The sequence below is a fragment of the Jaculus jaculus genome, chromosome 6, assembly GCF_020740685.1.
Source record: "Jaculus jaculus isolate mJacJac1 chromosome 6, mJacJac1.mat.Y.cur, whole genome shotgun sequence".
Taxonomy (NCBI): Eukaryota; Metazoa; Chordata; class Mammalia; order Rodentia; family Dipodidae; genus Jaculus; species Jaculus jaculus.
The window spans coordinates 16896314-17473029 of record NC_059107.1 but is presented as its reverse complement, the minus strand read 5'-3'; the positions used below and the strand labels follow the sequence as shown (position 1 = coordinate 17473029).

Sequence of the window (576716 nt, the reverse complement as noted above, 5' to 3'; positions counted from 1 at the left end):
AACTTCTTGACCTTACTCTGGGTCATGACTCACCTTGACTTCTGAGTAAAGGTCATGTACAGATTTGTGCTGAAGGAACTATCATTCTCTAGGATACTCACGTCGCCTAATTAGAGACAAGACGAACTGAAAGGAATTCAGAATTCAGTCTTTTCCTGTGGACTTCTACTTTACTGTTGTTCTCCCTTACTTTAAAGCTGCCCTGTCTTCCTATGAGACACAGAGAAAACATCCCAACTGTATATCTTACTAAGCTCTCTTAGAGGTTTTATGAGTTTAAGATACAATAAATGAAATACCTTTGATCCTCAATCCTGGGCTTAACCATAATTTCAGAATAACAGGAAAAATCCTTCATGATCCTGATATTATCCTGAAGTGAATGAAAGAATCAAAGGATTTTTCAGGATGGGTCATAATGCTGATATTGCATTTCAGACAAGTAGTTCTGTCTCTTCCACGTTAAACCACAAAGAAGAAAAAGCAGTATGTCTTTTGTGAAGACTCACTTCTGTTGTCAACTTATTTGGATCAGGAATTGGGAAGGTCTTTGAGGGCATTTCCAGGAAGGATTAACCAAGGAAGAAAGACCTTTTCCCAATGTGGCCAACCCTTCCAGTGGTAATACATACAGATGATCCAGGAAACATGTGGTCCTGTATGACCCACTGCCCTTGTTACTGTCATGAGTGTGTCTATCGGTACTATTCTTAGTTGACATTAGGACACAGATCCTTTAACATGGCAGTTCAAGAAGACTTCTCCAGGAATCTTCTTGAACTTCAGCACCAGATTGGGTTTCTAAGTCCTTCAGATTTATGCTGCTCAAACTGAGTGGCTCAAAGTATTTTAGACTCTCCAGCAATCAGACAGCCATTGTTGAACTTCCATGCCCATATTGCACACACCAATCTAACAAGTCCCCTCCACAATATATGTTCACTCCATGTGTTCTGTGATGGAGATATTAGGAAGTATTTGGTGAAGTTTGATATATTTTAGTTCATAAAGTAAATGCATTTAGAAGAAGCGAGAAGGTAGGAAAAATAAAATAAAAATAAAAAAACACGGGAGGTAATGGCTTTCTAGAGGTACTCCTGGAACCAAGACTTCTAAGCAGGACAAGCACTTAGAGACAAATATGAATTCCTAGAATCTCTCAATAGCTTGGTGCCACCCTACTTCTACAATAGAGTTTGTAGCTCCTTGTACATTGTGCCCTGTATGTTATCTCCTCCAGTATCCCTGGGACTTTATTAGAAATGCTGACTATCAGGTTTTCTGTATAAGAATCTGCATCTCATTAGGATACTCAGATCAATCACATGCATACTGAAATGGAATAGGCTCAACAAAAATTGTGGCAGGATAGGAAACCCTGAATCATGTTTTGCTACCCCCCCCCCCCGCCTTTACTCTGTAATGCTGTTAATGAAAGAAGAAAAGATTGGCTACAAAATTATTGAGAATGTTCCCTTCTCACCTGAGGAACATCAAGAAAAGCTTCATGTTCTTCACACTTATTAGCTTCAAAGGACTGCCTTAGCCTCTTCTGACTCGCTGGAGCAGGTGTGACTCCTGACATCTTATCAGCACTTGTAATTTTCAACCATCACAACAGCCATGGCTGTCAGTGGGATTTTTCCAAAGCATTTGGCAGAGAACAGACTTAGCACAACTCCAGAACAGCCAATGATAATAAAAGCTTCCCTTTGAGATGCCTCAGAAGCAGATGTATCACATTATCTTTCTATAACTAGATTAAAGAGATTTCTTCTGATGAAGGCATTTTTCCTCTTTTGTAATTTCTTCATACTAATAATGAAAGATAATAGATGTTGCATTTCAAATGTTTTTAATGACAACAAGGGTAAGCATCAGACTTGGGAGTAAAGTCCCCTATCCTATTAGTGCCACCCTATCACTACTGAGCAACAGCCCATTCCAGCAGCGTTCAGCTGAGAGCTACCCACAGTACCTATCACTGTGCTGGACAGTAGTGATTAATTTACTAATACCTAAGTGAAAATCAATGGACTTCCTTTTCAATTTTCAGACTTCTCCAAACAGATTATATCTACTACTTCCAACATGGCCTTATCCAACCAGCCTGCTCCTTCAACTATTTATTCTGCCTATGTGATTTTCAGTTCTTTTACACGTGGGGTGATTTCTCCTTTGGGTTCTGCCTCTGCCTGCAACCATCCTTTTCCCTCTTCTTGACTGTCATCACCTTTGTTGGGCACTGCCAGGCACAGGCTGGAGCCTTCAGGAGAGGGGCCTGAGCTTCCAGGCATGGCTAAGGATCCCCAGCTACAGGAGACCACTCCCTCTCCCAACCCAGCACACCTGAACTTGGGCTCTGCCCATAGCCCTGTGACCTTTGGCCAGTTGCCTAGGAAACTCCTTATCAGCCAGCAGCCTTCACACAGTCCTGAGACCCTAGATCACCTGACTTCCCCACCATTGCCTACATGCTAGAATAAATGTCTCCATATGCTAATTAGGCATCAGAAATGAACTTGGTACATCCAATCCCCTTAGGGTCCTCCCCTCCTCCCTCCGGTGCTTCTAAACCCATTTAACTGACAATAAACTGAGACAGCTGTTCAACTATCTCCCGGGAGTGTTTCTCTTGTCATATGTTCACCCACCCCAGTTGCCTGGGTGCATTTGGGGAAACCATGGCAAGACCCCTGAGGATACTGGAAACACATCTTGCTTTAATCTAACTCTAAATATCATATCCTCCGAGAATTTACAGAAAATCTTACCACTACCTTCCCCTTAAAGCAGGTCTCCCGAGATATATATTCTCACACCATTCTAACACGGCACTATCACAATTTAGAATTATTCATTATGTTTCAGTTCTCCCTGAGATCATGATTACAATTTCCTGCCACCTTTCTAATGCCCAGAACATAACTATTGCTCATAGACAGGCACTTTAGTTGCATAAAGATAGACATGCTACAATACTAACCAGAGATTTCGTGTACCTGTGAATTTTCATGGCTCCTTTGATGTTCTGTGGACTTGCTGTACCATTAAACCTGTGTTCTTTGTAACATTTTGTGCTGACTCAGGATGCACACTGTAGCAGACAGCTTTAGATTCACTAAGATGAACTTCCAGACCAGGCACAGTTATGGAGGAAGGGATATTTATTGAAGCTTACAGATCCAGGGGAAGTTCCATAATGGCAGAAGAAGCTGGCCTGCCTTCACAGGCCCAAGCAGACAGAGAGAAGCACAAGCCTAAAGGTCAAAAGCCACAGCACACTTCAGGAACTCCAGCTAGGCACACTTTGCATATCTTTAGATTGAAATCAGAAACCCACCACCACACCTTAAGATCACCCAGTGACATTGCCTCCAACCAGGTAGCCAGCAGATGCAAACTACAAACAACTGAATATATTGGGGGCCATCTATTCTATTCAAACCACCACACACACATAGTTCCAACAGCAATTGGAGAAATTGTTCGCATTTGAGGCTTTGGCTTTGTTTGGTTTATATCCTATTTTGAACGTTTCCCATGCACATGACAGAACTAAGATAAAGTTAGCTTAAGCAGTGATTGCTTAGTGTTATGTCCAATAGCTCCTATAGTATAGGAGCTTTTAAACATTTTAAAACTCCAAGGTATCTGGCAAATGCAGCTGGACATCCTTAAAATCTCCATGGAGGTGAATGGTTTCCTTCTCTTTTCCATGCTCTTCCCTGCAACCAATATTGGAGAATTAAGTCATGTTTCCTCTTGAGTGTAAGATTTAGAAAGGAAAATAAGAGACACTCGTAGTCAAGAAGGTGCTTTCTGGCTGAGAACTATCTTTCACTAAGAGAGCAAATGAAAAGGGGGTGGACTTAAGGAAAGAAGGGGGGCATTGAAAGGAGAGTATGCCTAAGCTAAGGGTCAGTTGAGAGAAGCTTTGTAAAATTTAGCAAGTCATAGCAAATAAATATATTTTCCCATTCTCACTTTACCATGTCTTTACAAATGACCTATTTAATTGAATTATCCCTTATATTATCAGGCAGAGATAATCAGCAAGAAAAAAAAAAAGAAGGATATTGGTCTATTGCTTGCTTTAATCCAAAGGAAAAAAAAAATCATACACCTCTTTATGAACTCATTCTTCAATTGTGTGCATGTGTATACCTGACAATATTGTTGGCTCCAAAAGCATTGCAATATGAGAAAATAAGGACGCTGCCAGCATAGTTAACATTGGAGAGGAGAGATGGGCAATGAATTTATAAGCATGAATGAGATCCTTCCACATACTGACTAATGACACAGCAGAAAAACAGGGAGAGAGATGGAATGTTAAGGCTGAGCAAGGAGCACCATTTGAGTTTGGGTATAGGGAATGGCTTTTATAAGGAAGAGGGATATCTGAGCAGCAGCCTGAATTATAGCAAAGTGCAATCATGGTGGTATGTCTCTGATCCCAGCTTTCCATCCCTGCTCCCTCCCCCTTACCTCACCCCAAATTCCTATGAAGAAGTCCCTAGCCTGGCCAGAATGAAATGTCCATTTCTCACCTAGGCGCAATGCATTTGCCTTACATAATGTGACTATTAGGAGAGCATGCATAAGTTAAGGGCCATTTAAGAGAAGCTTTGAGACATTTAGTAAGTCTTGCCAAACAAATATATTTTCCCATATTTATCTTACTATGACTTCACAAATGACAAACCTTGCTCCAGAGTAGAGAAGGACAATCTTTGATAATGCAATCTACTGGGCTGGAGAGATGGCTTAGCAGTTAAGTGCTTGCCTGTGAAGCCTAAGGACCCCGGCTCAAGACTCGATTCCCCAGAATCCACTTTAGCAAGATGCACAAGGGGGCGCACGTGTCTGGAGTGTGTCTGGAGTTCATTTGCAGTAGCTGGAGGCCCTGGCACATCCATTCTCTCACCCCCCCCTCCCCGCTCTGTCTCCTTCTTTCGCTGCCTGTCTGCCACTCTCAAATAAATAAGAAATAAACAAAAATATTTTAAAATAAGAAATTAAAATGCAATCTACTGTATCATTGGCCTTCATCGAGCCTACCATTGGTGAAGCATTCCCGAATTCCTGTATTACTTCCCTGTATTGCTGGTTGTCTACGGGATTCGTGGACATTCCCTGCATATCTGAGCTGGCATCAGCCACACTAGGTTTTGCGGTATACCAACCTTGTATTGCCCATTGCATGATGAAGTTATTCACCATCTCCAATTATGATACCAACTGCTGGACTTGGCTATTGCTTTCTTTTTTCAGAATTCAGTTAGTTACAGAGCTCTTTTATTGTCAAAAGAAAATTACCACATTTGCTATTTAAGAAACATTTCTTTGAAAATTGTTTCATGCCTTGAAGTCAATTAAAATATTATTTCTCAGTTTTATTGCAACTTTTTACGTTTGTCTTTAACCACAAGCCACTAATAACATGAAGGGTCAGAGATTTGGTTTATTTATTATTATAAAAACCTTGACAAGGTTTTTTTTTTTTTTTAAATCTTAGTCTCATGCCTGAGTACCACTTACAGAGATTCAGATTTAATTGGACTGGGTATAGTCTGAGCATAAGATTTTTTTTAAGTATTCCCCCAGCTGAATATTGTGAGCAACTAAATAAATGGAGAATCACTACATTATAATGGGTTTTGAGAAGAAATAAATAATAAATCATCATAGAGAAATGTCTACTTTATTTTTTATTTGCGAAATGGCATTTTTCAATTGCCTTTGGAATAGTGCAGTCCTCTGTGTGGAAAAAAAATACATATATATATATATGGAGGAAAGTACAACCAGACACTTCACATTATTATAAGTTGATAAACATACTGCTATTTGGATCTTCAGGTAGAAGTAAGACTACGGTAGAATTTAGAGGGAACAGAAGGATTTCTCTGTCTCAAAACCATCCTATACCTTGTTTCTCTTAACTTCAGACAGGATCAACTTGAATGCAAGTATTTCACTTCCTGGAATACATATGAAGGGATGAGTATGTAGCTCACCAAGGTAAATAGGCCACAGACAAATCAGGATGTAAATTAGTGGTTTGGTGCTTAGCTGCCACTCTGAGGCCTCTCTACTGCTGAGGGCAGGATGATTTGAGTATGCTTGAGGCCAGCGGATGGCACTCTAGTTAGAAATCAGCTCCATCTTAAGATCTATACACAGAACCCAGCATTCCTAAGAGTAATGTGAAAGCTACTGAGTGGTGCCTAGATTCACTTGAGACCCTGGGAATGGGTTGTTTATCAAACACGTAATGTGTTCTAATTCATTCAGTTATGTGATAAGTGTGTTTTGATGATCTACAGTGAAAGCCTTTTCAAGGCTCAGAAAAGACAGCAATAAACAAAACAAGCCTGATCCTAGCTCTAAAGGAATTCCAGGAGGTGAGGCATGGCAACAAATGGATGCAGATAAAATGACGCACACTTTGATATTAAGGAAGTGATACGAGAGAATATCTTCGCAAGGCCTACTTCTATCAAGAGTCATGGATATCAACTCCATGAAGGGAATATTTCAGGCAAAGTGAAAAGATTGAAAAGATCCAGCCATATCAAGGCATGCAAGGGCTGTTGGAGGACCATGAATTGTAAGAAGAATGACATATGTAAATATTCTGAGATGGACTAGTACTCATCGAGTTCAAGAAAACAAGTGCCAGCTCTGCTGTCTGCATGTTGAACAAGTGAGCAAGGGCACACCTCAAGCAGAAAGTTATCCAAGGGCAATATCACATTGGGCCTTCAGTATCTCAGTGAGCATTGTGACTCTGTCCTTGGACTGCGGGAAGTGAGTGGAAGAGGCTGGGAAGAGGGAGATGTGCCACAATTTTAAAGGAGGACATTTGTGGCTACATGGTAAAGGCCCTGGAAGGAAACAAAGTGAAAACAGTTTTGTTTTCCTTTTAATGGCTCACATGTTTACTACTTTTCTTGTTGCTGTGACAAAATACTTGACAAAGGTAATTTAAGGAAGGAAGAGTTTATTTGAGCTCATAGTTGGAGGGTAGAGTACCACCATGGTAGGAAAGGCATTGTGCCAAGGACACAGGTACCTGGTCACACTGAGTCTTCAGTCAAGTAGCAGGGAAAGATGATTGTTAGTTCCCTGCTCTCTGCCTTTGTCTTATTCCACCTGGGACCCTAGCCCACGGGATGATGCCACCCACACCCAGGATGTGTCTCCGCTCTTCAGATAAACAATTCAGTAGACAATCTAATAGATGCACCTAGATATGAACATCCAAGGTGGTTCTAAACACACTTCTAAATCAAGCTGGTCATGAAAATCCACTATCATATTTGGCTCTTGGAGTTCTTGGAAGAAACTTGCTTGCTCCAAGATTCTTACTGAGATTAAGAGCAGTGGTCAGATTTGAACTTCCTTTGCACAAAGGTAAAGATTTATCTGTGGAGAAAGGGAAGAAAAGGGCATGTGAGTCCTACCCCAAAATGTAACTTAAGGAGGTTATTATCCAACCTCATTATTAAACCACTGACTATCATGGACAGAAAGATGGATGGAGTTTTCATTCCCTAATCTCTTCGGAAATTTGGAATATAGCCTACCCTAATTATACAAGATTATTTTCATGAAAGAATAGTCCTAACAAGAAAGGCTTTATGCAAATATCAGATGTTGGCACTGGAGAGATTGCTCAGCGCTAAGACTCTTGCTTGCAATTCCAAGGGACCAGGATTCATTTCTCCAATACCCACATAAAGCCAGATGCACACGGTGGCACAAATATCTGGAGTTCATTTGCAGCAGCTAAAGGCCCTGGCATTCCTACCCATTCTCTCTCCCTCTCTCTCATAAATAAATAACTAACTCTTCAGAAAATATAGGATGCAGTAGAAATGCAAGGCCAGCTACAGTACTGTTCTAATCTCAAAAGTCACTGGCAGCCATTGCAATGGGATAATAATATTATGCTGAGATTCAATACCTAGCCAATTTTATTCTTAATAAGAAATAATGTATTGGGTCTAACTTAGTAATGTAGCTTTCCAACCTTGAAAAAGCCAATAACAAGTCACACAGTGTGTACCAGACACTGTGCTTTGTAAGCATCTTATACACATTGCCTGATGGCTCCTCATAAAAATCAGATATGCAGAATCTATCCTCATTTAATAGTTCAGGATGTCATGGTTCATAGCAGGGGGTCCTTGAGGCCAGAACTCAAACAAATTTCTCAATATCCTTTTCAGATTTTAAATTGAGATGGTCTGGCACAGATGTAGTCCTTCCAACTTTCCAGATTGGTTGTTATGATCAAATTAAACCTCATATGTAAAAATATTTGCATACTTTACAATATTCAGGTTATAAGTAGGCTCCATGAATTTTTCTATCAAATGACAGTGTATTTTAATCCCTGGAAATCTGAATCAATTTTCTAATCTCTATTTGCTCTGCTGAGGACCTGTCTGAAGTGATCTGCTCAGGATAACACAGCCAAGTCTGTGATTTCAAAGTTATCACTGATGAGATGGGTGGTGGAAAATGATGCAATTTGGGATGAAGTTCTGTGCCAAGAGCCAAAAATTATAACTTCAAAGTGTCTTCATAGATAACACATCCCAGTCAAGGTCATATTTTATGGAAATTTGGGCAGAAATCATTTTCCATTGTCTGTGCACAAAAGAAAGCACAGATAAAAGAAATTATAGAATGACCTACATGTCCCAAGACCAGATAACTTGATGTTCATTGAAAAATATGTGAATGGGAATACATCAATTTAAATGAAACAGATAATTGATGCACTGTTAATTGACAGTCACTTATTTCTCTTGAGATTTAGACTTGCCGATGACATTCTTAGGGGGATTTAAGACATGACCTTATCTGGGAAGGAGTAGAGAAACACAAACCCTCTAGTTTATTCTTGGGCCAATTGAAGGCATGTAGAGTCAGCCTCACATGGAGATGCAGAAGGTCTCAGCTGTCCCTGGAATTGAAATTGGACCCATTTGTGGTGCCATATTGCCATTCCGAGCAGGTGTGGTGGCCCATGCCTGTAATATCTACTTCTCGGAGACTTACTGGAGAACTGGGAGTTTCAAGGCATGACAAGGCTGCAGAATGAACCTGTTTCAAAAAAAAAAAAATAGGATATAGAATTCATGACAAACTTGAATTAATTGGCTCTGTGCTTCCCTTTAAGGAAATATTGATACATTCTACACCTCCTGTGGTTTGGCCTATGAGCAGATGAAAAGACCAAGTTCTTACTCAGAGAAGAAGACAAACAGTGCCAGTGTCCCTGGCCAAGAGTTCTTCAAACATGAGCTAAAAAACTGTACCACAAATCCTTTGGAAATCTTTTGTAATTGAGAAGCTAAAACATTTTTGTTTTTTATTAAAAAATCCAGAGTCTAAAAGGAATAGAATCATTTGCAGACAAAACTAAGACCCATACACTCTATCCCTGAGTTATGTAGCCCCTGGAGTTCAGCATTGCAGTTTAAGTAAATGCACTAATATCAAGATATCAATATCCATTGTTGAGACATAGGCAAATTTTATACACAGATTTTTCAAATGAGTTCTGCTTGCCAACAAGAAGATAGGGCTTAACAATATTCTCCTCATGGTGTGCGGAGGGGAGTGATGAAGAACTCAAACCACCCTCAGGCTTCTTAAGATGTCATTGAACAGAAATATGTGGGCACAGTAATACACAAATTGACATGGAGTGGATAAACAACTGGGATAAAATCAGTTGTACTTCATTTGAGCTGATTGGCATAGTTCCAGTTAGTTCAGCAGTTTCTAATACCTAGGCTCAACTAAGAGAGAGCACTAACTTTTTAACAACATTTTCTTCAAGATTACATGAACTTTGTGGTTTCTGAGTTGATCACTGAAAATGTGAAGGATTTGTGAAAGCAGAGGGGAGGGCAAGAGAAATGAGGGAGTCATGGAAGTAGTGTAGGTTTTGAACTGAAGCCAGTAGTTTGGGAGCGTAATACTGATGGACTAAACTGTGCATTAGGAATTTACTAAACCCCTTAAACTTCCTTTTCACTAACTGTATGCAATTCCATGTCTACTTTTTAGTTTTCCTCTCAGAATTATGTGACACTGTCCATACTGGACCTTGGCCTGTGCTCTGTGCTAGGATTTAGACATGGTTGAATACAGCAAGTGAAGGAGATTTATCAGATATCTCTGCCTGAGAGACCCGGGATCCACAGAGGGTTCAGGGTAAAGACTTAGAGATCAGAACAAATTCTCAACTTCTGTCAAAGTTCCTTAGCAAGTCACTGTATCTTGCTAAAATTTACTTGTCTCAAGTATGAAATGGAGATTCAGTAGCCCAGGAAATATTGGTTGAGCACGTACTAACTCCACCTCAGGTGCTGGGGTATATCAGGAAATAAAGCAAACAAAATTCCCTGCTGTCCTGATGATAAAAAATACCCATCTACAGTAGCTAACTGTAGGCATTGGCTCTACTGGCTGTATAGTCAGACCATCTTACAAGGCTGTCAAGGTCTTTCCGTAATGTTTGTAAATGTGTTTTCTTCCTCTAAATTGATAGAGTCAAGCCCCAGCTTCCCAAACTGTCAGGTACTACAGCATATAGAGATGGTCATGTGGGGTTCCGTGAAACATTGAACAACACTAAAATGTTTCTGAATGCACAACACCAACAGTTAATTTAAAATCAAACACAGGGATCCAAGGTGTTTAAGGCAATTCCTTCCCATGTTTTCTCCAGTGACTTAACTGTAGCCTTGGCTCTGAACACACGTGTATGTTATGCACTGGAAAGGCCATTAAGCCCCACAGCACCAACCAACACTGCTGAAAACACCATGGCTCATATTCCAGACTGTTGCTCACTATGAACTGCAGTGTTATAGCTGCAGGAACACAGATGTCTGCTTCTGTAAAAATGTAATGATTTAATTTGGGGATATTTTCCTACCACAAATCCTCAGCAATCATTGGATTGGACTGTGTCAACATGTTTGGTTTTAAAAGTTGTTGTTTGAGTTGTTAACTTGCACTTCATAAATTCGTCAAGTCGATTTTGACTTGGCAATAGGATGGAAGTTCCAGCAATTTCTAAAATGGCCCAAATGTACGGCTGCCATTTTGCACCCTATTTAGTAAAGCAGTATTCTCAGCATTGACAACAACAAAATAAAAAAGTTGATCAACTCTGAGAAATGCTAAAAGGGCTATGGATCATGCAGAAGGTGACATCCAGCCAAGATTCAATTCTTCATGTAAAAATAAGTAGGAATATCCATCCCATTAGTTTGTAGATTTGCTTTTATATTTAGTAAATAGTAAAATTATATATACTTCAAAATGCATGTTTACATGAATTAATTTGCAATTTATGATAAGTAAATATTTACATGTATATCTATTTAAAATATTTTATATATTTATTTATTTATTTGAGAGAGAAATAAAGAGGGGGAGAGAGAGTGGGCAGGCCAAAGCCTGCAGCCACTGAAAACAAAATCCAGACACATGTGTTCCCTTGTGCATCTGGCTTATGTGGGTCCTGCAGAGTCAAACCAGATTCCTTTGGCTTTGTAAGTCAAGTGCCTTAACCAGTAAGCCATCTCTCCAGCCATGTATACCTATTTGATATAGTTATATACCAGGGCTCACATTAAAACTTGGAGTAGAAAACGGACACAAATGGGAAAGTTTAAGAATTCCAGTGTTAAGAAAATTGTCTTTTCCTCCATGTGAGCCTCATCCGATCAGTAGAAGTTCAGAGCAAAAGAGCCAACTTTCCCATAGAACTTAGCTGAGATTATAAAAGGCATGAAGCACTTAGATGGCTGGTACTCTGTGAATGTCAGTAGCTGTTAGTGAATGAGGCAGATAAGATTAATCATCAGGGCTGAAGAGTTGCCTTGGCGGTAAAGATTCTCTCCCAAAAAGCCAAGGGACACAGGTTCAATTCCCCAGTACCCATGTAAGCCAGATGCACAAGGTGGTACATGTACACCCAATCTCTCTCTCTCTCTCTCTCTCTCTCTCTCTCTCTCTCTCTCTCTCTCTCTCTCTGTCTCTCTCCCTCTCTCTCTCTCTCTCTCTCTGCCTCTCATAAGTGAATAAAAATAAAATATTTAGAGATTAATCATCAGAGGGGAAATATGGCTTCTACTGAATTGTTTTGTATATGTAGCTCCCTATATGTTTGTGATATAATCTTATTTTAAATGAACCGAATCTTCTTTTTTTGTTTTATTTTTATTTATTTGAGAGTGACAGAAAGAGAGAGAGCGAGAGAGAAAGAGAGAGAATGGGCACGCCAGGGCTTCCAGCCACTGTAAAAGAACTCCAGACACGTGTACCCCCTCGTGCATCTGGCTAACGTTGGTCCTGGGGAATCGAGCCTCAAACTGGGGTCCTTAGGCTTCACAGGCAAGTGCTTAACCAATAAGCCATTTCTCCAGCCCTGTGTAAAAATCTTAATCAAGGTGAGCATCAGGAACCCTGAGTAAGAAGGAGCTCACTCACCAGGAAACACCTGCTTCTTAGGTGGAAGCCATGAGGAGAAGGGAGCTACAAAGAGGGGTTCCATTCATTTCACACTTCCTAAACAGCAAGGCGTGGCCCCCTTCAACCCCCCCAGGAGCCATGGCACACATGGCAATGGAAGGACCCACACACTTAAGTAGTTGTCGGTGGAAAGAAGCAGCCGGTTGCATAGAAACCGCTGAGGCATCCAGAAAACGTGTAGATGCAGAGTCATGACGGTCCCTGGAAGGAAGCCTGAGCAAAAGCGGGGAGTCAGGGCACTACGTGTACTATGTGACCTGCTTCTGTGGGCGTTCTTAGTGGAGCAACAGAGACTAGGCGCTAGCTGAGGTTAGAATTCCCTCACCCAGTGGCTCTCAAGTCATAAGGTCTTGTCTACAATTAGCAAAGAACTGAAAAGTGCAGGCAGGGAAAAGGGAACATGATGAAAGAGTTATGTTAAGAAGAGTAGAAGCAGTAAGGAGGAAAAGTGAGGAAAAGCCCCCAAGCTGAGGGGATTCCCCCTCCCAGGTGGGAGGGGGCCCCAGAGGAAAGAAAGTGGGGAAATCCACATGAAAATTGCAATGAGTCTTGTTAACAAGTTCAAATCTACACGAAGGGCCTTGATTTTTGGTAGGCCTGGGAGGAATGTGCAGACCCAGGGTGGGTTAAGGAGGAAGGCTTAGCAAACTGTTCCTTATTCTTCTCTTGGGCCAGACTGGAGTTCTACTTTTGTGTGGTACGGATGCATTCACATTCACATTTGCTGGCTACCTGCAAAAGAAAGAAGCCTGGCTCCTAACCCATATCATTAGAAAGAAAGATAACCTTCCAAAAGCTATGTGCCCTGCAAAGAATGTGTGAGAAGCCAGTGTGAAATACCTGCCCTGATTAGTGCTCAACACTGCTGAACCTGTGCCCCTGAGTCCCTCTGGTCCAGCTCCATATGCAATGCATGGTGCCTAGCACAAGTGCCCAGTTAGTGTCTCTATTCATAAATACATGTGTTGAAGAGACACTGTAATAGACACTTTGGGTTCACTAAGATGAACTTCCAAACCAGGACAGTTATAGAGTAAGGGATATTTATTGAAGCTCATAGATTGAGGGGAAGTTTTATAAGGGTAAAAGAAGTTGGCTCCCTCTTACAGGACAAGGAAGAGAGAGAAAAAGCCAAAAGCAAAACGACACAGCACACTTCAGGAGCTACAGGAGCAACTCAGGAACTTTGTATATTTTTAGATTGGAATGTCAAATCCACCACCACACCTAGGGCTGGACTGCCCAGTGACACCTCCTCCAGCCAGATAGATAGTAACCCAAGAAGTTTTAATAATCTCTTGAATATATTGGGGAGCATTTATTCAAATGACCATACTCCACCCCTGGTCCCCAATAGATTCAAAACCATTTCACATTGTAAACTATACTCAGTCCAGTTTTAAAGGACCCCACAGTGTTTTTTTCTTTTTTTTAACCAACTTAAGATAGTTTTAAAGTCTCAAAACTTATCTGAGATTTAAGAAGTTTTTTAGTTGTGAATCCTGTAAAATAAAACAAATTATCTATTTTTAACATATAAAAGCACAAAGTAAGCATTTTTAACTGGTATAAGCCATAACAGAGAGAGACTAGAGTAATGTAAACTCAACAACCATCAAAGAAACATCAAACTTTTATAGTTCAAGTTCAGTCATAACCAGTGACTGAAAGATTCTGGATTTGCCAATTCCATCTCTCCAGGTGCGCTGAGTAGCCAGGAGAAACTTCTATTCTTAACTCACTGCCTCTGTGGTAGCCTTTTCACAGTCCTGGTATATCCAAAATACCTTTGGGTCTCCATGTAAACCACAGTCTATTTTTCAATGGCTTTGTCAGCCTATCAGGCTCATCATGTCCTGTCTCATTTCACATTTCAGCAGTGGCTCCAGGAACCACGTGCACTTTGTGACCACTCCATGCAATTTTCATGCTTCCAAAACTAATACCAGGTGCATAGAACACAGCCATATTTTCAATTTAGGGATGAAACAAATTGTGACCTGGAACAGCAGGTTTCTTTTCCAGGTTTCTTTCTAAAAGAGTTTGTACTTTTATTATAGGTTTTTTAAGGTATCCTCAACATTATTTTAATGTAAAGCAGTTGGGTCATCTTTTTTTTTTTAATTGTTAATGTGTTTGACAATAGCAGCTTTAGTAATCTAAAATGTGTCTCGGTGCCTGTAATTTTAACTTGCTTGAGGTTTTCCAACTTACAATCTTAAATATCTCAGTCCAATATCTTTAGCCAAGCACATCATTCCATTACAATTTTAACCTTGATCAAATTCTCTGGGCCGGGGCAGCAGAATGCAGCCAGCCCTTATGCCAGCAGCCCAGTTCCAACAAAGTCCTCTGCAGTCTTTCCATACCCTTAAAACACTTATAAGCCAAACTTCTAAGATCTATTCACTCAGCATCTAGCACTTTCAAACTCTCATAAGTATAGTCAATAATACCTGACTTACCATTCCAGAAGGCATCTTCAGTTGCAGGCACTAAGTCCATGCCCATTTCTTAAGAACAAAAGTTCCATAAGACCAAAATCCACATGGTCAGATTCATCTCACCCTACTCCTAGTACCAATTCAGGTTTGCTGATATGAAATTCCAAACCAGGCACAGTTATGGAGGAAGGGATATTTATTAAAGCTTACAGATCTAGGGGAAGTTTCATAACAGTAGAAGTTGGTTCCCTCTTAAAGGAACAGGCAGAGAGATAAAAAGCAAAATTGCAAAAGCAAAACTGCACAGCACATTTAGGAACACCAGGAGGAACTCAGGCACTTTGGGATGGACTGCCCAGTGACACCTCCTCCAGCCAGGTGGCTGGAAATCCAAGAAGTTTTAATAAACTCCTGAATTTATTGAGGGACATTTATTTAAACTACCACAGAGACCACAAGAAGAAATTGCAGGAATTACAGTAAATATTAAGACATGCATTCATGTGGACGTCGCCTGAACAGCATGATGAAAGAGCATTGGAGTACCCACCCCAGAGCAAAAAGCTGATGGGAAGTTTTTTTTTTTGTTGTTGTTTGTTTGTTTTTACTTTGGCTTATAGTCTCAATGGGAAGCCTCATGATCATGAGGGAAAGGATGGAATGTGCAGAGGCTGGACATCACCTCTCCATAATCCATGAAAAATGACATCAAGAGAGTGTTCTCATCTCTGGCAAGGGGAAGCTGGCTATTAGACCCCTTAATACTCCCCACCCTGGGTCAGTAACGCATCTCCTCCAGCAAGACTCCAAATCCCAAAATGCCACCAGTTGCAAACCAAGCAAAGAGAACTCAAGAGTTTATGGAAGACATATGATTTTAAAACACCACTAAATATAAACAAAACTGCAAAGAAGTCTGGGGAGATGGTTCAGTGGTTGCAGTGCTTGCCTGCAAATCATAATGACCTGGGTTCGAATCCCCGGTACCCATGTAAACCAGATGCACAAAGTAGTACATACATCTACAGTTCTTTTACATTGGCTAGAATCCCTGGCACATCCATACATTCAAAACCTCTCTCTCTCTCTCTCTCTCTCTCTCTCTCTCTCTCTCTCTCTCTCACACACACACACACACACACACACACACACATTCTTTCTCTCTCTCTCTCTCTTCAAATAAATAATAAAATATTTAAAAGATTACAATTAATGTAGACATCAGTGTCTGCTCCTAAACAAATATCAAGTAAACAGTAAATGCTCAGAATAAATATGATCTATTGTGGAGAAAAATTAATGCGATATGGGCATGTGAGAGCATTATATTTAATGGGTCTTGACTTTATATAGAAATTCATTTTCAAAAAGAGAAAAAGGAAAATGAAAGAACTTGGGTCAAACCTTGCCATCTTTCTGCATTGTGGTCATCTTTCTGATGTTGCAGCTTTATTTCTGAGGCCTTCATCATTCTTGACCATGCAGATCCAACAGAAAAACAGTTTCACCTCATGAGTCAACATGACTTCTTTTTCATTATGAATCCATAATTCAAAAATCATACTATTTATAATAACTCTTGCTTTGATTGTTCTGGGAAATATCAATTGATAATTCACTCATCCAATATTTCAAAACCCTATCAGCACAGATATGGGCATTAAGAATATCAAGATGAACAAGACACACTTGATTCCATAGAGGTTGCATTTTATGATGTGGCAAGAAACACAAAAGTAGAAACAGAATTGAGATCATTTCAGAAACTTGCAATCTTTTGAATAACAACAATAAAATAATGCCTTAAACAAAGTAATCTGTGGCAAGAAGGCACTCATGCTAATGTACCCAGTGAGGAAGGCAGATCAGAGGAAAGCTCTCTGTAGAAGTGAGATTTCAAGGTCTGAATAATGAGCAAGCAGCCATGTGAAAAGCTGTGGGAGAACACTGTAGGCAGACTGAACTGTCACGGAAGCGCTCTGGGTCAGAAATAAATGTGGAGGGGATATGCTCATGAAACATAAAGAAGGCCAATGAGCTGGAACACCACTCAGAGTGCTGAGATGGAATGGGGGAGGGGAAGAGACAGAGCACCCAGTGCTCTCTGAATGTCCAAAATGAGGTAGCATGTTACCCAGCGTGAATGGATAGCCTTTGAATGTTATTCTGTAGCCAGGGACATAGCCTACTTTGATTCTTTAGTAGCTTATTCTGGCTCTTGTGTAGGGAGTGGATGAATCAATCAATTCTTACCTTAATAACTGCTTTGTTAGAAAATAGTATGCAATTCAATAGCCAAGTTCAAATGCCACCACGCCTCCATTCAACAGACAACTATTGATCACTCCATGCAGTGGCTCAAAAGATGTTGGAGCTGATCTCACAAATTTAACATCCCAACAAGAAATCCCTACATTAAATTAAATATTGAAATTTGGGGTGGGGACTCATGTCTGCAATCCTTGCCCTGGAGGCTGAAATAGGAGGATCAAGAGACTGAGGCCAATGTGGGAAATATTGTATGACTCCTTATCTTAAAAAAAAAAAAAAAGAAAGAAAGAGGGATAAAATCTAGGCATGAGAGATGGCTTGGGAGTAAAGGCACTTGCCTGCAAAGCCTAATGGCATGGGTTTGACTCCCCAGTACCCACATAAAGCCAGATGCACAAAGAGGCACATGCATGTGGAGTTCATTGCAATGTCTGCAAACCCTGGCCAGCCCATTCTCTCTGTCTCTAGCTTCTATCTCTCTCTCCTTGAAAATAAAATATTTTTAAGTATTAAGAAAAAAAAATTAAACCAAACAAAAGAAAACAGAGCAAATATCACAAAACTGTAGCTTGGACTTTGACTAGTAAAAATCATAGAGGCAGCTTTCTTTCTGGCTTAATTGAACTTAACCTAGACTAGAAAATTGGAGTGCCTGAATCCCAGGATGCACAAAATCTCATTTTGCCAAAAGGCCTGTGAATGAGCCAAACCTTTTATATTATTCAGGTCTCCTTTCATCAATTTCATTAATGTAGCTGAAGGATCCAGAGCTGAGCGTGTGTACCTAGCTTCAGTCCTTACCACCTTAAGGACACCAACAAATGCAGGGACAGAATCTGGAAACTAAAAGTGAAAAATTGGTTTCTTTGAGAGGGCAGGTGAGGAGGGAAGGAGAGCACCAGTTCCCATCCCAAGATCTACAAATAAACTTTGTTTAAATCCTTTGTTGACACTTGAAATGGTAAAGTTCTGACTGCAAAGCTAAGGATTGAAAACCCAAGGGGTTGAATAGTGTTGGCTGCTGCTCACCATAAGGAAGATGGTTTGGATTCTAAGTTCCCAATACACTTAAGGATTTTAGGAGCAATGTGTATATAATGAGGCAAATGATAGAAAACGTAGGAGAGAAATAAATGTTGTAGCTTATAAGGGATATTTGAAATAGCACATATGATGGACAGACTGGGCAAAGGATGGACAGATGAAAATGTCAAGAGACAAAAATTTAAAAAATTCATCAACAACTGACTCACAAAACATCATACTAGAGGCAATTCTACAGGTGGAATGAAACAAAGAGAATACCATAAAGGAACCCATAGATATAATAATAAAGGAAAAATATGTGGGCTTTTTACTTTTCTTAATTTCACTTTTCAAAGAAAGATGACATCATTATGGGTTTGTTCTTATATGCTTCTATAGAACACAAAGTAACAGTAACATGCGGGCCAGAGGGATGAAGCCATTCTGTTGCAGCATGCTTCTAGGTTAATATATGTGGTTCAAATTAAATCTAAAGACACTAAGTTAAGTTGAGGACAAAGAGATATATTCTACAATCATTGCTAAAACAAGTTAGGTTAAAAAGCCAAGAGATATCAAAAAGCTGTAGGCTTTCAGCTGGGTTAACTGTACCAGACACGAACTCCATTCTATAGAGCCAATCAAACAAAAATGGGTAGGCTGGGGAGATGGCTAAGCAGTAAAGGCATTTGCCTGCAAAGCAAAGGACCCAGGTTCAATTCCCCAGGACCCACATAAGCCAGATGTACAAGATGGCACATGCATCTGGAATTAGTTTGCAGTGGGTGGTAGCCCTGGAATGCCCATTCTCTCTCCCTCTCTCTCTCTCTCTCTCTCTCTCTCTCTCTCCATATCTTTCTCTCTGTCAAATAAATTAATTAAAATGAAATGAAAAGAGATAGAATGTTACCCCCATAACAGACATGCCACTATTACACCATTGGGTGCCTTGTTCCTGGCTGGCCAGCTGTGTAGCTTACAGAGTCCATTGCTGATTAAGGCTGTTAAGGACTTTACTTCCCCAGCTTCCTGCATAATACTCCTAGCACTATAATAGCTAGCAGGGTAGAGGCTCCCAAGCTCATTTTCATCGTGATTTCACAATATCCTGTAGCGGAAACATGTGCTGTCTTCAACAGGGTCTTACCATCCAGCTCTGGAAACCAGGAGCATTGCCAGTAACTTGCATCATTTGGGGGACTCCATAACCAACAATGGCAATAATGCATGCATAGGTATGCACCTGTACAGATGCAGCTGTGCATGTAGGCACTAGAGGATGGCCTCATGAATACTGCCTCACATTTTCATTGGGAAACTCAGGTCTTCATGTTTGAGAGGACAGCACTTTGCTGAATAATATCTCTCCAGATCCCTGAAACTTGAATATTTTTTGAGTTTTCTGAGTAACATGAATGTGTTCTTCAAAGCCTTTTCCTAGAAGAGCCCTTGATAAATAGTACAGGGATTCTTGGATCCTAGATAGCACCAGGGCAACATTTGGTACAGTCTTTAGGGTCTTGAGTAGATGCTAGGTTCTGCTCATGAAGGGCAAGTCTTATAGTGTATCCTCTGCCTGACAGCCTCCTGTGAGTACTTTTCTCAGTTTTTCACTGAAAGATACTGGGAAACTGAAGCTGGAATTTATAAATGACCAAATATCCCCAGGTCAAAATGAGTCACAGTCTGTCCTCCTCTCTGGGTTCTAGAAGGAGAGCACAGTGACATGTTCTGTAAGAAGACAGAGAGTGACTGCTGAGGACACAGGTGGTGGTTCACAAAGCTACTCCTTGGCCTGGTCACAGCAGCCTGGAAGCAGCCATGGGCACTAAGAAAACATATGAGCTGGCTAGGTTTCCATCTAACATCTGTGAAGATTGACATTTGAGTTACATTTTTTTAAAAAAATATTTATGTATTTATTTAGTATTTATTTGAGAGAGAGAAAGAGGCTTATAAAGTAAGAAAAAGCATGCCAGGGTGTGGAGGTTTGATTCAGGAGGCCCCTATAAACTTAGGTATTCTGAATGCTAGTCTCCCCAGCTGATAGCATTTGGAAAGTAAAGTCTGGAGGCAGTGTGTTGTTAGGGTGGGCTTATAGATTTTATAGCCAGTGTCCCCTTGCCAGTGATTGGCACACTCTCCTGTTGCTATTGTCTACCTTATGTTGTTCAGGGGATGATGTTCACCCTCTTCTCATGCCATTATTTTCCCCTGCCATCGTGGAGCTTCTCCTTGAGTCTGTAAGCCAAAATAAGCCTCTTTTTCCCCAAAAGCTTCTCTTGGTTGGGTGATTTCTACCAGCAATGTGAACCTGACTGCAACAGTAAACTGGTACTGAGGAGTGGGATTGCTGCTAGACACTTGGAGCTAATTTTCAAGAGAAATGTGGGAGGATTTGAAACCTTGGCCTAAGAGATGCCTTGCAGTGCTGTAAGTACAGCTTGATGGACTCTTCTGGTCAGAGTTGAAAGACCTGAATGCAGTAAGAACTATGGACTGTGAGGTTTGGCTTATGAGGGTGAGAAAGAGCTTTGCTTGGACTGGGCTATCAGTTTGTGTGGGAAGCTTGCTGTTATGCCGGTGTCCTGAGAAGTTGTGCAGGGTTGCTTTGTGTAGAAATGAACTTGTGTGAGCAGAGGGATATCTCACAGAAAAAAATGAAGTCGTTGGGCCTTAACTGCAGCCCACTCAGCTGCAAATTGTTTGAGATATTACAACCATTGAGATTAGTCCAGCTAACCTGCACTAGGGTGAATATAGACTCTTTTGAAGGGGCCTGGATGCTCAAGGAGTGTCTTGTTCTTCAAAGTCTGCTTTATTACCTCTTGGATTAACAAATTGGCACCCTACCTGTTATTGTGGAGTATAAGAAATGCAGGAAAGAGATGGTCATTGAGTTTGCAACATGGTCTTGTGGTTTGGAAATGGCCATGGGCAGTGTGAAGCAGGGTTTGCTGGTTGCCTGCATGGAGACCCCATGGGACATTAGGATGAACTGTGGCTTGCAGTGGAGACCCAGTAGAGATGCTGGGACCACGAGATGGCTGCCAAGGAGAACTGTCAGCCCCAGTGAAGTTTTCCAGGACTGTGAGTAGCCTAGCTAGAGGGGCAGAATTAGAATGCCAGAGACTTATTGCTTCTTAGAGTTATTGGTCTTGGATATTTGTCACGGGCTAGTGTTGTTGGACTTGAAGCTACAGAGTTTGATGTTGCCCAGGTTGGTTTAAATCTTGTATTGATTGAACATTTCTTTGCCATGCCCAATGCCATCTTCTGTAGTGTGAATGCTTATTCTGGGCCATTATGGGTTTTTTGAGGTTACTTTTTGGTATTATGGCTCAGTTAAAAGATCTTGAGCTATAGGGGTATATGAACAGCAGTGGGATTGATAAAAACTATGGGGACTCTTAAAGGTGGACTGAATGCATTGAATTTTAAATCATGTATAGTTATCAGTTTATGGGGGCCAGGGGCAGAATGTGGAGGAGCAATTCAGGTGTCCCCCATAAACTTAGGTATTCTGAATGCTAGTCTCCCCAGCTGATGGAAATTGGAAATTAAAGCCTCCTGGAGGTAGTGTGTTGTTGGAGGCGGGCTTATAGTGTTATAGCCACTTTCCCCTTGCCAGTGTTTGGCACACTCTCCTGTTGCTATTGTCTACCTTATGTTGGCCACGGGATGATGTCCACCATCTGCTCATGCCATCATTTTCCTCTGCCATTGTGGAGCTTCCCCTCAAGCCTATAAGCCAAAATAAACCTGTTTTTCCCAGAAGCTTCTCTTGGTTGAGTGATTTCTACCAGCAATGTGAACCTGACTGTAACACAGGGCATCTAGTTGCTGCAAACAAACTCCAGAAATATAGCCACCTTGTAAGTCTGGCTTTATGCGGGAACTGGGCAATCAAACTTAAGTCCTTAGGTTTTGCCAGAAAACACCTTAATCACTGAGCAACCTCTCCAGCCTGCAATCTGAGTTACATTTAATTTCACAGGATACTCTTATGATTCCCTGCTACCTACATAAGCCAGATGCACAAAGTGCCACATGCATCTGGAGTTCCTTTGCTGCGGCTAGAGGCCCTGGCATACCCATTCTCTCTCCCTCCTCCCCTCAAATAAATAAATAAAATACTTTATAAAAATATATGCTCACTCTCCAATATCAGGCTACCATCAATCATGGGCTACAAGAGGGCCTCAACCTATTAAATTCTCTATAAAAAAAAGTAAGGGTTATCTCATTTGTCCTGGTGCTAACTTACTCTCTGTGGGAGAATCTGCTTCTCTTTTCAGATGGATGTAGATCCTAAGGAGGGAGCCACTTCATCATGCCTCAAAAGGGCCTCGGCTGAAACTAAGAAAAATTGGCGAAGCAAGCAATGGTGCTGTTTTCCTGATGAACCAGATACCAGCACAAAGGGGAAGGAGACTAACACAGAGAAAAATCAACTCCTACCAAATCAGAGAGCCAGAGCCTCAAAGGCCCCCAACACCCTATCACTGAAGCAGACCAAAAATGAACCCAACATGGCTCAGGGAAATTTTGCGGAAGAGGGGGCGGAAAGAATGTCAGAGCCATATGTTGGGTCAGGATATGCAGAAATATTTATTGTACCAATAACTGTGGGCAAACTCCACAATGCATGACCCAAATACCTCAACAGTGAGGGGCCAATGGGGAGGGGGTAGGAGGGGTGCCAAACTGACTGTATTTGCTGAATACAAAACTAATTAATAAAAAATAAAAATAAATTTGCCCAACAAAGTGTGTCCACCAGTATATTCTTGCGTGTGCATATGTATGAGTCACATGTATGAAAACATGTACACAAACACACAAAGCAGGCTATGACCAGATATCTAGCAATCATCATCCTATGGAAAAGAAATTCAGCAAAGCTCATATTTAGAAATGCTGAGATTCTATTAACCTTCTTACATTCTTTTTATACTACCTGTAAATTCTCATTACTTCCCACTTTTTTGGTAGATTTCAAACTGAAGATAGCCCACTGAGCACATTTCGTAAAATACAAATTGAGCAGGTACTTATGTGTGCTTAGCATGGGTTCCTTAAATTGAAAATTACCCATCTTATCTTAACAGAATTGAGTGGAAATAATGTGGTTGATATAGTAATATCAAAAATGTCAATTTTAGCATAACGTTTAAATTTGATAATAAAGAAAAATGCTTGATACCCCATATGTTCAAAAAATTTAATGCAAATGAGTTTTTCTTTGAGCCATTTTAATAACTATAATAGGATAATACAAATGATAGATGGCATAAGTACTTCTCTTGACATTTAATAAAATTTGAGAACAAAAGTATCCAATGTGGACCTAAATTCATTGATAACTTCAATCTTTAAGAGAACAGCCATAATTTTACAATAAAAGTAACGAACAGAAGAACAAAAGCGTAATGTGGTATTTTAACACGAAGGATATCAGAATTTAATGATTTATCTCTCTCCAGATCCCACGTAAGCCAGACGCACAAAGGTGGGACAAGCACAAGGTGGCACGTACCCACTAGGTGGCGCAAGTGTCTGGAGTTCAATTGCAGTGGCTCAGACTCTGGTGTGCCAATTCTCTCTCTCTCTCTATATATATATATATATAAGAAAGAAAAAAAATTCTGAACAATAAAAATAATTGAGTATGGGTCAGGGAGGCCATTGAGGACTGGGTGCTGCTTGGTTGCAGCCTCCCGCACCCGTGACCCAGCCTGTCTATCACCACAGGAAGATCTCTGACCCCTGGACCTGGGAGACCCCCGACCTTTTCCCTAGCTGAAGCTACAGGGTATTGAGGCAGTAGCAAGATGTCTTCCCACAAAGCATCTGCAGAGGCACAGGGCAGTGGGGCTCCTGCCCGCTACAGGGAAAATGGCACACTGGATCTGGCTGAACTGGGATCCCTGCTGAAGGAGAAGGACCAGCGGGGGACTGCCAACATCACCAAAGCTGAAGAAGAGCCAACCTGCCCAGTGCCCAGGAAGAAGACCGGGAGGAACCAGTGCTGACACTTGCCCCTGCAGGCTCACCATGCTGTGAAGAGGATGGAGGAGTTTGTGTGTAAAGTCTGGGAGGGATGGTAGAGGGTCTTCCCACATGATGTGCTTCCAGACTGGCTGGAAGACAAGGACTCCCTGCTACCTGGCCACAGACCACCTAGACCCTCTTTTCGGCCTTGCTTCAAGAGCATCTTTCACATTCACACAGAAACTAGCAATATCTGGATGCATTTACCTGGTTTTGTGCTGTTCCTGTATGTGGAAATCTTGACCATGCTCCTACCAAATATGTACTTCATGTCTCCTCTGCAGGAGAAGGCGGTTTGGGAGATGAACTTTTTGTGGGGGTGCAGTGCTCTGCCTCAGCTTCTCCTGGCTCTTCCACACTGTCTATTGTTATTCAGAGAAAGTCTCCTGGACTTTTACCAAATCGGACTATTCAGGGAATGCTCTCCTCCTCGTGGAGAGCTTTGTCCCCTGCCTTTATTATTCCTCCTACTGCTCCCCACAACCTTGGATCATCTACCTCACCATCGTCTGTGTCTTGGGCATTTCTGCCATCTTTGTGGCACAGTGGAAAGCCGGATTGCCACTCCTATGCACCGTCAGACAAGAGCAGGAGTGTTGCTGGGACTTGGCTTGGGTGGTGTTGTGCCTACCATGCACATTACTATGGCAGAGGGCTTTTTCAAGGCCTCCTCAGTGGCCAGATGAGCGGGTTCTTTCAGGGGCTGGGATGGCACCGGAGCTGGCCTTGGTGCTGCTCGCATTCCGGAGCGCTTCTTTCCTGGACAATTTGACAGACGGTTCTGTTGCATTGGATTTTCCTCGTCCGGGTGGTGGCAGCAGCTTTTGTTCACTTGTATGGCGTCTCCAACCCTCGGGAATTCCATTCTGGCCTAGAAAGTGGCTGTACTGATGACTCCCTGCTCTGAGCTTTCCCACCTGAGGGGGTGGACAAGAACTTCCCAGGTGCTTTAAAAAAAAATAAATAACGTCTTTGCTGAAGCAAGAGGAAGAATCTGAGTTGTTTCTAGAAGAATCATCTTGCAGAATCCAATAGCAGTCAAGCTTCAGCTCACTTTCACAGCCACTGGGCAGTGAACGTTTTCCATTTTCGTTCCCTGCCTGGGGAAGGTGTGGCTGATGGATGCAGATGTCCGTCTCCTCAGCTGGCAACTACTGGTCCTTCACAGACACACAACTTTGGAACTCACATTGAGATTTTACCCCCTCCAACCATTTTGGGGAAAAAAATTATGGTCTGAAACTCTTTATAAACTATATTTGTTTTTCTTGAAGAAAATATCCCTTCCTTGTCCCTTTCCTTACTGTGTAACCTGGCTTATAACAAGCCATCATTTTTGTAATACACTTTTCAAAAACAATTATAACCTAGTCCCATATTTCTAGGGCCTAGACCTGCTTACACAGCAGGAACAATAAATTCACCAACTTTTACATAGCCTAGATAATTATGGAAATATGGCCAGACTTCAAATAACTTGAATTTTGTTTTTTTTCTTAGACAAATAATGTAAAATTAAAGTAGGGAAAGATATTTAATATTTAATGCTAATCTTTAAGAAGAATCCTGCTATTGTTGTTATGTATCTTGATGCAGAGACTATGATGATTAAAAAAGAAAGTTAAAAAAGACAAAAAAAATGGGGTAAGAATTAAATGAAGAGACATGTTTATCTAAGAATCTTGAACTGTTTTCTATAAACATTAGGGACACATATATGGGTTTTAAGTAAGAGAATGATCTACTGAGATATATACCAGAATGGGATCTCTATGAAAATCTGAATAAATTAATTTTATCGTTTTTTTTTTAAATATGTGCAGATTCAAGGAAAACAGTTAAGTAAGACAGAAGTTATAGTGGCAGGGATCTGGAAAAGGATGAGCAGATTCAAGGGGGCCCTTATAGGGCCAAATTAACAAGGCAACAAAATTATATGCAGTTGGACTGTAGCAGAGGGATCTCACAAAGCCCTTGGGTAATAGTACTTTGCCTTGGCAGAAAACTAGCTGTCCCACCTGGACTGAATGCACACAGCAAGGACATGAGGCACTGGAGACTACACAGAGCACACACAGCCTTTGGTGAGGAGTGTGCATACATAGCAGAGGTGCAGGAGATGAACAACACGTGCTCTGTTTCCATAGCTTTTAGCCTGGAGCCAGGTGAACTTGGTATGGCTGATGCAAACTGGTAAGGCTGTTTCTTTGGGGAAACTTACTTCTAGCTAGAAGAAGCGTAGTTACTAAAGAGAATGGGGAAAGTGAAAGGAAAGGACCTCTAAATTTTCTCTCTGCAAACCTGGGCTACACACAGCCAGATGCATAAACACTTAGCCAAAGACCAAACATTAGGAGATGATAGAAAATATGTAAAAGCCAGCCTGCAGGTAGATTAGTGGAAATTTGAATAAATGAGATAAAGAAAAATTAAACTAATTAGACACAGCCTCAGGGAACGTGTAAATAGTATCAAACAGAACATCATATATGCCGTTGGAAAACCAGAAGGAGTAGAGAGAAAAAATGATGGAAGCAAAAATTTGAAAAAAAATAATGGTAAAAAGCTGCATTTTGATTAAACAAATCCAAAGATACAAGGTATTTAATGGATACAAAGCAAAACAAACACAAGGAAAAGTATACTCAGGCTCACATTCAAATTTTGAAAATCAAAAATGAAAAGCATATTTTGAAAGCCCTCGGGAGAAATGTCACTTCACTTACAGGGGGTAAATAATTCAATTGATATTTGATTTACTATCAGAAACCTACAGAGGCAGGAAGAGAATGCACCATCTTTAAAGTTCTGAAAGAAATGGGAAAAACTTAACTGTGCCAGATTCTAAATTCAGAAGAAAAAACTTCAAAAATAAAAAGACTCTAAGGAAAAAGAGAAATTTTAATTAGTAAATACATAGGAAATCCTATAGACTGGGATCAAATGATATTGGACAGAAACTCAGATCCTCGGGCAACGTTAAGGAGCACTGAAATGATAAATATCTGGATACATTTATTTCTATTTGTGTGTGCATGCATGTGTGTGTGTGAATGTGAGCATGTGTGTGCTCCTCAGGTACTGTACACCTTTCCTGAGGCAGGGTCTCTCACTGACCAGATCTTACTAATTAAGCTAAATCCCTGGCCACTGAGCCCTGGGCCGCCTCCTGTATCTGTCTCCCCAGTGCTGGTATTACAGGTGCATGCCACCATATCTGTTGTTTGATTTTGTTTTTTAATGTAGATTCTGGGCATCAAACTCAGGTCCTCTGGTTTGCAAACCAAGTGCTTGACCAACTTAGCTATCTCTCCAGCCTCAGGTAAAGTTAAATAATAAGTACAGTACTTTTATTTTTTGTTCATAATGTTTACTAAATTATGTAATTAGTAGAAACAAAACTTATAAGTAACAGTGTTCCATAAAATGTATAACCCATGGATATATTTATAGAGGCTGTACCTTAATTTTATGTCTAGATGAATAGATACTATTGCAAAATTTCTTTTCTTTTAAGAGATGCTATATTGTCTTTAAATAGACCAGAAAATATTAAGGATGTCTATTTTCCTTATGACAACCTTTTTGAAAGTACAATAAAGCATAAAGTGCATAAGATGCTGAAAACTTCTTTGATCTATTGCTTAACAAGTAACACATAAGAATGGGATCAGAAACCTTCTAATAGGATACTGCAGCAGCCAGGGAAGTGTGACACTTGAATCTCCCTTCAAGAATGAGTTTGTCATTCTGTTGCAAGGAGGACATAAACAGACCACTTCCAGCCAAAAACTTCTCCAACTTTTAAGCTGAAGCTGTGTTCTTCCATGTCATCTCTCCCAAAGACCTGAGAATGAAAAAGACACCAGAGCCTGGTCATGTCTAACACAAGCCCCTCTGATTGGTGATATTTGATCCTGTGTTCTTGCATTTCATTGGTCAAGACTTTTTCATACCTACAGTGATGTTGGAAACATTCCCTGTCCAGTGCAGCTAATTTTCCTTTTATCTTTCCTACTCTATACTAGTTAATTTTCTCATCTCTGTGACAAAATACATAAAGGCAACTCAAGGGAGGAAGGATTTGCTGTGGCTCACGGTTCACAGGTTTCAGTCCATGATTGGCCCCATTGTCGCTGGGCCTGTACCAGACCAAACATGACAAAAGTGTGTGGTGGGGTAGGACTACTCAACACATAGACGCTGATAAACAGAAGAAAGTAAAGGCCAGTGCTTTTTGATTCATTCCAGCCCATGGATGGTGCCACCCACATTCAGGAAGAATCTCCCCTCCTCAGATAAATCCCTCTTAAAATGCCATCCACAAACATCCACAGATACATCTCCTAGGTCATTAAGACAATGGAGATTAACTGTCATACACTCAATATACCCCCTATACTCATTAGACATCAGTTTCCCAGAGAACCCAAACAGCACAACTCACTGTAAAGCTTGCCTGCCTTACTAAAAATAGCTTGTCAGGCTGGAAGGATGGCTTAGGGGTTACAGTGTTTGCCTGCAAAGCCAAAGGACCCAGGTTCAATTTCCCAGGATCCACATTAGCCAGATGCACAAAGAGGCTCACACGTCTGGAGTTCATTTGCAGTGGCTGGAGGCCCTAGAACACCCATCCCCCCTCCTTTATTTGTCAAATTAATTAATTAATAAGTAAAAATAAAATAATTTTTAAAAATAGCTTGCCAGTCAAAAATTATCATGCTGGAACTGAGATGGAATCCAGTTCTCTCCTGGATAGTCCTCATAGTGTTAGAAAATGCTATGACAGCAGCTGGAGGAAAGCAGTTGCCAACTGATTGATTAAGCAAAGAGATCCCACCAGTTACAAAATCAACCAGCCAAGCAACAAACACACACATATGCAACAGTGACACCCAGCTGATGTTGGTACCCCGTTCTGTAGGGATGGATCACATATCTTGCTCTGGGAACAAAGCTATTAATCCCAGCATTTGGAGGGCAAGAAGTAGGAGGATTACTGTGGGTACAAGGTCAGCCTGAGAGTACATGGAAAATTCCAGGTTAGACTGAGCTAGAAGTGAAACCATACCTCAAAAATGAAAAAAGAAAAAAGAAACACAAAGTTGACTTTTGGCCTCCACATGCATGTGCTCACATGTACTCACATGCACTTGTACACACATGTGTGCCCATGCACATATAAACATGCAACACGCACAATTTACTGAGTTTTACTATAGAAAGTCAGAATTAATAGGTCTGAGTTAATGCCTATAAATATAGTTTAAAAATTAAGTCCCCCACTGGACTGGTGAGATGGCTCAGCAGCTAAGGGCACTTGCTTTCAAGACCTGATGGCCCAGGTTCAATTCCCCACTACCCACATAAAGTCAGATGCACAACATGGTGCATGCATCTGGAGTTCATTTCCAGTGGTAGGAGGCCCTGGTGTGCCAATACTCATACTTTCTGTTTACCTGTTTCTCTTTATCTTAAATAAATAAAAAATAATTTAAAAAATATCCCAGCACAAGCACAGTGGCTAATGCCTGTGATCCCAACCTGAGGAGGGTGAGGCAGGAGAGGTACCATGAGCTCAAGGACTGTCTGGGCTCCAAAGGATCTCCAAAGAAGGCTTTTGAAGTAGAAAGCCAAACTCTTGACACTTTTCCTACCACCCACAGCAATCCTTGGCTTGTTTTCACTGGGACAGGAAAAGAAAAGTAAGAAATAGATCATAAGAAGAAGCATTGAATTAACCTTCATTATAGGCCTGTTTTATGCCTCAGCAGAACAGGAATTTACGTTGGTATTTTTTCTTAATCCTTTCCACTGCATGGGTTAAATACAATACTGGATTCCTGGCAAGAAAATTAAGCCTCTAAAACTCTCACAAAAACATCCCAGGCCAGGTTACAGGTGTTGCAGAGTTAGTATATAACACCCCTATGGCTATAAACCAACCAAAACGAAGAGAGGGGCAGGAGAGAAGAGAACACTTCACTGTGTCATTAGTTTACAGCTGGTAGGAACTCCCACATTTGATTTTATTTCAACTTCATACAAAGTTTAGTGAGCTAAGTAAATCTGGCTTGTAGAAGATATTATAAATGAGGGAAGCAGAGGCTCAGGAAGACTATACAATATGTCCAAGTTCACAATGAAGTGTAAGTAGAGGGTCTGTGAGTACCAGATAGGTTTTGTGGCCCCACTTGCTCTCCTTACACCATTCCCAAGTAAAAGGAGGGTAGGGAAGACTTGAGGTCTGTAATGGTCCAAAGAGTAAGAGTGTCAGGTATGTCTTCTGAAGAGCACATGGCAATTTTTCCTCTCTGAATGCAAGCCCAATTATTGCAAGATATCATACACTCCATGAGGACATGAAACACCTTTTTTTTTTAATAACTGTAACCGTACTTCCTATCACAATGCCCTCAATATATAGTTGTTGAAAGAATGAGGGAGTAAAGGAGATTAAAAGAGAGTGTCTTGCTTCCGACACTTACTAAGAATGACTTTGATGCATTATTGGCAAGAGGAAGGCTCACCTGTGAAACCTTTCAACCATTCTGAAGTAAGCTCTGACAATGTTCAGTGATGTTTTTTGAATGCATTAGTTATATTTTCCAAGCATTTCTTGGGGATCCTCTACATGACATGTTTTGGTCTCTAAAAAGATAAAAATCTCTGGATTCTCAATGTTCTCATTTTTTTTTTTTTTTTTGTCTATTCTTCAAGAAAGAAATAGACCATATCACCAAGCCCTACTCTGGAGTGGCTGCCTGGCTCCAAGGAACTGGGATTTGGAAGTGTGGTGAATGTCTCTGACCTCCCGCCAGGTTAGATGATAGAGAATGAGAACTTGCTTTACAGAGTTTAATTATACCAGAGTTATTAGCTTTCTTCAGCCATCAAATTGGGATGAGTTTAGTGTGATTCCTAAGGCTAGAAGAACATAGCATGGAACATCAAATAAAAACTAACAAATAGTTGAAAAAGCACATATTTCTTCTCAGGAAAAGAGTCAGAGAACCTAAACCCCATGACAGAGCAAGCACATTTGTTCATTTGCTTGCCAGATGGGGACCTGAGGTTCCGGAAGGCAGGACTGAGCCCCAGGGCGCCTCCCTGTATTAATGAGGTTTGCCCTAGAATTTGCAGAGACAGATGGATCTGCAGGTTGGAACCCCTCAGCAATCTCCCTGGGAGTTGGCACGGTGGTTGCACCGAGCCCATTCCCACCTTTGGGCACTGGCCCTTTCTCTGCCCTGCCACTCACTTGCCGACCTCGGTGCTTCCTTGCTGTGGTTGTTTGGGTAAGGCTCCACATCCCAGTAAATACTCTCCTCCATGCATTTCCTTCTCCATTTCACTGACTGCTTGTGACCTCTCAGCTTCTCTCTGTATCCCCTATTTATATACCACCTTTTCTCCAATATTTTTGTCTCTAACTGCTGCAGCTTGATTATGGCTGACCCAGTTAAATTCCTATTTATTCACAAGTGTTCTGATAATGGGCCACATGTGAATTAACGAGAAGGAAAGGAAGATACTGTTAAAGGTTCTTATTTCTGGATCTACACCATTTTAAAGAATTTTCTTCTGAAGATAAAAGGAAGATAATAGTCTGACCATTTGAAGAACCATATGAGTCTTCCAGTTGGCTTTAGTTGTTTAGAATGCTGCAGATCACAGCCAGTGTGGATGGTCTCATCATGCGTTGAGACTTAAACACATTTCCACGGACCACGACAGACTCACCACAGAGATGGTAGTTTCTAGGCATCAGGAATCATGCCAGTTTGTTGTGGTACACTGGTTTTGAGAACCCCAGTTAACAGTTCATTTATGAGAAGAATGCTTCAAATTCAAAAGCTTTCCTGTGGGCTGTCTTCATCTCCCGCCAGATTTCATCAAAAGCAGCCACTATAATCTGGCAAAAGCAAAGAACGCCTCTTAAGAACATAGAGAGTGCTGGGTGTGGAGACAGGTAATTTTAATCCCAACCTTGGGAGGCTGAGGCAGAAAGGCTGCTGTGAGATCAACGGCCAGTCTAAGATACCTAGTGAGTTCAGTCAGTCTCAGCTATAGAATGAGATCTTTCTAAACTGAAACAAGCTAAAGAATGTAGAAGTTGATGAGGTGTATACACACAGTGGAATGTTACTCAGCCTCACATAAGAAGGAATCATGTATTATGCTCCGACTTGGGGTAACTTTGGCAGAGCATACTAAGGAAAATTAATTATGTATGATTTAATTATGTATGATTTCATTTATAGGAGACATGTAACTATAAAACAAATACTGTATAGCTTCATCTATATGAGTTATATAAAACTAAAACAAAACCTGCAACTCCACTGAGGACAGTTCCCAGCAAAATTGGGGCAGGGACGAGGGAAAGGATGGTACCAACACATAATGTATTTATACAAAGTGCTCCATAATTAATAAAAACAAAGCAAGAAAGGAATCAACTAAGAATTTAGTGCAATGGTTAGTTCAAAAATACCAGGGAATAATATGGAATTGGATGGCTAAGGAAAAATTCATAAATAAATAAAGATTATTGTCATCACTTCATATGTTTCAAAAATGTGTGGTGAATTCAAGAGTGTTACTATGTTGGAAGATAGCTAGTCAATCAAAGAGAATTGCGTATGAGTGCATGATGAGGGTATGCCAGGAAAATGAAATTATGAATTGATGCCGGTTAATTCTGAAGGAAGTAAAGGAAATGAAAAGGTTATCTCACTCTTCAGTTTAAAACACTTCAAAATTCTTTTTAAATTGAAACAAGAGTCCTCACAATGGCTTTGAAAGCCTCACGACCTCTCTGTGCAGCAATCTCCCTCCTCACGGCCATCTTGCAGCCTTTCCACAGTCCTCTAATTCCTTTGCACTTCTCATGAGCACTTGTCCTCCTGCTGCAGCCTATGGAGCTGCCTGCCCACTTTCCAGAACATGCTTCTCCTTGCCCAGTGCCGGCTGATTTACACTCTTGCAATCTTGGCTAGAATGGGCTTCTGTCTTCACAGCAGCCTTCTTTGACCTTCTGTCTGAGAACAGTCCTGTAGCACATCCTGTGGAACTCTGCTTCACCATCACTGCTGGCAGCAAGGGCCTGCCTATGTTGCTCTTACCACTTTATCTTGAGCAGTCAAGAACAGTATTGGGGGTTATATGTGTAGGATGAGATGTCACAATAACAAAATGAGGGATCTTGGAGTAAATTTTAACTGCCTTTCCACATAATCATGGAGGTCTCTGTACCTTGCTGAGTGGCCACAAACTATTAGGAGGAAGTTGCAACAGCTAATATGTGGTCTTTCTCTCTCTCTCTCTCTCTCTCTCTCTCTCTCTCTCTCTCTCTCTTTCTCTCTCTCTCTTTCTCTCTTTCTCTCTCTGCTCCTCTAACACAACAGGCATGCTTCCAACGTTAGCATTGCTCTCTGTGCTCCCTTTACCTAGCATGGTTCTCTTCCCTCTAGTTATCTGTTTAACTGCCTCCCTGACTAATTTATGCTCTGCCCAAATTTCACTTTTCATGAGGATTGGGAAACTTTGCATTTCACATGGACCTTCCAGTTTCATTGGCCTTTTGACTCATTCCATAACTATCTGACCTTTGACTTTTTTCTATAAAACTTTTCATATCCATGCATTTATAATATTTATTATTTTATCAACCTCCCTAGAATAAATGTAGCTCCATATGGCAGAAACATTTTCTTATGATGATAAGTATACATGACAAAGATCATCATCTTAACTCTGTTGAAGTTGCACTGTTTAGGGGTCTTAAATATATTTAAATTGTTAGACACAGCTCCAAACTATTCTCCTCTTGGACAACAGAAAACCCATACCCATTATCCAGCTTCACCTTTCTCCTGTATCTGCAAATCACTATGATACCTTCTATTTCCAGGAATATGATCACTTTACATAGCTCACATAAATGGAATCATTAGTTTCCCCCTTTGTGATTAATTTCCTTCATTTAGAATAATATCCCCAAAGTTCATTTCTATTGTGACATGAAATCGGACAAATAGGACTCATGTCCTTTTGATGCATAGACACAGACACACACTGTAATACATTTTGTGTATCCTTTCTTCTGTCAAAGAATATTCAGAGAATATTCAGGGTTGTTATTTTTGTCCTGACAACTTAGATACTAGCTTTATGAGCTATGTTTTTGCTTTAGACAAATGGAACCAATAAAATTATATATATATACACACACATATATATGTATATATATAATATATTATATATTATGTATATTATATAATATATATTATATAGGTTATATTACATGATTATAACAGATTATTGGATTAAATCATAGGCTGAGTAATCTCCTAAGGCTAGAGAACCTGAGAATTTACAGAGAAAGACAGAGGGAGAGAGAAAGGGGGAGAAAGAGAGATGAATCACCAATATTTCTGCCCCAGCCTAAGCCCAAAGACTGGAAAGCCCTCTGGAGAGTCACTGATGTGAGCCCATGTTCAGTGCTTGAGGAACTAGTCTGATGCTCATGAAGGTGTGGATGAAGGTCCCTGCTCCAAAAGGCTCTAGTGAGAACTGGTGCACTGGCTTTCCCAATATGTGTCCACACTCCCTTGAGGCCCAGTTTATTGGACAGTGATACCCAAATTCAGGGCAGATTTTTCATTCAGCCTCTTTGGACACTTGACCAAGTTTTAGGCATCCATCACTCTGGTCCAAGGTGACAACCAAAACTAAACATTGCATAGGGAATTTTTTTTTGGTTGTTTTATTGGTGTGACCCAAGTAGCTAAGACTAATGTATCAAAAAAATCTCAAAATGGTTATATTTGTTACAAAAAATATGGAGAGTAAATAGCTTTGTTTTTCTAAAATTTGAATGTTTCTTGGCAATTTTTCTACCCTTCCAATACTAGGGTTTGCTCCTTGTGTTTGGCATATCTCTGCAGCCTGGTACTTATGAAGGAAGTAGTTAGGGATCCATAAAGCCTGACTAGCCAAATATTTCTTGGCTGCAAGGATGCCTCAGGATTGGAGTCTTTGGAATGGGTCTAATCACTACAAATCAAATTGGTACCACTTTATCTGGGGAGATTGAAAATACTTTGATGTGTCTGAGCAAATACTTTGATTAGTGGTAGGTCCCCAGCTCTGAGACCTAAGGGGAGAAGAAAAGGTTTGATTGGATAGGAAGTGTACAATCTCCAGCTGGAAAAGCCTAACTGTTGGTTCCAGAAATTACATATATTTTGTTGATGAGTATCTCTAATTGCAGTGAGTGTCTAAGGCTGAAATTCTGCCATTTTACTTGAAGTTCTTCAAAAAAAGATTTCTCTCAACCCAATGACCTACAAACAAAGATGAAGGCAAACCTCATTTTGTCATTTTTCAATTAAAAAAGGAAAACCTCCCCAATATTTTGATACCTTCAAGTTCCTGATAACAGACTTAGAAATAATTATGAAAGTTTTCATAGTCGGATTTATTTTCATCATGGAGTTCTTAGCTATTAAGATCTACAATTAAGCCAAGGCCTTCACTTGTAAATTACAGAAAAGTGAAAGTGAGATTTACAGAACAAAGTCCAAAGACAGCCTCACTGAAAGAAGTGGCTGTTCCTAAGCTTTCATTTGTGGATGTACTATAGAACGTTGGCACATGCTTGCACATGTTTGGAAATCTCCAATTTATATACACCTCCATAGCATGTAAATTTCCATTAAAAAAAGTGATATTTGAAAACAACAGTGTTTCCTTCATTCTTCAATGTGTATATTAGGAAATAAAAACTGCTTCTGAATCAGTTCCCTGGAGAGTTCTGTTTCCTATTCCCAGCATCTAGAGAAATATTCCCCAGGAGGTTCTGCATATTCTTGACTAAGGTGTCTTACATCCCTATTGAATGCTACCTTTACACTATACAAAAATGTGTGCTTCCACAAAATTAAAATTGATGTACATGGGATGTTATGAGTCCTTAAAATTCCTCCAAACCTTGATTATTAAATGAATTAAAGTCAAACGTCCATGGCATAGTCTGTTGCAATATTGGAGCCTTTAATCACAAAGGCCAATTCACAACTAGTTCTTTATTTATGTGATACAAATTAATAAATGCCTCTTCAGTCTAGGGAATTAGTATAAATGAAGCATCTCATGCAAGTGTCAGACATTGCATTGCTATGACAAAATACCTGACAAAAGCAAAATAAGGAAGAATGGGTTCATTTGGATCACAGTTTGCATTATAATCCATCATGGAGGGGAAGGGGTGGTGGCAGGAATGTGAGGCAGGTGGTCATATTGAATGTGTGATCAGGAAACAGAGATAAATCAATGGTAGTGTTCAGTTTGTTCCATTTTATTCAGTCCATGAACCTGCCCATGGAATCATGCCACCCATATGAAGGGTGTGTCTTCCAACCTCAGTTAACTCAACCTAGAAACTTCCTCACAAACATACCCAGAAGCCTGTTTCCTGTGTGATTCTAGATCCTGTCAAGTTGGCCACTTTGGTTGTTTGGATTTTATGCCTCCTAATGGATGCAGGTGTTTCATTAAAACTTGGATTTCCAGGCCCCTGGCTAGAAGAGGTGTCTCTGGGGGCAGATTCTGCGGTCCAGCCCAAAGGTGTTACTTCAAGGCAGATTTTCTTCAAACCTAAAGGTACTCAGAGTACTGGCGTTCTGTCTGAGTCCCTGCTGATAGCGGAGGTATTGGTGTGCTCATTTGTGGTGCTGGCCGGCTGGCGGTGGTTTTCCCTCTGCTTGGATCTGTAAGAGGGAGCCAGCCCCTTTCACCATTATGGAACTCCTCCTGGATCTGGGGGCTTAAACAAATCCTTTCCTCCGGTAAGCTGTGCTTGGTTTGGAAGTTCATGAATTCACAGCAACTGTGGTTTCTTAAGGAAGATTAAAAAAATTAAAAAAAAAAAAACAACTAAGTCTGTCAATACTTCACTTTCAGTGGGGAAAGATACATGAGACACCACCCCTCCCAGAGTGGCAAATGACAGCTAATATAGTGATGGAAACACAGGAGAAAGCTAGCGTCTTGAAAGCTAACATCTTCTAGGCAGTTTCAGCTAGGGACAAAGACAGAACCAGAAGGCGCCACCCAGCCTTGGCAGAAATGAAACTCGTGGTGTCTGATTCACTTTCATCCACAACTACAGTGCCCTGTATCGCTTCCAGTAGAGCACACTATCTGGGAGGGCTGGCCTTGGGAGTCAATGCTTTGAAGCTACAGACCAATCAGGTTGACTTGAGTCTGACAAAAGAATACATTTTCTTTCTTTCTTTCTTTTATCCTTCTTTTTTTTTTGTTTTTGTTTTTCTAGGGCAGGGTCTCACTCTAGTCCAGGCTGACCTGTAAATGACTATGTAGTCTCAGGACAGCTTTGAGCTCACAACAATACACCTACCTCTGCCTAGAAAATGCTAGGATTAAAGGCATGAACCACCATGCCCAGAAAGAATATGTTTTCAATCAACTATAAAGGCTTGTCCCTGCTGTTTCCTCCCCTTTCTGCTCTGTGATCTATATCTGGACATGTAAGTCTGCCTTTCTCTTATCCAGCTAGGTTGGGTAGGGGCGAGCATCTCTTCTTATCCTGGGTAGTTTTCTGATTGCCTCTGCTTTATGCTTTGGAGTAACTTCTCACTTTAATTACATGTATGATTTTCCTCTGATCTCAGAGTATACCATGTGGACACTTCCTTTACATTCTAGAGCTATCATGTGGGTATTTCCTCAAAACTCCGGGCCTGCCACCTGTGTAATTTCTCTAAGCTCCACCCTTAGTCCCATGAGCACCCTCTTCTTTCTGTATTCATGTCTCAAAATTGCTGTCCTCCTTTTCTCTGCATCAAACTGTTGGCTCTCTTAGAATGTCAGAGGTATTGGTGGGACAAAGGACAATCCCTGTGAGGTCATGAATGTTTATAACTGGAGGAGAGTGTCCCTAAGTCCTTCTTCCCATCCTATAGTTTTATACATTCTTTCTACTCCCTCTTTAACAATGTTCCCTGAGCTTTGGAGGACATGATAGAGGTGTCTTATTTAGTGGCAAGCTCTTATTTTCAGCTCTAGAGTGCTTTGAGTCTCCTCAGTGTCTATCACCATCTCTATAGAGAAGCTGCTCTGGGGCTAGCAGGGAGAACAACACTCATATGCAACTTCCTTTGTGGTGTTCCCTGAGTTAAACTGAGTACACATGTTACCTATTCAGAGAAGCCCTTTCTAAAGCTTAACCTCCCCCTTTATTATGCATACTGCTTCATTTGATTAACTCCATACCACACATCATGATCCATACAAATCTCACTAATTTGTCTTCTTATTTATCATTATCTCCTAGTATTTTACTAAGTTCTTTTCCATGGAACTCTAAAAATGTCCATCTATAGTTGACACATACTAGACATTCACCAAATGCAGGAGGGATGAATGGATGAGCTAGTAGATAAAGCCTGCACCACCAATTGTTATATTCCACATGGTGATGCTATGTACAGAAAATGATGCAGAAATCTATGTCACAATGTAAAAGAAAACATCCCAAGATGCTAATGTAACCTCATGGGGCCTCTCTGAAAACATAAAGCGTTGCTCTATTAAAAAAAAAAAAAAAAAAAAAAAGTAGAATTAAGATACATGGAGGAACTTTTGGAAAGTTATTTAGCCTCAACATTTCTGAGGTTTTCTTCTCTTCACTTAAGGATGGAGACAGACCTGCCCCTCATTCATGGGAATGTTCTGGAACCACAGATAATACATAAAGGCTTCTGAGTGCTAATTAGTTCTGTCTGTCAGGGCACAGGAAGCCAGCAGGTCTGAGTGGCTGATTGCAAGGTCTGTAGCTGAAAATACTTCTTGCCGACTGCCTGGAGTGGCTGATAAGGAAAATGACTACATTCTGAAAATTAACATAGTCTAAGCAGGTCAGGAGTCCTGGCTTGTAGAACCACACTGATAAAGATAGAAAGAAAGGTGAAAGAACCCCCATTTCACTTGCCATGCCTAAGTAATGAAGCTATAAATTCCTTAACAAGGATCGTTGCCTTGGAGTCAGGAGTGGGTGGCAGGCAGCTGAGTATAATTTTGGGGGATAACTACTGGAAAAAAATTAAGAAAGATATATGCTTGAATTTGCTGCACATTTCTTAGTTCTCTTTCCATTTTTCCCTTTCATACCTGAACAACAAATTTCCACTTTGTTCCCTCTCTTTCTTTTATCAACTGAAGATTTGTAGCTCTGACCCTCCCACATGGGTAATTTCCCAAGTACTAGATTTCCTTGCAAACTCTGGTTTATTGGACACAGCCCTAGACTACACAGCAGAGCAATCAGGACTCAGGATGTGGCCCCTGAAGTGTAGATGTATTTTCCATGACTTATTTGGGAGGGAGTTATAGAAACTTGAAGTAGATTGAGAAGGGGTGGAGCAGAGACAGTTGTTGGCTCATATAATTGAAGCTCAAGGGAGGAGAAGGCTTTAGGTATTTTTGGATCCCAGGATGTCTCAATCATTCTCACAAATTACAATTGGCTTGGGTGAATTTTTGTAACTATTATAGATATGTATTTCTTAAAATTGAAGATTATGATCAACAATTAATAAAACCCTAAAAGATTCTGAGATAAGGGGGCAATCAGCCACACCTCAAAGAAAAAAAAAAGACAAGAAGCAAATTTTTAAAGACCACTAAACAAGAACAAGTACTCAGTACCTGAGTAGGTAACTGGGCAGTATAGAGGGAGAAAGGGAGGGGAGATGGATAGAAGAAAGATGATGGGTGGATAGATGGATGGATGCATGGATGAATGGGTGGATATATAAATGGTTAGATATATGAAGGCAAGAAATTTGCTTTCTTTCCTTTGTAGCCATTCCAAATGATTTTTCTAGTACTGTCAAAGGCCATTCTCAAGTGAAGTAGAGCTCATGACCGCAGCTGAAATTATTAGGTTACAAAACACATGGGCATTTGCTCCTCTTGACTGATTTGTACTATCACTGTTACACACTAAGTAGAGCTAATCACATTTTTATTTCCATTTTTGATGGGTGACGGACTAATATAAAATGTCCCCATTACTTTGCCTTACCTATTTAGCGCTCTGCTTCTGGACATCACATTTTGTTTCTGTTATTTACACACCACTACGCTACCATGGCCATTGCCCTTGCTGGGTAATATTGCCTGAGAAATAATGTGTTGTGTAAGGCTGCACATTATGAGCCAAATCAGATCCATTAAATGCATTTGCCTTGTAATTTGTGATTAGAGACCTAGAGGAAATAAAGCATGAAATATGATTATTGTTGCTGAGAATAAAAGAATATAAATCTTCTCATTTATTTTAGGACTGGGAGTTAATTTAGCATGAGATGTTAACTTTGGAAATGGGATTGCCACAGAATAAAACTCTTCCTTCCACCTTTGGACCAAGGGTGATTTCTCCTTAGGCATCCAGTCTTTTTCCAACTGTTAGCTTCTCTGTCCTTCCTCTTTCTAACTCTGCTCAATCATAGACCTCAAATCTTCAATGTCCTGGATTGCTCTGCTTTCCTAGACTCATCCACTCAAAAAAGTAGCCTGTTATAGAAGATCAGTGTATGGGCTATAGAGAAAGAAGGCCTGAGCTTAAATTCTGGCTCTGCTACAAACTAGTATTATACCTTTCAGAGCCTTAGTTTCCTCATTTGTAAAATGAAAATGAAAGAAATGATAGTGATTAACTCACATGTTTATTATAAAGATGAAATGACGGGCTGGAGAGATGGCTTAGCGGTTAAGCGCTTGCCTGTGAAGCCTAAGGACCCCGGTTCGAGGCTCGGTTCCCCAGGTCCCACGTTAGCCAGATGTACAAGGGGGCGCACGCGTCTGGAGTTCGTTTGCAGAGGCTGGAAGCCCTGGCGCGCCCATTCTCTCTCTCTCTCCCTCTATCTGTCTTTCTCTCTGTGTCTGTTGCTCTCAAATAAATTAAAAAAAAAAAGATGAAATGACATAAGGATGCATTGAGCAGGTAGAACTTGACAGTAAATTTGCAATCAACATTGTTATAACATTTTTTTATTGTGATTTTTCAAGCTAGGACCTCACTCTAGCACAGGCTGACCTGGAATTTACTTTGTAGTCTCAGGTTGGCCTCAGACTCATCATGGTCCTCCTACCTCTGCCTCCCAACTGCTGGGATTAAATGCTTACACCACCATACCTGCCTCTATTTGAACTTTAAAAATAAAATAAAAGCAATTTAGTAATATTGCAGAAACCATGAAAAACAGAACAGCATAGTTATGACTCTAACTGAGCCCACATCCTTTATTTTTTTCTTTCTTTTTTCTTCTTGACATAGGTTTTTATCATACAGTATAGTCTGGATGATAAAAAAAAAAAAACATGCTGTGTAATTCAGGCAGGTATTTTTCATTTTAATTCACTTGCTTTGAACATGGAACTTTGTGTTTATCTTTTCCTTGCTGTTGATGAATCAATAACTTGACTATTTCCTGCTACTGTTTTCTAGAAAAGACTTCATAGATCTAATTATAAAAGGCAAAAATTTTGCTTCCAAATTCTAGAGTATTTCTATATTTTGAAGATGTTTAGATTTATTTTATTGTCAAGTACAAATGTTTTCTTAATGCTATACCTAATCCATGATTTATCTCATTAGTTACAATTTTTGTGTTTTTCACACATTCCATAGAAAACTCTGGTTTATACTGCATTAGAATCATGGACTTAGTTTAACACCAGCCAGACTGGGACTCAAAAACTAGAATCTTGGGCTACAGAAACAGCTGAGTGATTAAGGCACTTGCCTACAAAGCCTAAGGACTTGTGTTTGATTCCCCAGGTCCCACTTAAGCCAGATGTGTGATGCAAGTGTGCAAAGTTGCACATGTGCACAAGGGGGCACATATGTCTGGAATTCGCTGCAGTGGCTGAAGGCCCTGTCATGCCAATTCTCTCTCTCTCTCTCTCATTCTCCCTTCCTTGGTCACCCTCTTGCATACAGAAGTCTAAAAAAATTTTTTTAAGAGAGAACATATTTAAAAATAAAAACTATAATCTTGACCTGCGATCTCAGGTAGACATCTGAGCTCCCATGATGGTTCATGTGGGAAGAATGAGGTTAATAGCTTTTCATATTACAGTGAGAAGTATAAGAAAGTTAAAAAAGGATGCTTGCCTTAGTTATCAACTTGAAAAGTGGTGGGTGAGTTTTCCCTGGAAGGATGACCATATAATTAAATGTCCTAAAGTGTAGGATGCTGGAGACAGAAGTATTCCTCAGGCACTTTAGGCACTGACTATGCTTTTAGTCACCACACATGCCACATGTCCACCTCACTGAAGGGTGCTATCATGATTACATAGCCAGCAGATCTATATGACTGTGGACATTCCCTAAATCAGATGTACTGATGGATGGATCCCTACATGTTAAAGGGCAGTGGTATGACCAGGCTGAGGATTTGGGATGCATCAAAATTTTCTATAAATGGACAGTGTCATGGTGGTTATGACCAGTCAGAGCTTGTATGGGCAGGGACCCATTGATGAGTCTAGAGACAGAGAAGTACAAGATCAAGGTACCAGCTTACTTGATTTCTGGTGAGAGCTTGTTTCCTTACAAGGCAGACCTGTTACATACTCACTTGATGGAGAGAAAGAGATACCAGGCTCTCAGATCTTCCTTCCTATAAGTAATTTGACTTCATATTAAGGTCCTGACTTCATGACCTTCGTTATGTCCTCATAGGCCCTATCTCTCTGAATATATTCACCTCAGGTGATGGAGGCTTGAACATAAGTATTGTAAGGGTAGGAAATTCAATGCATAGCAGGGGTACAAGAAGCAATGCTGAGTTTTGCACCACCTGTTCCCCAATGAGTTGTGTCATATTATTATATCAGAACCTAACATTAGCATATCAGATTTGTATGTGCCTGTCACTTCCCCTCTCCTTTTTTTTTAAAATTTTTTTTGTTCAGTTTTTTTTTTTTTTATTTATTTATCTGAGAGTGACAGACACAGAGAGAAAGACAGGTAGAGGGAGAGAGAGAGAATGGGCGCGCCAGGGCTTCCAGCCTCTGCAAACGAACTCCAGATGCGTGCGCCCCCTTGTGCATCTGGCTAACGTGGGACCTGGGGAACCGAGCCTCCAACCGGGGTCCTTAGGCTTCACAGGCAAGCGTTTAACCGCTAAGCCATCTCTCCAGCCCACTTCCCCTCTCCTTTTTGTTTGAGCATAGGAAGCCCAGGTCTGCCACTCCTTGCATGGGAGCAAAGCTAAGTTATAGAAAGGAAGGCCATGGCTCTCCTTCCTTCCTTCAGACCCCACAATAGTCCCCAAATGTCACCCACAGAAGACTCGAGTCATACCTCCTACATATTCTCTGACAAATGTGCCTCAGGATAAACTGTAATGGCCCAGATTGTTAGAATGCTTTCAGAGGCACACGACACTCTGATTTCCACTCATGATTCCTTTCAAGAGTTTATAAAGTCAGCTTCCTGCCTCCGCTTGATGACTTGCCTTCTTCACCTCACTCCTTGATAATGTCTGACACAGATGGGGCTCCTTACAGAGAGGTGATCCAGGAAAACAAGCTCCTTGCTGGGAAACACATTAGTATGGTCTCTACAGCATGCTGTACACTCATTTGATGCATGATATGTATTATTGTCTAATAAAAAGTAGACTAGGTTACAATCTATCTGCATGTGATAAAACATCTGCTGTTGTGTTCCTCTAAGCAAGACAAAACACACATTCTGCTAATTTTTTCAAAGGTTTCTTTTATCCAGACAAAGTTGCATCAAGTAATTTAAATGGTTTAATTATGAAGTGTGCATTGGGAAATAGTTCATTCCTCCTTAGAACTATTAATTAGGCTCCTCTTAATCTCTTCTGCATATCTTATGAACTTCCAAAAATTCTCTTTGATTATGCATAAATAGGATATAATTACATATGAGTGAAGGTTATTATTTACAAATATGATGCAAATTTATATGGATACAATGCACTAAGGTGTTAGTGGACATCTCACAAAATAATGCAGAGTTGGACCAAAATAAACAATTGCTCTTGCAGTATATGTCTTGTCTATTTCTTTTTCAGCAGGCCACAGAATAGGGAAAAAATAGTCATTATAGCTTCAAGTTAAAAGGGAAGCTTTCATTGTATATTTGCTTGTGTTATTTTCTGTGTTAAATATTTTTGTGTTATATTCCCTTAAGAGGTAAGTTAACCCTTATTGCTGCTCTGATTATCTCTCTATTGTTTCTTTGCTCTCAGCTTTAGGTTCAGACTTTTAAGTTGAAATCCTAAACCCATCTTTAAAATAAATAGAGGAAAGATGTTTAAGGGACAGTAGAAAATATAGTCTGCACCATAAATATTTTGTTTTCCCAGAATATACACAGTGAGAAGTCTCTGGAAAAATATAATTTTAAGAATGGTCAACAAAATGATTTCTTTTTTCTTCTAACAAGCTGTTACTGCAAGAGGACTCTAGTGAAACTCCAGTGTGCCTCTGAGTATGTGTGATAAACAGCTAATTACCTGTCAGTTACCATAGCAATGTTTACAGGAAGACTGAATAGCTCACATTGCCTGTTACCCTGTGTCAGAGAGAAAAACCCACATAATTTCTTTTTATTTTTTTTCAATCCCTAGCAGAGATTCTGGCAGCAATTTTAGGATATTCTTCATTTGGCAAGTTCTTGTAGAACCAATTTAACTTTTTTGCTTTGAGAAAAGTATGCTGGTTTGAGTAAGAAGTGAAGAAAAACAGCCCTCAGAGAAGCCCTGAGATGCTAAAACAGACTCATGGTTGAGTTCTGAATAGTTCTGTTAATAACAATTCAAATTTCAGCAGGGAGCCATCTTAAACACCTCTGCCTAGTCCCTGTGAATTTTCCAAATAAACATCTATTGATTGCCAAGAAAACATAGTACTTTATGGCTAACAAATATTTTGGAGCTCCTACCATGAGCCAGCCCACACTAGCCTCAGGGGATGTCATAGTGAAGAGGGTTCAAGGAAGATGGGAAAAATGGGACAGAGAAGTAAGAAAGGTCTTAAGAAAACTGCCAATTTTCCTTTGAAAATATAATTAAACAATACCTCTTATCCCATGTGTTCTGAAAGGTGTTTTCTGAGGTTTTGCCCACTGATTGGTGAAGTGTATACTGTCTCTACTTGAACATGGATAGAAATTTAGAATTTGCAAGCTAGCTTACAAGATTTGTATATGTTAGTACCTTACCCTCTGAAGGAGTTTGCTTTTAGACCCAAGCACCTTGGGGAAAAAAAGATGCTGGAGGGATTATTCAGTGGTTAAGGCACTTTCCTGCAAAATCTAACAACCCATGTTTTATTCCCCAGTACCCATGGAAAGCCAGATGCACAAAGTGGTGCATGTATCTGGAGTTCATTTGCAGTGGCAGGAGGTCCTAGCATGCCCATTCTCATTCTCTCTCTCTCTATTTCTCTGCTTATAAATAAATAAACTATTTTTAAAAAGTAGAAAGATAATAGAAGAAATGAAGGTAATAGTTTAATAGATGTCGGTATCTTCAGGGCTTTTTGTCATAGATAGGTGGGAGAAATACAGAAAGTAGAATATAGTATGGTTCCAGTCATGAAAACAGGGTAGCAGATGTTGCCATTAATTTTGATGAGAACACTAAATGAAGCCACACATGTAGTTGGAGCAACATATTATAAAGTAAGATGTGCAGAACAAATCCTGCTAGCACCCCATGACTCCACAGCAAGAGCTGAAGATAGAAAGGACTAGATATTTATCACAATTCCAGATGTTCCAATCTCCTAAGTCAAGTTACAAAGAGTAAAGTATTCCTTCCCAAACCTTTGTTCATTATTGAAGATAATAATTGGTAACTTCATATGTAAAATATGTGTAGTGTCAGGACCCTGTACTAATAACTTGCTTATTGGAAGGGTAATGGTGGGGGGGGGATAAAATGCTGAAGTCAAACAAAAAATCCCCATGGAAAGATTCACCAAGACAAAAGACTGTGTGGAGAACTTGAGGTTAAAATGGAGGAAAAAGAGCAAGGAGCCAAAATCAGTGACAAGCTGAAAAACACATATGAGTAGACATAGACATAGGCATTTGGTATATAATGAAAGGATCAAATCTACAAACATATGGAAAGGAGAACTTCAGGGCAAAGGAATAGATAATATTTTAAATAAAATTATAAAGGAAAACTTCCAAAGTGTAGAGATCTCCATCCAGATAGAAGAGGCATATAGAACAGGATACTGAAAGGATACTGGGGCTGGAGAGATGGCTTTGTGATAAAGCTTAGGGACCCAGGTTCAATTTTTCATTACCCATGTAGGCCAGATGCACAAGGTGGCACATGTGTTTGGAGTTCATTTGCAAGTGGTGTATGCATCTGGAGTTTGTTTTCAGTGGTTAGAAGCCCTGACATACCCATTCTCTCCCTCTCTCTTCCCCTCCCTCTCTCTCTCTCTTTCTCTCTCTCTCACTCTATCTGCCTCCCTTCCAAATAAATAAATAAAATATTAAAAATAAGTTATTCTCTGGTAATAGCTCATAAAAGTTAAATTCCTTGAGTGGTATAATACTTAGATTAGACCTTGGGAATTCCAGGGCTAAGTGGTATTTTAGAATTAGCTTCAGCTCTAAGGATACGGACAAGGAAGATGAGGCCATGAGAGGCTAGAAGACTTATTTAGAGCATTCTGGAGCTGGATCCACCATTGTCATGTGGTAGTTTGCCACATTGTGGTAATATTTGCTAAATAAGAGAAATATTTTCCCCTTGGAATATATGTCAACAACATTTTTTTTTTTTAAGGAGAAGAAAACCATCTTTAATTAGTGCTCATTTTCCAGGCTGGGAATCTGTTCTTTAATCTGCTAAGCACTAGAGAATAATAGAGGAAATCAACATCCTTTGTGGTCGTTGTTGGAAAATGAACAAGACAGATACATTGCAGGATAATGAGAGAGGAAAGGAATAGGGTTCATGACAATTCAGGACCTCAATATTTGGTCATTTGTACCCCACCCCCACTACAAGAAGCCACGCCCTGTCCAAGCCTGGTACAACAGGAGTCCTGTAACCTTTGGCTAGGAAAATCGTATATGGTGTCAGCCAGCAGCCTTTCACCCAGCCCATCCCCCTGCGACCCTCTTCCCAACACTGTGTGGATCACCTGACTCTCCCCCTGCGTGCTGCAACAAAAGTCCCCAGGCTTCAGCTAGCAACATTTGAACCCACCCTCTTCCTCTTTCCACTCTCAGCTGCTTATAAACCCATCTCCCTATGGAATAAACAAGAACTACTCTCTGAAGTCATCTCTGGGTTGGACATCCCATCCCACTATGGCCTCTCAAGACCCGGCTCTCCACGGTTGCCTGGAAGCTTTGGGAAATTACGGGGCCTGAGGATCCAGGGACCCACAGGAGGTATTTGTAGTGAGGTCTCTGAGAGCCAGACTTCAGGATTTCAATGGTGCTCTGTTCCAATGGCCAGACCTGTCACTCTACAGTCGTATAGCATCAGTAGTATGTTCAGTGAAGATAACAACCACATCTTCCTGTGGGTTTGTTGTGTAAACTCCTGAGAGGGCACATGAAAAAGAAATGCTCAGCATGCTGCCTGGCACGGAGCAGAATTGTGTGGGTTTGTGTACCTCCACTCTGTTACATCACCCTGCATTAGCTGGCATGTCTTTCCTTGCCTTCTATATGAACATCATGTCATCACTGCCACATTTATCACCCTATTATCACCTAGCCAGCATCTTCTGAACATCTACCATATGTACAAAATTTGTCAGAGATTAGGGGAAATGCCAAACATAGGTTACTCTGCTGGTTAAACCAAAAAAAGTTTTTATATTAGGTAATCTGAAGCAGGTATAAATTGGACATTTGTTTCCTTCTTAGTGAATAAGGAAACTTTTCACTAAAGGGTTTATCTTCTGCTTCACACTGAGTCACATCTCACCAGGTTTCCTTCCTAGAGAAGAATACAGAAAAAGAGACAAATGCCCTTTCTATAGCAAACAGAATGTGTTGGTTAGCATCATGAGAGAATGAGAGACATAAATGCACAGTGAGACTTCTGAACCTGTGATATCAACACTGGGTAAACAAAATGAACGAAATACAAAATTAACTTAGGTCTTGTTAAATGGTTCATACAAATCTCAAGTCATTCAAATCGCTTTCATGTTTCCAGGTCACTAAGGGCTTGTCCCCGTCAAGTGGATCATTCAAATTCCTGGGCTAATGCAAGGAGAAATATATTAGTTTTTACTAAACAACATGACTGATTTGCAGGGGCTTCTATTATTGTCACACTATGCGGCTACTGAAAATTGGTGCAATTTAGCTATACTGAGCTGGACCAAAATCCCTGCAGTTGTCTGCCCCTGAGAGCTCTTCAGATAATACTTACGAGCTTCTCCATCCCCCATAGCACTGGAATGAATTTCTGCCCATACTAATTTCTCCCACTAGAATAAATTTCCCTTTCCTTATGGTGAACATGCCATTGATGCCCTGTTATCTTATGGCAAAACACTTTGTAGAGTCATCCTTTTCTGTTGTTGACAAAAGATCTAATGTTTCTCGGCTGATTTCAAACTCACTTAATAACCAGCTGCTTAGTAGCTACTGAGAATAACTGAGCTGTGGTTCCCCTGCCTCCACCTCCCCAGGGCAGGAATTGCAAGCATGAGCCATCACTCCTGGCTTTATGCAGTTTTGGTGGACAACGCCAGGGCTTTGTGCTTGATACACAAGGACTCCACCAACTGAGATACATCTTACCCTTCTTCAGCCCCTGTAGAAACATTTTGAGTGAGCTCTCTGAAAGGAAAGAAGTTGGTTTCTATCTTTTTTTTCCTCCACAGAGCCCAGCTAGAAGCCTTGGGAATCGGCCAGCTTCAGCTAGGTCCCCGCAGATGCTATTGAGACGGTGTTACAGTTTCCACACGCAGGTGGGACGCTGTCCAACCCCCTCACCAAAAAAGGAGCTAGTCAGACTCTTCCCAGATAATGCATCTACTCTAACACTTGCCATGTTCAAAGGAGACAGTTTAAAGTGTTAGCTCTCCTTTTAAACTGAATAAACACTTTGTAATTAAGACCACAGAGAACACCACAAATCTTAGCAATGGTATTCTTTGACTAAGTAAGGCTAATTCTGGGCTTTAAACTGAGAAATAACTGTATGGAATTTTCTCAAACCTGAGCCTTTAAGTCTAATCTATGTTCTTAGAAGTTAGACCTCACACAGTGATCAGCCACACTCCTTGAGGAAGTAACTTCGTACATTGACTGATATCGAAATGACAGTCCCACCGCCAATGGGCAACTGTTAATCTGAACCTAATTCAAATGAAGTTAATATTCTACCACACCAACTTGACACAGGCACTGTGCCAGGCAACATGGTAACTGTACCATCCTGTGGGCCTGGTACGGCCTGAGTCACATAATTCTAGTTCATTTATACTTAGAACTATGTATCCAATTTGTAGGGACTATATAAAAAGAGCTCTAGTTCTCCCAATACATATTCTGATGCTTATAATATTAGCAAAGTAACGTCAATTTTTGGATGTGACAGAAGTAAACCGCTTTCTATGATGAAGCTTTGTAATATGCTAAGCAAACCTCCAACATGCATGTGTATTACACAAGGCTTTCTATGCGTACTAATCAAGAAGGTATTTTCTGGAGCTGGAGAGATACTAATGTTAGTAAAGTATTTCTTTGCAAGCATAAGGACCTGAGTCCAGTTCTCAGAATCCATATTTAAAAAAAAAAATCCATACAGCCATGGTGAAGTGTGCCTGTCATTCCAGAGTTGCGGTGGCTGAGACAGAAATCTTTCAGGGGCTTACACAGCCAATCCTAACTGGTGAATTCCATGCCAGTGAGAGACCCTGTCTCAAAGAAGATGGGTAGAGTTCGTGGGGATGACAACCAAAGTTGTTCTCTGGTTTCCAAATGCACACACACCCCCACGTGAGTGCACTCACCCATAGGCACCTGCAGACACACGAGGAGCACACCTACATGCACAAACACACGTGCGTGAACATATATAAATACTATTTTCTTTGGAGCCAAGGTCATTGCTGGCAGTGGTCTGAAGAAGTCTCTCTCTGGAAACTCTTGTGCTTTCTGTATCTTTCTCCTCAGCTGTCATAGCTCAGGACAGCAGGAATGACACTAGTATCGACTCCAAGCTTGGCCCTGGTGCCGGTGAAGGAGAAGCTGCAGCAATGTGCTAATGCTCATTAGCATCTTGGCCTCATGATGCAGTTACTTCCAGGCTTTGAGTAATGCAAGCATTATGAGAAACAGCAGCACAAGGTTCTCTTGCACACAGCAGCACGTTCCTTCTAGAGGTGATGCGTTTATCTTTCTTCCTTTGTTTGCTTTTCTTTTCTTTTTTTTAAATTTATAATTTTTTCTCAATTTTTATTAAAATTTTCCATGATTATAAAAAATATCCCATGGTAACACCCTCCCTCCCCCCACCCCACTTTCCCCTTTTAAATTCCATTCTCCATCATATCCCCTTTATAAGCAGCTGTCTAGATCTGTTTCCAGAACATGAAGTCATTCAGAGGAATTTGACCACTAGAAAAAAATATATATCTTTGAGTAGAAAGGAGTCTACAACGAAAAGTACATATGACTCATAGACATACAGATGATGGTGGTGGCAATGGTGCTGACGATGAAGAAAGATGGCTGGATAGATAAAGAAACAGACATATGTATGTCTACACACACAAACACTCTCTCTCTCTCTCTCTCTCTCTCTCTCTCTCTCTCTCCTCTTTCTCCTCTTCTAATGTACTTCTTTAGTTATAAGGCCCAATTTGAATAAAGCAAACCAGTTCAAATATATTTTTAAGTATTTTATTAATTTAAAAGAAGGAGAGAGAGAATGAGTGGGCATGCAGAGCATCCACTGCAAATGAACTACAGATAGATGCACCCCCTTGTGCATCTGGCTGACGGGAGTCCTAGGGAATCAAAGCTGAGTCCTTTGGCTTTGCAGGCAAATGCGTTAACCACTAAACCAACTCTTCAGACCCTCAAATCTAGTTTTTAAGAGTAAAACTTACACCACTTGGGAAGTAAGAAATTAAATGTACATTAATTGTTATTAAGGGAGTCGCCTATGAAAATACAAAATAACAAGCAAATTAAAATGAAGGACAAGGGCTAGAGAGATGGCTCTGTGATTAAAGGAGCTTACTTGCAAAGCCTGATGGCCTGAGTTCAGCTCCCCATGACCAAACATAAAGCCAGGTGAACAAAGTGATGCATATGTCTGTAGATCATTTGCAGTGACAGGAGGACAGCCATTCTCTCTCTCTCTCTCTCTCTCTCTCTCTCTCTCTCTCTCTCTCTCTCCTTCTCCCTTCTTTCAAAAATAAATAAGTATATTTTAGAATGAAAGACAATGTAGGGATCACCTACCTCTGACTTTGAAGCTGAGAGTTCTTGTGAGAAAATGAGCATTGGTGAGTACTGGACTGTGGGGAAGCAGATGTTGTAGTTGAGATCAGAGAACCGAAGAGCTGGGAGGAAACTTAGAAATAACCAAGACCAATCTGTTTATGGAAAAAAAAAAAAAACTTCAAAGCCTTCCTTGGCAAGATTAAGGGGACTGCCAGGATCATTCGCATGGATAACAGGAGCCTGAAGGTAGGGATCTGTTCCCTGGTGTAGGAAGAATCACTGCCGCGCCCCCAGGCAAGTACCTGAAAGGATTTGCGGTCCCACCACACTCCTTGAATTGGTTCCACCTCATTTGATCTCATCTTGGTAAATGCTAACCCCACCCATATAGTAAATTGAATTGGTTCCACCTCATTTGATCTCATCTTGGTAAATGCTAACCCCACCCATAGAGTAGAGAATATCCTCAACCCAATACTCATATGTTGCAAGTCAGTCTCATTGCCGTTGGTTTATCCTTTTCTGTCTCTCCTCCTCTGACCCGAGTGACCCTCCTTAGGTGTCCATGGTCACTATGATGTCCTGAGTGCACTAGTCAGTTCCTACTGGGAGGACAGTGACTCATGGGACACTTTCCCACTCTGTGTCTCGGGTATTCTTTCTGTCCCTTCTTCCACAGCATTCCCTGAACCTTGTGGTTTTGATCTCTCAATATTTACTGCAGTCCAGCTTTCAATTTTTCTTGACTCAGCTTTCAAAATTTATTCTTTAAAATACGTTTATCACTCCTGATGCTACCAAACTATACAACTTTTGGGGGGAGGCAGGGGAGGGCTCTTTCCAGTTTGTCTCCCAGCTACCATGGTCCATCCTCACAAACCATACCAGCACAATCAGAACGATGTCCTTAAAACAGACAGAAAACTTTGAAAACTCTCCAGATTAAAAACTAATGAGGGCTGGAGAGATGGCTTAGCAGTTAAGTGCTTGCCTGTGAAGCCTAAGGACCCCGGTTGGAGGCTCAGTTCCCCAGGTCCCACGTTAGCCAGATGCACAAGGGGGCGCACGCGTCTGGAGTTCGTTTGCAGAGGCTGGAAGCCTTGGTGTGCCCATGCTCTCTCTCTCCCTCTATCTGTCTTTCTCTCTGTGTCTGTTGCTCTCAAATAAATAAATAAATAATTTTAAAAAAAAAACTAATGAATTTGGGGCTAAGAAGAAGGCATAGTTTGTAAAGTGATTGCTGCAGTAGCATGCGGACCGGAGTTCAGATCCCCAGAACCCACATAAAAGACAGGCACAGAGGCACATGCCTGCGATCCCAGAACTAGAAAGCAGGAGACAGAAAGATCTTCAGGGCTTGCTGGTTTGCTAGGCTAGCCAAATGAGTGAGCTCCAGATTCAATGAGAGAATGCCTCAAAATAAGGTGAGGACTAATAGTAAAAAAGAGAGAGAGACCCAGTGTAACCTCTTGCCACCACAGGCAGGCACACATAACGTGCATGCAAACCTGTACACCATACACATACCCAAACACATATACATACATACCCCTCCACACACAAAAGGTTTAATTCATTTGTTAACTTTCATGGAGACACTAGTTCCGTGAGCCTGATTTAACACCACTAAAAGTATAACTTGAGGGAAATAAACAAACACACTTCTCATAAGCAGGGTTGAATCTGAATTAGCACAGGTCTCTGATTATAAATTACAAGAAATTGGACCCAGATATGAGATAAAAAGAGAAAGTTTTCTTTTATTGTTTTGTTTTGAGACAGTCTCATTATGGAGCCCAGACTGGACTTGAACTTCTGATTCTCCAGCTTCAGTTTGAAGAGTGCTGGGATTACAGAAGGGCATCACCATGTAGGGCTTGAGAAACTATATGTTAGGCACCATTCAGGAGGTTAGTGAGATTGCCTAGTGGGAACATAGAATGGTCTCTTCCCAGTTGGCTCTAGGGTGAGGAGATGGAAGAATGCTGAGGAGCCACTTAAGCATGAGGGCTCTCTGTGTGGAGATCACCAAGTTCAATTCCCCAGGCCCCATGTGAAAAGCTGGGTATGGTAATGCACATCTGTAACTCAACTCCATAGGGGCAGAGACCTGAAAATCACATAGTTCAATGACAAGTAGGCACTCTCTGTTGAGCAAGAGATCTCAACTCAAAGAAAGCAATATGTGGATGGGTGATAAGAAGACACTCAACATCCTTTCTGACCTCTGCATACACATGTTCATAGACCACACAAAAACATCTGGACCACTGCATGTGATTAAATAAGAAGGAAAACAAAAGAAGATTGAAGAGAAAACAGAAATATTAAAGTAGACTTCTCAGAAAAGGAAGGATTAGGATAGCCAGGAAAATGTGCTAGAATGTCTTAAGGTTTCCAGTCATATTTCTGGATGCTGCTTTGGTTCTCTGTCAGAGTCAATACTGCTTGTGCCCAATGGCCAGCTGCCTGTCTTGGCTTACATCTTATCACCTGAGACACATCTTGCTGAATCTCCTCTGTTTAACTATAGTTTTTCCTTTGGCTTGATGTCATCACTCTAATCATGAAGACGAGTGTTCCCTAGGAGCGTGAAGTAAAGGGAATGAAGCTCACTCACCCAAGATTATAAAGGGAAATGGTGGTTTTTCTGTCATGGGAAATCATAGTGCATGTTATCATGTGAATGATAAATACAAGCTTTTCAGCAAAACTTCCAGTATCCGCCACTGTACAACATCAGCACTTTTCAATGGAGAATCAAACCTCACTGACACCCTCTAAGAATCCTTTCATTGTAACACTTTTTTATTCTCTAGCTTTGAAACTATGAAACTGAGCATGTCTGTCTTGGGAAAGGAACAATTCTGCAGTTATATTATTGTGGATTTTCCCTCAATCATCTGTATTCCTCACTAGCTATACCTACTCGGTACATTTTCAACCTGCTTTTGCTGTGCGCACTTTCTACAGCCCTGTCATATATTTGCTGCACAAGCATGACTTTTTTTTTTTCAGGATTTTATTTTATGCCTGTCATCCCCTTAAAGAGTTTCTCATGTTTAAAAAAAATTAAATTCACATACTCTGTACCATCACACTTTTAAGCACAACTCAGTTTGCACCTAATTCTAGCTATATGTTCAAAAACAAAAAGTTCCTTCACAACACTTTTATATGGATTGTATTCTTTATATCTGTGCAATCACACAGATTCATAGTGTGACATTATAAAATCATTCTAAGTCATAATACTTCCCTGAAACCATACATGCTGGAACCTGGACATCAGATATTAAGTCAAGTTAAGAAGAGTCATAAGTGGTAAAAATATATATAAATAGCAAAACAAATTAACAAACAAGAATAAAAATGTACTGTATCACTGACCTACTAAGATAGAATATGCCAGGTAATGGTAAAATACATTTGATTTAACATCTAATAACTAAGTGAATATAATCTCAGAGTGAAATATTCATATCTGATGACCTTCTCACACTCTTTGGATTTGGAAAGCAGTTTCTTACTGCTGACCCCTAGGAGTGTAGAGAAGACATATTTACTTATTCCTTGAAAGAAGGCAGCTCCAGGCTGGCCAGCTACACTGAAGGACACAGGGGAGACAGGAGGCTCCTCAACTCAAGCATCTGTCAGGAAGTGCCTTTGAACTTGACCTCAAGAACAGGAGTAGATAGATTAGAAGCATTTTCTTTAGTCCCAAAGAGACACTGTTCAAGTTTGTCATCAAAAACCTGTCTCTTCTCTATTTTCCTCTTAGACAACACAAGAGAGCTAAGCAGGCTCCTTGCAGAGGCCTGTGTAAGAAGGCTGTTCTTCCTCTCACAGATACTTCTTCACTCTTATCCCTGGTCCTCCCACAGAATGTGAAAGTCACTTTCACCTTGAGGACTTTAGAAGGAAAAATTGGACTTAGTGTTTTTCATACTGAATCAACCAATCAATCCTTCTTTATAAGTAACACTTTAAGCCTCTCCTATGATATGATATATGATGTAATGTGATGTGATTATGATAAGAAAAAGGTTTCAAAGGTGATTTGGAAAGTTGTGAGATTCAGCCTTACAACATAAAATTTAAGTATGGTGCAAACGAGGAAATATTTTCTGGCCAATTAAAACTTAAGTATTTAGGGCTGCAGCGATGGTTCAGTAACTAAAGGTACTGGCTTGTAAAGTGTTGTCTGGAGTTCCGTTCAACAGCAAGAGGCCCCGGTATGTCCTCTCTCTCCCCTTAGAAATAAATAATAAATTATAAAAGTCAAGTATTTACAAATTATTAAGAGAGAGAGACTGCAAGACCATGTGTTTATAAATAATTGCTAATCAACCAACCTCTCTTTGTTTTCAGGAATCTATAATTAAGACAAGTTCTTCTGATCCATTGTTGATAATGAATTATTAATGTGACTGATAAACCAAGAGACTTCCTTCAGTTCTTCTTGTTCACTCGCCATGGGTATGATAACTAATTTTACATGTCAATTTGATAGATGATAGGGTAACCAGATGTTTGATTAAGTGAGCCTATGATGCTGTTTCCTGAGGACCTTGACATTTAAATTGCTAGATGGGAGTGGCACACACAACCAGCATGAGAGTCTTCTCTAACCAACAGAAGGTCACTAGAACAAAAGCTGCCCGAGATTTTCCTCCATCTGTCAGGTGGTCTTTGAACCACTCCTGCCTTTGGATTCAGATTTAGGCTGAAACTTAACATTATCAAATGTAGTCCTCAAGCCTCTGACCTAAGACAGGAAGTACATCCACCCTGGTGATTCTCAACTTCTGTAACTCCATAAGGCAATTCTTTACGTATCTCCTATGGGTTCCACTTCTGCTCAGAGTGCAGACTAATTGAGCATCACTGTTGCAGTGAGTGTGCCTCATGACACTTCATTTGGAATTGATTACTTATGGACTTATTGTACACCTACTGCATGCTGGAGTGTGAGGATTATTCCCATGGATAAGACATCTGTGTCCTTGGGAGTAGTGAGAGTCAATCCCAACACTGTTAAGTGACAGGAAGATGGTAGTCTATCAGCACAGAAGAAGAGCATCTCATCTATATAATCAAGGGAGAAGAGCTGGGAAAAGTCTTTGGAGAAGAGAAAGAACTTGAGGTGGAAACCTTTCATCAGCTAGTGGTGTGACAGTTGAAAATGTAGCTTCTTATTTCTCTGTGCCTCGGTTTCAACACCCACAAAATGAAAATGATTATAACCAAACCTACCATACATCATGACCATCTGAATTATAGGAGTTAATTCACATAAAGTACTCTGACCACTGTCCAGCAGGCACAATGTCAAAAAGTAAATGTGAGAAGCATTTTACTCTATTAATATAGAAACCCAGATTCCATGTCAAATTAGAGGGTTCTTTCTGACCCTTAGAAATAAAGCTTCTTACCATCTGATATTCTTTAAACAATGAAAGCCTCTATAAGATGTCATAATATCTTACTATGAGATTATACAAAAATTCCAAGAAGTTGTAGGGCTCATGAATTATTGAGAAGAGATCTTACCATGGTCTCTATAATTCCCTTTCATAAATGTGTGGGGCATGGTTCAAGTTGTCTGGCTTTATCTCAGTCTCTTCATGTACATGTAAATGAAAATTTGTGTATACTGTGAATGAGGACTACAGACTTTGTATAAATACTTCTAATATTTCCACTAAATTGTTGATATATATACATATGTATGTATGTATATAGACACATATCATTCACTGTTCTGAGTGTTAGTAACACATTATTTTACAGAAGAAGTCTGATACTGGCTTGTGTGCCACTCAAAGACTAGTGAGATAGGTATGGGCTACTATGATACACTGTGTCTGAGTGAGACAACCTGAACTCTTGATTGTGACCTGGATGGAAAGGTCATATTTGTTAATAAATCAGAAAATATCTACTTCCACACCATCATTTAGACACAGACAGAGGCTACGGAAGTGATTTTGTTGCGCTTAATGAAAAAATAACCATCTGTTATGATTGGGATATTATATTGGGACCCCTTTTTAGGTATTTTAAAGTCTATTCTAATGAAAAGTCTCTCTTCTTTGCTCTTTAAGACAAAGACATTAAAAGGATAGTTCTCTCTTTGCACTGTTCTTATCTGTTAGACTTGACCTGACCTCCTAGAAATGGACTGCTCTCCATTATTATCAATATGGTGCTTTTAACTTTATGTCTAGGTGACATATTAGAAGTGAACATAAATAAGGATCCAAGCTATGATTATCTAAACAAGACAAGTAATTCAGTGCTTATTAGCCAGTGTTAATCACTAGGATATTCAAAGAACAAAGCAGATGACTAGCCAAAAGATGATCGTCTCTGAATTGGTGTCAATATTATTTCACTCAATGGTTAGGGTACTTATGGTGCTTTTTTGTGGAAATAGACTGGAATATGTACACTAACTATTTAATTATTTTATTCATACACGCATATCACAAATAGGAACAAGGCATGAATATTGACTTAACCAAAACCCTGCTAGGTGACATGACAGATCACAGACAAGGTCTCTGATCTTAGGAATTTGTGATCCAGGGAGTAGACAAAAAATGAGGAAACCAAAACTCAAATAGTTATATATTGTGAGTCAAGATTTAAAAGACTTATTTATAGACTTTTTCAAAGTTAATGAGATTTTAAAATGCCATAAACCGCTGGAGAGATGGCTTAGCAGTTAAGCGCTTGCCTGTGAAGCGTAAGGACCCCGGTTAGAGGCTCGATTTCCCAGGACCCACGTTAGCCAAATGCACAAGGGGGCGCATGCATATGGAGATCGTTTGCAGTGGCTGGAGGCCCTGGCGCATCCATTCTCTCTCTCTATCTGCCTCTTTCTCTCTCTGTCACTCTCAAATAAAATGCCATAAACCATTCAAATTAAATTCAATCAAGCAGTAGAATAAACAAGTAATCATAAAGGAAAACCACTTGAAATTATCCAATCAGAGGATGGAAGAGAAAATAAAAAGAAAGACGAAGATAGACTTTGATGTGTATGAGGCAACATCAAGTAAACCAGTATGTACATTGTTAGCTTCCAAAGGAACAGTATGAAACAATAGGCTAGTACCCCCAACTCTGAGGAGGGAAATAGACCTGTAGACTTGAGAAGCACACAGCATCAAAGATGCATTTAACATAATGACATCTTCAGCAAAGGCATTAAGATTAAATTAGCAGAAGCCAAAGACAAGACAGTGTTTTGAATGCAGTTTGAGGAAAGTGGCTCATTACATGCAAGGGATACCCTACAAGACTATCAGTGAGTTTCTGGCTAGAAAAATTTAGAATGATATATTTAAACTACTAAGAGAACAATTTACTGTTAAGAATACCCCGAAAAGCTGTGATTTCAAAAGAAAAGGGAGATAATCTTTAATGCTGAGGACAACAAGGGTATATCAATGCATCAAGAAGAGAGACCTGACTGTCTACCTGGAACTGGCTCACCTCCACCTCATCTGCCTGGACCCAGAAGTCGCTGCAGGGGAAGCAGTGACATGAATACTCCTCTCATGGCTAGCCTGATCACCAGTTCCAGGGAAATGGAGACAAATCCTGTGGTCACTGAAACCTCATAGAAACAGAGGTTCAGAGTCTACAGAGAAAGCAACACTAAATCAGATCTCTAACTGACCCACCGAGACTCAGGAAGTGTTGTGGAAGAGGGGACAGAAAGATAGTAAGAGCTTCACACTGGGAAGGAATAGCCTGAGACACCACGTTTCCCCCATCCATGTAGAGACTGACAGAGGCCTTTTGGTCCCAAAATGAATACCAATAGCCCCACCGAAGAAGACCCTCAGCAGAATTGGGGTGGGGGAGAGGGGAACTATAATCTTTTAATAAAAATATTAATAAATTAAAAAATTAAATAGCGCTAGAGAGATGGCTTGGCAGTTAAGGCACTTGCCTGTGAAACTAAGAACCCGCGTTGCACTCTCCAGGTCCCATGTAAGCCACAGGCGCAAAGTTATGCAAGTGTGCAAGGTCACACATGCGCACAAGGTGGAACACATGCCGGAAGTTTGGTTGCAGTGGCTGGAAGTCCTGGCATGCCAATTCGTACACATACTCTCTCTCTTGCTCTCACTCTCATAAAAAGAAGGCCAGTCTGTTAGGCTTGACTCAAAAGAAAAATAAAATAAAATATATGATACATTAAAAAAAATGAGCTAAATCCTAACCATTAGACCTGTCTTATAACAAATATTTAAGAAAGTCTTCAACTGGGATCAAAATACGGCAACAACAACATGAAAGAAACAATCCATAAATCCCAGCAATCGAGGTAAACATATAATCAGATCCAGAACAATATGTAACATTGAGATTATGCCATGAAATCTACTCAAAACTAAAAGTTGAACAAAAATATTAAGAAAAACCATAATTCCAAAATTTTGTTAATAGATTCGTAATAGAAGGAGGTTAACTCTAACATGAAACAAACTATGGGAAGATGGGAAAGCTGGTAAAACCATAATATTTTGTATGCAGTTGAATTCAAATTGATATTGAATTTAGATGGCTAAAAATGAAAACTGTATCCTGGTCTCATGGCAACCACAAAGGAAAAAGAAATCTGTTGTAGACACACAAAATAGAAAGAGGTTAATCCATCGCACTCAAAAAGTCATCAATTTATGAAACAAGGTAGAAAGACAGAAAGGGGAACTAAAAGAAGTGAGAAACACGCACAGTGAAGAAAACAGAAAGATGAGTTGAAGCCATCTCCAGGGAACCTTTATTCTATCTAGTAAGCAAGGGAGATGTCCTAAGATTGTGGGAGAAAGGAAAACTTTCCCTACATGATGGAAAAAGACCCAGTGTCAAACATAATCTGGAGAAATCACACAGGTAACAGCCAACATGCAGATTTACCAAAAAGAAAACCCAAGGCCTGAAATAGTAGGAGCCTGGTACCATGCCTGCCCACACTGTCCAGGACCCGTAGAAGCAGGTTCTGGGAACAGGCAGATGCTGGGTCACCTCGAGATGGTGTCATTATGTGATTGTATGTAGGCCTGCAAATCTACAGGGAAATTCTGTGATGTGAACCACTGAATGAGGAGAGATTTTTTTTTTTTTTTTAACTTTTGCTTTCAAAGCAGAGACTATTAAGATGAATTTCAGAATCAACTATAATCCCGCAGCCTACTGGCAGGAAATTCTCTAAAACTTTTAAAATTACGTGGGAAAAAAACAAACAGTGAGTGTATAGTTTTCTTGGCAGCACTTTTTTTCTCAGTTTCTTGATGAAGTACAAAATTTCCACAAAACATAAGTGTTCAGTAGAGAATCTTCCAGGTCACTATCTATCTATCCAAGGGCTGGGGAAATAAACACAGCTCCTTTGAAAATTCTCGCTGTTCCTCAAAGATAAGCCCAAGTTACCTTAAACCAATATTCTTATGTCTCGATTTTCCAGTATGGGGAATTTTCTTCCTTCAACCTAGATGGCTGTGTACATGACATAAGTGAGCAGTGAAATTCTGCTGACTCAAGATAGCAACTCCTGCCTACCTTCATTTCTATTTTTTTTAAATATTTTGATTTATTGATTTGCAGAGGGAGAGAGAAGGGGGGAGAGAGAGAGAGAATGAGCACACCAGGGCCTCCAGCCACTGGACCTGAGCTTCAAGTGCACATGCTACTTTGTGCACCTGGCTTTATGTAGGTAATGGGGAACTGAAACTGAGCCTGCAGGCTTTGAAAACAAGCACCTTTAACCACTGCGCAGTCTCCTCTGCCCTGTCTTTTTCTAAATTCCAGATACATATTTAATTTTTTTTCTAAGTGATATAACTAGACCTGATATAATGGCATGCACTCGTCATCCGGGTATTTGGAAGGTGGAGGCAAGGGAACTGCAAGCTCAAGGGTAGCCTGGGTCTTACAGATAGACCTTGTCCTAAACACCACGTGCTCGGCGGTAACTCAGTGGTAGAGGAGAGGTTTGATTTCCAGCATTATAAAGAAAAGCAGGTGCACTGGAGAGGTAGCTCAGTGGTTAAGGTGCTTGCCTGCAAAGCCAAAAGGACCCAAGTTTAATTCCCCAGTACCCAGGCAAAGCCAGATGCACAAGGTGGCACATGCATCTGGAGTTTGTCTTCAGGGGCAAGAGCCTCTGCCCTGTCTTAATTTCTTGATGCAGCTATGACAAATTCTCACAGAGTGGCTTAAAGTAACAAGTCTTTCTCTTATGGCCTAGAGGTCAAAGTCAAAAGTCTATGTTACTAAAGTATGATTATAGAGCTAATTTCCCCCAGACCTCTAAGGAGGAAGCCATTCCTCCCATCTGCAGGTTCTTGGGTCCCCCAAATGTCTCATGACCAGAGCTGTACCTCACATGCAGGGCAGAAGCACCTCCACATTTACTTCTCAACCCAACAACTCAGTCACCTTCTGTGGGATTCTGAAATGGTTACTCCCAGTATAACAATTACTTCCCAGACAAACCAGAATAATTTCCCACTTTAAAATTCTTAATCAGATAAAAAAAAAACTTGTCATTTGTAAGTTAACATAATCACATGGACATTGACATCGTAAGAGTGTTCATTAATTCTAACCTAGAAGATATCCATATTGTCTATAAAGGTATTTGGCTTAATGAATGGGTTTGAGTGTACACACCTATTCATGTGTATATATAAATAAGAATTGATGGCTAAGGATCCAAATTTGTGACTTTTTGGCTCTCTTAATATAATATTTTATTTATCATCAAGAATTTATAACTTGATTCACATCATTTTCTTTATTCAATTTTATTTTTAACACTATTTATTTATTTATTTATTTATTTACATGAGAGAGAAAGAGGCAAATAAAGAGAGAGAATGTGCTTAAACAGGGCCTCTAACCTCTGCAAATAAACTCCTGAAACTTGGCTACTTTGTGCATCTGGCTTATGTGGGTACTGGGGTATCCAAACTGGGTACTTTAGCTTTGCCAGCAAGTGTGTTAACTGCTAAAGCCATCTCTCCAGCCTGTCAATTTTATTTTAACTGACAAATGGAATATTTTTCAAAGCTTTCAATTATATCAAAATTTTAACCATTTTACTATTTTAAATGTCCTTTGAAAAAAATATATATAATATATATTTTAAAATATTAACTTTATAAGGCAGAGTAAAATGATACAAATTATTCAACCAGTTAAACACTCAGAATGTAGAATATTTTCATCACACTTAATAATTATCTTTTGCCTCATTGCAGTGATTCTCCCTATGCAAGACAAAAGTACTTTTTGTTCAGTTGCCATAGTTTAGTTTTGCACGTTTCAATATGTTTTCACTTAAACCTAAGTTATTTGTAGTTAACATAAAATGCCTGGTTCTCTTACTCAACACAATTTTGAGATATCTCCATATCATTCCCTGACTCATTCTTTGTACTGCTGAACATTATTCCATTTCACAAATACAAACGATTTCAAAGTTTAGCATTGCTGATGGATATCTGGATTGCTTTCCATTTAGTTCTGTTTTGGTGATGCATTTGTAAACATTCTGATAAAAGTTACCTTATAGCCATATGAATTTACTTTTCTTGTATGCACAACAAAATGGAATTTCCAGTCCATTGAAATGGCTTCTGTTTTATTAGAAAATGATAAATGGTTTTCTAAGTCATTTCGTGGTTTCACTCTCCCCACTATCACACAACGCTACCCATTGCTCCACGGCTCTCCAGCTCTTGGTCTTCTGGAGATATAAGGGTTTCCTTTTCAGTGATCTTTTATGCAGGTGGACGTCCATGTGTGTGAGTGCAGGCATGTGCATGGCATGGAGCGCGTGTGGTGGTCAGAGGACAACCTCATATTTCAGTCCTTGCCCTCCACCTTGCTTAAGGAAGGATCTCTTTTGTTTTGTTTTGTTTTGTTTTGTTTTGTTTTGTTTTGTTTTGTTTTGTTCTGTTCTGTTCTGTTCTGTTCTGTTCTGTTCTGTTCTGTTCTGTTTTGTTTTGTTTTGTTTTGTTTTGTTTTGTTTTGTTTTGTTTTGTTTTGTTTTGTTTTTGCCTCTGCAGATGCCACATTAGCCAGCCCACAAGCTTTGAGGAATTCTGCTTCTACCATAGGCATGCTGGGATTCTAGACTGAGACTCAACTGCTGTGTCTGGCTTTTCATGGATCCTGGAAATCCAAACTAAGATCCTCACATTTGAAAAGCAAACACTTTGCTAACTCCTCAGCCCTAATCTTTTAGTTTTAACCTTTTAGATAGCAAGAGTAATATGCCACTGCGCTTTTATTGTCCCCCCTTAGGACTTTCATGCATTTAGATACCATTCAATACATTATTTTGTAGAGCAATTTATGTTTTCACTGTTGATTAATATATCTTTATATGGTCTAGGTTCCAATTCTTTGTCCCACATATATGTTTTCAAGTATTTATTACTGGTCTGTCATTTTCTTTTTAGTTTCATTAATGCTATCATTTTATGAGCAGAACTTCTAAAATTTGTGAAGTTTCATTGAACTATTTCCCCCCTAGGGTTAGCTTTGCTTGCATTCTCAACAATAAAGTAGAAATAAAGCACAGCCACCAAAACTCAGGGAAATTTGCAGAAGAGAGGGCAGAAAGAAGGTAAGAGCCATGGGGTGGGAAGGAATAACCAGAACCATATTCCTTTGTCCATTGCAGGGAGTGCCCCACAATGTAAGACTGCTGCTCTCACAACTCATATCTACAGCTACATGGTGAATACCAGCAATCCCACTAAGGAGGACCCTCAGTGGAGTGGTGACAGGGAAGAGGAATATGATGGCACCAACATATGATGTGAATATACAAAATTTCTATGTAATTAAAATGTTATAATTAAAAATAAATATGCTGTATTTAAAAATTACAAATTTGTTGTTAATGCTTTGTAAACTAGTTATCCATAAGCATTTTGGATTACCACTCAATTACAGTCCTATTATACACTCTTCTCTTGTTGAACTCAAAAATACGAACATGATAGCCAGGCGTGGTGGTGCACACCTTTAATCCCAGCACTCGGGAGGCAGAGGTAGAGGATCGCGTGAGTTCGAGGCTACCCTGAGACTCCATAGTAAATCCCAGGTCAGCCTGGGCTAGAGTCAGACCCTACCTTGAAAAAACAAAAAAAATATGAACATGTTGCTAACTTTCTATATAGATTTATTTTCTTAATTACACTCAAGTTATTACTAAGTTAAAGAGTCAGTTAAATTAAGCTACCCATAGTAATTGTATACAATTTAAAACATTGTTATCTTTGGCAAAAGGAAAACTCAGAACCAGAACACTTGGATTTGTGATTTGGATACCAACTAAATTTATAATATTCTAAATTATTTGTGATTTTGTGGTTTTATCTTTCAAATGGAAATAGAACTATTATCTTCCTTACAAATCATATAAAATGCTACATTAAAATTAAGATCCAAATACAGAAATAGCATTTCCTTATAACACCTGAAATTAGTAAGTGCTCAACATGTGATAATCACTATTAAGATGTGTCATGATAACTCTATAGTCAACCTTTTTAGGAGTGTGGTTGTACCATCTTACATTCCCACCAACAGTGAATGAAGGTTACTGTTTCTCCATATCCTCATCAGCATTTGTTTTCATTTGATTTTTTTTTATGTTTGCTATCCTTACTGGAGTAAGGCAGAATCCGATAGCTGTTTCAATTTGTGTTTCTTGATGATTAGGTATGATGAACATTTTCTTAAGTGTGTGTTTGCCACTTATATTTCTTCCTCTGAGAGCTACCTATTCAGTTCTCTGCCCCATTTTGTGACTTTTTATTGTTTAGGTTTTTTAGTTCTTTCTAGATTCTAGAAATTAGGCCTTGTTCAGTTATATAACCAGCAAAAATGTTCCCCCATTCTGTGGGAAAACTATTGGCTCTCTTATTGTATGTTTGTCTGTGAAGAAACTTTTCAGCTTCATGAGATCCCAATGGTAGAGTAATCATTTAAGTTACAAGCTAATGGTATATTGTTCAGGAATTATTTTCCCATTCCTATATCATGGAAAGTTCCTCCTACTTTTTTCTTCCAGTAGTAGCAGAGTTTCCAGCCTTCTATTGAGGTCTTTAAAGCAATATGGAGACTCCTAAAATGGTTGACTATAGAGTTACCAACAGACCCAGTCATTCCCTTATTGGACATTTACCCTAAAAGTGACACACTTAAGTTCAGAGAGATTTCCTCAACCATGTTTATAGCTGCCCAATTCATAATAGCTAAGAGCTGCAATCAACACACATGTCCATCATTAGATGAATGGATAACCAAGACATGCTATATCTACATGATGGAATTCTACCCAGCAGTAAGGAAAAATGACACAATGAAATCTGAAGAAAAATGGTTGAACCTGGAACAGATCATTCTCACTGAACTCACCCAATCACAGAAAGATAATCGTCACATGGTCTCACCTATCTGTGGCTCCTAACCTGAACCTGCATGAGATGCTGACATACCTAATAAGCATCAGGAGACTGGGCAATAGGGAGGGTGGGGCAGGAAGAGAAGGTATGATGAAGACTAACCTTAATCTTCTCCTGTTTCCCTCTCTCTCTCTCTCTCTCTCTCTCTCTCTCTCTCTCTCTCTCTCTCTCTCTTTCTCCCTCTCTCCCTCCCTCCTCTCTTTCTTCTGTCTCTTTTATATTACCTTTTTCTTCTTTCTTTTCCTTGGCACTGGCCTATAACTCCCAGTACCAGCATGTGGTTAACATACACAATGAGCTGTTGATCACAGAGACCTGCACAGTTTCCCAAAAGAAGACCGATTTCTGTCAGAGAAAATTCTTGATAATCCACCAAAGGTTATTGGCAAGACCCTACTGCTGAAGACATCATATACTGTTTATAAAGAACATGGAGTGACCTGGCTGGAATCTGGAAAAGAGTCAGTCCCCAGACAGTTAGCTCCTCTATTGCCAGAAGGTGCTACATGAGCAACTGGGGAAAAATGACCAATATCTGTCCAAGCAACTCATGGTCTAACCTACTCAGCAGCAAACAACCTGATGTGATGGTCACACAAGTGCAAAAGTAGCACACAGCCATGGTGGGTAACCAACTGCTCTTGATTTGGCTAACTGATTGGCTCAGGGGAATGGAAACCATAGCTGGAGCGGGAAACAAGTCAGAACCATATCCAAAACTGAGCCTGCTCTCCATTGCCAAGCTTCCACTGATCATGTGTTACAAGGTGGTCTACACCTATTAAATTCTCTCTAAAATAACAATGGCTATCTCATTTATCTGGTACTGACTTCACTCTCTGTTGGAGAATTTGCTTCTCTTTTTAGATGGACACAGATTCTGAGGAGAGAACCAACCTATCGCACCTCAACAGGGCCCCAGCTGAAACTAAGAGTAATTGGGGAAATGAGCAAGAGTGCTGCTTTCCTGTGAACCTGGACCCAGCAGAAGGGTGAAGGAGATAGAAACAGAGAACAATCAACTTCTAACAAAACAGATATCCAGAAACACAGTGGCCCCCAAGACCACATCACTGAAGTAGACCTAAAATGAATCCTACATGGCTCAGGGAAATTTGCGGAAGAGGGGCAGAAAGATTGTTAGAGCCACATGTTGGGTCATTATGCATGGAGATATTGCCTCTTACCCACAACTAATGGCTAACCCCACAATGCATGACCCACAATCCCCATGAGGGTCCCTGTGGAGGGAGGAGGCTAACAATGGTACCAACATGGTTGTGTACACACTGTGTACAAAACTAATAAAATAATAATAATAAAAAGATTGTGTCATGATTACTAAACCCTGAAATTTCTTTAAGAATTTTTTGAGCTAAATGATATTTTTTAGGAATTTAGAAACACTGTATTTTACACATGCCCTTAATTCCAGCACTAGGGAGGCAGAGGTAGAATTATCATTATGAGTTCTGAATTTGAAGCCAACTTGATACTACATAGTAAATTCCAGGTCTGCCAGAGCTAGAGTGAGACCCTACCTTGAAAAAAATAATAATGATGATGTGAATAAAAATACCATTAATACATGCATTCATTTATTCACTTAACATACATGTTTTAAATCTTTTTCATGGTCTAGGCCCTGTGCTTAATCTATATATCTAGAGGCATAGTTAATCACACAGAGAAGGTAAGAGAATTTGAATCTGTTTATAGCCCATGAAGCATTTTAACCTATCTAGATTGAGGCCATTGGTAAGTAAAAGCAATGACTTTCATATACACACTAAGTATTGGCTGAGTAATCATGTAGGCTAGTTTGCCTAAAACGACTTTACATCTCTGCTTTTCTGCTTTTTGTTTTATTTTGTTTTGTTTGAAGTATAAAGATGTTAAACTTGAGAGAAAAAAAAACTATTTACCAAATGGAATATTAAATGATTAAAAGATGAATATTAAAAGAGTTAAGTCTAATTAAAACCAAGTTAAAGAGAAAATGCTTGTGTCACTAGATAGCTAGATTATTCCCTGCTGGCTAATTTCCTGTGTGCCCTGTAAATCAAAGTACAATTTTTCCTGCCCAAGAAAATCTATCTGTCAAACTTATTCAAAGGTTTTGCCATCTTTCTTTTAGGGATATAACAGTTGAATAGCTTGGAAATGTGAATAATGTATGCCTTTTACATAACAACTGGATTGAGTCAAAGTCTACCTCACTCCAAGTATAAATTTGAAGATATAGAAATACAGATATTTCTCTATGTCCTAGGATCTTATGGCCTTTTCAATATAAGTGCAATTACCTAAAATAAGTCATCCTGGGTGGGCAGAGGTTGCCCTACCTTCCTGTCATATACAGAGCATGCCTCTCTCTCTCTCTCTCTCTGAGAACACAATACTGGAATGGATGTCGAGCCATGATCTCCCCCTAGAAGATTGAAGAACTCATTGAATAGTGATCTAAGAGACATCTAGGTAGATAAGGAGGAAAGGTGCACTGTTTCAAAAGATAGTGATGGACAAGAATCAATTTCCTGTTGTTTTAATTATTATACAGTTTTGTAAGATATCATCAGTATTGATGGAGACAGGATAAAGTGTTTTCAGGACTGACTTTTGGAATTTTCTATGTATTGATTATTTCAAAATAAACATTTTGAAAAAAATGTTCAGAGCTAGTCCAAATTTCTGCTAGCAGTGTAGCCACCATCTGCATGTGGTTCCAGAGCACGTGAGGTGCCCTGTGAACCTTGCAAGTATGAGACATATACCACGTGTATTACTTTCCAAATACAATATTTCATTAATAACTTCTATCATTGATTTTTCACTATTCGGGGTGTATTATGTTAATATATTCACTAATTTTGTCTTCTTAGATGTTTTTATGTGGTCTGTAAAAAAATTCAAACACCTTAAATGTAACAGCATACACTTCTCCTAGACTGAGCTACCCCAAGTCATTTTCCAGGGTTAGTGGGGCAAGCTACAATTTTTTCAAGCTAGCTTCATAGTATATATTATTTCATATTATATATGAATGATAAAAGACTATAGTATATTCTATAATGTGTTATATTATATTTATAACAAAATATATTGGAACTAACTTTTCTGGCATGAGATGTAGTTAGGGGAAAGCAAAAAGGACCAGAGAAACCTTTAGTTCTCATATGTGTATTTGTGTTTAGCTAACAGGCAGCCTTGTCATGTGCAGACTTTTCAGCCTCATTTATTAATTCTTCTTTCTGTGTTTGTTTCAGTGTCTAGCACTTAAAGAAGAGGACAATGGTGATTAGGTTCCCTTAAACTTAAAGCACAAATAGATATATGAGCTTCCAAGAGGACACAGGGGATAAATGAAAAACATAGCACCACGGCATGTATGTTGAGCTATACATACACAATTAATCTAGCAAGAAGTGCATTGGAAGCAAACGAATAAAACCTGAAAATGTGGGCAAGTGCTTTGGACAGCTATCGCACCATGTGTCAGCATAGTACATAGCATCCCCAAGCTTGGGGAGAACTTGAATTCATACTGTGAATTTGAGAAGCATCCCATAGGCAGTGGAAGGCATAAGATAATGCAGAGCAAAGGAGTACAGTAATCACCACTCTGGCTTGGAATGAAAGCTGGGAACGTGAAGAGTGACATCAAGAGAAAATGAGGACACGGTGACCAAAATACTCAAGAATTGCCAAATATGCAGTAAAGCCTAGGCATTAACGGTTAAGACATTTAAATAAAATAAAAAAAATCATTAGTTTTAACTTTGAATTCAATAAGCAATTGTTGAGAACATTTGCAAATGCACCACAAAGAAGGTCAGCTAGGTGACCTGTGCTTGCCAATCATCTACTACATTAGTCATTAAAGACTTCAAAGTGTGTCACAGCACACTATGAAGGTCATGTACAAAGTGCCTCTTACACCTTAACTAAGCTTTTCTACATCTGCATGCAATCATTCACCAGCAGAGAACTGGTAAAAAAAAAAAAAATACCAGAGAAAATGAACGTGCTAGCTGAAAAAGAAATGAGATCAAGTGACCTCAGGCATAAAGAGCTGGACGCTTTTAAAGGGCCTACTGAAATCCATCATGACCAGAATTTGAGGCCACACAGAGAACAGATATTGTGGTTGTGATATCTTGTATTCTTTATGTCATGGGAGAGACTCCATTCCATTAAAAAGGCCTGAAAATATGAAAGATTGTTATATGAGATCGGGAAGTGAGTATGCAGAAATTTACTGATATATGGAATTCACCCAAGCACTATGTCATAGAGGACACAGACAGAAATATGCCAGAATACGACCAATATGTTGTTCCCAGAGGAATAATGAAAATGTGCTAGGTAGTTCACACCTGTTAAAGATATCCATTGTAGAGTAAGTGAGTGAGTAACTAATTGGAAAGCCAGAAAGGGTTCTTTTAGGAGACAGTTATTATTTGGTCAAGAGGGATGGTTCATATTGGCTATCAATTTGACAGGACCTAGAATCACCTGTGAGGGATGACCTAGATGAACTTAGCCTCTTAAGCCTGTGAGGAATTATCCTGATTTGGATAATTGAGGTGGGAAGACCTACCTTAACCAGTACAATTCCATGGACCAGGGGGCTGAACTCTATGTAAAGGAGAGAGCTGGTTGACCAACAGCATTCGTCACTCTGCTGCCACATTGAGGACTGAATGTGCTGAGGTGTCCCGGCTCCTGCCACTGTTCCTGTTGCTTCCTCACCATGATAGACTGTAACCTGGAACCAGAAGCTGAAGTAAATGCTTTTCCTCTTAAATCAATTTTGGTCAAGTATTTTATCTCAGCATAAGGCAACAACCACATAGTGCTTACTGGAACTTTAGTTTGCTAAGGGGAGTAAGTAAAACAAACAAACAGAAAGCTAGCATTATTTAAGAAGGAAGTGGAACAGATTAAATTCAATACAGGTAGGTAATGAGGAAGAAAGAAGCAGAATAAAATGTGTGTGTGTGTGTGTGTGTGTGTGTAGATGACAGATTGACAGATACAAAGCTTTTATGCTCTATTGGATTAATTGGATCAAATATTTTGAGATGTTAAATACAGCATCATATTTCAATTCATGTATCTTATTCAAAATTCAAATAATATTATCAAGGTTCCACAACTAGCAAATAATGCAATAGACACTAATGGCAGACCTCTTGATTTGTCCTTAACCCAAATCTTTGTTCTATTTATTTGTTTCTAATGTGTGCTTCATGGCCCCTAAAGGTGAAAGACCTTAGTTGAAATGCAGAACAAGCATCCCACCCCAGATTTCTTGAACCTGTGTTTCAGCAAGAAGTTGAGGCAGATGGATGGGGATGGAGGGGAGGGCATCGAAGGGGTGGGAAACACTAATCTACACCGAAACAGCAATGGTACCATAAAATTCTACTGCCTAAAAGGCAGACCAAATGGCTGAACCTTCGCCAGGCCCTTACAGGAAACACCTGAACCACAAGACACCAGTGAGAGTAGGATCAAGTCTAACATAAATCTTCTACATCTTCCCTCCCTCCCTCTCCCTCTCTCTCTCATCTCTCTAATTATTGCATATTAGTTATCTTTTTCCTCATTTTCTTAGTGGGCACTGACCTGTAACTCCCAGTACCAGCATGGGGCTATCATCCACAATGAGCTTTTAATCAGAGAAACCTACAAGGTTTCCTAAAAGAATGACAGATTTCTGTCAGAGTATTTGATGACCCACCAAAGGTTAGTGGTAAGACCCTATTGCTGAAGACACCATATGCAGCTGACACGTAAAATGGAATGGAATGGCTGGAAGCCTCGAGAGAGTCAGTCATCAGACAGTCAGCGTGTCTAGTGCCAGAAGGTGCTACATGGGCGACAGGGGGAAACGACCAATATCTGTCCAAGCAGCTCATGGTTTAACCTACTTAGCAGCAAATAACCTGTTGTGATGCCCACACAAGTGCAATAGTGGCACACAGCCATGTTGGGGAACCAACTTCTTTTGATTTGGCTAACTGATCCCCTCAGTGGTACAGGACCCATAGCTGGAGCTGGGAAACAAGTCAGAACTATATCCAAACATAAGCCCACTCTCCAATATCAAGCTACCATCAATCATGGGGTACAAGAGAGCCTACACCTATCAAACTCTCTATCAAAAAAGTAATTGTTATCTCAATTTTTCGGGTGCTAACTTACTCTCCGTTGGAGAATCTGCTTCTCTTTTTCAGATAGATGCAGATCCTAAGGAGAGAGTTGCCCCAACATACCTCAAAAGGGCCCTGGCTGAAACTAAAAAAAATTGGTGAAACAAGCAAGGGTGCTGTTTTCCTGATGAACCGAATACCAGCACAAGGGGGAAGGAGACCAACACAGAGAAAAATCAACTCCTACCAAATCAGAGAGCCAGAGCCTCAGAGGCCCCCAACACCTCATCACTGAAGCAGACCAGAAATGAACCCAACATGGCTCAGGGAAATTTTGCGGAAGAGGGGGCGGAAAGAATGTCAGAGCCACATGTTGGGTCATGATATGCAGAGACATATATCGTACCAATAACCAAAAACCATAATGCTCAACCCATATACCTCCACAGTGAGGGACCAATGGGGAGGGGGTAGGTCACAGATGAGCCTAATAATGGTACCAAACTGCCTGTATTTGCTGGATACAAATCTAACAAAAAAGAAAGAAAGAAAAAAAGAAGTTAAGGCAATTTGTATTAATTCTTAATGAATTAGCTATTAATGTTTTATATCTATTTTTTTGAGGGGGGAGGTGGAAGATAATTGGTGAGCCTGTGCCTCAGCCACTGAAATCACCCTACAGATGATTCTGCCACCTAGTAGGCATGTGCGACCCTGCAGTTGCCTCACCTTTGTGCATTGGACTTGCTTGGGATCTGGAGAGTCAAACATGGAACCTTAGGGTTCACAGGCAAGCACCTTAACAACTAAGCCATCTCTCCAGCCCTTAATCTTCTATATCTTATATTTTGCTTTTGTGTTTAGGAGTTCAAGGCTAATTCTACAAAAGATAATCATTGACAACCAGAAGACAAATGCTTTTATGGTCCATTGTATCTTAGCATCTTAAATCTCATTTTTCTGTTTAGTTAAAAGGACTATTTCTGGTCATGCCAGGGGGCTTCTTTTATTCTTGAAAAAGAAAATTTTAGACAAAGTTCAGCCATTTTTCTGTGACAAAGGATGTAATTGGATATAGCTATGAGCTCCAAACACAATCAACCTGCTATTTATAACAGCCTAAATTGATCTTAAGGATAGAGATAACACAGTTGATCCCTTAGATGTTGCTGGCTTTGTAAGTTATCCTTGACACCAATCTAATTAATTCTAGACAGACATCTTATTCTCAATTATTTGTTAGAGAAAAGAACACATTCTGTTCCCAAAGGCTGCTATGGACACTTACCAAACGCTCTGTTATGTACAAGCCTTCAGGATATTTAAGTGCTTTTCATATAAACTGAATGGATTTGTATTCATATCAAACCTCAGCAGACATTACATGATTTTCTGTATGTGGTGTTCATGCTATGCATGAGATTGACTCAAGATTTTGTTAACCATTTCCATATCTTGGTTTCTTGGCTAATTATTCCTTATTCTTTTTTCATTTTTCCTATAATCTAACCCAGGCATTTCCTTGTTGTGCTCTAGAATTTTGCTTGAAATTGGTCAGGTCTTCATAATTGATGACATTTCTGTAACAAAGGAATTGTTGTAGTGGCACAGCATGGTGCTGTTTGTCTTGGTTCCTCCAGAACATAGCACAGTGCACTTCGGTTCTGTTTGTAGTAGTCAGGTTCATGTTGACGAGAAGAAAATCACAAAAACCCAGTTTATGGGAGGAACGGGCTATAGTTCACCTAAAGATCCAAGGAATGTTCCATGAATGGTGGAAAAGCTGGCTCCCTTTCACAGATCCAAGTAGAAAGAAAAAACAAACACCCAGAAAACACACCTTCTACCTGGAACTCAAATCTATCCCCAGTGAGACCTTAGGACTGGACTCCAGGATCAGCCCACAGTGAGACCTCCCCTAGTCAGGTGGCTGGAGATGCAAGCTACAAGTTTAATTTTAACACCGGGGTCAATGGGGGACATCATTAAATTTACCACACTGTTTGAAACCAATGAAAACAAATTAAAGAAAACTAGAAAGGCTTACATAATAAGAAAGGTCTATTAAATCACCAAACCAAAAATTTGAGAATATGGTTTGACTTTGGCCAAAGCTTGATCGAGTGAATCAAACCCACTGAAGCCCAGCTATCTCCTCTTGTCAGTATGATGATTTATTTCATTGGTTCCAGGATTCCACATCACATCACAGTATTAAGGTGGGAGAGGGAGAATAGAATATTTCCTATTCTAAGAAAAACCCGTTTAGACAAGGCCCAATAGTTATATCTTACTTTTAATCAATTCTCGTATACCCATCCTTGAATCAATTTTTGTGACTAGGGAAGGAGCATGTGTTGATCTATTAAGTTAATTCAAGACACTCTCAAACTCAGGGTAAACTAGCTGATTTTATTATGTATGCCAAATTAAAATTCTATGTAAGGCAGGGTTTTCTGCAAGTTCTTCATCTAATAGAATGTGTTTGACTGTGTGTGTGTGTGTGTGTGTGTGTGAGAGAGAGAGAGAGAGAGAGAGAGAGAGAGAGAGAGAGAGAGAGCAAGAGAAAGAGAGAGTTGTTGAGGATGGCATGTATTAGATTGACATATAGGATTGGGTTCTAGGTAGTCCAAAAAATGGCAATCTGCAGACTAGAAAACAGAGGACCCAGTCTTTCTTCCATTTATAAAACTCAATGCCTCCTCATTTTCAATCTGGCTCTGAAGTCCTGGTAGCTCCTTGGAAGGCTGGCAGAGCTGCAGTCTCAGGTTAGTGAAGGATGGCAGCAACCGTGAGAGAAGTGAAAGCAGATGATGCAGCTTTTCCATTTGGGCGGCCACTGGAAAGTGCAAAAGAGCTTGAAGGTGGGTCTTCCCACCTCAGTTACTCCTTTTTGAAAACACCCTCCTAGAATGTTTCCTGGGTGATTCCACATCCCAGAAAGTTGACAATCAAGCTCAGCTTTCACTGTATAGGCTATTTTCAGTACTCTTGGTTGCCCACCAGAACTAGATGATATGAATCTCTTGGTGAAGGCACCACATGCTGTGGTTTTAGGGCAAAGAGAAAGCAAACTGAAACTGAGATGGAAAGTTCTGCCCTGTTGGCTAGCTGCCATAGAGCTAGACTATGGTATGTGGGCTGCTAGGAGAAAAAGGTATCAAAACTCTTAAAAGTTGTGAATCCTGTGTGCTACACTATCAGCCTTCCAGGCAAGGTGGGTCAATGAATGGGATAGCAGCATTAGTGTTTTAGGGATAACCAACTGCTTTCTCATTGGATTTGAATCCTATCCCACAGGATAACCTTCAAGCCTGAACATGTGAACGTAGTCAAAAGCTTGTGGCTGACATGGTCATTGGCCTCAGTGGAGAAGCTACTGTTATTATTTTGCTTCATGGACATGTTCCTGTCAAGCTTCCTAGACTAATATTCATAGATTAGTGATATCTCAGAGAGAAGCTTATTTAAAGTGGGAAGTGTCTCATAACTGGTCAAATTGCTGAGAATAAGTGACCATTGAATATCCAACCCTCAGTGGGACATCTAAAGAACTTCCACCAAGGTTCAGAGAACATTGCACAAAAGGGAACAAATAAAAGGAGTTTTAGAGCAGGAGGAAATGATGGAGTGTGGCAGAAAGTTATCTTCCAGGTATAATATGGGCATTGCATTCATGTACTCACAGTAGCTGCAATTGCTTACACAAAATATACATAAGACTGGGCTCTTGAATAGTCCATATGGCTGAGGTAAGATCCTTGCCTAGTCCTGAGGACTCATAAGCATTTAACACTTGCTAGAGGGATGCATTTGTAGGATCCCACTCCTCCCTAAGGGGCTTTTAGAAGCTACCGGTTGCTGGGGGAGAGCAATACATTTTCTTCATTTTTACAGGTACTGGTAAATTACCCTTGCTCTATTGAATAACCCTACATCCATGCTCATATTAGCAACTCTAAACTCATTGAGTTATAAAAGAATAAGAAGAGAAAAATAAAGAAAACAACAAAAGAATATAGCTAACTATCACATATTCTAAACATTTCCATAAGTGAATTGATTCATATTGGCTGTAGAGATCCTAAAACCAAAATCAAAATTTAATGTGCAGCTTAGGAATGATAATGAAAATAATAATGGTTTCTTAGATCATTGTTCAACATTTCTTTTTTTTTAATTTTTATTTATTTATTTGAGAGTGACAGACACAGAGAGAAAGACAGATAGAGGGAGAGAGAGAGAATGGGCGCGCCAGGGCTTCCAGCCTCTGCAAACGAACTCCAGACGGTGCACCCCTGTGCATCTGGCTAACGTGGGACCTGGGGAACTGAGCCTCGAACCGGGTCCTTAGGCTTCACAGGCAAGCACTTAACTGCTAAGCCATCTCTCCAGCCCATTGTTCAACATTTCTATGGTTTTTTCTTCCTTTTCTCACTTTTCCTTTCCTTTTTTTTTTCTGCTTGCTCCCTTCTTCTGAGACAGTGTCACATTACATAGTGCTGGCCTGAACTTATCACGTAGCGCAGACCGGCTATTATCTTGCTGTAGCTTAGCCTCCTGATTGCTGGGAGAATAGACATGTACCACTATGTCTCACTCATTCCTTACATCATTCCTAAGAGGAAAGAGCAGTATCAAATCTTCTTGTCATTCAAAGCAAAGAAGTTTATATTTCCTCAACCTCCATTACCTCTCTACTGCTTTATATGCATTTTTTTCCCAAATAAGTATTTAATTCTGCTTCTTCTGTTCTGATTACAATGTGACTAAATTGGCCTCTCCTAATTGCCCTATTGTTCTGGTACTTGAAGCTTCTTCAAACATTCTGCTCAAAGCTCACATCAAAAGCCATGTATCTGTCAGCACATTCCTTCTTTCTCTGGGCAAACCAAGTCTATGTGCCAAAAGAGCACACCCCTCCGGCAATGGCTGAACTCAGTGATCAAGATGCAGCCATGGACCTCTTTCTAGTGTACCCCCTGGGCCTGTTTATGTGCCCGTTCCACGTGAACTAAACTTGCCATATATTACAAACAAGAGTGGCACATTGGCAACTGTACAAAGTTGCAGTTAGACTGAATGGGCAAGTTCTAGTACTCTGCTGTAAAATGTGATTACAGTTGATAATAATGCACACATACCTGTCACAAGAGTTAAAACAAAGATTTTAGGGCTGGAGAGATGGCTTAGCGGTTAAGCGCTTGCCTGTGAACCCTAAGGACCCCGGTTCGAGGCTCGGTTCCCCAGGTCCCACGTTAGCCACATGCACAAGGGGGCGCACGCATCTGGAGTTCATTTGCAGAGGCTGGAAGCCCTGGCGCGCCCATTCTCTCTCTCTTCCTCTATCGTCTTTCTCTCTGTGTCTGTCGCTCTCAAATAAATAAATAAATTTTAAAAAAACCACAAAGATTTTAAATTACTCCCTGCAAAGAAATGACAAATATTTAAGTAATAAAGATACTAGTTTACCTTCACAGTACAATGGATAAATACATCATCATATTGTAACCCATTAATATTGTCATTTTAAAATGTAAAATAAAAATAGTTTAAAAGATTAGGTTGAGCTGCAGAGATGGCTTAGTGGTTAAGGCACTTGCCTGCAAAGCAAAGGATACAGATTTGAATCCCTGGGACTCATGTAAGCCACATACAGAAGGTGGCACATGAATCTGGACTTCATTTGCCATGGCTGAAGGCCCTGATATGCCCATTCTCTCTCTCTCTCTCCCTCCTTCCCTCCCAAATAAATAAATAAAAATATTGAAAAGCAGCTTTATAAAAGCTTAAAGTTAGGTCCTTCCTCTTTATGGAAAGCTTCCATTTAGTAGGACTGCTTACAATATGTTATTATTTACAGCAAAATGTTCAAAAAACAGCTTCTTGCTGTTTTGTTGAAAATATATCTTTTATATCATTGTGAGGAATTTGAATATTACTGATAATATATATAACTTGGACCTCTTGAATTAAAGAGTAGAACTCAGACTTGCTTTATCTTTTGTAATGTGTTCTTGTAATTAGCTACTGTCTCTGTGACAAATTCAACTTCTGTAAACATGAATGTCATGGATATAAATGATATGAAAATCCATATAAAATACTTCACACTCTCCTTCATTCTTGGAGTAGTCCCAATGAGCTAACTATGAAAATCTAATTTTAAAAATTCCTATGGCATAATTAAGACTGTGTACAACCATGACAGCACCAACACATTTAAAATATTTTTAAATTTATGAGAATTGATCATTTTCTCCAAAACCATGTAAAATATTTTGACAGTGGATTATAGGCACACATTTCTTTAAAAGAAAAAAAGCACTATTTTTTCCTCACTCATAGTTCAGTTTTCATATGATTAAATATTTGTGATATATTTCTTTATTATAAAGACAATGTTCAGCTTTACAATATTCTAAAGACCATTATTTATATCTAATATGGTGTACTTTGATGATAAATTTGGGTTCACGCCTCATTTGTGTCATATATTCACTGTGACTATGTGGGTTAGTTATCTACCCTCAATTTACCTCAAAACTGAGAAGGATGGTATACAAAACTCACTAAGTATAAACATGAATCATGGTAGAGACACTGTGAATGCTATTATTAACCCCAAAGTCCTTAATCATTTATCCCCAGCTTTTTCTAGAGTGAGTATAGTTTTATGAAGAAGTGGAGATCCTTTAATATCCATTTCAACAATCTTCTGATACCATAAAATACCTCAATATGGTTCTTAAGAGATAAAGTCCAAAAGAATAAAAATATGTTTATTTCACTAAGGCATATAGCCACATATTATAACCTTCTGAGTTGCCTGAAAACAACTGGAGACAGTCACTGTACTTGGGCAGTTTATTTTTTGGGAAATGATGCCAGTAAGCTACACTGGGAGGGTGGGGGTGGGGTGGGTAGAATAGACAGAGTGGATGAGGGATAGGATATAGTATTGAGCAGAGCTCTATCGTAGCCATCTGAGGTTCAGTTGCATAAAGCCTCACTGAAGAGCTGTAGAAAATGCAGCTGAAATGTTCACCTGAGGGCTAGAAGAAAGAAATGTTTGCCCAGTGTTGTCCATCCTCTGATGTTCCTTCCGCCTGGGTTTACACATGTGCCAGTGCCATACAGACCCCTCAACTCAGCCATGCAGAAGGTCCAGATCTACAAAGGATGAAACAGATAGAGGGGTGGCGAGATGAGTGAGGTGGTAGAGGCTGTTCCATGATGATCTAAGGTGCCCACCACTGAATGGAGAAAGCAGGTCAAGAGGAGATAAGGCAGGGGTCCTGTGTCAGATATAGCATTGATGATGTGTGGGTGGAACCCTGGCTGGAAATTCTCTCCCACAGACTCTCACCCCTCTGCAGTGATCTGCAATATTTTCTTTATAACTGTTTTATGATGAAAGAAATTGAAGAGGGAATTTAAGTTAGAGACCAAAAAAAAAAAAAAAAATTGCAGGAACCATAACAGATGTTAATGGTCATTTCCTAGAATATAAGGATTAGGTAGCTCATTTCATAATCTCTTTCCTTAGATGTGCTCCCTTGAGTTCTACAAGAAACAGCCCAGGTAAGTGAAGTTGTGACCCATAGTTTGTGGATAAAGACAATGGGGTTTTTGAGAGTAACTTTCCCAGAGATGGCTGGTAAATGGCAGTGATTAATGAGGACTCAAACTAGGTCTCCTTGACGTTAAAATTACATTTTCAAACATTTTCTTTTTTTCAAACATTTTCTTAATGTGTCTTTAAGTTGCTTATAATTTTCTCTTTTTCAAAATCCAATCTGTTACAGTCAGGTTTGCATTGCTGAGAAATCACCTGACCAAGAGCAGCTTGTCCAACAACTCTAGCCAGTGACAAATATCCAAGTCTGATAATTATAACCAGCAACAAGCCTCTGGAGTTCCAATTCCACCCTTCCAGCTAGACTACTCACAGTCCTGGAAAAATTCATCTGGGGCCAGCAGCTATCCTCGGCAGCCATCTCGTGGTCCCAGCACTGCAACCCATGGTTTATCCTCATGGCTCCATCAGGTCTCCATGCAGGCATCCAGCAAACCTGCTTCACACTGCCCATGACCATTTCCAAAACACAATACCATGTTTCAAACTCAATGACCATCTCTTTCCTGCATTTCTTATACTTTTCAATACCAGGCAGGGTGCCAATTTGTTAATCCAGAAGGTAATAAAGCGAATTGTGAAGAACAGGACACTCCTTGAGCACGCAGGCCCCCTCAGAAGATTCTACATTCTTCCTGTTGCCCCAGTGCAGACCAGCTGACCAAGTCTCAATGGTTGTAATCTCTCATATAATTGCAGCTGAACAGGCAAAAGTTTCAGCCCAAAAATTTCTTTCTCTGACATATCCCTCTGCTCACACCAGTCCATTTCTAGGCAAAGCAACCCTGCACCAGTTCCCAGTACATGGCTATAACAGCAAGCCTCTCACATAGCTGCTTCTAGCCCAGTCCAGGCAAAGCTCTTTGTCACCATCATAAGCCAAACCTCACAGTCCATAGTTCTTACTGCATTCAGGTCTTTCAACTCTGCCTAGAATAGTCCATCAAGGCATCTCTTAGGCCAAGGTTTCAAATCCTCCCACATTCCTCTTGACAATCAGCTCCCCAAAAGGCCAAAGTCAGGTGTCTAACAATAGTCACACTCCTCCGGTACCAACTTTGCTGTTGCAGTAGGGTTCATATTGCTTGCACAAATCACCAAACCAAGAGCAGATTTGGGGTGCAGGAAGGCTTATTTTGGCTTGCAGGCTCAAGGGGAAGTTACATGATGGCAGGGGAAAATGATGGCATGAGCAGAGGTGGATATCACCCCCTGCTCAACCTAAGTTGGACATTAGCAAAAGGAGAATGTGCCCAACACTGGCAAGGGGACACTGGCTATAATACACATAAGCCCACCCCTAACAATACATCGTTTCCAGGAGGAGTTAATTCCCAAATCCCCATTTGCTGAGAACCTGGCATTCAAAACATTTAAGTTTGTGGGTTTCATCTGAATCCACCACAGATACATCTTCTGATAGACTTTCTGTGAGGTATTTACTGATTAATAATCTATGATTAGCCTGTACCCTCAGTCTAGGGTAGTCAATAAAAAGATTGAAAACCTCAACATGTCTATCATTTAATCTGTTATTTTAATCACTTGCTATTGATTAAACAACTAGAGGATAGTGTATATCCAAAGAAAACTGTGCTCTCAACTGTGTGGGAGAGCTTGCCAAGTCCTTGTGGGATTTCAGGGTGTTTATTATTTAGCTTCTAGATGGTAGAGAAATGGTTTGAATCTGAAAACAGTATTGGAAAGTACATTAATGCACTGTAAAGTGATTTTCATGGAACTGTAATATGACCTCACAGGTGATGATTAAAGAAAGGCAGTTTCTCAGGTGAAAATGTAAACAGTGTCATCTGGTAGCCTGAGGCATTGGTAGTAGTCCTGAACCTAAAGCCAGAAGTCATGAGTCAGGGTCTACCCATGCCACACCTATGACCCAAGTTAATTCCATAAACCCTCCAAAGGCAGCTTAGTGATTTCTAAATTAGGTGAAATATACTGACAGATAATCATAGAGGTTGTGATGAGATAATATGCTAGAGAACTCTGAATGTGGTATAATGTAAGAGGCACTATGCCTTTAAATGCAATCAACAGACCCTTGACCTTTGCACTCAAAAATGGTGCAGCTATAGTGACAAATCCAGGAGTCAAAAGAGCCCAGAAGCATAAAAACTACATGCAAATCTGCCCACACTTAATGGTTATGATTACTACTTATATTTCAGTGGTATTCTAGTTAATGGAATTGGTACTTGAAACATTAACCTAGTTTTCTTCTTATGATAATTAAAATAACATATAACAGGTCTGGAGAGATTGCTCAGTGGTTAAAGGTATTTGCTCGCAAAACCTGACTTCCTGGGTCCAATAACCCAGTACCCGCATAAACCTCAATACACAAAGTGGTACACATGTCTGGAGTTTGTTTGCAGTGGCAAGAAGCCCTGGTGAACCATTCACTCTTACTCTCACTCATCCTCTCTGCTTGTGAATATAAATTACTTTCTAAATATTTTTTATTTTATTTTATTTTTATTTTTATTTATTTATTTATTTTTGGTTTCTCGAGGTAGGGTATCACTCTAGCTCAGGCTGACCTGGAATTCACTATGGAGTCTCAGGGTGGCCTTGAACTCACGGTGATCCTCCTACCTCTGCCTCCCGAGTGCTGGGATTAAAGGCGTGCGCCACCATGCCCGGCTTTAAATATTTTTTAAACCACATAACATAATATCTAGCATCATGACTATGCCTTAATGTTAAGAAGTTCTGGGGATTGAGCCCAGGGCCTTGCACGTACTAAGCAATTATTCTGCCACTGAGTTATACCTGCAGACCACCTTTTAAATATATTTAGGAATACAGTTAATCATGTTAAGTATATCCCTATTTTTATCAAATAGGTATCCAGAACTTTCTCATCTTGGGAAGGGAAGGAGAGGTTGGAGAAAAGCAAAAACGAAACTAAATCCAAAATGGACTGGTACCATAGAAACTTTTATCCTTGGAGATACACTAAAATAAACAACCTTCAAAAGCAGTAAGTGGGTGCACCTGAAAAGAAGGGCCTTGGAGAGGATAGGATGAAGCCTAAGCTTAATTTTGTTTTTGTCTCTGGCCTGTAACTCTCAATTCCATAAATCAGTTGCTACACAAAATAATCTGTTAATCAGAGAGACCTATAAGGTTCCCAAATCAAGACAGGTTTCTGCCAAAGCACTTGATTACCCACCTGAGGTCAAAGGTAAGACCCTATTGCTGAATACACCATATGCTGCCAACACAGAGCATGGAGAGATCTGGCTGGAATCCAGAAGAGCGCCAGTGCCTCCAGGTAGTTAGGCCATCTAGTGATGGAAAGCACTACACAAACTATTGGGGAAAAGTGGCCAACAACTGTCTGAGCAACAAGAGGTCTAAGCTACTCAGAAGCAAACACCATAACAGAGTGTACACACCAGTGCAACAGTGGCACACAGACTTGGTGGGTAGCTAATAGCTTTCATATTGGCTAAGACATCCACTCAGTGTAAAGGAACTCATAACTGGAATTGGGAACTAGATCAGAGCCCTAAGGAGATAAACATTATGCTCTCCAATATCAAACTCTCACTAGTCTTTGGCTATAAAAGGGGTTGCATACATCAAATTCTCCCTAAATTATTAATGCTTATTCCATTTAAACTATGGTAACTTCTTTCTCCATTGGAGAATCTGTTCTTTTTTTTTCAGAAGGTAGTGAGACCTGAGGAGATAAACTACCCTTTGCACTTCAGCCAAGACGCAGCTGAAACCACAGAGGAAATAGGAAGATGAGCAAAAGTGCCCCCTCTTCTACAAAATTTCCTGAGCCATTTTGGGTGAATTATAAGTCTACCCTAGGCTAAGGAAATTTTGTAGAAGAGGGGCCAAAAAGATTATAAGAGCCAAAGATTAATATTTCATGCCAAGGACATTTCCTCCCCCCCCAAAAAAAAATAACTGTCTGCTGCTCCCACAACACATAACACACAACCCCATAGGGAATACCTAAAACCCCACTGAGGAGGGTCCCCAGTGGAATGGGGACATGGGGAAAGAGGGTACCAACACATGATGCATCCATATGAAATATGTTATTAATCATAATAATTACTATTATAATAAAAAGAATGAATTAGGAAAAATCTGAAACTCTATAGCCATTAAACAGTAGCTCTTCTTTTCTCCCCCGCACCTCCTGGTAAGTACTGTTCTGCTTGCTTTTTCCACTGAGTGCTGGCTTTTATCAGATCTTCCCATGCACTAAACATTTAACGTGTTCTGTGTTTCCCAATGGCTGAGTTGTCCTATTCTCAAAGATTCCTTGAAAGGATTTAATTTCACAGTTTTTCTCCATATGTGGCAGTCGTTCAGAGTCCTTGAATGTAAAATGTCCTCCATTTTCTCATGTGTTTGTGATTAAGCCTCATCCTAGCTGGTGCAGCCTTCAGGAGATGCAGTCTTGCTGGAGGAGACGTGTTGATGTGGGTGTGCCTTGGGGTGTTATAGACCAGCCCGACTTGCTCACCTCAGACATCTAGCTTAATCTCTCTACTCCCCCCCCACACCCCCTGCTCTTAGGAGATGTGATTACCTGGAGTTGCCCTTGCCATCCTATCTCTGCAGTGATGAAACTTCCCCCTTGAGACCATATGCTGAAAATAAACCCTTTCCTTCCATAAACCGCTTCTGATCTGGTGTTTTGCCCCAGCAGTGAAAAACTGATGACTACCGTAATATTAGTAATACTTCCTCTTCTATTTCTGGGTAAAATGTTCTTTTACATGATGCTACAACTTGGTTCTGATGCATTTGAATTCCTATTAATCAAGGGTATGTGTAAATAGGAAAGTGAGTGAAAAACAAGCTTAGACAACAGGGATGGGCAGGTCTGTGTGAGGAAAAGTGGCAGGAAGGTGGAACATCATGGTATTTGAACAACAACAGAAAACAAACCCTGGGAGCTTAGCCTTGAGGTATCTCTGCCTCTGAAGTTTCAAAGGGAAATTTTCTCCCTGCCAAAGCTTTAGGACAGAGATGAAAAGACCTGTTCCATCACCACCTCCCAGCAAAATTGCCTGAAGGGGAAATAGCTGTGGTTTAAGTAAACTTTATGTGATGTTTCTTCAGGAAGGTACAGGCTGACTCAGACTGTGTTCCTAATTCCTTTGTTAAATTCTCTGTGCTAGCTTCTCAGTTGGCAGCTTGATTCCCCCTTTCCGTGCAGAATCTTTTGCAGTGTCTCTGTCCACCTGCACTCTGTATTTTACTAAGGTTAGAAGAGACATCTTAGGTGATGTGTCCTTCCAGTTCAGTTGCGAATGTTACAGTTTTAAATGCCCCTTATAGGCTTGTGACTCTAGATGTTGACACTATCCTGGAAGGCTGTAGAACCTTTCAGAGGTGGGGCTTAGCTGGCAGAGGAAGGTCACAGAGCTCAGGTCCTTGGAGCTATTTTATCCTTACCCACTTCCTGTTACACGCTTTGCTTCTTGGTCAACATGATGCAAATACACTCCATTTTATTCTCCTGCTACCATGTTGTTCCACCAAGACCTTCCCCATCATAGTGAATGAAATCCTCTGAGAATATGGGCCAAAAATAAACCTGTCCTCCTTAAATTGTTTCTAACATGTATTGTTGTCACAGTAACTCAGAAAGTAACTAACACACAAAACCATGTTGCTGGAATACTTCTGTTCACTTCGCTTCCACACACTCAGAAATACATACGTAGGTAAGCATACAAGATAAGACAGTAGCAGATGGGATCAATTCTGGCTTACTATTTATTGGATGACTGATATTTAAGTCTGATGGTTAGCAACTCCTCACTCCTCTCCTCTCAAGCCTAGGAAACTATAATCCAATTCTCTGATATCATGAGTTGAAGTATTTTACAAATTTCATGTAAGTGCTGCCATGCAGTATTTTTCTTTTAGAATTGCACATATTTATTCCACCTAGAATAGTGTCCTCAAGGTTTATACATGTTGTATCATAAGAATGATAGTCTTTAAACTCCATCATATTATCTCATTTCTAATATTAGTTAGAGTTCTTGAGAGGAACTGATGGAATGGATTCATACTGTTAAGGGAATTTGTTAGATCAACTTATAGATAGAAGCTGGGAAGTCTAACAATATACCAATCTGCAGGCTTGAAAGTTAAGGAATCTGGTAGCTGCTCAGTCCATGAAGCTGAATGCTTCAGCAGTCCCAATCAGCTACTGGAGACCAGAAAGATTCCTGACGAGCAGAGTTTCTGGTCTTCAGTCCCCATTGGAATGCTGAGGAAACTTGGTTCCAGTGCCAAAAGATAGTAAAAACAGAGTAGACTCATGTACGGAAAACAGCAGGGCAGCAATTTAAAAAGCACTCAACAATGAGTACCGTGGGCAACCTATGTTCTCTCAGAAGTTTTCAATATATAGCTCCCCCCCCCTGCATTGGACAAAGAACTTCTTCAATCAGTTAATCCTTCCAGAAACAACCCCACAGACCCTCCCAAGAAGCATGTCTCTTAATTCCTAATCTGATCAAGTAAACAACAGAAATTAGTGGTCACGCTTCTGGATATTTATCCAAAACAATTGGCATCTAGGACACACACACACACACACACACACACACACACACACACACACATATATATATGGATGACGGAGTGCCTATATATATATATATTATATATTATATTATATATATTAATATTATATATATATTATATTATAATATAATAAACAGTTTAAATGCCAAACCATCCTAGAATGAAGCAAATGTAGCATATGCACAGTATTATATTATTCGGTCCTAAAATAGATGTAGTCCTTCAATTGACTCAGAATCTGGAGATCTGTCTTTTTTACTGTTGTTAATTATTCATTCAATATTTAAGAATTAACTATTTCACACACATACAAAGTCAGATTTATGCCTTAAACTAGAATCTTTGTGACTTTGCAGCACTGACCCACATCTCAATAAGGTGAGGACCCCTGTAAGCTGAGAAGGCATTGCCTCTTAGGATGGATTAGTGCTCTGTAATACAAAGCAGTGTTGCGTGGTCCATTTTCTTTTACATTTCCAGGCCATCCCCAGTAATATTAAAGTTTAATGTCTTTTGGATTTTAAAGTAAAAAAAAAAAAAAAAAACCACTCTTTTTTTTGTGCCTTCAGAGACTGTATGTCCCTTTGTCTGAGTCATCAGCCACGAAGAAGAAAGCACACCCAGTACTAACCCTGGCCTGTCCCTTGCCAGGGAAAATAGCCTTTTCATATCACTCATGCTGTCTTAGGTTCCTTTTTAAATTTTTTATTAATATATATGTATATATTTTATTCCTTTTTATTTCATTTTATTCCTTTTTATTCTCTTTTATTCCCTTGCCTCTGGTCCATTTTCCCTGGGGTGCTCCTCAGTGGGATTATGGTACACACGGTGGTTCATGAAGGTCTTGATCAGATAAAATGATAAAATATGAAGAATTAAAAGCTACTGGAATTCATGCATGAATGACCTTCAGAATCATCTCAAGAAAATACCCCATGTCCCTGACCCCCACATTTAGTGTGCTTTCAGATCTACATTTGCTCAGGTTTTGGCTTTGTGTTCTGTTTCACTGCCTGGCAATAGATTCAGATGACTGACAAGCTTTGCATGTGTATAGATATAGAAACCATCAGTATGGGATATGATGGGTGCTCTCCGTGGTGCTGAAAGCAAAAGTCTGGGAAACAAACGCAGCAGAAAAGCTAATTCCAATAAAACCCACACTCCAAGATAGACATAGGCACTTGTGCTTTGCCCTAAATAATTATACATCTCAATTGCAATATTTCAGTCTTTGAAATTATGTAGTCTGAGCTGCTCTTGAACTGGCAATCTTGCTGCCTTCATGTCCCAAGTTGTGGCATTATATGCAGGTATTAGCATGCCTGACATGATCATTGTCTAAAAATATAAATTAAGTATGCATAAGCAGATGAGAAAACTGAAATATAGACAGGTTAGTTTATTCCACTCCTCACCACTCAGTAGAAAGCTCTCTTTTATATATCTCTGTCCTAGATGTGTGTGGGATATAAGTTGTTTGCTGAAGAAAGAACAAAACAAAATGGTAGCATAAGGATCAAACAGGGAAAGTAGATGGTGGATTAAGAAATTAAACTCCTGGCCATGATGGCACATGCCTGCCGTCCCATCTCTGGGTGGCTCAGGTGGGAGAATTGAGAGTCCAAGGTCAACCTAGACATATACTGAGATGTTCAGTCTAATAATAAAAATCCTGTGCCACTGGGGTTTTTTTCAGGAAGTCTTTTTCCATTCCTATATTATGGAAAGTTCCTCCTATATTTTCTTCCAATAGTAGCCAAGTTTCTGGTTTTATATTAAGGTCTTGATCCATTTGGACTTGATTTTTGTGCATGGAGAGATGTGTGGATCAAGTTTCAATTTCCTGCATATGGTTTTCCAGTTTGTCCAGCACCATTTGTTGAAGATGCTGTCTTTTTTCCAACCTATATTGTTAGAGCCTTTGTTGAATATCAAGTAACTGTAGTTGCTTGACCCCAAGTCTGGGTCCTTGATTCTATTCCACTGGTCTATACTCCTGTTTTATGCCAGTACCATGCTGTTTTTATTACTATGGCTTTGTAATATAGCTTTCTATCAGGTATGGTGATGCTTCCAGAGGTATTTGTTTTGCTGACAATGTGCTTGGATATCCGAGGCCTCCTGCCTTTCTATATGAATTTTCATGTCATTTTTTTTTCTACCTCTGTGAAGAACAGTGTTGGGATTTTAATTATAATTGCATTAAATCTGTATGTTTCCTTTGGTAGGATTGCCACTTTCACAATGTTAATTATGCCTACCCAGGAGCATGGGAGGTCTTCCTATTTTCTCAAATCCTCCTCAATTTCTTTTTTGAGTGTTTTTATATTTTCATTGTATAGATCTTTCACTTCCTTGGTTAACATTATTCCAAGGTATTTTATTGCACTTTTGCTATTGAAAATGGGACAAAGTCTCTTATTTTTTCTCTGTATCTTTGTCATTTGCATATGGAAAGGCTACTGATTTTTGTGCATTGATTTTGTATCCTGCTACTTTGCTAAAGGAGTTAATCACTTTCAAGAGTTTTTGGAGGGAGTCTCTCAGGTCTCTTACATATAGAATTATGTTGTCTGTGAATAAAGCTAACTTAACTTATTCCTTTTCAAATTGTATCTCTTTTATTTCTTTCCCCTGTCTTATTGCTTGAGCTAGGACTTCCAGTACTATATTCAAGAGCACAGGTGAGAGTGGACACCCCATCATGTTCCTGATCTCAATGGGAATTCCTCCAGTCTCTCTACAATTAAGTATTAATTGGGCTTAGGATCTTTTATATGGCCTTTATTATGTTAAGATATGAATTGTCCATGCCAATTCTCTCCAGTGTTTTGATCATGAAGTGATGTTGTATTTTGTCAAAGGCCTTTTATTGCATCTATTGAAATGATCATGTAGTTTTTGTGTTTAACCTTGCTTATATGGTATAACACTGAAAAATTTCCATATGTTGAACCACCCCTGCATTGCTGGGGTGAATCCCATTTGATCAAGGTGGATAATGCTTTTGATGTGTTGTTGGATTGTTTGTGAGAATTTTGTTTATGATCTTTGTGTCTAAGTTCATCAGGGAAATTGGTTGGTAGTTTTCTTGTGGCATCTCTGCATGGTTTTCAAATCAAGGTGATACTAGCTGCATAAAAGGAGTTGGAGAGCTTTCCCTGTTCTCCAGTTGTGTGGCTCAGTTTGAGAAAGATTGGTTGAACTTGGTACCAGCACAAGGGTGAAGAAATTGACACAGATAACAATCAACTCTTACCAAATCAGATATCCAGAGAAAAAGAGGCTTCCAAGACCTCATCACTAAAGTAGACCTAAAATAAACTCAACATGGCTCAGGGAAATTTGCAGAAGAGGGGACAAAAAGAATGTCAGAGCCACACAGTGGGTCATGATATACAGAGACATTTCCTCCTACCTATAGCTGATGGCTAACTCCTCAATACATGACATATATACCCCAGGAAAGAGGGGCCAGGTGGAGGAGAGAGACAAACAAAGGTACCAAATTGACTGTATTCACTGTAAACAATACTAATCTAAAAAAAAAAAAAGATTTATGCCCTTTCCTTTAAAGACAGTGTTGGCAAGTCATAGGTATTCTATCTTTTCCCTTAAATATCTATTGCTGGTCATGCTAGCCTAATTAACAGAGTGCTAAGGTCAAATAGAATCCAACTAAATGCTACAGCTAATTTGTTTCTAAATATTCTCATTTGAAAATGCTGGTTTATTTTACAATACATTATTAAATACTTAAATGTTAAGCTTTTAAAAAGTAGAAAGAAAATATCTTCCAAAGTCAAGAGTTGCCTAGAATATGCTTTATTTTTTAGCAATAAGTATTATTGATCAGGAGGAAACTATAGAGCTACTAAAACACAGATCAGAGAATTGGCTTTGGCAGACCAAATGAATGCATCAGTACAAGACAGCCAAGTTTACCTAGAAAGTCAGTCAATACTGGTGGTCCACAAATCTTAGTCTGTCTTCTTCCTGACTTTGGAAAGAGAGTACACACCAAACACACACACATACACACACAAAAAAAATTATTTTATTTCAATTTATTTATTTATGAGAGAGAAAGAAAGAAAGAGAGTCTGAGAGAAAGAAAAAGAGTCAGAGAGAGAGAGAGAGAGAGAGAGAGAGAGAGACAATGAGCATGCCATGGTCACTAGCCCCTGCAAAAGAATTCCAGATGTATGTGACTCCTTGTGTATCTAACTTTACATGGATACTGGTGGGGAGTTGAACCTGGGTCCTTAGGCTTTGCAGGCAAGCACCTTAACTTCTGAGCCATCTCTCCAGCCCACACAATTTTATGTCACTACATGTATATGTCATTTGTAGATGTCAGATGGGCATGTTTTAAATAATAGATGACAACATAACAGGAATGATGTATACATGAGGAATGGATTGATTGGTACAATTAATCTTCACTGGAAGCTTTCCACTCTTTCTACCCTCTGTGCATTTCCTCCAGCACACCTCCTCAATCAATTACGTTTTTTGCCTGTGTATTCATTTCACGACCTAACATCACTCAACTTATCAACCAAAGAAGATTGATGTAACCAAAAGAACCACTCCTGTGAAATCAACAAAAGGAACATAATGGAAATTTGAGTTAACAACTCAATAATACCAGCCTAAGGATCTAAAAGCTTAAAGTTTATAATGCAATCTGGATAACTATATTTTGTTGGTTAAAAAAAAAATGTAAAATCTTGAATGAGAATTACCTGATCTGGGACATGCTCTCTTCTGTGGCCTCAGCAGATGAGGCAGGCCAAGCTGAGGTGGGGGGGGGGGGGGGTTGCAGAGACCTTAGCAGCATTCATGGACTATGACAGGCATCCTTGCCACAGGATATTCTGATGAAGAAAATAAAAAGAATGGCTTGATTTCAATTATCGAGGCAGTTTGTCATCAGTACAAAATGCAGTGTTTAGGAGACATCAAAACTTTCATGTTCTAAGGCCAAGAAGGGATTTAGTCATAGGAATTTGAATTCCCAACAGAGAAGCCTGTGATGTTTCTAGAGGATCAAGTTCATAGAGTACCCTATGTCTGATTGTTGGGGGCTGCAGTCATGTCACACTGACACCTCAGTACCATATGGGCTGAGCTGTTCTAATTATTATGTAGTAAAAGGAAATTAATGGAATCCACATTGGAAAAGAAAGATAATTTATTTTCAGTCATGGGAAATTTCCAGTGTCTCTTGAGAATGGAATTAGTTAAGAAAACAAATGAAATTTAATATGGTAACTTTATAAGTTTAATTTTATGCCAATAATTTAATTGACGGGTATCCAAGCTCATTCAGTCATGTGGACATGCAACAGCATGGATGACAATTGCTCAATTTCCCCATATCACCTCTCTTCTAAACAGCACCCTATTTGTTGTCCTCAGGCCTTCCTTTTACCCTTAACAAACTTGCTGATGTATTTTTGGAGTAATCACCTCACATTAGCAAATCCTGATGAAAGCATTATAATAAATCAAGCATATTTATTTCCCTTTCATCAGTTTGGTTCATTTGGACTTGTGCTCATGGCCTCTTTTCAGACACTGCTTTTTATTTAAGTGGAATAAATAATCAAAATATCCTCTCTATGCCTGTAGCAAAGGGGAAGATCTGGAGTGTTTGGGGGTTGTGTTTGATCTATTTACAGGTTTTTTCAGAACTGTGAGTCTATAAATTTATTTATGCTAAGAACATTTTTAAACTCCAGCTTCATATCCAATGTAGATTTCAAAGGAAGTTTAAGCAGTGCAGATCTCTCCTGTTGAAGTATCGAGTATCAAACATGGTATTTGATGTCCAAGAAACTTGTAAAGCCTTCATTTTCCTTTTAGCAAAGAAGGTCATAATTTTTCACAATCAAAAAGGATCTGAAGCTCCAATTTTTATATTTTATTCACAAGTGCTCTCTCCTACAATTTGATTCTTTCCCCTCTAGCTCTTCTTTTCTTGATAGTTTATCTATTCTCAGGCTCCTTGGGTTTGTTCACAAAAGTCACCCTGTGTTTGCTCATGCCATCATTCCCAGTGAAGAGGGATGCATGTACTGAATGAAATACTGAGGACTTATGTAAGAATGAAGTTGGTGGACTGACCTTGGAGAATATAAAACCTCAGAAATGAGCTCACACACTAACAAGGCATAGCAATAGGGATGTCTCTGCAGCACTTTTTCACCTATATTAACTTCATAGATGTTTCCTTCCTGCTCCAGTGTATGGTGATTTTTAGGGGTGGTACTAGGTATTGAGCTCAATAGCATTGTGCATATGGTCGGCAAGTGCTCTGCCATTGAGATGTATTCCCAGCCCTCCAGTGTGCTGTGACCAACCACATTTAGATCAGCATTTTTTTTGTCTTGTTGGCACTCTTAAAAAAAAAGGGGGGGGGGGCTTTTGGGGTTGGAAGGGAATAGCTTAATCAACACATTGCTTGCTTTACAAGGATAAGGCCTTAATCATCAGAACCCCCATAAAAATGCCAAGCATTTGGTGGTTCACATCTGTAGCACTGGGAAGAAGACATACAGATCGCTGAGGCTCACTGGTCAGCCAGAATGGCTTAATCCATGAGCTCCAAGCCAACAGGAGACCTTGTCTGAGGAGAAGGTGAACAGCATTCCTGAGAAACTACACCAGAAGTTGTCCTCCAGCCTTCAAATATATACACATACACATATACACAAGCATAAAATGTGACATTTTAAGAAGCTGGCAATTGAGACAGCCATGAAGATTATGGTAGGGCAATTTTCAACATTGAAAAACTACTCACTATAATTTTAAATGTATTCTCCTAACAATATTAGCAATTCCTTTTTTGTACCAGGAAGATGGGAAGGGAATGAAGGAAACAGTCACAGAGAACTGGACAACACAAAAACTGTTTTAGTCATAACCATGTGCCCCAGTATATGCCACTAACTACCTAGAAAATAATCACTGGTGGTCTGGAGAGATGGGTCAATGGTTATGGCACTTGCCTGCAAAGCCTAATGACATGGGTTCAATTCTCCAGTACCCACATAAAGCCAGATGCATGTAAAGACACATGCATCTGCAGTTTGTTTGCAGTGGTGGAGGCCCTGGCACACCCATTCTCCTTGTCTTTCTTCTTGCTATCTATCTCTGCTTGCAAATAAATAAAATATGTTTAAAAATAATTGTTGCATCAATCCTCCTGCCTCTGCTCTCAAGTAGTGGGATTATAAGTGTGTTCCACCTTGTGAAGCCTAGTTAATTTTTGTGAATAAATAACATAACTTTTACTATACTAGCATTGTGTAATTTCTGCAGTTCCTGAAAATTTAAGGAAATGAAAGGAAAGCAAATTGCCACTACCAAAAATCACAAAACTCAATAGGAAGAAAATGAGAAAGTGATTTCATGGGACGAAATTCCTAGATATTCTCCAGCAAAAAAAAAAAAAAAAAAATACTATTAAGCTGAAGATGATCCTGTATCTTGGGATAATATTTTCAAGAGCATAATTGTTTAAATATGCATTTTTAAACAAAGTGTTGGCTTTTAAAGGAAAGCCTCTATTCAGAAAACTTTGAACTTCCAGATCAAGGAGCCTGGTAGATTAGTCTTCAGGTCAGGGCCATCTTTGCTTGGTATAACCTCAAGTGAAGGGGAAGTGGTAAGGTGGCACAGAGGGCCTCTGTTAGAATGATGCCAACCCTGTTCTTGGGGTCTCCGCTCTGGTGCTCTCATCAATCCCCAGAGTTCTGAAACCAGGCCAGTGATTAGTGTTGAGTTATATACATTTGGAGGTGGGACTAAAGCATTCCTCCCATAACACTGTTCATCTTATCTGGCTCTCCAAGTTCACCGCCACTTTACCTGCACATGATGTTATAGCTAAGGTGAACATCTCCCAGGAACTCCAATACCACCTGTTTTCTCTCAAGTCTTGGAAGGTAAACATGTCTTTCCCTGAGAACAAGGTAGAAAAATTTGACTTAAAGTCCAATATATATATGTGTATGTGTGTCTGTGTGTGTGTGTGTGTGTGTGTGTGTGTGTGTGTGTGTGTGTGCTTTTTTGGACCACAGGCTCATACTCAGGGATGCCATGGGATCTGGGAGAGAGTAGGTGTGTTTCTCATGTACCAGGACATACACTTGGTGAATAGAAGGGAGATATGGATTGCAGTTTTTATTTCTACTTTCACTTTAGCAAGCTAAAGCACAATGCAAGATGCATGAAGGTTATGTCAGGAAGTCTTACTATTATGACAAGTAATCAAAAGTAACCTTCGAGGGCTGGAGAGTTTGCTGAGTGGTTAAGGCACTTGTGTAGGAAGCCTAAGGACCCATGTTTTTCTCTCCAGGGCCAACATAAGCCAAAGGCACAAAGTGATGTCATAGCATAAGATTGCACATGCACACAAGGTGGCACACAGGTCTGGAGCCGACTGTAGTGGCTGGAGGCCCTAGGGCATCAGTTCTCTATTGCTCACTCTTGTTCTCAGTCTCACATAAAAAGTCCCATCTATTGGGCTTGCCTCAAAAAAAAAAAAAAAAAAAAAAGGAATCTTAATGGAAAGAAATGTGTTTAATGGTCTTTGTTCAATCCTAAAGTAGATAACTTTCACTCCCACGAAGTCAGAGTCCACACTTCCTATGAAACTTTTAAAACAAGGGTGCACCACAGGTATCATGAATGCCATAAAAAATGCACTACCAAAAATCAAAAAATTAGAAAGAAAAACATCCAGACTATGTATCCATTGCCCTCACAGCCAACTACCAAATAGAAAGGGTACTGAAAGATGCAAGAGAGAAACATTTTGTTACATATAAAGACAACCCAATCAGAATAACAGCCAGTTTTTCAATGGAAAATCTAAAAGCCAGATGGACATGGAATGGAGGTATTTATTTTTGTTAACTTTTTTATTTATATTTATTTTTTATTGACAACTTCCATGATTGTAAACAAGATCCCATGGTACTTCCCTCCCTCCCCCCACCTCCACCTTTGAAACTCCACTCTCCATCATATCCCCTACCCCCCTCAAGCAGTCTCTTTTATTTTGATGTCATCACCTTTTCTTCCCATTATGATGGTCTTGTATAGATAGTGTCAGGCACTGTGAGGTCATGGATATCCAGGCCATTTTGTGTCTGGTGGGGAATACTGTAAGGAGTTCTACCCTTCCTTTGGCTTTTATTTTCTTTCCATCACCTCCTCTGCAATGGACCCTGAGCCTTGGAAGGTATGATTGAGATACTTCAATGCTGAGCACTACTCTGTCATTTCTTCTTAGCAGCATGGTATCTTTTGAGTCACTGCCATCCAAAAAGCAAAGGAAGGTTCTCTAACCAAAAGTGAGAGTAGCATTAATATATGGGTATGAGCATTAATAAAAATGCTTACTCAGCAGTTTTGTGAGCATAATATATACATTTAGCCAGACACCAGTAGACATTACACCCCCTGGGTTTATGACTACCCTTGTTGTAGGTTTTCAGTATCAGGATGAATTCCATCCCATGAAACAGGCCTCCAGTCAACTTAGAGGGCAGTTGGTTTCCCCATAACAGACATGCCACTATTGCACCTGTTGGCTCATTTGGCCTAGCTGGCCAAATATGAGGCTTGAAGTGTCCACTGTTGGGTATCTTCACTGGTGATTTCCTTCTCTCCCATTGAACTTCATGCAGCATGTCTTTTTCCAGGTTTCTGTCTGCTGGTCTACAAGGAGGAGATTTCAGCTCAGCCCCAACAGTATTTCTTAATGACCTTTCAGCCCAAGTATGTGGAGTCTTCAGCAATAGGTTCTTAGCATCTATTCCTGGTGGGAAACCAAGGGCCTAGGCAATGGACTGTAATGTTTTGGGGGAATCAAGGATCTCCCTGGCCAACAACTGAAAATTTTCTAGTTACAATTTTATGGCTCCTGTGTGTTCCATTGGCCAAAAAGTTAGGTTTCCATATGACTTATTTATATCCTCTTCAATTTTGTTTAGCTTTCCCTCCACCTTTCCTTTACTCAATCTCTTCCTCTGACCTTAAAATTCAATAAAGTAAAAAATATATATATATTAGAAGAATCAATAAAGAATAAGTTTTTGGAAAATATAAACAAAATTGACAAATCCTTAACCAAAATAACTAAAAGGAAGAGAAGACCTTAATCAATAAGATTAGAAATGTAAAGAGTGGCATTTCAGCAGATATAAAATAAACTGAGACAGTCATAGGACATACTTCAAAATCCTAGATTCCATCAAATTGGGAAATCTAAAGAAATGGATGAATTTCCCTTTATGTATAGCTTACCAAAGTTAATCCCAAAGTCAGTAAATAATTTAAACAGATTTATAACAAGCAAGTAGAGTAAAAAAATAATTAAAATCTCTCAATCAAAATAAGGTCAGGTCCAGACAAGTTCACTGCAGATTTCTATCATTTATAGAAAAGTCGACACTGGACTGGGAAAGTGGCTAGCAATTAAAGGCATTTTCTTTCAAAGCCTGTTTGTTTTGGTTGGTCTTGGGTCAACCCACTTAAAGCTAGATGCACAAGTGTCACATACTTCTGGAGCTTGCTTGCTGGAAGCAAGAGGTCCTGGTACAACCATTCATTCCCCCTCTCTGTACTGCTTAGGAACGGAAAACCTAATCTGTATAGACAAAACATCATCCTTCAAAAACCAGTGACAATCTGCTAGCAATCTTTAATTGGATGTTATCCCTTTATATTATTTCCTGTGTGTCTATTAAGAGAGACTTTGCTTTCTTTGGGGCCTTTTCCCTGGGACCTAGAAAGATGCAAGAATTTTCTACCTGTGTGTAATCCGTGTATCTAAGATTCAAACAGGAATTCTGAAAAGGAAGATATTGTACATTTCTGGACAATTGTAAGAATTTTATTGAAAGGTATAAAATTGACATAATATTAAGGATTTTGAAATGCAAAACAAAGTGAATTCCAAGGAAAGGAAAAAATGTGTATTTATAATTTTGCATCATTTTTCTTTGATTTCATTCCACATTTAACTTGAAATGGAATGCTCAGTAAGAATACTTGTAATTCATCTCTAAATTTGTGATATAAAATTCCAATTTAAGTCACTTAAATATTTCTAGAAAGATATAAATATTTAGTGACTTTTGCTACATGTAATTTACTTGTTTAAGTGCATATATCAATATACTAAGTTGTTGACAGATTAGAATTACTGTTTCACAATATACATGAATTAGAGCCCAAGTTCCCTCAATAGGTTGCTATATTACATGTTTTACTTGCATCGGTACTCTAAATCACATTCTTATAATAGTATATTAGAATATTATCTAGTATTTTGTATTAGTACATATTAGAAAATATCATTTCAACATTTAAAATTAATGTTTAGAAGCAGAAAAAAGAAGTCTCTACATATATAAAATTCTGTGTGCCAAGAATTAATAGGATGGCATTTTCAACAGACTTTGCCACACTTGAGCTCTAAATTCACTACTTTGGTTTGTTGCCTTTCTGATCCCTTGGAATTCAGATTTTCAGTGGTCATCCATGTAAGAGCTGATGCTCCATGGGTTCCCATAAATCCCCAAAAGTCCTCAGTGGAAACCTTGATTCCCAGTGCAATAGCTCAGAAGATAGGGCTTTAGGGGAGGAGAGTTTAGGACAGCATGGATTAAGGCCACTATACAAGGGACTCCTGGAGACACACTCTCTCTCCTCCTCTTCTTTCTCATCCCATGAGGACACTACCTTCCTCCTCTTGAGCAGATGCAGGGGCATGGCACCATCTTGGAAGCAGGGACCAAACCTACTGGTTCCTTGATGGGGGTTTCTCCACATCCTGAAGTATAAGAGAGAAGTAACTTTTTCCATGATGCCACTTCCCAAGAGTCCAAGATGCACACGAAGTCCAAACACTGGACAAATAGCTCACTGTTCCTGATATCTTCTCCCGTACCCCTCCAGTGAACACTTTTAAGATTTCGAAACAAATCAGTATAAAAGCCCAAGTCGAATTTAGTCTTATTAACTGAGATGGACACTTTTTATTGTATCTTTTTTTCTTTTTTTATTGCTAATAAAACAAGAACTGCCCTTCCCCTGCAGACACTGGGGATCTGTTGCCATTTGTTCAAGCTAAGGTGGTGTTGGTGGGGGAGGGCAGCATCTAGTAATGGACCAGAGGAGCAGATTAAACAGCCAACCACAAAGCTGCCTTATGAAAGCAGACTGTTTTTACAGGGACAGTTGGCATTTGGGGGATTAAATGATATACTGGAAGCTTTTTCTTGGCACCAAGTGCACATCTGAACATTTAAATCCAAATATGCTAACAGATGTTTCTAAAATAGGAGCATTATACAACAAGATCTTGCTTGAACTAGGAATACATTTTCCACCATTTTAAAAATAAACTTTACATATTTTACAACAGTTTTGGACTTATAGAAAATTTAAATGATAGTGCAGAGAATCTCTGTACATCCTCCATTATTAATATCTCATATCAATTAATATGGTACTTTTTCACAAACAGGATACATTAACATTAATTCAAGCATCTATTTATGCCAAATGACCTCATGGATGTTTGGTTTATACTTTGAGATGTAGTGTAATACTAATTTATTTATTGCTCAAATCATTCCTGCTTTAGAAATTGAGGGAATTTTCCACTGGTTTCTATATCCTTTTAACATACTCCCTCAATCAGGGCAGGATGGTGATACACTTACAAAACTGCTGACATGGAAAATATTCAGGTTTGTCTTATACATTTCCTGCCCCAGTTGTAAAACCAGTGACTTTTCCAAGGCGTGCTGGTTTCGCTTAATGGAATATTTTATTAGAAACAAGTATAAGAACACAGAGTTATGCTGGATTTTACTGGAATGTCCTTGCTTGCCTCAACTAACTGAACCAAAAAATATACATAAATATTAACATGTAACTGTAAGTGTTTCTATATGAAACCACCGGCACTTGTAATGGAAAATATGAATTCAAACTGGAGTCTCCAATTCACTCCCTCATCGTACCTATCCCTAGCCAGCTATCCCAGCAATGAGAAACCTGACTCCCTCCAGCCACTGGAATTCACAATTTAATTATTTAAAGCCAGTGTATATGAGATGGGGAGATGGCTATGAAGTTAAAGATACTTGTTTGCAAAATCTGATGGCCCAAGTTCAATTAATTCCCCAGTACTCACATACATAAAGCCAGATGAACAAAGTGGCAGATGTGTCTAGAATCCATTTGCAAGATAAATTCATGGCAAGAAGCCCCTCCTCTCTCTCTTATAAATAATAACTAAAATATTTATAATAAAACTAGTATGCATGAATGATGACTTCAAAATAGTAAGTCACAGACTCATGGAAAAACTGTATCAATTAGAGAAGGTACATATACACAACTTTTCTTGTTTCTTTTTTCTTCTTTTTTTTCTCTCTTCTGTCCTCTCCTTGCCTTTAGTCTTATATACTACTCATTTCCAGAGTTATTTAGGTTAATGCCTTGTTCTCCTGCCCACTTAAGTATGGTTGTATCACACATTTTTAATTTGTTTAATATATTTTGTTAAATTCTGCATTGTCACTGAGGAATGTCCAACCTTTAAAATTATTTTTAATTTTTACATATTAAATTTATTCCATCTGTAATAAGGTGTACATGTATAAACAAATTCATACATGCATATATCCACTAGTACAGATTTTAGGATTAGTGTGTCCACTCTAAAAATGTCTCTTGTATCTCATTTATTGATGCTTTCTCAGTAGATTTCATCAAATTAGGTTATGTTGGCCTACTACTTTCTAGTTAAATAAACATGATGTGTGAAAGGAATTAGACAACTATTATGATTAGAGAGCATCAGCAAGGCCCCTCTCTCTGAATCATCAAATCTACCTGAGTACAAAGATGCTAGACACCTGGAAGAGGTAAGAACACAGAAGGACAGCATGAGAGAGGACTGGGCATTGAACTCAGTGGCAGAGCACTTGCACAGCATTCACAGGGTCCTGGGTTTAATACCTGCCATTGATGAAGCACATACAACATATGTGTACAAACATGCACACACACACTCACACATGGACACACACACATGTGCACACACACGCACGCGCACACACACACACACATACACACACACACACACACACACACACACATGCACCAGTGAGAGCAACTGATGTGAGATTTTTATCACTTTTTCATAAGTTACACTATGGAATGGCTGTAATTTACAGTTGCCAATTGTAGATCCAAGTTTATTCATTCATTCAATATACGTTAACTGAACAGCTGCTATGAGCTCAGTATTATATAAGACAAATGCAAAATCATCATGGCTAATGCACACTTCCTGGTGACTTAACATGCAATTTTGATTTCTTCATCTATAAAAAAAAAACATCATCTTGGTAGAATTGCTTGCAGAATGTATGAAATTGTGATATGAGGTGTGTATGAATCATGGTTCTCTGCTGTATACAAACCGCCACTTCATGATAAAATAAGATCCACTGACACCTCTTTCAAAAGAAGAATAGAGGATAGACAGAAGGAAACATTTCTTGTTTCCCTTTTCCTCTTTCTATTAAATTTTATCATGGGAGGCTGGGGAGATAGCTCAGCAAATAAGATGCTTGCCTTCAAAGCCTAATGATCTGCAAATAAATAAATACAAACGTTTTTTAAAAAAATAAAATAGAGTTGGAACAATGGCTTAGTGTTTAAGGCACTTGCTGCCAAAGCCAAAGGACCCAGGTTTGATTCCCCAGTTCCCTTGTAAACCTGATTGCACAAGGTAGCACATGTGTCCTGAGATTGTTTGCAGTAGCTAGAGTCCCTGGTGCACCCATTCTCTCCAGCTCCAACTCCCTTTCTTTCTCCGTCAAATGAATAAATAAATAAGATTTAAAAACAAGTACTTTCAAGCGCTATTTAAATTTCTGATAGATTGTGGCTGGGAATCTCAGTGATCAAAGGCACTTGCTTGCAGAACCTGCTGCCCTGGGGTTCAATTCCTAAGCCATCCACAAAAGTCACTGTAAAGGGCTGGAGAGATGGCTTAGCGGTTAAGCGCTTGCCTGTGAAGCCTAAGGACCCCGGTTCGAGGCTCGGTTCCCCAGGTCCCACATTAGCCAGATGCACAAGGGGGCACACGCGTCTGGAGTTCGTTTGCAGAGGCTGGAAGCCCTGGCGCACCCATTCTCTTCTCTCTCTCCCTCTATCTGTCTTTCTGTCTGTGTCTGTTGCTCTCAAATAAATAAATAAATAAATAATTTTTTTAAAAAGTCACTGTAAAAAGTAGTGCAAGTACCTGGTGTTAGATTGCAGAGGCAAGAGGTGCTGATATGCTCATATGAGGCAGTTTAGGGTTAAGAGGACCCTCAAAAGTAAACTAAAAGTCTAAGGAGAGAAATTTACTTCTTCCTGCAAGAGAGAACCTAGCTGTTTCTTACCTATTTGTCCCTAAAGAAATCCTCACAGCCTCTATGTGTATGAAGACCAAAAATGTTAAAAGAAGGGTCTAGTCTTTCCTTACCTCTTCTTTACTAAAGCAGGATCCCTCGCCCAGAAACCTGGCCAAGGGCCCAACCATTTGCCGTGCAGGTCAAACTTGTTGAATCAGCCCCAATCACATCCTGTTAAAGACTCAAGGACACCAGGTGAGCGTTCACATATTCACATTTTCTGGGGCGCCTTTTTGCCTAGGAACTGGAAATCTGCCTTCTTACCTTCTCTTAAACCCTACAGGAAAATCTTTCTAAAGTTGACACTCTGTGGTCTATTCATTTAATTTGTCAAATTCTTAAGACAGGAACCCAGAAACCACTGACTCCGTAGAAGTTTTGTGCAAACATGAATATCTGACACCCTAACTCCTGAGTTACAGCCCACACAAGAGGCAAAAAGACTCCATCATTTGCAAAATCATCTCAACTTTCCCATACTATGCACACACACACTTACGAAATAAGCAAGTAAAAATTCAAGTAAATAAATTGCTGCTAGGTGAAGATTTGGGTTTTAAGGACTTCTTAATTTACACTATTAAGCAAAGATTGGGATTCAGGCTTCCAGTTAGCTGTAACTGAGGTCTTAGTGATTTTTCTGTGGTCATTTTGAAGTTTTTGCAACTAGGTGCAATTGCATTTGTAGACCAAGAAATATAGGTGGTGCTATGAAAATACACTTCTACCAAGGAAAGAAGTCATTGCCCCTTCCAGCTCCTTGGTGTTGGCGGGAGTGGGAGGATGTTAGTATCTCGTATTTTGTGGAACTGTTGGGATCTCAGAGTAAAAATACCCTGTATGGTCTGGATCTAAAATGTCCATCACCAGCTCTCAGTGTTTTAAAACTTGGGGGCCTCCCAGGTCCTCTCAGGGGGGCAAGCATAGAAAATGACCCTTGACCATTGACGTGCTGTGCCCTCCCCAAAGTCAGTCATCTGCCTCTGGAGACAAGCCAGGTTAGAAGGGCAGCAACTAGGCTGGTTTTATGTTCTGACATACTAGTTGACTGTTTATGAACTCTTTGTAAAATAAATTTATATCTCTGATGGAAATTTCCTTTTCTTAGATCGATCTCTCTCTCTCTCTCTCTCTCTCTCTCTCTCTCTCTCTCTCTTGGATTAGGGAACGATATTAACTCTTAACTCTGCATAAAAAAAGCTCACCTTTGACTTGTTTTGCTTCACAAGGTCTTGGCCTGTGTCCTTCTTTGTCTCAGAAAATTATAATGATCATAGCTAAGCTTTATGTCTTTGAGATGTAAATTTTTACCTGGCTTTCATTCAAAGGCATGCTACTTAGAAGGTCAAATTTAGAATTAACAATTGATAAGAGTAATGGAAGAAGTAATCAGAAGATTTTAGTTTAAAGGAGGGAAGAAAAAAAAGCTTTTGGAAGATAGCAAATGAAAGAGCTAAGAAGAAACTGTAAGATCTTTGTTCTCTGTATGTCTGTATAGTGGTGTTTAGTGTATGTTAGGTATGTCTATATGTCTGCGTGTTTCTGTATGGACATTTGTAGTGACCTTATCATACCAAGATGACTAGACATGAGTGGACAGTCAAATAACATGCATACAGATGCCTCTCACATGGGAAACTCTTCACAACAGATTCATATTGATGGCATGATGAAAGCAAGAAAGCAGCAGTGTGTTCTGATCCAAAAATGTCCATGGATTTAACTTTAGATGCCTGACGCCACCATGGAGAACAGACAAACAACTTGAAAATATGACTATCTTGCTTTGTTGATTGCATCAAAAATTTTGCATGAGGGGCTGGGACAATGGCTGTCACTAAAGCTCTTGCCACACCAGCATGAGGGTTTTTTACATAAATACCAGGAGGATACAACAACAGAGGAGGCACCCAAAGGTGAACGCTGGCCTACACACACGCACACACACACGCACACACACACACACACACACACACACATACACACACACAAGGCTGCTCACACACATACAAATATGCATATGTATAGGCACACTCACAACACACATACACATGTAAAGAACTTCATGATCAACTCAATCATTATGAATGAATAAACGAGGTAAAATGATACAAATCTTTATAAATGAATTCCTGATAAAATATTTCTCAATAACTTAAAATTTTAAGACTGTCATATTATATTAGGTGATATTTTCTTGGTGTTTAGGACACTACAAAATAAATGCAAACTCTAAAGCAACAGTTATTAGGCATACATTTAAAGTTTATTGATTATGCTGAAGAGGTGGTTCAGCAGTTAAAGGTGTTTCTTGCAACCTGATGGCCCGGGTTGAATTCCCCAGTACCCACATAAGCTAGTTGCACAAAGTAGCAAATGCATGTGGAGTTCATTTGCCATGGCAAGAGGCTCTGGTTTGCCCATTCTCCCTTCTCTCTCCTGTCCTCTCCTCTCCTCCTCTCTCCTCTTTTTTCTCTCTCTCTTTCTCACGTGCGTTCCCTCTAGCCCTCTTTTTCTCTTCTGCTTGAAAATAAATAATGACCTTTTTTTAAAAAAGAAAAGAAAATTAAGTCATTGAGTTCTAGAACTAACTTTGGGCTTTCCAAAATGTTCATGGAAGTCCTAAATACACACAAGTCTTACCTGTATAAATTCATTATTAATATTGTGTTTCTAAATTGTGTGATATTTATAAAATATCTGATATATCCTGGTATGTGTTATCAATCAAAATTCTGATAAATTGGACTGGAGAGATGGCTTAGCAGTTAAGGCACATGCCTGTAAAGCCAAAGGACCCAGGTCCGATTCTCCAGGTCCCACGTAAGGCAGATGCACATAGTGGCACATGCGTCTGGAGTTGTTTTGCAGTGGCTAGAAGCCCTGGCACACCCATTCTCACTCTCTCTCTCTCCCTCTAACTGCAATAAACAAGTAAAAAAACCTTCTTTTAAAATTCTGTTAAACTGTTATATTCTACAAAAAATGCCATTTTGGGAATTATGAATGGTAAATTTTAAGCCTCATCCACAGTTAAATTACCTTATTCATAGGCCTCTGGACTCTTTATGTAAGCAACTATGTTCTCAAGAGCAAGAAGAAAAGTTCCTCACAATTTCCTATAAAGATCAATATCTGAGAAAATATGTCATTTACACAGGGAATTGAACTTTAAATTTGCACAAACATATGTTTGATATCATTGCTCAACTTCTACAAGAAGTTATAACATTTCCTTAAGTTGATCACACATTAAATTTCCACCAAGATCTATTCCTATGTAAAACATTTATATAAATTTCTTAAACTTTTCACAATCTAAAGAAACCCTTAGTTTTGTAGTTCAGCTTCCTTTCTTACTTTGGAACCACCAACCAATCAATCATATGACAAAATTTACTTTTTCTTTCAATACATGCTAATGTTCAATAACTTCCTTCACAAATAGGTCTCTTTTTCTAATCCTCACTGAGACTTGTATTCCTATTATTAGATTATTATGTTAGGATTTTGTGTTAAGGTCTTAAAAGGATGAAAAAATTCTGATATCGACTCCCAATAACTGGACTGGATAAGAATTTTATAAAACTTTAATGAAACATCACAATACTGCTTATCAAAATTCAGAATTGGTATGAGACTGAACTTATAGCCTGGACCCAGTGGACTCTGGAAGTGGACTACTTGCTTCAATGTAGACTTGTTGACTCAAATTACTGAAGCTGACAGAACAAGGAGACTGCTTCCTCTTTCTTTATGCCTTAGGAAGGACCTGACAGGAGCTGGCTTATGCCTGATCCTGATTGGGTCCTAATTCGCATTGGTCTTTCTTTCTCTGTTCGAGGCAGCCTACTAGAAAGCTCTTCCACAGTGTACCTCAAGCACACGGACTCAAATGTATCAGGTGATTGGCTTCAAGTTGGGATGCCATCATCTCAGAGGTTCTGCAGCCAAGGTTCTGAACTTGACTACAGCCCAGGCCTTCTGCTGCTTGTCTGTCCAATAGACCTTTGCACTCTCAAAACTACCCAAGAACTGAGACTACACTCATGCCCTGTCATGTGAAACAGGTTAACCTCTGTCACCACCTGTTATAGTTCCTAAGAAGGGATAGAACTGCTAATGCACATGAGGTTTGGAGCAGTAAACTAAACCTCAGAGCATGTGCTCTTGCTTTAAATATTTCTTTCGCTCTACATTGTAGTCCTTACTAGTCCCAAATGAATGCAATATTCTTTGTTCTCTACTAGGTTGACTTTAGCCCAGGTCAACAGCCCTTAGAAATTGCTCAAGCTGGGGCCTGGAGAGATGGTTTAGCAGTTACAGTATTTTCCTGAGAAGCCAAAGGACTTCATGTTCAATTCCCAAGGACTTACATAAGGCAGATGTACAAGGTGGAGCATGCATCTGGAGTTCATTTGCAGTGGCTGAAGGCCCTAGCATGCTCATTCTCTCTCTCTCTCTTTTTCTCAAATAAATAGATAAATAAATAATTTTTAAAAATACATTTTAAAAAAAGAAATTGCTAAAGCTCCTGGACATGGTGATACACACCTTTAATCCCAGCACTCGGGAGGCAGAGGTAGGAGGATTACCATGAGTTCAAGGCCAACCTGAGACTACATATTGAAATCCAGGTCAGCCTGGTCTAGAGCAAGACCCTACCTTAAAAATTACAAAAGAAAGAAAGAAAAGAAATTGCTAAAGCCAGGCTGGGGACATGGCTCAGTAGTTAAGGAGCTTGCTTAGAAAGCCTAATGTCCCAGGTTCGATTCCCCACACCTACATAAGGCCAGATGAGCAATATGGTGCACATACCTAGAGCTTGTTTGCAATGGCAAGAGGTGGCCTAGTGTGCCCATTCTCTCTCTCTCCTTGCAAATAAATTTTAAAAACATATTTAAAAGGAATTGTTTAAACCTCAGTCAGAAATTCTGTCTCTGAGTTCTGAGTGGGGTTAGAACTTCCATACCAGAAGCTCTCAAGTCTCAAGTTATTTCCCACATTAACAAAGAATTGAACACACAGTCTTGGAGAAGGGTAAATTAGGAGATCTATTTTAGGGAGAGTTGAGATAGGAGGATGAGCAAAGCAGGAAAGTCCCCACATCAAAAAAAAAAAAAAAAAAAAAAAAAAAAAAAAAAAAAAACAGTTCTTCCATTTCCCTCCCTGGAGAAGGGAGAGGAAGGAAGTCCTTCTCACATAGAGGAAAGGCTCTCCAGGCATGAAGCCTCAGAGGAAGGGGGCTCACACACACTTCTCAGGCCCATCGATATTAATCAGGCAACCAATTAGAATGAGCCTCACCACCATGACTGTAATCAGAGACCACACTGGCCCTTGGGCCCAGGAGGACTGCTAATTTCAGAAGGGTCCATGGACAGAGGCTATTCCTGAGAAACTTGGAAAGAAACAGGAAGTTGCTGTTGCTGAAGATGGATTAGAAGGTTGCTGTTTATAGCCATTTAGGATGAGACTGGATCAGATGCAAGTTCTGGTCCTTCCAGGGCTGGCATGGTGGCATCCATATTTCTGCAGACCAGTAACCTAGCTAACTACCTACTAAGAAAAGGCTACCTTGCTCCTAATCCCTATCAAATGACCTGATCTATGCTTAGCTAAAGAAATACAGATCTCTTTGCCCAGTAGTTACAGAAATATTTCTCCAACCCTCTGAGCTACAAGTGAGGCCTATAAGCAAAATCACAAATGCAAACAAATGTATCTTCCTCGTTTCCATTATTGGCTGACATCTTCAGCCACTGCAAAATGTTACACAAGTCTCACTGCCTCTGTGAACCAGATGTGCTTAGCAAGAAAATGATAAAATACAGTTATTGATTTTCAAGTTGAAGCTCAGTATAGAAGTCTAAGGAGATGAAAAGTATAATATGAGACATTTAGAAAGCTCTCTCCTGGGGCTTTTTAGCTAGAATTGGAATGTTTAAATGATGAACTCTATTTCTGAAACTTCACTAACCTCTCAGCAAACTGTTGTATGTAGGAGTATACACAAGATCTACACTAACCAGACGAGAGAAGGAGGAGAGGAAGGGAAGAAAAAAAGGAGATGGGGAGGAAGAAGAGAGAGAGAAGAAGAAAATTAGATGAGATAATATAAATCAGGTGTGGTACACCTCTATAATCTGAGCACGTGAGAGGCCAAGGTAGGAAGCTCATGAGTTCAACACCAGCTGGGCTACAAACTGATATCCTATCTAAGAGAGAGAGAGAGAAAAAAATCCCTTTAGTGGAGAAAGGATAGGGAATTGGGGACAAAGGAGGGACATGTTTCAGTTCAGATTAAATCACTAGAGAATGTAGCATGTACTAGGTATGCAATCAAAAGCATCCTTTACTCATATCATAGATGTTACCCTGGCATGGGAAGGGCAGCAGAGAATGGAGGGCAATCCCCCACATGCTGTCATGGTCCACTTCCACCTGACTCCTTTTGTCTGAGCTAGAACAGAACAGCCATTGTTTTTCCTTCTGACTTACACATATTTACACAATGTTTGCCAAATGCCCTGTTAATGAGAAATAAATTTTTCATAGTTTATTGCTGCTCTCTTCCAAATGAGAGAAGACTCATAGATATATACTTCCTATTACACATTTAGATCTCTTCTAACCTCCATGTGCCATTGTGTTTCTTGAAATGAACTTGATAAAACTGCACCATACATTTTTTAACAGGTCCACTTAACATCAACAACAACAACAACAAAAAAAAAAAATCAGCTCCTAATACATGGCTTGCTCCTTCTTTCCAGACAAACACAATCTAAGAAGGCATTATGTAACTTTTGGTGAATGCTCTGGTATGATCTGGATTTTTGCTGAAATTTTGTAAGCTTGACTTTTTTCATTACTGAGAAAAAATGTAATAAGCATGCAATCAGTGTGAATATTAATATTATTATTGCTATTATTTGTAGCTTTTTAATTTAAGACCACATCTTGCACAGGATCTGTCCTCCTGAACTTCTGTTTGTTCAAGACATATCCTTCCATCCTTCATTCTTCTGTACTCCCCAGTCTCATTCTAAATGATGTGGGGAAGACCAGGCTAAAGCATCCCTACATGGTCTACATGCACTGTATCCCTGTAAAATCCACATGGTAATCTCCAAAACCATAAATACATCAGGAAGTGAGTGGGAATTTAACTACCTTGCTCATTTTAACCATCTTTATTTTTTCATTTACCCACCTCTACAAGGAATAGCTACCACCACACAGTCACTGCTATTGCTTGAGACACTCAACATTCATCAATTTTAGATATTCTTATTCTATTAATTATTTCACAGAGATTTATACTTCTTTCTACTAGGTTAATTCTCCCTCAATCCTGAAGAATTTCCTTAACATTTCTTATGTGCTAGTGGTTTGGCCAGAGTTTCTCAGCTTTTCTGTTTTGAAATATCTTTAATTTGCATTTACTTTTGGAAAGAAGTTTTTATACTAACCATTTTTATTTCATCAGTTTTGATTTGTGTGCACGTGGGTCGTGTATGCATGCGTGTGGGCAGATGCACATACCCACAATGTACATGTGTGCTGAGGGCAAATTGGGGCATCGGGGTCCTTCTCGGTTGTTTCATTTCATTTCCTTGACAAGAACCTGGAGCCAGTGTTTGCAGTGAGGATGGCTAACCAACAAGCCTCGGTGACTCTCCTGCCCCCACTCCCCCAACCACCACCGGGACTAGAGTTACAAGCAAGCATGACCAACCTGTGTTACCCAATCATGGGCTCTGGCATTTGAACTCTGCTCCTCCTGTTTGCATGGCAAGGACTACACTTACCCACTGAGTCCGCTCCCCAGTGCCAACTTATTTCTAACCCTCAGATCTCTCATGAAAAATTTCACTAGTGTTTTTGCTTTGCTTTGATGTATTTTGCTTGTTTTGGTCTCTGGGAGCTTAAATTCATTGTTTTCTCCTTCATTTTTAGCAGTTTGCCTCTTGGTGCTATGGTGCAATTCATACTTTGCTTAGGATTTGTTCCTTTAATATGTGGGGCTGATATCTTTGATTGGTTGTAGAAATTTTTCAGTTACGATGTCTGCTACGCTTGAATTGAAGGCAACTTAAAAGTCTGTCAGCAAGTAAGTTAGTAAACCAGAGTGCATCCAAACAATGGAATAATACCCAGTGCTAAGGAGAAATGAACTATCAAGACACAAAAGGGCATGTAAGAAGGTTTCATCTTATTAAATCTAATTTCTCTATTCCATTACCAAGTATTATTGACTGTTCAAAATATTATTATTTCTTTTTATTTCAAAGTAAGAGGTCAAGAAAGCAGAGAGATTAGACTTCTCTGGGAGGGGCAAATTTCAGTATTGAAAATCCACCAGAGGAGAGCTGGACTTTTATCAAAGGAGGGGGAGCTCTCCCACCCAGAGCCCATAATTGGTCAGGTTAAATGAAGGTGCTGATTGGTCTATGGTGCATCCAGTACTGTGTAAGTCCCAGAAAGCTGACCCACCAAACCAGCCCGCCAATGGAAAAGTTCACCAGGGCCGAAAGAAGGAAGTGGGTCACCCTCTTCACCATCTTAGGTTACAATATAGTCACCTATTAATGGCTCTTTTGTCTCATTTGTTTGCCTATCTACTATAGTGTTTCACTAGCAAAATGCCTACATTTATTCAATAGATAGCAAAATAATTCTGTGACTTTTTTTAAAAATGAAACTGATACATACATACATATATATATATATATATATATATATATATATATATATATATATATATAAATGTACAGTTTTGTGTGTTTATATAAGATTCCAGTTTCTGAAAACAAATACCAAGAAGACTGATGCTGGATTAAATGGGGAAGGTGTGATAAGTCTAACATAACAAAAGTTAATGGTATATTACTAACTGACAGAGCCAGTCTGAAAAGGCCACATACTGCCTGATTCTAACCAGGTGGCATTCTGGAGAAGGCACAACTATGGAGACAGTGAAAAGGTCAGAAGCTGTCAAGGGTTGTGATTAAGAGGATCTTTATAGCATGAAGTCATTCTCTGTGACACTATGGTGTTAGTCAGAGGTCCTTGTGCATTTGTTCAACCCCTCAGAATGTACTATGCTGAGAGCGAACCCTGACCTGAACCCTGGGCTTTGAGGAAATGATGATGTGTCTGTGTTGGTTTATTCAATATAATAAATGGACCACTTTGGTGGAGATGTTCGTAATGAGGGAAGCTATACAGGTTAATAGGCGAGGGGCTATGGGAAAATCTCTGTTCATTCTATTCAATTTTCCTGTGAGCCATAATGCCATTAAATTTAAAATATATTAAGAATAGATAAGCATACCTATGTGCCTGCATATTGTTTATACAAATATGACAATACTTCACATGAATTTTAAGAGTCTTAGGGATCTCACCCTCCTCCTGCCTGCCCATGCCTAAACTAAGCCTGGGACGATCTCCTATTTTGGTAACCTGAGGACACCTCTGGACTAGGAAGAGTGGATGTCACCTTCCCATAACTCCCCCTGCCCCGCCCACCACTTATATCTTCTGCCTTAGGCAGTTTTCCTCCTCTTTCCATAAAACCTTCTCTCTGTCCCTCTCTTGAACTCTTTTTCTGACACACATATTGTCATTTCTCTCTCCCTCTCCCTCTCCCTCTCCCTCTCCCTCTCCCTCTCCCTCTCCCTCTCTCTCTCTCTCTCTCTCTCTCTCTCTCTCTCTTTCTCTTACTCTCCTCCATCCCTCTGTCTTTCCCCAGAGTCTGATGCCTCTCTCTCTCCCTATTATTTCTGATACTGTCAGTCTCTCTGGCATTAAAATGAAGTTTTGACTCAAGAAATGGTTGTCTTAGTATGCTCACACCACACTGATGGAGAACATGGGAAAACAAGAGTACACAACACACTAAGAAGACAGAGCCAGATGTGTACCATGACATGGATCTCCCCCACTTCATTTGTTCAGGACCAAGAAGTCCTTACAGAGGAAGCACTTACATGAATTCTGCTCTCATGGTGAGCTTGCAAAAGACCCAGGTAGCTGGCAACAGACACTGTGGTCATTCAAACCTCATCAAAGAAGAGATCCAGAGACCACAGAAAAGACAGCATTAAATCAGATCACTATCTTGTCTATAAAGTCTCAGGAGACAATGTGGAAGAAAGGGGCTGTAAGATTGTCACAGCCTCAGAGTGTGTGGGGATAATATGAGGCACCATGTCTCCCCCATCCCTGCAGAGACTGACTGAGGTCTTTTGGTACCCACAATGCATACCCATAGCCCCACCAAAGAAGACCCTAGCAGAATTGAGAAGAGCTGATCAGTTAGCAAAATCACGAGCAGTTGGTTTCCCACCATGGCTGTGTGCTACTATTGCGCTGTGTGAGTATCATGTCAAGTTGTTTGCTGATAAGTAGGTTAGACCATGAGATGCTTGGACAGATATTGGTCATTTTCCCTCAGTCACCCATGTAGCAACTTCTGGCACTAGATGAGCTAGCTGTCTGGGGACTGACTCTCTTCCAGCTTTCAGCCATGTCACTCCATGTTATCTGCCAGTAGCACATTGTGTCTTCAGCAGTAGGGTCTTACCACAAACCTTTGGTGGGTCATCAAGTACTCTGACAGAAATCTCTCTTCTTTTGGGAAACCTTGTAGGTCTCTCTGATCAACAGCTCATTGTGGATGATAGCCACCTGCTAATACTGGGAGTTACAGGTCAGCACTCAAGAAGAGAGGGAAGAAAAAGATAAGTATTATAAAAGATGTAGAGAAACAACAGAGAAGAGGAAAAAAGAGAGAAACAGAAACAGGAAAAGATTAAGGTCAGTCTTCACCGTACCCTCTCCCGGGCCTTGTGACTCAGGTGTTCCTTCTAAGGGCCTATTGAAGGTTCAACCATTTGGTCTGTCTTTTAGGATGTAGAATTTTATGGTATCATTACTGTTTGGGTCCAGATTTGTGTGCCCGCCTGCTCCCTTACCCTCTCCACCCACCCTTTTGTCCAGTCCTCAAGATGCTTGCTGGGTATGTCGGAATCTGGAGTAGATTCAGGTTAGGTGCTGTAGATGAGTGAGACTATATGGTGATTATCTTTCTGTGATTGGGTGAGTTCACAGAAAATGATCTGTTTCAGATTCAACCAATTTTCTTCAAATTTCATAGTGTTGTTTTTCCTTACTGCTGTGTACAATTCCATCATGTAGATATTCCACATCTTAGTTATCCATTCGTCTAATGATGTACATCTAGGTTGATTCCAGCTTTTAACTATTATGAATTGAGCAGCTATAAACATGGTTGAGCATATCTCTCTGGGCTGAGATGTACAGCTTTTAGGGTAAGTGAATAACTGGGTCTGTTGGTAACTCTATAGTCAGCTTTTTTAGGAGTCTCCATATTGTTTTGCTTTCCACAGTGGTCGAAGAGGTCTAAGAGTACAACCTTTTTGTTTTCATTAAAAAGATCAATAATTTCTTTTTTAGTCTAATACCATGTGTATCACTAAATTATCTACCCACCCCCTCAACAAAAAGAAACAAGTTTGTCTTGGTGCCCCTACCTCCACCCCTGAATGTAGTATGCATTGCCTTACTTGATCTTCACAATAACCTTTGATCAACATTACTTACAAATTAATTACAAATGAAGGAAGACACAAATGTGTCAAGTGGACTGCCTGATGTGAACCCATAATTGACTCACAGCTGAAACTACAGCCAAATTCTTTAACACTGGCCCAGGACACACACATATACATATTCTCTCTATATATATATATATATTTTTTCTCATTCATTCTCTCTATCTGTCTCTCTAGCTTCATCTTCTGAACATTTCCAAAAGAAAAGAAAGGAGAGGAAAGGAAAGGAAAGGAAAGGAAAGGAAAGGAAAGGAAAGGAAAGGAAAGGAAAGGAAAGGAAAGGAAAGAGGAAAAGGAATGGGAAGGAAAGGGCTCTAATGAAACTGTCAGAGAGTTGACATCTCTATCATTGTTTCTGTCACACTGAAGTGCAGCCATGTCCATGATCAAACAATGCAAAGTCAATGTCTAATGTCTTAACATTAACAGTGATATTTGATGAGCTTTTTTGGCATGCTCACAGTACGTAACACTCTTAACAAGCATTACCTCATCAAATTGTCATAATGAGCCTTTGGAATAGATCATTCAACAGTGAAATGCTATACAGGTAAAGGATTCAAGTCACAGAAAGACTAAATGATTTGTCTGCATTAATAAAACTACTAATTTGCCAGACTGAGTGTTGAAAGCCAACACTATTCTGCCCATTATGAATTCAACATAGGGTCTCACTCTAGCCCAGGCTGACCTGGAATTCACTATGTAGTCTCAGGGTGATCTTGAACTCAAAGAGATCCTCCTCCCTCTGCCTCCCTAGAGCTGGATTAAAGGTGTGCACTACCACGCCCAGCCCAGGGGAACATTTTAAAAGTAGAAGCATAGACAACAGGATCATGTGATGGCAAGGAAACTGAATTCAGGCTCAACACACGGGTGGTTCAGTCTTGACGATGTTGCTGATACCCCCTGTGATCTTTACTCCCCAGCTTTTAACCTTTACCTTACTCCTGGCCTCATCTTCTTTTCTTACAAAAAATTATCTCTTTGGGGCTGGTGAGATGGCTTAGCAGTTAAAGTACTTGCCTGCAAAGCCAAAAGACCCAGGTTCAATTCCCCAGGACCCATGTAAACCAGATGCACAAGGCAGCACAAGTGTCTGGAGTTCGTTTGCCATGGCTGTATGCCCTGGCATGGCCATTCTCTCTCACCCCTCCTCTCTCCCTGTCTGCCTCTCTCTCAAATAAATAATATAAAAAAATGATTAGTTTTTATTATGCTACCTCCTGGGGTCCTGCTAATTCTATCTTCTGGGTGGAAAATACTTTCAAAATTTGGTTAATACAGTGTCTATGCCTGACAACTTCTCACTGACCACCTCTTGCCCACTTTTCTCTTCCTGCCTGAACATCTTCCCTCCTCCTCAGAGGCCCAGAGTTTCTTAGATAATTCTCAGCTGGTTTACAGAGTGCTGTGTTGATAGCTTGGTAATTAACTCATCCCTGCTAGCTCACTCCCTGTGTTAGAGTGCTAAATTGCAGTGGGTGTTTATCATATGTCAGACTGACAGTCTCCTGCTGTCAGCTTTGATTTGCTAAATACCTGCAAAAGATTTAGTGCCTGGAACACCTGGACCACAAAGCCCACTGCATGGGAAGCTATAGAAAGCATCAGGAGACTCCTGCAGAACCCCCTCACCCACAACCCCTAGCTGCAGAGTCCCTTGTGCAATGAGAAAGGAAGAAAGTGGTGCAACACCAAGATGAACCTTGATGTGGACTTCAAAAAAGTTAGAGAAGTGGGTCTCCCCTCCCACATCCCTCTATCCCGGATGACACCCTAATGGCAAACTAGTACACATCCACGGGCAGCCTGTTGCTCTGCTCCAGAATCTGTACCAAGTACGGCATCACCCACACAGATTTACTGAATCTCTCGAAGCTGCAAGAATTAAGATTGCCACCAACAGCAGGCGGGCTACTATTATGGAATTGGATTTGCCTGGTCCAAATTTCAGTTGAGCCAAATAATTTGTCATCAGTACTCCTTTTCTATGCCTTCCGGGAGTCTAGGAGTCACTGTGCTTTCTGAAAAGTAGTCAGGAGTTGTTAGAAGGCAAAATAATCTCTATTCTCTAAATTGTGGAGTTACACTATAAGCCCAGTGTTATTTAGTGGAATTTTGAAGAAGAAATGCTAAATTAGTGATTAGTTATCTCCTGCGTTAGATGGAATGAACAGGTTTAGTGCATGATAATCAGAGCTCACTTGAGACTACTATCTTATCTAGCCATGTAATAATGCCAACTATGGCTAGGTTCATATTGGCTTTCAGTTTATAAATAGAAAGTCCATTTTCATTTGGCTTTATTGTATATAGCATTTTATGTAAGAAGCTGAAACATCAAAGTCAGGTGTTTGTATTAATACTTATAATTTATTGAAGTCAGACATATTTTTAAGTGAGAACCTTAAGATTTTTTTTCTGTGTATGTACACAAACTATGCCATCTTGACTAACTTGTATTTTTAAGCCTCAGTATCTTTTACCATGAATTAGAAACAATAATGTCTACCTCAGAGACTAGTGCAAGAATTGAAGGGTAACATATATAAGCTATGGGAACATGGTCACATATACATTTGAATCTGGTCTCTGGGAAGTTGAGATGCTGAGTAAGTCATGCAGGACCTGTGACTCCATACTTACTACCTGTAAATGAGAAGAATGATTCTGCTTTCTGGGTTGTATCAAGAATTGCCTCAGATAATGCATATAAAATGCTAAAAACACAGTCCTTGGCACAGAGAACTATCTCAATTACTATACGTCCCTCCAGTATATGTGTATTCTTATTTTAATTTCTTAATTTTGCAGTACTTACATATAAATATGTGACTATGAATTTGGTAGAAAAAGAAACGGTAATGAACATGAACAGTACTGAGCAACTTAGTGGGTTTGACATCTTTGTAAAGCAATTACTTTCTCCCCATATTTGTAGTTATGATTTAGAGAAACCAGCCAGAAAGGCATACTGGTCTCTCCTAGTCCATTCAAGGTGCTATGAGAAACTACCATTGGGTGAGTGGCTCATTATAAAACAATAGAAGCTTGTTTTTCACTTTCCTAGAGGCTGGGAAATCCAAAATCAAAGAGCTGGCGACTTAGGTGTCTGGTTAGGCTTCCTTCTTGGTTTATCATGGCACTTACTTGATGTGTCCTCCCATGGACAGAGCAAGGGATTACTGCAGAGAACGTCTGACAACGCTACCAGTGCTGCTCAGGATCCCCAGTCATCACCAAAGGCACCTCTTCACACCACCATAATGGACTTTAACATAGGGATTTTTTTTTGGCAGAACACGTTCATCCTTTAATAGGGTTAGGAGTAGGATCAAACAAAATGCCATATTTATAAGGTGTCCACCTGCAGTCAAAGGGACAAAGGGATAGCAGACCCTGAGATGAGGAATCTCCATGTGCACAGCACTGTGGTTTCTTTTATTTTATTCACCTGGAGCAAGGAACAGGTGGCGGTCATGTCTGTATTACAGACACAAGGCTCTCTCTGGAGCACGGAGTGCCTCCTATCTCTGTCCTTCCCAAATTGGCAGTCTGGTACCAAGACCTGAAAAGCCTACCCTTGAAAAAGAAAATATTTCCTACCTCTTCTAGTTCTCGTAAAATGACTGCATAAGTATAACCTTGCTTGGCCTAATTCTTTGGTGTTGGAATTCTATAATTGTAACTTTTGAACTGTGTCAAAACATTCTTCCATGTGGGAGAACGGCACTGAAAGGATGCATATGCACCTTTCTGTAGCAATAGGACCACTGGGAAACTTACCTGAAATAGACATAGGGGCAATACTTCTTCCAAGAAATGTCTACATGCAGCAAAAAATTAAGATACAAGAAGACATATTTGTTACAAGTTACCTTCTAGGTCAAGGACTGTAAGTGTGTTTGAATGATTTAAGCAAGCAAAGTGTCCTCAAGTATGTCCAAGGCCATTAGAAGTCCTCAGTCAAGTGCCCAGGAGTTATGTTCTTGTTTACTGGTTAAATCAAACCACATCACCTGGGCAAACATGCCAGTCTAACCCTATTCTCATCGTTTGTGACACTGAGCTACATGTACCTTTAGAGTTAGGCTACCCAGCTTCTCATTTCGCAGCAGGTGTCACGGGGCAGCACCGCAGTGGTGTGCGTAGAGTGATCTGCATTCTTACATTTTTCTTTCACAAATGAGGTAGATCATTTGTTCAAGGTCAGAGAGTCAGATAGCTAAAAGGTAGTGGCAGTATAAATAAAGTTTTATTGAAACACAACTATGCCCATTCATTTATATATTGCCCTTGGATGATTTCATTCATATGTTGATAGCACAGATGAATAATTATAATATTCTAACAGGGATCTTAGAACCTTTAAAAGCAAAAATAATTACTGTCTGGTGTTTTGTTGTTGTTGTTGTTGTTTTGTTTTGTTTTGTTGTTGTTTTTGAGACAATGTCTAACTATATTGCCCATGCTGGCTTCAAATTCAAAATCCTCCTGCCTTTACTTCTTGCATGCTGAGACTACAGTCATGCACCACCTCACACTATGCTCCTGCCTGTATTTTTATAGAAAAAAATTCCTGATTCCTATACTAGTGTTACTACTGCTGTACCTACATTCCTTTCAGCTCACATTCCAGCCTCACCAATGGTCCTCCTAAAAACAGTGCTACATAGACTTACTATTATCTTGTTTAAATAAAAAGTAGTTTCAGTGTTTATACACTCATATGCTACTTTCTTTTTTTTCTCAATTTTTTTTAAATTATTTATTTATTTATTTGAGAGCAACAGACACAGAGAGAAAGACAGATAGAGGGAGAGAGAGAGAATGGGCGCGCCAGGGCTTCCAGCCTCTGCAAACGAACTTCAGACGCGTGCGCCCCCTTGTGCATCTGGCTAACGTGGGACCTGGGGAACTGAGCCTCGAACTGGGGTCCTTAGGCTTCACAGGCAAGCGCTTAACCGCTAAGCCATCTCTCCAGCCCTTTTCTCAATTTTTTAACATTTTCCATGATTATAAAAATATCCCGTGGTAATACCCTCCCTCCCCCAATTTCTCCGTTGAAATTCCATTCTCCATCATATGCCCTCCCCATCTCAATCAGTCTCTCTTTTATTTTGGTGTCGTGATCTTTTCCTCCTGTTACGATGGTCTTGTGTAGGTAGTATCAGGCACTATAAGGTCATGGATATCCAGGCCATTTTGTGTCTGGAGGGAGCATGTTGTAAGGAGTCCTACCCTTCCTTTGGCTCTTACATTCTTTCCACCATCTCTTCCACAGTAGACCCTGAGCCTTGGAAGGTGTGATCAAGATGTTACTCAGTACTCCAGTCACTTCTTTCATGTACTCCTTTCTATAGTTCTCACTTTTATAAAGGAATTAATTTGTTTGTTTGTTTGTTTGCAGTAGGGTCTTGCTCTAGCCCAGGATGACCTGAAGCTTATTATATATTCTCAGGCTGACCTCAAACTTATAGTGATCCTCCTATGTGTACCTCCTGAGTGCTTGGATTAAAAGTGTGTGCCACCACACCCAGTTTATAAAGGAGTGTTTTGCTGAATCATACACAGAGAAATTCATGAACTCAAGTTTGCCCTGCCTTCTGGCTCAGGTGAACCAGAGGGACAGCTGTTGGTTGGGGTCAGGGGCTGTCTCAGGAAGAGGCTAGACCTGATAGCAAGTTCCATGGGCTGAATTTAACCAACCACAATGTTTAAATCCTAGGAAAGACCTCCCTCCCAGGAGGGGCCCAGGTTGTCTGTGGACAAAACAGGTCTAGGTAAGAGATAAGAAGTTAGATCATCTTTGATTTCTAGCAAGTGCAGACTTTCCTGTCTTTACTTTTAGAGGCCTAGTCACCATGATTGCCTACTCCCTCTCATTGGCAAGCTGAACTGGGTTCCATCTTTCTCTTGTCAGAAACGTGTTTTGCCCATGGAAGGCTCATGGAAGTCTTTGAAGGTCAAAGTCCCGCTTCTGTCTCCACCAAGTCCTCCTTCTCCCAAGGATTCTGAGGCTTAGGGCAGCAGGGCGGAGTTCCATGTACCCACCATCCTTGGCTTCCCACCCTCTGCAATGCAAATACGGCATGGTGGGCCATTCTAGAAAAAAGAACTACTTTTTAATTAATTATTTTTTATATAAAATAGTTGTACCCTTTAGACCACCCCCCCTCCACCTCATCCCAATTCTGCTGAGGGTCTTCAGTGGCATTTTGGGTATTCATTGTGGACCAAGAGGCTTCAGTCAGTCTCTGCAGGGATGGGGGGAACATGGTGACTCAGGCTATTTCCACCCATGCTGAGGCTCTTAAGATCTTGTGACTCCACCACCCACTTCTGCAATGTTCCCTGAGCCTCGGTGGGCAAGACAGGGATCTGATTTAGTGTTCTTCCTCTGCAGATTCTGGATCTCTGCTTTGATGTGGTTTGAGTGACCACAGTATTTGTCTGTTTCTCTGGAAATGGTTTTCATTTAGCCTTGGGGGCAGTATTTGTTTAACTGCTCCCTCTGTGTGACTTCTGGGCCTCAGGGCAAAAGAGGGGGCTATGACTCGTGTCATGGCAGAATGGCAGCTCTCTCTCTCTCTTTTCTTTTTTTTTTTAAGGTAGGGTCTCAATCTAGCCTATGCTGCTGACCTGGAATTCACTATATAGTCTCAGAATGGCCTTGAACTCACAGAAATCCTCCCACCTCCACTTCCCAAGTGTTGGGATTAGACATGGGCCACCAGTCTCTCTTCTTAATGTCTTGGTACGTTTTTGATCTCCCTAGCATTCTCCTCCATCTTTAAGATGGAACTGTTTTTATAACTAGAAAAAGAAAGCTATTTTGATAAAACTAACCTTCTCTGAAGAGGTTTGAGAAAATATGCACTTAGTAAATATAATTTGTGCCTTACTGTATATAATGTAAGGTGGTGTGGCTACAGAGAGCAAACAATGCCATAGGGTCAACTTGAAATTATTGCTTCTGTGTGACTTATCTTTTCTGTACTTTCTCCACTTATAAAATAGCATATCAAAATCTATTTGTGTTATCTTTCAGCTTTTTTTTCTAAGTAAAGCACATAGGCACAGGTAATATTTCACATATATATATTGGCAGTGTACTTATATAATTGTGATACATGCGTCATAGTACCAGTTCCTAAACTTTGCTACATATCACATTTTTACTTCAGTGCCCATCACAATTTTAAGGATGAGAAAATCTATTACTGGTTTTTAAACACCTCAGATAAATCCAATATATAGCCAAGTTTGAAAACAAATAGGTTAGCTTGGTTTACTTTTTATTTTTGAAATGCCTATGTATATGTAGTGTATATGCATATCCACATAAGTGTTCAAATGTGTAGGCATGGGGCAAGTCTGTGTGTGGGGACTCATGTGTATGCCTGCACGTGGAGTCCAGGGGCAACATCAAGGTGTTTTCCTCAATTCCTCTCCACCTTAATTTTTTTTTTAATTTTTATTTATTTATTTATTTGAGAGCGACAGACACAGAGATAAAGACAGATAGAGGGAGAGAGAATGGGCGCGCCAGGGCCCCCAGCCTCTACAAACGAACTCCAGACGCGTGAGCCCCCTTGTGCATCTGGCTAACGTGGGACCTGGGGAACTGAGCCTCGAACCGGGGTCCTTAGGCTTCACAGGCAAGCGCTTAACCACTAAGCCATCTCTCCAGCCCTCCACCTTAATTTTAAGACAGGGTCTCGCACTGAACCTGGAACTCATCGATTTGACTAAACTAGCTAGCCAGCAATCTCTAGGGATCATCATCCTCGCCCATACAAGCACTGTTCCTCTTGATCAAATATAGATTTTGATCCAATAGGTTTGGTGAAGGAGCTAACATTTTGTATTTCTAATGTATTCCCAGGGGAGGCTGAAACTACTTATCCATGAACCTGCTAAGAGAAACAAATGGGGAAAGAAAAGTAAAACTAAGTACTACCAGTATGAATAGAAGGAAATAGTTATAAACACATTCATACCAGAAGATGATAGCAAAAGATTACACAGAAGCCTTGTTGCCAAACTTAGTCACTCCCAGCACATGGTGAACAAAAGAATATTTATGGTTTCAATTCTTTTCTGCCCATCTCCTCATCTTCCTTGTGGATTAGGAGTGAAAGAGACTAGAAAGGTTAAGCATACAGTGGAAAAGTAAACAAAAACAGGGAAAAGAATAAATCTTTACAAATTTGCCTCATCAGAAATTAAGAAAGGAAGCCAGGCACGATGGTGAATACCTTTAATCCCAGCACTCAGGAGGTAGGGATAGGAGGATTGTTGTGAGTTCAAGGCCATCCTGAGACTACATAGTGAATTCCAGGTCAGCCTGGGCTAGAGTGAGATCCTACTTCAAAAAAAAAAAAAAAGAATTTAATAATTTATGAAAATTATTTAGTCTTTTTGCCAAATCAAAAAAGTTGTTAATATATGTGCTTAAGTACTGTTATACATCTATAATGTTCTATCAAAAAGAAAGATAAACCTATATGTTAATGCAGTGAGAAATATCCTAGTTCCTCTACAAATAGATGCTTCATTACATGGAGATGGTAAAAGAAATTAGACAGACTCTGAGCACTGAAGAATCTTCAGTGCCCAGCAAGGGCAATAAATGTACATTTTAGGAAGCCTCCACAGCTCTAAATGATACCGCTCCAGAGGCCAATTCATTACTTTGAATCATAGACCCAACTGTAATCTCCCTTCATCAGATATTCTGCAAGTGAAGTTTCAGCAATGAATACCTACATGTACTAGTGTGAAAAGATACAAGATAAGAGAGACCTGCCCCTTGCCCTGAAGTAGCTCAGTAAGAACATTGCAGTGTCCCTGCTAGAAATCAGTCTTTCCTTTGCTCTCATTAGTTGGGAATTTGGTGTTGAGCTTGCTATTTCTTTTCTTCTACCTCCCGGAGTTTTGCCAGCAGCAGGAGGCCTTCTTTGAATCTTGTGGAAGTAATACCCTTTGAGGATAAGGGGAATAAGAAGATTAGAGTAAGAAATTTTTCAATTGTCTTGATCTACTCAGCTTATGACCCATTTTAGACACAGCAAGACCTGCTGTTGATGAGATATTGGTACACAAGGTAAGAAAAAGCTCTGTGCTTTCCCAGAGATTGTTATCTGCTTTGCAAACTCACAGTGGAAAAGGATTTGTCGTCCCAGGGAGTTAGAGGAATGGTGCAGCATGGAGGACATTGAAGTTGCAATGGAATGATTCCTGAACGCGCCATGCTCTGATTTGAGTATTCAGTTCTCAACGGTACCCTCGTAATTCCTGCACAAGAAAGTCAGTGCCACAGACACTGCAGAGAGGACGATCAACTGTGGAATTCAAAGGGAGAGATTAAGCATTAGCAGCCAGACTTTAATGACACAGCCTGTTTTATTTATAGGTTGGTCTCTACCCTCCACAGGTGTGAACATTTCTATAGGAGGACCTCACCATTTTCTCAATAGTGTGTCATGTGCTCAAAATACCAAGGAGCAAGTGACATCTACCTCAGAGCCAAAAGGCTCATTATGAATATACCCCTCAGGCTAGAGTGAATGCTCTAACCAGGAACCAGTTGTGTAGATTTGGTCATTAAATGATTGTGTTTTTTATCAGTGCTGTGACTCATAATCACTAACACCATCTACAGGGAGTTGCTTCCATTGAGCTCCCATGTCTCGTCTCCATGGAAATGAGACCTAATCGTGTGCCTGCCTGCTAAAAGGGCAGAGGTCATAGATGTGTCTCTGTGCACAGAATGAACCAAAGGTGGTTAGACTCTCAGATGGTTGTGACATCATTGCTGGTTGTCCTTGAATTTTATCAGTTTGACTGTGATGCCTGTAACTTTCTTTATATTTCTACTGGCTGCTTTGAAGAGAAGTTTCATCATGGTGGGAAAACATGGTGTGAGCATGAAGCTGATTCACATCTTCTTACATAACAGCAGGAATGAAGTATTCTGAGTGAGCTAGTGTTGAACACCCAGTGGATGGTTCTAATGAACCTCAAGGTCCACCCCCGTAATACAACTCCACCAGCAAGGGGCCACCTCCCAAAGGCCCAGCCACTTCCCAAATTACCATCAGCTTTGGACTAAATACTGAAAACTGATGAGCCTACAGTGGACATTTTACACTCAAGCCACCACATCTGGGATTCCCATGAAATGCCTTTTATTGCCATTGAATTGTGTGTCCTATTGTTTTCTGAAGTTCTGATGCTCCTCAACTCCTTCTTCTTTGTTCTCTAGACTGAATAATTCCTGTTGCCTTGTCTTCCGCTTCACGGAGGCTTCTGTAAGCTCTATTATTCTCTTGACTCCTCTACTGAATATCCACTTCAATTATTATGCTTTCATAAAACTGTAACTTCCATTGGGAATTATTTTTAAAGTAATTTCTATATTTTCTTGAATAAAATCATCTGTTTTATTTCATTTCATTCTTTAAGCTTTTCTTTAGTTATTCAAATATAGTAGCCGCTTTCAAGTATTTGTCTGCTGTGGGGGTTGGAATGTGACAGTGTAAATGTATGTATGGGCCCAAAAATCTTGAATCTTGAGTCTCCAGTGAGTGGAGTCCTCCTGGGGAAGAGGAGGTGTCACAGGAGGGCCTAGTCTTAGAGCCCAGCCCTAAGATGTTTTGGGGGGTAGATCTGAAGTTCTGCCCAAAGGTGTGAGGAGAGCAGTTTGAGCTCTTGTTGTTGGTGTATGCTGGGGTTGGTGTTTGCTTGATGCAATTTTGTCCCTGCTTGGATCTATGGAAGTAAGCAACTTCGTCTGCCACAGAAGGAACTTCTCCTGGATTTTATAAGCCTGAAATAAACTCTTTCTTCCCACAAACTCTGAGTGATTGAATGTTCGTCCCAGCAATGAGGAGCTGACTCCAACATACACTAAATACAGTTATTTGAAATCTTTATGACAAGTTTCTATTGATTATTTTGAGAGATGTTTTTGCTTGAGTATGGTATATACTTTCTTGATTCTGGGTGTCTACTAGTAAATTTTGTTAAAAACTTGACTTTTAGTTACATATTGTTACAAGTCTTAACTCTGATTCTCTACTCCTTCATAGAAGGTTTTCTTTTTTTTTGTTGTTTGTTTGTTTTTTATTGGTACCTTGGCTGAATGATTTGCTTGGGCTAACTCAAAATCTACCTTGCGTGGGATAGGTCATCAGATGTCTCTGCCCAGGGACTTTCTCTACCACTCCCTCTTGTCCTTCCTCCCTCATTCCTTCTAATCCTCCTTTCTTTATTTTCTTGTTTCCTAGAGGTCTTCCCAGCTTGGTTTCTAGCAAATGATTGTACAGACACATGCTTTGAGCTCCTCTGTCAGCATAGATCAGCAACCCCATTAAAAGTTGAGTCCAACCTAGGGAATGTGGCTTAGTGTTTTGCATGCACAAGGTCTGTGGTTTGATGTCTTTGAAGTCTTCCCATTAACCCAATTCAGAACAGCATTCATTTGAAATGTAACAGATGTTATATTTTAATATCTGCATAGCCAAGTTAAGTTTTTTTTATGAGTGTAGGATATTTTGATTAGTTTTATCATAGACCAAACACCCATTGCTTTGCAGAAGTCTGTGGCCTGGAGAGTGAGTGAAAACCAAAGATTTTTAAAAAGCTAGGCTTCCAGTCCAGGATGCCCCCCACCTCATTTCATCATCTGCTGAAATATTAGGGAAGGATTCTGTACAACTCTAGGACTCCAATCACAGATTCATTAAAACAGAGTAGCTCACCTGGAGGCAGGATGAATATCTAAAATTATCTTTGTTGCTCACCACAGACAGTAATGAAATCTGGAGGTCCAAGCTCTGATTTTGGCTTCATGTATAACTGTATAGTTTTAAAACCTCTTCATATCTCAGGCATTTTATTTGTACAATAGGAATAAGACAAAAATAATTATTCTATCATATAAAATGGGATGACTCTTGTGCATGCTTAATAAGTGCACTCACAGTGAGTTAATGACCATTGTTTTTCTTGTCATAAAACAGCAAGGTTAAAAGAGCAATTCTCAAACATTTGAAGGATCAGTTGTGTTCTCCAAAATGACATATTGAAATTTACACTCTCAATACCCATAAATGTTATTTTATCTGTAAGTAGGGTCTTGATAAATACAATAAAGTTATGATGAGGTCATATTGAATTACAGCATACCCTGATCCTATTACTGGTCCTGAGTGACATGAGAAACAAGTTTGTCCACACATACATGGGATAACACTGCTGAGGCCAAGGTCTGTTAGTACAAAGAATACCCAAGGCTGCCAACAACCATCACAAGAAGGACGCCTCCTTGTCAGAACATCAGAGGGAGCAGGACCCTGATGGCAACTGGATTTGACACTCTAGGCCTCCAAAACTCTGTAAGAAAATATGTCTGTTTTTGTAGGCCTTCCATAAGAGGGTAATACACTCTTATTGTTCTTAGAAAATAATATATACCAATTGAATATTAAAAATCACCCAGGGAGCATTTTGCAAGCCTGCATGTTTGGGCCTCCTACAAGGAAAGTTTTGTTCATAAGATCTAATAAGAAGTGAAAAAGCTGTACCCTAAACAGTGTTTTAGGGAATATGTGACACAAGCAAGATTAAGAACTGCTGGCACCCATAGAGAGTTATATGTGTTGTGGGCATTTTTATAATTATGTGGAAAGGTTTATATACCTTTACAAGAAGGTATAAATGTCTAAAACTTGGCAATGTAATGTCCCATTTTGGTAGAAGCCTCTTGTTCCTGTTACTTGCTCCCAGTGACTGGAGTGGCATGCAGGGATGGACAGTGTACACTCAAAGCACTGGCTATGTAATAATATTCCGTGTCAGGGTCTCACTCAGGTTCTTCAGAGGGCATACCTAATTAAGTCCTAAGAACAATTCTACCACATAGGTTCTACCACCATTTCCCATCATAGTGCATTACAATTCACAGAGGTGAAATGATTTTTACAAAGTCATGTAAGCTTATTTTCTGGGCACAGCAGGAAGTTAAACACAGCCTAACTTAGTACATCACCCTCTCTGAAACAGTACTTCAGTGTTTCTGGTTTCATTTGAGACCTTTAAGATAGAGAGTAACCCTTCCATGATTTTGAGAGGCATAAGATGAAAATAAATATTCTTGATTTAATTTCTTGGGATAGGGGCACACAGCACTCCTGAAGACCCTGTACATAGAGGTCTAGGAGCATGAGGAGAAAGAGAAAGAGAAGATGGGAGACACCCATGAGCCCATGCCTTTGTTGGAACATTATGGGGGAGGCCTACAGTAGCAGCAATGTTTCCTGACACAGTTCTGCAAGGCTGGAGTATGAAGTGCATTTTTCATCCTTCTGAATGCTGTCGGGGAGGAGACTTGCTCACGTCTTCCTGGCTTGTGATGGTACCCAGGGAATCTCTTGTCTGTGTGTTGGTGCATAAGCAGGTTTCCATGGGGAGTTTTCTTTTATGGGTTCAAGTGAACAGGTATAAGTTCTAGGGTATAGGGCTATAACTGAGAAGTGGTTACTGTGATATGCCTTCACAGTCCATGAGTCACTGGGGTCAACAGGGCCAGACAAATAGGTTGCATGTAGTTGGTCAGAGGGAATTTGTCACCAGTAGGGGAATTGGAAGGGTAGATGTCTGGATCTGGATCCTCTACATAGCTACAGGATTGAGTAAACAAGTTCAGCATCTGAGAGGAGTAAGTTAAATATGTATCCAAAATGGATACTGAAGCAATATAAAATCATAAGCCTTCTAAGATTAACATATGCTTACAAGGAATACATACATTATTGTTATTTTAAATTTATGTATCTATTTATTTTTTTTGCATGTGTGTATTACATACATGTGCACCACAGCTTCTTCCCACTATAAATTGATATCAGACACTTGGGCTATTTTTTTTTTCTCCCAATTTAAGTTGGTGGCTTTGGAATTTAACTTCAGGTCAACAAGCTTGGCAAGCAAGCACTTTTAACCATTGAGCCATCTTCTCAGCCCCCACACTGATACTTTTGATCTAAGCAGTGGTTATTAGATTATACAATAGTACAGAATTACATTTGGAGGGTTTCTTGTTTGTTAGGTTGGGGGAGGGTGGTATGGTCTCATGCTAGCCCAGGCTGACCTGGAACTCACACTATAGTCTCAGGTCGATCTTGAATTCACAGCAATCCTCCTACCTCTGCCTCCTGATTGGTGGGATCAAAGGCATGTGCTACAATGCCTGGCAGGAATTCTACTTTGTAATCTCTTCAATTCTGCCTGTTTACCTAAAAGAGAAAGCTTAGTAGCAATGTCTTTAACAGCACCCCCACCCCCCGCCCACCAACACTATTCAATAAAGGCAAAGACCTCCATGTCTGACAGGAATGTCCAGCAATAAACAATATGGCTTATTTTAATGTGCTCATTTCCAAAGTCTCCATTTACTTCTGGTGTCTAACACTGGCTTTCCACTTTTAATAGAGATACTGACTTTTTCAGTGCATGCATATTGGTTCTAGAGTTTATTTAAAGAAAATAAAATAAATGTTCATTTCAATAGTAAAACAAAATAGCACCAACTTGCAAAGATTGTATTGAATGACTGAGTCTGGGAAATGCTGCATTATGTGGCATGAATATACACATATGTATCATGAACACACACATACACACATCTTTTCTAGCCACTCTGCTTCAGGACCCACACCCTCAATCCTTGGGAGAAGTTAAACCATGGGAAGAAAAGACAAGAGTCTAACCATGCTGGGACTGACACTTTCCTATGCTTCCAAAGAGCTCCTGGGAGTCACTGAGTAATGGAGGTCACTGAAGGGATCAATATTGTGCTAATGAGCTTGGGAAACACTCCAGGAGGTTGATATACTCCACCATAAGAAGTTGAGAGCAGTATAAGGGACTGGAAACTAGGTAGGGCAGGCTCTTAAGTGAATATAACATTCATGCTCCCACACCCTAACACGCAGTCATGATTTCTGGAAGATACAGTGATATTATATTACCCTTTGTCTTTAGCTCCTGTCTAGTAAAATAAAGGCTGAGAACAAATTCAAATTCATCCAAATACAAAATGCCTATCCTGGAAAATTAGATTAGAAACAAGACTATTCATTTTCCATGAGATCTTCAACTAGAAGGAATACTGGCATACCTAACCAAGAAAGGGTATGGGGACTCAATAGGCTTATGGAGCCACACAGAGTCATTAGTCCCTGGCTCTAGCACTTACCAATTACTGTATGGCAGATTTCTCCAACTCTTAGTACCATCAAGAGCAGCTATCTTATTGTATCTCATGTTGTTGTGGGTTTGCAGTTAGGGCTGGGTTTGCTTTGGTCAGTCTCCTGATTCCTCTTTTTGATATTTGTCACTGGAATTTAGTAGGCAGACAGACTGGAAGGTCCATCAGGGTTTGGCAAATAGTTTCCAGTGCTAAAACAAAATGCCTGCAAATGGATCACATAGAAAGAACAGATGCTTATTTGGCTCACAACTGTGGAGACAAAAGTCCAGGATGGAGCAACTTAACTTATTCGCCTTGTGTAAGGTTGGCATGGTGGATGGCAGCAAGGCGGGGCACTGTAAGAAGAGGGCCCATGGTAAGTCTGGAGGGCAGAGAGTGAGGAGAGCTAAGTCTTGCTTCTTTATGACAACTGATTCTCATAGGAACTAACTGAGCCACTGCGAAATCCATTTAATCTTATTTGGAGGATTATCCTTTCAATGATCCAGTTGCTTTCTGTTAGGTGCTACCTGTTCAAACTTCCACCACTTCCTAACACTACCACACTGAGGACCAACCTTTCAGCACATGAACAACTTGCTGGACAACCCCCCATCAGCCCGTAGGGGTGGCACCTTCTTGGAGCTGTCAGGAAGACCTAGCTGGGACTGGTTTCTGTTGTATGCCTGTCAATCTCAGACTAGCTGGATGTCTTTCAGAGGTGATCTGGTTTCCTGTAGATCATCTCAAGAGTATGTGGAAGCTGCCCATCCCTTGAGGTCCAGAGCTGGAAACTGACTGCCCACCCTCATCTCCCGCATTTCTACGCATGCATGTCTCGAAGCCTAACTTGGAGTTCAGGGAGTAGAGCTAGACCCCACTTCTCTATAAAGACTAGAGAGGAAGTAGCTTGTTTTAGGTAAAATAATTTGAGCTACTTGGAGGTATTAATGATTATTATTTGGATGCATGCTATAGGGATGATGCTGTATATTTGGGCAGCATTTCAAAAGTCGGTGAAGTGAATATCCCATTACACTGAGTGAGAAACTTGGTTTTTGAGAACAGATTTGTGAATTAGAGACTGTGCTTCAGGAGAGATCAGGACCCAAAGGCAGACTTTAAGACATTCTATTTTTGTGACTCCAGACTAGTTACTTTCCCATCTTTAAGCCTTGGCTTCCTTATCTGCAAAGGGGAACTAGTAACAATGCTTGCTTCCTTCATGGTGGGCGAGGAGGCACATGGCAAATACAGAAAACTGCAGATAGTGCCTGGCACAAGGAAAACACCCCATGAATGCCACTATTAATACCATGAGTTGCTACTTTAAGAGTTCCGACTTACCAGAGAAAGATGATTACATCAAGAATGAACAATCTAACTGGAGAGGCAGACATCATTAATGATATTGTAAGTTACATCAAATTAACATGAGGGAATAGTACAGAGATGTTATTATAGGAAATGGCAATATCATAAATTAGGCAATCAGAAAAGGTTCCAAAGCCAAGGTCAAGTTTGAAACATGATTTAAAACATGGGTACTGGAGAGATGACTCAGCAGTTAAAGGTGCTTGCTTTCTTGATAAGCCAGATGACTTGGGTTAGATTCCCCAATACCCATGTAAATCCAGACACACAGTGGTACATGCATCTGGAGTTTGTACACAGAGGCAGGCGGCCCTGTTGTGCTCGCTTTCTCTCTCTCTCTATATATATATATCTACTTCTTTCTCTCAAATAAATAAATTAATATGTAAAATAAATAAATAAAAGATGCATAGGATGTGCAAGAGAAGATCCAAAGCAAGATAATTCCACGAAGTTAGAAATGAAGAAGCAAAGGTATAAATGCTCTTGGGTTATCAGGAACCCTCAGGGAACAGTTTGGGGATAAGCACCGTGAGAGGTGAGGTGAAGTGAGGGGAGATATCTAATGGACTGACTGCCTTGAAGGCTTTGAATCTGGAATTTATACTTTTATACATTGCATACATTTTAGGAAGTTTAAAAATAATATTTATTTATAATATACTAACAATGGTCTATAGGAGTGAGAAAAGAAAACCAAATTCAAAAAGAGATTATGGGATCTAGATATGCTATACTTAAAAGGTAAGCAAGAATGAGGGCTAGATGGTGACAGTGGAAAACGAATGCTTGGCAAGCATATAGGAGATGTCAGACAGGCAACATTAACAGAGCTGACCGAAATCATGACTGACTTGATATACGAGAAAGGACTAATGTACATGGACTAATTCTGGATGAGATGAGCCTTAGTTGGCTCAGTGACAGAAATGGCAACATTAGTGAAGGTGATTAAATGGAACAAGAGGGAGGCAGAGGGAAGCCTTAGGTGGAAGAACAGACGGAGGAGAGAAGAAAGTGAAGGCATTGCTACTTCTTCAAACTTCCAAGGAAGGAACAAATAACAGAAACCATGAATCATTCTGCCTGGAAGCAAAGGCAAATGACACCTGGGTTAGAGCTTTGGAAATAATAGGTCACATGGGAGACCATTTGTAATCTTGAATCTCAGAAACTGCCTGCTTTGATTTTCAGAAGCACTTAACAATGAACTAGACTTTGAAGTCAGTGTAAGGACACCCACCCAAGTAATAGCTCCACATTTTTTTCACACGTGCACTTTGAGATTATAAATTCCTTTTTCTTTTTTGTACTCATAAGCAGTGTTTAATTTCTGATTGCTTCTCAAATTATAAATGCACTTCACAGATAATTTTGTGACCTTCCATAGTTCACTCAAAATAGAGGAATCCATCCACCAACTGTGTGTTCCCATTATAATTTTTACTAATAAAACTAAGACTTGTCACAGATCTGTGTAATGTCTCAGGTACCCCAAACTTCGTTGACTATAATCACATGAGGAGATACAAGTATTACCCCACAGGCTTTGCCGGATTCTCCTGCACTTCTTACAGTGTTTTTGCTGCAGTCAGTAGACTCTATCTTATCTTTGGATTTTGTTTTGTTTTGTTTGTTTTTTTCTTCTCCTTTCTTATTGCCAAGGATAAAATGCAAAGCTCTGTGCCTGATAACCACACGGGGTGCTACATGCTCTGGTTCTAGCCTCCGTTTGAGTTCTGGACTGTCACTTCTCTTTACTAGTGTGGCTCACTTTTATTACATTTACAGGTCATTTGTTCCCATCGGTGTCCTGTGTAAATGTGATGTAAATATAACCAGCCCCTCCCCCCACATGGGACCATTTTAATCCTTCACAGGCAAGGGCTCTGAGACACAGTGGGACTTAGTGGGACTTCTTCAATCCAGGGGCAGTTCCTCTGAATGCAAGACTAATGGTCTGCCTTGGTATCTTCTAATGTCTTTTATGGCTGGGTCAATCAGAGAACGTCTCTGTGACATGCACCCTATCATGGCACACAGGAATTGTCACTGCACAACCTATGGAGGTTGGAAGCAAGGATTTGAAGTCCAAGCCCACAAGTACAGTCTGAGGCTGATCCCTTATATGACCACCTTGGCTCAAAGGTGATCATTCATGTTCTCTTTCAGGTAGAAGAAGATTCCGAACTCACTTCTCCTTCCATCTCCAATTACTTTATATTCAATTGCCAAATTTAATGGGGATAACAGTGTGACCATATCTTTCTTTTGCACAGGGAGGTTATCTTAAAGCTAAACAGTCTTTATTACTTCCAGATGAATGCCAGTATCCTTTCTCCTTACTAATGATCTCATACCTTTCTGGATAATTCCTCATCCATTATATATTACCTTAGTAGAAGCATTTCAAATGTCCCTTTCCTTAGCTACTGCAGCGCATATTTCTCTACCTGCTGTCTGGTCTACCTCAGGTTTCTCAGGAAACTGAGTCCACTAAGCAGACCTCTCTGTCTGGAGATTAAATTTTAACCTACCTCCAACAGCAGAGGCAGTAGTAAAAATAACAGACCATAGACCAGGCTCTTATGCTAACCATGTAGGCTTTGTTCCACATTTCTTTGAACCAGCTTCCAGGACTTCCTTGTTTCTGTTCCCAATGGGGCCAAGTAAACGTGCCCACATGACATCACCCACCCCACCCTAGATACCCAAGGTCTGAAAATTCTATGGACAAGGGCCCACTGTATGAGTCCTGCGCTTCCTAACATTCACAGGCACAAAGGCAAAATGTGTTGTCTCTGGTGGGTGCACCCAAACCACCCAAGGCTGACTACAGGGTGGCTGATTGCAAGGAAGTAATGGGGTGTGGGCCAAACTTAGTCTACGGTATCCACGTTTGCTCTGGCAAGGCTCCTCCATTCACGAGTGGATAAGAAGAGTGTAGAGTAGAGGTTCCCTTGAGAAATTCTCAAGGGCGGTGCCATCAGGGGCTAGAATAGGGCTTCAGGGCACTTTTGACCTCAGCCTGAATAGCTTGGAATACATAGCTGAAGAGAAACCACGGCCTATAAAGAGGGTTCCGAAAGGTAATGATTAGCAATCAAGTAGCCACATGTAAGAATGAAGATCTTCCCAGAATACCCCAAAGAGTGAGAAAATGCATGTACTTGGCTATTGATTCCTGAGCCATCAGGAGAGAGGGAGGATGCGGCAAGCTGGGGAGAATTCTCTGTCCTGGCTCGTCCGTCTTCTGTGCCTCGCAGCCCCAGGACAAGGATGTGTGCAACTCACAGCTGATTGGAAGCAGCTATTGCTTTGCACACATCTTTTTGTGGCTGTTATTAAGATACATTTGAAGGGCTGGAGAGATGGCTTAGCGGTTAAGCGCTTGCCTGTGAAGCCTAAAAACCCCAGTTCGAGGCTCGATTCCCCAGGACCCACATTAGCCAGATGCACAAGGGGGCGCACGCGTCTGGAGTTCGGTTGCAGTGGCTGGAAGCCCTGGCGCGCCCACTCTCCCCTCTCTCTCTCTGCCTCTTTCTCTCTGTCTGTCGCTGTCAAATAAATAAGTAAAAATAAACAAAAAAAAAAAAATTTAAAAAGATACATTTGAAAAAGGTAGAAGATAGGATGTGTTTCAGTAGTTGATTGCTTTGACATATAACTTATAAAGATGTATACATCTCAGATACAGGCCATCATTTGTATTCTTGCCCTTAGCCCTTAAGAAATTGGCTCCACCTATCTGCCGAGCCCAGCCTTCTCACTGTTCTACAAGGCCCCGGCATGGTCTGGTAAACTCCCTTTGATTTCAGTGTCAGAGTCATTTCTGTTGTTTGCAGTGGGATCTGGTATTGAGGGTTTGCCTTGACTGGGCTAACCAACCCCTGAGCCTTATTTCTCTATTTGCCCCACTGTATACTTTGGGAGTGTGTGTGTGTGTGTGTGTGTGTGTGTGTGTGTGTGTGTTTTAAATACAGACCTATAAAGAAGAAAGAAAAGCTATCCAAAATCCAAGTAATATTTTTGTACAGTCCTTTCTGAATATTTCACATTCAGAAGAATTAGTATTTCATGTGCATGGTTTTATATCTCTGCTTTTCATTAAGCATAATCATTGCCCCATCATTAAAATTTGTATGTTAGTATTGTGCTTTAAGAAGAAATGGGAGAAAGACTTCTGTTTTTAAAAAATCAGCTCTTTTGTGTTACATGTAAAAAATACTTGATAAAAACTTTCAAAACAACAACAAAAATCCTAAGGAGTGGAGATATTTCAAAATAGACCTAAGAAATCCCTAAGCTTATTCATGGCTATAAATGATACTGAGATTCAGATCAATGTGCAGAAATATTTTCTACATTTATCATGGATGTATAAATGAATGTCTAGATGATATATTATATATCTTAATATAATTTGTAAATATTAACAGGTAATCCTTAGATAGGATTTTGCCAAGTTTCCTTAAAACCAGCTATTATATTTATCTGCAATGGTACACATACACAGAGAGAGAGAGAGACAAACACACATTCACATATATACAAATTTCCAATGAAGACAGTGGAGGGAGACATCTGTCAATAAAGTGTTTTGCCTGAGTTCAATTCCAAGAACCCATGTTGTTTTTAAAAAGGCTGTGTAGAGTGGAGCAAACTCATTATCCTTGTGCAGGGGAGGCCACCGGCAGATCCCTAGGGCTGGCTGGCCAGACAGTCTAGTGTACTGGCAAGATCCAGACTACTGAAAGACTTTGTCTTAAACAAGGTGGATAGTGCCTGAGGAGTGACAGCCCGGATTCTTTTCTGCCATCCATATACATAGTCACATACGTGCTGCATACCTGTACACATGTCTGTCACCCATCCATCACATGCACAAAATAAGAAAGAATAAAAAAAGGAAGAAGAGAGAGGAATTAAAGAAAGAAGGAAGGAAGGAAGGAAGGAAAGAAGGAAGGGAGAAAGGGTGGGATGGGGAGAGAGAAGAAGGATGAAGAGGAGAAGGAGGAGAAGTTTCTCTGATTGGCTTAGAATTGACATGGAGGTAACAGAAGATTACAGAGGTTATTAATTAAACTAAAGGAGAAGATTATTACTTCTTGGCCCTTATTCTTTTGGCATTAATTAACTATTTTGTTCTCGTGTAGATAGAGGTCTGGATCCACTTCCAAGGATTTTCTTTCTCTCAACATGATTAAGAGAAATTTAGAACAACCACCAGTCTAAATAAAAGATATAATAGTGGTGAAAGTAATTTCAGAACAGCCTAGCAGATGCACAAAATGCAAAAGAATTAGAACCAGAGGCTGAGAAGCACCAATAAAGTGTGTTTGCCCATATGAAGGTCTGAGCATCCCTCCTTTCCAGGTGAAGGAGGGAACAACATTTGTTCAGGCTTCACTACACAGATGGTCCTGGATTAAATGGCTTGGAATCTTACCATCAGAATGTTATTGACTTAGAGAAATGCAAGATCCACTTATCTAGCAAGATGTTAGAAAATGGGTCCTTCTTATATTATAGAGACCTCATCAAAGACGGATGATACCAACCAAGTGTGCTGACACAAGTAGTTCTACTGTGAAAAATGTAAGAAATCAACCGTGGAGTGTGTGGAAAGAGGAACAACCTGGAAAGCCAAATATGCTTAATTTATGGCAGCTAAAACTAGAAGAAAATTTTTATGAGCACTGAAATCAAGCCAAGAAACAAACACAAGTTCAAAAAGAGTTTTCTTGGCATTAACCACTGCAGTCCTCATTTTTATAGTGTGGACTCCTTAGTGGGTTGGCTCACTGGCTGGCTCAAATGCATAGCTTTGTAGCAAAAGCAGTTGCAAGTTTCTCTTCACAAGACAACTAATATGTCTTAAACTAATTTATGGATTTAGGTGATATGTCTAGGCTCTTCATAATACTTTAACATCCAGGGCTCATCTTCCACTAGACATTTGATACTTAAGTACAGATGAGCAGAATTCCATTCTGTGCATTTCATGGACATTCCTAATATCTCTCCTCTGCTTTTATCTCTAACATTTGGAGCTATGGTGGGGACACATATTGATTTCTTTGTGAAAACTAGACAATCTGAGGGCTTTAAAAGTAAGCTTACAGTCTTTGCTTCAGAATACCTGAGGTAGTAAAAAGTACCCTCATAGTACTATTTATTGTGAGTAATAGAAAGTTTATGTGTATATCATCTGTGTACATATAACACTCAAAGATATAGACATTTTGCTGAGCTTGGTGGCCCACACCTTTAATCACAGTACTCAGGAGGCAGAGGTCAGAGGATTACTTTCAATTTGAGGCCAGCCTGAGACTACATAGTGAATTCTAGGTCAGCCTTTGCTAGAGCAAGACGCTACCACAAAAACAACAAACAATGTGTGTGCACATGTCTGTGTGTGAGTGTGTGTATGTGTGTGTTGCTTTCTCTAATTTAAAGCCCCTTGTTTTTTCTTTCCTCCCTAAGGTATCCTAACTACTCGATGCTTCAAAACAGAACACAGAACAATTGGAGAAAACTGATCCTATTGCTGAAGATAACTTTGCCACCAGCCCTGAATTCAGGGTCAAAGGAACCAAGGTCCTGTTCCAAGTGTCCAAGCTGGGGTTGGGGATGAGGGAACATGGAGGCAGCAGAAAAAAATCAGTTATTCCCCTCAAGTTCACACCAAATTGGGAAGCTAATCTTTGAAACTGCATTTGCCCTTATTCTTCTTGACTTAATGGAATGAAAATAGTTTCAGAATACATCATTTCTTTTCCAATTTCACATAGCTGCAAACCCTTTATTAAGGAGAGCTGACCTTCCACACTTTACTGAATGTGTTTTGTTCTCTTAATTTCTCCTGCAAGCAGATAACTGGTTCAATGTCACTTGCCAAACCTGGGCGAGGACACTGAGCATTTAATTATCACTGTGTTAGACAAAACCATTCCTAGATGGGAAATATGATACTTCCTCAACTGGCTGCAAATGTCAACTCAACAGGATCTGCGATTTAATATCTCTTGATGAAATACTCAGCACAGGGAGCAATGAAAAGGATGTCTGTGCTTGGTTGGTTTTGTTTTTAGTTACCTTGAATGGAGAAAGGAAGGCTGAAACAAGGGCTGGAAAAATGGCTCAGTGGTTAGAGCACTTCCTGAGTGAGTGTGCAGGATGGGAGGGGTGTGAAAGAGCACTGTGTCTGAGCTCCAGAGCACACAAGCAGCCACATGCGTCTGCAGCCCCCATCCTGTAGTGGAGCGAGCCACACTGCAGTAGTCGGCCATGCTGATTTTTCGGGGTCACTTCCTCAAAGTGTCCTTATATGCACTTATATGCACTGATCATCTCTGCTCCAAGCAACTCCCTCCCATTCGATGCATCAACACCCCAGGTTTGTGACACCTTTTAATAGCTGCTTTCTGCTCCCTCAGAAAGTTTGCCTCTGTGAATTGACTTTGCTTCAGCCTTGCCCACTGTTGAAATCTGCAGCATGAAAGCGAAAAACACCAATTTCGGAGTGGATGCTCCCCAGGGCCCATGTGTACCTGTAGCACCTTTGTAATGCAAAGCTCTTATGTGACTCCATGCCAGCTTCCAGATCCATGGAGGAAGGTAAAGAATTTGGGTCCCCTTGCCATCTTTTCAATGATGAGGAAGTTAAAGGATCCTAGACACAATGAGAGCACAGAGTTCCAAATGGAGCCAGAAACAGGTTTCTTGGTCTGTCTTGTTCAGAACTCCAACCCAGATTGCTTTCAGAATCAGGGACTGCAAGGAAGAGAAGCAGCTTTGGGTTGTGAAGTTCCATGGAGTCCAGAGATGCAAGCAGTTATCAGTAGCACTGAATACTTCTGTCACTTCCTCTGGTTCTCTCCCTCTCTCTCTCTCTCCCCCTCCCTCTACCTTTCTCCATGCATATGAGCCTGAGGTCTCTGACTACTAGAGAGAGAGAGGAAGGGCCTTCGAGTATGCAGAACAATACATACCACACAACCCTCATTTCAGTGGATCACACAGTGTCCTGTGTGCCGAATCTAACGTGAGATCATTCCGTTTCATGTACTCAAGCTCCTCTGAATTTTCTGATTTAGGACATTTTTGTGATTTTTTGGTTTTTTTTGAGTAAAGGCCTCACTGTAGCCCAGGCTGACATGGAATTCACTCTGTGTTCCTAGGCTGGCCTCAACCTCACAAGTGCTCCTCCTACTTCTGCCTTCCAATTGCTAAGATTAAAGAAGTGTGCCACCACAACCAGGCAAGAATTTTTATTTATGAATTACTCCTACATAACATATTCCTAAAAGGGCTCATAAACTTCACCATTTCTTCCATCTTTCTGTTGTGCCTATAGGAAACAAAACCTGGAGGGGGTGATCTAATGTGGTCCCAGATTCTGGGAAGAACCAGATGGAATCAGAGCAAGATCTCCCAATGTAGTAATGGGCCTTTGGTGGTATCCACATAAGACAGCATTATCAGCCTGAATGTCAGACAAGTCACAAATTTACTGTGGAAGAAAAATAAAGATTTTTCCATTTTAAATGCTGAATATAAAAAAAAAAAAAAATGAAGCTATATCCAGTAAGTGGCTGTACCTGCAAAGACAAAGCCACCCCATAAAATATGGAGGACAGCTTCAGACTTCTAATTATGAGAGGAACCAAATTATAAGCCCACTTTGGCTCTTGTCTTCTGGTCTACTAAGTGGCAGGTAAGCAAACAGATTCTAACCACTGAGCTATCTCTCCAGCCCTTGCATACACATTCTAGAGAACTATTTTCTCCTATTTCACAAAAGAAAGAGAAACAATTGAATAGATTAAAAAATATATAATTCTGGGTGCAATTTTTGAATTCATTATCATTACTGAGCTAGGAAATGAAACCAAGTCTCAGCATAATAGACATGCCAGGTACTACCCAGCTGTCAAAGATAGCTCTGAATGGAACTTGGGGCCTTTGACTACTCATCCATTATTCTGCTAAGTCTGTGATACTTCAGGTCTTTGAAAGAACACTCATGGTTGGTCCCAAAGTCTAGAAGACACTTAAATACTGTCATTTCCAAAATATCATGCCAACATTAGGTGAGGTAGCACACAGCTCTAATCCCAGCACTAGGGAAGCAGAGGTAGGAAGCTCAGAAGTTCAAGGTCATCCTTAGCTGCATAGAGAGTTTGAGGCCACCCTGGGACACATGTGATCCTGTCTCAAACAATACATAAATACCTTGGCAGTTTTTGTTTTAGAAATTCTCCACTGTGACAGGAATCTTAAGACTTGTCCATCACTAAGACATATTTTCTCTTGATAACAAAGTTTGAGTCAAGATCACAGAGTAACTAATTGTGATTAATAGGTGTGATATTTGGCCACACTTGTATTACAGATGCCTGGAAATACTGAGTTTAGAGTGTAGAAATTGATAGCGGGGGTGCTACATCTCAGCAGGGAATTGGGTTATCACGTCACAGATTGTCAGAAATCGTCCTTCCCTGCCTACAAGCAATGGAGTGATCAGACACAGTGTATCCAACACAGGCTTCATTTTCTCCCGTTTTTGGAACAGACTGCTCTTTCTTCAGCTCAGTGCCAGATGAAGTGGTGAGTTGGCTTGCTTTCAGGGGTAATGTTGTATGAAAAATATGTATCTTTAAACACTGAACACTTAGCACAGTGAGATGCTCTTCCATGGGAAAGGCAAGAGAACGTACTACCCAGGGAGGAATACCAGCTCTGCAGCTCCCACGTCTGTGTGTGTGAGTAGACTGAATGCACAGATAGCCTGTGTCATTTCAACGCTTCCTGTCCCCCTCCCCTCTCCTGGCTGAATTCCTGGAGTTAAGTTCACCAAAATTAAAATGCGTATTGGGACTTGAATGAACTTCTCTGAAATTTAGCCAAGTTTGTCATGGTAGGACACTGCCTTGGAATCATGACCATAAATATGACTTATGAAGAATTCTCTGCCTAAATTTTTGTATGTTTATGTTTCCATTATAGTTATGTTTATCATTGTAGGAATTGTGTGGTAGAATATTTTATTAGTTGATATAAGTGAGGATCAGAAGAATTAGATTATAATTTTGGTTTCACAGTTAAATACTTGAGAAAACCTGCAAAGCTTGTCTAACCTCTCAGTCTCAGATCCTTTATCTTCAAAGAGAGGGCTCCCACAAGGTATTCAAGGGGACTGTGGATTCTAAAACAATATTCAGAGTTTATACAACCAGTTACTGTGAACATTGTGGTTTCAATTCAAGAAGAACACACTAAGAATAGGGATTGTTTCAGAAGTCGAGTGTGATTACAATGCACAAGGCCTTGGGTTTCATTCCTATCTCCACACATATACAAAAGCACACAATAGGGCTGGAGCAATGGCTCAGCAGTTAAAGGCACTTGCTTGCAAAGCCTGATGACCCAGGTTACATCCCACAGTACCCATGTCAAGCCAGATACAGAGTGATGCATGTGTCTGGAGTTTGCAGTGCCAAGAGCTATGGTGTACCATTCAGACTTTCTCTCTCTCTCTCTCTCCCTCTCTCTCTCTCTCTTTTTCTCTGCTTATAAATAAATAAAAAATATTTTCAAACAAACACAAAATAGAGCATAAGCCTTTTAATTGCTAACATAGTGTCTCTCCTTTCTCCCTCCTTCCCTCAGTCCCTTTCTGTTTTTCTCTCACCTCTTCCTTTCCTAGTCTCTTTTGGAACCCTCTCCTTCTCTTATCACTTTCTCCACATTTCTCCCTCCCTTCCAGAACCTAGTTGGGTGCCTATGTGGATGGACCACAAGGATACTGCTAACACAAATGAGATGAGACCATACTGTCTCTTGCGAATTGAAGTCTATTTCCTTCACTTACTTTAAATGCAACAGAGCAAATCTCGTCTGATACTATTATCATAGAATAATTCAGTGTGAAATTTCTTTGGAAAATCACATCATTTATCCAATTTAGATAAGCAAAAATACCTTTTCTGGTTCCAGTACGGAGGCATACACATCATTCTAAATTATTGAAAAGTTTCTTGAAGCCATCTATTCTCTATTTTGAAAGAAAGAAAGTAAGAAAGAAATAAAGAAAGGAAAAAAGAGAGAGTGAAAGAAAGATTAAAAATATCTACCATAGTATACTAGGCCATGTGAGATTTTTTTTTCCCATCATACTTCATTCAATCCAAGTGCTGAGAGGATGTTGTGGGATACAGAGATGATGTTCACACCATAGCCCATACTTAATAGCTGAGTCTCATCTGAGATGTAACTTCACTTTTCAGAGTGGCCGATTCCACATCTACACAGGGTAAGTGATATTGTCTCCCTTGTGGAATTGTGGTGAGCAGTAACACACTCCAAGTGTGCCAAGCATGGTACTATTTCTCAGCAGAGATGTGTACAAATAATATACCTATAAAAAACAGAGATCCACATAGAGACACAGAGGCTCCCAAGACTTCATCACTGAAGTAGACCTAAAATAAACTCAACATGGCTCAGGGAAATTCATAGAAGACAAGGAAATGTTGTTAGAGCCAAAGTTGGGACATTATGCACAGAGACATTGCCTCTTCCCCACAACTGATGGCTACTCCCAGAATGCATCACCCATAGTCTCCATGGGGATAACTGGCATCCCCAACAAGGAGGGCCCCTTCTGGTGGGGGGCAGACAGGAATGAGGATAAGGATAGTACCAACATGTGCTGTTTACAAACTGAGCATGTCCATACCTAATAAAGAATTAAAAAATTAACAGACACATGAGAGCCAAGTGTGGTGGCACATGCCCTTAATCCCAGCACTCAGGAGGCAAAGATAGGAGGATTGCTGTGAGTTTGAGGCCACCCTGAGATTACATAGTGAAATCCAGGTTAGCCTGGGCTAGAACAAGACTCTACCTCAAGCCCTCCCCCCACCAAAAAAAAATAAATAAATAGACACAAGAAAGCTGAATACTTAACGGGTATAAGGGAAGATAGCTATATACAATCATGAGCTTCATACCAGAGGCACCCACATTCACATAGCACTGGCTGTGGGTTAAGGATTGTGTTGTTGGAATTAGCCAAGCTATAGTGACAAGTTGATCTCAATGTGTACACATAATAATTTCAACAAGATAGAAGTACATTCATCACTCACCTAAGTATGAATAGATGTTTCTAGCTTATCCAAGCACCTTCTATCTTGTTTGTTTTGTTGTTGTTGGGTTTTGGGTTTTTTTGCTTTTTGTTTTTTGGTTTTTTTTTTTTGCCATTCACATTGTCACATACACTTAACTGACAAAGAGAAAATGGAAAGCTCACCCCTGCTTCTTGCCATCCTGGATCCCAAAGTGATATACATGAATCACTTCCATTCTCAGCTGACGACAGAACTGTGTGTAAGGCTGCACCTGACTGAAGGTGAAACCAATTATGTAGTTGCATCTGGACAGCCACTTACATGATTCTGTGAGGAGGGAGACCATAAAATAAATGCTAGTGGACAAATAACTGTCTATGCTATGGTAGCTTTAAGCATGTTAGACCACTTAAATCAATATAATATAATAATATTATATATTAATAATATAAGTGAAAGTGGTATGATTCCCCATTGTTGTCGTTACATTTACATTGCTGGGATGAAACACCCAACCAAAATCAACTTATGAGAGGAAAGTTTGCATTTGGCTTTACAGTCTCAAGGGGAAGTTTAATGATGCCAGGAAAAAGATGGTAGAACAGTGGATCTCTCAGGTGTCTTTTTAAAAAACATTTTTTGAGGTAGGGTTTTCTGATAGCCTTCTTGCCAACATCATGGAAAGAGCAGCAGCCACAGAGTGCATAAAACTCTAGCAAAGGGGAGCTGACTATAACACCCCTGAACCCACTCCCCAAAACACACCTCCTCCAGTAAGTCTCCACCTCTGAAGTTGATTGTTGGGAAGAAAGCATTCGAAGCACTTGAGTTTATGGGGGACACCTAATTCAAACCACCACACCTATCTTGTTAGTAAAATATTTTCAAGCCCATTTTTAGAAACCTCCAGGTCATCAGGACCCATATGCACATACGTGACTGTAGTGCTAACCACAACTTTCCTAACCCTGTCTCCCTACATCCCATGAGGCAGAAGTCATTGACTCCTGAATAATGACTTGGAGTCTACCCACATACTTTGCCCCAATAGCTATTGATTTAAATGGGAAATATGCAACCACAGACCTTCTTGGGAAATGCAGAACACCTAGAATCTCTGAGTCCCCATTCCAGAACAGAGATAATTACTTCAAGATTTTTCTATTTTGGATATGTGTATTTTCTTGTGCATCACCACTATCCCCTCAAGTTGATCCTCATACCACTTTACCCATTTTCCATGGTCCCTAGACAAACTCTGTATGTTTTTGAGATTAGAATCTCTGCTATACAAAGGTAACCTTATCATTTTATACATGGACAGAGAGTTTTGTTCTAAACCTCCTTGCAGTCAATAGACAAGTTAAATAGTCCTGAAAATTGACAAGAAGGGACTATTTCATACTAGTTGACATCTTCAAATGTGATTCCTTTCACTCATCCTCACCTCAGATTGCTACTCCTTCTTGGTTCACAGATTTACCTAAATATATGTATCTGAAGCCTGGCTCCCATGGGTCCAGAATGAGTTCTCCTATAGTGAAAACAATGGCTTTGTGTCTCATTTTTTCCCCTAGTTTCCTTCCTCCCTGCATTTAACTTCACTGCTCATCCCACTCCCAGCAATGGCTCTGCTTCTATTGGCTCTCATATAATTAATGTGTTAGCTATTTGTCAATAGAATCCAGTGACTCTGTGTTTGGAGATTACTTTGGTAAACAAGTTGAAAAGCAAATTACAAAAGATGGAGAGAGAAGACAGACATTGATTGGAAATCTACAGAGCAGCATGAGCTGAAAAATCTCCCTCTGACCACGAAAATGAGCCCCAGCCTTGCAGGCTGAGGTGTGTATGACACCTCAAAGGGTGGGAACCATCCATCCAAGCCACTCGCATCATGTTTAATGGACTGCAGAATTAGTGAAGTCCCAACTCTGATCTATCAGCCAGTTCTGAAGTGACCTTATTTATAGTAACTTATGACATGGAAGATGATCATAGCATTCTCAGTTACACACTTACTATTTTAAGTTGATCTTGATTTCTCATTCACCTCACTGTGCACACTTTGTGTTGTCAAATGGAATATTTGTCAAAGGCTTTAATCCCATAATTGAGTCTTTAAGACTCTTTTCAATATGTGCTAAAATTGCATTCTTGGTCTTTTTTATTTATTTTTTATTTTTCCCACTGTGTTAAAAACACACCATGAGATCCCTCCAGTGCATGTAAGTTTGAAGTGCAAAATGCAGCATTGTGAAGTATATACACAATGTACTGCAGAACTATAGGATGTTCTTGCAGAGCTGGGTTGCCTTGCCTATTGAACAATTCCTGTTTTTCCTACTTTCAGCCTCAGGCAGCAACCATTCTACATTCTGATTCCACTATTTCAACTACTCTGAGTAACTCATAGAAGTTGAATTATATATTATTTTTCTTTTGTGTGACTAGATTATTTCCTTTAGCAAAAAAACTTTTCAAGGTTTTTTATTTCTTAAGACTAAATTATAATATCTCTCTATATATACATATCTATATGCACATATATCACATTTTCTTAACAACCTATTAATGAAAGATTGTTTCCTCATTTTCAAATTTTTGATATTGTTAACAGTACTTCAAATAATAATTTTTTATTTGTAAATTATTTTAATTACTTTTCTTTTTTATTAGTTATGCACACAGTGTATTCTGTCATTTTGGTACCATCATTAGCCTCCTTCCTGCCCTCTCCCCTCTTCAGGGACCCTCCTTTTTGGTGAATATTGGTCATGCATTGTGGGGCTGGTCATTATTTATGGGTAAGAGGCAATGTCTCTGTGCATAATGACTTAACATGTGCCTCTAACAATATTTCTGACCCCTCTTCCCTGAGCCATGTTGGGATCATTTTAGGTCTGCTTCAGTGATTGAGGTCTTGGGAGCCTCTGTGTCTCTAAATATCTGGTTAGGAGTTGAATGTTCTCTGTGTCTATCTCCTTCACCCTTGTGCTGGTACCAGGTTCACCAAGAAAGCAGCACTCATGATCATTTCACCGACCTGGAAGAGATCATTCTCAATGAACTCACCCAATCACAGAAAGATGATCATCACATAGTCTCACTCATCTACAGCTCCTGAACTTGACCTATCAGAAATTCTGACATGCCTAATAAGCATCTCGAAAACCAAACAGTAGGGTGGGTGGGGCAGGAAGGGAAGGTAAGGGTGGGGGTGGGGGACACAAAACTGGACCCAAATGGCAATGGTACCATAAAATTCTACATCCTAAAAAACAGACTAAATGGTTGAACCTTCATCAGGCCCTTAGAGAGAATACCTGAATCACAAGACCCTGAAGAGGGTATGAGAAAGACTGACCTTTATCTTCTCCTGTTTATCTCTCTCTCTCCCCCTCTTCTCTCTTTCCTCTCTATCACTTTTATATTACTTATCTTTTTCTTCTTTCTCTTCTTGGGCGATGACCTGTAACTCCTAGTACCAGCATGTGGCTAACATCCACAATAAGCTATTGGTCAGAGATACCTACAGGGTTTCCCAAAAGAAGAAACATTTCTGTCAGAGTACTTGATGACCCACAAAAGGTTAGTGGTAAGACCCTACTGATAAAGACACCATATGCTGTTGGTACATAACGTGGAGTTACCTGGCTGGAATCTGGAAGAAACAGTTAGCATATCTAGTGCCAGAAGGTACTACATGAGTGACTGGGGGAAAAATGACCAACATCTGTCCAAGCAACTCGTGGTTTAAACTACTCAGCAGCAAACAACCTGACATGATGCTCACATAAGTGCAATAGTGACACACGGCCATGGTGGACAACCAACTATTCTTGATCTGGCTAACTGCTCAGTGGTAAGGAACACATAGCTGGAGCTGGGAATCAAGTCAGAACCATACCCCAAAAGTGAGCCCTCTCTCCATTATCAAGCTCCCACCAGTTGTGGGCTATAAGAGGGCCTACACCTATTAAATTCTCTCTAAAAAGAGCAAAGGTTATCCCATATATCTGGCTCTAACTTCACTCCCTGTTGGAGAATTTGTGTCTCTTTGTCAGATGGACACAGATTCTAAGGAGAGAACCAGCCCATCAGACCTAAAAGGGCTCCCGCTAAAACTAAGAGTAATTGGGGAAATAATTTTTTTTAATTTTTTTGGTTCATTTTCATTTATTTATTTGAGAGTGACAGAGAGGCAGATAGAGAGACAGAGAGACAATGGGCGCACCAGAGCTTCCAGCCACTGCAAATGAACTCCAGACGCATGTGCCCCCTTGTGCATCTGGCTGACATGGGTCCTGGGGAATCGAGCCTTAAACCGGGGTCCTTAGGCTTCACAGACAAGTGCTTAACCACTAAGCCATCTCTCCAGCCCAGGAAATAAAATTTTTGACAGAACCTCATTTCTATTATTTTGGAGATACTCAGAAGTAGTAGAATTTATAGATCAAATGCTAATTCTTTTTTTGTTTTACTTTTTTGACAAACTGCCATAGTATCTGTCCTCTTCTCAGCAACAGTGTAATACTTCAGTTTTGTTCATATGCTGACTACCTTTCCTTTAAAAAAAAAAAAAAAGCCGGGCGTGGTGGCGCATGCCTTTAATCCCAGCACTCGGGAGGCAGAGGTAGGAGGATCACCGAGAGTTCAAGGCCACCCTGAGACTCCATGGCAAATTCCAGGTCAGCCTGAGCCAGAGTGAGACCCTACCTCGAAAAAGAAAAAAAAAAAAAAAAGAAAAAGAAAAAAAAAGAATTCTTACAGGAGTAAGCTACTATCTAGTAGTGTAGCTTTGATTTATACTTTCCTAACAATAAGAATCACTGAATGCCTTTACATAAACTGTAGTCATGTGCATATATATTCCTTGGAGAAAAAAATCTATTTAAGTCTTTTGCCCACTTTTAATGTATTCTTTTTAGATTTCTTGCTATTAACTTGTAAGAGTTTCTTAAGCATTTTAGTTATTTATCCTTCAACAGATTTATGGTGTTCAATACTTCCTCCAGTTCCCTGGGTTGCCTTTTAACTTTATTAATTGTTTGCTTTGCTGTGTAAAAGCTTTTAGTTTGAGGCAACCTCACTTGTTTAATTTTGTTCTGTTGTTCATGTTGATGATATATTCATGAAAGATTTTCCCTGTTCAATGTCAAAAACATTTCCCCTTGTTTTCTTCCAGAAATGTAAAACATCCAGGTCCTGCATTTAAATGCTTAATCAATTTTACTCAGGGAAGCATGGTGAAGCATGAAATGTTTTTCATCTAAGATCAGAAGTAAGGCAAGAAGGCTCATTTTTGCTACATTGACCCAACATAGTACTAAGAGATCAATTAAGCAAAGAAAAGAATGAAAATAATCACATGAATCAGGAAAGAAATAGATGTTTACAGATGACATGAAAATCCTAAAGACTTCACACAACACCACAAAATCTCAAGATACAAAGTCAAAACAAAAAGACAAATATTTAAAGTCACATGTCAAAAATTAGAAATACTATCAAAACTTAAAGATAAAATTCATACAAAATTTCAGTAGTATTAAAAACAAATGCTTAACCATGAACTTAGCCAAAGAAAGTTTCAATGATTGCTGAAAAATTTTTAAGACACAAATAATTGGAAGGTATCACATGTCCAGAAACAGAAAAACTTACTGTTGCTAAACTATCCACACTGCAAAAGAAACCTACAAATTCAAGATCATCACCATCAAAATTTAAATGAAGTTTGAGAGAATGTTCAGTGGTTAAAGATGCTTGCTGTCAAGACTCCTGACCCAGTTCTGATCCCCCAAAACAATGTAAAGCCACAAGACAAAGCAGTATACAGATAGGTGGCCCACCCATGCAATGGAAGGCAAAGCCAGGTTGAGACCCAGCCACTTTGGATACGGGTATAGAGAATAAACCATAGGGAAAGGATGGTTTCTTGAAAAAATAGCATCAAGAAAACAGTATCTAGTTAACTAAAAAACTGAAACCAGAACTTTATCTTATGCTACATGCAAATTTGTGCACTTAGCTTCCTGATTGCTCATTCTTTTGCATTTACTACCCACTTTCTTCTTAAATTTCTCAGATTGCCCCCTTCTAATAACATACCAGTGAGGTGATTATTTTCGTTTATATAACATGTCCTGAAATTGGTCCTGCCACTCCAACCAGAAGCTCCGTAAAAAGAAGATTCATGTAAATTTGTGCATATTTCAGTGTGCATGGTGTGTGTACATTTGTTTGAATGCATTTTACAGTGGGTGTGCCTGTACACATGTCTATAAGCCAGAAAATAAGGTCATGTATCATCCTCATTTGCTTTCTACTTCATTATTGACATAAGATTTCTTGCTTGAACCCAGAGCTCAATGACTTGGTTAAGTCTAGCTAGGTACTTGGCTCCAGGGATACCTGTCTGTGCCTCCTAACCACTGGGAATGTAAGTGGACTAATATTATGAATTGGGAACCACACCAACCCTTGGCATTTTATGAGGGTTCTGGGGATTCAAACTTATGTTCCCACATTTCCGTGGCAAGCACAGAACTATCTCCCCAACTTCTCAGGTCAACCTTCATAAGTCTGCCTAATATGTTTCCTTTAACAGATTCATGATAGTTACTAAGAAATCAAAATTTTCCAATGTGTCTCAGTTAAGAAAGCAAAAACTATTTTATGGTGCATTGTCTGTTTAATCTACCACAGGATACCATCCTACCCATCATTGAACTTAAACCATGTTTACTAAAATTAAATACTCTCCATGTTAAAATAATTTGCTGTTGCATTTGGAGATAACCACAGGGAACATAAGTAGGAAATGGGGTAAGGGTTGTATACCAGGCTGGGAATAATTATTATCATCATAATCATAACAACAAAAAACGAAAGCAACTATAATTAGAGCAGATACTACAATAGATGAAAGTGTGGGATTTAGGTGTGTATTTGCCATGTGCTTGCCTCTAAGTACTTTTTATATGTTATCTGTTCTCCAAAGCTCCTTATAAGGAAGGTTCTGTTTGCCCATTAAACAAGACTAAATTAAGAAGTTATGCCACTTTCTCATGGCCACATAGCAATATAGGGGAGCTAGAATGCAAAATTATTCGTAATCATCCCAAGAAATCAAGCAGTACCCACAGTGCTCATCCTCAGTGCATGTTTACAATCACTGGAAGGAGATTAGAAAAATCAAATCCACAAGTCCTGCCTAATCTAATTAACCCTGACCATCTTTTGATTAAATCCCAGGCATCAAACCACCCTAAAAGCTTTCCATTGATTCACTTATACAATTGGTGTTAAAGAGGCATGGTGAGAGCAATGCTGGAAGGAACCAGAGGGAGATGGGTGAACAGGATTCAGAGCTGTGCAATAAGAGAGGAAAAGAGAACAGCAAAAATAGATTAAGCTATCAAAGACAGAAACCAGATGAGTAAGACCTATGGGTTTGATGGGTTTGTTCATGAGCTTATAAACCAGTTGGGAGGCCTTTGGATTACTTTGGTGGTCAAAATAATGTCCCACTGGAAAAAGATATTGAGAATGACTCACTGGGGCATAAATGACCCATATTAGAGACAGGCTTAAGCACCACAAACACTACCCAACATTTGAGCTCCTCAGAATCATAGGGAGAAAATGCCATCTCCTGTCATCTGTCCTGACCTGACTTTAACTGAAATTCTAATATGATCCAGGCTTGATTCAGTCTCATCTCACTTGGTTTCTGAATTCCTTTGTTTTCCTTTTACCAGGTGCCCAGGAGCTACACATTTTCCATAGTTCATGTACTGAACACACTTTGGTCCCCATGGCAATTTTATCTGTGACATGTCAATCACTAAGTAACATAGTGTCCATGAGCAACACATACTGCCACTGGACAGGCTGACCAGTGTTAGGCAGACCCCCAAGAAGTGACTGGCATTAGAACATGAGGTACAATCTCTTGCCAGCCCTGTGGCTCACAAAGCCAAAATTATTTAAGTCTTTGCAGAAAAAAAAATGATTATCTCTGATCTAATCCAAGGAAGAATATACAAAATGAAGTGTGGCAGGTGTTATAATGGAATTCTCTATGAGATATAATAGTGTGGAACTCAGTGAACTGGGGAGTAGGGAAGTTCATTGAATAAAAATATATGTCTTAAAATGTATCTAAGCAGAGAAGTAGTGAAGGACAGAAGTAGCAATGTCAGCCAAATAATGGAGACAGGAAACAACAAGGAGACAATGTCCATAGCTCGGCCTATCTGGCACTTACAATATGATAAGTGAGATGAAGGAAATGTGTTAGAAGAGTCAGCAGAGAGGAGAAGCAGAGCCACCTGAGGGCTTCATACACAAAGCCAGAGCTTTGGATTGTGGGCCTAAGCACCCTTGAACCTTTTGTGTGACAGATACAGACCTGTATACTGAAAATAAAATCATGTATTTCTCCCTCTCTTAACAATGCCCAGAAACGTTTGGAGGTTCAATAGTCATTGTATAATTATTATAACATGAGTTACATCATCAATGGAATAAACTCAATCTCTTTTTAAATGGAAATCAAACCATTTCTTTCCATTCTAATATCTCATGGTAACTAGAATATAGTGAGAGTGTGGAGTAGGAGCAGATGATAGAGATCTGGTTAATCTGTGGGCTAGGTTAAGGATGTCCAGGGAAAGTGACTCTGAAGACAAGACCTGGGAACGGAGTAGACAGTGGCTAAGTAATGGTCCAGTGCATCATGTGAGAACTCCATCCAAGCATTTTAAATGTGCACAGCTGAGTCATTCATTGGTAAGGCACTAAAGTTTCTACCTTTTGTCCCAGAAAGGATCATGTGTGAGGTGTTTGGTCCTCTACATAGCCACGTAGGGAAGTGGTGGAATTTTTAAGAGGTGGCACCTACCAGAAGATATTAGATCACTTGGGGGTGTCATTCTCAGAAAGGATTAGCCTTGTAGTGTGAGTTATCATGGGAATAAGATATTTACAAGTTAGATCAAGACTGGCCCCTCCCCACTCCCTGACTTCCAGCCTCACCATCTGACCTCCTTCTCTCTCACCACTGTGATGTCACCACCATGCCACAGTCACCATAGCCAAGCCAGAAATGTGCACTTGGCCCTCAGAACCAAGCTAAGCAAACCACCTTTCTGTAGACACTATACAGCCCCAGTGTATTTTGTTATAACATTTAGAAATAGACTAAGGGTCTACTGGGATATCTCTTTGAATCCACCTATAAAACAGGAATGAGAAAGAGGTCCACCCTATGAAATTTCTTTAAGGACAAGAGAAAGCAATGCATGGAAAACATAAGACAAAAACACACCATAATCACAGAAGAGATTTTAGCCACCAGTCTGACTCCCATCTTTTTCTTCTAATATCTGGAAGCGGTGACCCTCTCTTGTTCACCTTATACCCCTATTTTACAAAAAAAAAGATCTAATTGAAAATATATTCAGTCCATAAATTAAATTTGTGAATTTATAATATCAATCTAATTTTTTTTGGTGAATCTCAGAATGGCAATTCAACTCTTCCTGCCTCCTGACAGCATTTACATGCAGAGCCCAGATGACCAGGCAATATCCTTGTATTCACCATCTTCTCTTTGAGGACACTAATCATATTTAAAGGCAGGTTCTTGTCCACAAATGCACTTTTTACCCATCTCTCCATATCAAAGATGTCAGTAGAGTATTTCTCACACACAGTAGCAGGCATTCAGTGATGCCTATTGATAAATAAAGCTATCACCAAGCACATTAATCTTCTAAAACCAAAACAAAACAAAAAACTGAAGGAGCTTTTGGCCTCCCCACCACCACCACCCCAAACTCACACATGCATCAGAAGAAAACATGAGGAAGGACACAGATGTTTGGACCACACCTTCAGAGATTTGGATATAATTGATCCAGGGTTTCTCTGATCACAGTGTGTACAATTGCACAAACCCCATATGCATGCATACAGAGGCCAGAGGATAATGATGGGTTTCTCTATCATGCACCCACATGTTTCCTTGATCTAGAGTCTCATTCACCCAATTCAAAGCTGTTGTTTTTTCCTGGTCAGACTGACTAACCAACAAGCAAGCGCCAGTGATACTCCAGTCTCTGTTCTTCATGGAACTGGGATTGCAGATATGTGTGGCCATACCCAGCTGTTTATGTGGGTGCTGAGGAATCCAACTCAAGGAAAATGGGGTCTCTCAGGCCCTCATGCTTGCAAGGCAGGCACTCTTAGCCTCTGAGCCATCTCCCCAGCCCCACACTTGTGTTTTTATCAAGTACCTGTCAGAAAATCTGAATCCAGTGGTCTATTAATCATGCTTGATGAGAAATGCTTGAAGTACTTCAGATATCAAACAACTTTTATAAAATTTGATATATGGCAATACCCACCTTATTTCAGTTATTATTGCCTACAGCAACTTTTCATGTGCTTTTTTACTTCTTTCTCCTTGAAACATTCTTTTCTGTGTTACCCAGCCACAGCTCCCCTCCCATGCTGAGAGGTAAGTGTGCTTCATCTATTACATTCTTTCTAGGCCTCCTAAAGAGATAATTAGGCATTGCAATTGATTGCAATTTATTAATCAGAGCAGGATGTTACAGTTTGGGAGGAAAAGCATAGTCTAGCATAAATGCAAGGTGGGTGTTCAGAGTGACAAGAAAATAAGACAAAAATAACAACCAAATTATATGATGCTTGCAGCCAATGTCTATATTGTACTGAGGCTTTCTACCCTATCAAGTGGTGCTATATAAACCTTCGTAGTATATAACTGTAACCATAGGTGAGATTCACGCAATAGATATTTATTCAGTATATATTATGTACTGAGTACTATCACTGATCATGGAAATGTATTCATGAATAAGACCAAATCTTGATCTTTAGGAAAGATGACAATGAGCATGCAAATATACATACTTATAGAAAATGAGTTGTATTATACACCATGGTAAATGCATTGAATTGACTGACAAAACAAAGAGGGAATCAAGAAAGAGCACTAGTGTTGCAGTTACCTTCTTGTTGCTGGGACAAGACATCTGACCAAAAGCAACCCCTAGGAGGAAAGGGTTTGTTCTGGCTTACAGTCGCGAGGGTAACTTTGGTGACAGCAGAAGAAAGCATGGCATGAGAAGAGGCTGGACATCAATTCTGCCACAGCACATGTAAAACAATAGGGGAGTAAGCTGGATTCTAGCAGAGAGGAGCTGGCTATAATACCCATAAGCACCCCCCACCCCCGCAACAACACACCTCCTCCAGCAAGGCTCCACCTCCCAAATTGCCATCAGCTTGGGGACCAAACATTCAGAACACCTGAGTTTATGAGGTACATCTTCTTCAAACTGGCAAAGTTGATGAGCTTTGATGTTACCAAGCAAGATCAGGAAAGGATCCGAGGAGATGATACGTGAACAGAAATCTAAGTGGAAGAACAACTCAAGAAGAAGAAATTACAATGAACAATGTCTAGGTGGGCATCTGGGGGTAAAACATGCTCTCTGCAAGTTGGAGAAACAGCAGGAAATCCTGCATGATGGATCAAAGTGAAGGAGGAATAGAGGTGTGGGTTCAATGCAATTATGCAAATGAAATTCTTTGACAGTCTATAAAGGGATATCTTGGCCACAGGATGCATATGCCTGCAGGAACTGGAGCAATCAAATTGCTCAAACTTTTCAATGCACTGATGGAAAACTATCAACCTAGAGATTAATAGGGATCTTTAAGGTAGGAAATGGGTGGCCATGTCCTGGGATATGCTAGCCAGCCTTGACTTTTCTCTTCCTTGGCTTTTTTATGGCCCTGCTTCCATTGCTCTTTCTCTTCCTCTGAGTTTAGTTCTCTCTCATTCTTCTACTTCTTCTTACCAATTCTCTCCCTTACTTCCATCTTTCTCTTAACCTATCTTCTTTCATATATGGCCCTGCTTCCATTGCCCTTTCTCTTCCTATGAGTTTTGTTCTCTCTCATTCTTCTACTTCCCCTTACCAATTCTCTCCCTTACTTCCATCTTTCTCTTTATCTATCTTCTCTCATATTTCCATCCTGTTCCTCTTTCATCTTCCCTCTCTTCATCATATCTATCTTTTCTGACTCCATGGTTTGTGGGAATGGTTAGATCAAGGCAATAAGAAGAATTTCTGGGAGAAGATATATATCTACCAGAAAATAGTTTGAATTTCTACATCTGAGAATATGGGCATATCAGTCTCCTAGTCCTCTCTGCACTTTCTTCAAAAATTATGCATCAGTTCAATTGAAATCATCTCTTCCTAGTGTTTTTTTTTTTTTTAATTTTATTCCAGCTTCTTTCATGATGGTACAAGTCAGATGTCTACAATGCAAAGACAAGTATCTGGTTCAAAAGGTACAAAGAAAGACCCAAGTATGAGAAAAACAAAAGGGCATTCTAATAAAATAGGCAAGCCTTAAGTACAAGTCACCTCCATTAGGGATGGAAGAGAATAAAGACATGAGCCAAACCACAGATAGGGTTACCTCTTTTAAAGATGTCAATATGCTCAGACTAGTCCTTCTCTGAGTAAGGATTTGTTGTTTGGGCTCATAACCATGTAAAAGGTCGTAGAAGGTGTCCTACTCTCAGTGTTTATATCAGTGACCCAGACAGATGTCACATTTCTGAACCGTGAGTGTTGACTCAATGCAGTGTGAACTTGTCATATCCTATCTGCAGCACACACTCCCAAGTGAATCCTAATATAAACCCACAAATCTCAGAGCGTTGCATTTTAATTTAATATTTTTAACAGTATAGCTAGAGAAGGCATAGCTGGCATCTGTAGAAATTGATTTCACTTTTTCTTGTAAAAAGAGTCCTTTGCTGTCACAACAAAGCATATGTGTTTGCTCAGAAAGGAAGTAAAAAAAGAATTGCAAGGAGAGAGTACTTTTATCCTGCCAGTCAGCCGGCATCAGAATTCCACACAGCTTTTCAACTCCTCCGACTGTTTGCCATGGCTACACAGTAATTGTTGCATGCACATAGCTGGTTTCTCCATAAATCAGTAACCTGAATTTACTCCCACAATTAATCTCTCTGTGACTCAGTTTACTCATCTGAAAAATAAGGGAGTCAAATAACTTATTTCTACATCTGTGGCAGATCTACCACCTTCTTCCTGGGTTCTCAACTCTTCCTGTTAGGAAAGATATAGCTCTATAAGTAGCATAAGTCCCAGAATTCTCCTTCCTCTCTCTGAGCTCAATACTCATCAAATAACAAAGAAAAAAGCTTTAGTTCTGCTACATATTTTTAATCATTAAAAGTATGTATTTTACATGAAATTTCTGAGAGAATAAGGAACAAAACTAATTTTTTGTGCATTGCTGTGGGGTCTTCTAAACTATCTCATCATGATTTGGGGATTCAGGTTTCTAGTTTGATGACAGGTAAAACTAGTGTTGCATAAAATGTCAGAGGATTTTGATAAATATTCTTGCCAAAAACAAAATGAAGCTGGATATAATTACTCACAGTAACCATTGTATGACTGGAAATTGACCAGAGTCATGCAATAAATTGGAACAGATTTGTCCAAGAAAAATTACTAAGCATCTATAAAAACAGAGAGACTGAGATGTTTGATGTTGCCATCTCCACTTCCAGCCCCACAGCATGGAAGTTTGCCATGACAACAGACAATGGCAGCACTGCCAGCATTTGGAGTGCCCTGGAGATAAATCTACATGTCCAAAGGGATTGTTGAAAATTGTGTCAATCCTAGTGCCAGTCCAGGAGGGTAAATGTCAGAGCCTCGTGTGGCTATAATATTGACTGACGCAGACAATAGGTCAGCCAGAAATGAGGTAGGAAAATCCAAGAAGCAAGACAGACAATCTGGATCTTGGAAATACCTCAGGCATCACTGCTGCTCTAAGAGATGAGAGTAGGCCTTAACTTCCCACCTACCCATGCATTACTGTAAGCCCTGAAGAAGGACAAAATAACAGCTTAGCCAAAATTAACAACTATCTAAGCTTTGAAGGCATGTTATACTTTACAAAGAATTATTAGGAGCCAGGCATGGTGGAGCATGCCTTTAATCCCAGCACTCGGGAGGCAGAGGTAGGAGGATCTCTGACAGTTCGAGCCCACCCTGAGACTACAGAGTGAATTTCAGGTCAGCCTGAGCCACAGTGAGACCCTACCTTGAAAAACCAAAAAAAAAAAAAAAAATTATTAGGTAAAATTAAACTCACAGGGTGTTTAAGCCTAATTTCTGACTAAACTTAGACCATACGGCAGAGATGACACAAGAAAAATAATCAAAAATATCAAATTTATGGGGAACAAGTGAGGGGAAAAAAATGGATGGAGATATTTGAGGTCACAAAATGAAATGGGAAATGATTTGACAGAATTAGTCTAGCCAAATCACTCAATAAATGAACAACAATATCACATCCCTTAGGTATGGGGAGTCAGAATCCAGGGTATTACAATATACAGTATAAAATGTCCAGCATTGATAAAAACTGGAAGAAAACGCACAGTGAAACATGTATCAATAACAATCACACCTGAATAGATCTAGATATTGATTTCAGCAGACTTCAAAACTACTGTTTTGTGTGTGTGTGTGTGCGTGTGTGTGTGTGTGTGTGTGTGTGTGTGTGTTTTAAAAGGAAAAAAGTAAACTATGTTTAAAGAGTTATAGGATAATGTGGCAATATTTGAGAAAAAATCAAATATATAACACCATTGAAGTGATAGATCATATAAAAAAGAAAATTAAATTGAAAATCTACAAGATAAAAGTATAATAACTGAAACAAAAAGTATATCAGATAGGTTCAATAGAAATTTGAACTAGCAGAAGAATCAGCACAGGTGATAATAAATAGAGATGGACCATCTGCAAAACAAGTTAAGATGAAGAAAATGGACAGAACCCCAGATATCTAAAATAACATTAAAATTATCTACTTGCATACAATAGATAATGGGAAACTAGAAAACAAAGAGAAAGAAGTAGGGAATATAAAAACAATAATGACAAAGAATGGCTTACACAAAACATCTATCTAAACATTCCTAAAGCACAACAAACTCCAAGTATGATAAGAGCTAAAAAATATTCACATCTAGACACATTATATTGTAATTGTTAAAAGCCAAAGACATGAGAATTCATGAATAGCATACACCTGTAATTTCAGGACACAGAGGTAGAAGTAGAGACAGGAAAAGGTAAAGGTAGGAGGTTCAGTAGTTCCAGGCCAGTCTTAGCTATATAACAAATTCTAATCCAGCCTGGCCTATAAAATCATGGTTCAAAAAGGAAAAAGAAAAAAAATTGACATTAGATACATAGGAAACAATAATCAAAGTATCAAAAACGAATTAACCATTGTGATGGCACACATCTGTCCTCTGATGCCTCAGAAGGCTAAAGCAGGAGGATCTTGAGTTCTAGGACAATGTGGGTTATATGGTATGTTAGAGACCAGCCTTACCTATATAGTTAGACTCTTAAGAAAACAAAAAATAGGCTAGGCATGCCTTTAATCCCAGCACTTAGGAGGCAGAGGTAGGAGAATCACTGTCAGTTCAAGGTCACCCTGAGACTACATAGAGAATTCCAGTTAGAGTGGAACCCTACCTCAAAAAAAAAAAAAAAAGAAAAAGAAAAAGAAAAAGAAACCCAAAAATAACTAAGTAAGTCATAGCAAACCTTAAATATAAATGTAGCAAAGCATTTTTTAAATGCTAGAGGCAGGCTGGAGAGAGGGCTCAGCAGTTAAAGTGCTTTCCTGCAAAGCCTAATAATCCAGGTTTGGTTTCCCAATACCCAAGTAAAGTCAGATGCACAAAGTGACAAATGTATCTGGAGTTCATTTGTAGTGACTAGAGGTCATGGCACACCCATTTTCTCAGTATGTCTTTCTTCTCTCTATCTCTTTCTGATTGCAAACAAATAAAATATTTTTTAAAAAAAATTTGTTTGTTTTTATTTTGTTTATTTGAAAGCAACAGACAGAGAGAGAGGCAGATATATAGAGAGATAATGGGTGCACCAGGGCCTCCAGCCACTGCAAGTGAACTCCAAACACGTGCGCCCTCTTGTGCATCTGGCTAACGTGGGCCCTGTGGAATTGAGCCTCGAACCGGGGTCCTTAGGCTTCACAGGCGAGCACGTAACCGCTAAGCCATCTCTCCGGCCCACAAATAAAATATTTTTAAAACATCAGTCTCCTTCACAGTTGAATAAGTCAAAAATGAGATCTGGGGGTGGGGAGGGAGGGAATTACCATGGGATATATTTTATAATCATGGAAAATATTAATAAAAATTTAAAATTAAATTTAAAAAAATGAGATCTGGAGGTGTGCTGATACCTAGATACGATGGCACACGACAGCAGGAGGAAGAAAGACGCACAGCATGGAAACAGTGGTGGCGAACATGCTGAAAGGCTCGGTTCATGTCAGATAAAATGGACTTGAACATACAAGATTTCAGTAGAGACAAAGAGGACTTTTAAGTAATGACATATTCATGCATATACTTATAATAAATGTGCAGATAACTAAAAGGTCTAAAATTCCAGAAACAAACGCAAAACAAAACTGAAAAACAAAAAAAGAATCAGTCAACGAATAACAATTAATTACCTTACTTCAAAGCTGACAGGAGAGTTGTGATAGCCCAAACTTTAAACAGTACTACAAACCAACATGAGTTATCTGATATCGACAAGACAATCCACCCTATAACTGACAAGGTCATCTTTTCAAGTATACCTGGGATGTGCTTGGGTGTACGCCTTGAACTAGGTGACAGAGTGGTAATAATACATTTTTATGTATTAACATCATAAAGTTACATTTTCAGAATGAAAAAAAAGATAGAAGTCAACAGCAGAAGCAAATTTGAGAAATCTAAAAATATCTGAATATGCTCCAGCGTACTTCTCAATAACTCATAGGTCAAAGTAATCATGAAGCATATGATAAAAATGCTTTTGAACTAAATGAATATGAAAATATAACAAATCAAAATTCTGATGGAATACTAAAGTAACACTGAGAGGGAAAACTAACTTTAAATGTATAAACTAGGAAATGAGAAATCGTGCAAACCAATAACCTAAGTTTGTAGCATGGAAATTAGAAGGAAGAACTGAAGTCCAAAGTCAACAAGAAAAGCAGAAGATCTAATAAATATAAGAGCAGAAATCTGCGAAATAAGATGAAAGAAACAAGAACGATAACCAAATGTTGATTTGCTAGCAATATCAACCAAACTGACAGCTATTTATCTAAACTGACAGAGAATAAAGCACACAAAAGGGAACATTACCAAATTTACACAAGTTAAGTAAAATTCAAAAATTACCACGAATAGCTGGGTGTGGTGGTGTACATCTTTAATCCCAGCACTTGAGAGGAAGAAGTAAGAGGATTGATGTGAATTCAAGGCCAGCTGGAGACTATAGAGTGAATTTCAGGTCAGTCTGGGCTACAGCTAGACTCTACCTCAAAAATAAATAAATAAATAAATACCATGAATCACTTCATACCAGCACATCAGACAACAGACTGAAAAGAAACAGTTCACAAAGACATGGAGCACCATAGCTAACTTGAACAAGTCATTGTTCAGCATTTTTGTACAAGGCTGTTTGAACTGTTGGGGTTTCAGTTGTGTATCTGGCGGCTTTTGCCTGTATTATCACCTGTAGGGGATTCCCAGCTGAGTCATATACAGCCTAGGTGCTTGTGATTAGAGCAACAGGATAAATAGAATCTCAAACGGGTTAAAGTTAGAACACAGAGAAATGAGCCATCCCATAAACTTCCATCTGAAAATAATTTCAAAGTTTGCTACCCTAGAATCTAGATCAAGGATGGTTATTCACAAATAGGAAAAGTGAGGAATTTAATGCAAGAAACTGATACAGGGGCTGGAGAGAAGGTTTATCAGTTAAAGAGCTTGCCTGCAAAGCCTAAGGACCCAAGTTCAATTCCCCAGCACCCACATAAAGCCAGATACAGTAAGTGGTGCATGCATCTGGAGTTTGTTTGCAGTGGCAGGGAACCCTGGTGTGCCCATACTCACTCCCTCTGTGTCTGCTTCTCTCTCTGTCACTCCCTCTCCTTCTAAAATAAATAAGTTTTAAAAAACCCTGATTCAGATCTGGATGTCGCCAGCTCATCATCTTAATACTGAAGGCATCCAGGAAGCATCTGTTGTACATCTGCCAAACACTGGGGATGAGGATGGATGAATTGATGAGTAGATACAGGAATGATGGGCAAATTGATCCTCATTAATTAATTTTGAGAATTATCCAATGGTTAATAGGAGCTTTGGTATGAACCTAGAAAGTAAAAGGGGGAAAAGTACAGGAAACCGTCACAAAAGAACTATAAATGAAACAGGAAAAAAAAATAGGTAAATTATTCTATAAAACTCTCAACTACTCAGGGATGAGTAGTTGGCTCATCAGTTAAAAGTGCTTATTGGCAAGCCTGCTGACCCAAGTTCAGTCCCCTGGCAGCCATGCCAAGTTGAATGCAAAGTGGCTCAGGCTTCAGTGATCCCAATATACTCAGTGGCAAAACAAGAGACATCCTGTGTCAAAAAGAAGATAGAAGGTGAAGATAAACACCCCAAGGCTGTCTTCTAACTTCTGCACATGTGCCATGGCACATATCAGCATGTGCACGCACGTGTACACACACGCACACAGTTAACTACTCAGAAGAGGTCCAATTACTCTAAAAGGAAGACCTCTTTCACCACACCCCAGATTCTAATGGCATTAGATGCACAGATCAGGGCAAATACTTGGTAGAAATAACATACTCTATTATGCTGAAAATAATATCCTGAGTGATAGGAGATGGAGCCATAGAAACAGCTACCAGCAGGAAGGACACCGCATAGGGCTGAGGAGTTGTTAGATGCAAAATATTAAAAAAAAAAAAAAAAAAAAAAAAAAAAAAACCAAAAAACAAGACTTGAAAGCTACTGTTCTTGAGAGAAACAGGAGCAAATGTTTCCTATGAACCTTGTTGGCATGCATCTTCCTTTGTTCCCTTATGGGGACCCTGAAGACTGCAGAAAATTGACATAAGTGCTCTCATATACAATTTTAAAAATGTTTTTCTTTTTTAGGAGGGAATGGCTGGGCTGGGCTTCTCAATTCATGATAAACAAAGAGATTAAACTCTGCTACTAATCCCATGAGCACTTGTAGTTCTTCAGGAAATTGAAAAACCAGAGCCTCGTGATGTGGGAGTGCAGCGGGGAGAGGGTCTGAACTGGTTTAAATACAGCTGGCCTCAGCTTAAGGTCAACACGAGGTATTAGGTGCAGGGCATGTTGGATCCGCTAAGGAGATTCTGGAAGGTTGCGGATAAGAAGACCTGGTTTGCCTGTTACTGCACTACACAATTAATTGCCTCCCAGACTACTACTCAGTTGGCTGTGTCAAATGACAGGGCCGATGTCAGATCAACCCCTGGGTTCCAGAAATACACACAAAAGGGGAGGCCTAGTAGATATTTGTAGGATGGTAAAATAACTGAGCTAATCACAGTCAGAGAGAAGCACCCTTCCATGTTGCCTTGAGCATTCATTCATTCCTCATTCAGTTAAATATCCATTCAGTTTTGTTTGTGTATTTAATTTTAAAAGTCACTAACTTAGAACTCATTAAGATCTTCTAGGATATAGAAACCATGAAAAATAAGCAATTGCATGAAGGAATAATTGCTATTTGTGAAAGAAGCTTAATGTCAATAAGTAGAATGACAGCTGAAGTCATGGTTCAACAGTTCAGGCACTTTCCCAAAAAGCCTAATGACCTGGTTCAATTCCCTAGTACCTACATAAAGCCAGATGCACAAAGTGTCATGTGCATCTGGAGTTTGTTCACAGTAGCTAGAGGCACCAGTATACCCATTTTCTCTCTCTCTCTCTCTCTCTCTCTCCAAATAAATAAATAAAATATTTTAAATAGAATATAAATAAATAGAGTGAAATAGAGGACAAACTGCAAATGGTTTGATGGGGAAGGGATTCCCAACAAAAGATAAGTCAGTGTAAACTAAGAATCAGAAAATAACCACATAGAAAGACTACAAGGTACGTGTTGTGGGAGGGTGGGGGAAAGGCAAATTTTCGTCAATGACAAGAGTATCCATGAGAGACCCAGGGCAGAGAGTACTGCGGATGACATGCAGAAGTTTAAAAGTCCTCAGGCTGCAGAGATGGCTTAGCCTTTACACGCTTGCCTGTGAAGCCTAAGAACCCTGTTTTGAGGCTCGATTCCCTAGGACCCAAGTTAGCCAGATGCACAAGAGGTGCACACATCTGGAGTTCGTTTGCAGTGGCTGGAGGCCCTGGCAGGCCCATTCTCTCTCTCTCTCTATCTCTCTCTCTCTCTCTCTCTCTCTCTCTCTCTCTCTCTCTCTGCCTCTTTCTCTGTCACTTTCAAATAAATAAATAAAAATTAAAAAAAATAATTTTAAAATCCTTATGGCTATAGTAGAATTACAGGAGAGTTGAATAATTCAAGTGGGGTGAAAACAAGGCTGGACTGATGGCCCAGATGACCACATTCAGGTGGTTGGATCATAGCCTAAGAGCAAGGAGATGCCACACAAGTTTTTATATTTTATTTTTATTTATTTATTTATTTGACACAGAAAGAGGGAGGGGGCATACCACAGCTTCCAGCCACTGCAAACGAACTCCATACATGTGCACCCCCTTGTGCATCTGGCTAAAGTGGGTCCTGCAGAATTGAACCTGGGCCCTTTGGCTTTGCAGGCAAACGCCATAACCACTAAGCCATCCTTCCATCCCTGCTCAAGTTTTTTTTGTTTGTTCTTTTGTTTTTGAGGTGGGGTCTCAGGGTCTCACTCTAGCCCAGGCTGACCTGGAATTCACTCTGAATTCTCAGGGTGGCCTTGAACTCACAGCAATCCTCCTACCTCTGCCTCTTGAGCGCTGGGATTGAATACGTGCACCACCACACCCGACTCCTGTTCAAGTTTTAATCTCAATTGCCTTTAATGTACAAGTACATCCCTCCACAGCGTGGGGAAGAGCTGCTCCCAGTTAGCCTGGCCAAAGAATTTATAATACCAGCAATGGGGCATTGGCCTCATGTCTGCCAATCCCACCTTCCTCTGTCTTCATGATATTCTCTGGCTCCAGAGCTGCAGGGCTTGCCACAGTGCACACATGCGGGCAAAATCAGCCATCTCCTAAGCGCAGCTCTCAGGGATGGATATCCAAGTTGAAGTAAGGAACACCAAGAAAGACCTTGAGTGCTGGTGCCAGATTGATGTTGACTTCAGACTGATTATTTCGCCTTTCTGAGCCTTGATGTTATTCATCTGTAGAGAAAATTAAACAACAGTCTCCCTACTTTCCCAATATAGAAGACAACAGATGACTTAAAGGCACAGTGTTTCTAAATGATAGATCATTTTCTCTTCATTAAGTATTGAGGATTAAGTAACTAGGAAGACATATAACTACATCTTTAAAAAGATGGAAGTACAGAATTTGAAAAGAGAGTCAAAGTTTTTCTATTTTCAACTCTATACAGTTATAACAAGAAGAGAAAAGATTGAGGGCTTTTTGCTTGTTTTTCTTTTTTTTAATTTTTTTATTTTTTCACTACAGAATTCCTCTTAAGGAGGAAACCACATTTCATGAAGAATTCACTAAGAGGCTCTCTTGGAGTGGTTTAGGTGGCTAAGGAAGGCGTGTCAGCTTGCACAGAGCCCTCAAAGAGAAAAGGCAAAAAGAGAAATATATTGGGGGAACATGTCAAAAGAGGGAAGGGAAGAACAGAGAGAGATAAGTGTTACAGAAACATTTGCAGAACACAATTTTGTCTCTCGTTGACCCCTCAAATCTCATTACAGTAGGGCTGGAGAGAAGGCTCCATGGGGAATGAAGGGGCTTGTTTACAAAGCCTGATGGCCTGCGCTCAGTTTCTCAGCACCCACAGAAAGCCAGATACTCAAAGTGGGGCATGAATCTGGGATTCACTTGTAGTAGCAAGAGGCCCTGGTAGATCTAATTCATTCTCTCTCTCTCTCTCTCTCTTTCTTTCTCTCTCTTCATATATATATATAAAACTTCATTATAGTGATATAATTGACACAATGTAAGTAGTTCCTTTTCCCTGGACACAGGAAAATGAGCCAAAGACTAGAGTCATGAGGAAAAAACAAGGCCCTCAGAGTTCCCCAAACATGGATAAAACTCCTTCCTTTTCAGTTATGCACTCAGCCATTCAATCCAAGAGTGTTCTGTTTTCCAATAGATATGGGGTCACAACCACCGCCGTGGTTGGAGAGAACAGCAAAGTTGGTCTCAGAGTATGCTTAGGTGAGCAGCCATCTTAGAAATGGGCATGTCTTTTCCTTCAGATCCGGTTTCTTTGTGATAATGCCGAAGGGTCATTGTACTCACATCATTAGTTTCTTTGCTAACTCCTCCTTCCTAAAAGGAAGGAAGGCTCACTTCAGCTTACTTTCTTCTCTGAATCTAACTCCAGTATACACTAAACTAGAAGCACATCTATGCATCTCTTAGACCCTCATAGCACAGCAGCTTTACGTCATACATAATCTGAAAAACATGGAGCCGGGCCACCGGCAATATCTTTGCTACCCTGAGAGAAGGTGCTCTGAGGAGAAGCATGCTGAGGACAAAGAAGCAGGTTTCTGGATGTGTTGCCTCCTCCACCACCACAGCAGAGTGATGATGCTCTCAAGGCGTGTGGTAGTTTGATTATATGCGCCGCCCCCCCCCACCCCCCACATAGACTAAGTGTTGTAATAAAGCTTGTCACTTGGATCTCCAAAATCAAAAGATATGTCTCTGGGAGTGGATCCTGGAGTTCAGCCCCAAAGTGTGTTTAGGGACAGATCTGGTAGGCAGAGCAGTTTGCGCCCTGGTGCAGGTCCCTGCTGGTTACTTCTGGTTCCCTGCTTGCTACTTTGGGTTTTTTGCTGATTTCTTGCTTGTTTCTCTCTGCTTGGACATATGGAAGTAGCTTCTTCAACCATTGATGGAACTTCCCCCTAGAACTATCAAAGCTTGAAATGAATCCATCCCCTAAACTGTGTCTGGTTTGCATGTTCGATCCAGCCATGTGAAGCTGCCGACAACAAAGAGTTAACGGGTCTTGCTGGGAGCCGAGATCCACAGGCCCACAGGAGCCATCCATCTTTTTATCAAGGCTCTCTATCTACCTTTGATAGAATGGCAGGGGAGACTTCTGCAATATTGTAAAATATGATAAGCCTCTTTTCAGTGGAATCCTTACAATTCAGGTAAAGCAATCTAGAAAATGAAATTGTTAAGGAGGTCTCTTTTGCAGAACTGAGCAGAGGAGTAGGGCCGCTCTCCACCTGGCTAATGCCGATAATTATCTGTGAAGACCTCCCAGATGAGTTTCTGTGGGCTTCAAAGAAATGCATTCTGCAGCCACAGTGAAGAGGTAGACAAGAGGCTGCCAGCTTCTGAAGCTGCTTGGCTTGAAATAAAGAATTCTGAAACTCAATACGAAAATAAATCCTTGTAGCCAGACCTCTTTAACATTAAAAAATAGAATAGTTTAAAAATCGCAGCACTGTTTTACTTACAGTACGTTATAAACAAACTAATATTTGAATTTTGCCTGCATTATACATTTGGTGGTAAGAGGATTTGAACATGAATGAAATGTAGTTAAATATTAGAAAGTCTACTCTTTCTTTGCATTTCAAAATGAGTAAGTCCACCTAGAGACAGAAAGTAACCTGTACAAGGTCACATAATAAGTTAGAATCTAAGCCCAGTTTTAAAAGCTTGTCTCAAATCTCTGTTTTCCTTTCAGGATTCAGACACGTCCATCCTATTGTTTATGAAACTATGACTCATTCTAGACTCTCCATCATAATTATCTGTCGATATAGGTGCATTTAAGTTTTCAAGGAGTTTAATACTGTCCCTTTAAGAATAATAGTGTGAGCCATTATTTCTGACCACAGTAGCAATATTGCTTTAATAAATCTCCACCTAGTGGAGCTCTGAGGGACAGCACACTTTTTCCTTGTGACCCTCCCAAAAAGAAACACCTTCCTTAGCCTCTCATTTTCATCAATATCATTATCTCCCTGAGTGCCTCATGATTAAAAATAACACTGAAAATTGTCCTACTTCCAGAACCCAGCGGGGAGGATGACACTGTGCAAAAATAAGTTAGTTGACAAGAGAGGAAGGCATTTGAGGCCACATTGGGAACCTTGGTCAAGGGGCCTCATCATCTCACCTCTACAGTAACAGGAAACAAAAGAATTAGAAGTTTATTGTACCACTGTCTTTGCGTAGGCAATGCAAATTTGAACATTTTGTTGAATGACCTGGGAGAAAAGTTCCTGGGTCCAGAGAAGTCTCAAGCCTGGTCAGCTCCAGCATCCTTGTGCTGGGTCCTCATTGGACAGCTTGAAAATCATCCAAGCAGAAATGTGGAGAGTTCCCTTAGAAGAACAAATGGGCCACTCTGCTTAGTGCCCCATAGGAAACTAGGGAAAGAAAAGATAACAGGGCTACCCACTGCACCTCACGTAGAAGGAGCCTTGAAAGTCACAAGTGTCCAACATGGAATGAATAAACACTGTCCCTGGAAGGCGGGAAAAGTACACATCAAGACTGTGAGGCACAAGCGGCTGAATGTCACTCATCTGGAGACCTGACGTTTAACAGGTGTAGCAGACGGCTACAGGTTCACTGAGATAAACTTACAGTCCAGGCACAATTATGGAGGAAGGGATTTACTGAAGCCTACAGATCCAGGGAAAGTTCCATAATGGCTGAAGAAGCTGGCCTTCCTTCACAAGGTCCAAGCACAGAGAGAGAAGCATGAGCCAAAAAAGCCAAAAGCCACACAGCACAGCACACTATAGGAACTCCAGCTAGGCACAGTTTGTGTATCTTTAGAATGAAATATGAAACCCACTGCCACACTTTAGATCTGCCTAGTGACACTGCCTCCAGCCAGGTGGATGCAGATCCAAACTACAAGCTAACAAGACACTGAACATATTGGGGATCATATTTTGAAACTACCACATGTTGCACCTGGCCCCCAATAGATTTAAAATCATCACACATTGTAAATTGTACTCAATTCAGTTTCTAAGGTCCCTACAGTCCTGACCAATTTAAGATAGTAAGTCCTATAAAATCAACCAAGTTAAATACTTTCAACATATAAAGGCACAGAGTAAACATTTTCAACTGGTATAACGCATAGTAAGGAGACGCTAAAACAATGTAAACTCAACCATTGTCAAACAAACATCAAACTTCTGCAATTTAAGTTCAATATGACCAGAGACTGACAGTCTTCAGATTTTTCAATTCTGCCCCCCAGCTGGGCAGAGTGGTCAGGGGACACTTCTATCCCAGGCCAACAGGGTGCTCCATGGCAGCCCTTGTATAGTCCTGGTATATCCAAAACATCTTTAGGCCTTCATGTAAACTGTGGTCCATCTTCCAAAGGCTCTTCCAGCCTATCAGGGCATCAGGCCCTGACTCATGTCGCATCTTAGCAGCAACTCCTGAAACCATGTGCAATTACGATCATTCCACACATTTTCATGCTTCCAAAATCAATACCAGGTGTGCAGGACGCATCCATATTCTTAATTCAGGGTCAATATAAATCTTAACCATGAAAAGTAGGGGTTTTTTCCAGTCAAGTCTTTCCAAAAATAGTTTGTATTTCTATCATAGTCTTTCTTCAGGAATCCTCTCCATTGTTTTATTGTAAAGCAGTTGGGCCATCTTCCTTAAGACTGTTAATGTGTTTCACAACAGCAGCTTTAGCAACCTAAAACCAGTCCCTGTGCTTGTAATTTTAACTTGTTTAAGGTTTTACAACTTAAAATTTTAAATCTTTCAGTCCAAAATCTTTAGCCAAGCCCATTAGTCCATTACAAATTTAACCTTGACCAAACTTTCTGGGCCTGAGCAGCAGAACACAGCCAGCCCCTATACCAATAGCCCACTTGCAACAAAGTCCTCTGTAGCCTTTTCTTTCCCTTAGGAAGCTTATAAGACAAGCCTCAAAGTTCAATACTGCCTGAATTTAGCATTTTCAAACTTTCATCAGAATAGTCCATAAAACTTGGCTTACCATTCCAAAAGGCATCTTCAGTTGGAAGCACCAAGTCCATGCCCATTCCTCCAAAGCAAAGGTTCCAAAAGACCAACATCCACATGGTCAGGTACAGCTCACCCCACTTCTGGTACCAACTTTATAGCAGACAGCTTCAGGTTCATTGAGATGGACTTTCAGACAAGGCACAGTTATGGAGGAAGGGATTTATTGAAGCTTACAGATCCACAGGAAGTTCCATAATGGCAGAAGATGTTTGCCTGCCTTCACAGGCCCAAGCAGAGAGATAGAGAAGCACAAGCCAGAAAAGCCATAAACCACACAGCACGGCCCACTATAGGAACTCCAGCTAGGCACACTTTTATATCTTTAGATTGAAATCTCAAATACACCACCTTAAGATCTGACCAGTGATACTGCCTCCAGCCAGGTGGCTGTAGATGCAAACTACAAGCTAACAAAACACTGAATATATTGGGGGCCATATATTCAGACTACCACAACAGCAATGGCTGTGCACTATACTCAGAGACTTAGGAGCCTAACCTTGCCTTGGGTGAGGAGTGTTGAGCCCCAGCATGAAAGGCCTCTGCAGATCACAAGAAGAAGTCTATAATCAAATAGCCTTTAGACCTGCCCTGCCTTGAGCAAGGGAGCCTCACTCTCATTTGCCTGTCAACCAACAAGTCTAGCTTGCGCTATCCCAGAGACAGAGGCAAATCTTTGCTTCAGAAGCCATCTTTGAGAGTAACTCCAAGAGAGAAAAACAGCCACCCATACACAAGGGCCTCAGCCTGGAGGGTGTGTAAGGACAGTTCAGGTTATCTCTATTCTATCCATCTCTTCCAGTCTCTCTAGATAATAATCAGGAAGTATTTTGCCAAGGGTGATGGGCTCTTCATATCCACTCTTGTTTACAGAAGTTTTTTTTGTTTTGTTTTTTTAAACATTTTATTTAGAATTTAAATACGTAACTATTCTGTAATTTGATCTGTATTCCCATCCTAGTACCCTATTTTCCCCATCCCACCCCGCTCCACAGAGCACCCTCCTCTTCTGCCTTGAACATGAAATGAATTTGTGAATTACTCTAAGAGAGAAAAACAGCCACCTGTAGACAAGGACCTCAGCTCTATAGGTATGTGCAGATAGTTCAGGCCACCACCACTCTATCTGTCTCTTCCAATCTCTCTAGATGATAGCCATGAAGTACTCCTGTCATCCTAAGATGAGTCTATCTCAGGATAAATTCTCTGGGATGGGGATGAAAGATGTGGTGGTGTGAGTGAGTGGTCCGAGATGAGGATGATGGAGAGAAATGTAGAATTCCCCTTAACTCTCACGTTTATAGTGGAGCAGTTCTGAAACAAAGACAGATTAACAACAGAAGAGCAAACAAGCTTAATAATTCATGCCATGCTCCTTGTGCAGGAGAAAAGCAATTCTTCCTGGAAACTCCCAGGGAGTAATGGCTTGGAACTCAGTCTTAAATAGTATTTCAGTGAGGAGCCATAAATCTTGGACTTGTGAAAAGACAAAGGAGAGAGTGGCATCAGGGTTTGCTAGAGGTGGGAAAACTGAGAAAGCAGAAAAGACTGCTCCCAAGTTCCTTTGGCCCTGCTAGCATCCTTCACTAGCTGATAAGTAAAAAGATATGTTATGGCTCTGTAATTAGTTGGAAAGGGTGAAGGGAAGGGCAGAAGATCTTTTGCCTGTTTGAACTTTTGTGGAACCAGAGGCAGAAAAGTACCCCCACACACACCCCTGCATTTTAGCTGTCTCCACTCAAGGATCCTCAGTGTTGCAGGGAGGTGTGTTTCAGTGTCCTGCAGGAACAGAGTAATGGGGTGGAGAGTGTGCAGAATGCTTTTCCCCTGAGGCAGTCAAATAGAAGACTGTGGAGTATGAATAAAGACACCATAAAACTAGACATGGCAGTGAAAACCTGCACAAAAGATGCCCAATGGCATCAGATGGACCTCAGAATGGCATGTCCTGGTGGACAGTTGCTGGCTGTCTTTCAAAGGGATGGGCATAGGCAGAACAGCTGGACTCTGAGGTTCAATACATTACCAAGTGAAGCTTTCTCTAATAATTACCAAGGAGGTGACTCAGTCTTGTGGATGTGACACTGGAACAGTGAATAGCAACAATGAAGTCTACAACTCGGACCTTCGAAGAGGAATCGCTTACAACACCTGAACAGACCTGGTTATCCTCTCCCTCCAACCCTTGACGGTGTGAGCTCTTGGGGAGGAGGAAGTAGGAAAAGGAGGACAGACACTGCATGAGGGGAAACAAAACTGGGCATCATGAAGCCTATCCACACTGTGCATTATACACAGTGCTTCATAACTATGATGTGCAGCAGCAACTCGGGCACTCTCCTGGCCTGTCTAGAAGTTGAATTCAAAAGGGATTCAAAAAGCCCAAGTGAGTTGTACACACCTCTCCCTGAACAGGGAGCTGTCACAATCTCCAGTCACCCCAAGGACATTCCGCATGTTCCTGTTGTGTACAGGAAGCAGATAAGGTTGTCTTTTTCCATCCCTCTGTAAGAACTACTCCGTGCCTGCAGCCATGTCACCTAATGGCCAGGATGTGGGACTGTTAACTCAAATAACAGATTCTCAAAGTCAGTGAAAATTCATTTGCTTGCATCAGAGCATTCTGGGTGGGGAGTTAAGAGAAGTGAACGGTTCTATCATTTACATGATAGCCCTCTTGTGTTTTGTTATAGCATCATGTAGGAGGGTCACTCAGTTAAAAGAAGAGCTAAGTAGGGAGGCAAGCGGTGGTGGATTAATGAAGAAAGTAAAGAAGTGGTCTTTGAGATGAGATGAAAGGATGTGTAGGATTTTGAAAGACAGAGCAGAAGAAGGGAAAGAAGACATTCCAATCATCATCACCATCAATATCATCTGAACAAAGGATGTGACACAGCAAAATCAAAAGCCCTTGTGAGGGGGATTCTGCAGTGCATAGTGTCATGGAGGATCAGGAAAATGACAGACAGAGACACTAGATCATGAGAGCCACATGTGTCATTAGAGAAGATCAAACATTCTGACCAGCTGTGGAAAGTAAAAAGGAATAATGAACTTTCTCACTTGTATTTTTTTTTTTTTTTTGACAGCTCAGAAGTACTTTCAAAATAAGAGCATCTACTCTGGAAATTCCTAACAATGCATTTCTTTTTCTGGCCTATGGCAACAGAATCTTCCACTTTCACTGATGCCATTCTTACCAGCTACATTTTATTCCTTCCTGGATGCTGAACTTCACCTTATTTTTTTTTTCAAATGCTTTTATATTTATATTTATTTTTAGAGACAGAGAGAGTCAGATAGAGAGAAGGCAGACAGAATGGGCATGCCAGGGCCTCTAGCCACTGCAGACGAACTCCAGACCCATGTGCCGCTTTGTGCACCTGCCTATGGTGGGTACTGGGAATCAAACCTGGGTCCTTAGACTTAATAGGCAAGCACCTTTACCACTAAGCCATCTCTCTATCCCACCTCATTTTTTTGTATTTCCTAATTTGATACCGAACCTTATCTTTGTGTGGATTATGCTGTGGTGAAACACACAAAGCTTTGGGAGAACCCTGACTCCCCATAGTTCATGAATAACAGAGTAGGGCCTAACAAGGGAAAGAACTCTCAAGCGTGCACAGGGAAACTCAAGTTCCTGCACCCTCCTATTCATTCACTGGGCCCCAGCTACCACCTGCCTATTGGCTCACTTTGTTCCAGGCATCCAGTTTGCACTGCAGCCAAAGCAGCTCCCAAACCAGGTCACCTTTCTTCTGCATTGAGGAATGCTTTCCATTTCCAGGAGTGGGGGGGGGGGGGAAGAAAGCACAGAGCAATGATAAACTGACCCGAGTCACCCACACATCCCCGCCCAGAGCTGACAACACTCTTCTCCCCAATGCCATCCCACGGTTCTTCCATTTTCTTCACCCCGTGAGCAATTGCAGCAATCCACATGTCTCCACTGTACCCATTTCCAAATTCAAGGTGACCAGAACCTACCTGTGATCAGACATGAATGCCCTCCGTCCTGCTCTGAAAGGGTTTTTCCATCTCACAGCGGATGAAAAAACTTGGCAGGTGAGAATTAGAGCAGACCTTAGAAGTTAGTCTGAAAGCTGCCTTTGCTGCTGGAACAAGGTGCTAAGTAAAATCCTTATGGAGTCTGCCAACTAGTTGGTAGAAAATGAAAGTAAATAAATATGTTAGGTAAGATGTGAAGCTGATAAAATTAAATATGATGGAGAGAGTTGATGAGCAGTGAGTCGGTCCTGTTAAATTTTATTACTTGTTTAAAAACTCCTGCTTAACTTTTAGTGGCATGCTATTTTTTAAACCCAGAACCCCAAATACTATCAATTGTTTAAACATATACATTTATAATATAATTTTGATAATGTGTCAACTTTCAGAGGACCTCATGCTAAGAAATAAATTTCATGAGATAGCATCAAAAGAGAACTAAATAAAGCAATCACAGTGGAAAGTGCTAACATTTTTTCTCTCCTTTCATTCTTTTCTCTCAAAACACATTTGTTTAATCACCATCTTTGCCCTTAAAAGCCCCTACTCTGTTTTCACAAGACACTTTCTTTCGCCTTTCCTCTGACAACTTTCTCCTGGGCCTTTATTCTATAGATTTTCTTAGGATTTCCCCCACAAGAGAGAATCACTCCTTTTGGAAGAAGAAGAAATTGATCTGACAATTTTGGGACTCTCATTTCTGTGGCTGGGTATCTATGCCAAAGCCTCTAATCCCCACCCTCTGCTTCCACCAATGTGACGTGACGTGACCTCAGTCCTTTCCCACAGCCACACTCGGAGTGTCTGATGAAAGCCTCTGCCCGCTCATGCTTCTCCCTTCACTGCCACTGTGAAGTCATTGCCTCTCTGAGTCTTCTTGTACGACATGAAGCCCCATACCAATGGGGCTAAAAGACTGGACAGGCATTGCCAACAAATGCTATGCACTCATACATTGAGTCAGGTATTGCTCAAAATGCTAGAAAAAAGTGATAGATAAAATCCATAAGGAGTTTACCTACTAACTGGGAGAAACTGAAAGTAAGGAAATATATATGTAATTTTAAAAAAATGAAGACATTAAAATAAAATATGAGGCAGAGAGTTGATAAGCAGTGGGCAGGTGAAGTTATCTATACTGCTTAAGGAGGTCATTGGACGATAACACTGGGAGAGACTAATCAAAATGCAGCAATCAGGTGCTGAGGTTAATACAGCTATTGTTAACCAGTGTGTGCATGAATGTGTGCATGGCACACATGCCTGGTGGTCAGTTCAAAGAGCCTGAAGAGGCTGCTTCTCAGCATGCTGAAAGGAAAGAGCAGCTTCCCGAGTGATTAGGGTGCAGTGGCTGGGAACACAACAGTGCTCTGTGAACTCAAGGTGGAATGGTCACAGGCACAAGGGTTAGGAGAGTGTATCTACTCTTAGCAAGGCACTATGGTTTGAATATTTGTCACCCAAATCCCCATGTGTCAAAGACCTGATCACCAATATGTGGCATAATTGAAATATATCAGAACCCTTAAGTGGTGGAGGCAAACAACCTGGGCATGCCCTGGAGGGGAATATTGGCACTCCGGTTCCTTTCCTCTTATTCTCCTTCCTTCCCCGTCACCAGGCGTTGAGGAGCTTCCTCCACTGTGACAACCTGCTATGATCCACCTCACCAGAACCTCAGAAGTAACGACCCTACCCATCATGGACAGAGACCTTGAACACCATGACTTACAATATAGACCTTTGCATTTTTTTTAAATTAATTTATCTCAGATATGTGTTACCTCAACAGAAACTTAACACCCAGGAGAAAATGCCACAACTGTTTTAGTTTTTAAAGGCTCATTTTGTTGCTATGTGGAGACAGGAGCAGGAACAAGATCAAAGCACTGGGCCGGAGTACTCCAGAGGCCTCAACCTTGTCCTTAAAGGTGGAGATATTGAGCCTGATTTCATTCTGATTTTGTGAAGAGCAAGTCAAGGAAAGCTCAATTTTCCAGTTGCCTGCTTTAGTTTGCGATGCCCCTGAGCCTCAAGGCTTCTTTGTTTTAGCCTCTGACATCTGTGATCTACTATTCAAATACAAATGCACATGCTGACGGCTGGAGAGATGGTTCCATGGTTGCTTGCAATGCCTGACAGCCTGGGCTTGATTCCCCAGTATCCATGTAAAGCCAAATGCACAAAGAATTTGTTTACAGTGGCAGTAGGCTCTGGTGTACCTATTCTCTATCTCTCTCTCTACATGCCTCCTTCTATCTCTCGTAAATAAATTTATAAGTAATAAATAAATAATATATTTTTCAAATATACACATTGTCCTAGAACAAGCCACCACTTTTAGCCACATTTCAGTCTAAACCCATAAGTAGAAAGTAAAATTATCTCTAAAATTGAGTCTGAAAACATGCATCTCTGTCTATCACACTGAAAATATTTCATGTGATGACAGAGAGATACAGCCCCAGACAGCACAGAAGCTCCAGCCCCCCGACCCTGCTTTTAATCTCCATCTTACCTTGTCCACTGCCAGGATTAGAACTCAGAAAACCAGGACTAGTATTTGGTACTTAGACATGACTCCATCATATTGATTCTATTCAAAGGAATTCACCTAATTCAAGCCAGGAAATTGCATGTTCTCAATTGATCAAAAATAGACATGTTACTGCCCTAGCTAATGAAACATTAGAAGACAGTTTTCTAGAGACCTCTAGACAGAAATAAAGAGAGAAATCGTCAACCATCTTCCTTGGGATGTTATCATGTCTGAAGGAAAAGCTAAAAGATCCTTCAGCCATCAGTGATAAAGAAGATAAAATTAAAATGTAAGAATTTAGAAACACCAGCTGAAGTGGTGTATACCTGTCATCCAGTGCTGGGGAGGTGGAGACATGAGATCCCTAGAGCTCACTGCTCAGCCAGTCCAACCTAATAGGTGAACTCTAAGGTTATTGAGAGTCCCTGATACAAAACCAGGTTGACAACATACCTGAAGATAAAACCTGAGGTGGCCAACTGGCCTCCACATGCATGTTCACACATTCTCACATATATATGCTCCCACACATATGAACATACACATATACTTGCACACAGCCAGACCCACATGCACACAAACCAAAGAAAAAGAATTTGAATCCTTTATGATAATATTAAGGCACATATTAAAGTTCTCTATCTTTAGACACATAGCTTTGAGACAAACACTTCCTTTTGTTTGGTTTTTGTTGTTATTAGTTTTGTTTGGATTTTTTTTTTTTTATCAGAATCTCACTCTAGCCCAGGTTGACCTGGAAGTCACTCTGTAGGCCAGGCTAGACTCAAACTCACCATGATCCTCCTACCTCTGCCTCCAAAGTCCTGAAATTAAAGATGTGAAGCACCATGCCTGTCTAAACACTTTCTTTTTGATTAAACACATTTCCAATATAGTATTTCATTGCATTCATCCCATTTCATTCTACCAGAAATGTCAAGTTTCATTTTATGAAAAAAATCAAAAGTATTTTAAAAGCATCAATTATGTGTCCTGCGTTGTTCTACATGTTGGCAATGCAGAGGTGATTGGTATAATGTTTTCTATCCCTGCAACATTTATTCTAATTTAGAGGGAATTAGAAATAAGTAGAAATAAATGAGTGATCCTAAATTACATTAAATTCTATGAGGAAAACAAAACAAGGAAAGAGTATAAATTACATGGGGCTGTGGAGAGGAAAACAAGGTCTTAAAAAATAACAATACCTACAGAGACTTATAACTGATCAGCATGTGGGATATAAGGGACTGTTGAATATTTAGTCATAAGTGAGACATCTATATCAGGCACCTCTCAAGGCTCAGGGAACCTCATGGAAAAGGGTTAATTAAAGTGGCAAGGCCAACCCTAGCATGGCTAGTATCATCCCATGAATGTGGGTCCCAGCATAAATAAGAAGGAGAAAGTAAACTGAGTACCAGTACTCATTTCCCTTTGCCTCCAGATTACAGAAGCAATGTGGCCAACTGCCTCACAATCCTTCCGCTACCATGATGGACATACTCTCCACCCATGAGCAAAACTAAGCCCATCCTTCCTCACCTTGCTTTTTGTCAGACATTTTGTCTCTGTAATGAGGAGAGTTACTAAGACATATATAAGGGGTAGATGGTCATATATGGGTTAACAGAGATATAGATACAGGCAGATATAAATAAAGAAACTAAGGTAATAGAGAGAAATGGTGGGAGAGACTGATCCAGAGCTGGACTTCTGGATAAATAGGAAAGAACATTATCAGAAGGGCTGCAAATGTAGTTTGATACCGACATGTAGAATACTTGTCCAGCCTTCATGGTGTCATGGGTTCAATTATATTCCTGCTACCATAAGAAAACACAAAATAAAAACAGAAGAAATTATATTAGTGCTGTTTGCCTTTAATAAGAGAAACCGTAGGAGAGCTTGAAAAAGAAGAGACTTTTAAAAGAAATGCATATCTTTTCTGTACAATTTTAAAATTCACCATATGTAATGTAGAGTTCGTAAAATAAATATATTTAAATTTCTAATGGCATGGAAATTAAATGTTTTCCAGGGAAAGTCAGAGTCCAGGAATAAAATGCAAATGAAGATGATTGCTCACTCAGAAGGAGCGACATGCATGACACCAGGCAACAGAACCTCACTTGAAATAGGAACCAGGCAAAAAGCGTGACCATCTGTTCCACCCGGAGTCACCTGGCATATCTTATCCCCACCACCAGGCGTAAAAGCTACAGGAGAAAGATTCTAACATCAGGAGCTCTGTGAGTACCTAGGGCAAGACTGCATGGAACCAACTGCCAGGATCAGCCATAAGATAATTTCAGCAGAAAGAGGATGCATGGAGATAAGTAATAAATATACTTAAGGATGCCACAGGGGACATAAACAACAACGACAACAATAAAAATCTGTGTACGACTCCACAACAAGGGCATTATGAAGGCCTGGAAGGGGATTCTCATCTACATTTCCATGACCTACCAGAAAATCTTGCTACCAGGTCCTGAGATCTGAGCCAGCCAAGAGCCTGTGTTGATTCCACTTAAGCTGAGGGCCCCCTTCTTCTCTGAACATGTGTTTTGTAAAATCTTCATCTGCTGCACATCGAAACCATATTTTTAATATGATCAGCAGGTCTCCAGGGGAGGCTGACACAAAGCCAAGTGCAAGAGCAGAGCAGATTGAGTAATCCATGAGAATTAAAAGAGAATTAAGAGCAGGGTTGCTTTTCTGGATGCCTGATATTTTTGTGCCCTATTCTGTCCTCTAATTGACAACCATAGTGTGTTTAATGGCTAGTGAGCTAATTTTCTGATAAATAGCCCATGAGTTGAGATGATAGATCAAGATGAGGAAATTCATTTTTTTTTTTTTGTTGTTTGTTTGTTTGATTTTTCGAGGCAGGGTCTCACTCTAGCCCAGGCTGACCTGGAATTCACTATGCAGTCTCAGGGTGGCCTTGGACTCAAGGTGATCTTCCTACCTCTGCCTCCCGAGTGCTGGGATTAAAGGCGTGTGCCACCACGGCTGGTGGAAAGTCATTTTTATTTATCCATGGGAGATTCTGAATCCTCACAGCATGAGCTGACGGTGCCCTATTCTTCAACGTGCCCCACCACAGGGGCTGGGACCATGGACCTGGGCGCTGTACCATACATCAACCGTGCAGGTTCATCTGCATCCCTTCATCTCTTCCTTCCTTCTCGCTTAATCTCTGAGCAGCGTGTTTGTTAGGCAGGGGTGACAATGCAAGGGAATAAGACAGAGTGTAACGGATCCAGTGTCATGGCTTCCCAATTTTTTGTTGACCTCTAAAATATTTTCTTCTAAAGCCATGTGAGCAAGACTGTGACGTAGGTAACTTCTCTGTGCCAAGAACCATCGCTCATCCATACCAGAGAGAGCACTCCCATCCTGTCACTGTGTGTCCATGAAGCCTCTGAGCTTCAGCCATCGCCTTGGATGAACCAGGAAGTCTGTTCAACAGCCCTGAAGCTTCTGTGACCAGTGCTTTTCTTTGAATCCTTTCCTTGGTTAGGCAGGGAAGGCTGGTCCCGCTGGGGGTATGAAAGGAGACCCCGTACCCTTGCCTTTCTTGGGATCTAATGACCTCCTGCATCCTTTGCTCATTATTCCTTCCTCCACCTACAGTGCAGCACTCCTACCTCTGCCTCTACCAGCACATCACCCTTTCTTCTCACTCAGACTCTTCCAGTCTCCCTCTTACAAAAAGTGTTGTGAGTTTATATCACCCCTGCCAAGGCAATGCACAGCAATCATCACTTTGTCCCAGATCCTTAATCTAATTCAATCTGCAAAGCTTCGTTTGCCATGGAAAGTAACTTGTATACGTTTCAGGATTAGGATAGGAGCATACTTGGGAGATCATTATTCGACCTACCATTGATAGCCTGGTTTGACTTCATTTTCTAAAGCTTCCTCTATTTGTTCTCTTGAAAATGAACTTGGGGTGGCAGGTCAGAAACATGAACACCAGTTCTGGGGTCCTTGCACTACTCAGACAAGACCCATGATGCTTTAATTCAGGGTAGTGGCAGAGAGTTGTTGAAAAGTCATATCTTGAATGCTTTGAAGATAAAAATACCAGTGTGTTTTGCCAATACAGGTCATGAGAACACTAACAGAGAAACTGAAGCCTTCAACTTTTTAGTATGAGCTGCTAGAAAAAAATGTATAAGGTTATTGAAGGGGCAGATTTAGAGGAAAGATAATGAGTTTGGCTTTTGATGTGGTAAAATTGAAATATCTGTTGGAAATCCAAGCCAAGATGTCAACATTTGAATAAAATGTTAGAACTTGAACCTACATAGTGTCATAAAACGTTTCCATAATTGTGCACTGAGTTTCTACAAGTCTTATTTCAAATACTATGTCCTTTTCCTTTAGCAATCTTTCTGTACCCAGTTTCCCTCTCCATGACTTCATTTGCCTGGACTACTATGGTCTGGAAATGTTAAGCAGGAAAATAAGAAATTCCAAAATTTTAAAATGAATTTTATTATATTTTATATATTTACTCATTTGAGAGAGAGAAAGAGGCATTGAAAGAAAGAAGAGAGAATGGGCATGTCAGGGCCTCCAACCACTGCCAACAAACTCTAGATGCTTGTGCCCCCTTGTGCATCTGGAGAATGGGCCCGGGATCCTTTGGCTTTGCAGGCAAATGCCTTAACCTCTATGCTATCTCTCTAGCCCCTCAGAAGTTTAAAATAAATTTTATGATCCCATGTTATCATTCAGAATTTATAAATTGAACTTTCTCCTAGGTATGTAAATATGAGCAAAAATATAATAGACCTAAGGCTAAGTCCCATCCATAGTTTCAGGCATCACTGGGGGATTTGCAGATTAGGAAACATTGTAGACTAAAGGGACACAAAAGTGGTCTATGACAGGTCAACATTCACAAAGTAGTAAAACTCTGGCTATACAATCAAAATAATATCCCAAAGACCCAAAAATCCTATGTAATGCTTATTCTACAGTTATTTGCCCAGATAGCTGCAAATTCCAAAGTTGGTACCTCTTGTGTCTCAGGTTATGGTCTAGTTTTGGTGACCAGCACTCTGTCACACCTCAGAATCAGCAGAGAAATGCATTCAAATGCAGCTTCCTAGACTGTCTTTCAAATCTTTCTCAGGACATCTAGGTGGTAGAAGCTGTGCTCTATAAGCAAGGTAGCAGTGGGAATAAGGACAGGAAGGATAGATGGGCCATGGTACATGAGTATACATGGTGACTATTTGGATTAATTCAGTTTAAAATTAAGAATTCATCGATCACTTGCCCTAGATTGATATAATCTCCCTTTATTCTCTCAGCACTTTAAGAAGAAGAAAATGTATTATTAGTCTCATTTATGAAAGCCATAAGAAATTAATGACTTTTCCATATGATGTAAGAGTCTTTCTTAACTCTGATTCCTAGATCTATACAGAGGCCCAGGGTTCTCTTCTGGAGATGACATGGGTTGATGAATAGTTGGAGGTATGAAAAGGAATGATGTGAAGCTACTGTTGATAATTCCTGGGTTTCTGTTGGGAATGGAATGACAGGCTCTGAAGCCAGGCTGACTAGAGTCAAATCTTGACTCTGGAACTCGCCAGCAATGTGACCTTGACCCTGGTCTTTAATGTAAGTCTCACTTTCCTCTTCTACAGATGGAGACTCAAACAGCACTGTGCCACAGGTCACTTTGCTGGTTACAGAAGATCCTTACAAATCCTAGTCACTATCATAGTGAGTTCCACATGGCTGGGATGAAGCTACAAATCAGACACAGTTTATGAAAGGAACAAGATTTATTTGAAGCTTTCAGATCATATTCAGGGGACGTTCCATAATGGTGGAAGAGGCTGACCCCCTTCTCAGATCCAAGCCGAGAAAGACAACCACTCACCAGCACCACAAGCAAGATCAAAACCTGCAGCCAGCAGTACCCCAGAGCTCACTGGGCATGCCTTGGGCTGGAAATTTAAATCTACCCCCAGTACCACCTTATGGCTGGACCCCAGGATCGACACCCAGTGAAACCTCCTCCAGCCAAACAGCTGGAGACAAGCATTAATAAAACTCCTGAGTCTATCGGGGGACATAAATTTAAATACCACAGTCACCGTGGCCTACACAGGTCCCTCACAGTGTGCTCTCCTTTCCTCTCTTCAGTCTCCTGTTGGTGATGCTCTCCTCCAGTGTTCATCTTGCTCTTTTCACTCCATTAACAAATTTGGTTCATTTTGGACATGAATCTCTAAATGTTCATCTGCCTGTAGAAAATGTCTGCCTCTTCCTAACCCTGCCTGTAAAATTATATCAAATCCATTGACTTGTTCATTTAAATATCTCTCCCACTAAGAAATTGCCAAATAGCAAATTTTCTATCACTATGTCACTCTATTTTATTTATCTTTGCATAATACTAACCACTATCTGAATATGTTCTGCTTATTATTATTTTCTAACTGGAATTGACAAATCATAATTTCACTTGCTTACCATTACAGTTAGAGCTCTTTGAGCAATACTGGACACTTAAAGAAAACTTTGTGAATATTTGTGGAAAAGAGAGAAAGAAAAAAACAGTCCTTAGGACATACCTAATATATATAAATATTTAAAAGGCACTAGTTTTGATATTACTTGGCAAATATTTACTAAAGCCATACTCCAAGCCGCACACTGTGCTAAGCTGCACTCCTCAGCCTTACTAGGCTACAAGTCCTCTCAGCCACTGTTCTTAGAGAAGGAACTTGCCGTACAATTTCATATTCGCTCAGAGATTACTGAATTCAAGACTTGTAACAAGTTTTGTAATATCTTCAGAGAATCCACACTTCACTGAAACCTGCCCTGTGCACATAGCCTACTCTCTGAACACATGGAGCGTCCATGAGCAAGCAGATGGGCCCTGCACTGCATCTGGGAGTCCAGCCAACTCTAACTGGACTGTCCACATTGGGGAATCGGACAGAAAGGGGTAGAATTCGTCACTGTCCAAAGGAGAGTGAGCTCCTACGTTCCACTCCCAAATTTGAATTACTCAGGTCAGTCATTTTCAGTAGGTCTTCCCATTATTTTTCTTCATCTAATGCTTATTCATTTCCTACATAGAGTGATGAAATGTATCATTATAATTATGTGCCTGGAAGAGGATTGGTGGTTTGATGAAGAGATATAACCATTCCAGACAATCTGGAATCAATCTACCTATCTGTCTACCCATCCATCCATCCATCTATCTATCTATCCTCTTCGGCGAGGCAGGGACATTAGTGAGAGAACAACAGGAAAGGTTTTGTATAGTAAGAAAAATGTTGGAATTCTTCATTCCTTCCCTATATTCAATAATGCTATCAATGTTTTCGTCTCCAATTGTGATCCATTATCATATATGAAATAGCAAACCAAACTATGCAGTAAATACTACTTCTTTTTTAAAAAATGTTTATTTATTTATTTATTTATTTATTTGAGAGTATGGAGAAGGAGAGGGGTGGGGAGGGAGAAAAGAGAGAGAGCAAACCTGGGAGTGCCCTGGCCTTTTGCCACTGCAAACAAACTCTGGACACATGCACCAATTTGTGCATTTGGCTTTATGCAGATAGTAGGGAATTGACTCCTGGGCCTTCAGGCTTTTCAAGCAAGTACTTTAACCACTGAGAAACCTCCATGGCCCCAATACTTACCTCTTCTTTAAATAGTTAAAACACCAGGGGAAACAGTGAGACAAATCCTGCTTTCATGGATAGCCTGAAAACCAACTTCAGGAAAATGACAACAAATACAATGGTCACACATCATAAAAACAGAGATCCCCACTCTACAGAGAAAGTAATAGGAAATCAGATCTTTATCTTGCCCACCAAGGCTCAGGGAACATCACAAAAGAGGGGGCAAAACAATTGTAATAGCCTCAGGGTGGGTGGGAATAGCTTGAGACACTATGTTTTCCCTATTCCTGCAGATACTTACTGAGGCTTTTTGGTCCCCACAATGACCACAATGAATACCAATCATCCCACCAAAGACCCAAGGCCAAATTGGAGCAAGAAAGGGAGGGTCTATGTGTGCAATCTTTTTTATAAAATAATTTTAAAATGCCAAGAGGATGATTGGTTCAATAAAGCAAAAGAATCTTAAAATAGTAATAAATTGCTAAGTGATGAAAGATGCAATGCATGTGGTCTTCCCTACCCATAACATGAAATACTTTCTCCCAGAGATGACCTGCAGAAAACCTTTATCTAGACAAGCATGTCTCTTCCAAATAAAGAGTTTAAGAAGCTAAGATATAGGCTACCTCCAAAATCAGCACAAACTCTGGATTTGTATGATTTGATAAAACACTCAAATTGCTAAAGCAAAGGAAAAGCAGTAAGTTCGGATAGAAATTAATGGAGGGAATTTTGTTCTTCAGGAGATCTTTTCATTCATTAAAATTCAATTAAGGATGTTGACAATTAGCAGCTTCCACCAAGAATGTGCTTGGAATAAAAATGAATGAAACCTGAATTTTAGAGTAGTCTGATTATCTTAACTATATTTATTTGCGTTTTGGGATAGTACAAAAAAACTTCCTTTCCTAACAAGAAGTTGAAATCTAAGAGAAGAACAATCACTTGAGGAAATAGGAAAAGACAAAAGTGGCAGAAGTTTCTTCCAGAGTATAATCTAAAGGGCAACGGTGGTAGGGAGCATAGAAAGGTGAGTAAAGGATGCTTTCACAGTCAAGATGCTCCTTCTCCTATAATAAGGCATGTTAATGCTCATTTGAAGGCCATCTGAAGGGCAATCAATCTCTGTTTAGACTTTTCTGTGAATGAAGGCTCTCCTCCTCAAACCTGAAGGTAGATTCGCAAAGATGACACTTGAATTCATCATTTTCTCCCATTTTATTCTGCCCTACTATGTATCCTGTAATTAGGCGTCTTAATCTATTCCTATAGCCTTCGTTCACCCAAGCTTTACAGCAAACATTATACTTCCTTCTTTTTCTCTTACCTCGCCTACAAAGTCCTATGCAGGCTCAGTTAATGAAAAAGAAAACAAATAACACTGGCTTTTCAAGAAGTAACAGTTTTGTATCTCTTTAGTCTTATCTGTGCAAAATAAGAAAAAAAAAACTATTTAGTTTAATTTTCTCATAGGGGGCTAGAGAGATGGCTTAGTAGTTAAGTGCTTGCTTGTGAAGTCTAAGGTCCCTGGTTCAAGGCTCAACTCCCCAGTACCCACATAAGCCAGATGCACAAGGTGGCTCATGCATCTGGAGTTCATTTGCAGTGGCTGGAGGCCCTGGTGAGCCCATTCTGTCTGTCTCTCTGCCTCTTTGGGCTGGAGAGATGGCTTAGTGGTTAAGCACTTGCCAGTGAAGGTTCGAGGCTCGATTCTCCAGGACCCACGTTAGTCAGATGCACAAGGGGGCACAAGCATCTGGAGTTCGTTTACAGTGGCTGGAAGCCCTGGCACACCCATTCTCTCTATATATATTTATCTGCCTCTTTCTCTCTCTGTCACTCTCAAATAAATAAATTTTAAAAATGAACCAAAAAAAGTTCTCATAGATACTTTGTTTCTACTCTTTCTTCATACTACAGTCTCCTCATAATGCCTAGCTCCTTCTCCACACACATTGTACATGTTCAAAACTTCCACCTAGCGAACCACCTGTTTTTTTGTTTGTGAAAAGAATCATGTTCTGATTTTCAAGGTGAAACTACTCTCCTGGTAGATTAAAAAAAAAAAAAAAAAGCATGTCTCAATAATTAATGACTCATGGTGCCCTAGGTATTTTATTCTAAGCCACTTAAATATGATTTTTGAAAATTGTCTTTTTGAGAGTATTGTATGCCTAGTTATAGACTCCTTAATTGGCCAATGAAAATAAAATCTATAGATGATGTAAATTTTTTAGTGTCCTTCAAATCTGTCAGCCCACAACCTGTTTTAAGATCTAGCTGGAAGCCAGCATCTATACAACGAATATGAAAAATTAAGATTCAAAAAGGCATCAACCATTTGATTTTACAAAAGCCAAGTTGATGTGATCAGTGCCAAAAAGCTTCATAAATGAACAGATGCTTGGAATGAGCTTGTAGCCTGTGTATTTAACTACATTCATCTTAGAAATGTGAACAAGAAGTCAGCGAGGCTGAATGTTTGTTTATTCTTTGAAAGCCTCGATATTCATGGTACCCTCCTCCACTGAACCTCCTGCATCTGTCATTTTTCTGCAGGTTGCCAGAATTCCAAGATGTGGGTAATTACAATTTAAATAGGCAATTTTGTCTAAAGAGAAATGTCCAAATGGAAAGTAACACTGAGGGCAGGGTGGGGAATGGCTATAGACTACATATTAAAATAGGAGAAAGGGTTTCTGTTTTCACGTGTAAGAAGCTGAAAAAAAAAAAAAACCTAACATTTTATCTTACCTGTGGATTTTACAGGGGGAAAAAAACATTTGGCAGAATGCAGAAATATAGAAGAGCAGAAAGGCAGAAACACACAGAAGCATCCCATCTTTACATGAGGACACCCACACTGCTGTTAATACATTAACTTAATGGACAAAAGACACTTTACTTTCTGCTTATAGCTCCAATCATAATGATTGTGATAAACAAAAGTAATGAAGATGTCAAGATCTTGAATGTTTGGACTAGTCTATATTCCATTTTTGTACTGGTTTAATTCCTTAAAAGCTAGACATGATGGCATGTGCCTATAATCCTAGTTGTTTAGGAGGCTTATAGAGGTTACAGTTAAAAGCCTGCCTGGACAAGTTATTGAGACTCAGGAAAGAAAGAAGAAATGAAGGAAGGAAGGAAGGAAGGAAGGGTAGAAGATGGGGAGGGAGGGAAGAAGAAGAAGGAAGGAGCCAGCTATAGATATTGCTCAGTAGTAGAGAACTAACCTAGTAAACACGAGGACCTAAATTCTGCCCCTAGTAACACCACATACAGAGAAAGACAGAGAATGAGGGAGAGAAATTGAGTATAGTTACAAAACCTAGATCTCGTCTGAATCTCCATGATGCACTCTATCTTTTTCCTTCTAAGAAGACAAAAAGAAAAAGAAAAGAAAAGAAAGAAAAAAGAAAAGAAAAGAAAAGGGGGCTGGAGAGATTGTTTAGTGGGTAGGTGTTTGCCTGTGAAGTCTAAGGACCCCACAAGGTGGTGCATGCATCTGGAGTTCTTTTGCAGTTGTTGGAGGCCCTGCCACACCTGTTCTCTCTCTCTCTCTCTCGTTCTCTGTCTGTCCCTCTCAAATAAATAAAATAAGGCTAATAAGGCCTTCCTTTCCTCCTCCTTCTCCACAGGGATCTCTTTGCTAACTGGGGCACTCGCCTAAAATCTCCACTAGCCTAGAGACCAGCTCCTCTCAGCAGTGCTCCTCTTATGTGCTACTACAGAACCCTGGATTTTCTTGCCATGGATCTGATCTTGCCTGTTGATTACTTGGACTCAATGCTTGTGACTGTTCAATCAAAATGGTCATGTGGGCTGGAGAGATGGCTTAGCGGTTAAGCGCTTGCCTGTGAAGCCTAAGGACCCCAGTTCAAGGCTCGGTCCCCCAGGTCCCACATTAGCCAGATGCACAAGGGGGCGCACTCATCTGGAGTTCGTTTGCAGAGGCTGGAAGCCTTGGTGCACCCATTCTCTCTCTCTCCCTCTATCTGTCCTTCTCTCTGTGTCTGTCTCTCTCAAATAAATAAATAAAATTAAAAATTAAAAAATATATATATATTAAAAAAATGGTCATGTGAGGCTAGTGGATGAAAGAATGAATATGCAGCCTACTTTGCTTGGGTGACTGGATATAGCTCTCATTGCAGCTCTTATAAGAAAGCACAGATCTGACTTCAGCACAAAGATATATGCATTCTGAATGAATATTCTATCAGACATAATAGTCTTCAATTGGAGGAAACATGAGTCATGTTAGCTACTAGATCAGAATAAAGATAATTCATGATTCAGGATGCTAATTGGCAGATACAAGTGGGGATAATCCCACAAGGATTCCTCTCTTCTCAGCCTATAAGTACATTGGAGTTCTCGAAACAACTTATGGATGATATGGTCTGGAAACAGTTCAAGGTCCTGTGTGATAGATAGTGAATGAGAGAGAGAAAGAGAGAGAGAGAGAGAGGGAGGGAGAGAGAGATCTCCTTAGTATGCAGAAATGTCCTCACACAGTTCTGTAAAACAAGAGTAACTCGAGAACCAGTGGCAGCAGAATAAGAAAGAAAGTGAGCTTCAATGACTAAAAGACAGTGAATGAAGCCCCAGGTCTGCCCCTTGCCCATGGTATGCCACACATTAGTCATTTCATTCTCTGAGCCTCATGATACTCTACTATAAAATGGAGATAATTTTCCATCTTGTGGCCTGATAGGCCTAATAGTTGTTGGCTTTTCTCAAATTTGTGCCTGGTATGTAATAGAATGTAATCTGAAAATACACACAGTGACATATACACCCAAGAATGTCTCATTTAAAGTAGGGACAAAGTCGCTGTTCTTAGGGAGTAGTGGCTCTTCTGAGAAAGTTTTTAAATCAGTAATCTGATCAGTGCCTCTCAACTTTGGCAAAAATCCATCGCATCTGCAGGGCTTGATGGGTACAGGTTGATGGTCTCAATCCCCAGGATTTCTGATCTTTTTAAATTTTTTATTTTATTTTCAGAGAGAGAAAGAAAGAATTGGCACACCAGGGCCTCAGCCACTGAAATCAAATGCCAGACACTTGTGCCACCTAGTGGGCATTTGTGACCTTGCACTTACCTCTCTTGTGCATCTGGCTTAGGTGGGATCTGGAGAGTCGGACATGGGTCCTTAAGTTTTGCCACTAAACAGTCTGTCCAGCCCTTCTGACCTTTTAAGAATGGGATATGCCTGAGGGAGAGAGAAGTGGCTCAGTAGTTAGAGGTTCTTGCTTGCCCTGGTTCAATTCACCATTATCCATGTAAAGCCAGGTACACACAGTCATGCATGTGTCTGAAGTTTGTTTGCAGTGACAAGAGGTCCTAGCATCCCATTCTCTCTCTCTTTCTCCACCTCCCTTCTCTCATTTCCAAGTATTCTTTTTTAAACACAGAATGTGGCCAGGCTACATAGTTTGTAAACCTAACAAGCTTTGATTTGGTAGGGAGGATTTCCATTATCAGCCCACATGCCTTCTCAATCATGAGGTCATCCAAGACCAAAAACATAATAAATTCTTGTGATGAGAAAATACTGCTTTGGGTATACTAAGGAGAACAGTGTGAGGGAAGAACCTTTTCTTTAGAGCAAACCCCAAATGATCTTCAGCTGCAGTAGTTCCATGCTAAACCCTTCAAAGCCTCACCACTACCATTCTATTCAACTTTCTTTCTAAGAATGCCTCAACACTCCCAATAAAGGACACAGAATAAGAATGAGCCCAAGGCCCTGCATTCATGACTTTGCAGTGGCTGTCATTATCTGCACAAGACCTGTACAACATTGTTCCCATCAACATTCAGTCATAAATAGAGAAGAAGGACAGAAAAAAAAAAGATATCAAAGTATAAGAGGGACTAGTTACAAAGAAGAAAGGGGTTCAGTGAAGAGGTCAATGGAAGGAAGGGATAAGAGAAGGTAACAGGCAGGCTATGATCAAAAAATATATTTTTTATGAACCAGGTGTGCCTTTAATTTCAGCATTCAGGAGGCAGAGGTAGGAGGATCACCATGAGTTCAAGGCCACCCTGAGACTACATAGTGAATTCCAGGTAAGCTTGTCTGGGCTAGAGTGAGACCCTACCTCAAAAAAAAAAAGTATACTGTGTGTATATGTTGCCAATGTTTTGTTTTGTTTTTTTTTAAAGAATAGGCCAAACAACAAAAATGAAAACAGAGAAGATTGGTACTTCCTTTAGGCAAATATGATTTTATACATACCCTCTGTTTCTGCTTTCACCAAAAACACAAAGAAAAGAGGGAGGTTAGAACAGACCTAAGAGATAAACTGAGGTTTTGACTAAAAGCATTTCCTCACCCCAAGGTTGGTTAGTCATCAGGGTAGACGGGAGAATGATCACAGGATATGGAGCAGCTCACATCTAAAGATGTTTCTTACCAGCATCAAAAAGAGAAGAGATTGAGTCAGGCTCACACTGCAGGTTTCTACCTTGTTTTCTTGTAACCATAGAAAGTAGATGGTAGCTCTCTTCATGCTTCCAGGGAAATTGCAAGCCCACCATTTGCGTGCCTCTGAGAAGAAGTGAGAAATTCTACCTTAGCACTGAAAGGGACCTGCAAAGCCCCAGCCTATCCCCACTAGGTACAGGGCTGAAGTCCTCCTTCCCAGGAAACCATGTCCTCTGACTCCTGTCCCAGGACTCCTGCAGAACTGAAAATTGAGTTGACCTTATAGTGTCTGAGTCATTTGTTGATTCTTTAAACTGCTCCCGGACAAGCATCTTGCTGGGCCTTAAGGCTACAAAAGCCAAGTCACTTGGCCTCTAACTTCATAGACCTAGCCATTTTAGTGATAATGACTCTATATTCCAATGCATAGAGTCCAGAACATGGAAATTACCTGGATGAGTGTCAAAATACATCAAGACTCCACTCTTTATAGATGGGATGAAGCTTGGAATCAAAATTTTTCACAGATTTGCAAATCATCCCAACATAAGTGGTCTTATCTCACGCCAAAAAAACCCAGGTCTATTAAATAATATTTTTCTTTGCTGATAGATTTCTAATACAATCGCCTAAACTGAAGCAATACAAATTGGATTCCCTCCCATTATAATTAAGAAGCTAGCCAAAATTTTGTCACTGTGTTTCAATCTCTTCCTCTGACATTTCAAAGGCCCCATGGACCCATTTTAATAAAGTAATTCATGGAGAGGAGGCCTGTTTAGGTGTTCCTTGGTCTTATTTGGGAAAAAATGATTAAAAACAAAATCCCCACTATTTCTGGAAGTAGATGGGTTCTCTGTTTATTTGAAGGTATGGGGCAATACTGCAGAACAGGAGAGAATATTGAGTATGTGTGTTACACTGCACTCATGCTGAGAAAGAAAAGCACTGGCGCAATGTAATGAAATGACCCTATGATCACACATCTTTGCATATAGAAGGCATAACACAGAGGGACAAATGCTCACCAGTCTTCAAGTCCTGCTCCTTCAAGGCACAGGTACAAGTGAACACAAACACAGGGCCAGTTTCAGAGCAATGACAAGACAGAAATGATAGAGGCTCAAGCCACCCGAGGCTTTAAAGTACTTGAGAGATTTCCCAGCACTTAGTCTACTGTCCAAGAAAAAGCAAGACTATGTCAACAAGGACTGGTCTTGTCTCTGATTCCCAACTGCCACAGTCAAATGTTCTGCTAATGGTCTTTTTGTGTTCTAAGACTTTTGTCTTCCCCATAACACAAGAATTGAGGAATGAAGGTACAGTGTATATGGTCAGAGTTACTAACAAGAAATTTACGGAAATTTAATTTTAAGAAATTTTAGGAAATTTTAAGAGAGATCTCCAACTTAAGAAAAATCAACTGGGCATCATGCCACATTTCAAATAGTTCTGTAACTATTCTGTAACAAGGGGTGGAAACCTCCCTCTACTAGTGATATTGGTACATCTACAATTATTGCTGCTGTGTTTGCAATTGCTATGAATTGCAATCAGCCTAGATGGCCTATCAGAAAATGAATGTGGGACTGAAGAGATGGCTTAGCAGTTAAGGCATTTGCCTGCAAAGCCAAAGGACTGAGGTTCAATTCCCCAGGACCTACCTAAGCTAGATGTACAAGGTGACACATGTGTCTGGAGTTCATTTACACTGGCTGAATGCCCTGGTGTGCCTGTTTTCTCTCTCTCCCTCTCTCACTCTTTCTCTCTCAAATAAATAAAATAAAATGAATAATTTTAAAAAATGAATGTGATGAATATACACAATGGAATTATACCTAGCAATACACAAAAATGAAACTATGAAATTTGCAGGAAAGTAATTAGATCTGAAAAAAGAATTATACTAAGTGAAATGACCCAAGCTCAGAAAACTCTCCCATATAGAGATCCTACAGCTTGTCATGTCTATCAGTATGTATGCACATATGTAAATATGGGCAAAATCTATAGAGATAGAATGGTAACTAAGAGTGAGTATAAAGAGATGAACAGGAAGAAGGATGTGGGGAGGGCAAAAGGATACATGTGACATGTAAACAAAAGAAGTAAGGATATTGAGGGTAGGGGAGATGGGGGGAGAGTGAGGATGAGGATGGGAGGAGGAATGAGAATTAACCAAAATAAATTGTTTTTGAAGATGCCATAATGAATTATACCTAAATCTCTGTATGCCAACTATCAAATTAAAATGAAACACAAAAAAACCCATGTCAGATAGATAGAGAGATGAAATATTTGAGCTCCTGTCAAAATAAAATGCTTTTATGTTGCTAAGTTATTCCATGAAAGGTGAAATTTAGTTTTTGAAGTACAGTGCAAAGCAAGACACTGTGACATTCATTGGGTCGGCAGTCTTTCACTAACATAGCATGTGCAAACTCTCCACAACTGAGTCATTTATCAACTCACAAACCAACTGTCCATTGTGCCATTGTCCTTAGCTAAGAATTCAGTCATGAATATTTTTGGACCATAACCTATGTGGAGCACAGGATGAGTGTTCTGTAGTGATAGGAGGACATAATTAAGCTGTAGGAGTGCATCCTTTCCCCGTGGAGACACAAAGTGCTGTGAACCATGTTAACCCACCACATGTATGAGTACTCCACTGTCCATATCCTGTCTAACTTCCTGCAGTATGCAAAGATAATATTGTAAATGAGTCCCAAATGGATAAAATTGTCATGCTTTGCTGAAGAGGCAGCAGGTGTGCATTCTAAAAACCAGATTCAGGGCTGGAGAGATGGTTTAACGGTTAAGCCGTTTGCCTACAAAGGCAAAGGATCTCGGTTCGATTCCCCAGGACCCACATAAGCCAGATGCACAAGGTGGTGCATGTGTCTGGAGTTCGTTTGCAGTGACTGGAGGCCATGTCACATACATTCTCTCTCTCTCCCTTTCTCTCTCTCTCTCTCTCTCTCTCTCTCTCTTTCTCTCTCTCTCTTTCTCTCCCACGTGTGCCTGCCTCTTGCTCTCTCTCAAAAACAAATAAATAAATTTTAAAAAGCAGATTCAAAGGCTCTGTTTTGTAATGAGGTGAGGTTTTCCTGATGAAAACACAGGGAATGATAGTAAATAACTAAATAAATAGGCCTATCCTTAGTTTTCAAATGAAAAATTAAAAATCAGATTTTTTTTCTCCACTGTTGGTGTTATCAGTACAATAATTGTAATACCAGTTGGCAAACCACACACTGGAATCATGTGTAATAAGCTACAGCTCTTCTTGAGGGACAACTGGAACTATGTGTCAGTGGAGGTAATACATCACATGTTTTAAAATAAATACATACCTAGTCTAAGCAATCATATGAATGTAGTTTAACATAATGAACTTTGTTGTAACACTTTCATAAAGTGGGAAAATTTTTAAAACTAAATGTCCAAATATTATTGAATTAGTTAAATTATAGTATGTTCATATTACAAAATTATGATGAGAAAATTTTAAAACTTGAAAAATAAAATACCTAATAAAATGTGACCCATTTTTCATTTTAATAATATATTTTATTAAATATCATTTAAAATTCTAGACTAGAAATAAACACACATACATATTCATGTCACTGATGATTTCACTGTGACTTACAAAGTTAAGGGCGGGGCTGGAGAGATGGACCAACAATTAAGGCACTTGCCTGCAAAGCCTAATGACTGGGATTTGATTCCCCAGTACCCCCATTAAGCCAGATATACAAAGTGTCATATGCATCTGGAGTTTGTTTACAGTAGCTAAAGGCCCTGGCACACCCATTCATTCTCTCTCTCTCTCTCTAATCATTCTCTCTTTTTCTCTCCTTTCCTTGCAAATAAATAAGCAAATAAAAAGGTTAAAGGAAGTTTGCATTTTTTTTGTTATTGGTCATTTCAAGATTTTTTTAAATGAAGTTACTACTTAAGAAGCCAGAAAATAACCACTAAATTGACAACTAAAATTAGCCACTAAATTAACCACTAAAACTAGAGACGGAATGCATACAGATCAGGGTTTTCCCAATGCCCACAGTAGAAGGAGCAGATTCCCACCCATGGCTTGGCCCTGCTGCCCCGCCCCAGCTTCACCCACTTCAATGTTCCCATCACCTTTCTCAGCTCCAGCCGTGCAGGTCTCCAGACCTTTTGCCTACAGCTTTCTGCCCCAAACCCTCTAGTAGATGATTTTTTTTTTTTTTTTTTTTTTTTTTGGTATTTAGCCGTACCCAGTATCATATGGCTTGCCCTGCCCCTGGTTAGATGACCATCCATCTCTAGCCCATTTGTTTGGGATTTAAGCAAATGAGTGAAAGGAGAAATGACAGAAACCATTTCGAAGCAGGACCTCGGAAGGACACATTTCCATAAGGCTCTTATTCTTTTTTTTTGTTTGTTTGTTTGTTTATTTTTATTTATTTGAGAGTGACAAAGAGAGAGAAGGAGGCAAATGGAGAGAATGGGCACGCCAGTACCTCTAGCCACTGCAAGCTAACTCCAGATGTATGCTCTACCTTGTGCATCTGTCGTACATGGGTCCTGGGGAATCAAGCCTCAAACCAGGGTCTTAGGCTTCACAGGCAAGCAGTTAACCTCTAAGCCATCTCTCCAGCCCCTCTTATTCTTTCTTGCAGCCATGAGGTCAGCTTGTCCCACACACAGGATATCTCTCTTCAGCCAGAGCCATGAGTAAGAAGACCAAGATGGCCCAAGCAGAACCATAGTTAACTCCCAGCCTGCCTGTAGTAATCCTTGGCAATGGGACAGTGCAGAGTTGGAGATGGTTCCTGTGGCAAAACTGACTGCTATGTGTGGCACATGATGCCTTTCTGGACTATTCTGATGCAACTCCAGTGCTTCATATAGTAAACTCCATCACAATTCTAACCTTATTCTATGACTACATCAAATCCCTGTACATATGCTCTCATAGATCTCTCTTTTCTTAACATTTATTACAACACAACTTCCCAACTTTTGTGTAATTGTTTCAGCAATATCTGCCATATTGTAAATTCCTAGAGAGTGGGGGAAGCAATTGCATTCAACGTTCATCTTTGTTGTCCTCACAGCTACCAAACTGCTCGGCAGATAGTACATCGTCAATAAAAGATAGATCAATGAACACATGGAGAAAATCACGGGCAAACTAATAAAGAACCTAGAACATAGGGTAACATAATATAAACACAAAATAAATATAACACAAATATAACATAAACATAACACAAAAACATTCGGGAGCCATAGTGAAATTCACATAAGCAAACATTAAGAGTCTTTTATAGTAAAAAAAAAAAAAAAAAAAAAAAGACATAGCTGTCTGAAATCCCCTAAACAATACTATTTTGTTACAATTATTATCATATTTAATCATGTAAACTATTAAAGTCACTTCCACTATTAACAGACCTATGATGCAAATGTTATCATCATCATCATGATGATCTCCCAGGGAGGGTCAACACTTGGCTGCAAACCACTCAGCTGTGAAGCCAAGCACAGAATGCAAACACTGTCATCTATCTTTGGAATTACTAGACTACACAGAAATTACTTTCATCCTATGAAGGGTAGAGACAGAGAAAATGTTGGGGAAAAGTACTTGAAGTCATAGGCAAAGCAAGGGAACATTGAATATTACAGAGTTTCCATAACTCATTACATGATAATCTGAGCTGCTGACAGAATAGCAATGTGTAAGTCTCAAGAGAGCATTTCCCCTTGGATACATATGGATTTAAATATGGATTCCCCCCTTAGTACCTTCTATTCAATTCATTGATTAAAAATAAAAATGCCAGGTGGGATAGATGGCTTAGTGGTCAAGGCACTTGCCTTCAAAGCCAAAGGACCTCAGTTTGATCCCCGGAATTCACGTAAGCCAGATGTACAAGGTGGCACATATATCTGGAGTGCATTTGCAGTGGGTGAAGGTACTGGCATGCCCATTCTCTCTCTCTTTCTCTCTCTCCCTCTTTCTTGCTCTCAAACAAATATAAATAAAATATAAAAAATAAAAACTCTTGTTTAAAAATTCCAGTAACCATAACAACGTCAACACCTAGGTCTTCTCCACATGAGAGCCACTATTCATCCCATGATGCTCTGCACATGTTAGGAGCTCAGATGGATTTGCAGTTACTGCCTTATAAGTAAATGATTGACATGGACAAGTATTCCTGTTGAAATTGAGTTGCCTGTGTAAGTCTATTTCATGGAGAAGACAGGCATGAGAATCTCATTCTAAAAGCAAATCTGCCAAAAAATAAGGCCTCAGCCCCAATGGCCTCAGCCATGAAACAGGGAGAACTGATTGTGTCAGCCACCTGGATTCTTCTTTTTTTTTTTTTTTTTGGTTTTTCGAGGTAGGGTCTCACTCTAGCCCAGGCTGACCTGGAATTCACTATGGAGTCTCAGGTGGCCTCGAACTCATGGCAATCCTCCTACCTCTGCCTCCCGAGTGCTGGGATTAAAGGCGTGCGCCACCACGCCCGGCTCCACCTGGATTCTTTTCCAGAAGTCACCTAGCTTGAGGAGACTGGCATGGTGGGAAAGGAGGGATTGGCTTTGGAACAGTTCATCATGTAGAGTCTACCGGTCACCCACAGGTGGCAGTGGCAAACAGCCTTGGCTTCAGGAAGAAGGAGGGCAGCGAGCTTCTGTCCTGATGTGCTAGCCATTGATGACATCACTTCTAAGACCTTAGATAGCTGTGATACATGTGAACAGCAGTACTCTCTTGCAAAGCCTGTGTGTGAACTAAAAGGAGAAGGAAGGTATTGGAGTCAGCTGGGAAGTTCTTGAGTATAGGAATAGAAGAATGAGTTGGAAACAATGAGAAACAGCTGGCCCAGGTCACTAACTTGGTCTTGAAGGACCTAATAAATGCCAAGCAGGAAATAATTCAGTTCTAATTCACAAGTGCCATTTCCTCAATTACGGGTGCAGGGCCACTTACCAGAATCAGCCAAAGGGATTTGTAAAATACATATTCCCAAGACCCATAGAAATCTGCATTTGTAATATTCCAGATAATACTTGGTAATTCTAAAGTCAGATGACTTCTGATCAAAAGAGAGATTCTTCTTACTATTTGCCAGAGCAGAAAAGTAAATCCTAAATTCTTAGATTTGAAAGCTGAGCAATGTTTATTTTTCAAGGGTAATTTAACTACTTATCTTTAAGACCACCTGTGGGCTCAGTCAGACAGCCATTAACTGGGGTGATTAGCTGCAGCTTAATAATGTAACTGATTACCTTTGCTTCCCATTTTCCCAAGTCAGAAAGAAGTATAGAACCTTTCTGGGCCTGGAGGACAGATTGGACCCATTGCCCATGTTCTCTCGGTGAAGAATATAGGTCGAGATGCATCATGAATGAGAAAATCAGAGGCCTGAAATAAGGGTGTAACATGCCCAAATATGTCCCAGAGTCAGAGACCTCTTATCCTAGCATGAAGCCAACCTCAGGAAGCCACTGATTAAAGACTCTGTCTCCTGATGACTGGTCTCCACATGCTGGCATTTTTCTAACCAAGCACCAGAAGTTAGATGTTGTTTATTTTCCCATGGTGTAGCCAAGGTTCTGGTGCTGACCAAAGTCCTCTCTCAAAATAATAAATGGCAGGAGCCCAAATCAGGCTGGTGGGGACAAAGACCAGCCAGGTACCAGCTAGCAGCAACACATACGCAGTTTATCTAAAGCACCTGGGCTGGTTAGGCCAGTCCTGCCAGGACACAGGAAAGGAGAGAAGGAGGAGGGTGGAGGCATAAGACTTGGACCAGAGCCTAGAATGGATGAAGGAGGGTGGAACTCAGCAAGTTTCTGTAGCAGGCCATGTGAGAAGGCAATTGGGGGGGTGGGATTTGTGTTCAGGAGTGTGACATTAAAGGCTGAGCTTGTCGTCGCAGTTGGGGCTGTCTGCTCCAGACAGAGTTAAAAACCAAGCTCTCTCTGTCACACGTCTTTGATGGGCTAAGACTGGGGGTGGTAGGAAGCTCGACCTGCTCTCTAGCACCCTACCAGAACAAGGACATCAAGGAGTGCTTTCCCTTTCCTTAGCGTGAGGAGCCTGTTGCACCCAGGAGGCAAGAGGTAAGAACCCTGCTAGATGCTCAACAGAAGAGGGTGGTCTTCTCACCTCAGCTCTGCCTACTGTCTGCTGGCCTGGGGCTGTTGCTGATGGTAATAGTGATGCCCTAAGAGGCCTCACACTGATGAATGGACAGCTTTTGCAAAGAGCCTCTGTTGTTTTCACTACTGCTTAGAAATGAGTAACTTGGAAGGAGAGCCGATAGCACACAGGTATTGGTCAGTACTTGTGTGATTTCAGACTTCTTTCTAAAAGTTCGCTAAGTTATTGTATAGGATGCTGAAAGAAATAAATGTATACAGGGAAGAAAGAGAGAGTTTTATCACGGTGGTCCCAAATAAAAATAGTAATGGTGAAGGCTTACTGAAATCTTCTCATTTGCATGACTACAAAGTACGTGATTTATAGATTATCACAAGGCCATGGGGCAGGTGTTATCTATAATCAGCAATGAGGAAGGTGAGACTCAAAAAGGCTGAGTCAAGCCAGCTTTGACTCATCCTGGACCCCATAGCTTTGCGCTTGCATTGGTAAGACTGTTTAAACAAGGACTTCCATGATCCAGAGGGCATGGGCTGGCCAGGAGCAGCCTGCCTTTATAAAACCCCTTCTACAGATAGGACAAAGGGGACGGCAGCATCCCCTGCTTCCAAGCACACATGCTCACTTAGAGCTTGGTGTTGACATCTTAGGCCCCTATGTTCCCTGCTTGTGCATGTGAAGACCATTATCAGCCCACTGTAAGAATAGTGCAGTCCTTGTGGTCTGAGGCTATGCAGTCCATGGATATGTAGCCCATGTGGTCTGAAGTGATGCAACCCTCATTGTCTGAGGCACTGCAGCAGAAGAGACATCAAGAAACTTTAGAACTAGGAATGGAAGAGGGAAGTATGTCTGAGCAAGGAAGAGCCGGACATGCAACCAGTACCTTGGGACCAGCTGCAATTGAGTCTCAACCCTAGATAAGAGCATGGCTCACCAGACTCCTCCAAGCCCCAAAGCTGAGTACTCCCCAGCCTCACCTCATGATGAGCTAAGCTGATGGGGACTAGTGACACTGGCTGTCTCTGTTCTGTCCCTCCAACAAGACCCATGCACAAGATCTTCCCTCTACCTGGAACTTGTCCCTTGACATTGTCCATAGTTGGCTTCATCTCTTCTACTGGGTTTCACCTCAGATGCTGTGTCTTTAGTGAGGACTCCTGAGGTCACAGCATTTAAAGAGTGTCCCCTCATTTGTTCATGGTTTCCATAACACTTACCCAGTCATCCCAGCTTGTCTTGCTTTTTTTTTTTTTTTAACCACCATTAATACATAAATTGAGGAAAATAGAAACTTCCCAGGTTCTCTTTTGCCCTAATGGGCATCACCATGTCCTTAGGGCTAAACAGCATTCCCATCAACAGTAGACACTCAGTTTATGCCTGTTGAATGAATGAATGGGTGGAATAGGAGCTAACACGACTACCAGTTTGCCTCGCTCCCATTCAACACCTCCACGTGGTCCTGTAGGGGAGGCAACTACATGGCTTCAGAAACTCAAGGACAGGGGAATTTTAGTTTTCAAGACCTGAGGAGTGGCTAATTTCATTCTTGGGCAGCAAAAAGGAGGAAAAGGTTTAAAAGGCATTACGTGGGCTGTGTTTCTGAGCAGTGGCTGGGTATAGAAAGACTGGTTCTGCAGGCCAGTCTTGATAAGCAACAGTCTATGACTCAGCCCAGTTTGCCCTTCGAGACACAAGGGGTGGAATGGATCTCAGCAGTGCCTGAGTACCTGTCAAGCCTGCACTGTATCAGATAGGGGAGGCTACACCTTTGTGGCCCTGCTTCATCAAGACTCCACTTAAATTCACATCAGGATGTATTCACGTATCTGATGCTATCTTGGGTCATTCATTTTGAGGGTGGGATAGGATAATCTCTGGGGTAAGAGGAGTGGAGATATTTGTATAGGCTTTGCAGTAGGGGAGGAGGGAGTCTCTTGGCACCTCCATTTCTCCTGTTGCTTTTCTGTAAAATAGAATGATAACCATCAACTGGCCCAATAGCAAATGAGGTGGTTGGAACTAATAGGTGATGCATTACTCTTTGCAAATCATTTAGCACAGTATGAAAGAGATGCAGAAACCAGTGCAATCTCGTATTCATAAGCACCCAAGCCTGCAAGCTGCAGAGAATACACAGGGGCACATATTTGTTTTGGAAACTTACACAATTCCAAAGGAAGTCTGTCAGAGGAGAGGACTTCCACACAAGATGTCTTGTCCCAGACAGTATCTCAAAAAAATCAAACCACACACTTTAATACCCAGTATACTTTGCTTTGCAGAAAAATGAGATTCTGGCCCAGTGATGCATCCTGCTTGGCATCCACAGGACCTGGCCATGTTTCCTTCGCTGGTGGTTTTTATGGGTCCCCTTGTGCACATAAATGTTCTTCGCGGTAATGGGTGTTAATCTTCCTGGCATCAGCGCCAGATCCAGTCCTATTTAAGAGGCATCTGGCTCTCAGGATGGTTGTGATCCTGGTTTGTAAGGCACTTGTTTAATCTTGTTCTACTACCTCATTCCTATTATTTTTTTTTTTTGATTTGAAGATTTTATATTTTTATTTTTTAGAAAATGGCTTGTTTTGAAAGAAAATAAGTTTTCAAGTTTGGATTTGAATCCGGGTCCTGCCACTCTCCTGGAATAAGTAGCAGCCCGTGAGCAGCATTTTGCCACGGGAATAGAACTACGCTAAGTGTCTCAGTCGTGCTTTGCCAACAGTGGCACTGGCTGAGAAGTGACTAATTTCTCAGCATTCGGTGTTCATGCCTATTATGTCTGCTTTTGGAAATACAGAATGTGAGATATGGAGGGTATAAAGCCGGGCGTGCTGGAGCACACCTTTAATCGCCGCACTCGGGAAGCAGAGGTAGGAGGATCACTGTGAGTTCGAGGCCACCCTGTGAGACCCTACCTCAAAAAAAAAAAAAAAAAAGAAATGGAGGGTATGAGGCTGCTGGGTAGAAAGTGATAAAACTCAGATTTGAATGCACAGTGGTTAATGGAGGAGTCTGAGCTCTTCTTACCCAACAGAGAAGTAAACTACCACTGGACTGTCTAGAAATCCTTGTGGTTTGACATTAACTAGCCTTCCTGCACACATTCTTCACAAAGGGTCAGCCATGGGAGGATATCTGTGATGATTCTGGGAATGTATACAGATTTATTTTAACATGTCCTGCTCATCTTGTTTACAAAATTTAAGAAAATGTTTGAAAGGGCACCCTTTTCTCCAAAGGTGCCATTGTGACTTTTAAGGAAATTTATGAATATTTTCATAAGGAAAAAAACAAGGTGCTCCAGTGGAGAATGTAAAAATTGACCCTATCCCGGAATCTGCAGCATGTACTGGCTGAAAACATATTGTTTTAATTTTATTTACTTCTTTTTTATTTGAGAAAAAAATAGAGGTAGATACAGAGAGGTTTTATAATATTTTAATATTGTATTTATTGAGACAGAAGAGAGAGAGCGAGAAAGTGGCAGATAGAGTGAGAGAATGGGCATACCAGGGCCTCCTGCCACTGCAAACAAACTCTAGATGTATGCACCACTTTGTGCATCTGGCTTTTACGTGGGTACTGGGGAAATCAAACCCAGGTCATTAGGCTTTTCAGGCAAGTTCTTTAACTGCTAAGTCATCTCTCCAGCCCTATTTAAAAATTTTTAAACCTTTGAAAGAACATTCAGATATTGTACATGATTTTAGGGACTTATACTATAATATTGATAGCATTAATTAATTACTACGTCATGCTCAGCTAAAAAAAAAAAAGCATTTTTCTTGGGTTATCTTATGTACATGAGACAATTTAGCATAGTGGTTAAGGGTGATTTTCAGTAGGTGACATTGTCAGTTAGCAGTGTGACTTTGGACCAATTTCTCAACTTCTCCCTATCTTGAAGTGAAGATTACCAACCCAGCCCAAAGTTTGTTATGTGATTATATAAATGAATTTAGAAAATACTTGAGCTGTTCCTAGTATATATTGACCTTCTAAATGTATGTTGCTTCTGGTCTTTTCCCCTGTGTCCATTCATGAGTCTGAATGAATAAACAGTATCACTTTTTTTAAAATTTTTTTTTGTTTATTCTTATTTATTTGAGAGCGACAGACAGAGAGAGAAACAGGCAGAGAGAGAGAATGGGCGTGCCAGGGCTTCCAGCCACTGCAAACGAACTCCAGATGCGTGCGTGCGCCCCCTTGTGCATCTGGCTAACGTGGGTCCTGGGGAACTGAGCCTCGAACCAGGGTCCTTAGGCTTCACAGGCAAGTGCTTAACCGCTAAGCCATCTCTCCAGCCCAACAGTCTCACTTTTAATGGTCTTAATCCAGGGCCTGCACACACTCTCTCTCTCTCTATCTATCTATCTCTCTCCCTTTATAAAGTAGGAACTTTGTATGGACACATTATGTGTTAGCACCATTTCCCTCCTCCCTGTCCCCATTCCACTGAGGGACATTCTCAGTGGGATTGCTGGTATTCACAACGGGGTTGTGGGTTATGAGTTGAGAGAGCGGCAGTCAGTCATTACAGGAGGTGGGGGTCAATGCCTCTGGACATTTCGTCTTTCTTCTCCCTCTTGTGAAAAGTGCCCTGAGCAATGGTGGATATGTTTTAAGTCTACTTTAGTGTTGAGCTCTCAGCAACTTCTGGATTTCTGCTTTGGTATGTTTTGATGTCATGCTTCAATTAAACATGTAAGGAAACAGATTCCTTTGAGAATTGAGTTTGACATAAACTGACAGTCCAAAAACCTACCAACCTTCACTCCAGGCACACAGTATTAAGCATGTATTGGTCCCCCGTCAACTGCACGCTGGTGAGTGAAGTGTCTGGTTGCAAATGACTTAGGTTGTATGTTTAGAATTTCACCAAACCTGCCACGACTTTCTCCTCTATTCCGAATTCCTTCCAAGGACAGACAACTGGACTAGCCTTAGGGTAAAAGTTTGCTCAGTAGACACAACAGAGCTTCTGTTCTGTTGCCGAGGACAGAGCTGGGACATGCCTGTATATCATCAGCCCTTGGATAACACTGTCTTCTGGGGTTCAAGTCAGTTGATATCTCTGGAATGGTCACTTATCCTAACACTAGGATTACAAAGAAATTGCCCTGAGGTTTTTACTGCACCAGTAAAGGACAATTAACTTCCTTGTGCTCCCTTAGCCATGATAGCCTTTTAAAACTGGAGATGTTTCAGCAGACCACACCTACTGTCTGGACACTAGGTTCTGCCCAAATCCTTGTAAACTAGACCATGAGGAATGAGCCATTCTTTTGTCCTCCGGGTCATGCAGATCTCTAAGATGCTTCACAAGGGTAAATAGTAGTTGATACTTGATAACAGCTTCCTTGTGTTGAACATTCTCTATGCATGAGTTCCATCAGCTCATGTAACCTGGACACAGCCACAGTCTGGAGGAGCTGCTCATCCAGTCCTCCCTGTTTCCAGGAAGGAGAAGCTGAGGTTCAGGGAGCTTACAAACTTAGCCAAGGTCGCCTAGGCGAGGGTGGCAACACCAGGGCATAAACCCAAGTCCACGTGACTAAACACGCATTCTTTACCTCTGTGCTCAAATGCAGGCAAATCCCTCTTGCCTGAATCACCCTCCTGAGATGGCTTGATAACGCACTACAGATTAGCCTTGGAAAACCCGTCTGCTGGCTGCCCTGCCAAGTTGCTGGGGACAAACCTGTTCCAGCCCTTTCCTCCGTCCTCCAGCTCTGCCCCACTGGATGGAAGCTGCTTGGTTTCCTTTTGCCTCCTTTTCTGCACATGGTTGGAGCCCCTCAACTGCTCAGCTTGGCTTTTCTCCAACATGGCTTTAACCGCAGGACTCCATTAATATGTGGATCTTTCCTCCCCCAGGTACCCTTACTCCCTTCTTTTCCCCTTCAATTGTAGCTTTCATGCTATGCATTTCAAGTTTTTCTGTCTCTCCTTGTTCTCTTTCCAACGTGGCTGAGTGGACAGCTGGATTTCAGGGCAGATCACAAAACTTATTTTCACTGTAGTGAGCTCATTCAGGAAATGGGCACCTTATAGCCTGTGAGTTCCGTCATTCACAAAAGCGTCATATAGAGCAAGGCAGTGCCTTACATTGCAAGTGATGTCTATGCATCTGGGCTGTTACCTGTAAGATAGGTAGAGGGAGGCAGATCAAATCTAAGTAAGGCTTGGATGCCACCCCCTCTGATGCCTATGTGATCATGGGCCAAGAACTTGTTTTCCGCAGTACAGGGCAGATACCTGTGCTTGTACCATTTCACTTAATTCTCCCTCCAACTTAATGAGCTGCAACCATTATTTCATAAATCAGTAAGGTAAATAAGGATTAAACCCAATTACATGATGGGAGTTAAATTTTTATATATTTATTATTTGTTTATTTGAGTGAAAAAAAAAGGGGGGGAATGGGCATGCCAGGACCTCCAGCCACTGTGAACAAACTCCAGATGTATGCACGTGCATCTGGCTTACATGGGTACTGGAGAAGCGAACCTGGATCCTTGGGTTTCACAGGCAAGTGCCTTAAGCCATCTCTTCAGCCCAGATGTGAGATTTGAACCCAGTTCTTCCACTGTCAGCATCCAGGGCCAGTGCGATTCATGGAGTGGTGGTTCGATGTTAAGTCATCTTTTTTTTACTGCAAGATCATGTATGGATCTCTCTCATGAAGTCTCCTTTCAATGACCGTACTGAGCTAACTTATTCAAGGCCCACCACACTATCCTGCTCTTCTTGATTCACCAATCTCCCATCTACAGCAAGGCAGCTCCAGCCCACACCCTAGCCACGCCTCCTTATTCTTTCTGCTAAGCCTGCTCTCCCTGTCCCACAGACGACAACATGCCAATAGCTACAAATCTTGTTTCTTCCTCAGTAATCAATAGATAATCTAAACAAATGCTTGTGCTTAACTCTGAAAACAGAAGTAGCTATTTATCTTCTCCTGCATGGTAGAAGAATCACAAAGGCTGGGGCACTTCTAGGATTCTCAGAGAAAAGCAGGGGTTGGACATGAGCTAGTGGAATGGACCACTGTATCAGGGGTTTGGGCAGCCCCATTAGGATACAAGGCCCTGAATGGGAAGATCTGGCTTTGTTGTTACTGTATCTTGGCAGCCAGTACTATTGTAGGAAATGGTAAGTTACTGAATCACTGTACCAACTTATAAGGAAAGTGTGAGTCTATTACAGATATATCTTATTTGTTAAATTTTCTTAAGAATAAAATCACAATAACATGGGTCACTGCAGATCTCACTATGAGGACTACTTTTGTAAAATTTTTACTTATTTGTAAGCAGAAAGAGATAGAAAAGAGAGAGAGAGAGAGAGAATGAGAATGGCTATACCAGGGCCTTCACCCACTGCAAATAAACTCCAGATGTATGTCCCTCTTTGTACATCTGGATTTATGTGGGGACTGGGGAATAGAATCTGGGTCACTAGACCGCTAGACTGCAGGCAAACACTTTAACCACTGAGCACTCTTTCCAGCCCAGGCACTCATTTTCTTCTAGTAATATCTTATGAAAGTATTATTATTGCCGTTACTCTGGGTAGCCACAGGCGGAAATCTAGCAGGACAGTGACTATCTGAACATCCCAGAACCATAATTTTCTTTTGCTTCTACCACCTCTGCCTTTTTTCCCTTGCAGTGAAAACTACAGAAACGTAAGGGTCCCAGCACTAGAACACTAACAATGTCCTGACAAAGTGCCAACCCCCTTCAAAGGGGACTGCATTTAACCTTTGGCTCAGCACTGTGCAGGTGAGAAAAGCTGACTCTTGGAGAAATCTAGGTGACTCGCTACAGGACCTGTAACTGGTGGGCTATAAGCTCAAAGCCCAGTGACCTCAGTCACTACCCAAGGTACAGGCTGGCAATCCAAGCTCTTTCCAGTGGTCTGTATAACAAAGTCCTTTATATAATTTACCATATGAGATAGATGTAGTCTCTCTCGGATTCCAGATGGGTGAAACCCCCATCACTGACTGCAATATGCCTAGGCCTGGGTTTCCTGCCTCTACCAGGGAACACAAAGAGGCATGAGGTCCTAGGGTTTTATTTTTGTTTACGGTTCTAGATGAAGAAAGAGGAACCACTGTGAGGCCTAGCCTAAAGCAAATAAGTCTATCTCACGCAAAAGTCTGCTTAGGACATAAGTCACCAGGCCTAGGAAGGAAAACCTAATCTGTGGATATCAATGTCAACTGGGTGCTCAGCACGGGAGGAGAGTGTCCCATGGTTCATCTTTTCACTGCCAGCTCCCTTGGCATGGTCTTTGCTAATACTTCCCAGGCCTTATTATTTCCATGAGACTTAGGGTTGTTTAAGAAGAAAACCACTTAAGTGGAAAATAAATATTTCTTGCTAGAAAGTAACTATAAAAGTTAATACCATGAGCCCAGAGCACCATAAGTAAATTCTAGCCAGAGTCTGAAAGTCATGACCCCAAGACAGATTCTAGTTCTGTTTAAAGAGCTAAACATGAACTGGCATCGTGTAGTGGGCACAGAACAAGACAGACTGGGTCTGGAGACAAGCGTTGATAAAACAGTGTGAATGTGCTTGGTGTTGCTGGGCTGCACTCTTAGAAATGGTTGAAGTGGGAAATTTTACATTATGTGCAAAAAGGCAGCTCTTTATGTACAGTTATGGAGTAGTCTTCAAGTTATGTTGAAAAGCAGGAAAAAGGTACAGTACTAAACAGAATGTGCAGTTGGTAAATTTTGTAAGATATGTATACACATACATACACACACACACCACACACACACACAACACACACACTTCTATGGTTGTACATGCAAGTGTCTACTCTGGAAGGCTAATTTCATTTTGTAGAGGTGCAGGAAAAGGTCTTGACAGCCGGGAATGGAAAGGAAATAGGGATCACTGTTCTTGGCTCTCTCTGATCTGCATTCTTAATGTATGTACAGTTGATTTAATTTTTAACTCCCCCACAAAAAAAAAAGTATTTAGAAAAAGGCTGAGGACATGGCTTAGTGGTTTAAAATGCTTTCTGTGCCAGCCTGACAACCTGAGTTTTGATCCCCCAGAACCTATATAAAGTAGGAAACAAGCTGTGAAAGCAGATGTAACCCCAGCCTGAGGCAGAGTCAGGAGAATCCACAGCTCACTGCCCAGTGAGCCCAGCATTTGCAGCAGCAAAAGGATAGAGAGGCCCTGCAGCAAATAAGGTGGAAGGCGAGGGCCAACATGCCATGGTCATCTCCGGTCTCCACGTGTGCGCACGGACACCAAACACACCTGTGTGTGTACGCAAAGAAAGAGGAAAAGGGAGATTAGCATATAATGGATTTCTCTTGAAAGCAGTGGCTCTCACTTTGGGTGTACCCTGGATTCCAGTTTCTCAGACTAACGTGCCCTGCGCGGCAGCGTGGGCATAGCGAGGGAAGAGGTTAGGAATGCCGGTTCTCACGCACCCCTGGAATAAGATCCTAGCTGTCCCCACATCCCTAAGTAGTTTTCATGAGCAACTAGTCAAACCAGCATCTCCGAGCTGAGGCTTCAGCCTAGAAATTTATTTAAGCTCCCCTAATAATCCCACAGGCAGTTGAAGCTATAAATCACTGATATAATATATCTGGGAACATCACAGGGGTTGAAATAGGAGCAATTTTCTCACCGGCATTTCAGTTTTATTCAACGTGTGTTCCACTTAAAAAAAATGCTGCTTGCCTCGTACTTGAGAGCATTGTCCAGAACAGCCTCTCAGATCTCTTGAATGCCTCGCAGGAACACACAATGGTGAGAGGAATGTGAGCTTAGTGAGGAAGATATTCTTATTTTGCTTGAAGCAGATTTCCCCCTTATCTAACATAAACTTGATCAGCAGAGGATTAGCTCAGTGGCCAAATAATTGCCTAGTGTGCACAAGGTCCTGGTTTGGGTCCTTGGCATTGAAAAAAATAATAATAACCAATAAAAATAAAATACTTGATAATTCTATACAGAAATATTGAAGTCTTTCTTTTTAATCAGTGGTGGCTCATAATGGTCATGTCAGACTTTAGATATTAGAAAGATGAGTCTTCTCCAAGTGGGCTCAGGACCTACCCCCCAGGGCAACCATTTTCAAATGGGGAGGTAGGTGATTCGTGGTCTGCTGTAGTCACTCACTGTTGAGTGATCTTCATGATGTTCATGATCTCTATGCACTCCTCTCCATTAGCAGCATGTCCTCATCTTCCCTCACTGTCACTGCCTTGCCACAATTGCTGATTGTGCCTGGAGCATCTGATGTCCCAGTGACATGTCTTATGTTACAGTTGAAGCCAAAGAACTTGAGGGCAGAATCCTCCATCTCCGGACAAACAGGAAAAAAAAAAAAGAAAAACAAATAAATAAACTCTGCAGTCTCTTACCAAATTATCTGACACATTTCTAAAATACAACTGAAACCTCATTACATGGATGAACAGCTTTCCATCAACTCACTCCTAGCTCTGATCGTAATAGAGTTGTTCAGAGGACGCTGCAGCCAGCCTCAGGGGCAGTCAGAAGGGCGTCATTGTTAGCAGCCTGAGATGGCCACGTGAAGAAGGCAGGGCAAGCTGCTGGGGCTTCGGCATGAGCAGCTGTTGCTGTTGTGTGGGTTCTCTGGGTTCCTTCCCTTGACCACAGGTATCCGTCAGGGGAAAGGGACAAAGTGTCTAAATCAGAGAACAAATATCCTCCCTCCATAGCAGCTAGAGTTGGCTCTTCAAAGCCCAAAGCTGAATATGTTGACAACTCTTCTTAAAAGACAGTCAGGGCAGTTCAATTTCGAGAACAGAGGCCAATGACTTTGATGAAGCCTGGCTCCTTGCTGCTACTCCTCATATCCCCAACATGTGTGTTGCATGTCTTCCTCACTGGATGCAAGACCTCCCTCCAAGGCCATGAGCTCAGGTAGTGCCCTGGAGCATAGCTCCAGGGCTTAGCCCATTGCTCCAGTAACGTTCATGGAGAGAAGCAACAGTGTGTGGGGATGCCATACACGGGCTCCCTGTCTAGTCTGGGCTCCCACGTTTACTGTGTGTCTCTGAGTTTCACATAAATGCTGACCACTGCCTGTCCAAAGAGTCGGCTGCTTCATACTTCTACGCTTTTACTCAGGCTGTGTTTCTGCCTGAATTTGACATCTTTCCCAAGCCACTCCACACACACTTGTTTCCTGGGAAAAGCTTACTGTCGTCAGTATCATCTCCAATAAGCTGCCGTGTTGGCTGACCTTCTGGTATTCCTTGGACTGCCCTGATGCCTCTGCTCTGCTGCTTACCTAGCCTCTCCTTTCACCTAACTCTGTTCCATGTTGCTCTGCCTCTCCAGCACCTTGGGTGTAAAAATGAGGAAAGGCAGTGTCGCAGTCAGCTTCACGTTGCTGGAATGAGCCTCCAAACCAGACACCGTTTATGGGAGGAAGGAACTTATTGAGGCTTACGGATCCAGGGGACGTTCCATAATGGTGGAAGAAGCTTGACCCCTTTGCACAGATCCACACACAGAGAAAACCATCACCACCCAAAAGCCATGCCACAGAGCTCAAGCACTCTGCATACCTTGGGATGGAATTCAGATCTGCCCCCAGTAACACGTTAGAGCTGGTCCGCAGGATCAGCCCACAGTGACACCTCCTCCAGCCAGCAGTGGGAGATCCTACTGGGAAACATCCATTCAAACTACCACAGGTCATGCGGGAAAGAGGGGGTGGTTGGAAAGATAATGTGTGAAAGGATTTGTGAGTGTGTCAATGCACTGATATTTCATGAACACCGTGAGGTGCTTCATCTAACCTGAGAGCTCTGAGAACGTTTACACTCACTCTTCTGGCCTGTCCTCCTAGTCATTTACCCATCAGTTACATTACTGATAATGGAGGCCCTCCAGCACCACCCTCTGGACTCAGTTCAGTACCCTGTCGATGCGTCTTTCTAGCGTCGACATCTTTTGTGTGTAATTTATGCTTACTTGATTGAAATCAACTTCCCCCCCTCTATATGGGAAGCTTCACAATGGCTGGCTTTCTCTCCATCCGACCCCCATCCCTAGCTACTAGCATGGCACCAGGCATGCAACAGATGCTGGTTGGGATGGGTACTGGGCATCTGCATCCTTATTAGTCCCGTGTATGTGGGAGTACAGTAGGTACTGGAGAACACCCAGCTTCCTTCCTCACCACGGTCCTCAGCATAGAAATTGCGCCCAGTCCTGCTGCATCACAAGAATCTGCCAGGAACACCATGGCTCCTGTTCCCGATCCCTCCTCACAGGTCACCCCTCCCTGCCTACATAAAACCGCAACTCCTGAGGTTTGCTCTTTGGGTCCCTCAGCCGGGTCCAGCTGCCAGATGCCAAGGCAACAAAGTGGAGTGACAGCAAACCCAGAGGGAAGGCAAGTGGCGGGGAGGCCAGTGTTGTGACTCATAAACAGGCCTGACATCAACAGACATGTTCTATCAGACAGAATGTGCTTCACCAGTTTCTGGAGGCCTTCAGGATAGGAGCCACCATCCTCCCCCATCCTGACAGCCCTTCCCAGAGCAGATAAATGGTGTGATCCACTATGAGGATTATTATGACTCTCTGCATGGTTGGACTGCTCTCTCTCAACCCAGTCCCACCATTCATAGCTGAGAATATTTGTTGCTGGCCTTGTCAAACCCCTCCACAAAGTGTTTGTTCTATTCTGTTTTTCCCATTCTAGAAAGCTGTGAGGGACAACCCCTAGTCATTTCTGGGTTACACTTCCAGACAGTCTGGAGGGGGGGGGGGAAGGCTCAGAGTATGTGGATATGAACGCTTTTGTCTGGTGGATTTCATCCCTTGATAGGGGGCCGGGCAGGGGTTGGGCAGGGGTCTGCTATAGTGAGACAACTCAGTAGGAAAGTACCTGGGGTCAAGAGACTGAACTGTACACCCAACTTAATCTTCTGTGCATTATGTGTCCTGTACCCTCTCCCCATGCTTCACCTTTCCCCTGCAAGACAAATGGGTAGGACGAAGTTTGTGCTTTTCACCTCTTCTTTGGAGCTATAAAGTTGGGAAAAGATGATTGTGAATCAATGTGGTAGTAAAGAGAGGACTCGGAGACATTCACTTCGCATGCTTAGTCCTATGTCTCATATACCTACACACACACACATGCACCAGAAGCATTCCTGTTCTCTTCAGAGACATGTCTGTTTTATTTGCCAGCATGCTATAAAGGACACAGCGCTGTAGATAAGAAAGTAGGACTCCCTTCAATAGCTTGGGGCTGGAGAGATGACTTAGTGTTTAAGCACTTGCCTGTGAAGCCTAAGGACCCTGGTTTGAGGCTCGATTCCCCAGGACCCATGTAAGCCAGATGCACAAGGTAGCACATGCATCTGGAGTTTGTTTGCAGTGGCTAGAGGCCCTGGTGAGCCCATTTGTTCTTCTGCTCTTTCCCTCCTCTTCTGTCTGTCTGTTGCTCTCAAATAAATAAATAAATAAAAGTTTAACAAAAGAAAGTAGGGCCCAACAGGTGTGAAATGTTCAGAAGCCAATGAACCAATGACATCTGAACTTAGCCAGCTCCTTGAGCCTTCAGATATGGAACTAGAATGAATAATAATTTTCTGGACATCTACTAGAAAGAAACAAGGTATAAACATTTTTTAAATGTGGACTACATAACTGGGTTTAAATCTGACTTCTGCCATTTTTTTCCCTGAGAGCCCTTGAGTAAGTTTCTTAACTTTTCCAGGCTTTTATTTCTTCCATAAAATAATAATAAAGAGGTACTTAGCTCAGAGAGGCAAGAGAATCAAAGAATTGAACATGTAATATTAAAACAATGATGAATGGAATAAGCATTCACTGAGGTAGACAGTTGTGATTTTTATTATTTTTAAGTTAGTGCTTCTTAACATGGGGGTATCATAGATACTTCTGTAATCAATTGTAGCCAAACAGCCCTTTTTTCTGGCAAGGTATATGTCAAATATCTATTACATTCCACTTAGGAAACATATGGCCAAATGTCTCCAGTGTAAAATTGGGGCACAAACCCAGAAAAAAAAGGGGGCTGCCAAAAAAAAATCTCTTAGGGAATTATCAGCAAAACAGGGGCTAATAACCAGCCCTCCAAATCCTGGGCTGGACTGCTTTTCAGTACAGCTATCCTTATTACCAAAGTGTAAGATATTGATGCAGAGGTGGGTTCCGTTACTGCCTGTGTACTTACTAGTTGTAAGAACTGAGGAGGCTGGTGGGTTATTAGAGCGCTGCCACCACCTCTGTAGGAACACAGAGTTAAGTGACCTACCCCACCTGTTGCGTTGGTGACAGAAGAGCTTCTCTGAGCCCCAGAGGGTAGGCTAATAGAATACTGAGGCATGATGGGACAGGAAGCAAAGATGGTGCATTTTGGTGATAACTGGGCAAAAGTATGGACAGAATTGTGCCTCATGGTGGTCTGCCTTTCAGTAATGTCTCCCCCAAATATCTAAGAAGATGGCTCCCTCTATAGCACATCCTTTCAGCAATCATTTATCCCCACCTTCAAATGTTGTTTCATATTTTTAAACTTTTAAATGCATCATTTAAGAGCTGGGGAGATGGCTCAGCCATTAAGGTGGCTGCTTGTAAAGCCTGACAGCTTGTGTTTGATTCCCCAGTACCCGTGTACAAAGTGATACTTGCATCTGGAGTTAGCCACAGGTGGAGGTCCTGATGCACCCATATGCATATCCTTTCATTTTCTCTCTCTCTCTCTTTCTCTCTCCTCTGCATCCTTGCAAATAAATAAATAAGTGAAAAGTATTTTTAAAGCATTTAATGGTATCTGAGGAAGGTTTAGTGATGCACAGAAGAGTTACTTGTGAAGTTGTTCTTAGAGCCTAGGCCATGATTATGAAATCGGGGTACTTTTACCTTTTGCAGGTAACACAGTCTATATAAAATCCACCCTTATGCTCCTAAGCTGGTCTCCAGGTCAAGTCTGAGCACAGCTTTGACTGAAGTCCCCTCTGGGCTTATGAAACACCTGTGAGGAGCTTTGCCCAGGCTCACAGTTGCTCTAAAATTAAGGCCTGAAGGGAATTTTCCTCACAATCCCATAGCAGGTAGCATTAGTCAAATTCTCTGACCTTTGATAAAATTGCAGAAAGACTTCTTCCTTGATTCCATGTTACTGACTTCTTGCCCTGAAGAGCTGTATGGTTAATAAAGGCTAATAAAGGGCATAGGAACTTGGCTACATAGAGCCTTGAGTTTATTATCTAGCTGGTTCATTTGTAAGTGTACAACTCCAAATTATTTATTTATTTTTGTCTGTTTTGATACAAGGTCTTTCTATATACAAGACTGGCTATAAGTAAGTGAGCTGCCTCAAACCCATGGTCCTCCTTTCTTCCCCTCCTGATTACTGGAATTGTAGGCATGTGCTACCATACCTAACTAGAGTTGTAAAATTTCCAGAGGCTATAAGTTATATTTTATAATTTGTATTTTATATTATAATTTATGTTGTATAATGCCTTTAACTGACATTGGTTATAGCACACATTTGAACATACAAGAAAAGCTTGGTTTAATATATACCTATTTACCCAGCCAGGCACAGCATAAAAAGCCAATTGATTTTCTTCCATAAATAGATATATGAATAAATTCACATACCAATATCCATGTATAATTAAGTGGCAATGGTTTGCATTTTTGACAGTGTTTTTAATATAAATTTATTAACTGATCCATAAAAACATAAAATTATATATATTAACGGGAACCATGCAATGTTTCAAAACACGTATATATTATGTGATGCTTAAACCTGGCTAAACATCTATCTTTCTCTCTCTCTCTCTCCTTAAACATTTATCATTTGGAAGAAGCATTTTACTGTCTCAAGCAAATCTGTCAAACAATGAACAATCTGGCAATTAACAAGTTCTGATAAATGGTCACTAATTAAATTTTATGATACATAAAGCCAAGCCAATCTATTCTTGTGTTAGAAGAACCCACAATTTCTCTTGAATTGCTACAAATCTTTCAAACAAGGTATACATTTATCTAAGTACTTTCCAAAGGGGACCTAGTTTGAGAAATTGCAATTTGCTGAGAGATTGGACTGGGTATTTCTGAGGCAAATAATTCCATTTACATTACACCCAGGCCTGGTAACAAGGCCTGCCCTGAATAACTCATTACTACCAGCGCAAGGCTTCCAACCTCATCAAAGGTGTAAGCGCGTGCAGAATACATAAAGGGACAGAGCATTCAGGCTCCTTGAATTTCCTCCGCTTTCCTGCCAGCACTCTTTTCTTAGGAGCCTTTAGCAAGAGGAAAATGAAAGAAATACATTGTATAACTAAATTCAGATGGGAGATTGGCGCCAAGTACATGGAGATGAAGGGGATAATGGATGGCCTAGGGTAAGGAGCACAGAGGGGCCGGCCTGTGAACACAAACATCAGCTATGTGGTGCCTCCATCTTCCTGATGTTGGTTTTATAAAGCTTCGGCCTCCAGAGCCAACTTATCCAACAGCATTCAGAGGAAGAAGTTGAGATGTAAGGAGCTTAAAGAGATATCCCATTTTGTCTATCAAAACATAGGTCCTGGGATTTTAGAAGTGGAAGAGTACCAGAGAGCTAGCAGGGTCCCCGAGGCCTGAGAGCGGTGAGACTGCCAGCTGCCAGCACATGCAGCAGAGGCCCAGCTATGGATCTCCACGTAGTCGGGCTAGTGCCGGTTCTAACCCAGGGCACAGAGGAGCTCCCTTCCTTGCTTGGCTGCCCGAAGGGCTCCTGACTGTGAGAAACAGAGTGTCTCCATTTTTGGGACTTACCATTTTATCGTAGCCCTCTGTTTCCAAGAGGGACCCACCCACCCCTACCAATTATCACATTCCTGGGATGATCCAGACCACCCTGTATCACTTCCCTGGGATGGCCCAAACCACATGTGTGATTATCACTTCCCTGAAGAGGCCCAAGCCCAGAGATAAGGTGGACTACACTCCAACCGAGGAATTCCAATGAGCCCCCCCCACACACACACACACACACTGCCCATAAGTATTCTTTAGTCTGTAAGGCAAGTTGCTTCTGACCTGCCTGGCCAAAGCCCTTCTCAGGCTTTCCTGAATAAAGCCTGTCTCTGCTACTGGGCCGAGAATTCCCTCTCACTTCATCTCCTGCTTTCCCTAACACTTGCTCTATTAAACAAGTAAATGTTTCAGTCATATTATGAATATTAATATAATATGCAGAATGTCTACTATATGAGGGATATACCACCTTGTAATTGAATTATACCCATCTTATCTGGCTGAGCCAGTGGCCTCAACATCCATTCTCCCTTTCCTGCAATATTGTCCTTTAAAATGCCCACTTCCCAAATGAGCAGGAGAGCATTCACCAATTATGGGAGCTTGTTTCTCAGTTTCAGAGAACACAGGAAAATGTGTCATCCCAACAAAGGTAGACCCTCAACCATGCTACCCTAAAAAGTCTTCAAGGTCTCCGGTGGTAGGAAAAATGCAATTGTCTTTCTAGAAGCTTAAAAACTATAAATGATCTCACCCCACAGCAACAGTATCCTCTATCTCCTTGTATGCCTTATTCTCAAGTCTTTTATTTCAGTCTTTATCCAGATCTACCTTGTGAGAACTAGAATTCAGTTGTCATGCTGAGTACACAGGCTCTGTCTTATCTGGCCTCGTCTCCAGCCATTTCTCACACAGTCCCTTTAAAAAGCAATGTGTATGACATATGTAATTGTTTTCTCCACTAGAATGCAAACTCCTAATAGTAACTGTCTTCTTGAATCTTTACTCATAGCAAAGTGTTAATTTAAATGTTGGCCAACTACAATAGACTAATAATGGTATGAGCCAGCATGTCCTTACACTTAGGATTTTCAGACACTTGGGGTATAAGAACTGAACATGCATGGTCACCTTTTACAAGCTGATCAGAGGCCAACTAGGAATAATAAGGTCATAATTTTGTGCCTAAAGGCCATATTAGATGGTCTTGGAGGTAGATTTCATCATTAAAAACAGAATCTTTCTGATGAGCTCTCCTCATAAAGAGAAATATTATTTCTTTGTTTAAAGTGCTATTAAAATAAAAATATCTCCCAAGGTCGGTTTTTTACTATTTGGTTGCTTAACTGACTTTCTGGGCTATCAGCTCACCAGCCTCACATATGCTAGAATGATCGAGCACTATGTGAGGCTGGTGTGGCTAAGAATGTTGTTTCTTAATATCCACCCAAGACCAAGGCCCAGGATTAACTGAAGTTAAGACATAACCAGTCCAGCTTCCTCCTTCTGCTCAACTCTTTAAGTACAACGATCATATTAGGTAAAAGGAAGTTTCTGTCTTCTCTCATAATTCATTTCAGTTCATCATTTTGTCTCATAAAATCTTCCTAGGGCCATTGAAGCTCACATTTCCACCTGTGAAATTGCCATTCATTGCCTTAAAAATGGGGCATGGGGAAAGGGAGTGAAAGAAATATTTGAAGAATTCTGAGTTTCCAACATGTGGCAGAGAAGTTGGGTTTGTTTCATTTCCTTTGATCTTTGAGCCATAGGTGCTGGGGACTGCAGATGTGGTTCCATGGGTAAAACATTTGCTGTATAGCAAGGACTTCATTGTGGGCCCACAGAATTCACATAAAACGCCGGGCGTGGTGGTGCACTTCTGTGCTCCCAGAGCTCAGGAGGAGGAGCCAGGAGAACCTTCAAGTCTTGCCCACTAACTTAGCTAGCCAACTTTGTGAATTCTGGGTTCAGTGGGATCCCTTATCTTATGAAAATAAGGTGGAGAAGCAATAGAAGAAGACACCCAACTTGGACTTCTGGCCTCCTCATGCACATGCACATGTGTGCAATTCTGGAACACACATGTAAGTATACATGCACATGCAAATACAACACACGCACACACGAATAAACAGAACAAAAAAACAAAAGCTAGGTAATAGATACTGGTTAGCCACAAGTGTTCGACTTGGGATACAAAATACATCAAGAAGGGCCAAAGAGATGGCACAGCTATTAAAAGCACTTGCTTGCAAAGTCTGCCAAGCTGGATTCAATTCCCCAGAACCCACATAAAGCCAGTTTCACAAAGTGGCAGATGTGTCTACAGTTTGTTTACGGTGGCAAGAGGGCCTGGCCCTGGAATGCCCATTTCCCCCTCCTTTCCTTTCCTCTCCTCTCACTCTCAAATAGATAAATTTTTAAAAGATCAAGATTAAAATAAGATAAAAGGCGAAGACATCAGAAGCAGTAGTTGTTTGGAAACCAGACCCTACCACTGACCCTCCTCAGGCCATTAGGTAAGTTTCTACCCCATTTTAAAAATAAGTATTTTAATAAAATTTTCTCAATTCTGAGTCAAACACTCCTCTATGTGCCATTGACTTTCCTTAATCAGATTGCGCCTTCTAATGTTGCCACATCCAATATTCTTTGTTAATCACAGCGCTTCAGGCTCCTATAAAGTATTGAATTTTATTTTCTTGCCATATAAGAATCCATCTTGATACCAAATACAATAATTTTTGCTTAGCTTACATGACAGCAAGCCCAGAATGAGACTAAACTTGAAAGAGTATTTTGAAAACCATTAAGACCTATGTCAACAGTCATTGTTGCTGTTTTCCCATCACTCAACATTTTCTTGCCCTTTACCAGGGCCTGACTTTATTCTCATGATAGGAGCTGGAGCACTAAATAAAATCGACAATAATGGCCTGTACCTCATGGACCATCCTTCCACTGGGAGAGATAAGAACACACCAACAAAGGAGATTTTAGGAAGTGACAAAGGCAATGAGTGAAATGAAATATGGTAAAGGGGTAGAACATGGAGGTGGTTTGGCTCTGAGTCAGAGAAAGCATTTCTGAGCCGAAGCCCACAGCTCTACATGCAGCCAGTATCCTCTTGAGCGGAAGAGGATGGGACATCAGTTCAGGCATGAGAAGCACAAACACAAAGGCTCTGAGACAGGTTTGTCAGACATCAGAAGGAGAGAATGTGGCAGGAAAACCCTGGGTAGGGAGGAGAGAAGGACAAGACCGGAGGAAACGCGTACAGAGGCCTGATTACATCAGGCAGGGTCTCCTAGGCTGTGACAAGGACTTTGAATTTAAACTTATCCATTCACCTGGTCACGTACCTCAGTTTCGAGCACGGTGATAGTAAACTACACCCAAAGCTACAGCCCAATGGACAAAGACTTGTTCAAGGTTATCGACATACTGTTTGCTTTGGGAAATCAGGTATACTCATTTCCGGAGAGTCATTTTCTTGCCTGAGCTGATACAGCCAGCAACATCCATGCGGCTTGGCCAAAGACTTGGAAATGGGAGCTGACAGGGGTCTGTACTCCTTACAACTGCAACTTCCCCCATTTCCTCTCTTTGTTATACTATGTCTTTCCTAACCAGAGTGAACATATTCACGTAGCATAGCTATTTCATAAACAAAAGAAAGATGAGCAAGAATTCCAATCCATTTAAGTCCACATTAGTTATTTCAATAGTGAACCAGCAGCTCATCGGAGCTTGTCTCTGCTGCTGCTCTATTGGGAGGTGCACGGTTACATCTTGCGTCCTGCCCTTGGACTCAGGGTGCTCGCTGCGTCAAGAGATGGGTCTGCATAAGTCATTTGCAACCCTTCAACATGTTCTTCTGCTCCTGTGTGTGACCACAGACTGTCCCTTGGGTGCATGATAGAGCAAGTAGCTGCTATGTGGCTAGACAAAGTCCTAGTATCGGATTTGAATTAAGCTTACCCTCCAGCACCATGTGGTGTCTCTGAATCATGATAACAGTACTCAGAGGGCTGTTGTTGAAACTAACTAGGCCAATGTATGCACTGTCCAGCACCATGTTACCCCTTTCCTTCCCATAATATTTCAGACCTAGGACTCTTCATGTCCTGGACCAATATACTTTTGCTCCATCTATGAAAGCTAGTCCTAAAACTATTTAATGAGCATTCACTGAATGCCTTGAATTACCCCATGTACAGCCAGCTAATTGGGCTGATGAAGTAATTTAGGTGTGTCTACAAAGCCTCTGACATTGTGGCAGAATTAAGCAATCTGTGGGAGGTTCAATGAGACCGCTTCTGTCCTACATAGCTAGAAGTCCGTTGGGAACAATTTTCAATTTAGAATGTTCTTTATTATTTCATCCCTCCAAATGTAGGAATGCATGTTCTTTGGTGGAAAAGATAGAACAGAGCAAAAGCAGAGAAGACTCTGTGTAAAATCTGGGAGAGGGGAAGAGATGGAGTGAGCACTGCAAGGTTAAACCACAGAGATGGGGTGACCTCAGAAGCTCAGGAGTCTACCAGCAGAGTGAGGCTAAAGAAGGTTGAGAGTGGCGGGGTGTAGAAGGGGTGGATGGATGCGGGTAACACTGCCTCCACATGGGTTAAGGAGCATGAGCGAGAAAGGGCTGTTGAGGTAGTAGATGGCAGAGAATGTTTACAGAGAACGTGGGTCCCAGTTCTACTTTCTGCCCACGATAAGAATGCCACCTTGTTGCTGCATGGTAAGGAGTGTCGGAAGAGTGGTAGCTTTACACAGGTCTTGGAGTTTTTCATTTTTTTTTTTTCCAGAATGTTGACTTAAGCTCTTGATTTCATAGAATCCCCTCTAGTCACAATGTTTGTGCAAAAGAACCACAAATGTGAGAGTCAAGAATGTAAGGGAAAGAAAAACCTGCACATCAAGTTTGAGAATCAAGAATTCAGGTGAGAGAAAGGCCAGTATCTGTTACATCTTATCTCCCATCTGCATTTGAATTCCTTGCCAAGTAAAGGACTTCTTACAGTGTAGGGGAAGGTCATCTTCCTTCCTGAATGGCAACCAGAACTTCTCGCAGGCCCAGCGGACCTTGCCCTTATCCTCTCATTATAGCTCTCACCTCACTGTACTGCGATTCCCAGTCCTTTTGAGGTGAGCAAGTACCATGTCCACTAGATCCACTACACATACATGCCTCAACACCTACAGTACTTGGCACATAGCTAATAACTGATTTACATTTAACATACGAAATATCTAATAGTTGTAACACAGTATGGTTTAACATTATTTTATAGCCTTATGATATGGCAAAAAATAAATGCTTTCAGTAGAAACTGTACTTTAAATTTTGATCCTTTTCCAGACCACAATATGTATGTAGTTCCAGACTCACTTGATGGTGGGCTATAGCAGCAAGTCATAGCTCTCAGCTAGCCCAGGTACCATCTTGAAGGGAAATAACCAAACCAATGTACCCCAAGATACTGTGTTGCTGGTTGCTCAGCTATGATGTTTGGCATGTTAGGTGTATTAAAGGTGTTTTCGCCTGAAGGTATTTTCAATTTATAATGGCTTTGTGAGGATAAAACCCAATTATAGGCTGAAGATAATCTGTATTGAATTAAATTTAAGTCAGCTTTCTTAGAACAGAGTGTAGTGGTGATAAACAAGGCAGCCAGGGTCTGTAACAGTAGTCTTGGCCACCAGCAGAATTTGGGTTTGATAAGAGAAGGGAGGCTGACCAGCTGAAGAGAATGATAGGCATCAAGCTGTACCTGCTCCTCTCGCAGCAGAGTGAAGGGGATGAATTGAGGGAAATTAGCAAAGTTATTATCATAATGATGACTATAATCTCCTCACCATGGGAGCTGCAAAGTTACAAGGGTTTTCTGTTTTTCTGGGTTCCCTAACTTTCAGGTGTATGTTGTTATTGCACTAAGAACAGAATGAGTGATGCTCAGCCCACACTGGCTCCTTAGTCCTCTTGAGACAAGATCTCTGTGCAGTGAGGTGGGGGAGGAGGGTGTCAGCAGTGTGAGCAGATTGTGCCTCTGAAGCACATGAGCAGCCTCACTGGGAAACGTGGAGTGTGGAGTATAGCCATGACTTTGCACCCAGGTCTTCCATGGTTCAAACTCATGTTCTTCCACTTACTAGCTCACTTACTATGGACACACTGGGACTGGATAAATAGTGTGGGTAGCCTTCTAACAATACCAGTTATGAGCTTGTCTGATGATTTCATTAGGATGGCAGAAGAAGGAAATATAGCAATATTCAGAATAGGACCACAAAACTCAAAAAGGATCGTTTTTAGTAACTATCACTTCTTTTTATGTGCATTGTTTTGTGAAAAGTGAAATCACAATGGGATGAACTGGAAATTATTTCAGATATTAGCTCTGATAATGCACTGGTCATGGTATTTGACTGTAAATGTTCAACAAACAAACGCAGAATTTCAGGGGCTTAATGGGTAGTGGCTTACTTCTCCCTATGTCGAGTGTGGACTGGGAGTCCAGTCCATTACCCAACTATAGCCAAGCTTGTCTCCAAGGTCTCTGAGGCAGAACATGGGAGACAAAAATGACTCACCATCATTCAGTTGCCTCAGCCTGGTAGCAGCACATCTCGCAATCATTCAGTTCATTATTGCTCACAGGCCCAACCTAAACACAAGGGAGAATGAGAAATGTAGAGTGGCATATGACATCTGGTGAGCAGCCTTAGAGAGAACACTCAGTGCCTGGTAAGCCTTCCTCAGCTTTCAATGGGACTTAATAGATTCTTCTAGGGCTGGAGAGATGGCTTAGCGGTTAAGCACTTGCCTGTAAAGCCTAAGGACCCCGGTTCGAGGCTCGGTTCCCCAGGTCCCACGTTAGCCAGATGCACAAGGGGGCGCACGCGTCTGGAGTTCGTTTGCAGTGGCTGGAGGCCCTGGGGCACCCATTCTCTCTCTCTCTCTCTCTCTCTCTCTCTCTCTCTCTCTCTCTCTCTCTCTCTCTCCCCCTCTCTCTTTCTCTCCCTCCCTCCCTCCCTCCCTCCCTCATTCTCTGTCTGTTGCTCTCAAATAAATAACTAAAAATAAAAAAAAAATAGATTCTTCTATATGAAATTTAGTGATAATTGCATGCAATAGGTTCTCACTCAGCACTCACTCTTCAAGCCAGAGTACCTGAGTTCAATCCATAGTCCACCTGTAAAAAGCCAGAAGTTATGGTTGGCTTCTGTAATCCCAGTACACTAACAGAAGAATTTCCTAGAAGCTCTGGTGAGTACAGCAAAATAAATAAATTAAAAAAAAAAAAGAATGAGAATCTAAAGAGAGAAACAAAATTTGTTGATGGAGACAAAATTTGTCCTCTGACCTCCACACATGTGTCACCACATGTGCACACCCGCACTTCCCCATACACATACATGTAAACATTTACACACACACGCATTGCAAAGAGTTTTATAAAGAACTACAAAAAGAGTTGAGCACACACTAGGAGGTCCAAACTATTCAATATTACTCTTTCTGTATAGACTCGTAAATTCCTGGCACATCCCTTTGGCCAAAGTTAAAAAATATATATTAAGTTAATTGGAAAGACATGGAGATACGGCATGGCTTATAGAATCAAGAGCGTAACAAAGAACTGTGTAGCGCAAGAAGCTGGGCTCCCTGGCACAAGGCACAGGGAACTATTTGGTTTGCTCATGGAAAACCAAAAGCTGGGCACTTTGCCACTTCTCTTTCCCCAAAGTTTCATTAAGGGAAGAGGCAGTTCTTTTAAAGGGAATCTGGCTACTCTTGGTAGAAGAAAAATGTGGAGCTTTTGTGACCACAAATACTACTAGTTAGAACTGAGTCATATATAAACCAAAAACTCATCCAATTGCAATGGTTCAAGTAAGAAGATTGGAAGAATCAATTGGGGTATGGAGTCCATGCACTATATCCTTCCTCCTTGCCATCCTTAGTGCACTGACTTCTCATCCTCCTACGTTCTAGTCACAATATAGTCACTCCCCTTGTAGCAGGAGGAGGGACAGGTGTTACCCAGCAACCTTCCAACACATCTCACTGGGCCAAACCATAACATATAGTAACTCCTAGTTGCAAGGGATCCTGAGAAATCCCTTTATTTTGTATAAGAATATACTTTTGTAGATTAAACAAAATGAAAGTAAGAGTTAGCCACAAAAGTATGAGCCTTCTAATGTACATCTCACCAACTGTTCATGGTTTCAATAGGAATAAGTTAACGTCCTGATACAGGAGGGTGTGGGAGAGAGAAAACAGCAATTGGCTTAAAAAATTCTTTTTTCTGGCTCTTTAAGGAGTTGATGATAGAAGAGGGGGTATAAAAATTACTCCTTGGCATCTGTAGAAATCCTTGTTAGCTCAGGAGTTCCTCAGTGGCATTGGGTATGCAGAGTGAACTGGTCAATGTGTATTTTCCCAGAGACTGCTGCAGGATCGCTCTCTGCTCAAAAGTTCTTATATGCTGAACTGTCTCAAGTCTCAGCACAATCAACTTCCATTTTCAAACATTAGCAAAAAGTTTTAAAATATTAGTATGCTTGCAGGGTACCTGGTGCATTGTAGATCGTCAGTACATAGAAACCATATTCCAAGTTTCCATCCGATTTTGATGCTCAGAATTGAAATAGACATCAAAAGCTAGGTATTGATATTTCCGGATAACCCTGGGAGGGAAGATTCCATGTGTAATCACCAAAACTGGAGAAACACAGAAAATAGGAGAAGATCACAAATCTCCATGAAAAGACATAAGTCTTGGGATTAAAAAAATATCTCTTTTCGTTCTTGCCCCTCTCTCCATCCATCCTCCTATCCCAAATACATCATTTACATTACTGTCAAACAAGACAGGCTTGAAACAGAAGTCTAGCCAGAAACACTATGTTTTTTAATCTTTTATAGAACTTGTTCTATTATCCATTTAATAGCCAGCAATTACTGATTTCAATGTATTATGTGTTAAATAGTTAGGGTTTAATAGCCACCGTAGTATCTACATTAACATTTAGAAAGTGTTCATTGAATCTGGTTGTGGGAGGATTGCTTTGTATAAATGAGTTCATCACAAGAACCCCTCCATGTGGATGTTCTATTGCCTGATCTGTTTTAATTGGAGCTATTAAGGAACCAGGCAGGTTCTGAAACATGGCAAATGTTATGCTGAAAATGCTAGGGCCATGAATTGAACTGGTTCTCTTAATCACTAGGCTTCTGTCTGCTTTCCTCAGCAGTTCTATGGGGTTCAGATTTTTTTTTCATGTTATACCTGGGTATAAGTACTGACTGGGTAGCAGTCAAGAGGAGAAGTTACCTACCAAAGGTCCATAATAGATAGTAAGTAGCAGCCAAATCGTAAATGTAAAGATAGATTATCCCACAGATTGTTTACCAATGACTGAACATACATAGGTCAAGTTGAGTAACTCTTATACAAAATGCTTGGCACAAGAAGTGTTTTGGATTTTACTTGTATATACATAGTGCTATATTTTGGGGTGAGACTCAAGACTAACTGGTAAATTTATGATTTAGATATGTTATATGTGTTTTTGTTTTATACTCATCACCTGAATGCATATTTTATATATTTTGCATGTATATGTACACATGGTGTGTGCGTGTATGTGCGTATGTGTGTATTTATTCATTTACATGTGTGGACATGCATGTATATGGGTGTAAAGGCCAGGTTTTGGTGTTAGGTGTCTTACTTGACACTTTCTACTTTATTTACTGAAGTAGGGTTTCTGACTTGAACCCAGAGTTCACCAATTGGGTTAGTCGAGCTAGCCAGCTTGGGGTGGGAATCTCCTGTCTGCAGCTCAGGAGAGTTGGGTAATGGGCTTGCTGTCATGCCCACCCAGTATTTTCACAGGTAAATGAACTCTGATCCTCATGTTTGTGCAGCAAACACTTTATTCACTAAGCCCTCTCCTCAGCCCTTGAATGCAATTTTATGTAGTATATTTAGTGTGCTGGGGTGACCCATCATGTGAGGTCAAGTACAGCATATTTCTGCTTGTGGTGTGGCATGTTCAATATGTTTTGCATTTTGAATCACTTTTATATTTTTAGCTTTTCAGATGGGTATGCTCATTCTGTACTTTAATCCTTACCTGCAACTTTACTACTGAGAGTACAGTATTCAATGACACAAACTTTGCAATACAACTAGCTGTCTGATTTAGGAATATTTCCTGATCTCTCTGAGCCTTAGTTTACTTACTATAAAATAGGCCTAACGGTAGTAGGTAAAATGATAGATTTACTATAAGATTTTGTTATAATACCCAGTTCAGAATTATAACCATGTTAGTTATTTTTCTTCTAGTTTGTTTGAGTTTCATGTATTTTCTTTCTCATTGTTTATCTTTAAGGAACCTCCTCTTCTTGGTAGGCATCTGTTCCCCCCCCCCCCCCGCCCTGCCTTGTGATAGAAGGGAAGCCTATCTTAATCTCTTGAGTCCCTTCCTAGCTGTGTTCTCATACGTCTCATATTTCAGAGTCAGGAATGAAGAGAAGCCACGCTGTCTCATGCCGTGACCTGGGAAGCACAGGCTCCATGAACATAAGCTCGTGTTTAATGTTGGCAACAGGAGGGCCAGCAGGCCTCGCGTTCTGATGATGATGATAGCTACCATTTATGGAGTGCTCGCTTCACGCCAACTGCTTTTCAGAACATTAGAGATACATTACTGCATGCAATTCAAGAATCTGCTTATTGCTTTCCTTCTCTCCTGCTGAAAAGAGCAGGGTATATATTTTACCGAAAATACATATTGCAACTTGGGCAGACAGCCTTAGCACATTAACTAACTATATATTGCAGTAATGGGACAGGAACATGCACAGATGTGTCTGTACAGAGAGGGGTAAGGATAAATAATGTAATGCCTTACCTTGTCAGTAATGTCTGCCAGTCTTGCACCTACGTCTACATTATGAAGATCCAACATCTGTTTCCTTCAGTTACCCTGTAGTGGAGGTCACTGTCTCTACTATATAGATAAGGATATGAATCTCAAAGTAATTAAGTGCTAACCCTTTCAGGAATTGGGAAGCCTGCCAGTCTGACTTCAAAGACTTTACACTTTCAATAATTGGGCTACTGTTAGAACATTCTGAAGTTTTTCAACTTAAACCTCTTTTGCTTTAGATATTTATTTTTGAGATGCTTGGCATCAAATCCAGGGCCTATACTAAGTATGCACTATACCATTGATCTACATCCCCACCCTTCCAGTTCCTTTTGAAAGATATGAACCAAATGCCTAGCTTCATGATAGTAAAAGGCAACTGTACTCCTGCCTGCCCCTGGGAGCCAGAAAGAGTGGCAGGGTGACCTTTTAGTTGGAAATTCCCCCTGTAGAGTTCCTAAAGCCCTTATACTTCAAGCTTACAGTGATAAAAGTTGGCAGGTGAGGCTGCTGCATGAATAATCTGAATTCCCACTCTTCTTACAAAATAAGAAGAATCCAGAAATACAGTCTCCTAATGTTGATTGGGCTTTTTACTGACCTAAGGTGAATGGAGTTACAGTTCCTAGCCAGTTGGCTTACCTGAGTGCCTTTCCTGTTTTGTTTTTCAAATATATATTTGTATATTTGCAAGCAGAGAGATAGAAGAAAGACAGAGAGAATGGGCCAGGGCTTTCAGCAGCAAATAAAGTCCAGACATTTGCACAACTTTGTACATATGGCTTTATGTGGGTACTGGGGAATTGAACCTGGGTCATTAGGCTTCATAGATCATTGCCTTAACTGCTGAGCAATTTCTCAAGCCCCACTGTTCATTTTCTTTTCTTTTTTAAATAATATATCAGCATATGTTAATTATACATAGCAACAAGCTTCATTATGACATTTTCTCATATGTACACAATGTACATTTATCAACTCATCCCCATTACCCTCTGCTGTTCCCCTCCCTCCACTCCCCTGCCTCTTGACCTCCTTTATACATAAGGAAAAAGTGAGGGACAGAGCAGCCATGCTGTTCTCGTGCTTGCTGTGTGATACTAAAGGGGGCAGCATGTGACAGACACTTCTTAAATGATGATGAGGCTTATCCTACCATGACTAAATGGGAAGAAAAAGAAATCTTAGAACCGGATCAGAGTTCCTGTAGTATTTCATTTGCAGTAAGATATCTAATTAGCTATTTAGCTTTCTGTGTAGTGGGAAAGAGCAGGTTTGAGGTGTTACAAGCTTTATATTTACTGAGAACAACTCTGAGACCATGGACTCCTGGTGGTCTATGAAACCCTCTCCTGAAACAAACAAAACAAGCAAGTACCTTCAGGTGCTGAGCCTTATCCCCAGCCCCTTCCAGTGAGGTGTTTGTCACTGAGAGTCCTGAAGCCTCCAAAATAGTACAGGCTTATTGCCAAGGCTCCTGGTTCTCCACCAGAAATAAATGGTAAGACACTATTAATAAAATGCCACATGCTTCAGTTGCATGACCCTGAGAAATTAAGCTAGAAGCCAACTCCCTGATAACTAGATGTTATAGAGCTAGAAAGCACTATGTGGTCTACTTGGAAGGGGGGTATGTCTTCAACAGACCAAAACAGCAATAGACCCTGAAAGAAAGATGGCTGGCCAGCCAGACAAGATGTACCAGCAGTGCAATAGAGGCATATCTGTTATGGGGGTAACCAACTGCTCTCTGATTGGATTTGAGGCTTGATCCATGGGAGGAAATTCATGCCTGGTGCTGAAAAACTTGGCCAAAAGCCTATGGCTAGGAGGGTCAAAAGCCCTGGTGGTAGGGAAGGTGGAGTGAAATATTATTCAAATAAATTCATGCTACTAAATTGTCCTCTGAATACTTACATTTATACCCATCTATTAGCTCTGCTCCCACTTCTGATTAGAGAAGTTTCCTTTCAGTCAGTGGTGACTACTGGGGAGACTGAAAACTCATCAATTAGCTGAGAAGTGGGGAATGTTGAATAGAAGAAAGTACTCAAAACAAACAGAAGACAAGGGAAGAGGAACAATAGAGTGTGCTAGCCTGTGTGAACGTGTTAAAAGTGCCTTTTCTTCCACACACCACATATGGGGAGGACCACACTGGGACACTTTTAAGCTATCACTTGCTAATGTCACTACCCTGAGAGCAAGGGCAGGTTTCCCTGAGACCCAGTCTAATGACTTAGAGACTTCCAATCAGAATATCAAGTTATGATCTTGCATTTGACCCAAATAAGTAATGTAGTTCTGAAAAAGCTGGCCATTCTGAAGCTCAGTTCCTCTGTATAGCTGGTTGTTCTCCAAGATTTCTTCTGCTTCATTCTGTCACATGGCTAACACTAAGACCTCAGCTTTTCATTGCAGTTGCTAACAGTTACTATCATGATTAGTCTTAGAGGAAAGGTAGTTGATCCAATTTCCCTTCTAAATCAAATGCTTCCCTACACACACACACACATGAATACATACATACACATGGCATATACTCACATTTTCTCATTCAAACACATTCCTGTACATGAAGTGAGTCCATGCTAGTTGCTAAAGCTTCCATCATGGGTCCTTTTATCCACTTCACATTGTGTCTTTATCACATCTCGGTGTCATCACACCTTTGCAACTCCATTGCCCTTGCCATCTCTTAGGATGCACCAAGCTACTGGTTGTGGAACACTTACTCTGTGTTGGGCTCCCTGATATGTCCCATGGGGAAAATAAATTGGAAAGAACAGGAACCACCATCAAGTATACTATGGCTATATGGGAGGACAAACCATGACATTATCTATCATCTTCAGTCCTTACCTTGGTGCTATTTTTTGTTTTATCATGAGCCCCATTCCTTTCTCTCAAAGCCAATATCAAATTTGTTTAATGGCGTCATTATTGACCTCTTCAAATGCCCAGTGTTTCTCTATTTTCATGGAAGACTAACTCCACTAGTTTTTATCCACAAACTTGCCAAAATCTGTTGTTGCTGAATGTTTGACAGAAAAGGCATCAGTAGGGACACTGAGGTTGAGAGTGGTGAATTTGTTTCTATAAGGTCACACAGCAAATCAATTTCAAGACCAGCCTAAGGATTTACCAAATGATTTATTTTCTTCTCATACTTACAAAAGTTGGTCTACAGTTTTTCTACATTTTTATTTCATACTTAAGAGGGGGGAAAAAAGGCTTTTTAAAACTTTTATCTAATTTCAAATTCTCACCATGTAAATGGTAATATGTTTATTTTTAGTTAGCTCTCTAATTGATCACTTTTTGTGTATTTACATAACTTAATATACTTGTCAGTCTTCCATGAATCAGCATAAACAGGTGTATTTTGAAGAGTGTCCAACATGTTGGTTTAGATTGGAGTTCTATTACTCACCAGATGTTTGACCTTGGGCAAGTTCACTGCAGGAAGGTTAAATGAGTTGAAGTCTAGGAAATGTGGTGCATAGCAAGTAACAAAAGTTCAATAACTTGAGCCAGGCATAGTGGCACACGCCTTTAATCCAGCACTCGGGAGGCAGAGGTAGGAGAAATACTGTGAATTCGAGGCTACCCTGAGACTCCATAGTGAATTCCAGGTCAGCCTGGGCTAGAGTGAGACCCTACCTTGAAGAAAAAAAAAGTTCAATAACTCATTTAAAAAAAAAATCCAGTAAAATAATATGTTAATTTCCCACTGAGCAAAATGTGTTATTGAGAAATGCAGAGAAAGATACTCTATCTGTTTGTGAAGCAAATATGTAGGTACCTACCACATACGTGCTACCCAACTTCCATACTTCCAGTTCAAACATGCCTTCGCAGCAGTTTTTGTAACCACGAGGAAAATCTTCCTCTCAATGACTCTTCAGCTGGTGTGTTTCCTTCATGCTTTTCTTAGCTATGCACTGTTTTCTGTGGTCCCAGGTTCTCTGGGTTCTCCAGGTTCTCCTTCACCATAGTTGACTTCTCACAATCAATCTCTGCCATTAAGCCTGCTTGAAGCAAAACACTTTTTTAAAAATTCTCAGTCAGTGCATGAATGAGTCCTAGCTCCTAGGGACACCTCTGCTTCTGGTAATGCTTTATCAAGCTAAGGACAAATGAAAGTACTGCACCTAAAAGAAGGGAAGAAATAGCAGGAGCCAGAAGACATAGGGAATACTAGGAAGAAGATGGCATTTGAATGATGCTCACAGCATTCCTAGGATGGAGCCTTTCTCTGTTTGACCTACAGTGACTCTAAGAGAAAGATTCATTCTCAAGTAAAAGCTAAGTGTTGCTCTAGGTATGTAAATACCACTGATTTTCCCACCACATAATGTTGCTCTCCTGGGAGAGAAAAGATGTCACTCACTAGTTGACTTTAAGATTATAAGGAATAAGGGAGACTTCTGGAGAAGATGGCGAATGCCTAAAACAGCCAGGCGTAGTGGCACAGATCTTTAATCCCAGCACTCGGGAAGCAGAGGTAGGAGGATCACCATGAGTTCGAGGCTACCCTAAGACTATATAGTGAGTTCCAGGTCAGCCTGAGCTAGAATAAGATCCTACCTCGAAAAACCAAAAAAAAAAAAAAAAAAAAAAGTTCATAAGGGAAAAAAAAGAAAAGGGCATTCCTTTACTCCACAAAGGCTTACATCTTTTTGGGATAGTTATATTTTCAAGGATGTGAACAATTGGTATTCACAGATAATTAAGAAAACATAGACAAGTAAAAAATAACAAAACCCAAAGCAGCACATGGTGGCGCACGCCTGCGGTCCCAGCACTGAAGAGGCAGAGGTGGGAGCATCACCATGAGTTCAAGGCCACCCTGAGACTACATAATGGATTCCAGGTCAGCCTGGGCTGGGCTAGTGTGAGACCCTACCTCAAAAAATCCAAAACCAAAATAAAATAAAATAAATGATTAAAAAGAAAACAGAGCAAATCTTACCACCCTATCATGATAGTCGTTGATACAATTCAGTGTAAATGGTTTTATTTTTTAACATTGAAATCTTTAATATCTTCCAACCAAGGGATACAGGGGAGGAAGGATTATAGCAGTGTAGTTACCAGATGAATGTAAGCTCACTTGCTTTTAAAGACAAGCTGTTTTGGGGCTGGAGAGATGGCTTAGCGGTTAGGCGCTTGCCTGTGAAGCCTAAGGACTCCGGTTCGAGGCTTGGTTCCCCAGGTCCCACGTTAGCCAGATGCACAAAGGGGCGCACGCATCTGGAGTTTGTTTGCAGAGGCTGGAAGCCCTGGCGCGCCCATTCTCTCTCTCCTCTATCTGTCTTTCTCTCTCTGTCTGTCGCTCTCAAATAAATAATTTTAAAGACAAGCTGTTTTTTTATTACTTTCTAAGAATCAAACCCATATAGTTAAGGGTCAGGGCTGACATGCTCTTATGCTGTAGATTTGCATGGCTCTTTAGTCTTGCATGGGGGCGGGTATGGTGCATGTATGTGTGGTGCCCATGCAGTGCGTCATGTGCTCAACTGCAGTGGAGCGTGCTTGCCTGCAGGGTCCTCCTCTATCACTCCTCTACCCATTTTTGAGCCAGAGCCCCTTAGTGTTCCCAGAACCTGACCTCCTTAGTGCATGAGCTCCAGTGTTTCTCGAGTCCCTGCTCCCAGCAGAACAGGGGTCACAGGCATGTGTGGCAATGCTCAGATGATTGTGTGGGTCCTGGGAATCAAAACCCTGCAATCTCTCACATCTCCTTAGGCTCAGACTCTCATGTTTACACAGGAAGTACTCAACCTCTGACACATCTCTCCAACCCTATACTAACCTCAAAGCAGAGGAATAATTATCAAATGTGTTTATGCTTAACAGTTGCGGTAGTTTGATTCAGGTGTCCCCCATAAACTTAGGTGTTTTGAATGTTAGGTTCCCAGCTGATGGAGATTTAGGAATTAATGACTCTTGGCGGCAGTGTATTGTTGGGGGTAGGCTTATAGGTGTTATAGCCAGTTTCCGCTTGCCAGTGTTTGACACACTCTCCTGTTTCTGTTGTCCACCTTATGTTGGCCAGGGCGTAATGTCCACCCTCTGCTCATGCCATCATTTCCCCCTGCCATTGTGCAGCTTCCCCTCAAATCTCTAAGCCAAAATAAACCCTTTTTTTTCCCCCAAAGCTGCTCTTGGTCGGGTGATTTCTGCCAGCCAGCAATGCAAACCTGACTGCAACACCAGTGTACAATGAATATTTTCCATTCCAGTTAATACTTTTACATTATATCTCTGTGCGTATGGTGTGTGTGTGTGTGTGATTATGGTAGATGTATGAATGTGGATACAAGTATGCTGTGATGCCTATGTGTAGGCCAGAGGACAACTTCCAGGCTAGTCCTTGCCTTCCACCTTGAGGCAGCATCTCTTCTCTCATTGTTCACTGCTGCATACGTCAAACCACTAAGCCTATGGACTTCTGGGAAACTCTTCTTTCTCCGTGTCCTATCTTACCCTAGGCTCACTATGGTTAGAGAAGCCCACAGCAGAATCAGCTTCCATGTGGGGCCAACAGATCAGAACTCAGGTACTCAACAGTTGTGCAGGAAGCATTTTATCTACTTCAGCTACTGTGTCTAGCCATCTTCCCACATTATATCTTATAAAAATAACATTTCAATGGTTGGGAGCACACACATCCACCTTTGGAAGGTGGGAAAGAGAGAAGAAAAGGTAGAAAAATCATCAACGAAGCATCTGGAGCTCAGATACTAGAAGGAACTCAGGTCTAAATCCAAACACCGCCTTTACTGGAGGAAGGCTGTCACCAAGGCCGTGAAGCTGTAGTAGCACCGTGTTCCTCATTAGACAATTGAGCAATAATGTCCGGGAAGTTATGTGGTGTAATTATGGATAAATAGAAGTCCAAATACAGTACTTGGCCCCACAGTGTTCAAATCATGTTAGTAACATATTTGAAGTAGGAGCCAAATAAGATAATGAGAAATTTTGAGTCAAGAAAAGGGAGGAATGCAGCAGATTTTTGAGATGAGGGACATCCTGTCCACACACTGAGACGATCCAGCAGTTATAGCAAGGCTTAGGGGGGTGAAGGCAGCCTGAGGAGGGGTGGTGGCTGTGTGGGGAGTGGTGAGTTTTCCACAGGAACTGCTGATCTGTGTATATGAGCAGCACAGGAACCAACCCAGTGCAATAGCAGCGGTAAGAACACAGCTCTGCCTCGGATGTTATTGTCTCCACTGGAAAGCTTCCGAGCTAACGTGGCCAGAATTCAGGGCATGTGTCCTCCAGGAGGAAGCCCTCTTGACGTTGGAGCCTTTGAAAAAAATCACCTCAGAAGTTCCTCCTCCAGAATTCCCAATAAAATGAGATTTATCATCTCCACTACAGGAACTTAGATACGAACATGAAGCACACACGCCACAGGAAACCAGGACCACCATTTTGCTGCTGCCTCAGCCGATTATTTCTGTTCTAAAACCTGCATTAAGGTAGAATTGTCAACCAATAAACTGCACATACTTAAGATAAATTTCAAGTACAATTATACATATAACAAAAACCATCGCAACAAGATCAAGGGAATCAGTCACCCTCGAAGTTTCTTTGCAGCCCATGGTAGAGCTACTCCGACTCTCTTTTACCCTGAAGATTTTTTTAGATAACTACATTTTTCTTCCATCCCTCACCTTGATTTGAATGAAGGTTAGAGAATTTGTTATTATGTCCCTTATGATCTTCTTTTTTGTCTGGGAGGAGGGACTTACAGTACCTTTCTCCACATCCCACTAAGAACTGTGACAGCCCCCTCCCCACTCCAGCATTTAACTAGCTTTTGTAAAGGCCAGCTGTATCTCTTAGGACATATTACTGTAAATTTAAGAGTTTGTATTTTAAGAAAAATTTTATAGAACTGGAATAAAGGTAATCCCTGTGCATACATATTTATAATTGTTCTATTTTCTTTCTGAATCAATCTTTCTTAATCAATATTTATTGACCCTCTTTGTCTCTTTTTTTTTTTTATAGCTGTTGACTAAAGGCCATTTTATCTAATATGGGTATAGCTACTCATTTTTTTTCTCCTGGTCTCCATTTGCATCAGATATCCTTTGGCAATCTTTCACATTAGGTCCATGTGTGTTTTATCAGTAAAATAAGTTTCTTGTAGGCAATGTGAAAAGTTGACTCTTCTTACTTTCAGCCAGTCTTTCTTTCTTTGTTGATTTGATTGATTGGTTTTTCAGACTGGCTCTTGCTATGTAACCCAGCCTGGCCTTGTATTGTTGACCCTCCACTTCAGCCTCGTTAGTGCCTGTACTGTATGTCTGATTCAGTCTAAGCCTTTGATTGACAAATTTAATCTGCAGTTAATAGGCATGAACTTCCACCTGTCATTTTGTTAATTATGTTTTGCTTGTTTAGTATATTTATTGTATAGTATATTTATTAGTATATTTTAGTATATTGTATAGTATATTTAGTATATTTATTTATACTTAGTATATTTATTTATTTTTTTATCTCTTACCATTTTTGTGACTTGCTAGATTTCTGTCATCCTAAGTTTTGATTCCCTTCTATTGACCTTTCATATATCTAGGGAGTTTTGTGCATTCATGTTTTTATGGTCCTGGGTATTTTTCTTTTATGGTGTATTCAGGTATCACTGGAAGGGCTTGTCTGATGGTGATGAATTCCCTCAATGGAAACATTTATATATTAACTCTTACCATGGTTTTACTTCCCTATGAAATTGCAAACAAGTCAACTGGAGACAATTTGGGCACCAAAGAAAGAAAAGACATCAAGGCATCCTAGCTTCATTCATTCATGTGACAAGAGGTAGGAGTTTCTCTACAGTAGGATCTGTGTGAAGGGAAAGCAGCCCAGGAAAACTCTTTGCTTTACAAGAGCTGACACTTCAGAAAGTGAAACGAACTGCAGTGAAGTAAAAGGAGAATCGCTTGTGGGAGGAAACACAAGCACACAATGGCTGGAAATTGTCTTCTTAGATGTCCATGTAACGTGTAAGGACTGGCATGTCTGGTTGGAAGTGGATAAGCTGATGACCGGTTTCTCTTTATCTTTTAAATACCAAAAGCCTAGGGAGGCTGGGTGAGTGATGCTCTCGGGCTAGCGGGCAGCTCGTACCCAGGAGCACTGGGAGGCAACGAGGGCCTCGGTGCCGTAGCACGTCAGCAGGGGCCTGAGGACGAAGGTGCAGGGAGTAGCAGGTAGGGAAAGAAAGGCCTGGGAAGGAGGCTTGCGGTTCACTTTGTTCTTGCAATCAGAAGTCATAGGATGTTTTTAATCACAGTTTTATTTGTGAGTTTAGCACAAAGGCATATAATTGAGGAAAACAGCAGTTTTCATACTAAAATAATGACGAATATGAAATTATCCCTAAAAAATTGTACTACCTAATTTAGAGAAAGACGCTGTATGATTACTTTGCTTTTTTATTTATTTCATTTACTTATTTTAGTGGAAGAGAAAGAGGTGGGGGGTGGGGCAGACAGAGGGAAAGAGAGAGACAATGGGCATGCCAGGGCCTCCAGTTATTGCAAACAAACTCCAGATGTGTGTGTCACCTTGGGCATCTGGTTTTACATGGGCACTGGCGAATCAAACCTTTTGCTCTGCTGGTAAGCGCCTTAACCACTAAGCCATCTTTCCAGCCCATGATTATTTTATAAATTGAAGATGCTTGCCAGGATCCACAAAGTAAGTTCTAACTTACGCATACTAAACAATGTATTATTCCAATTTTCAAATAATTGACATTGATCTAGACGTTAAACAATTTCCCCAAATTTTAAAAACTTTAGCAGCCTACGTAAATTATTAGGACCAGGGAAAAGGTCTCTTTCTGCAAAATCTTACTCTAAGGATGCATTTAAAATCTGTTTTCTGCCCTCCATAAAAAAATACTGGCTTCTAGAAAGAAAATAGGTCACTCTGCAGAGAAGTAAGTAATGGAGAACATAATTGGAGGTAAAGGACACATGCTAATGGAGTTCTGGGGCAAGGGACAGAGTGCCCATTATCATAATCTAGAGTTAGTTACTCCGCCATCTGGCACAGTCATAAGGGGCAAGCCATGGAAACCCAACACTTTGGACAGCACAGAATTCTGACAGACAGAAGCAATCATTCAGACATAGCTACCTATTCAGACATAAAATTCCCCAAGAAGTTGGGCATAGGATCACTATGTGTCTGCCACTTCTATATATGCTCCCTGAGAACAAACTCTCTGATGGGTCTATTCTCTGATGGGTCCCTGGTCCATGGGTTTCCACCATGACAGCATCACTCAGGCTGGATTGGTGGGGCTCAAAAGACCGGAGGGGCAGCAAGCTGATCGATCAGTAGCTGATCATTGTTGGAAGAAGAAAGAGGTGTGGTTTGGGATACTGGTCCTGGTAATTTCTGCACAGGTCCCATGGCCTGTGCATGGGCAGCAGGTGGCTCTTTCGCAAACATGAGAGCTTACATGGAGATAAGACCCTCTTATAGCTGAGTGCTCTGCTCTGTTGATGCAGACTGCCCAGGCAGAGCTTAGCTATCACACGTCCTATTCCCACCTTATAACTTTGAAATAATAAATTCACTTTTTTTTTCTTGTTTGGTTTTGGTTTTAGTTTTTTGAGGTAGGGTTTCACTCTAACCCAGGCTGACCTGGAATTCACTATGTAGTCTCAGGGTGGCCTCGAAATCATGGCAATCCTCCTACCTCTGCCTTGCAAGTGCTGGGATTAAAGGCGTGCGCCACCACCCCTGGCTTCAATTCACTTTTTTTTTCTTTTCAATTTTTTATTTATTAACAACTTCCATGATAAAAAAAAAAATCCCATGGTAATGCCCTCCCTCCTCCCCCACTTTCCCCTTTGAAACTCCATTCTTCTTCATATCCCCTCCCCTTCTCAATCAGTCTCTCTTTTATTTTGATGTCATGATCTTTTCCTCCTATTATGATGGTCTTGTGTAGGTAATATCTGTGGGTCAAGTTGTCATTTCTCTTCAAGAGTAAGACATGTTTTCCAAGTAAAAGAAAAAGGAAACTTGCATCTAAAAGGAATCAATCTGGAAGACTGTCAAAAAAAAGTCAAAAGCAAATCATCATTCTCACTGCAGACAGGACTGGAGAGATTGCTTAGTGGTTAAAGTAAATGATAACATTTCTATGTAACAACAAACACTATGACTTCTATGCTTTCTATAAATCAGGAATCACTGTTTTATCTAGAGGCTTAGCAAAGATAATAGTAAATTCAGGTTTCCTCTAATTTGCCTCAAGTCTCTTTGTCCATTGTCTAAGTCTGCTAACCCTGTAACATGATGAACACATGCTCTCAGTAAAGAAATTATTTTTTCTCTAACTTCCTGCTGGGTCTGCTTCACATTACCCCATCTGGGCCATGTGGAGTTCTATCTTCCTTGTTAGAATCACAGTATGCCCCTCACATCAAACCACCTTTTTAAAACAGGAGACTGAAAACAATCAGAGTTATGCAATTCTCATCTCTGCTCATCTGTTTTCTATTTACTTATTCATTCACTTATGTATTCATTTATTCAACATCTGATTAATCACCTTCTATTTTATCTACTCAACCTATTTCCCAAAAGAATGAGATGTAGATTTTGAGATCAGATATAATGAAAAACAAGGTATCCAGGGGTGAAAACAGAAAGACTGTGCTGCTGACTCCAAAGGTGGCTGAAATTTAGCCCTGGTTTTCTTCCAGAGACAGAGAGAGAGAGAGAGAGAGAAATTTGTTGGATTCTAGAATCTTGCTTTCTGTCTAATCAATATGAACACTTACATGTGAAGAATGTAGCCTTTCCTTATAACTAAACATATTCACAAACATTTGATGGAGTGATTTGTTTTCAAATGCAAATGCATTTATAATAAATATAAGAATGAACTTACTGGTTCTAAAATTGGGGCATCTGCAAGCCACTTTTGTCATAAATACATAATTGTTATTTATTCTATACTTTTTTATTGCTTATTTTGAGAGAGAGAGAAAGAGGCAGAGAGAGAGAGAATGGGCATGCAAGGGCCATCAGCCACTGTGAACAAATTCCACCCATGTGTGCTCCCTTGTGTGCATGTACGACATTGCACGCTTGTGTTACTGTGTGTCTGGCTATGTGGGGCCTGGAGATTCGAACATGAGTTCTTAGGCTGCATAGGCAAGCACCTTAACTGCTAAACCATCTCTGCAGCCCTATTTTATACTTTTTTTTAAAAAAAAAGAACTATTTATTTCAATTTTTAATAATTTCCCTTCTATAAATGGAATACTTATATTAATGGCCATAGCTGGAAAGAAATGATGAAAATAAATGGAATAAGGAGGTAGCATTGTACTCCATGGGAGCAATGACGCCTAAGCTGTGGCACCTAACCTTGTATTTCCTAGGAAATTACCACATGGTAAGGGTTAAAATCACACCAACACCAGGCAGAGATAAACAGTTCTTTTGATTATATCAATACAGATAGAAACTTTTAAAAATCCATTATAGGTATCAGTGTCATATTATTTTTCAGTTTCATCTTAAATTGTCTCAGTGACTAGCATGTTGCTACATGCCAGGATTATTGATTAACTGGCTCTTAATTTCATGAAATTTAGTTTCCCTTCCTACCTAGGAGGTGTGAAAGTTCACTGGTTCTTATAAACATTGGATTTATTGCAGCAAGTACAAAATACAGCCATCTACAGTCATCCCTTCTGCAACTTTCTAAGGAGTTTTCTAAGATGGTTGTCCCCAATACTAAGTAGGTACATTCCCATGAGGAGAACTAGGAACCCTTCCTAAAGTAACACAGTAAGGCATGCTTATTTCACAAGATGACATGGCTCATAACTAATGTGCTTGTCACATATTATTTCTACTTGGAAAAGTTCAAGGTTCATGAATTTTAGATAACCAAGTTTTGAGATTCTTGGATGTAGATCCTGATAAGTACTATTTTTAACCTGCAAGATACCAGTACAACTGCCAATATATATCAATAAGCAAAAGTACATCCTCAGTGGGTATATATCCTTGCCAGCCACAATGAGGTGATGGTGCCTGATTTAATATGATGCTCACTGGCATGAGCCACTGAAAACTGGGAGAAAGCCATAGAGCATATTCTCCCACAGCCCCTAGGAAGGGACCAACCATGAGGACACCTTGATATTGGACTTCTGGCTCCTAAAACTGTGAGAAAATGCACTTTGCTGTTGAGCCCACCCAGTGTGTCTAGCCATGTTACAAAAGCCCTTCTACAATATCATCACCCCTCTTCACTACCATGACTAGAAAAGCAAAACACTGGAACAGTAATGCCACCATACTTTGCACATGCATTGGTCATCCGTTCAAATACCAAATTCAGCCTTCTTATCACTGGCATTTGACATACCTCATAAGCAAAGGTACATGTGACACAGAAGACTTCAAATGTTTTTTGTAGAAAAAACATGCTACCTTCAGATTGAAGGAATAGCCATTGGTTCAGGTGTATTTAGCTAAATGGTTAATGAAAAACTCACCTAATTTTAGGAAACAAAAGAATACTTTGTCATTTTTAATGTGCTTAGGATTTCTGATTAAAACTCAAGGCAAGTTTATTGGTTAATTAACACATAGTTCAGTTGTTGAGCTATAAACACAGGAGGGTAGCCATAATCAGTCAAACTTCTGATAAGCTTAATGGAAGGGAAATAGAGATTCTTTATTTATTTTTAATGTTTTTGGGGCAAGAATCAAACCCAGCACTTTATACATGCTAAGCAAACTCTTTACCACTACAAAACACCCTTAGCCCCCAAGCATGGTGATTTGTTTTGTTAGTGTTTTTAAAAAATCCTTCCGTGTATAATCTTGTTTGTGTGTGTGTTAATCACTTGGAAGGTTTATGCTTGTGTTTTAATAGTGACCTTATAAAGCTGGTTATGACTATCGATATCTTATCTCTTTACATAGCATCTATCAATTCTATTATAGATAATGATAAGCATGAGAGATTTTTCTTTCCCTTTTCCTTGCCACATGCATCAGCTTATGGTATCAGCTTTGCTAGCATCTGCCTTTATTCTGTTATAATTCATTCTCCGCAGCTTTAAAGCAGGATAAAAGAACTGTATTTATACTCTCTATCCTCATTTATCCCACTTCTCTTCCCAACTTTTGTCAAAGTTAATAAAATTTATATTTTGTTCTGAAACCATTATCCCTGCATAATACTTAGTCTTTGGATTACAGCTAAAAGTTTTCATTCCTCAAGTCAATTCATTATGATATTTAAAATAATATATGAATGGCTTAAAGTTTCATTATGGTTTATAATTCAGTAAGAATTCTTGATAATAATAGTCTTCGTGTTCTTCATATTCAAAAAGTTTCTCAACTGCCTGTCTTTGTCGTGGGTAGTCTGGTGGGACAGAATGTCGTTAAGTGAGCATTTTATAAGCAGTGTTGTCCTTAGATGCTTCTTGAAGCCATTTCCTCACTATATACAAGAAGTGAACTGGTGCTGCAGAGATGGCTTAGCAGTTAAGGCACTTGCCTGCAAAGCCAAAGGACCCACATAAGCCAGGTGAACAAGGTGGTGCATGCATCTGGAGTTTGTTTGCAGTGATTGGATGCTCTGGCATGCATTGGATGCTCTGGCATGCCCATTCTCTCCCTCCCTCTCTCTGTCTCTCTCTCTCTCTCTCTCTCTCTCTCTCTCTCTCTCTCTCTCTCTTTCCTTCTCTGACTCTCTGTCTGACTTTTTGTCCCTCTCAAATAAATAAAAGTAAAATATTTTTTTAAAAAAATTGAACCATTCATTGAATATTCAATGGACTCATTCCTTATCCTTAACTATAGTATGACTTCCTACTGATCATTTTATCTTTTCTCTCCTATGTTATACAATGTGCTGTTAACTGAATATGCAAACCTTTCTGTACTTTTGAGTTCCATCTTCTTTACCAAGATCTTCAATTACATATTTCTTGGATGCTCCATCTGTTTTTTTCTCAGTAATTCTTGTCAACTTGTTTTTCCTATTCTATATTCTATGTGGCTACTAAGTTTCACTGTCAATCTTCAGTCATCGTTGGCTTCTGTTTTATCCCTCATTGCTTCCTGTAGACTAACCAATTTCATTAGGTTTTTAAATATTTTTCTTTTTCTTTTTCTTCCATTTATTTATTGTTTTTTTGAGGTAGGGTTTCACTCTAGTCCAGGCTGACCTCGAATTCACTATGTAGTCTCAGAGTGGCCTTGAACTCACAGTGATCCTCCTACCTCTGCCTCCTAAATGCTGGGATTAAAGGCGTGCGCCACCATGCCTGGCAATATTTTTATTTTTATTATTTATTTGAGAGAGGGAAAGGGATAGGAGAGAGAAAGAATGGATGTCCCAGGGCTTTCAGCCACTGCAAACGAACTCCAGACATATGTGCCACCTTGTGTATCTGGCTTACATGGATCCTGGAGAAGCGAACTAAGGTCCTTTGGCTTTGCAGGCAAGCACATTAACTGTTAAGCCATCTCTCCAGCCCTCATTATTTTTAAAATGAATTTTTTTGGGGACAGAGGGAAAGAGGTAGACAGAGAAAGAGTAAATATAGGTCATTGCAAGCCATTTCTGCCACTGCAAATGAACTCCAGACCCATGAGTCACTCTGTGCATCTAGCCTTAGTAGGCATTGGGGAATCAAACCAAGGTCATTAGGCTTTGCAAGCAAGCACCTTGAACTGCTGAGCCATCTCACCAGCTTTTTTCTCTAACCACCTTTCTCTAGCTTTTAGAATCCTGATTTAAGCTCTGCTTTTATGGATCTGATGGCCTTATTTGGTGGGTTTGCTGTGTCATGGACACGTTTTTCTCCCCATGGCAATATTTTTGGTGAGTATCCATTACTTTTCATTGATCCTTGCCCCTTCCACTCCTCCTTTGCTCTTCATGGTTGTTACCTGTAAGAGTGTTCACTCTTGGAAAAAATCAAGGGAAATATTTCCTAAGTATTTATTTATTTTTAGAAGAGTTATATTCAGCTAAATGTGGTAAATCACAACTGTAATCGCAGTACTCCAGAGGCTGAAGTAGGAGGACTAGTGTGAGTTGGAGATCAGCCTGGGCTAAAGAGTGAGTTCCAGGTCAGCCGGGGCTCCTGTGAGATGCTACCTCAAAAAGAGATGTTAGAGCAGGGCGTGGTGGTGAAAGCCTTTAATCCCAGCACTTGGGAGGCAGAGGTAGGAGGATCGGCATGAGTTCAAGGCCACCCTGAGACTACATAGTGAATTCCAGGTCAGCCAGGTCCAGAGTGAAACGCTACCTCAAAAAAAAAGAGAGAGAGAGAGAGATGTAATGTTAACCATGAAATTTAGAGAAGTGTACAAGGAGCTCCCACATACCCCATATATATATATGACCTTCTCTGTCATTGATGTCCTCCACAGAGTGATAAAGTGACTATAATTAATAAATATATACATCATAAATACTCAGTTTAGGACACACTCTAAGGGTTTGAACAAATGTATAATGAGATGTGAGATGTATGTATTACAGTATCACACAGTACTTTTGCCTTTAGGGTTTTCTTCTTGTTGTTGTTTTGAGAGAGTGTCTCACGAACTCAGAGTGCTCTAAAACTCCCTGTATAGTCCAGACTTGTCTCAGTCTTGAGGAAATCCTCCTGCCTCAGCCTTTCAAGTGCTGGGAATGCAGGTGTGAGCCACAGATCCTGCCTACACAGAACATTTTTCATTGTCCAAAAATATCCCCCTATGAGCTGAGGACTCATTGCTCCTCCCTCCCCAACCTCTGACAATACAGAATGCTGCATAGTTAAGATCAATGAGTATGTAACATGTCGTTAAGGTTTCTCCATGTCTTCTCGTGGCATTGTAGCCCTTCTTTGAGAACTAATAATATTCTATCATCCAGACATATCATAGTCTATTCATTCACCACTGAGGTAACTATTTATTCCTTCCAAATTTGAGCAACTATAAATAAAGCAGAAATGGCTCCATGCAGGTTTATAATAGACAGCATTTTTTGTTGTAGTAAATACCATAAAGCATGCTTGCTGAATTCCATGATAAAAGTATTTTACTTTCCTTTTCTTCAAAGTAGCAATGCCTTTTAGAATTCTTGTCAGTAATGAAGGAAAGCTTCTGTTGTCCCACAACCTTGCTGTCATTTGTGTTGTTGATATTATAACTTTAGGGTGTTCTAATAGGTGTACAGCAGGATCTAATGGTTGTCTTAATGTATTTTCTTTTTTTTAATTTTATTTTATTTATTTGAGAGAGAGAAGCAGCTAAAGAGAGAAGGGGCATGTCAAGGACTCTAGCCCTGCAAATGAACTCCAGATGCATGCACCCCCTTGAACATCTGGCTTGTGTGGGTCTTGGGAAATCAAACCTGGGTCCTTTGGCTTTGCAGGCAAATGGCTTAACCACTAAGCCATCCCTTCAGCCTGGCATTTGTCTTTTTGCAGAGGATAAATTGCTTTAATGACATCTTGTTCATCAGTTACTTGTTTCAAGGGCCATGCCTTTGATGCTTTATATAAATAGTCATAGTCATGTTCACGGTCATCTGGGTTTTGTCCTACATTATGTATAGGGCTTTTACACTTCTAAATTTTATACTTATACTTTTGCTCTGTTTGAAAATAATTCTGTGACAAATGTAAGATCTAGAGCTCTCATTTTGCTTGTGATGTTCAGCTGTCCCCACACCACATGTTGAAGAGACAGTCATTGTTCTGTTATTGTCACCTTTGCTCATTTGTCAAAGACCTGCTGAGTATCGATGTGGTTCTTACGAAAGTCTATTTCTGGGTTCTGTGTTATATTGATCAAGTGCTCAGGAATTTCACCAACCCCATGTTGTATAGCTTTTAAGGAATATATCTTTATTTTTTAAAGTTTCATTAAGACCCATAATACACATATTAATGGAGTTCAGTGTGATATTTTCATATGGACAGATATCATTACTCTTCAAGTCCAGCTTCCATTTTTCTATCCACTCCCGTAACCCTCTCAATCCCTAGTCTGTTTCCAGGTTGCATTTTTAGCTTCCATATGTAAAAGAGCAGATAAAGTACTTATCTTTGTATGCCAGTCTCAGTTCTCTTAACATAGTGTCATCTAGTGCCATCCATTTTCCTGAAAATGACAGAATTTAATTCTTCTTTATGACCACATAATACTCTATTGTGCATATACAGAATAATGTCTTTATATGATTATCTTATGATAAGAATCTTCGTTGATCCCATATCGTCACTATTTGTAGGGTGACACGAACACCTTTTTTTAATGTGTTGACTATTTCATTTAATCTCATTTGTCAATTTCTTTTCCTTTTGTTTCCAGTGCTTTTGGGGTCCAGCACAGAAATTTTGTTGACTGCACAAATGTCTTAATGCACTTTCCCTGTTTTCTACTACTTGTCTTCCATTTAAGTCCTTGATCCTTTTTAAGTTCAGTTTTGTAAAGTGTGAGAGGTAAATGTCAAACCTCAGTTTATTTGGCATGTGTACATCCAGTTTTCCCAGAACAATTTATTGAACATGCTATTCTTAAATATATTTTAGTGACCTTTAACAAAAACTTAGCTGGCTATAGTTTCATATGTTTGATTCAAGGATCTCTATTCTCTTATATTGTGAATGTGTGTGTGTTTATGTCACTACAATACTGGCCTAGGTACTGTGATATATTAGTATGATAAGCCACCTGTTTCAATCCTTTCTCAAGACTGCTCTGGCTACTCAGGATCTTGTAGAATTTCATGGGAGTTCTCTCACTTTCTCCTCTAGTTCTGTGAAGAATATTGTGTATTTTAATGTGATTGCTTCAAAGCTATATGTCATGTGGATAGTTTAAACATTTAAAAATTAATGTATTTTTATTTTCTTTGAAAGAGAGAGAGAGAGGCAGAAAGTTGGGAAAAAAGGGGGGGGGGGGCACTCAAGGGCCATTAGCTATTGCAAATAAACTCCAGATGCATATGCCACCTTGTGTATATGGCTTATGTGAGTACTGAAGAATGAAGCCCAGATTCTTAGGCTTTGCAGGCAAGCACCTTAACCCCTAATCTATCACTCCAGCCCTAGTTTGGATATCTTAACCATACTAATTCTTGCCAGTCATGAACATAGGAGGATTTTATATCTTTTGTAATCTTCCTCAATTTTTCTCATCAGTGTTTCATACTTTTAATGCTAAATGACTTTCCCTAGCTAAGTATATTCCGAGGCATTTTGAATTCTGCAGCTATTGTAAATAGAATTGCTTTTATAATTTCTTATCAAATATATTATTCATATAATGAAAAGCTATTTATTTTTGTATCCCACTATTTTATTGGATTTATGAATTCTAACAGTCTTCTCATGGAATCTTTGTATTTTCTATACATATAATCTTTATCTGTAAGTAGGGATAATTTGACCTCCTTGCTTACACGTTTTGCATTTTTTTTTTTTTTTACCTAATTGCTCTGGTTAAAATGTCCAGCACTATATTGCCCATGAATAATGAACCTGGATACTCTTGTTCTTCATTGCAGAGAAAATGTTTTAATCTTTTCCCATTAAGCCCAATATAAGCTGGTAAGGTTATCACATATACTCTCCATTATGCTAAGGTATAATCCTGTTATACTTATATGTTCAGAGAGTATACCACAAAGGGTTGCTGACTTTTATCAAATGTATTTTCTGTACTTATTATTTTATTGATTGACTTATTTGCAAGCACAGGTAGACAGAGAGAAGAGAGAAAAAGAAAGAGAGAGAATGGGCAAATCAGGGCCTATAGCCCCTGCAAACAAACTCCAGATGCATGCCCCACATTGTGCATCTGGCTTTACATGAGTACCAGAGAATATAACGAAGGTGGTTAGGTTTTGCAGGCAAGTACTTTAACCACTGAGCCATCTCACCAGACCCAAATGCATGATTTTTAATCCCTATGTTGATGTGACATTTTAGGTTCATTAAAGGTCTGTAGACATTGAGTCATTCCTGCAGTATCATGTGGTTTTGTCATTCAGGTTGTGCTGGGCTCATAGAATGAGTTTAGTAGACTTTCTTCCCTTTCAGTTCTTTGCATAGTTTGTGAAGAATTGATGCCAGTTCTTTATAAGTTTAGTAAACTTCAGCAGAGAAGGCATTTATTTTTTCCACTGGAATAATTTTATAAATAATTCAATCTGATTACTTGTTATTAATCTTCACAGGCTTATCATGTTATTAAAGTTCAATTTTGGTAGGTCACCTGTCTACAAAATTGGACTTTTTTGTTTTTTCCCATTTATTAGCATTTAATTTTTCATAATACCAATGATCCTCTGCATTTCTGTGATGACATTTTCTCTTTACTTCATGTGTAATTTTATTTGAGCTTTCCCTCTGTCTTTTTTTTTTCTTTTTAATCTAGCTAAGGCTGCTCAAATTTGTTTATCTTCTCCAAGAAGTCTTTTGTTTTTCATTGATAATTTACAAAATTTTTGTATCAAGTTTGTGTATTTCTGCTATGAATTTTGTTATTTCTGGTTTACTAATTTTGATTTTCACTTGTTCTTAATTTTCTCTTTCCTTAACTGCAAACCTAGTTTTTAGTTTTGCTTTGTTTTATCCTTTTATGTAGGCACTGATTGATATTAAATCTCCTACACGGTATATGATTGCCCTAGATATGGGGAAATTTCTATTGTGTACTTATACCTTGATCCTGAAATTTGGATCTTTTTCTATCCCAGTGATTCATAAGTTGACTTTTAATGCTCTTATGGAGATCTTTTATTTTTCTTTTAATTTTGAGAGAGAGACAGAAAAAATGGGCACACCAGGGCCTTCAGCCTCTAGGAGTGGACACCAGACTTGTGCGCCCCCTTGTGGTGCATGTGCCACATTATGCACTTGCAGCATTGTGTGTCGAAATACATGGGACCTGGGGATTTGAACAGGTATTCTTAGGCTTCGCAGGCAAACACCTTAACTGCTAAGCCATCTTTCCAGCCTATGTCTTCTATGTTGTTGTTTGTTTTTTTATATAAATGTCTCTGCATATCGTGACCCAACATGTAGTTCTGAAATTCTTTCTGGCCCCTCTTCCATAAAATTTCCCTGAGCCACGTTGGGTTCATTTTTGGTCTGCTTCAGTGATGAGGTGTTGGGGGCCTCTGAGGCTCTGGCTCTCTGATTTGGTAGGAGTTGATTTTTCTCTGTGTTGGTCTCCTACCCCCTTGTGCTGGTATCCAGTTCATCAGGAAAACAGCACCCTTGCTTGTTTTGCCAATTTTCCTTAGTTTCAGCCAGGGCCCTTTTGAGGTATGATGGGGTGGCTCTCTCCTTAGGAGCTATATCTATCTGAAAAAGAGAATCAGATTTTCCCAGAGAGAGTAAGTTAGCACCAGGACAAATGACATAACCCTTAATTTTTTTTATAGAGAATTTAATAGGTGTAGGCCCTCTTGTAGCCCATGATTGATGGTAGCTTGATATTGGAGAGTGGGATAATGTTTTGATATGGTTGACTTGTTTCCCAGCTCCAGCTATGGGTCCCATACCACTGAAGGGATCAGTTAGCCAAATCAAGAGCAGTTGGTTCCCCACCATGGCTGTGTGCCACTATTGCACTGTGTGGGCATCATACCAGGTTATTTGCTGCTAAGTAGGTTAGACCATGAGTTGCTTGGACAGATATTGGTCATTTCCCCCAGTTGTCCATGTAGCACCTTCTGGCAATAGATGCACTGACTGTCGGGGACTGACTCTCTTCTAGCTTCCAGCTATGCCATTCCATTTTACATGTCAACTGCATATGGTTTCTTCAGCAGTAGGGTCTTACCACTAACCTTTCCCTGATTTTTACAGCACAGCTAGGTGGTCGCCATCTTGGCCTGAAGTCCTATGTTTTGTTTTGTTTTTTAATTTATATATATTTTATTGACAACTTCTATAATTACAAACAACAAACCATGGTATTCCCCACCCCCACTTTCCCCTGCTTTCCCCTTCATGACTCTGCTCTCCATGGTATCCCCTCCCTCTCTACATTAGTCTCTCTTTTAATTTGATGTCATCATCTTTTTCTCCTATGATGAGGGTCTTGTGTAGGTATTGGTCTGAGGTCTTGGATATCACGGCCAAATTCTGTCTGGAGAGTTATATATAAAGAGCGGTACCCTTTCTTTGGCTCTTACATTCTTCCCACCACCTCTTCCACAATGGACCCTGAGCCTTGGAGGATGTGAGATATTTCAGTTCCGGACACTCCTCCGTCCCTTCTTCTCAGCAATATGTTGCCTTTTGGGTCATCACAGTGGTCATTGCCATCTGAAAAAAGAAGCTTCTCTAACCAGAAATGAGGGTAGCATTGATATAAGAGTATAAACATTAAGTGTAATGTTTTCAGGGAAATTTGGCGAGAGGAATATATGCATTTATCCAGACAAGAGCAGGCTTTATAACCTTAAGGCTCATGACCTTACCTGCCATAGGCTTTTGATTAGGTTTTCAATACCAGGCATGCATTCCCTCCCATAGAGTGGGCCTTCAGTCCAATGATAGAGCATTAGGTTTCCCCTAGAGCAGACATGCCACTGTTGCACTCATTCAGTCATTTGGCCTGTCTGGCCAAACTTGATGTTTCCAGTGTCCACAGCTTTCACTGCTGATGACTTCTGTCTCCTATAAGGCTACATACAGTGCAGCTTTTTCCAGCTTTCAGTTGGCTGGGCTACAGGGAGAAGGTTTTCTCCTCAGCACCACTTTGACTTCTCAGTGACTCAGACCCTCAGGCATGTGAAGTCTTCAGCAATAGGGTCTTACCATCTCTTTATCATGGGAAACCAAGGGCCTTGGAAATAGCCTATAATGTTTTGAAAGAAACAGAGACCTCTCTGGCTAACAACTCACTAGAAGGTATCCCATCCCTGGCACTGAAGATTTTCTAGTAACAATCTATGGCTTCTGGGTGTGCCATATTTTAAGAACGTAGGTTTTTGTATGTCTTATTCAGAATATCTTGAATTTTGATTGACCCTCCCCCACCTTTCTTTTATACAGTCTCTTCCCCTGACCTAGCTTAGACCTTTCCCCTCCCTGTAATCTGTTCTTCTAGTTACATATATACAATACCATCACCTTAAGACCTTCCCTCTCCTTCCTCCCTTATAGCCTTTTTCTTGCTTATGGGTCTCTGCTACTGATTTTTAGTTCTAGATCACACACAAGTCTATACATTTGTATCTAGGATCCTCATATGAGAGACAACATGCAACATTTGGCTTTATGGGCCTGGGTTACCAGACTTAGTATAATCCTTTCCAGATTCATCCATTTCCATGCAAATTTCATAATTTCATTTTTCTTTACCACTGAATAGAACTCCATTGTGTAAATATACCATAGCTTTATTATCCATTCATCTGTGGATGGACATGTAGGCTGGTTCCATTTCCTAGCTATTGCGAATAGAACAGCAACAAACATGGTTGTGCAAGTTTCTCTAAGGTAGTGAGAAGGGTCACTAGGATATATACTTAGGTGTGCTATAGCTGGATCATATGGCAAATCTATTTTTAGCTGTCTCAAGAACCTCCATACTGATTTCCACAATGGTTATACCAGATTACATTCCCACCAACATTTATTGTCATTTGTTTTCTTGATGGTAGCCATTCTGACAGGAGAGAGATGGAATCTCAAGGTAGTTTTAATTTGCATTTCACTGACAGCTAAGGATGTAGAACACTTTTTTAGATGTTTATGTGCCATCCATATCTTTTCTGATGAGAACTCTCTATTTAGTTCCATAGCCCATTTTTTGATTGGGTTGTTTGCTTTCTTATTTTTCTGTTTTATTGGGTTCTTTGTATATTCTGTATTAATCCTCTATCAGATGTACAGCTGACAAAGATTTTCTCCCATTCTCTAGGTTGTTTCTTTGCTCTATTCACAGTGTCCTTTGCTGTACAAAAGCTTTGTAATTTCATGGGCTCCCAATGGTTAATTAGTAGTTTTATTTCCTGAGCAATGAGGGTTGTATTCAGAAAGTCATTACCTATGCCAATATGTTGAAGGGTTTCCCCTAGCTTTTCCTCTAGAAATTTCAGAGTTTCAGGTCTGATATTAATGTCCCAGACTACTTGGATTTGATTCTTGTACATAGAGAAAGACAAGGATCTATTTTCACCTTTCTACATATAGATATCCAGTTTTCCCAGAACCAATTGAAGATATTGTCTTTTCTCCAACAAATTTTTCGGCATTTTTGTCAAAAATCAGATGGCTGTAGCTGCATAGGTTAACATCTGGGCTCTCCATTGTGTTCCATTGATCTACATATCTGACTTTGTGCCAATACCATGCTGTTTTTGTTACGGTGGCTTTGTAATATAGCTGAAAATTGGGTATGGTGATACCGCCAGCTTATTTTTGTTGTGCAAAATTGTTTTGGATGTCCAAGGGTTTTTGTGCTTCCAAATGAATTTTAGGATTTTTTTTTCTATTTCTTTGAAGAATGCTATTGGAATTTTAAAGGGGATTGCATTAAATGTGTAGATTGCTTTTGGTAAGACTGACATTTTCACAATATTGATTCTTCCAATCTAAGAACATGGGATGTTTTTCCATTTCCTTATGTCTTCTGCAATTTCTTGCTTGAGTGTTTTAAAGTTCTCATTGTAGAGATCCTTCACTTCCTTGGTTAAATTTATTCCAAGTTACTTTCCATTTTTGAGGCAGTGGTGAATGGGAGAGATTCCCTGATTTCATCTTCTGCCTTTTTGTTGTTAGTATATAGGAGAGTCACTGATTTCTGTGTATTTATTTTGTATCCTGCTGCATTGCAAAAAGTGTTCATCAGCTCCAACAGTTTGCTGGTCGAGTTTTTAAGGTCTTTATGTATAGAATCATGTCAACTGCAAATAGTGATAACTTGATCTCTCCCTTTCCGATTTGTATCCTTATTGACTTATTGCTAAAGCTAAGACATCCAGTACTATATTAAATTAAAGTGGGGACAGTGGACACCCTTGTTTTGGTCCTGAATTTAGTGGAAAAGCTTCATTTTTCTCCATTTAGTATTATGTTGGCTGTAGGTTTGTCATGAATAGCTTTTATTATGTTCAGATATGTTCCTTCCATTCCCAGTTTCTGTAATACTTTTACCATGAAAGGATGTTGGATTTTGTCAAATGCCTTTTCTGCATCTATTGAGATGATCATGTGATTTTTGTCCTTCAGACGATTTATATAATGTATTACATTTATTGATTTGCATATGTTGAACCATCCCTGCATCCCTGGGATAAAGCCAAATTGGTCAGGGTGAATAATCTTTTTGACATATTCTTGTATTCTGTTTGCCAATATTTTGTTCACAATTTTGCATCTATGTTCATGAGGGAGATTGGTCTGTAATTTTCTTTTATTGTTCTGTCTTTGCCTGTTTTGGTATGAGGTGATGCTGGCTTCATAGAAGGAGTTCAGTAGAATTCATTCCTTTTCTATTTTATGGAAAAGTTTGGGAGGCATTGGTGTTAGTTCTTCCATGAATGTCTGGTAAAATTCACCAGTGAAGCCATCTGGGCCTGGGCTTTTTTTTAGTTGGGAGATTTTATAACTGCTTGGATCTCTGTACCTTTTATAGATCTATTTAAATAGTTTACCTCATCTTGATTTAATTTTGGTAGGTTACATGAATCAAGGAAATCATCCATTTCTTTCAGATTTTCAAACTTAGAGGCATATATATTCTTAAAGTATGTCCTTAAAATTGTCTGAATTTCTTTGGTATCTGTTGTAATGGTGCCTTTTTTAATCTCTAATTTTATTAATTTTTGTCTCTTTTCTCCTTCTTCTGGTCAAATTTACTAAGGGTTTATCTATCTTGTTTATCCTTTCAAAGAAACAACTCTTTTTTTCATTGGTTCTTGGTATTGTTGTTTTGGTTTCTATTTCATTAATTTCTGCCCTAATCTTTATTACTTCTTCTTGTCTACTACTTTTTGGTTTGCCTTGTTCTTCTTTTACCAAGGCCTTAAGGTGAAGCATTAAATTGTTTATATGTGCACTTTCTAATTTTTTAACATAGGCACTCAGAGCTATAAAATTCCCTCTCAGGACTGCCTTCCTTGTGTCCCAAAGGTATCGATATATTGTATTACCATCATCATTTGATTCTATAAATTTATTGATTTCTTTTTTGATTTTTTCAATGACCCACTGATCATTCAATAGTGTACTGCTTAGTCTCCATGAATTTCTGTATGCTCTGTAGCTTTTCTTGTTCCTGATTTGTAGTTTAATCCAATTGTGGTCAGATAGAGTATAAGGAATTATTTCAGTTTTCCTGTATTTATGGAGATTTGCTTTGTGTCCTAATATATGGTCTATTTTAGAGAATGTTCCATGTGCTGCTGAGAAAAATGTATATTCTGCAGCATTTGGATGGAATGTTCTGTAGATATCTGCTAGGTCCAGTTGTTCCATGACATCATTTAATTTAGATGTATCTCTGTTTATTTTTTGCCAGGATGACCTGTCAATAGATGAGAGTGGGGTATTGAAGTCTCCCACTACAATTGTTTGGTGTTATCTTGGCCTTAAGTCTAATACTGTTTGTTTGATGAAACTGAGAGCCCCCATGTTAGGTGCATATATACTCAGGGTTGTAACGTCCTCCTGTTGGAGAGTTCCTTTAATCAGTATAAAATGACTTTCTTCATCTTTCCTCATTAATGTTTGTTTGAAGTGTATACTGTCAGATATTAGGATAGCAACCCTGCTTGTTTCCTAGGCCCATTTGCTTGAAATAGCGTTTTACATCCTTTCACACTAAGGCGGTATCCATTTTTTATTGAGAGATGAGTTTCCTGTACGCAACGAATAGCAGGATCCTGCCTTATAATGCAGTCTGCAAGCCTGTGTCTTTTGGTGGTTGCATTGAGGCCATTGATATAAAGAGTTATTATTGAAAGGTATGCATTTATTCTCACCATTCTTCTTGTTTTGTAGTGTTTCCTGTTTTCCCTTTATTTATTTGTTTTAGCTGTTATTTGAGTGTGGTTTATTTTTTCCTATTTCCTCCTGTGTGTGTTTTGCTTTCTCTTTAGCATGAAGACTTCTTATATCTTGTATGTTTTGATCATAGTTTCTTATGTTATTTTTGTCACTGTCTGAATGTTCTAATTCATTTATCTTGTCTTCATCTCTTATATTCTGTCTTGCACCTCACAAAACTCTGTGCTTATCAGGGTGGCACAAGTCCAGTTCCAACCTGCAAAACCAGACTTGTGGGTCTGCAGTATCCCCGTGGACTTCAATCATACATTTTGGGTTCAGTTTCCGTTCAGCTGCCAGCAGGTGTCAGCCCTTCCTTGGTTTTTCTCAGCCCTGGGCATGGAAAGTTGATTGGAGAAATGTCCATCTGGTGTGTCCCATATGCTGGTTAATCACATTTCCCCTGCTTGGGTTTCTTAGTTGAGATACTGATATGACCACACCTGTGATCATGTTGAGTGATCCAGGTGGAAATAAGCATCTTGCCAGGGCTTTGTCTACCTCAGTGGCATCCACTTCCATGTCTCCATGCACTCTTCAGATAGGGACAATTCTCATGGATCAGTTATGTGGTTCTGGCATGAATCTGTCGAATTTGACAGGAGACTTCATGGTCCTGCCGTGGTCACTTGCCCAGGCAGCAGTGAGATGTTTCCTCCTTCTGGTGCACCTTGGAGGGTGCCTGTGGGGGTTCAGCCTCAGGCTTGTGCTCCTCACTCTCCCTCTCCTGTCTCCACAGCCTCTACTGATCCTGTTTTCCTAAAAATTGTGTACCTTGTCCTGGTCTCATTTTGCAGCCTGGTCAGTTTTTCCCCAGCCCCGCTATTCCTGCAACACCAGCATTGAGATGGGTGGGATTTCCCACCGCCAGCCATTTCCTGTCGACCCCTATCCACCAGGTACAGGGACCTGGGCACCAGTTCGCAGCCATTCTTGCCTCTCCCTGTGTAGCTATCCCCATCCTTTGTCTTCAGTCATCATCTCTTTCAGAAATAGATACAATTTTTATCCCTGATTTGCCTGGCACCAGCTAGCACTGAATAGGTTCCTAACCTGCCATTTTCTCTATTCCTTCCTTTAATAGTGAACTTTCCTATCCATGAACATAGTGAATTTTCCTATCTGTGAACATGAAATATCTCTTCACTTGTAAAGTTCTTTGATTTACTTTATCATAGTCTTTGAATCTTTCTCAGGTAGATCCTTTATGTAGTCTGTTAGCTTTATTCATAAGTATTTCATTTTAGGGATGCTAACTATAAATTGAAATTGTCTTTAATTATTCTACTTGCTCATTGCAAATTCATATGAAGGCATGGAGGTTGCTGTTTAACCCTGTGTCCTATAATCTAAATCATTTATTTTAGGGTATTCTTGTCATTTTTCTTCAAATTTTCTACATAGATGGTCATGTTCTCTATAGTAAATCACTGAGTTATTTCTTCATTCTAAATTGATCTACTTTTTCACCTTTCCTTATTGAACTAGGTGAATTTTCAAATACTATATTGAAAATCATTTGTGAGAGCACTTCCTTAACTTATGCCTGACATTATGGAGAAAAAATTTATTATTTAGCAGAAATTGTGATGTTAGCCATAGAAAATGTTGAAGATGTCTTCCTAGTTTACTGATAGCCACTTTCTCTAAATTGTTTTCTTGCTGTTAGCTTATATTTATTGTATAAAACTATGGATTACATTATGACATTCATATATGTATAGCATATACTTGATTTATATACATACTTTTACCCTCTCATCTCCTTTAACCTAGCAAATGTTCTCTTTCAGATTCCCAAATAATCCCTGTTGCAGTTACCTATTGGACATAGGCAGGTCTGATACGAAGGCCCCAGGCTATGGAGAGGTCTGAGCAGCCCGAACTGCTGGTCATATCTCGGGAGGGACCAGCAGGGGAGCTCCTCCCCCAATTCTCAGGCAACCTACCAGGCTGTATAAGTAAAGATCCCTCTGCAGCCCTGATCTGTCAACAACTCCTCAGGAAGAATTGGGGTCTCCTGAGCTCCTCCCATATCTGTGATGGAATGTTGATGGGCCAACTTAGGTGCAGGTCTAATATAGGCACACACTGTGAGTTCGTGAGTACAATAGCTGTCATGTCTGACAGACACATGAATGGGTTTTGGATTTCATGAAATGTTTTCACTATAGCCATTAAATCCCTTTTGCATCTATTCTCTCAAAAACATGGAAGATTGGTATGATTTCTTCTAAAAATATTTGGTAGAATTCTCTAAAGAATAATTTTTATTTAATTCTTCTTATATTTCTATTTTACTTAGAGGAAAACTTACATTGTTGACTTTAGGTACAGTTTACTTTCAGATAATATTATTCTTCAAGAGTAATGTCAGCACCTAATAAATGCAGAAATAATTATTGAATTAAAACAATGAGTCATAATTTTTCCCTCTTCTTTGTATCATTATTGTTGTTCATCTTGCCTACATATTAGCAGACATCTATGATATATTCAAGTATATGGTTGCCTCAATTATTTTTAATGAACAGTTATCTGTTAGGCCAGTTAGGAATAAGGAAAATTTTAACTTATATTTTTACCAATTCCTTATTTAATATTCTTCTATTCTTTAGTAGATTGGGGCTTCTGACCTCTGTTTCTTTTCAAGGGTTTCTTTTAACACTTTTTACAAAGCAAGTCTGCTAGCTACAATTGATTTCCATTTTTTTGCCTGAGAAACTTACATTTTTATATTGTTTTTAAAATATAATTTTGAATGGTATAGAATTCTAACATAGAAAATTTCTTCTTGAATACTTGAAGCATCTCACTCTACTCTCCTTTTGCTCACAGTATTTCTGAGAAATTGGAATCCTTCTATTTGTCCTTCTGTCTTAAGCTTTTGAATTCACCCCACCCCAACAGACCACTTTTATTATAATTATTTTATTTATCTTTGATGTTCTGTACTTTGATATACTCAGATATAGTTTGCCTGGCTGTATTCCTTTGCTTTTTCTTACTTCTGGTTATATATCCTCATTGATTTTTTTGAGTTCCCTAGTTTGATATTTGACATTAATTTGGGGAAATTCTGGGGCACTATTCTTTCATTTCCTTTCTCCTTCTGGGATTTACATTACACACATGTCACCTGTTCTGTGGTCATCTTACAGTTCTTGGACCTTCTCTTCTGGGTATTCATTTTTTATAGTCTTTTCTGTGATTTCAGTGTTAGTTGTCTCTGGAAATAGTCTCAACCTCAAAGACGCTTTCACTGTCTGGTCTCGATGCTTGCCTTTGTCTCTTCAAATTATGCTGATCTGTGTCATTTGCTTTAACGTTTCTTCTGAATGTTTTTTTTTTAATTGATAATTTAAAAGATTATACCAGGTGTAAGGAACAGACCTTTAATACTGGAATAGTGCACTTAGTGTGTAAGGAGAGGAAGTGTTCCATAGTCTGATGATACATTTCCAGTCTTTTGATAGCCTGTGCCTCTGAACTATAAATAAATTATTCTCACCACCACACCCATACACATAAACCACCACTGCTTACATGGGAAAAGATGGCTAGAGGAAGGATAGAGTGAGGTTGAGTTTGGAATTTACTTTCCCAGTTCAGTTAAGTTCTGGTTGGATGATTTCTCATGAGGAAGTGCCTTTGTTATGCAGAGCAGGCTACTCTATTACATCTGGAGAGATGGCTTAGCAGTTTAAGCACTTGCCTACAAAGCCAAGGGTCCAATTCTCCAGGACCCATGTAAACCAGATGCATAAGGTGGCACATGCTTCTGGAGTTCATTTGCAGTGGCAAGAGGCCCTGGCGTACCCATTCTTTCTATCTTCCTCTTTCTCTCTCTCAAATAATTAAGTGAAAATAATAAATATAAAAATAAAATTGAGATGTAAACTAACTTTCAACAATCTAGTAACTAAATAAAGGTGGCTGAGATAAAATTATAATCATGCCTGTCTGAATCAATTCTAATGAATAATTACTCCAGAGGCTGATGAGGGATTAACCCTTATAGGATTTCTTTCTTTTATTTTTTCCTTTCAGTTTCTTTATTAACACTTTCCATGATTATAAAAAATGTCCCATGGTAATGCCCTCCCCCCATTATAGGATTTCTTTACTCCCTCATTTAATGAATGCAAGGACTGGAGAGATGGCTCAGCAGTTAAGGCTTTGCTTCATGAATGCAGTAAAATAATTGTAGATTGTGTGGGTACGCATATGTTCCTGTTTTCTACTAGTGAGGGCTCCAAATTTGGATGCTCTTGATCTACCTACATATAGGATCCTCCCCAACAAATAATGCTGGGAAGTCAGGGCCACAGCTAAGGTATTGCTTTAATAAATCTTGGTGCTCACCAGCTTGTGGTTCTTACAGCAGACCATTCACATTCCAGAATTTAGGACAGTATAATGCAGTTGACTTATTACGAATAGGAAAATAGCGCTCTAGGATCTCATAATAACCTGACCTCTGGCTTCTAAAACTACATGAATATGCTTTTTTTTATTTTTGTAAAAAAGAAAAATCAAAAACATATATTTCATTCTGTAATATAAAACTAATGTGTATTGAGTAGGCTGGGCTTTATGTAACTTGAGATGGCTTCAAACTCAGCAAATTCCTAAGGATGACTTTGAACTTATATTCTTCCAATCTCTACCCTCCTAAGGGCAGGAATAATAGGCATGTACCAATGTAGGCATGCAACCACTTATGTGCCATTAGGGATTGAACTCAGGGCTTTGTGCATGGTAAGAAAACACTCTACCAACTAAGCTACATTCCTAGCCCTAATCCTCATTTTAGTGATATATTCGTATTGTTTTATGTAAGGTATTTTTTTTTTAACTTAAAGTGGTCATCAATATTATAGCACGTTTTCTGTGAGGGAAATTGCTGAAAGCCTTTTTGTGAACATTGTGATAATGTTTGTTTGTGAAATTAAATTGAAGAGAAAACATCAGAGGGATAAAATAGATTTCCCTGAGATTTAAATATATATATATTTAACATTGTCAAGCCAGAAGAATTTAGATGAAAAGAAAGTCAAATGAGCATTGGCTCTTTTTTTTTTTAAGAGTAGGAAAGATGCTTTTATTGGGGTGGACACGGAGCACACGCTAGTCCATGATATAATGACTTAAGAGAAAGATCCAGAAGGCCCGGTTCTGCTTTGCCCATGCGCACACTCAGAGCAAGACCTGGGCATCAAGAGACCATGGATCGTGGAGACCCCAGACCCAATGGGACTGGGCCTGTGAGGTGGGCTGGGTGGTGGAAAGGCAGAAGGCCGCTCGGTGTGTAGGAGACAAGGTCACACGGCTGGACACTCCAGCTCTGGACCCTCGCCGCCTGTGCCCTGCGGGATAAGCTGGGCCAGGTCAGGGACCACTGGGTTTTTAAAAGGCATCTACCAACATGTTACAACTGGGTATGATGTCCCTTTACCAATGCCTGACCTGGGTTACAGCATAAATGAAAACTCAAGGAAAATAAATAGATGGCTCCCATGAGGTTGGTGGTGGGCAGGGGCGGGGTGGCGCTTACACACAAGGGGAGTGCCCTGGGGCGGGCAGGGCTCCTAGGTGCCCGCGGGCATGCCGGGGCTGTCGGTCCTTGCCACCTTGCGTGGTGGTGCCGAGCTGTCGCCCTCCACCTCCACCTGCTCCTGGTCTCTTTTCTTGACAGCGTTCTTTTTGTCCCATTGCTGATGGAGGTAACGCAGGAGTATGTTTGTCTTTTCTGTTACAACGACGAAGCTTTGCACACAGAGTCCGCTTGAAACCGGCTGAAATTGCTTTTGTTGTAGACGGGCAATCCTTTCAGAAAGTCTGCCTTCTGACTCCTCCGTCGCCGCTCCGGCCGCCGCCGCCGCACAGTAACCGAGCATTGACTCTTTTAAGTAAAAAATTTTATTGCTCCAACTGTGGTCTGGTGGCCTCTCTTGAGAAATTGCTGTTGTTCTTTCTATTTAGATCTTTTGTAGACCAGACATGTCTAAAACTGAGGCTGAATGCTTCTCTTCCCTTTTGATGCAGTGATTCCTGGGATGTGGTTAGTTTTCATATCTCTCAGGGCATATTTCCCTCAGTTCTGTTAAACAGCATGTGTACAGAAAACTTTGGAAACACATCATAAATGATATATGAGAAGTTCTACTATAAGATGCAGTAGTACCATATATTCTGAGGCTAGGCTGCCTTCGTTTCTCATGTTGCATTGCAGATTTGGTCATAAACTCATTTGATTATGCAATTTCATTAAATACCTACACTAAGCATGAAACAAACCAGAATTTCAGAAGCACAATAATGTGAAAAAAATAGAAACATATGATCATTTGGATCTGATAAAAATAATTTGAATATGTTGTTCCCATACAAATTCCCAGAAAACACAATGCCAAGGATGGTGGAATATTAATCGTTACTGGGGTTGATGAAAGAATAAAAATGAGCCTGTCATCCTAATGTCCTTGGCTCAATTTAGTTGAACATGTAGAACTGGGGAGAGAGCCACTTATAAACATGATTGTGGAGCAGTTAGCCAGTATTATAGACATAATGGCATGAATGGGATGCTGCTGGGCAGAAACACCAAGATAAGGCTGAACATGGAAATCAGGACATGCTCTAAAGATGATCAAATGAAAGAGACAACTAAGAGGAGCAAAGAAGTAACACCCAGAGATGGGTGCTATTGACTGTTAGGAATGAAAGATTTTAAACATATTACCCAAGGTGATTTGTGGTATCCGCACTCTTCCTAATGCCGAGATGTGATTGGAGAGACCTCAGACCTGGTACTTCTCCCATGCTTGTTCAGGAAACCCACAGAGAAACATCTGAATTAATGGATTTTAATTGCTTCAGTCTGTTGAAAACGTCACACTGTGGCAGCAAGAGCCTTGTGCACTTAGACCAAAGTTCTCAGAGACATTTCACATACCGTTGGTTCTGCTCACATACTGAGGGGATGTCCTGTTCAACCTCTGTCCAAATCATGGCATCAAAGATAAAATTTAACCATGATGCCAGAGTTACCGGAAAATTCATTCTCTGTTACTCTTTTCTCAGATATCTTTTATAATAGAGTATTGAAAACTAATAAGAGATGGGCTTTAGATTTGTGAGAAAATGAATAAGTCCTTGGAATTGGTGTGATACAAGCACATCTTTGCAGAAGGAGACCTCAAGGAGTCCTGTAATATGTTAAGAAATGTACTCATCCATATCTGTTATGCCTCAGTCCACTGGTATGTGGATCTATTATCAATGTAGGTAAACAAACTAGTTTGACTTTCAAGGAGGATTAGAAAGAGAGAAATTTCCTCCCACCTAAAAAATCCATCATAAGTATTCACTGATTAGTACTGGAAACTCAGGATGGTGCTCTAAAGAATAAACTAAATTCAAGTGTAAATCCTTGAGAAAAAATTAAAGGCTGAGAGAATATGAATATAATAGCTTATTTGAAAGTGATTTTAAGTAATTGTCTATTTGTGATTGTGAAGAATACCACAAGAGATAGACTGATAAGAATAAATAAATTGGGGAGGCTTCTAGAAAAAAAAATATATAGTCACCACCTATATCTTTATCCATCAATGTTTGTGTTCCCTGTATGCACTAGGAACTGCAGTAGATGCTGTTTCTCTTCTTACTTTATCACTTACACTTACATCATCTTAGGGTAACTGTGGTAACAATGAATAACCCCTACTTAAACCTTAAAGGGCATCAAACACTTCATGTACATTATCAATGAATTTTTAACTGGTGGCCTCACTAGGAGCTGAAGTCATAAAAGTTGAGGACATGAAAGAACTTGCCTAAAGTCACACACCTGATAAGAAGTCAAAATTTGAACCAGAAACTGTCCAAACAAGCCCCTAAATTGGACTACATAATGCCTTTTTGGCCTTGATAATAGTTATGAAATCCTAGTCACTTGGACTTCTCTTTGCAATTCTTCTAAACTTAGTTGACAAATTTTTAATTGAGAACTTGTGCTGCATATAGATATTGGGTATTTTTTAGTAGTTATTTTGAGAAAAAGAGAGAGAAAGAGACAGAGAGAGAGAAAGAATGGGTATGCCAGGGCCTTCAGCTCCTGTGAACAAACTCCAGATGTGTGTGTCCCCTTGTGCACATGTGAAACATTGTGCACTTGTGTCACTGTGAGTCTTGATACATGGGACCTAGAGATGCATAGGAGTTCTTGGGCTTCACAGGCGAGTGCCTTGACCACTAACCCACTGCTCCAGCCAAAATCTTGAGAATATTTTTTAAAACGTAAATTTGTAGGACCCTAGATTTGCTAGTTTCTACAATATTTCCAACTAAGTCATCAAAGTCTCAAAGCAAGATCATCCAGAATTCATGTGAACCAACAAAAAGAATAATAACAGTCCAACTGAAGTGTTAGGAGTCAAGCAAGTATGTGCTGTGAATTCACAAAGCACAATCTGATTTGCCTTGTCTGGCTCCCAAGCCCAGGTGTCTCCTGTCTCTATCTTCCAAGTGCTAGGATTTTAGTTGGGTCACCATGCCTACAAGACATTTTTGTTTCTCCTGAGGATCAGAGCTCAGGCCACCATGCCTACACAAGTGCTTTACTGAGTCATCTCCCTAGTCTTTTGAGATTTAATAGTGTAAATAACACTAGATTAGTCCTTACAGAGGTCTTTATAAGGCATTTGGTCATGAATGATAATGACAGTGACTTTGGTGTAAGTCAGATAAGAAATCTATCCATACAATCAAAGAAATTAGTTTTTATTTTAAAAGTTTATGACACCAGAAGCATCTTCATATTTTAAAAGTGTGTTAAATTGATGTAAAGATATAGCAAATTAATCTTTTATTCTATATCCAGAATTTAGATTTTTTAAGTGAATGATTTTATTTATTTGAGAGTGAGAGAGAGAAAGAGTATGCAGATAGACAGAATGGGTGCATCAGAGCCTCTAGCCACTGTAAATGAAATTTAGATGCATGTGCATCTGGTATACGTGGGTCCTAGGGAATCATACCTTGGTCCTCTGGCTTTGCCGGCAAGTACCTTAACCTCTAAGCCATCCCTCCAGCCTCAGAATTTATATTTTTTCAACCTTATTACGTCATTTAGAAGTAAAGCTCTCTGGCTTATATTCCTGTGCTTGGTAAATTAATGTTTGGCATTTCTGTCTGTGACTTTGCATTTTAGAATATGATTATAGCATATATTTATTGTCAGGGTCTGAATAGAATCCCTGACCTTCTGATTACAAAAACCTCCTCCTCTTGTGAAGTATGCATTCTATGTGCTTAGAGGTGCTGACCCTGACACACAGGGCTTCACTGGATCTCTGGACATTGCACTTGTGTGAGATAATGAATCCCTTTTGTTACTTAGTTTGTTTGAATTGGACAGAAGTCCGTGGAACAGAAATGCAAAAATTACAGTGACCTCAATGAAACAGTGTCACATGGAGGAGGAATACTGATTACAAGTCATACGACAGTCTTGTAACCCCAATCATGACCTCATATTCCTTCATCAGTGACATACTAGCAAGGGCTCACATAAACACTGATGTTGCATTGTATTTTCTGTTTTTTGCCCAAGTCCATTGTTTTAACTTCATCGATTCATAGTAATCATTTCCTGAAAGAATTTGAGTGGTATATTTAGTTACCTTGCTCATTGCTGTGACAAAAACACCTAACAAAAGTAACTTATGGAAGGAAAGGTTTGTTTTGGCTCACAGTTTGAGGGTATATAGTCATCATTTCAGGGAATATATGTGGTTCAGAATGGCTCTAATCATGGTAACAGGCTCCCAAGTTGCCTTATTGCATTGCGTCTCCTTGTCAGGAAGAATGAATGTTGTCAGAGAGATGAATGCTGGTACTAAGCTGGACTCTTTCATTTCCCCCTTTTGATTCAGCTGTGCGATTGTGCTGCCCACCCACAGTCATGGCTGACTTTTCCTCAGTTAATCACTCAGGAAACACCCACAAAGACATATCTGCTCTGTCTCCTTGGTGGTTTCTACCTAGTCAAATTTACAGTGAACACTGACCATCAAAAATGGCAAGCTAGGGCTGGAGAGATAGCTTAGTGGTTAAGGTGCTGGCCTACAAAACCAAAGGATCCAGGTTTGCAGATGTAAGCCAGATGCACAAGGTGGTGCATGAGTCTGGAGTTTGTTTGCAGTGGCAAAAGGCCCTTTGGTATACCCATTCTCTCTCTTTCTTTTCTTTTTCTTTTTTTGGCTTTTGGTTTTGATTTTGGTTTTGGTTTTGGTTTTGGTTTTCAAGGTTAGGGTCTTGCTCTAGATTATGCTGACCTGAAATTCACTATGTACTCTCAGGGTGACCTCGAACTCATGGCAATCCTCCTACCTCTGCCTCCCGAGTGCTCTGATTAAAGCCATGCACCACCACCACACTCAGCTCCCTCAATCAATCTCTCTCTCTCTCTTTCTCTCTCTCTCTCTCAAATAAATAAAATAAATTTTTAAAAATTAACTGGCAAGCTATAGATTCTGCTTACTAGCACAGATAGCCAGTAGAAAGCTTGAATTTCCTTTCCTTTGCTTGCATGTATGTAAGATGATGTGTGTATCGTGAGGCATATGCACACGTATGTGCCCTTGCATTACTCCGTGTCCTGTTCTGAGAAGTGGGGGACACACAGTTGAGATGGCCTGAGCTGAACAACTGGTGTCATGCTCCATCTCTTTTACACGAGTGCCTTTTGTGAGTCCAAGTCTCTTTACTGACACCAGAGCATGCTGTTTCTTGTGACCCTGGGTGATTTGCTCGTCTCAGCTCTCCTTTGTGGAACTGGCATTCAAGGTGCATATGGCCACCCCAAGCTGTTTTCAAGGGAACTGGAGATGCAAAGTCAGGTGGTTTCAGATTCACTCAGCCCCTCGTGCTTACTCAGGAAGCATACTTAGCGGCCGACCCATGTCTCCAGCCTGCAACGCCTCTATTTCCAAATGAAGAGCGCACCTTTCTGCTACCACGTCTTACTCTCCCTGTATCCCAAACAGCTGCCTTATGGGGCCTGGGCAACCAGAAAGCCTACTCATTCCTTCTCAAAGGTAACTTCAGAACTTGAACTCAACACATAGAAAATTATGTGCAAAGACCCTTAGATGGTTTCTCTTAGTATCTTCTTTCTCCTCTGTGGACCCCATTTAAATATCCACAGTTGTAAAAATTGTACAATTTGAGGAAAAAGGACATTTTGCCACATGGCAGGCTGATCAGGAGTAGTTCTGTGTATGCTCAGAAACGAAGGTTAGCCTCACACTTAGGCCAAGAGCTTGCTTGAAATTTAAAGATGTCATTGCTGCTTACTGAACACAGATTTAATCAAAACCAGTGCTACAGCTAGCGAAGCAGTTTCCTCAGTGGCTTCTGTCACAGCTGCATGATGATGGGGCCGACTGAGCAAGTGTAAAACCCATAGGGTAGGCTTTGAGGAATGGTTTACTAATCCACTGAGACAGGCCTACCAAGATTATCAGGATAACCTTTCTAACTTAAAGTTAACTGGTCACTTCCCAAGTATTAGGAATTTTAATCATACCTACAAAATACCTTCACAGCAATGCCTATGATAGTGTTTAGTTAAATAACTAAGGACTGTAACTGAGTGAACTCAAACCTTAAAAGTGCCTATCATGGTCCCCAGCCCATTCAAAATGCCCAAGAATTATCCCCTATCAACCAATTTATGAGGCTTGACTTTCCTTCATAGATCATCCAAAACAGTATAATGCAATGGTTTTAGTGTATAAGTAGATATGGGAATCTACTTATAATCTATCAATCCAAACAATAGTGTTTTCTAAACATATTCTCAACTTTTGCTATGCATATATATATATATGTGTATATATATATATATATAATTTGTGACAAAATGTGCCCTATATGCTAGTATAGAATGTATATTTTATTTTTTTTAATTAATTTTTTTTTATTAATTAGTTTTGTATTCAGTCAGTTTGGTACCATTATTAGGCTCATCCTTAACCTAACCCCTCCCCTTGGCCCCTCCTTGTTGAGGTATATGGGTCATGCATTGTGGAGTTAGCCCACAGTTATTGGTATGATAAATGTCTGCATATCATGACCCAACATGTGGCTCTGACATTATTTCCGACCCCTCTTCTACAAAATTTCCCTGAGCCACGTTGGGTTCATTTTTGGTGTGCTTTAGTGATGAGGTGTTGGGGGCCTCTGGGTCTCTGGCTCTCTGATTTGGTAGGAGTTGATTTTTCTCTGTGTTGGTCTCCTTCCCCCTTGTGCTGGTATCCAGTTCATCAGGAAAACAGCACCCTTGCTTGCTTCACCAGTTTTTCTTAGTTTCAGCCCAGGCCCTTTTGAGGTATGATGGGGTGGCTCTCTCCTTAGGATCTACATCTACCTGAAAAAGAGAAGCAGATTCTCCCACGGAGAGTAAGTTAACACCAAGACAAATGAGATAACCCTTAATTTTTTTATAGAGAATTTAATAGGTGTAGGCTCTCTTGTAGCCCATGATTGATGGTAGCTTGATAATGGAGAGTGGGCTTATGTTTTGATATGGTTCTGACTAGTTTCCCAGCTCCAGCTATGGGTCACATACCACTGAGGGGATCAGTTAGCCAAATCAAGAGCAGTTGGTTCCCCACCATGGCTGTGTGCCACTATTGCACTTGTGTGGGCATCACACCAGGTTATTTGCTGCTAAGTAGGTTGGGCCATGAGTTGCTTGGACAGATATTGGTCATTTTCCCCCAGTCGTCCACGTAGCACCCTCTGGCACTAGACACGCTGACTGTCTGGGAACTGACTCTCTTCCAGCTTCTAGCCATGCCGTTCCATTTTACATGTGGACCACATAAGGTGTCTTCAGCAGTAGGGTCTTACCATTAACCTTTGGCGGGTAATCAAGTACTCAGACAGAAATCTGTCTTTCTTTTAGAAAACCTTGTAGGTCTCTCTGATCACAAGCTCATTGTGGATGATAGCCATATGCTGGTACTAGGAGTTACACGTCAGTGCCCACTAAGGAAAGGAAGAAAAAGATAACTAATATACAAGAGTTAGAGAGGAGAGAGAGAGAGAAGGAGGGAGGGAGGGAAGCTATAGAAGATTAAGGTCAGTCTTCATCATACCCTGTCCAGTGTCTTGTGGTTCAGGTGTTCCCTCTAAGGGCCTAGTGAAGGTTTAGCCATTTGGTCTACCTTTTAGGAAGTAGAATTTTATGGTACCATTGCCATTTGGGTCTAGATTTGTGTTTCCCACCCCTCCATTTATACTGTATATTTTAAATGAAATTGTAAAAAAAAAATTATCATTTTAAAAATTTCTGATTTTGCCAGATGTGAAGGCACATGCCTTTCATGCCAACTCTTGGGAGGCAGAGGAAGGAGGGTCACTGTGAGATTGAGGCCAACCTGAGACTCCATAGTGAATTCCAGGTCAGCCTGAGCTAGAGTGATACCCTACATCAATAAACAAAACAAATTTTTTTCTAGTTTTGTTTCTAATGTAGTAAAGTTAAATTTATATAATCCACATAAAGCCTGATTTGAGTCCTAAACACATTTGAAGAGTAGAAAAGGGTCATGAATCCAAAAGGTGTCAGAATCCTTACTCTATACAAATGATTATATTCCAAACAGCTCATTAATTCTTACATTTGGCATAAATCATTATAAATGTCTACATGAGAAAAACAATGAAAATCTTGCCATTACTTTATGAACATTAAAAGTAATTCCTTTCCACCTTGTGCATTAAACTTTTGGGGGACATCCTTAATAATGTGACCTGATTCTGTAAAATACCTATTTGAATTTTGCTTATAAACACATTCCATATCAGTATTCAGTATTTTCACTGTGAAATTTATGCACATTCCAGTAAGTTTTCCTCGCCAATTTTCTTACACAATGGTCAAAATATTTACATGGAGAATATTTGTATTCAGGTTTACTCTTCTTAAAAAAAAAAAAAAAGTAAGTTGATGGAATAGGTAAGAGAGAGAATTTGAATTGTGCCCAGTGGGTTGTCCCAAAGAAAACATGGATCTCATCTTTATTTTTTAGTCACCTTTTCACTAAATGAAAAAATATAGAGAAAAGAAACTCATAGAAAAGCCAAAATTGTGAGTAACATAAAAAATGCTAAAAGATAGTATAAACTTGATTTGCTGAAAACTAATCTAGGCAAAATCATGTATCATATTCTGAAACATAATACCATTGTATCATGTCATCCTGGTGGGTACAGTAAAAGGAATATGAACATAATTTGGTAAGACAGAACATGGAAAATGAATTGCTGCTGATAAGAGAAAGATAATGTAGCCCAGTGAAACGGGACAGGTGAGGGATAAGGTCACTGTGCCCTTTCCATTGTAATGGTTGTTACTCACCAATGGCCGGCTCTTTTTTTTTAACTTTATTTTTATTTATTTATTTGAGAGAGCAAGAGAGAGAGAAAGAGAGAGGCAGAAAGTGGGAGAAAGAGAATGGGTGCTCCAGGGCCTCCAACCACTGCAAATGAACTGCAGATGCATGTGTCCCCTTGTGCATCTGGTTAACATGGGTCCCAGGGAAACAAACCAAGGTCCTTTGGCTTTGCAGGCAAATGTCTTACCGCTAAGCTATCTCTCCAGCCCAAGTGAAACAGGACAGGTGAGGGCTGGCTGGGGTCACTATGCCCTTTCCAATGTAACTGTTGTTACTCAGCAATGGCCAGCTCTTTTTTAATTTTTTTTTTTTTTTTTTACATATGAGTTGCAGTCTTATATTCCCTATCCTCTGTCCCCATTTCCCTGAGGGCTGTCCTCATTGGGGGGAAGGGAGAGTGTGGCTACTGGTATTCACTGAGGGGTAATTAGTGCCTCCATCTGTCTCTTAATTGATGAGGCTAGCATCCCACTGTTGACATTTTTGACTTGTTGCATTAAAAAAACATGAATCTCATTATCATGAAACATCTTCCAATGCCAAAATACTCAAAATGCATCTAAAGTTTAAGCCTATGCAAATTAAGCAAAACATGTCAATGGGTCATTACCATTATGCAAAATCTCATTTAGGAACATTGAACAGTCACATAAATGACTAAGTGGCAAAGGACCAGGAAGCTTGTCATATACGAAGGTCATCTGCAGTTGCTCGAGCTGACCCTGTCTGTGTCCACCCACAGTGTTGACATAAAGATTCTTCATTAATATTTTGTCCTCACTTTCCTTTTTTTTTTTTTTTTTTGGTTTTTTGAGATAGGGCTTCACTCTGGCTCAGGCTGACTCACTTTCTAAAATTATTTTGCAAATCAAATTAAATGGTACATGCTTATTCTAAGACTTACTGTGTCTTCGAAGTTTTCATCTTTAAGTTTGCTCAACATCTATATGGATAAAAAGACTGACTTCATCTGGGAAATGTTATCCAAAGCCCACCAAACTCTTGCCATTTGTTCGGTGAGTTGGTTCCGCGGTGTCTGGGTCCATCATCTTATAAGTTTAATAGACAGTTTTGAGGTGTCTCAACCTTTGCATGACTGACATTTTGCACCAGAACATTCTTTGCTATGGAAGGATGTCCTCTACATTGATTCGTTCAGGTACGTCCCTGGCCTTCATCCAATAGAAGCCAGTACAGCATCTCCAATCCAGTTGTAAAAACTGAAAATTCCTGCAGAAAAAAACAATTACTACATGTCCCTCACTGTACAAAATCATTGTGTGTCCACTGTCACTCCTCCACATTGTCTTGTTGAGATGGAGTCTCTCACTGAACCTGGAGCTGCCAGTTTCAGTCAGATTGGCTGACTAGCAAATGCTCACGATTCTCCTGTCTCCACTCCCCACATAGCTGTGGTTATGCATAGTGTAGCCACACCCAGTTTTTTACATGGGTGCTGGAGATTGAACTCAAGCCATCCCTAACCCTATCATGACATCATGCTTATACACCAAGCACTCTTACTCACTAAACCATCTCCCCAGCCCGCTAAAATTAAATTTTAAAAGATACTATTAGGGAATGGAAAGATGAGGTACAGATTGATTGAAAACACTTTTAAACCACATAAATAATAAGGGATCAATATCTAGAAAATCTGAAACTTAAAATCAGAAAATGCAAATAAATTGCAATGTAGGCTAAAGACATTAAGAAAGACATTTTGGCGCTGGAAAGATTGTTCAGTGGTTAAGGTACTTGCCTGCAAAGCTAAATGACCTAGATTCAATTGCCCAGTACCCACATGAATCCAGAGGCACAAAGTGGCATATGCATCTGAAGTTCATTTGCAGTGCCTGGAGGCCCTGGTGTGTCCATTCTTTCTGCCTCTTATCTCTAGCTCTCTCTGCTTGCAAACAAACTAATTAATTTAATTTAATTTTAATACTTAAAAATAAAAACAAAACACATTAAGGCTGGAGAGATGGTTCAGCAAGTTTAAGCACTTGCCTGAAAAGCCTAAGAACCTAGGTTTGGTTCCCTAGTACCCACGTAAAGCCAGGCACACAAAATGATGCATGCATCTGGAGTTTATTTACAATAGCTAGAGGCCCTGGTGCACCCATATTTATTCTCTCTCTCTCTCTCTCTCTCTCTTTCTGTCAAAAAAAGAAACACATTAAAGAAAGGTCAATACGACAGGAAAATGAAAATTCAAACTAAAATGAAGCATCATGATACAAAATGAACACTTATAATCACATAAAACCTATATACAAATGTTTACAGCACTTCACTTTAAAAGTTTTGGGGGATTTTTTTGTTTATTTGTTTTTTAAGAATTAGTATCCTGGCTGGAGAGATGGCTCAGCAGTTAAGGTACTTGCCTGCAAAGCCAAACAACCTGAGTTTGATTCCCCAGTGCCCCCATAAAGCCAGATGTACAAAGTGGCACATGCATCTGGAGCTCGTCTGGGGTGCCAATTAATATTCTTTTGTTCTCTCTCTACTCATTTCTTTATTTACTTAAGAGAGAGAGAGGGAGGGAGAGAATAGGTGTACCAGGGCCTTTAGCCACTGCAAAGAACTCCAGATGCATCTGGCTTATGTGGATACTGGGAAATCAAACCTGGGTCCTTAGGCTTCGCAGGTAAGTTCCTTCTTAATCACTAAGCAATCTCTCCAGCCCCTAGCAACTTCATTTTTTAAATAGCAGCTTTATTAAAATAGAATTTTCATATATCAGATAGTTCATTTCAAATGGGTATCAGGGCTGAAGAGATAGCATAGAGGTTAAGGTACTTGTCTTTGAAGCCTAAGGGCCCAGATTCAATTCCCAGTATCCACATAAGCCAGATGCATATGGTGGTGCATTCATCTGGAGTTCTTTGCAGGAGCTAAAGACACTGACATGCCTATTGTCTCTATCTGCCTCTCTCTCTCTCTCTCTCTCTCTCTCTCTCTCTCCCTCCCTCCCTCCCTAATAAATAAATAAAATATTTAAAAAATAAAATGGACCATTGTATAGCTTTTGTTTATTTATAGGCAGCTTTATCCATATGGAAATAAAACAAATGTTCTTTAAATGTGAAGAGTTATTTAACAGTGCTGTTTCCCACCTATGTAGAAACACATACTAAGTGATGTCATTTCTTTGCCTTTATTTTCTCCCCTATAAAATGATAATAATTATGCCAGTCTTTTAGTATAGTTAAATTAAATTAACAAGGTTCCTAGCACAAAGTGCTCAATCATAGTTATAACAAGTATTACCAGTAAAAATACACAGTGTATAGAAAATAATTTATCTTAAATTGAAAAAGTTCATGGTTATAGGATAAGGGGTGATAAGAGTAAGGGGTAAGAAAGAGTAAGTCTTTCTCAATAACTGTTACATTGGATATTGATAGTATAAAGGCTTATATCACTAACAGTCATGAATGTATACATGATGTAGTCACTGAGAAATGCAAATACATACAAAACGTTAAACTTCCTTAAGTATAGAAGTTGTTGACTGAGAATAGGAATCATCAATAAAGCCCTGTGAAATGTCATCTTTTCACATGATTGATCAGGGAATTCCAAGCACTAAACAAAAGAAAATTGGCCACTCTAACAAAACTTGGATATACCACTTCATAGCTGCTCTTTGTTATTAAGGTGCTAATTAGACATGCAGTAGCATTTAGCTCCAACTTCAGAGTACAAATAAATTTCCACATGCCTACTAGTATTTATAACGCCCAGGCAGTTTGTCAAAGGGACCTCTACCTGGAAGATTTCACACCCACTGGTTGTCACAACAGTACAGGAGATGCACTAGGTATGCTTGTCCCAAAATTATGTGTGTCTCCATTTCCTCAGAAGGCAGACAAGGAAAGGACACTGTTTTGGGAAGTTAGGAAGTGTGGTGTGCCATACCCTGTTTGCAAGCATCTCCCTGTGTGCCTTTGAGAGGTCATAGTCACTTCTCTGAGTCTCAGCATCTTACCTATGGTGCAAGAAAACAGCATAATCTGACCTCAAATTACCTCATGCTGGGACCATTCAGCAATTTGACTGAATCTGTGATTACAGGTCACATTTGTGCCAGGCAACCACTGGGAAGGGGAAGAAAAGGAAGAGAAGCTTGAAAGCACTTCTTTTTAGCATATGGAGAACTATAAGATGCCAGGTTTCAGACCATTTGAGACCTTCCCTGTGGTTAGGGAAACTTTATGCTCTTAAAACATCCTAGCTCATATCTTTTTTCCTATGCTGATTATTATTATTATTAACAAGATGTTTCATATGGATACATCATGTGTTGGTACCCTCTTTTCCCTCGTCCCTGCCACCATTCCACTGGGGATGCTCCTGAGTGGGTTGCAGGTATTCCCCATGAGGCTGTGGTTTATGCATTGTGGGAACAGCAGTCAGTTATTTTTGTGGGGAGGGAACGCCTCTGGGCATCATGTCTCGACCTGTGGCTCTTACAATCTTTCCACCCACTCTTCTGCAAAATTCCCTGAGCCATGGTGGGTGAGTTTTAAGTCTACTTCAGTGATGAGCTCTTCGAAGCCTCTGGATCTCTACTTTGGTAGATGTTGTTAAGAATTTAGATGGTGTGGTAGTTTGAATAGATGGCCTCCAATATATTCACTTCTTTATTGTTTGTAGTTTGTATCTGCAGCCACCTGGTTGGAGGCAGTGTCACTGGGTGGATCTTTAGGTGTGGTGGTGGATTTCAGATTTCAATCTAAAGATATGCAAAGTGTGCCTAGCAGGAGTTCCTGAAGTGTGCTATGGCTTTTGGCTTTTTGGCTTGTGCTTCTCTCTCTCTGCTTGGTCCTGTGAAGGCAGGCCAGCTTCTTCTGCCATTTATGGAACTTCCCCTAGACCTGTAAGCTTCAATAAATATCCCTTCCTCCATAACTGTGCCTGGTCTGAAAGTTCATCTCAGTGAACCTGAAGTGTCTGCTACAGATGGCATGGGTGTTTCTGTCCTCTGAAAATTTTCCAAGGTACATGTTTATTATTTATAGTCTGAACATTCACATATTGAGAGAGAGGTGGAGGAAATATATATATTTGTGTATATATATATTTGTGTGTGTGTGTATATATATATATATATATATATATATATATATATATATATATATATATATATATATATTTGTATATGTATGTGTATGGATAATGGAATGGTATGGTATGGGTATGTGTGGTAGTTTGATTTAAGTGTCCTCCATAAACTTAGGTGTTCTGGATGCTAGGTTCCCCAGCTGATGGCAATTGGAAATTAAAGCCTCCATGTATTGTTGGGGGCAGGCTTATGATTGTTATAGCCAGTTTCCCCATGCCAGTGTTTGGCACACTCTCCTGTTCCTATTGTCCACCTTAGGTGGGCCAGAGTGATATCTACCCTCTGCTCATGCCGTCATTTTCCCTGCCATCTTGGAGCTTCCCCTTGAGTCTGTAAGCCAAAATAATTCCTTTTTGTCCCAAAAAGCTGCTCTTGTTTGAGTGATTTCCAGCAATGCAAACCTGACTACAACAGTATGATATATGTTTATATGTAGAATATGTATATGTGTGTATATATATACATATATATATATATATATATATATATATATATATATATATATCACAATTACACTACAATACAATCAAGATGTAAAGTAAGTATTTAAGATTTTCATGCATTTTGCTGCAATGTCTGTTTCTTCCTGCCTCTTTACATTCCCAAGCTTTATGACGACCCCGTTTATTTACCCTAATGATAGGCTTGCTGCTTCTTCCACATTGTCTATTTTTTATGAGTCTGCCAATAACTATCCATCAGCATAACAACTGGTCTCTGACATTTACTCCAATTAAGTGAGTTACAAGCAATTCAGGGAAAGGATTATACACGAACTAAAGCTATCAATAAGCCCATCAATAATCCTGAGGTTTTTGTATGTTTGAAACATTTACATAGGCTGTAAGGATGATATATTGGCCCCACTTTTCTTATTCTGTATAATCAAATGGTAATCAGAGAGAACTATGACTGCTGCAGGATGAGAGGTCATACACTTTGAGAGCAAATCCATCACCCTCACGCATATAAAAGTCAGTGCAGAGTCTTTCTGAAGAGCCCTTGAAAGCCAGCAATTGAATCATATTCCAAGATCCCAAATCAGAACTACAAGGTTGTCATTGCCTCACACTTAATTGCAAGCATTGCAAACATAAATGGGAAAAAAAAAGTCATTTTTGCATCATGTGCAGAGAGTAAAACCGCTTATGAATCCCTATACTGCCAGCTCGGTGATTGATAGAAAGCAGAAATTATGCCAGAGCCCCATCTAACAGTGATGTCACTACGTCGCTGGGCAGCCAAGGCGAGAACACAGCCTGTACTGTTCGGGGCCCCACACTCACAGACTTGCTATTCTTCTTCTCTTTCAGGCCTAGTGAGGCAGCTTATTTTTGCCTTTTGTTTCATTGGTTACAGTTAGTCCTTCCCATGTCTCTTCTCTGAGTTTTCAAGTTACCGTTAGCTTAAGGCTTTGTCTTGGCATCATCAGAGACGTGAAAAATGCCGTAGAAATGAGAGATCATTCAGCCGAGCCCCACAGCGGAAACGGTGCCACTTTCAAGCACTGTTTTCCATACCTTCTAATGGAGCCTGCTCAAGAAGGCCAAGGACTTTGCTGGGGTAAGTGAAAATGTCCTGGCTCTGCTGATACAATGGGGAAATGATTGCCTCTTATCATCGATGGTTCCAAATTCTGAATCGGGCCCAGGGTTTAACTACTTCTCCTTGCACCATGTTTGGAATTTCATTTGACTTGCTGAATGTGAGAACCACATGCTTTTTTTATCAGAATGTTGTATTTTTCTCCAATTGATTTCATTACGGTAAGCTGAAGAAATATGCAACTTCCCTATACAACAGAGCTTGCAGCCTGGATGTGCCTGCACACATTTCATGATAAGTCAGGGTCTTGCTCTCATCCAGTCAGATGCAGTTAGCGCCTTGTTCTCAAAGCAGAAGAAATCGAAAGCTCTGGGGAAAGAAATGAGCTCCCTACCTGGCTTTCCATTTCCTGGGGATAAATGCTGAAGCTGGCACCTTGCTTAGGATTCCAAATGACAGGGAGGAACCTTGAGTTCAAAGGCGAGCCCTGTTGTTTTAGCAAAGGTGAGTTCACTGTAGAGCATTAAGCTTTGTACAACTAGGCAGGTCTTGAGAACCAGCACTGTCCTACTTTGGCATGCTGTTAAGGCTGGGGTACCTCCATCTCCAACTGCCAGGTAAAAAGTAAATTAAAAGTAAATGTCCTCAAAATGCTAGCAATTCAACCTACAGAAATGCATGTTCCTGGGAAATTTGTTTCTCTGAATTTGCTACAAAGCTCTGACCACAATAGCCAGAGTGAGGAGCTTGACCTCCAATAGCCAACCTGACCCGTGTTCTTTCTTCTCTTACCATCCCTTCTTTTTCCACATCTTGCCAATGAAGCCAAAAGTATGAGGAACATTAAGCCATTAACACATGCACTGTTACATTAAGCCATTAATCAGACAAACCACAGATGTTGTTTTCTCTCTACATGTTACTGTAATTAGTCTTAATAACACCAACCGAGCTTGTCACTTCATTGCCACCAATGGCTTTTTATTTTAAAAAATGTATCAAATATTTCAGTTCTAAACGTCCATACAGATGGAAACTGAATTTCTGCTTTGGAGGGTTCACTGTCGCACCTCAAGTTTTTACAAAGTATATCCTGAAGAAAGTAGCAGGGTAAATGCACATTTGGGTGGATTAATAGGCCCTTCATAGAAGATTGAAGCCCACATGCTGAGTTTGCAATCAAACCATATTCCCCTTATGCTAAGAAGAGCATTATCTTTTGAGGCATATGGCATGAATAAATCCATCTGAAGGAGACTGCCATTCTCAAAGGAATGTAGGTTAGAGGAAGGGAAGGGAGTTGAATCCAGCTGCCTGCTTTACACTTGGGGAAACACAGATATAGAGAAAAACATAAGCACCTGAGGCTTGCAATTCTCCACGCAGGGCTAGTTCTTCTGGTCTTTCTCTATGCAGCTTCTCCCACATCCAAAAGGAACAAATATTTCTTTCTCCACTTAAGCATTGGATTTTCTGAGGTCCATTCTACTCACTCTCCTAAAAGTAAACTGTAGCCAGACTATCTTATTCCTGATACGAACCTAGAACTACCTTTGATAATTTTTACTAATTTCTCCTTTTCCACTGACTTTGTTTTGCAAATTACTTCCAAACTATTGATGTTTGTGGAGCCATTTCCCTTTCACATTTGTCTTTCTCTGCAAATTATGTATTTTTTATTAAGAGATTGAGTAGACAAAAGTGTAATGGCTAAAACCCCAGCACTAAGGAAGCTAAGGCAAGAGAGCCACAGTTTGAGAATAGACTGACTTGCATAGTGAGACCTTGTCTCAAAACATTGGAGAAAAAGATGGAGCAAATGAGCAGTAACCATAGCGGAGCTGTGGCTTAGTAGGGAAACCGTGAGCACTGAAGTCTAACTTAGAAGTGAATCCTAGGCATATTTCTTAGCAATTATATGACCTTGGGGAGATCATTCACTCTCTCAAATTTATGGAGAGGGGAAAGGAAGGAAGTGAGTATGGAGAAGGTGAGGGAAAAAATGCCCTCCAGAAGCCAATAATAATAATAATAATTATTATTATTATTAATTGGAACCAAGTGGCATTATCTGTCATGACACATCAACTGTTACAGTAGATTATCTTACCATCTAGAGGAAAGAGAGACTTCATTTTCTGCCTTGGGCATTTAGTAGCCACACATTGTTATTGCCAGTAATACCGGGAGTCCTATGATAGTTAAAACTTCCAAACACCCTGTAAACTTTGGAAGGCAGGAGATAGTTTTTGTCTCTAAGACAGTGTGTTTACAGGCTGCGCTGGTGAATTGTAGTATTCACTTGCACATATAGATTGAAGAAACACTGTGAAAATGCAAAGTTCATGTTAATGTTGTTTCAAGTGCCTAATTCAATGAAAACCCTGCCCCCCCCCCCCCCCGCCCCATTAGCAAGATTGATGGTGAAATTCTCACACTCATGTTCTGCTTTCCGGAATGTCAGCTTCCTCCTCTGCACGCATACTTTAAGAGCAGTGATTCTCAAACTGTGGTTGCCGGGCCAACTGCAGCAGAACAATTCAAGAACTTGTTAATAACTTACTACCATGTCAGATTCAGATGCTCTGAGTCTAAAACTCAGGATTAGTTTTTTTTTTTTTTTTTTTTTTCTGCTCCGGGTGAGTCTGATGGTCACTGAGGGACAGGACCACAGCCTGTAGCATCTGCCCAGCTGCCTTAGAGTTGTGTCTCAAAGTGAGGGCAGGTACCAGGACACGAAATGATCTTAGGTAGGATAAAGTTGATTAGGTGACCCTTGATTGCATCATCAGCTAGTGGACTCCGGTGGTGAAAGACATCCTATTGGTTCTGTTTTATTCCTGGAGCCTCCATTGGCTGTACGACTGTCTGGTAGCTCTTGAGTCACTTGCTAACCTCCCTTCTACAACAGAGAGGAAGATGTGAATTCAGCATCCTAGATGCACAGTGGGGTCTGTTTATATATCTATCTAGTGAGTACACACACACACACACACACACACACACACACACACACACACATATTTTGCTTTTGTGATTTTCAGAAGTTTCTTTTTTTTTTTTTCTTTTTTTTTTTTGGTTTTTCGAGGTAGGGTCTCACTCTGGTCCAGGCTGACCTGGAATTAACTCTGTCATCTCAGGGTGACCTTGAACTCATGGCAATCCTCCTACCTCTGCCTCCCGAGTGCTGGGATTAAAGGCGTGCGCCACCACGCCCGGCTCTTCAGAAGTTTCTTGTTGGTAAATGTTTACATTAATCATCTTAAAGGGACAGTCAAAGTTAGTAATACAATTGGCATGTGGGTTGCCTGCTGGGCCAATACTCTGGGTGTTATGTGCATTTGGAGAAACAGTGATATACTCAAGAAAACCTGGTTACAATGGACTGCAGTTATGCTTCTGACCCTTATTATCTATGCTATTTTCTTAGCTCCAGTTTCCTCATCCTTTGAGGGAGGATGATGTTGATGTCACAGAAATAAAACGAGGACCAAACAATAGAAGACGCGGACCATGCCTGCCACAGTTAGGCACTGGCTCTATGCTCATTCCGTCAAGCTTCATTTTAAAGCCAGTGACCTTGGGAATAGCATTTCTGAGCTTCAGATTATTCATGTATAAGATTGCAGTGAAGGAAATCTAATGATCTTAAAGGCCCCTTCTAACTTTTCATCACTATGTGTTGCTATGCACATGTTGTATGTGCATACGGTCATGCAGTGACTCCTGTATTGCCTATATTTATATAAGGATAGCTTTGGGATAAACAGCTTTAGTCTCCTGATGTGCCTGGAGAATGATATTGAAAATAGATGGCTATGTTGGAAAAATAAAAATCAAGGCATGAGGAATGTGGGAGCTGATGTACATTTCAGAGCTCAAAGGTAATTTCACTGTGTTGTATCATCACCTGTCAAACTTAAAGCAATCCTGAGACTAGAAAATAGATTGTCACAGAGCTTTCTGAGGACAATGGTTTCCATGAGTTGCTGTAAATATATTCAGAGAGACTTGTTCCTACTTCATAACCTGCAGTTTCCCTTCCGCGTTGCTGGTTCGTTCACTTACAGCATTTGAAAGGCAGCTTGCGTATTCCTGTCAAGTGAACCTGATAGAATAATAGAAAAATCTGAAAAATACAATCAGACCATGTTGCTTCTCAAGGGAAATTCTTGACTACTTATTCTGTTTAAGGAGAAAGGAGAACATGGCATTTCCTTACCCTTGTGACAAACACTAACCCAGCTGAACAGAGCAAGTACTGGCTTGCAGGGGGATGTGGAACAGTCCCTCTCAGCATCCCAGGGTAGAAGGTGGCTAGGGTTGAGGTCCTTTGGAGGCCAAAGCAGCCTAAGTAGTTGCTACAAGGTTATTTTCATCAGCTTATTTAGAATGTGCAATATTCATGTTAATCTAGAGACCTAAAAGGAAGAAAAACAGCTGTTGAAAATATCCATTCTTAGCCAACCTTCATATGATTGATCACTAAAGAAATTCAGGGTCTGGATCCCCCAGATTTTGACAACTCTGATGAAACACCCCAGTGATGCTAGACCACTTGAGGAAGCAGGCATTTGTTTGAAAATAACTGTGTGAGACCAGGTTTCAAATCCCTACCCCATTGTGATCCTGTCCCCTCATCAATAAGCAGAATGGAATGTCCCTGCTTCAAAGATGGTTTGAAGAATTAAAGAGATGATATTGGAAGTAACCAGAACAGCTAATAGTCACTAAACACTTACTTCCTGCCACAGGCTGTTCCAGGAACTTTGCCAGTATGGGATCATTACGTTTATTTGAAGCACCTTATTATAGACATGGGACGGGATGAGATGCAGTCTCAGTGGGGCGTTAATTTGTATTGCCCTGGAAGCCAAGCTATCTTTCATATATTTATTTCCTTGTATTTGTTCTCAGAGCTGTGTGTTCAATTTGCTTGCCTCTGACTGATAGGAATATCTGCTCTTTTGGTGTTTACGTTTTCTAGTTCTTTTTATATGCTAGACACCAATCCCCCTATCTCAGTGTTGCAGTTAAAGACGTGAGCCACACACTCAGCCTCCCATAGGTTTTATTTGAAATTATTATAAATGAGATTGTTTTCCTGATTTCTTTCCCAGCACGTTCACTTTCAGTATATAGAAAAGCTATGGATATTTATATGCTGATTTTTGAATCCTGCTACTTAGCTGAAAGTCTTTAAGAGGTCTAAACTTTTCCTTGTTCAGTCTTTGAAGGTTTTTGATGTTGTTGTTTGGTTTTATGAGATAGGGTCTCTAGCCCACACTGACCTGGAATTCACTATGTAGTCTCAGGGTGGCCTTGAACTCGCAGTGATCCTCTTATCTCTCCCTAAGATGTTCTAGGATTAAAGGAGTGCACCACCATACCCAGCTTTTTTTTTTTTTTTTTTTAGATAGGGTCTCACTCTAGCCCAGGCTAATTTGGAATTCACTGTGTAGTATGTAGTCTTGGCTGGCTTCAAACTCACAGCAATCCTCCTACCTCTGTCTCCCAAATTTTGGAATTAGAGGCTTTGGGAGTTAAGTACAGGAACTGGTCAGCTTCAAATGGAGATTTCATTTTTTTCTTTCCCATTGCTATTTTTTTTTTCTCTTGTCCTATTACTCTAGCTCAGAATATAGTCCTCTGGTGAAGAACTGTGGAAAGAGGAGACAGATTTTTTTTTTTATTTTTAGAGAAATTGTTTTCAATGTTTCCCCATGCAAGATCATGTTGGCTATAGGTTTGTCCTATATATGCTTTATGACACTGAAATACATCCCTTCTCCTCCTTGTTTCTCTTCAGCCTTTATTCTGAAAGAATGTCCAGCTTTGCCCCAGGCTTTTTCTGTGCCCATTGTGTTGATGATATGATTTTTGTCCCTAAATCTGCTTATGGACTATATTACTTTTATCGTTTTGCACATCCTTCCATCTGTGTAATGAAACTAACATGCCCACAATGTATGATCTTTTAAAAACCGTTGTTGAATAAAGTTTGCAAGTATTTTACTGAGATCCTTTGTGTCTGTATTAATCAGAAAGAGAATTGATCTAAAGTTTGCCTTTCTGGTTGTGAACTTGTTTAGTTTGGAGATCTGGGAGTCCTGGCGTCATAGATTTTCACAACAGTCCTGATATTTATATTATAGGGAGCAGCTTTATTTCTCTTTCAAGGACTGCTAGATTCCATTAATGACTCTTACTGGTCCTGGGCTTTTCTTTGCTGGCAGACTCCTTATGAATGGTCCAATTTTGTCCTACTGTATTTGTTTGGTGTTTTTAGTCGTGGTTTAATTTTGGTAGGTCATTTGCATCAAGGAATGAGTGATTTTGTTCTAGACTTTCCAGTTCATGAGAATACAAGTTTTCAAATATTCCCTAGTGATCCTCTGAATTTCATTAATGTCAGTCATGTCTTCCTTTTCATCTCTAATTGTATTAATTTTGATATTTATTTATTTTGGGGCCATTTATTTATTCATTTATTTCTTTTGTTTGTTTATTGCAAAGCAGAAACAGAAAGAGAATGGGCACACCAAGACCTCCAGCCACTGCAAACAAACTCCAGATGCACATGCCACCTTGTGCATCTGTCTTACATGGGTACTGGGGAATTGAACATGGGTTCTTAGGCTTTGCATGCAAGCAACTTAACCACTAAGCAATCTCTCCAGCCCTCTTTTGGATAGTTTTAGAAAGGATTTATTTCTTTTCGAAGAACCAATTCTTTTATTGATTCTTTGTAGTGCTCTTTTAGTCTCCTCTTCATTTAGATCTTCCCTGGAATTTATTATTTCTGTCTGTCTACTAATTTCGAGTTTGTTTTGCCAAGAAGGAAATTTGTAGCTTTCAGTGCTTATATTTTCTCACAATGCCTAAGGACCCAGGTTCAGTTCCCTATTTATCCATTATCTTCTTAAGAAAGATGCTTAGAAACTGAATTTTAGTATTTCTTCTTTCTCATGTATATCGTGAATGCCATAATATTCCTCTTAATCCTAACTTTATTTACATTCCATACAATTTGATACACTATGCTTTGATCATTATCTCATTTTAAATACTTTTTTAGTTGTTTGGAAGTATATTGATTAATTTTAAAATTTTGCAACACATAGTTTCCAGGTAGCTGTTACTATTTCTGCCTTAAGAACACACAGTCTATGACTTCAGTTCTTTACATTGGTGAGATTTGCCTCATGGCATGTCCATTGTCTGTTTTGATAAATGTTGAAATTCTGCATGAGACTGAAAGCGTATAGTTAAATATTCTAGTCATTAATTCATAGAATTAGTCTTCCTTTCCCTCTCTTTTAATATTTTTATGTATTTATTTGAGAAAGAGAGAGACAGACTGTGTATGTGTGCATGTATGCATGCATGCTTCAGAGACTCTTGTCACTGCAAATAAATTCCAGACACATATACCACTTCATGTATCTGGCTTTACATGGGTACTGGGGATCAAGCCCAGGCCATCAGCAAGTCCTTTTATCTGCTGAGCTATCTCCCCAGCACTTTCCTCCCATTTTATGTAGCCACTACTGATTTGAACTATAGCTATCTTCCTATGTTTTTGATTTGCTTTTAGTTTAAAGTTTCCTCATTCCTTGTTGGTTAGAATATTCAGAATATTGACACACTTCCAAAGGCCAAAAGTCTATAAAAGCTATACCAGAAAAGTGTCATGGCATCCAATATTTTTACTTCATTGATCCTACTCCATGGAGTGAGCTAACATCATTTCACTGCTTTATTTTATACTCCTTTCTTTAAGGATATATGCATATAACACACACACACACACACACACACACACACACACACACACACATATATATATATATATTACATATATGTATTACATATACACATATAATGCACATATAATAAGATAATAATTATTATTATATATTTTTTCTTATTTCCCTTTCCTTTTCATAAAGTAGCACATAAGCTCTTTTATATTCAATACTATATCCCAGAGAATTATTCTACATCAGTTCATAGTTATCCATATGAAAAGTCTCAACATGTATAATTTGACAACAAATTTTGTTTTTGTTGGGATTTAAGTAAACCCATAACTAGTGAAATGTGAGATCTTGATCCTGTGGGAATGCCCTGATTGAATCAAAAGTTATCTTTCCATGTGTTCAAGTCTAGTTTAGTACCTTTCAGAAATGTCAGTCATTTTTTTCATACAGATTTTGTGCTATTTTTATTATGTCTATTCCTAGATAATTTATTTTTTCTATTTTTTCCCAATATATTCACTTACCAAACATTATCTATGTATGTGAATTCTATTAGTCTTTGTTATGTGTTCATTGTGAAATATGGTTTGTAACATTACAAAATGTTTTTGCTTCATTTTATACTTTTGGTTTGAATTCTATTATTCTCAGTAAGATTTAAACTCATTTTTCATTTGTATGACAAACTACATACATACATACAGACAGACAGATAATAGACATGCACATATTTTTGCATCTTTTGAATCAACACATTGAGGGCTGGGGACGATGGATATAGCTCAGTTTCAGAGTGCCTGCCTATTGGGTAGGTTCCATCTCCAGCACAAGTTAAAAAAAAAAAAAGATGTAAATCCTCAAGTTATAGATATCTCTTATATACAATGCAAAGTTGAATTTTAATTAATGAGTCAATATAAAAATGTTTGCCTTTCAGTAGGTGCGCTAAGCTCACTCATGTTCATTGGTACATCTGTGATGTGCCAGGTCTATAATTACTATAAGGATTATGTTTATTGGGCTAGAGGGATTGCTTAGTGGTTAAGGCACTTGCCTGCAAATCTAAAGGACCCAGGTTCAATTCCCCAGGACCCATGTGAGCCAGATGCCCAGAGTGGAACATGCAACTGGAGTCCATTTACAGCAGCTGAAGGCCCTGTTGTGCCCATTCTCTCTATCTGCCTCTCTCTCTCTCCCATAAATAAAATAAATTAAAGATATTTTTAAAAATAAGTATGTTTATTGACTTTTTTCTTCTATGGGAGGTGTTTCTTTACTTTCTTTAAGCTATCTACAAAGTTGTTTGCTTTTTGTCATAGAGTTACTTTTATAGTATCCTTCATTCTTTTGTATTTTAAGCCTTTATTTTAAAGCACTCAGTGGCTGCCTCATCTTCGGGGGAAAATCCAGTTTTCTTGCTATGACCCACAAGGGTTTTGAGAATCCAGCTTCTGATTGTTTGGGGGTTTTTCTTACCACTTTGTGCTTAGTGAGCTACGTAAACCTCAGTTTCTTTGCTTTAAACACAATGCTTCTGTACAAATATCTTTTCCCAAACTTTTTATGTGATTCAGTCCTTCATTCAGGTTAAATGTCATCTCACCATCACAAGTACCCTTAACTCCCTTGCTTAAAAGATCCCCTCCACCCCAATGCAGAATCTAGCATCTAGCACAATGCTTGGTTTCTTTCCTCAAGTGACAGACTGCTATACTGGTCATTATTCATGTCACAGGTCACGAGTCTGCATATCATTGTTAAATCTCCCACATATGATAAATGTGTGGAATATGTAGCGCCTGCCTTTCTGTGTCTGCTTTATTATGCCCAATATAATGTCCTCCAGTTCCAACTATTTTGCTTCAAATGACAGGGTTGTTTTTTTTTTTTTTTTTTTTTTTTGTCATTGCTGAATAATATGCCGTTGTTTGCTGGTGAAGGTGAGGGGGAGAAAGAGAAAGGACAGTTGGATAATGGGCACTGAAGCACAGAAAGTAGGGATGTGCACCGTGGGGTAGAGACAGGCTACAATAACCGTGTGTGTGTGTGTGTGTGTGTGTGTGTGTGTGTGTGCGCGCGCGCATGCGCGCGCACACTGAGGATTTAAAAGTAGGGAACTTAAAATCTCCATACATAAAGAAATGACAGAGAATTGCTAATTACCCTGATTTATGTCCGTGAATTCTGTAGGCATGTGTTGAAATATCACACTGTACCCATGAATATGTAGAGGTATTGCACATTAATCAGGACTTTATGTAAATTTGTAAAATCACAGATATCTCTGGAAGGCCAAAGAAAAGCATTTGAATGGTCCCTTCCACTAAAGAAAACAGGTTTCCCTATTTCTCTGGAATCATTGAGGTGCTGGTCTGTCTAAACTGCTCTGCCTTGACAGCATGGGTGGGCATTTGAGGCTCTCAGAGAAGGGGGATATGGTTTGGCACTGACAATGTGAATAGTCATCCCTGACAGCCAGATGGCAGTCTGCCTGTAGACCATCTCCCCATCATAATTTCATAGTTGCCTCCACACCTCATTCTGATCTACTTGAATCTTTTTTTTTTTTTATGTTTCCTGAATCTAAGATGGGGGTGAATTCTTAAGCCATGAATAAAATATGTGTAGTATGAGGGATTTGTGGAGAGGAAGCCTACACCAGCTGTCCTCTGCTACTTCCCACTTCATGTTACATAAAGCAGAGCAGAAGTGTTGTGGAATGAAAGAAGTACAGCGCATGACCTGGAGACTTTGAGTTCATGCCACCTAAAAGAATTAAGACAACCAAAGCTGTCCTTAGATACCAATGTAATCTTGTAATTCTGGCAAGAAAGTGTAAGAGAGCAAGTACAATCCCACAATCCATAGCTACAGCATTGAACCTTGATGTAGAAGAATTTGATTCTAATAACTTTGATCAGAATTCTATGGAACATAAAATTCCTTTATGAACTGTCCCAGTTACTTCATTCTAGTCCACTAATAATAAGTACAGGAATATCTCCAGGGCAAAAATGAGATAGAGAATGAATCACAGGGAAAAGACTGAAAAAATACTCCTCCAGGGCTAAGGAAGAAAGCAGATGGTTGTATATCTGAAAAATGAAGAAAAAAACGAATTATAGCTATTTACATTTCTACACTGAAGGCAGTGTTTGTGTTTTCTGTAGGATGGCTTATTTGCTAAGGATTATTAACTTGAGAGGGGATAACTACCAACAAATGATATTTTAATGACTGACATTAAAAACATGTTACTTTTGCTGTGATTTCACTGAAAGAAAAACATCTTCATAGAGATATCTTAATCATAATTTTGGAAACTCTGCTACAGTTTGAAATAGTAGCACATTTTAGGAAAAGAAACATTAACATGACTTTCCCTTTCAGAAATTAGTACCTCAACCAAATATTTAACAAGGTTTTGCTGTGGTCATAGGATGGCATTATGCAAGATACCAGAGAGGAATAAAGAAGGAAATATAACCCTCGACCTCAAGGCACTTGTGATCTTTTGAAGAAGAATCCAAAACCTAAGTCTTATGTGCTACATGACAAGAAACAGTAACAATGACAAACTGTTCAACCATATGTGTGATTTATAGTAGCCAAATCTTTTAATATTTATTTTTAGGACTTTTCCAGTTAGGAAAAGAGAATCCCACAAAACGTTTTAAGAATAGCTGGATAACATGTATCACTGAACAAATGTAACCAACAAAGACAAAAACACAAGAAACTGACTGATGATGAGATGGAAATATTTTGGTTGCCAGGAAACGTGACAAGACAATGATTTCACATGTCAAGAAATCAAACAGACTTTTTACAAAGTGTTGTTGGAAAATCCTTAGGACATCGAAGGAAGACATTTTCAGTTTGAGCAAGGGAATTTTCAGCTTTGACCACACCAAGAGGAGAAAGAACAGATGTAGCCTCCTAGCCCATGGAACTTTAAGGAATGGTGACATTGCAGAGCATGCGAAGGGGAGGAACTGATGGGGAGAGATCTGGAATGCAGAGGTGCTCCGAGGAGGAAGAGGCATTTAACCTGAGTTGTGGTCAGCTCCATGTTGCTGGAATGAACATCCAAACCAAGCACAGTTGAGGGGAGGAAGGGACTTATTTCAACCTTACAGATCTGGGGAGCAGGGGGGGATTCTGTCAATAGCAGAATAATCTGGTTCCATACATCCAAGCAGAGAGAGACAACCAAAGAGTCCCTAAAGCCAAAATCAGCAAACACAAAGCTGGCAGCAAAGCAACTGCGGCCCAGGCACAGGTCAAACCTCTCTGCGCAACTTTGGCCTGGAAATCTGATCTGTGCCCAAACGCACCTTAGGACTGGACCGCAGAATCTGATCCATTCCCCACTGACACCTCCTCCAGCTATGTGGATGTCATTATAAGCTTTAATAAAACACCTGAGTCTATTAGGGACATATTGTCCAACCGCCACAACCTGAGTCTTGAAGGATGTGGTTGAATGAAATGAAATAAATGGAACCCTAAGCTTGATGGGAAATTCATGAGGAAAAGGATTGTCTCGAGGATTGGCAAAAGTTGAGGGTATCATCCAATCAGTACTGAAGAGAAGGCAGCTGAAATATTTCAATGAGACCAAGGCTTTGAAAAGCTAACTCTGAAAGAGCGATGGGAAGCCAGGTAGAATGTGTGGACTGGCAGTCCAGGCCAGACAGCAGAAACTTGAGAACTAGATCTCGCTCTATTCTTTGTAGTAAATGGCATGTTGATCACAGGGCAGGCATTCCACTCCTGGTTTTAGCATGTCTACCCCATCCAGGCATCTATGGAAGCTAGAAAAAATATTCCATTGTCCCCATGACACTTAATTTCTTTACTGATTAGCTATGAATCTATATGACTGGATAGATGCAGCCAAGGTTCATCTGAAGAAGTATTTTGAGATGATTTTGTCATTTCATTCACTCACAGGGGATGTTCATCAGACCAGGATTGAATGAGCCACACAAAAGCTTACAAATTTCATGACAACAAACTTGCTTTTTGTGAAATACATGTAGATATTGATTTTATTGGCTTGTTCCTGGTGAGAATAAAACAAGTTCAAGGAAACGAGAATGATTCAATCAAACCTCCTACCTGACAATACCAGAGGGTAACAGAAACTGGTGCAGGATGGGTATTTCCAAATGCAAGAAGTAAAACTCCTAAAAGCCAATGCTTCTAAGCCATTGCCAGCACTCTTTTACACATTACTCAAACGTGGAGCTAACGGCTGCTTCAAAGACTAAGATTTGGATTAGAGAAAAGACTTTCCTGCTTGCAAGAGCTGTAGTACACGCAGACTTCATGTTGCTGTGTCTGGCCCAAGTTTGCCTTCATCCTGCACGCCTGAGGAGACAGAGCAACTGAACTCAAGCCAGTGGGTTGTGATCCAAATGCAGTCATGAGCTTATGCCTGGCACAGGCAGGAGGTCACAGAACAACATGTTCTATAAACCCTTATCTGAGCAGCAGAGAGAGAAGACCATATGTCTCCCTTTCCAATGTCTTCTTGTGACTTTCTACCCTCCTCCTCCCTGTAGGTTGCTACCAAGCACTCTCTCCAGTGACAAAGGCCACAAGCTACACGTCTTGTTCAGTGAGCTCCTGCTTTGGAGCCAATGTTTGGAATCCAAAGTCACAGACAGTTCAATCTTAGCTTTCTGTAAACAAACATTTGCATGTGTGTGGTGGGGTGGGGTGTGTGTGTGTGTGTGTGTGTGTGTGTGTGTGTTTCCAAGAAGGGTCTTCTACCAGCTCATGTTGACCTGAAATTCGTTCTATAGCCCAGGCTGATTTTAACTCAAAATGATTTTCCCAGCTCAGCCTCCTGAGTACTGGGGTTATAAGCATGAGCCACTGCGCCTGGATGTAAACAGCACTTGATTATGTCTTCTATTTTTTTTTTTTTGGCCTCTGTGGATAGGATAGTGTTCATGGTGTGGTGTGTATGCATAATCATGTGAAGATGTACATGCCCCTTGCACATGTGTGTGGAGGCCAGAGACAAACATGGGGTGTTCTCATCTATTGCTGTTCCACCTTGTTTCCTGGAGACACCCACTGTGCCAGGAGCTGCGTTCTCAGTCGGACGGGCTGACCAGCAAGCGCCAAGAGTTCTCTTCTGTCCCATTTACCACCCCTGCCAAACACACCAAGGGTGAAGTGGACGCTGGGGACCCAACTGTGTCCCTCATGCTTATACAGCAAGTGCATAATCCACTGAGACATCTCCCCAGCTCCCACATTTACTTTTTATTTACTTTTTTGATTTCTTAATTGACAACTTCCATATTGTAAACAATATCCCATGGTAATCCCCTCCCCCCCCCCACTTTCCCCTTTGAAACTCCATTCTCCATCAGATTCCCTCCCCTCAATCAGTCTCTCTTTTATTTTGGTGACATGATTTTTTCCTCGTATCATGATGGTCTTGTGTAAGTAGTTAAGCACTGTGAGGTCATGGATATCCAGGCTATTTTGTGTCTGGAGGAACACATTATAAGGAGTCCTAACCTTCCTTTGGCTCTTACATTCTTTCTGCCACCTCTTCCACAGTGGACCCTGAGCCTTGGAGGTAATGATAGAGATATTGCAGGGCTGAGCACTCCTGTCACTGCTTCCCAGCACCACGATGCCTTCTGAGTCATCCCAAGGTTGCTGCCATTTTGGTACAAGTTCTCTACCAAAAGTGAGAGTAGCATTCATATATGGGTATGAACATTAAAAGAAATGCTTACTGGGCAGTTTGATAAACATAGTATATACATTTAGCCAGACAGCAAAAGATGTTACACCCCTAGGGCTCATGATGACCCCTGTTGTAGGTTTTCATTATCAGGGATGTATTCCTTCCCATGGAGCGGGCCTCCAGTAAAATTAGATGGCAGTTGGTTTCCCCCATAACAGACATGCCACTATTGTACCCATTGGCTCATTTGGCCTGGCAGACCACATATAAGGCTTGCAGTGTCCACTGTTGAGTATCTTCACTGGTGATTTCTCTCTCTCCCATTGAACTGCATGCAGCATGGCTTTCTGTCAGTTTGTCTACATAGAAGAGGTTTTCAGCTCAGCTTCTGCAGGATTTCTCAGTGGCCTTGCTGCCCAACTATGTGGAGTCTTCAGCAACGGTCTTACCACCTATTCCTGGTGGGAAACCAAGGTCCTCCACACTGGCCTATAATGTTTTGGGGGCACCAGGGACCATGCTGACCAACAACTCACTGGAAGGTATCCCATCCCTGGCATTGAAAAATTTCTAGTAACAATCTATGGCTCCTGTGTATTCCATTGTCCAAAAATGTAGGTCTCCATATAATTTATTTATATCCTCTTAGATTTTGATTAGCCCTCCTTCTACCTTGCCTTTACGTAATCTCTTCCCCTGACTCACTTAGGCCTTTTCACCCCCATTAATCTGTTCTTCAACTTACATATATACAATACCATCCTATTAAGTGCCCCCTCCCTCCCTTTCAGTTTCCTTTATATCTCCTTTCTAGCTTACTGGCCTCTGCTACTGAGTTTTTTCCTATTCACACAGACACAGAAATCAGTAGCCTTGCTATATGCTAACAACAAACACACAGAGGTTGAAATCAGAGAATCACTCCCATTCACAATTGCATCAAAATAAATAAATAAGTAAATAAAGTACCTTGGAATAAATAACCAAGAAAATGAAGGGTTTTAATTCCCCCCCCACACACACACACAGGAAGCCTATCCAGAAAATCATTGCATTGTATCAATGTCTTGAAATGTTTCTCCTCTGCTCTCTTATGGAAATTTCAGGATATCAGTCTTTGATGTGTGGCTGTTTCTTCTGGATTTAACTCCATCATTGCCCTACCCCCCTTGAATCAGAGTGAACAGCTGTGCTCAGGGCCGTGAGGCCCTCACAAGATTGGGCCCACAAACCTTTGCCACATAGAAGGCAGAAAGACTTACAGGTTGTTGAGACCTCTTCTCTCCCCAGAGATGTATATAAACAGTTAACAGCTGCTCAAAAGGAAAATCTGGTTGTTAGCTGCACATGGCTGTCCACTCTTGCAAGTAACTCTCGTCCTTCCTCCTGTTGCTTCACCAAGCTCTATCTTCGTGGTGTTGTCCTTGCTGTCTGGAATGAACAGAAACACTCAGGAAAAGCTACTCTACAGCCTTACATTTAGAGCTTTGCTTCATCTTGAATGGACACTTTTCCCTTGCACTTGTCTTGAACTTTTGGCATTTTAATTTTTTTTGTTTATTTTTATTTATTTATTTGAGAGTGACAGACAGAGAGAGAAAGAGGGAGAGAGAGAGTGAGAGAGAGAGAGAGAGAGAGAGAGAGAGAGAGAGAATGGGCACGCCAAGGCTTCCAGCCACTGCAAACGAACTCCAGGCATGTAAGCCCCCTTGTGCATCTGGCTAACCTGGGTTCTGGGGAATTGAGCCTCGAACCGGGGTCCTTAGACTTCACAGGCAAGTACTTAACTGCTAAGCCATCTCTCCAGCCCACTTTTGGCATTTTTATTTATTTATTTATTTATTTATTTATTTGAGAGTGACAGACACAGAGAGAAAGACAGATAGAGGGAGAGAGAGAAAATGGGCGCGCCAGGGCTTCCAGCCTCTGCAAACGAACTCCAGACGCGTGCGCCCCCTTGTGCATCTGGCTAACGTGGACCTGGGGAACCGAGCCTCGAACCGGGGTCCTTAGGCTTCACAGGCAAGCGCTTAACCGCTAAGCCATCTCTCCAGCCCTCACTTTTGGCATTTTAATTACAGCACCTTGTTTTCAAAAATCTTTCTGATCCTCTCTATTTGTGGTCTTGCACATAGCCATCTTTCCCACAATTAAAGAAGTTTCCTGCAATTATTTCATTGGAGAAATCATCTATGCTCTTGCCTTTTTAGCCTCATTTGCTACATTCAAAAATGCACATTTCTACCCTGCCTCTCAATTTTGAATGACTTTTTCCTGTTTCTATGAGTGTCTCATAATTTTATTGCATGCTAGACACTGCAAAAAGAATCTGAGTCAAATAAGTATTGACGCCTCGAAAAGACAATCTCCCTTCCTGGACCCCTGATGCACGAACTTGAGCCAATCCAATCATCCAATCTGTAATTGAGGTGGCTGTGTGATTACTACAACTGTAGCTCAATCAGTTCACCACTGACATCAAACAATTTGAAGGAAGGGTCAGAGTTTTGCCTCCATCGAGGCATCAGAAACTAACGTTAGTCTCGATATTTCTTATGCTCTGCAGGCCAGCTTCCAGCTTTTCCAATCGTGCAGGCCCTCTCTTGCTTTTTCCTTTATAGCTCAGGCATCTAGTTGTCTTTGAAACACTATGCTGTTCTATGCTTTTCTCATTAGCCTCATGAACATCACTGCTCCCCCAGTGTAGCCTACCACCAGCATTCACCTGACAGCCACTGTGCACTCAGCAAAGGGCCCATGATGCACAGAAGAAAAAAAAAAATCTCCCTGGGATCTGCTTTATTAACCCTGCACACATGGTAAAGATACTCGGAGACTGTGTTAGGAGATGGACACGGGCATACTTCAGTTTGGATTGGCTCTGGATCTAATTTACCTGACCAGAATACTCTTACAGACAGGTCTTGTGATACAGACAGGTCTTGTGTCTCTTTACACGCCATCTTTAGCTGTTTTAGCAGCTGCATTACACTTCTCCATTACCAGTAGCTCATTCCTTCCTGTTTAAGTTTCTCTGTGTCTTCCATAGTGGAAGGTTTTTCTTACAATAGGACCCTAGATTACCTAGCTTTATCTCATTGTTTGGAAAGGATAAATGATCTCGCAATATTCTACATGAACTAAAAATTTCAAAGATGATATCTTTGTCCCTCATATACATCAGTGTGGACACACACACATTAATTTATGATGTGCATGGTTGTGGGGATGAACTGTAAGAACAAACTGTGGCAATGAACTATGAGAAAGAACTGTGAGAATGTTTCTTGTGGACCTTACAATAACTTTTCTGAGTCTATTGTTGTGAGATGCAAAATTACCTATTTAAGACTTGCCCTGAAGTTAATCTTATAGCCATGTAATCCACCCGCTTAAAGCAACGTGACTAGGTTTCCTTTGCCTTGGTGTACCTTTGGCCTGAAGAGGAGAGATGGTCAATATTGATGAACAATGTTTAGAGATACTGATTGAACTTAAGCTACACTCTTTGCCCAATTCCCTTAAAAGCTTGGTTGGACTCTTAAGTCAGAGCAAGCCTACATGTGTATGAAGTGCTTGCTGATCATAGTGCTGAAGACAATGAGGTCACTAACTGTGGGCCCACAGATCTGTTTAAGGCAACAGGTGAGCTTAACATGATTGTTATTGTGACCAGAATATATGTTTGTTCTGGATCCATGGTGTTCAGCAGGTCATACCCCTAAACCCCTTCATTTAACAACTGGTTAAGGATCATCTAAAGTCAAAGGCTCCTTACCCTTTGCTCATACAATGTGCTACTTGTCCACTATTAGTGGGTTTGGGCTGTTCAAGAAAAGCACCAGTGAGTACCCATATAAGAAGCCGCAGCCATAGTAACATCCCAGCAGTGGTGACGTCAGGTGCAGCAGGTTTACTAATGCCTCAAACTAAACTTCTCATCTGTTTCTTTTTTTGTCTCAGGCTGCTGACAGAGACAGACAGCCCACTCCTGGGATGGGGGTTCTAGGAGTTCACGCTCTCACCTCTCTGGCTCTGCTCCAAGAAGCACTTTTCTCAGCTCTGTATAGGAAAGTTCTAGAGATTACCCTCCCCTAAATTTAGGGCTGTGCCCCTTCCCCACAAAACAAGGGCACATGATGATGTAAATGACTTTGAAAGTGGATATTCATCGTGTATCTTCTCTACACTTGGAATTCTTTCTCAAGGGTGTGTTTAATGTATATTTCCTTATCAGTACACGTAGATACCTTTTTCTTTGGAAAATTTGATTAGGATTCCTATCATATGGATAAACCATCATTTCCCCAGCATATTTTTTAACAGATGAACACTTACTTAAATATTTTAATGCTATCTGTAACACAGCCATAAACAATCATTATGATACTCAGAGATTTAGGAGTATTTCTATAGCAGGCTTGAAAGCGCTTGGTATGGTTTTTTGTTTGTTTGTTTGTTTGCTTGCTTGCTTGTTTTTATTAAGGCTAGCATTAAACAAATTCTAACACTTCCTCATGGGTCTGTGGAATCATGGTTGCAATGTTGCAATGCTCAACACTGTACTGGACTCTGACCATAAACAAAGGTCTGAGACCAGAGTGACCCAAGATAGGTCCTATCGGTGTTCCATTGAGAGGATTCCACGATCAAAGTAGACTGGGAATCCTAGAATTCTATATTCACCTTCTGTCCTTTCTTAGGATCTAAAGAAAAACAAACTTTATGTAACCAGAATTTTCCATACATATAAATGACAATTATTTCACCAATTACCTCTTGATATTCTGTAGAAATAGCAGTTTAGAAAAATGCCATTCTAACAATTTTGAATTTTCTTTTTTATTTCTCCCTGCCCCTCAGGGAGAACACACAGGGTTTATAACATATCCCATGTAGACCTCAACCTCTAGATCTTGCTTCAGCCTCCCAATGGCTGTGGTTACAGGCAAGTGCTATCATTCCTGTATGAAACAACCATTTTATTCTTTTAAAAATGAATCCAGGGCTGGAGAGGTGGCCCAGTGGTTAAAGGAACTTGCATGTCAAGCCTGATAACCCAGGTTTGATTTTCCAGTACCCACATAAAGCCAGATGCATGAAGGGGTAAATTTATCTGGTGTTCATTTGCAAGAGGACCTGTCATGCCCATTCTTATTCTTCTCTCTCTCTCTCCCTTCTTCTCCCTCTCTCTCTCTCTCTCTCTCTCTCTCTCTCTCTCTCTGTTTGAAAATAAATAATAAAATGAATTTTTTAAATGAATGCAAATGCTGGGGATATAGCTCAGAGAAAGAACATTTACCCAGCATTATGAAGTCTTGGGTTCAATCTGACACCACAAAAAAAAAAGCAAGTGCTTTTCTATCTCTTTCATGGTGATTAGACATTCAGCTCTTTTCACAATAAATTGCCTTTTTCTTCTAGCCTACTACTCCAGAATAGATTTCCCTTAGAGGTGGGGATATCTATGCTATTAAAATTTTTTATAGAGTAGTAATTAGAAGACTTTAAAGAGCCTGAGATGTTATCCCTTGAGTCACTAGTGAGTGCTTAGTGCCTGTACTCTATTGAACTTATTTGGCCCTCCAAAGTCCTTCTTTTCCTCATCCTAGAAGTGAAGTACTATGTCTGTGGGTCTCTTATAAACTCTTGACTTAAGAAAGTTACCTTGCTTATTTAAGGCTTGCAGGGGGTTCATAATAAGAAGTTCAGTACGGACATTCATTGTAATATATCAGAAGAGATCCTTATATTTAAGACACACTCCACATTGGGAGATAAAGGCTCATTGTGATAGAAATTATATTAAAAATCTTTCACAAAAGAATAATATTCATGGAATTGAGCATACATTTTAAGAATTAAGAGCAATCAGCCCTTTTATTATTATTTTTATTAAGAAATTTCCTTGAATCAACTCATTTATTTCACTCTACAACAGACTAGGAAATATTATTAATATCTACTATGAGTTAGTTAAATAACTTTGGACCCACTGAAGTGAAAATATCACTCACTGACTGAACTTACCAAAGCAAATGAAAACTAAGTATCAGCTGAAATTTAAATGGTCTACCCAGTGTTGAGATCTGTATTTATCCACTATATACTACTCTATCAGTATTCATGTGTATGTATACATAGCTTAATAAGTAAAGAACTGGACTGAAAGTAAACAAAGCTATTATGTGAGAATGCCAGACTAAGCTGGGCGTGGTGGTGCACACCTTTAATCCTAGCACTCAGGAGGCAGAGGTGGGAGGATCACCATGAGGTCAAGGCCCCCCTGAGACTACATAGTGAATTCTGGATCAGACTGACTAGAGCAAAACCCTACCTTGAAAATACAAAAACAAACAAACAGACAGACAAAAAAGATGTGCCACCATAGAACACCAGGCTAACTAAACTATGAATCAGAGTTGAAGTCCTAGGAGAGGTGGGGTCTGCTTTCTTCCTGTCAGTCATCACTCCACACCCCTCCTTCCTGTCATCCTCGCGTTTCCTCTGGAGTATCTAAAAGTATCAGTTACAGAACACACAGCAGAAATCTATGCTGAAGCTAGAGGCTTCATAGACATCCAATCTAAAAATACAAAAGCATCCCCAAGAGCTTCACATATAGAAATTTGGCTCCATTCCTAACAAGTTTAGATTATGTGAAATCTACAGTGTTTTCTCTGTGGATAATCAATTGTGGGCAAGTCCAAAGAAAGGCTGAGACTAATTTTCAGCTACAGAACATGGTTGAGAATTCAAGCACAAGTTTTCAAAGCTCAAAAGACCTTAGTCTTATTCGACCTGAAGTCATGATTATAACTCATCACATGCAGAAAGTATGCATTCATTTGGCAAATATTCACTGAGCATTTCACTTCCAAGGCACCACATTCATTACAATGCCTACACAACACATGGGGGCTAGGAAAAACGAGAAGTAAATTGCATGCATGGGGGAAGTTTCTAAAAATGTGAAAGATTAAAGAAAACATAAGGTTGTAATTGAAAATTCCAGTGCCAGGGATGAGATGCCTCTTGGCGAGTTGTCCACTGAGGCCTTTAACACAATGCTGGCCAGCAGCCATTGCTCTTGCTGGAGCACAAAACCTAGATGGTAAGTCCCTATTGCTGAAGATGCCACATACTTCAGTTACAGGGCTTAGGGAAACCAAGCTAGAACTGAGCTGGAGGGTGGGGGAGAGGGGTTCTTCACTGTCAACTAGCTTTCTTTCTGCCAGAAGGTGTTATGAAAGCTATTCGGGGAGAAAAGCCATCAGTATCCCAGCTGTGAAGCCTGTGTATTTCACAACCAACCTGCCAGGTGAGATGTGCCCACTGGTGCAATAAAGGCATGAAAGTTATGGGAGTGACCAACTGCTCTGTTCGGATTTGAAGCCTGCTCCATAAGAGGGAAATCATGCCTGATAAAAACATTTCTCAATGCACTTGTCAGTCATTCCTGTCTTCTTGGAGAACTGTCTGCTGAAGTTATTTCAGGGATTATTATGGGTATAAAATACACAGGCAGCATTGATTCTGATAGATAACAATATTATCAATTAATCCAGGGGTAAAATTAAGCCCTACATACTAAGATAGGGCTAGGAATAGGGCAGGCCAGTGATTAAAAATAAAGAATTTTGAGTTTCGTAGAGGAATATAACTCCAAGTGCACACTTTTTAGGACAGGGTCTTACTATGTAAATCAGTCAGGTCTCAAATTACCAATCCTTCTGCCTCAGGCCCCTGAGTTTAGGAATAATAGTTGTGCACCACCATACCAGCCTCAGTATGGCCCATTTTAAGAATTATCACTAAAATGAAAAAAAATCTACCAAATAACTTCAAAATCAATATAAGATATAAAATAAGGAAACAGAGTAAAGATATTTCAATATAAAACATCAAGTCATAAATATTTAAATTAAGCTTGCATATAGAAATGAAAAGGGCACCTTGAATTAAAATTATACAAACCTTGCTGGGTGTGGTGGTGCATGCCTTTAATCCCAGCATTTGGGAGGCAAAGGTATGAGGATTGCCATGAGTTCAAACATAGTGAATTCCAGGTGAGCCTGGGCTAGAGTGAGACCCTACCTTGAGAAAAAAATTACACAAACCAACTTGAAACTATTTTCAAAATTAAATTAAATTGCAGAAAGTTTGGCATAATAAAATCAACACTATGTGAAATAGACATTAACATGGAGTCACAAGCCACCAGGAAATATAAAATCTTTATACATCAAGACTTACCTTTCCTAATTTGTATGAGCAAATTTGCACAATTACAAAGCCACATTCTTGATGAGCGATTACCATTGCTTTCTGATTAATTGTGAGATCAAGCACATGAAAATTTATGAAGAACATAAAAAGATTTGAATAATCTATTTAACAAGCCAAATGAAATGAGTAAACAGATAACCTAGCACTCAAGTTAGACATATTCCCTCTAAGCATATATACAAGTTTACAGAATGTTCCATGCAATAAGCACAAAGTCAGTCTCAATGAATGCTACAGAATTGATAGCATAGCAACTCGCCTCACTAGGGCAAATAATTATTAGCTGTCAATAATGACTTTTAAAATCCTATGCATTCATAAATGTTATTAAACTTAAATAGCCAGGCAGCTTGAGAGGCAGAGGTAAGAGGATTACTATGGATTTGAGGCCAGCCTGAAACTATAGAATGAGTGCTGGATCAGCAATAAATAAAAAAATAGTAAAAGAAAAATCGCACATCCTTTTCCCCACCAGATCCTGGTACAATTATGACCCCATAGATATTACCAATAATCCCACTGAGGAGGGACTTAAGTGGAACAGAGGCTAGGGAAGGGAACATAAGAGTATAACTGGATTGGAATATGACTAGTATGCAATATATTCATGCAATAAAGTTCTCAGTAAAAAAGAAAGGTCTTAGGAGGCAGAGGTAGGAGGATCACTGTAAGTTTGAGGCCAGCCTGAGACTACATAGTGAATGATAGGTCAGCCTGGGCTAGAGCAAGACCCTACCTCAAAAGAAAAGTAAAAGAAAAATTTTTTAAAATGTATTTAACACTAAAAACAAGGAAAATGCTTATATTGAATATTAAAGCAAAAAAAATACCTTAGTGCTTAAAATCCTCATATTATGAAAGATATAGTAAGCCAACAAATAGCTGATACAATCACAGAAAAATAACAGAAATTTAATCAAACCAACAAATCCAAGGTAAAATAGAAAAAGTCAATAGCTGATCCATTCAAAAGACTTAAAAATTAGATTTCTTTCTATCAAAGTTTCTCAAGGAAAAAATACAATTATAATTTAATAACTTGAAATGTTCAAGATTGCCTAATTAGTACCTGAAAAATTTTATCAAACCATATTTAATTTTAAAAAAATAGAAATACCAAATTGTGGTTGTTTGAATGAAATGTCTCCAATAGGCCCATATATGCTGAATACTTGGTCCCCATCTGGAGGCAGTTTGGGAAAACGTGAGGCCTTGCGTGGAGGTGGAGCCTTGCTGGAGGACGTATGTTGCTGGGGATGAGCTTTGACATAACAAAGCACGAGACATAGTCTGCAAGTTTTCATTTCACCAGGACTCATATTGCTTGTGTCCATATTTCATTCCTTAGTCTGGAAATTGCCTTCCTTCTTCTGCCTTATTTTTGTTTTTTTTTTTTTATTCTGCAACATTGCATTCATTAATTTTATGTTTCTTAAACTATACCTATTTGAAGTTTAAATACTCAAGTGCTACTCTTGGAACAATAATTGCTTTATTATTTTATTGCTCTCTTGGGAAATGCAGGGTTTTCCTAGTAACTCTTCTGGCAAATTTTTAAGAATTTGAATAATTCCAAAAATAGTTTTGCTATTTATATTTTCTAAATTCTTTTCATTTTTTTTTTTTCCTCTGTGGATCTGGACCCACCTTTGCAGACTCCACACAGTCAACTCCCTTGGGTTCTCTGGTAAACTTATGCATTAATAATTTATGTAGCCCATATTGCCATATTTCCAAATGCTCTTTCAATCCAGCTATGCTTGATCCTTGGGTGAAATAACATAACTATTATGATAAAATTAGAAGCAGTATGAGTAAGACCTGAAGAGCTACAACCTAAGGTTTTTGTAATTTCTATACCTTACAATGTGAATAAAATTTTGCTTCAATATTTAAGACAAGGGCTGTTATTGAGGACAGGGCTCTGTAGGATTTTGGAAGAATAAGTGACCAACATAAATAGAATACCCCCCTCAAAAAAATAGAGCATCCAGAGTTAGGTCTGTCTTTATATGTTGGAGTCACCAAGGCCATGACCATGCTATAGGACCCTCTGACAATTTTCTATGTTCAAAATCAATTCTTATAGAGACTGTAAAAATTAACATTCCCAAACACTTCAGAATACCAAACACAGTTTTGTTGGTAGTACTTGACACCCCAATTTTCCCTCCAAATTATTCACTACATCACCATTGATTTGGAAATTCCCTCCCTGCTCCTCACTTCAAATCACAGTCTGTACTGACCTACGGACCCTCAATTCTAACATTTTATAAACCACATTTCAAATAAATAATATAATCACATAACACAGAATTTTAAAGATAAAAACAAAAGAATCTAGAATTAAAATAGCATCTCTCCCCTGTCCTCTCCTTTTCCAAATAGTTTATTTGCCAGAAGTTCCCTATTAGAGCAAAGTTCTACATTGGTAAACATATATTCAATTTTATCTTAGGAACATGTACGAATATACTTTTACCCACTTTTTCTTTTTAACTCTTTGAACTTCCATTTGGTGTTACAGAACTGGTCATTCTATTTCAACAGCTGTATGAAGTGCTAGATTTTGTATTTTACTAGGTTGAGCTATGCCTTTCTATATACATTTGTCCCCATTTTTTCATTTCCTTGAAAAATGGAGCTCATCTCACTTGCATTCTACTGAACTCCTTCATGAATTAAGGAAAACACACCTATACTAACAGAAGGCTGCTAACAGTGTTCTGTTGCTATAAATATCTGCAAAAGGCATGGTAAATTCTAGAAGGCAGTAGAGCATATTGGTTGATCATACAGACTGCCAAAAGTTAAATCTGGACTCTGCCACTTACAGCTAACTGAATTTAGCTAAGTTGTTTCAATAGTTATCTCTTCCCGTCTTTGCTCAACCATAAAATTGAACTAATAGTATCCATGCAAGGAAGTTTGCCAAGTGCGCTCAATGGCATGTTACTTAAAGCCTCACATGTGGTAAGAGCTCACTAAGTGCTGTTACTGGTCTTGCCACTGTTGTCTCCATCCTTCTTAGAGAACAGAGAACATGGACTGGAGAATTGGCTCAGCAATTAAAGGCCCTTGTTTGCAACATCTGATGGCGTGGGTTCCATTCCCAAATCCCCACATAAAATGGCATATATGTCTGGAGTAAAAGGCCCTTGTACACCCATAGTCAGTCTCCCTCTCTCTCTCTCTCTCTCTCTCTCTCTCTCACACACACACACACACACACACACACACATACACACACACACACACACATAAATAAATAAATAAACATTAAAAATAGGAGAGAAAATATCTCAAGATCTCATGGGAAACATTTTGAAACACATGCTCTCTGCTTGCATTTCTGTCTCCTGAATCTTACGCCTTCTGCTCTGATGGGCAAATATCTGACTGTGCAGCTGGCTGCCCTCCAGATTCTGCCTGGTATCTCCTATTCAGATTTCATCCTGACTTCCCACTGACCTTGTTCCACATCGGGGGACACAGCTGGGCAGTTGCCCTTTACACCAGAGGAGTCTAATTGGACTTGCTCCTATATTCACACTAAGTCCCCTGTGATCTTGAGTTTCATGAATCAACATGCATCCCACAACATCATTTCTGAATTTATCTGAAAAGATGTTTCCAGAAGAGATTACCATTTGCCCAAGTATGTTGAATAAAGCAGATGGCATTCCCCAATATGAATGGCTCCTTCCTAATCTTTTGAGGGGTTGGACAGAACAAAAGAGCCAAGAAGGACCATTGGCTTTGCCAAATTGCTTGAGCTGGACCTCAGTCCTCTACTCTCACACTGTTACCAAAGCCATCTGATCTTCTGGGTTTTAGGGGAGTTGACTGGGAGGACACCACCGGCTTTTCCTGAGTCTCCTGCAAGTAGAGGGCAGATTGTGAAGCCTCACATCTTCCATAATCAAGCAAGTTTATCATCACACACACACACATACACACACACACACACACACACACACTCACACTCACACACACTTCTGTTTTCCAAAGGATTCCACTCCACTCCGCATCCCAACACTGGGCCCATCTGCTCACACACACAGCTGTCAAGCATAGCCAAGAAGTGCGATCCTCTGGGGCACCCCAGGCAAGGCGGCCACAAGCTCTGTAGAAATGCTCTTAAGTGCCTCCAGTTCCTCTGGGCTTACTTTCTTGGCAAGCAGCAAGACAGGTTTCTGGCTCTGAGGTTTGTAGATTAGTCCCACGTGGCCCTCCTGGACAGGTTCCATGCCATTAATGTGGTCACCCAGAAATGTTCACTTACGTGAACCAAAACCACAAATCAACACTATTGCAGGCAACTCTGGTTAAACTTCTGAAATAAGCAGACAGCTTAGAACTTCAATAATGATATAAATAATTTCTTTAAGATACACTTAATTCAGATTTAACAAGATGGTTAAAATTAACAAGATGGTATTAAATTCCAGCAATTGTTTTATATGGATGTATTATACTGTCATGTAGAAGACCTACATTAGTATTAATTACTGCTATATTATTTTAATTACCAGCACTGAAATTTCACCATTTCCTATCAAATTAGAGTGTTCAATACGTAGAATCTCAACTTAATATCTAAACAATGACATACAGAATTTAAAGCTTTTCTTTATCCCAAGGTGAAGAAACTCTAGTACGTGTAATATGTAGATTCATACAACATGCCAGCTGCTATTATAACCACTTCACAAATTATCCAGCTCATGTTGCATTAATGCCATATGGTATGTGTGTAGTTTTGGTTTGTTCATTTTTTTTTTTTATTGTTTTATATTGAAAGATACTAAGTCAAAGAGTGGGCATATGCCTCCAAGGTCCAACAATTAGGAAATAATGGAGCCATGATTTCAACTCAAGTGGACTGAATATGGAGCCCACAGGCTTAGGTGCTGAACATACTTTCCCACATAAAGACATACTTGCGTGTTTCTAGTTTCCAAACTCTAGTTTGACACTGAGGGGACATGGCACTTTGGATCAGGATGAGCCTTGGTTAGACCTGACCTACAATCTGTGTAATGCCTGTTTCGTTATTTGGAAAATGTCATACCAAAGTATGCCCACAAAGTAAGATAATGTGTATAGGATTCTTTGTTCAAGGACTGGCACATAGTAGGAACTAATTTGTTTGTTGGACAATTGTTTATAGCGTACCTCTGAGGTAGATGGGGCACCTAACAATGAACAAAAATTGCAACACAGCACAACATATTTCATACCCACAAATGAGTGTAACATCAGGGATAGACAAGGATGGCAAGGAGAGGTACATACTATTATGAGATTGTGTAAAAAAGGGGTCTTCAACCAAAATTGCAAAACATCACTGAGAGTGTTGAGAACATGTAACCCTCATCTGTGATAGAAGTACCCTCATCTCTGTGCAAGTGTAGAATTGTGATTTTTTTAATTTAGTGTTTGTTTTAACTTTTGTCTTTGTTTTTAAAATTATGAATCTGAGCCTTTGAATTCCAAAGGTCATCAGAAGATAGTAGAGCTGGATAAGGACTGGTGTCAGAAATTAGATCTCTGGCTAACTGAACCCTAGAGGGACAGAATTGGAGAGACCTCAGCATTTACTGCTCCTAGAAGTCTGGCATACAAGAGGTGCTCGGTAAACATTAAATTAAATGAATTAATAAACAGGTGCTAAACAAGTATTAATTAACTGAATACAGAGCATGGAAGGAAATTCTACAATTTATATACCACCCCACATTATCTAGAGCTCTTTTTCTCTAATCACTAAAACAGAATTCCATGGTTGCATCAGCAGGTTTTAATTACTCTTCCACCCAGAAGCTACCAGGCCTCAAATGAGTTCTCACTTTGTGAGCTTCAATTCAGAAAAAAATAAAATGAATTGTAATGAGGATTAAATCAGATAATGCATAGATTCCCACATAATTGCTGCCACAGGGTAATCCCTATGGTAACATTCACTTGGGTATTTGTTGATATCAGGAGGTGGTGTGCTTGTTTAATCCAAGCACAAGCAAGCACAACATGGCTGGTGGCAGCCTTTCTCAGCATAAAAGGGAAAACTGAGGTTGAATCTAGAGTCATATGGTAGAGACCAAACTCCAGGCCTGCTGGTTACAAATGCAACACAACAGGTGAGCCTACAGAAGTTTCTGGAGCAGGAGAGTATCATGGAAAAGGCATTGAGGAAAAAAAAAAGTTATCTAGGAAGCACATGCAAGAGAGTGAGGTCAGCCAGAAGTAACTCCTTCCTTCGGAGCAAATAGATGGACACCATATGTTGACCCCTAGTTGTTTCTCTGCCTGTGCTTTCTGGGGGTGGGTAGTAGGAGAAATACAGAATTGTGGAACTGGAAATGGACGCCTCCTCATGAACTCAGCAATAGAAAAATGAGAAGCTAGACAAAAGCAATGCCCCCGCCTCCACCTGTGGACACTAGGTCCTGCCAACACAGTGGTCATACATTTGAGAGCAGGTTGTCTTCTCAAGCATACGCTCTGTACTCAGGAGGCCACAGTCTTCATCCTGGTACTAGACTGGAGGAAAGGACATGGAGGACGACATCTTTTCTTCCCATGAATTGATTTATATTAGTATTTTTGTCTTCCTTCCCTACATCCTGGGAGGTGGAGGGTAGGTCTAGGGAAGAAAGCATTATTTACTGAGCACTACTACATTCAGGGATGTGAGACTATGTCTAGGATAAAGTGAGCAAAACACACAGTCCATTCATTCATGAAGTTTATCATTTAATGGGAGTGATGGGTGTCAGGTAGTCCCACAAAATAAATATGTAATGGCCATTTGTGGTAAGAATGACAAAGGGAAAGGTTGGGCATCTCTGTTGCCCAGCCTCTCTATAGTCTGGTGGGGACAGGTGCTATCAGCAGGCTAGAGGAGTTGGTAACATGTGGGTCTGTGTGAGATACTGGAATGTGTAGAATTATTACAGAATTAGTGAGGCCAAAGCTAAGCCATGAGTTGCAGAGAGGGACAATACTTAAATTTCTATGAGAAAAGTAGTGACATCTTAGAGTCTATGTGTTTGGAAGCTCCATGGGCAGAGAACTGGCATTGATGAGAGGGCCCTGGAACCTGATGAACTGGTTGACTACATCACCAGTGGTGTCTTGAGCCACAGAACATGAGGAGGCCAAAGTTACACAAATTCATGTCCAACTTCCTCAAGAAGCCCCAGGAGGATCTCCAGGAGATTCTGAAAGCTGACCAGGGTTCTATAGTATTTAAGTGGGACCAAGATTAAGAAAACACTGCATGACAAGACTATCTGATAGGGAATGAAAGCAAAACCTGGAAAATGAAGACTCTGTGAGGCTCCAGAGGAGAGGGATCTCTAGGTTTCCAGCAAGAGCCTTGAAATACAGAAGTTTTCAATGTGTTTCTCCAGCTGATGCCATCTTTCACAAATGGAAGCTAGAGAGTACTTCTTGCTCAGGCTGAGAAGGTGCTGAGAAAGAAAGAGGGCCAGCCTCCCTCTGCTGAATCCAAGGAAGCCAAGTATATTAGCCAAATCAAGAATAAATAAAAAGCACTAAGTAAGACCCACGTTTCCTCTCACAGGAATGCGATGCCCAAAAAATATTCTTTAGGCATGTACCACATGCAGGACATTGTAGCAAGAACTCTAGGTTGTAACACTGAAAACAGCTGTACAACAAAGTACAGATTTCTTGATCTCTCTGCTTTTCAATGTCTTCAACTATAAAATAGGAATAATAATGCATCTGTGTGCAGAAGAGTCCCTGGCACACTGTAAATGCCATACAACTTTTAGCATTGCTACCATGACCTTCATCATCGTTGCTACTAGCTATTCTTTATCACGGTTTCATCTAATCCTCTAGGATTGGCACATTTCTTATTTCCATTTCATAGATGAGGAAACAGATTTCTAAAGAGATAAGGAATTAACTGAAGTCACTCAGCTATAAAGTTGCAGAACCAGAATTTAAACCTACAGTGTTGGGATCCAAGGTCACACACTTCCAACCCTGAGTTGATAGGATTAAATGAAATAACATGTATAAGGTATCATTTATAATTATGACACTCAACAAATGACATTTTTCTTCTCCATCATTATAATGCTGCCCATTGTCCTTTGTAAATGATATGAAGAGTATGTAATATTTGGTTGAGTAACATGCACACTATTAACACCCCAACACATTAAGTCTATTCCAACTGGAAGAAGTGTGGTCCAAATTGCTAATCAGGAAACATATCTTAAACAAATGTGCACTCTGAGTGAATCCACCAGTTGTAAGGAAGAAAGAAAAGTATTCCTCTAGCTATAAATCATAATTCTATCAGGCTGGACTCCTCCTCAAAATCATTTGTCCTATTTCCCCATTTCCCACTCTTCACTGTGAGTTTTTTATATAGAATTTATTTCTCAAGAATTAGGTAACTAAGCCAGGTGTGGTGGTGCATGCCTTTAATCCCAGCACTCGGTAGGCAGAGGTAAGAGGATCGCTGTGAGTTCAAGGCCACCCTGAGACTACAGAGCAAATTTCAGGTCAGCCTCAGCTACAGTGAGACCCTACTTTGAAAAAAAAAAATGTGGTAACTATTCATGAATGGCTTGATTTTGACTGTAATTGGATACCCGAATCCATCAGGAATTGATTTTTTTTAGGCTCATACTGAAAATTGTGCTGAGAACCAGAAGAAACACATTTCCCACCCTTCCCATAAGCACTGTTTACTGCAATGTCAGCAAGGCAAGCACGAGAATTAATTAGCATGACCTCAGATTGTGTGATGTTTTCCACCAGGTTTGAAGGGCACTAGAGCAAGCAGTGATAACATGTGGCATCACCATGTCTATGGGGAGAAAAGAGCTAGATTCAGAATGCCAAAGTAAATTTCTACATGCTAAATAATAAGAGGGAAGGCTGGAGAGATGGCTTAGCAGTTAAGGCGCTTGCCTGTGAAGCCAAAGGACCCATGTTCGACTCTCCAGATCCCACATAAGCCAGATGCACAAAGGTGAGGCAAGCCCAAGGTCACACATGCCCACTAGGTGGTACAAGAATCTGGAGTGCGATTTCAGTGGCTGAGGCCCTGGCACACCAATTCTCTCTCTCTCATTCTCTCAAATAAATTTTAAAAAAAGAATAGGAGGGAAATCATTTAAAACCTTGAGTGGTTCATGGTGGACATGATTAAATCATTGATTGGTCTACACAGTGCCTGGTGACTGGGCCAAACCTGTAAAAAACAGTGAGACCCCAGGTACCAATTGGCAGCTCTTTCTGAGCCCCCCCTCCTCTCTGTGGGGAGCATTGTTCTATCTCATTGCAATAAAACCTGTGTATATTCCCTTCTTTGCATGCACTCCTTTGGGCCTCATTCACTGTTCTATATCTCCTGGAGACAACAGACTTGAGATCTTGGAGACTTTTCATGACCACTGAATGTCTAGTGCTCTAACACTTAAGTTGAGCCCACCCAGAGCTAGCAAAATCTCCCTCACTTTCCAAACCTGAAGCACTATTACATATTACTGCAAATAGTTTAGCAAGAAACCACTGAGAATCTCTAGTACTAGAGCCAAGTGCTATGTACTCACTGAATATTTAAGAATGGACCCAGATATACATACATATATATATATGTGTGTGTGTGTAAATTACATATATATATATATATATATATATATATATATATATATAGAGAGAGAGAGAGAGAGAGAGAGAGAGAGAGAGAAGATGTGCAAAAAATAATTGGAGACACATGAAATACAGACATTAGCCCCACAGAGTGAAGGCAGGAGGCAAGCTCAAAAGGGAATACAAAAACATCTGAGATAAGATAACATGTGTTAAGGTCAAATACAGAGGACCTTAAAAAGTGCCACAGAAGCCACTCAGAACCAACAAATTAGACATGCTGGCAGCCTCAGGGGAGTTAGAGGGACACAGGTGGGGATAAACTTGAGAAGTTGCTTTCAGAGCAAAAGGGAGCTGGTGTGGATGCAAGCAGTGTGAGTCTGTCATTGTGCACACAATTATAGGTAACTTCCAGGGCATTTGGCACACCTGGGGCCTGGCTGCCGCGAGCCATGTGGAGGGGGGTCTGGGCCCAGCTGCTGTGGCAGGCAAGGCAGTCAGGGGGAAGATGGTGCACATGTGTCTGTCCCTGGCTCTGTTTTCTCTGGAGGATGTCAAGGTGGGTGTGATCAATATGTTCTGACATCCACGGGCAGCTCAGGGAATTTTGAGGTGCTCCATTCTAATAGCAGAGACTGGTTCTATGTGGCTGTTTTCTGTACACTAGTGTCTCCCTCCTACCCCAGGGAGACTATTTGATGCCTGGGTTAGACTAGATCCTATTACTCTGTGGACAAACCACATTCAGTCTTCTGATCCAAGTGGCAAGTGGCTTGGAACGGCCTCTTCTGTCCTTTTCTTCTCCTCCTTCTGATCTCCCTGTGGCCGTCCAGGTGCAGCTGGTCGAGACCAGGTGAAATGATCATTTTCCAGACTCTGACCTCCCCTCCGAATATACAGTAGACATTGTACCATAGCAGATAGGAGTAATGTACAATATACAATGTAAAGATTGTATGTGAAATGTGAAGGTCTCTCTGTAGGTTCCTGGTTCTGGTCAGATGTCCCCCTGGAGGAAGGAGGGCTGCAGAGAGTGACGTGAGAACGTGTGATGGTGGGGCTGCCATACTGCCAGGTCCCGCAGGCTGGGAGAGATCACATATGGACAGTACTTAGTTCAGCGGTTGCAACATGTGGCCAGTTGCTGTTAGCTACTTTAAAAAAAAAATCTGTGTATGTACATGTATGTGTCGTGGGCTGTGTGTGCGGGTCAAAGGACAACCTCAAATGTCTGTCCTCACCTTCTACCTCATATGAGGTGGGGTCTCTTCATTGTTCATTGCTGCATTCGCCAAGCTAGGGGCCACTGCATCCAGCTTTAGTGGATTCTAGGGATCCAAACTCAGTTCCTCATGGTGGTGTGGAAGTGCTTTATCCACTGAATCAGCTCCCCAGCCCAGTGCCACTATTAATGCTAATGTCTTTATATCATTGTAGAGGCATAAATCTCTACAACACCCAGGATCATAGTGGATCTTCCTTAAACTCTTGCTGATGTGATGACTAAAGGGACTTAGAGAGTGGTAGAGAAAACACACACACATACACAGCGAGAGAGAGAGAGACAGAGGAAGCTAAAGATGTTTGGAAATGAGAGGTTGCAGAGAATATAGCAAGAGAATAGAGGGAGAAATATCAGCTACCATGGGGAGTATGAACACTTAAATTTTATGAAGGCTTTATGGTTACACATACGTAAGACTGTCCTCAGTATCAGTTTTTACTGCACCATGCATTGATCTCTTTAAGCATCTTAGGTTGGCCTGGTAAATCACTGAATGTGGTAGCATTAGAGATTGACCACCAAGTAAGCCTTGGGCTAAGAAAGACCTCAATCACACCAAAGTAGATAACAAGTGTGTTAGTGTCTTAGGGTTGTTGTAGCAAGTTGACATATACTTGGTAGCTAAAAAATGAGAGAAATTCTGATTGCCAGAAATAAACCCTTTCCCACTTCTGATTGGTGGGTTTTTTTCTCCATAAATGAGAAGGTAACTGCTACAACCTTTGTAGTCTTTTCTAGGTGAAAGACTGATTGATAACCAAATTACAATTGAAGTCCCAATTGAAGTCTTTTGGATATGTGTTTGTACACAGAGGTGAGAAGGGGGTGGATCTAAATTGTACTTCTCAAGATCTTTCTACAGAGAACATATTATGACAGGGCAAAAGTAAATCAAAGAGAAGCTATTTATAATCTATGCCATGATTCTAGGTAGTAGGTGGTGGCAATCAGCACTTGTATATCAACTATGAACATGGAAGTAAGTGGCAGAGGCCTGAGATAACATTCAGAACTAGAGCCTGTAAGACATGGCTGACACACGACCTGTTGGGCATGAGGGGAAAAGCTGATCCAGGAACAAATGGGTAGATAGTGGTGCAATTTACAGAGGTGATGGAGAATAAAGAAGGAATACAATGGTGAGGAATATGAGCGTAAACAAATTATGAGATGCCTGTGAAACATCCAACTACATATATCAATAAAGCTGAGTATACAAGCTTAGAGCTCAAGGGAATAGCTCTCCTAAAGGTATGATGTATATCATTAGCCTATAGATGGTATTTAAAACGAATTACCTAAGACAAATTGTTTGGGAAAGATACCTAAATCTCTGAATGACAACTAAAAAAAAAAAAAAAAAAAAAACTGTATCAAAAGAAACTATGAGAATAGAAGTGATCACACAGTGAGAGGTTAAGATACTCTTGTAGGAAATAAGCTGGCATCTCAAGGTGCCCCTGATTTAAGCCTGAGCTCTGATCAGTTTTGGACTCTACTCTTTTATTTTTCATAGATGCCATTTCCTCTGCTGCTCTGAGCCCTCTGCACCCTCTCACAGTTATATGAAAAAAACATTGCGATACCTCCAAGTGACTGCATAGAGAAACCAGAACATGTTCGAGGATAGCCAGCAGGAAAACAGTTGGATATGGATTCTATAATCCTTCACAGGCAGGACTTTGACCAGCCCCTCTGGATCCTGATGAATAACTACCCTCATTTCTCCTCTAAATTTTGCATGGCTTCGTATACATGCAGATGGTTTGCAGACAAAGTAAAATCACATTAAATTCACTGGTGGGCAATCTCATATTTACTGTTTAACCCTCTCCTGCTTGCTTAGTAGAAAAAGCTTGACAGATCTTTTCCTGCCTCTAACTCAATTATATTAGCAAAGCAAAGACATAAAAGTAGGCATGATTCCATATATACATACATACATATGTGTATATATAGAGAGAGATAAAGGCATAGATTAGATTTATATTAAAATGTATACATATACATATAGAAGGAGATATTTATGGACAGAGAGAAATTAGATTTAGATTACATTGTGTGTGTGTGTGTGTGTGTGTGTGTGTGTGTGTGTGTGTGTGTATGTGTATGTACATATACATATATAGAGAGAGAGAACAAATCTCACCTGGAATCTCCCTTGACCAAACTAGGAGAGGCAATATCTTTTATACATGGGTGTTGTCTTTTGTGCCTATATTCCTTGTTTCTAGAGTAGTACATGCTATTTAGAAAATGAGGTCAACATCTATGACTTCTCTTTCCCACCACTGATACACAGACTGGTCTTCATTCCTCTAACACATTGAGGCCTCAGAGCCTTTGTATTTGCAAGTCTGTCTGCTTGAGACACTATGTTAAAAAGTTTTCTTCAATCAACTTATTTACTTCACTCTATGACAGAGTAAGAAAGTCTATTAGTATTAGCCTTAAATGATGACATTGGTCCTTCTGAGATTCTCAGACTAGATTTCATCTTCCCTTAGAGGGCCCCCTTACCAGCCAGTCTAAAGATCCCACTCCTTTCTTTTTTAAAAAATTTTTTTATTAATTAGCTTTGTATTCAGCAAATACAGTCAGTTTGGTACCATTATTAGGCTCATCCATGGCCTATCCCCTCCCCATTGGCCCCTCCTTGTTGAGGTATATGGGTCATGCATTGTGGAGTTAGCCCACAGTTACAATAGATGTCTCTGCATATCCTGACCCTACATGTGGCTCTGACATTCTTTCCGCCCTCTCTTCTGCAAAATTTCCCTGAGCCATGTTGGGTTCATTTTTGGTCTGCTTCAGCGATGAGGTGTTGGGGCCTCTGAGGCTCTGGCTCCTTTCTATCCCAACTGTATCCCTATGGCCTGTGTGACTTTTTCAAAATTATTCATTTACATATTGGTTCCCTCTCCCTCAACTGAGACAGAATCTCTTGTGGTGGTTTGAACGTGTGCCCACATAGACTCATACTGATCTTGAAACTTGAGTCTCTAGCAGCCTGAGTGGAGGAGGTGTCATTGGGGAGGTAGGCCATGTAGTCCAACCCTGAGGTGTGAAAACAGCAGTTTGAGCTCTGGCTGTTGGTGTTTGTTGGCTGTTTGGTGGTGTGTCTCTGCTTGAATCTATGGAAGTGAACCAGCTTCTGCCATTGATGTTGTTCCTTGGAATGTGTCAGCCTGAAATTAACTCTTTCCTCCCATAAGCTGCTTCTGGTTGAGTTTGTCCCCACAATGAGAAGCTGACTATATGCAGCCTGTATGATTTTTCAAACAACGTGTTCATTTATTTAGTTTTTGGTTCCATCTCCCTCAACTAGGACAGAAGCCCTTCAAAGACAAAGCCTTCATCTGGCTCGTCCTCATGAATCCACAGACATGAAACAGTGTCTGAAACATTGAAGACTCTCGATTAAAATTATCTTCATGTGCAAATACTGCACTAGAGTGTTTCCTTTACATCAGCTGTCCTGCCCAGGTCTCCAGGGTGACCTCCCTGCCCCTGCCTCAGAAACTCTTCTCTTTTCCTCAACATCACACAGCTGTTTGATTCTGAAGGCAGAAATCAAAACCAGGCCTGCCTGATAATTAATCCTTTTCTTTTCATTACCACTCTGCATTGCAGTACTTTGAGAAAGTGACGATTCAGTAAGATGGTAAAAACTTTCAGCCTTCAGTCTCTTTTCAGTTACCTAAAGATGTAGTTAGTACAGTGCCACTCATTCATTCCACTGAGGACTAATACTGTGTGCATTCTGCTTAACATAATACACAGTGTGATGGAGACTCCTAGACTGAGGAGTTCAAAAATCATGTTCAGCTCAACAAATACGTAATGAGCACCTATACGAGCCAGTCACTGTCCTAGTATCTGATCCACCTGCTCTCTTTCCTCCCAGCTGACCTGAACTGCCTGTCCCTCAGCATCTCCTTATCTAGCTCCCTACCACCTATTTTTGTTTACACCTCAGTTGCAAAAACAAAAATCCTATATATGACAAAAGATTTTGCCACAGTTGACTATAACCAGATCAGCTCAGCCTGGTGATGACCGATCAGAGGTGGCTGGTCTCTTCCTATTTCCTAAATTCTAAATCTCAGGGGAAAAAAAATGGCAGTGGTTGGCTTAGACTTGGGTTGGGTGACCTGGTTGGATCCAGTTACTGTCATGAGAGGGTTCCAGTACTCAGAAAGCCTGAGCTGGATCATTTGTCCTTTTCAGTGGCCAGCACCCTCATGGGAATCATTTCACTGGGACAGCAGGGACACTGTCCACAGGAAAGTGCTCAGGAGGCATCCACCACCCTGCTCAAGACACAAGGATTCCAATTCATCAGCTGCCCCCAGGTGCCTACTTATAAGGTGAACACTGTCTATCTAATTCAGCACTGTGACCCCCACAGTGAGGACATGCCTCACCTTTGGATCTCCAAAATGGTTTAAAAGAGTATTTCATGGCCCTAAGTGAGGACAGACTTGCAGTGTAACCTACCTCATAGCGGAGACCTCAATGCTGCTGTTCTATTAGGAGGCTAAAGAGGGCTGTTGGATCTACAGGGTAAGTGTGGGAATGGGAACAAGGCTACTTAAGCTCACATACCAAGCTTCGCTGGTTAAATGCTATTAGACTGTAAGAAGGTTTTGCAAAGTGTACAAAGCATTTTGTTGTTAATAGTCAGTGAAATAAGTGCTCAGCAGAATTGCCTAAATAAACCCCTAGAAGGGTATGATAAAAGATAGAACTTTGTAGAAAAAGTTTCAAATGTCATGAAATACTTAGGCAGCAAAAGACAATTTTCTCAAATGATAGGTTTGAGAAGAATGAATCAGCAATGAACGTCAGCACTAAACATTATTTAAGAAGTGGTGAACATAATCCTGATTAAAATATTTTCAAGAGGAACTTCAACAGAAATAATAAATTCTACATCCAAGGCTGTTTACTTAGCCCTCCTAGCTATGAAGGACGAATAACCTGAGCCCACAGATGGCCCTGGCTGCCTTTGGAGCAGGACATGAGCACGTTCTGGTGCCTGTCATAGGTCTTGTTATTGGGCTGAAGGTCACCCTCCTGGAAAAAGGATGGGTAGGAGAAAATCCCCTCCAAAAATGACCAAGTTCCACTAACCATGTCCAAAGAACTTCAGGCACAAGCAAATTGCCACCACGGAGCCCAAGCACAGCCACTTAGAACGGCACATTCTGGCACCTCACATGCCTGCACTGACCAAGGGAAGGACGGTCGCGCCTCGGGGTCATTCTGAGTCACAAGGTGGCTCTTTGGCTCAGCCACCTTCACTCAGCACAAGCTGTGTATCCGTATGACCAAGATGGCTGCTATGGGTTTTTTTGTTGTTGTTGTTTTGTTGTTTGTTTTCCCAGCCAACAGGTAGGCAAGGGAAGAGAGTCATGGTAGTAGGTGTGTGTTCGTGTAGATGCCCTCTGAATGTGGGGTGTGACGTAATCCAGTTTGTCTATTTTTGTGTCTGTTGCTTATGCTTTCTGGACATCACCGGAAGAACCTGGTGTTGTAAAGCATTCTCCCTAGGTTGTCTTGTTTTCTAATTGTTTTGAGGTTGTAGGTCTTACATTTGAGGTTTTATTTATTTATCTTTTTTTTTTTTTTTTGATTTTTCGAGGTAGGGTCTCACTCTAGCCCAGGCTGACCTGGAATTCACTATGGAGTCTCAGGGTGGCCTCGAACTCATGGCAATCCTCCTACCTCTGCCTCCCGAGTGTTGGGATTAAAGGTATGTGCCACCATGCCCGGATAACATTTGAGTTTTTAATGCACTTAACTTTTCTTACAAAAACAATTTATTGGGCTGGAGTGATGGCTTAGAGTTTAAGGTGTTTGCCTATGACACCAAAGAACCCAGGTTCAAGTCCCCAGGACCCACATAAGCCAGATGCACATGGTGGTACATGCATATGGGGTTCATTTACAGTGGCTGAAGGCCCTGGCATGCCCGTTTTCCCTCCCTCTCTCCCCCCGCTGTCTCTTTCTCTCTCAAATAAAGAAAATAAACTTTAAAAAAACTTTTTAACCATCCTAAAAAAAACTAATAAATATTAATATAAAAATATAAATATAAAAATATAAATATAAAAACTAATTTATTGATTTACTGTTAAGTATGCCCCCAATATTACATTGGCAAATATTGTATGCAGCATACATACATTAAAACATTAGTCATCATTTACTTGAAATTCAGATTTATGTAATTCATAATTGATTATGCAAAACCTACCAGCCTGGATTCCTTAGCCATCTACATAAAGGTAGACAGACATTCGTCTGTAGCTGCAAGAAACTATGGCCATAGACACATAAATAAATAGATTAATTAATTAATTAATAAACAAACAAACACCAAGAAAGCACATAATATTTAACTGAGTATTACATTACATACAGCAGCCCACACTTTCATGGGTGAACCAGTTGAAACAAATCCCAGGGAGGACACTAACTGCCTACTCCTTCCATCTTGAACCCATGTGTGAAGAGCCTGTTTCTATGGAGGGCCTCCTGATCCGAAACTATAATGTCATCATTGGGCCACTGCTTGGCAGCCCAGACCTGCTTCAACACAATGTAGTCAAGATATCTATCTGGTGGTAGTTAGGATCATTGCTTATAAATTCATGTTTTCTCTCTAATGAGCCAAGAGGCCATGATGTTGAGTTTGCACTGTAGTCAGTGCTATGAAAGTTGATGGTCAACATGCATGTGAAATGTGTGCCTATGTTCAATGCTTACCACCATTATTGTCTTGATGAAACCCCAACCTTGGGACACCAGCTTTTCCAGGAGTCAGGGTAGTAGCTCTACAGAGGAAGCCATGTATCTGTCCACTTCCCACTACCTAGAGACTATATGCCCAAGGACTGCTATATCATTGGTTCTCCAAGTTTCTGCCCTCCTGCCAGGTTAACTGGTGATGTAGAAGGAGTGGGTCCAGAGAACTCTGACAGCACTTCCCCGAGCTTCTATGACTGTAAACCCCATCTCAACCATTCTACAGGGAGCTCAGCTACAAAACAGAGCCTTTGTCCAAGATGGAGGCCAAGGAACTCCCGCTTCAAATGTTCCCTGAGGCCTCAGCTTGTTTTCCTGGCTGATAAGCAGGACAGTCCCTGTTTCTCTTCCTGGCTCTGGGCTCCAGAGCCTGCTTTCTGTGGAGGCAGCTGGCCCCAAGAATATCTCAGGACCCCACTAGTATTGGCCAAGGATCCTCCATCCCTGGAAATCCTTTCCTCTCTGCCAATTCTATCTTGTCACACCCAGTGCCGCTCTTGCAGCCATAAATTCTTTGGCTTTTGACAGGTCACAGTCTCAAGGTCTTTGCTTTCAGTCTGACTTAAGTTCCATAATAGCTAGGTCACCCAGTCTCTGTGATGAGCCTCAGCTGCTAGATGTGTTGTGTGAGTGACTTGGAGCTCTAATCAGTTGCTATGCACTTATGCACTCACATGAATGCACTCTCACAGGCTGTGGGCTCTATAGCAGGATGGGCTGTGCTGGAATGGAAGCATCACAGGGTTCTACTCCCCATGGATGCTGATTACACTTGGTTACTATAGATGCTGAGAAGTCCAGCCTTTGAGAATCCTGACTTTGAGTTGACCAGTTGATTTCCTAAGCCTTTTGTAGATTGTGATCTTATGACCAAGTTTTGACCAATGAGGTAGAAGCAGAGATATTGTATGCAACTACTGTGGAAATATTCTTAAATAAATTGGATTGTTTTTCATCTTTCTGCCTGGAATTTAAACGGGATGGCTTAAACCTCTGGTAGCATTTCAGGTTAAAAGTATGATAACTAACTAAGTAGAGACCTGTGATTGCAAAATCACCTCTCCTGTGAATCTCAATAGTATGAAAGTCTGGTACTCGTCTGTAGATATCTTTAAAGCAAGGACTAATAAGAGCAATGATAGCAGTTTGCATGCTTAGGACAACGGTATTTGGGGCACAGGTAGCCATACCCAGTCCCAACTCGCACAGGCAACTCACAAGCTCCACCTGACTGGAAATCAAAGTTGACAGTTTATGAATATTCAATCAACAATCAGCGTACTAGTTTCTTAATGCTAACACAAGTGACCAGATTCATCAGCTTAAACCATCACAACTTTGCTCACTTATCTATAGTTCTATAAGTAAGAAGTCCAACATGGGTCTCATTTGGGCTAGAATGAAGATATTGGCAGAGTTGTCTTCCTTTCTGGGGGCACTAAAGGAAAATCCATATCCTTTCTCATTTGTTGTTCTCGTTCGTTATTGGCTGAAGGAAGTTCTCTGCTGTTGTAGGACTGAGAACCCCCTTTCCTTTGCTATCTTTCATCTCAGACTCACCTTTAGCTGTAGAGGCTGACCAGATTGCTCGGCTCATGAACCCCTTCCTCTGCCCTTAAGCCAGTAATAACGAATCAAGTCCCTCAGTGTTTTGGGTCTATCACCCTCTCTCATAACCCTTTACCTTACTCTTTTGTCACTAAAGTCCCATTATATTAGGCCCATCGTGATCCGGGATGATCTCCCCATCTTAAAGTCTGTAAACTCAGTTGAATCTCTGCAGTTGCTTCATGGCGCAGACTCCCAGGTTTAGGATATGGTTATCCTTGGGGGCCATTATTTTCTCAACCGTGGTCAGAGGATCTGTGATTTCTTCAGCATTTCCCCTCTACTTTAACCTCAAGATCTTATCAGCTATCTTCACTTATGGGTGCCAAGTACAGGGACCAATTTTCTTTGATTCCATTTCATGCAGACACAGGGATCTTGATCTGTTAGATTTCTTTGTGAATAATGCAGTGTATTAGCCTTGTCCCTTATATGTAATAGCAATAATCCAAAACTCCAAATGGCCATTTAATGAATCTTTCATGACTGAGTTTCAGACTAAATTTGGAGAACACTGACAAGTAGTTTTCTTAGGCAGGTATGGTGGGGTGACCAAGGTTTAGACTAGGGTCCTTTTGAAACTCTTCTCAAAGACAAGATCCAAAAGAACCTGGGTGACTCCAAACAAATTACTCAGATTTGTTAAGTGAGTTATGTATAAAGTTCAAGTTCCTCATACAGTCTTCTGGGTAGAGTTGACAATAGGATGAGGAGATGGGCAGATATAGCATAGGCATATATCTCCTCTTCAACCTCAAAGAAAACAGACGAGACAACAAAGAGATCAAAAATACCTCTTAAAGAAAATAAGGTGAGATAGCCTCCAAATTATCTGGGTGGAAGATGGAAAAGCCGCCTAGTCAATATCCCTCTCCTCTGGAAAAATCCATCATTTCAATGTAATATGACTGGAACGTCAGCTTCAAAAGAGACAGGAGCTGTATCTGTCCTTTTGCTTTCTCACTGAGACACACACACACATATACATATGTGTATATATGTATATGTACGTGTACATGTGTATGTGAAAGAGAGAGAGAATGGATTGACTGGCTGATATCCAGGTATTCCTTTAGCACACCCACATTAACGGGAAAAAAAAACCTTGTAATTAAATCTTGTACTTTGAAATCATATACAGATCCAGTTCTCAACCTTCTCATGTATTCTGTACTACATCTATTTGCCCTAGTACTGGATTTGAGTCCGTCTGTCTGCTGTCTGTGCCTTGTAGCTAGTGACTACTACTTGACTTTATAAGGTTTCATTGAGACAATAGGCAGAGAGGGCTTAGCGAAGCTCCTAGCTTTACTCAAACTAGTCAGCTCCTAATGTTAGTGCAAACCTTCTGCTCCTGCCAAAAGAGCCCTTGCACTAATTCTCCACACTCACCTCTGCTTGTGTTAGTTGCCCTCTCCCTACAGCATTGTGGGCATGGTCTACGTGTCTATAACTGCACATACAATAGAAATCAAGCCAAGTGCCATTTTTCTAATGAAGCCAACTCTATTGGTCCAAGTCTTAAGTTCCCTCTTCACTTTAGGATTCTTTTATGTTGATTAAGTAGATTTTGTGTATCTCACACACCTGTCCTCCCATGGTATCTGGAAAGACAGGAACTTTTCATCTTTTGGAGTGAGGGGGAAAGGGAAGGATAATTATCTACTCTGGCAGCTCCATAGGGATTCATCATTTTATACCCCTGGCTGGTCAGCACAGTGCCTTAGCTAGGGTAGGAGCTCACTGAATATTAGTTGGATGGGAATAAATGAGAAGAAAGATCAGAGACAGAGAATCAAGACCAGCTCACCTGGGATCACTTTCCTTTCAGGACATCATAGTGAAAGGCGACATTGAGCTGAGACACAGGGAGTTGACAGCCACTCTCTGGACTCTCTCCTAGGGCCTTTTTAGAACAGGAAAGTTAATTATGGAGCCAGATTAACAGTTTCTTTTTTGATACAGTCAAAGTAAAACCAGCAGGATGCAATTTAGCTCTTCCCCACTTTCCAAATAGCAGCAAATTTTCATACAAAACAAAGAGACACTTGAATTGCAAATTACTTAGAGAATCTGCTAGCAACCCCAATGGAAAAATATTCTGCTACTTTCAAAGCCAGGCTGTTGCCTTTTCAGGTTTAACCATGTAGTAGGACACATTCACAAAAGCCTAGGCATCTTGATGCTTCTACGCTTAGCCAAGTGGGAAGGAGGAACAATGCTTTAAGGTTTACTGGAGAACTCCAAATTATCTCTGACACTCAGATGGACCATCCTCTACTCAAGGAAGGAGAGTTTCCAGGTGTCATTTCACTGGAGGGCAGCTAGAGAAAACACCCATGAAAGGAGGCAAGGACATAGTGAGAAAAGCTGGGGGTGGGCTGTAAGTAAGTCCTGCACTTGCTGAGTGAAGAATGAATTAAAGCACATATCCTATCAAGGTCATCAGGAATTAGAGACCATTGTTGACTGCTGTTAAATAGTCTTGAGAACTCTCAAAGCTAATGAGTGGCTGAAGAATTCCTTTTAGATTCTACAGCTGATAAAAGAAAAAAGGTCTACCTATTGAATGGATGTGACCAATGGAAGGAGTGGTGGATGGAGGGAGGGAAGAGGAAGGGAAGGAGAGATGAATGGATAGTTGGAGAGATGGAAGGATCTTGTGATCCAGCATTATGTCCTCACTTGAGCGATATGATCTAAAAGATCACAAAGTGACCAAATCTTCCTAGGTCTCATCCATTGCCTGGTTGATGATACCACATAGATTTCCTATAAGCTGTGTCCAACCTTTTGATCTTGTGAAATGATGTCACCATCTACATGGTTAATACTCAAGAAGCAAACAACTGAGTTAGGAAAAGATTGGAAAAGTGTCTCAGTGTTGGAAGTAAGGTTATAATTTTGTGTCAGACCACATGTGTAGCCATCCTTGGCTACAGGCATCCAGATATGGCACAGTTTGGGTCTGGCTCTGCCCTCTGCAAGACACCGTACAGGTTCATAACCAAAACATATTTAATGAACCTTTGTGAACTTTTCAAAGTTTTTTTAAACATTTTTTATTGACAACTTCAATAAGAAATATTTCAATTATAAAACATGAATCAAAGACTGGTGAGATGGCTTAGCAGTTAAAGTTCTTGCCCTAATTACGCAGGTTTGATTCCCTGGTACCCACAGAAAGAAAGATGCACAATGTGGCTCATGTATCTGGTATTTGTATGCAGTGGCTCAAGGCCTTGGTACAGGCTTTCTCCCGCCTCTTTCCCTCCTCTTCCTCTCCCCATTTGTAAATAAATTAAATTTTTTTAAAAAAAATATATGAGTCAGGGGCTGGAGAGATTACTTAGTTGTTAAGGTGCTTGCCCGCAAAGCCAAAGGACCCATGTTCAACTGTCCAGATCCCACGTAAGCCAGATGCACAAAAGATGAGGCAAGCGCAAGGTTGCACATGCCCACAAGGTGGTACAAGCATCTGGAGTGTGATTACAGTGGCTGAGGTCCTAGCATACCAATTCTCTCTCTCTCTCTCTCTCAAATAAAAAAATATCAATAAATAAAACTAAAATAATAAATGAATCAGGGCTAGAAAGCTGGGTCAACAGTTAAGACACTTGGCTGCAAAACCTAATAACCCAGGTTCAGTTCCCCACATAAAGCCAGATACACAAAGTAGCACATGCATCTGGAGTTCATTTGCAGCAGATGGAGACCCTGGTACACCCATTCTCTCTCTGTCTCTCTCAGCTTGCAAATAAATAAAAATATTTTAAAAATATGAATCATCCAGGTGTGATGGCACAAGCCTTTAATCCCAGCACTCAGGAGGCAGAGGTAGAAGGATCACTGTGAGTTCAAGACCACCCTGAGGCAGCATAGTAAATTCCAGGTCAGCCTTATCTAGACCTACTTCGAAAAAACAACAAAAAAATTAAAATTAAATGTATGAATCAAACCCATCAAGATGCAAGGCTGAGACTAGGGACTTCTTTGTGACTTCTGTTTAGTGACTCATCTGGAATAGACTGGCTATGGGAGGGTCAGTCAGCCAGACCAAGGGTTGCTTGTGATCTGTCTAGTCACAGGCCAGCAGTGAGAGGTGTGTCATAGAGAGGACTAGATTAGGGAGACGAGACTGAGGAAATGAAGACAGATAGTCCTTAGATTTAGGCCCACAGTGCCCTGGGGAGAGATGGCTCCAGCTGGACAGATCATTCCAGAAAATGATCAGTTTGAATCTGAAGTATCTAATGTAGCATTGTGTGTGTGTGTATACACATATGTGTGTGCATGCAGTCTACACTGTTAGAATTATAGAGAAGCTCCCTTAGTAGTCCTGTGGAAGACTATTCTATTTTCTCCAAAGCAGAGATGTTTAAAGTCAGTAAAGATATCAACAACAGTTCCAGCCATCCCATTTACTGTAATCAATCAGCAAATGAGAATAAAACAGAACAGGCGTCCTGGGGCTCCTCACTGGAACCTCTCTGAGTGTCACAGCACAGTAAAGTGAGAATTACGATTCCTGCCCTGTCTCCCTGTATACACGATAATTCTTGATGGGGAAAAAAGAAAAACCAAAATGATTTAAGCAAAAGATTAAATAAAAAAAACAACCGGCTCAAGCAATCAGAAAGGATATACACTGCTCACTGTGGTGGTGTGATTCAGATGCCCCCCCCCCCCATAAACTTAGGTGTCCTGCATGCTAGGTCCCCAGCTGATGGCAATTTGGGAATTAAAGCCTCCTAGTGGCAGTATATTGCTGGGCACCAGCATCGGGTGGTATAGCCAACTCTCTCTTACCAGTGTTTGATACACCTTCCTGTTGTTGATGTCCACCTAATGTTGGCCAGGATGTGATACCCACCCTGTGCTCATGCCATTATTTTCCCCTGCCATCATGGAGCTTCCCCTCAAGTCTGTCAGCCAAAATAAACCTTCCCCCAGCCCCACAAGCAGCTTTTGGTCAGGTGTTTAATGCCAGCAATATGAACCTGATTACAACACTCATATTCAGAAAAATTTCAGTCATGGCTGAATCCAAGGGCCTAAAAACTTTTAGACAGGCACCTTTCCTTCAAAACTGTAGCCTTGGGCTGGAGAAATGGCTTAGCAGTTAAGCACTTGCCTGTGAAGCCTAAGGACCATGGTTCGAGGCTCAATTCCCCAGGACCCACATTAGCCAGATGCACAAAGGGTGTACACATATGGAGTTCATTTGCAGTGGCTAGAGGCCATAGTGTACCCATTCTCTCTCTCTGCCTCTTTCTCTGTTTGTCATTCTCAAGTAAATAAATAAAAATAAACAAAAAAAATTTAAAAATAACTGTAGTCTTGATTTACATGCACATACACCCTTCCTTCCTTCCCTCTCCCCACACCCTCCTTCCCTTACTCCCTGCTGGCTGCTGGAAATAATGTGTCCTCACCAAGCCCAGAGCAATAGAAAAGGGGCTTTTCTTTTCTCCTACATTTTCAACATAAGGTTCAGGTCTGACTTTCATTAACCTGAATCAAGCTTCATGCCCATCCTGAGCCAATCCATGTGGCAAAGATGAAATGAACTGAGAGACTGGGCCAGTATACATTCCATGAAGCAGCCTGGCACATAGATTGGGGTCCAGGGGAACATGATTTGTATTCTGGATACTGGCAGATAAAATAGTAGACCTGATTCCCTGGCCAGCATAAACCATGCCTATTGAAACATCTTCTTGGGAAATGGCCAGCCTGCTGATGGAGTTTATGTGAAGCTGGAATGAAAAGGGGAAAACACTTAATTACTACCCAATGCCAAGAGAGATGGCACATTTGGTATTTATTTTCTCTCCTGTGTTTTTCAGGCTTGCAGTGACAGGAAAATCAAGACTGGCTTGTTGGCACTTGTTCCAATGAAAGCAAGAGTGTGGCAAGTAAGTAGTTATTCTTATAATTTGCTGGTCATATGATAAGGGCTTCTCTGTGGTGCCAAGGTGATCTTTGCTACATTGTAATTCCTTCCTCAAGTCCATTTAAGGAACTATCAACGGACCTCAGTGATAAGTCAGATGTCATGTGGGCTGGAGGAAGGTTTTGCTGTAGTGTATATGTTCTTCTGAGGTGCACAGCTCTTAGGCGTGTTTTCAGCTACAAGAAATCCTAAGGTATGGCAAATTCATGAATCTAATGGAGTAGATTAATAATGTCACCAAGACATGGGTTCCAACATTTTCAGAGGAATGTCTTTGTTTTCCAAGTCGCTTTCTTGACTCACTCTTCCAGAAGGTTCCTAGCAAATGTCTCATGTTTATTTGCCAGAGTATGTCACAGACTTTATGACCGAGAATATGGAACCATTGTGATTGGCTTAAGCCAGTCATTACAATTCCTGGCTGTAAGACTGGGGCCCAAATTATCTGAAGCACATGGTCACTCCCACAGAACAAACTAGAAATCTGAACAAAATTAATATCTTATGAGAAAGGAGAAAGGAAGGGTATTTACTGTGAAGGCCATCAGCTGTGAGGGGTAGAAGATAATGCTGTGCAAATCTCAGCATCAATTCCTTCAAAACCAAAGCTTATGCAGGTTCTTGACATCCTAGATCCCATCTACTCCTTCATGTCTAGTAAGTCAGTACCAGGCTTGGCTAAGCTCTCTTCAAGTCATGGGTAAAACTAAGAAAACAACTTAGAAATACTTTTGACTCTAGATATAAACCCGAATCATTATCATTACACCATATGCAGATGGTGTCTCCTATTTGCATAACTATAAACTCCCCTTCAAAGAGTTAGCATTGCAGCTAATGTAAAAAAAAAAAAACTACAAAGCAATATTCAATATGCATCGCTAATTTGACTTTCTAATTTGTCTGGGCTCTTCACAAAGACATGCACATCTCCACAGACCCTGTGTGCCTAGTAGAACATCCCACCTGTCTGAAGAAGAGTCTGCAGGAAAGATAATGGTAACTAGCAGCGTTTCCTTCCCTGCTTTTTGAGAGAAGGGTGTGCTAAAGAACTTCAGCTGGAGGCTGGAGACATGGCTTAGCAGTTAAGGCATTTGCCTGCAAAGCCTAAAGACCCACATTTGGCCCTCCAGATCCCACATAAGCCAGATGCATGAAGGTAAGGCAAGCACAAAGTCACACGTGCCCACTGGGTGGCACAAGTGTCCAAAGTTGGATTGCAGTGGCTGAGGCCCTGGCATGCCAATTCTCTCTCTCTCTAAAATAATTTTTTTTTAAAATTAAATCACTTAAAAAAAAAAAAACTTCAGTTAATACCAGAAATTTACCTGTAGGAGCTAATTTTATTACCATGACTCAAATTTACTCTTCTGTGGCATTGACTGTCCCCATTCAAATGTACACAGTTGATTCACGTAGCCCAAGAAAACAACATTACCTTGAAGTGTCACCATGTAGTGTTTGTTTAAATTTTATTTTATTTTATTCATATGAGAGAGAAAAACAGGTAATTAGAGAGAGAGAAAGGGCACCCCAGGGCCTTCAGCTGTTGTAAATGAACGCCAGATGCATGTACCACATTGTGCATCTGACTCAAGTGGGTCCTGGGGAATAAAACCTGAGTCCTTTGGCTTTGCAGGCAAGAGCTTTAACTATTAAGCCATCTCTCCAGACCTCCATTTAGTTTTTAATGACAGATGTGAGCTGGGCACATATTTGGGTAATTAACATAAAACAATTTGATACATAGAGACTTTACTATCCCTCAAATCACTCATTGATCTACTTCAAATATCCATGACAACCCCTGAATTGAGCCTTGAAGCCCCCATCAATAGTATATATGCAGTCCCGAGGCAAGGTGAAATATGAACTTGTTCTAACTATATTTGATTACTAGGGATAAGCGGTGACCAGGACACAGGGGTTGTATAATAGATTACATATGTAAACATATGTATGTATCTAAATATAGTGATATGTACAAATTATTTTTAACTGGTTTTAAACTCAACCATCTCTTTTTGCTGTGTGTGTGTGTGTGTGTATGCTTGCTGTGTCTATATCATTCTTTGTGGTTGACTAGTATTGCATCTCAGACACTAATGGCAATCTATTTAGTCCCTTATTAGGCAATATCAATCATTTGTAGTTATATTTTCATCACTTTAAATTATAACAAGGTATCCTTTTTATAATTTATTTTTATTTTTATTTATTTATTCAAGAAAGAGATAAAGAGGCAGATATGAGAGAGAGAGAAAAAAAAATAGGCAGACTAGTGTCTCCAGCCACTGCAAACAAACTCCAGATGCATGTGTCCCCTTGTCTGTCTGGCTTACATGGGTCCTGGGGAATCAAACATGGGTCCTTTCGCTTTGCAGGCAAGCACCTTAACTGCCACGCTATCTTTCCAGCCCTAAAACAAGGTATTCTTGTGCACAGAGCTTTTTCTCCACATATGTGGTTATCCCTTTGGTTATGTTTATAGAAGTATAATTATTACTGTTGTGTGAACTTTTTCTGAGGAGACATGAGTAAAAGTCCACTCAGCACAGATAGGACGTCAGTGACAAAGACAATGATCCCACCCAACTGTACTTTGGTGAACTGATGAATTCAATTTGGGTTACTTACAGAAGCATCAGCATTGAATAAAAATAAATCTCAGTCTTGCCCAGCCACTGCTAACTGTCGTAAATCCTTGGAGAGGGGCCACCACTTTGTGAGCCATCTCCCTGAGGAACATTAATGGTATATACATACATACACACACACACACACACACACACACACACACACACACACACACATATATATATATATATATATATATATATATGTATGTATCTCCTTGAGTTAGTGCATGGTCTTTTGAGCTCTTCCCCTACTGCATTGCATGACACAAAGTTAATGGGCCCAATCTTGTGCAGATTTCCTTTGGGTAATCACAGCTGTTAACGGTTCAAGAGGGAAATAGCCATGCCATGCCTAAAGGCTGACATTCCAAAAACCTTGTTCAACAAGGGATCCCCTGACTATGTCTAAGGGAAAACCATCAAGAGATAAAATCAAGGAGCTGGAGAGATGGCTCAGCAGTTAAGGCGCTTGCCTGCAAAGCCTAAGGGCCTCAGTTAAATTCCCCAGTACCCACATAAGCCAGATGCACATGGTGGTGCATGTGTCTAGAGTTCATTTGCAGTGGCTACAGGCTTTGGTGTGCCCATTCTCTCTCTCTCTCTTAATCTCTCTCTCTCTCTCTCCTTACAAATAAATGAATGAAACGTTTTTTTAAAAGTCCCTGCATCAAGCTCACGTAGCTCTGCTTATGGCAGATGAGGGATCTCTAGAAATAGCTGAACTTGGCTGTGTGTATGCAGGCACAGCCTGGGAAGACAGGCCAGAATGGAGCCCGGCATTTAGGCTGATGAGCAGCCATGGCCTGGTGACTTCTGCAGAGTTGTGGCAGATTATGGGAGGAGCTGTGGTCAGAGTCTAACAAACTTGAGTTACGTCTTCACAGGGTTCATCAGAAGCTCTCCAGGTGCCTGGTGGATCCCAGGACCAGTAATGCAGGCAGTAACTGGAATGCCCCCAGCAGGTTTGCTAGCTTGATTCACTACTCACAATGACCAGCCAGAGAGGGAGTGGCTGTGCAACCCTAAGACATCGTTGCCTAAGAGTCAAAACGAAACAGGGAAGAGAGGTTCCCTGCAGAAAGCAGAGAGGGTTTGACCTCAACACTTGGACAAAGCCAAAAACTGCTGGTCCCCAGCGTAGGTCTCTGTGTTGCTTGCAAAACAGGCCCCTCAGCAAATCAGGAGAGGAGAGGTTTGTACTCTGATTCCAAACCTAGAAGGACGAATTTAAAGCAGAAAGCCCTTCCTTTGCGGATCACCTCTCCTCTGCCTGCAGGACACAGCCACCTCACAAACACACACATGATCTGGGACTGTGCTGAAGAGGAGCGACACAGATCACAGAGAAAGATCTTGGCAAAAGACATCATCTTTTTTATACAGCTTTCAGATAAGGTATCTCCTTTGAGCCTCGCAGTATGAAGGGAGGGGACCCGATGTATTTTTAACTCGTGTTCCACTTGTAAAAATTCTGAGTATCCTGACAAGGTTATGCGATGTGCCCGAAACCACTCAGCAATGTGATGGAGGAATTAGGACAGAAGGAACTCTGGACGTCTGTTTTCCTATCGTATACCTGGACGGGAGCTGCTTCTCCAAGGGACGTAGGATAATGTTTAGAGGATGTTTGCACAGCCAGCCCCACCTGACAAGCATTTAGTTCTCATTAGCCGTCATTATGTCGCTAATACCTCTAGGTTCTCTTCCTATAAGGCAGAACCAAAGACCATTGTCACTGACTTTGTGTGTACTTCCTGGGGTAACACTGGAAAGATTTCTAATGAGCCACAGCAGAAGAAAATATCATCTGCAATTAAAGCCCTCAGGAAAATCTGCCGTGTTTTCCTACCTGCAGAGGAAAACACTAAACAGCAAATCTGTATGTGAATGATGCTAGAATTTAGGACTGACTAGAGCGACGTGAGAAATTTAAGACAGGAAGGAAAAACCAGCACAGAATGTTTCTATCAGAGGGACAGCAGCTCTCCTGGGATTAAACTGCTGCTGCCTTTGAATGGAGGAGACCGGAGGTTTTTTAAAATATTTTTTTAATTTATTTGAGAGAGAGAAGGAGAGATAAAAAGGCAGGTAAACATGGGTACATCAGGGCCTCCAGCCACTGCAAACAAACTCCAGACACCCGAGCCACTTTTTGCTTAAATGGGGAGTTGAACCTGGGTCCTTTGGCTTTGCAGGAAAATGCCTTAACTACTAAGCCATCTCTCCAGCCCAAGACTGGAGATTTCTAAAGGGCTTGTGGATAGGGATGGGGGTCTTTGGAAGTGAAGAAGAATAGAAGGGAACTTATGGCCTTTTCTTTTGTTTGCTAATAACCTGTCCAGGTGGCCTGATAGCTCTTGAGGCTGGACCTTTGAGTTATGAGCTTGATTTGAAACAGACATCCCTTATCATACTATGGTCCAGGAAGTTTTATGATCCACAGAGTTCAGTGGGCCATTAACCCTTCAAATAAAAAGAATAGGAAACATATCTATGAAATTATACCAGAAAAATCTCCCATGAGTCTTTACAATGGCAAATTGCACAAAAGCCTTCCAAGCCATCATACTGGATTTTGTGAAGAAGCCTTTATTTGTTAACGGAAATCCCATGCTTATAACTACATTGATTCTGCCATTGCGCATGCATACACACACACACACACACACACACACACACACACACACACACACACACACAGGCTTCGCACCTCCGCAAAGGAACATCAGACTCTTGTACCCCTTTTGGCTTTCGTGGGTGGCTAGGGAACTGATCTCAGGCAGGCAACCCATTCAAGCAAGCACTTCTAGCCACTAATCCATCTTCCAAGAGCATCCTAAAGCATTCTCATCCAGAACTCAGCACTAACTGCTGAAAGGTAAACAGTAGCAGAATTCTAAGAGCAAGGGGGCTTGAGGTCTAGATGTCACTTTCTAGCCATCTGATGCTGAAAATAATATTAATCACTCCCACTCTGTAATTCTTCTGGGGAGAGCTGCTATTGTACCTAACAGATAGTAATACAAGCATTGTGTTGAATAAGCAGTGTTCTCATTAGTCATGGCAGCATCATTTTAAAATTATTTATTTATTTGTAAGCAGAGAGAGAGACAAGACAGAGAGAGAGAGAGGAAGACAAAAGAAAGAAAGAGAATGGGTATACCAGGGCTTGTGACCACTGCAAACGAACTCCAGATGCATGTGCCACTCTGTGCATCTGGCTTCATATGGGTACTGGGCAATTGAACCTGGGTAGTCAGGCTTTGCAGGCAAGTGCCTTAACCACTGAGTCAGTTCTCCAGCCACAGTAGTATTGTTTTAATAAAACTAGAAGCAATCCCAGAAACTACCTCACTTAGAGGTACCCAAATGCAGCTAAGGGTTAGCACCACATGATGTGCTTTTGAAACATGTTCATGGTTAGGTCCCTGACTTGCCACCTGTGCTACTGTTTTTGTACTGTCAAGGTTTGACACCTCTATGCTTTTGATAAGTGATTACAATATCTTCATAAAGTATCTTAGCTTTTTGGGGAAACTGTGTGTGGTTTTCTATAATGGCTGTACTTAATTTATGCTTCTCCCAAAAGAATATAAATGTTCCTATTTTTCCGTGAGCATGCCTAGATATTATCATGAGGTTGTGTTTGCAATACATGCCCTTCCTGTGGGTTTGTGTGGTAGACTTGCTCTTCTGCACTGTTCCTTCCCTCCTGGGTATGCTGTTATCCAGGAAGCCAGCTCAGGTTAGGTGTGAAGCACCTCCTGGGTGCCCAGGCTGTGACCTTGTATCTCACAAACCCATTCAGGACCACAGCTGCTTTTCAAAATCTCTGAGTCTTAGGACCAAGATTGTTTTTATTTTTCAAAGCCGCTTCTTGACTATCAGAGTAGCTCATAGCAGTCCTTATGATGATCTTGGGGAGCCACCGACCTGTACCCTAGAGGGTTCAAGCCATGTGTGTGTGTCAGAACAACAGTACTCCTCAGCAAATAACAAAAGCATCAATACACCTTCAGTTTTTCTAATTTCCAATCTAACAGCCTTATCATGTCAGACCAAAAAAATTAAGAGAACAGTGTTTGTGTCTCTGATATTGTGTCCCCCCACATTGCTCTGGTCATCCATATGTTGACAAGTGTTTAGAGCCATCTACAGATTTTTCTCTAAGGGAGAAATTTCTCCATGTGGACTTCTGCTAGAGTAGCAGATCCAAGGACTTTTGGGACCTGGCCAAGCATTAAAGCCTCATATTGCTGACTTGCCCCAGGCAAAGCTGGCTTCATGTGATAAAGAATATATACCAAAGACACCCCCTGACCAGGCTTCCTGGATAATGGAACACCCTGGAAAGAAAGGATCCAATCAGAAGAGCAAATCTGGCATGCATTATAGACATAATCTTAGGATAATATATAGACAAGCTTGTGGAGAAAAAAAGGAGCTTCCATATTCTGCTGTGAGAAGTATAAATTAGTACAGCCATTATGGAAAACTAAATGAAGACACCTCAAAAAAATTGTCATGTGGTCCAGCAACCTCAGTTCCAGGTATTTTTCCAAAAAGGCTTGAAATCAAGAGAGCGAAGAGTTATCTACTCTTCCTGAGTCTTTACACTTTAGACAAGTTATGAAACCTAAGTGTCTGTCCACAGATAAGTGGATAAAAGAAAATTTGATACACACACACACACACACTCAGAGATAGAGAGATAGAGAGAGCACGCCATGGAACACTGTCCTGCCTTTCAAAAGAAAAGAATTGTATTTGTTACAACATGGATGAAATTTTTAGATATTTTGCTAAGAAAAATAAACGTGGCATGAAAGGTCAAATGCTCATGTGCTTGTTTATATATGAAAGCTACGATAGTAAAACTCAAGAGGGACACAGAGGACAGTGATTATACAGGCTAAGGGAAATGTGGAGAAAGTGGTCCAAGGATAGAAAGTTCCAAGTAGACAGGAGGAATGAGCATTTCTTGGAATGACATTGCACAGCAGGGGAAATAGAGTAGATAACGCATTCCACATTTCAAACATCATTGAGAGTAAATTTTCAAGATTTTCACCACATAAAATGATGAGTATTTGAGACGGTGAATATGGGGATGAGTGGTGTAATTACTGTATTCATAGATACGCCACCACCTCGGGACCCATCAATATAATTATCAGCCTACAAATAAAGCAGTACAAAGTGTCAAAGGAAGGGCTGCTTTTCTCTGCGTTTCAGGAACTACACTGCATGTTGAAGGAACTAACCCTGCATGCCTAGAAAAACCCCACTCTGGCTGATCCTTCATTTAATGTTGCTCTTGTCATGTCTTGTCTTGTCAGAATAAGGATTTTATGAAAGCCTTAAGATATATGAAGAAGCCAAATGGAAGAGCCCTCCTACCTTTATGAAAGGAAAAAAATTGCTTTTAATAAATACCATAGCTGTTGACAATTATTTTTCTTTAATAGAACATTGACGCCCTCCATATTCTTCTGTGTTTTACTTCCATTGTAAAATAAGGATTTATAATGTACCCAATTTTTAAGGTCAGGAGGACTAAATGGTTTAATGCACAGAAAGCACTTGGCAAGATGAACACATCATAATTATTCAATGGGTGTTGTTGTTATCATAATTGCTATCCGACTGTGGATTTGGTCTTTATAGACAGTAAAAGTTACTCACATTTAAGGTTGGAAAATACAGCAAATGATCACTTGAATTCACTAACTATAATAAAAACATTATACTTATATAATTAGGCCTAATATTTATGGCTTTAAATACTTTATTAGTTTCTACTTGTGTATAACAAATTACAGAAGCTTCTCAGGTGAAAACAGGACCCACTTATCAAGTCTCATTTTCTACAGGGCCAAGATTCAAGGAATCCAAGAATCCTGGATGGCTTGCCCTGGTGCACAAGGCTGAAGTGAGGCTTATTTCTTTCCAGAGGCTCTGGAGGGGAACTAATCCCTCCTCCCCCAGCCTATTCAGATCACAGGCCAGACAGAGTTCTTGCAGTTATAGCTTTGAGCTTCCCATTCCCCGTTGTAAGAACTGGGACTATTCTATCTCCTAGAGGTCACCAGCCTTATTTGCCAATTGGCCCCACCCATCTGTCTATTCAACTGTTTGTAGAACCATCAGCGGAAAGCTTCTCTTTCCAAAAGGAGCCCTTTGGGGGACTCTCCTTATAGATAAGTCAGACTCATCCATCCAGGTCAATTGTGTTTGAGACCTAAAGGATATCTACCAACCCTCTTCTCAGCAGTGCCCAGAAGGGTGCTAAGATGAGTGAGTAGGAAGAGTTATAGAAAAGACAGGGACAAGGAGTCCCAGGGATCATCTTAGAATTCTTACTGCTAGAAAGTCATTCTCTTAACTTCTCTGATTTAGACCAAAGCAAGAGCTGATGGGACCATGTGAGAACTATAGTTGATATTACGTCATACATTGGAATGTTTCCAATATTTAGGTATTAACAGAGAAGAAACTACATGAGATGATGGAAATGCTAATTTGACTATTATGAGTTTCCCAGTATAAATGAACATCAAACCACGATGGTATAAACCTTAACTATATACAACAAAAAGTGTGTATCCTTTAAATACCAAAATGGAAGATTAAAATGATGAGAGTGACATGTTATGTATAGTTTCTAAGTTTTTGGTTTTAAATAGTGTTTCACAAAGTTGCCCAGAACACTCTTAAACTTGTGGCCCTCCTCTCATCCCAACTAGCTACGATTACAGGTGATTCCCCCTGCCTTGGATTTTCTGAGTTGATGATTTGCACATATTTATAATCACACTCTATATGTGGAAAATCCAAGACTTTTAGCTAGCAAAAATGAGGGATCAAGATACCAGTATCCCTATATTATTAAAGAGCATTAGCAAGAACCTCAAATGCAACCTGGTTCTGGTTATGTATGGCAATTAACCTTTGTAATGCCTATTTCATCACCTGTAAAAGCAAGAGATAAAAAATTTGCCTCACAGGGCTTCTTTGAGAGTTTGAATGTTTTACAAAATTGATAATACTGTGAACATCTTTCATTTTTTTTTTGCAAGTTTAGAATGTTTGCACACTGTGTATCTTTGAGGGCATTGTGGTATGGTTCCAGATATGTGGCTTCAGAATTGAGACCAGAACCAGTTCTATTTCCTTTTAGCAAATTTATTGAACACTTACAGCCTCACTAGCTTCAGAGACTAGGGACAAAAAGAACAGATGGCATCAGAAGTGTGAACCTAGTGTATGCTGCTCATCCAAGATGGTGAATATGTAAGTCCTGGCACTTTCTAAACCTCAGACAGTCCAGTCACATCTACTTGATCTTTGCCCAAACACCTTTTTCTATAGTGTGCTTAATATTGTATAGGTCAACATTTAGTCCATGAAATCAACTTTTTTTTTTCTTAAATCTGTAGTATAACAGGTTATACTTTTTTATCTCCTCACTCCAAGTCCTGTTAACCTGGGGGACCTCCTCAACGGTGTTATGGTATTCACTGTGGGGTCATGAAGGCCTCAGTCTTTCCCTATGGGATAGTGAGGAGTACCATGCTCCAGGGTATTCATACCTACTCTGTGGCTCTTACAAACTTTCTGTCCCATCTTCCACAATGTTCCCTGAGTCATGGCAGGCCTATTGGCAGCCTGATTTAATGTTCTGTTCTTTGTAGGCTCTGATATATTTGTATTAATTGTTGTATCTGTCACCATCAACCTGGGGCTGGTTGTCAGGCTAGCAGTAAGAGCAGTATTTATGATGTTGCTTCCTCTACAATTTCTCCTGGGTCCTGGCAGATGTGGGAGATGTAGAAAGTCTCATCTCATAGTAGGCAGTTAGCCACGTTCTTATCTTAACAATGGATCTAGGTTCTCTCTTTTCTCTGCCATCTTCAGCTGGTCTGTTCTCTCCCAGACAGCAGCCCCGGAATGGGTTCTAGTCTTGGCATGAAACTCCCACACTCAGTAGACTCAAAATTCATGAAATCAATGTTAATTTATTACTTTCATTTCCTGAGATCATGTTAAAATAAATTCTTAGCCATTAAAATAAAAGGTGTATTATAAAAACCCCTGTGTGAGCCACATGCTGGGGAATATAGTACAGTGTGGGAGCAAAAGGGTGTTCCTTGTAAATCAAGAGCTAACCACATGGAAAATAGAACATATCTTAGAATTGGATTCATCTGATTTTTTAACTAAGTCTAACAAATAAGGTAAAAATGTTCCATTAAAACCAAATGGAAATATGCCAGTGCTCAACCTCACATTGGTACACATCTAATTGAAAAGTCCATGTTTTCACAACAAAGATGATAGTGAGAGCGATGAGATGATGCACGAGGAAGTCAAAAGGCAGCAAAGAAAAACAACACAGAAATGCAAAGGAAGAAGAGATGATGATGGTGAGGGATAAGGAGAGCCAGAGGAGGAATTCGTAAACACCTGGGCCATCACACATGTTCATTTCGCCACTTCCAGCTCCTCCGGACTGTAAATTCCAGTTACCACTTCTGGTGAATGACAGCCCCTCAGCTGTTCTTTGCTCTCAGAGCTCAGCATCCCAGTGATACATCTATGCCACAGGTCAAAATTATGAACAGCACAGCTTGCTTGTAATCAGTGCAGCCTGACTCGAGCATCTGCGCCATCAAGACAGGATTCTTAACTCCAAGGCCGTCCTCGGAGGAGAACAGCAACCGTAACCACAATGTGGCAGCCCCGGCCAAGTGGTGTTGAGTAAGAGAATGAGAGGGTTTCTTCTGACTTTCTCCTCCTTGCTAAGTGGTCCTCGGGAAGTGGATTGCATACAGCCCTTTGATTTTACAACTAGAATTAAATTTTCTGGCGTTTCCATTCCCTATCACAAGAAGCCCAGCAGCGCTGCCTGCTCAGTACCTAGGGAAGAGCACTTCAATTCTATATTTTAATTAGGCCCTGACATCTGGTGTGGCCTGTGATCACTTATTTGCACACCTGCAGGCTATCGGCTATAAAGGAGCCCAGCCTATGTGGAGATTATGTGCACAGATGGAGGCGATGGCCATTTAATTTAATAGAGCAATTGTGTGGGCCTTGTCAAATGGGCCACCATTGTGAAATGCGGGCCCTTCTCCATTCCAGTTACTCAGCTGATGCAATGCACACTTCACCTCTCCTGTCAATCTCATAGAAATACAGTCAGTTAGGACAGACACTTGGCAGCAGAGCAGTCTTTGAAACCCTTCACAGGAGAAGAGACAGGTGAGGCTCTGTGAAGGGATTATTTTATCAAGACAACAAAATTTGCCAATGTCTAAATAATCATCTTTCCTCTTCTGTAAAGCAAATGTGCTGTGTGAGGCTCCAGCCTCCTCCAGTGAGCCTCCGCCAGTTCTTTGTTCAGGAGGAGACACTCATCTGGCACCGAGGAGGCTAAAGTGACAGTGGCTGGGTAGAGAGGGGTCATGGGTACTTTGTGTCCACCACATTGGAGAAGACCCCCACACACACACCAGCCACTTTTCCATACCCAGGCCACCAAACCAAGGCCGAGGGATCTGTTTTTCTGGAGCCTTAACTTTTATATCCGTCTTACTTACCACTGTAGGCCGGGGATTTTCTCCAGTACCCCATGTTGTTTATGGCTCCATAAGCGTGTATAATAAGCCAGGGGAGGTAGCGTAACCCAACCACTGAGACCCATTAGCTTCCTGAATCCGTCCTTCTGGATGTTCTCAGAGCTCTGAGTCCACCCTGGGCAACTTGCTGGAAGTTTCCACCTGCCAGTATGTTCACTGGCTGTGAAACTGGGATGCTCATGGTTAGTTTGTCATGCTCCCTAATTACCACTCTAGTGCCTAGGGATTGCGAGTAGCTTACATTTCCCTGAGGAGGCGGAGAACTTGTAGCATAGTGACAAAAGTTGCAAAGCGTCCCTTGTGGTCCTGACGAAATGTGGAGAGGGAAGGGAATTGTCTGCGACCTAGGACAAGCCCATCAGACCGGCTGTTTTTGTTGTTGTTGTTGTTGTTGTTGTTGTTGTTGTTGTTGTTTAGTGTGAGACAGTGAGACTGAGAGAATTGGCATGCCAGGGCCTCCAGTCACTGCAGTCAAACTCCAGATGCAGGTGGCACTTTATGCACAAGTGCTGCCGTACATGCTTGCATCGCCTGTGTGTCTGACTTATGTGGGACCTGGAGAGTCAAACATGGGTCCTTCGGCTCCACAGGCAAGCGCCTTACCACTAAGCCATCTCTCTAGCTCCCTCTTTTCCTTTCATAGATGGACATGCAGGTATGTGTGAAGCATAGTGCATGATACAATAGAATTATTCAGTCAAAGGTAGCCCATTTTATTACATTGCCAAAAGGAGGCCTTCTTCTGTTGTTTTTTTTTTCATTTTTTTATGAATTAGTTTTGTACTCAGAGAATACAGTCAATTTGGTACCATTGTTAGGCTCTTTGTCTCTCTCAAATAAATAAATAACATTTTAAAATATTTTTTAAAAAGTTTTTTAAAAAATGTGAATTGTCATTCAAGAAGTAGCTCTGAAAAAATTACACATGGATCCACAGACAGATACTGTCCTTTTCATGAAGGTGACAAAATAGTTAATTATGGCTGTACCTAGAATTCTATTCAAAGTCAGATAATGAGGCAAACTCAGAGAAAATAATTAGAGATTAGAAAGCCTATGAAAGGCAGGTCCAAGTCTCAACGATTCTTGAATTGTAATTATTATGATTTAAAAAGAATTCTAATGATCATGTAATAATTTATTATGGATTGGGACACTGTTTTGATGGCTATGTTGGAGTTTATCATTATTATGGTTATACCCGAGTCTAGTATCCTCTGAGACCTAAATCCAGCTAATTATTCTACTGTTTCCCATGAAAATTATGAACAATGGCTAATTGTATAAAAAGATTCAAATTATTACATTATTCATAGCTGTGAAATGTTGCAAAGCTCCAATTTTTAAAAGATATTAGGTGAAATGACAGGATTTTGTGAGATCTGAATCTTTATTTTTATTCATATGCTCACTTGTACATTTCCATGCTCTTTCTCTCTCTGTCTCTCTTTCTGTCCCTCTCTGTCTTCCCCAGTGCAACTCTTAACCCCAGTATTCTGAAACATCTTGGAAGAAAAACAGGGATGACCTCACCCCATGACGGGCAAAGCCCACTCACCTATCTGTGGACACTAAATCTAAGGAGAGAGAGGCTAGAGTTCACTCCTAGTGGCAAGGACAGGTACTGTACAAGAAAGAGACTTGCTTTTCAAGGTGTAGTGGCATTGACCTCTAGTGAGCTTTGTGCAAATGCTTTGATAAGTCAGGTGAATATCTTCTCTCTCCTGTAGAAGAATCAGGAGAACAGAGATTTGGGCAAAAGCTTTCAGCTGTGGAGAGAGAGTTCTGTAGTGCAAGTGTTTCTGCGATTATAATAACACTATCTACCATGAAATAAGTATATTCTGCATGCTGACCAGAGATTACAGATGAGAAACCCAAGACTTGGAAAGGCCAGGAACTTGCTAGTACAGCCATGCATCTAGTATTTCAATACTGATGCCAAGGAGCCTGCTATTGAACTATAGCAGGAAATTAACTTTTACAGCCACCCCAACTCTAACCTGTTGACAATCACTAGTGGCTCTTACCACTGTTGAGTTCTTGCTGTTAAAGGTGGTATCTCTTGGTATCCCACATACTAAATGCTTATTGATGTCTCCATAATGGTGTTCTCCACGAATGGTGATTTTATCCCAATTGACATATAGCAATGGCTACAAACATTTTTGGCTCTCTCATTTGATAAAGAAGTGTGGGGGAGGTAGGGTAGAGGTTAAAGATACTGTTCAATACCCTGAACTTTCCAGGTCAGTACCACAGCAAAAGAATCAACCAACCAATGACACCAATACATACATATATATATATGTATGTATTAGGTGGAATTCTACACTGGATTTAGACATATGCAGACAGCAATACTGGCATGTCTAGTTCCTCTAGCCTAGGTACACCCTCATCCTTACCATACTGCTTCTCCATCTACCAGCTTTAATAATCCTCTTCTCTAAAAAGAGGCTCAAGAAACCTAAGGACGTACCCAAGGTCCAGCTGAGTGGATAACAAAGCCAGTTGGAGCTATAGAACTGAGATCACCAAGTTCCTATTTCACATATCTTACACCCCATCTTTAATCTATCCATTGAGGGCAGAGGTGAATAATACAACGGCTTTATTCTATTTGATACTGTGTGGTAACAAACATGCACATGGAAAGACATGCGCTCTTTAGTCTACTAGGAAATTCAGGCTAAAACCACACTGAGATACCACTTCAACTCTCTAAAGTAGAAGAGCATTCAAAACACTAGATAAGTGTTGTCATGACTCTACTGTTGCAAGCAATGAAAAGTGGTGCACTCACTTTCTAAGAGTCGAATAGGTTCTCTAAAAGTTAAATGTTCCCACAAGCCACCGTAGACCGAGGCTGCAGCTCAGCAGTAGAGTGCTTGCCTATCAAGTTCAAGGCCCTGAGTTCAATTTCTATCAGTGGAAAAACAAGCCATTCCCCTCATATGTATTTATTGAAAAGAACAGAGATACTTGCATCCACATAGAGATTATAGAGACAAATGTTCAGCCAAAGACTGTATACCAACCATCTACCTGTCAACAACTAAATATCTAAACAAATTCTGTTGTATTCAGATAACTTAAAAATAGAATTTCTGGCACACAATAACATAGGCCAATCTCAAAACAATTATGCTGAGAGATTGGCTACCCACTCAAACTAAATGGTAACACCCTATAGCTGAAAACACCACAGGTTGCTATTGTAGGACATTGGGAAATGAAGCTGGAACAGAGATAGAAGCCAGCTCCCTGCCAACTAGCTCACGTTGTGCCGGAAAGTGATACGCAACTGCTGCAGCATGATGGGAACCAACAGTCTGAACCAGCAGTGGGTCCTGCGAGCTACAAAATCAACCAGACAAGATGAACTCACTGGTGAAATAGTGGCACTTGCTGTAATATTAGGGTAAATATCTGCACTCTAAATGGATATGAGACCCACAAACTGGTACTGAGCACCACATCAAAAGTCTATTGATTGAAATGCCATAGACCCTACAGGGAAGCTTATTTGTTCTTTGGCTAAAAGAGGAGGTTCTTCCTGTTAATGAGTCCTTTAATGTCTCTGTTTATCCCCTTTGTTCCATGTGGCTCTCACTCTTGGCTAAAGAACCTGCTTTTTGCAGATAGTGGCAAATTACCTGGGAGACCCAACACACATCAGTTCAACAAAATAAAGCTGAGTGCCTGACACAAGATGAGTCATTTCTATCATGCCTACTAGGATCCAGGAAACATTATAGAGGAAGTGGCAGATGAAGAGAGTTCTGCTTTCTTGACTAGTCTGAGACTCTTCCAGGGAGATGCCAGTAGACACTGAGGAGATTCAAAACTCATCAAAGCAGAAAATCAGAGGCTGCTGAGAGGCAAACACTAAAGGAGACGTATAACACCTCCTCCAGGCTCAGGGGGCATTGCAGGAGGGGAGGGAAGAACCAAAGGGAAAGAAGGTGTATGCTGAGGCATTGTCCCCCAGACAGGGACTGGCTGGTACATTCATGATCCCACAGTGGTTAGGGATACTCCTACTGAGAGCCCTCAGTGGAATGACAGTAGTGGAGAGAAGACACAGGATAGCCAGATGGGAATATGATCAGCTTACAATATGTTCACACACTAAAGTTACCAATAAAAATTTTAAAAACAATGTTAAAAAACTGAAAAGCAATTATTTTGCCAAGGGAAAGAAGACTCTCTACCAATAAAATTTTAAAAAGCACACATGTCTCAACTTATCCATAGACTAGAAAGGAAATTAGTAGTTTCCTGGAGGACAGGGGTGCAGAAGACCAAGGGCTGGTAGAGGGGTCAAAGGAAACTGGAGGGATGGCATATTCACTATACAGATGACAATGATGATTTCCCACAAATGTGCACATATGACATCAAGCTGTACACTTCAAATGCATATCATGTGTCATACTTCAAAATACTTTAAGTGTGAAATCAAAGGTCTATAGCTAAATAAATAAAGGTGACATTTGGCTGCTAGTCCACATTGCAGGCTCTGTGGCGTCATTGTCCCTGCAGTACTAAATGAATACAGTTGCAGCCACAGTGCCTGCTTCCTGTTGTGCCCAGCTCCAGGAGATCTCCCAACCTCTGTCACCTCTAAGAAGACTCAGCTATCTGACAGATAACCTGCCCATCCACAGAGAACTAAAAGGACAGCAATTACTTCAATGGTGCACATTTGTGACACCAATGGCCTCATTTTGGCTAATCTTCCTGATTAAGTATGGACTGAGTGCACCCATCATTTTAGAATCAAGAGCTTGGAGGTCACCCAAGTCACCATGTGTCAAAAGATGTCTTCGAACACATCTTTCATTTCCAAAGATCCTCGCTACGCCTCATCCTAACTCGTTGCACGTCTCTATGGATTCACCTGAAAGCATGTCTTTGAAAGTGTTGTTTGACTTTTCAGTCTCCTTTCTGGCTGAGCAACAGTGAGCTACAAGAGGACTCCAGCTCACCAAGATGGACTGATTCCTAGCATCCATCTTCAGCGTGAGTCAGACATGGTTATAAGAGGTAAGAACTTGTAGGGAGAGTGTTTGGAAAGACAATGGTGATATTCTTCAACAAATCTTATTAATTTTAGCTTTCCCTGGGTCTATAAGGAAAGAGGCTCCTGGATAGTAGAAATTCCAATAACTCTGGGCCCAAATCCTACCTAAAATCTCACTTGATAAATAAATTTAGCCAACTGTCTTGATGTCTGTAAGTCTCAGTTTTATCTTCAGTGATGTGGGATAGTTGCTGCAACAGTAAAGTAAGATGTGATCTTCAGGGCAGGAGAGATGGCTCCACAGTAAAGTCACTTGCCTGCAAAGCCTACCAACAACTCAGGTTCCATTACCCAAGACTCACATCAAGCCAGATGCACAAAGTGGAACATGCATCTGGAGTTCTTTGGCAGTGGCTGGAGGCCCTGGCATGCCCATTCTCTCTCTCTCTCTCTCTCTCTCTCTCTCTCTCTCTCTCTCTCTCTCTGTCTATCTCTTTCTCTCTCTCTCCCTCCCTCTCTCTTTCTCTCTTTCTTGCAAATAAATAACAAAGACTTGATCTTTAAAGATCCTTGTATCAGAAGAAGTCATAGTTCAGTTCCTGGAATGTGAAGCCAACATATGATATAATCTAGACTTTACTTACTGTGCAATGTTCCGTAGCCCCATTCCCTAAACTTTAAAATAAAAAATGATAGGCTCTTCTTGTTTACAAGGTTGCCATGTGAATCAAATCACTTAATACATGCAAAACATTCACAACAATTCCTGGCACAAATAGGAATTCTATAGCTCTTAACTTCCATCATCATTCCTACTGTACTTGTTATGTATGCTACATAATGGAAAAATAACAGGCATTTTTATTTAAACCTGCTTCGTCTTCAGAACAAATTCTATCCCATGTAGCTCTTCCACTATTTGTAAGAAATTTCAAACATTCTTCAGATCGTGATGAGACTGATATCTTTTTCTGTGAGTTAGTGTGTGTTGCTCAGCAAAGCAAATGGAATAGTAACTAATGTGAGCTTTTAATTATCATGGATGGCAGTCATGTTGCTTTGTAAATCAAAGCTAACTGATTCTGAGTACTTTCCCCTTCGTCAACCCTCCTACCAGCTCAGGAGCAAGCCTGTTATTTTTTCTGTAAACAACAAGGGTGACTCCAGAAAGGGTTTCAGTACCACAAGGAGTGGCATTTACACAAGGACAATTTCGTGACCAAGAATAGACATACCAAGCCATGCTCCAGCATGGTCTGTAGCTAGGGGGGAGCATAAGGCTTCCCCTGAGTGAGGCTAGAGCATGACTATCTGTGGTGGATCTGCCTAACCTGGTCCTTCAGAAAATTATCTAAACCTCTGAATCTGTTATTTTGTCTTCAATGTCCAGTGGGATAAGCGTTAATATGATGGGGTCAGTAGCTTCATTGGCTGTTGCATAAACCAGTACTGTAGTTTATCTAAACACCAAACTTTCAAACTTTGACTTGTTCACACTAAATCCTCATAGAGTGGAATTTATAAAGCAGAAAATCAGAGGACCTAGGAAGTACAGGTTGAGAACTGAAACCAACTGTTCAATAACACTACACATACACACCCACCCTATAGACAACCCCCCAACCACTTCTATGAAATTCCAACTATTCTTCACATCAAAAATCAAAAGATTTTTCCTTAAACTAATTCTGATCACTCAGTTTTCCAAAGAAGTTTGTCTTGCTCAATATATTTACATACTAAAAAAGAAGTTAGCATCCTTCTTGACTCTACTAATTTTCCTTTATATAAAACATATGATTTTAAGCTGTCTACTTCCTAAAATACAAAATCCAGAATCTAGGAACATAATTCAATGCAGGAACACAAGTTAAGCATGTTGAAGGCCTGGATTTGATCCCCAGCCCTGCACACACACATATACATACACACACACACACACATATGCAAAATTAGTCCAAATTTTTAATGCATTTTCTCTTTGAATTATCATAGAGTTGTGACCTCATAAAACCTGCCACAAGTTGAAGTCAAAAATACATTTACCAGAAAAGAAAAATTGCATTTAAGCAGTGAGTGGTGGTGCATACCTTTAATCCTAGCACTCAGGAGGTAGAGTTAAGGGGATTGCTATGAGTTCAAGGTCAGTCTTGCACTACAGAGTGAGTGTCCAGGTCAGCCTGGGCTAGAATGAGACCCTGCCTCAAATAATGCATTTAATCCATCTCACCTACCAAACACCACAGCTTTGAGCCCCGGTGTATGGTAGAGAAGCTGTTGCTAACCCCTGTGGCCATGTGGATAACTGGGAGCTGCTGCAACCTAGCATCATAAGGTAGGATCAGACTAGTATCACTAGTTTGAGAAGAGATCAAGATTCAGATTGTCGCTTCACAAAGCCAAGGGGAGCGGGACAGTGTATATACAGACGTAGAAGAAAGGGGGGGACTGAAAGAGCGTCAGAGCCAGAGAACGGAAAGGAGTGCTTTGGGACGCTATCTTCCAGACACAAAGCAGGTATTGAGCTTATCAACATTTCAACATGGGTGATGGAGGAGGACAAAAAATGTTATCAAAATATAACAGGGGGCTGGAGAGACGGCTTAGCGGTTAAGCGCTTGCCTGTGAAGCCTAAGGCCCCCGGTTCGAGGCTCGGTTCCCCAGGTCCCACGTTAGCCAGATGCACAAGGGGGCGCACGTGTCTGGAGTTCGTTTGCAGAGGCTGGAAGCCCTGGCGCGCCCATTCTCTCTCTCCCCCTCTATCTGTCTTTCTCTCTGTGTCTGTCGCTCTCAAATAAATAAATAAATAATTTAAAAAATATATATAACAGGGACCAGTAGGAAAGAAAGAGTTCAATGGAAGGGGAAGAGGGACAATTAAAAGGTATTGGGGGGGGACAATGATCAACATACACCATGTTCACATATGAAAATTGTCAATAAAAAGTTTTAAAGGGCTGGAGAGATGGCTTAGTGGTTAAGCACTTGCCTGTGAAGCCTAAGAACCTCGGTTTGAGGCTCGATTCCCCAGGACCCATGTAAGCCAGATGTACAAGGTGGCACATGCCTCTGGAGTTCGTTTGCCAGGGCTGGAGGCCCTGGCGTGCCTGTTCTCTATCTATCTGCCTCATCCTCTCTGTCTGTCTGTCACTCTCAAATAAATAAATAAAAATAAAAATAAATGCCAGGCATGGTGGCACATGCCTTTTTAAAAAACAAAGTTTAGGGCTGGAGAGATGGCTTAGTGGTTAAGCACTTGCCTGTGAAGACTAAGGACCCCAGTTCAAGGCTTGATTCCTTAGGACCCACATAAGCCATATGCATAAGGGGGCACATGTATCTGGAGCTTGTTTGCAGTGGCTGGAGGTCCTGGCATGCCCATTCTTTCCCTCCCTCCCTCTCTCTCTCTCTCTCTGTCTCTCACTGCCTCTTTCTCTCTCTCTCTCTCTGTTGCTCTCAAGTAAATAAATTAAAATAAACAGAAAAAATTTTAAAAACACAGTTTAAAAAGTATAAAGGGATATGATGGAGAGTGGGGTTATGAAAGGGAAAGGAATTATCATGGTTTATTGTCTATAATTATGGAACTTGTCAATAATAAAAAAGATGAAATATTAAATCTGATTAATGTGAAGTGGAACTATTATAAGTGAACAATTTTCTATAAAGCAAATCTTTTCTATACTAGACAAATATGTGACATATACAATTGATATGTAGTGTATCAATATATTGGGAGATATAGTCGTATGTTGCTCTAATGACTTGTAGACAGAAAATTTCAACATTCTTCTATCTGGAAAGAGACAGGATATCTCAGGAATGACTCAAATCCATGGAATCATTATGAGGCTCAGGAGAAGGAAAGTGGGTTTGTTTGGCAAATTTGTCACCACTGGGTCTATCTAAGAAAGTTTCCTTGTATAGATTGAAAATAAAGATTCATGCAGAATATGAGAATTTACCGCTGTAGCCAATGTAAATCTAAAATAGAAATCATTCTGCCAGAGACTGAACAAGTGAAGAAGAAAAATCTATGCATGTTTACTCATCGCTGAGTGCTGTTTGTGCCCTCTCCCGCCTGTCTTGGCCAAGGCAGATGCAGAAGAGATAAGTGCACTCAGGCTCACAGGACACAGCATGCCAGGCGGCCACTACCCATTAATCACCATTGCCAGGTGATTCAAAGGCATCTTGCCAGTATCCCAATCACTGATTTCACAGGTGGGAAAAGAAAAAGGTAGACAGTTAGTCCAATATTGCATAGCTGATTAGTGGCCATACGTTTTCATGAACATAACCTTTGCTCATTACACTGAACATTGGAGAGCATCGATGGAGCCCTATTTAAGAGCACTTGTTTTCTTTCATTTTCCATGGGTAACTTCTTTCCGGTTCTGAATTGGTTGCATGGTGTTCACGCTCTTGCACCCTGACAAACCATGGATGCTGTACACAGGAGGCAGTGTTGCTAAGAAGAATTAGAATAGGGCCTTTGCCTGGCTGGGTTTCACTGGGCTGCCATTCCTGTTTTACTTCTTACTTGCTATTTAACATTTTTGAAATGCCATTTCTTCCTGTGGAGAATAAATACCAACACCACCACCCTCTCACAAGGATGTTGCAGAATTAAAGTAAATTCATATTTGAGAGACCTTAGCCCAGAGCCCATAATTGGTAGGGAGAATATTGAATCATTACATTTTCTCTTTCTCCCCTGGTATCATTCATTTTCTTTCATCAACCTACTGGGTTCTACAAATTATTAATTTCTTAGACAAGGAACTTGACCTTCCTGATCCTCTTTATTTTTTTTAACATTAAAAAAAGGTGTGTGCTGGAGGGATGGCTTAGCGGTTAAGATGCTTGCCTACAAAGTGTCCCAGGTTCGACTCTTCAGGAGCCACATAAGCCAGATGCATAAGGGGGCACATGCGTCTGGAGTTCATTTCAGTGGCTAGAGGCCCTGGTGCACCCATTCTCCCTCCCTCTCTCCCTCTCTCTCTCTCTCCCTGCCTATTTCTATCTCTCTCTCAAATTAATAACTAAAAATAAAATATAGAACTTTAAAAAAGGGTATGTGTGTGTGCATGCACACATGCGCCATGGCCTGTGTATGGAGGTCAGAGGACAACTTTGAGGTGTCTGTGCTCCGCCTTTGTTGAGACACTGTCCTGCTGTTGCAAAGGAACTTCCAGACTTTATTTAAAATGATAAAAGTCCAGTGAGCTTCAGATCCTCCTGGCTCAGCTTCCCATTGTCACAGGTGTGTTGGGATCATAGATGTGTGCGATCTGCTTACATCTGGCTTTACATGGTGGCTAGGGAATTGAACCTGGGCCAGCAGTATTTGCAAACAAGTACCTTGAACAACTTAAACGTCAGTCCTGTTCCCTTCTTTGTCTTTAAAACATGGAATCACATCAGTATCAGCCATATTTTGCTGTGAAGAATAGATATTGTAGCAGCGGTAACAAACTCAGTTTATCATAGGGGTGTAGATCCCATGCAGAAAACATTCGAGAACATTATAGAGCCCCCAAAACCTTTGTCATGACTATTCATTTATAGCCAGTGATGGTAGAAGGTTAAAAAAAAAAAATCATATGATACAAAGCCCCAGTTCTCTACCGTGATTGATGGGAAGTATCTTAGTCTGTTACTATCAAAGGTAAAACGCCATGGTAAGGTATAGAATATGGCTTTGGAGTCCCAAGCAGAACACCTCATTGCACAAAGTACAAGGGAAGTAAGTGTCTTCAGGAGAAAGGTAGTGTGTCGAGACAGACCAAGAGGTAACCTCACTGTATAACAACCAGCTATTGTGCTCTTGTGGTGACTAGTCTAGTCCAGGAAGAGTAAGACTTCACTCCTTCCTACAGGCCAGCATCAAGCTATCTAGGGACAGAGTCCTTATGACCCTAAGATCTCCCACTGGACCCCTCTTCCCAACACTGCTGCATTGGGACCCGAAGCCTCCACATGACTTATGGTGGCTTTAACAACATTCAAAGAACACATAGTTGTTGCTCTACAAGTTTGCAGTCCAGGATTCTTGTTCAGCCTCTTGCAATCCTCCTCTATGACGTCTGGCACCCATTTCGCCTCTCTGGACTTCAGGATTATCCACATGTGCCTTTCATAGCACTGGCAAATGGGAAACTTTGCAGGCAAAGCTAAAGTCTCTACAGACGGAAGGAGCCACATTTTATTTTCCTTTTTTCTTAGAACAAATTCTGGAAATATGTCCCCTGGAGTTTGACTTGGCCCTAACTTACCTTTATTCTCTGCACAAATGACTTACTGTGTGACAAAATATTTTTTCCCTTTAACTTTGGTATTGGAAATGAGGTCGCCCTAGTTAGAGTCAAGAATGTCTAGGGGAAGCTTTCACTCCTACACGAATAGACAATTAGAGGGTTGTGCACTAACCCTGGGCCCCAGAGAATCTTCCCCTGATTGTTATACAAAGGACCTGGTGTTCAGAGCTCCTGAGTCATTATAGCTCACGACCCAGTTCAGCCAAAAAAAAAAAAAAAAAAAAAAAAAACTGTGAGCCATATCCCTCTTTGCTATTCCTCACCACAGACATATGAGCATGCATGTGCACACACACACACACACACACACACACACACGCACACACCTTTATCCACACTAGTTTGTCAGTCATTTTAGAATTCCTTCTGTTGAGCCTTTGTGGTGCTCCAAAGTAGGCAAGAGGATGGTGCCGGTGATATGTGTAAGCTAAGATGGACCATTTTGACCAGTACCAAAAAGCTTTTAAAATGGTATAAAAGCATTAAGTAATTGTCAGTTATTAACAAGGAGCTCTCTTGGCTATACAACTTGCAGATAGTACGATCAATTCTCATATCCTAATACTTAGAAAAAAAAGAGAGAGATTTTTGTTTTCCTTCTTCAAAACAAAGTGAAAAGACTAGACTATTATCGGTTACCATGGCAACTGAGATTCACTACATGCTTAGCGTTCATCCTGTCACTATGGAAGACTTGAAGGAGAGGAAAAGAAACATAACACTGAACTCCTCTAATTTTTTTTTTTTTTTGTCAAATATGCCAAAGTGACACTTCATGGCATAAGCCAGGGACACCTCCATGACAGTGATAGGGGGAGAACATGGTAGTGGGGGTGACACTGAGCCCGGGGCACTAAGGATGTGTCCGAGATTAACTAACTGTGGCTTGTCTGGTCAGGACCAAGGAAACTGGAGGGCGCAAAAAAAAAGCAATAAATATTTATTGAGTATCACATGCCTAGTGCTGTGCTTGAATAATGCACATGGTATGCTCTCGCAGAGCTCTGTGTCTGGAAGAAACAGACAAGTAAACAAGCAATGACAATCTGAGGGAGCCAGGGCATGAGTGGAATGGGTGTAGGTGGCCAGGGATACTAACACAGGTGTTTGCAGGGAGGGATGGAATGAGGTTTTCCACAAACATTATCTATGTTGGTATCTGAAGAATGTATAAGGGAGACCAGGCAAATAGTCCTGGGGCCTTTCTGGTTCAAAGAATGTTCAGAGACCTGAGGGAGGGAGGAGCCTCGGGTTTGGAGGGCACGGGGAGTTCGTGGTGGCTGGAGTGGTGTGTAACGGGGCTTAGGATGCGGCAAGAAGTCAACTGGTGAATTTGCAGGGGATAAACTGTGAAGCAGCTATAATAAGTCACATTTAGGGGTATTTTATACATCTCGAAGATAAGGAATAGCCACTAAAGTGTTAGGAGCAGGTTTGGGGCAAAGTCCTGCCAACAGCATAATGAGGGATGTTTCTGGAGCCAACCTGGAATGGTGCAGGCAAAGACTCTGTAAAGTCAAGATTGGGTGCCTAAGGACTCCAGTGTGTGTGTCTGCCGCTCTCAAATAAAGAAATAAAAATAAACAAAAATTTTAAAACCAGGGCTGGAGAGATGGCTTAGTGGTCAAGTGCTTGCCTGTGAAACCTAAGGACCCCAGTTCAAGGCTCAATTTCCCAGTACCCACATAAGCCAGATGTACAAGATGGTACATGCATCTGGAGTTCGTTTGCAGTGGCTAGAGGCCCTGGTGTGCCCTTTCTCTCTCTCTCTCTCTCTCTTTCTCTCTCTGTTTCTCAATCTCCCTCTTTCTCTCTCTGCCTGTTGCTCTCAAATAAATGAATAAAAATAAACATTTTTAAAAAAAATTAAACCAGCAGTGCTTAATAAGATCAAAGAGAAGTGCACTATGAAGCCATGCTGAGTGACTAAGGTGATGGTATGCCACTCATGAAACAGTGCTCAGTGACAAGGAACAGTTTGGAGCCATTTGATGCATTGCAAATAAGCCAAATTCTTAGGATTTGTCATTTGGAGCCTTTAGAACAGCACATGTACACTGGGGAGACTGCTCAGTGGTAAAGTACTCGCTACACAAGCATGAGTCCCTGAGCTTGGCTCTAAGTAGCTCTGGGAAATCCAGATTCCGTGATGCACCTGTAACTGCAGCACTCCTAAGCCGAGATGGGAGGCAGCAAGAGGAGAATACCTCCAAGCTCTCAGGCCAGCTAGCCTGGCATCTGCAGTAGTGAACAATGTAGAGACCCTGTCTGGAACCAGGGGAGAAAGTGAGGGTTAACACCCAAGGTTGTCCTCTGACCCCCACATGTTTACCATGGCATACCCCCACACACACACGCACACACACACAAATCATACACACATGCACAACACAATTGTGAAGGTTAAGATTTTGTGTGAGGTTGCATATGGGTATGTTCAGCAGGTCTCATAAAACACTATGAATGGGTGACATGTTTAGCTAAGGATGTCACCATGGGGATTCTGGGAGCTCCTATGGAGACCCAACCATCACGTATGTAAAAGCAAACTTCTGTCTCTAACCAAAGCTGGCATACCTTCCAGAGCTCTCATTACTACAGCCTGCACACAAAGGACTGAGGTCGTAGCAGTAGGAGGGGAAGTCCACCGCCTGCTATCCGTACTGTGACATCTGAGTTTCCTTCAGCAGCTTAGCTCTGTAGAATTCAATACTCTTGGCCAGGGTTTGGAGAAATACAGAGTGAGAATTCCAGAAGTGGCCTGTGGTAGAATCCAGAGAGGATGGGAGGTAGCCTGAATTGAGTTATTCCCGCGGGCAGTTGACCAGCTGAGTAACTAGCAGGTTTCCTCTGACCTCTGCCTTGCACACACTCACCTCCCCTTGTCTCTTCCAGCAAAGCCAAAGCTGAGCTCATTTTCTTCCATTCATCTACAGGCTTTCTCCAAAGGCTTAATTCCTTCACATCTATAGCACAGTGACATCATCATTTCTATAAAAATGCCAGGAATGTGCATGAAGTCGGGGGGCTTGGGGGTTGAGACCCAGCACCCCAACCAGCTGGCATATTGACCCTTTATGCAACTGGCTTAAACTCTCACTTTCCTTCTCTGTCCTGGAGAGAGAATTCTACCAACCCAGCAGGTGGTATTGAAGAATCAACAAGACCAAGACCAGGAAAGAGTTATGGAAGCAGGGTTCACCACCATAGCGTGGAAATGAACAAGCCCCGGGCCACTTCTCATTGTAGCCCTTCCATGTCCATCTAGACCTACCTGGGAGGCATTTCCTCAAAGTGTCCTTGAGAGATGTGTAGAAAACATATTTGGGGTTGATGGAGAGGGCTCAGCAGTTAAGAGCATGTGATGCGAAAGCATGAAGGGGAAGAGGGCCTTGAGGCCTCTGAGTTCAATTCCCCAGCACCCATGTAAATAGCTGGGATTGGCTACGCGTGCCTGTAACCACAGTCCTGCGAAGAGCAGAGACTGGAGCATCACTGGAGCTCATGAAAACCTCAGCTCCGGGTTTAGAGAGACTTCATCTCAAGGAAATGCATGGATGAAAGGTCAAGGAGGACACCCAACATTCTCGGCTGCCCTTCACACGCACGTGCATTGGGAGCACATATCACACACACACACACCATTTATACAGAACATGAACATGCAAAAAAATAAAAGGGAAGAAGAAAGGGATGAACAGAGGAAGGAAGGAACTGGTGTCTGAGAAGATAGAATTCTACGTATACCATAGTGTGCCACTCCCAGGTGTTTCCTCCCCAGATGGATAAGACACTGAGTGAGTAAACTCTCCTATGAAGCACGCCCCTAAGGCAGCCTGAAGCACAGCCCTTAAATGTGGAGTCTGACTTCACATTTCCTCCAAGAAGTAGCAGAGAGAACCTGCATCCGGGTTCATACTACTACCCAGATTTGCCTTTGACATTTCCTGGGTGGGTGGTCTCCATTAAATCCCTTAACTTCTGGGAGTATCTATCTCCTTGTCTTTAAAGCAGAGATCATCCTTCCTAAATAATATGATAAGGGGTTACAGGCAATTTATTCAAGGGGCCAAGTCTATGGCCTTGCAAAGTCGGTGCTCACTAAGCAGTAGCTACCTTCTCTTACTTGGTATCATTTATAACAAGAAATAAGAAGATTCCTTCCCAGACCCTCAGCCCTTCCATCCTTCCTCCCTCATATTTCCTATAAATAACTAGGGCTGCATATAATTCCCCCAGGGGAGCATATGAGTTCAGTGGTTATGCAACATCAACAAACATCAGAAGGGAATGGGGGAACAGAAAAAAAAACTCTTGTCTGGCTCTAGTCCTGTGACTGCTCAGGAATATGGGCCCACATCACTTACTCTGGCACCTAGAAGCTTCTATTACTTTACAGAGCACCTCTGCATGAGGAGGGAGGCCCAGTACGAGTGGGCGGCCATCTCTGCAGGCAGCTGAGGGCAAGAGGCCCGAGAGCCAAAAAGCTCTAAGCTACTGCTGTGCTGGCAATGCAGTTCTTTTTTTCTTTCTTTTTGTACCCAGTGGCTATGTGAAGGGTAGATGAAGGGTATTTGGTTTTAATTGGGAAATGCTATCAATTGTCCTAGGCTCATTTAAAAATCCATTAGTATCAGGAATTGGGCAGATTAAGCAATGAGGAAGAGAAAAGGGGGGAAAAGCTGTCAGCGCCCTGCTTTGTAGGGACTGTGCAGTCTGTCTAAAGCTTCACCAGCGAGGGCTGTGCTGAATACTAAGAAGCTGCCAATGCTCGATTTCTAGAGGCTAGGGAGGGAGAGGAGGCGTCTGGGACCAAGGCACTACGTGAAGTCCTGGCCTAGCTTGTTGTTCCCTGTTTCCAAAGATGATGTTGCTGAGATCCACACTGCATATGTCAGGTGCTTGAAGCTGCTTGTGGCAGCCTGGTGACTGTGCCATCCAGCTGTGGGCCACATCAACACCTGCAGAGAGCTGTCCCTTCCTGTTTAGTAAACTCTCATCCCTGCTCAGTGAACCCTTCCTCCCGAGAGCCATCAGTCAGGTTGAAAGGTCCATGCAGACAAGGAGGAGGGCATTGGCACCCTTCTGGAAAATGGGTGAGGTGGAGAGAAGTGGAAAAGAAAGGAAAACAAAGGTAAAAGCAAGTTGTGGAAACAAATGAACAAGAAGTGTGGGAGGGCCCTGTGGGTTTGAGTTTCTTTTGTAGAATTTCTATAGCAAAATGTCACAAACTTAAGTTTCTTAAACAATCCATGTATGTATTCTTGTATAGCTCTACCAGCTGGAACATGGAAATCAAGGTGTCACTAGGACTGGGTTCCCTCCATCACCTCTGGCAATTGGACCTTCCTTATTATTCCAGCTCTGTTGGTTCAGGTGGCCTTGGCTGGTAGTGGTATCATTCCAATCTGGGCCTCTATCTTCCATCACCATATTTCATTTATGTTTATATCTCTCTATTCTCTCTCATGTTATGCTGTCCTGGATTAACATCTTCCCCAACCCAATGTGACTTCATTTTATGTTGAGCATATCTGCAAAACTCTATTGCCAAATTAAGTTACAAGGGTTAAGAAACTATTGCATCCAAGGGAGAGGCTCAAATCAAACTCATAGTGGGCTGTTTAGAGGGCTTTAGTCTAGAACCTCAGTTCAGAATTTTAAGTAAAGCAGGGGAGATTGGAAAAATACCAGTCAATAATTCAAGATCATGGGTTTAAACACCTGCAGAGGAAATGTAAGGTCAGATAATAATCTCCAGAATAGGAAAATGATGATTGTCCCTTGGCATGACAGAATTGTTTGGACCATAGTGGACTACAATGCATGCCCTTGATAAGGGCAAAGGTGGCTCAGCCCAACCATTGTCACCTTGTGGGACTGTAGCCCAGGGATGCCAGATCTGATAAGGTGCCAAGAATCCAAGGTTCTAAGTTAAATTACTCAATTTTGTTCAAAACTTAGAAAAGGTTTGCCCACCCCCCAAAACATGGTATAAACCAAACTAACCCAATTTGAAAACAAGGTTGAGTTTACTGTGTGACCTTGGGCATTTCACCCCATCTCTCTGAGAGACCACTTCCTAACAGTGGATAAAATAGTCTTAATCATGTCAGACAGCATGATGGTGAGTTTGGATATATGGGATGCCAGGACCATACTGCAGACACTAACAAATTTAGTGGAAGAAAGCAGACATGCAAATTAGGAAAGTGAGCGACATCCTCTGGTTGCTCTTGGCATTATTAAAGTGGATCAATTTAAAGCTGCTAAAACAAATGTCTACCCCAGCCTAATGCTGAGCAATTTCCCACTGTAGGTCTAAGCGCTTACAAGCTGGGTCAGGCTGTTTAGCATAGGAGTTAAAGTATGTTTCTGATGATGAAATGTTAGGTGGGGTTGAGGGGGGGAGTCTAGGAGATAGGAAAGACCTCATTAGAGTGTAGGCAAAGCCCAAGTCATGGTTGAAAAAGGACCTTTGACAACAGCCAATCACTAGTGTTCTTTGCCCATGTTCTATGTGTTTACCAAGGGCTTTCATGGCTTGTTCACAGTTGGTTATCATTATTCCTCTATACATAGAGGAAAAATATTATAATCACCCATATCTCACTGATGAGGAAACAGAGGAGTTAGAGTTCAAAGTTTTAGGTGAAATGTAATTTCTTTGAATGAGGGCAGTGAAAGCATTCTTTTTAAAATATTGTACAATCGGAAGTTAAGGTTCATCTGCAAATTGGGAGCCACTTTGCAACCTTTGATCATGAGCCTTGAGTTTCAGTCTGAGATGTGTCATTTTCTATGTGGCTTTGGATAAATAATATTCTCTCTCTGGGCCATCAGTGACAGGTTCAATAACTGGCCAAGGTCACCCAGATTGTAAGTGGCAGAGCCCAGCATATGAAGACAGACAGTCCAATCACATTAAGTGTAGTTACTGTTATGTAGGCTTCAATAAATGCTTCCTACATATGTCTAAGATCTTCTCACTAAACAATCTTCCCAGTTCTGGGGTGGGACATAGGATGCTCATTCACTCCTGTTGGCTGGTATCTTTAATAAACTCCAGTGATAGGCAGTGACAATGAACATAAGTGTCTGGAGGCTTGCACTGACTTTAGTGAAGGAAAAAGGCATAGAAGCAAACAGAAGGTTCCTCCTAAGCTCTGTATCAACTGATCTAAGGTTGCATCATGGAACTCCTCCGCCAATTCAACCTCCACCATGTGACAATTGTGATTTGTACCTCAAAGTAGGAGAAATCTGGCTTTGATATTGAGTGTCATTTAGTCTTAAAAGCTCTTGTGAAAATGAAGTTGCCTGGTGGTTTTTTATATTTATTTTTAGCAGAAAACCTTTCTATAAAAAAATGAAGGCTCACCAAATGGAAGCATATAAAATAGAGTCAGCTGGTGTCCACTGCGTGCAACAAAAGCATAAAAGTAGTGGTGGCAGCGGTAACAGCAGGAGCTAATCCTTGCTGAGAGCTTGCTGCGGGTCAGGCACCATTGTAAGACCTTCCCCTTGGTGACTCGGTCTTACAACAATCCTATGAGGAAACTGAGGTGCAATGTTGTCAAGTTAGTTGCTCAAGGTCACAAAGTCAGTATGAGAGCCTAGCACATGTCTTAAAGCACACAACCTTTCCCGTCCTATAGCTACTTCACCCCCAGCTCCCGTCATAGGTGCAAATGCGTTTCAGAAACAGAACGCTGGGTCACAATTTCACTGACTGTGTACTTATGGGGACCTAACATACGCAAAATGTCTGTCCCACTGGACCTGTCGTTGAAGCTCAACCTTAGCTAATCTGTCATTTAAATGCCTCACAGGGTATTTCAAAGGAAATGTATGTTTGCCTCAAAGCCTAAATTCTAATTCATAATACCCCAAATGTTCCTCTCTAAATTTGGTGGAGATCTTCCTGGTCCTTAGTATGGTAAGGGAAAGAAAGGACCAAGTTCCATTTGGCTTTACAGAAACAAAGGTGAAAACTGTTGACAGAAAGGAGAATGGGACTCAGAGCCCATCACACAAGGCTGCTGGGCTGGGAAGATGTCTTCAGGGAATGGTAGAGACTGGGAATCTGATCTGAAAGTGCTTGTTCTGGTCCAGTAGAAACATTCCCGCCTGTATCTCCCAGGAAAGGGAGAGTTATGCCCTGGGGCTTAGGAGAAGTGACAACAATCAGAGGTAGGGCCAGCTTCGGGGGGAGATAGGAGACACAGCAATTTGGGGGCTCTGATCTTTAGGTGACAAAGTATACACAGACCCTTCTGAAATAACTAGTGAAGATTCACCTCAGAGTCCCAAGCATAAGACATTTCAACATGGTTGGGTTTGGTCCAGTGATGCAAATAACAAAGTTCGTTTTTTCACTTCACTGATATAACGTTTAAATAAAACATGGTCCTTTGGCATTAAGCTTCTATAGAGTTGAATTGGAGCCTATTTCTCAACATGGGCATTGCTTTTATTTTTGGACTGGAAAATTCTTTGCCTTTAGGACTGTCGTTTGGATAATGGGTAGTCAAGAACATTCACAGTCTCTGCTCATGATATGTCAATGGTACGACACTCCACCCAATGCGTCCCCCCACCCCGTGACAATCAATGGTAAGTCTACATAAACCTAAGTTGAGAATATTGCTTAGCCCTGTGATTCGTAAGACAACTTGGGTGACTTAAACGTAAATAAAGCTTAACTCAGTCTACACACACACACACACACACTGTACTAAACCTGTTCCTTGGCCAGCTGTCCTGTTCTTGGATTGAGGACCAGGTCACAACTGCTGTCACTCCACCTGCCCTTGGCTGCTTGCTCTCAAGTCAGTTGCTAAAAGATTTAGCTTAATCATCCTGCATATTGACCTCTCACCAGCTCCAGTTGCTTCCAACTTCTTTCACACTTCTCAGAATTGAAAGAAAAACAAAAGTAAATGTCAAATGTCTTGGCTAAGAAGCTTAACTCACCCAGACAGGTGTTCCCTTACTGAGAGATGTTATTTGTTTCTCACTTGAAACTTTGAAATTGTCCTTCAACTGTCAACTTTCTCCAATCATAACTACTAACTACTCAACACACACATTCTACGTAAACACGGGTGTCAAGAGTTAGAATTCCATAAACAGACAACAGCCTAAGTGGAACCCTGACTCCCCTACTCATCTACTATTTTCAGGATCCTGGATGAGTTCTGGAAACTTTTAGCTTTGGATCTATTATCTACAAATCAGGCACAATGACAGTGCCAATCCCACAGGGTTGTCGCAAGCACTAAAAGTACTGTATGCAAGGTGTCCAGTAGCGTACCACACAGAGAAAGTAGTTCAGTACCTACCGTTTCCTCAACCACCATCACCATTATAATCATTTTAATGACCACTTCATTTCCTTTCCTCCTATTTCAGCTACATGTGTCTGGAAGACTTCAGGTTCACAACAAATGTTTTGGGAATTTCTGTTGAAATATAGACAGAGATAGGCATGCAGGCATGCATACCTACATACATTCATACATATACATGTATATATATACATATACATGTATATATACATATACAGTTCTATGTACATATGAATATATATATACATATATATTCAGTTAAAAAAAATATATGTTTCAATCACTCTTAGATCACCAGGTAAGGTTTCTGTACAATATGCACAATGAATTCAGCCAAGGTGTCCCAAGAGACCTTCTCCAGCTCTTCAGATTTCTTCCCCTGCAGGTACCTGCTCAGGACATTCCTCCTCTATCCAGCTTTCTTTTCCAAAATGCAACTACTGCTGCCATTTACAGCGGCTACATTGAGTTCAAGGTGACAAGGGAGAAAAGAGCTTATTTTCTTGCTGGTAATTTTTTGTTCAGCAAGGAAAATGCAAAGTCCTTCCAAGGAAGGGGTGAATCTTAGGAACAGTGAAGTAGTGATTCCCTCTTCATCACCAAAAAGCCTGCCCACATTTCCAGCATGAGGAAGGCATTCCTGTGGGACTTGAGAGTTCAAGGAACTTGCTAGGATTTTTTCTTTTTCTTTTTGTAATCAACAAAACCTAAAGATTTACCAAGTAGTCCTGTTTCTTTTGTGCAGGTGACTGGGTATAATGACTTTTGGGGGAATAACCTCAGTATATAGTAGAGTATTGTGCTTACACCTTCAGCCTGGAAATGCACCAGCTTGGGTTTTAATGCCAGCGCTGTGGTTGACTCACTGTGGGTAAAGGATTGACATTGCGCACATTTCAAGTTATGATCCTATCCATGAGCCCAGCTGGTCCTCATGATAGCTGGCCCTTCAGACACCAGCAGTAGATAAATATCACTCACCCCATTAAACCATAAATAAGAGAGGATGTCAGTTAGCAAGGATTACATATTAGCTCATCATGGACTGGGAATGGTAACTCAGGCAAGTTATCTGGGCTGTTAGAACCTCGATGTTCACAGCTATATCTCTTCTGCTCATGATTGCTGTCATGACTCAGTGTGTAAACAGTGTTTATAAAGTACTCAAACCAAAGTCTGGAATTTAATAAGTGCTTAATAAATCATTTTTAGAATAGCAATTACCTGGACGTTGTAATGGTAGTCTGTAGAAAACAGCTTATGAAATGACCTCTGAACAAATCAGTCAAGTTACCAAACACATCTGAGACTCAAGATCTGTCTCTAGATACTCTCTCATCTTCTTCAGCATCATGTCTTGTCAGGCTGAACGCTAGCTAAGATCCTCCACATGTTTGTACGCATGTGCACTGTGTGTATGGATAGTTATGTGGAAGGGTGGACATGTTGGGGGGTGTGCACATGCATGTGTAGGCTAGAAGCAGATATTGTGGGTCTTATTTAGTCACTTTTCATTTCTTTTTTTTTAATTTTTAATTCATTTATTTGAGAGTGACAGACACAGAGAGAAAGACAGATAGAGGGAGAGAGAGAGAATGGGCGCGCCTGGGCTTCCAGCCTCTGCAAACGAACTCCAGACACGTGCGCCCCCTTGTGCATCTGGCTAACGTGGGACCTGGGGAACGGAGCCTCGAACCGGGGTCCTTAGGCTTCACAGGCAAGCGCTTAACTGCTAAGCCATCTCTCCAGCCCTTTTCATTTCTTTTGAAACAAAGTCTCTCACTGAACCTGGAGCTCACTGATTCAGATATGTTAGCTAGCTAATGAGCCCCAGGAGTTTCATGTTTCCATCTCCCTCGCACTGGGATTACACACACACGCCACCATGCCCAGAACTGTTCATGGGTGCAGGGGATCTTAACCCAGCTTGTGTGGCAAATTCCTTCCTTGCTGAGCCATCTACCCAGCCCTGAAGAGCATCCACTTTGAATTGAAAATGATGACAGTGAAAGGTTCAACTAAGCTGCAGGGGTAGAAATAAAACAGGTTTAACTAATTAATGATTTCTCATTCTTTGTATGATGTTTATGCTACTTTACTTGTTCCCAATATGATGGTTAACCTACAACTTTTTCTAGCACATTCCCAGATAAGGAAGGATGCCTAGGAACAATCTCCAGAAGCAGTTCAAGGCAGAATCAGAATTAGCAGCCACATCTTTGACCTCTGGTTCCATCTATTTTTCAGTCATGGATGGGGGTGTCCCACCAAGACTGGGCCCATCCTGCCTTTGGACCCTGCATGGAAGCCAGATATAGGAGGTAACGGCATTAGCAAACAAAAGAAAGGCACCAACCATTCTGTCTGCTAAATTTGCAGAAGCATTTTTTCTGAGCTATTTGTCTTTCCTTCCTAGATCTTCAGGGTAAAAGAGAGAGTGGGGGCTGACAGCTGGTGATGTGCTTACCCTGGGAACAGTTCATAAAGCATGGCTGCTTCCAGGAGAGCTGTTTGCATAAGCCTGGAAGAGAACTCAGTCCTCTGTTGGAGGCAGTAGAGACTGTCTGAAGAATAAACATGCAACTGCGTAAACACCATTCCTGTATACTGAACAGCTCCCTCATGGAAGCTGCAGTGAGGGGAACAAGGACTGGGGAAGCCATTTCTCCTACATGAGCTTATGGTACCCATTGAGATGGGAGCCAAAGCAGTTGAGAGCTAGCCAAGGATGGTCTATCTGCAGAGCAGATAGAGACAAGGTTGGGAAGCTCACCACAAATATAACCAGTACAAGCACTCTTAACATTCCAGAAGTTAAGAGACCAGAAGGCAAATCACATCAGACCACTACTGCCTTATTATTCCGGCTTGAGATCACTGGCCATTTCTGGACTGGTTACAGAAGGGAAAAAAAAGCCGGTCATGGTATTATCTACTATTAGAAGAAAAAAAAATGATCACATATGGATCCAACAACTGTTCGAGTATTTAAAGAGAATCCTCTGGGAGTAATTAACAGTTTTCCAACATGGCTCCACAGAGCAGAACCAAGGCCAATTATGGAAGTCATAACAAGATGGCCCCACAGTTGGAAAGCTGACAAGTGACCCATAATAAAATGAGATGCTTTATCAAGTAACTAGTTTCTTACTAAAGGTGCTTGAGGACGAAATGGTTAGCAAATGGTACAGGCCTAGGGCTCTCCTGCGGGTCAATAAAGTCCCAGCACATATGAGATCAGCTTTATTTTCATTTTATTTATTTGTTTATTTTCAGGCAGAGAGAAAGAAAGAGAAAATATGCGCACCAGGACCTCTAGCCGCTGCAAATGAACTCTAGAGGCATGCACCACTTTGTGCCTCTGTTGTTACATTTGTTGTCCTGAAGTTCATTCCATTCCCTTACTGTCCTCTCATTATTGTAGGAGGCATAGTGTTTGCTAGTGGTGGTTTTTATTTCCTGTGCCTTCTTGCCCAATCAATGAGTGCTATATCAATAGTATCGATCTGTTCAAGAAAACAGCTTTTGGTTTCATTAATTTTTACATCTATTTTTATATTTGATTTCTGTATTTGCTTTTTAAAATATTTTTATTTGAGAGGCAGAGAGAAAAAGGTAAATAGAGAAAGAGAGAGAATAGGCATGCCAAGGCCTCCTTCTACTACAAACAAACTCCAGATACATGTACCACTTCATGCGTCTGGCTTTACATGGGTACTTTGCAGGCAAGTGTCTTAACTGATGAGCCATCTCTCCAGCAACCCCTGTATTTATCTTTTACCTTCTTTTAATAAGATGGATTTAATTTGCTCTTTTTCTAATTGTTAAGTTGGAAACTTAGATCCCTGATTTTTTTTTAAATATTTTATTTATTTATTTGAGAGCGACAGACACAGAGAGAAAGACAGATAGAGGGAGAGAGAGAACGGGTGAGCCAGGGCTTCCAGCCTCTGCAAACGAACTCCAGATGTGTGCGCCCCCTTGTGCATCTGGCTAACGTGGGACCTGGGGAACTGAGCCTCTAACTGGGGTCCTTAGGCTTCACAGGCAAGCGCTTAACCGCTAAGCCATCTCTCCAGCCCCCCTGATTTTTTTACTTAAAAATTTCTTTATAATTTTAACTGTTTTTAGATCTCTGTTATTTTTAATTTACATTATTTGTTTCAGAGAGAGAGAGAGAAAGGGGCAAATGTAAAGAGAGAAACAACTGGTGCACCAAGGCCCTCAGCTGCTGCAAATGAACTCCAGATGCATGTGCCGTCTTGTGCATCTGGCTTACTTGGGTCCTGGGGAATTGAACCTAGGACCTTTGGCTTTGCAGGCAAATGCCTTAACCACTAAGCCATCTCTCTAGACCCTATATTTCTTATTTCTGTTAACATGGATCCATTAAAAAATCATGGGCTTCACTATGATATTCTCATGGATGTAATATGATGTGATTTAAATTTATTCTCGTGTTTTACCCTATTACCCTCTCCTCTCCTGCTTGTCTCCTTCCTCTTCCCACCTCTACTTTCAATATCAATTTGCTAAATCTAGATTGCACATATGTTATAGTGCATGCATTCATTTACCTTCTAACCAGCAGCGTACAGTGTCCCTTTCCCCTGTCCCCTTGCCAGCATTCATCAGTGCTGTTTGGTCTCTTGGCAGTAGCCATTCCAGCTGGGGTTAGGTAGAATCTCAGGGTAGTTCTGATTTCCATTTCCCTGATGGATAGGGATATTGAACAGTTTTTTCCATCTGTACTTATTCTTTCAAGAACTAACTATTCAACTCATTCACCCACTTCCTAATTGGATTATTTGGAGGTGGTTTTTGTTGTTGTTGTTTTTATGTTTTCTGGCTATGAGTTCCCTGTAAGATGAATAGCTGGCAAGGATTTTCCCCCATGCCTGGACTCTTCACCCTGTTCTTTCTCTTGATGTGAAGAAGCTTTCAATGCCATGCAATTTAATTCCTATTTGTCGATGGAGCAGACAATACATCTGTTCAGAAGCCCTGGCCTATGCCTATGCCATATCCTCACCTCCCTGCTCCTTGGCTGGTTGAATCCACAGCTGTGGAGCTGAGTTGTACCTTATTAGTCAAGACCCTGAGTCTCTGCTTAGTTGCTCTTCATCACATTAGGAACTTCAGTTGAAATATTTTCACCTTCACTAACTCTTTCCTCTGTCATTCTGTTCTATTAGATCCATGTGGTTAATGTTTTTATTCAGATATTTTGTCTTGAATTCAAGTTTACTACTTCAGTTCCTTTTCATTATTTGTAAATATCATCTGAGATGTTTTAATCTTTTCATTCGTTGCAAGCACATTTACTTTTCCATCATTAGGAATGCTTATAAATAGAGCCCTTAAATTTCATGTCTGCTCATTTCAACACCTGGGACATTTGGTTATAGCTGATGATTTTTTTTTTCCTTCATGAATCAGTCACACTTGGATGATTTTTATGTTTTTTAGTATCCTGGATAGAATAAATATTAAGTCTGGAGTCTGAATTCTAACAATTTTGTACTATAACTGTGGTTTATTTCTATTAGCAAGACACTTAACTTGAATGCCTTTAAACAGTAAGTTATTTTGGGAAAGAAGGTGGCTCATATTTCCTTGCAAACCTTTTTTTAAAAAATAGTTTCAGGGTTAGAGAGATTTTCTTAGTGGTTAAGGCACTTGCCTGCAAAGCCAAAGGACCCACGTTCAATTCCCCAGGACCCATGTAAGCCAGATGCACAAGGAGCACATGCATCTGGAGTTCATTTGCAGTGGCTACAGGCCTTGGCAGACTCATTCTTTGTGTGTGTGTCTCTCTTCTCTATCTCTCCTCTCTCCCTGCTTGCAAATAAATAAATTAAATTTAAAAAAAGAGTTTCATTTATTTATCTGAAAACAGACCTATACAGAGAGAGAGAGAGAGAGAGAGAGAGAGAGAGAGAGAGAGAGAGGTAGGGAGAATGGGTGTGCCAATGCCAGAGCCTCTTGCTGCTGTAAACAAGCTACAGAAGTATGTGCTACTTTGTGCGCCTGACTTTATGTGGGTACCGGGGAATGGAATCTAGACATTCAGGCTTTACAAGCAAGTGCCTTTCACTGCTGAGCCATCTTTCCAAGCCCTCTGTGAAAATCTCTGCCTCTTACTTTATTTGATTTGATTTTTCTCATAATTCGGGGTCAAAGATGAGGTGGCAGAACGTGGGCATCCCCATTCGGAAATCTTCCCTTCCTGAACTACTCCTCCCTCTCTCCATAGTGCATAGGGCTGCCCCACCAACTAGTCTTTCCCAGCTGTACTGGCTCCCAAGCCAAATTAGCATCAGCAGAGAGCACAACTCACTCAGCGCTCACCCTCCTGAAAGCTTCCCCCCCACACACCCCGCCACTGCTTCACCAGATCCTCCACTAAGATTCCAAGTGCCGAGAATCCAGAAAACCATGGCACTCCACCCATGAAAGAGCCTCTTAGTGTGACAGTACTTTACCTCAAACACACGCAAAGTGTTAGAAGCAGGTACCTGCTGACTTGTTATGTGGTCCCCTGTGCAAACCCACTCCACAGAACAGTAGCCCGGGTGGGATAGGCAATCTGGTCAGGACAACATGACTGCTCTTGAACTTGGATGACAAATTAGAAACACTTTGACTCTGCACCTTTTCTCGACCTGCAAGTAAGGCTCACCCACCTTGTAGGTGTGCTGGGCTTGAGATTTTCAGTATTTAGAATGAACTGATAACAATCATGGAGGGGGGGGGGCATTTGCTGAGTTAAAAAGCCACTTACTTCTACCTCCTCCTTACAGACAGTATAGCCAAAATTGACCTATTCTGGTATGCATTTCTTTAATATGCTTACTTCCAAAAAGAGGTGAAAAAGAAGTATATGGAAAGGTTATTAGGTTCTCATATAATTCAGACCAATAGCTGAACCCAGGCTTCAGAGAGGGCAGAGGATGGAGCAGCCACAGAGCCTCTGGATCACAGGCTTAGGGCCCTTTGCAGCAGAATTTTACCATGAGAAAGATTCCCTATCACCTCACAGTTCCCAGTGAGAGTCCAAGTGCTCCATCTTAATGCATTCAAGCTAACCCCAGCCACAGGGAAGAGGGCTCTATGGTAGAAACATGGCTCAGTGGTGGCATGTTCAAAAGACGGGTCTTCCCTGGATAGAAATGCTGAAAAGAGTCTGAAACTCTTAAGTCCATTAGGAAGGTAGAATTAGTTTCAGAGGATTTATGGACAGTGTAAAAATGCCAAAGACAAAAGCTTTTTGTTTACACATTCATCTGGTCCAAAACTAAACAAGAATTGATGTCCCCAGCCTCTCACTCAGTCTTGAATAGTGTTATGGCTGCGCTCACTGTGCCTAGTGAGCGTCACTCACAGGACCATCAGATGGAGAAAAAATATATTTTGGTGCTGAAGAATTCATGTTCTCCCTGGTTAGTGGCTCGGGGTTAATGATTTCACCTTTATTTGCCTCAAGTCCCTCATTGACACAATGGGGAAAGGATATTTTCCCTGTGGGAAAGCAGTGAAGTGAGACAGTAGGTCAGAGTGCCCAAGTCCAGAGCAGTGACCCGATACTTAGAGATGGAGCCCTGGTCCCAGGTCTATGGCTCCTGGACACTGCACATAACCTTGCCTTCTCTGAGCTAAGTGGTCCACATCTAAACAAACAAGGACATATGAATCCAGGATGGATTTTTGTCAGCATTAAATGACTTATTGAAATCACCAAGCATAGTGCCAGCAATAAGACTTAAAATGGTTTAAAACTTATAAGTGGTGATGCTTTGAAAAGTGTCGTGTGCGTGCAGATGCGCACAGTGGGTTTTACCATAGTTCATCGCTTGGACAGCTAGCATCCCCGATTCAGCGAACCACAAGCAGGAACAAGAAAATGTAGGGTCATGGCATAGTCTTGTCCTGTCTTCTTCAAGTCTCTTCACTGCCATCAAGGGAGATTCAAACCTGTTAACTTAATATACAGAGCTGTCTGTGCTCTGATCACTGTCCCTCCAGCCCCATTCTCTCCCCTGCCACTCCCTCTCCCACACTCCATAACTCAGGCTCAGTAGCTACAGCCCTGACTAGGGACCATTTAAACACACTCTACTTCTAATGTTCTTGTTTTCCTTATTTCTATTTCCTATTCTTGGAATGATCCTTCAGCCTGTCTCTACACACTGAAATTCTGAAGTCCAGTATAATCCCCTCCTAGGCCTTTCCGTTGCCCTGCCATTGTCTCCTTCAGAGTCATCTGTTCATTGCTTGAAGTTTTGCTTGTACCTGTACTCATGTGAGAGCAGCAGAAAGATGAAAGATCTGAGAAAAATGGGTGCACCAGGACCTTCATCCAATGCATAGGAACTCCAGACACATGTGTCACCTCTTGCATCTGGCTTAGAGTTATTGAACCTTTGGCTTTGCAGGCAAGTGTCTTAACCACTGAGCAATCTCTCCAGTCCTAGCCTTTATTTTAATTAGATTTTTTTTTTTTTTTTAGTTGCTTACATGGTACAACTTCCTCTCTCACTCTAGTCAAACCCTTTAAGACACAAGAGCAAAATTGCACCACAATCACTTTCATAAGCCCCATTAGTACAGCAGCTATTGCACAGGTGATCACAGCAGTCACTGGAAATAGGAGAGAGAAGGAGGCAGGAGGACAGAGAGGAAAAAAAAAAAAAGGTTGGCCACTTACACCTGGGAAGAATCACTCTGTCCTTCGCATAACTGAGTTTTCTTGTAGGCAAATGGGTAGAAATACCTAATCCTTACAGTGTTTGTAAGACTATGAGTTCATGCCTTCATTGTCCTTTGATCAAAGTTAATGTATAGCGGGTGTCTGATAATGAGAGCTCACAATAGCTTTCTTTTTGGTTTTTCGAGGTAAGGTCTCAGTCGAACCTAGCCCAGGCTGACCTGGACTTCACTATGGAGTCTCAGGGTGGCCTCGAACTCACAGCGATTCTCCTACCGTTGCCTCCTGAGTGCTGGGATTAAAGGTGTGTGCCACCACGCCCAGTTTTATTACTCCTTTCTATCCTTTTTTTTTAAAAATCCTTTTTTCCTCACTCGCTGTTTCCTTTTCCAACATTTTTCCTTCTCTTAGGCTAGGAGGCTATGTCACTTCACTGGCTGTTAAAAAGGAAATTCCAAGTTCAAAGGAACCAAATTCTCACAGCACTCTCGGGATACCCCGCCCCCCAGAGCTGGTGCCTGACAGTGTCTGTTTAACAAAGCAAGGCGTCCAGACAGATGAAACTCACACTTTATAATGACTTCACTCCCTTCCAGGCCTGGTGTAAATTGAAGACGAGAATGTGTTTTCCCAAAAATACCCAGGCTGCTGCTGATGTCTGGGCCCGTCTCACCTCTGACAACACAGTGGTTTTGCCCGGGCTTCTCCTCTGGACTCGCGTGGCAAAAAACTTTCTGAAGAAAAGGCCTGAATCTCTTACTGGCTTGAGAAAACAGTACATCTACCATACAGCAAGTGCGTGAAGCGCCCTAGAATCCCATTGTTCTCGTGATGAAACAGGAACAAGCACTGCCCAGAGTTGGGCTCATGGATCTCCCAGTGGTGTTCCTGACAGTCTCTAGAATTGTCCAAGGTTTAGGAGAAAGAGCAGCCTTCCTCAGACACGCACTTGTCATTGAGACGGGCCTTCCACGTAAGCTCCTGGCTCCTATTCGGCCACCGTACTCTCCACAGAACGATATCACATAATACACCTGCTCTCCTGTGCTCCCCCTACTAGCCATAGAAGCACATTGTAGAACGTGCTCCCTGCTTCCCTTCCCCTCCTCACACCGATGTGGCATTGACAGACCCACGCGTACACTCTCCACCCGAGAATCCCACAGAAAGCCTGGGATGGACTACAGACAACTGCAGCTAAGTAAGATGATTGAATGTTCACACACTGCCTATTTTACCTACGTGATCTACAGAAAGATTCTTTCCCAAGTCACAGACAGTCTTTTGAAGTTAATGTTTTTATTGACCACTCCTATACTTAACAGACAATGAACCATGTTTCCCTCCCCTTCCCCCATTTTCCCCTTCACAGCTCTGCTCTTCATCTTATCCCCTCCCTCTCTCCGTTAGTCTCTCTATTATTTTGATGTCATCGTCTTTTTCTCCTATTATGAGGGTCTTGTGAAGGTATTGCTAGGCACTTGCAAGGTCATGGATATCAAGGCCAATTTCTGTCTGGACAGTTGCATTGTAAAGAGTGGTGCCCTTCCTTTGGCTCTTACATTCTTTCCACCACCTCTTCCGCAATGGACCCTGAGCCTTGGCGGGTGTGATAGAGATGTTTCCATGCTGATCCCTCCTCTGCCACTTCTTCTCAGCACTGTGTTGCCTTTTGGGTCATCCCGGTGGTCACCATCATCTGAAAAGAGAAGTTTCTCTAACCAAAAGTGAGAGTAGTGTTAATATATGAATATAAACATTAAGGGTAGTACTTTCAGGGCAGTTTGGTGAGAGTAATATATGCATTTATCCAGACAAGAGAGGGCTTTATACCCCTAAGGTACATGACCTCTCCTGTCATAGGATTTTGATTAGGTTTTCAGTACCAGGCATGTATTCCCTCCCATACAGTGGGCCTTCGGTCCAATTAGAGAGCAGTTGGTTTCCCCCAGAGCAGACATGCCACTATTGCACTTGTTTGGTCATTTGGCCTGCCTGGCCAAACTTGAGGCTTTCAGTGTCTACAGTTTTCACTGCTGATAACTCCTATCCCCCATAGGGCTGCATGCAGTGCAGCTTTTTCCAGCTTTCAGTTGCCTGGTCTACAGGGAGAAGGTTTTCTGCTCAGCAACAGCTTGGTTTCTCAGTGACCTCACTGCCCATGCATGTGACGTCTTTAGCAATCTGTTTCTCATGGGAAACCAAGGCCCTTGGCCATAGCCTGTAATGTTTTGGAGGCAACAAGGGCCTCCCTGGCCAATAGCTCACTGGTAGGTATCCCATCCCTGGCACTGAAGATTTTCTAATTAGCAATCTATGGATATTGGATGTGCTGTTATCCAAAGAAGTAGGTTTTCATATGTCTTATTCAGAATACCTTGAATTTTGATTGACCCTCCCCCCCACCTTTCTCTTACTCAATCTCTTCCTCTGGCCTCACTTAAGCCATTTCACTCCTGTTCTTCTATTTACATATATATAATACCATCCCCTAAATTCCTTCCTTCTCCCTCACCAATAGCCTTTTCCAGCTTACTGACCTCTGCTACTAATTGTTTGGTTCCAGCTCACAAAAAAGTCTGAATAGTTGTAGCTAGGACCACATATGAGAGGGAACATGCAACGTTTGGCTTTCTGGGCCTGGGTTGCCTCTCTTAGTATAATCCCTTCCAGATCCATCCATTTACATGCAAATTTCATAATTTTGCTTTTCTTTACCACTGAATAGAACTCCATTGTGTAAATGTCACACATCTTTATTATTTAGCTGCTCATCTGTTGGGAGACATCTAGGCTGGTTCCATTGCCTAGCTATTTATTATAAATAGAGTAGCAATAAACATGGTTGTTCAAGTTTCCCTAAGGTAGTGAGAAGAGTCATTAGGAGATATGCCTAGGAGTGTTACAGCTGGATCATATAGTAAACCTATTTTTAGCTGGGTCCAGAACCTACACACTTATGTCCACAATGCCTGTACCAGATTATATTCCCACCAACGGTGTAGAAGGGTTCCCCTTTTTCTGCATCCTCACCAACATTTATTATCATTTATGTTCTTGATGGTAGCCATTCTGACAGGAGTGAGATGGAATCTCAAAGTAGTCTTAATTTGCATTTCCCTGATGGCTAATGATGTAGAACACTGTTTTAGTTGTTTATATACATCTGTATTTCTTCAATTGAGAACTATTTAGTTCCATAGCCCATTTTTTAACTGGGTTGTTTGACTTCTAATGGTTTTGTTTTTTGAGTTCTTTGTATATTCTGGATATTAATATTTTGTCATATGTATAGCTGGCAAAGATTTTTCTCCCATTCTGTAGGTTGTCTCTTTGCTCTATTCACAGTATCCTTTGCTGTACAAAAGCTTTATAATTTCATGAGCTCCCAATGGTTAATTAGTGGTTTATTTCCTGAGCAATTGGGGTTATATTCAGCAAGTCATTGCCTATTCCAATAGGTTTAAGGGTTTCTCCTACCTTATCTTCTAGCAATTTCAGAATTTCAGGTCTGATATTAAGGTCCCTGATCCATTTGGATGTGATTCTTGTGTATGGAGAAAGATGAGGATCTATTTTATCTTTCTACATATAGATCCAGTTTTCCCAGAACCACTTGTTGAAGAGGCTGTCTTTTCTCCAGTGAATATATTTGGCATTTTTGTCAAAAATCAGATGGCAATAGCTGCCTGGATTAACTTGTGGGTCCTCTATTCTGTTCCATTGATCTATATGTCTGTCTTTTTGCCAGTACCATGCTAACTTTGCTACTGTGGTTTTTTAATATAGCTTAAAATCAGATATGGTGATACTACCAACCTTATTTTTACTGCTCAAAATTGTTTTGGCTATTCAAGGATTTTTGTGCTTCTAAATAATTTTAGGAGTGCTTTTTCCATTTCTTTGAAGAATGCAATTGGAATTTTATTGGGGATTGCATTAAATATGTAGGTTAATTTTGGTAATATTGACATTTTCACAATATGGATTTGACCAAACCAAGAACATAGGATGTCTTTCCATTTCCTAGTGTCCTCTGCAATTTCTCATTTCAGTGTTTTAAAGTTCTCATTGTAGAGATCTTTCACTTCCTTGGTTAAGTTTATTCCAAGGTACTTTTTTTTGAGGCAATTGTGAATGGGAGAGATTCCTTGATTTCATCCTCCACATGTTTGTTGTTAGCTTATAGAAAAGCTACTGATTTCTGTGTGTTTATTTTGTATCTTATTATGTTGCTAAAAGTGTTTATCAGCTCTAACAATTTGCTGGTATTTAGGATCCTTTATGTATAGGGTCATATCATATGCAAATAATGACAATTTGGTCTCTTCCTTTCCGATTTGAATCCCTTTTATGATTGTCTCTTGCCTTATTGCTATAGCTAAGATCTCCAGTACTATATTAAATAAAAGTGGGGGCAGTGGATACCCTTGTCTTGTTCCTGAATTTAGTGGAAAAGCTTTAAGTTTTTTACCATTTAGTAGTATGTTGACTGTGGGTTGGTCATAAATAGCTTTTATTATGCTGAGATATATGTTCCTTCTATTCCCAGTTTCTGTAGGACTTTTACCATGAAGCAATGTGGGATTTTGTCAAATGCCTTTTCTGCATCTATTGAAATGATCATGTGATTTTTGTTCTTCAGACCATTTATATGATGTATTACATTTATCAATTTGCATATGTTGAACCATTCCTGCATCTATGAAATAAAGCCTACTTGGTGTCAGTGAATAATCTTTTTGACATATTCTTGTATTCTGCCAATATTTTGTTGAGAGTTTTTGCATCTATGTTCATGAGAGAGGTTGATCTGTAATTTTCTTTTTTGTTGTTGTTCTGCCTTTGTCTGCTTTTTGTATCAGGGTGATGCTGGCTTCATAGAAGGAGTTCAGTAGAATTCCTTACTTTTCTATTTTAGGGAAAAGTTTGAGAAGCATTGGTGTTAGTTCTTCCATGATGGTCTGGTAAAATTCACCAATGAATCCATCTGGGCCTGGACGTTTTTAGTTGGGAGACTTTTTAAAACTGCTTGGATCTCCATACTTGTAATAGGTCTTTTTAATTGGTTTATCTCATATTGATTTAATTTTGGTAGGTCATATGAATCAAGGATATCATCCATTTCCTTCAGATTTTGAAACTTAGATCCATATATATGCTTAAAGTATGTCTTTATGATTTTCTGAATTTCTTTGATTTATATTGTAATGGTGCCTTTTTCATCTCAAATTTTATTAATTTTGTCTCTTCTCTATTTCTTCTGATCAGATTTGCTAAGGGTTTTATCAATCTTGCTTGTCATTTCAAAGAACCAACTCTTTGTTTCATTGATTGTATTTTGGGTTTCTATTTCATTAATTTCTGCACTAATCTTTATTATTTCTTCCCACAAACTGATTTTTGGTTTGTCTTGTTCTTCTTTTTCCAAGGCCTTAATGTAAAGCATTAAATTGTTTACTTGTAAACTCTCTACTTCCTTAATCTAGGCACTTAGAGCTATAAATTTCCCTCTTAGGACTGCCTTCATTGTGTCCCAAAGGTTTTGTATGTTGTAGTCTCATCATCACCTTTTGATTCTATGAATTTATTGATCTCCTTTTTGATTTATTCAATGACCCATTCATCATTCAATAGTTTACTGTTTAGTCTCCATGAATTTGTATATACTCTGTAGTTTTTCTTCTTGCTGACTTGTAGTTTAATCCCATTGTGATCAGATAGAGAACAACAGATTGTTTCAATTTTCTTGTATTTGTTAAGATTTGCTTTGCATACTAATATATGATCTATTTTAGAGAACATTCCATGTGCTGATGAGAAAAATGTATATTCTACAGCATGTGGATGTAAAGTTCTGTAGATACCTACTAGGTCAATTTGTTCCATGACATCATTTAATCCAGATGTCTCTCTGTTTATTTTTTTTACCAGGATGACCTGTCAATTGATGAGAGTGGGGTATTGAAATTACCTACAACTGTGTTTGGTATTATCTGTGAGTTTAGGTCTAATAATGTTTGTTTGGTGAAATTGAAAGCCCCCATGTTATGTACATATATGTTTAGGATTATAATGTCCTCCTGTTGGAGTGTTCCTTTAATTGGTATAAAGTGACCTTCTTTATCTTTCCTCACTAATGTTGGTTTGAAGTTTATCCTGTCAGATATTAGGGCAGCAACCCCTGCCTGTTTCCTAGGCCCATTTGCTTCCATCCTTTACCCGAAGACAGTGTCTACCTTTCATTGAGAGATGAGTTTCCTGGAGGCAACAAATGGCAAGCCTGTGTCTTTTGGTTGGGGCATTGAGGTAATTGATATGAGTTATTATTGAAAGGTGTGTATTTATTCTCTCCATTCTTCTTGTTTTTGTAGTGTTTCCTATTTTCCATTTACTCTCTTGTTTTAACTATTATTTTAGCATGGTTTGTTTTTTCCTATTTCCTCATGTGTGTGCTTTGCTTTCTCTTCAGCATGGATTCCTTCAAGTATTTTCTGTACAGATGGTTTAGTTGTCATAAATTCTCTAAGCCTATTTTTGTTGTGGAATGTCTTTGTTTCTCCATCAATTTGGATAGACAACTTTGCAAGATAAAATAATATTGGTTGGCAGTTTTTAATTTTCAGAACTTGGAATACATCATTCTAAGCTCTTCTGACTTTTAAAGTATGTGTTTAGTAATCTGCTATTATTCTCATGGGCTTGCCTTTGCAGGTGACGCTTTTTCTCTCTGACTATTTTCAATATATTTTCCTTGGTTTTTGCATTTAGTAGTTTAATTATAACATGACAAGGAGAGGTTCTTTCCAGGTTTTTCTATTTGGAGTTCTAAAAGCTTCTTGTATCTGCATTGGCATTTCTTTCCCAATTTGGAGAAATTTTTCTTCTATGATTTTGTAGAAATGCCTACTAAGCCTCTGGATTGAAATTATTCTCCTTTTACTATACCATGAATTCTTATATTTGATCTTTCCATAGTGTCCCAGATATCTTGAAATTCCCATTCATGCCTTCTTATTAGCTTGTCTTTCTCTTTGTTGGACTGTATTAGGTCTGCCACCTGGTATTCTAGTTTAGATATTCTGTTCTCTCCTTCATTCATTCTACTGGTGAGACTTTCCACAGAGATTTTTTTTTATTTGACTGTCTGTATTTTTCATAGCTAGAATTTCTGCCTGTTTTTTTTTTTTTCAGTATTTTTATTTCCTTACTAATGTCTTATAATGACCTCCTTATTTCATTAAGCTGGTTTCCTGTGTTCTCTTGGAATTCCTTCAGGAGTTTTTTTTCTTCTCCAATTCCTTTGTTTTCTTCTTTGATTTCTTCGAGTACAGATAAAATCATTTTGTTAAAAATTTTTGTGAGCCATTTCATTTAAAACAGTCTCATTAGGGGCCATTTCTGATGGACCTATAATTTTCAGTGGGACTTATTGCCTTGATTCTTTGTGTTTCTTGTATTATAATGTTGTGATTTTTGCATTCTGAGTTGATTTGATACCTGCTTTTAGCTTTGGAATCCAGCTTTATGTACCTGCAGAGTAGGGGTTTAAGGTGCCAAGTGTAGCTCCTGTCCTCCAATATATGGCAGAGGTATTACTAGGTATTGAGTTTGCCTGCTATTCAAGTGTTCTAATGGGATGTTGGAGCAATTTACTGGCACACTCTAAAGTTCAACTGAGAAATACACACATTCAATAAAAACCAGCACAGAGTATGCAAGTATGGGTGTTGAAACAAACAGATAGCCTTATAAAGCCATAAACCCTAAAGGTGTGTGTTACTCTACACCCTTAATCCTATCAGTTGAAGGTAAAGATGTCTGTTCTGAAATGGGTTTCAGGTCAGCCTGGGTCTCAATCAGACACTGTCCCCAATAATGACAGAAGTAAAAGACAAAGGCCCTATGAATCTGAAGGCACCAAAGGCAACAATAATCAACTCCCAAATACAGCTTAATTGAGAATGGTAAAGCCAACCACGAATATGTAACTCATAACCTGCCCTGACATGGAAAGAGAGATTAGCACTTCCAGTGCAGGCCTATGTACCTGCTTTTTAGTCAGTCAGCCTCATTACCTTTTGGGGTGGCTTCCAATCTCACCAATGCTGTGTGCCCCACTCAATCCCTCCATGTTGTGCTGTGGAACTGATGTTCTTCTGATCAGCTGTGCTTGATGCCCTGCCACAGGGGCTGAATGCATTCTCAGGAGGTTCACGGTTCTTGTGGTTGGGGGATGGGAGAGCACAGGAAGCCTGGAGTTGGACTGGAACTGCTCAGCTGGTCCCACCTGCATCTCTTTCAGCAGCTTCTTAACTGATTTCCGCTATCTTCCCTTCAGGTTTCTTGACTTTGCAAGGAGGCTGATGAGGCTGCAAAATCCCTTTGTTCTGTCTCTGCTCCTGCAGCTCAGCACTGGGGGGAGGTGCAGGGTGGGGGTGCAGATCACGCAGATAGTGCAGATTGGGGCACAATCGCCATCAGTGGGATTCTAACCATCTTTCTCTTTTCTGCTGGATCTTGGTCTCTCCTGCTTCTCCACTATGGCTAATGTAAAACCTATACACCTTCACTTTTCAGAAGACGAGTGTATTTTGCTGCGATTTTGCTTACACCCCTCGCTAGGCTTGTTTGGCATGGCTCCTATGCCACCATCTTACCTGGAAGTCGCCACAGACATTCTTAGCAGAGCAATCCACGAAGACTGAACTGAAGAAAATTAAACCAAACATTTTGCTTTCCACATGAACAGCCTGTTTTTATGCCAGGTCTTTTTTGCTTGCCTTTGCATTATACTTCTATAGCATTCCCTCCTTCCTTCATCTATTATATGGTTATTCTTCCTTTTCTTTCTCTTCTAAATCAGACGTCATTTTTTTTTCTATTTTAAGGGGCTTTTAGGTTTGTTTTTTTATGTTTCTTTTTTGGTTTTTCAAGGTAGGGTCTTGCTCTAACCCAGCTGACCTGGAATTCACTATGTAGTCTCAGGGTGGCCTTGAACTCACAGCTATCCTCCTACCTTTGCCTCCCGAGTGCTGGGATTAAAAATGTGCACCACCACACCCAGCTTTAAGCTATTTTTTAAAATCAAATCAGTAAAACAAGTCATCTTTCTTAATTGGTTAATTCAACAAGTACTTATTGTCTCCTGCATGCAAGCAATTAGTCTAGCCATTCTAGAAAATAAATGAATAACATTCAAAAAATCTCTACCCTTGTTCACAATATATTTTAGTAGTGGAAACCAAGCAATAATCAAACAAAAAATGGTTAATTGGTATAGCAGATGGTGATAAATGCTTTGAAGAAAAATAAAACATAAGGAAGTGTGTTTAAAAAAAAAACTGTGTGGGTAGAGGGAGCTTACATTTTTAAATAAGGTGGTTATAGCGGTTATCTTCTCATTGCTGGGACAAAATCCCTGACCAGAAGCATCTACTGGAAAGAAAGGGTTTATTACTGCTTACTGTCTTGAGGGGAAGTTCCATCATGGTGGGGAAAGCATCAAGGGAGCAGGAAGCTGGCTCACATCTTCCTGCATTAGCAGCAGGGAAGAAGCAGCAAGCGTGAGCTCTGGCACTGGCAAGCAAAGCCTGATTATAAAATCCCAAGGTCCACCCCCCAGTGACATACCTCAAAGTTCTACCTCCCAGAGGTTCCACCAGCTGTGGGTTAAGTATGAGGCTTAATCGAAAATCCATAAGGCTTCAGGGGACATCTTAAAGTCAAACTGCCACCATGGTTGACAATGTCTTCCTTGCAAAGAACAAGTAGCGGTGATCAAGAGAGCCTTGTAGATATCAAGACAGCAGGTGCAATAGGTTCAGAGGCTTAGAAGTGGTCCTGAGTACCATGCTCTTGAAAACAAGTAGGAGGAGAGTGACTGTAGCAGAGTGAACCAGAGGAGGACTTAGACAGTCCAAGAAGAGAGGAGGGGTCAGCATTTGTGGACCTTCAGTAGTATGAAGGGAAAACTCTTTTTAGTTGTTATTATATTGGTTAACAGTGAGCTCACCACATATTAGTTTATAGTGACTTGCAAGGTCATTTCTGTCATGCATCAAATCCTCTTGCACATATGTCTGTTGGCCTGATCCGTGGCATTTATCACTTACCTATTTACTATCCTGATGCCAATACACATGGTCCAAGTCTCAGACTCTTGGGGCGTCATTCATCTACAAGATGATTCACAAACTTTCATTTGCTGGCATCATGTGGATAAATCATATCCTTAGTCTTGCAACTTCTCCAGCTCTATGTAAGACAAATCTTAATGCCACAAGAACACAGCAGGTGACAGAAATAGATTTAACTCAAACTTGAACTTTACCTCTCTTCTCAATGATGTCTCTAGATGTCTTCTGTGATGTCTCTAGACTCCAAATCCATCATGCTTTCTGCTACCTTCAAAGGCTCCCCCTCATAATTCTGGACTCAGCCATCGCTCATGTTGCTGGATAGCAAAATTCTTTGTCCTACTATTGGCCTAAAGCAAATAAAATTTGCCTAGATGCAATATTTACAGCTTTGATAATCATGAAGCACCTATACCTGCAACCCTTATATTATGGTTGTTAAACATCACCCCGTCCCCACTTGGACAGCTCTTAAAAGATACAGAATGTTGAAAAGCATCTACTCACCAGAGGGATGTTATCACCTTGGTTCTTTTCTGACAAAACAAAATGAAATTACGAGAGGGTAGGATGGAAGGTTGAATCTTGCTACCTACATATATTCATTTATTTTTATCTCAATTTCCTACATCAGAAAAATAAGTCAAAGTACCCCTGAGAGAACACTAATTTTGCACCATAAATCTGACAGTGTAGCCTCCACTATACCCTAAATATATATATATATGTAAGTGGCTGTCACGCCCTCTGGGCAGTAGGAAATGTCACAGGGTCAGCCTCAACAGCCTCGGTAAGAATGTGGTCACACAGGAACATAAAGAGAAGGCCTAGTATTTTTTGTGATGGTCCGGATCTCTGGCCAAAAACTGGGGTTTAATGGAGAGGAGAAAATTAAGCCCTACAGGCAAGGCCTTCAGGAAGTTGTTTCCTGGAAGCTGGTGCCACCCCCGCGCCCCGCCAGGGAGCCCGCCAGGAAACAGCACCCTCGCGGTCCTCCCACAAGCTGCTGGTGATGGCTGATGAACCCAGAATCGTCCTCCTTTTCCTTGTCACCACAAGCCACTTCCACGTAAGCCAGAGGATTATTTAAGTGAAAAAAACTTGTTTCTGTACTTTTTGACATTCTTTTTTTAAATCTATTCTTCTCCTGTCTCTGGGCTTTTGCTCTCATCATAGAGCCATGGTCACGGTGTCCTTTACAGTTTTAAGAGATCCTTTCCCACTGACTTGGTAAGATCAAGAGAATTTTGGGTGAAGAAACTCTGATCTTGACAACTTTTCTAAAAAATAAAACTTGTCTCCAAATGGTTATTTTGAAACAAGTTCTCTGGGCCATCTCAGACCCTTATGAGGTGAACGTAGATGGTAATGTGGTTCATACTAGGTAGGGGAACCAACAGCCAGTGCTCAGGCTGTGGTTCAGGGAGCTGATTTCACCTGCAGTACTCACTGTCTTTGTGACCTTAAGCAATCAACTAACTTCTCTTCATCTTTCTCATATGATGTTTTATAATATGCTGTAATATATAACTACATATTATTATAGATAACTGGGTTCATCTAAGGATGGGAAATTCAGATTTACACACAGTCATACATTCTAAACCACAATTTTGTCATATATGAAAATTCAGTATACACAGACTTGCTTTTGCAGGCTCTTTGAATCAAGCTAACACCAATTAATGCAAATATCAAATCATTTCTAAGAAAACAGGGAATTAAGTTTTATGAATAAATAAAGATGATATCTGAGAAATAAAAGATAAAGACCATGTGGATTATAACCTCCAAAGCATGCCCTAGGTCTGCTAGAGACCTTGCTGAGAAGTAAGGAAACTTCCTGATGCAGATACTTGGGCCAGAAAATCACCAGAGCAAGTATGAGGGATTTGTATTACTGAGTAGAGAGACAGTAGTTTCAGAAACACTTCTCAGATAATCCACTTGTCCCAAAATCCCAGTCTCTCTGAGTTTCTGAGACCCAAGCAGTCAGAAGTCAAAATCCCTCAGTTACATGATAACAACTGAGTGTTAATGCTTTATGACAGATGCCAGCGAGGAACAGAATTAATTTCAAGTTTGTTGTATCAGGAGCGGCAAGCATTAACAACTTCAAGGGAGCAGGTCCTCAGTGCAACTGCATCCTGTGTTGTTACTTAAATGAATTACATGCGATATGTTGATGTTCGTTACTATGCTGTCTTGATTTATTTCAAATGTTTCTCCTTATACTCTCAAAACTTGGTCCCAATGCAAGGAGAATTCTCAAGTTCCTTACATACAGATATTTCTAAATAGTAACATTGACGAGTTTTCACTTTTAGGCTGGAGAGGACCACTATAAAGCAGATCTAACCTACCTCAACAATTATATGGATGACCTGGAGAGATGGCTTAGTGGTTAAGGCACTTGGCTGTGAAGCCTAACGACTCATGTATGACTCTCCAGGTCTCACGTAAGCCAGATGCACAGTGATGCAAGCACACCAGGTCGCACATACGCACAAAGCAGCACACGTGTCTGGAGTTCGATTGCAGTGGCTGGAGGCCCTGGCGTGCCCATCCTCTCTCTCACTCTTTCTCCTCCCGCCCCCCCTCTTGTTCTCTTGCTCTGTCACATAAAAAAAAAGGATGCCAGTCTGTTGGGCTTGCCTCAAAAGAAAAATTATATGGAGAATAATAAGGGAAAGAAAGGACGAAGCTTTTTTGAAAGTGTCCAAGTAACTATTAAAAACAAGCTGTTTGTTTTGAATTATCAAACTAAGCCAGCACTGCTTTGCGCTAGACACTATGCTTAGGAAGAAGCTGTAAAGTGATTGTTCTCAGAAGACACTGGAGTAGAACAGCGACTGCTCCCAGAAGTCCCTGGGGGAAGGAGGCACTGGAGTGCAGTGGTGACTGTTCAGTGGAGACACTATGATGGAACGGCGGGTGCTCCTAGAACACACTGGCATACAGTGATGACTGTTGAACAGTCGCTTGTTCCTAGGAAACACCATGGTAGAATGGTGACTCCTCCCAGGAGACACTATGATAGAGTGGGGAGTGTTTCCAAAGGGAACTGGGATAGAGTGACTACTGTTCAATGGAGAAACTATCACACAATGTGGACTGTTCCCAGGAGCCACTGTGGTAGAGTGATGAGTGTTCCCAGGAAGCACAGGGGTAATGTGTGACTAAAATGTAGAGGCCCTCAGTTCAGACAAGAATGTAGCTCAGTGCACAGGACTAGGAGCTAACATGGGACCAGAGGAGACTCCTACAAAGCAGGTGAAGGCTCAGTTATACTTCAGGAGACAATGATACTTTCCGGGAAACAGACAGAAATTGAGAGGTGATTATGAGGTGCAGAGTGATGGTGGTAATAGTGTGTCAGAGAGAGATGCATACACAAGGAAAGTAAAAAAAAAAAAAAAAAACAATCCTTACGGGGCTGGAGAGATGGCTTAGAGGTTAAGGCACTTCTGCAAAGCCAAAGGACCCAGGTTCATTTCCCCAGGACTCATGTAAGCCAGATACACAAGAGGGCGCACATGTCTGGAGTTTGTTTGCAATGGCTGGAGGCCCTGGCACACTCATTCTCTCTCTCTCTCTCAATCTCTCTCTCTCTCTCTCAAATAAAAAAATAAAATAAAATATTTTTTAAAAAATCCTTATGACCAGAAGAGAGTGTACATGAGATATAATCTAAATTGGGTCTGGTATGAATGATCATATATAGTTCATGTACAGAAAATGTTATAACTCATATTAAAGGTTTATTCTTTAAGAAAGGGTTGTAAGCAAGGCATAATAAGTTTACAATGTGACAGCATCTTTCTGATTTGGCCATAAAGAACAGAACAGGTGGGAGCAAACACTATGAAACTGTTCAAACAACTGAGACAAGAGATGAGAGTAGCCCAAACTGGTGGTGTATCAATGGGCCCAAAGAAGAACAGACCAAAATGGCAGATGTGATTAGAATCAACAGGAATTGATAACTGATTCAACAGGAATTGATAATTGATAACTGGTGGTGAATCAAAGGCTTTGATAACTAAAAGAGTAAAAATTGAAAATACTGTGTCATTACAGGAGATATAAAATGGAGAGAAGGGTAATCTAGCTACATGTATAAAGACAATGAGTCTATTTGGATGTAAACTAGGATCAATATTCTAAACATGAACATAGTAATCAATATAGAGTAGACAGTTGTATTGTTCTTGAAGTCCCTCCCTATGTTGGGGTTAGAATTTGAAAGCTATTTGAAAATCTTGGTGTCTAAATCTAATAAGACAGGGAAAGGATGAGAGAGTTCTGTTGCTTATTTGGAAGTATAAAAATGTCCATTGCAAAACACATATGAGAAAGTAACACATCAAAACGAGTATACAGAAAAGCCTTTCGGGGAAGAGAAAGATCCCCTGTGTGGTCCTTTACCTTCTGTGAAGTGTCAAGGCTGTCCCCTGGGAAGGTCACTCTGACGAGGGATCACAACACAGGTCACGGTGAGCATTAACCAGAGATGAAAATGTTGGAAACATAAACGGACCTTAGCAACTCCCTTATCATATACAGAAAGGAACTAAGACCCAGAGAGAACATAGGATGACTTCCTGCAGTCACACTGCTGACGGGTAGGGTGCACAAGCCTGATGCCTTGGCTTGGTTCATCTTGGCTTTTGAGATCGACCTGAGATTGAGGGAACCTTGATCCCATATCCTGATGGAAAATCAGTGTCAGTTCGCTCAGAGCTTCTCAATTCCTTTGGGACTTGTTTTCCTCCTAATCACCTCTGGTTCTGATTTCCTACATTTACTATTTTTCTCATCCTTCATTCTTCCTTTCTTGTGGCCATCCTTCTGTCTTCTATTGACATGAGGTCAGATATGGAGACAGCTCCTTTTTCTTGACTCAGAGATCTCGGTCCCCAAACAGGTGATATTGTTCAGTCAATAATCCTATGCTGTAAGTTTTAGTAACAAGTCTAAAGAAGCACAGGACATTATACATTACCACCATATATATTTTAAATTAACATTTCACCTATTAAACACAAGTTCCTGTGCCCTTTTCTGCTGACAGTCACCAACTTCTACCAGCTTAATTATGATTGTTCATGCCTTTGCCAGATAATATCCCCTCCCTTCTTCCTCCCTTATCCTCTCTTTTTCATGCTTTTCTGCTTTCTCCCCAGTAGATAGTGACAGTATATTCCTTCACTAAGAAAACTCTGGAAGCAACTGATCGTCATTAGTTTTTCTCATTCTACTTTTCAAATCTGGTGCCATATTTTTTGTACTAAGCCCGGTGCCTAGTTCATTTGTTCCTGACAAATCTTAAGCTGATCCTCTTATTTCCTGCTAACCCCACCTTGCTCTTTCCTGGACATCTTTATTAGGATGTAATTGGTACTCCACCTCAGTCTTTCCTGGACATCTCCATTGAAATGTAATTGGTACCCAAACTCGGTCTTTCCTGGACATCTTCATTGAGATGTAATTGGTCCCAACCTCGGTCTTTCCTGACATCTTCATTGAGATGTAATTGGTACCCAACCTCGGTCTTTCCTGGACATCTTCATTGGGATGTAAACGGTGCCACATGCATCTATGAGTGCAATGCATTGATAGTAGGTACTATCATCTTTTAATTACTTTTAGCTCTATGAACTTCACACAACTTCCCTCACTCTTCAGCTGAGCACAGATTTATTCAACTTCTGTATTCTCTTTGTTTTCAGTAATTCGATAATTTATTCCTCTAAAAAGTGTGTAAAAGTATATAGCTCTCATCCACAAGGCATATATAAATGACATTTAAAATGGAGGCCTTTCATTATTGTTTATTTTTATCAGTCCTTAATGACTTTACTCCCTTTTAATTAGACACCGCTTATTTTGTTAGTAAGACGAAGCAACAGAATCTATAAAACAACCTTGAAGTGATAACACATTTCAATCCAGAGGGCTATTAAAAATGAAATTATGCTTCTCATCGTACTATCTTACAAAGAAAAGATTGCTTGCATTGTGTATTTATTTCCCATAGTCTTTTCTCTTTCACTGGAAAGGTATCTGTGAAATTGAGGCTAGAATTGAGGGAGAAAGTGGAGCAAGACAGCTCCAGTTTCTGATGGGGAGTAGACACATGGGCACACGAGGCTGTGCTCCTCCAGGCCTGCTGCGTGACAGAGCCTAGGAACTAAGTAGCTATGTAAGTTCCCCTATCAGAGACCTGCCTGGGAAGGCTCTGTGGTGGGATTAGAGGTAGAAAAACTTGCAAGTTGTCTATTCTGGCTTTCTGGACCCACATGTGCCTCTGACTTTCCAACTCTGATTCTAAATGGCTAATTTTATTTCTCCAGGAAGCTTGTTACCTTAGCCACACCTACTTTCTCCCATATCTGACAATTTCCAGTGATTGTGATCTGCCATATATTCAGTTCCCCCATTGAGTTGCTATCTGGTTACCTTTTCATGAAAATATATATCTCATATCTCATGAAGCTATATCTTGTATCTCCAACTATTTCATCAGATCAGCAACTCAATGTTACCGAGTCTCCTCTCTGTACCTTACCAAGGACTGTGCTTTCGTATTAACTTCCCTTTCCTAAGCCAATGCTTTCCACTGCTCAGAACCCAAGTATCTTTCATCATCAGAGTGCACATGACAGTAATTATACTGGTAATGTTTATGGATGGGTAGCATATTCTACCAGAAACCAGTAATGCTTCAAAATAAATGTCTCTCTAATGGAGCATATATGACCTCTCTAACATCTTGTTATTAGTAGACTACTAATATTGTTGCTACTAGATTAAATTTTAGCTGTTTCTCAAGTATCTCAGCATCCCAGGAAGTCAGGATGAGGCCACAAGACTGGTTCTGGCCATCGGAATTCAGGCTATAGCAGATTGGCATAAGCTTCTGGATCCTCAACTATACTTGCTTAAACCCACATGGAGAGTATGTGGTGAAGCAAACTTGCATCCCTGGGTCACTTACTGGCTGGAGTATAACCACCTGGACTTGCACATTCTTCACGTGTTGTTCTAAGCCAATCAAATTTGACTTAGAAACTTCATTGGTTTTTCCAGCTTAGCTTGGCCCAGCTTGACTACATACTAGGCAAAGAATGAAGAAAGAGAAAATTCCAAGAGAAAAATCAGATATATGCCCACGTGTAAAATTACACACACACACCTCTGAACTTGATGAATACTAAGCCGGTAGGAAAGATGTTGGTAAGGCCCCCTAGACCACCTGAAATGATGAACAGAGTAAGGTTCCATTCTACAGTGGATCTGAGGTGGTACAGAAGGCAGTGAGAAGTCTGGTTTTATAGAAAAGCAATCACAGTTTCGAAAAGCGTTGAGAACTGCCACCATCAGATTTCAACATGAGAACAACGATGCAAATGCAGTGTGAAGTCTGCTTACACAGCGTGCAGGGAGCAGCTAGAAGTCTGGTGCAGAAGTCCAAGCGTGAGATAAACGTGCCCTTAGGTACATTAGAAGTAGTAGAAATGTTGAGAAGCAGGTGGATTTGAAACTATTGAGAAGCAATCATGACTCAGACTTAAACGTAGATGTACTAAAGCAAATGAAGGCATCAAATAGTTCTTGAGCCATTCAGGTAGGCAGTGACCCCATCAGTAGAAATGGGGACAACTGGAGGCAAATTTGGGGGAGAATGGGCATTTTTGTTAGGAGTGATCATGTTGAGATTTCGAGACCACCAAATGAGACAGCAGTGGAGCACCATGATACTGAAGAGCACCAGGTAGAAGCTTGCTGAGAAACTGGTGACGCTCTTCATGCTGCGGCACATGGGGAGTGAGGAGGAGTGGCACAATGGACTAGAAATCTTGAAAACTTGTTGGAGGTAAGCCCTTGCTGGTAATGAGTGAGGAAAGACCCAGACAGGCATACAAAGCATTCATCCAGAGCTGAAGAGATGGATCAGCAGTTAAAGGGGCTTGCTTACAAAGCCTGTTGGCTAGGGTTCAATTCCCCAGTGCCCAGGTAAGGCCAGATGCACAAAGTAGCACATGCATCTGGAGTTCATTACAGTGGCACAAGGCCCTGGTGTGTCCATTTTCTCTATTCTCTCTCTCTCTCTCTCTCTCTCTCTCTCTCTCTCTCTCTCTCTCTCTCTCTCTCCTCTTGCAAACAAATAATGAAAACTTTCTTAAAAGCATTAACTCAAAGAACAATGATGACAGTTAAGCCTGACCTACTAATGATGGCCGGATCATTTTTTTTCCCCCATGTGTCATGGGAAAGACTACTCTTTTACAGAATTGCATCTTTTAATTAATTTTACTTAAGGTCACTGTGATTTCTTTCTCACGGTTCCCTCTTCTCTTCCCAGGATGCCCCATTCTCCCCAACTAAAGCAGTAATCTCCTCACCCTGCAGTCTCCCTTAATCTTTCTCACTTTCTAGACAAAGTCCGCATCCTGCAGCCTTATGGGACACACGTGGTAGTCTGTCAATGGTTCTAGGAGTACAGCTCATGCTGTTAAGACTAAACGCATGCAAGTAGCTCTGTGGAGAGTCCTGTAGCTGAGTGCAGTGCAAAGGTGTCTTCTCACACGCAGCTTGCCTCAAGCCCTGTGCTGATCCAGACACCACTGTAGATTAAGGCTTTTGACTATTCTTTTCCTGTGAGACCCTTACTGACTAGGGCTCTAATCAAGAAAAGTCACTAGGGGGTCTTACAAATGATGATTTCTATTTTCTAGCATACATTCCTATGACTAAAATTATTTTTTAATTGAACCATAATTTGTGAGAAATAAGTAACTAAGTCATTTATTTGATATAGTCTAGGTTTAAAATATACTGTGGGGATTAGGGTAGATCTTAGATCCTAAATACGGCTTTTCTTGGAAGGCACTAGAAACAGATGGCAGATTCTGAAGAGAAATCCCTCACTTCTCCTTACTCCTAGCTCTTCACCTCTAAATTAGGTAAAAGGCCACATGATTTTAAAAAATGAACCTTCCAATCCAGTCAAAACAAGAAGGAGGGATGAAGAGATGGCTCAGTGGTTAAGACACCTGCCTGAAAAGCCTAATGAACCTACTTTGAATCCCCAGTACCCATGTAAGGCCAGATGCACAAAGTGGCACATGTTATCTGTAGTTTATGTGCAGTAGCTGAAGGCCCTGGCACACTCATTCTTTGTCTCTTCTCTTCTCTTCTCTCTCTCTCTCCCGCTCTCTATATATATTCTGCTTGCAAATAAATTACTGAATAAAACAAGTGAGAAAGCAAAGTGAATGAGAAATTGACAATCTTTACTACCAGTCCTTCCATTGCCTGCTGATTTTTAAAATTTATTTCAGGGCTGATGAAAGCCTATTGCTGTGGTTGTTTTCTTCCTTCTGCCGGGGGGGTGGTGGGGAGGTGGGTGAAAAGTTTCAGAATACTTTAGACAAGCTTCCCATAGTGAGAATGGCCCAGGCATTATGGGTGATTGGTGATGTTTCTTACCCTAGTCTCAGGACAACGAATAGAGATACAGAAGATACAAGGCAGTATGGTAACAGCAAGCCAACACTTTTTAAAAACATTTTATTGAAAACTTCTGTAGTATAGACAATACCTTGATCATAATCCCTTCCCGTGACCCACATTTCCCCCTCCACTGAGCCCCTTCTTCTTTCCAACTAGTCCCCCTTCTATTTGGATGTAATTGTTATACAGGTCTAAGGAGGTAGCGTCAGCTACCATGAGGTCATGAACTCCCAGCGACTCTGTGTCTGAGGACAGCTGTAAGCACCCCTCCCCTTCCTTTGGCTCTGACATTCTTTCTGCCACCCCTTCTGCAATAGTTCCTGAGCCCTGAAGGGAGTGATAGATATCTCCGTACTGAGCACTCCACTGTCACTTCTTCTCAGCAGTAGCATGAGTCTTGAGTCGCCCTGGTGGTCACTGCCATCTGAAAAGAGAAGTTTTCCTAACTAAAAATGAGAGTAGCCTTAATATATGAGCATAAACATAAGTGTTTAGAGGATAGTTGGTGGGCATAATATATGCATTTAGGCAGGTAACAATAGTAGTTTACCCTCTGGAGATTATAGCTTACCCAGCCATAGGCTTTTGACTAGAATTTTAAGTGCCAAGAAAGAATTCCCTCTTGTGGAGTGGGCCTCAAGTCCAATCAAAGAGCAGCTGGAGCCAGGCGTGGTGGTGCACGCCTTTAATCCCAGCACTTGGGAGGCAGAGGTAGGAGGATCACCGTGAATTCAAGGCCACCCTGAGACTACATAGTAAATTCCAGGTCAGCCTGGGCTAGAGTGAAACCCTACCTCGTAAAACCAAAATATATATATATATGGCATTTGGTTTTCCCAAAAACAGACATGCTGCCATTGCACCAGTTGGCACATTTGGCCTACTTGGCCAGCTATAAGGCTTGTAGGTTCCACTGCTGGTTAAGATTATTGATAACATTTAATATAATTAGTTCCCATTAGTGCCTATTAGAAATATAATAAGGTCATCAAATTATTAATTTCAGATTCCCTACTTTTATACAAAGTCTGAGTTAATGTTTAAGCTTTTAAGATATGGTTCAATGTTAAGTATATCACATTTAATTAAATAAGTGATTTTTTGGACAAGGTAGAAACCAGGAAAGTAAGAATGCTTGTGATTCCCAAATCTAACTGATAAATAGACTGATTTTAAGCTATGCCAACTTAAGATCATTTCTTCAAATTAGAATGTAAGTGGTTATCTAATAATCTAGTTATCTATTGGCTAAGTATGGTGGTACACACCTTTAATCCCAGCACTCAGGAGGCTGAAGTAGGAGGATTGATATGAGTTCGAGGCCAGCCCAAGACAGTGAATTTCAGGTCAGGCTATGCTAGAAAGAGATCCTACCTCAATCCTGACTCCACCCCCCAAAAAGGGAAAAGAAAATTGTGTGAGATTTATACATTTTGTCATCGGGGTAGAAAAGTATCATGGTAGAATGTTTTGAAACTTCTTGTGATTAATTGGAGGCTAAAATTTCTTAGGATATTTTTATTTTATTTTGTCCCTTTAATTGGGATACAGAGAATCTAATATCATTCATTCTGTTGTTTTCAAATATAATTTGATATTGTTGATTCTTATTCCCCTCTTCTTCTCAATCTTCCCCCACACACACACATCGCCCCTCTCCCCCACAATGTGCCTCCCCCCATTAATTTGTCACATGTGTCCCTTTATCCTTCCCTTTGTTCAGTCCTCTTCCTGCTCATGTCTTTATACTTGCTCCTGGTTACCACTCCACCTTTAAAGGTCTTATCCACATTCACCCCATGTAAACATATGTATAGATATCAAAGATAGGATCCACATATCAGAGAGAACATATGGTTTTTGTCTTCCTGAGTTTTGATCACTTCCTTTCATACGATTCTTTCCAGGTCCATCCATTTTCTTGAAAATTTCACAATTTCATTTTCCATACTGCTGAGTAGAGTTTCACTGTGTTTAGGTATCGGGTTTTCGTAATCCATTCATTTATCAATGGCCATCTAGGCTGATTCCTTTTTTTATTTTTTATTTTTTTACTATTGTGAATAGATGTGCAAATATCTCTATAGTAGCATGCGGTGTCCTTAGGGTACATGCCCAGGCGTGGTATAGCTGGGCACTATGGGAGTTCTAGTTCTAATTTCTTGATGTATCTTCATACTGATTTCCATACTGGCTATATTAGTTTGTGTTCATAACAGCCAGGAATAAGAGTTCCTCTTCCCCCAGTTCCTTGTCAGCATTTGTTTCCAGGGTTCTTGATGACAGCAATTCTGACTGGAGTAAGGCAGTATCTCACGATGGTTTCAATACACATTTCCCTGATGCCTAAAGGAGATTGAACACATTTTTTAGGCCATTTTTATTTCTTTTATGGACTGTCCATTTTGTTAACCCATTTTGTGATTGACTGTTGCCTTTTTTATTGGTGTTGAATTTTTACAGTTCTTTGTAAATTCTAGTTATTAGCCCCCTATCTGAGGCATAGCTGGCAAAGATTTTCTTCCGTTGCTGTCGGTACACTATGCTGATGGTTTCTCTTGTTGCCCATACATTTTTGAACTTCATGTGATACCTTTTGTTAATTCTTGGAGCTGTGTCCTGTGCTACTGGAATCTTGTTCAGAAAGTTCTTGCCTACGCCTATGCCTACGTCTTGAAGCATGATCCCTACTTTTGCCTCTAGCAGTTTGTTTCAGGAGGACTTCTAGGTAAGATGGTGAGGTATAAGCTATGTTTTCAAGAGACAAGGAATAAAGATACAGAAACAGAGGCTCCAGGGTGGCTCCTCTGCCCAGATGTTGCAGTCAGGTTCACACTGCTGGCAGAAATCACCAGACCAATAGCAACTTGTGGGGAAAAGGGCATATTTTGACTTACAGACTTGAGGGGAAGCTCAACGATGGCAGGGAAAACAGTGACATGAGCAGAGAATGGACACCACCCCTTCGCCAACATCAGGTAGACAACAGCAATAGGAGTGTGTGTTAAACACTGCCATGAGGAAACTGGGTATAACACTCATAAGCCTGGCCCCGGGAATACACTGCCTCCAGGAGGCTTTAAGTTCCAATTGCCATCAGCTGGGGAGACTAGCATTCAGAACACTTAAGTTTATGGCGGGGGAAGATTTACAACTGGAAGGACACCTGAATCAGACCACCACATCAGCCAAACTACCACTGCCAACTCCAGGATGGACAAATCAATAACCACTTACTATCAGGGCAGTGTGCTCCTTATGAAGAAGTATAGTTTAAATTTCATTTTACAGTTCTCTGTTCTTCCTCATGGTCCTGACCAAGTGGCATGCAGCTTTTTAGAAAACTGGGCAGGAACAGAAAGTAAGTCTCGAGTAAACACTTATCCCTACCTTCTAGCTTGATTGGTTCTACTTTCCGTTTTTGAAGTCACCATGTCAGTTCTGGCCACAGGAGCCTTCAAAGTGTGACTGCTGCTTCTCAGAACCCTACACTGTAAACACACAAGTGCACGTGCGCACACACACACACACACACACACACACACACACACACACACACACATATACCACTCCTCCACAGCTGCCTCTTATTGGTTCTCAGCTCAGCCTCACCTCCTCAGGGACTGGGTCACGTCCCTCCTAAATGTGATGCCACTGCTGCACCATGGCGCATCTTTGCAGATTTCACCCACAGGAGTGAATAAATGCATTTATTTCTATGAATGTCTGTTTTTGAATCTCTCCATCCAATAAAGTAATCTCCAGAGGAGAGGATGTATAGTAGCTTTTGCTCAAGCTCTTCCAAACAAGGATGCAATAAGCATGTGTTGGTTCAATGGACAACTGTTTAGTTGACCTCTTATCCAAGGAAATGGACTTTGTTAAGGACAGGGTTTGTGATCATTAAATTTGGGGCCAGGCAAAGCTAGAAATAGGATTCCTGTTGAAGCTAAGGGCCGACCTTACAGGAAATACCTCACCTCTTCATTAAAATTGCCCCTTGAATCCAGGGTAGTTCTGTGTGTGAACTAGAAAAACGAGGTGGGGCTCAGGTCTGCTGATGGTGGTGGCGGCATTTCCAGAATTGAAGGTGGGGCGGTGGGGGGGGGAAGATTTACAACTGGAAGGACTTTGTTTCAGGCACACCCCTCCCTGTGACTCTGACAGCAGCAAGAAACCACACCTCACACAGTCCCCCTTTGTCGCCTTTCCTACTGTTGCAAAGAAGCACTTTACTGAGAGGCACAAGAAGGTAATGGGTTAGAGTAGTCGACTCCCTGGTCTCAGTAACCTCTCCATCCCCCAGCCCATTCTCATGGGCTTTGGCAGGATGGTGCTTGCACCTCCTACATTTATTCATTCTGCCTAAAACTCTTCAGAGATCCTACTTCCCCACAGAAAAGAAAAAAAAAAAAAAAAGCTTAACTGGGGCTGGAGACATGGCTTAGGAATTAAGGCTCTTCCCGGCAAAGCCCAAGGACCCATGTTTGACTTTCCAGATCTCACATAAGCCAGACACATAAAGGTGAGACAAGTATGAGGTTACACATGCCCACTAGGTGGTGCAAGCATCTGGCCTTTGATTGCAGTGGCTGAGACCCTAGTGCACCAATTCTCTTTCTCCCACTCTCGCTCTCGCTAAAATAAATATATTTTTTTTAAAAGCTTAACTGGCCATCTGACCCAGGTCTGTCTCTCTAGCTTGAATGTCTGCTACTGTTTGTGGCCAAGACTCATGCACCCTGAAGGACAGCTCTATAGACTTCTATTTGTAGAACCAGTACAGTCACTTCAACATCCCTGCCCCACTTCTCAATCTACCAAACTCTTCTCTTAGACATTCTTCCGGTAATGCTGTAAATGATGAATGCTCCTCTTCCCAGGAAGCCTCCCCTGAGTCTGTCATTGTGTGTGTGCACATGTGTACATACACACACACACACACACACACACACACATGCACACACACACATATAAAAAATATACTTTTGGGGCTGGGGAGATGGCTCCTCAATTAAGGTGCTTGTCTGCAAAGCCTAAGGACCTGAGTTTTATTCCCCAGGACCCACGTAAGCCAGACGCACAGGGTAGCACATGCATCTGTAGTTTGTTTACAGTGGCTGGAGGCCCTGGTGTGCCCATTTTCTCCCTTGCTCCCCCTCTTATTCTGTCCTCTCTGGCTGCCTCTTTCTCTATCTCATACTCTCTCTCTCAAATAAACAAATAAAATATTTTTTAAAACATGCTTTTTCCTGAACCATTGAGACATCTTGCGCCCTACCTTTAAACATTTTAGAGGCACCTCCCACCGCCGGTAGACGTGAGCCCCACCTAGCTTTGAGAGTTCACACACAGAACCGCCCTGGCTTGAAGGGGTAACTCACTAAACATTCTAAAAGCTGCAGTTCCTATTCAAATTTCATCCACTGTCCTTTATAATTTTTTTTTAAATGGAAGCAATCATTAATTTCTTTTGGTTTGTGTTTCTGGAATGATGGTGGAGGTGGTCTCCTCTTCTTTTCTGTGTGTGTGTGTGCGCGTGCACGTGTGTGCCTATAAGTGTATGTGTGTTCAACTGTGGGTAGAGGCCGCAGTCATAGGATAACCTCGGGTATCATTTCTCAGGTGTTATCCACCCCTTTTATTTTAACAGAAGTCTCTCACCGTCCTGGAGTTTTCAAGCTAGCCAGCCAGCTCTAGAGAACCACTGGTCTCCGCCTCTCCAGTGCTGGGATTACGAGATAGTGCTACCACACTCATCGGCTTCTGGGGTCCAACATTGGTTCTGTAAATTAACTCAGGTCCTCTTGCTTCTAGGGCAGGTGCTTGAGTGGCTGAGCCTTCTCCCCAGCCCTGTGCTTTATGAGACAAAATTGAGCCATGTATCCCAGGCTGACCTTGAATTCCAAATCCTCCTGCCTCAGCCTCCTCAGTTCCGGCATGATAGGCATGAACTATCGAACTATCGAACCCTGCTCTTGACCACTATTTTCCAGCTCTTATGATCCAGTATTGAATCCAGAATCATACATCACATTCAGTTTTTAGACTGTCTTCTGCCATGAACAATTCCTTGGCCTTTATTTGGGCCTTTGACACTTGAAAATAATAGACAGGTAATTTTGTGAACTAACCCATAATTTGAGGGTTTTGTAAGGTTTCTAACTTAAGTGACATCATGTTTCTCTCTGTACATCGTACTGGAAGGCGCATGATGTCACCTTTTCCCAGTGCTACCTGTTCCACTTTGATGTTACAGAAGTATACAATTCCCTATCAAACTTTCATCCACTAAATGGACATCTTTTATTTATCTTTTTTAAGTGCCAGGGATTGAACCCGGGGCCTCACGTCTTTTAGGTAAATGATTTATCACTGAGCTACACCCTCAGCCCTTCCCTCTTTCCTTTGAAAGGGAGTTTACTTCATTGTTTTTCTTTGTATGCTGCTAGGAACTGGCCCTGGGGCCTCCCACATATGCTACTCAAGCAGCTATCTCCAACTCCGCCTTTATGGTTCAAGTGGAGACAAGGTCTCTCTAGGTTGCCCAGGCTGGCCTCGAGCTCACTCTGTAGCCCAGGTAGGCCTTGGGTGTGTGATCTTCTTTCCTCAGCCTCTAGAGTAACTGAGGTTAAGGCCTGTGCTTCTAGGCCTAGCTTATTTTACATTACTAAAAATAAAAAATATGATTTTGATAAATGATGTTTAAAGTATCTATCCCACCTTAAAAAACAAACAGTGTCTCCTGTATCAATCTAAACTTTTCATTTAAAAAAGATTTTGCCACCTGAAAAATGAGATGTCTGCCATTAGTCAAGGCAAGATTTCTCATTTACATTTTCACCTCTGTTCATGAATTTTTTTCATTTTCTTTTCCTTTGCAATAAGAAAGAACCCATAGAAGGAGCATATTTTTTTCATAATGAGAAAGAAGACATACGATATCACTTCTGGGTTGCCAAATGTCACAATATTGCTTTTGGTCACATTTTAATTGGCATCTATAAATTGCATTTATTTTCTTATACTTACTACAAGGGCTATGGAGGCTAAGAAGAGCTTCCTCCAGCCTTGGGGGCTTTGGGCAGAAAAGCGTTTGGATTACTGTAAGTCGTGGGGGAAAGAACAACAGTGGTCAGATCACAGGGGCATCGGGAGAGTTAAATGTTACCATTTAAACTACAAATGGAATTCGTCTTCCTAAGCAATCATATTTACAACTGCAGGCAAGGCTGTTCATTGTGAGATTAATAATAACTGCCATTTACTCATCCACTTGTTCAAAAGAAAATATTAACCCCAGTACGTACAAAAAGAAACCCTTACTTACAACTTCTTTTTATATTTTATATATTTGCAAGCAGAGGTATACAGAGAGAGAGAGAGAGAGAGAGTATGGGCATGCCAGTACCTCTAGCCCCTATAAATGAACTCCAGATGTATGTGCCACTTTGTGCATCTGGTTTACATAGGTACAGGGGACTTGAACTCAGGTCATTAGGCTTTGCAGGCAAGAGCCTTCACCACTAAGCCATCTCTCCAGCTCTCTTATTTACAACTTCTAACTTTAGAAAATATGTCTTTGAAAGACATACTTCTGGGTCTTTAAGCAAGACTGGCCAAGAGGGACCTTAAAGGTTTCGATTTAGGGTTCCATTAAAGAACCCAGAGACTAAAAAGTCCTGAACAGAACAGCATCCTCCACCACTGCTCCTTGTTTCTGTGTTGCTGTGACCAGAATAACTACCTGACAGACATACTTTAAGACAAGGATTCATTTGGGCTCGAGGTTTCCAACGGCTCTGCCCGTGTTTGCTTGGTCCCATGGGCTTGAGCAGAGCATCGTGGTGGCAGAGCACGTGGCTGAGGCTCTTTTCACGTTTGAATGAACAGGAAGCAGAGAGAAGGATCAGACAGGAAGTGGCCAAAGCAAGGAACAACTTCAAGGGGACAGCCGCAGTGACCTACTTCCTCCAAGTAGGCCCCGCCCCCTACATTTCACCACTTTTCAATGCCATCATACTATGAGTCCACAAGGAATTAATTCGCTGATTAGGTTCAACTCCTCATGACCAGGGACACACCCAGGGGGGCAGGTAATGCTTCACTAATGCCCAAGATATTTCTTCTCTAAATGTTTTTTTTTTTCTTCTATCTTTTAAAAAAATTATTTATTCGTTTGCAAGCAGAGACGTATAAGACAGACAGACAGAGAAAATGGGTGCACCAGGGCCTTCAGCAACTGTAAACAAACTCCTGACACGTGTGCCACTCTGTGCGTCTGGCTTTACATGGGTACTGGGGAATCAAACCCAGATAGTTAGGCTTTGCAGGCGAGCACAGTAACATCTCTTCAGCCCCCCCCCCCCAAGATATTAATCCAGTCAAATTCACAATCAAAATTGCCCATCGCAGCCACTGAGCGAGAGCATCTACTTGAACAAGCACTCGGGTTCAGAAACCACAGGATGGAATGGGAAAAGGATGTGCTCTCCTCCCTACCCCAGCCAGCCAGGACAGAAGCAACCAGTAATAGCGGGCATCTTGCACAGAGTCATCTGTACATACAAAGTGGCACATGCATCTGGCTTTACATGTGTGCTGGGAAATCAAATCCAGGCCATCAGGCTTTACAAGCAAGCACCATTATCCATTGAGCCGTCTCCCAAGCCCAATTTATATTCTTTTTTGGAGGGGGTTTGAAGTAGGGTTTCACTCTAGCCCAGGCTGACCTGGAATTCACTACGTAGTCTCAGGGTAGCTTCGAACTCATGGCAATCCTCCTACCTCTGCCTCCCGAGTGCTGGGATTAAAGGCGTGAGCCATCACGCCCAGTTTATATTCTTTATATTGTTAAATGCCTTTTATCCTAGGAGATATGGACTGTCAGAGTTGAACCTGCCTTTCTAACATCACCCCTCACAACCACAATAGAACAGGCAGCATAGTGATCGTGTGTGTTGGTAAGTCATCCATTTCTCCTGACCACAGCAACTTCCTGTGTCACTTTCCAGCTGCAGTCTGTCGTGCGATATGGCCCTCTCGGTGGACTCGTCTTGGCTGCGGCTGCGGTGGCGGTGGCGAGCCCAAGCTGGCTGCCCCCAGTCTCCATCTGAAGCCACTCCACTACTCGATCCAGGGAGAGGCAGACAGACCCACAGACTGACACAGCAGCGCGTTGTGTTCCCCAACAACAACGCATGCCACCAGGACTGGAAGGAGATGTGCGGGAGCTACCTGGGCAACAGGATCCGCACGACCAAGTACACCTTCTTCACCTTCCTGCCCCGGAGTCTCCTCGGGCAATTTCACAGGTACGCGAAGGGGCATCCGCGCAATAAAATCTTCATGGGATGTTTGCAACTGAGAAGAACTCAGGCTTGCTGCCCTCTAGGGCTGTGGTTCCCTTACTGTCCAATCACATGTAGCATAAGAAATGTCTCTCATTTGTTCGTTCACTCATTCCTTAAATATTTATGTATCAGATTGTATGTCAGGTGTTAGAGATAGATAAGGAAACACTAGCCAAATTCGCTGAGTGTAGTTTCTAGTCAAAGAAACAGACCTTAAGTTTTAAATTATTAAAGCGATAGAAAATTGAAAGTAGAATTAATATTTTCAAGGAGCAATATTAGAGTGCTTTGCAGCAAATAACAAATAACATTTGGAATACCTAGAATGTCAGGAAAAACTTCCCCTGAGGAAGTAGCAATTCAAGTTTAGCCAGACAGAAGAGAATACATTAATTGAATGCAAAGGAAAAAGTCAGGGAAGGGAAACAGAAGAGTGTTTCTGCAGAAATAGGCACCTGTGCAAAGGCACTGTGGCAAGAGGAAATGAAATTCACTTGGAGAACTTTGAAATAATCGTTTCATTTAAAACCATGTGTAAAAAATAATTGTTTATTATAGATCAGAGTATATTCTTACACATCACAAAATTCCTTCCATTTTGTAATTATGCTGAGAAGTTTCCATGTTTCCATGTGATGTCACGTTTACAAACCAGCCTTATGCCCTACGACCTTGCTAAGAGCCCTACACTAGGCAGGGTTATGGTCACTTTGCACAAGAGAAAACAACCCCTCAGGTCACTCAACGGACAAACACAGCAACAGTTGAAATCTGGCATCAAAACCTTTACTATATTGTGTGCACAGATGTTGAAACTCAATGAACGCCACCTTGAGTTGGTCAGGGGGAACAGATGGGAAGAAATAAGGAAGAGTTTATTTTTCCCTTCCATGGTCTCCCACACTCCTTGCTGGTCCCCGCAGGTGGGCCAACCTCTATTTCCTGTTCCTGGTGATTCTGAACTGGATGCCCCCCATGGAAGTCTTCCACAGGGAAATCACCATGTTACCGCTGGCCATCGTGCTGTCCATCATCATGGTCAAAGATGGCATAGAGGACGTCAAGAGACATCGCTTCGACAGGGAGATAAACAGTTCCAACATTCGCGTCTATGAGAGGTAAGGGGACTCTGTCTGTCTTCTCTCTTGCCAGCAGATTGTACAAACTCCTTGGCATGCCCAAAGAACTGTTCTCGTTGCTTATGTTATATTTTCTTATGTTCGTTTAATTTAATGATTCTCAACTAGAGACTTTTGTTTAATCTACCCCCACCATGAGCATTTGGTTATATCTAGAGATACTCAGCATTGTCATACAGGTAGAGAGGGCACTACCAGTGGATAGAAGCCAGGGCACTGGCACATATCCTACAATACACAGGACAGACCCCACATACACACTGTATTATTATCAAAAATAGTGCTATGACCCCCCACACCAGTACTCCACAGGAACTGACAGAGGCCTTCATGACCCCACAGTGAATACCATAACCCCACTGAGGAGGGTCCCCATGATAACAGGAGCAGGGGTGAAGGCATAAGAGAGTATGACCAGTTATAACTTATATAAAATGTTTTTTACACTAGCACTAGTGTTGAGAAACCATGGTGTCATCTAGGAAAGCCCCCATATGATTAATCACAAATACATTGTATTTTTTTTTAATTTTTTTTTTAATTTATTTATTTGAGAGCGACAGACACAGAGAGAAAGACAGATAGAGGGAGAGAGAGAGAATGGGCACGTCAGGGCTTCCAGCCTCTGCAAACAAACTCCAGACGCGTGTGCCCCCTTGTGCATCTGGCTAACGTGGGACCTGGGGAACCAAGCCTTGAACCGGGGTCCTTAGGCTTCACAGGCAAGTGCTTAACCGCTAAGCCATCTCTCCAGCCCTGTATTATTTTTTAAGAGAGGGCTAAAAGCTTGAGAATTAAATTCTGGGGTGACTGGATCAACTTAGGGACTAATTTCAGAAGAAACTCTTTTGAAAATGCCAGGTCATGTCACCCAAATAAAGTAAAAACAAAAACGGTATGTGGTTTTTAAAGCCTTGGGTTTCCAGGTAAAGAATCCTTGCTTCGCTTACGTAATCAGGCAGGCGTTAGGACCCAGAGTTGGTGCACCTGTTCCCTGGCTGCCTCCGTGAAAAGAGAAGACACCTGTGGCTGTGGTGACGTCAGCATTCCAACAGGTGGAGTCTCAAATGGCAGCAGGAAGTGCCCTGCAAACCCTTGCTCTCTGAGAGCGCTTCTCTCCCCATTTCTCCCGTGGGGTTTGCCCACTGGCTTAGTGGCTTCAGTTTTCCTTTGGAAAGAAGAGGGAGAGATTTCCAACAAAGGAGACAAGCAAGAGATGAGAATTAAACTATGAGAATTAAAGAGGCGAGAGTGAGCAGAGATGAGAAAGGAAGGGAAGAAAAGGAAGAAGAGGAAAGAAGACAAGAGGCGAGTGGTGGTCTCCAACCTGCCTTTCGAAGGACGGCCCCACAAGGAGAACCCCAACCGCCATTATGTGGGGAACGCGGTGAAGACGAGCAAGTACACCGCGCTGTCCTTCTTGCCCAAGAACATCTTCGAGCAGCTGCACCGCTTTGCCAACCTCTACTTTGTGGGCATCGTGATTTTGAATTTCTTCCCCGTGGTCAACGCGTTCCAGCCTGGGATGAGCATGGTGCCAGTGTGTGTCATCCTGGCCATCACCGCCTTCAAGGATGCTTGGGAAGACTTCCGGAGATACAAATCCGATAAAGTCATCAATAACCGAGAGGCCCTCGTGTACAGCAGGTAAACAGCCCGAGCCCAGCCCCAGCTCCCCGGACCTGCCTCCCTGTGCATAGAAGGGAACACGGGGGGCTATCATCATTTCACCTCTCAGGGGAGAGTTATCAGGATCCTGTGAGGCTTTCCAACTTAGAATGTCTTTATTGTGTGGCACGCCCTATGAAGTTCCAAACTCACCCTGCCTCGTGAACTTTACGTGAATTTCCATTCCTTCTTTGCTCAGTGAGCGTGGGCTTGTTTGAGCCCTCTGAGGACCCTGGGAAGGAAAATCCGCTGCTATGGCTGGTTTGCATGGGCGCAGTAGTATTGTGTTAGAACAGTGCTGGGAAACACTGCCTGCCTGAACCCTGCATCCTGTCCACATTAATGATGTGGTCTTAGGCAAGTGATATGACTTCTCTCGGGTCTCATGTTGTGACTCATAAAATTAGGGTGGCTGTAAGACTGGCACAAGATAGTCCTGGGACCTGCTGAGCATTCTGCATGGCATATAGTAAGTGCTCAGTAAGAATAAGTTGCAGTAAATTTTAAAGTGTCACACTCCTATCTGCTGCCCCATTCAGACTGCCTTTGAGCATTTCTGACCTGTGTGAGCACAGTAAAAACTGCATACCATGGTCTTGCCACACTACTAAGTACACATGGGAGTTTTACAAAGGTGCCAGTGGGCAAATGATCAAGCTGACATGTCTCCATTAGGTAATGTTTCATTAGGACATGTTTTCATTTGGTAACAGCAAAGGACAGAGTTGAAGTGGATCTCTACTTCGTGACAACCTACTGAGCCTGGGGTCCGTGACAGATCCTGAGAGAGGCCTGAATGGCCAGCAGTGGAGGGCTTAACTTCTTATCAAATAGGACGAATGTCTGTCTGGCTCTTGGAGCACTCTGGGTCTGTCTTACTGTGAACGTTATTGCTAGCTTGCTGTTGCCACTGGTCAGATGAAAGGGGCTTTCTTAGAGGTTTGTGCTCCAACAAGTTAGGATCTGCTTACTTCAAGTTCTCTTCCCTGGGGAACGAATAGGCAAGTGAGTTGGAATTGGCTTATGAGCCAGGCTCTACTTGAGAAGCTATGCCTGGGGGGAAGCGTCCAGGAAGACCCTATGTGAAATTCCACGTTCATCCCTCAGGAGCATGGGAGTTTGGGGCATCTTTGCTGCTGGGGTCACAGTTGTATCGCTAGGAAAATCTGACGGGATTTTTCGAGCTACATCTAATTGTCTTAAGTATTCTGCACACCCTGGCTACCTAGAGCTAAGGTGCAGACATTCCTCGTCTTTGAGTAAGGCTGTCAGAAGAGGAAGGACTAGGGCTGGCGTGTAATGCCTTCCCTTGAAGAGGCAGCTTTGAAGCAAGCACTGCGTTTCTCTGGGCCAAAATCCCCCTGTCATCAGTTTTTGTTTACCTCCTCGTGTGTGTCCAGTGAGCACTCTCACAAAGGTGACCGGGGAACTGGTTATTGGGGACTGAGTAGGAGTAGTCCACAAAAAATCTGTTCCTGGTCCCCCCTCACACCCCACATACTCTGACAGAATGTTCTAGAATAATCAATCTCTTCAAGGTTAATCTCAGTCTCACCTGGGCTGAGAGCCTGATCGCCCTACTTCCCTAGACCAGCCTATTGTTGTTAACTGTTCTCAAAATAGCTTCCAGGAAAGACTGGAAAATCAAGATCATAATCTAGAAAAGACGTTAGCTGGGTGTGGCCACACACACCTGTAATCACAGCACTGTGGTGATTGAGACAGGAAGATCAGAACTCTATGGCTATCCTTAGCTACATAGTGACTTCAAGGCTAGCCTGGGCACATGAGACCTTATCTCAAAGAAAATAGGCAATCTAGAAAAGATGTTAGTCAGCTCACTTGCAGGGAAGAACATAAAATGACTTCAGGAAATTTCTCCAAGGGGGTGAGGCAGGAGGATACAGCTCAGTGATAGAGCACTTACATGCCCTTAAAGCAGCATTCAGAATGAAGGAGACAATGAAATGGCCTTTATTTTCTTTTTAATTAAGTAGAAACTTTCTATGGACACATCATGTGTTGTCCCAGCATCTCCTTCCTCAGTGGGGTTGCCGATTCCCCATGCGGTTGTGGGTTATGAGCTGTGAGAGAAGCGGTCAGCCATTGTGGGGAAGGGGCAGTGTCTCTGTGGCTCTTACATTCTTTCTGCCCAATCTTCCTCAAAGTTCCCTGAGGGGTAGTTGCATGTTTTAAGTCTCCTTTAGTGATGAGCTCTCAGCAGCTTCTGGATTCCTGACATGGTGGGCTTTGAGTGTCCTCGGTGTCTGTCTCCATCACCCAGGCACAGATCGTCAGGTTCACCGTGGAAGCCGCGCTCCTGCTTGTTCTCATCAATCCCCTGTGGTTTCACCTGAGCCCTGGCTGCTGCATGAGGGGTGCATCAAGAGAGGGTCATTAACAAGATATCCAGGCCTAAAAATGTATGATAGTCCTCGCAACCCATGAGATACACGGTCAAGAAATCGTTGATTGAACTAGTGTTGCTTCAAGCTCACTCGGCCTCGAAAATATTGCTAATACTGAAGTGTGGAGAAGTTTACTTTCTTTAGTAATAGCAAGATAATTGACGACGAGAACTAGGCAGGTAATTAAACAAAATGGAGCCACTGAGACAATCAGAGCAGAAATGGATCCACGGCACCAGCGCTGGCTGGAATGTGATGGAGAATGGTGGGGACGCTGGGCAACCCGGGAGGGCCAGGCATCCGTCTACGCAGGCAAGGTGCCAGACTGAGTTCATTAAGGGAAGTAGAAGTTGTTATTCTGTTTAAAATAATCTGACTTTTCAGTGTTTCTGAAAGATATATATATATATTTTTTTGTTTGTTTGTTTTTGATATCCAAGCACTCCAGAGTCTCTGCGTAAAAAAAATAATTGCATTCTCCTGAGGTTTCTCCTTGGCGAGTGGACAAGAGTGGGCAGAGAGCGGGGCGGGGCTTTGCGCCACAACAAGGCAGGAGCCGGCTGCCCGCCCCGAGGTCCGGTTCTGCAGCCTGCCATTAACGCTACTAACAGCCCAAGAGCGACATTCACAGCACTGCATCACTTTCTACTTTTGTAAAGGCCTTGCCCTTTGTTGTGCTCTATAAAATAACCGGCCCTGCAGCCCAGTTAGCTGGGGAAGTAACACCACTCTTGGACCGGATAGTGTATTGTTAGTATCATGAAGGCTCCGGGGTGACTCCCATAAATCATCTGATTCTGTTTATTTCAGCTGTCTTGGCTGAGGCGTCCTCTCCTGCAAGGGGCAGAAGCCTCAACCAAATGTATACCCATTGGTAAAAGGGGATAGGAATGTGTTGGCTTAATCTCGACACATGACCTGAGCCGGCACATACAGCTCAGTCTGCATTCTAGATCCACACGCATTCAGCCCCTGCCTGGTCACCCTAACCCTCAGGGAGCCGTGCTTCCCGGGATGGAGCAAGAGGGCGGCAGGAGCGCCAGCCCTGGCAACCGCACATGCCAACCCACAGGGGGAAAAGAAAACTATTTCTGCTGACCCTCTTAAAAGGCCAAAGAAATGGACTCTTTTATTTTATTGTTGTTTTTATTTATTTAACAGAGAAAGAGAGAGGATGAGTGTGCCAGGGCCTCCAGCCACTGCAAACAAACTCCAGACACGTGCACGCTCTTGTGCACCTGGCTAATGTGGGTCCTGAGGAATCGAACCTGGGTCTTTTGGCTTTGCAGGCAAACGCCTTAACTGCTAAGCCATCCCTCCAGCCAGAAACTGACTCTTAACCCCTTCATAGCTCAGTGACCCTCAGTGGGGCATGTGGCCATCCCTAACTCAATCTCTAGGGGTAGAAGATGGGATCATGGTGATAAAGTTACACCTGAGCCATAGTGCTTATCCAAAGATCACAGGCTACCAGGTTTCAGGAAAGAAATAAAAAAAAAAAAAAAAAAAAAACTCATGAAAAATTTAAAAAGGAAGTAATTTTCAAGACAAGTGAGAAAACATGCTGCAAAGGCCACATCCATGTACACAACACAATCACTTTTAAGCGCTGCTGATTCTTTGTCAGTTGCTCTCTAAGTGGGGACAGACACACCTTGGGACATTGTACACTAGATTTCCCCAAAGTTCTTCTAACTTGGAAGTAGATTGGTTTATGGGGGAAAAAAAATAAAACCTGGGAGAAAAGCACTAGAGATGCTACAGATATATTATTATTTTAAGTGATAGAAGCCAGATATCAATGACATGTGATAGAGTGTCAGGCAAAGAATGCAAGATTTTTCCCCAAGGAACACATAGGAGCTTGTACCTTAGGCACTGGTTCTGCATATTTTTGCTCAGATTTCCACGTTTGGGGAACTGATGCTTTTCTTTTTTTTTTTTTTGTTTTTGTTTTTTGTTTTTTGTTTTTTGAGGTAAGGTCTCACTCTGGTCCAGGTTGACCTGGAATTAACTCTGTAGTCTCAGGGTGGCCTTGAACTCATGGCGATCCTCCTACCTCTGCCTCCCAAGTGCTGGGATTAAAGGCGTGCGCCACCACGCCCGGCTGATGCTTTTCTTTTATTTTTTGCTTTGTTGAGCAATTGGACACAAGGGCCCCTGAAATTTTGCTAACTACCTAATCCCATACATCACCCCATCTAGACTTGTTGGTGCTGTGAGGAAACGTCTTCTACCAAGAGCAGAAGCCTTGTTAACAGAATTACAATCCTGTTCGAGCATTTGCTTTTAATATAGCAACGGTGCTTGTGGTCGAAAGGTGACCTATTAATCAGATTTATGGAATGACTTCAAGGAGAGATGACTTCCAGAATTATATTAGTTTAGCTTCTCCCAGGGCTCAGTTTAATGAATCCAAAAACCAGACCCAGCAAGAGATCTGTATTTTTTGTTTTCAGCTAGTTTAGGAGAATTGCATTTGTGTTCAGAAACCAGCCAGTATGGAAGGAGGGAGGAGAACCAAGGAATTCCAAGGTGGGTTTTGTCCCCAATTTAAATGCTACCCAGATTATCAATAGCCAGTCACTGGCCTATTGGCCTGTTCAGCAAATACTGATCGGTGTGGGAGTGTTAGGGTAGCAATGCGCTCTCAGACCACAGGGCAGGGGTGGGGTGGGTTTCAAAATCCACTGCAGTGTCTCATGCACTTTGGTCACCTGTGTTCAAGGGAACATAGTGCTGGATAAGATGTGGTGGCTTGTCTTGGCAATAAACAAGGCCAAGGGAAGCTTTCCCAAGTGAGGTGACATTTCAGCGGGTCATCAAAGAAGGAAAAATGTTTGGCCAGACAGCAGTGCCTATCAGTTCCCATCCTGCCCGTGTGTCAGCTGAAAGGTACATGTGGCTCATGCTGACATCAGAAAGAACAAGGCCAAGAAACACCAGAAAGCTTAGGGAAGAGTGACAATGTCGTTATTGTGTTTCTGTCTGACAGAGTTTCCCTTCCCGAAGGCCGTTGGCTGCCCTGACACGGTAACTCCTTGTGCTTTGGAGGAGAGGCCAGCCCTTGGGAGCACGGTGCTGGTCGGCTGCTCAGGCCCTGCGCCCTGTGTTGCCGTCAGGTTCACGTTGCTGGCGGAAAGCACCCAACCACGAGCAGCTTATGGGGAAAAAGGTTTCCTTTGGCTTACAGACTCCATGATGATAAGGGAAAATGATGGCATGAGCAGAGGGTGAACATCACCTCCTGGTCAACATCAGCTGGACAACAGCCACAGGAGAGTATGCCAAACACTGGAGAGAGGAAAGCTAGTTGTTATAACACCCATAAACCTCCCCCCAACAATATACTGTCTCCAGGAGGCTTTAATTCCCATTCAGAACACCTAAGTTTATGGGGGACACCTGAGTTACACTACCACATCCTGGTTTGGGCACTTGCCATATGTCCCACTTGTATTCCCAGTGGACAACCGGGGACTGTGTGACCCAGAGGTGCTGACTCTGGTTACTTCGCTAAGTATCTGCATGACCTAGAGGAGCCACTTCATTATTTGGGGCCCCATTGGTCTCACCTTTAAATAGAGCTCAAAATCTCTTAGGTCTGTGTTGTGAGGAAAAAAAAAATACTCAGATGACTTGTAAGAGGGCTTGAAAATAATTTTGGCATAAAAACAAACTGTAGAATACAAGGCTGGGCAGGCAGGATGAGGCATCCTCACCCTGTTACACTGGACACTTCTAGAAAGCCTCTGGGCATGGTCAGAGCTGCCACCTTGGTCACGTGTCGTGACTTGATCACTTGCACCTCCAGTTCAACCTCTAAGTTACGTGTTCCGACCCAACTTCTAGCACGGCCTCAGCCTGTCAATATACTCTGTGGCCCCTATTCTAGGATTTCCATAAATAGTAGAAAGCCGTGAAGGAGAGAAAGTGATTGACAGGGTAGACTTCCGACCTGCCCAGGGCTATCCTAATATGAATGTAAAATCATACACCCACCTTCACCCCCTCCCCCAAAATGACATCCTCCAGTTGCTTCCGGTACTAAGTAAGACAATGTATGTGCACGCGCTTGACATAATACCTAACATTCAGCAGCTCTTAGGCAATAATAGCTAAAATATCGCCAAGGAGAGTTCTAGAAACTTGATAACCAGGAATCACCATGAACTTGACCCAACAGGAGTAAGAAAGAAAGGCCATTGGCTGGAATTTGAAGATGTATGACAGAAGACAAAAATTCTTTCACTTGACTCCAAGCTCTAACACCCCAGTAAACAGGCCTCCAGGGAGCAAGTGAAAAATGCAGGCAGTAGAGAAGCAGCTGGTGCCATCTGAGGCACAACCATGAAAAGTGCCGCTGGCTAGAGGTCACAGACCAACAGACCGTGGCACCCAGCCCTCAGGTCTCTGTTCAGCATCTGGAAACTGTGGCTCCCCTCCCTCCAAAGTGTCTGTCTTGCAAATGTTCCCCACACCACAGCACTCCCTCAGCCTCACCCTGTGCTCACAGAAGGCTATAAACCACTTGGGCTAATTCAGCTTGTCATTTCAAGGGAGAATGTGCTAAGGTCCCCAAAACTCACAGGAGAGAGACTCATAAAACAAGAGTTCAGGTGTCCCTGAAACGCTGCACTCTTGTCACCAGAAATGATGTGTCTCTCAGCGGGGGTGGATTTGTAGCCTCTGTCTTGTCATTATAGAGCTCAGAATTCCAAAAAGTAACATTTATGTCCTCAGCCTTTGCCAGCCTTTCATCACCTTCTTCCCTGGCTTCTCTACCTGGTACCTTATTCCCAAATAGAACCTTTAGGCCACATCGCACCATGATGCCTCCACACTGCCCTTCTTGAGTCCTGGTAAGACGCAGTTGTGTGACCCAAGTTAGATAGCCCTTCTGGGCCTGGGTTTTCTCATCTACAAAACAGACGTGATGATAATAGCAGAAGTTCTCTCATGATGAAGCAGTTAAATGGTCATGTCCATCTGTGTAAGGCAATCATGAGATCATGTTGTTATCAGAGGTCTCCACTAGGGAGTCTGTAATGAAGAGAGACCAATTGGATATTAAAATGGCTTTCAAAGGCTTCCCTTCTGTCTGGCGTTCAAGATAAATCTATAAGAAATCAATTCACATTTACCAAGCACTCACTATGCCAGATTCTAGATGCATAAGGTCTAGAGCTGGGACCTTGACCAGTGCTCAGCAAGCTTATCACTTATATTAAAATAAAAGATGCATGAACCAGCCACACAACAGGAGCACAATATGCAAGGAACTGTGACAACGAGCTACACACCATTGATGTTCATGCCTGGAAGTGACAAGAGAAAGGTAGGGTTTGGACCTTCAGGTGTCACTGTCCCTCAGAAGCCCCAGGGTGCGTCTCCAAAACCTGTAGCCAGAATATTGCAGGAAAGTTCCTGAGACTGCCCTGTCCTCTGAGGATAATCACCATCTCTTGGCAACAGCCTTTACCCAGGTATACTTCCTGTATGTGGCAGCCATGTGGTCTAGGAGTCCAGTTCAGGTAGGAGTCCTGTCTCCTACTGTTCCTCTGGTTTCTATTATTTTTTTCAAGGGCCTCTTCAGCATCTTGAAATATAACACGCCCCCCCCCCCCCCACACACACACACCACCACCACCACCACCACCAAACACTCCTATGGTCTACAAGTAACAGGGAAGTTCAGGGGGAAAGAACCAGCCAGTTCTACCGGCTCTCTTCCCCAAGCCATCCTTACTGACCTCCCTTAAGTTATATGCCATCTTCTGGGGCCAGATCAGCAACTAGGGCCAAACCATCCTTTTAAAACCTTACTCCCTCTTACCAGTCACTTCCTCCAGCCACCACGCCCCACACCTCATTTATATTAGCTTGCAAAATAGACAGTTACAGACTGGGGAGATGCCTGACCAGTTAAAGGTACTTGCTTACAAAGTGTGGTGGTTTGATTCAGGTGTCCCCATAAACTTAGGTGCTCTGAATGCTAGGTCCCCAGCTGATGGCATCTGGGAAAGTAATGCCTCCTGTAGGCAGTGTATTCTTGGGGCAGGCTTATGGTCGTTATAGCCAGCTTCCTCTTGTCAGTGTTTGGCACACTCTTCTGTTGCTGCTGTTCATTTGATGTTGGCCAGGAGGTGACATCCACCCTCTGCTCATGCCATCATTTTCCTCTACCATCCTGGAGCTTCCCCTCAAGTTTGTAAACCAAGAGGAACACAAGCTGCTCTTGGTTGGGTGTTGTCTGCCAGCAATGCGAACCTGACTACAACACAAATCCTGCCAGCTAAGGTTCACTTCCCCAGGACCCCAACTCACAAAATAACACATGTGTCTGGAACTGATTTGCAGTAGCAAGAGGCCCTAGTACACTCCTCTTAGCTCTGTCTCTGTATCTCTCACAAATACATGATAAAAATATTTTTAAACGTAGAAAGGACTAAAAAAATAAAAGATAGTTAATATGGTCTCTAGTCCCCTGTCTCCACAGCAATGACCCTTTCTGCCCCAAGCTAGGAGTAGCTATAATAATAAGGTAGGAAGCTATGAATATCATTTCTTGTGAAATGAACTTTAATTACCACAAAAGAGACCTTTACCCTGTTTGACAAATGCTAATTAGAAAGTTAAGTAGTGAGCTCAAGGTTATCGTATATGAATCAGGTAGCTCCATGCTCTACGTCCAGCGTACCTGATTCCTGTGCTCCTAACAAGTGCGACACTGCCTCTCCCTCCACACACTGCTGTCCAGACAACTAGGCATAGAGCAAAGGCCTGACTGAGCCACTTGCCCATGAAAACAGCCAGTCGGAGCTGTGTGACTCCATACCTTAGCCAGCTACCTCTCTTCCTCCCAGACTCAGTTTATCCATCTGAAGAATGGCAGTTGAATTATTAGAGATCTGTCCTACTCCCTCAAGTCTAGATTTTTTTTATATTTATTTGAGAGAGACAGAAAGACAGACAGACAGAGATCATGGGCATGCCAGGACCTCCAGCCACTGCACATGAACTCTAGATGCATGTTCCACTTTATGCATCTGGTTTGTGTGGGTCCTGGGGAACAAGGGTCCTTTGGCTTTGCAGGCAAGTGCCTTAACCGCTAAACCATCCTTCTGGCCCTCAAGCCCAGATTTTAAAGAAGCATATTTTTGGAAACTTGTCTTAACAGCCATACTAGAGAGCCCAAAGTGTCCATTTTTATTAAGTGTGGTATCACTGCTTTTTCCTTGGAAAGGTTTGGATTTTTAGAGTCTGTGTTTGCAGCCTGTTTCCTGGACCCCCCAACTCTAAAGTGTACCTATAATCATAAAATAGCACAAGGAACGAAAGTACAGGGTCTTCAGGGTGGTAGGAAGCCTTCTCTGTGCCATGAATAGTTACTTTCATCATCTTCATCATGAATGTAATGGATACTAAGTGGCAAGCCCTAACTCAGAGCCTTAGGTGGGTCATGTCACCAGGTCTCTTGCCACAACTCTCAGAGGCAGGTGACTTTAGGTGGCAGATAAAGAACAAAGGGTTCCAAACGATTGGTAATGTGTCCAAGGTCACACAGGGCTGTGACAATGAAGCTTGGATACAAGCACACTCTTAATCCCTATGCTGTACTTCTTCCTGGGAGTCCTCCCTGACTTCAGATAGCCACATGGAATAGTTTGGGCCTTACACTCAAGCTTGTTAAAGTTTAACCCAGGTAATCTTGTCACCCACTGTGAACTGCAAGTTGCACAAAACAGCTTATCCTCCTGACACGTTTCTGTGTGAGTTCTCCAAAATGCTTTGCATAAAATCCGGTCCCAGGAGAAATGGGCCCTCTAAGCCTCCCCTCCTCCTCTGCTTCCCCCTCTCACCTGCTTCCCCAAGGCACACAGTTGGTTACAAGCCTCTCTTGCTGTTTATTTACCTCTTAATAAGCCCTCTCTTCTCTCGGGAAGCTGTTTACCACCGCGCCACTTAACTTCTCCTCCAGGCAGAATCTGCCAGATGGAGTCTTCACCCCTAGCCACGTGGATTCGTCTTATTTTTAAACAGCAGCCAGCAGCACGCAGAATGAAAATAGCTGTCAGCAGCCAGGTGCAGACTCACTGGGCAGAGGACGAGCAGGAGCGTGTGGACATTTCCACCTGGGGCAGCTCTTCCAAACGGGCAGATTAATGAGGGAATGACTCCCGCTGGAGGCTCCTGGCCAGCAGCTGGTCTCATCCGGGTGTCACTCCGTGCTTGCTTGCAGAAGCACACCACTTTCACGCCTCAGCTAGATTCTGTCACTCCTCACCTCCCTTGGCTTGATGCCCTCAGGCTGTGTGTCCCTGTCCCTGGCTTCTCCACAGACATGCTGATGACAACCAAGGGGACAAAATGGGACCCCCAGAGCATTGGGCAACCAGCTGGCCAATCAAGTGGGCTGGCCAAGTGCTAGAGGGAAGTGTCCCTCAAAGTCCAATGAAATATACCTCATCTGCCAATTTCCCTGAGCCATGTTGGGTTCTTTTTAGGTCTACCTCAGTGATGAGGTCTTGGGAGCCTCTGTGTCTCTGGATCTCTGGTTTGGTAGGAATTGAGAGTTCTCTGTGTCTATCTTCTTCACCCTTGTGCTGGTACCAGGTTCACCAAGAAAGCAGCACTCTTGCTCATTTTCCCACTGACTTTGTGGTTTCAGCTGGGGCCCTGGTGAGGTGCGATGGGGGATTGTTAGAGCCAGAAGTTGGGACATTATGCACAGAGACAGTGCCTCTTCCCCATAACCAATGGCCACCCTCACAATGCGTGACCCACAATCCTCAATGAGGAGGGTCTGGGGAGAACAGAAAGGAGGCTAATGATAGTACCAACATGGCTGTTTAGACACTGAGTATGTACTAATAAAGAAAAAAATGAAACATACCTCTGATTCTATAACATAACTACAGTTAGCTTACTATAACATCATTCTCAAATGGTATACCTACTGGTACTCATTCTAAACTAAGTGGCCCAAAATCTTTTTTTTTTTTTTTTAATGAAAACTCCAAATACATGTTGATCCATTAACTCTGGCACCCTGGACACTTGTCAGGGAATCCTGGAGGTATGTGGGCCTGTTTCAGAAGCACAGGTTCTGGTCACTGGTTCCCGTTGCCACATACCAGAACTTGCAGTGTTGTTTACTGAGATCTGGTCCCTGTTTTCTGGATGTGGTTTGGATTTTTTTTTTTTTTTTGAGAATTTTATGTTTGCATGTCATTGTTACCTGAGCCCAAGCCATAAAATATATTCGTAAGATGAAATAGTAGAAAGAAGAAACCATGGAGCCAGGAGCTGTGAGGTGATGTCTACACTGTGGATGTGCATTGAGAGTATCCCAGTCCAGTCCATAGAACGGACTGTTTATAAACATGTACACACCCTACACTCATCCCCAAAGCCCTCTGTCTTCCATCATCCTAACCCACACCCCACAGCAAGCAGCAGAGTCCATTATTGAGAAGGGCAGAATGTGAGTCATGGCTGCAGACAGAGGTGCTTTGCCATGGCTCTGCTATGCCTCTCTGTGTAGCAAACCCAGCCAGCACTTGCCACAGATTATGGCCCCAGACAGCTCTGGACGTGCCAGCCACTGGGACATTTCTCAGGTCAAAGGTGTTTTATTTGCACTTGATTTCAGATGGAGGTAGAAGGTCAAGATTATAGCAATGGGCAGATATCTCATAGCCCCAGAGGCCTTCAGTAGAGCACAGACATCAAAAGGGGGAAGAAAGGCCAGGTATGGTGGCGCACACCTTTAATCCCAACACTCGGGAAGCAGAGGTAGGAGGATGGCTGTGAGTTTGAGGCTACCCTGAGACTACACAGTGAATTTCAGGTCAGGTTGAGCTAGAGTGAGACCCTACCTCAAAAAAAAAAAAAAGGTGGGGAAGAAAGTAAATCGAGATACAGATAAATTGAGCAATAATCCTTTGCTTCTTGGAGAAAGTTTGCTATGCTATTTAAGAATATTTTTTTAAGATTTTCTCAAAGATTAAAAAAAAATAGAAAGCCCATTGTTCCTAAATAGATTCTCTGAGAATCCATTGAGCACTGAGTATGAGGACCACAGCAGTGTCTTTAGAGAGCCCTCGTACTTCAGCTAAGGCAGTGGCCCTGGGGGTAAAGTATTGGCCATACACAGATGAAGGTCTGTGCTGATCCCCGACAACCATGGCGAGCCAGACCCAGGTTACATGCTTGTCTGTAATCCCAGCACTGCTACTGGTTTTTCCTCACAAACTCCAGGCCCTGACACTGGTATACTGGTGTGTACAGCTATGAACAAGAGACACTGCCCTAAACAAGATGAAAGGCCAGGACCTACACCCAAAGGTGTCCTCTGACCTCAGCAATAAATAAATAACCTGATATATCTTCCACATAAGGAAGAATCATTACTAAAGGGTTATAGAGAGACTATCCTGAAAATACTCAGTAGCCATTTAGATGAAATTGTCCATGGACTGATGAGACCAGATTTGCTGTGTGGGTCCCCAGGGCCATAGGGCACTTCCACAGAACCCTGTGGTGAACTCCAGTCACAAAGCTGCGTGCCCCCATCCCAAAACCCCTGGTGGTTTCACAGAGTGATGAGGTCCTCGTTCAGCCTTCCAAATGGTAACTCTCCCTCAGTTCAGAAACTGATCGAGTTTTCTGGGGACACCTTTCATAAGCAGGAAGATACGACTTTAGGAGGGTTTTCCTGTGGTTTCTACAGAGAGCCCTAAAAAAGCCAAAGCCTCTCACTCTCTTCAGGCACTTTTATTCACATCTCTGTCTCTGCAGGACAGTGGAGTTGTCATGTACAGGGTGATTCAGATTCCAGCAGAGATAGTCATGTGCAGAGGGCCTTGGCTCTGTGTGGAAGAGCCACAGAAGAGAGCCATCTTCCCCACCCAGCTGCACTTGGAGGCAGCAGCTTCAGGACAGGGGAGCGCTCAGAGAAAGACCACATGTGAAACAGTGGTTTGCTTCCAAATAGCACATTGAGAGAGGAACATTCAAGATACAGTGTGAGAACAGCTCACACCTCCAGGACAGGTCTTGAAAGTGCAAGATGAAGAATAACTATGGACATCTGGAACATGAAGTATGCTTTGTCATGTCCAAAATGACCCACAAGGAATGCTGTAAAGTCTTTTTTTTTTTTAATTTTGTTTATTTGAGAGAGAATAGGTGCACCAGCACCTCCAGCCACTGCAAACGAACTCCAGATGCATGTGCCACTTTCTGCATCTGGCTAACGTGGGTCCTGGGGAATCAAACCATGGTCCGTTGGCTTTGCAGACAAATGCCTTAGTGCTAAGCCATCTCCCCAGCCTCTGTAAAGTCATTTTTAAAAGGTAGAAGACAGAAGGGACTGGACTACTGAGGTGAGCAGGACTCATTAAATACTTGGCTGGGCAGAAGGAAGGCTTTCTGCAATAAGAGTCGTGGAAATTTGATGCACTGCAGTGAGAAAGAAGGCACCCATGCCGGAGGCAGGAGGCTGAGGCTGTGGCCACGGCACCACACAGGAGGTCACACACCAGCATAGGGAAAGCTGCCGTCTTAGAAGCCAAGCTGGATTGCAAACTCAGCTTTCTGTTGGTTTTTGTGAGATGTGAGGGAGAAAATGGTTGTTGATCCTCATTTCCCACGTGTAAATACCAATATGTTGTGACCCAAGTGAAGGAAAATATTAACAAGCTCTTATCCTCAGCATGTTATCAAGGCAAAATTTGCAAACTTTTGCTGCCATTTTTTTTCAGAGTTCCTTACCTTCTGACTTTCCAGTTATGGAGGGTCTCTCCCCATCAGAGTCCCTGGTACCTTCTTCCTGTGGCCCCGGATGTTTAACTCTGCTGTTTGCCACAGCTCCGACACTTCCAGATAATAACCAGCGTTCTCTCCTCCCGCTGCCACTCTGCTCCCCATAGCCAAGAACCATCTTTTTTATTTTATTCAGTTCTTTTAACTTTGCTTTCTTTGATGATTACCAGCTATGCAATATGACAGCATGGTTAACTTCCTTTCAAAGATCTTCTCTTGGTAGAAAGCAAGGACTGAGCACAATACCTGGTTGGCAGCCAAACTTTAAAGTTATCACAAGGACAGATCTTTGACTAGTGAGATTCATAAACCAGGCATAGGAGTAGTAGAGAGGTAATCATTTGGGGTTAAGCAGATATGGGGGAAATATTTAAGTGCAAGTGGAGCCTTCACCCGTCCCTTCATTTCCTGAGGAATACAAACTCGCTGAGAATCCTGTCTTTCTCCCACACAAGGAAAGTGCAGAGCTATGTGCAGAAGCGCTGGCAGGATGTGCGTGTGGGAGACTTCATCCAGATGCGGTGCAATGAGATCGTCCCCGCAGACATCCTCCTGCTCTTCTCCTCGGACCCCAGCGGGGTCTGCCACCTGGAAACAGCCAACTTGGATGGAGAGACCAACCTCAAGCAGAGGCATGTCGTGAAGGGCTTCTCACAGCAGGTAAGATGCTTCTAAGACCTTTCCCCATGAGGTCAGGGGCAAGAAGCGAATCACTGCTCCTGGAGAGTTGAGCTGAAGCCAGCAGGTGGAGAGGAAGGTGGCAGGTACCTCTTGCCCGGAAACCTTAGGAATGTTTAATCTTCCTAGCAGTCCCACAGGTGGCTATCATGCCCCAATCACAGACAAAGAAACTGAGGCTGAGAAAAGCTTATAACCTGCTGAAGACCTCAGCATTTCTAAGTGAGGACTTGCTGTGTTTAAAAAGCAATGGAGCCTCATAGCTGTTTGGCCCTCTGTCCTGTGCTCAGCCAATCCCGCCCATGCTGCAGCTCAGCTGGGGTAAAGTCTCCCTCCATGAAGGGTTACTACTCCTCTGGTCCCTTGTGAACTCCAATAAAGTAATAGTGGCTATTTTCCCTTTGTTCACATGCTCTCTAAGGTCAGAAAGCCGTCATTGATACTTTGTTTATATACAACATCAGCAGTCCTAAAATGTCATGAATATAGTTGGTAAGTTACCAGCTCATACTCCAACATCTTACATTGCTGAGCTTAAACACGAATACCCATCATATATGAGCAGTCTCATTTTAGACACATTAGCACTACCTCACACCTTTGTCCATTTATCTGAAAAAACACAAACAAAAATAACTTCCCTGTAGGATAATTCTAAAGACCAAGTGGTGTGTTCCTGGGTTGCTGAGCATGAATGTAGACACAGTGAAAGAGACTGGTAAATGGTATTCATTTCAGTGGCTTTCAGAAGCAATTTGTGTTGAATAATTGAGGCTAAGTGTGTTACTCTGATTTTAAATTAACATCTTCCTTGAGGGGGTTGATCCCCAATTTAACTAACACCTTTCTCTAACCACAGAAAAGAAAATATTTCTACAAGTTTTAACTCCTACAGTCTTTGGCTGAGGATGAATTGAATAACTCTAGGGATTTGGGACAAGGAAGACAAACCCTCCATTCTTCAGAGGTTCTCATGAGTGGGAGCTCTGCCATCTAGACAATATCTCAAGAGGAGATAACCCTCTGTGCCTCAGCCTACTCCACAGTAGCACCTGATTGGCAGTTCTCAAACTCCTTTGTGTGTGATTGACAGCCAGCCCTCAGACGTTTGGTGCCTGAACCTGTGTATAGGAATGCTAACAACTGACACATAGCCTCACTGTGAGACTGCTGTGGGATTAAAAAAAAAAAAAAGTAATGAACAAAATCGAGGGCTCGGCGCCTACTAGGTTCACCATAAGTGGTGAGTGTGGCTGCCACCGCAGCTGGAACTAGACATCGTGGTCATCACAACACTGCCGTAACCTCAGCTGCTGCCCCTGCCTCTCCCGCCTCTGGCTTCTTCACTCTGTCGTTCATTGAATCACCCTAGTGCTTACAGAAAGGCAGGGTGAGATCCGGTGGTTAAGTTTATGACCTCCTCTCTTGACCAGAAACCTTTTTAACCAATACAGCAAGAGTTACATGTTACACATACCCACATACATGTGCATAGTGAAAATGGATGTGAGTGAATACCCCCACTGACACATTGGCCTGTCCACATGCAAGGTTCCCTGAGATTATTCTTTAAAACAAAAGCAAACAAACAAACAAAACCTCAAGGAGTAGCAAAGCTGTATTTGCTTACAAACCTCCCCTTTAGCATTTCTAACCCCAATATCCCCATCCAATTCCGAATATTTTTTTCCACTTTCATTGAACTCTGTTGCATTTCAACCACTGACTTTTCCTCCTGATTTGTCAGCTTCCCCCAGACTGCTTCTTGCATATGAATCAGGATTTGGGATTAACTAAAGCGTACCTGGGAGAAAGGGTCCTTCACACTCCAGTGCTATAGAGTATGTGTAATCAGTCCTCCAAACTCTAACCCCAAATTCTCGCAGGGCATAAGACACATGAGGAAAAAGTAAAGTCACACATGAAAAGGAAATTTATTGAACTTGAAGGTTGCCAGAGCTCCCTGTCCTTGTCCTGGCTCTCTCTCTCTCCCTTTGCTCAAGATCATTTTTCAATTCAGTACTAGCAGAAATAAACTTGAGCCCATTCTAAGGACTTTTCTAGATTAACTCATCCCCACAACTGAGGAAGTGGGTACCATCAGTTCCCCATTTTACATATGAGGAACTGAGGCCGTGGGATCATCGTCACTGAGCCAGATTCAAATCCAGGTTGCTCCAGAGCCCAGGTCTTAAAGTCTGTGGTAGCTATTCTCAGTAATACTATGACTGTTTTCCTGAGTTCACTCACAGACGCATGCTGGCCAGCAGTATTCATCATTTTCAGATGCTTTCCACATCTATGTTCCAGGAAGAACTAAAATCACAGAATTAAAGATGTCAATCTTAGCCCACTGTCTGGGTTAGAAGTTCAGGCTGCTCTTTGCTGCCTTGTTTCTCTCATATCTTTAGTGCGAAGATATTTCTGCATCTAGATAGAACTCACTATTCGCTAACTATACCACGGGCTGAGCTAAGATGTGGATGAAAATTGCAGGAAAAGAGACATACTACAAAGCAAGTAAGATCAAGAGATCCCATTTTCTGTAATAGCTTCAATAGTCCCACATACTGTAGAACTCTGATCAGCCCCAAGGAGGGTCAGAGAAGAATAGGGAACATTTCCAAACATTTAAACACAGAAATTCTTCCTCCAAATAGAGAACTTGGAACTACCATAGGGGCAGTAAGACCACTACTCAGGGAAATGCTTTTTGTAATATTTATTTGCAAGGAGAGAGCGGGGGCAGGGGGGAATGGCTGCAATAAGTGCCTCTAGCCACTGGAAACAAACTTCAGATGCATGCACCACTTTGTGCATCTGGCTTTACATGAGTACTAGAGAATTGAACCAGAGTCATTAAGCTTTGCAGGCAAACACTCCAACCACCGAGCAATCTTTCCAATCCACCACTTGGGTTTTCTGCACATAAGGTAGAGGTGTTCATGGCATGTAATAATCACCCCTATGGGACTTTTCCAAATAAGCCCGTGACCCTTCTGACTGCCACCACTAAACTGTGGCTCCATAGTTTGAAAATGCTCCCCTAATGACCTTGGTATAAACTTATCCCTTCTCATTGAAAACCAGTGCAAAAAAGGGAAGGCACCATCTAGGTGCTTCCAAAATGAAAAAAAAAAAAAAAAAAGCATTTACCATAATGAGAACTAACTGCCAACTGTCACCTATGTACTTCTTTTTTTCCAATTAATTGTGAACTTCAGTATATGAACATATCATGTGTAGGCCATATTCCCAATGGGAGATATACATGTATATATATTTATTTCTCCTCTCCCCATCCTCATTCCACTAAGGGTCCTCTTCAGCGGGGTTATTGGTATCCAGAGTAGCGTCATGAATTCACCAGGAGTCTTGAGTGGGGCAAAGGGCGGGCACGCCTCAGGGTAGTCCTTCCCACACCTTCTTCCACAAGGCTGCCTGAGCCTTGGCAGATGTATTACAACACTACTTTACTGCTGAGTTCTCTGCAACCTCTGCATTTCTACTGATACTCGAAGCTCATTAAAAACCTTGCAATGGGCTAGAGAGATGACCTAGCAGTTAAGGCACTTGCCTGAAAAGCCCAAGGACCCAGGTTCAACTCCCCAGAGCCCACGTAAACCAGGTGCACATGGTGGCACATGCATCTGGAGTTCACTTGCAGATCACATGGTGGCGCATGTGTCTGGAGTTCTTGGAGGCCCTGATGTGTGTGTGCGCTCACTCTCTCTCTCCTCTCTTATAAATAAATAAAATGTTTAGAAAAAAAAAAAAAACCCTTGTACTTAAAACACAAAACAAAGCATGTACTTTTTACTGTGTGCCCCTGCTTCTAAATACATTTTCTTCAGTGCCCACAATCCTGTGAGAAGGGCATCCCAATCCTCATCTCATAGATGAAAACTCCAGGGCACAGGAAGGGCGAATCTGGCCAGTTGTCTCAGAAATTTGTGAACATCTACAAATAATGGTTTGTTTAGAAACTTAATGTCTTGACTAGTAAGTATCAAAAAACCCTGCATTTGTTGACTTGTTTTTCCTCTGAATCCCTGAAGTGTGGGAGCACTCCACCTCCCCAAAAGTGTTTCCACGAACCGTACACGCTGATACAAGATCCTACACATACCTATATAAGATTTTCATGACTCTGAATGGTAAGCGATTTACAAAATCCTGTTAAGCAAAGGTGGCTTTCCTAAATCAGTGTTTTTCACAGCAGAGTATGCCCACCAATATCCCAAAGTACAGTGCTTGAAAATGTCTCATGGTTGTCACACTGGGAACCTGGTGTCTCATAGACCTCTTCCTCTTGAAGGTTCCAATGTGCATTAACATATTAAAGTCCTGAGAAGGGCCAGTGTCAATAAGTTAGTTAGACTTCAACATGAGCTCTCCAAACCTATTTAGCTAGGGAATGATTTTCTAGCACAAATATTTATTGACACTCCTATGAAACTTATAAGACTTTGGGGAAAATTTTAAGCTGGATTATGGTGCAGACATGATCACAGGAGGTGAAAAAGGTTATCTCTGAAAATAGTCCACCTTCCATGACACTGTGGTGACCAGACTGGTTTCAAAATCCTTGTCTCAACACTCATCTTGGACCAATCCAATTACTTTTTTTTTAACATATATATATATAATTTTTTTTGAGAGAGACAGAGAATTGTCATGCCAGGGCCTCCAGCCACTGCAAACAAACTCCAGACACATGCGCCCCCTTGTGCATCTGGCTTACGTGGGTCCTGGGCAATCAAACTGAGGTCCTTTGGCTTTGCAGTCAAACGCCTTAACTGCTAACCATTTCTCCAGCCTCCAATATACTTTTTTAACTGGAACCTTTATCTTGTTGACCCACTTTTTAAATCCATAAAATTACTGAACTATTTGTGAAATATTAATCCCTATATCACATTGCTGGAGACTGCTAGAGATGAAAGGGAACAAATCTAATAATAGAGCCTGCTAAGTTCTGCCTGGTGACCAAGAAGACTTGACTAGGGAGGTAAATGGAATGGTCTTGTCAGAGGTGACATTCTAATACTAGAAACTTCTGTAAAAGAGTTTTGGATTGGGGATTGGACATGGCTAAAGGAATACCTCTGCCATTCATTTTGGGAAATGGAAAAGCTACTGAAGCTGAAAAGCCTCTTCCACAATGTTTCCTGATCCTTAGCAGCTATGTTATAAGTCCACTTTAGTGTTAATATCTCCACAAACTCTGGATTTATGCTTTGAAGCATTCCGAGTGGCCTCGCGGTGTCTGTGGCCATCTCTCTGGAGCTGGTTGTGAGGCCAGCAGTGAGAGCAGCACTCGTGTTGAACTTGCCCCTTCCTCTGTAATGTTGCCTGGGCCTGGCAGATGAGATAGAGGTGTCTTATCTCATGCTAAGGAGTTGGCTGTCTTTTCTTGTCCTATTGAAGGATCTTGATTCTCCCCAGTTTTCACTTCCATCTTTCAAGAGGCAAAAAAAAAAAAAAAAAAAAAGACAGAGAAAACAGATTTTCCAGCCAAGAGTGAAAACAGCATGGACTAAAGAGGATCAGCATGGTCATTAAAGAGACATTTTTTTTTTTTTTTTTTTTTAGTTTTTCAAGGTAGGGTCTCACTCTGGTCCAGGCTGACCTGGAGTAACTCTGTAGTCTCAGGGTGGTCTTGAACTCACGGCCATCCTCCTACCTCTGCCTCCCGAGTGCTGGGTTAAAGGCGTGCGCCACCACGCCCGGAAATTTAAGACACTTTTAAAAAATATTTTATTTATTCATTTTCAAGCAGAAAGAGACAGACATGGAAAGAGAGCAAGTGAGAGAATGGACATGCCAGGACCTCTAGCCACTGCAAATGAACACCAGATGCCTGTCCCACTTTGTGCATCTGGCTTTACCTGGGTACTGGGGAATCAAACCCAGGTCATCAGGCTTTGCATTCAAGTGTTTTAAACACTGACTCATCTCCCCAGCCTCTGTTCAAGAAACTTCAATTAGTAGAGCCACTCTTCTTAGTCAAAGACCAGCGACAGCTCGTCTGTGGAGTCTGAGCCGCCCTTTTTGATAGTTGGCATTCTACACATAGTCAGTGCTGGAAAGCATTGTTGAGTCTCTACAGCAGAAGTATACACTGATCTTAGCACAGTAAAGATAAGACCACTGCCTACCAAGACTGAAAGTCCAGCAGGGGCAAAATTAGCAGCTCAGTGACACATGAGTATGATCCAAACCTTGCCTGCCTGGAGAACCAGAAAAAAAGAAAAAATTCTCTGTCCCAGTGGATTTGGTAATGCATTCTGCCTCTGACAGATTGTTCTAAATTTCCACTGAGAATATTTAGTGTTTCCTAGTTAATGGTTGCTTAATAGTGGTGGTGCTTCCTAGACTTAATACCCAGTCTATATAACAATAAACAAGAATAATAGCAATAGATAACTTGATTAAACACATGCCGTAGACAATGAGTAGTTCTTCTAAGTGCTGCCCCTATTACGTCTTGCCTGTCCTCACTCACAGCCCGGTGAGGGAGGCACTTTAAGATCTAATAAGTAAGACACAAGCAGTTCTATAATACTACAAAGAGTGGAGTAAGCTCCCATTTCAACTCAGGCAGAGTTCCCCCCACCCCTTGCTTTTATTGTGGAGATTTTAATGTATTAAAACTAGAGGGCTGGAGAGTTGTCTCAGTGCTTAAGGTACTTGCCTGCAAAGCATAAGGACCTGGGTTCAGCTCCCCAGCACCCCACATAAGCCAGATGTACAAGGTGGCACATGTGTCTGGAGTTCATTTGTAGTGAATGGAGGCCATGGCATGCCCATTCTTTCTCTCAGATACATTAATTAAATAAATAAAAACCTAGAGGTAAAAATATGATAAATTTATGGATCCCATTTACCTAGTTTTAAAAAATAACACATGACTTAATTGATCATCTATTTTCCCTCCCTCTTAAACTCTGAAAACTACCTGGAAGCAGATCATCAGCATCAGAACATTTCATGTGCAAAAATTTCAAGATGATTTTTGGAGGGGGGTTGAGGTAAGGCCTCACTCTAGCCCAGGCTGACCTAGAATTCACTATGTAGTCTTAAGCTGGCCTCGAACTTATAGTAATAGTCCTACCTCTATCTCCTGAGTGCTGGGATTAAAGGTTGTGCCACCATGCCCAGCAAGGGGGAAGAGAGTGAATGGATGCACCAGGGCCTCTAGCCCCTGCAAGGACTCCAGATGCAAGTGCCTCCTCACATAAGGCTGTTGTCCTTTTCTGTGTTAATGGTTGTCAGTGATGGTGATTGGTTAGATCCACTAATTCAGTGAAATTTTCAAAATGCTAATATTACAATTAATTTAGTTTAAAGAAAATAAAAACTCCATTAAATACTTGGTTTTCTTAGGAGTCTTCTGTACAGGAAGTACAAATAAGTGACCATATGCTCTCATTTACCAATTTTTTTTAAGTAACTGAACTGTTTCCAGTATCCCCCAAAGATGTCCAGTGAGTTTTTCTCCTTCCATGTCAATGACAATCCATGGATTTAGCCAGCATTGATGTATGTCAAATCTGTGAAATTAGCTTTATTGATAGTCCATCTTTAACCATGAAAACTTCTTCAGGAGAATAGTCTTCTGAGTTCCTTGACATGACCTAAATTGTCCTTGATAGATCTGGTTCCTCTCTATAGGGACTTATATTTAGAAACAAAGTAAGTCCATGCTAGAGGTGCTTATTGTGATCTGGGGGATCATTAGTTCTATGCCATTTAAGTGGACAGAATTGGGACTTTTACAAATATTAAATATATCAGTACTCTTGCTGGTAATGCAATTCAAACTCAGGTCTAGAAGTTTGAACAGGACCTCATCAATACTAAATATGTAAGTCCTGGTGTCATATCAAAGCCCTTACCCACAGTGTTACACAAGCACCTTCCTCCTTTGAATAGTTGGCATTCACAGAAACCTTCTCAGGTAGGAAATGAAGGAACAGTCAACATCTTACAGCTGAGGAAACAATTTCAGAAAGATTGTGTTTTGGTAAAGATAAGTTTAATACAGTATTTGGTCAGAATTCAAACTCAGATGTTATACCTGATTGCTTTTTCCTAGTGCTAAACTAATCCTCAGACCCATTTACATTTATTTTTTAATTTTTTTATTGGCAACTTCCATAACTGTAGACAATACACCATGATAATTTCTACTTCTCAACTCTACTGTCTATCATATCCCCTCCTCCTCTCAATTAGCCTCATTTATTTTTATGCCATCATCTTTTCCTCCTATTATGAAGGTTTTGTGTAGGTAGTGCCAGGAACTGCAAGGTTATGGATAGCCAGGCCAGTTTGTGTCTGGAAGACTGCATTGTAAGGAGTCCTAACCTTCCTTTGGCTCTTACATTCTTTCTGTCACCTCTTCTGCAATGGACATGAGCCTTGGAAGGTGTGATAGAGATGATTCAGTGCTGAACACTCCTCTCTCACTTCTTCTCAGGACTATGGTGCCCTTTGAGCCATCTCAATTGTCACTATCATCTGAAAAGAGAAGCTTCTCTAACCAAAAGTGACAGTAGCATTAATATATGAGTATGAACTTTAAGAGAAGTACTTGCTGGGCAGTTTAAAATATTTTTTTTTAATTTTTTTTTAATTTGTTTGAGAGCGACAGACACAGAGAGAAAGACAGATAGAGGGAGAAAGAGAGAATGGGTGCGCCAGGGCCTCCAGCCTCTGCAAACGAACTCCAGACGCGTGTGCCCCCTTGTGCATCTGGCTAACGTGGGACCTGGAGAACCGAGCCTCGAACCGGGGTCCTTAGGCTTCACAGGCAAGCGCTTAACTGCTAAGCCCTGTCTCCAGCCCTTGCTGGGCAGTTTAGTTAGCATAATATATGCACTTAGCCAGACACCAGCAGATGATATACCCCTAGTGTTGTTGACCTCCCCTATCATAGATTTTCAGTATCAGGCATGTCTTCCCTTCCATGGAGTAGGTCTCCAGTCCAGTTAGAGGGCAGTTAGTTTCCCCTATAACAGGTATGCCACTATTACACCCACTGGCTCATTTGGCCTGGCTGGCCAAACTTAAGGCTTGCAATGTCCACCGTTGTTTGTGTCCACTTATGACTTCTCTCTCTCCCATAGAGCTGCATACAGAGTAGCTTTCTCCAACTTTCAGTCAGCTGGTCTACATGGAGGAGGTTTTCAGCTCAGCTACAGCATGATTTCTCAGTGACCTTGTAGCCCAAGCATCTGGAATCTTTAGCCATAGGGCATCTATTCCTGGTGGGAAACCAAGAGCCTCGGCTAGAGTTAGTTTTTATTTCTTAATTGAATATAACTTCCATATACATAAGAATGCTCAATACTCAAGCTGTATACATTTTAGTTATTTACAAAAGTCATAATAATTTTATGACAGAACAACCTAATGAAAGACTTTTTAATTTTTTTTAAATTTATTTTAGAGAGAAAGAGGCAGACCAAGAAAAAGAAGGAGAATGGGCACACTGGGGTCTCTAGCCTCTGCGAAGGAACTCCAGATGCAAGCAGGACCTTGTGTGTCTGGCTTAAGTGGGTCCTGGGGAATCAAACCTGGATCCTTTGGCTTCACAAGCAAGCACCTTAACTGCTAAGCCATTTGCCCAGGCCCCATACTCTTATTCTTATAGACCTCTGCCCTCTTCATTCTTTTACGCACGATTCCCTGTAGTCTTTTCTTGAGGTACAGCAACACACATGTACACATACATGTACACATGCATATGCACACTGACACAAAAACACATGCACACATATACATAGACAGCACACACAGAGACAGACACATTCACAGATACACGTGCACGTGTACATACAAATACATACAGATACGCATGTGCATACAGACACACCTAACATTCACATGGAAGATGTCATTTTCCCCGTATTTGACAGTGTTCGCATATATCTCTTTAAAATTCCTTTGCCTTTTTTTTTGTTTTGGGGTTTGTTTTTGTTTTTGCTTTTTGAGGTAGGGTTTCACTCTAGCTCAGGCTGACTTGGAATTCATTATGTAGTCTCAGGTTGGCCTTGAACTCATAGTGATCTTCTTACCTCTGCCTCCCAAGTGCTGGGATTAAAGGTGTGCACCACCACACCCAGCTAATTTCTTTTTAAAAAATATTTTATGTGAGGCTGGAGAGATGGCTTATTGGTTAAGGCACTTGCCTATAAAGCCAAAGGACCTAGGTTCAACTCCCCAGGACCCACATAAGCCAGATGTACAAGGAGGCACATGTGTCTGGAGTTTGTTCACAGTGGCTGGAGGCCCTGATGTGCCCATTCTCTCTCTCTCTCTCTCTCTCTCTCTCTCTCTCTCTCTCTCTCTCTCTCTCTCTGCTTCTCTCTCTCTCCCTCTCTTTTTCAAGTAAATAAATAAAAATAAAATGTTTAAAAATGTATTTATTTTCAAGGAGAAAATGAGAATGGGTATCCCAGGGTCTCTAGCCACTGCAAATGAATTCCAGATGCATGCACCACTTTGAATACTTGGGATTGAACCTGGGTATTTAGGCTTTTCAGGCAAGCACCTTAACCACTGAGCCATCTCTCCAGCTCTCCCTTTGTCATTTCTATCCCTGCAGGACCTATGAAGTATCTCTATCAAGATCACACTAAGGTGCTAATGGGTGATAGCATGAAGATTTCCTACTTCACACTACCTCTGTAGCTCAGGACGACTTATTACATTTTAATTTTCTTCATTGCCAATAACCAATAAGAATTACTGTGTATTGAAAGTCAATATGAGAAATATTTCATGTCTCAAATGATACCATATGGATCACTCAAAAATCTTGGTTGTGGGCCCAAGAAATGGTTTAGCAGTTAAATTGTCTACCAAAGCTAAGGACCCAGGTTCAATGCCCCAGTACCCACGTAAGCCAGATGTACAGAGTGGTGCATGCATCTGGAGTTCATTTGCAGTGGCTAGAAACTCTGGTGCACCCATATTGTCTCTCTATCTCATTCCCATCCTCTCTCTCTCTCCTTCCCTCCCTCCTATCTCTCTCCTCTCTTTCTCCTCACTCTCTCATAAATAAAAATAAAATTTAAAAAGCCTTGGTTTACCATGAAAGAACACTATTTCAAATTGTCTTGGCTCAAAAGAGAACTTACTGAAGGAACACAAGGTAGGCCCCAGGTCATGTCAATGAGGTAGTCAGAATCCATCAGTCCAAGTTTCATCTCCTGTGTGTGTTTCTCCCAGTGTTTGGCTCTGCCTACAGCTTAAAATCCCAGAGAGGAGTGAGCAATCTCACTGACATCTACATTGAGACAGCATCACAAGGTTGACCTGGCTGGTACCATGTACCCACCAATAAACCAACTAACTCCAGCCAGAGGGAGAGGACTCAAGGAGTGGCATCCTGTGAGGAGTGTCCTCACCCAGAACTCGTGGTTGAAACTGATGTTGGGAGTGGGAACTGTCTGGGCAGTGGAGAAAGCACTATCACATCTATTACATGTCAGAACTGCAAAAGCCAAAGGTGTGTGACCAAGACCATCCACCCCTTAAAGAGAGGGTCTGGATCTCCTCTGTAGCCCCTCATGTTCGCCCCTCTTCTCACAAGGCCCCTCCGTCCAGAGCTTCTGCCCCCTGGACAGGAAAGCCGGCTCTGCTTCCCTCCCTGTGCTCCCGAGGCCTTCCTCTCACTCCCTGCGCTGACATTCAGTCACTCGGGCATCCAGCATTGCAGGACGCCGCCAGGATCTCTGCCTCTGCTGTGCAGCAGCAGAGGTGACTCCTTGTGACTGCGTTTTCTGTGAAAGACTTGATAGAAGGGCTCAAACTACAATTCATACTCTGTTCCTTGTGACTTTTTGCCAAAACATTGGATTTCATCTTTGTGTCTTGATTTGCCGAGACAAGAACATTTTGTACAGAAATGGTCTATCTCTGTGATACTCCCTTAAAGTGCCCCCCACCCATCTGGTGGCAGCCGTCCACATCTCCAGCTTCATGCCATTAGCTGAGCACTGATGGCCCCTACAGTGTGCTCTTTGGGGTCCAGGAGTAAACACAGGCCCAGGCTATGATTATAGGCTCTAACAGGAAATTACATGCTGTTATTAATTAACAATTCCACCAATAATCAATTCCGTTTAGAAATGACTTTGCTTGGAATGCCAAACTCATGCCTGGTTAGGGAAATGTCATGACAAGATCTTAAGATCTGTCAGCCCTGAGTAAGAGTGTGTGCATGGGGAAAACAGAATGCAGACTGTAAGGAGTCCTCAGTCCCCCACACAGCCAACCCTCTCATGAGTTATTTGTTGTTGTTGTTGTTGTTGTTTGTTTGTTTTTTCCTAAGTAGGGTCTCGCTGTAGCTCAGGCTGACCTGGAATTCACTATAGAGTCACAGGGTGGTCTGGAACTCACAGTGATCCTCCTACCTCTGCCTCTCAAGTGTTGGGATTAAAGGTGTGCACCACCACACCCTGGCTCATAGGTTATCTGGAAAAGAGCTCTCAGCAATGAGCAAACAGGAAGGTTGTCAAGTGCCGGTAACTGTCATCAGTTTCAGATCGATTCTCAGAAATCAGGTTCATTTGCATTCCAGAAAGAAAGCCTCAGTCACCTAGCTCAGCAACAGGGGTTTGCTTTCGCCATTTACACAGTTTGAAAGGTGTTCTTAAGAAACGGCTCGAGAGATAGCTTAGTGGGGAAGGCACTTGCCTTTGAAGCTTTGATTCCCCAGTACATCATGTAAGCCAGATGCACGAGGTGGTGCATGCATCTAGAGTTTGTGTGCAGTGGCTAGAAGCCTTGATACACACATTCTATCTATCTTACTCTCTTGCTCAAATAAATAAGCAAAAAAAAAAAAATTAAAAGAAGAAAATGAGAGTATGAAAGAAAGAGGAGTGTGAAAGAAAGGAAGAAAGAATGTGAGAGGAAAAGTGAAAGAGTTGAGAGAAAATGTTAAAGAAAGAAGAGAGGGAAAGAAAGAAAGAAAGAAAGAAAGAAAGAAAGAAAGAAAGAAAGAAAGAAAGAAAGAAAGAAAGAAAGAAAGAAAAGAGAAGGGAAGGGAAGGGAAGGGAAGGATGGGGAGAGGGAGGGAGGGAGAAGAGGTGAAATTACAGCATACTTCTGCTTAGCTTCCTTAGTTGTCATGGAGATGTCCCTCCCCTTTGACCCTCACTCCTTGGCATGGTCCCAGTGAGCTGTTGGAAGGCAGGAGTTCCTCCTGCTCTGTCACCTTCATCCAGGGTCCAGGTGTCTCTTTGTTGATCCCCTAGGCTGAGGACCATGAGAAACACTGAGCAGCATGGAAGCTTGGTCTCACTGTTCTTTCTTCAAATAATTTTTTAAACATTGTATTTATTTATTTTGCAAGCAGAGAGAGAGAGAAGAGACAGAGGGAATAGGTGTACCAGGGCCTCTAGCCACTACAAACTTCAGATGTATGTGTCACCCTGTGCATATGATTCTACATGGGTAGTGGGGAATTGAAATGGGGTTGTGAGGTTTTGCAGGCAAGCACCTTAACCACTAAACCATCTCTCCACCCCATCCCCCACTCTTCTTTTTAACAAACATCTTTATCTCAAGGAGCAAGTGCATTCTGCGTGAGAGAAGAGCTTGGCTGGTTTCCTGCCTTCAGTTTACAAAATCCTAAATGTTATTTCCTTATGGCCATAGTAGAGTTTTGAATTGATTAGACTCATAAATGCGGGTTGCTTTTTTATTATAACTTCAAGGACCTCTGTGACTATCAAAAGAAAAAGTAGAAATACTTTCAATAGTCGTTACCTAAAGAAAAAAATCACACTTGCTGGGCATGGTGGTGCACGCCTTTAATCCCAGCGCTTGGGAGGCAGAGGTAGGAGGATCACCATGAGTTCAAGGCCACCCTAAGAAAACAGTAAATTCCAGGTCAGCCTGTGCTAGAGTGAGACCCTACCTCAAAAAACAAACCAAAAAAAAAAAATCACACTTAACAAGCTTCTATGAATTTTGTGACTTTTATGTGAAGTTTTAATTTTAGTTAATATCAAGAGTTCCTACAGAAATGTGAAAAATACTGGCGTATATATGACTCATTTTTACACGACCTTTTGGCAACATTTTGGTTCATGTTTTGAGCCAAACAGCAATAGTTTAGTCTACCAGTTGGCAGACACAGAGAGAAACAGCTGGGTATTTGATAACCACAAGACATTACAAGTACCATGTGAGTGTCTAGAAGATACTAAGAACTATCTAAAGCCAGGCATGGTGGCACACACCTTTAATCCCAGCGCTCACTCAAGACCAAAGTGAGTTTGAGGCCAATCTGAGACTAAGTACTGAATTCCACGTCAGCGAGACCCTATCTCAGGAAAAAAAAAAAAAAAGTCTAGGTTCACAGAAAACGTTGCTCTATTCTGTGGTAGATAGACCTGGCTCCACCCTTGAGCTTCAGATGAAAGTTGTATAAGGATGAACAACACAGAGCATTCAAGAATATGTTACTGAAAAGGCCCAGAGGGTCTGCTGTGTAGCAGATAGCAGTAAATGCTTCCAATAACGAACAGGTGGAATCTTTCCAGTAGAAGCAAAGGAGAGTTGCAATGAAATGCGTGACCTTGGGCAAGTTTCTATGTGTAGCAAACATTCAGTGTTCTCTTCAAAAAAAAAAAAAAATGTGATAGTGTGTTCTGGACAATTCACAAAGTTGGGAAGATCAAATAAGGTAATGTAAACAGGGGTAGGAGTCTGCAAATTGTAATTTTACCAAATAGCACTATATTTTTATTTTTTTGTTTATTTTTATTTATTTGGGAGCGACAGACAGAGAGAGAGAGAGAGAGAGAGAGACAGGGTGCACCAGGGCCTCCAGCCACTGCAAACGAACTCCAGATGCGTTCGCCCCCTTGTGCATCTGGCTTACATGGGTCCTGGGAATTGGGGTCCTTAGGCTTCACAGGCAAGAACTTAACCACTAAGCCATCTCTCCAGCCCCATTATTTTTTTTTTAATTCCCCAAGGAAATTACATAACATACCCCATAGGACCGGGTCATTGGACTGTGGATTAGGGTTCTTTGTTCACAAGTAACAGGATTCATGCTGGATAATGTGAGAAAACGAGAACTGTTCTGAGAATGTGATGGGAGAAGAGCAGCAGGAGAGAAACAGAGAGTATCGAAGGAAATCTAAGTGCCCAGGATCAGAAACAAGAAGCAGGAAACCAGGATGGCAGTTCAGTACTGGCAGCAGAAACCCTTCAATGGTCTCATCATTTCATTCTCCTTCCTGAAGTCATTCCATGTAATTCAAAGTCCCACAGTGAGAAAGTCTAACAGGCAAGGCACCTTGACTTATAGTCCTGTTAAGATAGGAGCAGAGAGATAAAGTAATCTCAAAAAAAAAAAAAAAACCCATATATTTATCTAATCATCTTATTGATTGGCTTGGTATCCATTGTAGAAATACTAAAATAAAACTTAAGTGCAAGGGTAATGGCCTTATCTAGCTACTGGGCCACATTCCAGCCAGACCGCTTCCACTTGGCCTTCCCAGTAGTGGGCAGCTTGCTGGACCCGAGACGTGAGTCAACAAGCAGTAGTCTGACGTTCATCCCACGACCCTTGGCCCACTTTCCTTTGCGTCTAGAGGTAGCGCAGCGGACACGTGTGAGTGGGACAGGGAGCCTTGCGCTACTTTACGGCTGTGGAAATTGGTCTGTGTTGACGTCCTCTTCTTTCTGACTCCCTTTCCCTTATATGACTTATATGTCATGGCATTCAATAAATGCTTGAACTCGTGAAAGGGCTCTCCACTTTGAAGATATTTTTTAAACATTTTACTGACAACCTCCATACATATACACAATGTACCCCAATCATAAGTCCCCTCCCACCTCTCTCCTTTGTCCCCCTCACCCCATCCCTGTCCAGTGGATCCCTGTGAAGAGCTTTTTTTTTTTTTTTTTTTTTTTTTTTATTTATTTGAGAGCGACAGACACAGAGAGAAAGACAGACAGATAGAGGGAGAGAGAGAGAATGGGCGCGCCAGGGCTTCCAGCCTCTGCAAACGAACTCCAGACGCGTGCGCCCCCTTGTGCATCTGGCTAACGTGGGACCTGGGGAACCGAGCCTCGAACCGGGGTCCTTAGGCTTCACAGGCAAGCGCTTAACCGCTAAGCCATCTCTCCAGCCCCTGAAGAGCTTTTTAATTAGTGAGGCAAAGAAGTCCCATGATAGAAGTGGCCTTATTTCTACAAATCAAACGGAAGATGATATCTAGGACTTTACCTACTTGTATGGGTCAGTCTTTGCAGCGAGGTAGTTTCTATGTCCTCGTCTTTCATTCACGTACATACCTGAAACTATCTTTTCCAGTACTAACCTTACGCACCCCCCCACCCAGATCTTTGCGGTATTCCTAGGAAGCGAAGATATTCTGGGTGCTGTCCCAAGAGGAAGCTGGCAGTCTCCTAGAAGATGCGTAGATTTACATATACACTTGTGATACAGAGACAAGAGCATGACAGGGAGGAACATGCACAAAAGACCAGCGACTGATTGGGTGGGGTGAGCTGGTCTATGGGAATTAGAGTGATCTTCAAGGCCTTCATAGAAGAAATGGCAAAGAACAACTCTGTGTGGTGTGTGTATGTGTGTAGACTCTAAGTGGTATGGTGTGTGGTTTATGTGTAGCATATCCATGTGTGTACAGATATAAGCACCCTGTACACAAGTCCAGGGGCCAGAGGAGAATGTCCCATGTCTTCCTCTTTTCACTCATTCGCCTGTTTCCTTGAGACAGGGTCACTCAACCCAGAGCTACCATTTCATCAATCAACAAGCACAGTGAATCCTCCAATCTCTGCCCTCCATAGGACTGGGGTTATGGACATCTGTGGCTGTGATGGTTAAGGTGTTGTCGACTTGACATGCCTAACTATTTATATGGGTGCTGGGGAATCGAACTTGGGCAGTTTCAGGCTCTCATGCTCGCCCAGCAAGCACTTGTAACCATGGGACCATTTCCCTGGCAAATGAAAGGTAGACTTGCCCTAAACCCACCAGGACAAGCTTTCTTATCTCTCCCTGTGCCTTGATTGTGATCAGGGCAACTTTTCCCAAAGGGCAGCACCTTAGGTAAAAGACCAATGAGTCGGTTAACTATAGAGTGGGGAAGCAAGCCCCACCCCAGCTCAGAAGGTGATCAACGCTCCAGAGCAAAGTTAAGGTGGGACGGTGTGGGACGTGTGCCTATCCTAGGACAGTCGCAGCAAGCTTTCCTGGAGGAGAGTTGCAGCAAGTCTTTTTGGGGAAGCAGACCACACCACTGTGTTGACAGAAAGCAGCACACAAGTGTCCTTCTGCACAGTCCCTTGGAGAGGGTGGGAAAGAACCCAAGAAACACATGTAGCTAGAAAGAGCAAGGTCACCTTGCCATGATTTGATGAAGACAGGGGACCCATCGCCAGAGCAAGGAACCAGGGAAGGGACATATCAGGAGGAGCAAGAGAGTCAAACTTGGATGCAATTGGCAATGGGGTCTCCCTCTGAGTGACTGCAGGATTTTGCATCTGCTCTTGGGACCCTGCTGCTCCTCTCGAAACCCAGCAATGAGCTGAGTGGTACAGATTGAATCGGGAGCAAAGCGCGCATGACTTAATCAGGGGCAGGAAAGCGGCTGACAAATTACAGCATGATTTGTCATCATCTCAGAACCCGCCAAGTGTTTGTCCCTGAAAAAAAAAAAAAAAAATCGATAGCTGGAGGGACAAGGGCCGTATTTTTAGAAACTCCTGGATGGGTAATTTATTTCAAGTGAGTCGAGAGTTTATTTATGTTGGCACCCCCCACGGGTGCAACGGACTGTATATTTACACGAAGACAGAGAGCCCTATCATGTCTTCCCATCAATACGCCCCTTTGAACAGCTGTACCTTGCAACTCTCAGTGATAAATTTGATCTCGCACATACTCAAAGCTCGACCAGGAAACCACCCCCAGCCTTACCTTTATCACCCCTGCCTTCTATTTCCACTTCCCATGCTTCAGGACCCCCACATCCACTCTGTCCTCTGAAGCACGAGTGAATGGGTGGGGCAGGTGGTGCAGGCGACATTCTACAGATGAAGACATTGGGACCCAAGAGTTAAGCACCAAATTTTTTTATGCGTCAAGTTGGAAAGCAATGTCTCCTCACCCCTAGCTACATCTCATCCCTGCTGTACTATAAAGGTTATATAACTGAAATGACTACAAATATCATCGAAACAATAACATGCTTTAAATGACTTGGGTACATGTGTGTTCCCCAAGAAGTAGTATGCTATACAAGTAAAACTCAGATTCTGTGGCTACATTTGGGTTCAAACCACAGCCTTGGGATGAGCTTAGGCAGTCTCCATTACCTTTCTGGGCCACATGATGCCTAGCTCTGAAGAAAAGGTAACCAAAAGTTTTGCTTATAGAATAATTATACACTTGAAAATAAATGGGATACATAAAGTCAGGGTCAGGCAGAAATAAGAATCCAGAGAACACTATGTTTTGTTTTATTAGCTATTATTTTCACAGTGTTTTTATAATAGCAAAACAAATTGAAATGATACAGACATTCAATCAAGAAATGCTTGAAAGAAATGGAGGTTTTTGTTCAGGTATTCGTGAGGATACTAAAAACATTAACAATGAAAAATGTTTAAGTTGCAGGAATACTATCTCTTTTCTGAAATTCATAAATGTACATTAATATATGTACATAAATACATGGAGGAGGGGAATATCTTAAAATGCTGGAAGCATACACACAATTATTTTAGCTGTGACTATAGTCAGTATGATTTGTAGCCACTTTTTTTTTAATTGTTGTTAAGACAGGGTCACCCTAGGTAGCTCAGACTGGCCTTGAACTTGTGACTCTCCTGAGTCCAGGATTACAGACATTTTCCACCATGCTGAGTACTGAAACCCTTTCTCTTTCTTTAAATATTTCTTTCTTTCAAAATTATCTTTGTGTGTGGGTTCGTGTACATGAGTGTGGGGACATGAATGGTCGGAGGGCAAACCCAAGCGCCAGTCCATTTTGTTTGAGGCATGGTCACATCGTTTACCACTGGGACAGCTAGGCTGGTTAGAGCTCCCAGGATTCTTCTGTCACCTCCCATGTTATAAAGAAGGAAGGGCAGAGATCACAGACACTGGTTGCTAAGTCCAGATTTACGCAGGTTCTGGGGATCTGAACTCAACAGGAGGACCACCTCTGTGCAGCAAATATTTACCCACTGAGCCAACTGCCAGCCCTTCCTTAAGTACTTCTGTGTTACCTAATGTGGTAGCCACTAGCCACATGAAGTTATTTAACATTACTTTAAATTGAATTTGAAAGACCAAACCTGGGTCAAATAGCTACCTAAAACTAGAGGGTCTCTATTACTTCCAGAGTGGACAGTCTTCTATAGTGGACAAGGCGGACTTGGAAAGTCCATTATTGGACAACTCTGGACTTGGCTCAGAGCCAGGCCTACCTGAGAAACGTGGTCAGGGCAGCCACTTCCTTCATCCTGCATGTGAGTCTTCGTTCCTATACAGTTTCTCCTCCCCACAGAGGACTTGACTCATTTTTGATGTGGGGGAAGTGAGGCAGGCAGGGTCTTACTCTATCCCAGGCTTACCTGGAACTCACTCTGTAGCTAAGGCTGGCCTTTAACTCATCATTCTTCTCCTGTGTCAACCTCCCAAATGTTGAGATAACAGGCATGAGTCAATATGCCCGGCCATCTTCACTCTTTTAACGTGGCACAGTACAACCACACCATGGCAAAGCAGGGCTGTATCTGGTACACTGGGGCCAGATGCCTGACCAGAAGCAGCTTATGGAAGAAAAGAGTTCGTTTCAGCTTACAGTGCCAGAGGGTAGAGCCCATCACTACAGAGAAATCATGGTATGGGCAGGAAAGTGAGTTTGCATTGTCATTTCAGCAGGGGAGAAGCAGAGAGAGAGAGAGAGAACAGGAGGTGGGCCTCAAGGTCGGGCTGGAGAGATGGCTTGGCAGTCAAGGCAATTACCTGCAAAGCCTAAGGACCTCAGTTCGATTCCCCAGAACCCACGTAAGCCAGATGCATGCCAGATGCACAAGGTGGCACATGCACCTGGAGTTCATTTGAAGTGGCTGGAGGCTATGGCATGCCCATTCTACCTCCCTCCCTCTCTCTCACTCTCTCAAATAAATAAATAATTTTTTTAATCAAAAAAAGAAAAAAAACTCTCAAGGTCTACTCCCTCAAGGAGACACTTCTTCCAGAAGGGATCCACCTCCTAAAGGTTCCGCTACACCGCATCACTAGCTGGGAATCAGGTACTCAAACACACGAGTCTATGGCAGACATTTTACATTTGGACCACCACAAGGGCATACCTTGTTCACGATGGTTAAGCTTTGACTAGCTTCCTCAGTGAGCATCCTATTAAGACTAGACCATTCTGATATAACTGCCTCACAGGATCCTCCTCTCTCTCTCTCTCACAGGAAACGCAGTTCCAGCCAGAACACTTCCATAATACCATTGTATGTGAGAAACCCAACAACCACCTGAACAAGTTTAAGGGCTACATGTAAGTACCTGAAGGCCTCCACAGCTAGTAGACATCCCCTCCACCACTGGAAAATGTCTATTCTGTTGTTGTTTTAAAATATTTTATTTCATTTGAGGGAGTGATGCAAGTAGAGAATAGATATGCCAGGACCTCCAACTGCTGCAAATGAATTCCAGACACACACACACCACCTGGTGTATATGGCTTATATTGAGTACTGGGGAATCAAACCTGGGTCCTTAGGCTTTGCAGGTATGTGACATAACTGCTGAGCTATCTCTCCAACTCAAATGGAAGTTTATGTGAGCTGGGGTAGATTAATTACCCTATCTGCTCCTGGGCTGCCAGATCTCCAAAATAAGGGTTATCATTTCTATATCATAGGATGTTTCATTTCTAAGAATCAAATTGGTTATCATATGCAACGCCTCTTGCATAGCAACTAGAAAAGAATAAATGTCAGTTACTTGTGGCTGCTTTGGTTATAATATTGTTATTCTTCGACTTTGCTCAGCTTAAGAATGTGACTCTAAGTCTGCTCCCACATCGGACAACTAGTCTGGCTGGACAATAAGAGCAATAGTGGGCTGGAAAGGTAACTTAGTGATTAAGGCACTTGCCTGCAAAGCCAAAGGCCCAAGGTTTGATTCCCCGGCACCCACATAAGCCAGATGCACAAGGTGGCATATCCATCTGGAGTTCATTTGCAGTGGCTGGAGGCCCTGGTGAACCTATTCTCTCCCTCCCTCCTGCCCTTCCCCCCCCTTCCACTCTCTCTCTCTCAAATAAGCAAATAAAAGTATTTTTTAATGTGATGGTAACTGGTAAGCAGCCCTCTACACTGCTGCAGCAGTTCATAGGACACTTCTGCAGAAGGCTGTCTTATGCAAACTTCACTACCACCCAAGAAAGTGGTTATGATGGTCTCCATGTTCCTGATGCAGAATATATTGGTATGTCACCCAAAGTCTCACAGCGGGTACAAGACAAACTCAGTACTTGGATTTGGACCTCTCGATGCCAGCCTTGATGGGTTGTCCATCGTCGTCCTGCTTGACAGAGCTCAGTATATTGTGGCAACTCCTTACAATAGGGTTACAGGTTACTGGAATGTGGCTGTCTACATCTCCCCACCCCATCAGTTCTCAACATCATGTGAGCTACGTGTTTGGAGAGGAGGAGTATGAGAAGTAAAAGAATAAGAATATGAAACAAGTAGTACCCTTTGCTTCCTCTTTAAGAAGCTGCACTCTATAGATGTGATCTCCTATGAGGGCCATGTACTTTATGGGACACTAAGAAAAAGAGTGTGGGACACTGGCCCAATGAGTGATGTGGTACAAATATGAAATTGCTGCAATCTGACCATACCTAACATCCCTTGTCTCATGGTATGAAAAGCCAGGTGACCTGGTGTTGCAGTCCGGTTCGCATTGCTGGTAGAAATCACCCAACCAAGAGCAGCTTCTGGGAAAAAGAGTTTTATTTTGGCTTACAGGCTCGAGGGGAAGCTCCACGATGGCAGGGGAAAACAATGGCATGAGCAGAGGGTGGACATCACCCCCTGGCCAACATAAGGTGGACAATAGCAACAGGAGAGTGTGCCAAACACTGGGATGGGGAAACTGGCTTTAATACCCACAAGCCCGCCCCCAACAATACACTCCCTCCAGGAGGCATTAATTCCCAAATATCCATCAGCTGGGAACCTAGCATTCAGAACACCTAAGTTTATGGGGGACACCTGAATCAAACCACCACACCTGGCTTCCTCTATGTCCCTCGGTGCTCAGCTTGTATAGTTCTGGTCCCAGAAACTGGGCAATAAGGTGCATATGAATACTGCTTCATGGGGTAGCTCCTTCTCCCATACTTTCCCCATATACCCAAACTGAGGGTGAGAATTAAAGCTGAGGCTTTCTCAGCAGAATTCTGTCTTTCATGTGGATAAATGAGGACTTCCTAGGTTATACAGTTCCCTTCTAATGGCCCAGTCTCACCGAGGCTTCTCAGCAGCAATGCCAAGGATGGCTCTGACAAATGAGATTCCCAGCTGCTCTTGCTCTTTGAGAAGAGGGGAAAGATTGCTTGTGCCCTAACTGCTTTTAGACATGACAGTGACCGTTGATGAAGAAACAGCCCCTGACCTTCCTTCCTCATGCCTAGGGAACGTCCCGACCAGACCAAGACTGGCTTCGGCAGCGAGAGTCTCCTGCTTCGTGGCTGCACCATCAGAAACACCGAAGTGGCCACAGGCATCGTCATCTATGCAGGTCATTGTCCCTTGTCTGCTTTTGTCCAAAGTTATCTTAATCCTCCCTTCTCCAACTTGTCCTCCAAATCCATCTCCAAAGAGTGAGAATTCCCAGGGGTTCCCAGTGGCCAAAGCCATCCATGCAACCTCTCATTTCTCAGCTAAGAGAATGGAAGCTGGGACCCGGCAGCTTATGCACAGTGCACAGGAAACATACGGAGACCCCCGGTTAATGCCACTCTGAACAGACAAGGAGAGGGACACATGGCCACCTGAATGGTTATATGACCCTAGGTTGCTGTCAGGTTCGCATTGCTGGCAGAAAACACACAACCAAGAGCAGCTTGTGAGAAAAAGAGGTTTGTTTTGGCTTACAGGCTGATGGCAAGGGAAAACGATAGCATGAGCAGAGGGTGGACATCACCCCCTGGCCAACATAAGGTGGACCACAGGAACAGGAGAATGTGCCAAACACTGGCAAGGGGAAACTGGCTATAACACCCATAAGCCCCCCCCCAACAATGCACAGCCTCCAGGAGGCATTAATTCCCAAATCTCTATCAGCTGGGAACCCAGCATTCAGAATACCTAAGTTTATGAGGGACACCGGAACCAAACCACCACACCTTACATACAGACAGGCCTTCAAATTTGCCTCACATTACTTAACAACTTCACCTTCTGTGCCTCAGTTTCCTCATTTGTAGAATGGAAAGAATATGTATATGTGCCTCATAGAGGACACATGAGCGTCAAATGGCCCCGCCCATAAAAGTTTCGTATCTAGGGAAGGCTCAGCTCGAGGGACTTCGTTTGGTTGTTTTCCGTTCTTTTACTATTTCCTCTATTCATTGTCATGGCTCTCAAAATGGAGAGGCTGTGGCAGTGTGTTGTCCCTACTCGATGAATTGAGGCATATATGATAGACATAACTGTTCATCTACCCCAACATTTACTTTTTAAGGTTGCCAAAGAAAAACAAATCTGTTTAAAAAAAAAAAAAAACACCTGGTGCTGTCAGCCAGGTTTCCTTCATTTAAGGGAAGAGGGTGTTTGTCAATTGGGGTGACTTCTTCAAGGGTCATGAGCTGTGGGGTTTAGCCCCCACCCCAAAATATGGTAGACCTTCTGAACACAAACTCTCCAGCCAGCATTGCACCTCCAGAAACGAAAGCCCCACAAAGCTTTGAGACATTGCTTCTCTGATGAGGGAGTGGCATGAGGGGTGGCTGATTGGGACGGTCTGTTAACCACGGTTCTGGACGGCCAGGCAGCCTGTGGGTAAAGTCGACACATGATCGGTGTGTTCAGGCAAATTGGTTAAGTGTTTTTTGTTGTTGTTGTTGTTCTTGTTCATTTTTATTTATTTATTTGAGAGTGACAGAGAGAGAGAAAGAAGAAGATAGAGAGGGAGAGAGAATGTGTGAGCCAGGGCCTCCAGCCACTGCAAACAAACTCTAGACACATGCACCCCCTTGTGCATCTGGCTGATGTGGGTCCTGGGGAACTGAGCCTTGAACCGGGGTCCTTAGGCTTCACAGGCAAGCACTTAACCACTAAGCCATCTCTCCAGCCCTAAATTGGTTAAGTTTTTAGGGCACAAAGGACCCAGAGTTCCTACCTTGGGGGGCTTCACATAGATGGCCTGTGATGAATGGATCCTCCAGACAGTTCAAGCACGAGCAGCAGCAGATGTTTTGTGCCCTGTGCTGGAGCGGGGCTCTGAACTGTGGCACTTCCGGCCTTTGAGTGTGGATTCATTTTGACAGTGAAGAGAGTCTTAGGTTTAGCATGAGTCTCCGCTGCTCCCAAGCTGAGATAACCAAACATTTTTCCAAACATTGCCAAATGCCTCCTGAGGTGTCAATTGTATGTTTGTTCACTCCTCCACCCCAAATGCACACATGACCAATTATCTTGATATTTTGCACATGGAAAGTTCAGGCACAAAGGAATTCATTTGCTCAAGGTCTCATGTCTCCTGAAATGAACTCTTGATAATCTAAGGTCAAGGATGTACAGACCTGAGTTCGGACTATAGAACCCATGCCCTAACCACTGTACAACACCACAGCGTCCTCTTTGAGCCCAACTCCTGCCAAGAAAACTATGGGCCCGTCTCAGATGGAGAGGACCCCTGTGGGGTGAGCCTGAGGCAGGTACTGGGAACTGTGTGCAGTCACGACACCAAAGCCCCTCACAACTGCAGTGACGGGAAGCTAATCTGATAAACCAAGAGCTTGTTCAGGCCCAGTGTTTTGTTGCTACTTCCCATCGACAAGACAACCAGCTAAATGGCGTGGAAGCCATTTGCTTTAGGAGCTGAGGAACTAGCCTTAATTGTGCAAGAAAAACATGACCAGCGCTTGAAATTTGACTACTGAGGAGTAGTGCACAGTAATTAAAAGGCAACCTTGGGCTGGAGGGATGGCTTAGCAGCTAAGGCGCTTGCCTGCAAAGCCAAAGGACCCACGTGAACCAGATGTACAAGGGGGCACATATGTGGAGTTAGTTTGCAGTGGCCCCTGGTGTATGCATTCTCTTTCTATCTCTCTCTCTCTCTCTCTCTCTCCCCTCTTTCGCTCTGTCCAATAAATAAATAAAAATAATTTTAAAAAAATAGCCTCTGCAAAGGAGAGGACGCCTAGGCCCAGTCTCCATTATCTAGCTCCATTATCTAGCTGGGGTTCCCCGGATGCCATGGGTCGGTGGAAGGTAGGACCTGGGCTTCTCACTTCTGTCACTTTAGGCAAATCATTTCCACTCAGTCTCCCCAGCTCAGAAAGAGGGTGGCTGGGTGAGACGGCAGACTTCCAGTTACATCCTCTTTTCTCTGAGCAAGACTAGGCCGATGCGTAGCTGCGCAGCGGTGATCCAGGGTAAGGGCCCTGGCCACCTGCGCTCTCCCACCTGAAGCACCAACGCCAAGCACAACCACAAACGGCCGTGACGACAACTTCCCTCACGCCCTCGCCCACCACAGGGCCTCTGCACCCACAGCTCCTGAACACTAATCTCCGTCCTGCCCCAGCTCTTCTCCAAACGTCGCCTTCTGGGCAAAGCTTTCTCTGATCACTCTGCCCCACCACCTTCTTTACCCACTTCAGCCCTTTGACATTAGTTATTTGTTTCATGGGAATTACTAATAGATATAGCAATTTTGGTTGTTTTGTTGTTTTTTTTTTTTTTAAAGGTAATGTGCTACTTTGTGCACCTGACTTTATGTGTGTTTCATGGAATCAAACTCGGGTCAATGGGCTCTGCAGGCAAGCACCTTAACTGCTGAGCCATCTCTCCAGCCCAGATACAGCAATTTTACCTTTTGTGTCTTCACTAGAAGATGCCATCTGTCTTACCATTGTATCTCTCCGCTAGCCCAGAGCAGCACCTCTGTGCAAACTGGAATAAAAGATCCCTCACGCAGACAAGCTGTCATTTGCGGGCATTTGGCATACTAAACCTGCAAATGTGTCACACCTCAAAACAAGGACGTGGACTGGGGAGATGGGCTCAGCGCTTGTTACACACACATCAGGACCGGAGTCACGACCCCCAGAACCCGTGTAAAAGCGCCGGGCACGGTGGAGGGTACCTGGAATCCCAGAACAGGGAATGCAGAAGCAAGCACGGCCCGGGGCTCACTGGCTAGCTGGTCCAGCTGGACCCACTGAGTTTAGGCTGTGAGAGACCTGGTTTTAAAGAATAGGGTGTAGAGAAACTGAGGAAGACCCCCAACTCTGGCCTGCACACACGTGATAGGCATCCACATGCACATAGATGCCCACACACATATGAACGTGGATATACATCCACACGTCCACATACACCAAGAATTTTCAAAATCAGGGGAAGCTGGGATCATGGCTTGGTGGTTAAAGACCTTGTCATGCATGTGTGAGGCCCTGATACCCAGCACCCATGCAAATGCCAGGTGGGCGCGGCAGCCCATCTGTAATCCCAGTGCTCAGGAGACAAAGGTACTGCAGAGCAAGCTGGCTAGCTCAAATGGCCAACTGGGTGAACTCTGGGTTCAAGGGAGAGACCTGGCCTCTGTAAGTGAGGTAGAGAGTGAATGAGGAAGACAACAGACATCAAGCTTGACCTCCACACACATGAACACACACCCTCACATGTGTGAACATGCCAACACACATGAACAATACGGTACTCTCGGGAGTTGGACGGTGTTCAGGCTGTGCCCAGAAGCTCTGTCAGCGCCCACCACCACAGCGCCTGGCCTGGAAGGGCCCTCACTGAGCGAGCCCTGCAGACAAACTCCATGAGGCCTCTACGCCTCTTTGACCGACTCCCCAAGGCAGGGCGGGCTCTGCTTTGTGAGTGAAGCCTTGCTTGCATCACAAGCTATCACAGGAAAAGCAGGCGTCAAGAGACTGACTTCCCCTGTTTTCTCTCAAAGGCCATGAGACAAAAGCCATGCTCAACAACAGCGGCCCCCGGTACAAGCGCAGCAAGATTGAGCGGCGCATGAACACAGACATCTTCTTCTGCATTGGCCTCCTCTTCCTCATGTGCCTCATTGGAGCCATAGGTATGGAATGTTCTAGAAAAAGCAGCACACTAGTCATCTGCCTCTTTGAGCAAGTTGCTTCAGTTCTCTGGGCCTTGTTTCCTCACCTATAAAATAGGACTATAAAAGTCAAGCCATCCTGCTTACTCCAGTGGGTTCCAAGTAAAAGTCTTATGAAAGTAGGATGTGCTCTTGACTCTGAGCATTAGCATCAGTAATGTGTGGGTTGAAGACAGGTTTATGGAACCCAGGCATCTTCTGAGTGTGGACGGAAAACAAGACCAGCAAGTCACAGGACTGGTCCTTGGAGGGCTCACAGTCCACCAAGGACTGGAATGTAACCAGAAGGGCTACTATTTTCTGTTTTAGTGTCCTGCAGCTGCAGCGACATTAACGCACCCTCAGGCTCCAGCATAAGTCTGTCAGGTGTCTTACAGCTCTGAGGTCAGAAGTCCAAAATCAGTTTTACTAAGGTAAATCCACTTATAAGCAGGTTCCTTCCAGAGGCACTGAGGGGAGGTGCCATTGTCTCTCGGCTTCTAGCAGCCTCCTGTGTGCCTTTGCTCAGGGCCTTTTGCTCCATCTTCAGAGCATGCCTCCCCACTCCCATGTCTGCTCTCATCTTCTCACCCTGCTCCGTAGGAGTACCCTCTTTTGGAAGCACATCCTGACCCGCCACAATTCCATGACACAACCACATCTCCAAACACCCTTTGCCACATAAGACAGCCTCCTCCCAGGGAGCATAGGTTAGGATAGATCTTGTTTGGGATGCAACGTTATCTGGCTTCGGCAGGCACAGTGGGAACTGGTGAGGGAAATCCTCTCTGAAGAAGCGGCTGATTGCCAAATAAAATAGGCAGTCCCTGATTGAAGTAGGTGGCAGATACAAGTTCAGGCACAGGATGGGGCAGGCAGCTATGGAGGGAAGAGAGACCACTCTGAGCCAGCTGGATGTGCCAGGAAGATCCAGAGACAGGAAGAAGAATCACTGTAGGCAAGGGAGCAGTTGGCTGACTGCTGTTGTCAGAGTAAGGCCAAGGACAGGGACTAATCGGAACCAGGCTGTGGCCAAGTTCAACAGGTGTAGACAGGAGTGAGCTGGAGCCATGTAAATTGATTCTAAGTGGAGACAAAGAAGTGTCCCCCATGATGCTCCTATACCTAGTCTCCCCATTATAGCTGCATTGTAAATATGGAGCTTGGAATGTTAAAGGGGACTCAACGAAGGACAAGGGGAGATCAGAAGAATGACTCATATACTGAGCCCACCCTTGCTGAGCCCAACCTAAGGAGTGGTAACGGTGAATGTTCACTGCTAGCCTTGTTCAGAAGCCATAACCATCACTGGCTTTAAAGTGACTTAGGACAGGCAAAGGTCTCCTCTGGGCTCAGAGAGATCGAGTGTGAAACTCTAGCCAGGACAGGAAGAGCAAGAGTGCCGCCTGCGCAAGGGGCCCCGAGCTGGAAGGGTGGCACCAGGAGGCGGAGTGAGCCCACAGCGAGAGCACAGCCGCCCCACCCCAAGTCCACCTGGCACCTCCGTGCCCTCAGACACGTCACGGCAACTGTTGTCTGTGCTGTAGGACAGGTTTTTCACTACACGTCAGAGCCGAAGGGACACGCAGTCATCCCACTGCGCCTCCCGGAGAAAGGAAGTTAATGATTAAAAGGCTCCACGGAGATAAGGCAGAGCGGAGCCCAGAATTGGCCTGGCAGGTTTCTCAAAGTGATAAAAGGTGAACGTTACCAAGGAGGAGGGTGAATGCTAGTCTGAACATGGCATGTAACCAGCCATGGGATTCTGTCTGTTCATGCCTAATTAAAGCACGACTGAAGGAAAGAGAAACTTCTCCCATGACAAGTGTCCTTCCAGGGCTCCTTGTCACATTTTCTTTGGTTTTTATGGGGGGGGGGGCGCTTTTCTTTACCCAGATGTCCACACACACACCTGCCCAGGCTTCCCGCTGCTCCTCGCTGCCTCTGCGTCCTCATCTTTCCTCTTCTCTGCCGTGTCATTAGCTTTAGAATACCACCTTCAAAACAAAAAGTTCGCATCCGTCACTCTCCTTTCTTCTGTCACGTCTGAAGGATTTGGCCATCTCTGGGGAAGGGAAGCATCTTTGAGCCATGTGGCATTCGTATGCCTTGAGTTCCCCACAGTTCTTGCCCGGAGCTGAGAGAATTCGTCACATCAGGCTGCTCTAGTCACACGCTAGCCAACCGTGCCAGATGAGGACACTAAAGTTCAAAACTCTGTTGCAGGTGCCTGAGGCAGCTCAGCTTGCATAATCCTGAGATAGGGAGATTTTGCACCCGCCCACCCACCGCCCTTTGCAGAAAAGGAAGGGGGGGCTCTGTACATAGTCTGCTTCTGTGGGCATTCTAGGTTCTGAAACAACCCCTTTTATGTGGTATGCACATGGTCCTTTCTGGCCAGGCTCCCTTAATTGATAGAAAACTTACCTAGGGCAAGAACCAGGACAGAGGCCTTCTTGAATTGATCATTACTATGTATATAAAAGATGAATAGGCAGAGAGATGGGTTAGAGGGTGGGTGGATAGGTAGGTGGGGGAAGAAGGAAAATTGAGGGACAAGTTTGTTAAGACTCCCCAACCATGAAATTTTACCATACAACAGAAAATAATTTATGTCCTAGTCTCTTTTTCCAACCCCTATTTAATAAGAATGAATCAAAACATAAGTAGTTCTCACACACTCTCTCCTGGTAAACAGACTAAACATCCATCACTCATTCCCTCAAGGCATTGAAGAGTAGGATACATAAAGGATCACTGTCAAGCTAAATGAACAGAGAGCGAGAGAAGAGTGCTGTGTTGTATAGAATTAAAAAAAAAAAAAATGGAGCAGGGTGTGGTGGAACACGCCTTTAATCCTAGCACTCCGGAGGCAGAGACAGGAGGATCATCGTGAGTTCGAGGCCACCCTGAGACTCCATAGTGAATTCCAGGTCAGCCTGGGCTAGAATGAGACCCTACCTTGAAAAACCACCAAAAAAATAACTAAATAAATCAAAATAAAAGGGATTGTCCAAAGTACACCCGTCCCAGGAACAGGGCTGATGTGCCTGGCTAACTCGAAGACTGAGGTGGGGTGCTGTCTCATGCCTAGCCTTGCTTCTCCTCAGGTCACAGCCTCTGGAACGGCACCTTCAACGACCACCCTCCCTTCGATGTGCCAGATGCCAACGGGAACTTCCTTCCCCTTGCCCTTGGAGGGTTCTACATGTTCCTCACCATGATCATCCTGCTCCAGGTAGGGTCCCCCCTCACCCTGAAGCTCTGCAAAGTAAAGGAAAACCAGTGCTGGCAGAAGTCATGGGATGAGGAGAGTAGATGGGTGCTGCCTGCTGGTGGGTCTGTGGACATACTTACTCTCAGTGAAGGTGAGGTCAGGACAGCCCCTCACACAGCAGCTACAGGGAAGTAATTACCAAGCTTTCTGTTTATGAGCAAGTCCCACCTGTCCCTTGCCTGACACAGAAGAGGAAAGACCTGAACGCCTGAGACCACAGGCGCTGGAGAAGAGCATCTTGCATGATCCTGAGATAACTGAGGAAACCGGAGAAAAGCCAGACATTAGTATTTTAAGATTGGCTAGTTACAGATGGAAAATACTACTCGAGAAGAAAATATAGAAAAAGCACCTGTAAGATGTGAGGCAGTAAGAGACAACTTTGAAAATCTGACTCCAGAAAAATGTAATGAGAAGATAAGAGAAGGTGAAGTTTTGCTTTGGTGAAGTTCTGCCTACAGAAGATGCCTCGTGGCATTTGAGGGTGCTTCATTGCTTCTTACTGGGGGGGTCATTTTCAACCCCTCATCCATTCATCATGCAGACTAAGCCTTCTTACAAGGGAAGCAGGGCGTCCCTCTTGCCACAAAATCTGCTGGTGGTTGCATCTCTGCTCAGAGTGAAATCCAAAGTCCTGATGGGATCCAACGAGGCTCTGAGCGAGCTGGACCTTGACCCCATCGTGTCTCCTACCTCTCACCATCACCCAACCAAACACTCAGGCCACCCCCACACCCCGCGACCCCAAGCTTTCCCTCCACAGTTAACCTCACAACTCACACTCATTTTTTCCGTCTCCGCAGGAAGGCCATGTTCTATGAAAGTGTCCCTCCTGCCCACTGCTCTCTACCCCATCTCACCTCTTACTTTTCTTTATTCTCTTTTGTGAAACCTAACACCACCCAGTACATATATGTGTTTGCTTATAGATTGCCACTGGAATATGAGCTCTTCAAGGCCAAGAATTTTGTTCGAATAACTCCTATCTGTAGGACTTAGTAAAGTGTCTAACACAGAGAAAACCCTGGGTTATTATGAGGCATGAATTAGTGGACATAATCAGCAATGGGTCTGACCACCTGAGAAAATGGGCAGTGGCCTTCCATGATATAGAAATCAGAGGAGGGGGCTGAAGAGGATGGCTTAGAAGTTAAGGCACTTGTATGCAAAGCCAAAGGATCCAGATTCAAGTCCCCAGGACCCATGCAAGCCAGATGCACCAAGTGGCACATGCATCTAGAGTTTATTTGCAATGGCTGGAGGCCCTGGCACACCCATTCCCTATCTTCTCTTTCTCTTTCTCTTTCTCTCTCCCTCTCCCTCTCCCTCTCCCTCTCCCCCCCCTCTCTCTTTCTCTTCATCTCTCTATCTCAAATAAATAAAATATATTTTGGGCTGGAGAGATTGCTCAATGGCTAAGGCACTTGCCTACAAAGCCTAAAGACCAAGATTCGTTTCCCCAGTACCCATGTAAAGCCAGATGCACAAGGTAGCATATGCATTTGGAGTTGTTTACAGTGACTAGAGACCCTGGCATGCTCATTCTCTTTATCTCTCCCTCAAATAAATAAATAAAATGTTTTTTTAGAATATTTTTTTTTAATGTCTAGGAGTGTACCTGCTTTCTAACAAGGTGCGACTCTGTGTCCCCTCAGGTGCTGATCCCCATCTCCTTATATGTGTCCATTGAGCTGGTGAAGCTGGGACAAGTGTTCTTTCTCCACAATGACCTTGACTTGTATGACGAGGACGCTGACCTGTCCATCCAGTGTCGAGCCCTCAACATCACAGAGGACCTGGGCCAGATCCAGTACATCTTCTCTGACAAGACGGGGACCCTGACGGAAAACAAGATGGTGTTCAGGCGTTGTACCATCATGGGCAGCGAGTATTGTCACCAAGAAAATGGTAAGAGGGCTCCCAAGGGCCTCTGTCCATCCCTCTTCCTCAAAAGAAATGCCCCGTTCCACGAAGAGAACAGGAGAAAAAAACAGATGCTATCCTGATTCCTTGTAGAGGTTCAGTGGCACTTTGTGACCCCCTCCAATGCCTGGGAGGATTCGCAGCACAGTATGTTTAGGTCAGGAATGGACTGGGATGGACTAGATCCCAGTTGAAGGTCAATCGTAAAGTCAAGGTTTAGAAATTTCTATCATAACCTTACCCAACATGTCCTAACATGATCTAGATCTAGACACATGGCCAGATTTGACACATCTAGAAAATGCCTCTTATTTGAATTTAGACTTTTACTGAGTCTGTGTTTGGTTTAAGAGGTGATGACATTAGATGTCTGGACCATAACCTTTCATGGACTGAAAATAGCCTCAGCACTCCCTTCCCCCACAAACAGATACATATTTCTAACTAGGAGAACCCCTCAGGAAATCTGCATTCAATCTTTCTGCAAGAGCGAGAGAGAACAGACAAGAAAAGAGAGAGAATAGTCAGCCCTGCCCCTGTGTTCTGATGACTATGAGGTCACCCTCCAAAGAAGCTCTGGCTCCAGATGAGATTTTTGTTTTTAATTTTTTGTTCATTTTCATTTATTTATTTGAGAGTGAGAGAGAGAGAGAATGGGCATGCCAGGGCCTCCAGTCATGGCAAATGAACTCCAGATGTATGCGCCCCCTTGTACATCTGGCTAATGTGGGTCCTGGGGAATCGAGACTCAAACCAGGGTCCTTAGGCTTCACAGGCAAGCACTTAACCACTAAGCCATCTCTCCAGCCCCCAACTGAGATATTATTCCCATTTTACAGTTCTTATAGCCAAGGGGGAGGGGTAAGTGAACAAACAAGATGTGGCAATTTGCATATCAATCATTTCTGTAGGCAGCCAGGCCAGCCTAACAGTGAACTCCATTTTACTTTGTTTTAGCCTAAACTCTTTTTCCTTCTTATCATCCCTCTGGGCTCTTCCTGGGTAGTCCCCTCTTGGGGATTTTTCCATCTGCTGACAAAGATAAATTTTAGCTCCCCAGCAATTAACTGTTACAGTAACTCAGTTCAACTTTCAGCTTCTTTTCTACTACAATTGCTCACCATTTACATGAAGGCCCACCCTTTCTCGTGTAGTAATAATAACAGCTTTCTGGACCAACCAGAGCACTTTTACCCATCATATCATTACATCATCAAATCAATCCTGAGTTTCAGGTACTTTCTTAAATCACCTAATTGAGGAAACAAAGATACAGGACAAGTTAAGTCAAAGCTCATAGTCACATATCTAGAGGAAGCAGGATTTGAACCTGTGGGACTTCATGAATCGCTGTGTCTCTAATCTTGGTAGCCCAGATAACAATTTCCTGTAACAGCATAGACCCCTCCCGTTCTTTGACTGCTCCGGACGTGTACCTCCTGCCCCGACACAGCCCAGCCTGGGCATGACAAGATTCCTTTCTTACAGCCAAGCGCCTGGAAGCCCCAAAGGAGCTGGACTCGGACACTGAAGAGTGGACTCAATACCAGCGCCTAACCTTCCCCGCCAGATGGGCCCAAGGCCCAGCAACGATGAGAAGCCAAAGAGGTGCCCAGCCTCTGCGGAGGTGTCAGAGTGCCCGGGTGCCCATCCAGGGCCACTCCCGACAGAGGTCTGTAGGGCATTGTGACAGCTCACCTCCTCCCGTGGCCTTCAGCAGCCCCATTGTGAGTCCCAATGTTTCTCTTTGAATCGCAGCTAACCCACGGAAGGAGAAGGGGGGAAGGGCTCTAGTGTGTGGAAGAGACCCTATAAACCACTAGAGCTCTCCAAACAGTGACCCTTAATCCCATGGGGAACCCAGAGTATTTCCTCAACATGTAAGCTTCTTGATAATCTTAAATGTTCAGTGTTTGCAAATGGGAAGGTTTCACCTCAAATACAGGTTTCTCGCTTCTCTTTTTAAAACAGAATTAGAAAGATTCTTTGCCAAGCCAAGGTTTCCTTGTGGTAGTAATTAGCATGCATTAAGGAGCCTATACCACTTAGCCTGGGCACACAAATCTTCAATTTGTCTCAGCCCCTCCTTTGCCATCTATCCCCATCATGGAGCCAAGAGCCTGTGGCATTCACATTATGCACGTTTCTCCAATCCTACACTTAAGAGAAACAAGAAACGTGTGTCACGCTCAAGTTTCTAGAAAGTGGGAAAACAAAAGATAAGCCTGTAGGGCTTTGTACTTTTAAAGAAAAATGAGAGAAAATATTTCAGTAGACATTCAAAATAAATCTTCAGGAGTTATGAAGCAAAAAGATCTATGTCAAAATTACCCTGCTTCATTCCCTTAGGGAGACTGCATGGTTCTGCTATGGGCATTCAAGTGTGCCAGTCTGGTCTGAGTTCTTTTTGCCTTGGTCCCTTCACATTTGATCCATTTTTAGCCATCAACAAATATCCAGGTATGAAGTAGAGACTGAATTCGTCCTCCAAAACTGCACAGCAGTCCCCGGAAGTCAAGGCCAGAGCAGGGACTTCTGGCTCCTTTCCTCTTCCTCTCTCTTCCCCAATACTACTTTTCCAGGAAGCATGAACATGTACAGCATCTACGATCATCTGCACTCGCAGAGCAGGCCACAGGGAGCCTCAGCTCTCCTAGGAAAGAGACGACAGGTGGGCCAAATAGTGCTAGTTTGGGCCTTGGTAGAAAAATGAATCTCAAACCAATCACTGTGGTCAGTTTCTTCTAGTCTTTAATTTCTGCCACAACTCACACACATAGCTAATTACACATACATATGTACATAACTACATCTAATGCACACCTGCGGCCATCATGAGACATATATATAGTACCAATTATAAATATCAGTTTGGCCTAATCTAATAGAACATCAGAAACATTTTCTAATTTGCTAGATATAGTTTTAAAAACCAGGACTGGGCCCCATGCGTGGTGAGGAAGGCGTGCTCGGAGCCCGTGCTTAGGCACCCCACCTTCTCTGACTTCCCGTGAGCACGAGCGAGGGAGCTCTCTCACGCCGTCATCATGCCCACGGGCGTAGTGTGTGCAAGGCAGAAACCGGAACAGCATGTTGAGACAAGTGGTCCTCATACCCAGACCACCAAAGTGGTCCATTGATGCCCTTCGGAAAGACTGTTGTGGGCATTGTCCTGTTTGTTTGTCTTTTCTTAATTTCTAAGTGATCTAACAAGAGGACACATCCATTCTCTTATCTTTCTCTTCTTTCTGTCTCCTATGAATGAAATGCTCTTTTCCCAACTCTCCGCATGAATATTTTTAATTTTTTTTGTTTATTTTTACTTATTTGTTTGAGCACGACAGACAGGCAGAAAGAGACAAAGAGAGAAAATGGGCGCGCCAGGGCCTCCAGCCACTGCAAACGAACTCCAGATGCGTGCACCACCTTGTGCATCTGGCTAACGTGGGTCCTGGGGAATCGAACCTCAAACCAGGATTCTTAGGCTTCACAGGCAAGCACTTAATTGCTAAGCCATCTCTCCAGCCTCCATGAATATTTTTAAATGAATAATGAATTCTCTGTATATGAGAAGTCTCATCCGTGTGACTTTTGGCATCTCCTGGTTTCAAGTGTCCTGGGAAGCTCATGTGCTTGGAAATGAATGCGTCCCCAAGGACATAAGCAGCTGGAGTCAAACCAATTCCCTGCCCCTCATTTTGCCTCACAAATCACAGCAACCCTGAGTCAGGCAGGGTAAGTTTCTTTTTTATGTACTTTTACTTTTGTTTATTTTAGCACCAGTTCTTGCTATGTTGCCCTTAGACTCCTAGCCTGAGGCAAACTTACTAGGTGATATCTATTTGATATAGGGCCTCCACTTAATGGTTAGTGGGTGGGACGCACTAACCCTTGAGCTATCTCCAGCTCCTGTCCTGTCGCCATTGTTCTGCCCTGCCTGGCACTTTCAAAAGCTTGGTCTGCATTCATCCCAGAACAATAAGGATGTTGACACAAGGATTAAGACTCAGTTCTTGTTTCATGGGTGGATGAGGAAGATGACAAGTTCTCTTTATGAACAGTTAAGAATACTACTGTGGAGTCAAGTAGCCTGGAATTTGGGTTTGAAGGGACAACAGCATCCTTGGAGTTGTCTGAGAGAAGACTGGATTCCAATTCATAGAATGTCGATTTTTACCTATGGTGCTGGCTTGCTGTATAATCCCTATTTTTCTCCTTTTCTATTTCTTTCTCTGCTTTTTAGTAAATGCTTATGTATTTGAAAGACAGAGAGAGATTGAATAGGCACATCAGGGCCTCTAGCCACTGCAAACAAACTCCAGACACATGTGTCACCTTATGCGTCTAGCTTTGCGTGGTACTGGGGAATCAAACCTGCATCCCTAGGCTTCACAGGCAAGTGTCTTGACTGCGAAGCCATCTCTCCAGCCCCACTTCTTTTCGTAAGGTTTGATTGGGAACTTTAATACGTGAACACACTATGCTTTTGTTGCGTTGCCATCATGTTGTATTGTTGTCCCCTCTCCTCCTTCCCCACCCCATCCACTTTCAAGGCCCCTCCTAGTTCAAGGCTGTCCTTCCTCTATTCAGTTGTCTAATTCCTTCCCCCACATGGCCTACACTATTCTGAACCCATAAATATTTTGACATGAAGGTGGAGAAGGACAAAAGGAATGGTCAATCTTAAGCTACCTACTAACTCTCTATCCTGGCTTCATCACCCAAAAAACTTTTACTTAAAATTCTCTCCAAGATTCTTCCAAAGTTAAATACAAAGCCTGTGCTCACCTGCAAGATGCCTTCTAAGATAAAACAGGCACATCTGGGTCACCAGCCACAGGTTGTCATCTCCATCCCACCAGGAATGAGCTCAGCAACTATGGTCACTTGCCAAAGTAGAAACATGTCTGCCACTGTCCATTGTACCAAGATTTACTCTGGCTCACTGTATATTCTAGGTAGACAGAAAACTGACATTCATTCTAAATCATCTTTCTGAAGGAAAGCTGCCTCACTTGGGCAAATGTTTTCCTATTGGATGTCACACGGGATAGATGTGGAGTTTTCCTCAGTGATGGAGCTGTCTTCCCTGAGATCCGGATACATTTGGTCTAGTGTGGGACGTGAACATTCGTGTTTTCATTTGGCTCTAGGGGACAGCGGGGAGTGAGAGCTGTCTAGACAGACCACTGACTGTCAGGACACAGTCTGCATGTAGGTCACATGGGCACCTCTTGGCTGAAGGAAGTGTTCTGTGCCACCTCAACTACAGCAGTGTCGGCTCTCACACTGACACTGCTCTGGCTGCAGCAAGATCCCTAGAAACTTCCGTGACGGCCACAGATGGCTCTGGGAGTCCATACCCACCCCATCATGATAGGCTTCCATGGCTTGCTTCCCTTCCACCTGCCTTGATACCTTCTTCCATCTATCATGTACTCTGGCCCAAAAGCCTCCCAGAACCTCCCCTTCTGCACCTTCACCTTGGGACGGAGTCAAAACAAGTCCCTGGCACCCCGAGGGCATCAGAACTCAGGCAGCTCTTACTGGATGGCTTCCCAGGTCCTTTTCTCTAAACCTAAAATAAAACTCCATAGTGGCCACAACCTGCAAGCTATTTTTTTTTCTTTGACTAGCGAACACAAGGAGGCATCACTGATTATCTCCTAATTGCCTGCTATAAAACTGTGGTTTTTAAGGTGGGTAATATACTTACGAACATGCAGCGTTTCAAGCCAACGTGAATAGCGCTGGCAGATGGGGTATAATGTGCCTGCTCTCCCCTGGTCTGTAAGCAGCCAAGCTTTGAGCAGCATCGTGAGTAGAAGAGCCCCTTGCAGAAGGCTTTCCAGAACCATCAGACAAAAGAATCTCTTCCTGCTTGTGGAATTTTCAAGGGGCTCCTCCAGGCTTCCTCAGCACTTCTTTCTGGGGACACGGGACCTGTCCCCACCACTCCACCTCCAGATAGAAGGCAATAAGCAGAAGGTGGGGGAGCCCTTGGCCTTTCCCGCCTTTCTGAATCCATGCACTTTCAGGCAGTGTCAGTATGCACACAAGCACACACATCTCTCTACAAGTACTGTGACTACAGAGGAAAGGGCAGATGAAGTCCATCTCAGCAGCACTGCCCTTGGCCCCCGGAGTCCCAAATGAGGGGTACAGATAGCCACAGTGGCCCTGATCCCAACAAGAAGAATCCAGCAAGATCTGAAAAAAAACAAACAAACCTTTCTCGCATGGCCACTGTCAATCTTCCTTACCCTTATGTAGCTTGACCTAACAACCCACATGCTATGTAACTGAACATTTACTAGCACTGGCTTTTCCTGGTTCTTTATCCAAAATAAATATCATCAAGATTATAACCTCAAGGGGGGGGAAAAAAAAAAACCTCGCTATCTTGAACAATATTTCAGCTTCCCAGCAGCCAGGCAGATCTGTTTCCATGGCATTAATAGAGCCATATGGTGAAATATTAAAATGACACCCAAAGGCCACATGGTAGAGGGTGAGGGCCCCCGCTTCTGTTCTCCTCTGCCCCAGAGACAACACCCGGGCACCCGCGCAGTCTTCCCAGAGAGGTCTTCCTTCACAGATGGCTCCACGTATATGCGAACTCGTGGTTCATCCACATAGAGGCAAATCATACAGAGTTTAGGACTTGACCTTTGAAAAGAAAATAACAAATCCTGGAGAATGTTTCCTATGTGTACACAAGTATAAATTTAATAGAGAATTGTCTCGTTCTTCTTTTTAATGTATGTTAGAATTTGTTGACTAGTTGAGCTTTATAGTTGTGTTAATTTGGGGATATGAGTGTTTATATTCATTAATTCATGCCACATATTTGCTGAAGTGGGCATTTGTGCATTTCTTATTCAATTGACTTTTCCCAAGATGTTGTACCAGTTGAGATGCTAACAGAGGGCTCTGTTATCTCCCTCCTTTGCCAACCTATGTGTGGTGCCTGCCAACATTTCTTTAGAATTAGCTTTTAAGGACTGGGGAGATAGCTCAGTGAATAAAGGCACTTGTTTGCAAAACCTGACAGCCTGGGTTTGATTTCCCAGTACCCACATAAGGCCAGACATACCAAGTGGCACACATGTCTGGAGTTGATTTGGTGTGTCTACACTTCTCTTCCTCCCCCCTTTCTTTTCTCTCTCTTCCATAAATAAATGAGTAAAAATGTTTGTTTTTTTAAAAAAATAACAAAGTAGAATTAGCTTTTCATTCATTTGGTCAACTGGTTAGTCAACACTCAGGTAACATTGATTCTGTGACATATATAAAAGGTCTGGGGGGTGGGGGGCTGGAGGGATGGCTTAGCAGTTAAGGCATTTGCCTGCAAAGCCAAAGGACCCAGGTTTGATTCCCCAGGGTCCACGTTAGCCAAATGCACAAGTTGGCACATGTGTCTGGAGTTCTTTTGCAGTGGCTGGAGGCCCTGGTGTGCCCAGACCGAAGCACCCCTCCTCACAAGGGTTTGAGTGTTTCAGGTGTTTGACAATAGAAAGCCAGGCAGCCAATTGACTGCCTGGCTACTACAATGCTCTACTTTGAAAAGCTGGTAGACCCTATAAATTTCGATGTCTTTTTCCTTCAGAGGAATAGACTGGTCAAGGGCCAGCAGTGGGCAGAGGACCTGCCTTTCCTAAAGGCTATAAGTGCTGAGTTTCCAATTGTTAATGGACCTCATAGAAAACTTCTGGGCTGGGGGCTGGAGGGATGGCTTAGCAGTTAAGGCATTTGCCTGCAAAGACAAAAGACCCAGGTTTGATTCTCCAGGACCCACGTTAGCCAGATGCACAAGGGGGCACATGCATCTGAAATTTGTTTGCAGTGGCTGGACACCCCAGCATGCCATTCTCTCTCAAATAAGTCAAAGTAAAATATTTTAAAAAATAAAACCTCTGCACATTAACAAAAGGAGAATAATAGATAATAATGTACATAATATATATAATATTAAAATATAATAATTATGATGTATATAATATAATAATAGATATTAATGTATAATAATGTAATAGAAATAATAGATAATAATAATAGATAATGCCATGTAGCGGGGGAGGTGTGGCAACTGGGTAAAGGTTTACTACATCTGTTCCTGACATCTGTAGGCAGGGCCTTTGTGCACAAATCCTTTAGAATGGATTTCCACATGATCAACTGGAGACATGTTCGAGAATAATTTCCATGAGATGTCAAGAGGTGATCAGTGGTGAGGCCACAAAGTCTCCTAGAAAGGAGTCAATCAGTAGTCATTCCGCATGCCTGCAGTCTTCCCAGGTCCTGGAGACACATCAAAGACAAACCATCTCTGTCCTTGTCACACTTATAGACTAGAAGGTGACTAATGGGCAACGAGCAAATACCTGTAAGTGATTTTGGCTGTGAGATCATTGTGAAATTTGTAGCCCATTGTTTGGAAGAAATCAGTGCATTGTAAGAGGCTGGGTGAGAGGAAGCTGTCCTAAGGGAAGGCATGATTAAAAGCAGTTCGCATCCCTCCTCATCAGCTGGAAAGAGGGTTAGATCTGACACCTTCAAGCCTTTTCCCTGCCTCTTGGTGCTTCTCAGGAGAGTTAACAGCTTCTGTTCATGTGACTCTTCCCTTCCCCCAAAAGAAACCTATTTTCTGAAAAAAGAGCACTTTCATGTCCCCTTTACAATGCCGCAGTGGTCTTCTGGGCCTTGATATGCGAACCCATCCATTTTGTTTGGGATGTCAACCCCTAGCCTCTGGAAGGCTCCTTCCTTCTCTTGGAGAGTAAATGACAGGAATTCCAAAGTCAGGCTCTAGGTCAGGCGCTCAACTTCCCGGGCATGAGTTTGCTAATGTGCAGTGCAGGGGTACCTGGGAGGCAGCAGCACACCGCAGACAGCAGTGATGAGGCAGGGGTGCGTTGACACGAAGGAGGGAGTTGGAACTTAGGGAACAGTGTGGTTAGGAGCTCTGGTTATTTTTGTTGTTGTTGTTGTTTTCGTTTTTCGAGGTAGGGTCTCACTGTAGCCCAGGCTGACCTGGAATTCGCTTATTTAGTCTCAGGGTGGCCTTGACCTCACAGCGATTCTCCTACCTCTGCCTCTTGAGCGCAGGGATTAAAGGTGCGCGCCTCCACGCCCAGCCCTGTTATTTGCATGACAGCACCAAATCCGGTTGCAGGACTTGGCTGGAGAGTCCTGTTGCACCGGCATGTTGTAGCCTCAGCAAAGAAGACCTCGTTTCAGCGATGCGGGGATCTGGCCTGGAATTTAGGCTTCACAGTGACGCACTGGGTGCCGTAGGTCAAATCAGCTCAGCACTTTGGCTTCAGTTCATCTGGGGTTCGAGTCATCTCAACTTGAAAATATGACAATCTGGTGAAGTCATGGGAACAGGGGAAGCTAGCAAGGGCTTTTGTAAATGTGAGCTGCTGTTGTGACACGCATATTCAAATGCAGAGAAGATGGATAGCATGCAAGCCAAAGGGATGATTCAAATGGCAGTTTCTATAAAGCTTCAGAAAATTAGAAACTATGAGTCAGATTCAGCTCAAAGTAAAAAATAAAATAAAATAAAAACTCTATGGGGTATGGTTTTGAATTTAACAAATGAGAAAGAAAAGGTCAGTTATCATCTCTGCCTTATCCTGAAACGTCAGGATATTTGACAAAGGGACCAGCATTGAGACATTTCACTAGGCAAAGCAGGGAGGCCCTGCTTAGATACACAGTATGATTGGCCAGGTCCACAGGTCCTCTATCCCATAGCGTCCCTGGCTGTGTGGTGGTCCACTTCCCTCGTTTACCTTCTGCCCTTGGTAACTGTGGATAGTCTCAGCTAAAGAACTTGCTTTTGCAGTTGCAGTGGATTCACTGTGGGTTGGATAAAATCTAATGAACAGCTGGGATTTTTGGCGGTCATTAGAGTCTAGGAAATATTTTCATGAATAGAAGATTCTCCAAACTCATGTAATCAGAGACATAGAAGGAAGGTATACATGCAGATTACAGCAAAGAGACCACAGGGCTGAGCTGGGGTACCTACACATGGGGAAGCAGGGGAAGGGAAAAGCAGTGATGAGAACTGACAGAATATGCATGCTGTGCGAATGGATCATTGCTGTAAATGAAGATCTGGAGATTTGAGGAAGTCAAAAGCTTCATGATGAAAGTGGAAACTTAGGGTCGCGGCACAGCTCATGCAAGTGAAGGGTTGGACAGGACAGAGGTGAGAAGCTGAGGCTAGAGTTTGGTGCAGAAGTCCATGGCTGGAGCCAGCAGGGGTGGGGAACAGATGCTAAGGAGATGCTGGGAGGGAAGAACATCCAGGGCCTGGTATGGACCTGAGGGATCTGTGAAGCTGATTGACAGGGAGGAATCCAATAGGAATGAGCAGGGATCAGCCTTGTGGGAGAGAATGGTACCATATACAAGACTGCAAGCGAGGTGAAGTATGTTTCCCTAGACATGCAGAGCCTGTTAGAGGGACCTCCTTCCCAACCCCTTCCAGAAAGACTCTATCCCAGCATTTTTCTTCCAGGAAAAAGATGTGACTCCAGATAAAAACCTGCTAACCAAGGTGCGAGATGCTGCCATGTGGCTAGAGACCTTATCGGATGCCAGACCTGCCAAGCCTTCCCACTCGACCACTTCCTCCATTGCTGACTTTTTCCTTGCCCTCACCATCTGCAACTCTGTCATGGTGTCCACAAGCACAGAGCCCAGACGGAGGGTGAGGACCCATGGTGGTTGGGAACAGAGGAGAGAAAGGCATGGGGGCATTGAAAGAGGGAGAGGGCGGGGGGAAGATGTGACCCTGGGCTCCAAGCCACAGTATTACCGTTCCATTCCAGTGGAATCAGGAGTGTTATCCCTCCTGGGTCTGTTTCCTCATTTTATTTTTATTTTTATTTTTTTAATTTATCTGCAAGCAGAGAGAGGATAGGTACACCAGAGCCTTTTGGCCACTGCAAACAAACTCCAGACACATGCTGCACTTTGTGCATTGGCTTTACGTGGATACTGGGGAACCAAACCCAGGCCATTAGGCTTTGCAAGCAAGCACCTTTAGACACTGAGCCATATCTCCAACCTTATTTTCTCATTTTAAGTTAACAGAAACCAATTACATTTGAGCTGCTTGCACATCCCTAAAACTATCTATGTGCCCATAGGGCAGATAGAGAGTCAGTGTTGACTGAGCATTTGATGATACGTCAAGCCCCACACTCTACACTACCTACATGATCGTCCTCTAAGCCCCCAAGCTCTACATGGGCCATGTTTTGAAAGTTAACAAGCAAATAATGGCAAGTCTGAAAACCTGACCAACTTCACTAAGGCGGTATGGTTAATGCATGCCGGAACCATCTGTACGACGCCATCATGTCCCCAGTAATGTTATGCTATACTACAATCTCCTTTGATATGGGCACAAAAAAACTAATCAACATTGTATGTGATGGCCTTTCCATGGAAAGAATGAAAGTGGATGGCTGTCTATATAAAATGATGCTTTGAAGTCTACTGAGGGTATGTTTGTCTTCAATGATTCACAAACTCAGCCAGGCTCCCTGTGAGTCACTGATAAATATAACTGTGGCCACAGCACCAAGAAATAGTGTTCACCGGGCACCGAACCACATCCCCCTTGTTATGCCCAGATTGCAAACCCCCCCAGGAAAAGTCATGTCAGCCATGGAAAGTCACCAAGTGAGCAGAAGATCTCAATGCTGTTAGGAAGACAGATAGCATTATCTGACAAATTCGCTCCCTTTTGAGAAGGAAAAGAGCTACTTTTGAAGAGTGAGATTCTAAATTTTGAAGTTAGTGAGAAGGACTACACTGGCAGAAAGCTCAGAGTCCAATCACTGGAATCAAACAGACACAGACGTGAGTCCCAGTTCTGCTGCTGCCTGCACGCTGGGCGCTGGTGACCAATGTAATCAACACCTACGTGCCTGGGCTTCCTCGTCCACGTTGATGAAACCTTGTCAAGTTTCAGTGAGGGTTAAATGAGATACATGATGCAGAAAGAAAGATTAGGTAGCAGTCAGGGAACATGAACTCCTGAGGGTCTGGATGTCACCTCCTGTGTTTCTTGTACCATGGTCAACATGGGATGCTCAACACATAAAGGAAAATGAGCACCACCCACAGGCAGGATATCAGGTCTAGAAGGAAATGTCCGAACTAAATCCCTCATCTTGTGGGAGGTATACAGAGCATAGGGACCTTAACCATTAGCAGGCCCTGATCATCCACAGAATAATTATATTCTGCAGAAGACAGCTGGGTATGACTTCCAACATTTATGGTAAGGTTGGGCTTTCCTTGTTTGACCACAGGTCACCATTCCGCCCTCCAGCAAGGCCCTGGGGACATCCCTGGAGAAGATTCAACAGCTGTTCCAGAGGCTAAAGCTCCTGAGCCTCAGCCAGTCGTTCTCGTCTACTGCACCCTCAGACACAGACCTAGGGGAGAGTTTGGGGCCCAACGTACCCACCACGGACTCGGATGAGAAGGATGACGCCTCTGTGTGCAGCGGAGACTACTCCACCGATGGTGGCTACAGGAGCAGCACGTGGGAGCAGGGTGACATACTGGGATCTGGGTCAGGCGCATCCATGGAGGAGGGGCTGGAGACCCCAGCTATCGGCTTGGAGGGGGACGGGCCCGAGCTGTGTTATGAGGCGGAGAGCCCTGACGAGGCAGCCCTGGTGCATGCAGCCCATGCCTACAACTTCACCTTGGTGTCCCGGACGCCGGAGCAGGTGACCGTCCGCCTGCCTCAGGGCACCTGCCTCACCTTTGATATCCTCTTCACCCTGGGCTTTGACTCGGTGAGGAAGAGAATGTCAGTGGTGGTGAGGCACCCGCTGACAGGTGAGGTCATCGTCTACACAAAGGGTGCTGACTCGGTCATCATGGACCTCCTGGAAGACCCAACTTGCGGTAAGTCTCCCGCCTCTGGCCCCGAGAACAGAGAGCCCATCATCTAGTGGGCAGTATGGGACAGTGAGGAGGAATCCCATGTATAGGCCACTTAGTCCAGCAGATCCCAACTGGATCCCAGGCCCATGAGATGCTCTCAGAGCAAGATCATGAGAATACCACATTTCACATCACCTTAACTGCTAGAGAACCTGAGCACTCCAGATCATATAAAGCACCCCGGAAAGTCTCCTAAGAGACAAGCCTGTGTAGCTTCATTTATCCCTGTTTCCAGTTTTCCAGACTCATGTAAACATGAACCCTCTCATGCTTCGTTTTCTTTATACCAGAACATCCATAAACCATACCCGAAAATACATCACAGTACTAATTCTCCATGTTGCAGAGAAGCCAACTCAATGGAGAAAGAGAAGTGACACAGAAAGCCTTGTCACAATTACCCAGTGTTAAACTCCAGGCCCAAATATGCTAAATCCAGCTCAGCATCCTCTTCCTGCTACCAGAACTCGGCGCTGGACTCAGCTCACTCTGGGAAACCTCAAGGGTCCCTCCTCTTCATCCTTTCCCCTCAGCCTCCCCCAGGTGGATTTTCATAAGCTTTCAAAGAGCCAGAAAAATGTTCCAAAGTTCTTGCATATCAGTGTCCAATTCTGGAGCAGCATGAATTAGCGTGCAGCCACTTCCTGGTTACTAACAAGGAGACAGTGACGGGGCTAGGAATCTCCTGGGATGGTAGATCCCAGCCAAGCTTTAGAATGGACCAGGCAGCTCTGCGCCTCCTGCATTATCAGCCATGGGTGAGAGCCAAACGGTTCATGGGGACTGATTAGTGTGTAACCTGGGAAGAGCTAATTAGTCCTCCTCATCACTGGACTCCAGCAGACAAGTGAACTCATGGCTTCTGAATCAAGGAAGCTGTAGCACTCAGGTCTCTCTGACTTCCCTTTCTCCTTCTCCTTTTCCTTCTCCCTCTTTCGTCCCAGACTCCAACAGCCAAGAGAACTCATTGCTTCTGAGTGAAAGGGAGTCATAGTGAGCTCCCCACCGACACACACACCTTTTCTCTTTCTCTTTCCTCTGTCTGGCAACAGCCGTTCCAGTTGCCCAGCCAATGTGTATTTATTCCTTCCTTACCTAATTGCAAAATGGAAAGGAAGCACTGCTGATTAAAAAAAAAAAAAAAAAAAAAAAAAGCAGGGGTTAGAGAGACAGCTCAAAGGTTTAAGGCACTTGCTTGCAAAACCTGATAGCCCAGGTTTCAGTTCCTGAGCCACTCCCTGTAAAGCCAGATGCATAAAATGGTACTCATTCTCCCTCCATCCATGCTTCCCTCCCTCCCTCCTCCCTCACGTAAATAAATAAAAATTAAAAAGAGAGAGAAAAAACATGATCATAATGTTACTATAAAAATGAAAAGTAAAACTTTAAAAGGGAGGGAGGAAAGAGCCCAGGTTTATATATTTACTGTGTTTCAACATCAAATTGCTTCTGAGGTTCTTGGCAACCTGAGCAAAACGGAAATCCAAAGCCTCTCAGGTCAAAGGTCAAAGGGTGTTTGAAACGATAAAACATTGTAAATCATGTTCAGTAAGGCAAGATGTAAGTCAGGACTATGCCCAAGGCACTTGGACAAGGGGAAATAATTTTTAAGGGATTTTTATATTGCATAAAAAAGGATGGGTATGGTGGTATATGCCTTTAATCCTGGCACTTGGGAGACAGAGGCCATCCTGAGACTACATCCATGAGACTACAAAAGGGCCTTGGAGAAGAGCCATGAGAAAAATCAGAGCTTTGTGAGTCTCTATTAAGAATGATATTAATGAGACCCAGGCGTGTTGGCACACACCTTTAATCCCAGCACTCGGAAGGCAGAGGTAGGAGGACTGCCGTGAGTTCAAGGCCACCCTGAGACTACAGGGTGAGTTCCAGGTCAGCCTGGGCTAGAGTGAGACTCTACCTCAAAAAAAAAAAAAGTGATATTTTATAGCTTCACATTACACTCAGGGCTGAGTGAGGTATATGGCTTCTCAGTACTACTCAAGGCCTCTCAAATCCACAGTCTAATCCAGTAAAGGATTCTGAAGGTTTTCCAAGTGCTCTATGATTGGCGCATGATGTCATGGCAGCTTAGACAAAGGAAGTGAGGATGGCTTCAGCCCCGCCCCACCCTGCCTCCAGCCAAGCTTAAACTGAATTTCAAGAGAAAAGACAAATTACTTCTGAAAGAAATGTGTTGGGTAAAACTTCAACAGAGTGGATTTCTGAGAAACACATTATAATATTTTGTACGGTACAATGACAGGAAAGGCAAAAAGAATTAATAGGAATAAATAAAGGTTACATCTCAGGCCATCTCTTGTACCAAAAGCAAGCCTAACTCTTCAAGCCCAGCTAACGAGACCCACGTTTATAGCTGTCTTGGCAGGGTGCTTGACAAGAACTACAGAGAGGATGATGGACAGGCTAAGTCAGAGGACAGTTTCCAAAGTGGGTTGACTATCCAGGGCTAAGCGGCGACAGAGAACGTACTTTTAGCAAACAATGGAGAATCATATTCCAGGCCCCTCAGAGTATCTCTTTATATTAAGTTTCCAAGTGATGGCAAATCAATGTTTTTGACCCATATCTTAGGTCACCTTCCTTCCTCGAATAGCCCTCGTCTCCAGTTAGCCTTTTGAAGGGAAGCTGCCAAACACAGGCACTTTAAGGACTCTTGAAATTGTCATCTCCCAGGACAGCCTGATGGCTTGAGAACTCTTCCTTGTGCCCAAGGAGGGCTGAAAGGGGGTTCTCCTCTAGTGGTCATTGTCCCCTGTAGTCAACTGGGACAACCCCAGGGTGTTGGGACAAAGATCCCTAAGCGCAATGATGATTGTTTGGCAGTGACTAACATTGACGTGGAAAAGAAGCTGAAGAAAATCCGAGCCCGGACCCAGAAACATCTGGACTTGTATGCAAAAGACGGCCTGCGAACCCTATGCATTGCAAAGAAGGTAAGCGCAGAGTCCTGCAGGCAGTCTCCCGGTGACGGCGAGCAGCTGAGTGACCCTCAGCTGGCTTTGCTCTTCTGATTGATATAAGAGCCTGCTTTCTATTGTCTTGGGTTTTGAACCAGCTTGTCCACGCTAAGCCAGCCTTCCCCCACTGAGCTGCATCGCCAACCTTGGTGGTGGTGGTGGTTTTAATGCTTTGAGAAAAGATCTTACTAATTTGTCCAGGTTGGCCTTGAACTTATATAGCGCAGGCAAGCCTTGAACATTTGGACCTCAGCCTCAGCTTTCTGAGTGCTCAGATGATGATGTGCTGCCCCACCTGGCTGAGGTCAGCCATTCTGACTCACTGCCAGGATCCATGGCTGTGAGAATTTGACTGAGGCAGGAACGTGAACAGGAAAGTCCTGCATCTGTGGTTCTGCCATTCTCTGCTCTGTATGCCTGTGATGGGTACCCTGTTACTCATCAAATTACCTCAATGGCATAATTCTATCTCCAGAGTTGCCTTTTAAAGTTTGAATTATGTCTGCATTTAAATTTAGGTGCTTTTGTGTGTTTACGTGAAAATCTAGATGCGTAGATTCTCTTGGAGATTTAGAACATCTGGCGAGCCGGGTCTCCATGGATGGCAGCAATCAGACACGGCCATGGGTGCTGATCCCTCTGAGGAAGACACCAGGGATGTGTTTAGCTGTGTTCTGCTCTTGGCATCCTTGTGAGCCCCTGTTGCTTTTCCTTTGGCCCAGTTATCATCATAAAGATCACCCACCTCATATTCTCAGTTAGCTTGGCAGCTTCTGCAAGAGAATCAGGCAAGGGGGCCTTGAAACCGCAGAGCAGTGACATCTAACGAGGTGGGTAATGCTGCAGGAATGCTACAGTGGGCATATATTATACAACGGCCAGCCATGGGTTTTGCCTCACAAATCTCCAGGGCTCCATATTGGATTGCTGTTACTCAGCGCAACATGGAGACAGTGTACTCACTTTAAAGCCAGAGCCATCTGAGCACAAGTTCAAATCCTATTGCCTTTAGATGTGTGTCTTCTAGCAGGTTTGTTTGAGGTTTTTTAATTTAATTTAATTTTATTTATTTGAGAGAGAGATAGAAGAGAGACAGAAAGAGAGAAAGAATGGGTGCACCAGGGCCTTCAGCTACTGTAAGTGAACTCCAGATATGTGCAGAAACATTGTACATCTGGTTTACCTGGGTCCTGGGGATTTGAACCTGGGTCCTTTGGCTTCACAAGCAAATGCCTTAACAGCTAAGCCATCTATCCAGCCCTTTACCTTTACCTGAGTTTTATCTTCAAGATCATGCTACAGCTCCACGAGCTCATGCAGCTGTAGAGATTAATGAAGATAGCACCAGTACAGTTCCTGGGAAAACAAGTGCTGGTTGCTTCTCTATGAGTTCACATTAGCCCTTATCACCTTCTCTTTACCAGCCTTATGTGTCTATATTTGTCTCCCCTTACAGAATGTGTATTCTTTCCCTCCAAAACAAAAGACCTATTTGTGTCCCCTTGGTTTGATCTCTAGGGCCATATAGAGAGGCTCAAGGAATACTTGGAACTTGGATTTTAAACATCATTCATTTCTAAAAGATAACAAATGCATATAATGGCAACAGAAGGGTCTAAGCATGCTATGAGATTCCAAGGGAGGACGACATGACCTCACAGACCAGTGGTAGCAAATGCAGCTTGCTCCGTCACTTTCCAGCCACATTTCTGGCCTCTGTCCACTTTCCTGTCATCCTTCCATCAACTGGTATATTCGAGGAACAGAAAGAGGGCCAAGTTCATTGCTAATTCATAGCCTTTACACTTGTTCTTCAGGACTGACCCTGTCTCTGCATTGCACATTACCTGACAAAGAGACCTTAGTATGTAGCAGAGAGCAGCCCAGCTTCCCTACAGTTATCCTCTGACCTCATTTTATTCCACAGGGTCATCCCGGGTATTACCTGCACGGCCCTCCTTGAAGTGATCTAGTCCTTTAAATTACTGACTTAACTAATGTTTCTCACCCACGTCCCCCTAACACACACACAACCACATATAATCTGAGGCACCCAGGGACCTTGTCTGTCTTATCATCTGCAGTCCCCTGAGCACTGTTGGAACTCAACAGATGTTTGGTGATCATGCGTTATAAAGATCATTCTTTCATTGATTTATGCATTCAAAATATCACTGTGGAGAACTTCCCATCCAACTATGTAGAGAAGCTCAAACGGGCTATAGGAGGCCCACCCAAGGTTAACAACAATCCTCTCCTTCCACCCCCATAGGTGGTGAGCGAAGAGGACTTTGAGAGGTGGGCCAGTTTCCGCCGCGAGGCTGAGGCATCCCTCGACAACCGAGATGAGCTTCTCACGGAGACAGCACAGCACCTGGAGGATCAGCTCACCTTACTCGGTAGTTAAAAATAAGGCCTCATTATACAAAAAGAAAACAAGAAAGAAAGGAACACTGTGAGTTTGGAAAGGAGTTCTTGGCTCTGCTTCTGACAATGCTGCAAATTTGTCTCAATTAGAGGCCTCTCCCGGGTACCCTTCCAGGTATTTGGCATAATGAAGCCAAAAATACCCAACCTAAGCTTCTAAGGGATGTCCTAGCGTGTTCCTGAACCCCCCTCTGGATGAAGCTGAGTTTGGCTCCTTCCCTCTCAGTGGTTCCTCTACCCACTTAAATGTTCATTGAGCACCTACTGTGGCCCAGGTAACATGCCAGGCTTGGCAGGTACAACAGGGAACAGGGCCTCTGCCTCTGCCTTCCCACAGCTCAGAGCCTGGCCTGGCCTGGATACTGGCTTATTAAGTGAGTAATTCCAACACATATCAAGTGGTGAGAGCTAGGCTCCATGTAAAGCTGGAGTACAGATTTGAAGTAAGAGGTCTCAACTTAGCACCAGCGCCAAGGGGGTCCAAAGAAAGCTGAAAAGAACAGAAGCTATTCAGGCTCCAGGTAGAGCCAAGGGACTGACAGCCAGGAAATGAGATCCTAGGACAGCTGCAAATGCAAAGCTCTCCTGTGGCTATGGCATCATAGAATGGAGAGAATGTATGGGGGAAGAGAGAGATCTGGAGAACCCAGATTAAGGAGGAGCATGTAAATCATATGCTAAACATTTAGGGGGTACTTTACAAAAAAAAATCAGGCAGGCTATTCTACTTGGTGGGTAGACTGACTTGCCAGAGACCAGATAAGAAACTTTAAGGCTACTTAAAAGACAGGCAGATGTGTATAGGAGGGAGAACATCGCAAGAGGAAAGGGGAGGCTTTGCCTATTCCTGTTAGTCTCTGCATGCCTTGGGAACAAGGTGTTGGTAGCGTAATGCCCATGTGTCTGATTGCTCCAAGAGCCACTGTGGTGGAAGAACTTCTTCCTAACCCTCGTCCAGGAAGGCATACAGAATGGAGTCAGCAGAATGCCCTGGTCTGACCAGGTAGTAAGACCATCTTTGGGCTTATGGAGCAGTGCTGACTGGACAATGAGGGCCAAGTTCTAACCCAATCAAGAACTTGCTATGTGCCCAGAGGCATGACCCTGTACCTCTCTGAGTCTTGGCTTCTCCTCTGAGCAAATCATACCCCATGGGTGGCACCAAGGGAAAAAGACCCAAGGTTGTTGTGAAATAGCCATGCCTTTTCTTGAAACAGTAGCATCAAGGTTTAGCAGGGCAGTTAACAAGCAGGAGAAGGAATTTGCCCTTAAGCTCCTTCAGCTCTTGACATCTGTGTGGAGGCCCTCACTATGTCATAACTGTCCCCACCCTCAAAGCTGCACATAGGAATCATTTTAACAACAGCCAGAAGGTGAGTATATCAGATGACTCTACCTACCACACAAGGATACTGGCAATCACCCCATTATGGATGCTGGCCACCTTCTCCTGGACATGTCTTTGGTTTCAGGGTAACTCTGTGGTCTCAGTTGGAAAGAGTCCATCAGCTGGGGCTGGAGAGAAGGAACTTACTTGTCAGAACGTGTCAGTTGCCCTGACTGAGAAAGGCATTTTCAGCCTTGCTTCATTTTCTTTTTCACACAAATAAAAGTGTTTTTCCCCCTTTCTCCTTCACACTGCCTCACTGTCTTATAAATCAGCTACTGTGGCTCACCTTTACACTCATCCTTGAGGGGGGAAAGGTGCATATTCGCACCTGAGATTTAAAAAATAAACAGGAACATTTGGAGAGAGAATGGCTCTTGTGTCACTTCAGGGTGGCTTGGAAAGGTGACTTGAGAAGAGGCTTGGGGAGAGATTTCTTCTGGCCACCAAGAATATTGCATTAGGGCTGGGAAGATGATTCAGTAGTGAAAGAGGCTTTCTTACAAAGCCTGCCAGGCCAGGTTCAATTCCCTAGTACCTATAGATAAAGCCAGATGCCCAGAGTGGTACATGCATCTGGAGCTTGCTTGCAGCAGCAACAGGTTCATTTTATACATCTCTCTCTCTCCCTCATTCCTTTCCTCTCTCTGTCTCCCTCCCTTTCTCTCTCAAATATATATATATTTATTATATATATATAGCTTGTTTGTTTGTTTTGTTTTTGTTTTTGTTTTTCAAGGCAGGGTCTCACTCTAGCCCCGGCTGGCCTGGAATTCACTATGTAGTCTCAGGGTGGCCTTTAACTCACAGTGATCCTCCTACCTCTGCCTCCCGAGTGCTGGGATTAAAGGCGTGCGCCACCATGCCCGGCTCTCAAATATATTTTTAAAACATAATACTACATTACCTTCATGCCAAGTCTCAAAATATGAAATAATCCTTTCAATATATATTCAACGTAACTGCTTTGCCAACCTATTGCTACTCTAAGAGTATAAAAAAAAAGAATCCCTGCTCTTGCCCTGAGTGAAATGAGTAGCCATTAGTCTGTGGCCTAAAATGGATCTCAATTTAAATGCAGATTTATTTTAGCTTAATCACTTAGCAATTATTCAATGTTTGGGCACAAATTCATCAGAGTTGATGCAAAGCTTGAGATCATTCGAACATTATGGCATCTGCATATTTAATTCCCTCCAAGATTATTTTTAAAAAGTGAGTCACTATTAGTTCTGCTAGAATAGTTAAAAAGCATCTCATCTTCTTTACTCTTTTTTAAAAATATTTTTCTTGGGCTGGAGAGATGGCTTAGTGGTTAAGCGCTTGCCTGTGAAGCCTAAGGACCCCAGTTCGAGGCTCGGTTCCCCAGGTCCCACGTTAGCCAGATGCACAAGGGGGCACACGCGTCTGGAGTTCATTTGCAGAGGCTGGAAGCCCTGGCGCGCCCATTCTCTCTCTCTCCCTCTATCTGTCTTTCTTTCTGTGTCTGTCGCTCTCAAATAAATAAATAAAAAATTTTAAATGTATGCTTGTTTAAAAAAATATATTTTTCCTTATGTATTTTCAAGCAGACACACACACACACACACATGCACGCACACAATGGGTGTGCCAGGGCCACCAGCCACTGCCAGCAAATTTCAGACACATGAGCCATTTTGATTATCTGGCTTTACATGGGTACTAGGGAATTGAACCCAGGTCATTAAGCTTGCAGGCAAGTGTGTTAACCACTGACCCATTCTCCCCAGCCCCTTCTCTATTCTTACAACTCTCCGCCAGTACCAACCACTAGCAGATCTCCTCTGCCCTCCTGCTCAGCCTCCTAACAGACTGTTGTTCCTGAATCTTACCCTACTTCCTCCAATCTCCAAAACACTTTCTAGAAAAATCCTGAAATACAAACCTGATTCTGTCCCTCTCCTGTCGGACACTATTGAATAGCTTTCTTTGTTACCAATAAGTTGCAAGTTCCTCAAGGCTGTGACATGGCTCAGCAGCCCTTCTCACCCTCCCTCTCATCCATACTCCCACCTTCTTTCTATCCATCTTCTCGGACCATCATGAATGCTGATCCCCTGCCTGGAATTCTCCTCTACCCTAACCTCTTTTAATTGTCTGAGCTGACAGGCTCCTTCCTCAGCAAGGACTTTCCCTGACCTGCTAGGCAAAGGCCTGGTCTCCTGGTGGTTATTTACATAGCGCTCTGATCTTTCCTGGTGGAGCTGTGAGAGGGCTCAAACGTCAGTGATATTCTCTATCTATCACAGGGGGACACACGGAAGACATTTACTAACATATCCTGGCTGCACAGGGCTTGGGGGAAATCAAGCAGCTACTCCTTTGCTATGAATTGAACTCTGCTGCCTCTGATCCTTCCAGGAGCCACTGGGATCGAAGACCGGCTGCAAGAAGGAGTTCCAGATACCATTGCTGCTCTGCGGGAGGCTGGGATCCAGCTCTGGGTCTTGACGGGAGATAAACAGGAGACAGCGGTCAATATCGCCTATTCCTGCAGACTGTTAGATCAGACAGACACTGTGTACTCCATTAACACGGAGAGTGAGGTAAGGCCAAGTAGGGACTGGGTGTGGAAGTGTACTGCAACCCTTTTGCCAGGAGAGCTCACTGGATCCCAGAAGGTTCTAGAAGTCATCCAGCCCAATATTCAGTAGCTCAGTCCCCATATATGGTTGACTGGTCCCTTATATTACCACTTGCCAGAAAGTTTTATCTCCCCCAAATTCTATCATTTGTACTATCTCCCCCACTTTATAGGTAAAGAAACTGAAGACCACCAGAGCTCAATCCGTACTACTATGTGACAGATATAGGTCTAGAACTCTGTCCTCCTGCCTGCCAGGCTAGTGTGTCACCACAGTGTTTACTCATGGAACCTCTATTGTCAGTTTCGTATCAGTTAAGATTAACCCATCATAATAGAAGGAAACGATAATGACATCAAAATACAAGAGACTGAGAGCGGGGAGGAGATACGATGGAGAGCGGAGTTTCAAAGGGAAAAGTGGGGGAAGGGAGGGAATTACCATGGGATATTGTTTAGAATCATGGAAGTTGTTAATTATAAAAAATTTAAAACAATAAAGATAAAAAAAGAACCACAAAAAAAGATTAACCCACCTATTGAAAAGTCCCACTTAAACAGAAATTATTCTGCATTTCAAATTTCAGCACCAATTTGTATGTCAACTTAGTTTGCCACAGAGTAGAAGCCTGAAGGGAACAACGCATGAAGACTGTATGTTTTTTTTTTTTTTAATTTATTTATTTGAGAGCGACAGACACAGAGAGAAAGACAGATAGAGGGAGAGAGAGAGAGGGACTGTATGTTTTAAACGGGATGGGAGAGAGGAAGAAAGGAGCCGAAGCCGGGCATGGTGGCGCATGCCTTTAATCCCAGCACTCAGGAGGCAGAGGTAGGAGGATCACTGTGAGTTCAAGGCCACCCTGAGACTACATAGTGAATACCAGGTCAGTCTGGGCTACAGTGAGACCCTACCTGAAAAAAAAAAAAAAAAAAAAAAATTCCAGTGATAGCAGGTTGCAGGTTGCCAGCAGTAAGGACTGAGAGAGTGTGTTGGGTAAATCTGAAATGAATTCCAAGCCATCCACAGGCAGCATCTATTTTTCCCACATACACAACAGAAAGCGAAGCTCCCTCCCCTCCCCTCCCCTCCCCTCCCCTCGGCAAAGGGACATGTGATGTGAGCAGTGAGATGTGTCCTTTTGTCAAAGGAGAGCAAGGATGGGCTGTGCTGGTGGACGCTGACCCCGGAGTATTGCGTAGCAGGGTGGGAAGGGGTTCCTAGAAGACATCCTGCAGAGAAAAAGCAGCAGCCAGAGAGGACATGGATCTCTCCCCTCCTTTTGCCTAAGGCTGATCCAGACGCTAGAATAGACTTTGAGGTTTATATTTGGTTTTTAAATCATGAAGTGACTAGATTAGTGCATGTAAACTAAATAAAAATACTGTAAACATACCATAAACATATTTGCAGCCTGTTGCAGTCAGGTTCACATTGCTGGTAGAAATCACCCAACCAAGAGCAGCTTGTGGGAAAAAAGAGATTTTTTTTTTTTTGGCTTATAGGCTCAAAGGGGAAGCTCCACAATGGCAGGGGAAAATGATGGCATAAGCAGAGCCCTGGCCAACATAAGGTGGACCATAGCAACAGGAGAGTGTGCCAAACACTGGCATGGGGAAACTGGCTATAACACCCATAAGCCTGCCCCCAACAATACACCCTCTCCAGGAGGCGTTAATTCCCAAATCTCCATCAGCTGGGAACCTAGCATTCAGAACACCTAAGTTTATGGGGGACACCCAAATCAAACCACCACACAGCCCTAAAGATGAACTGGCAAAATCATCTACTTTCTGGCAGGCAATTGAATTTCATTTCAATTGCCTTATTTAAATAGGCTTTGATTTTGGTTATTTTAGGATTTTTTATTTAAATACTTTTCTGTTTTTGTGAGAGAGAAATGGATGGATGGGTGCATCAGGATCTCAAGCCACTGCAAACAAACTCCAGATGTATATGACACATTGTACATCTGGCTTTACATGGGTTCTGAGGAGTTGAACCCAGGTCCTTAGGCTTTGCAAGCAAGTGCCTTAGTCTCTGAGCCACCTCTCCAGCCCCTAGGGTTTTAATAAACAAAAAGTTATCATCTTTTGCCATGCCCCTATGAATACAGCAGTGTTACTAAAATTAATAATACTGTCTTACACCATGTTCTCAAACTTAATTTAAAAGTTATGTTTTGTCAGGCATAGTGGCACATCCCTTTAATCCCAGCACTTAGGATGCACAGATAGGAGGATCGCTGTGAATTCAAGGCCACCCTGAGACTATGGAATGAATTCCAGGTCAGCCTAGGCTAGAACAAGACCCTACCTCAAAAAAAAAAAAAAAAAAAAAAAGTTATGCTTACAGAAGTTAAATATATTTTGGAGTATATTTAAAAGCCAAAATAAGATTTTATTTTTTACATATTTAAAAGTGATAGAAAAGAAGTGCTGAATAAAAATGACTTCCTCCCTATGTTTCAAAATAAACATCAGGAAAAAAAACTCTCTACAGATGAACACGGTAGTAGCATAAGTGCAAACGTAACACTTGGGAAGAGAAGTCAGAAGACTGTGAGGTCAAGACCGTCCTGGGCTGCATAGCAAGATTCCATCTCAAAGAAACCAGACCAAAAAAAAAAAAAAAAAAAATCACTAAGAATGCCGCGCATGGTGGTGCACGCTTTTAATCCCAGCACTCAGGAGGCAGAGGTAGAAGAATCCTGTGAGTTCGCGGACAGCCCGAGACAACATGATGAATTCCAGGTCAGCCTGGGCTAGAATGAGACCCTGCTTTAGAAAAAAAAAAAAAAATTGCTAAGAAGATTATTTCAAATGACAGGACTCTCATATCAATGGTCAGTTCAGGCAAATCTGACATTGACTTCCTACCACAGTTCTTGGGACCCTCCATGAAAAAGGTCAATAGATCAATGCAGGCTCAAGTTCTTTGTAAATTAGGAAGCCACATTTGAGGCAATAATGATCCTGCCTCACTCCTGTGTTTGGCTGACGTGGGGTGAGTTACGAAAGAATTCATTGTGTCAAGTTCTTCACCTTAAAATTAAGATCAAAGATACCTATAAAAATATTGTGAGAGGGCTGGAGAGATGGCGTAGCGGTTAAGCGCTTGCCTGTGAAGCCTAAGGACCCCGGTTCGAGGCTCAGTTCCCCAGGTCCCACGTTAGCCAGATGCACAAGGGGGCGCACGCGTCTGGAGTTCGTTTGCAGAGGCTGGAAGCCCTGGCGCGCCCATTCTCTCTCTCTCTCTCCCTTTATCTGTCTTTCTCTCTGTGTCTGTCGCTCTCAAATAAATAAAAAAAAAAATTAAAAAAATAAATAAATAAATAAATAAATATTGTGAGAAACAAAAGAACACCAGAATGACGTGTGAGAAACAGAAAACACATGATACGAGCATAAAATATGGTCATTGTCTGTGACGGTGTTAGGAAGAGCACCCTCTAGCCTTGTGTGAGTCCCCATCTTCTGAGCTACAGCCACTTCCATGCTCAGTCCCCTATTTTGACCGTTGGTTTTTATTTTAAATTAGTATTGCTTTGAAGCTGTTCCAGATACTGCAGAGAAATGTGAAAGTTGGGAACAATCCTAAGTAATCTCTACAGTAGTCGTTTCACAGTTATCTTACTGAACAACAGATTATAACTTCAGCATCTCTCGGCAGGGTTATGTATTAATGCGACATTACATGCTTCCCTTTAGGAAACCTGCGAGTCCATCCTCAACTGTGCACTGGAAGAGGTGAGACAGTTCCACGAGCCACAGGACCCAGACCACAGGCTCTTCGGGTTCCGCATCCCTTCCAAGACACCACCCGCCACCTCAGGAGCTGCCGTTCCCGAAGCCGGACTGGTCATTGACGGGAAGACATTGAATACCATTTTCCAGGGAAAACTGGAGAAGAAGTTTCTGGAGCTGACCCGGTACTGCCGGTCAGTCCTGTGCTGCCGCTCCACGCCACTGCAGAAGAGTATGATCGTCAAGCTGGTGCGAGACAAGTTGGGCGTCATGACCCTTTCCATAGGTACCCATCATGCCAGGATGTGGGTGGCTTCTGGGCAGGGGTAATCTGACATGAGGCCTGGGCCAGAGCCGGGAGGACAGGTGTCAGAGCCAGGATGCTTATGGCTGAGCGCCATTGTCTCAGGTGAAAATAACAATTGAGATGTGGCACCTGGGAGATGAAGCAGGTGTCTTACAGAATGAAACAATGAGTCAAAGCCAGCAAGGGCCTTTAATTCAGAACGTGAAGGAAGCTCAAGAAAGGTCACCATCAGCTGTCCACAGTCAGACCAGATCCACGGTGAGATGCACATTCTTCTCCTGCAGTACTCTGCCCGTGGCACTGCTTATGGGTTTGATAGTCTTCTGGGTGATGAAGAACTCTAAGGGGAAGACAAAACTTTATTTTTTTAATTTTATTTATTTATGAAAGAGGGAGGGAGAGAATGGGCACACCAGGGCGTTAGCCATTGCAAACTCCAGATACACACGCCGTCTTGTGCATCTGGCTTAGTTAGGTGGGTTCTGGGGAATGGAGCCTAGGTCCTTTCACTTTGCCCACAGCACCTTAACTGCTAAGCCATCTCTCCAACCCAAAACTTTTAACTGTGTCTATTCATTTCTCAACCCTAAGGCCAGCACAGAACACAGTCTCAGCCAATGCTGGCTGATTGGTTGGTGATAACCAGCTCAGAGGGGAATAAACTTAACTACTTGCTGAGCACTGGCCAGGCCTTGTTTATAAGAATGCTCATGACCTGGTCTCCATAAACTCTCCCTCCACCTCTCTGCATGGCCACTCCTGAACCTATCATTTGGTTCTCATGTTCCAACCAGATGAAAGTACCCGTCATTCTCCAGGAACCTTCTGCTCTCTCTTCTAGGCCCTTACCAGCTACATCCTCTGTAAAGCCCATCTTACTGTCAACTGCTTAGCTTGCCTTTCCTCTGGGATTCACATCATGCCCACTTCATTCAGCACCATTGTACCTCTCTGATGGCCTCCACAGTAGGTCATGGGTTCCTAGAGCTGAAGAGCAAGGTCTGTTTGGCTCACTGTTTGATCCCATCCTCAGCACATAGCAAGGGAAATATAGCCACATGCATACCCTCACCCATGTCTCATTTTCCATAGTGTTAGTTACTAAGGACTAAAAAGTGATAAGTGAAAATTCTCAAAATAGATATCCATGACTTTTAAATAACTTCTTATAATATATTGTTCTAATTCACTGTACCGGTCTATTAGTGGTCACTGTTGCTAATCCTTTATTGGGGCCAAACTTTATTATGATTATGTATGTATACAAAAAAAAAATGAAGTCTCTAGAGTTCAGTACTACCCATGGTTTCAGACATGCACCTAGGGTAAGGCGGAACTGCTGCACTTAGGGAGAATGGCATCTCCTGCTCTTCTTCCTTTTCCAGTGTTCTAAACAGAGATCTAACAAACACTGTGATTTCCCCATGGTCTTCAAGTGCTGTTATATAAAAGCTGAATTTAAAAAGTGAAGGGAACAGAAACAGTGCAGGAATCCGATCCCTAGTAACTACACCCTCCTTTGAGAATGTGAATTGTCCTCTTCCGTAACTCAGTAGGACAAGAGTCAATAACCCAGCCTGGGTTCTCTGAGGTCAGAGATTGCTTTCACTCCCATAGCAACAGAACAAAACCTGCAGGGTGAGAAATAGCAGGGTCCCACACCTCTCCTTCTGCTGCTATGCCAAGAAGAGGTTAAAGGTTACACTTAGTCTGCTGTGGAAAAGGATTAAAGTAATACACTGCTGCGCTATCATTAGTATAACAACAAAATCTACCTATAATGACAATTTTTTTTTCCACTGGCACATGATTGCATAAATTTATGGGGAATAAGATTAGTGACAAAAGTTTAAAGTTTGATATACTTTTTGTCAAATAATTAGGGGAAGAATTATTCTCTCTCCTTCCAACTTCTATATTCCTATGTTGGATAATGTAAATTTTATTCCAGCTCATTCTGAGAAGCTACTAGAAAAAAAGTGGGGTCAGAGGGATATATGGGCACCATAGTCTCTAATAGGGCTAGCAAACCACGTGTTGAATCCAGCTCAAGACATTTTTTTTTTTGTATGGAAGCTAAGAATGGTTTCTACATTTTTAAATGTAAATTGTATAACATTCAGCCTTTGAGCAGTGGCAGTTGTTTTTGCTTCATGGCTAAATCTGGTACAGTTTAGTTTGTTAAACTTTAGTTTAAAAGATAAAATATTTGGAGAGCTGAGTTCTGAAGAAAACATTGCTGTACAGAGCTGTGTATAGAGCTGTATGTGGCTATATAGATATAATTAAATGGAACTTCACCAGCCACATTTCAAAAGGCATACATAAATAAAGCATCCATTCTGCATTGGACAGTGTAGAAACAACATTTCTTTTTGCACAGAAAGGTATATTTGGCAGTCTAGATTTAGAAGATGGCTGTTTATGTGTGTGTGGCCTTACCTTGTTTCCTGAAACAACTTGGCTCACTCAATATGAATAATGTATATCAATAAGTAAATCTCATTTTTCTGTTTTTAGAAACAGAGCTGAAAAACACCCATCCCTCTGGATATGATTCACAATTTCTGATAATTTGACTGTCCTACATATTGCACTTGACTAAATATGCTCACTGGTTTGAGTTAGACTGAACCAGAGAAGAATTTCAGCTCTTGCACTGGTCCACTGTTTGAGCCTATAACAAAAATATCTGCCACAAGGACTGGAGAGATGACTTGGTGGTTAAGGCACTTGCCTATGAAGCCTAAGGACCAGGTTCAACTCCCCAGAACCCATATTAGCCAGATGCACATGGTGGTACATGCATCTGAAGTTTGTTTGTAGTGGCTGAGACAATGGCCCTGGCACACCCATTCTCTCTCTCTCTCTCTCTCTCCCTCTTTCTTTCCCTAGATCTCTAATAAGTAAATAAAAATATTAAGCTAAAAAATTTTTTAAATGTCTGTCATGAACAACCTAAGAGGAAGAATTGTTTTTGGTCACAATTTCATAGTTTTCGGGGCCACAGTTGGCTGGCTCCACTGGTTTAACTTGGGGTGAAACAGACCATCATGGCAGATGGGCCAGGGACATGGCTCAAGGCTAGAACACTTAGCTTGCATTTGTGAAGGCTTGGGTTCTATTCCTCACACTGAAAAAAAAAAAAATCATGGTAGGGAACCAGGCATGATGGCGCATGCCTTTAATCCTAGCACTGGGGAGGCAGAGGTAGGAGGATCACTGTGAGTTCAAGGCCACCCTGAGACTACATAGAGAATTCAAGTTCAGCCTGGGCTAAAGCAAAATCCTACCTCGAAAAAAAGAAATCATGTTATGGGGAACATTATGTGGGGTTGGGAGGGGAGGAATGTAGTGGAACAGATCAGCTCCCCTCACAAGACTAAAAGAGACATAGGAAGGGACAGGAAAAAGATAGCCTTCAGAGCCACACCCCAATCCCTTACTTCCTCCACCCAGGCTGTACCTCTCTCCAGCCCTCAATAATATGTTTCTGAATTATTAATCTGTCAGCAAATTAATCCATTGATAAAGTCAGAGCCCTCGTGACCAATCTCATGTCTTTGGTTGGATCCACAAGCTGGGGACTGAGCCTGAATAAATGAGTCTTTTGAGGGGCACATTTACCTCAAATAAAACATCCCTACAATTGGAAAGTTCTGAGTTCCAGCTTCCCTGTGTTTCTTCACTAAATGAATTGCCCAAATTCTCTATGTGAATTCATTATAACATTTGCAAAGGCCCATTTGTAAACAGTAAGGGATTACTCATGACTCAACCACCATTCTCAATATCTGATATTGTCCCCGGGTGTGTGGTGGGAGGGGAGAACAATAAGAAATATTTGTAAACAAAGACAAAAATGTAGGCCTAATTATCCATGGGGAGGTTGCGGGAACAACTTTCAGGCCAGAGTCTGTGGCCATGACTTCCTATGGGCCAATGTTTTTTAGAGAAATGTTAAAAGGGTTCAGCTTGTACTGTAGAGTGATCTCGGTGTCCCTGAGCAGCTGAAGCAGGAACAAAGACACTTCAAGAGCTCTCTTCTTTCAGGCGATGGCGCAAATGACGTGAGCATGATCCAGGCTGCCGACGTTGGCATTGGAATATCTGGCCAAGAAGGCATGCAGGTACGGTGCCCGTCCCTGTCGCTCAGTCCTTCCATGCTCTTCTTTTTCCTTACTTGGAGATCTAAGGACTACGCCCACGATGCTAGAAGCAGCTTCCTTGAACTCTGCAGTTATTAACTGAAAGTCAGAGGCCCTTTATGCCTCTGTGTGACCGATCACACGTCCAGCCCTTCAAAAGCAGAGGTCGGTCAAGGATGTTTGACATGTAGGAACGGCAGTGATGCCTGCCGCATTCTGAAGGTACACGCAAGACCCAAGCCGCGTGCCTCTCTGCACCTCCATGCACCTTCCTCTAGTCTCCACACATGTCTGGAGTCACACTGTCTCTGGAAGGAACAACATGAGGACATTTGAAAACATTTTCAGTTGCAGATTGGTCATGATGGCTAGACCGACTCACAGATGGCTTAGTAAACTTCCATAGCGTATTGAACTTACTCAAAGTTCACTTTGGAAGAAGCATACTAACTTTAGATACTATTCTTTCTCATCGAAACAAGCCCTGTTTGGTGATTTCTGAAACTTTAGTGATTACAGTCTTGCAACCAGGGAAGACATTGCCTAAATTTGAGGCTGAGGAAGAAAGAGGCAGCCATGGGATATGTTCTTTGTTACCCTTAGGATGTGTACCATAAGCCAGCAGGTATTTTATTACTCTCATTGAATTTTAATAATCAATACAACTCTATACAGTGGAGACTGTCATTCCATTTTTTCAGATGGGGAAACACATTTAAAAAGTTGAAATAACTGACAAAAGCCCATTGCAGGATTTATAAGCAGGCATACCCAAACCTCGAAAGTATTCTATAGTGTGTCTCACTATGAATAAGGCTGAGGGCAGAAGCTACATTTCAACCTCGTATAAAGGAAAAGCTATGCAACCCCCGTGCCGTCTCTCAATGTTCAGCGGCTGCTCAAGTGCTGACCGAGGACACTTGCTCAGATGTGTAGGAATTGCCTGGTGGAAGCCACTGTTCTCTGGCTAATCACCCTGTGCCTAGAACAGAGCCTGCTATGGGGCCTTAAAAAAAAAATGCTTTCTGGATCAATGCATGGAGATGAGAGGCTATCGCGGGTGCTGGTCCCTTCCAGTCGGCTCTTCTTGGAGTAGTAAGGGTTAGGTTTCCAAGAAGAGAGGGAAGAATGTCAGGATCCAGAGAGCCACCCAAGGTAGACCTATAATGTCAGGAGGGTCTCTCGGACCTCGGACCTGGAGGAGGCTGTGATCTGGATAGTGCTGCTTTGACAGCTGTGGACAAACCGGAGTCTCTCCTCCCCCACCCCCCCCCCAGGCCGTCATGTCCAGCGACTTTGCCATCTCGCGCTTCAGACACCTGAAGAGACTACTGCTCGTGCACGGCCACTGGTGTTACTCGCGCCTGGCCAGGATGGTGGTCTTCTACTTCTACAAGAACGTGGTGAGTCTGGGGCTTGGTCTCCTCGCGGCCACGGGTGGGCATCTCAGCACCCACAAGGGATCAAGCTGACCTTTTTTTTTTTTTTTAATTTAATTTATTAGTTTTCTTTTCAGTAAATACAGGCAGTTTGGTACCATTGTTTAGGCTCATCCATGATCTACCCCCTCCCATTGGACCCTCCTTGTTGATGTAAATGGGTCGTGCTTTGTGAAGTTAGCCCACAGTTATTGGTACGATAAATGTCTCTGCATATCATGACCCAACATGTAACTCTGACATTCTTTCCGCCCCCTCTTCCGCAAAATTTCCCTGAGCCATGTTGGGTTCATTTTTGGTCTGCTTCAGTGCTGAGGTGTTGGGGGCCTCTGAGGCTCTGGCTCTCTGATTTGGTAGGAGTTGATTTTTCTCTGCATTGGTCTCCTTCCCCTTTGTGCTGGTATCCGGTTCATCAGGAAAACATCACCCTTGCTTGTTTCGCCAATTGTCCTTAGTTTCAGTTGGGCCCCTTTTGAGGTATGTTGGGGCAGCTCTCTCCTTAGGATCTGCATCTAACTGAAAAAGAGAAGCAGATTCTCCAACGGAGAGTAAGTTAGCACCCAGAAAATTGAGATAACAATTTTTTTTTATAGAGAGTTTGATAGGTGTAGGCCCTCTTGTACCCCATGATTGATGGTAGCTTGATATGGGAGAGTGGGCTTATGTTTGGGTATGGTTCTGACTTGTTTCCCAGCTCCAGCTATGGGTCTCATACCACTGAGGGGATCAGTTAGCCAAATCAAGAGCAGTTGGTTCCCCACCATGGCTGTGTGTCACTATTGCACTTGTGTGGGCATCACATCAGGTTATTTGTTGCTAATTAGGTTAGACAATGAGTTGTCAAGCTGACCTTGATTTTGAATCCTAGAGGTGTCCTTTACTATCTCTGCAACCCTGGGGCAAAGCTATTCACTGCTCTAGGCATGTTTTACTTTAAAGGAGGCTCACACTGTCTGCGAAGCCCTTGTGAGCGCTGACATTGTTGTTGGAAATCACAGGTTGCGGGGGCAGCGTGAATGGTTACGAACGTGGACTTCTGGAGTCAGATAAATTGGAGGTCCAACCCAGATCTCTAAATCTCGGTGTCTTCATCTAGAAAAATGCAGATGGGAATAGCTCCTTTTTCACACAGTCTCTGAGTTAGTCGACTTTCCGTCCACTATAATAAAAACACCTGGAGTAATGAACTTAGAGGAAGAGCTTATTTTAGATCACAATTTTGGAGTTTTCAGTCCGTGGGTGGCTGGTCTTCTGATTGCGGACCTGTGACAAGACGGTACGAAGTGGCAGGAAGCTGCCACTTAACTCATGGCGCCAGAGAGAGGGAGAGGGCGAGTGTGTGGAAGCTGGTGGAGGGCCAACATGCCCGCAAGTGGCACACCCCACCCTGGAACCTAAATCCTCACCAAGCCCCAACCCTTTCAGATTCATCACTTCCAAATAACACCTAAGGCGGATTACCAAGCCTTTACTACAGGAGCTGCTATTGCGGGGGCGGGCTGGGTATGGTGGGGAGGCGCTTATCCAAACCATAGTGTGTGCTGTGAAGACGGCTTTACACAAAGTGATTGGCATGTGGTAATAACTCCATGAGGTCAGCTGGTATTTTGCATCTTCACGGGTGCTGTCACTACAATTAGAATAAAAGTCGATACATGAGATCTGTTTCCTTGTATCTTGGGTTTTCTCCCCAGATTGTCATCCTGAGGCAAGAGCTGCATGTCATGCCTTGGGGAGGGTAAGTGTGGAGCCCAGGGCTTCCACCTGACTCAGGCACCTCACATGAGCACCACCAGGTTTCCGAGTGGGGAGTTCCCCTGAGGATAGAACACCATGTGTAGAATCTGTGATCAAAGATGATTGAGGCAGGGGCGTCATATCTACTCTAGACGTGCCTGTTTCTAACGTGCTGGGTGACCTTCCCAAGGTCACTTCACGAAGCTTTAGCTTCCTCCCCACAGGGGAGATTAGCGCTCTACGCCTCTGTTTTAGTGTTAAGAGTTCTGAGAAGCACCTAGCACAATACAAATGCAGACAGTATTGTCAAGATAGCGCTGTGTCTCCTAAAACATAAGGCAGTTTCTGTGCTGTTGGTAAGGCTAAACAGCAAGTGCGCTGATCAGCCCAGGTGTTAAAACTCCCAGAGGTCCTTGTAGTCTAGGATGAACAACAGAATGAGAAGATACCAAAACACCACTGCACCAAGGGATGGAATAAAAATTCATCACCGAACTCCAGGACCTTGAATAATCCCCAGATGTCTCCAAAAAGAACCTGGCTCCTATTTGCATGTGGAAAACACAGGATTAAGATCAAGGTGATGGAAGGCAAACACATTGACCTATAAAACTGGGGGGGGGTTCCCCCTCTTACTCCATTCTTCCAATCTTTTCCGGATCTGACACAGTCATCCTTGCTCAGGAGTGAGCCTCTCTGTGCACAACTCAATGCATATGTAAATAAACAGCATGACAAAAATAATGTAAATTCAATCAACTGGATGGTAATATTATCTCAGCAAGTCTATGCAAACAAGTCACTCCATTTGACTTGAAATTCACTCTGAGCATGAAAGACTGTTTACTTGGAATTCAAAATACCCTGTTTAATTTTTTTGGCATCCAAAGGAATCATTCTTTTGAATAAGCACAGCCTCTTCTCTGCACAAAATTTGTGAAATAGAAGGGAAACATCTCTAGCCAGCCGCACTTTCAGAGCTTGAATGATATTTATTCCTATCGCAATGCTGAGCTCAAAATTGCAATGCTGATGCCGCGTTATCTCCCCTGCTGCAATTAGAGGGTGGAGAACTATGACTTCCACATCCGAAACCAATTCCAGAAGAGATTAAAACCCTGGCTGCTCTGAAATTTGAACAATGAATTAATTACTGCACTGGAGTTCCACGGGAGGAATAGCAGGCATCCAGTCCCAACTGGGTTCAGTGTGGTCCCTGCAAGAGGCAAACATGTTAGCTACACAGAAAACAAAGATCCCTCTGGAGGCTCAGGATGAACAAGGTCCTCTTGTAATGTTCAAACTCTAGGCTGAGTGTCGGGACAAGGGAGGAAAGATTTACTCCAACGACTGAATGCCTGCTGCGCGTCATGCAGAGAGTAGGTAACAGTGAGAGGACTGAGTAAAAAAATAAATAAAAGTTTCCCTGCTCTTTTGAGTTTCTATCCCCATCAGGGTCAGCAAGCTTTTATTTGCAAGGGCCATATCACATATTTTCTGCTTTGGTAGTGATAGATATTTAGAAGAATCTCATGGGTTAAGTGAAAGATAGGACCAGGAATGGTTGAGGGTGATTAAAGAGAAAGAACCCTGAGATTTCAAGTGTCCCCTAAAACACTTTCTAACTTGACTTGAACAAAGGGCATCTAAGTACCTCAGAGCCTTAGATCCTTACGTGTACACCAGGGTTATATAATACTGCTGTTGCCACTGAACGATATTATAACAACATAAATTAAGACTACTAGTAATAATCTCAGCAGGTGGTTAACACAAATTATAATGTGCATCATATACCTAATAACATACAACAAAACCATAATGGCTATGAATGCATCTCTCACATGTGATATATTCAGAAGAGCAAAAAAAAAAATTGTAACTACCATTAGGACTAATGACAGTATTAGCATGTTACCATCAGTGATGATGATAGCCTCTTCGAAACAGCACTGGCCTGCCAGGGGTGATGGCACCTGTACTCGGGAAGGTGAGGCAGGAGGATTGAGAGTTCAAAGGCAGCCTGAGCTATAAAAGAAAAATAATTCATTTCTTGAAAAAAAATTTATTCAGCAGTTGAGAAATGAAAATTCTGGTTTGAACAGAAATGTTCTGAATGGTTTCTTATAAGACCCTTCTCATCTCCGTGCCTCTAGTAGAGTAGATAGACTATCACAGGGACCCAGCAGGAAGATCTTGAGAGAAAACGACCTTTCAAAGAAAGAGTAAATTTAAGCAAAAATTTTTATTTGAGAGAGGCAGAGAGAGAATGTGTGCATCAGGGCCTTCAACTGCTGCAAATGAACTCCAGACGTGTGCCTTCTTCTACTTCTGTGTGACATTGCACACTTGCATCACTGTGTATTTGGTTTATGTGGAACTTGGAGATTTGAACATGAGTTCATAGGCTTCTCAGGCAAGCACATTAACCACTATGCTACTTCTCCAGCCCAAGCAATATACATACATACATACATACATATATATACATGTGTATATATATATATATATGTACACACACATATATACACATACATACATATATATATGTATATATGTGTGTATATATATGTATATATGTATATTTTTTGTTTTGTTTTTCAAGGTAGGGTCTCACTCTAGCTCAGGCTGACACCAAACAAAGTATTTTTTATCCAGCCTTATGAAATATAATATGGTAAACTTCATGAAGACCTTTCAATAAAAGAGTAAATTTAAGGAAAATATTTTTATTCACCATTCTGAATTACATAAACCCTGAGGAAATATATGGTAAGCTTCGTGAAGTCTCCTGCCCATCAGGTTTCCTGCTTACAATTCAGCTTTGCATTTCATCATGGCATCTTCATAACATATATGTCATCATACTCTGTTCTCATTCGTCTCCCAGATGACTCTTCCTTCCTTCCAGATCACTGCCTTTCTTCCCCCAGTTAGTCCCTACCTCTGCTGGTCTACTGTGTGTTCTCTATTACCACTTCCCTTAAGATCTCTTCCTTTCCTCTCATAATCATCTTTCTACAATTTTGTGACCTAAAAACACACATACATAAATACACACGTATCTAATTTTAAATTTAGATTCTGCATATGACAGAAAACATGGAGTATTGGTGTGAGTCTGGCCAATTTCACTTCACAATAATTTCCAGTTCCATCTATTTTCCTGGAAGTGTCATGATTTTATCTTTTTAACGCTGAATGAAGTTCAATGGAGTATATATTTAACATTTCCTTTATTCATCTGTTCATGGACATCTAAGGTGTTTCCATTCCCTTGAAATTGTGAACAATTTAGCTACTAACATGAGTGTGCAAGTGTGTCTGTGGTATGCTGACTTGAGAGTCTTTCAGGTACCCGAGCGTGGCCCATCTGGACCACATGATGGCTCCACTTTCCATTTTGTGAGGACTCCCCCCATCATTTCCATGGTGACTGTAAAAGTTGACCCTTGTGCCAGCACTGAACAAGACTTCCTTTTCTCCCACATCCTTGACAGCATTTGTTGGCTTTTCTATTGATGACTTCCATAATTAAAGACAATAAACCATGGTAGTTCCCTCCCCACCCCAACTCCACTCTCCATTGTATCCCCTCCCCCTCTCAATCCGTCTCTTATTTTTTATGTCATCATTTGTTTTCTTGATGATAGTCATTCTGACGAGAGTGGAATGGAAATTCAAAGAAGTTTTAATTTGCATCCCTATTTTGACTAAGGATTTTGAACACTTTATCAAGTATTTATTGGACATTTTTATTTCTTCTTTGATAACTATTAGCCTATTTATTTAATTCTGTAGTTCTTTTTATGTTAGTCCCCTGCCTGATGCATGGCTTGGTAAAGGATTTTCCCCCCATGTCAGGCTGCCTCTTCACTCTGGCAATGGTTTTAGTTCCTGTATAGGAGCTTCTTGACTTCCAATCCTTCCACTTGGGATTATTTTCTGTGAGATTTGAATCCTATTCAGAAAATTCCTTCCCATGTCTATATCTTGAAGTGTTTTCCCTATGTTTTGGTGTAAAAGTTTCAAAGTTTGAATTCTTACAATAAGGTCTTTGCTCCACTAGGAATTGATTTTTGTGGAAGATGAGATATAGGGATCTATTCATTTTCCTACATTTAGAAATCCAGTTTTCTCGGCACCATGTGTTCAGTCTAAAGGAAGGAAGATGAGCAATAGCGAAAGGACACCTGATGTTTTCTTCTGGCCTCCATGTACATCTAAGCATAGCACACGCATGAGCACACGCACACACACACACACACACACACACACACACATACAGTGTTTATCAGTTTAAGATTTTTCTGGCAGAGTCTTCTGGATTTTGAAAGTATAGGCTCATAGTATCTGCAAAGAGGCAAAATTTCAGTTCTCTTTTCCTATTTATATTCCTTTTATTTCCCTTGTATTGCTCTAGCTACTATATTGAATAAGAGTCTATTAAAAGTAGAGATAGTAGGCATGCTTGTCTTATTCCAGATTTAAAGGAAATGCTGTCAGTTTTTCCTTACTTAGTATAATGTTGGCTACAGGTCTGTTGTATTTAGACTTTAATACGTTGAGATGTTCCTTCTATTCCTAGTTTCTTTGTGGCTTTTAACATGAATTGATATTGAACTTTATTAAAGGACTTTTGTTTATCTACTGAGATGATCGTATAGTTTTTCTTCTTAAGTCATTGTGCTGAATTATACATTTTGATTTGCATATGTTGAACCAACTTTCATTGCTGGGATGAAACCAACTTGGCCATAGAATCTTATTCTTTAAATAAAAATTCTTGCATACATGTTCATCAGGAAATTGATTTATAGGGTTTTTTAAATTTGTTGTGATGTTATCCAGTTTTTTATATCAGTATAATGATGGATTACAGGATGAAATTGACACTGTTTATTTCCTTTATGTTTTTTGAAACAGTTTGAGATACACTAGTATTAGCTATTCTTCAAAGGATTACTAGAATTTGGGGCTGGAGAGATTGCTCAGTGGCTAAGGCACTTGCCTGCAAAGCCTAAGGATCCAGGTTTGATTCCCTACCACCTACATAAAGCTAGATGCGCAAGGTGGCGTATGCATCTGGAGTTTGAGTGGGGAGAGGCCCTAGTGTACCCATGTTCTCCTTCTCTCTCACAAATAAATAAATATTTTTATGGATAACTTCCATAATTGTAAATAATATCCCATGGTAATTCTCTCTATCCCCCATCCTGCCCCTTTGAATTTACATTTTTAAAGGATTACTAGAATTTGGAAGTGAATCTACTTGGTCTTAGACATATTTTCATTGGGAGGCTTTTTTTTACTGTTCTAATCTTGTTGGCTGTCATGGATTTAAATTAATTTAAGCTCATGTGTGTGTAGGGATTTATCCATTTCTTCTATATTTTCTACTTTTGGAAGCAATATAGATCTTCAAAGAACTCACTAATGATTGTAGTTCACTGGAATCTGTAGTAACCACCTCCTTCCATCTCTAATTTTTTTGAGAGAGAGGATGGGTGTGCCAGGGTTTTTAGCTGTTGCAAATGAACTCCAGATGTGTGCAGGTGTGACATTATGTGCTTGTGTCACTGTCCATCTGGCTATCATGGGACCTGGAGATTCAAGTTCTTAGGCTTCGCAGGCAAGTGCCTTAATTGCTAAGCCATCTCTCCAGCCCTCATCTCTAATTTTGATTTAGGTTTTTTTTTTCCTTTTCAAATAACCAACTTGATCATTTCTAGGAACTTTGTTTCCATTTCCTTAATTTCTGCCCTGATCATTGTTATTGCTTGCCATCTACTCTTTGGGGTTTGTTATTGTTTTTCTAAGACCTTGAGGTGTTGAATTATTTGTAATCTTTTTAATTTTTTGTTTATTTATTTGAGAGAAACAGACAGAAAGAGGCAGATAGAGAGAGAATGGGCACACCAGAGCCTCCAACCACTGCAGACGAACTCCAGATGCATGCACCCCCTTGTGCATCTGGCTAACATGGGTCCTGAGGAATCAAGCCTCAAACAAGGGTCCTTAGGCTTCACAGGCAAGTGCTTAACTGCTAAGCCATCTCTCAAGCCCTATAATCTTTTTTTTTTTTTTTAGGGTCTCACTTCAACCCAGGTTAACCTCAAACTCAGTGATCATCCTACCTCTGCCTCCCAAATGCTGGGATTAAAGGCATGCATAACACCTGGCTTTCTGATTTTGGTGTAAGCATTCATGCTATATACTTCTTAGAACTGCTTGAGCTGTGCCCTAAGGGTTCTGACAGGTTTCAGTTTTATTTTGAGAACCATATTCAACTTTGTCATTGACTTCCTGAATGACACACTGATCCCTCAAGAGTGCATATTGTTCAGTCTCCATGTATTTAATTAGTTTCTATAGTTCTTGCTCTGGATTTTCTAGTTTTATTGCACAGTAAACTGATAAGATACAAGAGATTATTTCAATCTTTTTCTGTTTGGTGGCATAGGATATGATGTCTTATAGAAGGTTCTATGGGCTGCTGAAAAGGTAAATTCTGTGTTGTCTGGCATGTTCTATGGGTATGTTGAGTCCATTTGGTATATGGTGTAGTTTAACTATGAGGTGTCTTTTTAACTTTTAGTTGGGATGACCCATCTTGATTGAAAGTGAAGTATTGGAGCCACCCACTGTTATTGTGTTGGAATTTATGTGACCCTTTTATATGCATTTGCATTTAACGAAATTAGAATCCCCAACATTTGTTGCACACATATTCACAGTTGTTATATCTCATTGATGCATTGTTACACTTATTAATATTTGGTGGACTTCCTTACTTTTAATTTTGATTTAATCTATTTTATCAGAATAGCAACACTAGCTTGTTTTCATTTTCTACCCACTTGATTATTTTCCTTGGTCTTTCAGTCATGAAGGTATGTCTAGAAAGTTAAATGTAAATTTATTTCAATCAGTTAATCTGTGTCTATTATTATTGAGAAATGTTTATTAATCACTGTAATTTGTTAGATGACTGTCCTCTGGGTAGACTATAAGATATTCTCTCTCATAACCCTGGATCTTGCTAAAGAAGCTAAGTTGGCTGACCAGTGATCCCCAATGATTCATCCATCTGTCTCTCAACACTGAGATTAGAAGCATGCACTGCTATGTCTGGCTTGTTACAGGAGATGTGAGGTGCCTCTGCACATCATCACACTGAGTTACTCTCCCCAACCCAGCTGGATCATTGTATGTTCGAGACTTTTTCTAGTATGAAGGGCTCGCTAGTTCACTGTCAGACATGATGAATTCTTCCCTAGTGCTCCTTTGTTCTCATAATTGAGATTGTCTTTTTCTCTTCTGTGACTACTATTTGGTATATATATATATATATATATATATATATGGTGACGTAGTTACCTTCTAGTTGCAAGGGAAATGGTTTATTTCAGGTATACAGATTCCTCAGGGAGCTGGCCCTAAACACACCTCTTAGGGCCGGGCTCAAGCTCTTCCCCCTCAGTGACACCTCCTCCAATGGGGCTCTGCCTGCTACAGAAGTAGGAAGCTTCATCTCCATCAAAAGTACCTGAGGGTAATGGGGAACATTTACAATCAAACCACCGCAGCTGGGCATGGGTGAAGAAGCTTTCTACTTTCAAGGCTTCCTGAGAATGAATCACCCTGTTGGAAGGATGCCCCTGTAGGTATCATGTGAGAAAGACCCACAGGTGACTTCAGAATTTTTTCTACTCCCTGCCCTTCACTCCAAGGCAATTCTCAGTTGCTGCAATGTGTTTTGGACCATCGAGGGCAGGCCCAGCTCCCTTTAGGCACTTTCTAGCTGAGTCAGACCCCTGTCGCCTGCATCCTTTGGCCAGTGTCTGGCCTCCTGCTCTCTACAATGGCTGTTCTAAGCCATCCCTCACTGTAACAGGTCTAAACTGAGGTTCTGTGACCTGTGAATAGACCCTGATCTCGGGCACCGAGGGTAGCTCCATATTTAACAGGAGTCTCTCTCAAGATGGTGCCTAGCCACCACCTTCTGAATCATACAGTGTGACCAAAGGGGATGTTTCTCTGCCAACTAGTCCATAAGCTGGAAGAATCACTGTCTCACCAAACCCTTCTAGAAGTGGCTTCCAAGTCCCCTCCGTTCCCTAGGAAACTGCATGTCGGAGTGTGTTCAACGTGCCTCTCAGCATGGCCCATCTTCGTTTCCGCTCCTCCACAGCACCCTCTCAGTCCTGCGTGTGTGAAGCTGTCCTCTCTCCGTTGCTGGCTCCCACAGAAGCAGTCTCTAGCCTGCCTTCGTGCCCCATTGTTCAGTTCTCTGTCCTCCCTTCCTTCTACCACGGGCTACCACTCATATGTTATGTGTCATGGTCTTGGTCTTACTCTTCCCCATAACAGATGGCAAAATGACGTTCAGAAGGAGTAAGCTGTTTCTTTAAAGGTTACACGGCTAATAATACAGCATTGAAAGTCCATCGGCTTCCATACCCTATGCTGCTAGCCACCACCTGGACCCATTAGTCATTTAGGTCCCACAGAACATGCACACAATAGTGGTAACAGCAACAGCTGCTCCAAAGGTTAGAGTTACCCACCCCCCAAGGGCTACAGGTGAGGAATGGCAGCGTGGGCGGCCTGCCGGGGTTTGGGGGGGCAGCAGCAGGCAGGGACCTCACTCATGAAGCAGTCTCTCTGCCTGCAGTGCTACGTCAACCTGCTCTTCTGGTATCAGTTCTTCTGTGGTTTCTCTGGCTCCACCATGATCGATTACTGGCAGATGATCTTCTTCAACCTCTTCTTCACCTCCTTGCCTCCCATCATCTTCGGCATCCTCGACAGAGACGTCACTGCGGAAACACTCCTGGCGGTGCCGGAGCTGTACAAGAGCGGCCAGGACTCGGAGGTAAGGCACCGGGTACGCTTGCTCTCCAGTGCCCAGGAGGACAGCAGCTCCGCATTCTAGTCATTAGGATGCCACCCGCCTCCTGTGTGAGTTCCAATAACCCCAGGCCTGTTTCTCATTTAAGGCTAAGAGTGATGGACAAGACCTGTGAAGTATATTCTAAATAATTTTTTGTAGTTTTGTTTTTTTCAAGGTACAGTCTCACTCTAGCTTAGGCTGGCCTTGAACTCACAGTGATCCTCCTGCCTCTGCTTCCCAAGTACTGGGGTTAAAGGTGTATGCCACCATCCATGGTTTAAATAACTTCTTCAGTGAGTATGTGTCTGTCCTACTTAGAGGGAAAAAGCATGCCAAAAATATCTGCCCCCCCCCCCACTGTGAGGCTCACTTCTGAATCTGCTTCTCTAACAAAATATCTGGGTACATACTACCTTGAAAGATTTAATTTGACTCATCATTTTGGAGGATAAAAATCCTAGATAAGGTGGCTCCACCTGTTTGGCCTTGCATCTTGGTGAGAAGAGATCACATAGTGAGACCAGAGAGAGCGCCATGGGTATAAACTGCTCTAACAACACCCCCTCATGACAGCTAACTATGTGAGACCAGCATGCATCTCACCTAACCCAGCACCTCCGGTGACCTAACCGTCTCTCCCTAAGCCCCACTCCCTTAAAAGTCCATCACCAGCACTAGAGAGGCAGCTTAGCTTTTGGAATTCATTGGCAGTGGCTATAGGCCCTGGCATGCCCATTCTCATTCTCTCTCAAGTAGTTTCTAAGAGGATCACCCTGAGTTTGATGCCAGCCTGCAACTACAGAGTGAGTTTCAGGTCAGCAAGCATTGGCTAGAGTGAACCCATACCTTAAAAAAAAAAAGGTCCATCACCACACTGGATACCACACTTCCTACATGGGAACCTTTGGTGGACATACTCACAGCACCTGGTTTGGGAACCCTGAAGACTAACTGGCTTGCCCCTCACCGAGTAAGACGCTCACAAATGAATGTTTCTACTTTATACAGGAAGGTGAACTTAGACTTCAAGATTTCATATAGTCCTAGAACTTTCTGGAATCAAGTAGAATAAAGAAGGCATTAAGTGGGTTTCTGGAAATCCCAGAGAGATTACCGCTGGATATAACCCAGACAAGAAGGCTGGTGAAGGAAATGAAGAACCCTGGCTACCTCCTGATGTATTCTGATGGAAAAGGCTTTGAGTCCCCTGAGAATATAGTACCTTAATGCCAGGGGGTATAAAAAGGAGGGCAAAGCAAGAGCCATTGGCTGAAGAGCTGTTGCTTTGTTGTGGACAAAGAATCCAGCCAGGTCCAAAGACAGGAGAGTGCAATGGGCAGCCCAAACAGTTCAAGCTCGGGAAGCAAGGGCCTGATGTTATCCTCCCTGCAGACACGCTTGCTGCGTCATGCGGTCCCAGGGTCTCTACCGTCTAAAGACACTAATGTGGCAAAAGACAAACTGTCAATGTTTCCTCTTCCCCCAAGAAGGTAGAAAAGGTGAAGCACAGAGAGAGAAAGCTTGCCTCTGAAGCAGCTGAGCTCTGCCTCTTGGCAACCGTGATCCTGGGCCGTGGATGAACTCTGTGGTATAACCTCCACACCCACCAGGATTGCTGAACCACAACAATAGCACTGCCTAGGTACCAAGGCATGATTGTATCTCATTCTTACACTCCGTTTTATGTGGGGAAAAAAAAGCAGTAATGTTAGTAAGATCATACAGGGAAGTGACACAGCCGAAACCTGAGGTCTGTCAAGCCTATGCTATTGTTAAATCACTCACTACTACTTTATATAATTTGTGGGGTGGGGGTGTTCTGAGGTAGAGTCCTACTCTAGCTCAGGCTGGCCTTGAACTCATAGCCGTCCTCCTACCTCTGCCTTCCATGTGCTAAGATTAAAGGCATGTGCCACCACACAAGGCTCTTTATATATATTTTTTTAATTTTTTATTTATTTATTTGAGAGCGACAGACAGAGAGATAGATAGATAGAGGTAGAGAGAGAGAATGGGCGCGCCAGGGCTTCCAGCCTCTGCAAACAAACTCCAGACGCGTGCGCCCCCTTGTGCATCTGGCTAACGTGGGACCTGGGGAACCGAGCCTCGAACCGGGGTCCTTAGGCTTCACAGGCAAGCGCTTAACCACTAAGCCATTTCTCCAGCCCTATATAATTTTTAATGGGAACTTTAGTATATGAACATACTGCAAATTGGTTGTATTCCCATCAGGTTATCTTCTTTTTTTGTCACCTCCCTCATTCTTCTATGGGTCTTTTTTTTTTTTTTTTTTTTTTTTTAGGCCCTCAGTCTTGGAGCATGCTAGAAGTTTCCTTTAGGGTTGAGCTCATTATTTCTGGCTTTGATGAGTTTTGAGTCTCTTCAGTGTCTACTGCCATCTCCTTGGAGGAGGTTGTCAGGTTAGCCATGAGAGAGAGCAGCACTCGTATTTAATTCTCCACATCGCCGTCCATCATAGTTCCCGAGCCCTGGCAGATGTGGCAGAGAAGACTCATCCTGTGCTTGGCTCTCAGCCATCTCTGCTTATTTTTCTTGCAGGTCTTCCTGGTATTTGCCATCTGTTTAAAAAAAAAAAGGCAGATTCTTTAACCAAGAGTGACAGTAGCATCGATAAACAGACATTTAGGCAGCTTTTTGATAGGCATACCCTCTTTAGAGCTATGTCTCTGACCTTCTGAACCATAGACTTCTGACTTAGTTCTCAGTACCTGTCATGAATTCCCTCCCACTGAAGGGGCTTCATATCACATCGTAGAGCAGCCAGGTATGATTGTGCATGCCTTTAAGCCCAGCCCTCAGGAGGCAGAGGTAGGAGGATTACTTTGAGTTTCAGGTCAGCCTGGGCTAGCGTGAGACCCTACCTCAAAAAAAAAAAAAAAATATCTGAGCAATGGATTATTCCCATAACTAATGTGCCACTATTGTGTTGGTAGATACATCTTGTCTAAGAATATATTTTGAGTCGGGCGTGGTGGCACATGCCTTTAATCCCAGCACTCAGGAGGCAGAGATAGGAGGATTGCCGTGAGTTCAAGGCCACCCTGAGACAACATAGTGAGTGAATTCCAGGTCAGCCTGGACTAGAGCAAGACCCTACCTCAAAACACACACACACACACATATATGTATGTATATATATGGTGTGGATACATCATGTGTTGGTACCATCTTTTCCCTCCTCCATGGCCCCATTCTGCAGGGGACCCTCCTCAGTGTGGTTGTGGGTTATACATCATTACTCCAGTGGCTAGCAAGGAGTTCACTCCATTCTTTTGAAGCTAAGATAAGAAGCACTAGAAGTCCATCACCAGCCAGGCTACACCCAAGGAAAAGGCTTGCAAAGATCAGAGTCTTGCCCAGGCAGTCATGACATCCGCTGTGTTCTTCTCCGGCAGTGCTACAACCTGTCCATGTTCTGGATTTCCATGGCAGATGCCTTCTACCAGAGCCTCGTCTGTTTCTTTATCCCTTACCTGGTAAGTTATGTAGTCCCCGCCCAGACCCAGAAGTCACGTGTGGAGTGGTTTAGTTATATAAAATTCTAGGTTAGCAGTGTCTTTTGGACACATCCAACTCAAGGTGTCTGAGAAATCAGGACATTTTACACAAACATTTTTCTTGGGGGGGGGGGGGGAACCTGTCATTTTACCAGATCATTTTATCCTCATGGAAAAAATCCAGAATTGACTCATAGGCCTGCTTCAATGAGGATCATGTTCTCGCTTGGTGCAGGGCTCGCTGTTCCTCTTGGTGTCATACCTAAACTTGACTCATTTTCTGCTTCCTGCCTGATTATTGAAGGTATTTGAATTTACAGCCCTTGAGTAATATCCGTTCATGCTTCCAAGGACAAGGCAGCAAACTTTGATAATCCATGACGTTATCTTAAAGGACAGCAACTGTACAGACAGCACAGGGTATGGCTGGCAGAGACCGTCAGCAGGCACCCAGCACCACTTGCCCAGCCTCTGCGCTGGTATCTACAGGTCGCAGTAAGATGAGGAGGCAGGCGTCCGCTTTGTTCAGATGGGAGGCCTGCTGACATAAAACAGGAGAAACAAGCAGACTCCTGGGAATTCTGCACCCCACCCTGCTCACCCGCCGTCCTGACTTCTACCTGGACTTCAAAGCCCTGGTTCACTCCCTTATTCTTGTCTGGACTGATAAACCCTCTCTAGGCTCTAGCACGTCTGCCCTGCCTAACGATGTGTAAGCAACTTCATCAAGGTGTCCCTGGCAAATGTTTCTAAATAATTTAGTCCTGTCCACTTGTTTCTCACTTTGCTCTGCTCCTAGGGTCAATCCTTCTTGTCACCCTGTTCCTTTTTTTTTCCCTTGACAACTGCCCTTAATGATCTTTTATTATCATTGTATCAAAGACACACGTACATTTAGGTATGCCTACCTGACGGTGCCAGTTTGTTCCTCCTCTGCAGACCTACAGAGGCTCCGATATTGATGTCTTTACCTTTGGGACGCCAATCAACACCATCTCCCTCACCACCATCCTCTTGCATCAGGCAATGGAAATGAAGACATGGGTAAGGGTCCTACAGCCCATGCAGCTGAAAATTAATGTTCACTGCCTTCAGATTTCTCAGTTGTGTCCACTTGTAAGGCAATGGAGCTGAAGGTGCTGACATTCCTGGCTTCAACAGCTAGCCAGGATGACACTAATACCCATAAGGCAGTTTGTTCCAGAAACAGACAGTGATGATCAGAAAGGTTAGCCTAACCACTCCTGAGGTTATGTAGAAAAGAATGGCTTCCCATTTAACTTCAGGTCACTACATCTCAAACATGTCAGATATCATATTCCAGTATCTAGAAAGGCAATGCCAGCTTTCTCAAGGAGTTCTGCTAGTCAACGAGAACTATAAAGACAAAGAGCTTAAAAGTCTACGCCAGGTTCCTGTCAACATAGTTTGCACGCAGTGCAACTTGGTGTTGGGTACTTGTATAGTCCCACTTTAAAGATTTAGAAATAGAAGTAACGAAGAAACTGGTCCTAGCAGTAGTTCGAGGGCGAAACCTTTTACAGTTCTTGGTCCTGGCAATCTCAGTATCTTGAGAGCAGGAAGTAGTGGGAGGAACTGCTCTCTTGGACATCAAGATGGCTACCCTGTTTTTGTAGCACTTCTGGGCAAGCATGGGAGACAAAAGACACTCCCTCCGAACTCTCCTATAAAAGATCAATTTTATAAGATTACTTAAAACTCCACTTGTGCCCCTCGGAGCTCTCACATAGGGTGTTAGGTGCCCACCTGTGAACTGTGGGCACATACATTCAAACTACAGCACTTTCTCTTCCATGGCCAGATGACCTGAGGCCACACAAGCGTGGATAGTTCAATGAAAGAAAAGGAAGGAACCATCACCCCAACAAACATGCAAGCAATTCTAAAAAAATAGTTGGCAGATCTGCTCTGGAGCACCCTAAAGATGAACAGTACACCCGAGGAGCTCTCGGATAATACTATAAACTGATCTACTATTAGAGAGCGACTTTTTTAACATAGCTAGTAGAATTTAAAGTATGACAAAATTCCACTTATAACTATGCACTGTTCAGACTCACACACGTACTACTGTTTGCTACAGCATTGTTCTTCATGGGGAAAATAAGTCGCAAAGAGTCTAAAATGTTTTAGAAGAAAATTTATTTATGTTCATATACAAGATACACACAGTCCCAACTCTGTAGTTCAACTTAGACTTTTCTTTAACACTGTAAAGGCAGTATATATTCAGTAAAACTGTACTTGTCTTTGGATCTTTTGCTGAGCTGGCAGCATTTAATGGGATACTTTCCTATGACTGCCATGCTCTGGGCAGTAGCAATAGCTTCCAGTCAGTACCGCAAGGGCAAGGTATGATGCTGGGGGTGGGGTTAGCTTTGTTACAAAGCCTCTGATCCTTAACATGTATGTTTTACTTACAATGGGTTCATATGTGATAATCCTCTCATAAAATGCATCTGTAGTTAAATCAGAGATATATATCATCAATGTGACTATACTCAAAAGTGTAATGTGGAACTACCTTAGTCTGCTCAAGCTTTTTGTAACACACAGACTGTATGTCATAAATAGCAAAAAGTTATTTATAACAATTTTGGAGGCCAGAAGTTCAAAGCCAGCATTCCAGCCCAGGCATTGTCTGGTGAGAGCCTTTATAGAAAGCTGTCTTTTCACTATATTTGTACATGGCTGGGAGAAAGAGATACATGGGGAAAAAAAAGACATCTCTTTCACTTATTATAAGGACACTAATTTCATTCATGAGGAAGCCCAAGGATACCTTTGAAAAGCCTAATCTCCATACACTCACATATTAGGGATGAGAGCTTCAACACAGGAATTTTTCAATGTATGCAAACATCCAATCCATAAAAAGAAATGCACGTGATAAAGTCATCATGCATATGTAAACATTTCTATGCAACATACATAAAAACTAGCATTGAATTTATCTTCAGGATTAACAAAAGGTCATTCTTTACAAAATACATATGGGCACCTTATCTGTAAAATTCAGTCTTTGTATGCCTGAAATATTTCACAGAAATTTATTTTTCAAAAAACTAAGATCTTCCCAAAATAAACTTTCTCTGTGACCCTCTTAATCATTTCAGGATGCCCTACACATTATAATTTTTTTTTTTTTTTTGCTTTTGTTGATTTGTTTTGGTCATCCTGGATTCTTTGCATGCAGGAAGGACTCTTAACACTAAGTTACATCCCCAGCCCTTTTCTCAATTTTGATACAAGGTCATTAAGTTGCTTGGGTTTTCCTTGAACCCACAATCCTTCTGTCTTAGCCTCCCCAGCAGCTAGAATTAAAGGCCTGCACCACCAAGCTCAATCCTATATGAAGTGGGTCTGAAACAAAATACTATGCATCATCTCTCAAAGCACCATACCTACCCACTGCAAAAGAAGGACATGCTGCCAGTGTGGTGGCCTGGGCCTGCAATCCCAGCTCTCAGGAGGCTGAGTGGGAAGGTCACACATTTAAGGCCAGCCTAGACTATATAGATCAGGGGAAAAAAAAGAGGGGGGGAAGGAAGGAAGGAAATATCATCTTAGCATTACTGATCTATACAGTGTAGATCTCAGCCAGGTATCCCAATAGCTATTGGCAATTTATGAAAAAGGACTTAGCTCCTAAAATTATTAGGAAAAACATCATTTGTCCCTTAGGCATAAAACTGAATTTAAGTAGCTGAGTCTGTTATCTCAGTCCAGCTGGGTAGAGCAACTTAGATGTTTGTCTTTATAACTATCAAGCTATTCATTTTTTATGCTTCATATGTGTGTTCTATATCAAAAAGGTTGTTAGCCAAGCAGGACAGATGCCACTGTCCCCTAATCTGATTAGCACCGCTCACAGCACCTTCGTCCCCTCCACAGACCATCATCCACGTGCTGGTCCTCCTCGGCAGCTTTCTGATGTACTTTGTGGTGTCCCTGCTGTACAACGCCACCTGCGTCACCTGCAACAGCCCCACCAACCCCTACTGGGTGATGGAGAACCAGCTCTCAGATCCCACGTTCTACCTCGTCTGCATCCTCACCCCAGTCGTGGCTCTTCTCCCAAGGTTTGAGCTCTCTGCGACCCTCAGCCGGTGTCCTCACTCCCAGTCTCCTCTGAGTACACAATTCTCATTGGTCAAGTTCATTACTTTTCTCATTGCTGTGACAAAATACCTGACCAAAAAAAAAAAAAAAAAAAAAGGAGCTTAAGGAAGGGTTTATCTTGACTCATAGTTAGAAGGTCACAGTCCCTCACTGCAGGAAGGCACAGCAGTGGGCGCACGAGGTGGCTGATCACATCGCATCCACAGTCAGGAAGCACAGGGGCAGATTCTGGTGTTCAGCTCAGGATCCCAGCCCGTAGGATGGTGCTGTCTACACTCAGGGCAGGTCTTTCCTCCTCAGCTAAACCTTTCCAGAAACATCCTGGCAGACAGGCACAAGGGTATCTCTTCATAGTGACTAAATCTAGTCGAGTTGACAATGAAGATGGACCATCACAGTAAAGGCAGGACTTAACATCTAATGACAGCCTCCAGGCTCCCTTCCACAGCCAGAGTGTCATGAGAGACTCAGGCCCCCAGTCAACCGTGGAATAGCACACATATACGGTGCAACCCTCAGGTGCAATGTGGGAGGACAATTTCCATCTCGTTGAACTTTGAATTTTGAAAGCTCTGTGGTCCTTTCCTATGGGGTGAACCTCATACGCAAACTCTGTAGAAGCAGCAAGAGGCTCCTGGAAGAAATAACATCCTGCCATGGTCACAGGAGAGATTTGTGAAGCATTTCAGAGCTGCTGGTTTTTGTCAGAGATGTAAATTTTACATAAGATAAACAGCTCTTCAATATCACTTAAATATGTGTAACATACGCCACATGAAGGCTTTGGTAAACCAGTAAGTCCTTCATGCTCATATACTGTTTTCTAGAATTTCCAATCTAGAAAAACCTCTGCTTTCACCTTTTCCAGGGAAATAATGCCTCTCTTGGGAGCTCTCATTTTACTTTTCCTGTCAGCCAAGAACCAGGCAGCACTTGACTCTAGTCCTGCTTATCATGAGACAGCCCAGAGGCTAGCGCACCCCACAGCATTCCACTCTCTGAGAAATGGGTGGCCCTGACAATAATCAAGCTGGCAAAAGTGAGGCATCCTCCCTCCTCAGGATCTCGGCATGCTGAACATCAGAATGGAGCCCTTGTCATTACTACAGTAAACGGACTGTGCCATGAGACAGCCACCCACAACCTTGCTCCCCTTAGTGTGGTCTCCATTTCCGGTTCCTGGGCCACCTTGATTTCTGCCTGAAGATACCCCGGGATGGCTTGCACTGGCTGCAGCACTATTTGCCATCAACCTTAGTTGAGTTCTAAATATTGGCTATGCACATGATCTCCCGCCCAGGCCAAATTGCCTTTAAACCCTAGTGACCCCAGGCCCTCCTTCCTCCTTGCCTTTTCTCACACTGTTCCCTCTATTTGAAATGCCCTTCCTCTTGCCAGGTCTTCACCCTTTGGCCTCATGTCAGATGGCAGATAACTACCTATTTACCCTGGGCAGAAATAGGTCTCATATTCCCGTCACCTGTCCATCTTGTCACGCCCTGCTTGTACATGTTTGAGAAACGATGTCCCTCTCTGTCCTGGAGAGAAGAAGGGAACCCTTGTCTTTATCCAGCCATCACTAGCAGGTCCTGTGACATCACCTGTGTTCGGATGAAGGAACAAAGGATGAGTAAAACAAGACCCTGGCTCTTGAGTCACAATCCAGCAGATGCTGTGACCACAAATGTCACTGTCACACAGGTGAAAGCGACTAGTATCCACAGAGGATTCTGAGTGTAGCACAGGAGAAAATTACCAAAAAGTACAAAATGTCAGGGGATGTATTTCCATCCTACCCACTTCTTCTGCACAATACTAAGGGAAAAGACCCTAGTACTCATGTTGGGAGATGGCATTAGATACGAGAGTTGGGTGTTTTGTCCCCTGAATTTGAGGTTAAGCATGCTTGTGATCTCTCCTGGCCACATACTGAGCATCTCTATTTGGAGAGAAGCCTCTATAAGCCCTGAGTTCTTTATGTCTGCCTTACTAGAAAACACACTTGGAGGTAGAGTTCCTGAGGCTGCAGCAGCTTAATAAAGACCCTTGACACTTGTGTAAGGAACAGACAAGCTCCACAGATTCCAGGACAGATGAGGGACAAGTTTGGGGAAAGCTAGCAAATATGTACCTGCCTGTAACCATGGCATAGAGGTTAAATCTTTGCTTATTCTATAGTATCATAACAAAGTTCAGTTTCCATTTAACTCCATTTACTAAGAAAGTCAAAGTGATTTCTTATGATAATGAAAGGATTATTTTAACATGTATAAAGACTACTGATTTATAACCTTGGAATAATTACTGTCTACATATCTACATGATAGACTGTTAAAGGAAAAAAAAAACAAACTGGTTTATTTACACTTGAAAGCTATATTTATCATGTGGGGATGGGTTTATTCACAGTTCTAGTAGAAAGTAGCCCCACTGACCATGACCTCACTAAGCTTGACCTAGTTAATTTCACCAGGGCAAAAGGACAACAAGTTCCCTCCAACTAGGAACATGGGTGCATGCAAATCATTTCACAGACTAAAACGTAAAGTAACGTGCCAATCTTGAGCCTCAGTTCCTCCTCTTAGTTAGCGACAGCTAAGTAACAGCCCTTGGACCCTCTTCCCTTGTCTTTGGTGACCTATGCATTCTTGGATTCCTTTCTCAGTCCTTCCTTTCCTTTGTGACTCACATTCTTGACACAGTGAGTGTCACACTATCATCCTAGATTCTCTCATCTCTTCACTTTCTATTCTCTCAATAAATATAGCAAGAAATGTTCTGGATTTAAAAGTCACTCTTAGCAGCTGATTCCCTACACAGACCTCTCTTCTGAATTCCAGACACAGTTCTCTAGCTACCTTACTGGGCATGTCTAAGAAAAGTGACTCATGCTTCTGTCCTCCCTCATTGCAGCTGTCCAAACACCCTGGGTCTCTTTGACGTGGCCTTCAGCAAGTACCTCCCATATAGCTTCATAGCTGTTGTCCTTGGCAACTCCCATGACCACACCCTCATTTCCACATTTTGCACAGCACCAATTGCTGCCTTGTATGTCTTCTCAAATCCACCTGCTATTTCTACCCACCACTATGGACAGACCATCTCTCAGTCACTTCAAAGTATTCCAGTCGTCTCTTCATAGAGTTTCCTCATTGTACACATTATTATATCAAAGTCTGATCTCATCACCCTCCAGGGGCTTTCCAAGGCCTTTACAGTAAAGCTCAAAACCCAAAGCACAGCCCACACTCCCAGCTTGCTCTCATCTTGACAGCCCCATCCAGAGACATACTTCTCCCTCTCTCTCTCTCTCTCCACACTTTAGCTGGCATGCCTGGGTCTTTTATTCATACCCCTTTGCCTGCCTATGCAAACCTCACACTCAGGCTGTTTCTTCCTCCAGACATAGGTCTCTAGATGCCCAGTCATCACTTCTAGATTTCCAGGTTTCTTTTGTGTATGGGCAGTTTGTCAATATTCTGAGCTCTAGACGTGGCAGGAGTTTGACCCTCTCTCATGATGCAAGAAAGCAAGAATTCTCTCTTGGTCACAGCTTAACCATGAAGAGCCTGGCCTGGTTACAGGGGAGAACTTGACAAGTATTTGGTGAGTGAAGACAGTGGCCTGGGAGAAAGGTGTAGATTAAGGAAATTCAGGCTTCATGACAAGAACTCAAATCTTTCCTGAAGTGTTCCCCTATCCCCTCACTGGTGAGACAACAAGGGAAATGTGTCTGGTCCAGTGGGAATTTCTACAGTGTTCAGAAAGCCCTTACCCACTGTGGGTTCACCATGCAATGTCCTGGTATAATGGACTCATCGAAGCCTCACTCTTGATAGGCCTTGACAAAGAATTTTTAAGAAAGATGAGCTCCAGGCCAGATAGATTACTTTTTAGACACCACTGAGAAAAGGGAATAGCCTGGGGAGAAGCTGGTGCTTACTTCCCACACAATAACAGTTTCATTTACCTTCGTACCCTTCCCCTTGCATACCTTTAGATCCAGGAGAAGATTCGAAGCACAGAGACTCTCAATTCGCAGAGTCTACTCTAGGCTGCATGCAGCTTGGGAGGAAAAAGGGAACCCAGGGTTAGTCCCGGAGAACTCTGACCTTCTCAAGAGACTTTTGAAATCTCACCTCTGTAGCTGGGGGCCCTAGTTTCCTTAAGTGGCAAAGAGTGAGGGTAAGAGCAAGGGCAAATTGGCATTCTAGGGCCTCCAGCCACTGTAATCAAACTCCAGACCTATGTGCCACCTTGTGCATCTGGATTAGGTGGGATCTTGGGAGTCAAACATGGGTCCTTAGGCTTCACTGGCAAGCGCCTTAACCATTAATCAATCTCTCCAGCCCAAGAGTATATTTTTTTATACAGCTTAAAATTAAGTTTTACAGGGCTGGAGAGATGGCTTAGCAGTTTAGGCACTTGCCTGTGAAGCCAAAGGACCCAGGTTCGATTCCCCAGTACCCACGTAAACTAGGTGCACAAGATGGCACATGCATCTGGACTTCATTTGCAGTGACTTGAGTCCCTGTATGTCCATCCTCTCTCAAATAAAAATAAAAATATTTTTTAAAAATAAAAGTTTTACAAAGGGCTAACATTGCAAAGTAATTAAATTTGCCTAAATTTAGGTACTGAGTTGTACACAGTAGACAAGAGATAAACCTCTAGGTTCAGACCATATGTTGACATATGTGGCTTTGGGCCACGGTGAGGTGTGGGGCTGGAAAAGCTCCCCATCTGTACACAAGGGGAAGCAAAACCGTAGTTGTGCATTGCTTAACTATAGTGATGCATTCTAAGAAAAAATACATCAAGGGACAGTTTCACAATGCAAACATCATAGAACACACTTAACATATACTATGTTGGCAACATCCCTAGGTGATTTATGCTTAGGAGAACAACCACTGCACATGTGAGCTATCATTGATCAAAGATATTGTCACATGGCCCTGGACTATCCCAAAAGCATGGATTATTTGGAAAAGGAGTTAGGAACAGTCCTGGCATGATACACGTCAGCAGTTAGATGCTGCTGGTATTAGACTCCCATCACCAGAGGCATTTATGCTCAGACTTCAGGAACATCCATCAGAAATACAACAGATGCTTGTCCTAGCTGGGAAGCTAAATTCCAAGGCCCCTTTCAAATACTGAAATTTAGGAAGTCAACAGAATGGGGCGGGGGACTATCTTTATTCTCTTCTCTTCCTACCAGGTACTTCCTCCTATCTCTACAAGGGACTTTTGGGAAATCTCTGATCTCCAAAGCTCAGAAAATTGACAAGCTGCCCATAGACAAAAGAAACCTGGAAATTCAGCACTGGAGAAGCAAACAGAGGCCTGGCCCAGCCCCTGCCCCTGCCCCAGCACAGCCTCCACACTGCCCGGGGCTTCCTGTCTCAACGCAGGACTTCAGAACCAGCACCTCAAAGAGTTCTGGCCCTCCCAAGCAGAAACACATGGAGAATTGGGTTCTCCAAGGGCAGAGGTGCAGCAGAGAGCCTGTGAGGGACAACACATGCCCAGTGGACTCCTCAGCTAAGCTCTCATCTGGGGAATGCCTTCTGGGGCCGAAGAGGACAATGGCTCCAGATGCCTACTCCAGGGGACAGAACGATGTGTCCCGACGGTCCAGCAGGGGCAGCCATCGGCGATCCCAGAGTTCACTGACCATATGAGGGTGTAGAGCTCTGTAGAAACTCCAAAGTGGCCAAGCAATCCACAAGTCATCCTTTTCATAGAAGAATGAATGTGCCAGCCTTATTCTTTCTCTGTACCAGGGTTGGCATCCTTAGGGGAAATAAGTGTTGGCCCCAGTGGTTCTGACCAAACAGACTGGAAAGCCAGCTTACCACTAGTTTTATTCTGCTGCCAGGCAGCACACCTTGAAAACAACAGTCTTTATACAAGTTTTATGTTACTAATGCGTTGAATTCTCAAGTGTCGTAGCCCAAACACACCTTACTTAGAAGGTCCTAAGTAAAGCCCACAAGGCAGTCTAACTGGGTAAGCAGTAGCCAAGACTCTAAGAAGTTTATCAGCCCAGGGAATATGTTGGACCTTGGGAGGTCCATCACCTCATCTTTGTAACAAAAACTCAAGTTTCAGGAGAGACCTGAACAAGCATGTTTTCATCTCAAAGTCACAGCAGTGCTGGCCAAGTTGTAAAATATCCCTGCCATCCACACAGGGATGGGTCTGAATTTAGTCCCTAAACCAAAGAAAAAGACTACATCTAAAGATGAATGCTAGACTTGTACTCAATACCAAAGACACTATCAAAGGTGGTAGGGTCACAGCTTATGTAAGGGGCAGCAAGAACACACACACTACAGGAAACAGGTACACCAGAGACCCTCATGTCATTGTTTCAACTAATGGACCATATGTCCCACCAGCTGAGGAATATTCCAAAGGGACATAAGCAGCGCTCTATTGTGTTTATTTTGAGATGGAATCACCCATCGTCATTCAACACTTAGAACAGGAAAAGTCACAGATCAGGAGATGTCAGTGCAGCTGCACCCAGAATAAACTCACAGACCAGACAACAGTGAGTCCACACAATGCCACGGTGAGGTGTGGGGCTGGGGTTAAGCCCCCCAGTGATGGTGTCTGGCTGTCGCTGGCCTATGCTTTTGTTGAGAGATCATAGGAAATCTTACTTCACAGGGAAAAGAAGGATTATATGTATTCCATATCCATAGTCATAGATGTTAAAAAATATGTAAAAGGACTCAAAAAAATATTCATAGAAAAGAAGGGATGACAGAACTCTAATAGGCTGTCAAGGGCAACTAGGTCCACTAGGAGCAGCAATAGTCTCCTCAGACAAGGCAGGAGGTGTTCCTGAGCCGCCTTCTCTTTCAGCCAGTGCCTACAGTGGGGGAGAGTCTGGGGATGGCTGAGAGCAGTGTGCCAAACCTTTGCATCCGAGTCACAATCAGTGATGAGCTGATCACTTGAGCAAGTCCTCAGCAACAATGCTGAAAAAGAGCTCAGCAATCAAGTTGGCAAGTGGCAGATGAACTGACCCCCACCCCCATCATCCTACAGCCAGTAGACGAAGTCTCTCTCACTGCCTCTACCAATGATGCCAGCAGACGGAGACTCTGTATCTGACAATTAGATGGGGGGGGGTGCAGATAAACCTACCATGTGGACACAGCAGTAAGGATTTGAGTTCTACATGAGATCCATCTGGACCTCAAGGCCCCTCCGTTCCCTATGAGACTCCTTACTGCCTAACAACCAGGAAGATCCAGGCAGGATATTCTAGAAAGAACAGAGCCGGGCTGGAGAGATGGCTCAGCAATTAAAGGCACTTGCTTACAAAGCCTGTGGGCCCAGGTTCAATTCCCCAGTACCCACAAAGAGCCAATCACGTGTGTCTGGAATACATTGACAGCTGCAAGAGGCTATAGTATACCTTCTCTGCTTGCAAATAAATAAAAATATGTCTTGTAAAAAAAAAATACCAGAGCAGTGAGTCACCTCAAAAGATCTGAGCTGGGGTGTTCACTCTGCCCATCTACTTTTAAGGAACCTACAAGAAGGATTGCAAATTAGGTCTTAACTGTCTGCCCTCCTGGGTTTGGCTTAAGGATCATGGAAAATCCCCTGATACATGAGGGATATTCACCTGAAAGCTAAGGGGCAACCAAAGTGATGGGAGACTGAAAGAACCCATGATCCCTCTTCTGAAATGCCACACTAAGCCCAAAGTTGCTGCTCTTTCTCCTGCCTGACCAACCATCTCTGAGCACCTGGGCCTCTCCCGTGTGTCCAAGTGCCATGTGCTGGGAATCTGGATCATCCCGTTTTGTTTTTTTTGTTTGTTTGTTTGTTTTTTTTTTTTAAAAAAAAAAAGGTCATCTACTCTTGCCACGTTTTGTAAACCAACTGTGACCATCCAATATTCCACATGTCTTAGAGAAAAAAGGTTATAATTGTTCCTCTATAACATAATGCAAATGATTGTACTTAGTACATTTTTATATGTGTGCAATCTTTTTACTGGTTGACTGGGAACAGTCATTTTTTTAGAAGAAAAATAAATAAACATGGTTTTCCATAGTTGTCAACCCGAAGTTACTATTTCTATACATCGTCATCACTGGCACTGAATATCCTGAATATTCCCTCACACGGCTGCTCATCGTCTCGTCCCCTTTTGCAACCCTTCCTCTGTTTCTGTGTCCAAGAAACTCTGGAAAGTCCCCAATAGATAACTGGCAGTGGGAAATTTAATGCCTTACCTTCCCAGGGTACCAGAACCACACGACCCCAGGCGAGCATGCTACGCAAACCACAGGGGTTAACAGAATTGAAAGCAGCCCACATGCAAGAATTCCCGCCCGATGGCGATCCCCTGTCAGCCTCCCTCATCCATTGAGAGCCTGCTACACGGAGCTCTGGGGCCCGGCAGCAAGGACAGACTGGGAAATAAAACCGTGGCCTGCTTCTGCCCTCAAGGAATTCATCTAGGAGTGATGGGCTCTATTCAAGGTAGCAAAGAAAGGGGATGCTCTGCATGAAAGGAAAGGGAGATTGAGAGGGATAGAAGCAGTGGTTCCCAGTCAGAGGGGAGCACTCCAAGGAAACCCTTCAGCCAGGAGAACAGGGAAGGGCCGTCGCAGGGAATCAGGTACAGAAGGAAAGGCGCATTTTAGACATTGGAAGGTGAGTGTGGGCGATAGTCACGACTCGGGTGACTTCACTGCGTGCTGCGTGGGGGTCTGTGCATAGGCCTATCACCACATAAGCCCACAGCAACCCTACAGGGGGACCCCTCCTACAACAGCCTGGCTCATAGGCCTCTGCTGGATTGTGGTTGCCTCAGAATTCAACACAGCAACTAAGCCGTGGTCTCTGGTTCCCCCATCCTCATCTCTGTTTCCACATTATCCCAAACCGAGCTCCCTTCTGTCTGGCACTCTGGGGGAAGTGCTGGGATCCCCCTCCCCACAACCTCTCACCCTGGAGGAAGCCCTATGGGCCTTATCACCTGGCTGCGAGCCCCAAGCTCTGTGCATGCAGGTCAGGAAGTCACCCGTTTTGAAAGTGTGGAGAAATGCCCCCCGCGCCCCCCACTCCTCCTAATGGGAACGGCTGCAAAGAAATTGAGGGCACCTGTAGCCAATCACATCCCCACTAACAAAGAGGCTGAGGCAGAGAGAAGGAACGGGAGTGGCCACGTGGTGAGAGGTTACTGTGATCCTGAGCTGGGCTCTGAGACCCAGAGCTGAACAGGTCAGCAAGGCAGGAGGGGGATGTACCAGCCACGCGATGTTCTCCCCAGAGTCAAGGTTGCCCAGTGGCCAGGGCACCTGAATTCCAGCCCAACTGCTATCTAGGGAAAGACCACTCCACCCCATGTCCAGCTGGGTTGCTGCCCGAACAAAAACTTCAGTAAGGAAGATGTCAGCATTTAAGGAGAACATGAACTCATCAGAATTAAATGTCCATAAAATATCGCCCTCTGAGCAAGGTTACCCAGTCAGCCTGATGCACGTGGAACCCTTTGGTCTGGAGGCCTCTGGCGCCACCTAGCAGGAGGGGAGGGGGTACTGCACCTGAGGGCTTCGGGCAGAAGAGAGCCAAGGTGAGGGGGTGGAAAGGACTCACTGAGCAGGTTCAAGCCCAGGCCCGCAGTTTCCACAGTGATCCCAGGCCAATCCTTCCTCGCGTTTCTACCTCAAACTTTCAAGCTGGTGCCTCAGACTGGTTCTAGAAACTATTTGGGGAGGCAGGTCATGGTGTAGGAACCACACCCTGGTGGATCCAAAGCTATTTGAATCTCTGTTTATAAAACATATACAGAAGACAGCCGTGGTGGCGCACACCTTTAATCCCAGCACTGGGGAGGCAAAGGTAGGAGGGTTGCCGTGAGTTCGAGGCCACGCTGAGACTACAGAGTGAATTCCAGGTCAGCCTGAGCTAGAGTGAGACCCTGCCTCGAAAAACAAAAAAACAAAAAAACAAAAAGAAAGAAAGAAAGAAAGAAAGAAAGAGAGAGAGAGAGAGAGAGAGAGAGAGAGAGAGAGAGAAAGAAAGAAAGAAAGAAAGAAAGAAAGAAAGAAAGAAAGAAAGAAAGAAAGAAAGAAAGAAAGAAAGAAACATACACATAGAAAGTGGAAAATCCCATGAGGAAGAGACCCTGGAAACATTACATTCTGTATCTCCAATCCTTGGCACATTGGCATCACACAGTAACACCGTGACCACTGCTCTTGAAGGAAAACATCAGCGGCACTGGTCCTAAAACCACCTTTCCTTTCCCTCCCACATGCCCCGAAGTGCACTAAAGACTGGCTACCTCCGCCAACATTCTGCCCACTGCCAACCGACGTGGTTGTTTACTATGCAGATAAAGCACCAAGTCAGGTTTCCTCCAAGCCCCCTCCAAGCTTAGCCCTGCCTCACAGCCCCTCCTCTAAGGACTGCTGTATCACCATCGTTTCATTGGCAGTTTGTAGGAGGCCCACCCCACACAGGACCACCTAAGAAAAAGCAACCCAGGCACCTGGAAGGCTCCTCAGATGCAGCAGTAAAAAAGAAGTTAGCCAACCAGATGCTTGAATGAAGTTTAAAGAAAGCATTTTCCCTTTAGGATTAGCTTCCATCCTCTTCCGACATAACTATATTCCCACAAGACGGGGTTAAGAGGCATTCATTCCTTCCTTCGTGTGAAATGACAGCGCTTCGTATAGATGATGAAATTCGGGTGAGAAAGAAATAGATGTGCCCAGGGTCGCTCAGCAACTGGACAGCAAAGCTAGGACTGGAACGGGCGTCTCTTGGCCCTCCTCTTCCACCTCATCAGCCAGAAAGAAGTCGGCAGTACTTGCCACAGCTATTTGCATATTTAAAAGTGAAGTTAACCCCAACCAGCTGGAATGATAAGAGATGAGGCAATATAACAGGCGTCTGAAGGTGGATGGGGTCAGAAGGGAGCCTGAGGCTGAATGACCGTCTATACCAGTAAAGTACACCCTTCAGAGTCCCCTTGTCCTGCTGGCAGAAGCAGAAATGAATTCTGGGGCTGGACAGATGGCTCATCTGTTAAGGAGTTTACCTGCAAAGCCTGGGTTCAGTTCTCCAGTGTGCACCCACGTAAAGCCAGATGTACATGTGGCACATGCATCTGGAGTCTGTATGCAGTGGCTAGAGGCCGTGGAGTACCCATTCTCTGTCTTTTCTTTTTAATGGGTTTAAGGAACCAATGTGTGAAGAGAAGCCTGAATTTTTCCCATTTATGCCAGACCACAGGATCCGACAATCAATGCTCCCTTTCAAGCAGGGAATTGAAGAGACCTGGGCCACGTGCCTCTAAACAAGCCCTCCTCCTCCTCCTCCTCCTCCTCCTCCTCCTCTTCCTCCTAAAGACAGAGGACCAGAGGTCTGAGGAGGGATGTAAACTTACCAACTTGGCTGAAGTTTATAGTCACCTTGGCAATGACACCATGCGCCTACCCACAGTGGCCATGGGAAAATCATTTAGAAGATACGTACCATGTTGAAAGGGGAGCTTGTGGGCTACTTCATAATAGGTGCTTCCACAAAGGAGCGCAATGTCACCCTCCCAGGCAGGACCTTTTAGCACACTCGCACCTCACCACCCAGCAACTGGAGAAAGACAATCAGCAGACAACCCTCCTGCCATTATCTTCAAGAACATCGTGACCTACTGTTGCGAGGTCCCATCTGGGTAACCCAACCATTTCCGTGCAAAGGCTAATCTGATCTCCCATGATGCTCCCCTGTCCCCCCTTTTTGCACCTAGGCAAACCAACTTGATTTCTTCCCCAAAGTCAACAGGCAAGTATGTGTCTGTGAGTCAAGGCTCAGGCCTGTGTTACTCAACCTCTGAAATGGAAAGACAAACCATCAAACTATCCTCCTTCCAAAAGAAAGTGAAAACCTCCCTGGCTGGATTTGGCCTTGGGAGGGCCTTTCTCGCATGTGCAGCTTTCTTCCCACGAGACTTGTGTTCCTCACCTGTTTAAAGTGAGGGGGAGTGGCTGGAGAGATAGCTTAGTGGTTAAGCTCTTGTCTGTGAAGCCTAAGGATCCCGGTTTGAGGCTCGATTCCCCAGGACCCACGTAAGCCAGATGCACAAGGTGGCGCGCGCATCTGGAGTTCGTTTGCAGTGGCTGGAGGCCCTGATATCCCCTCTCTCTCTCTCTCTCTCTCTCTCTCTCTCTCTCTCTCTCTCTCTATCTATCTATCTCTATCTCTCTCCCTCTTTCTATCACTCTTAAATAAATAAAAATAAACAACAAAAATATTTTTAATGAGGGGCTTAGACTTCAGGACACCTTAGGGCTGCAATTTCCTGAATTTGTTATTATCATCCGTGAGACTATGCACCCAGTCACTCCTAAAAGCCCTTTGGTTTGACAGTTCACAAAGACCTCTTTTTCTTAAGTATATATGGAAGCCAGAGTGCTCCAACTCTTGGAGAGGATAATTAAAGGCACCAGCAGGTTAGCTGAAAACCCACTGACTAGCTAAGCATCGGCTAATTACAAATAGATTGGGCGCGCAGGGCAGATGAGCAGGTGGGACAGAAATGAACCTGAAGGCTGTTCAGATAACTCCCAAAGGAAACAAAAAGTCACGTGCTGTGTTTCTGTTGCCTAGCTCCTGAACCAGGGGTTCACTGGGCATCCCATCACCTGACCTTGACTGACTTTACGAGGGTCACAGCCCACACTGCTGGGAAGCGTTATGCACTGCTCACCTAGCTGAACACAGTTTGTGTTCTTCAACCTCTGCGCCATTGCTCCGGCCATGTCCTCTGTCCAAGGAGCCTGATCAGGCCACCTGTCACGTTCAGACCTCCAACGACCACCTCCTCCATGCAGTGGTCCCTCACTATACTGCTTTTAAAGGTCTTCATGTCACTCATGGAGCCCCACACAGACTCACTGTCACGTACATATGTTTGCTTGTGTGTGTGTGTGTCTGTTAATCACTGGTGATGGACTGACACTGTGAGCCACTGGGGCTGGAGAGATGGCCCAGTGGCTAAGGTGCTTGTCTGCAAAGCCTAACAACCTGGGTTCAACCCCCAGCAACTATGTAAAACCAGATGCACAAAGTGGTGCATGCATCTGGAGTTTCTTTGCAGTGGCTACAGGGCCTGGCATGCCCATCCTTTCTTTGTCTTTCTCTTTGTCTTCCTTCTCCTTCCTCTTCTTCCCCCTTCCCCCCCTCCACCCTCCAGACATGGTGGTGCACACCCTTAATCCCAGCATTGGGAAGGCTGAGGTAGGAGGATCACTGTAGGAGGCCAGCCTGACTCTAATTCCGGGTCAGCCTGGGCTGCAGCGAGACCCTACCTCGAAAGACCTACATATATAAGGATTCAACTTTAGGTCTCCCCGAGGATAGGACCAGGTCTCTGCCAATAATAGCAGTGATCAAATCATCCAGTCCCTACCACACATCCAGAAGACATAAGTGAGGGAGAAATTTCCCTTGATTCTCCCCATACCAAACTGGTCTCCGTCCTGGATTCCCCCTTTCTCTCCTCATAGGCAAAGAAGAGGTGACGATGGTCCAGTGGTCAACGTTCCAAGGAAATCAGTGGCTCCTTGTAGCCCGTAGAATCAAAGGGCTCAAGCTACATCGTTTTCTTCCATGTTCTCTCCTCCAACTTCTCCTTTTCTTTCAAACATTCTCTGTTTCTCTCTTTTTCCTTCCTCTTCATCCTTGTACCTCCTGTCCACCCCTCTGCCTCTGTCTCTCGCATTCTGTTTTTTTCCTCCCTCCATCCTTCCATGAGACCAGCTGGTATGATCAACTGAGACACCACAGAAAAAGCAAATTTCTCATTTGCTCCCTTTTCTACAGTTTTTGGGTTTTTTTTGTTTGTTTGTTTGTTTGTTTGTTTTTGAGGTAGTGTCTCACTCTGGCCCAGGCTGACCTGGAATTCACTATAGAGTCTCAGTGGGGGGGGGGGGGGCCTCAGACTCACAGCAATCCTCCTATCTCAGCCTCCCGAGTGCTGGGATTAAAGGCGTGCGCCACTGTGCCCGGATCCTTTTCTACTTTTGACCACTGGACTCGGTCCTGCATAAATAACTTTTGTCCTCATTCCAGTGTCCCCTGTGGTGCTGGTCGGTGTGAGGGGAAGGGAGTAGGGTCTGGAAAGGAAACAGTGACCATCCCCACAAGGTCCAGAAACGACTGAAGCTTGTGTCCTCTGCTATACATATCTGCAAAGTTTCAATGGCATTTTGTCCCTATTTGACATAAAAGCAAACCAAGGCTCAAGAGTCAAGCAGTTTACCCAAAGAAACGCTGTACATAAGGGTAGAACCAAGACCCAGGCGTGTTAATCCCAGCTCTTGAGAGGCAGTGGTAGGAGGATCACCATGAGTTCAAGGCCACCCTGAGATTCCATAGTGGCTTTCAGGTCAACCTGGACTAGAGTTAAACCCTACCTCCCCCCAAAAAAAAGAGTAGAACCAATATTCCAGCCCAGGTTGGATCCCAGCCAACTTTGAGCTGCCACAGTAGCTAGGTCTTTGGGAAGTGGCAGGGTATACACATGACTTTCTAGAACAGTCCTATGTCATGACCTCCCTCCAAGTGTCGATCTGAATCTCTAGTTGCTTAATCTCCCAACCTTATTCCCTCCCAGTGACTCCACACGTGCACACTCCAGACACAGACCCTGAGAGAAGGTGGGGCACGCAGGAAGACATGCTGGCACTGGCCCGGGCTCTGATGAATGCTCCAGCAGCCCGAGCCATGCCTAGCCGACAAACTGAGCACATTAGACAGAGACACATTCATCTCTGCCCCAGCTGGTGCCCCTCATGGGCTTGCTCACGTGGGTGTACTCAAGCAGGCCCTGACTGAACCATACTGCGGGAGCCAGGCGCCCAGCCCTGGCTCTCTTGTTTTTCATTATAACTTCCCAGTCAGCCACCACCACAATGAAGCACCCCCCCCCCCCAGACAGCAGATGCTTCAGGACAATTAGCACAGCCCTCCGGTGGCTAAAATGGCCTAGCTCTGGCTTAAGGCTGACACAATTATTCCAGAACATACAGTCTACCAGGAGGCTCCTATTTTAAATGGAAAGTAACAATTAGACACACAATCTATTGGGCAGTCAGATCTCTGGGACATGATTTAGTATTCATAATTTTGAAAATTTGCCAGGAGTTCAAGTACATGGAAATCATCGCCTGTCTGTGGCTCAGGATGTTCATGTCTGCTCCCCAACACATAGACATGCTAATAATAGTGTGTGTGTGTGTGTGTGTGTGTGTGTGTGTGTGTGTACATGTTGTGCAGACAACTGTGCAAAGCAGCCTTGTTGTAATTACGTGTCGGAATCACTGGAGGATGAACATTCCATTCCTGGAATGTGGGAAGTAACCCCCATCTACCTCCTTGCTACTTTCTCAATCCCCAAGCCACTAATTAAAACCTGCCCGTAAGACAGCTCCTGGCTGAGCCATCCTGATGACTCTGAAGAGTAAATAAAATGAACAAATTAGAAGACCAGAAAGGCTCTCTGAACACCAGGAGAGCCGCTGGAAGCCACCCGAGGCTCCCTGCACTCTGTTTGAAGCCACACTCTGAGATTCCACATGTACAAGCCTCTCGTCTACATTTGCTCGTCCCTCGGGGCTCTCTGCTGAACCACCTCACCTTGCACAAGCTGTCAGCACCACTATAATTAATATTCAAGTGGCATTTCCACTGCGCACTCAAAGCCTGTTCTTTAAGCCTTTTCAAATCAAATTCAGACCAAACCAATCTCGCTTTTGCATTTGGGTTCAGGAGGCAGCAATTGTTAGGGCTGCAGATTGCGGTTTATTAGCATTTATTGAACAGCAAAGGAGTCCTGCACAGAAGTAGATGCCACTAGGTCTCTGACTTCCAAACTAAAATTAACAAGCCAGCAGGATGCAAATATTGGGGCAGGAGGGAGAACCATTCTGGGAGAGCTGATTTCTGATTTCCATAGGAGACTATTGATGGAGCAGAGGGTTGGAAGGCTTTGAAGAAGGGTGAGGCTGTTAACAGGAGGCAGCCACTCTTTGATCACTCACTTGAAAGTCTCCTGTCATCTTTTCTTATCTGTGGATCCAGAGGAAGTGGGGAAGTTAAGGAAGCCTTGATTCAAATCCTGAACTAATCCAGTGTGTAACCTTGAGCAAATTACTTGATCTCTCCAGGACTGTGCTCATCTTCAGGGTGAGCTAATAAGATCAGGGGCATTCAGTGGTGTTGAAATTGTGTTCCTCAGAACCACTGGGAAGATGCAAGAAGGGAGTGGAAGGGTCACACCCCCTCCTTTATGCTGCCCGGAGCAGTTCTCGTCCTACAGAATCCCATTCTAATACTTGGTGTCAAACATCTGCCACAGCTCCAGCGCTGCTGGAGCATTAGGAGCAGAGGGGAAAGGAACCCACCACTTGGGTGACTGATGAGACACCAAAGAGTGACCCAGAGGAGCAGAGGAAGATGGGATCCCTGCAGAAAGAACACAGACACGGCACAGATTGCATATAGAGGACCTGAAAAGCGTTTTTTTGGGGGGGGGTCATGCGGGCTCCATAACTCACACAGCTCAGTACTAATCTATGTAGATCTCTTGGGGCAGATGGAAGGTCTGTTGGTCCAGGATTATGGTTCAGGAGGACAGAGTAACAGCAGAGGTGCCCTGTAGGTGACTGTCACAGAGACGAGCCGAGCCAACATAGGGGAAAAAAATCTATTTTGAAGAGAATGAATACTGGGACCTGGGGAGGAAATGAGTGGGACCTTAAAGGGCAAGGAGGAGAGTCAGAAGGCAGCCTAGGAGAACAGGAAAGCTACAGGCAGCCTCCGCCCTGGCTCTCTGTGAGGAGAGTGGCTGCGGGAATCACACGGAACGTGTCAGCAAACACAACCACAGCAGTGGCAGTCAAAGATGAATGTATTACACCGAGACGTTGCTCCTGAGCTCCCCTGAAACCAAATGAGAAGCTCTCGTCCCCCTGACGTCTTCCTACAAAGACTATTTCACAAATTAGGAAGAACAAGCCATTAAGCTGGATATGAGCCATCAACGTTAGCCCCAAAGAAACATGAAGGAAGACATGACACTTCCAAAGGACTTCCAAGAAAAAGAGCCCAATTTGAAGATGTCCATGAAGAGCCTGAAAAATAACATAAAATAATGATCCTAAGGGAGATGTGAGAGAACATAGATAAGCAATATATAGAAATAAGAAAAGTAATTTGGGATATGAATGAGAAGCTTAAAGAAATAGAAGTCACTTTTTAATTTTTTTTTTTTTTTTTTTTTTTTTTTGAGAGAGAGGCAGATAGAAAGAATGGGCGCACTAGGGCCTCCAGCCACTGCAAACGATCTCCAAACACATGTGCCACCATGTGCATTTGGCTTATGTGGATACTAGGGAAATTGAACCTGAGTCGTTAGGCTGCATAAGTGCCTTAATTGTTAAGTCATCTCTCCAGCCCTGAAAGTCATTTTTAAAAGAAAATCAGAAATTATGAAACTAAAAAGTTCAAATCAATGAAATTAAAAAAAATAGAATGCTCAAACAAAAGACTAAAACAAAAGAAAGAATTTCTCAACTTGAAGACAGGTATTTTTAATTAACCCAGAAAGAAAAAAATTAAAATAATGAAGAATGGAAAGAGGTTATGATCAAAATATATTATGTACAAGTATGAAAATTGTCAATAACATTTTTTTTAAGCTAAGCATACCACCCAGAACTTGGGAGGCTAAAAGTAAAAGAACTACCACGAGTTCAAGACCAGCCTGAGCTACAGGGTGAGTTCCAGGTCACATAAACGTGTGTGTGTGTGTGTGTGTGTGTGTGTGTGTGTGTGTGTGTGTGTGTTTGGGATACTATTATAAGACCAAATATTTATATTACAGAACTTCCAGAATGTGAAGAAAAGAGAAAATGTATTGAAACATTGTTTTTTTTCTTTTTGTAAAGTAATAGCCCAGAGTTTCCCAAGCTTTCAGAAAGTTATGGACATACAGATACAAGAAATACAAACACAAACATCAGCTGCGGATGTAGTTCAGTTAGTACAGCACTTAACTATGATAACAAGGCCCTGGGTTCGATCTCAAGGGCAGCTTAAAGCAGGTGTGGCACACACACACACCTATGATCGCAGCGCTCAGGTAGAGGCGGGGTGTCGGAAGTCCAAGCTCATCCTAGCTACAGTCATAGCAAGCTGAACGCAGCCAGCCTCGTCTGATCTCAGGAGCTGAGCAAGGTCAAGCCTGCTTAGAACTTGGATGGGAGAGGTGCAAGCTCCCCCTCAATGATTCAGTAAGTTCAAGGCCCGCCCAAGCTACAGGAGACCCTGTCAGGGAGGGGAAGGATGAGGAGAGAAGAGGAAGGGATCCCAAGTAGACTCAACAAAAAAAGAAAAGCCCAGGGCTGGAGAGATGGCTTAGCGGTTAAGCGCTTGCCTGTGAAGCCTAAGGACCCCGGTTCGAGGCTCGGTTCCCCAGGTCCCACGTTAGCCAGATGCACAAGGGGGCGCACGTGTCTGGAGTTCGTTTGCAGAGGCTGGAAGCCCTGGCGCGCCCATTCTCTCTCTCTCCCTCTATCTGTCTTTCTCTCTGTGTCTGTCGCTCTCAAATAAAAAAAAAAAAGAAAGAAAAGCCCTTCACCAAAGCATATTAGAGTCATGATAAAGCATAAGGCACGATAAAGAGAGAACTCTCCAAACAGCAAGAGAAAAGCCATCAAGTCATAGGTAAGGGAATTTCCACTAAAAGATCTCTGAGTAGAAACAGGCCTTAAGGGAATGGAATAGCATATTCCAAAGTCAAGAACACTATACCCAGCAAGATTTTCTTTAAAAGTAGAGAAAGCCTTTCGCAGACAAGCAGAAATGGAGGGAATACATCACCACCAGAGCAGTCCCACTGAAATGCTCAAGGGAGCCCCACACTGCAAATGGAGGGACGGCAACAACCCTCGTGAAAACGCACAAGTATGCTGAATTCACTGGAAGAACGAGATGATCGCATGAAAGAAAAAGGAAAAAGAGATTTGAATCTTAGCATTACAGAAAACTACCAAATTATAAAAGTAAGTAAAAAGAAAGGTGGAAAGAAACAAAAATACACAAAACAAGAATGACACAACTGGTCTGGAGAGATGGCTTAGCAGTTAAGGCACTTGCATGGGCAGCCTAAGGACCCAGGTTCAATTTCCCAGTACCCATATAAGCCAGGTGCACATGGTGGTATATGTGTCCAAAATTTATTTCAATGGCTAGAGGCCCTGGTGTGCCCATTCATATTACCCCCACCCTGGGCAATAAATAATAAATAAAAAAATAATTTTTTAAAAAGTTAACAAAATAACAGGAAGAAGTCTATACCCATCAATAATAACACTGGATATAAATGGATTAAACTCACCAATCAAAAGACAAACACTGACTTCCAGGTAAAATGGAAGTCTAGAGGTTTCTGTGAGTTGAGGGGAAAAAAAGTCAGGATAAGGAAAATTAGGAGCTGAGGACATGGTCCAGTGGTTCAGGTGTTTATCACACAACCACAAGAACCCCAATACTTATAAAATGACTTGGCATGGTGGTGTGCACCTGTCATTTCAGTGCTTGGGAGGAGGTGACAAAGAATCCCAGAGCTGGCTGGCTGGTTTGTCGCACCTAATTGGTGAGCTCTGTGTTCAATAAGAGGCCCTGTCTCAAAAAAAAAAAAAAACTATTGTGGAATGTAATTAAGGAAAACACCCAATTGGTGGCATCTGGCTTCCACATGCACCTATGTGCCACATACATATAAACACACATATCCACACCATCCACACACGTACTCAATCTCATATTCTATTACAGAGCCATAGTAAAACAGCATTGTACTGGCACAAAAGCAGACATGTAGACCAATGGAATACATGACCCTGAACAAAACCCACACTACTATACTCACTTAAATTTTGTGGAAAACATACTTTGTAGGAAAAGGCATCCCCCTTCAGCAAAGGGTACAGATAAAACTGGATTTTCACATGTACAAGAATATAATTATAGCCCTATCTCTTGCCTTGCGCAAAAACCATTCAAAATAGATCATATGTCTTAATATAACATTTGAAACTATGAAACTGCCATTTCCACCGCCAAAACCACGTGCAGCATCCAGTTTGCACTATTGCCCCACTGGCTTCTAGGTTGGCACTAATGACCAGAGTGGAGACCTCACCAAGGTATTCTGAACTGTATGCATGCTGAGCAACATTATGGTGACTGCTGAAATCTGAGTTTAGCTAGTCCACAAGTTTTCCCTGACATGTGCCAAGCATGCCTTTGTTCACTGGTACATGGGTGAGGGGATAGAAAAACGGGAGTTTTCTGAGGCCTGTGAGGATAGGCTTTCCCTAGAAACTGTTTGTGTGGACTCTGTTGAAGGAGAGTGTGAGGAAGAAGAGGAGAAATGTTTTCTATTCCTTTTAGCCTTACAGAACATCATCCTCCCAGAACTTCAGCCTCAATGTTAGATGAAAGGGATTCAAGTTTTCTCATGAGCTCATCTTCACTCAACTGTGATCATGTTGACTTTTTCTACATGCACCTATAATATTTTTCCATGCTATCTCACAGTAAAAGTGGTAAGAACAAAATTAATTTAAGAAAATACTTTAGGGCTGGAGAGATGGCTTGGTAGTTAAGGCGCTTGCCTGCAAAGCCAAAGGACCCACGTAAACCAGATGCACATGGTAGCACATGCGCCTGGCGTTCATTTTCAGTGGCGGAAGGCCCTGGGTACACCAATTCTCTCCTTCTCTCTCTCTCAAATAAAAAGTTTAAAAATATTTTTTTAAATATCCAGTGATATTCTACCTATAAGAAACTCACTTCATTGGTATAAATACCCAAAAAAGAATAAAAAATACATACCATTCAAATGAAATACAAAGCAAGCGCAATTTAGGACAAAATTATAAAAATAGATGAAATCGCTAAATATTAATAAGAACAATTTAGCAAGATGACATAACAATTATATATTTGAACTGAACATGGGATCACCCAACTATAAAAGACAAATACTATATTTAAAGGAAGAGACATACAGTATTAAAATAGTTGATGACTTTCACATCCACTTTCTTCAATGGACAAATCACTCAAGTACAAAATCTAACCATACCATCTGAATTGAGCCCTACCTCAGAAAAAAAAAAAAAAATGCAACAGCTACAGAACATTTCTTCCAAAAACAGTACAGTTTACATTTTTCTCATCATCACATGGAACATTCTCCAGGACAGAACATGTGTTAGGCCACAAATCAAATCTCAGTAAGTATTAAAACATTGAAGTCATGTGATGTATCTTCTCAATACACAATACAACAACAAATTAGTAAGAAAAATAGAAGGGGCTGAAATTTAATATGTTCCTAAATGACAAGTAAGCAAAGAAAATAAGGAAATTAAGGGGTTCCTGGAAGTAAATTAAAGTGAAAATATGGCCTAACATGTTGTCGCAGTCAGGTTCGCATAGCTGGTAGAAATCACCCAACCAAGAGCAGCTGGTGGGAAAAAGAGGTTTACTTTGGCTTACAGGCTTGAAGGGAAGCTCCACGATGGCAGGGGAAGATGATACTATGAGCAGAGGGTGGACGTCATCCCCTGGCCAACATAGGTGGACAACAGGAACAGAAGAGTGTGTCATGGGGAAACTGGCTATAACACCATAAGCCCGCCCCCAACAATACCCTCCCTCCAGGAGGCATTAATTCCCATCAGCTGGGAACCTAGCATTCAGAACACCTAAGCTTATGGGCGACACCTGAATCAAACCACCACACATGTGGTGTATACCAGCAATGCTAGCACTCAGGAGGCTGAGGAAGAAAGAGTCTAAGACTGAGGCCAGCCTGGTCTACATAGCAAGCTCTAGAACTATATAGCCTGGGCAATATAATTAGCTCCTGTCTATGCTTTTAAAAAAAAAAAGTAATAATAAGGATATGGCAAAATGAATACTAAAAGGGAAGTCTACAGCAATAAACATGCATCAAAAAATAGAAAGAGGGTTGGAGAGATGGCACAACAGTTAAGGCACTTGCCTGCAAATCCTAACACTCCAAGTCTGATTCCCCAGGACCTGTGTAATGCCAGATGCAGAAAGTGGTGCATGCATTTGAAGTTCGTTGCAGCAGCTAGAGGCCCTGGTGCACCCATATTCATGCTCACTCTCACTCTCCTTGCAAATAAATAAAAATATTTTTTAAAAAAATATAAAAAGAGCAAGTAAATAGCCAAATGATATGCCTCAGGGATTTATAAAAGCTAAATACATTTATGAAAGCAAAAACAAGATGAAATAATATGTCAGAGGAAAAGATAAATTAAATTGAATAAAAAGAATATAAAAGATAATGAAACAACAAACAATTGACAAGCTGTTAGGTAAATGAGTCAAAAGAGAAAACACACCTCAGATCAGAGATGAAAAAGGAGACAGTACAACAGACACCACCAAGATACAAAGAATCAAAAGAAACTACCATGAATAAATTATGTGGTAAAAATAACATGAACGAGAACTAAAGAAAAAACTCACTGAACAGACACAACCAACCAAACCTGAATAAGCAGAAATAAAATAGAAGCAGACCAGAAACACTAATGAGATTGAAGCAATAATTAATAATCTTCCATCAAAAAATAAAATAAAATCAGGACTTGGGCGGGGGAGATGGCTCTGTGGAGAAAGTGCTCACCACTTGAGCCTGAGTACCCAAGCTGATCCTCCCCAGACCCTACATAAAAAGCTAGAAGCCAAGGAAAGCTTATATATCCCATCATGCGGACAGTGAGATGAAAGGAAGGGCAATTTCCCAATTTCCCAGAAACTCCCAGTAGGCACAGCAAAGGAACAACGGCACGGTGAGATCCATGGAGAAACACATCACCTAAGTCACAAAACATTTAAAGAAGAACTAACTTTAATTCTTAAACTATTCTAAGGAATTTAGCCAAATTCTCTTTATGAGATTACCATTACCCAGATACTATGCAAAACAGAAATGCAATAAAATAGAAAAATATAGGCATATGTCCCTAATGAACACAGATACTAATTTTCTTTTCTGTTTCTTTTTGGGGGGGTTTTGTTATTGGTGGTGGTGGGTGGTGTTGTTTGAGATGGAGTCTCACTCTAGCCCAGGCTGACCTGGAATTCATTATGTATTTTCAGGGTGGCCTTGAACTCACTGCTATCCTCCTACCTCTGCCTCCCAAGTGCTGGGATTAAAGTCGTGCGCCACCATGCCCAGCAAAATGCTTAATAAAATACATTCAGACTTTCAACAGCCCATCAAAGGGTGAAGGAGATAGACACTGAGGATACTCAACTCCTACAAAACCAGAGATCCAGAGGTTCCTAAGAGCCCATCACTGAAGTAGACTTAAAATGTGCCCAACATGGCTCAGGGAATTTTGTAGAAGAGGGAGTGGAAAGATTGTTAGAGCCACAAGTTGAGATATTATGCACAGAGACATTGCCTCTCCCCCATAACTAACTGCTGCCCCCACATTGCACAACCCATAATCCCCATGGAAATGGCCTGCATCCCCACCGAGGGCCCCCTTGGAAAAGGTGCAGGGAAGAGGGAAAGGATGGTACCAGCATGTGCTGTTTACATACCAAGTAGCTCCATAGCTAGAAAAAATAAATTTTAAAAAAAGATCACATGGCATAGTCAAGCTCACTTTACTCTGGGGATGCAAGGATGATTCAGCATATGCTAATCGATAAACATAGTAAACACATTAACAAAATAAAAGACAAAAAGCTTGTGATTATTTCAATTGATAAAGAAAAAGCTTTTGATAAGATTCAACATTCTCTCATGATAAAAAAAAATTCTCAACAAATTAGATACGGAAGGAGCATACCTCAAAACACTAACCACTGCAAGTCCAAAACCCACACCTAGGAGCTGGATAACATGAAGTGCTCACTGCATAAGCATAGGGACCCGAGGGTGTGGCCTCACACCACATAAGAACCAAGCAGCCTGTGCCTATAGTCCCAGCACTGAAGAGGCCAAGACAAGAGGATACCTATGGCTTACAAGCTAGTCTAGCCAAATCAATGAGCTCCAGGTTCAATGAGAAATGGTCTCAACAAATACTAAGGCACAGAACAACTGAAAAAGACATCCATGTTGGCCTCTGGCTTCCACAAACACATGCATACATGTGTATATACATATGTATGCCACACGCACATGCAAAAACAAATTTTTAAAAAAACAGAGCCAAGGGCTGGAGAGATGGCTTAGCAGTTCAGGCACTTACCTGCAAAACCAAAGGAACTCAGTTCAATTCCCCAGTACCCACATAAGCCAGACGCACAAGGTGGCACATACATCTGGAGTTCATTTGCAGTGGCTGGAGGCCCCTGGCACGCCCATTCATATTCTCTCTCTCCCTGTCTCTCTGGGTGTGTGTGTGTGTGTGTGTGTGTGTGTGTGTGTGTGTCTCAAATAAATAAATAAAATAGGTAAATAAAAAAAAAACAGAGCCAATATCACAGTATCACACCACATGGAGAAAAGCTGGCGGCCTTCCCTTTAAGAGTAAAAAAATTCCCAGTACATACAAATGTTTAACATTGTCCTCTGGCATGATGACATGCACTTATGGTCCAAGCAGTCAGGAGGCTTAGGCAGGAGGATCACAACTGTGCGTCCATCCTAGGCTACACAGCAAGAGTCTGCTCTAAAACAAAATGATTCATGTTTGAAGAAGTGGAAATGCTAGAGACTGGGGAGACGGCCCAGTGGATAATGCACTTGCTGCCCAGCATGAGTGCCTGAGTTCTGAACCCCAGCATTCAAGTAAAAAGCTGGATGCTGCGGCAGAAGTTTGTAATTGCAGTCATGCCTACGGGCAAGAAGGGAGGTGGAGACCAGAGAATCCACCAGAAGCTCAGGGGTCAGCTAGCCTGGCAAAGGGACAGCTGTGAGAAACATGAGACCCTCCCCCAGAGGTGGTGGCAGGTGACTACACCAAAACCCAAAAGCTGTCCTGTGACTTCCATTTCCACACCTACACTCATGTGAACACACACACACACACACACAGAGAGAGAGAAAGAGAGAGAGAGAGAGAGAGATGGGATCTGCACCTTCAGTGACCGCTTGCTAAAGGCAGTCTGAAGCCAGAGGTAAAGTAAACGGCTGGTGGTGCTGTGAAAGGGCTCCTGTGTTTGAACACTTGGCCCCCAGCTGGTGGCACTGTTGGGGGAGGTTGGGGGACCTTCAGGAGGTGGAGCCTTGTTGGAAGCAGTGGTCATTCCTTGCAGACAGATCTGGAGGTTTGTAGCCCTACTTCCTGTTCTCTCTCTTCTTTCTATGAATGTCATGTGACCAGCAGCCTTCTGCTCCTGTGATCATTCCTCCCCACCCTCCCCCGCCCATGGTGACTGTGTCCTCTCAAAACATAAGCCAAGATAAACCCTTCCATGTTTAAGGGTGTTTTTATCCAGATAATTTATCACAGTAATGAGAGAAAGTAAGTAATACATCTGAAAACCCAGCAACAATAAATTGCCAAAAACAGCAGACCAAATTATTTTTTGAAATATAAAATGAGAACATGAGTTCAAGTTCCACTGAGACACAGTGTACTGATAGTGTCTCTCTCATTGACACCTACCAGAGCGAGAACTGGAAGGTGTCATCCACTAACAAGCACACACGCTTCTTGGTGCTGGATCTATTTAGAAGAAGGATAAACTTCCAGAGCCCTACTTTCAAAGGACATTAGGAGAGAGACGGGCTACCACACTTGATCACTCAGACATTTGTCTGCCTGCCATCACAATAGCAGTGAGATTAGGTTGAGAATTCCTCTATTAAAAATGGCCAAAAGGGAGGTGGAGCTAGTGATATTCAATATGCCAGGAATGGTGGTGAGACCTTGAGATGCCAATGCTGAAGAGGAAGAGACAGGTGGATATCTTTAGGCTCGCTGGCCAGCCAGTGCAGCCCAAATGATGAACTCTAGGCCAATGAGAGACTCTGCCTCAAATAAAGGTGGATGGTGTTGAGGCAGTTTAGGGTTAACAGGCTTAATGTCCTTGAGACTGGAAGAGAATATGTGTTCCTTTCCTACCTCTTTCCCTTAAGGAGTCCTCTCAGCCTCCACCTGGCTAGAGGTCAAAAATGTTCAAAGAGGGCTGGAAAGATGGCTTAGTGGTTAAGCGCTCGCTTGTGAAGCCTAAGGACCCCGGTTGGAGGCTCGGTTCCCCAGGTCCCACGTTAGCCAGATGCACAAGGGGGCGCACGCGTCTGGAGTTCGTTTGCAGAGGCTGGAAGCCCTGGCGCGCCCATTCTCTCTCTCTCCCTCTATCTGTCTTTCTCTCTGTGTCTGTCGCTCTCAAATAAATAAATAAAAAATTTTAAAAAAAAATGTTCAAAGATGGGTCTAGTCTTTCCTTATCTCTTCTACTTTCTCCGTTGCATCCTAAACCATAAATGTGCGAGAGATTCCACGTTGACTCCCAAATAAGAATTCTATAGAAGGACTTCAGAGAAAGGACAGGGAGACAGAGACTGCACTGAGTCACATCAGGATGCTCCTCAGACCATGTTCTGTTGCTATGACAGAATGCCACGGACCAGGAAAACGAAATGACAGACGTTTGTCTGTCTACTGGTTCTGAAGGCCGAGCAATGCAAGAGCACAGTGTGGCATGCTACGTTAGGAAATGGCAGGACAAGGGAGCAGCAAGACGGAGACAATGAGGCTGAGCTCATGCTTTCCATCAGGAGCGCGTAGCCCCCCCTGCAGTAAGCAAGTCCATTCATGAAGGCACAGCCCCATGACCTGGACACCTCCTCATGCTTCTGCCTCTTAATCCTCTTATAATGGAAAGCCACTTCCCTTTTCAAGTAAGTTTGGGAGGGAACAAATACTGAGTATTCAGTAGTTCTCAGGGATGCTAGATGATAAGAGTAACCATGGCAACTGTGAACTGGGTATTCACAGTATTTAGGCCCCATGCTGATGTTCTACATACAGCTCAATCTCTTTCACATATGTACATGGTATCACCACTTCTGCTTAAAACCAAATCTCAGAGGGCCTGTTATTTACAAACGGCCATACAGCTAGAGTGAGATAAAGATAGATTTTTAACTTTAGTCACTCCAATCCCAAAGATCATGTTTTTATTCACCAAATTCAGATTGTTTTTTCTTTTTTTTTTTTTTTTCAAGGTAGGCTTTCACTCTAGCCCAGGTTGACCTGGAATTCACGATGGAATCTCAGGCTGGCCTCAAACTCACAGTGATCTTCCTACCTCTGCCTCCCGAGTGCTGGCATTAAAGGCATGCGCCACCACGTGCAGCCAGATTGTTTTGACTTAGTCTTTAGCCTCTCTCAAACCAGGCATCTGTAGCAGGACGTATGGACTCCCGTATTGGTCAGTGGAGGCGTCTCTAACATTCCTAGGCCTAACGAGGGTAGAGGAGAAAAGGGCTATTGTGGGTAGTAGATCCAAGCATAGGAACGATGCCCTAGCAAGAGCACCCTAGGGAGATGAGACACTGGGTTAGGAGTAACTAACCCCACAAGCAGAACAGATGTCCCCTGGCTCTCCTTCCTTTTCCCCTTTGCTCAGGATCCCCATGGGAAGAAGTCCACCAGCAGCTAAAGGGCAAAGAATAAGCACCACAATCACCTGGGCCCACAGGCCCAGCGCTCTGGACTCGGCTGGGGAACTTCCTTCAGATCTCAGGTGGTGCTAGTATGGTGCCAAGGAGCTCATCCTGAGGAGACCAGAGCCATCAACCTACCACAGGGGTCAGGCTTCTGGGTGCAGGAAAGGACAGTGCAGAAGGGGTGGAACGGTGGTCTCGTTGCTGGGGTAAAGCACTGTACCAAGAGCAGCTGATGAGAGAAAAGGACTCACTTTGGCTCCTGGTCTCAAGGGGAAGCTCCATGAGGCAGGAAAACGTGGCAGGAGCGCAGGATGCCAACGGGTGGAAAGAAGAGCGTCAGCCGATCACTGGTAAAGGGGAGCTGCCTATAACACCTCTAAGCCTGCCTCCAGAAACGCACCCCCTCCAGCAAGGCTTCCACCTCCCCACCTGCCATCAGCTGAGGACCCAAGCATTGAGAACACCTGAGTTTTGGGGGTTTTTTCTGGGGGGGAGACGTCTGAGTCAAACCCCCACAATAGTAAACCTCTGAGGCTTATAAAAGGCCTGCATATGATTTGCATCAGTGCAATTGTCCAAAAGCTATCTGCATTCTCTCCAAGCCACACTGGAGTTGCGATCTTTCCCCGGGGTAGTGATACACAGCATGGAGGTCACTCTGCCCTAGAGACACCGCTGTCAGCAAGTGGGCCTGCGCACCATGCTGAGCTGTCAACTAAGGGGTGTGAAGAGTACTGAGTGGATTTCCCATGTATGGTATTTTCCACTCACAATGGCCCTAACCCCACCGTACATCAAGCAACACATAGCTATGACAATAGCAAACAACCACGGCCAGTACATAAATGAACAAGCCTCTCGGTGGTCCGAGACAACTTTCTTTCATTCTTTCTTTACAAATATATTTAACTGTAAATCCATTTAAGCTCTATCTACGTTTCAAAATTGTCCACTATAATGATTCGCTGGGCATCCACGCAGAAAAGACAGGAACTGTAGGCCAGTTACCTCTTTGCTTGAGGAAATCTGGCTTTGATCCTCTCTAGGTGAGGTCATCACGCAGGCAGCTGTCAATTTAGTTGTTAAGCAAATCGTTCATGCCTACTGTGTTCTGGGAAGTGCGCTGCTCACTCAGGGTCCAGTGGTGGATGCGATACCCAGGTCTCTAGCTTGGACACGTTAAAACCTGAAATTGAGAAAGCCCGGGTTTTCTGGCTGCTAGCAACAGACATGAGACCAAGAAACTTAAAAAGAGCCGGACGTGGTGGCGCACGCCTTTAATCCCAGCACTAGGGAGGCAGAGGTAGGAGGATCGCTGTGAGTTCAACGCTACCCTGAGACTGCATAGTGAATTCCAGGTCAGCCTGAACTAGAGTGAAACCCTACCTGGAAAAAAAAAAAAATAAAAAGACGAAGAAATGAAACTTAAAAAAAAATGTGCTGAGAGAATATTGAACCTCTGATTAAACTTGAAAGGCAACTAAGTCAGCCATTTGTGTATATATATATAATTTACTTGCAAGGAGAGAGAGAATATGGGTATGCCAGAGGCTCTAGCCACTGCAAAAGAACTCCAGATACATGTGCCACTTTGTACAACTGGCTTCACATGGGTGCTGGGGAATCAAACCAGGGATGCTAGGCTTTGCAGGCAAGTGCCTTAACTGCTGCGACAACTCTCCCGCCCAAGTCAGCCCTGTTTTAGGAAGGACAGAAACCAGAGTATGTTCCTGCGAGAGCAGCTAGGACACGGGCTTCACGGCCCTGGATGCTTTCTTAACTGCACCTCGGATAAGGTGCTGGTGGAAGTAGTCCACCTGTCTCTGCAGAGGACTCTCACCCTAACTGCGGTACTATGTCTGGTAGCAACTGCTCTGCTCTCTCCAGCAGAGGGGGGTTTGTTTTTACCCCGTGTCACCCTGGTAGATCACGGACTTCTGATTCAAAAGTCACCCCAACACCCCTCCCGGTATAACAGTGGACAATGTCTGCCATGCTTTGGGCCTCTATTCCTCTCCTTTTCAAGCAATCTTCGGGGGTCTTTATCCCTCATGAGCCTCGTGGTTGCCTGTGAGGTCAACAGATGCCACTGAGAGTGGTTATTACTCCCTTGTAAGTATGGAAACTGAGGCTCAGAGAGGAGGTGCCCGTTCACACAGCAAGCACATGATAGGGCTCCAATGATAAGCCAGCTGTTCTCTGACTTCAGACTGTCTGAAATGCACTGGGACACTTGTCCCTATGCAGTGTCCCTGACGTCAGACCCAGAGGTCCCGATTCAGGCAGGCCTGAGCCAGTCACAAGAACAATATGATAGCCAAGGTGAATCTGGTGCATGTGGCCCCCAAAAGCTATGTGAGTGAAACAGTACCATGGATAACATTTCTCAGCCCTTGACTTTGAATATTATCCTGCCCAGAAGCCAGAGAGATAACCTAATCCAAATATCCCTCCCCCAACCCAGAGAACGTCAATTACTCTTTCCTTAATTGTCATTACCTTTCCAGAGAAGTAATTATCAGTGACAAACTCTAGTTCAGCAACGGTTGACGACTTCCCCCTCAGCATGCCAGCTTGAGTCAGTAGTGGCTTCTTAGTGCCTTGAATTAAGAAGCAATGAGGCAACACCCAGGCACGACAGGGGAATAGATCGTTCTGTTAGTGACGTTGGCTGCGGCCACACTGAAGAGCTGGGCAACTAAGTTCGCTATTCTAAACAGGAGTCCGTTCTCAGTTCTATGAGGTCAGCAGTCTGGCCTTTATTTTTTCATTGGGAATATCTGTAACAGAAACTTGGTCTCTAACTATGGATAAGGAGAAATGATTTTTTTCTTCAATTGTTTCTATGCTGCCTATATATTCCGGTTCTTCGTGAGACATTTGGATGCAAGGATTTAAGTGTAAACATCCTCTGAAATCCATCAATGTCTGGGTAGCTGAGTATGCATCGTGGACCATAACCATGTTCCCTTTTCTGGTCTTCAGGCGTTTTTTGATTTTTGTGAGCTGATGGATTACCACGATGAGGGGACTTTCTCACACGTTCTGCTCATGATAACAGATGAGGTGTGAAATTGATTCTGAACACCGAGGAGGGCTGTGATTTATCATCACACATTAGGCCTTGAGCAGGGTGCTCTCCTGGATGAATCCCAACTTGGCTCCGCCGCACTCCGCTCCTCCCTTACCTCCAGGAAGAGAGCATTTGGCGACTCCAGAGAGATTCGATACAGATGTTCCACAGGTGACGTCCCTGCGGGACTCTTTTTCATTCATTCCATCAACACATTACCAAACATCTAACACATGCTACATACGGTTCTGGGAGCCATAGCTATGGCACTGGACAATAAGCACAGGTCTCTTCAAATTCACTTGTCCCCAGAACAAGGGGACTCCTCAGCCCCATCACATTTCCACTTATCACTTGGCAAGCACCAACTGCCTGGTGCCTGGGCTGAGTACTTGAGGTGGCCTCAACTGGGCATTATCCAGCAGTTATATGGAGTAAACACACCCAGAGATGGCTAAAGTCTTTACCATGACTTCAACGCTGTTACCCCTGGTGCAAAGTACGAGCCTGCAGGAGTCTCCAATAAGGAGCATCTGCTTGTGCCCCTCCAATGGTCACAGAGCTGAGGAAGGACATCTGCCTAAGTGGGAGTGGGCAGGCTCCTGGAAAGAATTCCTTCCTCTGGCAAACAATGCCCAAAGTCCTATCTCAGCACAAGGCTGGGCAGGAGAAATAGCAGGTCAGGTATGAGAACCATGTCACCAAGTCATGTGCTTCTCAACAAACATGACCAGCTCCTAGAATAGGTGCATCTATGTGGAAAAGTACCCGAAGGCGAGCTGGAGAGATGATGGCGTGGCCATTAAGTACACTTCCTATGAAAGCAGGAGTAGGGTTGGGGGGAGACCTGAGACTGACTGAATACAAATCTCCAGAACCCACGTGAATAGCTGGGTGTGACCATGCACATCTGTAACGCCAGTCCTGTGGAAGCAAAGACCAGAGAACTGCTGGGGGTCGTGATCAGCAGGCTCTGGAATCAGTAAGTGACTCCATTGCCGGGAAGACACATGCAGGTGATTGACAGAGTTGGATGCCTGACAGCCTCCTCCAGCCACCACAGGCAAGCACATGCAGTACCACACCAGCACATACATGTGCTAACAGCCCCCCACACACACACACCACATACTATTTACGTGCCAAAAAAAAAAAAAAAAAAGCACCCATGGGTGATTCTAATGAATCTAAAAAACATAGCACTCAGCTTCCAAATTTGGAGCTTGTACCAAAATATAAGGCATAGGACTGGAGAGATGGCTTAGCAGTTAAGGCACTTGCCTGCAAAGCCAAAGGACCCAGGTTTGATTCCCCAGTTCCCACGTAAAGCCAGATGCACAAGATGGTACAAATGTCTGGATTTTTTTGTTTTTTTTGCACTGGCCAAAGGCCCTGGCACATGCCCATTCTATCTGTCTCTTCTAGCAAAAATAATAATAATAATACAATAAAATATAAAAATATATAAGGCACAGATTTGGGCCAACTTTGAGGGATAGAATATAAACCCACAGGCCTGGGAAGCACCAAGTTAGAATTCTTGTCTTGAGTCTGTCTTTAATCAGCCACGTGGCTGCAGCCTCACCACTTCAGCTTCCAAGGGTCCCACTGTCATTAAGTACAAAGAGGACAAAAAAAGGACACGGTTTCTAAAGAGATGCAAGGAGCTGGAGGCTATGTGCAGAGGTGTTTGCTTTTTTCCCATTTGCGGCCACTTTCAGGCAATAATTGATTAAGCCCCAGCATAAATTATCACTGTTAAATAGCTCTTGCAAGAAAGTAATGCATATTTAAAACAAGATAGTGTGCCAGCTGGGTCCTCAGCATATGCAGATAGGTTCAGGATCCATCATCAAGCACCTGAGGTGTTGGGAGCAGAATGTTTATAACCCCCCGCCCCAAAGCTCAGCCCTGGGTCATTTGCTACCCTGCCTCCTGCTTCCCATCCGTAACCCCATCTTTTGGGTAGCTGAACAGCTGGGATAGCCAAGAACTGAATCAGCAGTAATACTTGATCTCTCTAATATCTGCAATTCCCTTCCTCTCATTAAAAAAAATAGAGAGCTATGCTATTTACAGACTTTTTCCCCTCTTTTTTTTTTATTAAGTAGAAAGTTTGTATGGACACATCATGCATTAATACCATCATTTCCCTCCTCTCTGTCCCCACTGCACTGAGGGCCCTCCTTAGTGGGATTGCTGGTATCCCCAATGGAGTTGTGAGAGCAGCTGACTGTCACTGGAGGAGGGGCAATGTCTCTGGGTACTCCCTCCCACCCTGTGGCTCTGACAGTCTTTCCGCCCCTCTTCCACAAAATTCCCCCAGCCGTGGTGGGCGTGTTTTAAGTCTACTTCAGTGCTGAGATCTCAGCAGCTTCTGGATTTCGGCTTTGGTTTTGAATGTCCTCAGGGTCTGTCTCCACCGCCCTGGCACTGGTTACTGACAGACTTTTTGACTCATCCTTCTCATTTGATTAACATGCTTGTACATTTTGTTCTTATTGCCTGCCTCTCTGTATACGATTAATGTACACCTGCAGGCTAATGGCTGAGACCATCGACCGAACATCAGAGAGGAAACACGAATATTTCTGTACCTATTGTTTCTCCATAGAGACAGTCTCCCATAAAATACTGATGAAGAGAACAAAATTAGGATTTTCTTGCCTATTCAAATTAGTTGTCTAACCCATGGCCCCATCCCTGGTCAGACAATGATCAAGTAAGTCAGGAAAATTCCCTGGGAACTCATCACTACAGTTGTCTAAGCCAATGGCTGTCTTCAAACTGGGGTGTACATTTCACCACTCCCCTACAGTTATAGTATATTATAGCTATGGGTCTAAAACCAGACTAAGAACCCCACAGAGACATGTAAGTTTATTGGGGTGAATTGGGATATAAGGACATATGGGTATATTAAAATCCAGTCAGGGGGCTGGAGAGATGGCTTAGCGGTTAAGCGCTTGCCTGTGAAGCCTGAGGACCCCGGTTCGAGGCTTGGTTCCCCAGGTCCCACGTTAGCCAGATGCACAAGGGGGCACACGCGTCTGGAGTTCGCTTGCAGAGGCTGGAAGCCCTGGCGCGCCCATTCTCTCTCTCTCCCTCTATCTGTCTTTCTCTCTGTGTCTGTCGCTCTCAAATAAATAAATAAATAATGAACAAATTTAAAAAAAAAAAATCCAGTCAGGGCTTAGCGGTTAAGGCATTTGCCTGCAAAGCCAAAGGACCTCAGTTCAACTCCCCAGGACCCACGTAAGCCAGATGCACAAGGGGGGGCATGCATCTGGAGTTCGTTTGCAGTGGCTGGAGGGCCTGGCATGCCCTTTCTCTCTGCCTCTGTGTGTGTGTGTGTGTGTGTGTGTGTGTGTGTGTGTGTGTGTGTGTCTCTTTCTCTCACTCAAATAAGCAAATAATTTTTTAAAAAATTTTAAAAATTCAAATAGGAAAAGCAAACTAAAGAATTTATCAGAGAGCTGGAGAGATTGATCACTGGTTAAGGGGCTTGCCTGCAAAGCCTAAGGACCCAGGTTTGATTCCACAGTACCTACCTAAAGACAGATGCATAAGGTAGCACATATATCTGGAGTTTGTAGTGGCTAGAGGCCCTGGTGCACCCATATTCTCTCTCTCTCTCTTAAATAAGCATATATAGGCACACATATAGACATATGTTTGTTTGCAAGGAAACAGAAAAGAAGAAAACCACACTACACTAAAATAAAAGTGCAAGAACTAAAAAATAAAAGAATTTATCAGACACAGCAAACTGGATGGAAAGGGCATTAACTCCCTCGCCCAAACCCCATAGAAAAGTGGACACCTAACGGAGCCATGCAACAGCCCCCACCCAACTGTTACCTGGCCACCCACCATGTGCATTAAGAAACTGTTCTAGGGTGGGCTCCCAGCGGGTGGGGGGCGGGGCTCCCTGGGGGGGGGCTTCCTCGGGGATGTGGACCCCGGCTCTCACGGTCCCTAGCGCGACCACCTCCTTCCCGCCCACGCTGGTCACTGCCCACTCCACTGGGCTGGTCTTCCCCGAGGGCCCGAGGGCTCCAGCATGCCTTTCTTCGGGGCGCAGTGGCGGAGTCCTCACGCAAGAACTCTGTCCCTGTGAAGACCCCAGCGGGGACTCCAGCCCCGCCACCATGAAAGGGACCCGATCACACATACACCCTTGTCTTGGACTTGCAGCTCTTCTTCTTGTCCCACACGCACTCGGACCACACGGTGGGGCTGTCCAGCACGCGGGCGCGGCCCCTCTACTGCTCCCCGATCACCGCCCACCTCCTGCCCCGTCACCTGCAGGTGGTTTTCGATATCCACCATCCATGCTGAAGGAGCCAGCCCTGTCAGTGGGGAAACAGATCCACACTTCATACCTGGACAACACCAATTGCAACCCAGCCCACGTTCTTCCTTCCCGACAGGAAGCTGCGCAACAAATTATCCATCTCCTCTGAAAGTACCCACGACATCACATAAAGACTGGATTCTACCGCCTGGGAAAGGAATCCCTACTGGAGAAACTGGCCCTGGAGTTTCGGATCTGGGCGGTATTGAGTCCTCGGCGTCTGGAAGTGGTACAGCTCCTGGGCCTGGCAGATGCGGTCACGGTGGATGAAAGGGCCGGCGCATCCATGCTGTGGACCACACGGAGATCTGCCACTCTGCCATGCTTCATTGGAACCAGACCCACCCTACCATTGCTATCCTTCCCACAAGCCGGAAGACCCGCAGCCCCCACCCTGACGTCCACATCATCCCTTACTCTGATCATTCCTCCTACTCCGAGCTGCGCGCCTTCGTTGCAGGGGTGAGGCCTTGCCAGGTGGTGCCCATTATCAGTCGACAGCCTGAGGCCTAGGCTGCCTGTCCCCCTCATTCCAGACTCCATGCAGCGCTTCTAGGAAGGCGAGCGTGTTCTGGCTGTTAGAAAGGAGGCCAAAGAAGCCAAGGATCCCAGGGCTTGTGTTTGAATCCCCGGAGGAAAATGCTGACAGAGACACAAAGCAGCACAAGAAAGAAAATCTTTTCCCCTGGCCTGGAGACCTTGAGAAGCTCTCCCTCTGTCCTTGTCCTTTGCAGGCCAAGAAGCAGTTACTCCCAGACTTTGGCTGCAAAGAATGGGATGAGCCAGTCTCTGTCTGTGAGTCTCAGGAGGTAGTGACTACGTTGACTTCCCCCTTAGGCTTTTCAGTACAGTTAAAGTCTGCAGATGAGGAGTTTATCTCTCCAGAAACCACGGAAGAAATTGGCTTAAAGTCCCCTTTGATATCTAGAGATGATGGCTCCCCAGATTTGGGGAACCAAGATGCGCAGGTCAACCAGGATGTCCCCCTGTCTCACAGTAGCAAGGCCATTCCTGTTCTAGCTACTGAGTCCAGGGACCAGGCACTCAAGTACCTTCTGACTCCAGTGAACTTTTTCCAGGCAGGGTTCTCTTCCCGGAGCTTGACCTACAAGTAGAACAATTCCATAAACTCTTGCGAAAGCACAAACCAGAAAGTGCAACCTGACAGTCATGTTGGATCCAGCATTACATTTTGAAGGCAGTGGCTAGTGGCCAGCAGCAAGAGTTTTACACCTTATATATGTTTACAGAAGCCTCAGAATTACCCTGACCAGAGCTTGTTCATGGGAGTCCTGGTGCCTGTCAAAAATCTTTAGTTCTAGGGCTGGAGAGATGGCTTGGCAGTTAAGCACTTGCCTGTGAAGCCTAAGCACCCTGGTTCAAGGCTTGATTCCCCAGGACCCACGTTAGCCAGACTCACAAGGGGGTGCATGTGTCTGGAGTTCATTTGCAGTGGCTGGAAGCCCTGGCAATCCCATTCTCTCTCTCACTCTCTGCCTCTCTCTGTTGCTCTCAAAGAAATAAAAATTAAAAAAAGAAACAAAAAAAAATAAATCTTTAGTTCAATAATTAACTCTGTTTAAGAAACACACTTCGCCAGGCATGGTGGCGCACGCCTTTAATCCCAGCACTCGGGAAGCAGAGGTAGGAGGATCACCGTGAGTTCGAGGCCAGCCTGAGACTACATAATGAATTCCAGGTCAGCCTCAGCTAGAGTGAGACCCTACCTCAAAAAAACGAAAAAAAGAAACACACCTCATCACTTCATCATAAACTCCTCGGAGTGCACATTAAAAGGCTCAGGTTCGCGCTTGCTTCCGTAGCACGCATACTAAGATCGGAACAATGTGGAGATCAGCATAGTTCCTGTGCAAGGATGACACGCGAATTTGTGAAGCAGTCCAGATTTTTCATTAAAAAAGGCCAAGGTTCTTCCCATTGTTACTCTGTATATTGTATGCCATGTCCCACATCCCCTTATTTCTCTCCCCCACATCCTTGGGGAGTTGTTTTCAGTTTACAAACTGGTACTGGAGGACAAAGAGGTGTCCCAATCGCGAATGTCACTGACTTGCTGTGACCCTATCCAAGTAACTGCCTGTTTCCGCCTCTGGGTGGGAACAGGAAATGATGAAGCAGCCTTGGAACGGTGTCGGAAAAATCCCACCTTCTGCCTCACTGAGCAACTGGGGGCAGTTGGTGTCACTGGGAGCCCATTTTGAACAAAGCCATGTGGGGGGGTTGGGCACCTCTCACCAAGGCAGTATCTAAACGGATTCTGAACATTAAGGCTTGGAGTGTGACAAGGCTACTGGTTGCTTGAAGGCATTGACTCTTTGGTTAAAATAAAGCTATAAAAGATCAAAAAAAAAAAAAAAGAAAGAAAGAAAGAAAAGAAAAGAAACCGACTGTTCTAGAGAGTTCAGTTTGGCCGTCACCACTGTGACACTGCCTACTCCTCTGCCATCTGCCTGTTCCCTGTCTGAACCTGCCATCCCCCATCTGTCCATTTGTCTGTCCCGGTCCTACCCTTCACTTCACTTCACCTCTCTCCTGTGGCTCAGCTCTGAGCCAGCAGCTACTCCACCAACTCCAGCTTCTCCTCGGCAGCTACTCCACCGACTCCAGCTTCTCCTCAGCAGGCTGTCTGATCAATACGGAGACTTCTGCATTTCTGTCAGATCCCGCGCTTCGGGCTCTCAGGCCTCTTTTTGTCTTTTTAATTCTGTAACCTACATGTAGACAAATAAATAGACATATGGTGTGTAATGTGTGGTTGCAGAGTTAATATTGGACTGGAAAAAAAAATAGGTCAGCTAGTTAAAAGCACTTGCTTGCAAAGCCTGACAGCCTCAAAGCCCAAGTTCAATTCCCCAGCACCCATGTAAAGCCAGGTGTGCAAGTGGTGCATGCAGCTGGAGCTTGTTTGCAGCAAGACCACGCTGAGGCAGGAAAGGGAGCTTCGTATTGGGGCGGGAGGGAAGAGCAGGCAGCCTGCATCTGGATGGTCTGGGCTTTTATCATTTTTCTTTTTGGAAGAGGGGTGCAAGGGACAAAAAGACTGAGGAATTCAGGGGAGAACAGGGACCAAACAGAAGAACTAATTAATTGGGGGTGGGGGACAAAGACCAAGCTGAGGAGCTAATCAATCGGAAAATGGATTGCCACCAGAAGAGGAGCCAGGTGGCTTCTAAGAGGAGATGGGCAGAAAATTGCAGCCAGCTGGCCAAGGGCACTGTGAGGTCAGGGGAGTACAGGTTAGGCGATACAGGCAACGAAAGTTGCGTCCCGTCTGGCTGCTGTCATTCTCCTCCTTCATCTCGACTCCATGTTGAGACTCTTGTCCTGCCTAACAAAGACCAGGAAAACTGCCTTGCTGGCTGTTGCAGTCAGGTTTGCATTGCTGCTAGAAATCACCCAACCAAGAGCAGCTTGTGGGGGGGTGGGAAGGGCTTATTTTGGCTTACGGGCTCAAGAGGGAGGTTCCATGATGGTAGGGAAAATGATGACATACGCAAAGGGTGGACATCACCCCCCTGGCCAACATAAGGTGGACCATAGCAACAGGAGAGTGTGTCAAACACTGGCATGGGGAAACTGGCTATAATACCCATAAGCCTGCCCTCAATAATACATCGCCTCCAGAAAGCTTTAATTTCCAATTGCCATCAGCTAGAGAACCTAGCATCCAGAACACCTAAGTTTATGGGGGACACCTGAAACAAACCACCACATTCTGCCCCTGGCCCCCATAAACTGATATCCATACAATATATAAAATACAATGCATTCAGTCCAACTTAAAAGTCTCCATAGTTTTTATCAATCTGAATGATGTTCAAACATGCCCACAGTCCAAGATCTTTTAACTGAGCCATAATACCAAAAAGTCCCCCCCAAAAAAAGCCATAATTGCACAGAATAAACACACTGCAAAAGATGGTGTTGGGCATAGCAAAGAAATATTCAACCAATGCAAGACTTAGGACAACCAGGGCAAACATTAAACTCTCTAACTCTAAGTCCAACAACTCTAGCCAGTGACAAGTCTCTAAGTCTGATAATTCTAACCAGCAACAAGTCTCTGTAGTTCTAATTCCACCCCTCCAGCTGGGCTACTCAGAGTCCCGGAAAACTTCATCCAGGACCAGCAGCTCTCCTTGGCAGCCATCTCGTGGTCCAGGCATCTCCACTGCAACCCACAGTCCATGCTCATGCCACACAGAGTCCCCATGCAGGCATCCTTCACACTGCCCATGGCCATTTCCAAACCACAAGACCATGTTGCAAACTTTCCTGCATTTCTTATACTCCACAATACCAGGCAGGGTGCCAATTTGTTAATCCAGGGGGAAATAAAGTTGACTTTGAAGAACGGGACACTCCTTGAGCACTCAGTCCCCTTCAAAAGAGTCCACATTCTTCCTGTTGCCCCAGTGCAGATCAGCTGGCCCAATCTCAAAGGTTGTAATCTCTCAATTGCAGCTGAATGGGCAGCAGTTCACCCAAAGATTCTTTTTTATTTTCTGTGCCATATCCCTCTGCTCACACCAGTTCATTTCTACGCAAAGCAACCCTGTACAATTTCTCAGGACACAGGCATAACCAGCAAGCTTCAAACTGCTAGCCCAGTCCAAGCAAAGCTCTTTTTCACCCTCATAAGCCAAACCTTACAGTCCATACTTCTTACTGGCTTCAGGTCTTTCAACTCTGACCGGAATAGTCCATCAAGCTGTTCTTACAGCACTGCAGGGCTTCTCTTAGGCCAAGGTTTCAAATCCTTCCACATTCCTCTTGAAAATCAGCTCCAACAGGCCAAAGCCACACAGTTAGGTGTCTAGCAGCAATCCTACTACTGGTACCACTTTACTGTTGCAGTCAAGTTCGCATTGTTGGTAGAAATCACCCAACCAAGAGCAGCTTGTGTTGGGGGGGGGGAGGAGGTATATTTTGGCTTACAGGCTCGAGGGGAAGCTCCATAATGGCAGGGGAAAATGATAGCCTGAGCAGAGGGTGTACATCACCCCCCAGCCAACATAAGGTGGACAACAGGAACCAAAGAGTATATTCAACACTGGCATAGGGAAACTGGCTATGACACCATAAGCCCACCCCCAACAACATATCAACTCCAGGAGGCTTTAATTTCCAATTGCCATCAACTGGGGAACCTAGCATCCAGTATACCTAAGTTTATGAGGGACACGTGAATCAAACCACCACCCTGGCCAAGAGACTTGTGGATAATAAATATTTATTCCTTTAAGCTACTAGTCTTAGGATGTTTTATTACCCCACACAGATAACTGATACAATAACTGACGTTTTGCATTAAATCTCCCTCTATGGTTGTTGTTATGACTAGACCATGAACGATAAAGGAAACTGACTAAAGATACAAATTCACAATTCAAACACTCCAGGCAACTTTGATATATGTGGTCTCAGACCATTCTCTGCTGCAGTCAGTTTTCACAGTAAGAAAGAAATCAACTTGTTACACAGGCCCCTCTTGCGTAGTTTACACACGAGATTATCTTTGAGCAAAAGCTCGCTCTGCTTAAATATTTAGCAACAAATTCCAATTTCAAGTGAATGTCACGTCATTGTCAAGGGTTCTTTCTGGCATAATTGTTTATATTCTCAGAGCACTGACATCTACAACAAATTGAAGTGTTAAGTTTATGAAGACGTTCATCACCGTGATTATGGAGGTAGATGATTGAATGACTGAGTCTCAGCGCCCTATAACCAGCCCCCTCTCCGCCTCCCAAAGATCTCGCTCCCCCGAAAGGCTTCCATGGGGGATCTAGCCACCCTGGCTCCTTCCCTGACCACTAGCCCAAACCTCTGTACACCTCCTGTGGTGGCTTGATTCAGGTGTCCCCCATAAACTTAGGTGTTTTGAATGCTAGGTTCCCAGCTGATGGAGATTTGGGAATTAACACCTCCTGGAGGGAGTGTATTGTTGGGGGCGGGCTTGTGGGTATTAAAGCCAGTTTCCCCATGCCAGTGTTTGGTACACCCTCCTGTTGCTGTGGTCCACCTTCTGTTGGCCAGGAGGTGATGTTCACCCTCTGCTCATGCCATCGTTTTCCCCTGCCATCGTGAAGCTTCCCCTCGAGCCTATAAGCCAAAATAAATCTCTTTTTCCCAGAAGCTACTCTTTGTTGGGTGATTTCTACCAGCAATGCGAACCGGACTGCAACACCTCCCAAGACCTGTCTCTTACAGAGCAGGTCCTTCTCCCCCAAAGGAGGCACAGACCAGACCGCCCTCACGTGCTCTGAGCCGCTCTCTTTCCCTGCTTCTCTCTGGACTAAGGTGCATGCTCCATCTCTTTCTCTGCCAGCCTCTGCCTCTACCTCTCACTATTTCTGTCTCTCCCTCTCTCTCTCTCCCCACAGGCACCTTTCCTTCCTACCTCTCTCTTCTGTTTATCTCTCTCTCCCTCAGCTTCAGAGCCTCCTGCCCATCTACCCCCCTGTCCCAGCTACAATGGCATTGGCTCCACCATACAGCAGCTGCCAATACCGGGTCCATCTTCTGAAACCCACTCTCGCCCATCCTAAAACCCTGCCACTCTGAACCGCTGGAAATAAACTCCTTGTCCGAAGAAAAGCTGTGGTCTCAAACCTCTATTTTGCCAGGTTTTTGGGGGGTGGGGGAGGGGGGGCAGGGTCTCACTAGTCCAGGCTGACCTGCAACTCAGTCTGTGGCCCCAGGCTAGGAAAACTGAGTGAAGGAAGGGTACAAGGCAAACACAGTCACTCACTTCAGAGGAGTATGTTCTCCTAGTGCCGTACGGCACGGCAGAGGGACTAAAGCTCACACAAAGCTGAGGGAAAGGTGGTGAATGCTAGGGGCTAAGAGAGAGTTCATGGGCTAGAGGGAAGGCCTAGCAGTTGAGACCCATTCCTGTGAAACCTAAGAACTCAGGTACCCAGTGCCCACATAAAGCCAGATGCACAAGGAGGCACATGCATCTGGAGTTGGTTTGCACTGACTAGAGGCCCTGGCACACCCATATTCATTCATTCATTCTCTCTCTCTATCTCTCATATAAATAAATAAAAGGAAATAAGAGTTCAAATCTCAAAACCCAAAATAATGAGATAGCAACATTAGTGACCCTGAAATTCTTGGTGCTCAATGTATACATGCATCAAAATATCAGATCACACTTCACGGCCCTCTGCTTGGATGCTTGGATGGTTCGATTCTCTCCTCTGAAGCTCATGCCTTGGAAATTTAACCTCAGTGCCCTAAGAGGTGGGACCTTTGGGCATTGGTTGGGCCACGAGGGCTCTATCTTTGTAGACAGCGTGTTTTTAGTCATCTCAGAAGTGAGTTTGGAAGCCAGAAGCTTAGTGAGTGTCTGTCTGTCTGTCTGTCCCTCTCTGCCTCTCTCACCCTCCCACCTCCCCCCCCTTACTGTCAGCACGCACTGGCCCTTCCATTTTCTGCCAGGGATAACACTAAGAGACGCAAGGGAGACCCCGGAGGCCGTGGACTTCCCAGCCACCAGAACCGCAACCCAAATTTGTGTTCATCATAAGTCTCCAGGTTTCAGAAAACAAAATTCACCAAGGTTGTTCTCCCTCCCATGTGGCAACAAAGTGCAAGGAATGGGCTATGGAACAAGTTGGCAATTGGCTGCACTGTGACGAACAAACTTTGTGACATCAAGGACTACTACAGCCATGTTAATACCTGCTGCTTTCATGTGGACTGGTTCCTTGACACTGGCATGGCTTGTAAATGACTGGCATGATCCTGCTAGTGTGAACAGGCCAGAGTTCAAATATGCAGCCAAATGAGCATGCACAGGAACCGGGGATGGTGTGTCCTGGGGTCAGAAGTGCCTTTTAAAGTCTCCCTATTGGCGTGAGGGACACTTTCCAGGATGGAGCTAGGGAAGCTAGCAAGCCACCTTGCTGCTAACCAGACACTGTAGCAACCAAAGTCGCTCATTAGAAGAAAACAAAACAATGGTACCAGAACTCCTCCCACCAACTGAAAAGGGTCAAAACCTAGAATGCATGAGATTAAGAGAAAACGAGCATAACTGGCTCTGGAGGGTCACATGGCTGGGGCCCATGATGATGTCAACAGCTTACTGAGGCAGAGACCTCAAACATGCTTGCTGTGCACTCCATTGCACCCCGTCAGGATTCACCGAATGTCCGCTCCACAAAAGTGGACTGACACTCAACTTCTTAAAAAATCCTCCCTCAACATGGCCAAGGTAGTTGTGGGAAGCAAATGAGTGCTGCTCCCACTGCTAGCCAGAGAACTAGCTCGAAGGAGATGGAAGAGACTCAGAAGTCTTCAAAGCAGAAAATAAAAGGCTGCCAAGAGCTCAGCACTAAAGGAGATGTTCACCATGCCCCACCCCAGGCTCGAGGAACACTGTGGGTGAGGGGGTGAGGAGAAGCAGGTGAAAGCCACAGGGTGCAAAGCACACTTTGGGAACTGACTTGAACTGACAGGTCTACTCATGATACCATGGATAACCCCATAGGATCACACTGAGCCCATCAGAATTTTAATATACAGGACACAAAACCATAAAAGGAATGATACAAAAAAAAAAAAGGAGAAGAACTATCTTGAAAGAGCAGGATCTTCAGGGCAGGGACAGGGGAGAGAGGAACAAAAGGGACAGGAGGACAACCAAATTACAGTATGTCCATAGATTAAAGTGCTCAACTTGTGTTTTAAAAGCAGGAAAGTTGCCAGGCATGGTGGCACATTCTTTTACTCCCAGCACTTGAGAAGCAAAGGTAGGAGAATTACTGCGAGTTCAAGGCCACCCAAGACTACATACTGAATTTCAGGTCAGCCAGGGCTAGAGAAAGACCATACCTTGAAGAAAACCATGCAAAGAAAAGAAAAAGTAGGAAAAGTAGCAATTATTTTTCATCTTATTAAAGTTCATTCATAATTAAAAATAGATTCCTCCAAGACCATCCACATTTCTCTGGCCCCAAAGGTACCTTCCATACACTGCAGCCCTCTTAGCTATGGCCCAGCCTCCAGCTGCATCATCCAGGCAAGCTCATCCACTTCCTGCCACATTCTCCACCTTCCAGCTCCATCATCCAGGTAAGCTCGTCCACCTCCTACCACATTCTCCAGCTTCCTGCTCCATCATCCAGGTAAGCTCTACAGAGCCCAGGGATTGAGCAAGGGTTCTCCCCCTTCATAGGTGAGCATGGTAGATTTATTCTTTACTCTTTTTTCCTTGATAAACATTTTTAGAGTCCTTGAGTACATTGTAGAATAAATGTCAAGTTCTAAAGGTTGCCATCACAAAAACTGAAAATCCATAAGTGGATCCTATAGAATTATCTACCCGAATCTCAGCCAAATGCTCAGGAATCATGTGGTCTTTATTGAGAACTCACCATTTATTTATTTATTTATTTATTTATTTATTTAAGCAGAAAAAGAAAGAATGGGTGTGCAAGGGCCTTGTGCTACTGCAAATGAACTTCAGATACACACACCACATTGTGCATCTGGATTTATGTAAATACTGGGGATTTGAACCCAGACCACCAGGCCTTGCAAGTCAGTACCTTTAACTGCTGAGCCATTTCTCCAGTCCTCAAAGCTCACCATTTCTTAAAGTGCATATTCCTAGACTTAAATTTTGTAAACAATTGAGAAGGTGAAATCTAAGCAAATCTCTTGAATTAAATATAAGGGGATAAAAAGCTTATTTAATGAACTAATAGCAGAAAACAGTTAATTTGAGGGAAGACATGGACATTTATGTGCATGAGGTTTATAAGACCCCACGAAAGACATGACCAGAAAAGATATTCACCATATAATATTACTATCAAATTTCCAAAGCACATAATAGAGCTAGGGAGGTATCTCAGCAGTTAAGGGCGCTTGCGTGAGAAGCTTGTTGGCCTGGATTCAATTCGCCAGCACCCACATAAACTCAGATAAGAAAAGTGATACAAGAGCTGGAGAGATGTTTAGCAGTTAAGGCGCTTGCCTGAGAAGCCTGAGGACCCATATTCAACTCTCCAGATCCCACGTAAAGCCAGATGCACAAAGGTTAGGCAGGGGCAAGGTCACACGTGCCCGTTAGGGGGCACAATCATCTGGAGTTTAATTGCAATGGCTGAGGCTCTAGCCAATTATGTGTGTGTGTGTGTGTGTGTGTGTGTCTGTCTGTCTGTCTGTCTGTCTAAAACTAAAATTTTTTAAATTGGTGCAAGCATCCTATCTTCATTTGCAGCAGCAAAAGCTACTAGTACACACACAAAAAAATTTTTTTTAATTTTGCCAGAATTAAATTTTATTTCACATTGATAGAAACTATGAAAACATTTACATTTTCCCACATTGTAGCACAACAAGTCAAAGGAGTATTTCTTGCTATAAATAAGAACTTACTGATTTACATAACTGATACACATTTATGTTCTTCAAAGTAAAGCAAAATGACATATTAAATGATTGTTTAAATTTTTTTAAATGAGACAAACATATGGCTTCATTATTAATATCCTATCTAGTCCATTATTAAATTATTTCCATTATCAATTAGCACCCATTTATAAAGGTGCATTCTTAACATTGTTTTGGTAAGTTGAAATACAGCAGGAAAATTAACACAGTTCAAAAATATCAACTGTGCATTTCTGCTACATATTAAACTGTGTGGTATTATATTAAGGTTCTGATCTTTTTTTTTTTTTTTTTTTTTGAGGTAGGGTCTTGCTCTAGCTCAGGCTGACCTAGAATTTACTATGTAGTCTCAGGGTGCTTAGGAACTCATGGTGAGCCTCCTACCTCTGCCTTCCGAGTGCTGTGATTAAAGGCGTGCACCACCACACCCAGCTATGATTAATCCTTATTACCCATAAATTTGTTTTAAATACTTTTAGCAGTAATCTGGACACTCTAACAATTGAAAAATCAATTAATTGCTATTTTATTTCTGCACAAGAAGACTGATCCTAAAAAAAAAATCACTTGTGGGCTGGGGAGATGGCCTAGCAGTTAAGTGCTTGCCTTTGAAACCTAAGGACCCCGGTTCGAGGCTCAATTCCCCAGGACCCACGTTAGCCAGATGCACAAGGGGGCACAAGCATCTGGAGTTCACTTGCAGTGGCTGGAAGCCCTGGCACGCCCATTCCCTCTCTCTCTCTCTCCCTCTCTCTTTCTCTTTCTCTCTCCCTCCCTCCCTCCCTCCTTCTTTCTGTCTGTCGCTCTCAAATAAATAAATAAAAATAAACAAAAAAATTTTTAAAAATCACTTGTCTAAAATGAAACTTTAAATTATTTCCTTGACAGACAAAATAAAACAGATAAAAATAGAGTAGCAGATTGTTCTTCGACAGTAAGTTGGCTTTAAACATCTGTAAGCTTAAACTCTACAATATAAGTAGACCTGATCATTTCAGAAATTCATAATATTCCTAAACATAACAGAACATGATCTAACCTTTCAGTTGTTTACAAAAACATTTAATTATTATTATTACCTATATTGAAGATTCTAATAACTATAAAAGTCTGAATTTGGACTGAGGTGCAGTTATTTAAAATACATAAAGTAATGTTTGGTTTCTTTTAAAGTGTAGTTAGATTTCAAATACCATGTGTTTGTGATTGAGAAAGTGAAGTTATAGTATATATTGGAGGATTTCTATGATAGGGAAGCAGTATTTGAGCTGCTATAGAAAATCTAGAAAGTATCATTTTTTTTGGAAATGACAAGAGTATTAAATAGAAATATAAAGAAAAGAAAAGCCTAGTCCCCCAATAAAGTGACCATTACTTGAAGAAAATGTTACTCTTTTTTGACATTGAAAAGCATTATACCTAGTATAAAGAATAATGTGGGCTGGAGAGATGGCTTAGCGGTTAAGCACTTGCCTGTGAATCCTAAGGACCCCGGTTCGAGGCTCGGTTCCCCAGGTCCCACGTTAGCCAGATGCACAAGGGGGCGCACGCGTCTGAAGTTCGTTTGCAGAGGCTGGAAGCCCTGGCACGCCCATTCTCTCTCTCTCCCTCTATCTGTCTTTCTCTCTGTGTCTGTCGCTCTCAAATAAATAAACAAAGAAAAAAAAATTTAAAAAAAAAAAAAGAAGAATGTAATGGCATCTAACTCTTATGTACTAGAGTCCTTACATATATATGAATGCATATATAAAAATACAAATACTGGGGGCTGGAGAGGTGGCTTAGCGGTTAAGCGCTTGCCTGTGAAGCCTAAGGACCCCGGTTCGAGGCTCAATTCCCCAGGACCCACGTTAGCCAGATGCACAAGGGAGGAACGCGTCTGGAGTTCATCTGCAGTGGCTGGAGGCCCTGGCGCACCCATTCTTTCTCTATCTGCCTCGTTCTCTCTCTGTCTGTCACTCTCAAATAAATAAATAAAAATAATAAAAAAAAATTAAAAAAAAATACAAATACTGCATGGTGACCACACAACTGTAGTCTAACCCATAGTCTAGACCACAGCATAAACAAGTCATTTATATCTGAACCACTTACTTATACCTGAACATATTTTCTTTAAGCATACTAGTAATTTTCAAATGATAATAGGAACTCTGATTACAGCATCCCGCTGAATGACATTTGAGAAAAGGAAGATAGCTATTTCACCTACTTTATTTAATACGAGTATGTTCTGGATATATTGATATATGTATAGAAACTTAGAGATCGTAAGTTTCCCATGAGGGAACATCACCTAGTCTGTATCATTGGCATGTAATTGCAAAACATTCTAACACTGCAAACATTAGGGAGTTTAAAGATGAGAAATGGGGGAAGGTGTATATTCTAGCCTAGTACAGTGATGCTGGTGTAATCTACACAAGGCATCTTAGTGACGTCAATCAATCGGAGGTAGTTTATCTTGAAATGCTTGACATCCATCATTTCCTGTTGACACAAACTGTGCATCATGCCTTCATAGATTTTTTTCGAAGGTTACATTATCTGGGTTTTCCAATGTTTTTAGTTTTTCAACAGTCGGAGAACCAAATATTAGGGGAACTAAAGGGTCACCATCTCCACGACACTGGAGACTAGAAATCTCCCTGTTGGTGCCCCTGACAGGGCCCTGTGCAAACGAAGATGGAAGCCAGGAAGCCGACCCCCACTGCAGCCACGCCCGCCCCTTCCTGTTCTATTGTGCCAGAGATTAATAAAGCTCCTAACGAGAAAATCCTCCCATGATTCTGTTAGAAGGAATGCCATCATTCACCTCTTGATCTATCAAGGCTTTTTCTGCTGCCTGTTTAATTGTATCAAACCATGAAGGCATAGCCTTGTTCATATTTAAGGTCACAGGCATAACTGGCGCCTGCGGGCAGATATATTTGATATGCGAGCTTCAGATACCTGCAAACGCTTCTGCCCATCCGTGCCCAGTATCACCCAATCCATGGAGGAAAATAACCATGGGCAGTGGGCAGCGGAGCAGATATGTCATTGCCGCCCAGCCACCAGCTGGATGGCGAGCAAGAGCCTCAAGTCGCCCAAGTCCCCGCAGGCCCCACCAGGCGCGCCAATAAAATATATTTTAAATGAGGGATAAAGAAAATGCTCAGCCGTGCATGGTGGTGCGCCCCTTTAATCCCAGCGCTTGGGAGGCAGAGGTAAGAGGATCACCTTGAGTTCGAGGCCACCCTGAGACTACATAGTGAATTCCAGGTCAGACTCCACCTTGGATGGGGGTAAAAAATGGAAAAAGAGAAAAAGAAAATGCTCAAAAATATTAAACAGAGGCTGGGAAGATGATTCAACAGTCAGCAGTTAAAGGCACTTGCCTCTCAGGCCAGAAGCCACCAAGTTCAGTTCCCCAAAACCCACATAAAAAGCTAGGAGTGTGGGCTGAAGAGATGGCTTAGCCATTAAGGCACTTGACTACAAAGCCAAAGGACCACAGTTTGATTCTCCGGGACCCATGTAAGTTGGATGTACAAGGTAGTGTGTGCATCTGGAGTGCATTTGCAGTGGCAGGAGGTCCTGGTGTGCCTATTCTCTCCCTCTCTTTCTCTCTCTCCCTCAAATAAATAAATAAAATATTTTTAAATCTGGGTGTGGCCACTCACATCTGTAACCCCAGTCCACAGGGGACAGAGAATTGCTGGGGCTCACTCAAAGACAGCAGCTCTGGGTTTAGTGAGTGACCCCAGCTCAAGGGAATATACCAATGAGCAATAAGAGAAGGTCACTGACATCCTCCATTCACGCAAGCCAGGGGCACGTGCATATATACCCACAAATATACATACACCACACATCACACTGCATGTGCACACCACACAAATACTACACCAAAATATTACTAATAAGTTTTTAGGGCTAGAGAGATTGCTCGGTGGTTAAAGCACTTATCTGTAATGCCCAATGACCCAGGTTTGACTCCCCAGTACCAACATAAAGCCAGATACACAAAGTGGTACATGCATCTGGAGTTTGTTTGCAGTGGCAAGAGGCCCTGCTGTACCCATTTTCTCTCTTTCTCTCCCTCCCTCCCTCCATGGCTGCAAATAAACTATTTAAAAAATAGATTAAAAAATAGATTTTTAAGTAAATATGTGTGTATGTGTGTATATAGTACACACATACACACATAATCACTTAAAAATATCATATATATTATAGATTATATAGATTATATATCTATCTATATGCTATATAAGCATATAGAGAGATATATAATAACTTGCTAAAAAATTAAATCTATTACCATATTTAACTATCCATCCAACTTCTGGGGAGTAAACAAAAGAAATGAAATGAGCACAGCAAAGAGGCAGCTGCATGTCCACGTTTACGGTGACAGGATTGGCATGTCCACGTTTACGGTGACAGGATTGGCATGTCCACGTTTACGGTGACAGGATTAGCATGTCCACGTTTACGGTGACAGGATCGACAAGAGCCAAGATACAGAATCAGCCAAGGTGCCTGTTGACAGATGGAAAAGATACATTTAAGGTGGTCCATATTCTCAGTCACAAAGAACGGGACATTGACACTGGCATTAAAATGCATGGAACGGAGGGCATTATGTTAAGAGAAACACACCAGACGTGGACAGGCGAATGCCACATGTCCTCTCTCACACGGGAAACTAAGAGACGTTGACCTGAAAGGAGAGTCCCTGTTAGTAGGGACTGGGAAGGGTAGAGCTGGGGATGGGAGGGTTACGCTAGATTGGTGCACACTGCGTGTACTCAAATATCACACACCAGTGACGTCAGGAACAGTAACAGCTAAAATGTACTGAGCGTCTATTATGTTCTGTGTACAGTATGATGTTGTTCAATGAATTAGAATTTAACACCCATAATATTAAGGTAACTTATTTATCTCTTCAACAGACACTTCAGCCGTGTTAAATAACTTGCCAAACAGCAGGTGGCATGACATGGGCAAAGTTCGATACCCAGCAGAGCTCACAGAGCACCACCTCTGACCACTGCCCTGGCCTGCCTGCCCTTGTCCATGACCATGTCCAGGCGGAGGGTGTGTACTTTTCCAGCTAAGCTCTGAGAAAGTGAAGTTTTGTAACCTTGGTCAGGCTTTCTCCTTGTCCAGAACTTTGCCTATACCAAACTGTGTACGACGAAGTTAGATCAGATAATGTCAAAAATCCCTTCCTGCCTGAAAATTAAGATGTAAAATTTATCCCCCGCCCAAAAATAAATTCCCTCCCAACATCATATAGCTTTATTCTCTTTCTACATTAACTAAAAAAGCATTAGAGGGGGACAAAAAGAGAAAGCAGATGCTGTGAAAGTGTGTTTATTAACTAATGCAGGGAAAGGAAAAGGCAACAGAGGTAAAATCTACTTATATCTCCCTGGAGGATCAGGCCACAGTCTTGGCTGCTTGACTTTTTTTTTTTTTAAATACATTCATTAAAAAGCAAGGCAACATCAGTCTTCCTCTGCCAGCAAAGGCCCCTGTAGACTGCTCCTTATGCCTGATACTGGATAAAGTAATTTAATTAAAATGGGCTTGAGGCCTATGCAAGGTATTAAACCCCCTGAAGATTTAGGGCCAGTCGAAGTCGACTTCAGCATCACTGTTGGTGGGAGGACAGGACAGCACGGGCAGAGCCTGGCAGTGAGTGTTTCTGGAAACAGTGGGTGAGGAGGTGAGCGCCAAGCTGCCTAGAAAGGAGCCATCAGTGTGGGAACCACACTGCAGTGAAAACAATGCGCCCCGAAGCTTCCCAAGAGCCCGGGGAACCTCACTTTCATTTGAGATCATGCTGGCTCAGAGAAAACCCCGAGTCCGTAGCAGCTCAATAACTCTTTAGCTCCATTGGCACACTTCGGGGCAAGATGGTAGCCGAGAAGCTGTCATGGGAGCAGGCTAAGGAGAAGACTCAATGCAAGAAAGAACCGAGGATTTCAAAGAGAGAAAGGGAAGCTCCGGCATTCACGAAGGCAGGGATCGGGAAAAGATGGGTGACCGATGCGCCAACAAGGAGGCCAGGCGAAGGCTAGTCCAGCTGTGCGGTGACCTGGAAGAGGAGGGGTTGGGGGTCAGAAGCATCATCCAAACACCAGGTGGCCCTGGTGGAAGGAACCAGGCAGTCCTACCCTCGGGACAAGCACACGACCCTCACAAACCTCAAGTGCCATCGTGGACTTTGACGAGCCCAGACAGGTCCGCAGGAGAGAGGACCACTCTGGCTCGGAGGGCAGTGATGAGGGCGGACGTGCATTACTTAAAACTGAGCCACTGGGAAGCAGGGCTTAGAACGAGAAACAGCCATAAGCCAGGGAGCCTGAAATTTTTAACTGTCCCAAGAGTAGAGACAGCCCCATCCCCATCCGCATCCCCAGCAAGAGAGAAAATAGCCCCCAGCCCCGAAGTCCTATAAGCAGGAGAGCCAGGGCCCGCAGCTTGCAGGAGGCTCCGCCCTGCCAGGAAAGTGCCCAGGGAAAGGTGACCGAAGCCAGTGGAGAATGCCAGTATCACTCTCTACCTTGATTTTGTTTTGTTTGGTTTTTTGATAGGGAGTCTCTCACTGAACCCTGCTGTTTTAGATCAGACTGGCTGACCACTGAGCCCTAGCCAATGCTCCAAATCCCCCCCCCACATACACACACACACACACACACACACACAAGCACACGCACGCACACACACACTCAGAGAGAAAGAGAGAGAGATTGAGAGTTACAGGCATGCGCAGCCACTTCTGGCTTTTTTACATGGATGCTGGGGATTGAACTCAGGTCCTCATGCTCACAGGGCACTCTTACCTATGACCCATCTCCTCAACCCCACCAGTAGCTTTTCTATATATTAATAATGAGCTTCACAAGAGAAAAATTAGGAAAACAATCCTATTGACAATAGCTTTATCAAAATGCCTACGTGGAGAAGCTTCTCTTTTCAGATGGCAGTGACCTCTGAGAGGACTCAAAAGGTACCATAATGCTGGGAAGAAGTGACAGAGTGCTCAGCACTGAAACTTCTCCATCACACCCTCCAAGTCTCAGGAACCACTGTGGAAGAGGTGGCAGAAAGAATGTAAGAGCCAAAGGAAGGGTAGGACTCCTTACAATGCACTCTTCCAGACACAAAATGGCCTGGGTGCCCAAGACCTCACAGTGACTGGCACTACCTACACCAGGCCCTCAGAATGGGAGGAAAAGATGATGGCATCAACATGGCAGACTGATTGAGAGGGGGAGGGGATGTGACGGAGGATGGATTTGTGAAGGAGAAAGTGGGGGAGAGGAGGGAATTATGGTATCCAAATCAATAAATGATGAAGTAAATGCAGTTTTCAGAAGAAAAAAGTACAAATGGCCAATGAATACTTGAAGAGGTGCTTAACAGCTTTAGCCATCAGGGAGATGTAAACTAAAACTGTCCTGAGAGGCTACCTCGCCTGGGTCAGAGTGGCTACCGTCGGGAAATGTGTGATAACGAAAATGCTGGCAAGGATATGGTGGAGGGTAACCCTAAAGCTGATGGTGGAAATGGGAACTGGCTCAGTCCCTTTGGAAATCAGTGTTGGAGGTACCTCAAAAAAAGTTAAAAACAGAACTGCTATGCTGAACCGCATCATGGGTGGATACCTGAAGAATTTTAGTCAACTTGCCCCAGAGCCACTTGTACATCCATTCACATTGCTGCACTATTCACAATGCTTAAATTTTAAAAAAGTAGCCAGCCTACATGGCCATCAGCAGATGGATTTAAAAACAAAATGTGGTGCATATACATGATAGAATTTGATGCAGTCATACAAAAAAATTGAAAACATGACATAAGCAGGAAAATAAATGCAGCTAAAGGCCATTTATGTTAAGTAAAATAAGTGAGACTTAGGAAGATAAATACTACACATTTTTTCTCATATGCAAATTCTAGATTTCAGCTTATAGGAGAGGGTCGTGAAGGTGGAGCAGGGACAACGAGGGGAAGAGATCTTGAGGGAGGGAGGAGAGAACGTTATAGAACATATGGGACAAGAAAGCAGAAGGAAGGAGTATTTGGGCGTAAGAAAGAGGGGGCAGGTGGGAAGAGAGAACACAGGGAAGGGGCGAATAAGAAAAAGGCAATGACTTAGCGGTTAAGGCACTTGCCTGCGAAGCCTAAGGACCGAGGTTCTACTCCCCAGAGCCCACATAAGCCAGATACACATGGTGATACATATGTCTGCAGTTTATTTGCAATGGCTAGAGAATCTGTTGCACCCATTCTTTCTCCTTCCCCCATAAATAAATTTTAAAAAAAGAAAACAGTTTACATGTGCAAAAAAAAATGCCATAATAACCCCCCCCCACTGTGTACACTATCTTAAAAATCAGTTTAGGGCTGAAGAGATGGCTGAGTGGTTAAGGCACTTGCCTACAAAGCTAAGGACCCAGGTTCATTTCTCCAGTGCCCACATAAAGCCAGATGCACAAAGTGGTGGATGTATCTGGAGTTTGTTTGCAGTGAGTAGAGGCCCTGACATGTGCTCTCTTGCTTCCTCTCTCCCTCTCCCTCTCAAGTATTTTTTATATTTTAATTAGTTTAAAAGATTTTTCTTTAAGCACACTCTACAGTATACATTGCAGTATCAACACACCATCTTACATCATCCTCACAACAGCTGTATGAGGTTAAAAATCAGGGCCTGGAGAGGTGGCTCAGAGGTTAAAGACACTTGCCTGCAAGACCTAGCAGCCCAGGTTTGATTCCCCAGTGCCCACATAAAGCCAGAGGCACAAAGTGGTACATGCATCTAGAGTTCATTTGCAGTGGCTAAAGGCCCTTTCTCTGTGTCTGCTTCTCTCTCTCTCTCTCTCTCTCAAATAAATAGAAAAAAAAAAAAACTGAACAAAAACACCAGCCTTACCCCTGACCAAGTGCATGGGAATCACTGAGAATGGGGCCAAGGTGTGTGCAGTTTTCAAAACTTAAAAACCCAGAGGCCAGGTATAGTAATATATGCTTATAATCCCAGCATTTGGGAGGCTGAGGCAGGAGGATCATGATGTCTAGGCCAGCCTAGGCTGCATAATCTCAAAATAGATAAATAGATGACAGATAGTCAGATAGATAGATAGATAGATAGATAGATAGACAGACAGATAGATGGGGACTAGGTGATCCCCACACACAATCAAACCACATAGGAAGTACTGCAAGGGAGAAAGGGCTGTGAAGTTGACACACCTACCGTACATTCAAGTTAAGATCTACTGAGCACTTGCGGCTCACTGCACCACACACATTACTATAAGACTTTGTGTAATCCCCACGAGAACCTTCTCAGGAGGACTACCACTTCCATGTTACTGAGAGAGAGGGTCAGAAAACTTAAGTCATTTCTGACCAGGCATAAGCTGTAAGTGACAACAGGGTAGTCAAATTCAGGTCTACGTCCTTCTAACTGCTAGCGACCAGGGGCCTTCAGCTCCAGGTGACTGGATCTGTCTGAGACGGAACAGCCTGAAGCCGCCTCATGTGTGCCGTCATACAGACATGCTTGTCTGTATGTGCACAGTCAGCTATACACTGGAACACACAAGCGCAAGTCACAGAACGGTCACTGCTGAGTTCAATGCTTCTCCTCACAAGCTCTGGCACAGCTCATACTTCTTCAATGGCTCACAATCATCCAGGACAAGCTCAAATGCCAAAGGCGACACCCAAGGCCCCCTTCACAATGTGGCCACTGGCCCAGGCTCTCCAACCGTTGGCCCTCCTACTCCTCCTCTGTTTCCATCAGTCCATTTCCCACTCTCTAAATCCAGCCACGCCAGTGTCCAAAGTAGCTCTCCTTCCCTTTTCTGCCCTCCGTCTGCCCAGGGAGCTCCCGCTTCTCCTTTAAGATTCAGAACGCTGTCACCTCCTCGCCACAGCTGCACGTAGCCCTCCTCGGATCCAGGTGTGCGTTCACAACTCAGCTCCACTCCCAATGCACTTTGCCTGTTCACTGCATGTTCCAGAGGAGCCATTTGGACAGCATCCCAAGTCTCCAGAGAAGAGCTCTCCAGTGAGAGCTGTGCTGTCTCCTAGCCACAGCTCTGGGGCTGCCTCAGCACCCCTCCGGTTTCAGAGCATTCTCCCCCCTTCCACTGTAAAACTCCTGCCCTGTGAGTCTCCGATCATCCGGAGTCTAACCGATCAGTGCCCTTCTCACGAACCCTGTCACTTTCTGCTTATACTTCTCGGATGGTTCATAGTCACTCCAGGATAAGTCCAAGTTCAAGAACAAAACATGAGTCTCCTAACATCGGGACTACAGTAGCCACCCGCTCCCTCCCCACAGCCTTCCCAGGGCCATGCCCTTCTTCCTGGATCAGCGAGCTCCTGGCATGCTCTCACTGCCTCCAGCCCACTTTTGTCTTCTTTCTTCGGTTCCTTGCCTTTCTTGTCTCCAATGAACTTATCTTCTGTCCCTCTTCAGCTGCTCCAGTGGCTTCACTCCATACCCTAGACCTTGTCATTTCTAGTCAAAGCTCTCTGAACTGTCCCTGTTAAGCATTCCTTTCTCCAATGTCCCCAGTATTTTAATGGCTACCCTAATCTCCAGACTCCTGAGTCCTCAGCCCCACACGGACCTGTGATCTATGGGGTCTGTCCTGACTCTCTATGCCTTACCTTCTCTGCATACTGAGTCCTCAATGGCTGGCCTGGTCTTGCTTAGTTTCCCTGCCCCACAGTGGCCATTCTTCCCTCTCAGCCACTGCTTACCTTGTCAAGCCCCAGGCTAAACTGCCCTTTCTCTGTAAAAGCCAAGTCTCCTCCCACTCTGTTTTTCCTTTCCTTTTGATTTGCTTTGTTTTCCAAGGTAGGGTCTCACTCTAGCCCAGGCTGACGGGGAATTCACTCTGTAATCTCAGGGTGGCCTTGAACTCACAGCGATCCTCCTACCTCTGCCTCCCGAGTGCTGTGATTGAAGGCGTGCGCCACCACGCCCACTCTCCGCCTACTCTGAACCTGCACTTGCACCGGGAGCCGCAAGTGTCTGGGGGAAAGTACAGCCAGGCCATTGTTGCAGTCATGTCTCCTAATGTTAGTCCTTCACACTCCCACACCCTAAAATCCTTCCAAACATTACCCGGTGATCTGTGGATGTCATTCTTCGAGTCTATAGGACAAGTATCTGGGAACACCCCAAGTTATTGGTACATTGGCTTAAAAGAAACCCAAATTTCCTCTATTGTTATCAGGAAATCCAGGCCCCATCTTCCCTTTGCTCAGTAAGTACATTCCCTGCCATCATAAGTCTGTGACGTAGGGAACCTGAGGCCAACTTCAGGAATTCAGGTCTCTGAAGTACCACTAAGTCATGGCTTTGGCATCTTTGTTCCAAATTCTTTAGCCTCCCTGATGACTGGACGATACCTCTGAGACAAAAAATGAGCCATGATAGGGATGTGGATGTCTTTTCTTTTGTTAAATTGACTATTTAAATTCTCCCATTGTGCTTCCTGCCAGCTAGGATAAGGCCCTTGATATGCTATTATCTCAGCCAACAAAAGGCGAGGCGTCCCAACATTGCTCCCCCAGTGGCCACCTATTCATCTGACTCCTACCAATTCCTACTTCAGTGACCCAGAGAAGGAAAGTTAAGTGGGATTGGAGGTTCTTCATGCACTGTGCATTTATTTGGATGTACAAAGAGCAATTGTTCAAAATGAATCAGGAAAAATAAAATCATATTCAGTCCTTTTCTCTTGCAATCACTGGAAAGTCTCAAAATGGATCGTATAGGAGCAGTAAGTACATTTAAGAGGTGGGGAGGGACTGAAGTGGAAGGCCATTTTCTCTCCAGCATTTTTTTTTTTAAGTCTTCACTCTTCCCTAGACAGTTCTTGATAAAGTACTTAGTGTACTTCTTCCCAACCCAAAACTTCCTACACCTCAAGTTCCCACTTTGCATATTGTTAAAGGCTACAGGAAAATGACTGAGGGAATTTGCACCTTAATTTACACCGAGCATTCAGCACCTGCCCCGGCATCACATAAGTGATTCATGTCTGCACCCCCACTCGCCACGCTCACAGGGTATGTAGCATTTCAGCATCATTGCTGTATGGGGACTTGGAAACTAAGACCTAGGTAAGTGGAAGGCTGCGAACCACCCTTGGAACCTGACTTCAGAGCATACATGCCAGGGTGTCACCGTGCCATCTCTTCCCCTCTCCTGGTTCAATCTGTGCCCACCAGAAGCTTCCTGTCCTCCACTCTAACACTTCCGCTTCCTCTGGCTCCTCTCTCATAAGAATGACAACAGCACTTCTGCAGCAAGTTCTACAAAAAAAATGGGGGGGTGTGGCTGGAGAGATGGCTTAGTGGTTAAGTGCTTGCCTGTGAAACCTAAGGACCCCGGTTCGAGGCTCATTTCCCCAGGACCCATATAAGCCAGATGCGCAAGGTGGTGCATGCATCTGGAGTTCGTTTGCAGTGGCTGGAGGCCCTGGTGCACTTGTTCTCTCTCTCTCTCTCTCTCTCTCTCTCTCTCTCTGTCTCTCTAAAATTAAAAAAAAAATAATACATTTTATTTATTTGAGAGAGAGAGAATGGGCACGCTAGGGCCTTCAGCCACTGCAATCGAACTCCAGATGCATGCGTCCTGTGGTGGTTTGAATATATGGCCCCCAATATATTCAGTTCTTTATTGTTTGTAGTTTGCATCTGTAGCCACCTGGCTGGAGGCAATGTCACTGGGTGGAATTAAGGTGTGGTGGTGGGTTTCAGATTTCAATCTAAAGATATGCAAAGTGTACCTAGCTGGAATTGCTGAAGTATGCTGTGCTGTGTAGCTTTTTGGCTTTTGGCTTGTGCTTGTTCTCTCTCTGCTTGGTCCTGTGAAGGCAGGCCAGTTTCTTCTGCCATTATGGAACTTCCCCTGGATCTGTAAGCTTCAATAAATATCCCTTCCTCCATAACTGTGCCTGGTCTGGAAGTGAACCTGAAGCTGTCTGCAACACACCCCCTTGTGCATCTGGCTTACATGGGTCTTGAAGAGTCAAAACGGGATCCTTTGGCTTTGCAGGCAAACGCCTTGACCACTAAGCCATCTCTCCAGCCCTAAAAAAATGTTTAAAAAGTAGCCGGGCAGGCGTGGTGGCACTCGCCTTTAATCCCAGCTCTCAGGAGGCAGAGGTAGGAAGATCACCGTGAGTTCGAGGCCACCCTGAGACTCCATAGTGCATTCCAGGTCAGCCTGGACTAGAGTTAGACCCTACCTCAAAAAACCAAAAAAAAATTTTAAAACAGCATTTGTCTGTTCACACTGGGTGATCTTCATTTATTTCCCCAGGTACTACCTGGTGAGAATGGAAGGGGACTTAGATGGCAGGGGAAACAGCAAGACGCCCAGGGATCAGAGGTGCTTCTGAGGCAGAGCCTTTAAACAAGGCAGACAGGCTCGGCAGCTTGGCTCCCAAGACGAAGAGAGCAGCCCCGGCTCTGCCGCTCCTGCACGCGCAGAAGCAGCACCGGCCAGAGGCCTCTCTGCAGAGCTCGCCTCTCTGGCCCAGCCTGCGCCCTTGGATGGAGGCGCTTCCCGGGTCCATCCGCGGCCCTCCATCCCACGTGCTCTTCTGCCATCTACGTCCCCACACCCCAAACTCCCATAAAGCTCTCTAACTCCCTGGCTGATAAGTGCAGTTTCATCCTTGGAGCTGCAACTAAGAAGTTAATAAAACAGTAGAATCTTTTTTTTTTTTTCTTTCGGTTTTTCGAAGTACAGTCTCGCTGTAGCCCAGGCCGACCTGGAATTCACTACGTAGTCTCAGGCTGGCCTCAGACTCGCAGCAATCCTTCTACCTCTGCCTCTCCAGTGCTGGGATTAAGGACCAGTGCCACCTCAGTCGGCTTAACTTTTTTTTAAAGATACCCGAAAACTGGGGCTGGAGAGATGGCTTCACAGTTAAGGCATTTGCTTGCAAATGCCAAAGGATCCTGATTTGATTCTCCAGAACCCACATAAACTATATGTACAAGGGGCTGCATGCATCTTGAGTTCGTTTTCAGTGGCTGAAGTTTCCTGACACACCCATTCTCTCTCTCTCTCTCTCTCTCTCTCTCTCTCTCTCTCTCTCTCTCTCTTTGCCTCTTTCTCAAATAGATATTTTAAAATATTTTTTGAAAAGATACCTAAAACAAACACAACAAAAATGTTAACATTTGTGATCTCTGTAAACTTGTATTATGTGTGATTTTAATGTCTTCTTAATACATTTTTGCAGTTGCTAACCCTTTAATAATGAACAAGAACTTTTCTTATTAAAAATTTATTTCTTAAAATTTAAATCTCTGGGATGATTAAATAAAATCTGCCAATCACTTACTCTCTGGCATGAATAAATGAGCATCTATTAGCCAGGTGCGAGCTTTGATGTGGAGGAGCCGGCACAGGAGGCCTGGGGTGGGGGTTTCTAACCGGGTCAGAGGCACAGGGAACATGCCCCCAAGTGCTTGGCAACATGGCCCACAGCTCAGCTAGCATGCCAGGGCTCCCTTACAGCACGCCCCTCCACCACATCGGCAGGATGTGAGAGCCCAGAGAGCTCCGCTCAAGGGCGGCATGCGCTGTGGCAAACACGGACAAGCTCAGCGTTCCAAACACTGTGAGAACAAGGCACCGCTGATTTCTTTAAGAAGCAAACGAGGCAAATTCAGAAACAGGCAGTCCCAAGAGAGCCCGATTCCACCCTGACCAGACCTAATGGCCAAAGCCTGACCTTAGTCATCTCATCAAGCCGTGGGGCGGGAAGTGAAGTCTTTTTCAGGCCTTGCCCTCTCTTCCTCAAAAAGAAAGCTGCCGGGGCCCAGCCCAGCCTTCTGCTCTGAAAATTCTCAACATCGACTGATATTCATGCTTTTTTAGTCAAAACAACAAAGATCATTCCAAGCCCCTCCTGACCCTGACAGCTCAGAAGTTGACGTTTAGCTGGTTGGTGCTGAAGGAATACTAGAAAGAGACATTCTCCCAGGACAAAGTTCTACAGCATTTGCCCACAGAGTACACACCCGGATGTTCAGAGGATGAAGGCCCCCCAAAAAGCCCAGAGGCATATTGTCCTGATACATGGTATCATTTGGGGAATGCTTAAAGAAGATCATTTTTAATTTTATCATATGTTAAGAAAAATTGGGGGTGCTGGAGAGGTGGCTTAGTGGTCAAGGCGCTTGCCTGCAAAACCAAAGGACCCAGGTTCAACTCCCCAGGACCCACGTAAGCCAGATGCACAAGGTGGGGGGCATGCATCTAGAGTTCATTTGCAGTGGCTGGAGGCCCTGGCACTCCCATTCTCTCTCTCTCTCTCTCTCTCTCTCTCTCTCTCTCTCTCTCTCTCTCTCTCTCATTCCCTATTTCTATATCTCTCTCTCAAATAAATAAATAAATAATTTTAAAAAAAGAAAAATTGTCTAGAACTTATAATTGTTCAATGTCATTGTTTAACAGACTCACTATAAAATCACTGTTGCAGTTGGGTTCGCATTGCTGGTAGAAATCACCCAACCAAGAGCAGCTTTTGGGACAAAAGGATTTATTTTGGCTTTCAGACTCTAGGGGAAGCTCCACAATGACAGAGAAAACGATGGCATGAGCAGAGGGTGGACATCACTCCCTGGCCAACATAAGGTAGACAATGGCAACAGGAGAATGTGCCAAACACTGGCACGGAGAATCTGGCTATAACACCCACAAGCCTGCCCCCAACAATACACTGCCTCCAGGAGGCGTTAATTCTCAAATCTCCACCAGCTGGGAACCTAACATTCAGAACACCTAAGCTTGTGGCAGAAACCTGGATCAAACCACCACAATCACTTAATTTTCTAGAACTTTGATTTTACCAAGTGCTACTTGACCAGAGAACAGACATTGTGAAAATCATGTTAGCTTGTGAATTTCTGCCCCAAGGGCTACAATTCCTTTGCCCAAATAAGATAGTGACTGATTTTCTGTCTTTAAGCAAATTCAGTTTCATACTCCTCAGACTGCCTCCCTAAGCAAATAAATCTCTGTTCCTCGAATTCTTTCTGAACCAGGTCCATTCACTTACAAGTTGAATGAAATCCTTGGTGCATGTTCATTGTCTTTTGAATGAATCACATTTTAATTTTCTTTTATTAAAAAATATTTTAGGGCTGAAGAGATGGCTTAGCAGTTAAGCGCTTGCCTGTGAAGCCTAAGGACCCTGGTTCGAGGCTTAATTCCCAGGACCCATGTAAGCCAGATGCACAAAGTGGCTCATTCTGCTGGAGTTCATTTGCAGTGGCTGGAGGCCCTGATGTGCCCATTCTCTCCCTCTCTGCTTCTCCCCCCCCCCCCTCTCTCTCTCTCTCTCTGCCTGTCACTCTCAAATAAATAAATAAAAATAAACAAAAAATATTTTAAATATTTATTTATTTGAGAGAGAGAGAGAGAGGGAGAGGGAGAATGGGCTCACCAGGGCCTCCAGCCACAGTAAACATATTCTAGATGCATCTGCCACCTTGTGCATCTGGCTTATGTGGGTCCTGGGGAAGCAAACCTGGGTCCTTTGGCTTTGCAGGCAAGTGCCTTAACCACTGAGCCATCTCTCCAGCTCCACATTTTCATATTCTATATCATTTCCCATATTTCAGATAAGGAGAGCTGAACCTTAAGGACAGCAGAGACACCACAACTTCATCAGAAAACCAAGCAGAGCTTAAAACCAGCTCTGACCCTCGATCTTTTCTCATGTGTCAAAGTAAATAGCAGAGGGTCCTCGGCCAAGTGGCATTCCCTCTTGGCTTGGTTTTCTCATATGTAAATTAGAACGAGTTAGTAGGTCCCATGCCCAGTGTTCCCTGGTAAGATCAATTATTTGGGGAAAAAAATATGAAACCAGTCCCAGAATTGCATTCAAGCCCTCTTCCCGTTACACTTCTACCATAATGGTGATGAGATTTCATGGGTAAAGCCTTTTCTCCCCAGGTTCAAGTCCACGCTGCCAAGTTCCCTCTCTTCTCATCAACACCAACATGTCCTCATTCTTCAGGAAATCTCTCAAATAAGGGATCTGCTTAGGTTAGAAATGAAGTCAGGCAGATGAACGCACTCACACACACATGTGCCTTACTTCTTAAAGGGTTGCCTGAATTCACCTTCCAGGAAAGAAAACAATTTTTTCTTTTGTTTTGTTTTGTTTTTCGAGGTAGAGTCTCACTCTAGCTCAGGCTAACCTGCAATTCACTATGCAGTCTCAGGGCGGCCTTGAACTCACAGTGATCCTCCTACCTCTGCTCCCAGTGCTGGGATTAAAGTTGTGCACCACCACGCCAGGCTAGAAAACAATTTTAACTAAGCAATGTGACAGGCAAGTGAGGCAGCTTCGCAAGCACAAGGCAACTTGAATATCCCTACGTCAAGTATTTTTGATGAGTTGGGCATGGTGATGCACACCTTTAATGCCAGCATTTAGGAGGTAGAGGCAAGAGGATCAGGAGTTCAAGGTCTCCATCCTTGGCTACATAGTAAGGTTGAGGCCAGCCCAGGATACACAGAACCCTGTCTCAAAAACAAACAATTTCCGGGCATGGTGGCGCACACCTTTAATCCTAGCACTCTGGAGGCAGAGGTAGGAGGATCGCCATGAGTTTGAGGCCACCCTGAGAATACAAAGTGAATTCCAGGTCAACCTGGGCTAGAGTGAGACCCTACCTCAACAAAACAAAAAACAAAGAAAGAAACAATCAAACAAATGTGTTTGACCAATTAGACCAGAGGCATGTAGTGGCCACCCTCAGCCTCCCCTGTGGGGGCGGGGGGGGGGGGGCGCTACACCAGCTGTTACACATCTTAAGCATCACCGCGGCTTTCTCAGCATGCTTCGTGGTGCCTCATCTGCCACCAGTACCCACAGCCATGACAATGCTTCTGCCTCTGCTGCCAGTCAGTCATCCTTCAGGCCCCAAAACGTCATACTTGCACTTGGACATGGTGGCTGATCAAAAATGATTAGAGCAGATTCTCGTTACTCCTCATTAAACTGAAAATAGATGTTTTATGTGTTTTTCTTTTTACTTATTAATCTACCTTAATGTTTCAACAGTGGCTACTTCTTCACTGCCAGAAGTGATAAACATAACCAACGCAGAGACTGCGTAAAATGATGAGGAATGAGCCTCCATCCTCTTCCCTTCAGTGGAGCTTAACATTTTAATGTGCGATTTCCCTCCTCCCCGGCAAATAAAGGACAAGCATCTCCGCCAGAGGAGGGTGGGGGTGCGTGGCTTAGAGGGAGAGAAATGAGCGGGACCTGCCGCTAGCACACTGTCAACCGTGAGTGTCTTGGCTTGTGGGAGGGACATTTCAACTCCTTTTAAAAAATACATTTTATTTATTTATTTGAAAGAGAAGCAGAGAAAGAGAGAGAGAATGGGTGCACCAGGGCCTATAGCCACTGTAAACGAACTCTAGATGCATGTGCCACCTTGTGTATCTGGCTTACATGGGCACGGGAGAATGGAACCTGGGTCCTTAGGCTTCACAGGCATGCCTCCAAACCACTGAGGTGTGATGTGACTTCTTAGCATCAGCTGTCAAGGGAATGTCACGGACTACACCAGACACAGTCAAGTCATCACAGATGCTCAAGAATGGTGGTTTCCTCTGCCCCCAACTGTATATTAGGATCAATTTTTTTAATTTTTTATATTTATATTTTTATTTATTTCCTTGAGAAGGAGATAGAGAAAGAATGGGTGCACCAGGGCCTCCACCCACTGTAAACAAACTCCAGACACATGATCCACCTTGTGCATCTGGCTTACGTGGGTCCTGGGGAACAGAACCTGGGTCTTTTAGCTTTGCAGGCAAGCACCTTAACTGCTAAGCCATCTCTGTAGCCTTAGAATCACTTTCAAAAAATAAAAACATCATGCCTGTAGAAATCAGTGAACCCAGAAGCTCTCAATACTGAAGCCCAAGCTTAGGAATAGAAAAGCTCTTCAGGACATTTGACATGCAGCCAGGATCAAGGACCCCAGGTTCAGAGAAATGATCTCTGGAGTTTTATGCAAAGAAGGAAACCAATGCAAGGCAAGTATGATGGCCCACATCTGTAATACCAGCATTCTGAGGGAAGGAAGGAAGGGTGGAAGGAAGAAAGGAAGGAAGGAAGGAAAGAAGGAAGGAAGGGAAAAAACAACTTATAGTTCATTGATTGCATGTGATTAATCAAATCATGGTGCCTATCACAATTGGGATACTATCCAGAGTTCTTCTGGGTGCATGTGTAGGAGTAATTGTAGTGATGCTAGAAACATGCATGTACGCATGTATGTATAATGTGTGTGCATGGTGTATACATGTATGTGTGCAGATATGCAGATTCCACAAACACACAAGGCGAGAGGACGAAGGCAAGTGTCCTCCCCTATCGCTCTTCTGCCTTTTTCCCTGAGAAAGAGTCACCCACGGAGGCTTGGAGGAAGCCCTTATGTCATTAGGGCATGTGCGCACCGGGCATTGTGAGACCCATGCCTTCCTTTTCTTCTGTTTTCTGGATCATGGAAGGAGTAGTTTGTTCTGCCCTTAGCATCTCACTAGGATGGGCCACTCTTGCCAGAGTCCAAAAGCAATGAGGGCATTTGGACTAGAACTTTTGGAATTGTGGACATTTCTTCAATTAGAAGCTAACAGTCTCTGGTGAGGTAATATTCCATATGATCCAACAATCCTATTCCCAGATATGCATGCTGTTCCAGTTAGGCTTGTGTTATTGAGACAAACACCCACCCAGCTAGAAGCAGCTGATGGGAGAAGGCTTATTTCAGGCTTAAAGATGCCAGGGGAAGCTTCTCCACGGCAGAAGCCGGCTTACTCCAGCACACTGCCATGCCGGCCTGCAGCACGCTAGTCGAAACAGCCCCCGAAGGAAGGAGTGGGAATGAACGTGAGACAAGAACACAAGGAACGGAGCCAAGACAAGTTCTGATCAAGGCTCAAGTTTATTCAGGCAGACACAAGCTAATATACAGAAAACAAAATTTTCTCAATAATGCCTATGTGTCTGAAGTCTGCCTCACCAAGGCCGTGCAATAAGGCCTCTGTGCCTGGAGATCAAAGAGCAGCTGCAGCTCCCGACACACAGCAGCAGAGAAGTGAGCACCGGCAAGCAGGGACAGCCAGAGCTCCGTGGGGCCCTCGACCCACCTCTTAGAGCTGTACTCAGGATCTGCCCTCAGCGACACACCTTCTCCAGCAGGGCTCTGCCGAGTAGGAAGCTTAATCAAAAATACTTAAGGCTGGGTTGGAGAGATGGCTCAGTGGTTAAGACCCATGCCTGTGAAGCCTAAGGAACCCAGTTCAATCCTCCAAGTCCCACATAAGCCAGATGCACATGGTAGCACATGTGTCTGGAGTTTTTTGCAGTGGCTAGAGGCCCTGGTGTGCCCATTCTCACTCTCTCTCTCTCCTTCTCTCTGTCTCTAATAAATAAATAAAAATAAAATCTTTTTTAAAAATACCTAAGGCAGAGGGGGGAGGACAGGGAGGAGGTTAACAATGATACCAACTTGACTGTATTCACTGAGTACAAAACTAACAAAAAAATTTAAAATAAATTTTAAAAACCTGAGGCTATGGGGGACATACATTTACATTCAAACTACCACATACACTAAAGAATTTCAAGCAAACAGATACTTGCACACCAATGTTCATAGCAGTATTATTCACAATAGCCAAAAATCGACCTACATGTCTGTCAAAAGATGATGTGATGAGCAAAATGTGTAGAAATATGTAATGTAATATGAAATTTTGGCACATGCTAGCATGACTGAGCCCCAAAAATATTTATGCTAGTTAAAATAAAGGAAAAGGAAAAGTACCATAAGATTCTACTGATGTGCAGTACCTAGAAAAGGCTAACTTGCAGAAACAGCTAGTAGAACCAAGGGTTTTGGGAGTGGGAGGAGAAATAAAGACTTAATGTCAACTAGAGTATAGTTTCCATAAGGGATGGTAAGAAAGTTCTGGAAATAAAGATCATGGTTGACTGAATGTACCTCATGGAGTACACCCGGAAGGAGATAAACTTTATGTTGTATGTATTTATCACAATGAACATGTTAAATAGGAGCTGGGGAGTCGGCTCACCAGTTAATGGCACTTGCTTACAAAACCTGGTGGCCCGAGTTCATTTCCACAGCTACCCATACAAAACTGGACTAACCTTTGCTTGCAGCAGAAAGAGATCCTGGTATGCCCATGCACACACATGCACACACACACACACACACACACACACACACACACACACACAAATAATTTTTTAATATTTTACTTATTTACTTATTTATTTATTGGGAGGAGAAAGAAAGAGGCAGATAGAGAGAGAGAATGGGCACTCTAGGGCCCCCAGCCACTGCAAACAAATGCCAGATGCATGTGCCAACTTATGTATCTGGCTTACATGGGTACTGGGGTATCAAGCTTGGGTCCTAAGGCTTTGCAGGCAAACACCTTAATAACCACTAAGCCAGCTCTTCAGCTCCACACAAATGAATTTTTTTTTGTTATTTTTATTTATTTATTTGAGAGTGACAGACAGAGAGATAAAGAGGCAGATAGAGAGAGGGAGATAGAATGGGCGCGCCAGGGCCTCCAACCACTGCAAACGAACTCCAGACACATGCGCCCCCTTGTGCATCTGGCTAACATGGGTTATGGGGAGTAGAGCCTTGAGCCAGTGTCCTTAGGCTTCACATGCAAGCGCTTAACCGCTAAGCCATCTCTCCAGCCCCCACAAATGAATTTTAATACTAAATAGTACATATTTATAGTACATACATCTACATATACACTTTACTATGTTTAATGTTATTGTTACCCTTTTTGGGACTTACAGCCTTCAAACATCCTTAGTAATCACTTAGTAATAAGTCTAACTCTAGGGATGGGGGGACCATAGTTCAACATAATAAAGGCTATGTATAACAAACCTGTAGCCAACATAATATTAAATGGAGGAAAACTCAAAGTATTTCCACTGAGATCAGGAACAAGACGGGGGTGTCCTCTCCCCTCCCCACACGCACACACCGCTATTCAATATAGTGTTTGGAGTCTTAGCTGGAGCAAGATGACAGGAATGAAATGAGAAGGACACAAACAGGAAAGGAGGAAGTTAAAGTTTGCTTACTGGTAAATGACATGATCCCATGTGTAAGCAACACTAAAGGCTCTGGCAGAACTTCTAGGGGGCTGGGGACACGGCTTCGCGGCTGAAGTGCCGGCTTGCAAAGCTTGATGGCCCAGGTTCAATTCTCCAGAACCCACGTAAAAGCCAGGTGCACAAAGTGACTCGTACGTTAGGAGTTTGTTTGCAGTGGCAGGAGGCCCTGGAACACTCTCTCTTACTCCCGTTCTCTCTCTCTCTCTCTCTCTCTCTCTCTCAAATAAATAAATTAATTTTTAAAAAGAAAACTTCTAAAGCTGATAAACACTTTCAGCACAGTGGCAGAATACAAAATTAACATACAAAAATCAGTAGCTTTTAGGCGAACATAGAAAGAAAGAAATAAGGGAAACAGCCCACTTCACAGTAGCCTCAAAAATAAATGTCTTGGACACTTGAGAAATTGTTTGCTGCCAAGAGACTTGACTAAGTTGTAAATGTCATGGGAATTTAGAGCACAGAGGAGTCATTGCTAATAATTAGAGAAAACTTAACAGGTGAGATAGACCCTGAGCTAAGCGTTAAAGATGGTGAGAATTGGGGGCTGGAGAGATGGTTAAGGTGCTGGCCTGCAAAGCCTAAGGATCCAGGTTTGATTCTCCAGGTCCCATGTAAGACAGATGCACAAGGTAGCACATGCATCTGGAGTTTGTTTGCAATGGCTAGAAGCCATGATGTGTCTAATTTTCCCTCTCTCTCTCTCTCTCTCTCTCTCTCTCATAAAGAAATAAAATAATTATCTAAGAAAATGGTGAGAATTGAGTGGGTATTAAGGAGGAAGGGTGCTCCACATGGGAGAAACTGAATGAGCAGAGGAACTGAAAAAGAAAAAAACAAACTATATGGAGGTAAGTGCAATGGCCCCCTTGGACAATTGAGGCTATTTGATCAGAAGTAGAAACTGAGGCTAAAGGAGGAAGGGTCTTACCAGAGTGGAGAGCTTCCACCTGACCTCTCTCCTCCAATCCCCCAGCACACAATGAGGTAGCTTACAAAGGGATTAATGGCTGCCTCTTTGTCCTCACATAACCCAGGGATGGTAGACACCTTCCCTATTCCATCTGAAACCCCATCTGTTGATAGAAGCCACATGGAAAACTGTTCTGAGAAAGAATCTGTGGTTACGAGTAAGCACACTGGAAGCGTGTGTCTATGCAAGTTAAATTGGGGAGGTTTGCGCTTAACAATATTGGCCTACTGTGCCTGATCCCAAAAACATGATGATGACAGAAATTCAGGAATTGAGGTTGCTTAATGGGGAAGTGGGGTGGAATATCAAGTCTTTCAGGGGCCTGGAGAAATGGCTTAGTGGTTAAGGTGCTTGCCTACAAAGCCAAAGGACTCAGGTTCAATTCCCCAGTACCCGTGTAAAGCCAAATGCACAAGGTGGCTCATGCATTTGGAGTTCATTTGCAGTGGCTAGAGGCCCTGGCATACCCATATTCATTGCCTCTCTTTCTCTCTCTCTCTCTCCCCCTCAAATAAATAAAATATTTTTAAGTCTTTCAGTTCTGATAATTGGCAAGTTACACTCACTCGATCTATGCCTGAAACCAATTCCATAGAATCCTTGACCTTAGGATGAAAATATTAGTACTAACACCTCACCTCAGCCATAGACAGTGCTGTGATCAATTAGTAATGTCTGCCATGGACTCAGAAGTGAGAAATAGTGCTAAACATGCTAGGTAGTTACTGTGTCTTCCTTTGCCAAAAGAAAACACACTAAAAGTATTTCAGGCATCAGAAACAATTCAGGCAGAAATTTAGTTGTTCTGGTTTGGTTTGGTTTAGTTTAAAGTTTGAAAAAGACATATTTTTCCATTTATATAACCCAGATAGTACTCACTCTATGTTAAAAAGAATAATAATAGGGCTGGAGAGATGGAGTGTAAGGACCCAGGTTCAGTTCCCCAGGACCCACGCAAGCCAGATGCACAAGGTGGCACATGCGTCTGGAATTACTTTGCCGTGACTGGAGACCCTGGTGTGCCCATTCTCTATCTGCTTCTCTCAATCTCTCTCTAGCTGTCTCTCAAAATAAGTGAATGAATAAATAAAATATTAAATAAGAAGGAGATGGAGAAATAAACCTGCCCAGAATGGACACTCTGCCCCAGAATGACCTCGAGACAGCCACACAGCTCCTCCTAATTACAGGCCCATGGAGTCCTAAAGCCTTTAATCATAGCACTTTTGCTTATCTGAACCCACCCACAGCTTGTGAGTGTCTATCCACTGGCCAGTTGTTCATGATGTGAGTCAGCCTCATGGGGAGCCTTTCACCCTGTCTGGGCTCTGGGATGTGGTGGCTTGTCACTTGCCCTCCTGGTGGAAGCCCTTCATTTCCTTCCCTACCACCCTCCTGGGAAAGACGGAGTTTGTCAGCAAAGAGCAATTCTTTCTTCTTCTTTTTACTCCTTCTGTTAATGCAAACAAGCAGCCAGCACTACAAGAGCTTTCATATTTGCAAACACCCCAGGGTGCTTCTCAAAAAGAATCAATCTGACCAGAACCATAAAATATAAATTCACCTGCTACAAGCACGGGGTGACTGTGGAAATTTCTCCCCTACCTCCACAGTTCACAGCACCCATACAAATGACGGTGCAAGCATCAAAGCCGCTGGATAAACCTCAAGGTCAGGAGAATTTGCAGGGAGAAGAAAGCAAATGAAATGCGTCTTTAAAGAGGCCTTTGCATGGGAGCAGGGCGGCTGGAGCGCATTCAAACAAGAGCAGAGGATTTGGGCAAGGAATTTTCCACCTTCTTCCTGTGATTTTGCAGCTCTCTCAGAAGTGCGGGGCCCCACCATCCTTCCCGGAGGCCTTCCGACTCCGGAGTCTGTGGGCTCCTGCTGCTGTGGAAGGAACGCGGGCTGCTGTGGTGAGGAGAGGACCAGACAGCTGGCCCGTAGCTGCTGCCTATTAACGCATGGAAAATGTTTGCCTTCTTCAGTTTTTTTTTTTTAATCTTCTGTATTCATTTATGTACTTATTTATTTATTTGAGATAGAGAGAAAGAGATGACAGAGAGAAGGAAAGAGACAGAGAGAAAGAGAATGGACATGCTAAGGCCTCCTGCCACTGTAAAGGAACTCCAAATGGCAAGTGCCACTTTATGCATCTGGCTTTATGAGGGCACTAGGGAATTAAACCCGGGCCTTTGCAAGAAAGAGCCTTTAACCTCAGAGCCATCTCTCCAGCCCATGTTTGTCTTCTTTTAAAAAGACCTCTCGGGGGCTGGAGAGATGGCTTAGCAGTTAAAGCACTTGTCTGCAAAGCCTAAGGACCCAGATTCAATTCCCCAGTATCCATCCATGTAAACCAGATGCACAAGGTGGTGCATGTATCTGGAGTTCATTTGCAGTGGCTGGAGGCCCTGGAAAGCCCATTCTCTTTCTGTGTCTGCCTATCTCTCTCCAATAAATAATTTAAAAAAAAAAAAGATTCTCAGTACAGAAGCCTCACAGAACACAAGAAAATAACAAAATGGCTCTCTGTCTCTAATCACTTGGGAACGTCCAGATGTGGGCCTTCCACGTGGGATGTCTAGCCACCTGGGTGCCTTTCCTTGGCTTGACTTCCCTCAATAAATATAATAATTTAATTAAAAAGGAGAAAACAACAAAATTAACCTAAGATCATCCCTCATTCCTCTCAACCAGCAAAAGCCACTGGGTGGTGGGAGACCCCCAGTGCCACCTTAAGAGGCTACAGATATGGCATAAAGACCCCTGGGCTACCTTACCTGCAGAATCACAAGCTTGACTCAGGCTGCGTCACTTTGTGGCAAGCCATAAAGTCATTACTATTTAGTATCCCTGCCTTCTGATTTGAAACGACTCTTAAGACACAGAAACGTTATATAATGCAACTGTCCACCAAACATCTAAAAGGGGAAGAAGTAGGCTGACACCTCAGCGTTGCTTCTTTACCTCTTTTTACTTACAATTTTCATGCTTGTCTTTTGATCATAATCCCCTCCTGTTACCTTCCTTGTTCCCCTTCCCTCAAGCCCCTTCCACTGAATCCCTTCTTTCCAAATAGTCCCTCTTCCATTCTGATGTCTTTTTGTCCCCTCTTCCAGCATCCATGACTGAATGTTGATTGAGCCCAGGAGTGTGCAGATCTTATGCAGGTAAGGACAGCCTCTGTGAGATCATCCAATGCAACGGCCACTTCACAACCAGAAGACAGCACTCCAACGTGCTCCTCTCCACCCTCTGGCCCTCTTCTGCCCTTGCTATCACAGCGCTCTAAGAGCCTTGCAGAGCATGATAGACTTGTCTCATTCAGCACTGATCACCCAGCACTCACTTATTCTCAGTACTTGGACCGGTTTTGAGTCTCCCGAGTCATCACCTTCAATGGCAAAAAGGAAGCCTGACAGAAGAGAACAGCACTTAACCAATGGGCATACACATAAATATTTAGAAGAAAATTTGATGGGCACAACATATCTATTTAGCCAGACAACAGTAGCAGCTTTTGTCCTAAGGCCTTATGCCCTTCCCAGCCATAGGCATTTCACTTGGTTTTCAGTGCCTCCCATTGAGTGGGCCTCAAATCAAATCAGAGAGCAATTGTTTACTCCCATAACAGTCATGCCACTATGGTGCCAAGTGGGTACATTTTATCTGGCTGGTTAATATTGTAGCTCACAGGGTCCAGTGCTGGTTAAGTCTATGATTTTTCTCCCCAAGCAGCCGGCATAGCACTTTCCAGCACTGACCGCTAGGGGGCAGGGAGGAGGCTTCCAGCTCAGTTCCAGCTTGAACTTTCAGTGTCCTGCAACTAAAGCAAGTAGATTCTTCAGCAGTTCTCTCAATATTATTAGTCCAAGAATTCCTGTGTATTGTCATAAGCTTTCTGGATTTTCAATATCGGTCTGAATTTTTTTTCTTTTCTTTTCTTTTTTTTTTTGTTAGAGAGAGATAGAGAATTGATGCACTAGGACCTCAGCCACTGAAATCAAATTCCAGACACTTACACCTCCTAGTGGGCATGTGTGGCCTTGCACTTGCCTTACCTTTGTGTATCTGGCTTATGTGGGATCTGGAAGGAGATCAAACATGGGTCCTTAGGCTTTGCAGGCAAGTGCCTTAACCACTAAGCCATCTCTCCAGCCCTTGGTCTGCATTTTTAAAAGTATTTTATGTGTTTATTTGCAAGCAGGAAGATACAGGGGGAAAGACAGAGAAAGCATGGGCATGCCAGGGCCTCCAACAACTACAAATGAGCTCCAAATGCATGTGCTACTTCGTGCATCTGGCTCTACATGGGTACTGGAGAATCAAACACAGGTTGTTAGGCTTTGCAGGCAAGTGCCTTAATCACTGAGCCATCTTTCCAGCCCACTTTCTGCATTTTTTAATGGTAACACAGTGTATTGGTTACTTTTCTTGTTGCTGTTATAAGTTCCTAACAAGAAGCAACATAAAGGAGGAAGGATTTGCTTTGGCTCAAATTCTGAAGGTACAATCCAGTAGCTTGTGGCTGTGGCTTGTGGGAGCATGAGGCTGCTCACTCCCATTCCAGCAGGCCAGGAAGGAGACGGAGACGACTACTGATGCTTTTCAGGGGTTCTCCTTTTTCCCTTATGTTCAGTCTGGCCCCCAGTCCACGGGATGTGCTATCCATATTCAGAGCAGGTCTTCCATCCCCAGTTCTTCTCATAAAAACCTTCCCACAGATGTGTCTACTAAGGGATTCTAAATCCATTCAAGTTGGCAGTGAAGATCAATCATCACACATCATATTCCTCTGCAGAGATGCACCAGATTAATTCAGGAAATGATGAGCCAGGTATGGTAGCTCACACAAGTAATCCCAAACACTAAAGAGGCTGAGGGGTAGGAGGATCATGAGTTCAAAGTCAGCCAAGGCTACATAGTGGAATACTACCCCCCCACACACCAAAAAAAGGAGAGGAATTAGTTATTAGACAGGCTTGCTCTAATTTTACAATGCTATATAAAAGCATGCTAACTAAACTTTCTCCATAGCCTTTTATTTTTTTCTTAAAACCATTTCCTAAAAATGAATGCTAGGTCAAAGATAAGAACATTGTCAGGGCTCTTGAGTCATGTTGTCAAGTGGCTTTTCTGAAAGAGTTTAGTAAGATTTGCATTCTCCAACAATACTTCTTGTCTCCCACATAAAATGGAAAAATGACTGGAGAGATGGATCAGCAGTTAAAGGCACTTGCTTGCAAAGCCTGTTAACAGGGGTTCAATTCTTCATCCACCCAGGTAAAGGAAGAAAGGCTAAGGCATTCATTTGCAGTGGCAAGAGACCCTAATGCACACATGCGCACACACACACACACACACACACACACACACACACACATTGATTAATTAACAACAAATAATTTTTTTAAAAAAATGTAAGCTGGGCATGGTAGTGCATGCCTTTAATTCCAGCCCTTGGGAGGCAGAAGTGGGAAGATTGGTGTGAGTTCAATTCCAGCCTGGGACTACAGAGTGAGTTCCAGGTTAGATTTGGCTAGAGTGAGACCCTAACTTGGGGGAAAAAAAAGCAAAAATGTTCAACTTATATAAAAATAAATATTAGTGGCTACTATATTGGGGGGGACAGGATTTTAGTTCCCATTTTGTTATTTTAACCAAAAAAATTATTAAAAGAATACTTTTTTTTAAATGATGCCTCTTTCTCAATTCTTCTGGGTAGAACATGCCTATAGAACTTATTTCACTTTAGCTCTGTTCGTTGACTTTTAACGTGGCAGTCCTTGCAGACCAAGATTTGGCCAGAAATGGAGACAAAAAAGAAAAAACAAAGAAGCAAAATAGCATACTCGCCTGCACTCTCTAAGTACCCCTATCCAGTACTTTTGCTTCATGTGCCTATTTTGCTTTGTCTTGGCCCAGTACTTTTTCTTGCATTACACCCCAGCTGTTTAGGATGTTTTCATTTCTTTTATTTTTCAAAATTTGTTTATTTGAAGCCGGGCATAGTGGCGCACGCCTTTAATCCCAGCACTCGGGAGGCAGAGGTAGGAGGATTGCCATGAGTTCAAGACCACCCTGAGATGACAGAGTTAATCCCAGGTCAGCCTGGACCAGAGTGAGACCCTACCTCGAAAAAACAAAAAAACAAAAAAAAAATTGTTTATTTGAGAAAAACAGGGAGAAAGAGACAGAGAGAGAGAGAGAGAGAGAATGGGCACGCCAGGGCCTCCAGCCACTGCAAGCGAACTCCAGGCACGTACGCCACCTTGTGCATCTGGCTAACATGGGTCCTGGGGAATCAAGCCTCGAACCGGGGTCCTTAGGCTTCACAGGCAAGCGCCTAACCACTAAGCCATCCCTCCAGCCCATAGGATGTTTTCATTTCTATGCCTCCCACCAACATGTGTGCTCACAGTTTTCCTCCAGGCTCAGTTGGGCTGAGTAACTTGCTCAAGGTCGCACAGCGTGTAAATGAGTAGAGTCTGGATTCACAGAGCCGGCGCCCATGATCACCACTCTCCACTGCCTCTCCAACAGCAACACTTCCTATGGGAAGGGAAAGAAAACCTGAGCTATGAATCGATCATTCCTGGGGCTGACTGACCTACCAACCCTAGAACTGAAAAAAGAAATTACTCTTCCCTGTGCAGAAGAAGGAAGAGAGAAGAGCCTCTGCCTGGTGGTATAGCCGCATGTTCTGAATCACCCCTTCCAGGGTCCCTGGCTTCAAACGTGTTTTGCCTCTGATGTAACTGAAATCATTATTGATCCAGGCTGTTCTCCACACGAGCTTGCCATCTACCGCGGCCACAGACCAGCCAGCCCCCAAGGAGCAGCTGTCTCCTGGATCAGCTCTTCCAGGCTCATATTTACACTGGGAAATTAGAAGTTAAAAGCTAAAGCAGATAGAGAAAGAATTTAATTAAATTGAGCAAAGACACCGTGTGAGAAGAATGCAAAAGGGAATGTCAGGGTTGGTGGCCAGGTATCGCCCAAGTAGACAACTCCACGTCCTCCCTCGCATCCTACTGATCTACTGATGTGGAGGTGAACTCTATGGGGACAGAAGCTGCGGCCTGTCACCCGCTATGCTGGTATCTGTTAGGAAAGTGACTGATGGGGAGGTCATGTTAAACCATTCTAAAGCCAGGCATAGTGGTGCACGCCTTTAACCCCACCACTCAGAAGGCAGAAGGTAGGAGGATCGCCATGAGTTCGAGGCCACCCTGAGACTACGTAGTGAATTCTAAGTCAGCCTGGGCTAGCTCAAGACTCAACCTTGGGGGGGAAAAATCCACACGTGTTGTTTTCCGCAAGAAGAATGCAGAGGAAGGAGCCTCACAGTCCATCCAAGTCCCTCCCTAGGTCTCCACCCAACCATCTTCAGGTCAGCCCCCCTCCCCAGGCTTGACACTCCTGCCCTCGAGCTCCAAGCATCAATCCCCACTAAAGGCAGACACATGCCCTTCTGAGGGCAAAAAGAACAGAACCTGCTACTGCGTGCACTGGTATCAGAAGTGCCTACACCTCCTCTCGTGCCCCATTCAGCGCAGCATCAGTACCCACTAGACAAGGTCACGGTGGACTGTTGCCTGACCCACAGAGAAAACGCATGGCTTCACTGGGGTCTAGTTCTTCTCTCAAAGTGGCTGTACCGTGAAAAAGAAAGAGAGAGGCTGGCAAACAGCAACGCCTTCTCTGTAGAGTCAGCATTGACGCAAAGGCCTGGCCTCCCGCAGGTGCTCAGCGAAGGCTGACTAGACGAGTCGGGGAGCACCCCAGTGCTATCAGGATGGAAGAGGGAGCATGGACTGGGGAGCAAAGCGGAAGAGGGAAAACTGGTAGGAGGAATGGGGAGTCATCTGCTTTTATGTTTTTGGAGGAATGTTTGATCTATAATAGGGAGCGAAGGGCAGAAAGTGATAGAACCATAATCCATGAGATTTTTGTGATATTTCAGGTAAGAAGAGATGCCAGGAGCTCGTGGTCCTACTTACAACAGCCCAGTGACCATGGGACATGGTTCTGATCAGAAGCTCTCCCTGGACCACTCCATAACACAGCAGCGCCCACCCAGGAGGAGTTGTAAGCTTTAGGAACACGCAGAGAGAGGGCTTTCGGCCTGGAAAACCTACAGTCTCGTGCGGTACACGGGGACCCTCAACTAAAAGTTCGCCAGGCATGAAAGCTCTCAGTCAGTCCAGAGCCCGAGGACAGGAAGGGAGACTGTGAAGGCCACCCCTGGAGTTGGCTGCAGGCTATTTGAGATGACACTCGACAACCCAGAGACTGCTGTTTGTTGAGCAGACGGAGGCTTAGGACTCTTTTGCTGGTGATATTGGGCTTGACGGTGGACAAGACAGAGAGCCACACTGAAGGATGCTAGCCAACCAGATCCTCAGAGCTGGTGTCACGGCCAATGGGAAGCGCGCTTGGGAAGCCATACTCAGACCCTGTGGACTTGAGTAGTGTGCCCACAGAGCTGAAATCAGGAGGGGATTGACAGCCAAGACTCCCACCACCCCAAGCCATGCCTAGAACTGGGCTTCCCTACTCTCTCACTGGGTTAAGTGTTCCTCTCTCTGGCTTCAGTTTATTCACTCGTAAGATAAGAGAATCAGTCTCTAAGATCCTTTTAACTCCCATATGCTGTTTTGTTAGCTAAGGAATTTATGAACCAGAAAGGAATGAAGATGAAATCAAACCCATTGAGAATAAAGACATGGTCCAACCAAGAGTCAGGATGTTATAATAGTTTAGAATTCTGGCTCTGGACTGAGCCACATTGGGGCTTGGAGCCAGATCTGTCACTGCTTGACTCAAGTTTTCAAGGCATAGGCCAATTATCCTCAAATGTTCTGCAGACAACAATCCAACCTCATGACGTGCTTTGAGAAACTAGAGAACCTGCTCCGGCTGCCTCAGTCTTGCTGCTCCACAAACGACGCTTCAGACAAATCAAGAAGATGGACCTGCTCGGGACTATCTGCCTCGGGGACTTTGGAAATCTCGGAGTCTCTTGGTTTCGGTGCTGGAATCCTTGTTCCAGAAGAATTAGCCACGTCCTACCTGCCAACTTCATGGTGAAGGAGGGAGCCAGAGCCTCCATGCATTGCTTTTTCTTCTTGTTTATTTATTTAAGAGAGAAATGGGAGGGGGAGGAGAGAATGGAAACACCAGGGCCTCGGGCATCTGACTTCACGTTGGTTCTGGGGAATCAAACCCAAGTCATCAAACTTTGCAAACAAGCGCCTTTAAACTGCTGAGCCATCTCTCCAGCCCCTTCATGCCTTTCTAAAAGTTATATAGAGTATTGTCCATATTAACCCTACACTCAGATACCTAACCTCCTTTCTTCATAGACCTTGCCTTGGTTCGCCTAATAAGAGACTGTCCACTCACATTCAAAAGTCCACTCATTAACGGAATGCTAGCCACATGCCAAGCCACTGATTACCCTAGGAAGGCAGTGAAAATTAACAAGGAACTACACTTTAATCGTTCCTTAATGACAAGGAGTTCCAAGGTGCACTCTTGAGTAATAAAGTTAACGTGTCAACTAGTTCGGTCAAAGAACATTGTCTTCAATGGAGCTCTTCACTGTTGATGCCCTTTGGGCAGCTGCAAAACAGCACAGGCTCCACTTTGAGACCCTCCCCAGTGTCCCAGGACAATGTCGAAGAGCAGCTACAGCGTGTCAGGTGAGCTGCAGATGGCAGGACAACCCACCTTACCAGCTGCTCGTGCGCGGCAAGGTTAGCTTGTCCTACATCCATTCTGTCTTCCTCCGGGAAATCGGTGCCTCTCCTGAAAGGGAGGTAGGTGCTGTGGTCAGCTGCCAAGGACAGGGAGAGGGAGTGGGTGGGCTGGTGGGTTGGTTTGATACAGGGTTTCCTGAAGCCCAGGCTGGCCTCAAACTTACTATAAAGCCAAGAATGGCTTTGAACTCCTGATCTTTGTGCCTCTTCATCCTAAGTGTTAGGATTACAGATGTGTGCCATCAGCCTGGCTTCAGGAGGGTCTCATGAGAGTTCAGAATTAAAATTTCTGCTTAAATTATTCTTTATATTTGAATATATGTAACATATATACACAAGCATATTTAAATGTAATCGCTATTCCAAAATACTCTCTGCACTTTTGCCTAAGACAATGTGGTGGTTGAAAATAAGCCTGTAGGGCTGGAAAGATGGCTTAGTGGTTAAGGCACTTGCCTGCAAAGCCAAAGGACTCAGGTCTGATTCCCCAGGACCCACGTAAACCAGATGCACAAGGGGACGCATGCGTCTGGAGTTCATTTGCAATGGCTGGAGTCCCTAGTGCGCCCATTCTCTCTCTCTCTCCCTCTCTCTCTCTCTTTATTGATCTCTCTATTTCTGTATCTGTCTCAAGTAAATAAATAAAATAAAATATTTTTTAAAAAGAAAATGAGCCTGTAAGTGGTAGAGTTTAATTTCCTTTCCTGAGGTCATGGGGAGGATTTAGCTGCTCCCTTCAACACATAAAACAGGGCAAAAGTAATGCTTTGAGACTTCCAAAAGTACTTTCTAAAAAGAATCTCTCTCTCTCTCTCTCTCTCTCTCTCTCTCTCTCTTCTCTCTCTCTCTCTCTCCCCCTACACACACACACACACACACACAAACACACACACACACACACACACACTTGCCCTCAGACTCCGGCCACCATGTCGTGAGGAAGCCCAGACACAGGGAGAAGCCACCCTTAGTGTTCTAGCCAACAGACCAAGCCAGGCGTCCTCAGCCAACAACAGCAGCACCCACCACATCCATATGTGAATGAGCCTTTACGTTCCAGCACCCAGACTTGGAGCCACCCCGCCTGAGACCCAAGACGTGGCATTCATTGCCTCAAGTCAGTAAACTCTGAAATAAGCTTGTTACACAGCAACAGAGGGCTAACGCAGGAACACTCGCGGAAGTTGGCCCTCCTGGTTCGTGAATGAGAAGCTCGGGGCAGGGAAACCTCGTCATGGAAGACACAGAACGCAGCAGGGACCTGACTGCCGCGCCAGCCTCCAGAGTCCATCCTGCCTGTCACCCCAGGGAGCTCCCACTCCAAGAGCTCTTTAGCCCTGAGCAATTTTAAGGTTGAAGGATTTTCTTATAACTCACAGAGATAGATAGGGCCAAGCACAGTTTACTTACCCTGAATATTTGCTTTCCCTAAAGAGCTCACGATTGGCATTGATAATCCTTTGCATGTGGCCTTCCAGCAAGTCCCACCATGTGTGGCCAACAGTAAGAAGGCAGCCATGTGGTGGGGCTGGTCATGCCCAATCCCCCAGTCCATCCCCCACTGCACACCTACGGCCGCTGCCCTTCATCATAACACTGCAAGCTCGCCCAGGCTAGCCCAGGGCCCTCTCATTCCTCCGCTATGCTGCTTCCTGCATCGAGACAGACAGACATTAAGCAACCAGGCATACAGGTCAACTTAGCCCCCTAAAGACAGGGGCTCTCTGAGCTAGGGGTCTTTACACTGGCACCTGGAAGATGAGACAATTAGTGAGGCCAACAGGAGCCAGTTAGGGCCCCGGGAAGAGTGTTCCAAACAATAGTATAGTGTGTACAAAGGCCACATGGTAGGAAAAAAGTCTAAGGTATCTGGGGACCCGACATTAGACTCTTCAAAATAAAAGGAATAGAGAAACCAAGAGACACAAGGAGAAGTAAGCTGGTCACAAGAGGCCTATAAATAGATTTTTTATATTTTATTTTTATTTATTTGAGAGAGAGAGAGAGAGATACAGAAACAGGCAGGGAGAGAGACAGAGAGAATGGATGTGCCAGGGCCTCCAGCCACTGCAAACGAACTCCAGATGCATATGCCCCCTTGTGCATCTGGCTTACATGGGTCCTGGGGAGTCGAACCTGGGTCCTTTGGCTTTGCAGGCAAGTGCCTTAACCACTAAGCCATCTCTCCAGCCCTGTAAATAGATTTTTATCTGTAGCTTAAAAACAGTGTCTTTAAAGCACAAGAGGGCCGGAGTCAGATTTTGTCTGTTAAGTCATGTTAGTGTGCTAACCCCTTCATTTTCCACCTCTGTGATACCCAGGCCACATTAAACTACAGATGCGGGGGGGGAGGGGCTCCTTTCTCACCAGGTTGATGGCCCAAGGAGAGAAGGAACAATGTCTTCAATCATATTTGTCGTTCCACCAGGCTCTCCACTGCTCCCAGGATCAGGCCTGGCACCGTTACCCGCTGCAGCTTGGGTATGGTGAGAGTATGCTCCCTGCAGGTTTCTGTGCTCAAAGCTTCGCCATCATCTGGTTGTGTTGAGGAAACACAACTACTAAGGGCTAAGGCGTAGCCAGGCATGGTGGCACACACCTTTAGTCCCGGCACTCAGGAGGTTGAGGTAGGGGGATTGCTGTGAGTTTGAGGCCAACCTGGGGCTGCGGGGTGAGTTCCAGGTCAGTCTGGGCTACCTTGGAAAATAAAAAATGTTAAAAAAAGAAAATGGACTTCCGGTTAAGATGGCGGCATAGATAACCACGCCAAAGCAGCCTGGTGGGGGGGGGGGAGACCAAAAACATCTCAGCAAAATACACACTTTTAATAAAAAATGAGTATAGGAAACTGAAATGGCAATGGAGAAGTAGGAGAGATCCGGAGCATCCAGAGCCCACACAGGCCGGCAAAAGCAGCCCCGGCAGGTCCACGGACCGTGGCAGCGGCAGCGCACCAGAAAGCCGCCAGGCTCGGCTTGAGCCACAGGAAAAGCCAGGTGCAGGAGCTTCCACTCACACTGGAGCTCTCTGCAAACTCTAGGAACATGAAGGGAGAGCGGCAGTGAGCAGCGGAGGAGCAGATCACGAGGTAGAAGAACACGTGGAACAGCAAGAGAACCGGAGCAGCTGCGGCTCCCTCCCCTCCCCCACCGCGTGAGCCCAGCTCCAGTGAACAGAGCAGCGTCCCGGACCAGCCACGCCAACTTGAGCCGACAGCGGGACCCAAGCAGGAGCAGAGTCCGGCAGCAACATCAGCGGCTCCAGCACCAGGAGCAGTGGCCCCGGCAGCAGCAGATCCAGCAGCAGCAACTTCAGAGGCAGCAGTGGTGACAGACCCAGCAGCAGAAGCTTTTGCAGCAGCAGTAGCAGTTCCAGCAGCGGGGGTGCCGATCTGCTGGGCCACAGTTGCCAGGCTCGGCTTGCCCCACAGGAAAAGCCAGTGCCCAGCTCCAGAAATCAGAACAGCAGCCCAACTACCCAGCCAGCCACTTGACTGAGACCAAAATCATCCAAAAAGGTAACTGGCATTGATTGGACCAGGGAAGGGTCTCACTTGGTCACAAGCTGACTTGGATCCCTCAACAGACCAGAAATCTTAACCTCTTTGTTGCTAGAGGATCTGGTTGTTATGATAACTACTCTTGCATAAATGTTCGGTACTGTTTTTGATTGAATGTGTACAGTGTTTAGTTAAATTTTAGAATCTGCCTGTATTTTATTCCACTCAGCCTACTTGAATACTCCCATAGCAGGGAAACTCAACCCCTAGGAACATCTTTGTAGATACTTTGAGAGCCTTAAGTGCCACACCTAACACCTTAAGCTCCTATCCTGAAGATATATAACATCAAATCAATTGATAAAGCTAAGAATACCTAGCTAACTAGAAAATCCAAGCATTAACTTAATCCAAGATGCAAAAATATATACATTATAACACAAGAAACACTAAAAGGCAAGACAATATAAATCCACCTAAAAGTATTAATGCATCAGAAATGACCTTCAGTGAGAACGAGTTAGAGGAAATGCCTGAGAAAGATTTCAAAAAAATGATTGTAAATATGTTCAAAGAAGTCAGAGAACAAATTAAAGGCGTCAAAGAGGAACTCAAAGAGGAAATCAAAGGAATCAAAGAAGATGCAGGACACCAATTTCATGAAATAAAGAAGGCAATACAAGACATAAATAAGGAAATAGAAATAATAAAGAAAAACCAGTCAGAATTACTAGCAATGAAGAACACAGTTAATGAAATAAAAAACTCTGTAGAAAAATCTCACCAGTAGAATGGATGAAGGAGAGGACAGAATATCTAAGCTAAAAGACCAGGTGGCAGATCTAATACAGTCCAACAAAGAGAAAGACTAACTTATAGAAAAGTATGAGTGGGAATTTCAAGATATTCGGGACACTATGAAAAGATCAAATATAAGAATTCAGGGCATAGTAGAAGGAGAAGAATTTCACTCCAAAGGCATAGTAGGCGTCTTCAACAAAATCAAAGAAGAAAACTTCCCCCAAATTGGGAAAGAGTTGCCAATGCAGATACAGTGGTAAAGAAAAATTAAGTTATGAAATTTGCAGAAAAATGGATGGATCTGGAAAGGATTATACTAAGTGAGGTAACCCAGGCCCAGAAAGCCAAATGCCTCATGTTCTCCCTCATATGTGGATCCTAGCTACAGATGATTGGGCTTCTGCGTGAGAAGGAAAATACTTAGTAGCAAAGGCCAGTAAGTTAAAAAGGAGACATAAAGGGAAGAGAAAGGAAGGGAGGGGGGTACTTAATAGGTTGGTATTGTATATATATAAGTACAATGATTGAAATGGGGAGGTAATATGATGGAGAAT

General features: G+C 42.2%; 1 protein-coding gene and 5 pseudogenes across 3 annotated transcripts; 4 read left to right on the top strand and 2 right to left on the bottom strand.

The window, feature by feature from the left end:
• The first annotated feature begins 24148 nt into the window (after window positions 1-24148).
• Window positions 24149-25275, top strand: LOC101601244 (annotated as a pseudogene).
• Window positions 25276-258295: 233020 nt separating this feature from the next.
• LOC123461473 lies at window positions 258296-268121 on the bottom strand (annotated as a pseudogene).
• Window positions 268122-273637: 5516 nt separating this feature from the next.
• Atp10b (ATPase phospholipid transporting 10B (putative)) lies at window positions 273638-501109 on the top strand. 3 transcript variants are annotated; one of them, XM_004661052.2, is made up of 24 exons: window positions 273638-273872; window positions 321825-321893; window positions 392290-392589; window positions 393552-393746; window positions 410128-410332; window positions 430859-430944; window positions 433093-433199; window positions 437598-437729; window positions 440858-440985; window positions 442680-442932; window positions 444436-444674; window positions 453482-453673; window positions 455289-455895; window positions 458782-458891; window positions 461188-461314; window positions 465112-465296; window positions 469046-469367; window positions 473442-473518; window positions 474814-474939; window positions 485390-485590; window positions 489025-489105; window positions 490066-490170; window positions 493042-493229; window positions 498494-501109. In XM_004661052.2, exons 3-24 carry the CDS (start codon window positions 392309-392311, stop codon window positions 498954-498956), a joined length of 4410 nt encoding a protein of 1469 aa, XP_004661109.2. In that variant the 5' UTR covers window positions 273638-273872; window positions 321825-321893; window positions 392290-392308; the 3' UTR covers window positions 498957-501109. The 3 variants fall into 3 exon arrangements, with proteins under 3 accessions (XP_004661109.2, XP_045007363.1, XP_045007364.1); XM_045151428.1 differs by lacking the exon at window positions 273638-273872 and adding an exon at window positions 311795-311924; XM_045151429.1 differs by lacking the exons at window positions 273638-273872; window positions 321825-321893; window positions 392290-392589; window positions 393552-393746 and adding an exon at window positions 394853-395414.
• Window positions 501110-528397: 27288 nt separating this feature from the next.
• LOC101613066 lies at window positions 528398-529600 on the top strand (annotated as a pseudogene).
• Window positions 529601-530246: 646 nt separating this feature from the next.
• LOC123461891 lies at window positions 530247-530346 on the top strand (annotated as a pseudogene).
• Window positions 530347-541257: 10911 nt separating this feature from the next.
• LOC101613351 lies at window positions 541258-541841 on the bottom strand (annotated as a pseudogene).
• Between the last annotated feature and the right edge of the window lie 34875 nt (window positions 541842-576716).

What these genes read in the sequence shown, in the direction of transcription:
- Atp10b (XM_004661052.2), top strand. Translation starts at nt 392,309, where the DNA reads ATGGCCCTCTCGGTGGACTCGTCTTGGCTGCGGCTGCGGTGGCGGTGG. An exon ending in GTATTGTCACCAAGAAAATG is followed by an intron (nt 442,933 to 444,435) that starts GTAAGAGGGCTC and finishes CCTTTCTTACAG; the next exon opens with CCAAGCGCCTGGAAGCCCCA. An exon ending in CCATTAACACGGAGAGTGAG is followed by an intron (nt 465,297 to 469,045) that starts GTAAGGCCAAGT and finishes GCTTCCCTTTAG; the next exon opens with GAAACCTGCGAGTCCATCCT.